The sequence below is a fragment of the Narcine bancroftii genome, chromosome 8 (genome assembly GCF_036971445.1).
Source record: "Narcine bancroftii isolate sNarBan1 chromosome 8, sNarBan1.hap1, whole genome shotgun sequence".
NCBI classification, from domain to species: Eukaryota; Metazoa; Chordata; class Chondrichthyes; order Torpediniformes; family Narcinidae; genus Narcine; species Narcine bancroftii.
The window spans coordinates 27,278,357-27,727,048 of record NC_091476.1 but is presented as its reverse complement, the minus strand read 5'-3'; the positions used below and the strand labels follow the sequence as shown (position 1 = coordinate 27,727,048).

The 448,692-nt window shown below is 39.9% G+C and overlaps 10 protein-coding genes across 24 annotated transcripts; 5 read left to right on the top strand and 5 right to left on the bottom strand.

The window, feature by feature from the left end:
- The first annotated feature begins 5,127 nt into the window (after positions 1–5,127).
- LOC138740546 (transmembrane gamma-carboxyglutamic acid protein 3) lies at positions 5,128–47,541 on the top strand. Of its 5 annotated transcripts, none has more exons than XR_011342980.1 (6): positions 5,128–5,205; positions 27,081–27,123; positions 29,177–29,337; positions 31,287–32,043; positions 38,445–38,495; positions 47,308–47,541. XR_011342980.1 is itself a non-coding variant. In XM_069893358.1 (4 exons), coding segments are annotated over exons 2-4 (717 nt in total). In that variant the 5' UTR covers positions 5,128–5,205; positions 27,081–27,122; the 3' UTR covers positions 31,842–33,321. The 5 variants fall into 5 exon arrangements, 1 of the variants encoding a protein (XP_069749459.1); XR_011342983.1 differs by lacking the exon at positions 47,308–47,541 and adding an exon at positions 39,981–45,875; XR_011342982.1 differs by lacking the exon at positions 38,445–38,495.
- Positions 47,542–50,987: 3,446 nt separating this feature from the next.
- LOC138740545 (mitochondrial fission factor-like) lies at positions 50,988–116,925 on the top strand. 4 transcript variants are annotated; one of them, XM_069893354.1, is made up of 8 exons: positions 50,991–51,146; positions 66,305–66,511; positions 77,081–77,238; positions 77,681–77,769; positions 79,405–79,560; positions 82,825–82,896; positions 88,159–88,237; positions 116,416–116,925. In XM_069893354.1, exons 2-8 carry the CDS (start codon positions 66,310–66,312, stop codon positions 116,434–116,436), a joined length of 777 nt encoding a protein of 258 aa, XP_069749455.1. In that variant the 5' UTR covers positions 50,991–51,146; positions 66,305–66,309; the 3' UTR covers positions 116,437–116,925. The 4 variants fall into 4 exon arrangements, with proteins under 4 accessions (XP_069749456.1, XP_069749455.1, XP_069749454.1 ...); XM_069893353.1 differs by lacking the exon at positions 116,416–116,925 and adding an exon at positions 90,503–91,027 and having other exon boundaries at positions 50,995–51,146; XM_069893355.1 differs by lacking the exons at positions 88,159–88,237; positions 116,416–116,925 and adding an exon at positions 83,321–83,396 and having other exon boundaries at positions 50,988–51,146.
- Positions 97,697–165,802, bottom strand: sytl4 (synaptotagmin-like 4). Its single transcript, XM_069893344.1, has 18 exons — positions 165,563–165,802; positions 136,303–136,473; positions 136,005–136,221; positions 134,655–134,870; positions 132,051–132,160; positions 131,254–131,356; positions 127,877–128,002; positions 125,906–126,041; positions 123,767–123,863; positions 122,709–122,812; positions 118,065–118,151; positions 114,563–114,741; positions 113,658–113,760; positions 111,581–111,742; positions 109,928–110,030; positions 107,207–107,318; positions 104,260–104,468; positions 97,697–103,054 (listed from the first exon to the last, which is right to left on the bottom strand). Exons 3-18 carry the CDS (start codon positions 136,121–136,123, stop codon positions 102,915–102,917), a joined length of 2,106 nt encoding a protein of 701 aa, XP_069749445.1. The 5' UTR covers positions 136,124–136,221; positions 136,303–136,473; positions 165,563–165,802; the 3' UTR covers positions 97,697–102,914.
- Positions 165,803–166,052: 250 nt separating this feature from the next.
- trmt12 (tRNA methyltransferase 12 homolog) lies at positions 166,053–193,064 on the bottom strand. Of its 2 annotated transcripts, none has more exons than XM_069893352.1 (8): positions 192,957–193,064; positions 190,975–191,047; positions 186,993–187,161; positions 184,297–184,495; positions 181,787–181,937; positions 174,941–175,050; positions 171,851–172,008; positions 166,053–167,852 (listed from the first exon to the last, which is right to left on the bottom strand). In XM_069893352.1, the coding sequence occupies exons 2-8, from the start codon at positions 191,028–191,030 to the stop codon at positions 167,298–167,300; spliced, it is 1,398 nt and encodes a 465-aa protein (XP_069749453.1). In that variant the 5' UTR covers positions 191,031–191,047; positions 192,957–193,064; the 3' UTR covers positions 166,053–167,297. The 2 variants fall into 2 exon arrangements, with proteins under 2 accessions (XP_069749453.1, XP_069749452.1); XM_069893351.1 differs by lacking the exon at positions 192,957–193,064 and adding an exon at positions 192,760–192,844.
- Positions 193,065–193,101: 37 nt separating this feature from the next.
- cstf2 (cleavage stimulation factor, 3' pre-RNA, subunit 2) lies at positions 193,102–235,213 on the top strand. Of its 3 annotated transcripts, none has more exons than XM_069893347.1 (15): positions 193,102–193,209; positions 194,529–194,607; positions 198,622–198,791; positions 199,718–199,854; positions 202,733–202,852; positions 203,070–203,186; positions 209,449–209,587; positions 210,643–210,705; positions 214,415–214,471; positions 218,799–218,940; positions 219,580–219,755; positions 228,860–229,059; positions 230,686–230,769; positions 231,968–232,091; positions 234,514–235,213. In XM_069893347.1, exons 1-14 carry the CDS (start codon positions 193,155–193,157, stop codon positions 232,088–232,090), a joined length of 1,662 nt encoding a protein of 553 aa, XP_069749448.1. In that variant the 5' UTR covers positions 193,102–193,154; the 3' UTR covers position 232,091; positions 234,514–235,213. The 3 variants fall into 3 exon arrangements, with proteins under 3 accessions (XP_069749448.1, XP_069749446.1, XP_069749447.1); XM_069893345.1 differs by having other exon boundaries at positions 219,580–219,914; XM_069893346.1 differs by lacking the exon at positions 214,415–214,471 and having other exon boundaries at positions 219,580–219,914.
- Positions 235,214–235,225: 12 nt separating this feature from the next.
- On the bottom strand, positions 235,226–260,238 carry LOC138740543 (cytochrome b-245 heavy chain-like). Of its 2 annotated transcripts, XM_069893348.1 has the most exons (13): positions 260,153–260,238; positions 259,957–260,052; positions 255,281–255,391; positions 252,636–252,720; positions 251,907–252,040; positions 249,485–249,666; positions 249,087–249,216; positions 246,672–246,764; positions 245,446–245,696; positions 244,994–245,156; positions 244,330–244,476; positions 243,488–243,612; positions 235,226–238,096 (listed from the first exon to the last, which is right to left on the bottom strand). In XM_069893348.1, exons 1-13 carry the CDS (start codon positions 260,195–260,197, stop codon positions 237,970–237,972), a joined length of 1,689 nt encoding a protein of 562 aa, XP_069749449.1. In that variant the 5' UTR covers positions 260,198–260,238; the 3' UTR covers positions 235,226–237,969. The 2 variants fall into 2 exon arrangements, with proteins under 2 accessions (XP_069749449.1, XP_069749451.1); XM_069893350.1 differs by lacking the exon at positions 255,281–255,391.
- Positions 260,239–304,742: 44,504 nt separating this feature from the next.
- On the bottom strand, positions 304,743–427,061 carry LOC138740537 (coagulation factor V-like). 4 transcript variants are annotated; one of them, XM_069893337.1, is made up of 27 exons: positions 426,981–427,061; positions 406,203–406,284; positions 393,207–393,355; positions 356,259–356,362; positions 352,122–352,244; positions 350,532–350,744; positions 349,981–350,163; positions 347,502–347,723; positions 345,835–346,096; positions 344,991–345,171; positions 341,225–341,306; positions 336,895–337,106; positions 333,134–333,284; positions 331,209–331,418; positions 328,906–330,127; positions 323,345–323,513; positions 321,646–321,882; positions 321,015–321,243; positions 318,468–318,650; positions 317,171–317,287; positions 315,755–315,826; positions 314,770–314,855; positions 312,472–312,627; positions 308,619–308,763; positions 306,385–306,530; positions 306,022–306,204; positions 304,743–304,952 (listed from the first exon to the last, which is right to left on the bottom strand). In XM_069893337.1, exons 4-27 carry the CDS (start codon positions 356,311–356,313, stop codon positions 304,797–304,799), a joined length of 4,995 nt encoding a protein of 1,664 aa, XP_069749438.1. In that variant the 5' UTR covers positions 356,314–356,362; positions 393,207–393,355; positions 406,203–406,284; positions 426,981–427,061; the 3' UTR covers positions 304,743–304,796. The 4 variants fall into 4 exon arrangements, with proteins under 4 accessions (XP_069749438.1, XP_069749439.1, XP_069749437.1 ...); XM_069893338.1 differs by lacking the exons at positions 406,203–406,284; positions 426,981–427,061 and adding an exon at positions 405,629–405,705; XM_069893336.1 differs by lacking the exons at positions 393,207–393,355; positions 406,203–406,284; positions 426,981–427,061 and adding an exon at positions 356,879–357,307.
- fundc2 (fun14 domain containing 2) lies at positions 406,611–421,496 on the top strand. The gene is made up of 5 exons (XM_069893342.1): positions 406,611–406,668; positions 411,207–411,363; positions 412,347–412,422; positions 414,789–414,917; positions 418,825–421,496. Exons 1-5 carry the CDS (start codon positions 406,650–406,652, stop codon positions 418,900–418,902), a joined length of 459 nt encoding a protein of 152 aa, XP_069749443.1. The 5' UTR covers positions 406,611–406,649; the 3' UTR covers positions 418,903–421,496.
- Positions 422,990–433,996, bottom strand: cmc4 (C-x(9)-C motif containing 4 homolog (S. cerevisiae)). Its single transcript, XM_069893343.1, has 3 exons — positions 433,623–433,996; positions 427,786–427,850; positions 422,990–427,229 (listed from the first exon to the last, which is right to left on the bottom strand). Exons 2-3 carry the CDS (start codon positions 427,841–427,843, stop codon positions 427,108–427,110), a joined length of 180 nt encoding a protein of 59 aa, XP_069749444.1. The 5' UTR covers positions 427,844–427,850; positions 433,623–433,996; the 3' UTR covers positions 422,990–427,107.
- On the top strand, positions 433,859–446,877 carry brcc3 (BRCA1/BRCA2-containing complex, subunit 3). Its single transcript, XM_069893341.1, has 8 exons — positions 433,859–434,081; positions 438,448–438,568; positions 439,123–439,209; positions 440,241–440,329; positions 441,574–441,629; positions 441,982–442,113; positions 445,305–445,348; positions 446,300–446,877. Exons 1-8 carry the CDS (start codon positions 433,977–433,979, stop codon positions 446,449–446,451), a joined length of 786 nt encoding a protein of 261 aa, XP_069749442.1. The 5' UTR covers positions 433,859–433,976; the 3' UTR covers positions 446,452–446,877.
- Positions 446,878–448,692: the final 1,815 nt, after the last annotated feature.

Genomic DNA, 448,692 nt, shown 5'->3' with positions numbered 1-448,692 from the left:
TGTCAATCCGATCATCAAATGTAAAGCTGATCTGAAATTAAAAACACTTAAAACAAAATGTTGCAAAACGCCTAATGACTTAAAATGTGAAACAAACTTGAAAATAGCTTTCAATTACTCAAGGTACCAATGCCAATCATGAGTAATGCAACACAAAAGTGGTACCTTTCATTTTAAAGCTAGTTGAGGTATTTGGTGCACTGATTGACTCATAGGTATTTAAATATTGGTCAAGTATAATTTTTGATATTTAAGATTTACTGATATGGATTATAGGTTATCCATAAAGGTGTGCTATGGTATTTTGAGGGATGCAAAATTTTTGAATCAGTTTTTGTTAATATGCACGCAGCTCAGCTTTGATGCAACACATCAATGATTAATGACTTTTTAATTAATCAAAAAAAGTAACAAAAATACCTATTCCAAACTTCTTGGCAAAACACAGATTTTAAAAAAAGCTAATATTTATATACATGCTGTTTTATCCAGTTACATATTTCATAATTTGCCAATGTTCTTATGTTATTTAACAAATCCTACATTGTTTATATTTGTTTTTTAACATTGAGTTATTACTTCTGAATTTAAAGATATGTAAAAAAAAAAATGGTTCATAAAATAATAGAATTTATTAAGAAATTGAATGTCCGAAAATGATCCAACAGATAATTCCTTATTTTCTGGGGAAATTGATGAAAACCAATTAAAAATAAATTCTTATTGGACTCACTTGAAAAACAAAAAATCATTAACTTTTACTATTAACCATTGTGATCTCTTGAAATGCAATCTCATAACAGTCTAGGAGCACTAAGTGTGTCTCTGTTCTGAGAATACCTAGGATTGTATCAGGTCAAAAGAAATAGTAGACAATTCAGCCTCAGTCAATAAAATTGGTGAGTTATCTGTACCTCAATAACATTCTTTGAATCATATCCTTACTTAAAGATTTTGATAATTTCAATTGGCACAGAGCCATATCTTTTAAAAAATGTTTCCTCTCTCTTCCCCCCCCCCCATATCTCATTTCTCATTCCTGATTAAATTTTCTATTCCTCAAACAGTACCAAAATCAGGAGAACATTGACATGAACATTTTCCCCCTGGTTGATTCTGTTGGCCAGGATGAAGACTACCATCTTGCAATATGTTCATGTTAAGGCTCATTATTTTCTCCACTTCCAAAAATTTATTCTTCTCCATCATCATTTCTATGCTGTCCCCCTCTCCCTGCAGAGATGTCTAAGACTAAAGGTCACATTTTTAGGATGAAGATGAAGAGGTTCAGTAGTGAGTTGAATTTGAATTTTTCCAGCCAGGGGTTGTTTGCCATCCAGAACACACTGTCTAAAATGATGCTGGAGACAGGTATTAAAAAGATGAGCATCTGAAACACTTGAGTTGCCAACCAATAGTCTACCAACCAAGTGCTGGTAAATGGGATTATTATTGATGGCTGGCAGAGAGATGGTGAGCCAAAGGATTTGCTTTTGCGCTGTATGACTCTATTTCACAATATCACAGAAATAAAAATAAAATGTTAGAAATACTCAGCAGGTCAAGCAGAATATGGAAAGAGAAAGAGTTCAACGTTTTAAAGACCATTGAAACTGAAAAAATTAACGGGCAAGTTTGTGTTACAGGACAGTAAGTGAGAGATATGACAAAGAAATTATCTCAATAGGGTGAGGTCAAGGTTGCTGAGCTCACTGATTGAAGGGATTTTGAAGTGGCTCTGAGACAAATAAATCAAAGGGGCAAGTTAGAAACTGTGAAATAGAAGTAAATCTATTTCTGACAACTAAAAATAAAAGGAGTATGCTCGAAATGCCCAAAAGGGCAGACAGTGTAGAAAGATAAAACTTTTAATATTACAAATGGCCTTTTGTAATACAAATATCTGAAGTAAAACACGAAAGTCTGCAGACACCATGGTTGAAGTAAAAACACAAAGCTGGAGAAACTCCAGCTTTAATGTCCTTAGTGTCCTTTAATTATCTGAAATTGTTGAATTCAGTTTTGAGTCACCAAGGTCTTAAATCTATCCCACTCTTTGGTCTCTTACATTTTCACTGAAGCCCAACATAATCTTGAAAAAGAGTTGCCACGTGACTACCCTCAGGATTTAAGTTAATTTAATGTTGACAGCCTTTCTAATTTGTGTCTGAGCTGCACAATTCTAATGGAAGTTCATCAAACAATAGTAGTATATTTTCTCTAATCATTTTTAGTATTCCTTATTTTATTATTTTCTGATTTCTACTTGAATCTTCCCAGATAGATCAGCTGTAATTAAATTCACTTATTTCTCTCGGCTTCTATCCTCTGAGACATTCCCTTCATTCTCTCCACACCCTCCCTCGACAACATTAAAAATGGTAGAAATCAAATATGCAATTCTCAGACATTGTTAACATTTACTTTCTCTTGATGCTGAGTTTCTCCAGCATTTTTTATGCAATGTACTACAAGCCCAGCATCTGCAGACTTTTCTATTTAACTAGGAATTGAATATATCCAATTTTCTCCAACACCCTAGAATGTGTTGGCAGGTAGATTAACTGGCTATTGCAAAATTACCCCAATTATGTAGATCAGTTGTAGAATGTGAGAGATTTGAATGTTGAGGAAATAAAATGGTTTAGAATAAAACAAGTATTAGCATGGATAATGGACAAGATGCAAGGACTCAGGCAGATCAGTTTCCACGCTCTATCTATGTTTTCCACCTTTGATAAAAAGTCTTAACCGTTTCTCTCTCCACAGATGCTGCTTGATTTACTGCGTATTTCCAGTTCTTTCTATTTTGATTTCAATTTCATCTTTAGTATTTTTGCTTTAAAGGGATAATAATTAATCCCTCCCATCTTGCCTTCCTACATACCAGGATAAATCTGTAAATTTGAGATTATGTGGAAGCTATGTTTCATCCTGAAGATAAATGGAAAATGCTCACAATTTTTGGTATTTTCAAATGCGCCAAACTATACTCTGGTGAGTGAAATGTAAAACATAACTGTGTTTGACACTTTACAAAAAGTAACTTTCTCCAGACTGTACTTGTACAGCTGTTACTCTAACCAGCAGTATGATTACAGTTTGCTCTGTATCAAGCCTGATAATTCCCTGTACACAAAACTTGGTTACTAGATTTTTTTCCAACCAAACTCGATCTTGTCCAAATTTGGCCTCAATGATGTCTTATACAACTTTACCATACAAAATGCTATACTCAATTCTGATTTACAAAGGCCAATATGCCAAAAACTCTCTTTGCAACCCTATCTACCCATGACACCACTTTCAGGGAATTGATATCTGTAGTCCCAGATCCCTCTGTTCTACTGCACTCCTCAATGCCCTACCAATAACCGTGCATGTCCTTTCTTGGTTTGTCCTTCCAAAATGCAACATCTCACACTTGCCTGCAGTAAGCTCCATCTGCCATTTCTAAGCCCATTCTTCCATCTGGTCTGTATCTTTCTGCAAGCTTTGAAAACCTTTGCTGCCCACACCACCTCCAATTTTAGTGTCATCTTCAAATTTACTGATCCAATATACCACATTATCATCCAGATCATTGATATAGATGACAACAATGGCCCCAGCACCAAACCCTGAGGCACACCACTAGTCACAGGCCTCTAGTCTGAGAAACAATGATCCACCACTACTCTCTGGCTTCTCTGGTCCAACCTCTGTGGAATCCAGTTTACTACTTCACCATGAATACTGAGCATCTGAACCTCCCATGCAGGACCTTGTCAAAGGTGTTACTAAAGTCCATATAGACAACATCCACAGCCTTTCCTTTGTCAACTTTCTTGGTAGTTGGTTAAAAACAACCTACCTCACACAAATATAAATTAAATTTAGACATACAGTACAGTAAAAGGCCTTTTCACCCCATGAGTCTTTGCTGCCCAATTAACCTACCCCCCCCCCCCCCCCCCGCCCCCGGTACATTTCAAATGGTAGAGGGAAACCGGAGCCCCAAGGGAAAACCCAAGCAAACTCTTTCAAACAGCAAAGTCCCAATTGCTGGCGCTGTAAAAGCATTGCCCCAACCACTATGCCAACTGTGCTACCCTAAAAGCCATGTTGACTATCCCTAATCAGTCCCTGGCTCTCCAAATAATTGTATGCATGATCTCTTTGAACACCTTCCAAAAACTTACCTACTACGGACATCAGGCTCATCGTCTTATAATTTCCAGGGTTACTTTTGGAGGTTTTAAAACAACAAAACAGTGTGAACTACCCACCACACCCATGGCTAAGGACATTTTAAATATTTCTGCTCGAGCCCCTGGAATTCTGACACTGTCCTCCTTCCAGGCCCTAGGGATTTATCCACCCTTATTCAGACAGCAATGACTTCCTCCTCTTTAAACTGTATAGGTTCCAATGACCTCACTGGGTGTTTTCCTGACTTCCCACGACTGCCAGTTTCTTGGAAAGACGACTGATGAGGAAAAAAAATTCTCCCCCATCACTTTTGGCTGGATACATATGGTGTCCAATTTTGTCCCTTACTATTCTTTTGCTTTTAATATACCTGTAGAAACCCTTAGGCTTTTCCTGCACGTTGTCTGCCGAAGCAACGTTCTTCTAGCCTTCCTGACCTCTTTCTCGAGGTCGCCCCCTCTATTTTTATACCCTTCAACTCCCTCATTTGCTCCGTGTTGCCGATCCCCCCCCCACCCCATGTGGCCTGAAAACCAAGGTTCCCCTCTCACTTTGCCCTGATAATTCCGCTCTGACATGAAATGCAATCGCCGTGACGTTCAACCGAGTTTCACAGAAGTCGTGGCCGGGAGCAGCCGTTTCCAAGGAGACGGAGGAGTGCGGAGGTGCCGCCTTCCCATTTCGTGCAGCGAGCTGGTGGGGATCCCACGGACCGGATTGGCATTGTAGTCCGCCATCGGCGCCCCGCCGACCTGACAGTTCGGGGTGGGTGGGGGGGGGTTTAAAAAAAGACCACCCTCGAATCATTCCGATGGAGAATGTCCTGCACGCATGACGACCAAACTGGAACTTCGATGCGCGCCAATGAACGGCGGGCGGATCAGCCTCGGCGCGCCCATTGGCTGCGGCGGCCGTCCATCGCAGCAGGTGGGCGGGCGCCGCCGGCCGGCCCGCCCGCACGGAGCTGGGGTGCGGGGTTTGCTCGGGAGCGCACTGGAAGGCGTGACGTGTGAGGTACGTACGGTCTGTTTCTGGCCCTCTTTTGTCTTCATTAACGAGAGACTAAAGGCTATTTTATGTATCTTTAAAGCTCACCAATGCCTCAGCCGAGTGTGTTTCCGAGGGGGTCTCGTTTACTGCAGCATCACCCACTTGGTCCCTTCGCTTTCCGCCTTCACGTTCTTGTTTCCATGGGAACCCCGGGTAATATTTAAGAGCGAAATAATCCGATGCCTCCAGCAAGCTTATTTAATTCAGCTTCAAATACATCTATTCTTTAAAATGTTAAGCCTTCTTCTCCGAGGGCTCCAGCGGGGCAAGCGCCCACACTGTTGATCAGCCGCGTGTGTTCAGTGGACAGGACATGGTCCAGGATGGTCACCTCATTTTTTGAAGCGACTCGAGTCATTGGTCTTGTTGCCTGAACCTATTTGGCAGGTGATCTTATTCCTCTCTCTCCACGTTTGTCTGCAGTGGAGCTGTTGAGGGCACTCGGGAGAGTTGTGGGTGGCTCTCGAGGCATTGCCCCGATCGGATAGGCTTTCGTATTCATCTCCAGTTCGGGGATCGATCTCCCCAGAAAAGAAAACACGAAAAATGTCAGCGTGCATGAATCTAGGATGTTAACTTTAAAAAAAAAGATATATAAGGTGATTGTCTCGCACTTGGTACCAAGACTTTCATTTACGTCTTGCTGCAGAGCTAGAGGTCGGATGTTCTTTGGAAGGTAGCAAGGATTTGGGAGATCAGGAGGACTTTATGCCTTATGGAAAACACTAAATACCTCGACGAAGGGCTCAAGCCCTTTCTCCTTTGCGACATAAAGCACACGGTTTGACTTGCTGAGTTTCTCCAGCGTTATGGTTTCTTTTTTTACTTCAACCACTGCGACTGCAGACTTACTCCGAGACTGTTTGAACCGGGTCCTTCGTGACAGGCTGACTCAGAAGGTGCATGAGTTCGGGTATGAAATTGGCTGGTCCACGGAAGACCGAAGGTACTGGGGAAGGCTGTTATGTCAGACTGGAGGCCTGCAACCAGTGGTTTTCTTTAGGGATTGATGTTGGGGGACCTGTTGTTTGGGATTATGTATAAATGACTTGGATCCAAAAGTGGGCAGATGAGTAAATTTGCAGATGACACAAAGATTGGTGGAATTGTGGAAGGGTACGGTGGTTCTCAACCTTTTTCTTTCCACACACATACCACTCTAAGTAATCCCTATGCCATTGGTGCTCTGTGATTAGTAAGGGATTGCTTAAGGCAGTATGTGAGTGGGAAGGGAAAGTTGAGAATCACTGCTCTAGACCCAATTGTGGCTGAAATACTTTGCTTGAGAAAAGTTCTTATTGGCCCATTTCCTTTGGAGTTATGAAAGCATGCACTTAACGAGTCAATTAGGTATGATTAAAACAGTGGTTTTCAAACTTTTTCTCTCTACCCACATACCACTTTAAGCAATCCCTTGCTAATCACAGAGCATCTATGGCATAGGGAATACTTAAAATGGTATGTGAGTGGAAAGAAAAAGGTTGAGAACCACTCGAGTAGAGAGCTCTTGAAGAATATATGGGGTAGAAATCAGTTACATATGTGGTCAGTTGGTGCTTAATCAGGAGAAGTGTCAGATGTTGAATTTTAGGAAGTTAAATACAAGATAAATGAAAAGTGTAAATGGCAGGGCACTTAAAAGTACTAACATGTCGAGAAACACTAAAGTGCTGGGGTAACTCAACAGGTCATGCAGCATCCATACAAAGCAATTGGCATTTTGGGCCTCAGCTGTTCATCAGGGCAAATGCTGAAAAGCTGTTTCATCAGGTTGTACTTGTGCAATCAGATGGTAATAACTTGACTAAGAAGGTGGGGGGTGGGAAGAAGCAACACAGGCTTACAGGAATGCCAGTGGAAGAAAGGAAAGGGGCTGAGATAGGAGAATGGACCAGAAGTCTGAGAAAGGTGCTGTCTGAGGAACAGAGTGGAGAACTGGAGGAAGGTAGGTATAGGTTAGTGGTTCTCAACATTTTTTTCCCCCTCATTCATACCAGTGTGGCATAGATGCTCTGTGGTTAGTAAGGGATTACTTAAACTGGTATATGTGAGGAGGAAAAAAATTGAGAACCACTGGTTGAAAAGAGAAACAAAGGAGTCAGTGGGATAATAGAAAGGGGGAGGGGATTATTGGAAACTGGTGGTGATATTGATCCCTTCTGGTTGGAGACTGCCAAAGTGGAACAGGAGATGTTGTTCCTTCAATTTATAGGTGATCTACAAGCCCATGGGCAGACAGGTCAGTGTGTGAATGAGATGTAGCTGGCTTGGATCTGTGCTGTTCCAGTGTACAGAACAAAGGTACTCAACAAAGTGTTCCCTCCCCCAATGCAGAAGGATATGGGGTCCGGGTGGATAGCTCATTGAAAGTGGCCATGTAAATGGATCAGGTGGTAAAGCAGGTATATGGAATGCTTGGCTTCATTGGGCTGTGCATTGAGTATAAAGTAAGGAAGGAAGGCATATTGTTGCAGTTGTATGAAACTTAGCTTAGGCTGCATTTGGAATACTGAGTGCAGTTCTGGTTACCCCATTTCAGGAAGGATGTGGAAGTTTTGGAAAGGGTACAGAAGAGGTTTATCAGGCTGCTCCTTGGTTTAAAGGGCCAGTGTTATAGGGTGATATTAGACAAACTTGGGTTGTTTTCTCTGGAGCACAGGAGGCTGATGGGAGACTTGGCAAAAGTTGACGAAATAATGAGAGGCATTGATAGGGTGGACAGTTGGAATCTTTTCCCCAGGGTAAAAGCGTTGCACACTTGAGAACATGCCTTTAAGATAAGGGGGAGCAGGGACTTGGACATATTTTATTGTAGGGAGAGAGAGCTAGGTGTCTGGAAGTGGTGGAAGCAGTCATACTAGATAGACATTGGAATATGAAGGAGCTAGAGAGATGTGTATAAAGTGCAAGCATCAGATTTTTAGTTTGATAGGGACAATGTGTTTGGCATAGATACACGGACCAAAAGACTTTCCCTATGTGGTATTGTTCTATGTTGAATGTCTACAATATGACTTGAATATATCAAACAAAGAGCCTTACTTGGCAATGGTGAGTCATAAATGTTCCTTATTTATTTTATTTGAAAACAATACCACATATTTAAAAGCACTTGAATATCTTAAAAGAGAGTTTTAAAGACAGCAAAAAGTAGAAGAAATAGCCAAAGCAGTAGTCAAAAGGAAAAAAAAAGTTCAAAAGTGGAAAGAAAGGCCACAAAGTGAAGAATTTTAAAGTCTAAGAATATAATGATCTTTTTGCAAATGATGAAGAGGTAATAGATGAAAATAATAGTAAAACTGTGTTGGAGAAGTTAAGTTTGAACAATGGGACTTCAGAATGGAGTAGGTTGAACAAGTGGAATGGATAGATTCGAAGATGACTATAAGGAATTTGAAACTGATCCTGTCCTGTTGTGGATTCTTTGTACCTTTAATTTTGGTGGAATTGATGAGGTTAGAAGAATGTTAGAGAAGTTGAACATAAAATATTGACTGCATCAAAGCAATAAGATTGGATGTGGTTTGAGATAACTGACTGGAAAGCAGATTGCCTTGGTGATGGATTAAGATGAACTGTTAATCTTGGCTCATGATCAAAAAATGCCTCAAAGGACCTTGTGATCTTTCCCATTCAGCTCTAATTTTTCAGTTTTTTGATTTTTAAAAAACATGTAAACAAATAAAAGAACTGTAAACAGATAACAAATGTGAACAAACTGTGCAATGCAGAGAGAAAAAAATCAATAAAGTGCACAAGAAAGAGTCCTTAAATGAGTCTCTGATTGAGTTTGTCGTTGAGGAGTCTAATGGTGGAGGAAGAGCAGCTGTTTCTGAACCTGGTGGTGTGAATCTTGTGGCTCCTATACCTCTTTCATGATGGCAGCAGAGAGAATATAGGGTGTGCTGGGTGGTGTGGGTCTTTGATGATTGATGCTACCCTCCAATGGCAGCATTCCATATAGGTGTACTCATTAGTGGGGAGGATTTTTCCTGTAATGTTTGAGCTGTGTCCACTACCTTTTGGAGGTCTTTGCACTCAGGGGTATTGGTGTTCCCATACCAGACAGTGATGCAACTGATCAGCACACTTTCCACCACACCTCTGTTGAAATTTGCCAGGGTTTCTGGTGACATACCAAACCACAAACTCCTGAGGAAGTAGAGGCACTGTTGTGCTTTCTTCATGATGCCATTGGTGTTTTAGGTCCAGGAAAGATCCTCTGAGGTAATGACTCCTGAGAACCTGAATTTGCTCATCCTTTCCACCTCTAATTTTCTTCCAATGATCACTGGATCGTATACTTCTGGCTTTCCTTTCCTGAAGTCAATAATCAGCTCCTTAGTTTTAGTGACATTGAGTGCAAGGTTGTTGTTGGTTTTCAATTTCCCTCCTGTATGCTGACATCCCTTCCTTTATACAACCCAGCACCATGGTATTGTCGGCAAATTTGTAGATGGTTTTATTGTCATACTGAGCTACACAGTCATAGGTGTAAAGTGAATAGAGCAGGGAAGTAAGATCACAGCCCTGTGGTGTTCTGGTACTGATAGAGATTGTGGAAGAGATTTTTACCAATCTTCACTGATTGTAGTCTGGAGGTGAGGAAATCCATGATCCAATTACACAATGGGGTGTTGACCCTCAGGTCTTGGAGTTTGCTGATCAGTTTTGAGGGGATGATGGTGTTAAATGCTGAACTGTAATTGATAAAGAGCATCGTGATGTATGCACCTTTGCTGTCTAGGTGTTCCTGGGTTTTGTGTAGAGCCAGTGAGATGGCATCTGCCGTAGGCCTGTTTCTATGATAGGCAAACTAGAATGAATCCATGTCACTGCTCAGACCAGTGTTTAAATTTATAATTTTCCATCAGGGCAAACCCAAATCACCTGTAAATTGGAGGAGCAACATCTAATTTTCCATCTGGATATTTTCCAACTTGATGGCATTAACATATGATTTCTACTAGCCTACTTCCCATTTCTCCCTCTTCCCCATCCCTCTTTTTTCCTACAGCTGTCCATTTACAGAGCCATCCCCCCCCCCAACTTTTTTTTGCTGGTGTGCCCTCCCTCCCATATCCACCTATTACCTTTTGCCTGTGGGACTGCACTCCTCCCTCTGCCCCTCTCCCCCACCATTTTTTTATGGGCACCTACCCACATTTTGTTCATATCTTGATAAAGGTATGTATCTTTGCTATCTAAAGTACACTGTTTGCCCATCTGAGTTTCTCCAATATTATAAATTATAAAGGTTGTGCAAGTAACCAAATAAGGTGGTCTCAGCCAGAATTTGGAAGAGATAATTGAACATCAAATAGCTTAGGGTAGATGTGGCAATGAAGAAAAAAAAAACGTCTAATTTTCTTGTATGGCTATTGACCTGGTTTTATTTTGACAAGATAAGGATGTAATTGAGTAAGCTAAGGATGTAGTTAAGGCATTTTGGCAGAGAAGGCTGAGTGTGTTGGGAATAGAAATCATTACCATAGCTTACAGTTGTTAACCATACAGAAATTCTAGGGAAGGCCATGGCAGAGCAATATTAAACCTAATGTGTGTCACATAGAATATCTTTTAACATTGAAGGTGATCTTAGAAATCCTTCTAGAGATGGTCTGAGAGGAAATTCTTGAATTGTTGCTGACACTTGACAACCTTTTGAGAATATTTGGAGGAGAATCAGTAGTTTAGAAGAACAAATTAATAGTAGATGAGAGGAATATCAAAGCTATTTAGGAAAGGGAGGATACAACTCTTGAAAATAAAAGATTGAGGTTGAAGAATGTTTGATATGAAGGGATTGGATTGGCTCAATGAAACACTCAACAAGTTAAAGCCTTGTTCCATGCTTGAACTACATCTTCATACTGCTGTCTTCAGCTTTCTACTCTTACAATATCTCCTGCTCCCTAATTTTGATTGCCATAATCATAAAATTCAAGCCACATTAAATATTTTAATTACAGTGCAAATGGATAGATTTTCCACTCTTGATTTCAGAATCAGAATTTATTGTCATGAACATCATTATTTTGCAGTAGCATCACGGTGCAAATATTTAGATAAGCCACCTTAAAATAATTTTTTTTTTAACTACAAGGAAAAGTCAAAATAAGGCAGTGTCTGTGGTACAGTGTTCATTCAGGAATCTGTTGGTGGAGGGGAGGAAGCAATCCTTATGCCGCTGAGTGCTCGTCTTCAGGCTCCTGCCCTTTTTTCTTGATGGTAGCAGAGTGAAGAGAGCATGGCCTGGATGATGGGGACCTTGAGGATAGAGGCTTCTTTCTTGACACTTCCTCTTGTAGATGATTTTCCCAGTGACTAAAATCACATTAAAATGTTGCAGATTTTATTACTGAACTGGGTTGCTAACAACCTACCCAGACTTCACTCTTATTGTTGCTATCTAGGGAATCATACTGGAGAGTGTACATTTGATTCCTGCCAAGAACATTATTGGACCTGATCATCATGGAATCTGAATCAAATTACCTATCATTACTTCTGGCTTGAATACGCATTGGGCGAGCCACAGGTTGACTTATGAAACCCATAAAATGAGAAAATTGGAGGATGAAAAATTGTTTAAATTCTTTGGGCTAGCCTTTATGATAAGAGTTATGGTGATCCAAGCAAACAATATAGTACATTTTCCTTCCACACAATATGATTCACAGAGTCCAGTATTTTCCCCTCTCCCTTATTCCCTCCCCTCCCTTCTTCCATAAATTATACAGATGCACAATTACACAAGAAAAACAACGTACTACCAGACCCCAAGTATTAAATAAACAATAAAAGGTAGGGGATAAACAATGAAAATGAGACTAAAAAATTAAAACACGTTGTCTGCCATACCCTCCAATTCACTTTCTCCTTTATATGCCTAGTGGGTCAGTTTACCCCAGCCCCATTGCTCAAGTTTCACAAAAAGGAGGGTGGGGGTGGGTGGATGTAGCTCATATTTGCGCACCTATGTGGTGGTTTCTTACTGACTTGCAGTCTAATGACAAAAGGTTGCTGTTAAGAAATGAAAATGTTACTTTGCCTTTGTTTCACTTTGTCTTCTACTCCAGAATAAGGTCTAAAGGTTAGCTATTTGAAGAAACAGATACTCTGAGTGTATTTTCACATTTAAATAGCTAGTCTAACTCAAGGTGGAAAGTAGACTACTGTGATTAATTCCCCATTTATTTACCAATGAGAAAGAGGCTGTACAAGTGATATTAACAGCCAGAGGACATGTGTACAAGGTAATTGACAAAATAAGCAAGGAAATTTGGCAATATTTTCAGTTCAGCAAGCTGTAATGATCTAGAATACATTGCATGAAAGGATGATCGAAGCAAATTCACCATTAACCTACAAAATGGAATTGGATATATTCTTGGAAAACAGAAAGTATAAGATCTGATGAATGGAACTAAATAAACAGCTCTTCATAATGTGACAGATACTATCCCAATCAATCCATTGTCTCCAAAGCAGGCATCTATCCATCAATTCCAATGAGCCATTTTGCCAACCCTCTCCCCAGGTCTCTCTTTTCTTCATCCCTCTGTCTCCCTTCCTTCAACTCCTCAACCCCTTCTCTTATCAGAGAGCTATCTTGGCTCACTGCCCTCTCTCCTTGTCACTTCTCAGCTTCTTTCTCTTTTACTGTCCTATCTATCTACCTATTACCTTTCCCCTGTTATCATGTGTTTCTTCTCCTTCCACTTCCCCTTAACTCCACCTTGTTAATGGGTGTCTGGGTGATTATAAGCACTCCTGAATGAGGGCTCAAGCAAGAAACTTGACTGCCTTTCACTTTCTATGGATGCTCCATGACCTGCTGAGTTTCTCCAGCATTTTTGTGTACTGCACTAGACCTAGCATCTGCAGATTTTCTTGTTTACCTCCATAAATCCTTGGGTTGTTGTAAGAAACTGGAACACTCAGGAAATTCATGTCATCATGGAGAGAATGTGCAAACTTTGCACAGATCTCCTGATGTCAGAATTAAACCTAGGATTGTGGAGCCATGAAGCAGCAGGACTATCTTCTAGACCAGATGTGGCCAAATTTGCTTAACATAACAGCACATATGATAGCAGTAAACTGATTAAATTTCAAATTTGTTTTGTTAGGGTGGACCTGGCTATAGCCAAGAAGTGTATAGCAATCATCTGGAAGTCTGACTCTCTCCTACCTATTGCTTGGTAGGCTGGGGAGATGCGTAGTTGTACCCCGATGAAGAAAATTATGTATAACTTAAAATATTAAATATTACACTTTTATTAAGATATGGCAACCATACTTGTATTATATAGGGGTCCAAATGTAAAAACTTGACCCTTCAATGTATGTAAAGTTGTGATATCCCAGGAAAAGAGAATTAAGAATGGGTGGGGGGAATGTTTTTTTGTTTTGTTTGTAAACATTTAATATATATTTGAAATGTATAGAAGTTTCTTTGGCGTGGCTTCGCGGACGAAGATTTATGGAGGGGTAATGTCCACGTCAGCTGCAGGCTCGTTTGTGGCTGACAAGTCTGATGCGGGACAGGCAGACACGGTTGCAGCGGTTGCAAGGGAAAATTGGTGGGTTGGGGTTGGGTGTTGGGTTTTTCCTCCTTTGCCTTTTGTCAGTGAGGTGGGCTCTGCGGTCTTCTTCAAAGGAGGTTGGTGCCCGCCGAACTGTGATGTGCCAAGATGCACGGTTGGAGGCGATATCAGTTAAAGACTGTACAAATATATTTATGGAAAAAATGAAAAATAAAATATTTTAAAAAGCTACATACAATAAACTTAAGATGTTTGAGAGCCACAAGACAGCTTATTGCAAGCCATGCCCACTAAAACTACCATTATGAGCACTGGCTCAAATGATTCCTGTCTCAGCAAACCTATTTCCGCGAGCTGCATATTATAAGTCAGAGAGCTATGCGTAGCTCACGAGCTGTGGCCTATTCCAGGCCATTTTGCCAATTGGCCTCTTTTTACACTATATGACTTCATCATATCTTGAGCCTACATCATGAATTAATTCTTTTGAGAGTAGGTATGACTAATGGACAAGCCAGCCATGTTTGAAGCAATTCCTTGAAAATAGCTGGTTTATGATATGCCATTGTTAAGAGAAGTTACTGCTTGCAGATGCAATGTACAATACTATTTCACCCTAAACATTTTTTTTACTTGATGACTAAACACTTTTGGGAATCAGCTATTAGACACGAGTAGTGTTTATTAGTATTTAAAAGTGTATTCTTTTTAATCAGAAACTTGTGCAACACATCTTTTGTTTTTTTAAGTTGAAGAACAAGTATTTTTGAAAAGGCCTCAATGACATTGCAAGCTGGATGTGGAGGAGGCCTCTCTATATTGCTGTTTAATTAGAACGAAAGTGGCTTCTGTTTAATCATGTGGCTACATAACATGTTAAAGCGTAAAAATGTAAACAAGGTAAGTTTCCTGTCTACAAAAGAACCATCTTTTCTCCTTTAGTCAGGAGTTGCTGAAGATGCCACATTTCAGTTAAAATGGTATAACTATAGCAAGTTGAATTTAAAGAAACATTATTTTCCTACCTGGGCTATGGAACCACAAGGTAAAACAGCTTCCAGATCCAAAACAGATGTTAGGCAACGGTGAAGGATAGAATCAAATCTTGTCTATTTGCTGTTGTTCAAAATATTAGACTGTGCCCATTTTTAAGAAAATAAACAAATATTGAAATGTTTTATTTTTCTATTAAGTTAATTCACCTTTTATTGGCCTAGCTCAGGGGTGGCCAAACCGCGGCTCACAAGCCCATAGGCAGCTCTTTGACGTATAATGTGCAGCTCACGGAAATATGTTTTCTGAGACAGGAATCGCTCGAGCCAGTGCTCATAATGGTAGTTTTAGTGGGGCATGGCTTGCAATAAGCTGTCTTGTGGCTCTCAAACATCTGAAGTTTATCGTACGTGGCTCTTAAGTCAAGAAAGTTTGGCCACCCCTGCCCTAGGCCATTGTGAACTGTATTTATGAATGGTGAGAGGATCTGATTCGCTTGTAGAATCTTTCTGACTCCCTTCTGGAAATATTTGACCTGTGCTCCTTCTATTAACACAGTTGTAATCAAGAGTTGTGGGGCAGAAAATAATTATGATGTCTCTAAAATAACAATTGGCTTGATTGTACTTTAATTTCTTTGATGAAGAATTTAATGGACTTGGGTTAGAGATGATTTACTGGCATTATTTATCCACGTGGCAGGTGAAGTCATTCTTAGTGTGTGAGACCAGGTATTGTTTTTAGGCTTTTTACAATTTAATTTTTTTCTATTCTTCAAATTATATGCATGACTACATTTTACAGCAGTAGTGAATACATAGTGATTCAATGTAAGAACCATGGCTGAATTTTGTATTGTTTTAAACCAACATAAGAAAATAGGAGTGAGAGTTAGCCAATCAGTTCAAGCCTGCCCTGTTCAATATTATTACAGTTGATCTGCTCATGGTCTCATCCCCTCTTTGCCAGTTGACTATAATCTTCAATTCTCTGATCTTTCAAAACTCTTTTTAAATACTGCAAGACCATAATATTTGCTCCTGGAGAAGTAAATTCCAGGAATTCACTGCCCTCTGGGAGAAGTTCCTGCACAGCTAATTTTTAAATCACGTGGCCTCTAATCTTGTAAATGTGTCTCCTCATTTAAGATTCTTTCAGTAGTGGAAATATGTCAGTATCTGCCTTGCCTCTTAAGGATATTGCATGTTTCAATAAGATCAATTGTTGGGGGGGGGGGGGGGGGGAATAACTCCTAAACTCCAAAGAATATTAATTTATTTTCTTTAGGCTCTTCCATCTATGGGGACATAAATGTGAATGGTAGTGTTTATTGTTCCACTGATGTAGATAAGCCAAATAAATTCAGCTATGTACCTCATAATCAGATGTATATCTTCTACCAACATAGTATTGAGTGTGTAAGTACTTGCACCCTTGAAGGGACTGACTGCAGATACTGTTATGCTACCTAGATCTTCCATAAAAGATATGTAAATTGTGCCTATTAGCTACCCAAAAGTAAACAGGGTTATTCTTGCAATGAAAGTATATTTTACATGTCAACAGCTTTAGCAATAAGTTCAGTAAGTCAGCATTAATCGATAAACCTGTTGATGATTGGTGTATGAGTTCTGTGAAAAATGCAAGTTTTGGTACATCCCAATTTGAAAATGAAAACAGAAATGAATGTACCTTGCTTCCGAGAACTGTTAATTGCATTCGTGATGCAGAGCATACTTCAAGGGGTAAGTATATCAAGGGATACAAAAAAAATGCATGATTTAAAATTCCATCCATTGGATAGGTAGCTTAGGTTAAGTATTCATTGAGATTTATTGCTAGGAAATGATTTTTAAAGGGGTTTTGTGGCTGCTGTGAATATGGGATTTGGATATTCTGTTCTGTTGCATGTATAGTTAATAAAGAAGAGTCGTGTAGATCTTCCTTGTGTAGTGGGGCATTTAAGGTAATGTCACTATAAAGCACATTTTTGTGATCTTTATATGTGGGAATTTGATGTTCATATTATTGGCCATGCAACAGTGTCCATATATCAGAAAAAGTGACTTGTCTGTAAATGGTTTTGGGATATTTTAAACTTCTGAAGGATGCTAAAGAAATCCAATTTATTCATGGAACACGTGGCATAGTTGAAAGTGACACTGAAAATTCATTGAAATGGATGATGCAAACTTGCATGAAATCAGAACTTGCATAGATACACCAAGCAAGAATTTCATTGTACATTGTACTTGTGTACATGGAGAAACTCATTAAGTGATTTTTGAGAGCAATGTACTTTTACAGAGCTTGGTGCCTTTGGTTGTATAGAAAAAGCATGTTATAATTTTTAAAACACAACTGATTTTCAGAAGTAACTTCTTGATGCAGTATTGATTTGTTCTGTAAATTTAAATGTCTTGATGATTCATTTTACACCGCCTCTATTTAAAAAAATTTAGACATGCAGCATAGAAACAGACCCTTCCGGCCTGTGACCCAAATAACCCAATTAAACAATTACCCCCATATGTTTTGAAAGCTGAGAGGAAACCAGAGCACCGGGGAAAACCCACGCAGATACGGGGAGAAGATACAGTGCTGGATTCAAAACCGGGTTGCTGGTGTTGTAACAGGGCTAAAACCATGCCACCCTTATAGTCATTATATTAACAATTATTAAAAACTTATCTGTAGCATTTGATTGGCTGCATTATCATAAACTTGCAATTTAGACAGTTGCAACTTTTAGTTATTTCAGTGTTCTTGACATTCATATGTCATGTTGTGAAACTGATTAAACATTACGGTGCATTTGTATCTCGTTTATTGATTTTCCTCACACTGTGATGCTTATGGTGGGGTTTTTAAAGTTAATCTTGTTCGAAATATCATTGATGCTTAATATAATTTGGGGAATTTTTATGGAGCTATTATTATAATAGCTTAATATACCAGGCAAAATTATTTTAACTAAAATCTTTGGCACATAGCTTTGTGAGCGCAATTGATGGAAAGTAATGGGAATGAAGAATTTTGAAAAAACTCCTGAAGCAATGGAACATACTAGATTTTTATTTAATTTTGTTTTGTAAGTAGACCAGAAACAAGATTTGAAGGATTCAAACAATTATTTGTATGTAAAGAGGCTGACCATTATTTCTTGGATTTGCACCATAGAATGCTGATTTTAAGCAGGACCTGGAGTATTATATTCAGTTCAGGGTTCAATACTTAAGGAAAGAGAATGAGGATCCAGGGCAAATAAAATCAGGACAAGAAGGCTTAAACCAAAAGAACGCAATGAATCCACTTAGTTCAAGATTAAGAGGAATTTTAATTCAACTGTTTAAGATGATCGATTAAATCAAAAGATAAGAAGGAAATTATGAGATGATGAAAGATTAAGAGAACTTAACCAGAAAACCAGAGATTGGACCTTCACGGGTGCAATATGAAAGACTTCTTCATATGAAGGTTAGTGGAAATCCAGAACTCATTTCCTTTAAAGGATATTGAAGCCATATCTACTGAACTTTTATTGAACAAGGTTAGAGATATTTACAAGCAGAATACAGATGGGAGAGGGAAGAACCCTTTTGGAGGGTTGGGGAGGGGAGAAAGAAATGGCAATAAATGTAAGAACAATTGGTGGTGCTGCTGTACCATCGGCATTGCTGCTGGTGCGGTCCTGGGAGAGCGGAGATAAAATGCTGCTCTGCAGGGTCCAACCAGCCGGGTGTAATGTTTCCAGCTCTGTACAGGCTTTAAATGGCCTGCGGTGAAGAAAGCAAATGCAGTGCTGGCATTCATTTCAAGAGGAATAGAAAATAAGAGCAGGGATGTGAAGTTGGGGCTTTTCAGGCACAAAATATTATGAGCAGTTTTGGATTAGTCGTGGTTATAATGGATCCACATGCAAAATGCTGCAGGAACTCTGCATCTGTGGAAGGCATTGGACAGTTTTGTGTATAAAAATCTATGAGGAGTGGAAGGAAAGGCTCAAAGTCAGAGTAAAAGAGTTGAGTGATGAGCACGAGTGATGTGAATACAGGTGGGAGGGGGATGAAGGTGGTGTGGGGGTGGAATGGCAATAATATACGAAGCCAGGAGAGAGGCAGAGGCCTAATGAAAATGCACTCTGTTAGGAGAGGATAGTAAATCATGGAAGGAGATGAAGACCTGGAGCTAAGAAATGTATGGGTGACTGGCAGGTTGAGAGGGTGAGGGCATGTTAGAAAAGGTGCTCGAGGAATCAGGGAAAGCAAGGAGGAAAGAGCTGGAAAGGAACGGTTACTTGAAATTTGAGAAATCGCTGTTGATGCTGTTCAGTTGGAGATTAGCAAGATGGAACTTTAGGTATTGTTCTTCTAATTTGCATGTGGCCTCAATTTGGCAATAAATTCACAACCATGTCAGTAAGAGAATTTGAAGTGGAATTGGGCTGAGTACCCACCAGGAGATCCTGGCTGTTGTGGTGGATGGTTAATGTACGTTAAGGTTGGAAAAAGAAGAGGAATGTTTTAGAAAGGATAAGAAATTTTAGCTTCCGCTGTTGGGAGAATAAATTAGTGAACACAACTGTTGACTACCTATGCAACAACTGATAGGGATATGCATAGAAATTTGCATTTGAATTACAATCTTTGGCTTGGCTTCGCGTACGAAGATTTATGGAGGGGTAAATGTCCACGTCAGCTGCAGGCTCGTTTGTGGCTGACAAGTCCGATGCGGGACAGGCAGACACGGTTGCAGCGGTTGCAGGGGAAAATTTGTTGGTTGGGGTTGGGTGTTGGGTTTTTCCTCCTTTGTCTTTTGCCAGTGAGGTGGGCTCTGCGGTCTTCTTCAAAGGAGGTTGCTACCCGCCGAACTGTGAGGCGCCAAGATGCACGGTTTGAGGTGATATCAGCCCACTGGCGGTGGTCAATGTGGCAGGCACCAAGAGATTTCTTTAGGCAGTCCTTGTACCTCTTCTTTGGTGCACCTCTGACATGATGGCCAATGGAGAGCTCGCCATATAACACGATCTTGGGAAGGCGATGGTTCTCCATTCTGGAGACGTGACCTACCCAGCGCAGTTGGATCTTCAACAGCGTGGATTCGATGCTGTCGGCCTCTGCCATCTCGAGTACTTCGATGTTAGGGATGAAGTCGCTCCAATGAATGTTGAGGATGGAGCGGAGACAACGCTGGTGGAAGCGTTCTAGGAGCCGTAGGTGATGCCGGTAGAGGACCCATGATTCGGAGCCGAACAGGAGTGTGGGTATGACAACGGCTCTGTATACGCTTATCTTTGTGAGGTTTTTCAGTTGGTTGTTTTTCCAGACTCTTTTGTGTAGTCTTCCAAAGGCGCTATTTGCCTTGGCGAGTCTGTTGTCTATCTCGTTGTCGATCCTTGCATCTGATGAAATGGTGCAGCTGAGATAGGTAAACTGGTTGACCGTTTTGAGTTTTGTGTGCCCGATGGAGATGTGGTGGGGCTGGTAGTCATGGTGGGGAGCTGGCTGATGGAGGACCTCAGTTTTCTTCAGGCTGACTTCCAGGCCAAACATTTTGGCAGTTTCCGCAAAACAGGACGTCAAGCGCTGAAGAGCTGGCTCTGAATGGGCAACTAAAGCGGCATCGTCTGCAAAGAGTAGTTCACGGACAAGTTGCTCTTGTGTCTTGGTGTGAGCTTGCAGGCGCCTCAGATTGAAGAGACTGCCATCCGTGCGGTACCGGATGTAAACAGCGTCTTCATTGTTGAGGTCTTTCATGGCTTGGTTCAGCATCATGCTGAAGAAGATTGAAAAGAGGGTTGGTGCGAGAACGCAGCCTTGCTTCACGCCATTGTTAATGGAGAAGGGTTCAGAGAGCTCATTGCTGTATCTGACCCCACCTTGTTGGTTTTCGTGCAGTTGGATAACCATGTTGAAGAACTTTGGGGGGCATCCGAGGCGCTCTAGTATTTGCCAAAGCCCTTTCCTGCTCACGGTGTCGAAGGCTTTGGTGAGGTCAACAAGGGTGATGTAGAGTCCTTTGTTTTGTTCTCTGCACTTTTTCTTGGAGCTGTCTGAGGGCAAAGACCTGTTTGCGCGAAAGCCGCACTGTGATTCTGGGAGAACATTCTCGGCGACACTAGGTATTATTCTATTTAGGAGAATCCTAGCGAAGATTTTGCCTGCAATGGAGAGCAGTGTGATTCCCCTATAGTTTGAGCAGTCTGATTTCTCGCCTTTGTTTTTGTACAGGGTGATGATGATGGCATCACAAAGGTCCTGAGGCAGTTTTCCTTGGTCCCAGCAAAGCTTGAAAAACTCATGCAGTTTGGCATGCATAGTTTTGCCGCCAGCCTTCCAGACTTCCGGATGGATTCTATCCATACCTGCTGCTTTGCCACTTTTCAGTTGTTCAATTGCCTTGTATGTCTCTTCCTGGGTGAGGACCTCATCCAGCTCTGGCCTTAGGGGCATGATAAACCCACAGATAACACATGAATGCATGTGTAAGGGCATCATTGCCATGCTTAATGATTATTGGGGATGATCATGGGAGGGGGGGGGGGAGACCTCATCCTCTTGGCCTCCCCACCATCTCCCAACCATCTTCTCCAATCAAATAAACCAACAAAGAATTGGATCATTAAGACTTGGGAGCATAAATTGGCCATTCAGTCAAACAAGTCTGATCTGCCATTCAAATCATGGCTAATTTATTTTTTACTTTCAACCCCATTCTCCTGCTTTCTCCCCATAAACTTTGACGCCAAAACTGATCAAGAATGTATCAACCTCTGCTTTAAATTTGCCCAATGGCTTGACCTCCACTGCCATCTATAGCATCAAAACATTAGCAGTATTAGTGCCAGAATCTAGTTCAACTTGCATGCATCGATAAGAGCAAAGTTGCAGTTTTTTGGTGGGAGAGATCAAATTCTAATGTTATAGATTTGATATGAAGGCACTAAATGTCAGAGTATGTAAATTAATCTTTGAAAAGGAAGGCCAGGATGAGGTTTTTGGTACAAGATGTCAACATGTTTAAAAGTAATTCCTTTGTTCACCTGTCATTGGTAATGGTTATGGAAAATTCTTACATCAAGGAAGGCAGATATGTAAGTACAGTATATCTGTCATGAATGGCATACAATAACAACTATTATTTTGGAAAAGAAATTGCAGACTATTAATTGTGGGATCATTTCTCTATGTTGATTTGAATGATAGTTTTCTAACAGTACCTGTGGTATTTAAAATGTATAAACCAATTCATGAAATGCCTCACCATATACTGACAATACAGAGTTTAAAAATAAGAGCTGTTTTAACACTTGATGATATGCTGAGTATTTTTAGAAAGAGTGTAACACCAGAGAAGCTTGTGGGATTTTCAGCTGTCTTCACCGTGTGCTGCATCTGCTGTGATTCTATTGTGACCATGCATAGTGATAGACTTGAATGACCATTGGGGGAGGGGAGGACATTTTTAAAAACTCTTCCGTTGATCTTGGACTTTATCAGGATTTACTGGATTTTTAAAAAAATCAGGAATAAATATGAAGTTTGGACAAAAATGTTTCTGCAGTTCTCATTGCTTTTGCATGGAACAACACAGATGGACATATTGCTAACCTCTAAAAAAGGATGCAGGAGTCGATGTTTCACAATTAGTCTGCACTTTTTGGTTGGTAGCATGCTTTTTTTTTTATTTGCAGATTTTTTTTAAAGTCAGTTAGTCCCACTTCATAGCTCATTAGCTGGGCACATCAGCATTGATTAAATTTTGTGACTGGCTGCACCAACACCAATTAGCCCTATGTAAAAGAAGAGTTAATGCAGGTCATTATTGCACATTAATCATTGTGGTTTTGATCACTAGTGACACAGAAAACACTTGTCTCTTCATCTCCTTTCGAAGTTTGAACAAATAATAAGTAGAATACAAGTCAGGCAGTGTAGGAACAGCAAGAAAGTAGGGTATATGAAGCCATATGATTAGTCAACTTCACACTGGCAGCCAATAGATCAGCTACTCTTTCAGAGGATGGCCTAGAATTGGAATCTTTGCTGCAGAGGGGGTAGGAATAAATTAACCTAGATATTACCTGATATAAGGAAAAAGTTGCATGCTGTAGGAAGGGGTGGAATACTTGGAGTCTGAAGAGTTTTCTGCTGTACAGCTCGCTACCAGTGATTGTGAATTATTTCTATAACCGTTGTCCTCCATAGATTGTTGTATCATCTCGATGGGGGAATGGCAACAGATCAATGGACAAAGAATAAGTTCTTCAGATGACTAATTAGACCTGATTTCTGTTGTTCCTGTTGAGCCAATTGTAATCCACAGTCACCTTCCCTAAGTAGTGGAGTTTTTTTTCCCCAAGGCTAATTATGTTATTCTCCTTTGAAAGTCCATAATCTTCCACCAATTCTTTTCATTCTATTACTGTTTTCACTATGAAGGGAAAAGTTCGGTGGGTTCAAAGAATAGCGAGTCTAGACATGGGCTGATGCAGAAAGAATCTTTATTGAAACACAGGTGAGGGGATTACAACAAGGATTACACAAGCATGTGCACTCAATCACACAACATAGTGCAACCAGTCATATCAGACTTAACACTACTGATGCCAGCAACTGCTTACACTCTTACAAGCACAGAACAACCCAGCCATATCGGACTTAATGCTACTGATACTAGCAACTGTTAATACAGACTTATCATGAGCAAGGGCTACAATACGCTACCCACTGTTCCTTTTTTCTAATGTGGGCATGGCTTGGATGTTATCTATAACGACAACAGCCCTGATCCCTGTGTAGTGCACACCTTAATGATGACCCCTCCAGCATTGTCCACAGGAGGGTTTATATCTGGTCCAAAATACAAAAGAGGAAGAGCTACCGCACATGGTGGACTTTATATTACAGTAAACTGGAGGGTCTGGCACAGACAATGACTCGATGATCAAAAGGGTCAATGACCAGGTGTGCACCAATGTGCAGGCAGAATCCAACCTTGATCGGCAGGTGATGCAACTTCTGACCGAGTTCCAAACAGAGAGGTCTCATGAACCCCCCACCACAATCCACATTCCCATCAGGTTCTAGATGGAGAGGTTACATCATCCCCACAATCTACATTCCCACCAAGTTCCAGACAGAGAGGTCACATGACCCTCCACAATCCACACTACAGGCAATTAATGGTGCCAGACAAAAACATGTAGGTGATTTGATTTCTAAATGTGTTTGTAATGTTTGATTTGTGTTGGTGTGGTGCATTTGCTTAGTCACTAAGCAATTCAATTTTCATGGTGATAAAGCAAATTAATTAATGGAAAGATTGGTGAATGGAAAAATTGGTAATGTCATCAAATTTCTTAATGACAACCTGGCAGAATGGGAAATCTGTTACCTTCTTTCCTTCCACTTCCTTTTATTCCTACTTGCTGTCTGGATGGAGGCTGGGTTATTTTCTCAGGAGTGTGAGGTTACTAAATAGCAGACCACTATGAATCTTCACATCTGGTCTGCTGTTTTCTACATTACTTCTCCAGACCAAGCCGGAAAGATCACATTTACCCAAATTTTTTTTAAAAAATTGAATTTCATCAATTCTTTGTAAGTAAAATGCTGATTGATTAATAAAATGTCAGTTGGAGAATTTGTTAGGTGTATACAGATCTTTCTGTAGTTTACATAAGGGTGTAGCCAAAGGTTGGATTATGTATTTCCATTTCCAATGATCAGCAAAGCTTGTATTCCCTGGCATTTTTTCTTTAGTCACTATTTCTGCAGTATGACAGAGTAAATAAAGAAAGATTATTTTCTATGGTGGGAGAGACTCTAGGACAAGAGGGCACAACTTCAGGATTGAAAGGTGCTGACTTAGAACAAATATGTGGAGTAATTTCTTTAGCCATGGGGTGGTGAATCTGTGGTTATGGGGAGAAGGCCAGGAAGTGGGGCTGAGTGGGAAAGTGGATCAGCTTATGACTTGACTTTCTCATAGGAAGACCACAGTCAGTACGAATGGAAACAACGTCCCCTGATTATGAACACAACACCCCAAGGATGCGTGCTAAGCCCACTGCTCGTTATATACCCACGACTGTGGCCGGGCACAAATCCACTGCCATCGACAAGTTTGATGATTATACAACAGTTGTCGGCAGAATCACAAGCTGCAATGAGGAAGCGTCCAGGAGGGAGATGGATCAGCTCGTTCAATGGTGTAACGACAACCACATTGCGCTCAATGTCAGAAAAACCAAGGAGATGGTTGTGGACATCAGGAGGAAGTCAGTGGAACACAACTCAGTCCTCATCAAGGGCTCAGTAGTGGAAAAGGGTAAAGAACTTTAAATTCATGGCTATCAACATATCGGACGATCTGTCCTGGAGTCTCCACGTTGATGCAATCACAAAGAAGGCTCGTCAGCGGCTATACTTAGTGAGATGTCACTAAAAACTCTTGTAAACTTCCACAGGTGTACTGTGGAGAACATTCTGGCTGGCATCATCACTGCCTGGTACAAAGGTGCCAACTCTCAGGACAAGAATATACTCCAGAGGGATGTTAACTCAGCCTGCAACATCATAGGCTCTAAACTTCACTCCATTGAGGACATCTACATGAGGCGGTGTCTTATAAAAGCAGCCTCTATCCACCCAGCCCATGCTATTTTCACCCTGCTACCATCAGGAAAAAGGTACAGGAGCCTAAAGACAAGCACTCAACGGCACATGGACAGCTTCTTCCCTGCTGCCATCAGATTCCTGAATAATTAATGAACCAAAGATGCTGCTTCACTTTTCATGCACTATTTTTTAAAAGTAATATTGTAAGATGGTTATATGATATCCCTCAAATCACCAAATTTCATGATTTGTTCATGACAATAAATTCTGATTAAATGGCAGGGCAGACTCGCTGTGCTGAATAGCCTATTTCTGCTCTGATGTCTTGTGGTTTTATATAGAAAGAGAAGGGGGTACTCAACTTTAAGGGAGGGTAAGGAGGATCGTCTGCAAGAAATCTTGTGCAGCAATGGTGTTTGGAGAGCAATTCTCCTTCATAAACCTCTGCAAGGAATGAGATTATACATTTATTAGAACTTTTATATTGAAAATGAATATAACATATTGATTGCAATCTTAAAGGGGGATCACTATGGCATTGCTGGCACCTGTTAAGGTCTTATTGGCCATTAAGTTGTGTTTCTTTTCTGTATATCTAAGTTGGGACAGGGGATAGCTGTGTCGTTTGCAGGAAATTGTTTAATTGGAGGCCATTCTCTGTGTGGGTGGATGAAGGGTAATCTTCAAACAAGACAAGATAGTAGTTTTGGAAAGGGTGCAGATTTCCCACAAGGGAATGATATTTTTGACTGCACTTGGATTGTTTTGACAGATAAATTCAGCAAATTATTACATCATAAAAGCTTCTAAATCCTGAATTTGCCATTGCTATGTGTCCATACTTGGTGCATCATATTATTCACTTCCCAATTTACAGAAATCAAGCTTGACACTTTTATTTTGGGTCAGCTTGCTATTCCTTCCATATCTAAATCACTGTAATAATGACAAGATAAAATATTGAACAGAAATATGGATTGAGCTCTTGCTTTGATGTGTCATTCTAGGCATCTGAGAGTACCTAATATAAAATCGTTAGGATGTAAATGTACTTTTTGATTACTGGTGTTAAATGCTTGCTAGAATGTTATCCAACTGCTGAACTGTATTCATACTATTCCATTCCAAAGTTTGAAAGTAATTGGCAATTTAATAAGTTGGTGTAACATTCAGGAAATCATGAATTCTTTCCATGTATAGATGGTCAATATTCAAATGTATGAAACTGATTTAATGCTCATTGCATTTTATTTTTAATTGTTATGTGTGGCACCTAAATTTATTTGGAGCTCCTTGTTCATTTAAGTATTTAAATACAAGTTAATGCTTTAACCTATTTTTACTTATAACCCATTTCTAATTATAAATCAGTTATCAAATATTTACAAATTAACATTCTTCCTCTTGGATAGAAGCTAAAATGGGAAGAATAAGAATAGGTTTTCATAGACTTGTGAATTTCCATTCCCTGTCAGTCATTTTGCACTAGCTTTTGCTTTTTGACACACACTTCATTGTGGGTCACTTTTTTGGAAAGTTTGTCCCTTCTGCATGAACATGCTGTGTATATTGGGAGCTTCCCACCACCCCCCCCCCCCCCCACCCCAGTCTTTTATCTTCATTAAGGAAAGTAAGTTGAGGGAAAATAATATTACTTTTGTCTTATTTACAGGTATATGCGTTCTATCCAGAGAACCTCTCCAGGCAAGCAAGAAGTGAGTATTCATTTTAAATATTATCTCATAACTTTAAATACTCTTTCTTCCATTATTAACCACACTGTCCCAAAAGGTTCCAGGATTTCTTTAGGGGATTAATAACCTTGATCTTTCAAAAACAAACTTGTGAAGAAATGTGCAATGGCGATGAAAGGTTTTGACCCAAAATTCTTGACAATTCTTTTCCCCTCGCTGATGCTACTCTACCTGCTGAGTTCCTCCAGCAGATTATTTACTTCTACTTAAAATACAACTGGCCTAATGAGCATAAAATGCTGAGTCAACTAGAGATTTAATTATGGCAATTAGGATAATTTGAAGAACAAATTGAAATTTGCATGTGATTGCATTAAGTCAAGATTAGACGAGGTGTCTAGGAATTCCTCTGTTTACAGAGGATAATGCAACTATAGATCAAGATGCTGTACATGTTGATTACTGAATACCATCAAAAGAGAGCTAGACCTAAATCCTGCCATGATGAATCATTGGGTAACAGAATATGTAAAATATTAAAATAAATACTCTTTGTCAAGTGAACTAGTTTGAAGTTTTCTAGGCTTTTACTTAACTACTAAATTTGTCCTGAATTTCTTGTTTGGCTGTGCTGGGTGATGTCAAGCCTGGAGATTGGTAAGGACAGTTTGCTAAGTGGCTGATGTTGTGCAACATGAAATCATAACTCAGTAGGTTAGCTGGTCTTCTATGCCTCTCATTTTGAAATGAGAGTGGCACTACTCCCATGGCCTCTTTTGAGCTGCTCCCAGTTACTGATGTTGAAAATGTGTTATTCTTACCCACATTATAACACATGATAGTTCCACTTTATTTTGTCAGATCTGGATTACATCTCAACACTCCCCAAACCCAACCTGATTTTTACTTTAGAGGCCTCTTCTCTTCCTTGCTTCACCCCAACCCCACCCACCTCTATCACCAATCCATTACCTCTGATTTCCTCCCCCCCCTCCAGCAGTATGCACAGAAAGGAAGACTGCAGCACATTGCATCAGAATCTCCCAGCTGCTCTGCTATCCTTGACTCATGCAGTCATGAGATTGGAGAGAGGAGGTCAGAAAATGAAGAGCCTGAGTATGCTGGCGAGGGGATATTTGGGAGATAATAAAAGAATGGAGAAGATGAAAGGAGAATTGTTTTTTTTAAATCATGATAACTGTAGAGTGAATGGAATATGAAAGGTTGCATAGATTTGTATTGAGTTGCATTGATCTGTGTAAAAGGGCCATCTACCTATGCTTCACAGACAGTGGTATTCCATAGGTCTCTGCTGTTCCATTTGAAGGATTTTTTTTACAAATGGAAAAAGATTAAAAGCCATTGATCTAACCTAATTACATGTTTGAAATCCAATTTTAATTTATCAGGATGAAGATAAATCCAGTGTTTTCTGAACGTATCCATGTCATAATAATACCATTCTCTAGCTATCTTACTGTCTTAATGTGTGGATTCATGCAGATAATTATCTTTTTCCTTCTTTTGCTCTGGCATTGCCACCTCATCATAATGAATTTGGAAGTTATACTTTTCAAATATTAGTGAGTCAGGATACTGATCCTAAACCATAGGATCATGACCTTGGAGAGAAAGACAGTTCAACATCCACAGTGGAATTTGGACAGAAATACTGATTGCTTGCACGTTCTTTAAATGAAAATGTGACCCTGCTGGTTTCCTGTTACCACGAGTGCTCAGGTAGAATTGTCATTGATCAACTCCTTTTTTTTAATCATTTTGTGTGTTTAGGTGTATTTTGTTTTTAGAAACTCAACAATTCATTTTGCTCACTTTAATATACCTAATTGGGATTTTTTTAAGAGCCAATCTCTTAAACCATGAATATGGTTGCTATCTGGCCATTGGAATACATCAAATCAAGGTTAATCCTGGATCCAAACAATGGTTTTGTGTCGATTAGTTTTTATATTAATTTACAAGTTATCATTTGTTTCTTCAAGCATTACGAAACTTTGTTAAAGGTACTTCTAATTATGTTATCAAGATTTAAATATTTCCATTCCCCTTGTAGTGTTTCTTACATCCAAAGATGCCAATTCCATTTTGAAGCGGTTTCCAAGAGCAAATGGTTTTCTTGAAGAGATTCGGCAAGGCAGTATTGAGCGGGAATGTATAGAGGAGATTTGTGTCTATGAAGAGGCAAATGAAGTGTTTGAGGACAAAGAGAAAACGGTGAGGGTGTTCTTCAGATGTAACTATCTAGCTTGATGGGGTAAGATCTACTCAAAACTTGATGTCCATCACTTACATACATTCTATTACTAATTCCACCAAGATTAAATGACAACCCTGAACTTTGAAGATTTCACACTGGTTCTTGTTTAATATACTGGTTTAGACAAAAATATACTATCTAATTTGGTACTAAACCACATAGCAGTTGTACAGCGTGATTATCAACATTTATTCTAGTTTGAGAAATGTATTTATTCAAGAGTAATCAATTAGATTTGGGTTAATCGTTCATGAACATCAATCTAAAATAAAATTTTGCAGAGTTGTAAATACTGTTCAAAAATTATTCAGAATATTCAAGTTTAACTTTTACGTTAATTACACCTCATACAGTGAGAAGAGTTCTACTGTGAGGAGTCTAACATGTCAACTTTAACATTCATACAGCACCACTTACAGAGTATAGTTATAATGAAAAGAAAAATCAATTACTGGCTGTGGGGAAGTAACATTCTTTAAGCCTATTTGTGCACCCTTTCAAACTTGGCCCTTTTCTCTGATAGGAGAAGGGAGAGTAGAGAATGTCTGGAGTGTGACAAGTCCTTCAATAGTTTGGCTGCATTTCTGAGATGTCGGGGGGTGTAGATGGAGATAATGGAGGGAAGTTTGCAATCCTGACCTTCTGTAGCTTTTGATCTTGAGCAGAGGAGTGCCCATAACCATACTGTGATGTATCCACCAAGTATGCCTTCAATTATGCACCTGTAGAAGTTGTTTCGGGACAAGGGAGATATGCCAGGCTTACTTGGTCTTCTAAGAATGTAGAGGCACTTCCTTTTTTTTTTTCAAATTTTATTTTATTAGCACATGTAACAAAATTGCATACAAAACTCGAAAATGTTATATATCAAAATCAAAACATGCATTTTAAAAATAATTTTCTCCCCCCTTCCACACTCCCTCCCATGCAGAAAACCCCCAAAGAAACAAAGTAATGAAATAAGGAAAAAAAAGAAAAAGGATAGACTAATTTTCTAGCAATACTAATTAATAAATCGTGACCTAATGATACTAATACTTAAAACTACAATTATATATTTTAAATATAAAGTATATAGTAAAATGAAACACTACTGTGTAATGTATAACACTTAATTCAAAATCTAAGTATATGTAAAAAAAACTTTCTTGACTATTGGATCAATATGCTTGTTTCAGGTTAACAGTATAACTTGAAACCACAATTTTCTGTTTAGAGTTCTGTCACAATTAACTACAAATTGTGGTCTAGCTTTTCCTTCCCTCACTTACTTTATTGTGGGCCATCTTGAGCATGGCTGATCCTATTTACAGTCAGTGAGGATCAGTAAATGTGTATCGAGTGGGAAGCTTGACTAATCCAGAATTCAGAGATGATGAAACTAGTTGTATCCTTCCTCTTGCCATATTAGTTCAGACTTTTTAAAAAAAACTTTATTTATTTGTTCAAAAAACAAACAATATATGACATATGCAGCAATTAAACCCTTCAGCCAACTTTTTAGACTTGTGAATCAGTGCAGACTGGGCAATCAAATTTTAAGGAGTTGTTGATCTGTGCCTCTAATAAGGTTAAGCCCTTGATCAAGCATATTTTTCTCTTTCTTCATTGTGGATCCAAATGTGCATGTATGGGGAAATGTGCATTGAAAAAAAATTGACAGAGGAGGGCTTGTACATCTTATTTTGGTTATTCCCTGCAATATGAATCAGTAGTATTCAGAGCAGCTTGTTGTCTTTGGGGAAATGTATTAACTAAGATCAAAAATCTAATGCAAATAAGTATAATTAACACTTGCATGTTGTCGAATAGATTATATGGATTTGTAATAAAGTGTAGTCATTATAAGAGCTGAAAGACGATATTTTGATCTGGTTTCAGAACTGCATTTTTCATTTTTAAACAGATGGAGTTCTGGAAAGGATATACCAGTAATCTGTATACAACTCCAAGCAACAACTCTGGTCTGCGAGTAGAGCGCACAGATGCTATCTATGTTGTCGTCCCTCTCCTGGGAGTAGCACTGTTAATTGTTATTGCACTGTTTGTGATCTGGAGGTGTCAGCTGCAAAAAGCAACTCGACGCCGGCCAACATACTCTCAGAGCAGATATCTGACAAGCCGTACAACACGAAGCCTCCCTCGGGTTCTTGTGCATCGGGAGACATCACATGGTCAAACGGATCCACCACATCACGAACATGGTACTAGGCCTACCTTGGACCGCAGTGAGCCCAGTGGACAACCATCAAACAGAAATTTGTACACACAGGAACAGTCTGCATCTGTCTCTTCTAGACTGTCCAATGCGACCCCGCCACCTTCATATGAAGAGGTTACTGGACATGTTGAAAGTAGTGGGGAGGAAACAACTACACCATACAGTGACTCACCACCAAAATATGAAGAGATTGTTAGAGTACATCCAGCTACATCACGTCAGAATACCATTAACAAATAAATAACTGCTGGAGGTGTGGTGGAAATGTCTTCATCAGTGGATGATAAGACGCTGAAGAAAGAGACTTCCTGCTTTGTAAGAAACCTGCTTTGAGACAACTGTGGCTACCTGATATTGCTTGGGTAAAATTTACTTCCAGAAACTACGCAAAAGTTCAGGTGGCCCATTGAATTTGAGTAAAGCAGAAGTTTAGTCTAATGAGGTTGGTAAAACTCAGTTTTTTAAAAACAAAATTGGATTGTACTGTATCATGTTGAATACCTTGCAAAGACTATTCCAATTTATTATGCGGGTGATAGGTGTTTGACCCACTTGTACATGAAAAATACACAACTAAAGCCAGATGAAATTGAAGAATAGTTGGAATGGGCAGTGTAACCTTCTGTTACTAATGTAGGCAAACAAGTTGGTATATATGTGTGTGATTCTATTTCTTTGTCAATACAACACCACCACTGCCAATTATGTTACATTTTCAGTTTCACTTTACTCAAAGGCTTATATATAAGCACGAAAAGTTTAAAAACTGTGGGATTCCTAAAAATGCAGTAACCTTGCGTAGTACTTTGGAATTTGCAATGTAATTTTAAAAAATATATATAAGCACAGAAGAGAAGTTATGCCTTGTAAGCAGACTGTTGCCTCCTCAGTTTCTACTTCAAATACATTTCAGGGAATGAGACAAAGTTCTCATTTCAAGATATCTGCCATTTCTGAAACTTGCCACTGCCCTTCATATTCTAAGGTACGAGAACCTCGCTCTCCCTGTTCCTCCACAACCTTGGGAACTTGTAATAAATGCAGCCATTCTCTCTAGTCAATTGTTTTGAAGTTCAGAAAAGAAAAAAAAAATTAGGGCTGTTTGAAAGCTTTCAATTGGTCTTGCTGTCTATGATGAGAGTTGATAATTTCGGCAGATACTCGAAATGTGCATAATTATTATGCTAACCAGAAAGTAATTTACTGGTGCATTCGATCCATAAATAAATATTAACAGTAATTTTGGTTTTATCAAAAGAAGAACCATCTCAAATTTCTTTAGGCTACATTTTATTGAATACAAAAAAACTGAAAGTGCAGGTGTCTGCTTATTAAGCATTGAGGTAATTTGAATGGATTGCATGTTTATGAGGTAATGTTGATTTTCTACACCATTTCTATTACCATATAATACTAAAGATAGAAAAAAGCTCATCATTTCCAATTGGTACAATGCCAAAATTTTCTATTTATTATATTGCAATTCTAGCTAATTAAGCTTATCCACTAATTAAACGGTTGACAATTCCCTTGGTTTGGGCTAACAATATTTGTTATTTTGGCCTAATGGATTATTTTGACAGATTACTACTGATTCATATTAATACATTACAGTCTGTTTTAGTGATTGGATAAATATTTTGCTCCAAGATTACTTAATTAGCTTTTAATCAATGGAGGGATGATATCTGTTCTTCAGGATACTAAATACTTTTCTCATTGATTAGGATTTTATTGAAGATGAGACTGGTTCTTGCCATTCAAGCTTCATATTACGTGATCATTTGCATAACAGTGGTGGTGAATGATGTTCAACTACTGTGGATCTCAACTTGTGCTTCTGAGCACACTTAATGCAATCTGATTACATTTTGGATTGTATTAAAATTGGAAGTTTAGCATCAATAACTACAAAAGTTGTTTACATTTTACATTAAATTTCTTGCTCTTGTTTAGATCTCCATGGTATTTCTCCCCCTCCTCCATTGCTGAAACCTCTTCCAAACCTTGAAATCCCTGTACACTCAATTTTTCTGATTTGAATGCATTATCCTGTATCTTTGCTTTCACATTCTTTTGTCAGTAATAACGATCTTTTTACTTGTCTTGGTTACATACTTTGGAATTTTCTTTTTTAAAGAGATGGATTTTAAAGAAATTCTTATAGTCATAGGTAAGGATGATGACAAAACATTAAATCAGAGGGTGATTCAGTTCATACCCATCAGCGAACACTTATCTATACTAATTCCAACAGAAGAGAGTCCAGTTCCTGGAAAAAAAACATTCACTCCAAGTGGCAAGTAAAAGTTGGCATCGACCCCACACGGCCCCTTAGGTGTTATATAGGTCTTGGAGCAATATAAGAGGATGCTTCTTCACTCAGAGAATGACGGCTGAGTGGAATGATCTACTGGAAGAAGTAGTTGCGGCAGGGTCAATTCTGTCACTTAAAAGGAAGCTAGATGAGTACGTGGATGATAGGGGGTTGGAGGGTTATGGGCAAGGGAGTGGTTAGGTGGAACTAGTGGAGTTTCACGTAAATCGGTGTGGACTAGAGGGGCCGATATGGCCTGTTTCCGTGGTGTAAATTATTATATGGTTATTATATGGAGTCATACAGCACAAAAACAGGCCCTTTAGCTGACCATTTCCATACCGCCCTTTTTTATTAATCACATTTCTTCTCACATCCCTATTAATTTCCTTCCTGCTTTCCTATTCTGCCATCCACATACACCAGGGACAATTTGTTGTTGTCCATAAAACTACTAGTTAGTATGCCTATGGCATATGGGCAGAAACCAGAGCATCTGCAGGAAACCCAAGTTGTCAAAGTGCATGTTCCACACAAATAGCAACCAAGGACAGGATTAAAGCTTTGCACCTTGGAGCTGCAAAGCTGCAGCAATAACTGTGTGCAACTGTGCTGCTCTAATTATGCGTCATCTAATTATAAATCTGAGGTATGCTTTTTCATTAATTTAAAAATGGTGCAAAATAAATGAAAGTTGATGCAATTGTGAGAGTTCACACGTGGTGTACTTTAATTTTAATAGATGAGTTTTAAATTTTAATTCTGGGATCATTTTCTCAGATATATCTTGCATTGTTGACCTGTGTCTACAACTTATAATTGCTCTGTTTTAAAGATTCCACAACAACTGCATTCTTGTTGGTTAATGGGAGAAAAGAGATTAAATGGTTGTGAAACATTGATAACCTTGTAAAATCCCCATTATCCAGAATTCAAGCAACCAGCAAATAAATCGTGGAAAATAAATAGGTAAAAAAATATGAAAGGTTAAAAATTGGTGGACACCCCCCCCCACTAGTCAGTTTGGCAATCATGCAACACACAATCTTAAACAACCGGAAATTAATTTATCTGACATTTACCAATCCTCAAGGGTGCCTATATTGGGGGGGGGTTTAACTGTAAACTATAAACCTTATACAACCACTCCATCGGTTATTTAATGTTTCATTCCCAACAACTATCTATAAAAGAATTTTCTGTAAGTCAAAAAGGAACAACTTTCCCCAAAACCAAGATACTTGCTGATGTTACAATTTGATGAAGAGATTTGGAAAGACAAAATACCTTGGGAACAGATTGGTTTCAAATTTTGTTTGAAGTATAATGTTAATGATTATTAATTAAATTTAAATTTGAGAATGCTGTATTTAGACCATTGGCACTACTGATTACAATTATAACTGATGTTCACACTTAAAATTTCTATAGGGATGTTTTTGATTGTTATTTGACATAGGGGAAAAAGTGTCAATTTTCTTTGCAGGAGGGTACATTTCCAATTCTCTGGATTATGTGCATTAACAAAGGTCATTAATCACATCTCCAGTCTTCTATCCACACAGCAACTGCATTCTTTTGAGGGTTATTGGTAAGGAGGAACATTTGCTCAATTTGTGGTCTGGGGGAAAAGAGTCTGTGTCCATTTTTAGGTTGCAGTGGGGTTTTTTTCCGAAAGGCTGACCAAGAGCCAAACTTATTTTTGACATGGGAGAATTTGGATGAAGTTGGATCTCTGCAAATCAGGTCTTCCATGACAAGGAGCTTGCTTGTACTTTATATGCTCTGGAAATGAATTCAAGTGCTATTATTGGCTAAGCTCTCTTCCTTTCCCATTTCATTCATGAAAAAGTAACTTTGATATTCATTTTGAAAGTCAAATATGATTTCCTTGTGCTTTGAATTATGTGGAATGTGTTCTACTCACTCTAACCATCCTTTTGGTGTTGAATTACTGTTACACCTGAGGTAATTCCTTTTGCAAATGTGCAATTCAATAAAGTTGTGACTTTAAAAAAAAAACAGAGATCACCTTTTGAGATTTAGTAAAACAGTGCAGAATTCCACAGGATATAATGATTGTAATTTTGTTAAAAGTTTGGGATTGCAGTAACATCTTGTCACAAAGTGCCATATTTTATTGAATTTTTTTTGTGCTTTTGTAAACACATCTGTAATACCTTGAGCAGCATAAAAATTGTTCATATTTTTTATATCATTGGTTGCCTCACTGATTTTGGGGGAAAAAAGCCATTGGATCTAGGTTTTGGAACTAAAGATACGAATCTAAATTTGAACACAATACTAAGCAAGCCTTATTGCAATTGTATATGCTTCATGAAGTACTGCATGCTTGGAGTTTTGGTCTTCCTAACTTTCCCTAGCTACATATACTTCTCCATGGAGAAGGCACAGTGGAGATTCTCAAGCATAATTCCTTGATTAAGGCTTCTGAAGAGAGATTGACTAGTTACTAATGACTTAATTCAGGTCAAAAATAATTCTTCCTTCCTTGTGTTTCTCATCTGTTTTGTAGTCTTTCACTTGATTGACCATAAAATCCTCTTCTCTTTGCCTCTTTATTGCGGGACTGCTATGTTGGACTGCCTTGGCCTTGTTCTATTGCTACCTAACTAGTTATGGCATGAGAATCATTAGTAATAATTTATTTTCCTGCACACGCACTCTTATCTTTGCTGTTCTATTCTTGATCTCTTCCTATGTCTCATCTATCTGCTGTTCCTCAGCATAATCACTTGAAAATATACGTTTATTTGCATGAAAGTTGACTCCAAATTGTCAGCTTTTTTTTTAACCTGACAATCCAGCAGCTGAATATTAGAAAGACCCAAAGCCATTTTCTCAGTTTCCAGTACAGATTTTTTCTATCCCTGCTAACTTCATCTTTTTTTGGCAATCATCAGAATTGGAACTAGTTTATGTGCAACTTTGGGATTCTACATGAAACAGTTGTTTCAGATTCCAATAGTACCATAAAATTCCATCTGCTTGACAGCATCCATGAAACTGTTTAAAAACTCTCATCCATTGCCTCTGTTAGCTTCAGCTTTACAATATAGTCTGTGGTGGCAACCTTTGTTCTACTTTCTGAAAATGTGACTCCTGCAAACTTCAGCTGCTATTGTCCTATCCTCCACCAATTTCCAATCATCCATCACCTCTTTGCTCTTTGACTGACATTGGCTCCAATTAAGTAATGTTTCTAGCTTCAGAATCCTCTCAGGGTTCCTCCTTCCCTCTTTGTCATTTTTTTCAGTTCCATAACCCTTAGAGATATCTGTTCTCCAATAACTTAACTCCTGTGTGAATAAATATTTCCACTATTGAGCATTGCCTTCAGCTGATGTCTTAAATTCTGAAATCCTCTCCCAGAATATTTTCTTAAGACCCTCCTTGATTAATCCTTTTGTAATCTGAAATAAAATCTCATTGTGAATCCCTCCCTCTCATTTTATCATGAAGTGTGTGGGACATATTTGCTAATTGCACTATACAAATTGAAGTATTAGTTATTCTAGGATTGGTTTGTACTAGAATATTGAGAACATTTTTTTGATGCAATACCTTGAGGAGAATTTACAAGGTAGATTCCAGAAGACTATCTTCCCTATTTATTGGGAATAGAATAAGGGATATGGTCTCTGAAGAGATGGGCTATTTAGAACTTAAAAATATCTATTTAGAAATTTGTAAATTGTTGGAATTTACCTTCAAACTATACACATGCCAATTGTTAACTATTTTCAAGACAGAAATTGATATATTTTTGGGCTAAGGCAATCAAGGGGTGAAAAAAGTGGATTTAAGGTAAAGAATCAGCCAAAATTTTATCAAGCTCAAAGGATGTTCCTGTATTGCCAATTCCTGTTCTTAATTGCTGTATTGATGTGACCTATTAGATTAATACTGTCAATGTCTGTCTGAAGTTAGAGACTCAAATTGGTGATTATTTTTTCTTTCAAGGTTAATCATTCAATAGAATACTGTATATGCAGAGAGAGAGAGAGAGAGAGAGAGAGAGAGGTGATGACAAAACAGAGGAAGTTGAACATTACAGAATTTTTCAGTCTTGCTGTGCTTATTTGCTTTACTATCATTACGAATTAATTAGATCATATATTGGTGCAGAAGTTATTCGGCCTGATAGGCTTCTGAGTATTCAAATTGGAGGATATTCCATAAATTAATTTGTGCCTATTTTGTGTACAAGTGCCATGATCAGTGTAGAGTTTGGCACAATGCTATTGCAGTGCCAGTGATCTGAGTTTGAATTGGGCACTGTTTGTAAGAAGTTTATACATTCTCCCCATGACTGCGTGGGTTTTCCCTGGGTGTTTCCTCGCAGCCTCCAAAACGTGCAGGGTTGTAGGTTAATTTGGATGTATTTGGCTAGAATTGGCTTCTACTGTGCTGTAAATAAAATTAAGTGCACACACATACCTTGATTATATTTGGCAGCAGCAATTCCTGAGTTAAGATTCTTTATATTCTGATATTTTATCCAGCATGGTGAGCATTCTGGAAGAGATCCATGTTGAGTTCTCAATCATGCAGTGGTAAGTATCTGAATTAATTTGTACAATATCCTTTTTAATTGAATTTGGGGCTGAAAGTTTCTACATATCAATTTAAAGAAATTTTCTCTATTGATCAGATTATAATGTTACTGCCCCCAATGGTAAATTACATTGAACTATGTTCCTCGCATAATGTCAATTTCAAAAATTAATGAAATAGAGGAAAATATTATTCAAGCAGCTTGGTGTTCAAATTTGAAAAAGTCTTGTTTTTGATGTGGATGCATGAACACCATCATGAAATTTGCTCCAGTGTGATGACAAAATCTTCACTCCTGAAAATCTAGAACTTTCTCCCAACCCACAACAACTCTACTTAAGTACCAATATTCAATATTTATTTTCATATAGTGATCAAGCCAAGTTTGTTTCCAATGTAGTTTAGAATCTTACTGCAGACTTGTCATTGAGCTCCCATGCCTTTTGCCAGATCCTTGAGATGCAAATTTATTCCCACCCCATAATTTAGTCCTCTTTCTGAACTAAACCAATTTATAATTAGAATAATCCTATGAAATCCTACAAGACCTGAATGTTGTTTGTTTCAACTTTGTGGAAATTAGTTTCCTTTTTACTCAATTATTTCACTCTATTCAGTGCTTGATCTCAAGTCACTGAAATTGATTGTTTACCAGTTCATTTTTTTTTCACTTTTGATAACCATTTTAAACCTAATTGTATAACGATCATCCATTTTTGATGTTTATAACAAGCCTTTGTTCTTCAATATTTTTTTTAAAGTTTATTTTTATAAATATCTAAGAGTATAGCTGTGAGGATAAATAATTCTTACTTGCTCCTGTAGTTGATAAAGATCATAGCATAATCTTGAGGGAAAAAGGGGAATTATTGCAGCAGTGTGTAAGGTTTTGCATATTTCATAAAGGCTCCAAATATTCACATATTTAAAAATTTTTCACACTATGAACCATATTGTCCAAAATACACATAAACATTTCCCTCTTGAATATAGTGTCATTTTCTCCTTTTTCCCCCTCCCTTCCCTCCCTCCTTCACCCCCCACCCACTCAACGTTCAACATATGTGATACATTAAACCCATTAAACAATGTGTATATTTCTTTTTAAAGAACATCTATTTTCCTAATTTATTGTTTACCTTTACCATCTTTCCCTGTACAGCTTTGAAAGATTACTTTTCAAAACTGTAAAATTGATTTTCCAAACTAGATTTTCTTCTTTTATTTTTTTTCTTTTTCTTAGACACTAATTGTAAATTGATCACAACTATCCAAATATTATTTCTCATATTTTTGTCATGCTAAAGTAGGAAACATTACTTTGGGGCACAAATCGTATCTTTTTTTATATATATGAAAAAAAGCAACAAATGATAAAAATATTGTGGATGCTGAAATTCTGATACATTATTGAAATATGCAGGTGGTTAGGCAAAAGATGTAGTAGCATAATTTAACATTTTATCTCCTTCAATTGGTATTAGAAATATGGAACTTACCAGCATTGCTTCATTGATTGAACAAACAATAAGAAACTGGAGGGACTCAGCAGGTCAAGCAGCTTGAAACGAAATGGTCAGCCAATGTTTCGGGTTGAGACTCTTTATTGGTGGGAAGGCAAGATAGCAGGCATAAAAGTGAGGGGAGATGCCAAGAGGAGATAAGATACTGGACAAAAGACAAATAGAGGAGACCATTGTGGGAGTGAGGTTTAAAAGTCAGAGAAACAGTGGAACCAGATTGGGATGGGGGAGTGGGGTACCTAAAGTTGTAAAAATTAAATGTTCATGTCATGTCTTCCAGGCTAACCAGGAGAAATATGATATGCTGTTCATGTTTGTGTGGTCTCTCCCTGGCAATGGATGAGGCCAAGGACAGATGTGTCGATGTAGGAATGATGAGGGGAATTAGAATGGGTGACTGGAATGAAATCCAGCCTGCACCTAAGGATAGACTGTAGGTGCTTGGTGAACCAATTGACCAATCTGCATTTGGTCTCACTGATGTGGTGGCCATAGCAAGTACTCCAAATGCACTAGATTAAGTTGTACAAGGTGCATGAGAAACTGCCTCACCTTGAAGGTCTTTCTATGACCTTGGTGGTAAATGAGGGGAGAGAGGCAAGAACATGTTGTGCACCTTATGGAGTTGCTTCAACAAGCCCCTATGCTCTTGTCATTGAGTTCAAGGTAGAACTCCCAGTTGTTGGTCATTTTATTTCTTCTCACTATTCCCACAAATGGGTCTGTCCTCAGTCTTGTCCGTCGCAGGTAGAGGCCAAATATAGAAATGAGGAACAACACTTCCTCCTGGGTAGTCTGATTCCATCTTCCTTTATTTGCTGCTGTTCACACTTTTCCCTCACACTCTCCCTCCCCCCATGCGCTCATGTGTACACACACACACACACACACACACCCTGTCACTCCACCTTTCCCTTTTGTCCAGTATTTTCTCATCTCCTGTCCTCTTCACTAATTTTATCCCGCAATTTCCCCTTCAACTTGTGCCTTGAAATGTTAACTAATTATTTCTCTTCGTGATTGCTGCCTAATCTGTTCCTCCATCTTCATTCCAGCATCAGAATTTCTTGTGTTTTTCTTGTTTCCTTCATTGTTAGCTTAAAACATTGTTAACAAGAAAATCCTCCTATATACATTTCAGGAATTCTTTAACCCCCTCACGCTACTTTCCCTCTATTAATAATCACTCTCCTTGAAGTTTCCAACTATTACTACTTTATTGGTTTTTTCCATCTTTCAAATCATTCTGCAGAAGCACTCCATCTCATCTGCACTTAGGGTTTTATTGTGAACATCCAACAAATTCTTGAAATGTATATAGTTTTTAAAAAAAATCTTGGAAACAATGTTTTAAGATAACAATGAATGAAGCAATTCAGATGCTGTGGAGGCCAAATGTAGACATGAGGAACAACACATCATATTCCTCCTGTTGTAGCCTTATAAACCTAATGGCATGAACACTGAATTTTACACTTTTAGGTATCCTGATCCAGATCCACTGTTTCCATCTGGCTCTTGTTCACACTTTTCTCTCAAACTCTGCATGCACACACACTTCCTCCCTCCATCTCTTCACCCTACCCCTCTTCTTTTGTTCAGTATTTTCTCATCTCTTGTCCTCTTCCAATAAATTACCCTTCCGTTTTTGTCCCTTAAACTCAAGAAAATAAATTCACTCTTTAAACTTTCAATTTGATCACCCTGCAATAGAACCTTGCACTACCCTTCATCTATAGTTCACACTTACTCTCCCTCCCTTAAATAAGATACAACTTCATTGATCATTTGCAGCACCCCAGTATACTTGTTTTGCTGACACATTAGCTTGACTTGGAAATATCCCCTCCTTATTGTCTCGGAATGGAGGTAGCTGATCATTGTGTTCTCAGGTCTACCAAGGACAGGCAATAGAAAAGAGTGAGTTCAGTAAGTCTTCTCTATAATATATTCTGCTTGTTTATATAACAGATTTCTGGGCCACTTTTGAGTGTTGTATCAAAATAATTAACATTGATGATCAGAATTAATTAAAGGACAGTAAAATAGCTAAAATATGTTTACAATATTCAATGGGACAAGCAGCTTCTGCATTGAGAAAGGGAGCTAATATTTCAGGTCTTTGTCATTTCATCAGAATCTATGGAAGGTCAAGATCTGAAATTGTAATTGTTTCTCTCACCACAAATGCTGCCTCATTGTTAATATCTCTGGCATTTTCTGTCACTTTAGTTCCAGCATCTCCCGTTCTTTTGATTTATAATATAATTGCCAATCATTTTTTTGAATATTTATTTTTTCCCATGCATGTAATTAATAAAATAAGTGTTTAAATTGAAGAAATTTTCATTCATTACATGATGGTTATAATCGTTCCCCTTCCCTCCCCCTCAAAGAATAATATATGTATATAAAGAATTATATATAGTATAAAAAGAGAAAGTGTAGTATTGTGGATTGCCTGGAGCATGCCCCACCCCCCCAACACATTGGAACTCAACAGATTTTGTACGATCATTTTCCATTTTAAGGAAGAAGGTTGACATCGGTCTTTAGAGGCTGGAAGAACATTTCTATTTATTTATACCTGAAATTTGTGTGTAAGGTCTCCAAATTCACAAAAATATATTTATTTCTCAAATTGTATGTAATTTTCTCTAAAGGAATAGTTTTGAATTTCTGCATTCCATCTTCCCATATCTAAATATGAGACTGATTTCCAAGTCACTGCAATATATTTCCTTGCTAAATGAGATTCCTTACCTCTTTCTTTGAAGGAGTAGAAAAACCGGTGTGGATCAAAATGGAGTTAGATAAAATAGGAGAGAGATTAGCAGAGGAATTTGTATATAAATGTGATTCAAAATTATTAAAAAGACACCATTGTTGAAACACTTGATTACTGTTTGGGATAAAAGACAAAATTGGAATAAAAGGAACTCTATTGCCTATGATGCCCTTGATTCAAAATCAGCTTGTACCTTTTTCAAAGGATAACTGATTTTTAACTATCTGGTTTAGTAAGGGTATTAAAAATATCGAAGATTGTTATGGACAAGGTAAATCATTGTCCATCATGAGATCTGATTGTTTTATAAAAGATATAATGGTCCAACTACAGGTGGATCCCCCATAAAGATCTTATAGTTCCTCACTTCCATTTCTCCCTCCACCCGACCACCCGCCGCAATCTGTTGCAGATTGACTCTTGTGGGAATGCTGGAGGTGCTGGAATCCACTAACATGCACTTACCATATGAAGCTAACAAATGTTTTGCACAATTAATAACTTGTTGTCAATCAGATGCACCTTTAATTTTGTTTAATCATTTTTCTTGCACTTAAGATGGGTCATTCTTAATATAGCTTCGAAGTAGTGTTTTTGAAACTTGTAAGTATGAAATAAAGATTGTGTTTGGTTATTTTTACCTGGCAATGAACAGTTTAAAACTTATCACTAAACAAGCCTTTACTTTCTTGGTAGCTGCATGGATTTAGGTCTTTCGTATCTTAATTTTAAACTTTTCATATCATTCTTCCAATTTCTTTGAAACATCTCTAGCTCACAACCTTTTGAGATTTCAAATTTCAATTACATCCTCTGTACATTCCAGTATTCATTATTTCACTAATGGTAGATGAACTTTATTGCCTTTGGCTTGATCTCAGATTCATTTCTTAAAGCTCTCTACCTCCCACCCTTTCCCTTTTCATTCATTCCTTAAAACGTCTACTGACCAAGTTGTCAGTCCCCGATTTGTGCTTCCTGTCAGAGGTTTGAAATTGTCTAAGATACTACATGTCAATATGCACAGTGACAGTGCTTTTATCATTAACAATGCTCTAACCACTTTCCCCTCAAACTTCCTCTCTTTCAATGGGTATTAAACAAACTAATCCAAATTGATCACTCATAGTAGCAGTTATCTTCCTCCTCTTTGGTTCAGAATGAAGATCTTCCATGACTGAGTTATTCTATTCAATTTTTATTCCAGTTTAAGTGCTTCAGAAAGTGATCTCATTATATGTAACATAAATGTAATGAGATGAGTGAGACAGGTAAAATAATCCTCGATGAACACATCCTGATATAATGGAGTCATTCTTCTGCCTCCTTGACTCTGATCCAGACTGGCATTATAATCTCATTCTATTGCTGGTAGAAAAAAGGTATGGAATTAGCACGGGATGTGATTCTTGGTACTTTAGCTCTGCAAGGTCAAACAAAATCCTTAACAAATGCCAGTTTAGTAGAAATAGCAAGCACTGCAAACTATTAGAACATTGAAATACGCTACATGAATGTCAAATATTCTGTCAGTTCATTGTTTCAGCCTCTGTTTAAACTGAGCAATATAAGCCAGTATTAGCAGAGAAGAGTACACAGCTCCGATGCAATATAACAAGGTTTATTACTCCTGCAATATTTTTAAAAAGTATGCAGCAATGTTATTATTTAAAAATAAAGTAAAAAATTATTTATCTCTCTTGCCTTTGGGAAAAGAAAGCACAAAGAATATGTTATTTCCCCTTGTCTGTTCAATTGAGGTCAATGTTCAGGATTGCTAACATTTCTTGTAGGTTTCATGCCAAAATATTCTCAATAATCCTAGTTGGTTTTAAGCACTCACAAGAAATTTATTATGTGATTCTGTTAGAAAATCTGAAAGCAATGTATTATCACAAAATATTGACTAATAATTTGGGTGAATCAGCTGTGGTAAACTTCCATTTCTCTTACTATCACAATCTTCCTGAAATGTTAACTTTTGTTTTAAAAAAATTTTTGCAAATGGAGTTGTTTATTTCTCATTATATGTCATTTGTGTTTCAAATAGCTTACATGTTATGGTTTTTCTTCTTTCACCTTTAATTAATATACTGAGAACAATATATAGAAGTAAATGTACCAACTTCATGGGAGCATTTTTTATACACAAGCTCCCCTAACATCAGTCAGCATTATAAACAAAATAGCCTAAATTTTTTTTTTTTACAAGAGCTTTATTTTAGGGGGAAAAACACCAAAATCAATTTTGAAAACTTTAAAATCTATCAAACTTGTTTTCCTGTTATAAATGATACATTTAAGTCACTATAAACCTACAAATAAGGAAGCACAACTGTAAACTTAATATTTCAAGTATCATTTTGATCAATGAGCCACAAGAAGTGTCTGAAACTATCAAGATGCTGATAAAATGAAACTGATGTAGAATGTGAAATAAATAAACGATACCCCTTTATTCATTTAGAACTAAAAATAAAATATTACTTCACAGACTTAAAGCATTGCAGTATTTTGCTTTTGGGGCAAAATAGTTTATTTCAATGTTTTGTTTAAAACAAACCTTCATATTTATTTCCTCAACCTTCAGCATTTATCACACAAAAATAATTAGATTAGAGGATGTTAACTCGAACTATTGTAATCGAAGAATAGGATTGTGACAGTTAAAGCTAGCAAATTGAATGTGGAACATACAAATGTTTTCTTACTTTACTATTGTAAAATTTCCACCAGCCATGTGGCTACTGGATTTTCCCACTATGCATACACAAATGTAGATTTTTGTACAGTTGGTGTAGTAATAATCTGAAATGAGTAAGTTCTAGTAGTGTTTAGAAAAACCTGAAAGTCTCTTGTGGAATATATTTTGGATCTAAATCTCAATCAGTGAGGCCTGAAATTTTTTTTGTTTAGTGCCTTACCTTAATGCCCCAAAATGAGCATAAACTCTGCGCTTTTGTTTCCTGTTTGATCCCTGTACCTGAGAATATGGTGCTTTTTACTGTGTTGTTGTATTGCATCGTGTGGAAGATTTTACTTACCACAATTCTGCTTGTTTCTTATTTTATACAATCTTTCAGTAAATACAAAAGAATAAACATTATTATAAAACTAATATTGTCTAATTAGTCAAATGAATTTTCTGATCATTAACTATTAGCATCTTTGGCTTGGCTTCGCGGACGAAGATTTATGGAGGGGGTAAAAAGTCCACGTCAGCTGCAGGCTCGTTTGTGGCTGACAAGTCCGATGCGGGACAGGCAGACACGATTGCAGCGGTTGCAGGGGAAAATTGGTGGGTTGGGGTTGGGTTTTTCCTCCTTTGCCTTTTGTCAGTGAGGTAGGCTCTGCGGTCTTCTTCAAAGGAGGTTGCTGCCCGCCAAACTGTGAGGCGCCAAGATGCACGGTTTGAGGCGATATCAGCCCACTGGCGGTGGTCAATGGGGCAGGCACCAAGAGATTTCTTTAGGCAGTCCTTGTACCTCTTCTTTGGTGCACCTCTGTCACGGTGGCCAGTGGAGAGCTCGCCATATAACACGATCTTGGGAAGGCGATGGTCCTCCATTCTGGAGACGTGACCCATCCAGCGCAGCTGGATCTTCAGCAGCGTGGACTCGATGCTGTCGGCCTCTGCCATCTCGAGTACTTCGACGTTAGGGATGTAAGCGCTCCAATGGATGTTGAGGATGGAGCGAAGACAACGCTGGTGGAAGCGTTCTAGGAGCCGTAGGTGGTGCCGGTAGAGGACCCATGATTCGGAGCCGAACAGGAGTGTGGGTATGACAACGGCTCTGTATACGCTTATCTTTGTGAGGTTTTTCAGTTGGTTGTTTTTCCAGACTCTTTTTAGCATACTGGTAGTGTAATGACATAGGCTAATAAGGTTTGTTCAATGTAGATCAATGTAGATATTTCTACCCAATGCAAGGCTGAATGGAATCACTATACTCGCTATAATACTTTTTCTCCATCATTGCAACTTATAGATTGTTCATGTACTGCTGATTAAGTTACCTCTTCATGTTCTAGACTCGGGATTGCCATTTTAGTGCATCTCATTTTTAAAATCAAATCGATTCTATTATTTGCATCAATATTAGCAAATAGAAAGAAAAAGTGTATATCATGGCTATTGTGATTTATGGTGTGAAAAATAAAAAATTTAAAAAAAAAATAAAAAATATTAGCAAATAGAATAAAGTGTCTATGCATATACACATATTATTACAATATAATGGGCTCGAAAGCTAATACATTACCAGAACCTGATGAAAGAGAGAGCCATGAAGATAGTAGAATGCATTGAATCTTTTGCCTTTATATTCTAGAATGGATTTAGAATACAACTTGGGACAGTGAGGGGGCCTGGGATGTGTGTTCTTCACAACAACAGTCAAAGTTGAAATTCCATTAGCCCTGACCAAGAACAGCAAAGACATTGGAATGTGGGTTGCCTGGTAACAGCAATCTGATGAATTTTTGTTTGTTTCTCTCTAGATTCGTATGATTTACAGGAATTAGGGGAATGGAAACTGGAAATACCTGGTGCATCATGTAGACAGATATTGCATAGTTTAATGCTGATGGGATAATGCTTGTTGTGCAGGGAGGTGACTGTTTTGAAAAGCTTAATGTCAGATAGCACTGGAGAATTTGTACCTGTCTTTGTATGTTGGTGAGCTCCTGGAACCTCTACGAAGGTGAAAGACCTCTCACGGGCCTGTGTAACAAATAAAGGGGATTGGCTAAAGTAAAGTCTGAGTCCTTCATTCCTCAAGAGTAAAATGCTGCTTCAGATCTCACTCCAGAATCTGGATTGAGGATTGACTACACTTGATTTTAGCCAAAAGGCCGAGAAGTGATTGGATCGAGGATTGACATCGATCCTCCACAACTTTTCTTAAAAACAGAGAGAAACAGACCAGTTAGATTATTGTCAATTACTCCTCTCCTCTTCCCCCCCCCCCCTGTATTTTAGGCTGATGCAAGAAGAATTAAACAAATTGTATATTGGCCTTTAATAGAATAGGATCTCAGTACAAAACTAGTGAAATTATCTACCTAGGTCTCTGATAAATACACATGGATATATATATTATATACTTATGAGAGGAATGGTAGCAGTAGATTAATTCTTGGGTTGGTGGCTTTGTCCAATGAGAAACTCAGAAGACATGGCCTTTTTAGATTTCAGAAGAGCTGATCTCATTGATGTTGTCAAGTTCTATGTAAATTTCTATATTCCAATGAAGGATGATGTTCCCCCAGGTTGGACTGTCTAGAACCAGGGTCACAATCACAAAATAAAGGGTGAGGTAATTCAGGGCTGAGATGAAATGTTTTCACCTGCAGAATTTCTGCCCAAAAGAGTTTTGACGTCTCAATTGTTGGGTTTCTTAAAAACAAATGAATCATAGACTATTGATTCAAGTGGAAAAGTGACACAAAGGCAAAAGATCACTCAGAGTCTTACTGAATGTTGGAATTAGCATGAAGCACTGAATGGTCTACTCCTGCTTCTAGCTTGAGTCATTATCCATCAATTTGAGGAAAGGTAAACTAATTAGGCAATCCACAGGTTTCATGATATTATAACAATGTTATTTGTGTTTTCTCTTTCAACCATTTAGTCAGCTGTGGCATACATTTAGAGCACAAACTTAGCAGAAGCTGACTTCAATGGTTAAGTGATGGTACTAGTACACCCGACTAAACCGTGTTCTCTGGTCCACGGTGCAAATGTACTAACTATAAATGTACATAAATACACAGAACCTAACATGGCTTGGCTTCACAAATAAAGATTTGGGAAGGATCGTAGACATGGGCATGTCACCGAGCCTGCAGAATTGGCCCTACCGTTTACACCTGGGGTTTATCTGCCATGGCTCAGCACGCTAGGACGATGATAGGCCCTTGGATTGTAGGTATTATGTCCGAGTGTCCTGGTCACTTGGTCAAACCAGGACATAGCAAACTTGGTGAAAATGGGGGACACCAAAGAGGTGTTGCTACAAACGCAGTAATGTAGGATAGGCCATTTGCAGTAACCCCCTGCCTGGTAAGCCAATCAGTGGCCACGCGGTGATCCCTACACTGAGAAAGGAGAGGTGATGAATTACACTTGCATTTCCCTGGGTGAGTGGGACAGCAGGCCCAGACCTCACCTGCTCTCCAGAACCTATATACATATTAAAAATAAATATTAATAATAAATAGTAGAATCACAGGAAGTTGCTTTATCAGTTTAGCAATCATTCAGCAATCTCTTATTTTTATACATTATAGTTGAAGTGAATAAAAGAATCTTGACATTCCTCCAAATCTGGACCATTGTTTATCCACCCAGAGTCATTGTTCCATCTGATACAAAAAAACTGCAGCTGCTTGATTTGAGCAAACAACGAAAGGCTGGAGGGACTCATCAAATCACAATAAACAGTCCCGACCTGAAACATTGACAATTTTTCTCCACGAAATGCCAACCGAGCTCATCCAGTTTTTCATTATTGTTCGACTGTTTCATTTTAAATATAAAGTTCTCAGGCCAAAAACCCTGGAATTCATTCCACAAGATGTTGCTTACAATTGAGCATTTGCCCCAACATCTCCAGATACAGGACATAGTGCAAGTGTGTTGGCATACATTACAGTTTAGCTCCCTACTGACAATATTTCCATCATTTTCTATTTCAGATTCCCAGCACTTGCGGTATTTTGCAACTGATGAGTTGCACATTTTTCCCTCAGGCAATGACAATGGTGAATGACCAAAGAACTGTGCACACACTAACCATCTGAGACTCTTATTCACATAACAATATCTATTTATTTATATATATATATAACTACTTGTCCTGCATAGTGTCTTAGGTGTGTCTGCGAGAACTGGACAGCGCCATTGGGTTGCACCTGTGCAATCAAGTGACAATAATCTTGACATCTCCGTGGACCTGTCCTGGTGCCTCTGTGTCAATGCACTTGAATGCATCAGTGTCGATGCACTGAATGCCTCTGAGTCGATGCACTGAATGCCTGAGTCGATGCACTGAATGCCTGAGTCGATGCACTGAATGCCTCAGTGTCGATGCACTGAATGCCTCAGTGTCGATGCACTGAATGCCTCTGAGTTGATGCACTGAATGCCTGTGTCAATGCACTGAATGCCTCAGTGTCGATGCACTGAATGCCTCTGAGTCGATGCACAGAATGCCTCAGTGTCGATGCACTGAATGCCTCTGAGTCGATGCACTGAACGCGTCAGTGTCGATGCACTGAATGCCTGTGGCGATGCACTGAATGCCTCTGAATCGATGCACCGAATGCCTCAGTGTCGATGCACTGAATGCCTCAGTGTCGATGCACTGAATGCCTCAGTGTCGATGCACTGAATGCCTCTGAGTTGATGCACTGAATGCCTGTGTCAATGCACTGAATGCCTCAGTGTCGATGCACTGAATGCCTCTGAGTCGATGCACAGAATGCCTCAGTGTCGATGCACTGAATGCCTCTGAGTCGATGCACTGAACGCGTCAGTGTCGATGCACTGAATGCCTGTGGCGATGCACTGAATGCCTCTGAATCGATGCACCGAATGCCTCAGTGTCGATGCACTGAATGCCTCTGAGTCGATGCACTGAATGCCTCAGTGGCGATGCACTGAATGCCTGTGGCGATGCACTGAATGCCTCTGAGTCAATGCACTGAATGCATCAATGTGGAGTACTTCAGGACAGAAAAAGGTACAGGAAGCCTGAAGACAAACGAGCACTCAGCGGCACAAGGACAGCTTCTTCCCCACCACCATCAGAATCCTGAATGAACAATGAACCTTACTTTGACTTCTCATCCACTAGATTTATTTTGTAAGGTGGTTTATAGAAATGTATGCACTGTGATGGTGTCTGCTGATTTAGTAACTACCCCATCATCCCGGAGGTGTGCTGTGCACAGTACCTTACTTTCGGCGACAAGGAAGCAGTAGTAATCCATAACTCTTCTTCAACACCTTGAGCAAAACAAGCTCCTGCTTTTTGGTAAAGCGAACCGCGGCGAGAAGCTCGAAGTTCACCGGGCCATCTGAGTGCACGCACCCTCACAACGTCATGACGTCACCGCGTCCACCGCTCCTCATGGTGAAGGGGCGGGGTTTCCACATCACGTGGCTCCGGGGCACCCAATCAGAACGACGCCAGGGCGGGCGTTTGTGAGTTTTGTGCGGGTGACGCCTTCTGCCCCAAGCAGGGCCGTCGAAGCGATGCCTGTGAGGCCTTCACCGGCTGGGGGTAGCGTGTGGTCGGCGAGGCGAGCGAATGGTCCCGTCTCTCCCTGACTTGGTAAGTGACGTGAAGCGGAGCGGTGAGGGGGGTGGGGGGGGCACTGACGGTGCGGCTCAAGCAGCCCGGAGCCAGCAACAGGTGGGAGAGCTTCCACTGCCACCGTCGACCCGCACAAAGTGTGTCTGCGTCTCCACCTGGTTTTCTATTGACACCAACCACTGTGCGCACGTACGGACAGACAGCACGAGTCCGTGCCTCCTCCCACCATTTACACCCCATTAGCCAACCCCCCCCAGGTACGTTTTACACTCAGATACGGGAGAACGGAGAGACAGACAGCGCGGGATTCGAACCCGATCCCTGGCGCTGTCAAGGCGTTGCACTAACCAAGAAAGTAGCAGGATGGATTGGGTACTGCCTGTCAAAAGCAAACACTCAGAAATATCTAAAACCTAACCCACTTTTCCCATATCTTCTTTATCTACTCCTATATATTTCTCTTCTCTCCCCTCCCCTTCCTCATCTTTTCATTCTCTAGCTCCCACCCCTTCTCGACCTCTCACACTCTCCCCCAGCTTCTCCACTTTTTTTCTCTCTCATTTGCACCAATTATTTGTTTAAATTGTTCAATAGTGAATTTACAGAAATGTAATTTGCAGCTATTTTTTGCGCCTGCAATGCACAATACTGCTGTCGCAAAACAAATTGTGTGACATGTTCATGACGATAAACTTGATTCTGACATATGAAATTTCATCTATTCTGTTTTAGTCGTTATAAAATGTTCATACCCAAAGCATTGAGCACTTCCACTCATGAATTCTGCCTGGCCTGCTTGGCTTCTCCAGCAATTCTTTTTTTGAAGATTCTGGCATGCAGCATTGGTCAAATTTGTGTTTATCTTACTTGTATTGAAACTTCAAGGTAGAAATGTATTGGCATGAATTAAAAGACCATATTATGATTGTCTTTTTTTTTTAAATCTAGTTCTCCACCCCCTTTCCTCTCTTATTCCCCTAGCCAAACCCTTATCCACCTGTTACCTCTTTCCTGTGGGCACCCCTACCACACCATTTTATTCAGGTGCCAGCCTACATTTTGCTCATACTTTGATGGACTGAAACATTGGTTATGTATCTTTAACTTTGCTTTATAAAGTGCACAGTTGATCTGCTGAGTTTCTCCAGCATTGTTTTACTTCAATCACTGCAGACTTCTATTTTACTCCTCAGTACAGTACAAGTTGATCTGTTGCAAATGCTAGTTCCATAATTGTACTGTACAAATTTATTATTGAAATTAATAAAAATATATTTTTTTAAAAAGGACTACAATACTTTTTTCCAAATAACTTTACATTTTGCAGTCTAATGTCCTTTAAACTGTTTATTCTTAATGGTGGTGTCTTAGCTCGGCATTGTAAGAGTGATTCTCAAGCAACCAGAAAACTCAGTTATCTGACTTTTGTAGTTTTTACTGTATTTGGAAAGCCTTTATATTTCCTTCAAATGTTGAGCTTTACTGCAAAGGGTATGGAATAAAAATGGGAAGTTTTAGTACTTCTTCATGGAGTGCTGGTGAGAACACAACTGCATGTAATTTTGCCTTCATATTCTTAAAAAAATGATATACTAACATTGGAGGCTATGCAGATAAAGTTCATGAGGATGATTTCTGGGATGAGAATGTTGATACATGAAAAGCTGAACAGTGTTGTTGCTCTTGGAACTTGGAAGAATGAGCAGTTAACCTCTTGAAGCACATCAGGTTTTGGTCATTAACGGGGTTGATGTTACAAAGATACTTATGCTCACAGGGGTATCTGGAACCAAGTGGCATACTTTGTGAGATGAGGATCAATTAAAACAGCTGACAAAGAGTGTCTGCTCTCAGAGATTATAATTTTGCAATTTTCTATCAAAGGCTGTGGAGGAAGAATAATTGTTTGTATTCAGGGTGGAGAGGCAGACATTTGAACTACTGGGGAAATGGTGGTTATATAGAGAGAGAGAGAGAGACTGAATTGACCATGATCTTTTTGAATGGTGGAACTTGGAGCTTATTCATCCTCCTATTCCTTTGTTCTTGAAAGAAACAGTCCTTTAAAAGAGTGGTGGTACCGTGGTGAGAAGGTGTACAGCAGGTCATCATCAACACGGTCTACAGAGTTTTGTTTTGAAAATTAAACATCACCATTGCATACATCTCACACTGTTCCGTCATATTTTATCCAGTACATAAAATATTGCTTTGTTTAAAAAAAAAAATTTCAAGAACTGCACTCTTATATAATTTATTCTAACAAGTGAGGGTGTCAGATGTGGGAACAATGGGTGACCTCCACCCTCCCAAATGGCCACATCTGCACCAGGTGTACCGAGATGCAGTTACTAAGGGAGCAAATTAGGGATATGGAGTTGCAGATTGATGACCTGCGGCTTGTAAGGGAGAGTGAGGAGTCAATCGACTCAACTTTCAGGGCGATAAATACTCCAGAACCTGTGTCAGGTAAGTGGGAAACTGTCAGGGGGGAAAAGAAAAAAGCGAGAAAAACAGAGAGCACACCAGTGACTATCCCACTCAGCAACAGTTATGTTGTGTTGGATTCTGTTGAGGGAGATGACCGGACAGAAGATGGCCACGGGCACCAGGTCAATGGCAGTGAGCCTGGCAGAGTGGTGCAAAAGAAAAGGAAAAGGAGAAATGCAGTAGTTATTGGGGACTCCATTGTCAGGGGTACGGACAGGAGGTTCTGTGAGCCAGATAAGTATACCCACATGGTGTGCTGCCTCCCTGGTGCAAGGGTACGAGATATCACAAATCGGGTCCAAAATATTCTGAGAGGAGAGGGAGAGCAGCATGTGCATGTGGGTACAAACGACATTGACAAGAAAAGGGAGGAGGTAATGAAAAGGGATTACAGTGAGCTGGGACAAAAGCTGAAAGACAGAAATGCTAGGGTGGTGATCTCGGGATTACTACCTGTTCCAAATGCAAGTGATGAAAAGAATGTAAGGATAAGGAAAATGAACGTGTGGCTGAGGTGCTGGTGTACAAGGCAAGGATTTGGCTTCTTGGAGCATTGGGATCTCTTTTGGGGAAGGCATGATCTTTACAAGAGGGACGGGTTGCACCTAAATCCAAAAGGTGTCAACATTTTGGCAAGTATGTTTGGTACAACAGTGGGGCAAGGTTTAAACTAATTTGGCAGGGGTATGGGAACCAGAGTGATAGGAAAAAGGATAGGGAAGATAAAGTAATGGCCAGGAAAAGAAAAATAGGAAAAGTAATGTTGGGAGGAGAAAGTAAAAAATCAGATGGTGCAGTGAGTTTTCGGGTCAATGATAGTGTTAAGAAAATTACAAAGTAAAATAGTGGGCAGAAAAATCAAAAGAAAAGGTTACAGAAGTCACTAGATATTAAAAGGACAAAGAGCATAAGGGCACTTTATCTGAATGCCCGCTGTATTAGAAATAAGGTTAGTGAACTTGAAAATCGGTACCCATGCCTTTGATTTGGTAGCCATCACAGAAACATGGCTACAAGGTGACCCTAAATGGGAATTAAACTTTCAAGGGTATCAGGTGGTGCAAAGAGATAGACAGGATGGTAAGGGAGGTGGAGTTGCACTCTTAATCAAAGATGAGCTCCAGGCAGTAGTGAAGAATGATATAAGATCTAAAGAGCATAATATGTTGAGTTCATTTGGGTAGAGATAAAGAATAACAAAGGGAAAAAATTATTGGTGGGTGTTATCTATTGCCCACCATAATAATAGTTTAGTGGCACAGGAAATAAATAGAGAGATAAGTGAGGCATGTAATAATGATACAACAGTCGTCATGGGGGACTTTAACTTCCACATAGATTGGGAAAATCAAGTTGGTCGTGGGAGTCTGGAAGAGGACTTCATAGAATGCATCCGCGATAGCTTTCTTCAGCAGCATGTTAAGGAACCCACAAGAGAAAATGCTCTCCTGGATCTAGTGTTGTGCAATGAGATTGGTAGAGTAAATGATGTAATAGTCAGAGACCATCTGGGAAATAGCGATCATAGTATGATTGAATTTCTCATTCAGATGGAAGGGGAAATAGATAGATCTAAAACTAATATATTATGCTTAAACAGGGGTGACTACCATAGGATGAGGAAGGAATTGGGCAGAGTGGACTGGAAGCACAGGCTAATTGATGAAACAGTTGAGGAACAGTGGAAGATTTTCAAAGAAATATTTTGGGGTAAAAAACTTTAAGAGACAACAAGGGGTTACAAAGCGGTAATAAGAAATGGGAAAAAGGATTATGAAAGTAAATTGGCACAAAATATAAAAACAGAAAGCAAAAAATTTTATAAATATATAAAATGGAAGAGGGTGGCCAGAGTTAACATAGGACCCTTGGAGGATGAGAAAGGAAAACTGGTAGCAAAAAATGAGGAAATGGCCGAGGCATTAAACAAATATTTTGTGTCAGTCTTCACGGTGGAAGACATGTCCAGCATGCCCAAGTGCGGAGTTAAGGATGCGAATGTTGGGGAGGGCCTTGATAAAATAGTTGTTACAAAGGAAGTAGTGATGGAGAAACTAATGGGACTAAAGCCAGACAAATCACCTGGTCCTGATGATATGCATCCAAGGGTTCTGAAGGAAATGGCAGAAGTTATAGTTGATGCATTGGTGGTCATATACCAAAATTCCTTGGATTCTGGGCAGGTCCCGACAGACTGGAAGACAGCAAATGTCACGCCACTTTTTAAGAAGGGATGTAGGCAGAAGACTGGAAATTATCGGCCAATTAGCTTGACGTCTGTCGTTGGAAAAATGCTTGAAGCCGTCATTAAAGATGAAATAGTGAAACTTTTGGAACGCAAGGGTTCAATCAGGCAGACGCAGCATGGTTTTAGAAAGGGAAGATCTTGTTTGACAAACTTGTTAGGATTCTTTGAGGATATAATGGGTGCGGTGGATAGAGGGGAACAGGTTGATGTTGTATATTTGGATTTCCAGAAAGCGTTTGATAAGGTGCCGCACAAGAGACTTATCAGTAAGTTGCAGGAAAGTGGAGTCCGGGGAAGTATATTGGCCTGGATTGAAAATTGGTTGTCTGACAGGCGGCAGAGAGTTGGGATAAATGGGAGATTTTCAGGTTGGCAGATAGTGGTAAGTAGGGTGCTGCAGGGGTCAGTGTTAGGCCCACAACTGTTCATCATTTACATTGATGACTTGGAGGAGGGGACAAAATGTGGTGTAGCCAAGTTTGCGGATGACACCAAATTGAGTGGAAGAGCAAAGTGTAATGAGGATGTGGAGAGTCTGCAGAGGGATATAGTTAAGCTGGATGAGTGGGCAAAGGTCTGGCAGATGGAGTACAATGTTAGTAAGTGTGAGGTTATCCACTTTGGCAAGAAAAATAAAAGAGCTGAATATTATTTAAAGGGTGAAAAACTACAGCATGCTGTTGTACAGAGGGACTTGGGAGTGCTTGTGCATGAATCGCAAAAAGTTAGGTTGCAGGTGCAGCAGGTTTTTAAGAAGGCAAATGGAATGTTGCCCTTCATTGCTAGAGGAATTGAATTCAGGAGTAGGGAGGTAATGTTGCAACTGTATAAGGTACTGGTGAGACCGCACCTGGAGTACTGTGTCCAGTTCTGGTCTCCATATTTGAGGAAGGATATACTGGCTTTGGAGATGGTCCAGAGGAGGTTAACTAGGTTGATCCCTGGGATGAAGGGGTTGACTTATGATGAAAGATTAAATCGTCTAGGATTGTATTCGCTCAAGTTCAGAAGAATGAGAGGAGATCTTATAGAAACATATGGGATTATGAAGGGTATGGATAGGATAGATGTAGGAAGGTTTTTTGAGCTGGCTGGCGAAACTAAAACGAGAGGACACAGTCTCAAGATTCGGGGGAGTGAGGAGTCGTGTGATGGAGTAGTGGCCGGTAGGGGAACTCCAGCCCTCTCCAGAAAAGTAAAAAAAAAGAGAGAAAAAACAAAGGCACAAACATAAAAACCATAACAAAGTGAAAGTAAAAGTGTTGAGAAAATGGCAGCAAAGAAAGAAAAACCAAAAACAACGGGAAGAAAAGAAGGAAGGAAGGACGTCGGAGGAGGAAAGTGAAGGCCTTACCTGTGTGAGGAGGCCCGCCGTGGAGAGAGAAGCCCGCTCCCTGAGGTCAGTGGAAGCCCCGAACTCGGGACTACAAAAATGGCTCACGGAGCCAAACAAAAGTGCGCAACCGCGCATGCGTGATGCGCAAGACAAAAATAACACTCACGGGAGCGGGGGGGGGAAACCAGCTGAGGAGTAAATCTCCACAGCTGAAACAGACAACTACAACACAACAACAAGACTCTCAACAGGAAAACATAGAAAATAACGAGAACAAGAAGGAAGAGAATAAAAATAAGAAATCAAAGAAACAACAGATGACCAACCCAGAGGAAGAAGACCAACACCAAGACACTTCTAATAAGAAGACCAAAAATACCCAACAAAATAAAACAAACAACCCAACAAGAAAACCAAAAGAGACAGAGGTAAAGGACACAGATCCTGGAGTGGACTCAGAAGAAGAGGAGGAAGAACACAGAGAAATGGAAGATGAAGGGAAGGGCAAGTACATGGATATATATTTTTTTAATATACGGAAACAGTAAAAGAATGGCAGTTACAAGAATTCAGTGAAATAAAAAGAAGAATAAAAAGTACAGAAGAAAAAGTGAATAGATTAGAGATGATCATGACAGATATAGGAAAAAGGTGGAAGAACGAGAAACAGCCATAGAAATGAAAGTAGATGACTTAAAAAAGAAATTAGAAGAATCTGATTTAAAAAAAAAAGTTAAAGAGACACAGGAGCTGTTAGCTCAGAAGATAGATATAATGGAAAACTAAAATAAAAGAAACAATATAAAGATAGTGGGCCTTAAGGAAGATGAAGAGGCAAAAATATGAAAGAATTTATAGAAGAATGGATCCCCAGGGTCCTAGGAAGACCAGAATTACAGGAAGAAATGGAAATAGAAAGGGCACACAGAACATTAGCCCCGAAACCACAACAAAAACCAAGATCCATTCTAGTAAAATTCTTAAGATATACAACAAGAGAAAATATATTGGAGAAAGCAATGAGGAAAATAAGAGAAGATAAAAACCACTGGAATACAAGGGTCAAAATTTTTTTTTCTATCCAGATATAAGTTTTGAACTCGAAGAAGAGGAAGGAGTTCAATGCAGTAAAAACGACCCTATGGAAAAAAGGTTATAAATTTATGTTAAAATACCCAGCGGTACTTAAAATAGTTATTCCGGGGCAGCAAAGCAAACTATTCTCGGATTCGGAAGAAGCACGAAAATTTGCAGAACAACTACAAAACAGACAGAGACGAAGAGATGTGTGTATGTAGGTGTGTGTGTGTGTATATAATATATATATAAAAAATATATATATATAAATATATATATAAAAATATGAATATATATATAAAAATATGAATATATATATAAAAATATGAATATATATATAAAAATATAAATATATATATATATAAATATAAATATATATATATAAATATATATATATATATATATATATATATATATATATAAAAATATATAAATATATAAATATAAATATATATATATATAAATATAAATATATATAAATATATAAATATATATAAATATAAATATATATATATATAAATATATATATATATAAAAATATATATATATATAAATAGAGAGAGAGAGAAATGTGTGTATGTATATATAAAAAATAGAGTATAGGTAAGAACTAAGAAGGGAAAGAAAGGAAGTAAGGAGGGAATTAAGAGAGTGACCTTTGTTATATATGAAGATTAAAATCTTTTCTGGGGTGGGGGCTGGGTGGGGAAAAATAACAGTCACTGCGAAATCAGTTGATGCTTGCGAGCGGATTTGCAAATCCAAATGGAGAGGGGAGATGTGGTTGACCGACAAGGGACAAAGGGCATCTCAGAAAGGGGAGGGACTATTGGGGTTAAAGGAATTTTAGATATGAGAATAGTGGAAATATTTTATGTTTTAGAAATGTTATCTTATAATGTGTTCAAAAAAATAAAACAGAAGTGGATAAGAAGGGAAGGTGGTGATGAGGAAATGGAAAGGAAAGATAAACAAAGTATGAAATGACTATGTTGAACTATATGACTTTAAATATTAACAGAATACATAACCAAATCAAAAGGAAGAAACTGTTAAATTTACTGAAAAAAGAAAAAATTGATATAGCATTCGTACAAGAAACACATCTAACTGAAGTGGAACACAAGAAATTAAAGCGAGATTGGATAGGACATGTAACAGCAGCATCATATAATTCAAAAGCCAGAGGAGTAGCTATATTAATCAATAAAAATGTACCAATCAAAATAGAAGAGGAAATAATAGATCCAGCAGAGAGATATGTAATGATAAAATGTCAGATATATTCAGAATTTTGGAATTTACTCAATGTATATTCACCTAATGAAGAAGATCAAAAATTTATGCAAGATATCTTTTTGAAGATAGCAGATACGCAAGGGAACATACTAATAGGAGGGGATTTTAACCTTAATTTGGACTCAAACATGGATAAAACTGGAAAAAAAACTAACAGAAAGAGCCAAATTTATAATTAAATCGATGCAAGAAATGCAACTTTTGGATATATGGAGAAAACAACACCCAAAGGAAAAGGAATATTCATATTATTCGGGTAAACATAAAACATACTCAAGGATAGACCTATTCCTGTTATCAGCCCACATTTCAAGGGAGAGTTAGGAAAACAAAATATAAAGCTAGACTATTATCGGACCACTCACCCCTGTTATTGGCAATAGAGCTAGAGGACATCCCACCAAGAATGTATAGATGGAGATTAAACTCCATGCTACTTAAAAGACAGGATTTTATAGAATTAATTGAACGACAAATTAAAATGTACTTTGAAATAAATACGGAATCAGTGAAAGATAAGTTTATACTATGGTACGCAATGAAAGCGTTCATCAGAGGGCAAATAATAAGTTATGTAACTAAGATTAAGAAGGACTACAATCGGGAAACAGAACAGTTGGAAAGGGAAATAACAAATATAGAAAAAGAATTAGCAATAAAGGAAGATACAACTAAAAGAAGAGAATTGGCAGATAAAAAAATAAAATATGAAACACTACAAACATATAAGGTGGAGAAGAACATAATGAAGACAAAACAGAAATATGAGCTAGGAGAAAAAAACGCACAAAATTCTCATGTGGCAGTTTAAGACAGAACAAACTAAAAGAATGGTATTGGCATTAAGGAAAAAGGACAAACAAATTACATATAATCCAACGGAGATCATTGAAAACTTCAGAGAATTCTACCAGCAACTATATCAAACTGAAAATGAAGGGAAAGAAGACAAAATAGATGAATTTCTACCTAAATTGAACTACCAAAATTACAAACAGAGGAGCAAAATAAATTAATAAAACCATTTGAAATAGAAGAATTACAGGAGATATTAAAAAAACTACCGAACAATAAAACACCAGGAGAGGATGGAGTCCCAATAGAATTCTATAAAACATTTAAAGACTTATTAATTCCTCCCCTCCTGGAAGTAATCAACCAGATTGATAAAACACAAAGCATACCAGATTCATGGAAAACAGCAATAATTACAGTAATACCAAAGACAGGGAAAGATCCACTTGCACCAGCGTCATATAGACCAATAGCTCTATTTAACACAGATTATAAGATAATAGCTAAACTATTAGCAAACAGATTGGCCGATTATGTACCAAAAATAGTAAATCTAGACCAAACTGGATCATGCAGTAGAAGGAAATAAAACTCCAACAGTAGCGGTTGTTTTAGACGCAGAGAAGGCCTTTGACAGCGTAGAATGGAATTATTTATTCAAAGTATTACAAAAATTCAGCCTACCAGAGAAATATATTAATTGGATTAAAGCATTATATAAGGGGCCATTGGCGAAAGTGACAGTAAATGGATATATATCAAAACAATTTAACTTAAGCAGATCAACAAGGCAGGGATGTCCACTATCTCCCTCACTATTCGCGTTAGCTATAGAACCACTAGCAGAACTGATAAGAACAGAAAATAAAATAAGAGGGATAAAAATAAAAGAGAAGGAATATAAAATCAGTCTATTTGCAGATGACGTTATAATATACTTAACAGAACCAGAAATATCAATAAAAGAATTACATGGGAAATTGAAGGAATATGGAGAAGTATCGGGGTACAAGATCAATGCAAATAAAAGTGAAGCAATGCCAATGAATAATGGGGATTTCACAAAGTTTAAGAAAGAATCGCCATTTAGATGGCAAACACAAGCAATGCGATATCTAGGTACACAACTAAATAAAAACCTCGGCCATCTATATAAACTCAATTACCATCCATTAATGAAAAAATTACAAGACGACTTAGAGCATTGGAAAGACTTACCACTGATAGGAAGGATAAACTGTATTAAAATAAATATTTTCCCAAGGATACAATACCTATTTCAGTCATTACCAATACACCTAACAGAGAAATTTTTCAAGGAGTTAAAGAAAATAATAATGAAATTCTTATGGAAAGGGGGGAAACTGAGGATAACACTAGATAAATTAACAGAATGGTACAAACAAGGAGGCTTACAACTACCAAACTTTAAGAATTATAGAGCCGCACAATTAAGATACCTATCAGATTTTTATCAAACAAGGGAAAAACCAGATTGGACCAGATTAGAACTAGATAAAATAGGGGAGAAGATACCTGAACATATACTGTATAAATGGGATGAAAAATTGGTGCAACGTAGGAATTCACCGGTATTGCATCATCTGCTCAACATTTGGAAGAAGATTCATGTAGAAAGGAATAAAACAAATTACCAACTACCAAAACTAATATTGACGCAAAATCAGCTAATCCCTTTCACAATAGATAACCTTTCCTTTAGAGAATGGGAGAGAAAAGGGATCAAAAGAATAGAAAATTGTTTTTCGGGAAATAAATTATTATCCTTTGAACAAATGAAGGATAAATATAATATAACTCACGATACAATGTTTGCATACTACCAACTGAAAACCTACTTGAAGGACAAATTGGGAAACAGTCTGAGGTTACCAGAAGGAAGCAATTTTGAATATGTGATTACAGACACAATGATAATTAAAAAATTTGTAACCAACATGTACATCAAACTGCAAGAAAAGGAGAACGAGGAAACAAACGGTAAACCTAAACAAAAATGGGAACAAGATCTAAACATAGAGATAAAGAATGAAACATGGGAGAAGCTATGCTCCAGAACTATGAAAAATACAATAAACATGAGGTTACGCATGATACAATATAACTGAATACACAGGCTATACATCACACCTCAAAAGTTAAATAAATGGGACCCAACAGTATCAGACAGATGTTTTTGCTGTAAAAAGGAAACGGGAACAACAATTCATGCAATTTGGACATGTGAGAAAGTGGAAAAATTTTGGGAAGATCTAAACCAGATATTAAATAAAATCACAAAAAACAATATACCAAAAAACCCAGAGATCTTCCTCCTAAGTAATATAAGAAACAAAGAATTTGGACTCGATTTGGATGGAGCACAAAAAAGATTTGTTATGATAGCCCTAGCTGTATCAAAAAAATTTATTATGTCAACCTGGAAATTAGAAGACAACTTGAGAATACAACAGTGGTATATAGAAATGAATAAATGTATTCCATTAGAAAAAATAACATATAATTTAAAAAATAACATTACAATATTCGAACAAATATGGGAGCCATACATGAAGCACAATAGAGAAATCCTACCGTGGACTTCCACCACCTAAAATGACAGAAGGAGAAGATAACGAAAAGAACTGACTCAGTAAAATTTCTTGTTTATTTTTATTAAGTGACAACATTGTTTAACGGGTTTAATGTATCTTATAGATTGAACTTCAAATAAATGGGGAAGCGGGAGGGAGGGAAGGGAGGGGGGAAAGGGGGAGAAAACGACACTGTATATATTTAAGAAGAAAAATGTCTGTATGTATCTTGGTCAATATGGTTTATAGTGTGAAAAATAAAAAATAAAAAAAAAGATTCGGGGGAGTAGATTTAGGACAGAGATGAGGAAAAATAGTTTTTCCCAGAGAGTAGTGAATTTTTGGAATTCTCTAACCAGTGAAGTGTTTGAGGCTGCCTCATTAAACATATTTAAAATTTGGTTCAATAAATTTTTACATGATAGAGGAATTAGGGGATATGGGGAGAAGGCAGGAAGGTGGAGTTAGGTTATAAATTAGATCAGCCATGATTGTATTGAATGGCGGAGCAGGCTCGATGGGCCATTTTTGGCCTCCTCCTGTTCCTACTTCCTGTGTTCCTAAAACTTGTACCATGAATAATCTTGCACGTGCAGTTGGATAACTTTTGGTTGGTTGCTTCCAAAAGTTATTTTGTTCCTCATGTGGCTAATGCACATAAAAGTAACCTGCTTAGAGCCTAATTACCAAAAACTCCTCAGCTGAGGCAACCATGGCTGACTCTGAATGTTGTGATCACTTATAGCAAGGCATTTCATCCTTGAAGATCAAACATCAACAGAGAAACCAGTTACATTTTCAAGTGCAAGCGAGGTCATGCCAAGTAACCTGGATATACAAATGTGATTTGACTGTGAGCAGTATGGAATATGCTGATTTGAATGCACAGTTTAATATCAATAGTTTTAAAATCTATACATAGAAGTTATTTTTTTTTAAATGGAAAGGAGATGATGTAGGAGTTTAACAATCATGTTCTTGGTTATGTTGATCAATAATGCTGTAACAAAATTCTTGTATACTTCCACTAAGTGAAATGGCTAGAATCTGCTCTTGGGTATCCATGCATGTTGCTAGCTTGAGAGCTTCCATTCAATTCTATTCTCTTCTGTGCAATGGATAAACAGTGAATGTCTAATTTGATGCAACTGCCTTGGTTATGGCTAAATGAAGATGACTACATTTCTCAGTACTTATTAGAATATTTTGTATCATGTTATCTCACTTAGAATTTTAATTTAAAACATAATGAATGAAATAATTGAAAAGATTTGAATCTCCTTAAAAGCATAATTGCATTTAGGTCGTCCTGTTTTATGATTTGGCAATAACAATATTCCTTGACTATAGAGTTAATATCAACTTTTAAAAGAAAAACAAATGAAAATTTCTATTTACTTGACAATTAAGAATGCAGCTGAATTTAAAGTCAAAACAAATTTATCACAAAAGGTATGTTGAACAAAACTTCCTGGAATATCTTAATTCATTATCTGGAGTCTAGACCACGGTGGTGGTTATCAGTTGCGGATTTGCCAGATCTTGGTAGTCAGTGATGATATTGACTTCTTTAGTACTTTAGTGGCAACCTTGGTTACTCGTGAAATAACTTCCTTCTTAGTAATGACCTTGATCACAGTGTAAAATTCCAGTGTGAAGTGTACATAAAATTTAATTCCAGGTAAAGGCGCCCTGAGTTTTCAGCAGGCCATCAGTTAATGAATGAAGGTAGATGGTTTTAGGCCACCCACAGAACAACGTATAAAATATTGCTGATCATTGTGTATCAAAAATTGATGTGTCACATTATTGTAACTCAGCTGAAGCAGGTGTGTAGTGTAAAAATAGCATATGGTTTGATCAATCAGTTCAAGAATGGAAGTAGTGTCGTGGCTCACTGGAGGCTTAAGTGAATCAGTTCATGATGTCACAATGCGATGATGTCATTTGGAGCACACGGGGTTTTAAAAAGCTGCGCACGACTTTTCGACTCGACTGCATCTGGTCATTTTCTCATTCTTCATTTCACACTGCGACACAGTTGCTGCGTTGGTGACGCCAATGGGCCCAAACAGATTTTAGACCCAATGTGGACAATGCAGCAGTTTCACTCAAACTGCCTGTCTTTTGGACCATTCAACCTAAAGTTTGGTTCAGGCAGGCTGAGGCACAGTTTCACGTTCGCAAGATAGAAGTGGATGTTTTTTTTTTGGGAATGCAGCCTATTTTGAATGGGCTGGTGGAGTGGTTCTATAGGCACATGAAGGCCACCTTGATGGCCAGTCTACGGGGACCCTATTGGACAGACGAGCTGCCCTGGATCATCCTGGGGATAAGAATGACACCCAAGGAGGATCTCAACTCCTCATTGGCAGAGTTGGTTTATGTAGCCACACTCATTGTACCTGGGGAATTCATGCCTGAAGCATGAGGACAGGAGGTACCACTGACTGAAGTCTTGGGCAGACTGCGGGAGCGGCTTGGAAAACTGGCCCCAGTTCCCATGTCAGGGCATGGAACAACAACACCCTTCATCCTAAAGGAACTTCGGGTTAGTGAGTTTGTTTGTGCATAGAGGTGCTTATGAGGGCCCTTTTAGAGGGCTAGGAAACCATCGTACAACTTGTGTACTGGACATTGGGGGGCATCCAGAGACATTTACGATCGACTGACTAAAGCCCGCTCATCTCAACCTTGCCACGACCCCCAGTGCAAAAGCCCAAGAGCGGTGGACAGTAATGGCATCAGAGGTTTAGCCTCCTATTGCTGGTTTGTGGGGGTGGGGGGCATGTAGCAGCTCACTGGAGGCTTAATCGAACTGTCTCGGGATGTTCTGAATGACATCATGACGTCACATTGCGATTACATAATTTGGAACGCATGGGGTTTTAAAAAGCTGCGTGAGACTTGAATAAGCTTTTACTGAACTTCGACTTGACTCCATCTCATCATTGTTCTTCATTTCACACTGTGACACAGTTGCTAATGTATTATTTACATTCTTTATGGAGTAGCATTCTCAAAACATATGGGAGAAAATTAATACTGCAGCAACTTATCCTTTGGTGTTTGAAGTAAAAGATTTGTTAGGCATTCAAACTGGATTAGGGATTTTAAGTAATGCCAGACAATGTGGTCTGAACTAAGTACACTTGGCCATGTGCATGAATCATTAATGAAAATTTGAGATATTAATCATACCTTCTATGATGACCACAAATATATGCTTGTCTTTTTTTTTCAACCTGATGACAATTGTAATTAACATAATATTGGCCATTAGTGATTTAAATTTTGTTCATTTTCTTTAAAATGTTACTTTTTATTGGTCCTCTAGCTACTATGGCAGAACAAGCAGTATCTTCCGATTTGTTAGACTCCAGGCCAATATCTTGTGATCTAAGTTTCATGGAGACTATCAGTCAGAAAATGAGAATTCCCAATAGACTTAAAGTGAGTGAGGAGCCTGGAGATGAAGAGAGAACAGAAGATATTCAGCTATCGACATTAAATATGCAGATTCCTGAAAGAATATCAATGGGAGGTAAGCTATTTTAACATGACGTAAAAATCCAGAGTCCAGATCTTTAATTTATGTCAGTTAAAGATGTAAATTGATGGAAGTTTAAAAAAAAATTTTAAACTGGCTGCAATAGACAGAGCATAAAAATTGGCTCCACGTAAGATGCTTCCCAATTTCCCTAATCTAACCACTTCCGTTTTCTACTCAGGCAACAAATTTTGTGACACATGTTCATAATAAATCTAATTCTGAGATGTTTATTTTGCTTCACCTTAAAGGGGTTGTGCTATTGGTCTTTGTTATTCATTTAATTTTTAAAATATTTGAATACTTAATTATTAGTTCAAGAAATTTGGCGCATCTCAGAGGCTATAACATGTCGGTGTTACAGAAAGTATCTCCAGTTCAGGGAACTTGGACTTCAGCTCATCTATTCTGAATCAAAGGCTTTGCCACTGTGATATACAAGAGACTAAAAACTGGACAGCTTTTTCCAGGTAGTTGACCTACCTATTTGGTTGACCACTGTGGACAAGATTAGGAGACAGCAGTCATGAGAAGGAGGAGGGGAGTCCCATAAGTAATATTAGGTGAGCATCAGCCCTTACAGTTTTCAGTAGATAGGGTTTTTTGCAGCCAGCGTAGTCAAAAACAACTTCAAGGGAAATGGACTACAGTTGTATCTACCAGAGAACCTTCCAAGCTGGGGAAGTGATGACCTTATTCAATGGCAGATCAGATTTGAGGGACCATATAATCTATGATTATTTCTTATTATCTTTTCAGGGAGATGGGAAAGGCTGGCAAGGCTGCGTTTATTGCATGTTGCTTGTTCCATTGAATGGTTCTTTGGAGGAAGTAACCTGTGATTGCCAACTAACATTAGCTTCTGCTCTGACTGCACTTCACTTTCTTATTTTGGCTTGTGACTCTCTTCTTGGGCTTACTTTACTCCCCACACCCCATTTTCCAACCATTCCATCTTTTTCTAGCATTTAGGTTTATGCATTGACAAATTTAGATCGTTGTGCATTCTGAATTTTAATCTCTAACATTGGAAAATATATGTACACATACCTGCTTTGTTTTTAAGATGTGGAATACACTCCTTAAATACCATACTCTGCTTTGTAAGATTCTTCCTAATGTTACGAGCTCAGAGGACCCCAAAACCCAGCAGCAATAGATGATCAGCAAGTTTCCCTCCAGATAGCCTGTGGCTCTGAGAGTTCTTTCATCAGTTGTCTTTTGTAAACAACAATCCAATCGTGATGTCTCTTGGGCACTCTCCAAAGGTTTGCAAAGGCTCCTGGTGCCGGAATGTCTAACATGAGCAGAGCTCCAGAATTTTAAATAAGATCGGTTTTAAAGTTCTTGTATGTGACCTACACTAAAAATCCTGGCCCAATTTATCTCCCAAAAACATATATACAATACAAACACAACATAATCTGTCACACTAAAACTTAGTTCTTTGCCCAATCTTTATTTCTCTATTCTCATATCTCTTTTTGTAGATTGGTACATTTTCTTAAACAATTGAATTCATCAGTCTTTACAGAAATGTATACAGTCTGTACAAGGAAGATTAAATTATAATAATATAAAATTATTCTCAAAAATTAAACTGAGGGTAAGGAATTGACATAAGATACTATGAAGAATATCTCAAATAACTAAAATAATTCTTTCCATTAATAATTATAATCTAAAATGGAATTTAACCTTTACCAGCATGTTTAGTGAGCATTCATTGCTTAAGGATCTCAACTTTGTGCCATTGGACTCTGTTGAGGATGATTCTTTGAGATGTTGTTGTATAAAAGCTCTTTTAAAAAAAAATCAGGCAATTAGGACATTTGCTGTTTTATTTTTGTATTTGACATTGTAAGTGTGGAGGCTAGAAGCTGTTGACCAATTTAATTTTTAAGTAAATACCCATGTGTTACATTTATTGAAAATTTTGTGCCAATATACTAAGACAATTTTTAAAAATTCAATGGGGGAAAAAGGGGTAGAGCTCGACACTGATCTTAAAACCTTCCAACAAAGATTAAATGTTTGCTTGTTTTCCCCTCCCCCCCATTTACCTGCCTGTTACTGAGTTTTGTGGGATCTTGTAATGATGAAGTAATTGAGTAGAGAATAAAGAATTGTCAAATTCAACAAGCTCCAAAAAAAATACTAATTTTACTTGCAAAATAACGATTCAGCCTCAATATAAGATTAAGGCGAGAAATGAAATACAGTACAACTCCGATTATCCAAAATGGTTGGGACCGGGCCTATGTCAGATAAATGATGTTTTAGAGAACTGGTCATTTAAAAAAAAAACGCCCAGTAGCAACAAAAAAATCACTTATATCAATGTTTAAACAACAAACAATAATGCTTTTTAAGTATTAAAATGATGTTTTATTCTAACCGCAACGCTGTGCCTGATCGCCGACACATTGCCACCGCTGCAGCTGATCCCTGTGGAGGCTTCCTTGGCCATTGGAACACTAACTGTCAAGTCAGTGGGTTCCTATCTCCCCAGTCACTCACTAGAGTTCCCAACCCAAAGCCTGACACCGAATCCTCCCATCGGCCTGTCACACAGGCACACCGAGGAATCTGGTGTGCAGGAGTACGCCCAGGAAGGATTTGGCATTGGGAGTTCCAGTGTAAAGAGGAAGAGATGGGAGGGAATGCCCCGGGAGCCCGAGGTCCTGCTCCTGCCCCGGGAGCCCGAGGTCCTGCTCCTGCCCCGGGAGCCCGAGGTCCTGCTCCTGCCCCGGGAGCCCGAGGTCCTGCTCCTGCCCCGGGAGCCCGAGGTCCTGCTCCTGCCCCGGGAGCCCGAGGTCCTGCTCCTGCCCCGGGAGCCCGAGGTCCTGCTCCTGCCCCGGGAGCCCGAGGTCCTGCTCCTGCCCCGGGAGCCCGAGGTCCTGCTCCTGCCCCGGGAGCCCGAGGTCCTGCTCCTGCCCCGGGAGCCCGAGGTCCTGCTCCTGCCCCGGGAGCCCGAGGTCCTGCTCCTGCCCCGGGAGCCCGAGGTCCTGCTCCTGCCCCGGGAGCCCGAGGTCCTGCTCCTGCCCCGGGAGCCCGAGGTCCTGCTCCTGCCCCGGGAGCCCGAGGTCCTGCTCCTGCCCCGGGAGCCCGAGGTCCTGCTCCTGCCCCGGGAGCCCGAGGTCCTGCTCCTGCCCCGGGAGCCCGAGGTCCTGCTCCTGCCCCGGGAGCCCGAGGTCCTGCTCCTGCCCCGGGAGCCCGAGGTCCTGCTCCTGCCCCGGGAGCCCGAGGTCCTGCTCCTGCCCCGGGAGCCCGAGGTCCTGCTCCTGCCCCGGGAGCCCGAGGTCCTGCTCCTGCCCCGGGAGCCCGAGGTCCTGCTCCTGCCCCGGGAGCCCGAGGTCCTGCTCCTGCCCCGGGAGCCCGAGGTCCTGCTCCTGCCCCGGGAGCCCGAGGTCCTGCTCCTGCCCCGGGAGCCCGAGGTCCTGCTCCTGCCCCGGGAGCCCGAGGTCCTGCTCCTGCCCCGGGAGCCCGAGGTCCTGCTCCTGCCCCGGGAGCCCGAGGTCCTGCTCCTGCCCCGGGAGCCCGAGGTCCTGCTCCTGCCCCGGGAGCCCGAGGTCCTGCTCCTGCCCCGGGAGCCCGAGGTCCTGCTCCTGCCCCGGGAGCCCGAGGTCCTGCTCCTGCCCCGGGAGCCCGAGGTCCTGCTCCTGCCCCGGGAGCCCGAGGTCCTGCTCCTGCCCCGGGAGCCCGAGGTCCTGCTCCTGCCCCGGGAGCCCGAGGTCCTGCTCCTGCCCCGGGAGCCCGAGGTCCTGCTCCTGCCCCGGGAGCCCGAGGTCCTGCTCCTGCCCCGGGAGCCCGAGGTCCTGCTCCTGCCCCGGGAGCCCGAGGTCCTGCTCCTGCCCCGGGAGCCCGAGGTCCTGCTCCTGCCCCGGGAGCCCGAGGTCCTGCTCCTGCCCCGGGAGCCCGAGGTCCTGCTCCTGCCCCGGGAGCCCGAGGTCCTGCTCCTGCCCCGGGAGCCCGAGGTCCTGCTCCTGCCCCGGGAGCCCGAGGTCCTGCTCCTGCCCCGGGAGCCCGAGGTCCTGCTCCTGCCCCGGGAGCCCGAGGTCCTGCTCCTGCCCCGGGAGCCCGAGGTCCTGCTCCTGCCCCGGGAGCCCGAGGTCCTGCTCCTGCCCCGGGAGCCCGAGGTCCTGCTCCTGCCCCGGGAGCCCGAGGTCCTGCTCCTGCCCCGGGAGCCCGAGGTCCTGCTCCTGCCCCGGGAGCCCGAGGTCCTGCTCCTGCCCCGGGAGCCCGAGGTCCTGCTCCTGCCCCGGGAGCCCGAGGTCCTGCTCCTGCCCCGGGAGCCCGAGGTCCTGCTCCTGCCCCGGGAGCCCGAGGTCCTGCTCCTGCCCCGGGAGCCCGAGGTCCTGCTCCTGCCCCGGGAGCCCGAGGTCCTGCTCCTGCCCCGGGAGCCCGAGGTCCTGCTCCTGCCCCGGGAGCCCGAGGTCCTGCTCCTGCCCCGGGAGCCCGAGGTCCTGCTCCTGCCCCGGGAGCCCGAGGTCCTGCTCCTGCCCCGGGAGCCCGAGGTCCTGCTCCTGCCCCGGGAGCCCGAGGTCCTGCTCCTGCCCCGGGAGCCCGAGGTCCTGCTCCTGCCCCGGGAGCCCGAGGTCCTGCTCCTGCCCCGGGAGCCCGAGGTCCTGCTCCTGCCCCGGGAGCCCGAGGTCCTGCTCCTGCCCCGGGAGCCCGAGGTCCTGCTCCTGCCCCGGGAGCCCGAGGTCCTGCTCCTGCCCCGGGAGCCCGAGGTCCTGCTCCTGCCCCGGGAGCCCGAGGTCCTGCTCCTGCCCCGGGAGCCCGAGGTCCTGCTCCTGCCCCGGGAGCCCGAGGTCCTGCTCCTGCCCCGGGAGCCCGAGGTCCTGCTCCTGCCCCGGGAGCCCGAGGTCCTGCTCCTGCCCCGGGAGCCCGAGGTCCTGCTCCTGCCCCGGGAGCCCGAGGTCCTGCTCCTGCCCCGGGAGCCCGAGGTCCTGCTCCTGCCCCGGGAGCCCGAGGTCCTGCTCCTGCCCCGGGAGCCCGAGGTCCTGCTCCTGCCCCGGGAGCCCGAGGTCCTGCTCCTGCCCCGGGAGCCCGAGGTCCTGCTCCTGCCCCGGGAGCCCGAGGTCCTGCTCCTGCCCCGGGAGCCCGAGGTCCTGCTCCTGCCCCGGGAGCCCGAGGTCCTGCTCCTGCCCCGGGAGCCCGAGGTCCTGCTCCTGCCCCGGGAGCCCGAGGTCCTGCTCCTGCCCCGGGAGCCCGAGGTCCTGCTCCTGCCCCGGGAGCCCGAGGTCCTGCTCCTGCCCCGGGAGCCCGAGGTCCTGCTCCTGCCCCGGGAGCCCGAGGTCCTGCTCCTGCCCCGGGAGCCCGAGGTCCTGCTCCTGCCCCGGGAGCCCGAGGTCCTGCTCCTGCCCCGGGAGCCCGAGGTCCTGCTCCTGCCCCGGGAGCCCGAGGTCCTGCTCCTGCCCCGGGAGCCCGAGGTCCTGCTCCTGCCCCGGGAGCCCGAGGTCCTGCTCCTGCCCCGGGAGCCCGAGGTCCTGCTCCTGCCCCGGGAGCCCGAGGTCCTGCTCCTGCCCCGGGAGCCCGAGGTCCTGCTCCTGCCCCGGGAGCCCGAGGTCCTGCTCCTGCCCCGGGAGCCCGAGGTCCTGCTCCTGCCCCGGGAGCCCGAGGTCCTGCTCCTGCCCCGGGAGCCCGAGGTCCTGCTCCTGCCCCGGGAGCCCGAGGTCCTGCTCCTGCCCCGGGAGCCCGAGGTCCTGCTCCTGCCCCGGGAGCCCGAGGTCCTGCTCCTGCCCCGGGAGCCCGAGGTCCTGCTCCTGCCCCGGGAGCCCGAGGTCCTGCTCCTGCCCCGGGAGCCCGAGGTCCTGCTCCTGCCCCGGGAGCCCGAGGTCCTGCTCCTGCCCCGGGAGCCCGAGGTCCTGCTCCTGCCCCGGGAGCCCGAGGTCCTGCTCCTGCCCCGGGAGCCCGAGGTCCTGCTCCTGCCCCGGGAGCCCGAGGTCCTGCTCCTGCCCCGGGAGCCCGAGGTCCTGCTCCTGCCCCGGGAGCCCGAGGTCCTGCTCCTGCCCCGGGAGCCCGAGGTCCTGCTCCTGCCCCGGGAGCCCGAGGTCCTGCTCCTGCCCCGGGAGCCCGAGGTCCTGCTCCTGCCCCGGGAGCCCGAGGTCCTGCTCCTGCCCCGGGAGCCCGAGGTCCTGCTCCTGCCCCGGGAGCCCGAGGTCCTGCTCCTGCCCCGGGAGCCCGAGGTCCTGCTCCTGCCCCGGGAGCCCGAGGTCCTGCTCCTGCCCCGGGAGCCCGAGGTCCTGCTCCTGCCCCGGGAGCCCGAGGTCCTGCTCCTGCCCCGGGAGCCCGAGGTCCTGCTCCTGCCCCGGGAGCCCGAGGTCCTGCTCCTGCCCCGGGAGCCCGAGGTCCTGCTCCTGCCCCGGGAGCCCGAGGTCCTGCTCCTGCCCCGGGAGCCCGAGGTCCTGCTCCTGCCCCGGGAGCCCGAGGTCCTGCTCCTGCCCCGGGAGCCCGAGGTCCTGCTCCTGCCCCGGGAGCCCGAGGTCCTGCTCCTGCCCCGGGAGCCCGAGGTCCTGCTCCTGCCCCGGGAGCCCGAGGTCCTGCTCCTGCCCCGGGAGCCCGAGGTCCTGCTCCTGCCCCGGGAGCCCGAGGTCCTGCTCCTGCCCCGGGAGCCCGAGGTCCTGCTCCTGCCCCGGGAGCCCGAGGTCCTGCTCCTGCCCCGGGAGCCCGAGGTCCTGCTCCTGCCCCGGGAGCCCGAGGTCCTGCTCCTGCCCCGGGAGCCCGAGGTCCTGCTCCTGCCCCGGGAGCCCGAGGTCCTGCTCCTGCCCCGGGAGCCCGAGGTCCTGCTCCTGCCCCGGGAGCCCGAGGTCCTGCTCCTGCCCCGGGAGCCCGAGGTCCTGCTCCTGCCCCGGGAGCCCGAGGTCCTGCTCCTGCCCCGGGAGCCCGAGGTCCTGCTCCTGCCCCGGGAGCCCGAGGTCCTGCTCCTGCCCCGGGAGCCCGAGGTCCTGCTCCTGCCCCGGGAGCCCGAGGTCCTGCTCCTGCCCCGGGAGCCCGAGGTCCTGCTCCTGCCCCGGGAGCCCGAGGTCCTGCTCCTGCCCCGGGAGCCCGAGGTCCTGCTCCTGCCCCGGGAGCCCGAGGTCCTGCTCCTGCCCCGGGAGCCCGAGGTCCTGCTCCTGCCCCGGGAGCCCGAGGTCCTGCTCCTGCCCCGGGAGCCCGAGGTCCTGCTCCTGCCCCGGGAGCCCGAGGTCCTGCTCCTGCCCCGGGAGCCCGAGGTCCTGCTCCTGCCCCGGGAGCCCGAGGTCCTGCTCCTGCCCCGGGAGCCCGAGGTCCTGCTCCTGCCCCGGGAGCCCGAGGTCCTGCTCCTGCCCCGGGAGCCCGAGGTCCTGCTCCTGCCCCGGGAGCCCGAGGTCCTGCTCCTGCCCCGGGAGCCCGAGGTCCTGCTCCTGCCCCGGGAGCCCGAGGTCCTGCTCCTGCCCCGGGAGCCCGAGGTCCTGCTCCTGCCCCGGGAGCCCGAGGTCCTGCTCCTGCCCCGGGAGCCCGAGGTCCTGCTCCTGCCCCGGGAGCCCGAGGTCCTGCTCCTGCCCCGGGAGCCCGAGGTCCTGCTCCTGCCCCGGGAGCCCGAGGTCCTGCTCCTGCCCCGGGAGCCCGAGGTCCTGCTCCTGCCCCGGGAGCCCGAGGTCCTGCTCCTGCCCCGGGAGCCCGAGGTCCTGCTCCTGCCCCGGGAGCCCGAGGTCCTGCTCCTGCCCCGGGAGCCCGAGGTCCTGCTCCTGCCCCGGGAGCCCGAGGTCCTGCTCCTGCCCCGGGAGCCCGAGGTCCTGCTCCTGCCCCGGGAGCCCGAGGTCCTGCTCCTGCCCCGGGAGCCCGAGGTCCTGCTCCTGCCCCGGGAGCCCGAGGTCCTGCTCCTGCCCCGGGAGCCCGAGGTCCTGCTCCTGCCCCGGGAGCCCGAGGTCCTGCTCCTGCCCCGGGAGCCCGAGGTCCTGCTCCTGCCCCGGGAGCCCGAGGTCCTGCTCCTGCCCCGGGAGCCCGAGGTCCTGCTCCTGCCCCGGGAGCCCGAGGTCCTGCTCCTGCCCCGGGAGCCCGAGGTCCTGCTCCTGCCCCGGGAGCCCGAGGTCCTGCTCCTGCCCCGGGAGCCCGAGGTCCTGCTCCTGCCCCGGGAGCCCGAGGTCCTGCTCCTGCCCCGGGAGCCCGAGGTCCTGCTCCTGCCCCGGGAGCCCGAGGTCCTGCTCCTGCCCCGGGAGCCCGAGGTCCTGCTCCTGCCCCGGGAGCCCGAGGTCCTGCTCCTGCCCCGGGAGCCCGAGGTCCTGCTCCTGCCCCGGGAGCCCGAGGTCCTGCTCCTGCCCCGGGAGCCCGAGGTCCTGCTCCTGCCCCGGGAGCCCGAGGTCCTGCTCCTGCCCCGGGAGCCCGAGGTCCTGCTCCTGCCCCGGGAGCCCGAGGTCCTGCTCCTGCCCCGGGAGCCCGAGGTCCTGCTCCTGCCCCGGGAGCCCGAGGTCCTGCTCCTGCCCCGGGAGCCCGAGGTCCTGCTCCTGCCCCGGGAGCCCGAGGTCCTGCTCCTGCCCCGGGAGCCCGAGGTCCTGCTCCTGCCCCGGGAGCCCGAGGTCCTGCTCCTGCCCCGGGAGCCCGAGGTCCTGCTCCTGCCCCGGGAGCCCGAGGTCCTGCTCCTGCCCCGGGAGCCCGAGGTCCTGCTCCTGCCCCGGGAGCCCGAGGTCCTGCTCCTGCCCCGGGAGCCCGAGGTCCTGCTCCTGCCCCGGGAGCCCGAGGTCCTGCTCCTGCCCCGGGAGCCCGAGGTCCTGCTCCTGCCCCGGGAGCCCGAGGTCCTGCTCCTGCCCCGGGAGCCCGAGGTCCTGCTCCTGCCCCGGGAGCCCGAGGTCCTGCTCCTGCCCCGGGAGCCCGAGGTCCTGCTCCTGCCCCGGGAGCCCGAGGTCCTGCTCCTGCCCCGGGAGCCCGAGGTCCTGCTCCTGCCCCGGGAGCCCGAGGTCCTGCTCCTGCCCCGGGAGCCCGAGGTCCTGCTCCTGCCCCGGGAGCCCGAGGTCCTGCTCCTGCCCCGGGAGCCCGAGGTCCTGCTCCTGCCCCGGGAGCCCGAGGTCCTGCTCCTGCCCCGGGAGCCCGAGGTCCTGCTCCTGCCCCGGGAGCCCGAGGTCCTGCTCCTGCCCCGGGAGCCCGAGGTCCTGCTCCTGCCCCGGGAGCCCGAGGTCCTGCTCCTGCCCCGGGAGCCCGAGGTCCTGCTCCTGCCCCGGGAGCCCGAGGTCCTGCTCCTGCCCCGGGAGCCCGAGGTCCTGCTCCTGCCCCGGGAGCCCGAGGTCCTGCTCCTGCCCCGGGAGCCCGAGGTCCTGCTCCTGCCCCGGGAGCCCGAGGTCCTGCTCCTGCCCCGGGAGCCCGAGGTCCTGCTCCTGCCCCGGGAGCCCGAGGTCCTGCTCCTGCCCCGGGAGCCCGAGGTCCTGCTCCTGCCCCGGGAGCCCGAGGTCCTGCTCCTGCCCCGGGAGCCCGAGGTCCTGCTCCTGCCCCGGGAGCCCGAGGTCCTGCTCCTGCCCCGGGAGCCCGAGGTCCTGCTCCTGCCCCGGGAGCCCGAGGTCCTGCTCCTGCCCCGGGAGCCCGAGGTCCTGCTCCTGCCCCGGGAGCCCGAGGTCCTGCTCCTGCCCCGGGAGCCCGAGGTCCTGCTCCTGCCCCGGGAGCCCGAGGTCCTGCTCCTGCCCCGGGAGCCCGAGGTCCTGCTCCTGCCCCGGGAGCCCGAGGTCCTGCTCCTGCCCCTCTCCTTGATGACACGGGACAAGAGATTCTTCTGACTGAGGTTGGGCGACACAGTTTGCGTGGGAAAAGTCAACAGGCGAAGGGAAAGAGAGAAGGGAGGGATTTACCTGAAACGAGGACAATTGTTCTAATTTCATGTTAGGTGAATTTTTTTTTATCCAATCTGTGAGGTCAGTTCAACCCTGAAAAATTTTAAATAAATTAGCATTTCTGATTTGTTTCGGATATCTTCATTTTTCTGAATTTAAAAAAAAAACCAAATGATTTATTCATATTCACATTAACATGTGTTGACCTTGGTGTAAGCAAATTAGCTGCATTGCAACAGGGATTATACTTCACCACGATTGCTTGTAAAGGACCTTGGAATATCTTGAAGTTATGAAAAGTACTGTATAAATGTATTTGATTTTAAGATTTTAACATGATGGACCATGATTTCTGATGTTGGGTTGAAAAAAAATTGTACTTTACAAAAGATGAATGATTAAAGAATATGCAAATATCTATATTCTTAAGATTTTAGTGATTCCATATATTAGTAGATTTGATGGTGTAAATTGCTTTACGTGATTTTTATGATACAATCTATTGCAGTGAGATTTATGAGGGGCATTAAATATTTATTGAAGTTTAAGGTAATTGTGCCGATTGGTAGGAACATTTAAAAAAAATTCCACTCTGGCTTAGAAAGAACATGTATGAAGTAATGCTCTTGTTTAATATTTTTGACACTTTGAATTGCAATAGAAATGCAGTACATGAATTTTTAATTTGTAGAGCTATAAATACTCAGGTACATTAATAGCATCAAATTATTTAACATTGCAATATTTGTTAGTTGGGTTTAAGGAAATATACTTTTCTCTTTAGAAACAGAAATGCAGGATATTGGAGCAAGGCCATACTTGTATGGTTGGTTCCAGAATCATCCCTTGAATACTGATCCTCCACCACTTAGCAGCTCTCCTCATTTAATGTTTGGAGCTTCCCAGTCTATGAATGTGGAGAGATCTGAGAGTCCACTCCAGGTACATTATGACTAAAATTATGTCCTTTTATAATATAGAGATTATATATTTAAGTAGCATACATTTAAAAATCTTTACAAAGAAGGAAAGTGGTTTAAAAATAAATGTTGCATTTCTATCGAGTCTTACACAATTATGGGACATCCGAAAGCACTTTAAGGCTTTTGAGGTGCATTTCACTGGATTGAAATGAGAGATTCTGTGATTATTCATAAATTAAACATTGACACATCTTTTAAACAGTTTAACTTCAGGAAATTGTCCACTCAACTTCCAAAATTAATAATTTATTCCATTTAATATTTATCTAGATTTTCAAATATCCAACCTTACCACAAGGTCATCATTGAGAAGGCCCGAATTTGTCTGCTAATTAAAGTGTCTACTTTTGAATCTAACTCCTCAGTTAGAAACCAGTTTAAAAAGCATTTTTTTTTTAAAGATGAACACCTCTCAGAATTCCAGTAGATCACGAACATTAAGTGAGAATGAAATCTGCCTATCAAATGTGGCCAGAAGACAGAGGAATTTGTAAGTTGAATATTTTACATTCATTAGTTTGTTGTGACCAAACTCCTTCACATGATGTAATTTTAAATTACTGAGATAGACTTTAGTTACTTGAGGAAGTATTGGGCAGTGTAAAATTTGATACTTTTTTTAAAAGTTAGTGATATTATAATCTTAAGTCTAGAGTTTAAGTTTTTAAGTGGCTTATGCATGTCTTATTCCCATGGAGTAAACGTTGTCAGACTGTATCCCTTCAATGATGCAAGTAATGTACTTCAGTACATTGCTGTTTCAAGAAAAAAAATATCTGAATCACAAATAAGAAAACTGAGCTTGATCTTGGTTTTGGTTGTGGGTAAATAAAAAGATCACACAAAATCTTAACGAATGATTGTTTAGGGCATCTGAAAACACAACATTCAAGAGCGACTGATTTATATGGATTTTGGAATATTGATAGTGATGTTCAGAGAGCGAGAAAAAGACATCAAAATGTCAATCTCTGATCAAGGCACATGACAGATTGCCAGGTTTCTGTGTGCAAGTTTCTCTGAGGGCAGTGGGGAACACAATAGCTTCATTGATGACAACAAATCCAGTCCACTGCTCCAAGATTTTCAAACACATGTTGCCAACTAATGTCTACTGCATGTGAGTCTTTAATTAAAAACTCTACCAAAAAAAGTACTCTCTATTTCAGATAAGTCAGGTCCCCATTTTCATGGTTTTATCATATATCTGGCGTATGTTGGCCCCACCCCCCAAAGAATTGCCTCGATTGAGCTGTTAGGTGTTGCTGGAAGGTGATTGTTATCATAGAACTTCCACCAAAACAATGAAAGTATGAAGGTTGGGTTCTTTTTTGGTGTTTTATTTCACCTTGTATGCTAAATCTACATCAAGCTGTTTCTTGAGTTGAATTTAAGGTCTCATTTTTGTATCTGGCATGCAAGTCGACCCCTAATTTTTGAGTGGTTTTTGAGTGTTTCAAGACTCCACTTGTGTGCTAAAATATATGGTATGTAAAATGCCAGTGTTAGATATCAGATTTATAGTCAGAGTACATGGATGGCATCACTACCCTGAGATTTCAGTGCACAAGCATTGACAGGCGGTTATCTGAAGTGTACCCAGACTCATTTCTTGCTGTGATGTGTACTACAAAGCCCCCCCCCCCCATATCATTCATGATCACCTCCTGGACTCAGTAGAATTTTCATTGGTAAAGTTTTATTTTAAATCAACATTGGATAAGCTTTAACGAATTTGCACTCTTCTTTCTACTGCTGGTAAACGTCGATGGACTTAAGATTGTTTTGAGCAGAATCATAAATGCCCCATAACTATTTATCCAACTAGATATCGAAGGTCTTTGAAGATGTTAACTGAACACTAAGCAACTATTTCCTTTAAGACTTAAGATCTTCATTTCTGTGCTCGGACCATGCAAGATTAAAAAGTGAGAATAGTAGAGAAGGAAATGATTGAATGGGTTGATTGGCATTTCCTGTGCTGGGATTTGTTTTTAAGTATCTCATGACTAATGTTTATGCATTTCATTCCTGAAATTGTTCCTGTAACCAAAATTATTGCAGATTATTTGAACTCTTGTGAATCATTTACTTTAACAATGCTATGCTTCTATCTAAATTGTAGGAATCATCACTCCAATGTTCCAAAGCTTCCCTTCCCTTCACCTGGACCTGGCCAGGCTCTATTTTCATTTTATTATGTGCGTGATGTATTAAGTTATGCTGGACGCAAATTGTTCGAGCACTTAATGGAATCACTCCATCAGAAAATGGGAAGCAGGTGATCAGAACTGGCTTGTGCAGCTTTAAAATGTTGTTGATGTCCTGCTAACTTTCTGTAATTAAGCCCTCTGAGCTGCATCATTAGATGTTAACTGTCTTCCAGTAACTACTTATGCATCTGATTGTTTTTTTCCTGCAATCAATATTTTGTTTGTTAATTCACAGAAAATGTGCACTTCATGAATGTTTCGTATGGGGGAAAAAAAGCTAACCATACTGCTGTTATTAAGTATTCATATCTTCAGTAACCAATATTTTCTATTTAAGTAAATGATAATCCCCAAGAAGTGTTTTTATTTTGTGACAATTTTTTGGATCGCAAGAACTAGATAAACATAGTATGTTTCTTTTTTACTCATTGATCTTATCAGCCCTAGTCATCTTTTAAAATATGTATCCTATCAAATATCTATGCATTAGTTAATGAAACTGACCAACTCAGGAACTGCAGATGCTGGAATCTTGAGCAAATAATGACAAGCTGGAGGGCTTCAGTGAGTGAGTGGAGAGAAATGGACGGTAACATCCTCATGGACAGACATACTGAGGATCAGTCGACCCTTTTATGCCTGTAAGCCACTGATTGGATGAGCTGAATGGGTCCACCTATTCCTTTGAGGCGAAAATGACTGCTTACTGACTGTGTTGAATATGGCTCTATGGGACTGGGATGCACCCTGACCTGTTGGAAGTGTACAGCTCTATGCTTCTGGCTGGCAGCATGTCCGATTCCATTAGGAAGGGCATCATCCTCCTCCTCCTCAACTACAAGCTGAATGGGGAGAAAGAGAATATCAGGAATTGGAAATCCACTTCATTGTTAAATGTTGATTACAAAATCCTGTCAAAGGCCATCAGCAATCAAGTCAAATCTGCTCTGGGACAGATGATCGACCCAAACCAAACCTGTGTTATTGCTGGCAGAAGAATCTTTGACCTCCTTGCACTATTAAAGATATCATCACCTATGTGTAGTACTGGAATGTGAATGGCCAGGTGCGAGCTTGTAGCATTGCAAGATGGCAGCGCGACTGTGGTCGCAGCAGCCAGCTGCTCTGGATCCCAGGACTGCTGTAACTAACAAGTAGACACGCCATGCACAAACCTGGATTTGACAAGAGTTTTTGGAGAAACGCAATGAGTGGGTCGCTGAGATGAAGCCACAAGATTTGAACTCAATGGTCATGGAGTGAGGCCTAACGAAGAGACTGAGCTGCGGGATTGCATGGTATGTGGCCTCGACCTTCCAGTGCTGCCTGCTTTGATGGTCGTGGAAATGGTGCAATGTGGCAGATTCAGAGGTGGTGTCCTGATATGACCAAAGCAGTGGAACAATGTTAGTCCTGAGAAATTCCGAAGGATATGTTGTTCATGGTCGATGTCAACCTGAGGCGCGAGGCCTCAAGGCTATCAGATTGTCCGAGGTCGGGGGGCTTTGAGGTGAACTGTTGCTCTGCCGCCTTGAGAAACTGTGACTTGGTTGGTAGTTTCCCTTTTGAAGCTGAAAGGCCTGCCGATGCTGGTAAACCAGCCCTGAGATGGCTGCAGTTGGACTTTTTGTTACACCAAATGGAATTGCCACCGGGCTTATTTGTGTTCACTGCTTGTTCTTTAAAGTCTGGGCTTTGTAGCACTGTTGTTCATTTGAAACTGAGAAGCTGTTCATTGCTGGGATCTGGAGAAACGGGTTACGTTTAAATAGTTAATGTTCTAAGTTGGATAGTGTATGTAAAAAGATACCCATGCTGGTGTATTTTGGCTGCCTGTCATCGTTTAGATAGTAACCAATTTATTCCTAATTGTATGTTCAGCATTTTAGATCAACGTGCATTGTGTTAAATGCGCTATATAAATAAACTACTACTGCTAGGACAAGGCCTTCATGATGGGTGTGCTCTCCAAAATGGGAACCAGAAATTAGATTCAACTGCTCCACATGGACATTATAGTGCAGCTCAAATTAATGAGTGAGAAACCGATAGCTTCCCCAAAAGTCTGGATTCAGGCAGGGTTGCCTGTGGTTTACATGCTGCATAGAGCTTTATCTAAATCCATCAGGAAGCATGAGGGTATAAGAGAGGTGACTTCGCTAGGCAAAGTCTCCCTGTACATAGATGACATTAACATCTTCACAGATACACGATTGATCAGCACATGTGGCTAGTTTGAATTGGCATCAGGCGCCAGAGATAACTGGAAGAGCGATTCAATGCTCTTCCATAACAGGCCTCTTGGTTTATTCTTTAAAAAAAAAAATCCTACCAACAGCTAATTCTTTGATTTTCATCTAACCTATGGACAGTAATTGTCCATATGTTTGGATAACAGCCTCTTTATAGTTATCAGGATGACTTTTTAACAGGTGAATTGCCAATTTTTAGTGTTTTATAAGTAATGATGTTTGGGGAAAAAATGAGCTGATTTGATAATTTGTTGAAATTTGTAAAAGTATACTTTTCAGCTAACATGATCTAGATAAACTTTGAACAAAAGTAGGGGAAGCCTAAAAGCCATACACTGTCTGAATTCTCTCTGCTGAAGTCAGGTGTGTTGAAGCAAAATAATTTAATGCCTCCAATGCAAATCACAAAAACAAATCTGCTTTATTTTTTCACTGGATCCATTTTGATTTAGCCATAAAACAACATGGTGGACAAATGAGATAGAGTCTGGAGAAACAAAATCAGTATTTTGTGCCAAATATAATCGTCTCGTCTAAATAATGCTGTCTGTTCTTTGTACTGGCACATATTACTTGTCAATACTTTTTCACTCTAAATTTTACATTTTCAGCTGATTTATTTTCCAACAGTAGAATGTCATGAGACTCATATAAGCAATAATATAAATGTGGAAAAGTTTTTTTTTTTGCATTTGTGTTCAGTCCTGCTGTGCTGAATTGTGATTAACTTCCCTTACAGAATTTGCACATCTACTGGGGAAAATGGGGAGGGAAGAGGGATTTTCTTCCCAAAATAGTATGAGTGATTGAGAGATATCCAAAAATGTAAATACTGCGTTGCTTTCGAGGAAAATTACAGATTCCCTTTGCTTTGAATGCAAAAATATAAAATTCCAAGATATCAGAGAAACTGCTTTGCTAACATTTCTGCTTGGCGAATAATTTGTACCAGTGAAGAATACTTATAAAAACATTGAATTAAAATTTGGAGAAATAATTAAATTCTATGATCTTGTCCTATGTAAAGTACTGTGATTAAAAAATATTTGTGTAGACATTTAATTTGTTTTCCACTTTCAGAAATCGGTTCCGTAATCAGCCCCTTTCTGGCAGCCCACACTTAGATGTGCCTAATCAAACAAGGAATCAAAGGTGCTTGGCTTATTTTCTTTCTTGATAAATTCACTTAATGCTAATCATTTTATTCTTGTGTTTGAGAACTTTAGTTTCCAGAATTGTACACCAATTAAGCTGCTTTATGTAGATACAGCACTTGCATGCATCCAGATTAATCTAAAATGCTGGGTTTAATTCAATCTGGAAATTTCTGTGGATATTTGAAGAATCATTTCAGTGACTGAAAGGAAAGTGAAAATGTACATAACCACTTGTTTTAAGGAACATAAATGATAAAAAATTAAAGCTATTTTCTAAATACATATGTTGAAATTGAAAAACAATTTATCAGAGAGGAAACTTCTACAAGAATAAGCTTTGAATAAAGAGATCTTTTGTCTCCATTTCCTGAACTCAATAGCCTTTTTATTTCATAAGCTTGTTTACATTTTCTCCACAGGTTTACTGCACTATGCCCCCACCTATTGTCACCATACTTTGAACTCCCAGCTACGTTGTGAGGTCAGTCCCAGTTTCAGGCGCACATGCTTGACACATCAAGCTATGAATCTGGAGTATTCTTGCAGAAGTTTCCTCTCTGATAAATTGTTTTTCAATTTCAAAAAACCTGCTTCTGTGACCATGTTCTTAGACCTTCTATTAATCTTTTCTTCCCACCTTTACGTTATGACTTTAGGCATTCCCTGTGCTTCTATTCTTGATGCTCTTTTAAAAAAATCTATGAGCTGCCTAAGCAAATGGTGTAGCCTTCTTCTACCCCACTACTCTCAACTGCAGCAATCCCCATGCTTTTCCAATGAACTCCTCATGGTCTAATGAAGCAACAGGATTATAGTCTCTTCCCAGCACTCAAACTTTAGATCAGGCCTTCTGAGCCAGCATTTGGTTAAACCTGGCTTAAGCATTGCATGCTCCATTCAAATGAATGTGACGCATCCATCAGCAGGAGAAAGATGAGTAGTTTTATTTATTCCAAGTTATAAATATTTACATTGATTTATGATGTGTAAATGGATTTTAATTGTTTCATGTGGAGCAAAATATTTAAAAAAAACTTTTTGTGAGTGTCTAATACTTCCAGAAATGTTCAGTTGACCCAACCACAGGAACCTGAGAGTTGGGGAGGGGAATGCTGATGAGGGTAGCAAAGACCAAGTAGTCCTGAGTCCAGTGAGTTGCTTGCAGTGAGCCAAGGTCAATACTGCAGCTAGGTAAGGAAGAGTGCTGAGAACTGGTTGTTTTGTTGAAGGTTGTGGTAGCCAGTGACTTGGCTAATTCTGAGTCAGTGATGTAGTGTTGTGGAGAATTGGAAAGGTTCAGACAGGGAGTTGCAGGAACAATGAAGACACATTTCAGAGGGTGTGTGTGTGGTGTGTATGTGTGTGGTGTGTATGTGTGTGGTGTGTATGTGTGTGGTGTGTATGTGTGTGGTGTGTATGTGTGTGGTGTGTATGTGTGTGGTGTGTATGTGTGTGGTGTGTATGTGTGTGGTGTGTATGTGTGTGGTGTGTATGTGTGTGGTGTGTATGTGTGTGGTGTGTATGTGTGTGGTGTGTATGTGTGTGGTGTGTATGTGTGTGGTGTGTATGTGTGTGGTGTGTATGTGTGTGGTGTGTATGTGTGTGGTGTGTGTGGTGTGTGGTGTGTGTGTGTGTGGTGTGTGTGTGTGTGGTGTGTGTGTGTGTGGTGTGTGTGTGTGTGGTGTGTGTGGTGTGTGTGGTGTGTGTGTGTGTGTGGTGTGTGTGTGTGTGTGGTGTGTGTGTGGTGTGTGTGTGTGTGGTGTGTGGGTGTATGTGGTGTGTGTGGTGTGTGGTGTGTGTGTGTGTGTGTGTATAATTCAGCTCAAAATCCAATCCACGCCGATCCGGCGTATAAGACGGCCCTTGAAAATCCAAAAACAAAACAACTGCAACAGATTTTCATTGAGATTTTTATTGAAAACAACAACACAATTAGAACCCTTCAAAATCACAATCATTGTCTGAAAACAACACACAGATTTTTATCAGTCTTTACATTAACTTTGTCCCATGCCTTGAGCGTGAAGTTACACAGCACATCAAGTGATGCAGCGCACACTGCCACGCCTTTTGTAAACAACTTTTCTGCACTCAATATCCATGTATTCCATCCCTTGCACACATGGACTTTGTTTGAATGGCTTGTTCAAGCAGATATTGAGAGGTTGTAATAGAGATGTCAAACCACCCGGATAACCGTCATGCAAGTATTATGCAGTGCTAATTTACTTTTGGTTGTCTTAGTTAAGTGACTATGAAACCTATCCAAGACCAGCAAACCGTTCTTTGCGTAAAACCCCCTAGCCACCTGTTCCACACATTGTCTCTCCATAGTTTTCATTTGTCCATCCTTTTTCATGAAAAATGTACAAAAAATACCTGCAGGGAATTTTATTTTAGGTTTAATTTTGTGTTTGAAGATTACCATAGATCTTAGCTTCATCCTGTTGGCCATGCCTGATAACACCACAGTAAACCTGGTCTTTTCATGGCCTATACTTCTGGTTTGCACAGTTTTAACAACCTTCCATTCTATTATTCTATTGCCTATCATATCAAAATTCACGGGGGTTTCACCATGTTTCCGATATTTGCCAATGCAAACTTGTTTTTCTGATGGTTACATAAAATAAACTTTACAATCATGATCCTTTTGTAGTTTCTGTGCAATTTTTGTTTTTTGGTGTAATACCATATTTTTCTGTTCATGAAACGGTTGCACCAGCCTACTGTAGCCTCAAAGTCTTTACTGAGTTCTGGGTGTGACTTTGCCCACTGTAGTACAAATGTTCTTATTTTGTTTTAGCAAGGGCATATCTAGAGTATGGCAGGTGGGGTATAGAACCGGTATGCACTGTCCTTTCCTCATCCACCCAATATCCGAGTACCTAGCCCAATGTTGAATCTCCATCCTAGGGGTACAGTGCTGCGCTGCCAGGGCTCACGAGTGCCCTGGAGCTCTGCTCCATGCCAGCATCTTATCGGGCTGCTCTGGCACTTTGCACAATGCATTATGAATTGGCAAAATGGCCGTCTTCCTTGTCTACAATTTCCCTCACAGCTGGAATCGCTTTGCGTTTCCCTGGCACTTCCAGCTGTGAGGGGGATTATGGGTAAGGAAGACTAAGACAGCTGTTTTGTCCATTCATCCCATGTTGAGCAGAGCAATAGCATTGCCAGTGGGTGGGCACTGGATGGTCGAGATGAGCGCGGAGCTCTCTGCGGCGGCCTGCTCCCCGTTGCCTCCACCAGCTGCATCAGCAGACAAGGCTTACTTTCCTCTCTGAACAGCAGGCTTCTATGAGGATTGTTGTATGGAGGGAGCTGCCAAGAGAAGGAAGCTGGCTACATTTGGAAACCTTTTTGGGGCATGATGGGGGTGGCTGCTATCTGTGCAGGTCAGTGGACGAGGAAGTGGGTGGGGGGGGTGGAATCAAGGTAATGGGTTGTTGATCGGATTGTTTGATGGGGGGAGGTGGAATAAATGGCCCTCCAAAGGGTAATCGGTTCCTGGTAAGCAGCATGGTTGTGAAGGCTGGCTGCCTGCTCCATGTCCCGCTCCCCAAACAAGCTTCTGACAGTAACTGACTGGCTGCAGAGTGACAGGAGCCGCTGTTCTTCTCCTCTCTGTCAGTCTGGACACCAGGCAGATCAGAGCGCTACGCGAAGCAGGAGGCATCAAGCACACTGGCACAACTCACCCCACCCCCCCCCCCCCCCCACTCTGCGCCATCAACCCTCGCCCTCTTTCCTTAATGACGATGCTCCATCAGTGGCATGCCCTTATTTACTTTCTATTCACAAAACTCAGGCACCACTGTAAACACCAAATGTGTGTATATGTATTACAGAGGAGGTGGGGAAAATTGCATCAAATAGATACTTAACATAAATCACATTATTGTAGCAGTGGCATGAAATACAAGAACAGGCTACTCACTGCAGTATCACAGTGACACACAGGTCAGAGCCGACCAGCTGATGATATCAAATTCTGTGCAATCATCCCACAGAGGGGAAGCAGTGACTCAGCCACTGGCGAGTGGTTCTGCCTGGCAGCGAGGCGAGGGCTGAGACCGACGCACATGTCCCCACCATGCATTCAAACTTTGCTGACCAACTCAAGCGGGGGTGGGGGGGTGGGGGGGGGGGGGAGGTTGGCCTCATTTGTGGAGATGTGACAAGATGACAAAACTTTGGTCAATCTATTATATGCAAGATGGCTTAAGTGCCACCTTTTTCTGTTTACCACACAAATCATTCCATGTTGCAGCATGAGGTTGGCACTTGCTGCTGCACCCAGCATGTGCTCTTGCACTCCTCAGTGAACAAGAGTTGATGGTGGCTTGACTGTCGGATTAAAGTGATGTGTATGCAAGCCCATATGGTTGCACAGAGTAGTGGTGCACAATTTTGCTGTTGCTTGGTTTCCACAGGGCCTCAGCAATGTCCAGATTTGAAGTTTCAGATCTGTTCAGCAAATGACATTTAGCATGTAAAAACGCATGCTGCAGAGACTCAGCAGGTCAAACAGCATACTTTATTATAGCAAAGAGAAAGATGCATGGCTCACATTTTGGGCTTGAGCCCTTCATCAAGGTTTGATTAAAATATAGGCAGGCGCCTGAACAAAAATTTTGCTCATACCTTGATGAAGGATTGAAGTCCAAAACTTTGGTTATGTATCTTTACCTTTGCTGTATGAAATGCAGTTTGACCTGCTGAGTTTCACCAGCATTGTTTTTGCTTCAATCATGGTGTCCACAGACTCGTGTTTCGCTCCTTTCGTGTAGAGTGATTGGAATTCCGAACATTGTGATAAACAGTGTCCTGAGTGTGAAGATGTGACTTTGTTTCCACAATGCTGTTGTAGGGTTCAACAGATAGACCGATGGGGATGAGGTCAAGTAATTTTATCTTTCAAAGCAAAATCTGAAGATATATAAAACTATCTGGTAGTTGTGTGATCATCATTACCTCAACTCCAGATCATTAACAATGTATTTTCCTCAACAACCATAATAGGATTCAAACTTGCCTGGCAATATAACCACGGCAGTACATTCATGCTCTAGCATAAGTGTGTTGTCATTGAAAGATGCAAGTTGTAGTGGATTTCATTAGAATTAAGATGCTGCTGTTATCCTCCATGACTGAAATCTGAAGTGGTCTGTTCAGTATGAATATTTAAGGTATTACAATTGTTCATGGAAAAGAACAAAAAAAAGCTAGTGTGTTTTTTTGTTTTCTTTTCCAGCATGGCCCCTGATTACACTATACCTGAGGGTGTACTTGAAAATTTCAGTGTAATGGAAATTGTAACCCTGCGACGACAGGTAAGAATTTCAGTCAGGAATATTTACAGGGATGGCTGCCACATCAGCCTGCAGAAGGATGCATTGAGGTGCATATGTCTTTTCCTCTGTCTTTGGACTCACCATTAGGGATGTTCTCTAATTTCCTCAGTTGGCTTCTTAGTTTTGTGTCACAGTTCATTATGCTAAAAGTAAATTTAGCTCAGTTTTATTTTTCTTTATTTCACTGTACAACACCTCCTATTTGTCTCTATTTGCTAATCCTTGGCCCACTTTCCCAAATATATGGATCCTGTTATAAACTTTATCTTTCGTAACTGTCCACTACACCGGTAAGTTAGGGGCCATTTGGAAATTTGTTAATTGTGTTAACTATATTGCCATCCAAATCATTAATATAGTTACCAGAGGAAATTTAGAGAGACTGGGTGCCATCATTTGGATAGGCATGGAGTGGTTAGGGAAAGTCACCATGGCTTTGAGAGTGGGAAAGCATATCTCAATTTTATTTTATTTTTTTTTTGGAACTTTTTTGAAAAGTCCACCAAGAAGATTGGGAAAGGCATGGGAGTGGATGTAGTCTCTATTTACTTTAGCAAAGACTTTGGGGAAAAAGTCCCACATGGTTGACTAGTCCAGGTTAAATCCAGAATGAGCTACCCAATTGGCTCAAAAAATGGTTTGGTGGAAAGAGTCAGAGAGTGGTAGTGGAGGGTTAATTTTTCTGATTTGAGAACTGACCAATGGCATGCTCCAGGGATCTGTGCTGGGTCCCTTGGTGTTTGTCATCTATATTAATGATACGGCTGACAATATAGTCAACATGGTTAGTAAGTTTGTGGTTGATTCCAAAATTGGTGGCACAATGGCAATGAAGAAGTTTGTTTAAGTTTACAACAGCATCTTGATCAATTTGGAAAGTGGACCAAAGAATGACAGATAGAATTTTCCTCAGATACATGTGAGGTGATGCATTTTGGAATGTCAAGCCAAAGCAGGACATGCACAGTAAGTGAATACGGTTCAGGAAAGTGTTAAGGAGGATAGCCAAGAACTGATTAGGGGCAGATTAGGACTGAACAGGTACATAGTTCCTTGGAAGTAGCAGCACAGATAGATAGAATGATGATTGTATTTACCATACTAGCCTCCATCACTGAGCGCAGGAGTTGGGGCTCATGTTTTAACTGGACAAGATATTGGTGCTTTACACAGAGTTCTGGTTACTTCAAGCTGAAGGGATACAGAAAAAATTCACAAGGATATTACTGGGTCTGAAGGCTTTAGTTATGAAAGATAAGGTGAATGGTTACAATCTTTGCCCGAGGATAGGAGAGTCCAGAACTGGAGGGCATAGATTTAAAATGAGAGGGAAAGATTTGTAAGGGTCCAGAGTTTTTTTTTAAGAGGATGGAGTGCATATGGAATGAGCTGCCAGAGGAAGCTGAGGAGGGCGGAAACAGTTAAAACGTTTGTTATTTAGAAAGCTATTTGGACAGGAAAGGCTGAGAGGGATATAGGCCAAATGCAGGAAAATGGCAATAGCTCACTGAGAAGTTCGTTGACATGGACGTGATGGCCTGAGCAACCTGTTTCTGTGCTGAAAGTTACCTTGAACAACTTGACAGGCCTCGAGACTGGTTTCAGCTCACCCTCTCTTAGGGTGCTGCAAATCTGAGGCCTTTCAAAATATTAGTGTGACTCCAAACCTTGCATGATTTGGCCAATAATGTGTCCAGCATATATCATTACATAGAATACTTTAACTCAGTGGTTCTCAACCTTTTTATTTCCACTCACATATCACTTTAAATAATCCCTATGCCATCAGAACACTGTAATTAGTAAGGGATTGCTTAAGGTGGTATGTGAGTGGGAAGGGAAGGTTGAGAATCACTGCTCTAGTCCCAATTGTTACTGAAATATTTTGCATGAGAAAAATTGTAATTGGCCTATTTCCTTTGGAGTTATGAAATCGTGCACATAACAAGGCAATTGGGTACGATTGATAGTGATTTTCCCATTCACATACCAACTTAAGCAATTCCTTACTTATCACGGAGAACCTATGGCATACGGAATACTTAGTGGTACGTGAGTGGAAAGAAAAAGTCTGAGAACCATTGCTTTAACCTGCATAACTGAAGATATTCAAGGTATTGGAAACTCAGACCTCCTGTTACAACTTCAAAGCAAATGTTCTCCTGGTAGATGATTCGTTTCAACAGATTGAAAATCAGAAGAAAAATAATTTTCAATGAATAGTCCAAACCTTCTCTCTTGCAGTTGAACAAATTGAATCGCCGCCTACAGCTATTGGAACAGGAGAGTCGGGATCATGCTCGGAAAGAATTTCTTCTCTATTCCATCATTTTTGGAACCTGTTTTGTCAATAGTTGGCTCTGGTTGAGGAAGTAACTGTTCTAGCTGCAGTGCCAGAGCTTGACTCTATTTTCTGAATGCAGTGCGGCAGATGTCGTTGCTTGTTTTATGCAATGTTCTGTATCATGCCTGGAATACATGGAATGTTGTCTTCAGAACAACTTGCTAACATGATTTTAAACAGCACATTGACAAAGGTTTGGGAAAAGGTGTTTTAGTAATAATGTCCTCAAATCTAATTAATTTAAATCCAACTACTAACTATATAAATGTGTATAGAAAATTCAGAAATTCTTTATCTAGCCAAATGCAATTAAAGGAAGCAATTTGAAAATGATTACTTCTAACCCCAAATTGAGTTAATAAAACAGCAGAGAAATTAAAAAGAAAATATCCTTTTGCAAAAATTAAAATCTCTTTTGTACTCTCCAGGTGTTCCTTGTCAGTGATTGCCTCTGCTATAATTCAGCAAGGGTGCAGGAATATCTTAAAAAAAAATATTCTCTCTTCATTGTCTAGTTGTGATAAATGCATGGCTGCAAAACTGGCTGTATTTCCTTAGCTGATGTTCAGTTTTGAATGCCAAGTCATACTTCATACTTACATGGAGTTCATTACTAGCTAATTGCAGTGTTTGCATCATCAGCCTGGTCTCTGGTTTTCCATTTCCATTTGAAATATTATTGAGTTTAAAAAGTCATGGGTAGCGTAAATATCTGAAATTTTATTCTTTATCCTGCGTTCTATTATAGACCCTTCTTACAGAAGATTAAGAACAAGTTGCATATCTCAGTTCAAGATCTGAGGAAGTTAATAAACCAAAGGGAAATTATTTTCTCCAAAGTTTTATATTATAACCTCCCCTGGCATTTTATCACTTTGATACTTTGGTAATCACCATGACCTAAAGCTGTATGTTGCAGAAGACAGCCACTTGATTATTGTAATTAGAAGAATTAAAATTCATTATAATCCATGGTATCAGTTACAAATTTCATATCGAAGATTAATTTCTGATATCAGAGATTAGTTTCCAGAGCAGAAATATGATGTGCAGGTTCTCTGACAATAAATATCCTTTGGTTTTTTTTTGAAACATACCTGTCTGGATATTGTATAAAATGTCACATTACTGTGATAGCCATTAGTATGGTGCATTGTAAACTATTGTGCAAAATTTAAGGTGGATGGTGTTAAAGTCTAGTCATTTACTAAGCATCTTAACTTTGCACAATAGTTAAATAATCATTACCCAAAAGTGGAACACTAAGTCTGGCAGGATTTTAACTTGAAACAAGATGGTCTTCTCATGCCGGACAGTGCACTATGTAAAAGTGAAGTGAATCTTGTAATTGGTAAAGTATAATTATATTGTAAGATGAATTTTGATAAAGGAACTCTTGGGATGAAGATTAAAGCTATTTCTGTGAAATACAAGAAATATGTAAGTGACAAAATTTCAATTTGGTTATGCATTTTAAGCAACAGCTAAAGCAAGCATGGTTGAAGAGTTTCCTTGTATGCATTCTTTCATTCAGTTAAAATCCCAGCTGATACAATTGTGTTTTTTCTAGCGAGGAATCAGAGCTTGTCATTGAGGAGTCTAACCCTTTGAATTTGAAGCTATTTACTTTTATTATTTATAAAAGTAGTGTGCATGACAGTGAAAGGGTAGTTAAAAATTGTCATGAATTTAAGACTTTTTTTAAAAAAAAACTGCCTCGTTTAAATGTGGATTTAAAATGTGAATGAAGGTTGGTACAGAAACTAAGAGCAGTGTTTCAGGAGGAGGATGTGGACACAACTGTGATGTCAAAATTGTGTGCAGTTGTGCACAATTTTAACAGCAGCACTTTTTAAAAATCTTTATTCATTCCCATTCCATCAAATGCAAAATTTGTACTTTCTCCTTGGACTTTTTAAATTTTAAAAAATATATACATACATAAAAATATCTTTCCTCAAATCCAAATTTTCCATCTCCAGAGTACTATGATTAGTTATTTTTTTTTACCAGCCTGGGCTTTTTCATTACCACTGTCACCCTGTCATCAGCTTCATCCTTCCTAATGAAGTCTCATCTTGAGTTTTGCATGAACACACCAAGCTTCCTCTGCAGCAACATTAAATTTCATCAGTTTTAAACAATCTTTCCATCGCCATTTGCTGAGTCTTCTCACATCAGCTCATTTTACAAATAACCTTTGTGCTCAGTAAATATGAAAATATTGCACTCATTTTCTTTCAGTTGTTAAACATAATGTGAATTTTGATTCGGAATTAGCTTGCCCATAAGATGATAGAGGTTGATTGTAGATGGAAATTGTTCTACGTGCATTCGTCTGTGACTGTAGCTCTTTGATTTATAGAAACGAAGGGGTAAGTCAGTAAGTTTGAAGATGACATGAAGGTAAAAGGTGTCGTGGATAGTGTAGAAAGTTGTCTTGGAGTACAGCAGGATATAGACAGGATGGAGAGTTCGGCAGAAAAGTGGCAGATGGAATTCAATTTAGAAAAGCGTGAAGTGTTGCACTTTGGAAGGTTGAACTTGAAACTTGATCTTTAAGATGGAGTATAGGGTTAATGGCAGGATTCTTAACAGTATGGAGAATCAGTGTGGATCGAGGGGTCCAAGTCCATGGATCTCTGAAGATTGGTGCGAACTTGTTTAGGGCAGTTAAGAAGGTGTATGATGTGCTGGCCTTCATTAGTCCAGGGATTAAGATGAAGAACTGCAAGATAATATTGCAGCTCTCTAAAACTCTGGTTGGATCACACTTAGATTATTGTGTTCAATTTGGTTCATCTTATGATTGGAAAGATGTGGAAGTTTTAGAGAGGGTTCAGGGGAGATTTATCAGAATGTTGCCTGGATTGGAGAAAGTGTCTTATGAAGAAAGATGGACTCATCTTTAGAATGATGGAGAATGAGAAGCATCTTGATAGAGGCGTAGTATTAGATTATGATAGACGTGGGAAAGGTGGACAAAAAGTCTCTTTGTCTCAGGGCGCAATGGCCGATACCAGAGGACCTGTTTAAGGAGGAGTGGAGGAAGGTTCGTTTCCTTTATTGTCATCTAATAATACAGAAAAATGGTAAGATACATGTTATACTTAAACTTTTGTCTACTGTCAGGCATACAAAGAGTTGCTATGAGCATTGTTCTGCACCCCAACAACATGAGAAACAGAAGCCAAAGAGAATCCCCTCAGAGATTGTATCTGTCAATTCACTTTCAGCACTCCCTCAACATCTGCAGCCTCTCAAACTCCATTGCCAACCCAAGCTCCAACTCCAACCCTCTCTAATCCTGGTTGTAATACTCGATTCCCATGAATCAGTCTGTAGCCTGTTATGAGTCCTTTGACCGCAAGTTGCCAGAAGCCCACAGTGTGAGTTAGTCCTTCGACTGCAAGTTGCCAACAGCCTGCATTCTTCAACCGCTGAGCCCCTTGCTGATCTGTTGCCATGGTCACCTTCCCTGTAGGGTCTTCTTTTCAACAATGGGTATTCTCTCCATTTCTGGTGCCCTGTGCTGGTCCACTGCTCCCAGAGTTTACAACCACTTGTACGCTGGCCAGCACAAGCGTCACCACTTTGGGGAGAGACTTCGGTGGTTGCAGGAATTTTTTTTTAAAGTGTCGGATCCTCTAACAGGCTGGTTTAGGGAGGACATCAGAGGTAAGTTGTTTTTTTTAATATATATATTTATACATGCACAGTGTTGGTTGCCTGAAATGCATTGCTGGGGGTGGTTGTGGAGGCAGCTAAAAGAGGGCCATTTAAAAGTCACATGATTGGAAGAAAAATAAAAGGTTATGGGGTTGAAATTTGGATGGGTGAGATCAGTGGTAGAATAGGTTTATACAGGGCAGCACAACATTGTGTACGGTATTGTTCTATTTTGTGAATGGCTGAAGTCCAGGATTGTTCAAACAGTACTGCAACAGCATGCTTATCTGAAAAGAACCCATTTAGTTCTTCTGAATATTAATTCTTTGTCCATGATCTTCCTCCTTGATCACCATTTAAAAAAAAAAGCCTAGCATTGTAGTACCAGCAATGCTGTATTTAATGTAACTGGTACACTTTGTTGCAAAGGATGCTTAATATGTCAATCCATTGGTGTTCAGTAACCAAAAGAGTCCAAGAAACTTGGATCCATGACCTTGAGTCATTTTGAAATTGTGGGCAAGGGATTAGCCAGATATTTAAAGCCTGCTCACTCTTTGGCAGACACTGAGCCCTGGAGCTTTTCCATCTCCGATATGCTAATAAAATATGAGAGAGTGGAGCAGGATTGAGAGAAAAAGAAAAAGGTTCTTATTTAATTTGTAATAGGGATATAGTGACTGGTTCATCGTATTTGTCATATTCATTAATTGTTACAGAAAACGTTGTTTAAAAGGAATTTCAGGTGACCCACTTATTAAACCAAATTCTCTTGCAAATCTGTCAAGTTACTGCAATTCAACTGTAAGATTTATATTCATAAAAATAACCTAATGCAATATTCATGGGAAGAATCAGACTTAACCACAAGAATGTAAAAACCCCTTAATTCACGTTGTTCTTGGAACAAATACAACAGAATTGTAGTTTTGTTTTTCAAAAGAGAAAAGCTCAAAATACCAAGCAAGTTAGCAAAATCTATATAACACCTTCACATTTCACTTAACCCATCTGAAGATCTTAATGTCCTCAGCTCACTTGCAATCTGATTGATTTTGTTTTGGGCAAAAGTGAGAGAAGATGCTGAAAAATGTATCAGAATACTTCAATTCCATTTAAAATACTTCTTGGTAAACAAAAAGTTCTGCATATGTTGGAAAACTGGAGGAACTCAGTAGAAAACAACAGATGGTTGGCATTTCAGGCCAAAAGCCCCTTCAGGAATAGCAAGAACCAGACAGATGCCCAAACAAAAGGGTGGTGTCCGCCCAGATCTTGCTCTTACCGAAGAAGAGTTTTTGGGCCAAAATGTTGACTGGTGGAGCTGCTGCCTGACCCACTGAGTTCCTCCAGCTCTTTGTGTAGTCCTTAAATTATTTTTAATTTATTACCACTCCATTATAGATAATTGCAGACTGCAACCAATTAACATTCCAGCAACAGTGCAAAAAGTCAGGAAATGTGACAAATTTTACTGCTCTTGAAAAAAAATATTCTGACTACTCATTTTCAGCTACCTGGGAATACGAAAAACAAAGTCTTGCTTAAAAAAATTAATTACTCATTTTTAAGATACATCTACACTACTGTATTATTTTGAAGACTGAAGTCAAAAACTCCTCCCGTGGGAGGAGGAAAAAGTTGAAAACCTGACGGTCCTCAATAATGATATGGACAACTGAGCCTGCTCAGTCTATCAGAATAGATTTATTACTAAGCCAATAATATTTGCACTGGATTGACGGTCTTCATTGAATGGCTGTCAGCTGTTTTGTCAAGGACACTTCAAACAGTGAATTGTCCACGAGGTCACAATTTGCTGAATGCCTATAATTTCTTCACAAGTGAAGATGCCAGGCATCAGGAAGAGGGCTGCTGACAGGTGGGATATCTGGAAGCTGACTATAAAAGGAGAGGATCAGAAGAAATACCAGAAATGGAAAGCTTAGCTGTCTGAGAAGAGAGTCCAGGGAAAACAGCGTGCAGCAGCACATTGTGCATCTTTTCAGTCTTGCCAGAGTGGAATGGGGCGTCTAAGCAATGCCACACAGTGTTATGTTGGCTAAGGAAGAGGATTAAAAACTGATTATTAAATACCTCCATATAAGAGATCTCAATACATCGGCCCAGATTCAAATCTGAATTAATTAGGACCCTTTGTTATTTATAAAAAATTGAAAATGCTGGAACAACTCACCATGTTGGAAGATAAACAGGATTTGTATTTCAGGTCATGGACCAGAAACAAATGAAGGGTCTTTGACCTGAATAGTAGCTTTGTTCCTCTTCCCACAGATGTAGCTTGACCTGCTGAGTATTTCCAATATTTTCTGTTTTTCAGATATCCAATATCTGCTTTTTAAAAAAAATTATACTATTGTTGCACAAAATACAAGTGTCATATTGAACTCATTTACATTCCAGCATAACTGCAATCAATGAGTTCATTTCCAAGCAGAAGCCTTGGCGGCCATTCTCAATGGGGACCATACACCTACCCCTCATCCTCCCACCTTGGGGGGAGGGGGGGGGCGCCACAGACTGAAATCCTTAATAAGATGGCCCAAAGAGTATAGAGGAGCATGAAAAGAACTTAGATGCACAGTTGCCAAGCAATGTCAGAATTTTTAAGGGTAAGAGGCATTTGGACAACCTAGATCAGTTATTCTTCCACCCGCCAGACCACAGTAGGTTTTATGGGGTGGAGGACTGAAATTGGAAAATAATGTTTTTATGTAGTTAGTAGGAGAGAAGTATGGAAGAAACCAACTAACCTTGACTGCTTCACAGGGAAGGGGACTGATAAATTTTGAGCAGAGTCCTAAGGTGGGGTACATAGCCAAAATAAGGTTGAGAATGGCTCACCTAGATAAATGCAGAAAATTAACAATGTTTTCAGAGCATTCCAAACCAACATGATTGTGTTTGACATGGAACCAGCTTTGGTTATAAGATCCCTTCCACCTAATTTTCCTACTGCTTTGAATTCCAGGAAATAAGCGTGCAGACCGAAAGGTTTTACTCCATTTCTCACATCCGCAAGCATTCTCATATTGCTTCAGGTTTTCGTGACAGGTAGTGAATGTATGTCTCCTTCTGCTAGTTTTTATTGAAGGTACAATATGTATTATTCATTATTTTCCATCAAGATGACTTTTGAGCTAATCCTTGTAAGATGTGGTTACATTTTTTAAATAGTTAATTTCTGTTACTTTCAGAAATAATTTTACCCATGAGTTCCTTGGGGGGTGAAAAAAAACGTGGGCAGTATTCAGTGCAATACTTAACGTGTGGTTTCATTACATCTCTGTAAAACCATTCTCTGCCCACGTGTTGGATTTGCTTGAATATGTTTTCAAGCATGAGGCCAAGCAAGCTGAAACAAAATTTGGAGACCATAAATAAAGAGCAGTTAAACCCTTGGATTAAAATTCAAGATTCCTTTATTGTCACACAATAGTACAGAACATGTAATATTACATGAAATTACTTTCTGCCTGCTGTAAGGCAAACAGTCACCATTATTGTCACCTGACAACTCTTACACTAAGAGTAAAAGAAGCAAGAGTACCTTCAGAGTCACTGAGTGTCCATGGATTTGCCTGTAGTGCCTCTGTAGTTGCAGATTCCTGTTTGATCCATCAACATCCCGAGCTCTAGATCCATACCTCTGATACAATCAGAAAGCCTTCAGTGGCTAAGGCAATTCGAGAACCCTTCTTGCCCTCAGCACCCTCTTGATTCTCATTTCCAATACCTGGTTTCCATGAGCCAGTCTCCCGCAGCCCACAAGCCTGTTTGGGTCCCTCAGCTGCTGGCCCCTTGTTGGTCCATCACCATGGTCACCGTCCTGTAGGGTGGTGCTTATCCACAACTGGGAGGATATTCTCACAGATTCTGGTGCCCCGCGACAGTCCACTGCTCCCCAGAGGTGCGGTTGAACCCTTGAGAGTAGCACTGTGTCTCCTTTCTCCCTCTCCTGGTTCCACAATAGCCACAGCACTGCCATTTTTTCAAAAACACAGATAATTTTGAGAGAAGACCAATGCTCAAACAGATGATTACTGAAATGTCACAGAGATTACATTAGGGTGTTCTTGGATCATACAAGGTAAGTCATTTGCTAAAAGTTGAAATGCTCATAACATTGCTGAGTCACTTGTTTTGCCTTCAGTGTCCATTATAATATCTGACGTCATGAACTTTGGCAATAGCCAGAAAAACTGAGTAATTCTACTGTTTCTAGAAGAATTGATGAGATGGCAAGGGGAAGTGATTGCCATTTCATAGCAATCCAAGAAATTCCCTTTATAACCAGATGAATCCACTCTGCAAGAGAACAACACACCTTCGCTTTGGCTCAGGTTGGATTCTGGAATGGAAAAGAACTGATTGAAGAGACGTTGTTTGCCAGAAGGTTTAAAACAGATTCTAATGGATTGACTATTTTCAAAGAAGCTGAGAATTACATAAATGAGAGCAATATTCCATTCAAGAACATAGTTGCTTGTGCAACTGAGGGCTGCTTCAATGGTAGAAGATACAGCGAGTTCATCATATTCCTGAAAAATGTTATACCTTCATTCTTTAGTGTTCATTGTGTCATTCATAGGGAGTGGCCAAAAACCTAGGAGGACATTCAAATGCTTCACTTACAATTGTCATAAAGACTCTTTGGCTTGGCTTCATGGACGAAGACTAAACTTTATAAAATTACACTCTCTTCAAGACCATATATCCTGGCAGCTGAGTGAAGAAAATGATGAATATTTCTCGATGCTGCTGCGGCATACCAAGGTGAGGTGGCTATCCAAAGTGTCTTCATTGTTTTGTTGCACTCTGGGACGATTGTTTCCTTTCTTTCTCATAAAGAGCTTGGAGAAAAACTTGTTGATGCAAAGGCGGACATATTTTATCTGGAAGTTATCTTTGACAAACTTAGTTTACTGAACAAGACCTTGCAGGGTAAATACAATAATCTCATTGATAGTAAGGAATCCATTGTTACTTTCCTTTAAGTCTATTGGAACAATATCAGAGGTTGGGAATTTTTACAATTTCCAAATCCGAACACCGGCACTGAAGGGTGATGACACTACAGTTATGTGAAACACCTAAAGCAAATGCACACTGATCTGTAGGAAAGATTTAATGACGTGTTAAATCTCAGTATCCCATATTGGATAGGAGATCTATTAGAGGAACAACACACCATTGTTGACGCAGAAATTCAAAAGTGGTTGATTAATCTTCAGAGTGATATAATTGCAACTGTAAGTTCAATCAATTTTTAAAATATATTTTTGGGTTAAGAGTGATCTGCCGAACAGATTTCCAAAGCTATGGGAAAATATTTTTCATTGCTTTTCCCTCAACATACTTAGTTGAATGTGGATTCAGCAAGGTCATTGCCTTGATAAAATCCAGGAACAGACTTGCTAGCACAAGAGGTGACCCTCAAACATCATTATCCAATTTGGAGTCTGACATCAAAAAAACTTGCACAGGAACATGGCTCCAGGATATCACTAAAATTTTTAACTTATAAGAATTATTTCTTATTAACTTTTCATTTTCAAATTTATGCTTAAGCTTCCCTAATGACTCATTGTGTACAAACCAGTGTGCTCTAAGAATAATTTAATAAATTATATATGTTCATGTTTTCTTCTTTCTTACATTCTTATTGAACAAGAATGATTTCTTATTTTTCTCTTTATTCTGGAATCAAGGCACAGTTGTTGCACTCAGAGTAAAAGCCTTGCTTTCTTTTCACCTCACATAATTTTTTTAATATACATAGTTGCAAGAAGTACAGAAGAAACCAACTAAACTTGACTGCTTCACAGGTAAGTAGGCCCATTAAAGTTGAACATAATTCTAAGGGGGGGGTCATTGCCAAAAAAAGGTTGGAAAATGGCTGCTATAGGGATTAGCTACTCAATGAATGAACTGTGGCCCCAAGTGTAAGACAACCCTTATTTGAGTTACCCTCAAATGTTTTGCCTTTTCTAGTCTGTGCCGAAACATCATCCCTCGAGACCCACTCCATAACCCTCCAGATTTCTCCCATCCATGTATCTATCTAATTTATTTTTAAAACTTGAGTGAGCCTGCATTTACCATGTCAGATGGCAGCTCATTCCACACACCCACCACTCTGTTGTTCCCCCTAAAGCCATGTCCTCTAGTATTTATCTCTACTAATCCAAGTGGAAAGAGCCTACTCACAATTACTCAGTCTATACCATTCATAATTTTGTAAACCTTTATCAAATCTCCTCTCATTCTTCTATGCTCCAAGGAATAAAGTCCCAACCTGTTTAATCTTTCCCTGTGATTCAACTCCAGAAGACCCAACAACATCCTAGTAAATCTCTGCATCCTTTCCATCTAACTAATATCCTTCCCGTAGTTTGGTGACCAGAGCAGCACACAATATTCCATACCTCACCATAACATCCCAATCCTGTACTTAATTGATTTATGAAGGACAAAATGTCAAAAGCATTCTTCACAACCCTGTCTATCTGTGACGCCACTTTTAGGGAATTATGTACCTGCGTTCACAGATCCCTTTGTTCCTCTGCACTCCTCAGTGCCTACCATTTACTATGTATGTCCTACCTTGGTTAGTCCTTCCAAATTGCAACACCTCATGCTTGTCTGCATTCAATTCCATCTGCCATTTTATGGCCCATTTTTACAGTTGGTCCAGATCCCTCTGGAAGCTTTGGAAGCCTTCTTCGCTGTCCACAATGCCTCCAATGTTCGTGTCATCAGCAAACTTGTTGATACAATTTCCCACATTATCATCAAGATAATTGACATAGACCACAAACAGCAATGGTCCCAGCATTGATCCCTGAAGCATACCACTAATTACAGGCTCCCATTCTACAACCTCTCCATGGATACTTAGTGTCTGAACCTTCTGAACTAACCTCCCATGTGGGACCTTGTTGTCTGCATGGACTTTATTTATAAGGCCTTTTACATCTGCACCCTTTCCTTCATCTACTTTCTTGGTAATCTAAAAAATTCTAAGATTCATTAAACACAACCTACCACACACAAAGCAATGCTGACTATCCTTAATCATCACCTTGGCTGCCCAAATACTTGTATATCCGATCCCTCAGAACACCCTCCAATAATTTACCTACCGTACTACTGACATCAGGCTCAACTACCTGTAATTTCCTGGTTTACTTTGGAGCTTTTTTTTTTAAAACAACAGAACTACAAGAGCTACCCTCCAATTTCTACACTAGTCTTCCTCAAGGTCTGAGGGAATATCCTATCAGGCCCAGGGGATTATTCTACATTTATTTGCTGTAAGGCAGCAAGCACATCCTCTTTAATTTTAGCTTTTGTATAAATTGAAGATGCTAACTACATAAAATTTTAATATTGAATGGAATTTTAAGTGCCATGTCCTCAATCCAAGCAGTAACTTCATCAGGATATCTGGGAAAGCCAAATTACATTAAAGACTATTGTTGTCATAGGAAAAGAATGCTAAGCAAAGTCTAAGCTCTTTGTCTCAGGACCAAAAATAAATGAACATTCAAGAATAAATTATATTGTCATACATTTAAAAAAAAAACTGAAGATATCACAGGTAAAATAGTAAATGTTTATTAAAATCAATATTTTACCTGAGAAGGTATATGGAGAAAAAAGTAGTTCCCTTTTCATACTTTTAAGGTTCGTAAATATTTGAGGATTTGTAAACACTCAAGTACAATGGAGCCTTTTATTCATACTCTGAAATTTATTTTAGCAGGTTTAATTTGGCCAATGAATGCAAAATCTGAATGTCTTTAATGTGTTTATTCTTAGAAAGTTTGTATGAATAATTGCAGATATCCCTTCATAAGATCTGGCCCTTTGTTTACATCCTTCATAACTTGCCAATATTTTAGTTGTCTGGTCTTTGCCTCAGTATGTACACATTGTTGAATAAAACCTGGAAATTCAACATGCATACAGCATTTTAAAATGTGGTTTATCAAAAATATACAAATATTAATTTTTCCTCAACTGAAATTCTTGATGTAGTTCAGTCAGAAGAATATGATTTTGTTAATTCAACTTGTAAAGTTGCACTGGTACGCTTCTTAATGCTGTGCATAGACTGCTGGTTATGTATCTTTGCTTTATAAAGTACACTATTTGACCTGCTGTGTTTTTACTGTAGACTGTTGATTCATTATAGCTTTCTTGGTCCTGATGTCCAAAACCTCACAAATAATTTAAAAGAGAATGAAAACACAGAAGGTAAGAGTTATCTAAAATTGGAAAATTCAAATAATCGACAAGTACTAGCAAAGAACTTATTACCCAAATATAACAATATAATTAAAAATGCCTGAAACTTTTAATACTTACTGATTGAGTGGTGAGATGTAGAAAAGATAAAAGAACAGAATGAAGAATTTTTTTTTTTTTTTAAACATACCCTTGCACCAATTTTCTTCACTTCCTTTCCTGTTCTTGTGAATTCTCGGAGCTAGTCACATCTATTCTTGAGCAAAATATAATTATTTCTGAGAGACAATTTTGGTAGAACACCAGTTTGGTGTTCGCATTATAGTAATCCACCTTCACAAAATACTCTGTTTGGCTCAAGTCCATTGATTATAAATGCCCTGTCATATTTGGACGAAGCAGCAGTGTTCCTTCAACCCAGGAGCCTGGATACTGGGTCATCCTTCTCCATATGTTTACCTCCTCTCCAGTTGAATCCATCCAATCTACTTGTTGCCCATTACACATTCCTGAAACAAAAGTGTGCAAAAAAAAATGGAGTTGGTGGAGACATTCTGGAGCAAATCCATTATTATCAGTAATTATGGATAATTAATCAAAGAGCCAGAATTCAATGGCCAATCTTGATTTTGTTTTTATGATCACTGTATTACTTGTCGGTGTAAATTACAAATCCAAATAGCAAGGTGTCCTCCAGGACACGAGATCAGTGTGGAAAGGACAAGCAATTGTGAAGTGCTCCAAGGTGACTGATGAAGACCATTGTAATTGTAAATTGCAAACTCTAAGCAGAGATTTGCTTTGATAATTGTTTAAGGTTTGACCACTGGGGTATCCAGGTAGCAAAACTGGAAATAATTTAAAACTTATTACATTAAAATTTAAACAGCCAAAAATGTTATTTTCATTTACAGATTGCAATCTAAAATACAAATATCCTAAAATGAACTCAAAAAGGTAAATTCACTTTCTGGTTTGTCATCAGTTTACTTCATTCAAATGAATGGGTTTGTGTTTTCTGCTTTAACTGAAAACAGGAACAGCAAGCAGTTTCCTCCTTTGGAAAAAGGAAATTTATGGAAGTATGTCCATAAGAAGACTTTAGCAGAGCCTTGAAAATCTGCCACATGGAAATTTGGAACTTTTGTATTCACATGCAGGACTCCTGAACGTCGGCTCAGGTTTTGAGCTAAAAGCAAACTAATGTATGTGAAAATATGAAGATTAAAAGAAATTAAAAATTTTAAGTTAACAATTTAAAAACGCTGACAATTAAAATTTGAAGGAATACAACTTCACACTGATAAAAGGTAGCTTTTAGGATGAGATTAATTGGATGTAGATAAGAAGCATCAAATATATATATTTTTAAAAAAGCACTTTGATTAATAGAATAAACCCTAACTATGTTAAATTTAATTCATATTTACTCTGCAAGTATAAGAATTTATTGACACCAGATGCAGTTTTTACACCATTTGTGGAGGAAGAATTATTGTAACTCAGAACACCTTGTGGATTTTTGCATCCATCTGCATTGGTCTGAAATTACTGTCAGACATGTTCACAATGCCTGGCAACCTGAACTTAATTGCTGTTCTCATCAGGAATTTGGCAGCATCTCTGCATTTACAAAATAATTCAGCAAGGAAATGACAACTTGTCTACTGAAACTTCACTACCCTCTTTGGGTCTCTCTCACGTCTTTGCCTACCATTTCCAATTCCAAGGCGGACTCCTCCGAGAAAGTCATTGGATGACAAAGGTTCTCTATCCCAGATGGTCAGTTCCAGGCAAACGTGCTGTAAATCCTCAAATTTTATACCATTATACATGAAGGTGTGGTTGTAGTGAGGGTTCAATGTCTTCTTCATCACAGGAGTTTTCCGCTTGGATGCTTTGGTCTTGAATGGTAGAAGGTACCTGAAAGAATAACTTTATCTTAGTGGCAGATTAAAGATATTTAGAGATGTTCTTTGAGAAAACTTGAAATAGAAACACCATCAGCATTTTAGTGTTGATAAAACATAGCTTTAATTTATGAAAGAATTTGAATAGGAATCTTCATAGATCTAAAAATATTTTTAACTGAAAAAGGTAATTTGACAGTTGTTACTTTTCCTGTGGGCAAGACTAGAGTAAGTCACACTGCACTGAGTTCAGGAATCAGTGAAATGGCAGTGAAGTTTTATGTACCATTTCCCCAAAATTCAATAGACAATTTAGGAGTTGGCATCAATTGACTAAGGCTACTGTTTAAAAAAACTTTTAGATGTGGAGCAAGAATTGTTAAAGATTGCATCAAGGGATTGGACAAACTGGTAATCAATGACTCATGAGTTTGTCACAATCTTAAAGTACACCTTCAAGTGAGAGACTCGCTCAAGCACCCAAAGAGAACAGAACACTAAAAGGTGGCAGAAAGAGCAAAAATATCATTTTACAAATTCTGAAAAACATGACAAAGGATAAATGACAGTTATTTTTTTTTTAAAAATAGGAAGTGCCAGAAAACATTCCATGAGTATTATGGGAGGAAATGGAATGAGTTATCTCTCATATGTATAAAACAATATTTATTTATATTGATGAAATACTTGCCCTGCTGAATGTCATCCTTTATATTATAAATATTTTAGCAAATCTTCCTGCTTTTCTTGAAAAAGGAATCTTAAAATGTTTCCCTGCCCTTCACCAGTAAATCTATATCAACTCTCTCATGCAGAAAGTAGCAACCATCAACTATTTCACTAAATCCTTTTTCACGATATCCATATTCAAATATCTGATAAATGCAAAGGACAAGAGGAGGCATTCTAGTAATTAGAATTGATGCCTTAGAAGGAGCAAAACACAGAGTTTTGCACACAACCAGGTTATAAATTGAGAATGTAGCAAGTGCAGTCATCCCAACACAAGTGAGATGCAGTGGAACCCCAGAATTAGAATTGATGCCTTAGAAGGAGCAAAACACAGTTTTTGCACACAGCCAGGTTATAAATTGAGAATGTAGCAAGTGCAGTCATCCCAACACAAGTGAGATGCAGTGGAACCCCAGAATTAGAATTGATGCCTTAGAAGGAGCAAAACACAGTTTTTGCACACAACCAGGTTATAAATTGAGAATGTAGCAAGTGCAGTCATCCCAACACAAGTGAGATGCAGTGGAACCCCAGAATTAGAATTGATGCCTTAGAAGGAGCAAAACACAGTTTTTGCACACAGCCAGGTTATAAATTGAGAATGTAGCAAGTGCAGTCATCCCAACACAAGTGAGATGCAGTGGAACCCCAGAATTAGAATTGATGCCTTAGAAGGAGCAAAACACAGTTTTTGCACACAGCCAGGTTATAAATTGAGAATGTAGCAAGTGCAGTCATCCCAACACAAGTGAGATGCAGTGAAACCTCATTATGACATGATAGTTTGGGTCCAAAATATCCCATAGCAAAAAAAACCAGGGTTGCGCTAAATCGGGGTTTCAATAAACCCTTGTAGTTACAGTTTAAATTAAAACTCAAATTAATTTTTAGTAAACCAACCATCCCCACTCCTGGTGGCAGCCTGACAACTCATTGTGTTATATCTGGATTTGTGTTAAATCATCGGGTTGCATTAAATGGGGAATTGGACTGTACTTCTTCAGTGCTGCACACGTATCTAATCACTTCATTAACAGGAAAGATGTGACTGCCCTGGAGAGGGTGAAGAGATTAATAAAGATATTGACAGTACAAAATGAATCATGACGTGCATGGCCAATGACTCAATACAAAAAGAAGATAGGTTTAAGCTATGTAGCTGGCACAAAGAAGATGGACTGAATGGACTCTCTCATGTTGTAAATTTTCAATGGTTCTATGGTCCTGGCATGCACACAAATTGGCATATACTTAAGAGTTTTACACAATTTCTCTCCCAAGTCATAGATTATGGTCCCCACTCCTCTTCCTGCAAACCTATGACAATAACTCAAAATGGAGGACACTGACATTAATGATGGGAGGTAGGAGGACCTTGTCGATCGGTGAGGATGACAGAACAAAGCTGAAATGACCATGCAGGGTGCAACTGGTTACTCTGCCACAATCCCTTCAACAGCAGCTGTGTTACTGACCTTTGCTAGCTCAGCCATTGCCACATGGGAGAATTGAACAGTCTTAAAGTGAGGATGCAGCACCAAGTAATAAACACGAAGGAGCCTGTGAACTGAATGAGGATATGCCATGTTGCAGGGGGAAGCAAATTTGTGGGTCCCAGCAATCATGCAACTTTCCTAAAAAATTGAAGTGCAGGTTCTAAGGTCCTTTAGCCATTTTCAATTAATTGATAGACCTGACTGAAATCCCAGGACCCTGCTTGTTGTAACATCATCTTTATATTAGTCATGAATTATGTATCTGGTAGGGTAACTGCAATCTTCTGAGACTTCCTACTTTTTCAGTGGCCTGGAACTGATGATGGAAGGGAATATTTGCTGCTCTGGTGCTGGGCACCATGAATAGACAAAATATTTTGAATCAGTGTTCTGTTACACTAATAGTTCTTTGCTCCTTATTTCAGCCAGTGTCCTCTCTTACTTACAAGTTCACAGATACAGAGCAGCAATGCACAATTAAAGCACTTACAGCTATAGTTGCCTCTACACTTATAACTCTTACCCTTTGACAAAAGTGTCTGAAGTTCCTCCTACTTTCATTGGTGCAAGGTTCCTGGCCTCTTTAATCCACACTTGCAGCTCTCCACCCTCAACGGACCTTCTACCTTTCTTTCCTGGAAGTAAAACAATGGAAAGTAGATTGATTACTATAAACATACTGTTGAGCCACAAGGTGGAGACCAACCAATAATTGACAATGAAGTAACTGGAAAGAAATATGGAGCGATGCTAACATGACTGAGTCTCCCACTAAACTGGCATCCAATGGATGTGGCTCAAACTACCACAGGAATCAGTGTGCTTTACTCTCAATTCCTATCTTTTCAGCCCAACTGAATCGTAAACAAAATGTCCCACAACAATTGAAGATCTGGCTGGAATTAATTTAGGTAAATTATTCTTGAATTTGAGAAAGATACTCAGTACTGCACAATCCTTGTTCCATTTTCACAGTATGACAAAAGTGACTACCAAACAGCACCCTGCACATTTGTTTGCGTCATTTGCACAAATTCTAATTGCATAAAACTAATTCACAGGAAGATTTCACAAGGTAGATGAAATTGTTTCACCATGAATTAATAGACTCATCTCACCATGAAGTCAGCCTATGGATCTTCTTACAAATAGGTTGAGGAGATGTCCATAGTGAATGTTGCAGACTGGCAAATTCCAGGGTGCACAGGTACAGGCTGAGAAAAGCACCAAAGCTCACCACATAGGGTTTATGGGGAAGGACCACACTGAAAGGCTGTATCCCAACTGACAGTCTCTCAAATACAGATGTTCTGTTTCAAGGGGGAAACACTAGGGACATCAATGTATTGTAAGAGAATGTTCTGGTTTGATGGCAGAATGAATGCAAGGAATGATGTGCGTAATGACTGCACTTTCCATATACATTTTTGATGAATAAAGTTGCTTTTTATGAAATACAAAAATATCAGCTCCAGTGCTGTTGATTGGCATATTCTAAGGTGCAGGAGTATGTGCTGAAGGGTGAACCACTGCAAGGCCTCTGCTGGAAAGGATAACTGCCAAAGTCAAGATCCTGCTGCCATTGAACATTAGGGGCAGCAGCCTGTTTGAGAGGGTCTCAAATAACTGAATGGATCAAGGAGAAAATGTGAGGGGTACTGACACATGTAATATATTGAACAGATGATACAATGAATGTAGAGAATTTGCTGATTGTTTCAGTCAGAGCTATGCAACACCAAAGCAAGCCACTTGACCCAACTATCCATGCTGACCAAGGTGCCTACTTAAGGTAAATCCATTTGCCTGCATTTGGTCCATATCTCTCTAAATCAAGAGTGAGCAACTTTTTTTTAAGAAAACTCACATTCCACCTAAAGTATTCCCTATGCTATAAGCATTAGCAAGGATTGCTTAAGGTGGTATGTGAATGGAAAGAAAAAGTTTGAAACCCCTATTTTAATTATATCTAATTGACTCGTTATGTACACAGTTTCATAACTCCAGAGGAAATGGGCCAAAGACAATTTTTCTCAAACAAAATATTTCAGTAACAATTGGGTCAAGAGCAGTGATTCTCAACCTCTTCTTCCCACTCAAATACCACCTTAAGCAATCCCTTACTAATCACTTATGGCATAGGGAATACTTAAGGTGGAATGTGAATTTTTTAAAAAACATTGCCCACCCCTGCTCTAAACCATTCCTATTTATGTATTTGTCTTTCAATCATTTTAAATGTAGCTGCCGCTACAATTTTCTTGGGCAACTTGTTACATATATACACCAATCTGCATGAAAACCTTGTCTCTCAGATCCCTTTTAAAACATTCTCCTCTCATCTTAAACCAATGCTTTCTAGTTTTAGACTCACCCATCCATGGAAAAAGATTGTGTCCATCACCTTACCTATTCCCTCTCCTGCAAGGTGATGTAAACCTCCCTCACTTGAAGAGTTATGGCCCAAAACTTTGACCATTATTTTTTTCCCATCGATGTTGCTCAATCCACTGAGTTTTGCTCAACAAGGTCAACCTCCTTCACACCAATGAAAACACTCTCAGACCATCCAGTCTTTCCTAACAACTCAAGCCCCTCCATGTGTGTTGCTAGAACTACACACAACATACCAGGTGCAATCTCACCAACATCTGTGAATGAAGTATATTTTTGGAAAAATATATCGGTACTCCTTCTGCAAGTCCCCAGCAGAAAGACTCTTCTATTCTCACCCCTCACCCTGCCCATGATAACAGCCATTGTTCTCTGATGGCTTCAAAAGAGCCATCTTGGCCCAAATATCATCAATGCCCACATTCCTACTCGAATGAAGCTTCCTTACACAGTTGTGGAAAAATGAAATTGGTGCATGATACTTTGGGTTGTAGTGAGGATATGTCACACATGCCATTGGTCCAGAACTATTTCTATCCTATAGCCTCTTAGGTATTGCATAAAACCCCAGGTATCTGGCATCTATGCAGATTGGTAGACATCGGATAAGTGAATTTTCTGGTTGCTTGAGATTGCATGTTGTATGATTGGTGAGTTTTAACGGTGAGGCACACGAATTTTCAACTTCCATTTTGTTTTAACCTATTTTTTTTGGCTGGTTGCTTGATGCTGCCTGTTGCTTGAATTCCGAATAAAAAGGATTTTACTGCATATCATTTCTTCATAATACATTGCAGCACAGAGGAGGAGATTTTTATCTTGGAGAAGCATAGAGTTGATATCAACTTACCCTTACTCTTGTCTGCAGGAGCCATTTTGTTATTTGGAATATATTTTATTGAAATTACCAACTCCCCTTTGTAAGGAGTTATATACCCAGACTCTTCGTTTGCCTGTAATATCAGAAAAGACAGAATGAGTACACTTACTTCCAAACAATTGCTGCACATTAGCTTTAGGGAGAAAATTCTGGAAAGTTGGTGTAATGACTCTTAGGTCAGAACTCATTACAGGTACTCCCTGACTTATGACCGTAATTCGGACCGAAGGATTGGTCGTATCTCGGAATGGACGCATGTCAGAATTGTGTACTTACCTTGTCCTGGGGTCCATAGGTTGGGCGTGGCCAACTTGATTCCTGAGTGCATGTCTATGGTTGGCGCATGCACACACTAATCAAGAAGGCTGCGCCTAGCCTACAGAGCAAGGGACGCTAACAAGGTAAATACGCACATTTTGGCTTTTACCTGCCCTGTATTCCTGTTATACTTTGTCAAATACAACATAAACTGTGTAAATTTTATATTTTATCAAAAACATTTTGGTCGTATGTGTGGATGGACATAAGCTGCATAGGTCGCAAGTCGGGGAGTACCTGTATTACAACTTGGATACTTTCCCTGCTGCTCGTGCTCATTGCAAAAATAAATATAGTTCACTTGCAATAAGTTGGAAGAGTATTTTGTTTGGGTTCAACTCAGACACAAATCAGACAAACAAGTAAAGATTATTAACCATCAGAATGAATGCCATAATAAATGATTCCTCAATGATGCTTCAAACCAGTCTCAAACCTTGGTTCTCGCAGTATCTTGCACAACTTGGCTTATAATTAAAAGACTTTACACCTGATACCTCTTTGATGTAATTTGGAGATAGCCAATTAAAAAAAAAGGCAAATTACACGATTTGTACATGAAAAAAAAGCTACTGATGCTAGAAATCTAAAACAAAAATTGCTGGAAGTATTCAACAGGTCAGCTGCATCTGTGGGAAGAGAAACAGTGTCAATGTTTCTGGTCGAAGAGCTTCTCAGTTGATTAAAAGATAACTGGTAGTTAGAAATGGATGTCTACACAATGGAACATTTTTAAGAATGGTAAGTATAAGCCATTTTATTTGGTGCATTAGACATTTTACTCTGAACTCATTTTATGCAACAATAGAAGTTTTTGGAAATCACCATCTGCAATTCTTGAGTTTCTCTTAAAGTTATGTCTATGCATCTCTACAAACATGGAGGAAGGAGAGCCCAAGAATTCTCTACATTGGAGAAATCAAAATCTGAGTAACACCATTACAGAACATCTTTGTTCATTCACAGGGACAAAACTGACTTTTTTGTTGCCTGCAACTTTAGTCCTTCAACCTAATCTTGTCTTATCCACTCCTGTCTGCAACTTAAAACCAACATGTTTTCTCTTGTACCAAGATGTGAGAAAAGATCTTCAACCTTAAAGAGGGTTGAAACACTCAGCAGGTCAGCCAGCATCTGTGGGTAAAGTAAAATTTGTTTCTCCCCACCATTTTGCATCTTTGTCAAGAATTCAGATTTGTTCCCTTTGACGGACAATCTTCTCAGAATTTTAGACAGATCTGTGAGGAATTCAGCACTTCCACTATTTAAACAAGATAACTAAAGGTAAATCAGTGAGGCCCTTACCTTGCCATGAAGAGGAAGGCACTCCTCTGATTTACTGTTGAATCTCCAAACATCCAGTGAGAGGTCCACCTCACCCAGGAAAGTGTTGCGCCCAAAGCGGTCATAATGCCATACAGAAAGTTGCAACGTCCTCATGATTAACTGCGACTCACTGATGTCATACTAATTAGTGGTGAAAGAAAATGAAATGAAACACTGCAGCAGACACAAGAACTATTTTCCAGCACAAATAGAGAAAATGCATTGTATATCAAAAGCTTTATGAAGGACAATTATCTTTCTACATTTTCCATTTAAGGAAATTAAAACTAACTCCCAATGCCTTGTTTACTCCATTGCAGACCAACAATATTTCCACAGAACTATGGACAGCTTTAGGTTGAAAAATCACTCCTGGGAACAGAATTTGAATCTTTCATTCTCTGATGAGGTTTGGGGCTCTATTTGTAATCTGATGAATATGACCTCCCTTTGTGCACAACAGTGCTTATTTCAATTTAAAGTAGTCCATAGAGTGTACATATGTCTAAAGTTAAATGGTCTCATTTTTATTCTGATATAAATCCTCTATGTGACAAATGTAAAAGTGCTGAGGCTTCTTTGATTCACATGTTTTGGACTTGTCCTAGCTTAGAAACATTTTGTAAAGATATTTTTCGACCATTATTGGTGATTAAATTAGAACCTTGCCCTTTGATTGTTCTTTTTGGATCATTTCAAGATGATGATGTTCTACTGACTCCAACTCAAAACCGAATTTTACTTTATTGATAGCCAGACGTGAAATTTTGATTCAATAGAAAGACAATACTCTACCTACACAATGGTTAAATGATATTATATCTTGTTTAAGTTAAGAAAAAATTAGATATGCTATTAAAGAGTCAAATACTAATTTCCTAAAGACATGGGGCCCTTTTATGCACCATTTCCACAATCTAAATCTGTTATAATTTTCGATGCTGTGCTGTCTATTTCCAGGTTGTCGCCACTTGGTATCCACATATTAGTTTATTTTTTCCAACCTTGTAGAAGCAGGGGTTTTGAATTAATGTTTTTTTTTCTTTTACTTGTAATTTGTATTTCAATATAAAATTGTATTGTTTGACATTTGTATTATTGCAAACTTCAATAAAAATATCTTAAAAAGAAAGAAAAATCACTCCTTAATGCTGTTTAGACCAACTTCCAAAGTTCAGACTCAGCTGTTAGCACAACCTCTTCAGGGTCAAAGAGAGAACTTCTTCAGAGTAACCTTTAGTTTTAAAATCTAAAAAAAATTACTGAAAAATAATAACCTCTCTTGGTCAGTTCTTGCATATTGACTGAGATAATCAGGCCCCACCTTAGATGGTCATTATCATGTGTTTTCTTGGTGCACTTGCACCTGTAGCTAATGCAGAATTGTGTAAAATGCACAAATTACAACAGACAGGAGCACTGCAGACCATTGTATTCCCCTTCTCTCGAATGAATCACACAAACATTACTGAAACATGCAAGGTTCTGAGGGAACTTAAAAGATGAATTTAAAGAAGATATTTGCCCATTTAACAGCAATGCAATGGTTTTTCTCAAAGAATGTCATGTGTCTTTAAAACTCATTTCTTCAGAGTTCTTGAAGCAGATCATTTATATATCATGAAGGCAAAGAAAGAAAAATACTAGATAAGATTGGAGATGAAAGGATACCATGAGAGTGTAGAGCCAAGACAACCATCAGAGCAGACTTGATCTTAATACAGTAAAATCCCCATTATCTGGAATTCAAGCAACTGGCAAAATAAATTGTGGAAAATAAATAGGTTTAAAAAAAATGCAAAAGTTTAAAATCAGTGCCCCCTAGTGGTCACTTCACCAATCCATGCAACATGAAATCTCAAGCAACCGGCAAATTCATCTAACTGCCTCCTACCAATCTCCATTTGTGCCGGATACTGGAGATTTTACTGTAAATAGCAGAGCTTACTTGTTGGGAATGAGTGGCTGTTTGTCACTCCGAATTCACATGTTCATAAATAATAAACTGTTCTCAATGCTGATGGCAAAGACAAGTATTGGGCCTTTTACACCTTACCCGTAAGATTTCATTGTAGATAGGGTTGGTTGTATTACGTTTAATTGTAGTCTTGCGTTTACTTTGTCGTGATTTATCTGGTAACAGATAAGACTTCACATAGCTGTAAAAAACAGATTATTTTTTTCAAAAAATGTTCATGTTTTAATTGTATTATGTTTGAATGGGCAATTAAAGGAAATGGAATGAAAGATTTGACTTCTGGGATCTTGATTTGAAGCATCACCCAATTGTTGGGATAAAATTCTGTTTCTCTTCTGCCACGTGGCTGTAGAGTTCTGAATGTCTAACTGCGTAAACTGTGCTTAATTTGGGAGAAATAGACCACCACACCTTGATGATGGCAGGATGGCTGATACTTGGGCAGGGAAGTGTCAGGTTAGTGCAGTAGGGATTTCCAGGACTGCAACAGAGACAAGGAAGAAGCACCTTGCTGTGCATTTGTAATAGGTAATCTACTTCTGGGGAAAAAAATTGAAACTAAGTATTTTAAGGTTGCATATCCAGAGTTATATTTTAGTTGCAATCTATTTGTAGAGCCAACTCAATGAGCAGCAGTTGGGACTTTGGACTATTATGGAGAGCTCAGCAGACTGTCAGAGAACACATCCATGATGGTTTTCCTGATATACATCACATGAAATATATTCAGACTATAATTCCAACAACTATTGCTGCACTAGCTTGTAAATAAAGTGTCCCACATAATATATATCATAAATATTTAAAAAGACACAAATTCCAATTAAACATCAGATCTAGTTATTCCAATCTATAGGGATATTAATACTTAGAAAATCGCAATAATTAACTCATCAGCTTCATTGTGTTGTCAACTTCACAGAAGATGTTTTTGCTTCCTAATGCGCAGTCTACTTAGAAAACACTAGCACACAAACACTTACGGATTTGACCTCCTTTTGTTCTCATCCCCATAAGCCAGGTTGTGACATTCTTTCACATGTATATTAAGTGCTTGTTTCTTTTCATCATAGCGGAGGAAGAAGATGATCTCCCCAGTAACTGTAACGTTACCAAAGTCGCCTGCTTCACTGTAGATGCTGGCCATGCTGCCCAATGTACTCTGAAACAAATTTAGCTTGTGTGAAAGCAAATTAAACAAGAAAGCAGCACTTTTCTGTTTGTTCAATTGCACATGGAGATTTAGTCTGATTTATGTAATCTGCACTCAGCTAAAATAACTTGTGACACTTACTGATAGAAATTGATATGGAGCTATATTTTATATCCATTCATAGTCAGCATGGCCGGAGGTTGGGGGGGAGGGGTGGTGGGGGAAGGAGAGAAACCAAATCTATAGGTACACTTTGTATACAAGTGCTTTATCAAGATGGACAATTCATTCATGGAGGCTTCATTTATTCATCAATGAAGTATTTTTTGAGGCAGAGTTATTAATTTAATGTAAGAAAGGCAATTTGTATTCAAGCCCCCATGACAAATAAAGGCCACTTATTCTCTTTTCAATGTAAAACACGAATTGAGGAATCAATGTTGCAGAGAACACATTCTATATGTTTGAAAAAAAAAAATGCCAAAGATTGTCTTGAGAAAACAAGTAATTTTCATTTTACAATTCTTCAAAAAACATGGGACTTGCTTAGCACATCTTCACAACAACAATGAGGCCCAAACATCTAAGCAAAAGCTGGAGTCTCGAGCAAGATCCAGACCCACAACCTTCAGATTCAATGGCAATTGTGCAACTAATTGAAACGCAGATCAAGTATCAACAGATTAAATACCAACAACAAAAAATTCTCAACACACCTTTGGAGGGTCAAACTTGAAGGCAAAGTATATGGTTCGTGGCAGGATTCTTAACAGTGTGGAAGATCAGAAGGACCTTCGGGTCCAAATCCATAGATCTCTCAATGTTGCTATGCAACTGATTGGGTAGTAAAGATGGGATGCTGGCCTTCAGTAGTAGGGAGATTCAGTTCAAGAGTAGTGAGGTGACGCTGATCATCTCATTACACGAAGGATGTAGAAGCTATGGAAAGATTTACCAAGATGTTGACTGGATTGGAGGGCTAGTCTTATGTGGCATGGTTGACAGAGCTAGGGGCTTTTCTTGTTAGAGCAGAGAAGGGTAAGAGGTTTTTGAATAGAGGTCTACAAGATTATGAGAGATGAGACCAGCTTTAAGACAGGAGAAAAATATGATTTTATGATTTATGACTTGAAAGAATGACAAGAGTACGAAATTTGTGTAAGCATATTAAGATAGGCTTTAAAGACCTACACAAAAATAGGTTACATTTTGTGCTGAAATAAGAGCACAAAATATAGAAGCAGGAGGCCATTCAGCCCATCAGGTCTGCTCCATCATTTGATCATGGCCATTACATTTTTCTCTTTGAACCCCATTCTCCTGCCTTCTCTCTCTAAACCTTGACACACTTGCTCATCTAGAACATCAACCTTGTGCTTTAACTACACCCAATGACTTGGCCCCTACAGCTGTCCTAAATAATGAATTCCATAGGTTCATCACTCTGGTGAAATAAATTCTTCTTGTTCCACATGGACACCCTTTTATGCTATTCTGGATCCCCCCCCCACTCCCACCTACTGGAAATGTCTTTTACCTCCTTCTACATGTTGGCTTGTGTGGAAGGCTAAATACCAAGGGTGTCTATGGAGAACAGATTCATAGAAGCATTACATTTTGATAATTTTCTTAAAACTACAATCTCTTCTCTCTTGATAATTGATATTTTTTTCCTCTGAACAGATGCTGTGGAGGCTATACTGAATTTAAACATCCATCTGTGACAAGTTACCTAATGGCAGTTTTGGAGGCAACTATGAGAAAAGTACAACAGACTACTAGAGGAATATAATATTCCTGATGAATGGGTTTCAGATTCAAACTTTGATTGTTGCTTCCATTCATGCTGCCTGACTTGCTGAGTTCTGCCAGCACTTTGTGCGTAATTACAATAAGGCTTGATTGTTCTTGGTCTATTACAGAGAACACCGACAACGTTTCTCTTCCTGACAATTTCTCATTGAGCTCTGCCGGGTAGGAATGCACACAAAGAAATGTTATGTGAAAGCAATACAAAACATGCCACATATCATCTTATTTGAATAATGGCCATATTATTACGGTACTGGAGGATGGTGGCAAGCTTCATAAACATAAGGTATCAAAGAATCAGTGTGGTTTAGGGAGGCGGGGAGCAGGTACAAACATTTCTTCCTTATGGAAAACCAATAAAGAAAACAAGAGCAAATTAAATTGACCTTGGAGAATAACATGGATTAGTTTTCCTGACAGTAATCAAATGATGTGGAAATTTACATGCATTTCCAAAGCTATTCAAGCAATAAAATCAGTTATGAGGATAAATAGTGAGTAGAGCCAGAACATTCCTCATGGAAGAAATGAGAAGAAAACATCCTAGAGATGCTAGATGAGTCATTCAGTGAACATTTCCTTTATCACTCAGTCACTGAAAGTGCCCAATTTGAGCTTGAAGGAACACAAAATCTGATATCTCTTGAGTCACATTAGTCAGTCTTAACCAGTATCTACTATTTACTATGACCATTTACTACAATCACAGCATCTGCAGACTTTTGTGCTTTACTTAACCAGTGTCATTAGACCTACCTTCTTGTATTTCATCTTGGTAACTGTTTTTAAATAGGACAATGGGAAAACTCCATTTTCTCCACATTTGAATACCAAATGGGCATCAAGTTTAACCTTATATTTAATAATGTACACATATATCACATAGTGGAGAGGGTCAAGAACTTCAAATTCCTGGGTGTCAATATCTCTGGGATCTGTCCTGGAGCCTCCATGTTGATGCAATCACAAAGAAGGCTCGCCAATGGCTATACTTTGTGAGGTGTCTGAGGAGATTCGGTATGTCACCAAAAACTTCTGAGCATTCTGGCTGGTTGCATCACTGCCTGGTAATGGAAGCATCAACTCTCAGGCCAAGAATAAATTCCAGAGGGTTGTTAACTCGGTCTGCAACATCATAGATGCCAGACTTCACTCCATCGAGGACATTTACATTAAATGGTGTCTTAAAAAGCAGCTTCTATCCTCAAAGACCTATCACCCAGGCCATCGGGAAAAAAATACAGGAGCCTAAAGTTGAGCACTCAGTGACACAAGGACAGCTTCTTCCCTGCTGCCATCAGATTCCTAAATAGTCAATTAACCAAATACACTTCTTTACTTTTTGTGCATGAGTATTTCAATTTTTTTTTATAATAATGTTGTAAGATGGCTATATTATGAATGTTTGCACTAAAACACCCAATTTCATGACTTGTTCATGACAATATATTCTGATTCCAATATGCCTGAGGAATTCAATGTGGAGATTTACAATTGTAGTATCTTGCAGAGAAGCTTACCACAGAACTTCCACTCTTGAGACTAGGGCGAGAATGTGCCAAACGGTGGATGTTCACCAATTTATCAATATCCTCTTCCTCCTCTTCCTGTCCAAAGAGAGATAAAACGAAATATAAACCTAAACATCACAATAATAAAGTACCTATTGTCAAATCGCCACTGGAAACAACATGATTTATTGTTTGAACATTGATTGGCCTACAATTTTATCCAAAACCAATTTTTTTTTCTCCTGACTCTTAACAATTCAACATTACTCCCAGTGTTGATCCAAAACTAGACACACAATAAAAGTTCCAGTGCAATCCTGGATCAGCAAGCATGGATTCTTTCCTGTGGTAACAATTTTTATCATTTATGATTCAGTACATCGAATTTTTTTCCTGTACTTAGATGCAATGAAAGATCTTGTCCCTTCAGCACGACTGCCTTTCTCTTGATTTTGCTGCACAAGGGATTGATGGTACTTTTTGAACACAGTTATTCCCAAAGTTTTGTAAAACTGTGAACGGGGCAAGGTCGTTAGACACAGGTTTAATTTGCACAGGCCATCCTTTTCTTAATTTTTATTTCCAATCATACAATCAAAAATCTTAGCAAACCTTTACAGATGTGTAGTGGAAAGTGTGCTGACCAGCTGCATCACAGCCTGGTATGGGGGAACCAATACTTCTGAGTGGAAAACCCCGCAAAATGTAGTGGTCACAGCCCATTATATCACAGGCAGAACTCTCCCCACCATTGAGAAAATCTACATGGAATGCTGCTGTTTCATCTTGTATTCGTATGTGTGAGTTCTTAAGACAACACATGGATGAAGGAAAAGGTTCTTTACTTTAAAGTTGATGTAAACAGCACCATGAGGCAGGCCATGAGGCTGCAAGTCACCACCTGCTGGCAGCCAAGTCTAATCAAACAGTAAAGCATTGCTATTACCGCTGCCATCAGAGAGCAGCAGCAATCATCATGGATCCAATCACCCAGTACACGCTCTGTTCTTGCTGCTGCCATCAGGAAAGAGGTATAGATACAAGACTCACCACCAGGTTCAGGAACAATTGCTATTCCTCTACCATCAGACTCCTAAACAACAGTCAAGGATTCATTTCTTTCTTTGTTTACATTTCTCTCTTTTGTGCACAGGTACACCCTGACTTACGATTGTAATTGGGACTGAAGGATCAGCCATACCTCGGAATAGATGCAAATCATAATTTTGACACTGCGCAATGAGTACTGAAGACTTAAAGCAAACATTTTAATCAAATATTGTATTTGACAAACTATAACAGGTATACACGATATACAAGTGTCAAAATGTGAGTACTTACTTTATTAGTCGGCATCCCGGGATCCATCTTGATTCCTGCGCGCATGTGCAAGTATTCGGTTGGCAGATGAGTGGTGGGTTCGTGTATTGGAGTTCACTGGGCCATGCGCGAGAGTTAAGGGCCCTGATGATATTGAATTCAAGCCTTAACTCTCGCACATGCACCAAGCAAACTCCAATTCATGAACCCACTGCGCATGCACCAACCGAAGACTCAAGCGTGCGCATGGGAATCAAGATGGCTGCACCCAGCCTATGGACCCCGGGACGCCAACGAACAAAGTAAGTACGCACATTTTGGCTCTTGCATGCCTCGTATCCCTGTTATAATGTAAACCACGCAAATTTTATATTTTTTCTTATTTATATAGTTAAAAAATTCAGTCGTATGTGCAGATGGTCACAAGTTGGGGAGTACCTGTACTTACCTTTTCTTGAGTACAGATTTTTGCACTACCTATAGTTAGAAATTCTGCTTGGTTGCAGGAAAAAGAATCTCGGGGTGATATGTGATGTCATTTATATACTCTGACAAAATATCAACTTTCAACAAATCTTTACTTGAATCAAATTGGAAACTGTGCAATGGAAATTTGCAGAGTAGGGTGTGTGAGGGATTGTTTCATAGAAAGGCATATTACAGAACTTACCCTGGCTATTTTATATCTGATCATCTGTAATGAAGTAGGATTAAAAAAAAGATGCTGTAGTCAAGGATCCCCTTGGAAGCAGTGATCACACCATGATAGAATTCCCAATATAGTTGGAGAACAAACACCTTGGTTCATAACTGATATCCTCAACTTACACAAGGGCGATTACAATGGTATGAAGGTAGAGTTGACTGGTGTGAATGGCTAACAGGCTGAGGAATTGGTCAGTGGATGGGTAGTGACATATCTTCTTTGGCTTGGCTTCACGGACAAAGATTTATGGAGGGGTAAAGTCCACGTCAGCTGCAGGCTCATTTGTGGCTGACAAGTCCAATGCGTGACAGGCAGACACGGTTGCAGCGGTTGCAAGGGAAAATTGGTTGGTTGGGGTTGGGTGTTGGGCTTTTCCTCCTTTGTCTTTTGACAGTGAGGTGGGCTCTGTGGTCTTCTTCAAAGGAGTTTGCTGCCCGCCGAACTGTGAGGCGCCAAGATGCATGGTTTGAGGTGATATCAGCACACTGGCAGTGGTCAATGTGGCAGGCACCAAGAGCTTTCTTTACAACTAATATGTAACACTTAGCAGAAAGATGGATACAAGGAGAGAGATGCACCATTTATAGTTAACAAAGGCAGTCAAAGAAAATATTAAAGACTAAAGCAGATAAACTGGCAAAGGCTAGTGGTAAACCAGATGTGTTGGACATTTACAAAAAAAAACACCAGTGAGAGACCAAAGGTTATTGTGGGAGAAAATGCAATACGAGATGGAAAGCAACATCATAAGAAACAGCCAGGAAAATGGTGATAACCGACCCTTCCAGCTTTCTTTATCACTCATCAAAGTGATGGTTGAACTTCTACCTCAAAACTACCTTCTTGACCAAAGAATCCAGAGATCTTTCTCCTAAGTAACATAAAAAATAAAGAATTTGGAATTGACTTGGAAGATGCACAAAAAAGATTTGTCAAGATAGCCCTAGCCGTAGCAAAAAAATGTATTATGTCAACCTGGAAATTGGAAGATAATTTGAAAATACAACAATGGTATATAGAAATGAATAAATGTATTCCATTAGAAAAAATAACATATAGTTTAAGAAATAATATTGAAATATTCGAACAAGTATGGGAGCCTTACATTAAATACAATAGCGAAAACCTACCGGGAACAAACATTACCTAAGTTGATGGAAGGAGAAGAAAAGAATGGACTCAGTAGAATTTCTGGTGTATTTTTGTTGAATGACAACATTGTCTAACTGAATTAATGCAACCTAGATTGTATACCTAAAATGGATGAGGGGGGGGGGGTGGGGGGGTGGCTTGGGAGGAGGGAGGGGGGAGGGAGAAAAAGTCACTGTAAATGTGTGGAAAAGAAAAAGTGTATATCATGGCTATTGTGATTTATGGTGTGAAAAATAAAAAAGTTAAAAAAAAATACCTTCTTGCATTATCCCCATGACCATTGATTCACTCAACTATTGATGTCTACTTTGATGAAATTCAATGATTCTTCTGGGTTGAGTAGTCCAAAAACTCCCCATCCTCAGAATGAAGGTATTTCTCCTAATCTCAACCTGAAATCTCAACCCTTTATTCCGAGCCAGTGACTCCAGGTTTCAGGTTCCTCAGTTGGAAGTATCCTTCCTGGATCAGTCCTGTTGAGGCTTTTAACAACACTGGAACTTTCAATTAGATCAATTTTCATTCTCCTGAATTCTGTAGAACATCAGCCTAGTTAACTTAAATTCTTCCCATATGGCAACACTTGAACTGGCTGAGTGAATTTTCACTGAATTCCGCTATGGCAAGAAAAAAAAATCACTGTTTTCTTACATGACAATAAAAAAATAATCTTGATCCTGATCCCCATGAAGCCTCTTTATATTTCCACTTCCCACACTCATAATCTCACTTGGATGTGTATTATCAGCAAACAAAAATATAATCTTTGTTCCCCTCAAATTGTTGACATATATTGTGAATAATGGGAGCCCATGGACCAATTCCTTTGATATTGTGTCCCTGAGATCTTTTTTATGTCCACCAAGGAGAGCAGACAAGGCCTTGTTTTAATAATTCATTTAATCAGTGGTTTTCAACCTTTTTCTTTCCACTCACTTACCACCTTAAGTATTCCCTATGCCATAAGTGCTCTGTGATTAGTCAGGGATTATGTGCACGGTTTTATAACCTCCAATGACAATATTTAATTAGCAAAATATTTCAATAACAATTGGGTCTGGAGCAGTGGTTCTCGCTCTTCCCCCCCCCCCCCCATTCACATACCACCTTAAATAACCACTGATCTAAATGATGGCACTTCAGCGTGGCAGTACTTTCAGTTTTGCACTGAAATGTGACCGAAGGTTTTTATGCTCAAGTATCTATAATGACACATTTAAGTTCAAGTTCACAAGCAGCAGGTTAGTTATTGAGCCTGGATAAAGAGTAAGGAAGGAGGAGGTTGTTGACTTTGCTTTTATCTTTCTCCTCCAAGCTCATGCAACATGAAATTTTGACATACAATCCAATGTACTGTTTGTTACTGGTCACTGATACACACGGTCCCATAGAGACCCCAGAGTTTGTTCCACCTCTTCTTGGAAGGTGGTGATGTTGCAAATGGAAGAGAGTGTACAGCTATTTTATAAACTGACCTGTTCCACATTGAGACCTGGAACTGACCGACTGCGGTCTCCCATGGAATCCTCTTTGTTTGCAGAATCTGGTACGCGAAGATCCATCACTGATTTACTATAATCTAATGGGGATTTGAACGTTATGTTAATATTACAAAAAAAAATGCAGTAACACCTGGTTGTGCTCATTCAGATTCTCCAGTCCTTCAAATGGGGTTTTGAATTTTGCCCTAAGTGTTGCTTTGTGACCTATGGATTAACCAAATCTTTTCTGATGCTCTCATTATGAAGCAGGCAATGTGACAAGAATTGAAGATTCCTCCTTCCCACCAAATTTCTGACCTCCTCGCTGATGTCCACGAGAGTCGTCTGTGGTACATTTTAAAATATTTTGTTGGGAACCATTGCTGATTCATGGTTAATCAATGGGCCCACTTTAAGAGTACTTCCTTTATTTTATGATATTTCCCCCAAGGTCTTTTACTCCCCATCTCTCTAATTGTCATAAGCTCATCGTCCTTCCCAGAATCTTTATTTCTTCTTTTACGAAAGATTAAAGTGCTTATTTCTTTGATCAAGTTTTTGTCAGCTGCCCCAATTTCTATTTTGCTCAATGTCAAATTAAGTTTGATCAACTCTTGTCAAATGCCAGAGAGTGTTTGCAATATTTAGACATGAATATTACTAAGGTGAAGAACACTTTTGACTGAATTCAACTCAAGAAATACAGAAGTGCTAAACGTTGTGAAATTATTAAAGGGATTGATAAGATCGAGGCTGAAAAGTTGTTCCTACTTGCAGGTGAGACTAGAACTGGGAGACAGTCTCCAGATTCAACTGAGTAGATTTAGGATAGAGATGAACTGCTTTTCTGAGAACACGGTGTATCTGTGGAATTCTTTCCCCAGGAGAGATTGACAAGATTTTTGCAAAGTAGGGGATTTAAAGGTTATAGAGAAAAGACGGGTAGGATGAGCTGAGTCTACGGCCAGATCTGCCATGATCTTATTAAATGGCAGACCAATGGGCCAAATGGCTCCCTGTTGCTACCATTTCTTATGTTTTTACATTCTCACCTGTGGTCTTTAGAACGGGTTTTGCATTTTTTTTAAACTCGTTGTCTGAAACATTTTCCTCCATTGAAACTCTGCTGGGTTTTTTTGTGTGAGCTTCCTATGAAGGAGAAAAAAAAGCTAAACCATTTCAAAAGATTATATGTACATCAAAATTCTCTGTGTTTTAAAGTTAGATTTTATTTTAAATATCCCAGGGAAATTATCTTGTGAATTAATATCACCTAAAAACTGATGTGTCTAAAATATATGAAAATAAAATGCGATCCATTATAGTTACAAATTATAATCACAACAATTTCCTCACACTCTACTCTTCAACCCGTGTTGTTTTTGTTTGATTCAACTGTCTGGTTGGTTTACCCATCTCAAGGGGGAGTTATGAGTTAACTATATTTATTTGGAGTTGGAATCAGATGTTGACCAATAAGGGAAAAGATGACAGATTTCCTTCCCAATATTCCCAAAGGCCAAGAGGGATGGGTAATAAACAAATTATTTTAAAAATCAGCCGTAGCTGCCTCCCATCCACAAACTGATAAGAAACAAATGCTGGCATCCAATATCCCAGTGAAACACAAAAATCTGCAGACGCTGTGATTGTAGTAAAATACACACAGTACATGCTGGAAGAACTCGGCCAGTTTCGCAACATCCATAGGAGGTAAAAATATATTACAGATGTTCCGGGCCTGAGCCCTTCTTCCTATATCTTTACCACTTGTGGATGCTGTGGGACCGGCTGAGTTTCTCCAGCATTTACCATGTGTTTTTAATTCAATATCACAGACTTTGTGAAATAATGAAGGAGAAACCCCAAATCTTCACTATTATCACCCTTGAAAACAAGCAACAACTGGTTTTCCATTCAGTCATGCGTGGTCATGGAAATCTGGAGGTCGTAATGAACAATTCACTGCTGTTCCATTGTCTGCACACTGACCCTGAACTCCTCATGAAGTTCAGTGAGGGAACAGGATGCTGGATGAATTGTTCAAAATTTGTTTTACAAACCTCAGAAAATTCCGCGTCAACTTCTATGAGTTCTTCATGTTGATTTTAAAAAGAAACCAACAGTGGCAGGACTCTTAGATAAGAGGTTGGTAATATTAAAAAAAACTTACACATATTTATTATCTCAATACTTTTATAAACATTTTCTATTTAAAGTTATTTAAATAGTTTAATGCTGGGTTGGCCAAACTGTGGCTTGCTAGCCTCATGCAGCTCTATGAGATATAATGTCCGGCTCGTGGAAATAGGTTGGCTGAGACTGGAATCAAACGAGGCGGTGCTCATAATGGTAGATTTAGTGGGCATGGCTTGTGACTGCAGCATGTGTGGGTGTGTTGCGGACAGTGAAATTAGTGATTAATGTGATCTAGGCCCCACACACACCGCAGCTCCCGATGCCCTGACCGCTGACTCTCACCTAGACCTAAGCTGCCAGCCCATCCGAGCTCCGATGGTATGTGTACATTTTAATTATTTAAACTAATACAAATTAGCAGTTTTTAAAACTGCATACATGAATAAATGTATATGCATTTCTTAATATTTATATAAATGTTTTGTAACAAAGTGTGCGCATAAGACTAAAAAAGTGCATGTAATATTTTTTCATGTTTTGCAGCTCTCAAACATCTGAAGTTTATCATATGTGGCTCTTACGTTAAACAAGTTTGGCCATCCCCGGTTTAGTGCTACAAATCACCTATTTATATATGCACTTCCTAAAACTCCTCAAAACCTTTCATGCAGAATTTGATCAAAATATACCCAAACCATCCTCGCTAGTCTCAATGTGTTAAAGATGGTTCATATAATTTGTCATAGAAACATAGAAACATAGAAGATAGGAGCAGGAGTAGGTCATTCGGCCCTTCGAACCTGCTCCGCCATTCAACGAGATCATGGCTGATCTTAAAGTTCAGTACCCCGTCCCCGCCTTCTCTCCGTAACCTTTAATACCCTTATACTGAAGAAATATATCTAATTCCCTCTTATGGTTCCATAGTTTACATGGTTGATTCCTTAAGTGTCCACATGGTGGGTTCAAAAAAAAAAGAGATTAAATATAGTTTTGCCATATGTACCAGACACTATGAATAAATAAAACTCAGAGAGAGTGTATCACAGTACATTGTCAGAGTCAGACTGCACGTTGATGGCAAGTGACTTCGATGTGGCTGGAAGAGTCATGCTGCCTGCGACATTGGGTCTAGGAGTGGGCAAGCCAGTCCTATTACCAGCATTGCTCTCAGTTAAGGAACTCCGCCTGGAAAATATGGAAACAGGAAAGTCACAGTCTGTTAAAGCTTCGCTAATACATGGAATTAACTGCCCACCCATCACAGAATTAAGGGTATCCTGAATACTGAGTGAGGGTAAGCATCTCCAGTGACTTGTCCTGATCCACCCACATTGAAGTCATGGCCAAGAAAACTCTCCAGCAGCTCTATTTCCACACCAGTGTGAGGAAATCTGGCACATCACCTGTATTCCTTAACAATTAAAGTTGCCACCGCAGATTAAAGTTGCCACCAGTCCACCAGAAGGGAATAACTTTTTTTTTGAAAGAGGTTTTGGATTCCACAGTGATCTTAACCTGATTTTTGTCCTAATTAATTTTAAAAGCAACCTGATGATATGTTTATTTGTCCAAGGTTCCTGCAGTAACTCCAATGTCAACTTCAGCAGACTGCAAAAAAAACTTGGGGGTAATTCTCTAACCCTTTTAATTTAATGGAAGAAAATCTTACAGATGTTAAGAACTGCACGCAATTCAATTTTAAAATACAATCTCAAATATGTGCTGATTACAATCTTTATTAAGTGGGAGAAGTCCAGTAAATAGCACACAAAGGCTTATTAAATTAAACTCACCATACTGGATAAATATTGTGCGTAGCAGATGTTTTGCGTGACTTTAATTATTTCCCACTCTCCTTCCCCATTGCATCATCACTAAATATCATTAAACAACATGGCCTGTTTGCTCTTGTTAGCCACCAACAGTGAACAACCAGCACACATTGGATGATTGAAATACCCATTCCCTCCTGCCCCATTTGTGGAAGAGTGGTATTTCCTCATAAGCAGATTCAGAACCAATAAAGCTAAAGTGGACCCAAGTCATCCTCAATTCCAAGGACTGCCCAAGAAGAAGAACTGTCTTTGTGGTTTATCCACAGAATGATGTAACTCCTAAATAAAGTATGTAACTAAGCCAGGAAAACTCCAGATTTACTTTCTAGTACTAAATAACTCGTCCGATTAGTATAATTGGTATCAGGATCAAGAAAGATATTTCTGTCAGGTTTGATGTTATCCTGACAGGGTGTGGATGCCAGGAGCCTCTAAAAGTGATGGAAAGTGGAAAAGAAACCAGCTTTCAAAAAGGAAGCCAAGAAATCAAAGGGTGTAGAGAGTACATAAAATGATGAAGCAGGTTTGCTTTAATCAACATCTTCAAGACCTTGAACATACGAATTCCTTCACATTTGAGAAATTAATTTAACCTAAACCCTGGCTGCTACATAGAATTGGCTCCTTCATCCAGAAATTTGTTCAGAGTTCCCTGTGCATACGATGGCCTAAAATTACACACAAAATTCTTCTGCACATTTAAGGCCATCTCTCAACTGTATTTCTGATTTCATGATATTTGTTGCCCTCATGCTCCCAAACCCCATTCCCCAACCCAATTCTTCCTATTCCTATTTCCATTCCCATCCCACACCCTATTCTCCACATGTCCCTTGTTATATGTGATGGAATGATCATTGATTATTTCAACCAACAACACCTCATCAGCATGTACTTATACAAAGAAGTCTGCAGATGCTAGGGTTGAGTACAATACACAACCTCACTGGAGAAACTCAGCAGGTCATGCATCCTCCATTGGAAATAAAAGGTAACCAATGTTTTAGGCCCATGCCCTTTGTCAGGTATGTTATCAAAGAACATAAGATGCAGGCCATGCAAAAAGCTAGTCAGACATACTCATTAAAGCTTGACCAAAAGGTCAGGTTGTAAGCAAATATTCACATTACACTAACATGACTCAATTTGATCCAAGGAATTTTAGATAATACATAGATCCTGCACCTGGAATTATTGGGAGTGTTGTGTTTGGACACAGATTTGGGGCTCCTGTGGCTGCTGAGACTCGCACGTCCAGTAGACTCTGTATCGCTTGGCTGATCAGAAACCTCTTGTGTTTCATACTGGTCACTAATCAAATCATAAACCATAGAAATGAGCATTAGTTATTTTCCATTATTTCATTGGACTTTATTACTCAATTCTTTCTTCTGACTAAAGAACACTTTGTAAATCACAAACAACTCTGTCATCTCTCAGTTTGTTCTTAGTTTGCAATAACCACATTAATTCCTAACTTTCTTTATAAGAAAATGCAGAGAACAAATTCCAAGGGGTAATTTATCAAAGATAGATAATACTGCAGTGAATATTCTGTACGTTCTTAACCATACAACCATATAACCATTTACGGCGCGGAAACAGGCCATGTCGGCCTTTCGAGTTCGTACCGGTTAAGCAGATAGAATGTAAAAAAGAACCTACTTCCTTATGAAACCGAAAACCCCAGAAAAGGAAAGAAAGTTTTTGTAGACAAGACCTAATTAAGATTTGCTTTGTAGTTTGGAAGAGTCCATGGGGTTGAAACCCAAGCTTTAGTACTGAGATCATTAATCAGATCAGAGGAATTGGTTCCAGTGGATATTAAATCCATAATAAAGCTTGCCTAAATTTGACATCAATATGAGTGTGTAATTTTCTTTATACATTTCTCTAAAGCAATTATGTATAGAAATTTGCAATGATGTTAACCTTAGCAGTACTCTGCATAGATTTATTGTTGTCTAGTTAATTAAATCACAAAATATCTCTGCTAAGCCCTTCAAGAACAAAATTAATAATTACTTTTGCAGATATTTAATGACTACAGGGCAAAAAATCCATAGGGGTTTCCCTTGAGTTACAGAATGAGTTTCAATTTCAGTCTCTATTTTCTCCTCTTCAATTGATTGATTCACCTCCTGACAGTCTTCGTCCTCACTACCCCTTCTGATCTCATGGACCTCCTTGGCTGGTAAAACTGAAAGAATTTTTTTTTTTATTTTGAGAAAAAATATCAATTTCATCTCAGCAATTTTTTTACTCTCCCTGAGGAGATTTTAATGGTTTTCTCATAATTAGTATCTCGAGTTCTTAGCAAAAATGCAAGCTTTCTTTAATTTTTCCTTTCTTAATTGCAGATTCCAAGCAGGAAACAAATATCAGGGTAGAAATTCTTGTTTATATGATACACACCAAATGTGCAACATTGTAAAATGAAGACAATAACTCTGATGTGGTCCTGTTGAATTCAAGGAACGAATTTCAGAAACAGATTTGAACATGTATAAAATTCTAAACATTGGCTTTTTCGTCATCGTTACTAAAACGTACAGTTAAGAAACAGTTAAACTAAAAGGTACTATAAACAGATCAAAAGGCTGGAAAACTATGTTAATGATGTAAATGCAAGATGATCATACTTTGATCCTGACTTGTCTTTTAAAAATCTTTTTATTTGAAAATAGCAAAAAAGCACATTTCTAGTTATCCTGTACTTGTCCCCCATTTGGATAAAGGACATTAATTGTCCTTGTTCTTAACAGTCTTCAATAACACTAACTCCTTTATCGGACCACAATTTCAAGAATTTGTTATCTTGCGAGAAAGGTATCAAACTGTTCTGAAACAAAGGTATATAGGTGATATACCTCCTTTAGTTCCAATTTCCCCATCTATCTTACCCCAGATATCTATTAAATGCTTCAGTAGAGGAGTGTCCTTAATTCCCGTCATCAATTTTTAGTTCCATTGTAGTTAAAAGCTGCAGCTGACTTTTCTCCAATCTTCCCCAGTCCTATATTAACCAATGTTAGTATAGTCTCTACTTTAAAAAAAAATGCAATAAATTCCATTTGAGCTGCTCTATAATAATTCTAGATATTTGGAAGTTGTAATCTCCCAATTCATATTTCCATGTTAATTTCTGCATCAATAATCTAGTAGACATTTTACCTTTACATAAAAATTTCCAAAGCCATTTATTGAGTTCCTTAAAAATTTCTTAGATATTGATATGGCTAATATCTGGAAGAGATAATGAAATTTTGGAAAAATATTCATCTTTATACAGTTAACTCTCCCTAATGTCATCCACTTTTTAAAATCTTTTTTAACTTTATGATGCACAGGTAAATAATTCAATTTATATAAATTCTTCAAATTATCATCTGTTCTGATCCCCAAATATTTGACACTACTTTTCAGCCATTTAAACTGGGTGTTTCAGTGACATGGCGTGTTGTTGCCTTTTGTAAATGGGATAACTTCACTTTTATCCCAATTTATTTTATAACCTGAAACTTGTCCATATTGTTCTAACTGGAGATGTAATTGCCTTAAGGAAGACTTAGGTTCAGTCAAATAAATCAATACATCATCTGCAAATAAACTGATTTTATGATCTTCATGACCAATTCTGAATCCCTTAATAGAACAGGATTTGGGTATTACAATAGATGAACAAACATGGATGGATTTGTGCAGAGACTGTCCAATAAATTGATGTACGATATAGATTAGTACAGTATAACTTAATGCATCAATTATCTATCACGCTGTGTAAGTTGCATAAAATAAAATCGGATTTATCAAATAAGTGTTTTAGGTGTGGTATAGAAGGTGGTATGTTTTTTTCCCACTCTACATGAACGTGTCCAAAAATGAGACCTTTTTGGGTGAAAGAAGGGGAATTACTAGAACAAATTACCTGTATTTCATACCCACAAAATCCTGATCTATTTTTATTAGGGAACCTGGAAGGGACAAACCCTAATCTGAAACTTTCACTAAATCAAAGGAAGCTTGTGAAAATAGTACCGGTGGTGGAACAAAAGTGTATTGAAGTTACTTGGAAATCGGACTCGTGTCTGGGGGGGGGGGGGTCAATAGATTAATGTGCAGAAATTCAAAGGTCTATTCCATTGTTAAAAAAACAATCTGAGGAATAAGTGCAATGTATATTTACAAATATGGAGCCCATATATACAAAAGATAGGTATTGTGGTTTAATCTTATCTCTTCCAGTTGCTAATTTCTACAACCTCACCCATTAGTGAAAATACTTGCCTGTCAGTTAAAGTCCTTGGTGCACCATGGCCTATACTAGCATAGTCCAGTAGCTTTTCTAGCTTCTTTCTTTAATATGTTAGCATATAATATGAAAATGTGTAGGTAATGTTTGATTTTGTTTTGGAGGATTGGGGTTAGGGAGGGTTTTAGTTTTAAGGGCAGTGCTAGTCAGGACTAATCTGTACTAATATGACGGATGTATACAAATTATTATATATATGTCCGAAAATTCTAAAATAAACTATTCAAAAACAAAAAAAAATCATACTTACCCAGAAACTTTGCCTCCATCTTTAGAAATTTTCTGCTGTGTCTTTCCCTCAATGGCCAGTGCCTTATGTAGCAATGCCTGCCCTGCTGTCTCTCGCTTGTTTACTACAGAGTAAATGAAAGGTCAGGAGATATTTAATGGCTTTTATTGACGATGGCCTTAATTCAGAACAACACTCATGACATACACCCCCACTCCTTCAGTCTGCACAGCTCCAATGCATCACCAACTCCAATGCATCACCAACTCCCAGTGAGCACATAGTGAAATGACTGTAACTCAACAGTTTGCTTTAGTCCGCACCTTTACCATAGTAAAAAAGATCAAGAAAATTCAGAGGGTAGGTGGGAGAGGGAATAGAATGGAAAAACAAAACAGGTAACATTTGACATTGTGACAAGTAATCATTGAAGCCGGTAACAGAAAGCTTGGTTAAAATGGTAGGTTTTAAGGAAAAAGAGGAAAAATGTAGAACTGTGGCTAAGGGGAATTCCCAGTTTAAAGCCAAGGACACTAAAATTAAGCAATTCAAACCAAGGATGCACAAGAGAGCAGAATTAATGCAGTGACCCAGTGAGAGTTAGGGCACAGCGAGTAGAGATTTGGTGCAGCTCCAGTTTATAGATGGAACAGATACTGTCAGGCTCAAATCTGGAAGAAGGTTGCACATTGTCCTTTACCCTGAGTTCAAGCATATGGACACATGCACGTGCATGCACACACACAAGCCCCCCCACACCCCACCCCCAGCCAAGCACTGGTATTATTACTGAAAATATGGACGTATCTGTTACTTACTCCCATATTTCCTCTTCAGTGATGCTCTAATTATGTCACTACCAAAATCAATGCTATGCCTTTTTGTTCGGTATTCAAAGAACCAATCTCCAGTCTTTTTCTTCAGCTTTCTGGTGAAAATCATACGATTACATTAGCCTAGTGAAATTCAATTTAATGTCTTTAATTGCAAAGATATATTAACATATAATCTCTGCTGTACATTACAATTTGAACTAATTGTTGGATTAATTAAAATTAAATTCTCCCTTTGAAGTTACTGTCTCTAAAGTACAACATCTTTAAAATCAAGATAAATTGAACTTGTACATACTACTCCCAAGATGGTGGTGACTTTGAATGCCAGCAGCCACAAGGGGTTTCAGACTCTGGTGAAGCAGAGGACTGGCACAGGGTACCAGAAAATGGGGAGACCACCCCCATTTTGAGAAGAAAAAGCATGGATTCGTGATCACAGTGGTGGACCAGTGTGGGGCTCTGAGGCTGAAGAACACACAAGCAGTGGGTTGTTGGTGACTCAAGGCAAGGAACGTATGTAAGCTGTGGGCTGCTGGAGACTGCGGTCGAGGGATTAACACTGGGGTGTGGGCTGCTGGTGACTGCAGTCGAGGGATTAACGCTGGGCTATGTACTGGTGGTGACGGCGGTCGAGGGATTGACACTGGGCTGTGGGCTGCTGGTGACTGCGGTTGAGGGATTAACACTGTGCTGTGGACTGCTGGTGACTGAGTTCGAGGGATTGACACTGGGGTGTGGACTGCTGGAGACTGCGGTTGAGGGATTAATGCCGGGCTGTGGATTGCTGGAGACTGGCTCAACACTGGCTGAAGGGATACCAGGTATTGAAACTGGGATGCAAGAGGGTGCTAAGGGGGCTGAAGGCTTCCTGATCATGTCGGAGGTTCGGATCTGGAGCTCGGGGTGCTGATGGCTTGGACTGGACTCAGTGTGGTGGCAGGCTCTGAGGGAGCGCTGGAGGTGAAACCATGGACACATGGTGACTCAAAGGGACTCTCTTTTGATTCTATTTCTCTGACTACAAGAGGCACTTCAGGCAATTTCTGCTGATGGCGAATCTGTCTGCCATAAAACAAATTTTTTGCAATACTACATGACAATAAATTGAATCTAGAGATGTAATTGAAACATACAAACACGTCATTCAAAAATCTCACTGAAAAGTATGAAATCTGGAAAAACTTTTGGGAATGCCAGAGTATTAGTTTTCTCGGTATAGAAATTGTATGAAGGAAATTGGTGGCAACAAAAAGCCCATCCAGGATTTATATTCACCAAATATGCAAAGTATCAATCATCAAACATGCAAAAATATCAAACTCCTTGGTTTCCCGATCAGTTGTTAATATTGAAAAGTGATACTTTAATGTCTATAATCTTCAAATTAATGCTCCTGGCTGTATCTTGCTCCAAGTTGCTAGGAATCTCCACAAAATGAATAATATCATCGAGTCACCCCTCTACTGTTCCCAAACCAAGGCTTTGAACAAACAACCCTAGTTCCTATGCATTTGATTTTTTTTCTCCAGATATCTCACCATGATACCTTCACTTCAAAAGCATCTGTGACTCTGGAGTGTAAGAGCCAGTGAGATTGACCTGGGTAATTCAGCATTATTTTTGATCAAAGTATTCATTGTTTAATAGGAAAAGTATGATCCTTGAAAAATGGAGGACTATATACAGTAAAATCCCCTGATATGGGGATTGATAAAATGCTGTATATGCGAGTTTTCCGGTTGCTTGAGAATCATTCCTAAAATGCCTAACTAATACACCAGCAGTCAGAATAAACAGTTTAAAATACAAAAGATAGTACAAAATGTAAAGCAATTTGAAAAAAAAAATCAGTATTGTAGTCCTTAGTTAAGTAAAGTTCACTTTAATCAGGTAATTCCTGTTAATTACAACATGTAAATTTAAATTCGAACCTCGATCATTGTCGCTGTAACAGTGTTGCGCTAACCATGCCCCCATTGTAATTAACACCCGTCCCCCAGGTTACACATAAAGCCTTACTAATATACATAACGCTAATAAAGATAAAGACTCTTACTAGGCAGGGAGAGGAAGACACTTTTGGAGAGTCTGCCCAGCGGTGAGCGGCATCGGCCAGCTCTTCATCCTGGGCACTGCCTTTTCATTCAAACACAACTTTATTGAAATTTTGTTTCAATAAACTTTGCTGTGGGCAGGCCACAACCAGGGAGCTCCACTAACTGAATGTTTGCTCCCATCTTCACCAAGGAGTCGTGTGTTGCTTCGGAGAACATTTACTGACATTTTCAAGCTTTTATTTATTTTTTAAAAAATTTATTTATTTCCTTGATTTTTTGCCATTTGTTTGGTTTGCTGGTTGCTTAAATTCCAGATACCAGGCATTTTACAGTAATTCAGTGTGAACTTGCCATTTTCTTTCTTCCAAGCATTTCATGAAGCTTATTTCTATTCACTGCAGTGAGAAGCCCAACAGAGAGATGATCCATATCATCCACCTCATTAATACGCAGCCTACGCTGCTGTACTATATATAAAAAGTAATGCGCACCATTTTCTTCCTTTGAAGAAAATGCAAATAACACTCACGACTCTTTGATGCAGACGTTGCATTTCCATATTCTGTTTACGCCTTCAGTACCACATTCCTTGCACACCAGGTGGTTACACTGTTTGCACACACGCCCACTCTTGACAAAGCGGCCGAGGCTCTCCTGGCACCGTGCACAAGTCTTGTCACCGTAGTCCAGGCTGCCACGCTTGGCTCCCTTACGCCGAATTTCCAACAGTTCATTCTTTAACTTCCTTTACAAAGAGAAGCAAATCAAAAGTGTGATTATGGGATCATGCAGCCCAAACCTAACTGTCACCTTCAAAAGAAAAAAAGATTCCACTGACAGATGACATCAATTACTTTATGAACTATTATTCTGGACATCATCACACAAACCCAACTGCACCACTTTAAATAAAATGTATTCTTTTGCTGTGGATGTTCCTCACAACGCTGCACTCGCTGTTTACCCCTGTAGTGCTCAACGTGTAGTCCAGATTTCTGATCTCTCTAAGACCTTTTGATCTTCCAGTGCAACAAGATGTCATAAAGGGGAAATACTGCTGAGTTACACATTCCATGCTGCAAAATTATGTGCTAAGAGATGGACTAAAGTTGGGTGCAGCCAATGCAAAACCTTTCGGGGAAAGGCCTGCAGACTAGGGTTCCACTCTCTCTCTAGACATTGAGGGGCTGGGTCTGATGTGGAAGCCTGTTAAACAACTGAAGTTTGGCCCTGGTGTGATGTATGTGTAAAACCAATAGCTTACATAAAAAGCTATGCAATGTGTTTTTTTTTTGTATATACCAAATATGTGTGTGTGTGTGTGTGTGTGTGTGTGTGTGTGTGTGTGTGTGTGTGTGTGTGTGTGTGTGTGTACACATAGACCATTCCACACGTGCGCTAACACACATTCACATTGGCTACCCCAGCTGTAAGTTTAGCACTCATACATGGGAAGCGAAGGACAGCAGCACCCCCTTCAAAGGATTAGCTTGCAATTTCAACAAAGGGAGCAGACAGAAACAGAGAGGAACAGCTTGGAGGCTCCTGTTGATGAATTATAAAAGGACCTGACAGCATCTGCGATCGGAACATTCCCAAAGCTCACCCAATTTGACAGCAAATCACAAAAATATGTTAGATCTAAAAAAAAAAAGACGGAATGTGAAAGGAAAATTTTAAGGTTATTTTCATGATAAACAGCCCAAAACCCAAAAGTTTTCAGGAACAAAATCTTTGTTTTCCAGTGTTATCAGTCATCCCTACATCATATGGTTCAAAACAGTTAGACAGTAGTTTTGCAGAATGTGACATCACACCAGAAGTGATTGGAAACAATTTGACAGTAGTCTTATTCCAACATTTCCTCTCTCTTCATTACCTTACTCGCTTTTCCTCCACTGTCCGCAACTGTTCATCACGGATGAGAACTTTCATGATTTCTTCCTTTTCTTTATCCGACAGGAATGAAAGATTGATCAACTCTATCTGGCTTGACATAATTCTGCAATCACCCTAAGGGTTAATGGCAGCACCAAAGGCAACAACCTCTTCCTTATGAAGTGAGGCCACAGATGGAAATGTCAGAATGTTCAATCCTGAAACAGAGTTAAACAGAGAATTATTTTTAAAAAGATGAACAATATCAAAATTTGTAAACAATGCCTGGATTCACTCACCACAATGGTTTCTGCATTAAGTGTTTAACTCATGGGGCTGCCCAATCTTTGTGTTTGGTCTCCAACTCACAAGAATGTCCACCAACTGTTGTCCAGTTTGACATCATCTTGCTGTCCATTTACTATCATCATTTCAGTTGTAGTCTTTTAAACATTCCACCATATTAGATCCTAGAAATGAACAAATGCAGAATGCCAGTAATTAATTATGCAGAAAAGGATCGGTCTCCTGTCTACTTTTGCCTGCACAATCCTCAAGATCAAAGTGACCATCTATAGCTCGAAGAAGCCATGGTTAAGATTGGAAACACAAATGTACCACAATTAATTTAAAAGATGCAAAATGAAGACAAGATCTATTACAAATCAAGGTTTCTATTTCACTACTTTTAGGCAATAACATTGTTGGACCCAGTTTATCTCACAAATATGCTTTTATTTGATAATAAGAAAATATTGTATTATTTTTCCATTCTACATTTATTTGTTAATTGTTCAAATGACTTTACATTTCCTCCTTCATATCTATATTTCTAATTCCCTTAGAAAATCAAATATTCAAAACTTGATGATTCATTATAAATGGGATAAGTCTATTTTGATTCAAAAGGCATTTTAGAGAACACAGGATTCCTCATTTCCATTTCAGTATTTACTACATCCATATATTAATCAAATGCTTCAATAGTGGAGTTTCTCTGTCACTAAATATTAACCTTGGTTCCTATTTAAATACAAAATCTTCTGGTGTCTTCTCTCCCATCTTTTACATGATGTCTTTTTGAAAATTTGGTGTCCATATTTACATATTGTAGGTACAAATTTATAAATGGCTTTCCATAAACCTCATTAACTCCTTGGAATAAATAAATAAATAAATAGAACTGGAAAAAAAAGGTTAGAATCGCGTGGAAGGTGGAGATCCCTTGGCAACCAGGTCTGCTTCTTTTTTCTTTACTAATTGTATTTTCTTTCTTCCTTTTCTATCCTTATGGGGGGGGGGGGGGAGAGGGGGTTGGTGCCAGTTTATAAAACTATCATGTAATGGAATTGATATGACGATACGATTATTATATTTTGTATTTTGACATGAAGACATGTATGGAAAATTTAAATAAAATATTCAAGGCAAAACAAAATGAAGATCAGATCAAATATAAACTACTTCTTCACTAAGGTTGCACAGATTATGGCCTTGGGCAAGCTTAAATATTGTTATGGACAGGTTCATTATCGTTAGCAATTCCATCAATAAACCAGCTCCCGAAATCAACCTTAAATCCACGTATTCCTGAATCATTTCACCAAATCTTTAACCCGAGGGGAACTTAAAAATCTGGAGTTATTTGTGCTTTATGGGAAATTGCTTTGTAGAATAGGTGCTCTGCAATTATTTTGATGCATTGTACTCTACTTTTCAGTATGCAAAATATATTTCCTGACAATTATGCCAATAACAACAAATTCCATCTATTGAGATCTTACTGAGTCATATATATATATGACTTCTACCCCCAGTTCTCAGGTGTCCAGATGCACTTTTTATCAGCAATGACATTTAAATTCAACTCTGTTTTTGCTGGCAGTGACTAGCAACCATGAAGACAGCAAGAACAATTAAAAGGTAGGGCCTTGCCTCGCCCACCAGTCTAAATACTTCAAATGTTTGGTCATGGTAAACAATCCTACATCAACAAAGCAAACTGATTAATGTATTTGAACAGGGATTCTGTGACAATGAAGATGACAGCCAGCTCTGTCTCTTACAAATATTTTATGAAAAGATGATGGTCCTGCCAGACCCGCCGTAGCAGCAGCACTGCCACTGGTCCCAACCCGCGGGGTTTAGTCCGCATGGGCTGTTGAGGGAGCCAACGGTGGTTTTATTTGAAATCCCATGACTGCAAGTCTGCGCCCAAGATGGCGGCACCTATTAATCTGCCTCCAGTGTTTGTTGAAAAATATTGTTACATTTGAGGAACTAATAGTAAGGGCTTTGCAGGCCCCATCCCACCTCCTAGAATTGGTTTTCATTTGTCTGGGCTTCTAGAATTGGATCTGTCCCAGTCAAGTCACAAAACAGCACCTAGTGAATCAGGTAGTGAAATCATTAAGCGTGAATATGCATTGTACTAAGCTCAGACTTAACTGCGCCAACACGAGTGCACAAGCTGTATGTTGCCAAGCAAAGAGTACAGGTTTTAGGAGCTAATATGCCACATGGTAAAGCAACATAAACAGCTGATTTGGACTGGACCAGAGCAGACAGAAAGGGGAAGCAACGGAGGAAAACAGCTGCATGAGACTCAAGAATAAAACACACAGAAGCAGGGGTAGGGGTAGGCAATCAGCTTACTCAACCTTGCTGAGATAATAATGTTCAAATCCTCTTCTGTCCAAAATTCTAACAAGCTCAGTGCTCAACACCCTCAAAAAATAAACCTGAGTGATCATAATCACACCGAATAGTCATCTTGCAGGCGCAGAGAGGAAAAACACAGTGTATTGTTACTGGTGAGAAAATAATAGATGGTATATAAACAGTAATGGCAACATGGTGGCCGGTGTGAATCTGGGAGGAGTAGGAAACAGAGATGCATCTTCCAGCACTCCTTTGCAGGGTCCTACTGCCTGGTCATTATGTTGACAGCCCACATAGAGGTTTAAAGCGCCTTTAGAACAGGGCCATTGTTTTTTTATATATATAATATTAGTGATCCCATGGAGATCTATGCCCAAGATGTTGGCAACTCTGCTTGGCAGCCCACACAGAGAAGGATGCAGGCTTTGGGGGAGCAGCGGACCAGCGCAAGGCACCAGAGTAGAACATCATCCCATCAAGGAGAAGCCTAGGCAAAGGCTCTAGAGGAGAAAGAGACCAAAGCAGCAGACTGAGGGGCTCAGTGCCTGAGGCTTTACACCAGGCCGTGGGCTACTGGACCTTGGGACTTGTGAGCGGCTATGACGAGTAGGGCTTCTAGCATTGGCAGCTTCGGTTTGGAAGCAGGGGCCAAGGAGGGTGACTTGGATGCCTGGAGCTCGAGTTCACCATTGGAACAGGAGGCCGTTCAGCTACGCAAGTTGGAGGAGCACATGAGGCGGCTCCATCAGAGGAGGTGGTGGGATGCAAGGACTTTGAATTGGGTCTTCTTGGTAGAGGAGCAGACTAGCGGCATCTCTTTGTGCGCCTTTACTGGCATGTGGCAGCAAATACCTCATTCAGCCGATTACTGAGAATATTCTTGGGCTCAAGTCCAAACTATAATTCCATTTCCATTTACACGTGCTACGTACCTCTAGCTTTTACTGGTTTGAAGAGCAATTTCAGCCAATTTAATCCACTCCAAATAACATCAAGATGAGGGCACTGAATACAGCAGAGACTAAAGGATCAGACCACATTCCTGTGGTATTACTAGAGGCACTTGTTCCTGAACTCTCAATGTTTTAACCAGAATGTTCCAGAACAGATAGAACTGATGGGGCAATGGGACTACTTCTGCTCCTATATCTTGTGATGTGAAATGTAACTGACAACGTAGAAAATTTTGTCCTATTCACCAAAAATGCAGAATGAATCCAATCTAGCTAATTACTACCCAAATGGCCAAACCTGAGAAAAATGATGGAAGATGTTATCCACAATGCTATCAAATGGTACTTTTTCTCAAGTGATCCACTTCCAGCAATCACTTAGCTCTGTATCTCATCAAAACCTAGCTTGAAACATGGACCAAGGAGCTGATTTCCAGAGGTGAGGTGCAAATGACAAGGACATATTTGAACAAGGACTCCTGGTAAAAGTGAAGTAAATGGGCATCGAGCAGAATACACTCCGATGGTTGAAGACATACCTCAAAGAAAGATGGGCAAAATTGTTCAAGGCCACTAATCCCTGCAGGGAAACCCTCCAGCTACTTTATCAACAACCTTCCCTCCATTGCAGAGTTAGAAGGGGAGCAGGAGATATTCACTGTTGATCGCAAATTATTCAATTTCAATTGGAACTCTTCAGCAAATGAAGTAATCTGTGCCAGTCTATACACAGAAAAACCTTGACAAGATTCCGGTCAGCGACAAGTCGCAGATCCATTAGAAAAATGTCACGCAATTATCATCTCCAACAAGAGAGATTGCAACCACCTATTCTTAACATTCAAAACTAGCGGCATCTCATAGCTCCCATAATCCACACATCCTGGGGCTCACCACTGACTAGAAGCTCAGATGAACTGCTGCAAAGACTCTTGGCTACAAGAGCATGTCAGAAGGTGGGTATTCTTTGAAATTACCATCGACGAGGGACTTCAAAAGTGCAGTGGAATGCACTCCACTTTCTTGAGCAAATGCTGCTTCAAGAAGCTCAATTCCATTCTGGTCAAATCAGCCAGCTTAATTGGTGCTTCATGTAGCATCCTAAACATTTATTAATTCATGGCTGCAATGTGAATGATCTACAAGGTGCACTGCCCAGACTTCTCTTATAGCATCTCACAAACCCGTGACCTCTACCATAAAGAAACATATGGACCACTGCCATAATTGGAACTAGCATTACCTGCTGGTTACTCTCCAAGCTACACACCAACTTGGCTTGGAAAGTTATTACCATTCCCTCATGATTGCTGGGTCTGAACCTCAAAACTGTGGAAAGAGCTTCTTCAGAAAGATTGCAGTGGTTCAAGAATGTGGGTCTTCAACATCAATGACAATTGGGGGGTGGACAATAAATGCTGGCCTCACTGCCATTGGCCACATCCTCAATAATAGAACATATACACAATATAAAACCATGTGCCATCCTCTGAGGGTGCATCAGCTTGCCACAAGTTAAATTTAAACATACAGCATGGCAATGCTCCCTTTCGGCCTACAAGTTAAATTTAAACATACAGCATGGCAATGCTCCCTTTCGACCTACAAGTTAAATTTAAACAAACAGCATGGCAATGCTCCCTTTCGGCCTACAAGTTAAATTTAAACATACAGCATGGCAATGCTCCCTTTCGGCCTACAAGTTAAATTTAAACATACAGCATGGCAATGCTCCCTTTCGGCCTACAAGTTAAATTTAAACATACAGCATGGCAATGCTCCCTTTCGACCTACAAGTTAAATTTAAACAAACAGCATGGCAATGCTCCCTTTCGGCCTACAAGTTAAATTTAAACATACAGCATGGCAATGCTCCCTTTCGGCCTACAAGTTAAATTTAAACATACAGCATGGCAATGCTCCCTTTCGGCCTACAAGCCCATGCTGCCCAATTACTCCTAATTTGACTGACAACCCCGAGCTTATTTTTGGAGGGTGGGAGGAAACTGGAGCCACGGGGAAAACCCAAGCAGACACAGAGAGAACGTTCAAATAGCTGATGCTGTAACGGTGTTACACTAACCATACCTGTCGATCTTAATTGAAAATGGAAGAGTTCTGAATGGGACAGTTTAAAAAAAAAGAGTTCAAGAATAAAATGTAACCAGAGGAGTGGGAGTTATGCATTCAGAACAGAAAAGGCTAGAAATAATCAGCAGGTCAGGTGGCACCAGCCATCTTCCCCACATTCTTTTCTTGCTTTTTGAAGACATTTCTGCACTAAATGTCAGAGGGACAATGCATTGAACTTTGGATGAGTATTCTGACAGCAAGTGACATTTTCTTCTGTGTCATTATCTGCCACTGAAGTCCACATTCTGTACTTTCCTTACTCAGCCCTGAAAGTGAACGCAGCTGTAAAATATCCACATTGCAGCATTATGAATGCAAAAAAAAAGGATTGAGTGACATCAACAACCAAAGAGACAAATTTAACTTGCACATGTTACTAAAAACCTGGGGGGGTAATGAAAGTATCCTTTGTGTGACTTAAAACAATAAATAATTGAACTGTAATTTAATTTTTTTTTTGTTTGATTGGAACCGTGATCCCCCCCCCCCAGTCATGATCCCAATTTCTTCTTTCCATAGTACGCATTGTAAAGGTTACAACTACTCTTGTTTTACCATCATGGAAAATGAAAAGAAAAAAAGTTGGTAATAACTCAAAACAGAGGGAAAGGGTGGATAGGGAAGAAAAACAAGGCAGAGACAAACTGGACATAAATGTAGAGAATTTGAATCACAATTGGCTTTAAAAAAAATCAGAAAAAATCCAAAGAATATTTCACAGCAGATGCCTGCCTGTGTTTTCCTCTGCTTTTGTTTTTGCTCCATCATTTCCTATAGTCTCCTGATTGTCATATCCTTTAATAGACTGGAGACATTTGTGCTTTTCATATCCTTTTAGCTCTCAGGATCTGCCTTGGGAATGCTGCCAAGCTTAAACATGACCTTTGTGCCTTAGTGACAAGGAATTTATTTTCTTCATTACTGGTATGTTTGGACTATAGCCTTGATCAAACATTGAGAGAAAATATTGGTAGACAGAACAAGATGGCACAAGGAATAGATCTTAGGCCCACGTGCCTGCACCCAACACGATTTCCACATTAAGCTGAAACTCTTCTGCTTGCTCTATGGCTTCTTTGACTTTCATTGGCACAACTCTGGCTGTCATGTTGAAAAATTGGAATTACAGACTCCAAAGGTGATCAAAAGCTTAGAAGCAAGCCTCGCTCTCTTATACCCGCACCAATGAAGCAGTTAAACATACCTGTGAAGCCAACACACAAACACCTGTGAAGCCAAATGTCCCAAACATTATGGTGTCCTGAAAGAAGGGGACTATGTATAAAAAGTGCTGTAATTTCTACATGGTCAAACAAAAATGTATACAAATAACTGTGAATAAAATCTGGAAATGTGCACTCTAATTACATGTGAATTGTGTGATTACAAATTTAAAAGTGTGGAGCACAGGGGCAAATAAAGGAAAAAAATGTCTTTGTCCCAAACATGGAGGGCATTGTACATATCACCCTTTTGTATGAAGAATAGGAAGTTCACCAGGTGTCCATCACAAAATGGGCAGTGCAGTTGGTGTAGCGGTCAGCGCAACACCTTTACAGTACCAGTGATCGGGACCAGAACTTGGTTTGAATTCCGCGCTGTCTGTAAGGTTTTCTCCGGGGGCTCCGGTTTCCTCCCACCCTTCAAAAAAAAAAAGTACGAGGGTGTAGGTTAATGGGGTGTAAATTGGGCGGCACAGACTCTTAAGGCTGATTTGACCTGTCACAGATCTGGATGTCTAAATTTAAAAATAAACGCTACCTCATGAATCACTGTATCCGAATAAGAGGAGGCCATTTAGCACTTAGGAAGGGCTTCAGTTGGAAGGCAGTAAATCTTTGGAAACAGAAATGGATTCATTTCTGGATATTACGGGAATGAATGGATTTGGGGGAAGTAAAGGAAAATAGAGCTAAGATGTTGAAAAAAAATCATCCAGAATCCAGACTCAAAGAAGTAAATACCCTAAAACTGCTGAAATGTATTTTGTTTGAATGTTCACTTCATAATGCACTTGGTACTCCACCCAGGGAATGTTTGTCTTGAACGCAGTCATCGGAACAGAGCACTGTACAGTTCCAGCATAATATCCTCTGACCTATTTTCTTCCGTTTTGTTGAAATAGTTCAGCACTTGGGTTATTTTGTTCTCAAGAGCACTACAGCGTTTGGACATTTTGCACACAATATCTGATCAATTATCACTGTTTCTTAACTTCTGATGTTGTTGAAAATAAAACACAAAAATCTGCAAACACCATGGCTGAAGTTAAAACACAATGCTGGAGGAACTCAGCAGGTCAAGCAGGGCGAAGCCTGCCAACATTTTTCCATACCTTGATGAAGGCCCAAAAAAAAAATCAGTTATATATTTTTACCTTTGCTATATAAAGGACACTGGTTGACCTGCTGTGTTTCTCCAGAATGTGTTTTCCTGATTTAATTGCTTGTTTTTTTTCATTGTTCCAAAGTTTTGCACGTGTTAAATTCCAGTTTCAAGCATTTAAATGATAATCAAACTCACTATGAGGATCCCAGACTGCAAACAAAAGGATTGCAAGCGGTGGGAAGATGGAGTTAAAAGTACAGAGTAGTTGTGATTTAACAGAATGGTAAAATGGACTCAAAAAAAGCTCATTCTTAAGTTCCTTATAATAGTGAACTTTTACAAGATTGTTGTCAGAACTCCGATGGCCAAGTTTCAGAAGTTCTGCAAGAAATGGTCAAGCTAGGGCTGCAGCTACTTTTCCAGGCTTTTTGCTGAAGTTTTGTCACATAACTGGCAGATTCCTGTGGTACTGCAATTTCTTTAGCATTAACTAACTGCCTCTCTCGTGAAATTTTGCCACAGGTAGGAAATTTAACTATTCCACCCATTCAACTTTCCAAATGCAGCCTATTTCCAAAAGACATCAAGGGGAATGTGGAATTCTTCACTAAATTAATATTAATTAGTATTTATAGACTACTAATATTCAGTTAATTGAAGCTACTAGTATCTGCCTTAGGTTTTTTTTTAAATAGGTATTGCTTTGGCCAACATCCAATCTGACAAGGCAAGTCAGTTACTTTTCATATCATGATGGGAAACTTGCTGCAATCCATCATTAGGAGACAATACTAGACCGAAAAAAAAGTCAAAACTCAGCAGTTTGCGGAGGGTTGCTATATGACATCAAAAACCTCAGTGGAAAGTGTGCTGACCGGCTGCATCAAGGCCTGGTAATGGGGACACCACTCCCTCAGAGCGGAGAGCCCTACAAAAGGTAGTGAACACACCCCAGTACGTCACTGGCAAAACTCTCCCAACCATCGATTAAAAACTGCATGTGAAAGGTTGCCGTTGGGAGAGCAGCAGCAGCAATCATCAAGGCCCCACACCACGCAGAGCACGCTCTGTTCTCGTTGCTGCCATCAGGAAGGAAGTATAGATGCCACAAGACTCACACCACCAGGTTCAGGAACAGGTGCTCCCCCTGCACCACCAGACTCCTCAACAACAAACTCAATCAGAGACTCATTTAAGGGCTCTTACTTTGCACATTAAAGCACTTACTCCAAAATCTCCAGATGCAAAGTCAATTGAACTCTTTGGAAAGGAAATGTATAATTTACTTGAAAATAAACAAATTAAATCTAATGAGCAAGCATTTCCAGTTCCACCCAGTACTCCAATCTCAAGTAGTTACATGACTTTAAAATAGTAATGCAGACCCTGAATTCTACAATTGCACGATTTGCTGTTCTGTACATCTTAAGGCCATCTACTAAATATCCACAGAAAGAAAGAAAAATGTTATACAATTGAGCGTCATAGAGCTCATGTGATATGCAGGTGAGGAGGATAGGGAGAAGGGGGAGAAGGGAAGAGGGAGAATCTTGTTGTTGAATGTTTGCTCTGCAATAAACAGACCACATTTTCTACTCAGTAATTACCAACCAGTTGCAACTAAAATCTTAGTAACAATACTGTAGAACATCAATTCCTTTGGCAAATAAAAGGGGTTTCAATCTTTTTCTTCCATCTGAAGGTGATGGCTGATGATGCAGTTTATTTCTAATCCGTTGGTTATCTGTACTGGGCAAAAGTCTCAACAATGAAATTAATTAGCCCAAGTGAGACTAATTTAGGAGGAGCTGCCACGCTCGTAATTTGGCAAAGTTGTCATTCCCACTTGATGACCTCTTTTTGCATCTCCGATGCTCCTCTCCTTTGTGGACACTTATTCAAACCTTTTGCCTCCCCTTAACCTTTTTATTTCCAATTGCTGTCATGAAATCAGCCACCTCGACTTTTCCACTCTTTTCACCCATTCCAGCCTCATCCATCCAAATGGATAACAGTCTCATCATATTGCACTAATCCCAACTTAATCATCAAACCTGCAGATAGCAGCAGTGCTGCTGTAGCCTGACACATTGATTTCCACCTTGCAGAGACTAGATGGCCACTCTCAGTTCAAATTTATCATCGACTGTAGGACAACTGAATGAAACAACACTCTTTGGTCCACAGTGCAAACACACATTCAGTCCCAGCACATATATTCAAACATTTAAAATAAATATTAATAATAAATAATTGAGCCTCAGAGGGTTGTTTTAACAGCTCATTAGTGATTCAGCATTCTCACTGTCCATAGGAAGAAGCTGTTCCTCAGCTGGTAGTTCTGGCTCAGATACTCTTGTATCTCTTTCTCAATGGGAATAGCTGGAAGATGCTGTGTGCAGGGTGGTTAAAGATCCTCCCTCATTTTACCAGCCCTCTTTAAACAACAATCACATGAGTGGGGAGGGAGGGGGAAGAGAGAGACACAGGTCGTCGTTGAAGCCTATTACTGTCACCCTCTTTGGTGCTGGGATGATGGTGGCTGCCTTGAAATCAGCGGGGACAAGGACTGGTGCAATGATGTGTTGAAGATCTCTCGGAAGACCTCCATCAGTTGGTCTGCATGACCCTTCATTGCCCAACCAGGTATGTTGAATGCACCTGCTGCCTTATGTGGGTTCGCCTTGGATAGGATTCTCCTCTCCTCGGTCACGGCTATGCAAGAGGCCTATTCTTCAGGGGCAGACAGAGCTTTCTTTGGTGCCAGCCTATTCTTCTTGTCAAAAGGCATGTTCAGTCCATCCGGAAAGGAATTTTTGTTATTGTTGACTCGCAAGGTTGCTATTGTTTTGATACCTTGCCTCATGCACCTCATGTGTCACACAACTGCCTATGGATCTTCTGAGTTTACCCACACTTTGCCTTCTGGATTTCACAGGAGAGTCCATCTCTGGCATCTCCTTGTATCTACCACTAGATCGTGGTCCCACCAACAAAAACCAGACCCCTGACTCCCACATTCTCACAGATCTCATCACATCAGGAGGCCTCCACTTGGCAGGTGCCAACTTGATAGTGCCCCAACCCTGTTTTTTCTACTTCTATCTCTGACCTGACAAGACTGTTCTAATTGGCACATTGTTTCTGCCTGCTCTTGCCACACTGAAATTATCTCCTCATACCTTGACTCTTTATTTCCTCTTCTCCAATCCCTTTTCACCTCTGTCTGGGAGACTTTGTCAAAATGTCCAATGTCCAATTCCTTGGCTCCCACTGCCTATTTCTCACTATGGATATTCAATCTTTATACATCTCCATCCTGCACCAGGAAGGTTTTACAACCCTCCACTTCTTTCTGCTACAAAGATTCAACCAGTTTCCCACCACTAACATTCTCATCCACCTGGCAGAACTTATCTTTGGAGATCTTTGGATCCTCTCATTTCCTACAAATCAAAAGGTGTAGCCATGGGCACTGTCAGGAATCCCTGCTATGCCTGTCTTTTTGTTGGCTGTGTGAAACAGTCCTTGTTCCAAATCTTCACTGATACCACTCACCAACACTTTTTGTTACATTAGTGATTCATTGGTGCTGCTTCTTGCAACTGTTTGGAACTCATTAATTTCATCTTTTTCAGGCCCACTCACCCATTCACTTGAACGTTTCTCCCCCTGCTCCATAGCAGGAGACAAACTCTGAACTGATATTTTCAATAAACCCACCTCTCCCACAGAACCTAGTCTGCACCCTTCCCAACCTCTCTCTCTCTCACATGGATACCATCCCTCTCTCCCAGTTTCTCCAACTCTGCATATCTGCTCTGAGTTGAGGTTATTCCTTCCAGGATATTTTAAAGGTGGCTTTCCCTTTTACTGTTGTTGATGGGACCCTCTCTCGCATTTTTCCCCATTTCCCAGACCTCTTTTGACCCCTTCCCATATAGAACAGAGATGGAGACCCTCAGTCCTTATCTGTCACCCTTCTATATCTGCCAGCAGAAATGGGACCCGTCAATAGCCACATCTTCCTGTCCTTGACATGTTCACCCCTTCTGCCTTTCCCTCCCCACCCCCCCCCACCACCCCCATTCTGATCCCTGGCACCTTCCTCTGACCACCATAGGAGATACAACACTAGTTCCTACACTTCCTCCATTACCACCATTCAGGGACCTAAAAAGCTCTTCAGATGAAGTAAAAAGTCACATACACCTCTTCCAATCTTGCCTACTGCATTCAATGTTCCCAATGAGACCAACTAAGTAACAGGACTGCAGACCACCTGCACTCTATGCTCTATGTTCTTCCCAAACACCCAGCCACACACCATTATAATTCCCTTTTCTAATTCCACACTGATTTGTCCATCCTCAGTTTTCTCCACTGCCAGGGTGAGGGCCAATGGAAACTAGATGAACAACATTCAGGTAGTCCAATGGTTATAAACCTTGAATTTTCAGGCAACTCTTGCGTCCTGTGTACCTTGCTCTCTCCTTCTGATTCAACTCCAGTCCTCCCATTCCTACTCCTCCAGCCATCCATCACCCACTTTTGTTCCCCTCTCTCCCCTAGCGCATGGTGCTTTCTGAATTAAATATCTCGAGGTTTATGCATTTCTTAGTATCAATGCACGCTGGTCAAGCTGTTGAAAATCTTATTCCTAAATAACATCCTGTGCCATCACAAATAAGACATACAGCACGGTAACAGGCCTTTTCAGCCCACGAGTCCGTGCCAACCAATTTACACCCAATTAACCTACAGCTCAGTATGTTTTGAACGGTGGGAGGAAAATGGAGCTCCCCGGGGAAAACCCACGCAGACATGGGGAGAGCATACAAACTCCTTACAGCGTGAGATTCAAACCTTGATTCCGATCACTGGTGCTATAAAGATGTTGCACTAACTGCAACGACAACCAAGCCGCCCAAAGCCTATGGCCCCTGGTATTCCAAGGTGGTCTCTCATCCAAGTACTGACCAGGTTTGAGTCTGCTTAGCTTCTGGGATCAGACAAGATGGGGTGTTTTCAAGGCTAGTATGGCCAGCCAACTAAATAAAGGAATAACTGGAAATAAATAAAACTTCTGTAATTTTTAAAATTCTACCCATTTCTATAGACACATTATGGACTTTGGAGCTCAGATATATTTTCTGTGTCATTTCTTCCACGTATAATCCAAGCAAAAAGTAATAATGAGCTTCCTGATGGTGATGGGATGTTCATTGTGTGACATTTGAAAGGCAAGTCCAGGCTTGACTTCATTGCACACCCTTAGAGCAAGTGGTTATCAGGTGAAAACATCTCTTGCAGCAATGAAAACAAATGTATGTCAGCTCAGCCAAAATCAGCAATATCAGTCTGAGCCCATAACCCATTACTGCAATAGGCATTAAGCTTGCCTTAAGAGTGAAAACCACCTTGCCCTTTTAGCCTGCTTTGCCTTTTATCAAGATCACGGCAGGTCTGCCATCTCAGAGTTATTTTCCCCCTCCGGCCTCTCTCTTGATTCTCTTAATTTTGAGAAATCTATCAATCTATTTTTTTATATATAAACGCAACAAATAAGTGTCCACAACATTCTGGGGTGGAAATTTCCAGAGATTTTTCACCCTCTGAGTGAAAAATTTTCTTCTCAACTGACAATTCCGAACAGCTTACTTCTTTTTCTGAGACTGTGACCCCTGATTCTGGGCTCCTCAGCCAGTCAAAACACCCTCCCTGTCTAGCCAGTCGAAACGCCCTCCCTGTCTAGCCAGTCGAAACGCCCTCCCTGTCTAGCCAGTCGAAACGCCATCCCTGTCTAGCCAGTCGAAACGCCCTCCCTGTCTAGCCAGTCGAAACGCCCTCCCTGTCTAGCCAGTCGAAACGCCCTCCCTGTCTAGCCAGTCGAAACGCCCTCCCTGTCTAGCCAGTCGAAACGCCCTCCCTGTCTAGCCAGTCGAAACGCCCTCCCTGTCTAGCCAGTCGAAACGCCCTCCCTGTCTAGCCAGTCGAAACGCCCTCCCTGTCTAGCCAGTCGAAACGCCCTCCCTGTCTAGCCAGTCGAAACGCCCTCCCTGTCTAGCCAGTCGAAACGCCCTCCCTGTCTAGCCAGTCGAAACGCCCTCCCTGTCTAGCCAGTCGAAACGCCCTCCCTGTCTAGCCAGTCGAAACGCCCTCCCTGTCTAGCCAGTCGAAACGCCCTCCCTGTCTAGCCAGTCGAAACGCCCTCCCTGTCTAGCCAGTCGAAACGCCCTCCCTGTCTAGCCAGTCGAAACGCCCTCCCTGTCTAGCCAGTCGAAACGCCCTCCCTGTCTAGCCAGTCGAAACGCCCTCCCTGTCTAGCCAGTCGAAACGCCCTCCCTGTCTAGCCAGTCGAAACGCCCTCCCTGTCTAGCCAGTCGAAACGCCCTCCCTGTCTAGCCAGTCGAAACGCCCTCCCTGTCTAGCCAGTCGAAACGCCCTCCCTGTCTAGCCAGTCGAAACGCCCTCCCTGTCTAGCCAGTCGAAACACCCTCCCTGTCTAGCCAGTCGAAACGCCCTCCCTGTCTAGCCAGTCGAAACGCCCTCCCTGTCTAGCCAGTCGAAACGCCCTCCCTGTCTAGCCAGTCGAAACGCCCTCCCTGTCTAGCCAGTCGAAACGCCCTCCCTGTCTAGCCAGTCGAAACGCCCTCCCTGTCTAGCCAGTCGAAACGCCCTCCCTGTCTAGCCAGTCGAAACGCCCTCCCTGTCTAGCCAGTCGAAACGCCCTCCCTGTCTAGCCAGTCGAAACGCCCTCCCTGTCTAGCCAGTCGAAACGCCCTCCCTGTCTAGCCAGTCGAAACGCCCTCCCTGTCTAGCCAGTCGAAACGCCCTCCCTGTCTAGCCAGTCGAAACGCCCTCCCTGTCTAGCCAGTCGAAACGCCCTCCCTGTCTAGCCAGTCGAAACGCCCTCCCTGTCTAGCCAGTCGAAACGCCCTCCCTGTCTAGCCAGTCGAAACGCCCTCCCTGTCTAGCCAGTCGAAACGCCCTCCCTGTCTAGCCAGTCGAAACGCCCTCCCTGTCTAGCCAGTCGAAACGCCCTCCCTGTCTAGCCAGTCGAAACGCCCTCCCTGTCTAGCCAGTCGAAACGCCCTCCCTGTCTAGCCAGTCGAAACGCCCTCCCTGTCTAGCCAGTCGAAACGCCCTCCCTGTCTAGCCAGTCGAAACGCCCTCCCTGTCTAGCCAGTCGAAACGCCCTCCCTGTCTAGCCAGTCGAAACGCCCTCCCTGTCTAGCCAGTCGAAACACCCTCCCTGTCTAGCCAGTCGAAACACCCTCCCTGTCTAGCCAGTCGAAACACCCTCCCTGTCCAGCCACTCAAGTCCTTGAAGAATTAGATCTCGTCTTACTCCTCTAAACTTTAGCAAACACTGGCTTGGTTTACTTAATCCCTCAGCGTATGGCAAACCTGATTTAAAAAAAAAAGATGTACAGCACAGTTACAGGCCCTTTCCGCCCACACAATTGTGCCAATTGATTACACCCAAATGACCGTCAGCCAAGACAAGTCACCTTTATTTATTATTCTTACCATGCTCGCTCGGTAAAGACGAGATAGTGTTTCTCCAGGACCATGGAGCATATTTACATAAATACAAGTTAGAAGTTAAACACGTTAAAATATTAAGACTTATACAGACTTATACTGTACCCTATCCCTAAATATTCTTGGAGTTCAGGAGTCTGATGCCTTTGGGGAGAAAGCTGTTGCCCAATCTGTAGTGCAAGAAGGTACAGCTTCCAAACCAGGTGGTGATGCAGTAGAATGTAGTGAGGATGGAGGGTGGAAGATGAACTTTCCTCAGCCTTCGCAGGAAGTAGATGTACTATCGGACTTTCTTGGTGTTGGAGCTGGTGCTAAGGGACCAGGTGATATCGGACTTTCTTGGTTTTGGAGCTGGTGTTAAGAGGCCAGGTGATATTCTTCGTCAAGTGCAGTCCAAGGAACTTGATACTCTTGACAACCTCAATTGTGGAGCATCAACGGTCAGAGGAGCATGGTCCTTCTGGGCCCTCCTGAAGTCAACAACCATCTCTTTTGTTTTCATAATGTTCAGATACAGGTTGTCAGCTCTGCACCAGTCCATTAGCGACTGCATCTCATCTCCGTACGCTGACTCGTCATTCTCACTGATCAGGCCCACCATGGTCATATCATCCAGCAAACTTGATGATGTGGTTCAAGCTGTGCACAGTCATGGGTCAACAGAGTGAACAGCAGTGAAGTACCCAGCCCTGGGGAGTCCCCGTGCTCAGTGCGATGGTCTTGGAGTGCTATTACTGATCCGGACTGCCTGATGTCTCCCTAACAGCAAGTCGAGAATCCAATTGTGTTTAGACCCAGACAGTTCAACTTCCTTATCAGGTACTGTGAGATGATTGTGCCAAATGCTGAACTGAAGTGATATGTTTTGAAGGGTGGGAGGAAACCAGAGGACCCGAAGGAAACCCACGATATATAGGTAGAACGTACAAACTCCTTACAGAGCAGGATTCAAATCCGGTCGCTAGTGCTGCAGAGCTTTAAATTTAAACATACCGCCCACAAGTCTGTGCCATCCAATTTACAGCCCATTAACCTTCAACCCCGGTACATTTTGAATGATGGAGGAAACTGGAGCCCCCAGAGAAAACCTACACAGGCACGGAGAGAATGTACAAACACCTCACAGCTAAACACTATGGCAACTGTGTTCAGAAACACTTGAGTGAATTGAGTACTATAATCCCTCCATGGCATTTACCTTTGAAAGGTAAAGCGAATAAGACGGCCCACAATGCTCAAGATAGGAAAAATAGTTTAAAATATAGCAGTTTAAGCAAAGCCAATAGATCAGAGCTACATTCCTGATGAAATTTCATCATCTGAATAACTCACAGAAATCAATAACTATGACAAAAAAAAGCATGAAGTGAATCAAAGGCTTTACGATCATCTGTTATATTTCCTTCTTTTGATGTGAAGAGGCTTCATATTTCTTGTGCAAAACGTTACTTGTCCTTCAGCAGCCAACAGGCTGCTATTAACTTATTCACACACTGTATATGCTTTAAAGCAGGAAGGAACTGTTAAACTCACAGCATTGTGTGTATTCATTGCACTAAATCAACACTGTAAGTGCTGGTAAAATGTCATGTTTCCAAATATTTCTGTCGGCATTATAATGCTCACGTTATATCACTGACACAAATAAAATGGACACGAGACACTTATTTCAAATGTAAATATTCTGGCCATTGTTAAAAAAATTTGAAGTTACGAGTTCTATTATTTTTAGTGATTCTCAGTATTCTTTTATCGTATCCAAACTATTCATACTGTCATAATGTATAGCTTTGAAATATACCACATTTGATTAATAGAAAGTGGGTGTGGGCATAAATCCCATTAGATGTGGATTAATTCATTTGTGGACATGGAATAAATGAAATCTGCAGTTCAACCTCGACATTTGGAAAAGTTCTGTGATGAAAGTTGGGCAAGGAACATCTGGGGACTTGAGCCCAAATTTGGAACAACTCTTCCAGAGGCCAGTTCACCACTGTCATACAAAAAAAAATCATACCCTTTAGCTAATGTTCCAAACTTCTCCATCCCCAGGTATGTTCTGTTCTACTGGGAAGCTAGAACCTTAATTTCCGACAGGGTGGTACAGAACTAAACCAAATTTGCAAGAGGAACTCAGCAGGTCAATTCAGAGGACCACAGTGGGGGGGGGGGGGGGGGGAAATAAAATATGATCCATGTGTGAGGCCAAAACCCATCTCGCTTTAGAGTGACCATCCTTTTTCTCCTACTGATGCTGTTCATCCCAACAAATTGTTCCAGCATATTGTGTTTAACTTCAGATTCCTGCATTTATAGTCTCCAGTATTCCTTCAGTGGTACGTAGTTGAGTAGATGTGGATTAAGAATGCTCAGTGCCAAGTCAGGAACGCATACCATAGGATTGCAGCACCAAAAGGTGAGGAAACCTTACAATTATCCACCTCCAATATTAATCATTATCGTTCCTCCACGTTGAGTAATATTTGGAAGAAGAACTCGGAGTAGCAAGGGTGCTGAGTGTACTCTAGGATGGGGTCTTCATTTTCCATCAGCAAGGTTGGCTCAAATAGCATCACTCCAGAGTTGAAAAATCCCACCAATAACCGGTCAGATCAAGGCTCTGCACTCCCGTCACATCTGTTGAGAATGGTGTTTGGCCATTAAACACACCCTTTCCACGATCACCACAACATGCCCTATGACAACTTGCCTATTTTTTTTCTAAATAGCACCTCCCAGAGAACAACCCATACCTGTTAGAAAGACAAAGGCATGGAGATGTCACTACATGCAAACTCTTCACCAATCTTTAACCTAAAGAAAACCTGGAGCTGAGCAGAGGATGAGAGAGACAAATAAACTTATTTACTTTTATTAATTGTGGTCATTTGCGATGGTCAGGAGGCATATTTGTTTCTTGGGGAACCAAATTTATATCAATACAATTTTAAAAACATTTAAATCATATCATATTTGAGCAATGGTTTAAGTTAGTAACCATAGGCAATTTTATTTTCAATACACATGCCTTACTGCCCTGTGGTTCATTCTCTTTTCCCAGGACATGACTAGATTGTAACCTGGGACGAATATATAGAAGACTGGCCATAAACAGCAGTCAACATCCCCAATCCCAAGAACAAGTAAGATGGAAGCCAGATTTCCTGGAATCAGGACCAAGTCAGATTTTTCAGACTGGTTAAAGAGGTCTGATATTCAAATTTTGAAATATTGCAATTTAGGAAAGGTTTTTTATAAATCCTTACCCTTGTTGGGCTACAATCTCCACTCAGTACGACTCATTTTACTCCACCTGATCCCTGGCTTTTCTTGCCTCTCTCTACCTTTGTATGGCATATGCCAATCTTCTGTCTGTCCATCACTCTACACCTCTCCCTGGTCCACCCAGCCCCAGTTCCTTCAGTTATTTGGCTTACATTGCTATTGATTACATTTCTTTATTGATGATGTTCACAACATAATTTTTACAAATGTAGTTTGTATTTAGGTTCCTCAAGCAATAAGAACAAGTGGGAAGGTAGAAACAGGCTTCCTCAGATTGCTTATCCTCATGAGGTAGGAGGGAAAGAGTTAAAATTGAGGAACTGATGAAAAAGTTAGATATTTGAATGGAGTGAGAAAACAGCATCAAAAGTACTTACTTCAAAGATGATGCTGTCATTTAAAAACTGAAGAATTGTGTTAACCTTAACCTAGGGCAAAAGGCAAAGGAGGAAAAACCCAACACCCAACCCCAACCAATCAATTTTCCCCTGCAACCGCTGCAACCGTGTCTGCCTGTCCCGCATCGGACTTGTCAGCCACAAACGAGCCTGCAGCTGACGTAGACATTTACCCCCTCCATAAATCTTCGTCCGCGAAGCCAAGCCAAAGAAAAAAAAAGAGGGCAACATTGCCGTAAAACTGCTGAAAAAAAAAATCAGTATTAAATTGATGACAGTCAAAATAAATAAATAGAAGATCCAAAGAGAAAACATTAAAAACAGAAATACAAGATGGACCAGAATCAAGCCACATTGTTGCCTTTTCAACAGAAGCTAAAAGGAGTTGCATTAATGAGGTACAACCGGTTCTACCTAACAAAAACTAGCCTATATGAAAAGATCAGATAGGCCACCCCACCCCTTACAGTTCATCGACAATTCCAACTTAATTGAGTAACGCTCCTACACCACAAACTTTACGCCACATAGACTGAGGAGTTACAAAATAAGACAACCCAATTATGACTTCATAAACACATACTATTATGTAATACACATTCATATATTTATTTACACATGTATCTATATAAAATATTAAAATTTACATTTGGAATTAAATTACACAACATGCAAATGTGCCTCTTACTTTAACGATAGGCAGGTCTCAAACCAATCTTTATTTCCACTTCTTCAATTCCATTTGGCAGGCTCTGCCTGAAAGAGCTGGCCTATTTCAAATTGTTTACATTTGTTTTCATCTTGGAACTCGGACGAATGTCAATCTATCAGGGTTATTTGTTTTGTGCTAGAAGTCAACTTTGTGAACTTTCCCAATCCAATCTCTCTCTCTCTACCAAGTCTATCCTTCCTTAAATAAGGAGACCATATCTACAAGCAGGATCCAAGGTATGGTCTCAACAAAGTCCTCTATAACTGCATCAAAACTTCCATATTTTTGTACTTGCTCCAGTTGCAATAAAGGCCATTCACACCTATGTGATAACTTTAGTTTACTTGTTTGAGAACATATAAATCTCTGTGAACACCAGACATAGAATCAAGATTCAATTTATTGCCATATGATAAAGAGTGCAATATTACACAAAATTTGTTTTTGTCTGTTGTAAGTCAGACAGATTCGCCATTGGCAGAAAATGCCTGAAGCGCCTTTTACAGTCAGAGGAAGAGAAGCAAAACAAAGTCCCCCAAGTGTCCATGGATGCGCCTCCAGTACTCCCGCAGCCCCCTCATCCGCACAGGCACCGGCATCTTGGGCATTTTGCATCATCTTTCTGAATTTAAATTGTACTCTCCACTTTTACTCTTTCTGCCAAAAGGGATAGCCTTATATTTCTCCTCACTACCCTCATTGCCCAAAACATTTAACCTGCCAATTGCAAACTCTGTGTCCTCCTCCAGATCTTTGCATCATCAGTGAACTTAGATACTTTACTGCTGCTCCCTTTATTTACACCATTAATATAAATTATAAACACTGGCCCCCAGGCATACCATCTGCCACTAGCCAACTAGAAAATAACCAATTCATTCCTGATCTTTAGATTTCTGTCTATTAACTAGCCCTCCACCTGTGCCAATATATTAGCTTAACCCTGTCAGCTATTACATTGGACTTGAACTTTTTTGTGGCGCCTTATTTATATGCCTTTTGTCAATCCAAATTTACCGCATACCCTGACTTCATCTATCCTGGTACATCTGCAAAATGTAAAAGCTTACCTACAGGGTCAGTCTCATTTCTCAAATTATGTTACTGAATTTCCACATACATATACAGTCCATACATAGACAACACCCCACTATGTAATTGGATCCTGGATTTCCTCACCTCCAGACCCCAATCAGTGAGGATTGGTAAGAACATCTCCTCCACAATCTCCATCAGTACTGGTCCACCACAGGGCTGTGTTCTTAACCCCTGTTCTACTAATTTTACACCTATAATGGCGTGGCTAGGTATGACAACAACAACATCTAAAAATTTGCCCACAAATCCACAGTAATGGGTTGCATAAAAAGGAGCAAAATACGAAAATCTGCAGACACTATGGTTGAAGTAAAAACACAATGCTGGAAAAACCCAGCAGGTTGAGCAGTATCCTTTATATAGCAAAGGTAAAAATACATATCCAGCATTTCAGGCTTGAGGCCTTCATCAAGGAATGGGAAAATGTCGGCAGGCATCCAAACAAAGGGGGGGGGGAATAGGGGAGATTGCAAGGCAGGAGGTGATAGGTGGAGAAGGGAGGGAGGGGACAGCAGAGATCAAGGGGTGGATGGATGGGGAAGGGAGGGAGGAGAACTGGAAAGGGGAAGAGGAGAGCAGATTAGCAGAAACCGGAAAAGTTGAAGTTAATACCATCCGGTTGGAAAGTGCCCAGAACTGAAGTGATTGACTACTGGGAGGTCTCTGTTACTGGTATGGACAGAACGAAGGTGCTCAGCGAAGCGATCTCCCAATTTGTGAGAAGGCCACAAAGGGAGCACCCGATGCAGTAACTTAGTCCTGCAGATACACAAGTGTTGATTCATTTGAAAGGCCTGTTTGGGGCCCCGGACCGAGGTGAGGGAGGAGGTTTGGGCACAAGAGTAGCACCTCCTGTGGGCACAACCAAGACCTGCTGCAGTTTGTCAAGCTGACGAAAGTGAATCTGATATGGAAACTACATCTCACATCCATATCGCAAGGCTGATATGACAACAGGCCTGTACACCTTGCACTTGATGGCCAACCCCGATCTTTTAACTGACAAAAAGCAAAGCAAGCCTTTCTGGTTCTTGACTCAATCTCTACATCTAGAGAAGCTGAGGATGTTATTGTGCTGACCAGGTAGCAAAACTTGTTGGCAACATTAAAATGAGTGTCATCAAGGAGAACAGTTGGTTCTTCATAGCTTGAGCCGGGGGCCGGTTGGTACAAAATCTGTCTTTTTCAAGGTGATTGTCAATCCATAGCCCTTAGCAGCACTGGCAAAACAACAGACAATCTCCTTTAAGTCTTCGAGAGAGTGGGCAACCAGTGCACAGTCATCAGCAAACTGTAGCTCGTGCACCATAATGTCCTTGACTTTTGATTTTGCTCTCAGTCTTGCGAGGTTGAGGAGCCCGCCATCAGTCCTCATTCGTAGGAAGTCCCTTAATTTCAGATATGACGTGGCATCCTGAAGAACAGCAGTGAAGAATAATCCAAACAGAGTAGAAGTCAAAACACAACTCTGTTTTACGCCATTGTTGATGGGAAGTGGGTCTGACAACTCACCAATCATAATGATGCGGCCTTCCATACCTTCGTGGAACTGACGGATGGTGTTAGTTAGGCGTGGGGGTCTACTGAATTTTGGTAAGAGCTTCCACAGATCCTCTCTACCAACAGATCAACAAATGAGACATAGAGACTTTTCTGCTGCTCAACACATTTGTCTTGGAGCTACCTCAGTGAGAAGATCATATCCACTGTACTATGGCCTATTTGAAAACTATGCTGGCTTTCTGAAAGGATGTTGTTATTGATGATGCACAGTAAACGTCCAAGGATGATCTTTGCGAGGCATTTTCCTGCAACTGACAGAAGAGAGAAGCCACGATAATCGTTGCAATCTCTCGTCTCCCTTGTTCTTATAGATGGTCATGACTGATGTCTCTTTGAAGATTTGTGGTAGTTCTGCATTTACCCACAACTTTGTGAACAGCTGGCGCAGGCAGGATGTCAGTGGTAGATCTCAGCTGCAATACCATCAGGCCCTAGAGCTTTGTTGGGATTTAGCTGTTTGATGGTTGAATGGTGTAATAACAACAGCTTTGCACTCAATGTCACCAAAACTAAGATGCTGATTGTTGACTTTAGGAAGGAAAACTCAGAGGTGTACAATCAAGTGATTATTGAAGAAAATTAGAGGTGGAGAGGGTAGGCAAATTTATCTTGGAGGGTCTTTCCTGGACCCAACACACCAATATCATCATGAAGAAAACATGTCAGTGCCTTTACTTCCTCAGGAGTTTGCAGAGATTTGTATGACTTTGGAAACCGTGGCAACCTTGTAACAGATATGTAGTGAAAAAAGTGCCAACCAGCTGTATCATGGAGCACTAATACCTCTGAACAAAAGACAGGCAAAACTCTCCCCATCATCGAGAAAATCTACAAGGGTCATTGTCATCAGAGTGCAGCAGCAATCAAGGAGGATCCACACATACACTCTGTTCTCGCTATAAGACTCGTACCACCACGTTCAGGAATAGTTGCTACCCCCTCACTATCAGGCTCATAAACAACCAACTCAACCAGAATCTCATTTAAGGACTCTTAGTTTTCTTACTGAATATTTATTTTTTTCTTTTGTATTGCAGTTGGTTTTCATTTCTTTCTTTGTTTACATTTCTCTCTTTTGTGTATGCATCTTTTCTTGAGTATAATTATTCTGCACTACCGATAAGTAGAAATTCTGTCTGGCCCACGAGAAAAAGAATCTCAGGATTGTATGTGATATCACGTATGTACTCTGACAATAAATCTGTACGTCGAAATCTACCAAGAGCCTTTTGTTTAATATGTTCCTTTTATTAAGAACCATCATTATTATTTCTCAATTGGCTAGGGGTGCTGTTGCAAATGTCTGCACAGTCACCTTCCATTCTGCAGCTGCACTGAGCAAAGTTTACCATTATCTCTGGAACGTACTGAGCTCTATGACTCGATACATCCCTTAGTTAGGATGGATTCTGGATTTCAGTGGGAAGTAGAGATGTTATGGGTTTAGTAATGCTGGTTGGAGTCTTTGTAATTTAGATCCAGTGTGAGAGACAGCAGATCTGTGGATTACGGAATAGCAAAGAATATAGAAACGATGAGTGTTAAGGGTTCATGCCCCGTGAGCTTTACAAAGGAAAAAAGACATTAGAAACTGATGTTCCTTAAATTAACAGGAGTCAGGGCCCTTGGACGCAAAAACTGAATAGAGATGGAGGTTCCTGGAGTTCCAGAAGCAACATTGGAGACTTAAGTCCCCAGATTCAATTACTGTTTTTCCTGCTGAACATAACTCAAAATAGTAAACTTGCGTTGTCTTTGCTCTATACCAATCGAACTCTCTCTGCAACTTCAATTTTTGCAAAACAACCTCTATTACACTTTTGATGCATGTCACAAACAAACTTTATTTCCTCTCAGCTGAATCCTTATCCTTCAGTAATTAGTTCAAGGCCTTAACTTCAGCCTGCTTATTAAATTTAGCCTCACAACAACTGACATCTTTAAAGAGGGAAACACCAATGAAATAACGATGCAATGAAATAAACTGAGATAACAGGTCTGGTGACTTTTTTAAAAATCTCACAATTTTAAGTTTTGGGTGAAGTTTATAAACTGCCTGAATAGGATTCCTTCAACAACATTTTACAACATGTTGGAAATACAGCTACTTAAAGACCTGGAACAGATTAATATAATGGTATGGTTCAAACAAGTATCAATGATTCAAAGTTCTTCTTGACAAATGATAATGTAGCAGGAACATCTGAATAGAATCAGAACATTACACCACAGGCATAAGTCTTCACTCCACACCATTACACTTCACCTATTCAATTAATTTTATCCTAATCCTCTGTTTAATTTCTATATCGTAAGATATTAGTTTTCCTGCAAATATTCCCTTTTGCAATACTGATGGAAAATTCTTAACAATAGTTTCTGGAAAAACTGCATTTTTATCTCTTGTGTGCAAAAATAAATTTCCATTTTTCATTTTGTATTTGTATGTGAATTCTTACACAACACATGGATGAAGGAGAAGTTTCTTTACTTTAAAGATGATGTAAACAGCACCACATGATGCAAGCCTCTATTACAGATCTAACAAACTGTCTCTTGCTCTGTGTCAGCCCGTGCTGGCAGCCAAGTATAATCAAACAGGAGCTATAATCCTTGAGGCATTGCAACTATCACCATCATTACATTCCCCTCAGCTATTTTTTCTGACATTTGTACTCTCCAGTTACTGCCTCACTGACAAATAGAAAGAAAATGCAAATTTGCCTTTGTGAAACAGCTCACTCTGTGAACTCAACATTCCGAAGTGGTACAAAGTAAAACATGAAAATCTGCAGACACTGTGGCTGACATAAAAACACAATGATGAAGCAGCTCAGCAGGTCAAACAGCACACTTTATAATAGCAAAGATAAAGGTACATAATAAATGTTTTGTGCTTAAGGGCTCAAGCCCGAAATGCCAGTTATGTATCTTTATCTTTGCTATATAAAGTACAGTATGACCTGCTCAGTGTCTCCAGCATTGTGCTTTTAATTCTGAAGTGGTAGATTGCCGAAGAAATAATTTTGAAATTCACTGCTATTTAGTGAAGCAATACTGATCCATTAACATGCAGGACAGTAAACACCTCTATTGGTCAGAATACCGGGGAGTATCTTCAACACTAATTAATGTAGGATTGTTTATGCACATCGAAAATAGAAGGGCCTCGGTTTAATGTTGCAGGTTCAAGAATATACTTACCAATTGTGCAGCAGGATTTAAACACAGCACAAGAGTAAAGTTTGCTGCTTTTCACTACAACTCAATACATTTTTGGCCTTCCATCGCAATTTTAGAAGTACCAGTAGCATCTTGCTTTTAAGACAACTTTGTGTATTGCAGCTTAATGTAGATTCTTTAATCAGTTTTTAAGATGAATTTCAGCATTATCTATTCATTCACAGCAATCCAGAATCTTTATGAATCAAATGAGTTCAAGCCAGTTTTGTAAAACCTTTATTTCCAGAGTATTTTATTTCAGTGCACTGTCATTATTAGTTTTACTTTGGGTTGAAAAGAGTGAAAGATTCTAATTTAATTGCAAATTTAAATGATTTGAGGTCATGATTCCTCAGAGTGACTAAACTTGGACTTTCTATTATATTCTTGCATTGACCCACATGAATCTGGACCTCCATAGTTTAGAATTTTGGCCTAACTTAGACACGGTCACCCTGGTGGTGGGAATCACAGAGCTTTGCAAACACTACACTGTTCAATATGGATTGCTGTGATTAATGTTGCTTGCATAGATTCCATAAATGTTTGGATATCTTTTTGTATTGCAATCAACACACTTGCACGATCAATTCCAATGTAACTTTAAACCACGCTACTCATATATCACAGAAAATTACCCGAAAAAGGGAACTCACTGAAGAACTCTTTGTGACGCTGATGGTCCATGACGTGACCAGAGGAATTAAATAAAAAATACAATTTCACAAAATATTTCTTGACTTGGTGAATTCCAAACTGTTTCAATTATTTCTATACTACAATAATTTATTAATTGAGGCAGTCAACCTAAACACAAGGTCAATCAAACATCAGTGAGGAGATATTATAAAGCCTTGTAAATTTTAGAGAAAGGTTCTAAACTGTTTGTAAAAGGTTAAGCAGTTAAAACGCATGCAGAAAACAAGAGTAATGCATTGGTATTGGTTTCTGTCGATGGAGATTTTCAAAATTATGAAAGGTGAATGTAAAGAAACGTCTTCTTCATATCCTAGTAAACTAGAAAAAAGATACAAGATTTTGGCAAATTTGACAAATTGGAATAATTTCTGATACAAACAATGGTGAAAACCAAGACCAGATGCCAAATCAAGTGAAGGATCAAACAGAAGTGATTTATTGAGAGGTTCGGTACTGTAATGTTAAAGGTAATTTAAGGTTAGAACAAGGGACGAGGCAGTAGAATGATACAAAAGTAAAATCATAAAAGCCTGCACAGTGGTTGAAGTAAAAACACCTCTGGAGAAACTCAGCAGGTCAATGTACTTTCTCTCGCAAGATAATTAGCCAATATTTTGGGCTTGAGCCCTTCATCAAGGTAGAAAGATGGTAGAAACAGAAAGGTAGGAAGCTTGTTCATGGTTCAAGTTAGTAGAATGGGCTGAACTTCAAATTCCATGAAATAAAAGTAAAGAGATTAGCATTAATTGCAATATCTGATTATAAAATATTTTCCTTAAACTTGACACCAGTTTTGGTTCTCTGTTGGAGGGATACAATTTCCTATTATATTTTTGCAGTCAACTCCATTCAGGAAGTTGCGCCAGAGGCACTGGCAGATATCATTTGTCCTCTCGTTCAATCATTGTAGAGGAAGGGTCACCTCAGCAGAGGTTACAGTGTTGTTTATAATAAATGAGAAGGTGGCCAAAGCAGAGGAGTAAAGTATCTATGAGGTTAAAAAAAAGTTCAAAATTGAGACTCCAGGTACAAGAGGCCTCAAAGACATAAAAAATAATTTTATTCTTCACATGTTGAAATTAAAAGCAAGGAGGTTGTGGTGATCTGTAATTACACCACTAGGTCACCAGGGGTCATCCTGGTGACCTTGTCTATAAAGCAGTCCAGAGCTACAGTCTAGCCTTCCAGGGTTGTCTTGCAGAGAGACAAGACCTCTTAGAGTACATGTTAGTTTATGAAAGCTGTCCTATACTCGCACTGCTGGTGTGGTTATTGTCAGTACAGAGGCATTATAGAACATGTGAAGATATTGGTTAAGCCATATTTGGGTTTCAAGATTTTGAAAGGGTGTGGTGAATATTCATCAGAATTTCAGGAATGAGATCATTAAACTATGAAAAGAAACTTGGGTGTTGTTTATTTTTCTCACCTTACAGAGAAATTTGGTCAATAAATGGATTCAAGTGGTTGGTTAAAGAGAGCAGGCCAAGAAAGATTAGTAAGTTGGCAAATGGACAATTGTTTGAGCAACTATGAAGTTACGACAATTAATACATATTTTATGCAGCACAATATTAACCTGACATCACACACACATAGGAAATGTATTGAAATATTCGTGTTTGGTTCACAGAGTCCGATAGCTCAGTGGTTAGAGCACTGATCTTAAGGGTCACAGGTTCATTCCTCGCTAGAGCTTCATTTCTGTAAAATTAAAGTTAAAGAATTTCATCTATATTACATTCTAAATGTAATATTATATGACAATAATGGAACCTTTACTTTTTTTTAAAAAAACTTCACCTTTACCAGCAAATGTGTTTCCTGATTTCTATTATTCTGGTGAATCTGGATTAGTAATATAATTTGGGCTACTTTAATCCAATTTCTAAGTCTGAAGGTCAAAGTGCAAACTTGTTTTGATAGGGAGAACCAAAGTGGCTTGACCGTCTTTAGTGCAAGTTAAAAAAAATATCGAGGAGTCAATTAAAAATTATTCACTTTCATTTATACTAAATGAATTTTCTGTTTCCAGAACTTTAAAATTCAAGATGGATGTCATCTTTTGAAAATGCTCTGGATTTCCTTTGATATTTTTCATATTCTTTTCAAACTTTCACACGAACTGAATTCAAGTGTTTACTGACTGAGCATTAATTGCCTTCACTTGTGGTTGAAGTAGAAGCACAGTAAATGCTGGAGGAACTCAGCAGGCCTCGCAGTGTACACATAACCAACGTTTGGGATCTTTACCTCCAACGACAGTTACTAAAATCACAGCGTCTGCAGACTTCGTGTTTCACTCACTTTGTGGTTCAACTGGACGCATCGTCAACAGGATACAATTTCATAAAAATGCAGGAATTTCTATAATTTTGGCTGACGTTAGAATATCAACTATATACGTCTCTTGTCCATACATAAAATCAACGTTAATTCCCGTATTTTCTCAACATTACAAAAGGAATCCCCGCTTATAAAATGGCAACACTTCACGCCTTTTGCGCGTTTTCAATGTTGCACAGGTGAGCGCAAGAACAACTTTAAAACTTTCAGCCCGCTCGGACTCTTCACTTTTAAAGAAGGTCAGAACGGTGACAAAATGCAAAATCCTCGCCGTTTTCGCTGTCAAGAAAATAAAGGGACCTATTTGAAGAGATTTTGATTTCCAGTGATTTGTTAAACCTCGCATTCCCGAGAGCGACGAGTCCACACTTCGGACAGTTCAGACCACGACACTGGGTCAGGACAATAAACGTGACGGCCGGCCGTGTGGACCTCAGGCGACCCCAGGGGAGAGTGACCACCCCACCAGTTGTCGGATTCCCATTATTCCACCTTGTCTTGTCTCAGCCACTGCCCCGACGAGTGATTACAGCCCCGGTTACATTGGGAGGGCCTCTCACCTCGACTATGAGAAATGGTTACACGCTCCGCCGCCTGAAAATCCACTTACTTAGAGATACAGGAACTTCTCTCCCAACATCTAAATCTTTTTGGGATTTCGAACTTTCTTCCTCTGCTTCCGGAAGCAAATCTTTTGAGCCGAAAGTTGGACAAGGCGAGCTTCCACCTGGGGGCGAAAGCAGCTCCAAATCGCGATCCTTTCGCAACGCCCACTCCGCGCACAATCAGCCACTGGTCCTGCCGGCACAGCCGCTGTCCTTCTCCATCTGATTCGCCGACCTGCGCTCTGACCGGAGAGGGCGGCGTCATGGAACTAAACCGATCAGTCTTCTCTCGCCCGAGCCTCGTCGCCGAGGGAGGGAGAAGGGGAGGGGGACGTGTGAACCATGAATAAGGAATCAGAATGTGAACAGCGCTTGTAAAACAACTACGGGATCTCTCAGCAGGGTCTTGACCCGATCCACACATGCTACCCGATCCACCGAGTTTCTCCAGCACTTGTTTTGCTCAGGACATTTGAGGACCCCAAAACCCAGCAGTAATAGACAAATGATTACTTTTAATTATCTTTAAACATGAAAACAAGAATCACACATTAACTAACCTAACTTAACCCCCTTCTAATTCTAAGGGCACATGTATGTAAGGTGTGTGCAAGTTCAAAAAAGTTATTGAATTCACAGTCCAATTTCACTCCTCCAAATTCCAATTGTAGGCAATTCTTAGACTGTGCACAGAATTTAACATTTATGAAGTTCGCCAGGCTTTGGTGCTTGAAAGGCAAATGGTTACCACTCAGGAAGGTTCTTGTTGGTTTTCAGAGAGATTTGTTGCTCATTGGGCACCCACAACGGATTCTTTCTGATCAGCCGCTTCAATGTCTTGCTGAAGAAACTTGCCCCATCAGGGTTTTCCAGACGATAACCTCTTTCTTTCAGATCACCAGAGTTCCTTTTTATTTCAAGTGAAACATAATGCAGCCAGCCATCTCCTCCTGTATGGATCACAAGGGCTTTGAACAGGCTGAACTAAGAACTCAAAACCAATCTTCCAAATGGGGTTTTTCCACAAGTTTGCCGGCTTGTCCTGTTCCAGTCCCAGCTGCTACTGCTGAACTGTAGAACTAAATTCTCTCTCTCTTAGAACAGCCGACTGCACTCAGACAGTTCTGCAGCTCTGGACCTAATCTTCTGAGTTTGTTCATCTGTTGCTTTCCAAAAACATAATCCATTACTCCACAGCATGTCCAATTAACACCTACTTGTTAAGTCCTGATAGGCATTCTTCAAAGTTTTGGACTGGACTGTCTGGCTTGAGCAGAGCTCCAGCATTTTAAATGAGATCTGTTCTGAGGCGTTTGTAGCTGTGTGTGACCTAACTAAAAACCCAACACAATTTATTTCATTTAAAACATATCTATATACAATATAAAATATAACCATGTCACACATTACCAACTGGAAGAGAGACTGGCTGGAAAATAGGGTGGCCAGACGTCTGGTTTTAAGCCAGTCTGGCTTTTTTTGTGAATATTTTATTTTGGATTTTTTTCAAAAATATACATAAAATCTTCAGTATCATAATATTTTAAGCCTTCTTTGCATGAAAGGACCTAGAGATAAACCAGGCGATTTTGAGGTTGAGGGGTTGAGTGGGGCGGGGGGGGGGGGGGGGGGGAATTAGCAGCAAAGTGGATAAAGTTGACATACATTTTATTTTGGGGTTTTTTTTAATTCACAACCTTCATGACTATTTACATCTGGAAAAATATGGAGTGAAACATATTACTTATCATTACATGGCCTACATTCCAAATCCAGTACAATATGGTCAATGTGTGGGGCATAAGATTTCACATGCTCAATATGTAAGATATTTGTAGACCAAGGGCTTTTATGGTGAGTTTCCAGGATATTTCTAATGCTTAATGCTGCTGATTTTGCCCAAGCTTGCCATCTAGGATGAGTAACTTGCTTCTTTTCACAATAGTTTGATTTAACTTTTGACTTATTGTCCTTCCATCTCCAGCCAAAGGTATTTTCTTCAGTGATTCCTCTTTGAAATGCATCTGTGATTGCTGGAATTGTAGTCACAGAGTTACTCCCAGCTGGTTCCATTCCTGTTAAACTTTGCTTCTGTTCCTTGCTAAAATGTGCATCATTATTCTTCTGACTGAAGAGTGCATCGTCGGTCTTTTCAGGATACAAACTAACATTATTGTGGATGTGGAAAATCCCTCCTTTATCTTCTTTCAACAATTTGCAAGCTACAACCCATCCCTCTTCCGAACTTGGAATCAGACCTAAATTCACTCGGTCTGCCAGATTCCGTAGAAGGAGCTGCAAAATACAAAATGGGCTGCTAATTGAGTGATAAATAAAAATTTAAAATAGTCTATTATTTACAAATTAATGATCCAGGGAACAGAGTTCCTCTTGTTTCCCACATTTCGGGTGAAACACTCTAACCAGCCATTTCCTCTTGTATGGACCACAAGGGTTTTCAACAAGCTGAACTCAGAACTCACAATCTAACTTCAAAATGGGGTTTCAACAAGTTGCCAGCTTGCCATGAGTACAGAAACCAATTTTCCCTCCCTCTCTTAGAGAAAACCTGTTTGCGCTCTCTCTCTCTGCACTTGCAAAACCACATGACCTTCTTAGAACAGCAAACTGCAACCAGACAGATTGCGGCACCGGACCGAAACTTCAGAGCCTGTTCATCTATTACTTTCAAAACAATAATTCATTACTCCACAGCATGCCCAATTAGCACCTACTTGTGAAGTCTCTATTGGCACTCTTCAAAGTTTTTGCAAAGGCACTCGGAGCCTGGACTGTCTGGCTTGAGTAAAGCTCTGGCATTTTAAATGAGATCGTTTTTGTGAAGTGTTTGTGTATTAAGTGACGTACACTACCTCCACAATTTATCTCCTTCAAAAACATATCTATATACAATATAAATTATGATATAATCCATCACAACACACATATATACATTTGCACACAGTGGGGTTGTTTAGAGTTAAGTTTAAAGTATTATGCTGTTAATAATTAATAATAAAAATGATCATTTTGAAAAACCATTGTCTTGTTATTACCTTTTCTGTTGATTTAGTTTGTAACACTATTCAAATATTACACTCCATAATTTGGATCCACAGGTATGTTCAAACTATCCAGTGTTTCTCAAGGCAGTATTCTCACTGCTTTCAAAAATCCACACTTTATTCCACACGTTGGCACATGCAGGTTCTTGACTTCTCCCCACAACACTGATTCACTCTATCTACAGCTATTGGGCTCCGCACTTATACTCCGTTGTATATGATGCTTAATTAGATGATTATTTTCTTTCCTTTGTGATGTTAAAGGTGACAAACCAACAGCTCTTGGATCTTAATACTTCTACTGACCTTTCTTCCCCTTGTATTTCATCTGACCCCAATTCTCCAACCAGTTCTACCTCTTGTGTGTTCTCACCATTCTTTTCGACTTCCCTGTGATCTTGAACGATCAGTCCCCAGCAGAGGTATCTGATTCATCCTCACTTCAATCCCTTGATGAATATGAAACCCTATGTAAGGTTGAACATTTCTTCTACTATCCATGCTGATTTTTTGGCCAGGACCCTTTCTTTTGTCTTCAGAATTCCCAATTCACCTGAAACCCTCCCTCTGTCCACTTACTTGCTCTTGATTTATTCATTACGATTGACCAATGGGACATTGAATGGTTTGTTTTTTCTACTACCCTCATTCATTCTAACTTACCCCTTTCTCAGCACATCATTCTGCTCACTAAGAATTAATCCTGATGTCATCAAACCTATTGACCAAGATGGGGCTGCATGGTCTTGTGAGGAGATCACTAACTCAGAGGCCTAAGGTCAATTCTTGGACACACACACTCAAACTTCCTTCAGGACCATAGCTCTACTATCCAAACATCAGTTCATATTCTCCCATATTATCACTTATCTGATTTGTTCAAGTGAACTTCACTCAACAGTTTCGACATCTCACTTCTACCTTCAGTATTTCAAAAGAATTTCACAACTCCTTGGACTGCTCTTCAACCCCGTATTCCCAAATTTATGGCCTTTCCTGCTCAAAAATAATGTAAGAATTAGGAGCAGGAGTCAGCCATCTGGCCCGTGGAGCCTGCTCCACCATTCAATGTGATCATGGCTGATCACCTAACTGCCTTTTCCCCATATCCCTTAACTCCCTTACTATGTAGAAATCTAGCCAACCTGGTCTTGAATACATTTACCGAGGTCGCCTCCACTGCTTCAATGGGCAGCGAATTCCACGGATTCATCACCCTCTAAAAAAAGCTGTTTCTCCTCATCTCCGTCCTAAATCTAGTACCCTGAAATCTTGATGTCCTCTGGTTCTGATCTCCCCTTCCAATGGAAAAAACTTACCTATGTCAATCTTATCTATGTCTTTCATAATTTTATATATTTTTAATAAGATCCCCTCTCATTCTAAATTCCACCGAGTACACCCAGATGACTCAATCTCTCCTCACAGGCCAACCCCCTCATCCCTGCAATCAACTTGGCGAACCTCCTCTGCAGTGCCTCCAAAGCCAGTACATCCTTCCTCAAGTAAGGAAACCAGAAATGCATGCAGTACTCCAGATATGGTATCACCAGTACCATGTACATTTGCAGCATTACCTCTCGGCTCCTAAATTCAATCCCGCTAGCAATGAAGGCCAACATTTTATTTGCCTTCTTGACACCCTGGTGCATGTGCAAACCAGCCTTTTGTGATTCATGCACAAGCACTCTGAAGTCTTTCTGCACATCAGCATGCTGCAATTGCTTCCATTTAAATACTATTATGGTCTTCCATTCTTCCTTCCAAAATAGATAACCTCACATTTGCAACATTGTACACCATCTGCCAGACCCTTGCCCACTCATCTATATGTCTCTGCAGACTCTCCATATCCTCTGCACAGTTTGCTTTTCCACTCAATTTAGTGTCATCAACAAACTTAGAAACACTGCACTCTGTCCCCTCTCCCACATTGTTTATGTATACAGTGATTAGTTGCGGGACTAGTACCGAGCCATGTGGCACCCCATTCAACACTGATTGCCAACCAAAAATAAAAACACCCCTGCACCCCAACTCTCTGTTTTCTATCAGTTAACCAATCCTCTATCCATGTTAATACATCAACCCCAATTCCATGCATCCTTATGGATGTCTTCTATGCGGCACCTTATCAACGCCTTCTGAAAATCCAGGTAAATAATGTCCACCTTCTCCCTCTATCTACTGTACTTGTTGTATCCTCAAATAGGAGATGTAACACCTGTCCTCTTACTCTTTCCTTCTCAGCAACTGAGAACCAAAATAGTCCTTACTGCTTTCGGTGTCACATTGTGGTCTCTTCCATGAAGGAAAACCAAATGGACATTGAGTGATTGCTCTGTGGGCAACTGCATTCAATCCACAGGGGCTGATGTACCAGCAGCCTAATTGTATTCACCACCCTACTCCTGCTCCCACTCTGACCCGTCTGTGGCCTCCTGCACTATTACAATGAGATTTAAAATAAGCTTGAGGATCACTTCATCCCCTGCCTGGACACTCTGCAGTCTTTCAGATTCAATATTGAATTCTCCAACTTAAGATAGCTCATTCAATCTTCCTGTATCAGAACTGACCATTCTACATTTCAGTTTGTCATCATTTTGGATCATATTTTTAGATTCTATTTGTACAGTTTGCTTTTCTGGTCATATCCCTCAGCTACACATTTCTAACACATTGGGAAAATAAAGAAGTTTTACATTATAATAACTGCCCCTGCTGACAATATTTCTTTTGTATCTAACCATCCTGCCCCTGCACTCAACTTTCTCTCTGACTGGATCTAACTTACAGGTACTTGTTTTCCTCTCTTTCCAAATGGAACATTAACTGTGTTGCTTGACCTGCTGAGTGTTTCCACCATTTCTGTTTTTGCATACTTGTTTCAACTTTGTTGAGATGGGAGGGAGAAGTTTAAGATTCTCTTCTGACTTCTCCACTGTAGCTTACTGATTCCAAAAGCACATTCTTCAGCTCACTGGTCACAGTTTTAAGCAAAAAAAGCTGATACATGAACAACATTAATGCCTCCAAACCAGAATGATAAAAGTTACATAAAAACAGTGCTAAGCTCAGATTGAAAATTTGAAAGCAAAATCCATCAACTATATTCAAGAAATGTTATTCCTCAAGATGTACCTCTTGCAGATCAAACACTGAAAGCCATGCATGATTTAAATGCAAAAAGCCATTAATGAGAAACAGAAAGACTTGAGGCAGTACCTGCCGGTTATCACCATTGTGGACCTTGCAACGGTCTGATACATTATTTAGTTCCAGGTTCTTCAATAGTGCAACAACTGCATGTGGATTCCATTCACAGGCATGGACAAATGCAGCACTTGCATGCACCAGATATGGTATTGTAAAATATCCAATTCCTGGAGAAGCAGAATTAACCAAGGATGTTATTATTATCATTTACATCTATAATAAACTAATATGACTGAATTAAAAGTAACATATGATTCACAAAACATGATGTTATTTTAACACCACCAGTGTAGATCACATTTGGTCCTCCTTTTCTGAGTAACTAAACACAGTTGAAATCCTCATTGTTCCAATCTCCAGGTCTTAGTTAATAGTGACTACACTTTAAGAATACTTTGATAGCTATAATGCACTTTGCAATGTCCTAAGAATGTAAAAGTTATGTATAAATGTCTAACTGAGAAGTAAAGATACTGCTGCATAACATCAATCCACACAACATGGCTTAACAACCAGATAACTGTCTTTGATCATGGTAGTTGAAGGAGTGATGCAGCCACGTCATTGAGAAACATCTGCTTCTGTTTCAATATTGGCATTGGATGTTTACACAAGACCTATTACACTAGACAATTTTTTTAAAAAAGATTTGCTTCCAGAATGAGGATTAGATAGACATTTTCAAGCTGAACACAAAGATAATTTCAGTTTTACTTTATCATGTTGGAGAAACATTAAATTCACTTTTATTGTTTAATTGCTGACACTTTACATTAGTTCAACTGACTTCAAAATGTTTTACTGCTGATTTTCGTTTATACTCAGCATCTGGTGCTTCTGTGTAAGTGTCCAACCATAGTAGGCCAGCAATGATGGATTCCAGTTGCCCTGATACCCCTTTTCCATGGTTGCCACATCCAAGTGAAATCTTTCACCATATTTGTCATTGACTGCACCATGATCAGCAGGGAAGAAGTCCAAGTGCAAATGCAGAAATTGAATTTTCAATGAGACTTTGTACTTCATGGTTTTGTATGCTTGAAGTAGATTTAAAATATGACAGGAAAATCGAAAAATAGGTTATATCTTTAAAAAAAGGTACATGATAGGAAATTTTAAGGTGATTTTCGAACTCAGCAGCCCAAAATCCATAAAATACACCCAAATATATTCAAGAAGCAAATTCTTCATTGTCCAGTGCTACTGTTAAGAGTTTTCTCTTTAGAGACTGAATCGTCAAAAGAACTAGTCTACACATACACCTCTGTTAGCAGTTATAACTGAAAGACCAATAGAAAGAGAATTGTGCTTGTCTTTGAAAATAGTAAATGTCTGACAATGAGCCAAGAAATATTGGTTTTAACTGTTGATTTGTATGAACCCTGCTCATTAATCTTTTGCTGAGATGATATAAAAAAGGAATTCTGATATCCATTCACACATTTTTCATTAGCTTTCTGTAAAATCTACACAGTAATTCAAGTATCTGTAGGCTAATTCTAATGCTATCTATTAACGAGTTGTGTAATAATATATGAACTGTTATGGATCGATGTTAATAGTAATATTTAGGTTAAGCTGAAGTTATATTTCTTATAAAAATGTCTTAGTAAAGTAAATTACAGTTAAAATATTGCATATGTATTCTTAGTAAGTTAGTTGTGGGCTGGTACAGGGGCACACACAGATCACAGCACATTTACAGAGAACCATTGTATTCAGAGAAGCAAGTTCATTCTCAGAGTCACGGCATCTTGGAAAGACAGATAATGGATCTGAAGTGGTTCTTAATTATTCAAGAACAATGGAGTGTTTACTTTATTAAAAACTGAAGTATCTAAGTACTCAATAAGAACTGCTGAGGAAGCTATCTATTTTTTTTAAACAAAACCACTTAAGCCTCTTGAACAGAGATGAGGTCAGAGGTTATGATGGATATGGAGTTGTTTTGAAAAAGGAACAGATATTTTGATAGAAGTAAAACTGATAGTCATGTGGATTCCAAGAATTTGGACTGACCTCATTGATGATGTAATTGTCACATGATTTGGATAAATATATTATCGAATTCAGACGTTTTTGGACTAGTTCAGTTTGGAGAGTGGAGAAGTCAAAACCCTACGACACACAGGGATTGAAACCTCGTGAAAGACAGGGTTGGATTGAATAGGTGCTGTTGTGTTTTACTCTTAGGAAAAGGGGAATGCAGAATAAGTGGCTTTTGAAATAAGGAAGACCGCTTCACTATCTCTTTGGAAAAGAGGACAGAATTCTATTGGGTCCATTTTTGTATGGCCACTTTGTTTAATAACCCTTGTCTGGGTTTGTGAATTAATCGTGCAAGAAAATAGCCACATTCGCTGTCCCTTTGAAAAGAGGGCAGATTCTTCATGTGGAAAACAGGTTCCAAAATCTTCAGTGAAAAGAAAAAGATTTGATCCTGGGAAGACAGGAATTGTATACTCCTTTTCACAGGAGGTACATTGGTGGCTCAAAAGATGGTCACTTCTATTTAAAGAATATCTCTCAAATCTCATAAAAAGAATTGTGAGTAAAGAGGCATGAAGATATGATATTTAAAAGGGCTTTATAATTATTTCTAGAGTGAGAATGTAAGACCTTCAAGTAAGACTAAAATGAAGCTGAAGTTTTAAAAATGTACTTTTCAGAATTGGACTTGAATTACACACACACACACACACACACACACACACACACACACACACATGAATTTTACATTTGCACATAATGGGGTTAAATTTAGAGTTAAGTAAGAAATTTTATGCTATTGATAGTTTAATAAAATCTATTATTTTGAATTTACCTTTGGTGAATTTCCATTGCTGTTCTTTGTTAGTGCTAACAAAGACCCTTTAGTCCCACACAAAAATTAAAACGATTGTTAGTTTGTAACAGTATTTTTTCTAATCACCTACTCCATCTCTTCCACCATTCTTATTCAAAGAAAATGCAGTCAAGATGAGTCAACTGGCCAACACCTGGTTCCAGTTATGCTTGCAAATGCTTCGACTTCAGAGTCTATACATAGAACATGCTCATTCAGCTCACTGTAGCTCAGCTATTAATTCACAACATTACCTGCATACATATCCACAACCACCTCTCCTGTGCAGTCAAAAGAGCTGATTCGAAGCTTCTCTGTGACATTTCCAGAGGAGAACATGCATTTTGTAATATCAAATGTATATCTATAATTGAATACATAGAGACACAGCTACATTAATGTTATTAATGAAATGATCACTTTCTTCTCAAATGCAAAATACATTTAGTTGTTCTGCAAAATAGAATATAGCTTACCCATAACATGTACAATTTATAAGGTTCCTGAGGTAATGATATCACTCCAAAATATAGCCACATCATTAACAAGTAACCTACAGTGCAATATTTATTTTCTACTGCAATCAAAGAGAATCTGGAGGGATGCAACAGTGAGGCAGCAGGGTCCATGGATAGAAATGGGGAATTAATGTTTTGGGTTGGGACACTTTATCAAGACTTGTACAAGTTCCTACACTTTGGTTATCTCTGTTTCAGATTCACAATAACATAGATTATAACCATGTGTTTCTGCACTGTAACTGATAAAAACCACAATTAAAAAATTGTGTTTCATTTGCAGCATAAATATTTGTTGTCTGACAGACTGAGTTCAAAGTTCAAATTGAAATAATTTATAACATGTTATAAATAATGTGTTTTAATTATAGTGTTGGATAACACATTTTAAATGTATTAAAAAGATCGTATATATGTTAAGGAACATAAACATCCACAGCACGACTTTCTATAACGTGAACCTATTCCCCCATGTAATCCCATGTTATAGTGGAGATGCATTTTATGGAAAGTATCTCTTTTTAAAATTTTTAAAAAATTTTTCACACTATGAACCTTATTAACCAAAATACACACAAACATTTCCCTCTTGAATATACACAATGTCATTTTCTCTCTTTTTTTCCCCCTCCCTCCAAACCCATTAAACATTCAACATATACAATACAATAAACCCATTAAACAATGTCATCACACAATGAAAATAAACAAGAAAATTGTGTCATCTACTTTTACACACTGGGTCAGTTCTTTTCGTCTTCTTCTCATTCTATCATTTTAGGGGGTGGAGGTCCGCAGTAGGCCCTCTCTGTTGTGTTCCATGTACAGTTCCCAAATTTTTTCGAATAATGTGACTTTATTTTTTAAATTATATGTTATTTTTTCCAATGGAATACATTTATTCATTTTGATGTAGCATTGCTGTACTCTCAGGCTCTCTTCTGATTTCCAGGTTGACATTATACATTTTTTTGCTACAGCTAATTGGACCAGGATAGAGCTAGATAAAATAGGGGAGAAGGTACCAGAACATATACTTTATAAGTGGGATGAAAAACTGGTGCAATATAGAAGTTCACCAGATATGCACTATCTGCTCAACATTTGGAAGAAGATTCACGTAGAAAGGAAAAAAACAAATTACCAACTACCAAAATTATTATTGACGCAAAATCAACTAATCCCTTTCACAATAGATAACCTTTCCTTTAGACAATGGGAGAGAAAAGGGATTAAAAGAATAGAAAATTGCTTTTTGGGAAATAATTTATTAACATTTGAACAAATGAAATACAAATATGGAATAAGTCACGGTACAATGTTTGCATACCACCAACTGAAAACCTACTTAAAGGACAAATTGGGAAGCAGACTGATGTTACCAGAAGGAAGCAGCTTTGAATAGGTGATTACAGACACAATGATAATTAAAAGATTTATAACAAACATGTACATCAAGCTGAAAGAGAAAGAAAATGATGAAATAAGCTGTAAACCCAAACAAAAGTGGGAACAAGATCTAAACATAAAGATAAAAAATGAAATATGGGAAAAGCTATACTCCGGAACTATGAGAAATACAATAAACACGAGGTCACGCATGATACAATATAATTGGTTACACAGGCTATATATCACGCCCCAAAAGTTAAATAAATGGGACCCAACAGTATCAGATAGATGTTTTCGCTGTAAGAAGGAAATGGGAACAACAGTACATGCAATTTGGGCATGTGAGAAAGTGGAAAAGTTTTGGGAAGATCTAAATCAGGTATTAAATAAAATCACAAAAAGCAACATACCAAAAAATCCAGAGATCTTTCTTCTAAGTAATATAAGTAAAGAATTAGGCCTCAAACTGGATGAAGCACAAAAAAGATTTATTATGAAAGTATCTCTTTTGAGAGCAATGCCCTTGCAGGGGTGGTTCATTTGCATGGGAATTTTGATTTGATTGTAGGCAGAAAAGAAAGGATTGATGTCTTAATTAACTAGAAATGGGTATAAAAGAATATGAAACAAAGATGTCAAACATCATGGGAAAGGAGCTCCTCTGTGTGTAGACTAATAAAGATTTGAAAGCTTGCAAATAAAGAATCAGAATTAGGCAACAGACTGGAACAAGGCTGCACAAGTCCAAGGTTGCTGGATATGTTTGAAAACAAAACCACAAGAGCTGTCTAAAGTTAATTAAGTTGCATATCTGTAAAAACCACAAAGATGGATGTTAATGAAAAACCAAGTCAGCTGCAATAAATCTGTACAATTAACTATAGACAAAAGGACTATACAAGATGTACCAAAAAGCTGTACAAGTTGAGTGGGGCTCAGTGTAGAGAACGAGTTATTGAACTCTTTCTTTATCACCCTTCACTCCTGTTAACATTATCAAGGTTGAATAAAGAAATTGTTGTACACTTAATTGGTTCAGCTGTTTGTTTTATGACAGCACGGCCTGACTCTCACATGGATGTTATATCATTCGAAAAAAAATTGTTATACAAATGTCATTTGAAAAAGTTGCCTTAAATAGCCTCCTAATGTGAATTGGCAGGCTGCAAATTTTTATGGTTAAAGCAATGGTTATGGCCTTTATTAAAAGAAAAACCCAATGAATACAAGCTATTGGTGGATTAGTCTTCTGAAAAATGACAATGTATTTTGTCACATATTATGGAGACAGATTAGCTGATGGTTTATTGTTTTTAAAAAACAAGCACTGCTGTAAATTAAATTTACAATATGATTCGAGTTTTTCATTCCTGGAGGAAGTTGCAGAGATAATACTATCCACTTCTAATCTTATGTAAAACCAATGAAAACTCAGTCAATCCTTTTACTAACATGCATAAAATATAGCATATATGAACATGAAGTAAAAGAACTCAAATTTTGTTTTTACCTGAGGAAAATGAAAGACTCATTTTATTACAGCAACTATTTAAAATGAATTTAAATAATTTAAATATCACTTAGAAGAGATTGTCTTGTTACTTTCCAAAGCAAGTACTTTAAATGACTTTCCACTGTGGAACAACAGCCAGCAATCCTGTCCTTGGTAAGCTAGTTCAGTTCTGTGTAAGCATTTTGTGTTAATATTTTTCACATAAATTCTATAAAACTTAATTTTTATTTCACAGTTCAAAATTTTTGGTAGTGATTTGTCAATTTGACAAGGCTGAATTCCAATGATCTGAACTGCCATAACATAGGAGCAGTGACACTTGATGGCCGGTATGGACATAGCAAGCTGGAAAGCCTTTTGCTGTGATATGTTGTTTCTGAATTCTTATTAGTTTTTAAATGGGCAATAGTTATTTTTTTCACCATATATTTGTTTACTTTAGGTTACTACATTTTGTTTCACTTTTTGTTTTCCTCTAGAGATTTGGATAAAGAAGCAATTGGTTTCCTTGTACTTTATCTACTAATGTTGAAAGAAACTATCAAGAGAGAATGAGGGAGATCATTCTTACATCCATTCTTCTTGGAGGGAAGTGCATTAATGCTCTTTGTAGTTTCTCAATCAGAACCAGACAGTTAGACCTGAAAAGGGAGTAGAGCAATGGGCTAAGTCCACAGCCCTGTGATATTCTGGTATCTATGCCAACTGATACCCTGCTTGGTGCTATCTGCAGAACAATTATCTATTAAGGGCTCTTGAGCCAATAAAAGTTCATTACATCATTGATATTTGGTGAGAAAATGAAATATTTCACATAACCGCACCCAATGGGACAGCAGTATTTAATATGATACTCAACTAATGTGAACTACACATATTTCAGATTTCCAACATTTATAGTTCTTTTGATTTTCACCAAAACACAATTGTTGCTTGGCCACTAAGATTGTAGCATCATATTCACATACTGCAGCATCTGTTTTAACTCTCAATGTCAGGAAGGTCAACAAGTGAAAATGCAGATAATGTGTTGAAAGTGTTAAGAGAGAGCATCACTGTGAATGTGAAACTGCAATGAATACAGCATGTTCAGGTCAAGGCCCATGTCATTGAAACACCAAACGAGAAAAGATCCAGACACAGCAATTTTATGGACAGCATTTTTTTAAAAACTGAGATTGTGAAGGTTTTTCTGAGTGCAGTTCCTCAGTGAAGGGAATTATGCTCAAAAGTAACTTCTGCTCCAGAGTAATGCTCCACAATAGAATGAGATGGAGCAATTAACTCTGAAGGGAAGAGTCACAATCTATTTTCCCAATGAACTCATCCTTCTAGGTTTAGCTCCTTCTACCTCATTACATACTGCAATCATGAGTTCATAATGTTTTGTCATTATTTAATAAAATATGTAATACCCTATTTATTACCAAGAAAGCTCTTATTTATCAATCATAGGAGAAAAATAGTGTTCTTAGTTATGCAGTTTCAATAGTATAATTATTCCTTTCAGAACTGATTGAATTTGATCTTGGAAACACATGCTAAGTGCCATGTGAGGTACCAGTGTATATATGCTCCATCACCATGCCAACCTTGATCTATTTATTTTTCTGTCAAATTATAATTAATCTATATTTAAAAGTCTGCTTTTATTAGTTTTTTTTGTGTACTTTACATGCACCAAGAGAATGTGTGCTACTCTTAACTGGTTAGCTAGAAGTTAACACAGTAAGACCATGGGTGACTCATTTTTTTAATATGGCTTGGAGTTGTTTGATTCCCATTCATGGTCACCTGAAGAAAAAGCTGAGCTTTAGGAATTGCATGTAATAGGTGACATAACCAACCAGTGGTTATGTCACATCCACTGTGATGAAGTGTTTTGAGAATTTAGTGCTGAAACATATCAGCTCATGTCTGAGTGGTGACCTGGATCTGTTCTAATTTGCTTACTACAGCAAAAAGTCTATGGCAGATGCCATCTTACTGGCTCAATACAAAACCCTAGAACACCTGGACAACAAAGACACATATTAGGATACTCTTTATTGACTACAGTTTGGCATTCAACATCATCATCCCCTCAAAAATGATTAGAAACTCTAAGATCGAGGCCTTAATACATCACTGTGTAATTGAATCCTGGATTTCCTCACCTTCAGACCACAATCAATTATGGACTGGCAAGAACATCTCTTTCCACAATCTCTATCAGCCGCAGAGTACCACAGGGGCAGTGAGTCAGCATTCAGGAAGATTTTGAAAATTTGTCCAAATGGTGTACTATCAACAATTTTGCACTCAATGTCACCAAAACCAAGGAGCTGATTGTAGTCTTTAGGAAATTAAAAACAGAAGTCTACGATCCAGTGATCATTGGGGGAAATCAGAGGTGAAGAAGATGAGCAAATTTAAATTCCTTGGAGCCACCATCTTGGAGGACCTATCCTGGACCCAACATAATCATGTCATCATGAAGAAAGCCTCTACTTCCTCAGGAGTTTATGGAGGTTCAGTATTAGAGATGTCAATACCTCTGAGTGGTAAGCCCTGCAAAAGGTAGTGAATACAGCCCAGAACCTCATAAACAAAACTCTCTCCACCATCAAGAACATCTCCATGGAACAATGCCGCAGGATAGCAGCAGCAATTATCAAGGATCCACACCATCCAGGACATTTATGTAATCGTTGCTGCCATCAAGAAAGAAGTATAGGTTCCACAAGACTCATATCACCAAGTTCAGGAATAGTTGCTACTCTCCACCATCAGATTCCTAAACCAGCCATTCTCATGAAGCAAATAAAGGTTTCAATTCACTCAATTATAAATACTTAATTCCTTTTCAGAAGAAAATGTTTTTCTTTGAATGATGCTTAAAAATAAAACCCATATGTGGAAGATAGACTAAAGCAGCCATTCTCAACCTTTGTTTTTGGCTATGGCCCCCTTAGGACTCTGCTCAAAGTTTAAGGGCCCCTTTCCTGTGAAGTAGTCACATTTTGGTTTCTTCCGCATTTCTCTCCTACTGACTGCATAAAAAACAAAAAAAAATTTATGTTGTGTGAGGTGAAAAGAAAACAAGCCTTTTACTTTAATATTCTGTGGCTCCAGGGAGGGCTCCTGTTGAGAATGGCTGTACAACAAGCTAAATCAGACACCCACTAAGGTACCTTTTGATTGAAACAAAAACAAAAAAAACAAATCACCTCATCTCGGACTTAAATCTTAGGCATAAGAAGTCATCATTTCTTGATCCACCTTCTCAAGATCTCTCAAGGATACTTTGCACATTTTCTTTGCACATTTTATTTATTCTGTATTGTTTGCATTTCTTTCTTCATTTCTATTTTTGTATTTTGAATGTAAAATTTACTTGAGAACAGTTTTTTGCACTACCGGTAAATAGAAATTCTGCCTAGCCTGTAGGAGAAAGAATCTCAGGGTTGTAATGTGATATCATGTATGTACTATGGCAATAAATCTGAACTTTGAACATCTCAGAAGGCATGGCGTGCTATAGCTTCCTTTAATTTAAAGGAAAACATTTATTATACATGGATAAAGATAATCACAAGGAGGAACCAGTCGGTCTTTACCCAGTTACAATGTTACATGCACATCCTTGGATTATTTGGGTCTTGGTTGTCATTTAAATATCTTTATTCCATTCTCACCTGATGCCATTGTCAATGTGGTGGACCCAAGCATCGTCTCCCAGCATTAAAGTCACCCTTGGAGTACGAAAGCCATTGGCAGATATTCTGCCTGCTTTTGCAATGCGTTTTACTTTTAGTACATTAGCAACCACCTTCCATACTTCTGGCTCTGCAACAAATGGAACAATAATAAAAAAAAAGTATCAGAATTATAATTTTTATATTAGTTCATTAACTTTGCCTCCCTGATTTCCAAACCTGTTTATCATGAATCACTCAGCTCCTACAAGACAACAAATTAGGGGTGACTAAACTTTATCATCAAGAAGGAACAGTTTATCTTACGAGGACAAACTGAATAAGACTGGTGTGTATTCATTAGAGTTGAAGAGGCAGAGGCAAATTGATTGAAATATCTAACATATTGAGAGATCTTGAGAAGGTGGATCAGGAAAGGATGTCTCCTTTTGCAGAATATTTAAGGTAGATATGAAGTGATTTTTGCTTGTTTCATTCTTGTTTCCTCAAAGAACCGTGGATGCAGAGCCTTTGAATAATTTTAACGCATCGATGTATAAATTCTTTACAAGGAAGATCATGTAAGATTATGGGGGATGGGGGGGGGGAAATAAAGAGAATCATAGTCACATAGCAAAGAACAGGGTAGCAGAGTTGGCATAGCGGTTAGCTCAATGCTGTTATAGCACAAGCAATCAAGACTAGGGTTCAAATCCCATGCTGTCTGTATGGAGTTTGTATATTCTCCCCATGTCTATGTGGGTTTTCCTGGGTGCTCCGGTTTTCTCCCACCGTTTTGAAACATACCTGGATTTGAAGGTCAATTGGGCACCATGGACTCGTGGGCCTGTTACTGTGCTGTATGTAATATTATTTTTTAAAAAGGCCCTTTGGCCCAACTTGTCCTTGCTGACCATGTCCTTGCTGGGCTAGTCCAATGTGCCTGCATTTGGTCCATATCTTTCTTAGCCCTTCTTATCCACATATTTGTCCAAATGTGGGTAGAATGTTGTCATTGTACCTGCTTCTAAAACTTTCAAGTAAGGGCTCTCATCTGAGAGAAAAGGTTGTCCCATGGGTTTCTCTTAAATTTTGCTATCTTAAACCTATACTCCTTGGTGTAAGAATAGTCTTCCCTTGGAAAAAAGACTTTATCCATACCCCTCATGATTTAATGATCTGTATAAAGTCATCCTTCAGTCTCCTGCCCTTCAGGTCCGATCCAACCTCTCTCTATAACTCAAGGACTCCAGTCCCCCCAACATCCTGATGAATCTGCTCTGCACACCTTCCAACTTATTTGGTTATATTTTTATTGATATACTTTTATTGCTGGGCAAATAGAACTGCACACAGTTCTCCAAGTGCTGTCTCACCAATGCTTTGAACAGCTGCACCTTGATAGCCAAAACTTTTGTATACAAAATTCTCTGCAAAATGAAGAGTGCCAATGACCTTCTTCACCCCCTATCCTCCCGAGTTCCCACTTTCATGGAACTGGGTCACTCAACTCTGCACCTGTAACCTCAAGGTGCCTCAGAAAATGGCAAGGCGTGATCATATTATGCTACTCTTCCTCATTCATACAGCTTTGGCTGCTTTCATTTTCTCAATCCCTTCTCACTGGATCATAATCCAAGATCTAGAACTTAATCAGCTTTGCAGCTTCCCTTTTTTGGCCCTAAGATACTGCAATATTGTTCAATGATTTTAAGTTCAATTGTATAATGCATGTAAATTGAGAAAGTGAATTATTTAATCATCTAATATTACCTGCCATTCAAAGTAAGATTTTTTTTTAACAAAATATGTTTCTCCCACAATATACAAATTCTATTTTTGCTTCGATACTCCAGAAAAAGCTAATAATCAAGAGCAACTACCATGTAACTCTGATTCTGATCTTCTTTCCGCTCCTGATGATTCACTTTCCAGCTTTCACCACTTTTAGTGAAAATAAGTACACATAAAGTAAAACAGGAACACATCTTATATCAGTGTCAATTCTCTGGTTCTTTGGAAACCTATTCAGACTGCAACCTGGTAAATGCTCTAAGCCTTCATTTTACCTTTATGTATGAAATTTATGCATAATTGGTTGAACAATTACAATTTTGGGAAATACCTTTAATGGTTCATGAAAAAATATTCACTCATCCTCTACACTTCTAATGCTTTCAGCAAAATCCTAGCCGAAAGTAGGTTTGTATATTTTTACTCAACTATTTCTTTGATTTTGTACATACAAATTGGATAATGATCTTTTATTCCTGAACTCAGCTATATTGTTATGTGGAGAACACATACACATCTTCCAGTGGATTAAAATATATCAGTAGGTTCCAAGGTTGTATCCCAGTGGTTTATTTAAAACATAATTTGTAGATGCTACCTGTAAATTTTATCTGGAGAACATACTGAAGGGGGAAAATATACTGAGCTCACAAAAGGGTAAATGTGCAATGTGATACTAAACACATACGCTGCCCAGTTCAATATTTAAATCTCACCCAAAGTTTTCCAGATTTCTGCTTGGAATGCATTTTCACTCAGAACAATCATGTCTCCATGCTTCTTCCACACTTGAGGTAGGTCCTGAGTCAATTTGTTATTCCAAAGAACCCCATGGTGTTTCAATAGTGCACAGAGCGCTTCCTGCAGTTGTTGATGGCATGATTTTACCAAAGATTTCTTGGATGATATTGGGTTCTGAAAGATATATTTGTAAAACATTTAGGATTCAATGTTGGGAAACAGATGTGCATCAATATTAATTATAGATTAAAAAAATATATAATTATGATAGATGATGGGTGAGGAAAGAAGTAGGTATTGTAGTGTACTTGTTTGATTTTCAGATAGTGCTAGACACAGTTGTCACCCTGGGCCATGCTTCAATTACTTCATTCATTTGAGTAATGAGCAACGAGAGTTTATCGACACATAGATACTGTATAAGAACAATGTGCAGATAAGATGCATGAAAATTCTTACTTGCTGCAGCAAAAAATGGGTATGTAAGATACATCAGTAGCATAGATACCCAATAGATACAATAGCACAGATACCCAATAGCATAGATACCCAATAGATACAATAGCATAGATACCCAATAGGATAGATACCCAATAGATACAATAGCATAGATACCCAATAGATACAATAGCATAGATACCCAATAGATACAATAGCATAGATACCCAATAGATACAATAGCATAGATACCCAATAGATACAATAGCATAGATACCCAATAGATACAATAGCATAGATACCCAATAGATACAATAGCATAGATACCCAATAGATACAATAGCATAGATACCCAATAGATACAATAGCATAGATACCCAATAGCATAGATACCCAATAGATACATCAATAGCATGCATTAACTTTTCAAAATATGCAAGACTGAAGACAAAATATCATTAAAAGATCATGCAAGTCATAGTATTTCAAGAGAGCAAACAGATCTTTTACTGATTCCTGACTAGTTTATGGTTAGCAATGACATATCGAAGGTATGGCAGATATGGCACGTGCCCGGGGCACCACTGAGCAGTTTCTATTAAAGTCAGTCAAGCCATCCTCGGATGGTGAAAAAAAAAAATTCTGCCAGCCCCCGGTGTTCTCCTTTACCACCCTGGGCTCCCGGTGGTCCCTGCACCTCCCCCGATGACTAGGTGCCACAAAGGAAGGAGGCACAATTAGCATAAGCAGAGGTCCGATTTCCCCCCCACAATTTGACATACAAAGACACCCACCTCTTCCCCCCTCCGTCCACTATTTCTCATCTTCCCGTTTGCTCTCAACTTATTAAAAGGCCAAAGCCAAAAACAACTTGGCAGCCACCCAGGCCAGCACTCGTGAGACCTCCTTATTGTCGTTTATTTTGACGCACGGAATGTAAAAGGTTGGCCACCCCTGCCATTGGCGCTATTTTCCGTATATACACCCCTGATAGTTATGGTTAGGATAGTACAGGGAGGTCTAAGAGCCTGTGGGATAAATAATGTTCTTAAACCTCAAGGTCCTGGTCTTCAGGCTTCTTTCTGTACCTTTTTCTTGAAGATAGCAGCAAGAAGAGTTTGCGTCAAGAGTAATGGGGGTCCTTTATGATGTTGGCTGCATTCTTAAGGCAGTGTCTCACATAGATGTCTATGGATAGAAGGTCAGTGCCTGTGATGGACTTCATTAGGTTTGCCCCTTTCTGCAGCCTTCTGCGTTCCTGTGCACTCAAATTATCCAACCAGGTGATGATGCAATCAATCAGTATATATATTTTTTTAAATTTTATTTTTTGTAAACTGATATTACACAGAATAAATGGCACTTGCAACCATACCAGATATTATTTCTTCCCTCCATTCTGGAAGGCAATAAACAATATCGGGATATTTCTCCAGAGGTTGAGGCAACATTTCTCTTCTGTGAGCTCAGAGAGTAAATTCCAGAGCACTATTCAACAACTCAGCTCTAATCGGGCCTCTGTTTACAGCTGAACCTAATCATATTCTTATCCAATATTGAGATACCCAATTACTTTCAAGTTGTAATTCCAAGTTGCAATCGGAAATTCCTTGTTTATCAGTAATGAGAATGATTTCAGAACCTCAGCTGAGTTCTGTGGTCTCCTACCTCAGTTTATACAGGCAAAAGGATCAGATTTTTAGATCCCTGTTGTGCAGCAGTAAATGTTGTTTCTTCATAGCTTCAGCAAACCCGGGTTCAATCCTGACCTCAGGATCTGTCTGTGTGCTTGTATTCTCCTGTGATCACGTGTGTTTTCTCCAGATGCTTGGGTTTCCTCCACATCCCAAAGATGTGTCACTAGGCAAATTGGCTCGTGTAAATTATCCCCAGTGCAACATTAAAAAAATTAGAGGGGGGGGTAGAAGGAGAGACATTGGGCACGAAGGAGAATATGTTACAGGAAAATAAGTGCAAGAACAAGACAGATAGGAATGCTCGGAGATCTTTGATGTCACCAGAGAATATAAAATACTTCGCTAGCTGCAACTTAGTCAAGGGTGGGATTCTCTTCATTCTGAATGATACATTATTAATGCTCTTGAACAAATATTGTCGATAGTGAAGGACACAACCCACTCATAATCAATTTCTGATGATCCGATATTCCAGTACGATGTGACAATTCAAATGCTTGTGTAGATGTGCGCCCCAACAAGCAGAGAAATCCTACCTTCATCACTGTGAAATTGCATGTACTTCCTGGAGCCACGGTGTCACACAAGTTGAGATGGTCAAGCTGGTGGAGTTTATCGCAAAGCACAGGCAATGCCACTAATCCATCAGGTTGCTTCTGGAGACGGTAGGTTGTGTCCAAGAAGCCATTCTTCTCCAAAAACTCTCTGTTGGAGGAAATACAATGGAAGGAAGGTAAACATCACTTTCGGATCAGGGATGATGGAAATCTATAGACTTATAAGCTTCCTTCATTGTTATACAATGATACAGTACAGGCTGAACCTCCTAAATCTGGCGCTCAGTGGTCCGGCACCCACTGTTGGTACAAAGTTCTTACAGACAGCACGGGATTCAAACCACAGTCCCGATCGCTGACACAGTAAAGGCATTGCACTAACTGCACTTTGATTTGCTATAGATTGGAATATTTTAGCTCAGAAAATGGGTCTGATCGAGGCAACTACCTCACCTTTGACAACTATTTTCTGTGGTCTGACAATGGCCAGGTCCCAAGGTCGTCGGATTAAAGTTCAACCTGTACACAAAAGTGCCTTCTGTCTGCCGTAAGACAGAGTTGCCATTAGTGTCGCCCAGAGCCCCTTACCACAAGAGAAAAATAGAAGCAAAAAAAAGTTTCTTTAGAGTCCCTGAGTGTTCATGATTTGTCTTCTGCGCTCTTGCAGCCTCTGCAACTGCATAGACCCCTGTTTGATTTGTTGGCAAGCTGAACACCAGATCCAAACCTCTGACATGATCAGAAAGCCTTCAGCACCTGAAGCTCTTTGGTAACCCTTTTTGCCCTCAGCAATAATACCTGGTTCTCATGAGCCAGTCTCCCGCAATATGCTGGTCTCCTGACTGGATGTTTCTCACAGCCTGTGCAGAACCCTCAGCCGCTGAGCTCCTCGCTGGTCCACCGCTGTGGTCATGGTCATGTAAAGACATCTCCTTCTCAATGGAAGGTAATCGCCCGTTTTTGGTGCTCCCTGGCATCTGCAAATGTTCGTGACTGCCGACGACCACAAGCGCTGCAGTCTTGGGCATAGATGTCCTCAGTTGCAGGATTTTACAAACACCATCAGCTCCTTTGACAGGTTGTTTAAAGCCTCTAAGGAGCTGCCAGCATTAGGACTGGGTAGTTGAACACTTCAGAGCTGCACTATGACTCTGCTCTCCCAGATCTGCACAAGCGCTGTCATTTTTAGCTTACAAGTTCCTTTAAACCCAATTGGGATGCTAACAGTATTTTGCAATCTTTAAAATTCTTTGATGATAGATTATAGAGAGAGAGGGCTGAAATTGTTTTAAAAGGGAGAAAGAAGAGTAAGCAACTAAAGACCTGTTAGACATAAGTAGTGGGAAAATTGTTGGAAGAAATGTAGAGAGAAAGCATATATTAGCATTTGGAGGCACAGGTTAATTAAAGACAACATTTATTCATTAAGGGTTGATTGCGTCTCACTGATATAATTTTTTAGGATAAACAAAGGAGTGTTATTGAAAAGTCAAGATCCAGTTTATTGTCATTATAATAAAACAGTGTCATATTACATGAAATTGCTTTTGCCTAATGCAAGGCAGACAATTTCGCCTTCGGCAGAAATTGCCTGAAGCGCCTCTTACATTCAGAGAGAGAAGCAAAAGAAAGTCCTCCCAGAGTTACTGAGTGCCCGTAGATTCACTTCCGCAGCCTCTGCAGCCACACAGAGTCCAGCCCAAACCATTGGCAACTTGAGCTCCAGATCTGAACCTCCAACACAGCTAGGGACCCTTCAATGCCTTCGGTACCCTCTCGCATCCCAGTTCCAATACCTGGTAACCCTTTGGCTAGTTTCAAGCCAGTCATCAGCAGTCTGCAGCCCAATGCGAGTATCCCAACAGCAGTCTCCATCAGCCCACAGCCTCTATGGGCTCCTCGCCTCATCAGCAGCCTGCCGCACGTGTTAGTCTTTCAGCTGCAGAACCCCCTCACTGGTCTGCCGCTGTGGTCACTGTCCCGTGTGTCGTCTCCTCTGCTTCTCCTTCTCAGATGGGGATGGTCTCCCCGTTTTCTGGTGCCCTGCACCAGTCCTCTGCTCCTGCGACCTCTCGTGGCTGCTGCCGATCATAGATGCCACCATCTTGGGTGCAGTCCATGCAATCGGGCGATTCTAAATAAAACTACTACCAGCTCCTTTAACGGGCTGACAGCAGTTGACTGGGTGGTTGGACCCTGTGGGCCCGCACCAGCGGCAGCGCTGCTGTGACAGCAGTGTCACCACTTTCAGACTTGAACATCTAATGTGTCCACATGTATTTTGCGTTGATATTTGACAGACACAAACAGCAGATCACTTAGAAAGTAATACAAGATTGACGAGAAAGCAATAAGTTGGGTTCATGGGCAGAAAGCAAAGAGAAATAGTTTATGGAAGATGTAGTGAGTGAAGTGCTGAAGTGCAGCCCTGTTTCTCATAACACATTTAAATGATTTGAAGTTCATTGTAAGGGCCGTCAATTAAGAAATTTGCCGTTGGTATCAGAATGGTATTTCAGATGATAATAAAGAAGAAAGCTGCAGGCTACATAAAAGTATCAATGGTTTGGTTCAGTGGGCAGGAAAGTGGCAAACAAACTTCAATCCAAGGAAATTTAATGCATTTGGGAAGGGCTGACACGGCAAGAGAATACACAATAAATAGCATGGTCCCATGTAGTGCAGAGAAATTGTAGTGAACGTTTACAATTCCTTGAAGAACATAGACAAATTGACTAACTGAGATAGGTACCTTGGTTACCATACAGTTTAACTTTGACTATGACAACAGGACAGATAGATATGTTTGTTAATTACTTACACATCATTACTTGTTTATATTGGTCCAACAACGAAATACTGGAAGAGAAAGGTCATTCTGGAATGGACCTGATAAGCCACAGGTTGAGTGTTTATTCAGTTCTGGTCACCATGTTATAGGAAAGACGAAACAGAATGAGAGATGTTCCTGAAAATATTGCCAGTGATGAAGTATTATTGTCATGAAGCGACAAGGCTGAATTTGCTTTCTTGGAACAAAAATATTGAAGGGAGATTTAAAACAAAATGAGGCCCAGATGAAGCAGAATTAACCCATTTCCTTTTGCAGCAGGTGTGTAATATGGAGCATAGATGAAAGTTAATTGTGTAAGGGTTGGAGATGAGTTGAAATATTATTTCACTCAACATGTGGCAAGGTTTTGGAACTCCCTGCACGAAATACCAATGGAGACATAAATCCATGTCTCCATTTCTAGTTAAAAAGAACTAAATGAGAACTTGAAGACTTGCAGCCTGCAGGTCTATAGATCAAAGCTAGGAAACAGGATTAGCCCAAGTCTTTTGTTCTTTTGAACATGATGGTATGTATGGTCTCTTTCCAAATCCCATGATTCTATGAAGAATTGTACTCAATGTCAATAATGTAAACTTTCCACTATTTGCATCAAAATGTTTCTGATGTTTCAAATCAGGACCATCTATTCAAGCACTGACAGGCAAGTCCTGCAAGCTGGAAATGAATCAGGATCATGTTCAGACATCTTTCAACAGGACTGTAGACTCAAGTTTTACTAACTTGATTAACATCAATTTTATGAAATTCTTCTGAGTTACTTTTATTTGGGAGACAGTAGAAATCTGAAAATCCAGACTGCCTGGGGATTGGGTTGGTCCAGATTTTCAGATTTTCCAGATTCTCGGGCAGTAATTTTAAAATTCAAATTTAAGAAGGAATTAAAAAAAAAGATGAACAAGTAAATTCTGATATTTTAAAAAGATATTTAAATCATATTGGAAAATTACTATCCAAAGAAATATTGTTGGATTTAAAATACTGTGCATTATTGAGAACTTTTAAATACAGTATTTGTATTAGCTCTGGAAAATTAAAAGTAATAATAAAGTAAAATATGCTTCTTTCTCGATGTTATGAAACAAATAAAATTGTGCCATGATTCACCTGTATTGTTGTGCAAACTGGGCCTGAGTCACAATTGCATTTCTTTCAGTCTGCATTCTCAGCCTTGTAACATCTGAAAAAAATGTTCAAATATAGACCAATTAATTTTCTTGGTTATCTTCTTTCAAATACTGTATATACTTTGTTCATAAATGTGCAGTAAATTCATCTGTCAGCTTTCACAGTACTGGATATTTACTTACAAGATTCATATTATACTAGTGGTGCACCAACAACCTGACATTCACTTTGGAGCTGAATGTTGACTTCATGAAGAGAAAACCAGATGTGTACAATCAGGTGATGATTGGTAAATCAGAGGTGGAGAAGGTGACCAAATTTAAATTCCTGGGAGTCACTACCTTGGAGGACCTTTTCTGGACCCAATATACTAATGCCATTGTGAAGATAGCACATCAGCATCTGTCTCCTCAGGAGTTTGCAGAGGTTAGGTATAACATTGGAAACCTTGGCAAACCTCTACAGTTCTGTGGTGGAAAGTGTGCTGACTGGCTGAATCATGGCCTTATATGGAGGTACCAATACCTCTGACTGGAAAGCCTTGCAAAAGTTAGTGGACACAGCCCAGTACATCACAGGAAAAACTCTCCACACCATCAAGAACATATATAGGGAACGGTGCCATCAAAGAGCAGTAGCAATGATCAAGGATCCACACCACCTAGGGCATGTACTATTCTCAGGAAAGAGGTGTAGGTGCCACAAGACTCATATCACGAGGTTCAGGAATAGTTACCCTCTTCCACCATCAGACTCCTAAACAACAGATTCAATCGGAGACTCATTTAAAGACTCTTAAGTTGTGCATTATGATTGAATATTTATTTTCTGTATTTCACCAGTTTTCTTATATTTCTCTCTTTTGTATATGTATAATATTGAGTACAGAATTCTCTGTGCAGCCTGCAGTGTGGCTCATGGTACAGGAAAATGACAAAAGTATACTTGCTTCATTGTATTCTATTTATTATTATAGAAATGATTGAAAAGGAAAAGTATATTTGCAATGGGCACTATTTTCACCACCTTTCCTGAATATTAGCACCATCATATGGACAAGGTACAGGTCTTTTACTGAGTGATCTGATTGATTGGATGATGATTAATAGCTCCACTTTGGAGCTATGAAGATGACTTAATGACAAGCTGGTCACAATGGCTTCATAAAATAACCAACTATACAGTGCTTTAAGGCATCTTAGCAATAGTTTTTTTTTCCTTTGTCGTTGATTTAAAACCGTCATTGTGGAGGTCAGATGAGGAAACTGGTCAATGTCTGAATGTACTGGAAGTTCAGCCATAATCAGCACATTTTTTTTGGAGTCTTGAGGCCTAGCTAAAGTAACAAAATATGATGACAATGAGCAACCAGACCCTTTGAGAAAGGTCCCAGTTCAATTTTCCGTCCCATTCCGTTGCCTCATGCACAGGCGGACTGAAACCACCTGCAAATCGGAGGAACAACACTTCCTGTTCTGCCTGGGCACCCTCCAACCAGATGGCATAACATCAACCTCCAGTTTTCGTTAAACCACCCCTTCTTCCTCCCCCTGTGGCCTTTCCCCTAACTGTCTCTCTCTGTCTTCTTTCACAGAGCCAAAATCAATCCTCACCTTTCCTCTTATTGTATCCAGTTAATAACTGCCCCCCCCTCCCATTTTTTCACTCTGCTTTTATTAAGGCCACCTTCCTGTTTTTTTTTTGCTTATACCTTTAAGATATATATATATATATATATATATATACATATATATATACATTTACCTCCTATGGACGCTGAGAGATGTGCTGAATTCCTCCAACATTTACTGTAAGACTTCAGTCACGTTCCCTGACCACTTGAGGCCCCTCCCCCTTCCCCTTCCCCCTTCCCCTTCCCCCCCCTTCCCCCCCTTCCCCCCCCTTCCCCCTCCCTTCCCCCCCCTTCCCCCCTCTTCCCCTCCCTCCAATGATGGAGAAACCTCTGAACTGCTCTTGGCATCAGGACACAACTCCCATTCCACGTGTTAACCCTCCATCCATTAGTTTTGATCAAACCGCAAGGGACGCTGGGTACAGCCTCCTGCCGACGCTGCCCGGAACTGCGTGTTGGGGACGGGCGGACGGATGAGCGTCTTGGCTTCCGTTTCTTAGCGGAAGCGGGGCGACGAGCGGTGGCCATGGCGAACTTGGTGCGGGACCCGGCCATCGACCGCTCGCTGCGTTCCGTGTTCGGTAAGGGTGCGGGCGAATGGAAAAATTGCGGCGATGGGGCGGCCGTGCAGCCACGTGTTTCATCTCCCTTTGGATAGGTCGAGGGACCCAGGGGTCCCCGGGACAGGGGAGAGGCGACCCACTAATGCGGGGTTCCTTTGTGCTCATTTAGTCCAAAAAAAATAGGGAAAACAAAAGACATGGAAAGGTATCATAGGTAACGGGTACAAAGACTGGGTGAAAATAGGAAAGAGCTAAAAACACACCGAAATGTTGGAGGAAATCAGCCGGTTTTACAGCGATAAAGATAATATTGCCTACGTTTTGGGCCTGAGCCTGCCTTCAATGAATAAGCAAAGAACAGGAACGGTTAGAATAAAGACGAGGAGGGTGGGGTGGTGGTGGTTAACCGAAATCAGAGAAGACGGTGTTAATGCCATCCAGTTCTAGGGTACCCAGACAGAATTCGAGGTTTTCCTCCAATTTGCCAGTGGTCTCAGTCTGGCAGTGCATGAGACCATGCACAGACGTACCCACAAGGAAATGAGAAGGAGTATTGAAACAGGTGGCCACTGGGAGATCGACACTATTGCAGCAGGCAGATGTGAGGTGTTCAACAAAGTGATATCCCAGTCTGGTCAGTCTCTCCGGTGTACAGGGGACCGCAGCAGGAGCACCGGATGCAGTAGATCACCTCTGCAGATTCACAAGGGAGATGTTGCTTCGCTTGGAAGGTCTGCTTGGGGCTCTGAATGGTGGTGAGGAAGGAGGAGTGAGCTCAAGTGGAGCATCTCCTGTGGTCACAAGGATGGGTGCCAAGGGATCAATTGATGAAGAGGGAGGAGTGGATAAAGGAGTCAAAGAGGGAGTGGTCCCTGCAGAAGGCAGAGAAGGGAATGTGTGTATAGATGTGGGAGTCTCTTACAATTTTTTGCTAGCACAGATTGCTGTTTATTTGTGAGATAACTGATCATATAATGGGAACCAATTGATCTTGAATACAGAACCAATTGTTCTTGAATACAGAACCAATTGTTCTTGAATACAGAAGTAGTTAAACTATTGAGTGATAATGTCACTAGTCTGTCCATCTGGGTTGCCTTTGCATTGAGATAAAGATCATATTTACGATTGAAATGTGCTGGATTTAACAGCACAGCACATCCTCTTGGAAAATTTAGCTGCGTCTTGTATAAATGCAATAATTGTACAGTGCCATCATTGTTTAAGAAATCTAGTATTTCTGTAAAGTATGTAAATAAAGAGCAATAAATTAAATTAAGAGACTAATGACTCACATTGAGTTGAAATTTTCCTTTAATTGTTTTTCTTGTTTCCAGTTGGAAATATTCCATATGAAGCCACAGAAGAACAATTGAAGGATATTTTCTCGGAAGTTGGTCCTGTGTTGAGTTTCAGGTATCATCTGTTTTCAACATACCATTCTTCTTTGTCAACTTGTATGACATAGTTTTACATACAATTCTTCTCGAAGGTGTAAACATTTCAGAAATATGTCTTGATTCTATTTTCCATAGGAGTTTTGCTGTTGAGATAAGCTAACCCCATCTCATTCCCAATAAAACATTAGCATTTTGATATTATTGCAAACATCTGTGACAATTAAAATACACTGGAAATGAAAGAAACAATCTGTTTGATGCTACGTCTTTTCAATAAGTTTTGAACAAGTGTTGAGATTCGTGGGGTTTGGTATCTTAGGGCACAGAAGTTTCGCAGGATGTTCGGTTGCCATTGGCTGTAACTTTTTAATTAAAAAATCTTGTCAGATGAGATTTCAAGATACCTTTATAGTCATGTAATAAAATAGAAAATGTAATATTACACAACATTTCCTTTAGTCTACTGAAAGGCAGACAAAGATTGCTTTCAGCAGAAATTGCCCAGCACCCCTTACAGCCAGAGAAAGAGAGTCCTCCCAGAATCACTGAGTGTTCACGGATTCACCTCCAGCACTCCCACTGACTCACAGCTTCCAGTCCAAACCATTGGCAACTTAAGCTCGAGATGCAAACTCTGACACAATCAGGAAGCCCTCAGAGCCCTCTATACCCTTTTGCATCCAAGTTCCGATACCGGTGCCCCTTCAGCCAGTCCCAGCAGTTTGCAGCCTGGTGTGCGTCCCTTGACCACAGTCGCCAGCAGCCCGCAGTTTGCTTGGGTTCCTCGCCTTGAGTTGCTGACAGCCCGCCACTTGTGTGTTTTTCAGCCGCAGAGCTCCTTGCTGGTCCACCACCGTGGTCACCATCCCATGGGTTGTTCCCCTCTGCTTCTGAAATGTGGGGTGTTCTCCCCATTTCTCGTGCCTTGCACTAGTCCTCTGCTTCGCCGAAGTCTGCAAACCCTTTGCTGCTAATCATAGGCGCTGCCATCTTGGGCCCAGGCCCTGTGGTTGGGGGATTTTAAAATAAACCACTGTTGGCTCCTTTGACAGGTCATTTAAAGCTCATACAAAGCTGATAGCAGTCAGACTAGGCGGATGGATCCCGCGGGGATACACTGTGTCTTCCCAGCTCTCCAGGGTCCACACCAACGGCTGCGGGAGAGCTGCCATTTGCTAATGCCTGTGTAAACCTATAATACAAAAATAATTTTATTTTGGACAGTGGAAAATAAACAACAAATCACATATTTGATTATCATAAAAACTAATATGTTTTATTAGTTATTTTAGTGGTTGAAAAATAGGTGGGTTTTTTTGTGCATTTATTTTTGTCTGGTACCATTGCTACTGATGCTGACTCAAGGCTCCTGCAGATTTGATTTTTGTGAGAAATCCCCCCTGATCTTGTATTAGTTGCTTTACTCAAGTCTTGGCAAAACCAAATGAAGTTTGGGCTGCCTACAATTTGAAAGTTTTTAAATATGGTTTTTTTAAACCATATGGCCATCACCATTTTATTTTCTGGATAAAAGCAACTGTTGTGTCACATTTTGCTACAAATTTAGTTGCAATTCCTTTGATAAAAGCCCTTGCAGTAATATGTTTTTTTAAATTTTACAGGGAAGGATACAGTATTTAAAATGTGACCATTTGCAATGAACAGAGCTCAAAGCAAGTCAGAGAGCATTTTTGCTAATTTTATGTAATAAAACTAAATGAAATGAAGTGTGTTTATTGTTTAATTCTGAAATATCAATGAGGAGAAAATGAAGTTCATAAACGAAGGTGTTGGAGAAACTCCGTAAGTCCCAGAGCAGTCATAGGAAGTAAAAGGCAGTCAATGTATTGGGCCTGAGCCATTCATCAAGAATGTGAAGGCCTCAGGTCAAAACCGTTGATGGCCTTTTGCTACCCATGGATAGTCCATGACTTGCTGAGTTTCTCCAGCACTTTTGTATAGAGTATTAGAGCCCAGCATCTGCAGATTTGTTTGCCCTCCTTTTCTGTAACACTTGGTTTTTCAGAATGCATTTCCATCTATTCTTGCAACTCACCAAAGCCTATGAGAATTTGAAATACCTTACCAAACTTGTAGTGCCTGAGACAAAAATATATTAATTTTCAACTATGCAAGATGGTAGCACTCTCACTTTAAAATCCACAAACTAAGGATGGCACTGTTGGTGTAGGGGTGGCACAGTTGGCTTGGTGGATAGCGCAATGCCTTTTCAGCACCAATGACTGAGATCAGGGTTCGATTCCAGCGCTGGCTGTAAGGAGTTTGTATGTTCTTCCTGGGTTTGCATGGATTTTCCCCAGAGGCTCTGGTTTCCTCCCACCTTTTGAAATATATCAGGGGTGTAGGTTAATTGGGTGTAAATTGGGCGGCACAGACTCTTGGGCTGAAATGGCCTGTTACCATGCTGTATGTCTAAATTAAATTATAGATTGTTGCCCCATTATTTGCATCATATGATGTAATAAAACCACTCAATGTGTATTTCTAATAGTAATATGGATGTAAAAAATTAATTTAATAAGTTGGGGCTTCTTCCATCGTCCATACAGCTTGTACTCCAATCAGTCTGGCCTGAATTTCATCAACTATATATTGCAATTGGTCATTTATCTTGCAATTGGTCATTAATCTTGTACGTCAGACCTTGTATGTGAATTTGTTTCCATGTTTACTTGGATGTCTGAAAAACACAGTTTTTAGGGACTCTTTCTCGGTTAAGTATCAGCCACATTGATCTGGGACTGGAATAATATTGTAACGACAAATGTTTTCATCATTAAAGTGCATATACTGTATAAATGTCACATTTGTGTTTTCTTTCACTGATTCAGTTTTCTTTGTTGGAAAATTTTAAACTGAATTCAAATCTTCATTCTACTTCAGTGGGATTTAAACTTTTAGATTATTGTCACGCAGAAGGCACTATCATATTGTACTCAGAAAGTGGGTGCTTCCAGGAATCAACCAGGTTGTATGCATTTGCATTTTTCTAAAACAAATTTTTTTGAAGAATTTGTACTTTTATGGCATTCATTAGCTGTTGTAAATGTTCAATATTCTCCCTCTTCCCCTTCCCTCCCCCAAAGTGGCATATTTATTAAGTTAATTTTCCCAAACTGCAATACTAGGATTTTATTGTTTCTTGATCAGTGATTCCCTGCTATTTTTGAATGGAGGCCTCACTTGTGTCTCCTTTGTAAAATACATGTCCTACCTCCAATAAACCCTTGATGCCATCATGGTCCATTTCTGTAGAAGAGTTGTCTTGGTGACACAAGATATAGGAGCAGAAGTAGGCTAATCGCCCCTTCGAATCTGCTGTGCCATTCTGTGATGAGCTGATCCATCCTTCCATTCAGCCCAACTCCCCGTAACCCTTGATGCTCAGACTAATCAAATACCTGTCAATATCTGAGACTTCTGTTGATTTTTAGCAGCTCTTTGCCTGAGGCAGCTAGAGTGCAAATACGGTATGTTTATTTATTTTTACATTGTTATTTTGTGAACTTACTAAGTAAGTTTACCTCTGTTTAAAGCCTCATGGATTACTTAGATGACCATTGCTTCAGGTTATTGGTCCAGAGTCACAACAAACTAATATTCTATGCATTGTTTGATTGCAATTATCAGGTTCAGCAGAAGAAGGAAAGTTCTTGGGGAAATTGGTCCTCAGTGTTTTGGACTGGAATAAAATGTCCCTGAATGCCTTGGAAGCTAAATTTGTTTTCTTGTAGTAATGTGAAATCAATTATCTGTATAATTACAGATAAGTAAGCTGTTTGCACTTCAAGCTATTACAAACAAATTATTTATCATTCATGATCAATTATTTATAATAACAGCCCACACAACTGGTGTTACATCTGTTTTAGGTTGCTTGGATCATCATCACATCATTGGAAATCCTTTGTGAAATTCCTCTAAACAAATGGCCTAGTTCTCTGCTTGTGTAGCAATTTGCAGAAATACCAGTGGAACATCTTTTAATTTTGCATATCTCTCTCTGTAGGCTTGTATACGATAGAGAAACTGGTAAACCAAAAGGCTATGGCTTCTGTGAGTATCAAGATCAGGAAACTGCCCTCAGTGCCATGCGCAATCTCAATGGGAGAGAATTTAATGGACGCGCACTGCGAGTGGACAATGCTGCTAGTGAGAAGAATAAAGAGGAGCTCAAGAGTGAGTAGAAATCCATCACATTAGATCCTTTTGACAATTCAAAAGGTAAAATGTTTCACTGACAAAAATTTCCATGTTTAGTGTTGTGTCAATCAGTCTCATGTTGCTTGAAGATTGTCCCTGATATTTCATGAACACAATATAAATGCCGTAACCCCACCTGTCAGAACCAAATTTTATGGACTTCTGTGTGTTTTCGAATCGTATACATTCTTGTTATTATTGAATCCCTTATAAAAGTAGGTAATTTGGGGGAAATGATGACCACATTCTCCTGTATTTCTCTAATGCAGGAAGTGCCATAAACCCATGTGTCTAGGTTTTTAAGAGTATGTTCCTCCAATGTGCAATGCAAACAAAACAGCTTTGTTTAAACAAATATGGTAATTTTAGAAAATGGGATGTAATGTTGGATGTAGTTTTAATTGTCTATTCTACTGTGTACTTGGGAAACCTAGTAATTTTAATTTATTAATGTTGGCAGCAAAGAGTTATTCTTGGTTGACTATTTGTGTGATTTTTGTATTTCCAGCCAGAATTAAATGCCACACATCAATTTCAGAGCTTTTATGCAACTTAAAAATATCCTGTGTCAGTTTTTGTCAATCTTTCAGGACACTCAAATGTCAAAAAAATGGTAAAGTGAGTGCAAAATATATCCCCATGTCATGACAATTAGTTTGGACCAAGAATTTGGCCTTAATCATAAATAATTTCCAAATTACTGATTTCTTTAGTTAACCTTTCATTTTTCCATTTATTAAAATTAAAACAATGTTTGTCCTGATTGGTAGATAATTAAATAAAAATAAGAATTCTTGTCTGCTAATTTGGATATTTTTTCAGCTATATAGTTACTATTTTTCAAATCCACTGGAAGTGATATAGTGATCTTGCATTCCTTAAGATGCTTGTACTTTTTCCAGATTTGGGTACAGCAGGTCCTGTCATGGAATCTCCTTATGGAGATCCTGTCTCGCCTGAAGATGCTCCAGAATCCATCAGTCGAGCTGTGGCCAGTCTTCCACCTGAGCAGATGTTTGAACTCATGAAGCAAATGAAGGTTTCATATTCACTCTTAATTATACATACTTAATTGCATTTCAGGAGAAAATAATAGTTATGTTTTTCTTTGAATGATGGTTAAAAATAAAACCCATATTGTGCAAGATAGACTAAAGCACCCATCCTCAACCTTTTTTGGCAAGGGGCCCCTTAGTCTCTACTCAAAGTTTATGTGCCCCATTCCCTGTGAAGTAGACAAGTTTTGGTTTCTTCTGCACCTCTCTCCTACCAACTACATAAAAAGCATTAAAAATGTTTGTTACCTGAAGTGAAAAGAAAACAAGGCTTTTTCCTTAAATCTGCTGTAGCCCCCGGGGGAGCCATGAAACTCCCCTTGAGAATGGCTGGTCTAAAGTTTATCAATGAAAAAGATGGAAATCTTGAACAAGATTCCTTCTTGATCCTTTCCTTTTCCATACTAATCAGGAGAATGTGAAAGATCATAGTGGCAACCACTCTGGATAACCATGGAGAACTCTCAGTGTGGCAAAGATTTTGCAACCTGTTTCAAAACCAATTAAGAGTGCGAGTTTAAAAAAATAACAAATCACCTTTTGTTGGAAAAAAATTATAAAGTACAGCAATATGCCAGCTCTGCATTTCTATGCAGGAAAATGTTAGAGTCATCTATTCTGATTGGCAGACAGTGGTAAATGGGTTGCTGCAGGGGTTGGTGCTGGGCCCGCAGCTGTTCACCATTTACACTGATGATTTAGAAGAGGGGACAGAGTCTAGTGCACCCAAGTTTGCAGATGATACTAAATTGAATGGAAAAGCAAATTGTAGAGAGGATGTGGAGATGCTGCAGAAGGAGATAGTTAAGTTAGGTGAGTTGGCAAAGGTCTGGCAGACGGAGTGCAACGTTAGTAAATGTGAGGTCATCCACTTTGGTAGGAGAAATAGAAGAGCAGATTATTATTTAAATGGTGAAAATCTGCAGCATGCTGTGGTGCAGAAGGACTTGGGAATCCTTGTGCATCAATCGCAAAAAGTTGGGTTGCAGTTACAAGTTATTAAGAAGGCAAATGGAATGTTGGTGTAGGGAGGTCATTTTGCAACTATACAAGGTACTGGTGAGGCCACACCTGGAGTACTATGTGCAATTCTGGTCTCCATACTTGAAGAAAGATATACTGGCCTTGGAGGCAGTCCAGAAGAGGTTCACCAGGTTGATCCCGGAGATGAGGGAGTTGATTTACGAGGAGAGACTAAATTAACTGGGATTATACTCACTCGAATTCAGAAGAATCAGAGATCTTATAGAAACATAAAATTATGAAAGGGATAGGCAAGATAGAGGCAGAAATGTTGTTTTCACTGGTAGGTGAGACCAGAACTAGGGGACACAGCCTCAAGATTCAGGGGAGTTGATTTAAGGCGGAGATGAGGAAAAACTGTTCTTCCCAGAGAGTAGTGAATCCATGGAATTCTCTGCCCAGGGAAACAGTTGAGGCTACTTCATTAAACATAATTAAGTTTCAATTAGATAGATTTTTACATAAAAAGGAATTAAGGGATTTAGGGAAAAGACAAATAGGTGGAGTTGAGTCAATGATCAGATCAGCCATGATTTTATTGAATGGCGGAGCAGGCTCGACGGACCAGATGGCTAACTCGTGCTCTTATTTCTCTACATTCTCAAATAATACGCCTCTGTATAATTGTGAAATACTTTTAAAAAAATTTAATTTAATTGCACCTGACTGTAAAATATATCCTGCAATGTTTAAAATTTTGCAAAATGTTGATCCTAACAGGCTAGAAATGCAGAAATTGTGAGATGAATGAAACATTTTTATGAAAAAGCAAAAGAAAATTGAATAATCAATGTATTCACATCTGAAAAGCCAAAAAGATTTTTTGGAAGTATGATCGAGTTCCAAACATTAAGTTTCTTTACTGGCTTTCTGTATTTTAAAGAACATCCAAGGGATCCAAAACTACTTAAGATCTTGGAATAGAAGTTGGAATCCCTCTGGTTTCCCCCTATTGCCATTTTCAGTTGAAAGAACAACTAGATATTTATGGTTTAATGGTAATAGTTATTCCTTATTCATTACATTTGCAGAGAAATGCTTTTCAAGTCTTTGCAGCTCAACTAAACAGTGAAATGGAATGGAATTAAATCTGTTTATCATCAGATCATGCTTTGATATTTTAATAGTTGCTGTACTACATCATGCAGGACATGTTAATGCAATTGTATTATGGATTTGAATCTCGCAAGCCTCCATGTCAGAGTTCTTAGATTTATTGCTTCATTGACCCTTATTCAATCCTGACCCAGAGTGCTGTTTATTTGGAATTTTCTCATTCTCCCTGTGACCATGTGAAGTTGCTCCAAATGTTCCAATATCTTCCCACATCCAAAATTATGCTGGTATCTTAAATAGATGCACTAAATTGCCCTAAGTGCAGGTAAATTTAAATTTAAATTTTACTTTTTTTAAGTAAAATTTTTTAAATTAAATTTAGACATACAGCACGGTAACAGGCCATTTTGGCTCATGAGTCCAGGCTGCCCAATTTACACCCCATTAACCTAAACCTCGGTAAGTTTTTGAACGCTGGGAGGAAACCGCAACCCTTGAGAAAACCCATGCAGACGTGGGGAGAATATCCAAACTCCTTACAGCATGGGATTTGTACCCTGGTCTACTCCTGATCACTTGTGCTATAAAGGCATTATACTAACCACTACATCAACCATGAAAATGGATAATCAGGAGTTAGTTGATGGGCATGCAAGAGATAATAGGTTGCAAAGAAATTAGAAAACAAAAGGGTTTAATGGGATATCCGAGAGGTTGTGTAGACTAAATGGGCTGAATGGTATAATTCAGTTTTGTAAAGTAACATAATTCTCTTATCTTCAGCTCTGCATTCAGAACAGTCCTCAGGAGGCTCGAAACATGCTTTTACAGAACCCACAATTAGCATATGCACTTCTACAGGCACAGGTTGTCATGAGAATTGTAGATCCTGAAATTGCAATGGTGAGTGAACACTTTTACAAACTCTTCCAACTGCTGCACACACAGACAGAATGATGTGATCTGAATCATGTTAAATGTGTATTCCAGGGAAAATTTTTGGTTGAACCATTAGATTTCTAGTGAGGCTTTAAGATCAGATCCAAACATTTCGGTGTTAGATTTTGACAAAGTTGAACACCTTCGCCAGAAAAGTTACTGTTATGTTTTGCTCTTTCAGAAAATGTTACATCGTCCAGCCAATGTTACGCCACTAATTTCTTCTGGCCAACCTGTGGGAGGTCCGAATGCTTCAGCAGTTCCACCTGCAACTCCAGTCTCCCAGCCACAGCCTCTGGTAGATTTTATATTTCATAGATCCAAACAAACCATTATTTTGCATATGTCTGTGTGTATGTACAGTAAAAGTCCTAAAATGCGGTTTCCTTGGGGATTGGGTTGGTGTGGATTTCAGATTTTCCAGATTCTTGGGCAGTACTTTTAAAATTCATATTTAAGGAGAATAAAGAAGAGATGAAGAGGTAACTTTTGATAGTTTATTAATGAAACATTTTTTCATATAAAATACAAAGTAAAACAAAACAAATATTTATTCATTAATTTCCGTTATTTCTGTGCATCTGTGATACTTATGCTTGCATGCACACTCACAATAGCTCGTTAAAGTTTTAAAGTTCAAGGAGTCTGAATTCTCAGGCGATCTGGATTTCTGGCATCCGGATTTTTGGACTTTGTACTGCCTGTCACTTGAATTTAATTTGATGAATTATGGGGAATAGAGACGGGTCTGGAAATGTGAAGATATTCTTATCATTAATTGAAGGATTTAGCTTTGTAGAAAGACAATGAATATCTGCAATAAATTGAAGGAGACTGTAGGCACTTTCATGCAGTGAAAAAGCCTGACTAAAGGTGAAGAGTCTCCCCCTTTGTGTCAGGAGACTTACCTCTATGAATGCGCCGTGGCCAGCTCCAAGATACCGACTGCAATCCCTCTCAGGGAAGGATCATCAATGGAGCGCTGCGCTCCACTGCCTAACAAGAATGTACTGCTGCTGCAAGCGGCTGGCTAGGGGCATGTTGATGACATTAGAATGATGCCATCAGCCTGCCACCCATCCATCTCTCTCTCTCTCTCTCTCTCTCTCTCTCTCTCTCTCTCTCTCTCTCTCTCTCTCTCTCTCTCTCTCTCTCTCTCTCTCTCCCACCCACTCCCTCCATGACTGCCTCAGGGCAGGGGGGCCGGCGGGAGCATTTAGATCAGGGGTGGGGACAGGAGCTGTCAGGGCACGTGGGGGCCGTCAGGGCAGGAATGGCTGGCTGGGTACCATCAAGGCAGGGGCGGCCGGCAGGTGCCAGTGGTACAGGCTGTGACAGCCCTGCTGGCTGCACTGGCCTTTGGGGTCCCTCATCAGTTGCTCAAAACATGGCAAAGCAATGGTCGTTTTCCCTACTCATAATCCCCCACGCAGATGAAACCATTCTGGAAAACACAGAGTGGTTCCAGCTGTGTGGGGGATTAAGGGTATGGAAGATGGCCATTGCTCTACCACATATTTATGATGGGCAACAACTCAACCCCAGTTGCCTGCCTCCTTTGGCACCGGAGGGCGCTGCTCAACATGAAAGCGATGCAAGAGCACCCTTTTAGCCTTCATGAAAGGTAAGTTTATATTTTTCCCTTTGCACATAGTCAGCCTCCAGTTGGAGATTGGCATGAACGGGCCTTATGTGTTTACACAACAGTCACGGGGCGACAAAGGATGAGGAGGCAGATGGGTTTTTGACTGTAGATGTGGGAGATGGGATAGACAATGGAAGGACAAAGCAAGTTATATATTACATCTGTTAGTTGCTGAATCAAAGCTCAACAAAAAAGCGAGTTATAAACTTTGCTGGCTAGTTTATCAAAGTCTGGAGAAAGAAGTTGTAAGACAGATGTCAAGAAGATCAAGTTTATTTGTTTAATTTGGCAGATGATAAGAGGTAGTGGAAGATGTAAGTAGGTGTGAAATTCAACAGGATAGTGCTATGGACAAAGATTATTCATTTTACAGATATAAAGATACTTGTGTTTGTTAGAAAGTAGACTCCCGCTAGCTGCCTGCTACAGTGTCACTGGCTTTAAAGGAGTTCTCAGATTTTGCAGAATACAATAAAGACTTTTTGGTCCTGAAATTGAGTGTTTACTGATATCTTGGAAACCAGCAAAATTGACTTCAACAAGTTTGTGGTTTTCATGTTTAACTGCTGAAATTTGTAGAAAGTGGAATTTGACGGTTATTTGCAATAAATTGGTGACGAAGATGATCTATAGAAACTTTGCATTAACACCAATTCTTACCTACAATAAGAGTTTTTCAGTGTGCTCCAGGACATAAAACATCAGTAAAATTGAGTTTCCAGTTTGTATATTGGAGACCTCCAAAAACATGCACAAGGAGTCAGCCTTGTGATTGAACCCTATTACATTTATACTTTATTCCTAATTTTCACCAGTATTTTGATGAATAACCCATTTTTATTTCTTTTTAACATTTTTCTCTCCGCTAAGTGGGCCTGAGGCCAATTGTGCCTTGCAGTTCTTTAAGGTAAATGAGCACCGACTAGGGTATCGTATTTGTGTAATTCAGTTTGAAATTTGCAATGCATTGTTTGCATTTTGTACAGGTATATAAATAATCCATTGTGCGGAATTAGTTTGTGTATGTTAGAATTATTTTACTCTTCAATCTGGAACTTCAGAATTTGTTTTTTTCAGGTTCAATTCTAGATTTTGTGAACGAGAAAATGAATGAACAAAATACTGATTTGAAAATTTTTCAGTGTACTGATGTTTTTTTTAATCAGAAGCTACATTTCAATTTAATGAAAATCTTATCAGCACCTTGACTTTAATGGAAAAATTCTGAGAATTTTGATATTAGAAATGTATTACTGAAATTACTATTAGCTTTTCCTTTAATTGTCAAGTGCTGTTCCAGTGCTCCATTATGTTTAATAATTTTCACTTGTACATGCTCCGTTCAACTACAACCATGAATCAATGAATCATTCAGGAATTCATAAGTAATCTGGAAAGCATTTTTCTTTGAAGGAATTAAGGAAATAACCACAACTGTTGGATTCTTCTGATCCAGATGATTTTGCTAATTCATAAAATTTCCTCAATTGCATTTAGTCTCCACATGATTTGCAAGTGAGCTCTCTGAAAGCAGTTTAAAGTTGTGTTCAGGAAACAAACTAGATGAAACAGCCTTTCACATTGCAAGTAGAATATATAAAATAGGTATGATGAATCTAGTAATTTGCAATGTGTGTTCTCTGAAGATTTAATTGAACATTAACTTTTCTCTCACTCTGCTCTCCCTCCCCAGTAACTCATTTAGATTTAAAATCCTTCCTATTTAGTTGGAGTAGACTGATGATATGTGGTTCATGTATATAGGAAATAGTGAACAATCCTCCAGTTTAAATATTCCAACAGGCCATCGGATTTTCTGGGATGAAAATAGTCCACTGGCAGACATCCCTTTTTAGTAATTATTTAAAATCCAAAACTGAATTAAAAGTTGGATGTCGTTGATATTATTGTTACATTTATAATAGCAGTTAGCACAACGCTATTACAGCGCCAGTGACACTGGGAAGGAGTTTGTACATTCTTCCCTTGTCTGCGTGGGTTTCCTCTGGGTGCTCTGATTTCCATGTGGTTGTAGGTTAATTCTGTATACTTGTGTGGCATAGGCTCATGGGTTGGAAGGGACTGTTTCTGTGCTGTATGCTTAAATTTAAAATTTAAATTTAATAATATCAAATGGCTTTAATGATGCAGAGTTAGTAGAACCATAAAACACAGAAAACAGGCCTTACTGCCAGACTATTATTCTGTCTAATCCCATTGACCTGCTCCCAGTCCATAGACCTCCATACCCTTCCTATGCATGTACATGTCTAAATTTTAAAATCGAGCCTACATTCACCACTTCAGCTGCTGGTTCGTTCCACACTCCCACTCATCTCTGTGTGAAGAAATTCCCCCTTATTTTCCCCCTAAACATTCCCTTTTCACCCTTAACTCATGTCCTCTGTTTGTGTCCCATTCCACCTCATGGGAAAAAGACAGTGCATTTACTCTGTCTCTACCCCTCATAATTTTGTATACATACCTCTTTCAAATCTCCCCTCATTCTTTGCTCCAGGGAATAAAGTCCTAACCTGTTTAACCTTTCCCTGTAACTTAGTTACAGGGAACTAAGTTACAGGGAACCGATGGTCAGAACACTTCCAATCTCTTTTCAGTACCAACCGCTCAGTCCAAGATTCCGCCCTGCTCCAGCTCCCTCAACAGCCCCTAAGGCTAGAGCTGGATGAGGTTCCCACCCTGGATGAGACATATAAGGCAATCGAACAACTGAAAAGTGGCAAAGCAGCAGGTATGGATGGAATCCCCCCAGAAGTCTGGAAGGCTGGCGGCAAAACTCTGCATGCCAAACTGCATGAGTTTTTCAAGCTTTGTTGGGACCAAGGTAAACTGCCTCAGGATCTTCGTGATGCCACCATCATCACCCTGTACAAAAACAAAGGCGAGAAATCAGACTGCTCAAACTACAGGGGAATCACGTTGCTCTCCATTGCAGGCAAAATCTTCGCTAGGATTCTACTAAATAGAATAATACCTAGTGTCGCCGAGAATATTCTCCCAGAATCACAGTGCGGCTTTCGCGCAAACAGAGGAACCACTGACATGGTCTTTGCCCTCAGACAGCTCCAAGAAAAGTGCAGAGAACAAAACAAAGGACTCTACATCACCTTTGTTGACCTCACCAAAGCCTTCGACACCGTGAGCAGGAAAGGGCTTTGGCAAATACTAGAGCGCATCGGATGTCCCCCAAAGTTCCTCAACATGATTATCCAACTGCACGAAAACCAACAAGGTCGGGTCAGATACAGCAATGAGCTCTCTGAACCCTTCTCCATTAACAATGGCGTGAAGCAAGGCTGTGTTCTCGCACCAACCCTCTTTTCAATCTTCTTCAGCATGATGCTGAACCAAGCCATGAAAGACCCCAACAATGAAGACGCTGTTTACATCCGGTACCGCACGGATGGCAGTCTCTTCAATCTGAGGCGCCTGCAAGCTCACACCAAGACACAAGAGAAACTTGTCCGTGAACTACTCTTTGCAGATGATGCCGCTTTAGTTGCCCATTCAGAGCCAGCTCTTCAGCGCTTGACGTCCTGCTTTGCGGAAACTGCCAAAATGTTTGGCCTGGAAGTCAGCCTGAAGAAAACTGAGGTCCTCCATCAGCCAGCTCCCCACCATGACTACCAGCCCCCCCACATCTCCATCGGGCACACAAAACTCAAAACGGTCAACCAGTTTACCTATCTCGGCTGCACCATTTCATCAGATGCAAGGATCGACAATGAGATAGACAACAGACTCGCCAAGGCAAATAGCGCCTTTGGAAGACTACACAAAAGAGTCTGGAAAAACAACCAACTGAAAAACCTCACAAAGATAAGCGTATACAGAGCCGTTGTCATACCCACACTCCTGTTCGGCTCCGAATCATGGGTCCTCTACCGGCACCACCTACGGCTCCTAGAACGCTTCCACCAGCGTTGTCTCCGCTCCATCCTCAACATCCATTGGAGCGCTCACACCCCTAACGTCGAGGTACTCGAGATGGCAGAGGTCGACAGCATCGAGTCCACGCTGCTGAAGATCCAGCTGCGCTGGATGGGTCACGTCTCCAGAATGGAGGACCATCGCCTTCCCAAGATCGTATTATATGGCGAGCTCTCCACTGGCCACCGTGACAGAGGTGCACCAAAGAAAAGGTACAAGGACTGCCTAAAGAAATCTCTTGGTGCCTGCCACATTGACCACCGCCAGTGGGCTGATAACGCCTCAAACCGTGCATCTTGGCGCCTCACAGTTTGGCGGGCAGCAGCCTCCTTTGAAGAAGACCGCAGAGCCCACCTCACTGACAAAAGGCAAAGGAGGAAAAACCCAACACCCAACCCCAACCAACCAATTTTCCCTTGCAACCGCTGCAATCGTGTCTGCCTGTCCCGCATCGGACTGGTCAGCCACAAACGAGCCTGCAGCTGACGTGGACTTTTTACCCCCTCCATAAATCTTCGTCCGCGAAGCCAAGCCAAAGTAAACTTAGTTCCTGAAATCCTGGCATCATCCAAGTAAATCCACTCTGATTGTAGTAGCTATTGTAAGTAAGTTTAACCAAGTGGTGCCATTGCGTTTGAAGTGCCAAATAGAGCCCAGAGACCTCCCAAAAAGCCCAATTAAAAATATTAGGGGGAAATGCATCCAATAATTGGAAAATGACATTGTTGGAAGATCAGTGTGTTTTCCTTTTTGATAACTGGTGACTGATGAATTACATGTCAATTTCACCAAAACAAATTCTCAATACCGAAGAAAAGGATTAAAAGTGGTTTCTGTTTTTGAAGAAGCTTTGCAAGGAAGCAGTTGACTGGACTCCAATTAAGAATATGAAAAAAATATCAATAAATAGGTAGAATCTTTTGCAAATGTGTATGTAATATGTCTTTTTGTTTCTCTTGTTTAGAGTGGAATGCACGTGAATGGGGCACCTGCTATGATGCAACCACCATTGCAAACTGCAGTGCCTGTTCCTGGACCAGTACCGGTACAAGGACCAGGTGGACCAGGACCCGGACCCGGACCTGGACCAGTTGGGCCTGGAGGTAGAGAAGTTTTTGCAGAACATGAAAATAGTTTTTATATAAGTGAAACATGAAAGTCTGCAGACACTGTGGTTGAAGTAAAAACACAATGCTGGATAAACTCAGCTAGCCATATAGCTCAAGCTTGAAATGTTGGTTATGTTCATTCACTGTCAACCTCTCAAATCTTTAGCTTCATTCTTTAAATTATTACTGATCTGAACCCTTTTTTTAAACCTTTTTTTCATAATTTCTTAACACTTGAACATTGGTGGGTCCCATTTAAATATTTTTGGTAAGTGCAGATTTAATACATTGAAGTGTCAAGTAAATGTAGCCCCCTTAAATTTTGAATGCAATTTCTTAGTGGCTGTTCTAGTGTACTGTTGCAGCACTCCATAACATCAGTATATGGGAATTCTTCTTTGGCTTGGCTTCGTGGACGAAGATTTATGGAGGGGTAATGTCCACATCAGCTGCAGGCTCGTTTGTGGCTGACAAGTCCGATGCGGGACAGGCAGACACGGTTGCAGCGGTTGCAAGGGAAAATTGGTTGGTTGGGGTTGGGTGTTGGGTTTTTCCTCCTTTGTCTTTTGTCAGTGAGGTGGGCTCTGTGGTCTTCTTCAAAGGAGGTTGTTGCCCGCCGAACTGTGAGGCGCCAAGATGCACAGTTTGAGGCGTTATCAGCCCACTGGCGGTGGTCAACTTCAAAATAAAGACTTAAATTTTTCATTCATGGAGCTATGGTAACTCACCAATTCTATTATGATTTTCTAATTGCCCTTTTGCAGAACCTCAGAAACTGATTCTTTTTTTTTTGACAACTGATGTCAGGTTAACTGGCTTACAATCCCTTATTTGTCCCTCTTTCTTTCCTTGTTTATTAAATCTGATTATATCTGTTTGTCTTCCAACCTGATAGGACTGTTTCACAATCAAAGGATATTTTTAAAGATCATAACCAATGCATAAATTTCAGCTTTTGCGTACCATCACCAAAATATAATTGTACATAGCAGCAATGTTTTCTTTCCTGATGAATGCACTTTATCTATATGAATTACCCTTGTCCACAGGAAACCTACAGCCTCAGATGGGTCTTGCTCCTTCAGGACCGGTGCCAATGGATAGAGGACAAGGTATTGGGCGTGTTGGTTTTTTAACTTATCGATCGAGCTTAAAATTTATGTCCTTTAACTACTACGTCGTTTTATTTTTAAATAATGCAACTCTTGATGAGAAGGAAGGGGATAGAAACAACTGTTAGGTGCTGTTACTTTTGGGGTTTTTTTAATTATATTTTTTCATAATTCTTCTTGTATATTGTGGTTCCAAGCATTCAGTTTAGTTATCAACTCAGAAATGAACCAGTTGGTGTCCTGTATGCAGAAAATTGAGACAGTATCCAGGCATAGGCTAATTAGTAATAAGTAACATTTGTACCACACAACTGATGTTACTGACCATTTGCAAAAAAAATCTTACCTTGACATTCAATGGCATTACAGTTACTTGGGGTCCACTAGTTACTATGCTGGTAGTACACTGGTGAATGATTAAAATTAAAAACCAACTGACCAATCTCAATTCAAACCTGCCCACAGCCTGAGTTTTTAATAAATCTTCCCTTGTATGATGTGAACCTGAGGCATTTATAGAAAGATGGGAAATAACTGCTATATTGCCTTTGATCAATTACAAAAGACATTGCAATATTTTTAAAAAAACATAGTGATTGGGATAAAATATTGAGCTGAGCTTGTGTGGCATAACAAGCCTGACTTGAAAAGGAATATTTTAAAGCATGTATGCACCTGGACCAATTGAATCTGAACACACTGCTAACCTTGCAAAGTTATGTATTCTACGGGTTACATTGACCAGAAACTCATTAAATATATCTGCAGAAACACGTAAGAGGTTTGTCTGCTCATGAGCCAAAACATTTTCACTATATTCAAGACACTTCTGGTGTATGATGAAATACTTTCCCTATGCCTGAATAAGTGCAACTCAACTATACTCAAGAAACTTGTACCAACCAGAATAAGGCAGCCATTCTGATTGGTATCTTTCCTACAATTCTCTGTAAAACTAGTGCTCATTGGCTGAGGTGTTTCCATCTACAAATTTCACTGCAAGTACTATCCCAGGCTACTTGGGCAGCACCTCCTTACCTAGAACTTTTACAAGTAGTTTACTCCCCTCAAGTTGCATGCTCTCCTGACTTAAAATATATTAATGCTACTTCAGCACTAGGTCCTGAAACTTCCTATCTGAGAATGCTGTGGGAACACTTCCATCTGAAGGACTACTACAGTGGCTTCTTGCCACTTTTACGAAAAAGGAGAATAAATAGCACCCCAAAAAAAACTCTTTTTCATTTTCTCAGTGGCAATATTCATCTGAGAGTAATGATCGGGCCTGTAAAAGCTGAGCAGCATTTAGACATGACCCACTAAAGTTTTAAGTAACATTTGTGCTAGAAAATGACCATCTCAAAGCAAATCTGGTCTTGATATTCAATGGCATTACTATTACAAAGCCCTCCACCAACAATAGCTTGATAAAGATTTGTTCAGCGATTAAAATTAAAAACCTGACCATAACCAGTTCAAATACGACCTGAACCCAAACCAGAGTCGGTTTGTTGATGTCATATGAAAATCTCCAGTTTCTTGGTCAGAAAGAACAAAATATACATTTATAATTGCCAACCCAGCTAGTGAGCTATAGCAATCAGATAATCTTCCTCTGACCCAGTGTCTGAGTTGTTTTTCAATGGAAAAATATCTTTCTGGATACAAGGCTGCGTAGAATACATTTTGCACATAATAATGCAGTTGCACATATACTTAAGAAGTGTGGATAAGGAATGTGAATCATTGTACTCCTTTTCTCAATAGCCCCTTTTTCACTGGCACGTTGTCCCAGGAACTGACGCCCAACTTACTGGTTAAGGGTCCAGTGGGAAAGTGAATCAATCAACTCACTGGCATCAGATCACGCCGGGGATTAACAGCCTCGACCCCTACTCACATCCCTGGCGTCAGCTGATGCCAGAGTGCCAACTAACCCAGTGAAAAAAGGGCAAGTTGCTTCCCAGGACATCCCAGTTGAAGATAGACTCTCTATCCCTGGGATGAATTGTGGTCAATGTGAAAGCAGGTAGTGTCCTGGTTAAAAGTGGCCCAGTGGGAACAACAAAAAGAGCTTCTTTAACCAGGACAGTGAGCAGCAAAAACAGCTTCTTTAACCAGGACTCCGAACAACCAATTAACTGGGATGCCAGTGAAAAAAGGACTAATGATGATCCTGTGTTCGGTTGAAAATTGGTCAAGTGGTCATTTTTAGTCTGTTACTTGTGATTTAGTGTAGTCCAAATGTGGAACCTAGTGAGAGAATGTAGTAAAATTATTCATCTAAAGTGAAGGTAATGAAAGGAAGTTCTGCAGTGTAATTCGATCCATTTGCTAATTCCCAAGTTATTTGTGAATTGTGGGTGATCCACATGTGTGAAGTTTTACATCGGCACAAAGATTATTAAAGTCAATATTTGACTTTAGACAAAAATATTTATCTTTGGCATATTATTATAACATATTTGTATAAATATGTTTTTATGTGCTTAAAAGCCAAGTGAGCTATAATTTTACTAAGTACTTCCTATCGGTTTCCCTGACAGAACAAATGAAATTGTATTTATATATACAGTACAACTCCAGTTATCTGAAATGGTCGGGACTGGGCCTTTTTCTGATCAATATTTTTGGATAATTGGTCATTTTTTAAAAACAGCCCAATAGCACTTGTTTAAACAACAAGAGAAGATTTAATTTTCACCAAAAAAACAACCTGAAGAAAATAAGGCAAGTCCAACACCAAAAACTCAAAATTCTACTCAGAGGTTTTTCCAAAATTCCAAATTTTTTTCAACCTGAGGTCAGTTCGGCTCAGGAAAAAAATGTTGATAACTGAGGATTTCTGATTGTTTTGAATATCCTCAGTTATCCCAAATTTTTTCGGAGGCGAAATTGTATCATTTCGGCTTTAAATTTTTTTTTGATAAATGAGGATTTCTGATTGTTCTGAATATCCTCAGTTATCCCAAAAATTTCGGAGCCGAACAGACATCACTTCCAGGTCCAAAAAATTTTGGATAATCAGCTTTTGGATAATCGGAGTTGTATATTTTTAACAAATATTTGTAAACCTATCAGTATATAAAATTGCTGTGCATAGATTAAAGTTTACTTGAGTTTACTAGGGGCGCAATCAATTACTGAGATCATTCTCATGGTCTCTAGCGTACTTGCTTTTTGGCATAGAAACTTGCCAGTAAATAATAAAAAATTGAAGTTGTCAGAATTCTAACTTGGTAGAAAATGGGGATTTAGTTCAACTTGATTGTCATCTTGGCATTATACAGCATTTTGCTATACTTAACTCTTTATTTTATTAATTTTTGAGGGCTTGTTGCTGAAATTTCTTGTCATTTGTATTTTTGTAATGGTCAGCGTGCAGCTTTTCTCTTAACATTGTGGTTTTTATTTTCATTTACGTTCCTCATCAGCTTTCTCATATGGAAAATCTTGATTCTGTTGTTTTGGCTGCTTCACAGAATGCTCTCAGATATACTTTCATCTTTTTATGACTGTAAAACTCAATCCAATTCTTAAACAGTATTATTTAGTGCCAGTAAGAAATTATTTTGTTGCCCCTAGTATCCATTCAGAGAGTGTTCTTGGAAGGGTTATTTGCTGTGCTTCTCCTACTATTAATGCACAAAGCTGAGTGTTGCAAAGGCAGGTTATCCATTGCACTGTTCTTTATCTCGTGTTCTCACAGGAAATATGCACTCACCTGTGGCCTCCGCAGGGACTGCACAGATCGAGAGAGGACAAGGTACCAGTCTGATTTCAATTTTTAACCTCTGATCTTATAATTAACCTGTAACAGAGTAAACCCTTCAGCTTTACTGGATTGCTTTCACTTAAAAAGTGTTCATTTTTGTTGGAGGGGATGTCAGGGTTATTTTTTTTAAAACATGGAATGAATTTCCTGTTACAGATTTGAGGTCAGAGGTTAAATAGATTTTGGAATTATTGTGATGCACCAATATATGATAAATCCAGCCAGAAATGTATTTCATTGGTTGAATGATCTGACAGTGCTTTTTGCCAGGTCAAAGCTCCAGTGACTAAAAAACTAGAAGAATGTGGCTTTATTCCAAGGATCTTAATTCACGGCACCCAAATCAGGATCATCATTGTGTTAACATATTAATTTTTAAATGTATATAATGGTTAAAAGTTTAAATGTTGAAGTTTCTTCAGTTTTAGTCCTCCACATTAATCATTCTTTCTGATAATGTAAGTATTTTGAAGGCTACATCCAAAAAATTGTGAATCAATTTGGGCTTTGATCTTTTAATGTCCATACTCACTGTCCAAGAGAATTTCTGTTCGAATGCCTAAATAGTTGCCTTGTGTCAGGTCCAGTGAAAATGTATTTTTTGCCATATACTTACGCCGGACCAAATCTGAATCAGCTCAGCCTGAGCTTGCTCTTGAGAAAAATAACATCCATCTTTTGCGTGCACTGAACCTGTTTCATTTCATCCATTTCGTGGATGCCTCAACTCCATGTCCAGTTGTATTTGTGCGATAACTTTGTTCTCGTAACCACTGAAAATGCTCATCTGGTCACAAAGTATCTTTGGGGAGAGGAAAAAGAAACAATGAATGTTTCAGGCCTTTGACCAAAAGCATCAACTTTTCACCTTCAATATCCAATTTCAAGCATCTGCAGTTCTGTTGCTCTCATTTTGTTACAATGTTTATTTAGAGTGCAAACCAAATGGAAATTTGTTATGGTTAAAAAATAAGACCCAGTTGAAATAATATCTTGTTCTCATCCAATTTATGAATCACATAATTTCTGATTATCTATTTTAAGATGCCCCTTTATGACTTTTCTGGGTTTGGGTTTGTGTGAGATTTTAGAGTTGAGTATGTGATTAGGTGGGCTCAAGGAAACTGCAACTTTCCTTTATATAACACCTTCAATAAACAAAAAATATCCCACTTAATTAAAAAAAATACTGGGTCAATGAAGGGATGATGAGTGGAGAATTATTCTGGATGGTACTAGTAGATCAAAACTTGAAAGGAGAGCCTTATTATTTACTATTGTGTATTCTGGGACTAATTTTTTTGGTCCATTTTAGAAGATATGAATACAGTTTCAAAGTTGTTATCTATTCCTAATTATGCTGGAGGAGCTGATGATGAGCTATTTCTTGAACTTTTGCAGTCCATGTGCTCAAAGCATTGATGATATTCCTACCGTCCTTAAAATAAAATTGTTTGGCATTTCAACCCATTTATGCTGAATGACATGAAGATGATGTTTGAATTGGGAAATCATCTGATTCTCATGTAACCCATAAGGCCCTGGGGGGATTTGTTCACTTTTAAGAGTATCAAGACCTCCTCGCATTTAATGATTTTCTAGAATTTCATGCACTCTCTTGAATTCTCGGTCAGTAAGGATAGGTGAGAGGTTTTCAGTTAAGACCAAATTTTTGACCTCTAGCTCCACACACACTGCATTGATATAATCCAGTCCTTGTATTTTCTTCTTCTCTATTGCATTCTGTATCTATACATCTTTTAGATATAGATGTTGATGCTTCTGGTCTGCTCATCTATATTCCAGATTGGTCTCCTGTTTTAATGAAACAGTAGACAGAGGAATATGATGGGCTGCAATGTTAGAGATTATAGTGGCCCATTGACCACCAAATGGAATTTGAGCCACTTTATCTTTTTAAAATCTATCCCACGGCAGTGCATTGTATGCGACCTCTGCATTGTGACGGAAGCTATTCTCAGTTGGAAGACGAGATCTTGCATATGGAAGGAATGTGCTGTGATCAATCCCAGCAATATAGCTGTGAGAAAGTGCAACAGGTAAAATGGTAACTACGAAGTCCAGATGTTTTCATCACAGTTTCACCACAGAAGTTTTGTCAATTAGCTTGGTAAGCCAATGGTAATACTGCCAAGCTTGTTGTCTCAATTTATATTGAATAACACTGTCCTTGCTGCTGGTCACACTGGTTAATCAGGTGAAAGTAATTACTAATGATAAATAGCAAATTTCTTTATCCATGTTTGTTTTGATGCAATTAAACTTCGAGATTCAGAATGTGATGAGTGAGATTTTGTTCATCCTTTGCCCTCTAAAGTTTGAATGTGTTACATATAACAAGATAGACAAAGAGAAGATTTTTACCTTACAGCCTTATTGAAACTGTTATGCAATTTGCAGATAATATGAATATTCTCAGCACTGATATAAATCAGCGGAGTTAATAATCATCCCGTAGATGCTCACCACACCTTATTTATGAGTATCCTTCACTTAGTCACTGACCTAAACTTGTATTTTTGGTGTGTTCCCTGATATTTGTGAGGACTACATTGCAATTGCAACTGAGTGATCGAGACCTCAGGCATTATGATTGGATATGCAAAGTGCTCATTTTGTTTTTTTTGTTTTGCACTGGTTTGATACAAAATAGCTTATTGGGTCATTGTAGAGCTAAGGCAAATTTGCTGTGTTATGATCATTATTAAATGTTCCTTCTCTGAAGCCCTATACAGGTATTACATCCAGTTGGACTTGTTTTATAACTCACTTTTATTTTAGAAAAACAGTATGTCCCCCCCCCCCCAAAAAAAAGTCCAGTTGCATTCTCTTCTTTAAGAAAATCTATTTCCAAAAGCTATGACTTTGAGCCTGATGTAATCCTTGCTGCACATTGTGTAGTTTTTGAAGTGTCTTCAAGTTGTTGACAGCTAAAGTGGAATTGCTCTGTCTCAAGTGAAATTGGGCAGATTGGGAATAAGGCAGACAATTGTTGGTGATTGGGCGCATATGGATTGGAAATTAAATCAGTTATATTGAGAAGAAGGCTGGAGTTCATCCTGCTTCCAGAGTTTTGGTTTGATTTAGTGCTTGGCACAATAAATTTTGATGGCAAAATTAGCTTTTCAAGTGTTATTTAAAATGTTGCTTGAATATGGGAAAGGTATGAATGTTTTTACAGTGGAACTTTTAGAGTAAATTTTCTTTTTCTTCCTGTGTCTTCAGCCACTAGTCAATCTTTAATTTCTGTGGATTTGATAATATGCTTAGACCTTCATCAGAAGAAGTGGGAATAACTGCAATCAAGATATTTGTTTATAAGGAAGCACAAAGTTTGTAGAATTTAAGAAATGGTTGGAGATTTGCATGTCTCAGCAATTTCAAATGGTTCTGTTGATAATTGAGAAGTAGAACAAACAAAAGCTTTTATGTAGGAAGGAAGTCGACTTTTAACAGACTGGATGATGACCATCTTGAACTTGTACTTCTATTAAACACTAAATATTGACATAATTATTTCAAAACCCAAATCTTGTTTTAGTACAACAAACTGGTGCTGCTTTCATAAGATAATTTTGATCACAGTTATTGCGGTCGTGTTATATAATGGAAAAATCATTCCACTTCTAAAATATATTGTAAAAATAGCATTACAGTTAATGTGATTATGCTATTTTCCTTTATGACATTTAATGGCGACTTTATTTGAATTGAGACTGCACTCTCTTGGAAGATGCAAATCTGTGGATGCTTCTCAACAAGTGGTATTTCTATGTCTTTGTGAGAAAGCCATGAGATTTTTATTGTCTTGTATCAGTATAATTACTACAATGTTTGATTTTCTCTTTGGCTGAATAGTTGGTTTAAATTTTCATTTTGATAATTTTTTGGAAAAAGTGCAAGTGTTTACACAGCTTTAGAGAGGATAAATCATTCAAATCTCATGTCTCACTATCAAATAATTGTACATATCTAGTTGTGAACTGAAGCATTCTACTAGATAGTTGTATGTTTCAAATGACAGAGAATGTATATTGATTCAAATTGATCTTGTTAGAACACAAATGATATCAGATGTCATTTAATCATCCTTAATTTTCATTGATATATCACTTTTGTGATGTGAAGGCCTGTGAGTTCAGCCTTCAAATGGATGGCTCACTGTGCAGGATAGTAATCATCTCTGCTCTATGAAGTTAGGAAAGGGTTCAGTTTTCTTCTGCTCGCCTTTTATATCATAGAACGTCTTGTACATATTTTCACAAATCTTTTGACAATTATTCCTTTTCCCTTTCAGTCCCAATGCAGGACCCCAGAGGCAATATGCAACGGGGTCCCCCAGTAGGTGGAGCTCCTGCTCCAAGAGGTTTGCTCGGAGATGCACCAAATGACCCACGTGGAGGAACTTTGCTTTCTGTTACTGGGGAGGTGGAACCTAGGTAAGTGTGAATCTGTAAAATAATTAGCTTCAATCTGTTAAATATTTCCTTGGGTTGATTTAAGGCAATACAAAATTTTTTGACAACCATTCATTTCTCAGGTATGTCTTTTTAATGGCATTTTTAATGTATGCTTTTTTACAGTTAGAAATTTATTGCCTTTCTTGGCACAAGTGGCCCTGGGGGGAAAATTGTATAATCACTAACTTATTGCAAGCATTTATATAAAGGGGGGAATGGATGGTGTTAATACCTGACATATGGGAAATGTCCCTGGGCTGTGCTACACTGAACAATTCCTTGGCTAACAAAATTAATTTTAATTCAAAGCATTATATGGCATTATTGTAGGACAATTAGAGGTTTGTGTCATTGATATTGTCAGCATAATGGCTTGGAATGATTCGCATATTTATTGGTCTAATCTACGCAAGTTAACCTTTTGAAGAACTCCGAAATCACATTTTGACTATGGATTGGTCACATTATGCGTTGCTATTGATCGCAGCTGATTCATGGCTTATTAGCTTGATATTGATTGGCATGGTTCAAATTTTATTCCCACTTTGAATCACTTAATTTGAAAATTTCAGACCATTAACCAAATAGCTATATAATTGTATTGCTTTTGTCTTACAGGGGATATATTGGGCAACCACATCAGGGGCCACCCATGCACCACGTGCCTGGTCATGATGGCAGGGTACCACCCGACCTTAGAAATGCCCATGAACCTCGGGGAATGCAACATGATATGAGACCAGGGCCGATGGGAGAACAGAGAGGACCCATTGGTGAACAAAGGGGCCCAATGGGTGAGCCACGTGGGCCACTTGTTGAACCAAGGGGGCCTATGGGAGAACCAAGGGGGCCTATGGGAGAACCAAGGGGGCCTATGGGAGATCCAAGAGGGATGATGGGAGATCCAAGGGGGCCAATGATGGACCAGCGTGGACCTCCTCATGAATCTAGAGGTAAATTTTTTTATAGAGGAAAACGTGGATAATTTTGAAAATGACAGAAATTACAAAATATAATTTTTTTTTTGATCAACCATATTTGAATTTTCATTTGAACAAATTTTGCTAGAAGTGGAAATATTTTTCAGTAAATACAATGAATTTAATTTGATGAGCACGTTACAATATTGTGATTATTGATAATTGCCACTGCATTTTAATAAGTGTAATTTTGAAAATACCTTATTGATTTTTTTTTGAACATTTAAATAAGCAAGTTTTAAATGAAATTTATCTTCTCCATAACATTCAATTGTAAGAAAAATACAACACAAGTAGGGCATTATGTCAATCTAAGGTTACCTTTTGTTTACACTGCCTTAATGCAAGTGAAATATTTAACATGAAAAAAAAATGATGGAAAGGATTGAGAAGAATTTGACTTCAATAATGTTGTCCCATAGTATTCCTTCAGCCTGGAAAATTACACAACAGCCTTTGGCATCCAGCTTATTATGCATATCAGACAGTATATTTTCTACAAATGGCTCTTTTACTTATTGAGGAAGATGACTGTAAAGGAAAAAGAATCTTTATGCTTGGTTTTTTTTGGGGGGGAGGAAGAATATATAATCAAAATAATTCCTGTTACCTAATATTTTTGAGATGGATTGATATATTTCATTGCACATCTTGGAAACTTTGAAACATCTGGAGAAGTTGATCAGTAAACAAATGTTAGTGTTCCTCAGCAGCTTGAGAATGTGATTGCCACTTTATCAATGGCACAGTGTTGTGAAAATACATATTTAAAATGGAAACTTATCTTGAAAACTGTATGATGATTTGCCATGTTTGTGAATTGTCCTGTTTAAGTATTCTGTTTGTCCAGATTGGGGCACGTGCAAATTATTGTATAATGCCTTTTTAAAAAATGTCTGCCAGAAACAAGGTGAAATTTTTGAAAATTATCTGGTGAAAGGAGCAGACATATGCCAGATGGACTTGACCACAATTGTGAAGTCATTTATCTTCGATGGAAGGAGGAAGGGAAGTACAATAATCTAAATACTAAAGGTTTAAGTGTGCCACAGAAATTTACTAGAATTTGGAGCACACTGCTTGCATGGCTGATGAAGGTGGATGTACTCAACATTTGAGAACTATTGAGTCAAACACCTGAATTGCCAAAAAACTGAAGGCTACACGCCAAGTCTTGGTTAATGGAATTTGTGTCAAAGGGTATTTAATTGGCATGGACTAGGTCGATCAAAGGGTCAGTCTCTGTACTATCAACTCTTTTAAATTGAAGCATGGGCTAATAGGATAACTGCAGGAATAGGTCATCATAGGTACATTTTGCTAATTTTCCAGCACCTCTGCTAGATCATCCTGTCAGATTAAATTTGCTGCTGGGTTTTGCTGAGAATTGAGAAGCGTGGAAGAGGAGCAAGGAGCAGGGCTTATCTATGTGTGAGAGATAAAGTTATGTTTGGCATGGTGTTTATTTGACCAAATTTAATTCAGCAACTCTTCCAAACAAAAAGTTTTATTTTGTGACTCTCTACCTCTTCCTCAACCCCTCAGCACTCGCTTTCATCTTGGTTATTTCAAAACTTGTTGCAAGCTTTATTTTTGCACGAAATCAAAAGTTACCTAAACTTTCAAGGAAATCTCCAAAGCTGGCATCAGATTCAGTAGTTCTCTTGCTGGATATTTAATCTTGCTGAAAGAAGGAAGAAAGCTCCAATCAACAAGATAAATGCGAGGCTGGAGTGACTGAAGAATTTACCTCAAGCAATTTAGCCTTCATATCTGAATTCAATGTTGCAAACAACTTGATGATTTTCCCAGATCATGCAAGGTGAGCACAGTGGGAAATTTGTGCACATTCTGATTATGTATTCATTTGATTCCTTTTAATGCTATGCCAGCAATTCATTCATTGTAACTGGACACCCCAAATGTCTATCCTTTCTGTAGATTTACCCAATATATGTAGCCACCCTATCTTTAGCTAATACTGTGCTTCTCCCTCATATATACTATTAATAAATTTTCACTCTTCAGCTATTCAAAGTCTGCCATTATTTTTTTCTATTTTGCCTCTTTCCAGGAAAGAAATCAGAGCATCGGGGAGAGGTAGCGGATTCACCCTGGAGATGACCAGGACAAACATATGGCAGTTGGAGATGGAGAACTCTCAGAAGAATTTTCTGAAAAGGCTACATTACCTTACTTTTATTCTTTTTAAATGTAATTTTCTATTTTATTCATGTTATAAAATTTTAAATAAAGTTTTTTTAAAGAAAAGCTACATTACAAAATTACTAAATGTTCTTATTTATGTTTCATTATCCCTCTGGCCTTCATCCATCCATCAAGACGTGGCTGAAGAATGATAAAGAATTACTCCTCAAAGGGGGGGGGGCGGGAAGGTCCCTTTAAAGCCACACCTTTGTGTCACTCATGTCTATTGGCTACCGATTAGAGATAGCCACACATGGTGTGTTCAATGGGATTTATAGATGAGTCTCACAGACTATGGTTGAATAAGAAAGTAGGATGGAGATGGATAACGGTAGTAAATCTGCATAGATACTATCACAGCCTCCTGCAGACACTTCTTTCTTTTCTTTCTTCTTTGGCTTGGCTTCGCGGACGAAGATTTATGGAGGGGTAAATGTCCATGTCAGCTGCAGGCTCGTTTGTGGCTGACAAGTCCGATGCGGGACAGGCAGACACGGTTGCAGGGGAAAATTGGTGGGTTGGGGTTGGGTGTTGGGTATTTCCTCCTTTGTCTTTTGTCAGTGAGGTGGGCTCTGCGATCTTCTTCAAAGGAGGTTGCTGCCCGCCGAACTGTGAGGCGCCAAGATGCACGGTTGGAGGCGATATCAGCCCACTGGTGGTGGTCAATGTGGCAGGCACCAAGAGATTTCTTTAAGCAGTCCTTGTACCTCTTTGGTGCACCTCTGTCATGGTGGCCAGTGGAGAGCTCATACACAAATAACTGCAGTCTGGGTCATTCTTGTTGAGCAACAACAAATAGTAGCAAGTATCTGGGTTCCATTATGTGGTCTCTTGCAGGGAGGTTGGAAGCAGTGATGATCAACAAGCAGTAGTGGCATGGAACATATAGAGATTAAAGAGGAGAAGGTGCTTGTTGCCATACAGTGAATAAAGGTAGATTAAGGGAGATAAAGGGAGAACTTCTTCACTCAAAGTGTGGTGAGAGTTTGGACTGAGCTACCATCTGACATGGTAAGTGCATGCTCACTCTTAAGTTTTAAGAAAAAAATATAATAGATACGTGGAAGGGAGTTATGGAATGGGTGCAGGTTAGTGCAACTAGAGGAATAATGTTTCAACACAGTGTAGAAGGGCTGAATTGCCTGTTTTCTGTGCTATAGTTTTTCTATGGTTTTGTTGTTTGCGGAAGGAGTGGCCAGCTGCATCAAACACTAGAGTAAATGTTTGCAGACCCATGTGAAGGGTTTTTCTGTTGAAAGCCAACTTGAATAGAATGATTTTGTTTTGGCTGTTTGTTCCTTTTCTGAAGCATCATTAAGTGCCTTTAAACTGATTGGTAGGAACATGTAAGCAGGCAATGGGAGGGATAATACTGATGGGGCAGACATAGTGAGGGTTCTGATTACAGCTTATTTTTTCTTGTCTGATAACTTCCCAGCCCCCATAATTTCTCATGTTGCCTGGGGTTCTTGTGACCAGAACTCTATCTGCATAGATCCAGGTAGCCCAGTGTATGACGGGCCCTGGCCAGTGGACATTGGTCTCAGTCTGTAGCATATATTTTATTGCCACAGGAAATCTTTCAACCTGCGTGAAGTAAAAACTCATGCTCTTGTCAAAACTAAAGAAGGCATGGCTGTTTGTGCAACTTGTGCGGTGCGAGATGAACCTGCAGCTATAAATGCGTTCCATCTCTTATAATTCCTGTAAAAGGAATACAATAAATACTCGACAATGAAGATTTTTCTCCCTGAACACTTAGTGTATTATGGATTTTTGGCATCTGCTGATTATGATAATCACCTTAAAAGTTTTTGATCACATGCCATTTTTTAGATATAACCTATATTTGTGATTTCCTGTCATATTTTAAGTCTACTTCAAGCAGACAAACCATGAAGTGCAACGTGTCATTGAAAATTCATTTTCTGCAGTCGCACTTGGTCGTCTTCCCTGCTGATCTTGGTGCAGTCAGTGACGAACATGGTGAAAACATTGCGACCATGAAAAAGTGGTATTAGGGCAACTATTCCATCAATGTTGGCCGACTATTGTTGGACACTAACAAGAGAGGCATCAGATGCTGAGAGTACAAATGAAAATCAGCAGGAAAACATTTTTAAGTCCGTTGAACTAACGCAATAGGTCAGCATCATTATGCAATTAAACAGGCTAAATTCAATAAAAGTTCATTTAATGTTTCTCTATCTTCCTACGTGAAATAATCCTTGTGTTCAGCTTGAAGTTGTCTATTATAGTCTCCAATTTTTTTCCCGGAAGCAAACCTTTCTTAAAAAAAAATTGTTGTCCAGTGTTATTTAATGAGTACTTAAACTATATGTTTCAATTGAGTATGTCTTTTTCCATCAACACTGCTACTTTGAGGAAGCAAATCTTTTGGGGGTGGGGGTGAAATTGTGGTCCAGAGATATTGGAAATGGGTAACAACATTTTCAAAACAAAATTTGGAGATCTGCAGTAAAAATATTGAACAGTATTTTCTGCCTAATAGGAATTATTTTCAATGCCATTATAATCTTAAATTACCATTGAAGGCTTAGAGCAGCCAGTATAGTTACAGCTCTGAGAAGAATGTGAATTGTTGCCAAAGTTCATGGGTTAATGTTGATTAGAAATACAAGTTTAAAATACACCTTTGTGCTTCATTGCTTGCTTGTACACCTCCCTGTTTTTTTTTTCACCCCCGTTCTCTCTCCCAGCCATCATGAGTAGTTATTTGCCTCCTAGGTTAATTTGATCCCTGCAGCATTCCATCTCATGATCCTCAACGTGGACCTCAACATGATCCACGGTCCCAACCTCTTGTTGTTCACCAAGACCCACATGGAGGGTCTTATCCAAATATACATCAACTAAATGCACCTATGGGTGAGGTAAAACTAGTCCATCTGCTCTTAATTCTGTAGGTTGGCTCACATTGCCGCGAGAAACTATCTTTTGCAATGCTACTGAAAAGTTCATTTCCAAGTTGAACAAAATTGAGAGGTTGGTGAAGTATTGATCGAGCTCCTTTTAGCATTGTTGCTGAAACAGATCGGTACAAACTATTTAGCAGAAAATCTATGATGGGTGCCTGCTCTATTAGTACTAATGCAATTAGAAGATCCAAATTTAGCCAGAATTCAGGGCAGAATTCATTTTCTTGTGGTTCGCCACTGATCTTGGTGGAAAAAGATCTGATTCTTTGAGCCAAGCAAGAATCCCTGGAATTTATCATTTATCTTATTCTTTGGGAATTTTCTGGCAGGTGTAAGTTGTTTTCTATCATCTTGTTTTGAACAGCTTTTTGTCTTAAATTCTGAATGGTGTTAATTGAACAGTTTTACTGGATGTTCTGACTTGCTGGGGGTTAATAACAAGTTGATGTACTTATTATTGGAAAAAAAATCTGTTCAAAGAAGGAACATGAGGTTCTTAAAAATCAATAAAACTTCCAAATCTGTTATGAAAATTTGTGTAATATATCTTCCCAAGAAGATTAATTTTGTAAAAATTTAAATTTTGATGGAATGCATGATGTGGTGCAAAATCGAACTTATCTCAATTGAATTTGCATGATGAGATTCTTCTATTGTCTAATCATCTGCTGGATTTATTTAACCAAATGTTAATATTCTAATTCCGATACAGAAATCATGATTGAACAGAAACACTAAGTTATCTTTCAAACTAGTGCGAGAAAGAATATTTTAAAATTGGGGAAGCAGGTTATAAAACTGCTTCAAACCCATTACCAAAAAATGATAGGTTTTGCAATTAATATTTGAATTCCAACATTTATTTGCTCCTTTGTTTATTTTGTCTTTATCCTTTTACACTATCACCAGATTTAATATCAGTTGGGAGCTGGAGTGCATAGACCAAGATTGAAATGATAAATGAAGATTGTAGGAAGTACAGAAGGGAATTATATCAACCTTGTTATGGAAGGCAGAACAGTTATGAGAAGCTAGCGGCGTTGTGCTTATTCATTTTAGGAAATGTGTGCAGAGGTTAACTCGGGGTTGGGGGGGGGGGGGGTGAGAAAGTAAGGTCAAGAATCCAAAAGGTAATCTTGTAAAGGCAGATGAAGTGAGTAAAATCTTCACAGAAGGTGCAGATGATGTAAAGATTGGATTGAAAAATGGAATTTATCATTATTATTAGAACAAGTATTTTAAAAATAAAGTTGGTACGTTATTTAATCCAAAGAAATGAATCCCCACCCTGCTAATAAAACAAGTAGAAACAGCAGTGGCTTTAATAACATTCTTACAAGTATTGCATGCAGCTCGAGCTAGAGGAATGCTCATTTTAAACCATCAAGAGGGATAATTTGAGGAAATATGGAGGAGGTAACCAATGTCTATTGGGAAAGTTAATTGAAAAACATGATCAGAAAATGTACCTAAATCTGGAATACTTGGATTAAACAAGTAGAACTAGCATTGCAAAAGACGCATCTTGTCTGACTGGGAAAAAAAAATCTTTCAGCTAACAGTGAAAGTTGATCAGGCTCATAGATTAGATGTAAAAAGTACTTTCAAAGTCCACATATATTTGATTACCATGACCAACATGAGGCTTATTCGGAAAATGGAATCCTGTGCAATTAAACAGAAGGTTGCTGTATAGATGTGGCAGGAAGCACAGGGTAGATGGTTTTGGGATTGCTAGGTGCTTTACAAGTGTAATATGTAAGGGACCATTGTTCTTTCTAGTTTTTGTAAAAGCAATCTGTACAACCTACTCTTCATTGAGAACAGCTCTAGAAATTTGCAGAGAATTTTAAAAGGGAAATGGAAGGATGCATCGCCTTCAGGCTTATGGGCTGAAATAAAGACTTTGGAAGTGAGAAAATTGCCCTTTCAAAGGGCCTAAGAGGATTTGATGGGTTGAATAGGCTTGTTCAAGTTCTGTTCTGCTTTGTCTATTTCTGTGGTCTATGATGTTATGACAAATAAACAGATGCAAATGTGATATATTTGGTTGCATTTAAACCATTTCAAGAATTAATTATATGCCAAGGCAATGAAAGAGTGAATCGATAATATGATGTTACCTTGTATCTCAATGATTCCTTACTTGAACATGTACAAATAAAATGAAACTATGAATCTATTAACCCAAATCTTACAAAGTTAATAAAGGTTAATTAATTATGTATTCATCTGGACATATTACCCTGTTAAGAATTTTCCATCTATAGTTAGGTGTCTAGTTCAAAAAGGAAATCATTGTTCACGGGATACAGTTCCAGTTATCAGGTTATTGGTGCAGTGATCCTTTGTGTTGATCTGCTGAACAGAAAGGCAGCTGCCTTCTCTTTCATTTCTCTTCAAAGCACAGATGTTGACAAGATGCAAATAGAAACCACTGCACTGACCAAGATTCTTTTCTGCTGTTTTATGGAATTGACAACTTTATTAAGATGCTATGGAGGAAATTTAAATTTATTGAATATATGCCCCATTGACTCCTGAATTTTCAATTGTGGCCCTTTAGAGCTGGATAAGAAACTGACTAACATTGTAGGCTTAAGTATGCCAAATGAAATCACTGCATTCTTTGTTATCACCTTCATCATTAACTGTATTAGGTTATTATGCAAGTGATTTTGTTGTACTGGCAACTAGGTTTTTGGTTGGTCTTAAAGGTATAGTGGCTGATGTATTAGGAGGAGATTCTTTTGTTCTTGGAAAGGTTAAACTCTCCTCTTCCATAGATCGATGCTATATTGCATTCAGTATACTTTGCTACCCATCTCCCTGAACGAATTCTCAGTTGAGCTTTTTCTGAAGTTATCCATTTTGCTGAAGGTTCTGAAAGGTATTTGAAGTAGGATGAATGTAAATAACAGGATTGGTACTGAATTTGTAATGCAAATATTTTATGGACCAAATTTTCAATTTGCCAAAGCACTTTTCAAAAACATGAATGTTATTTTACATAATGGAATTAATTCCAAAATTGACTAGCAATCAGAACATATACAGAGGGACTGGAAAATTCAACTTCTCCTTGTGCCCTGCTCCCCTAAGTTGTATGGCACTGGGTCAGCCCAAACTCGCTGTCAAGCTGTGAGGCGAATTGAACCTGGTAGTCTTAACTTGCTGCCCAATGTCATCCTCGACCAAAAGGACCAGCTTTTACATTAATGTAATAGTGTTAAGTGGATGGGTCAGAGGAAAAAACTTGCTTGTGAAATGGGTAAGTAACACTGCGTAATCAAAGAGGAGCAGGATGAATTCAGCAGGTTCATGCAGCATGCATGAAGAGATGGACAATCAAAAATTTAGGACAGGATCTCATTTTGATAGTCAGTGAAGTAAAAGTGATAGCTGCCATTCCCCACGATTTGCTATCAAACCTGTTGTGTGATTGCTTCCAGGAATTTCAAACATTCAAAAAAAAGTTTTTAAAACCAATTAAACAAGTAAAAATATATATTCTAAATATAAACAAAATAATCAAGTTAATGTTTCTTGAGAAAGGAAAAGACATTTCATTTTAATTACATTTTTTATTTGAATTTCATATCCATTGTAATTCTCAATTACAACATGAGGAAAATATGAGCAAGTTTAATGTGGAAACTTACTTTGAATATGAAAAGAAAATGTTAACTATTCATAGGTTATAACTGAATGCCCAAGATATTAGGACTTCTGAACTATTGAAATAAAACTAAACTCCTAATTTGTTGTTAGGTGCGAGAGACCCCAGAGGTATTGACACCAGAGGCCCAGGTCCTGGCCCAGGCCCAGGTCCAGGTCCAGGGCCAAATCAAGGCCCAGTTTCAAATCCAAGGGGACCAATGGCAGGAGGATTACCAGTTCAAGGCCCAGGTGCCCATCAGATAGGGCAAAGTGGGCCTCAGGGAGCACAGCAACCTGTTCCTCCACGGCAGGTAAGAGAAGTGGATATTTTGACAATAAACAATACTTTCAGAATGAATTAAAGTGTTATGGAAAATATTGCTGAAATTAATTCTGCCAATAGATTTTGTTCACTTGGAATCATTTAATTATTTTCCTTCTAATTTTTTTAAATTTAGGGCCCTTCTGGCCCACAAGTCTGTGCTGTTCAAACACACCAATTATCCTACAAACCCTGTACGTTTCTAGAGGGTGAGAGGAAAGCGGAGCACCTGGAGCAAACCCATGCAGACACGTACAAACTCCTTCCAGACAGTGCTGCATTCTAACCCGGGATGCTGGCAATGTAATATAGTGCTTCAGTAATTGTTGCTGCTTGTTATTTTTAAACCTTCCTACTAAAGTAGTCATTTATATTCTTTCAGGTCCTCTTTATATGGACAGCAAACGTAGTTAGGAAATGATCCTAATTTCTGCTGTTTGGAAGTAGCATGCTTTTGCTGCCTGAAATTAGAAGTTTGGGATTATTCTACTGAATGACAAACTCAGTAGTCACATTTCAAGAGAAATTTCTAGTAGTCTGTATATGAGGGAACTTTCAGCAAAACCTTTCCAGAATCTTTTCACAGCTATATAGAAGCTCTTAATTAATATCACTTGGTCTACTTTCTTCATTCTTACTGTAACAGTTCCTCCCTGATCTTTACCTGGAACCTGACTCTGAAAAGTTCAGCAGCACTTGATCATAAAATTAGATTTCACCAGCTGGAGCTTTTAAATTCAAGTAATAAGTCTGGGCAGGGGCAGGAGGGGGGGGGTGTAGGGGAAGCATTTAGCAGAAATAGTGAATGTAAAACTATCAGATTAATTTAAGATTCATTGTTATGTTTTGGGCCAGGTCAGCAGTGGCTTTTAAGTGAGTCTTCAGCTCTTGGTTATTTGGATCGGATAACAAGTCCAGCTATGCCAATAATGCACAAAAATGTCACAGGTTTAATGTAGTCATTCGTTGATCATGAAGAAACTATAAATTCATTCCAATAGTTTCATGCCACAGTTTAGTGTCACTCAACCTCTATTTTGAATGAGTTCAAATCAAATTGCAGGATCAATGAAAACATTTAAAAAGGGAATGGTTCCATTTTGTTGGCCCTAACCTCTACTTTCTTCACCAATCTCGAGCAATACCCTGGGATCTTCAGAGGCAAACTGTCTTTATCTACATGTATTTTAAAACACTAGATCTAATTTTTGTTTTGTCCCCTTTTTTAAAAAAAACAACTTTATTTTCATTTTGAATTGTGTGTGAATTCAGATCTTTGTTCCCAGTTGTAACATTGAAACCTTATCAACATGTAATCTGCTGCAATGAAAAATTCTCTCATAAATTGCAGAGCTTTTGGAATGCACATTCCAGTCATGACTATCATTCAAATTTACTTGCATGGAACACTGTCATACAGGAGTGTCCAATTCTAAATACTGGAGATGGGCTGCCTAGATTATAGATAACAACATTGCCACCTGCTCTAATTTGGCAAAACAGGAGGTGCCTTGCTTGTTGCTATTGCCGTGCTAAGGAATTTCTCAAAATTCCTTCCAACCATCTGCTGAGATGCTTGTTAATTATCTATGTTTATTGCACTTGTGCCTATCAGGGCCCTGCTCATCCTGTTGCTGGAGTTCAACCTGGAGGATTTAGTCCTGCTCAGACTCAAGTGACACCACAAGACCATGAAAAGGTTAGTGAAATTAAGGATGAACACTGAAATGAAGAGTACAGAAATTATACTAATTTAATTCTAATCAACAGGTTTCAGTTTTAAATGCCCAATGAGCATTAAATCAGATGTGATTATTACCAGTTCTGTCTAGAATGTGTTGCATATCATTTCAATTCAGATTTACATGCAGATCATTTTGCAGGCACAAATGACAGGAAGTGGGATATGTCGTTTTCTTTTTGTAGTGAGAAGGATGAAATATATTGGATTGTACCTGTTCAACTAACAGCCCATTGAACAGTCTCATGAGACGGGCTTAAATGCTGGATTAAATAGTCTAACCAATTTGGCAAATAGACAAGTGAATTGTGACTGATAGACCTTTCAGCTTCCTGCTTTGAACCCTTCACCTAGAGCAGGCCAACCTAAACAACTTCTGAGAGACACTTGTATTTTAGCAGTACACAACCAGGCACTTATTTTTTGGAATCATGCTTAAAGGTACATGTCACTTCACTGTGGCCCTTTTGCTGGTCATATACCATGCAATGTTATAGCATGTCAGACACATGTTACAGTGTTACAACACTGCCTTATATTATGAAAGACCTTTTTCCACCTATTTTATAGTAGTCTGTGCTCACCAGCGCTGTGATATTATTCTATGACAGACTGCTCCCACCAGTACTGCACCTTAGTGTAATATAGCCACTGACCCATACTCTCCATTATTATACATATTTTGTGTGGACAGATCTATTTCTGCCAGTACATTTCACCTGGCCCTGGAGATTAATGAGGACCTAAATCTAGATTCATCATCCAAAAGATTGAATTAACCTAATGTACTCCTATTGATTCCTGCTTATCCATGGATCTGTAGTCTGAAGTAGAACACAAATCCCATGTGTACTAGCTCATTGTGGTCTGTTTTTAATGTTCTAAGTAACAGAGCTGGTATCAGTTTATACATTGCATTATAGAAGATCCAATTTCATATTTCCTGGTCATAGTAAGAATTTCAAAACTTTTTAAACTGCTGTTTAGCAACATCAATATTTGCTTAAACTATGCTGGAAATAAGGGTTATTCCCTTTTGTATTTGTTTTAAACCTTCTCCAAGAGGATGGGTCTTGGAGTACTAGAGATTTTTATTAATTCTATAAATACAAAAATGTTTGTTTCCCTTTGACACCATTTCTTGTGTTTGGTCCAGGCTGCGTTGATCATGCAAGTTCTCCAGTTGACTCCAGAACAAATTGCCATGCTGCCCCCAGAACAGAGACAGAGCATCCTTATCCTAAAAGAACAGATTCAGAAATCTGCAGGAGCTCCTTGAGGTAAACTTGAGAACTCGCTGAACATTGAAATCAGGACGAATATTTATGGCAATATATATAAGGGTGGAGAAGTACTTGTTTCCCAGCTGCATAATGTGTACAAGTATCCCATGAAAGAACTGAACCATTCAAGTATGTCATCTCATGTTCAGAACTGAAGAATCAGAACAAGTCATGAACTTCATGTTAATCGGCTGCATCACCAGTGCAAACATTTATATAAACCACCTGACCGAAAAAAATTTAGAATCGCGCTCAAAGTAGGACAGGGTCTTTGGACCTTTATTCATTCAGGAATCTGATGACAGCAGGGAAGAAGCTGTCCTTGTGCTGTTGAGTGCTCGTCTTCGGGCTTCTGTACCTTTTTCTTAATGGTAGCAGAGTGAAGAGGGTATGGCCTGGGTGGTGGGGGTTCTTGAGGATAGAGGCTGCTCTCTTAAGACACTGCCTCTTGTAGATGTCCTGGATGGAGACTGGTTCCCATGATGTTGCAGACCAAGTTAACAACCCTCTGGAGTTTTTTTCTTTTTTTAAGCATTGGCACTTCCATATCAGAGTTAGCACCTCCGTACCAGACAGTGAATGCTCTCCGGTCAGCATCGTGGAGGGTGTAGCCCTTGGGCCGTAGCACTGTGTCTGGGATGTCCTCCTTTGGCCATGTTTCTGTGAAGCACATTACACAGGACACCCTGATGTGTCTCTGTTGTTGTAATCTGGCTTGGAGTTCATTGAGTTTGTGTGTGGTTTGATGTACTGGAGTGTGGAGAAAAGCTGCTTCTTTAAACTCAGTGTTTTTAAAGAACAGATCACCTAATAGTTTGTTCACAAGTCTGTGGAAGGAGTGAATTTAATAATTAAATCGAGTTTTACTCTATGTGCTTTCTGGTAATTACAGAAGAGTTAATGTTGTAGTTATGTGGAAAAGGTAAACCATATTTGGCATTATATATGTGGCATTACACCTGGTAAAAATTAAATTTCACTTCATCTATTTGGAAAGCGGAGCATCGACATCTCTCTAGGAAAGACGGCCAACATACTGAAAAACCAATCTCACACACGACCCACTCTCTTCTCCCTCCTCCCATCGGGGAAAACATTTAAGAGTGAAAACACGCGCCAACTAGCTTAAAAACAGGAACTGCGGCCAAAGTGCTCCTAAATTAACACCATAACAGAACTCTTGTGCTGTCCTTACTTGGTGTATCTTGATCTTTTTTGGTGTAATCCCTTACTCAAAATTGTACTCCGTATATGGCTGTACATAATGCTAGAGATAATCTGCTTGTTCTCAGAAGAACCTTTCTTACTGTATGAGGTATAAATAAACTGTTTGTCTTAGAATATAGACTTTAATTGCACTGATTCCCCTTGGTGGTGATGTGAATTTGTGGACAAAATGTGAAGGAATTCCTTCATTTTGCAGCAGATTAAGGGAACATAATTTTGGGAAAATGTAGCTTTTGAATATTGTATATGCTATTGTATAGGACGATCCTCCAAACTTAAAAAACAAAATCACCATAAAATCAGTGGTCTAAAATTCTTACTTTGATGACAAAGTCGCAGCACTGCCGCCATCTTCCTGCCGGCTCTGAAGTAATCTCAGACCTACCCCACAGTTATTTGTGAAGTCCCAGTGCTCCTCAATGGGGTCCGTCTACCCAGTCGAACTGCTGTCGGCTCTGTACAGGCTTTAAACGGCCGACAGTGGTTTATTTAAAAATATCCAAATAAAATTTAAACTTCAAGTGGTCATTTGTTATTGAAATAATGTGATTTGCTTTTAACAGCATCTACTGCTCAGTGGTAAGTATCAGATTTGCGAGGATACTGCTCAAAAACCAACATTTTGGTGGAAATTCCAGGGTCATCATATACATTGGCATATATAGAGCACAGCAAAACCCCTGATATCTGGCACCTTTGGGGATTGGTAGATACCAGATAAGTGAATTTTACAGTTGCTTGAGATTGTGTGTTGTGTGATTGGTGAACTAATGGCGAGGGGCACCAATTTTAAACTTCCGTATTTTTCACCTTTTTATTTTCTACAATTTTTTTTTTGCTGGTGGTGGCTTGAATTCTGGATAACAGGGGTTTTATGGTGTATACCTGTTACCCTAATGGTATATTCTTTTCATAACTTTTTAATTGGCATACATTTATGAATTCCAATACTGGATCAAAAAATAATTTAACTCAATTTATCAAGATATCTTTGTCCCAAGGATATGAGTGCTCTGAGGCCAATATTTCATTTGCAGGTTTCATCTCACGTGAATCTAATCAATGGATTTATTTTCCATCATTAGTCAAGCTCAGTTTAATTTTGCTGTCAATGAAGATAATTTTTCAATATTTTCTCACAGTTGCTCTTCATATTAAAAAAAATCTGATTCTTGCCATTTATGCCTTTCAGATTGGCTATTTTGTGGACTGCCAGCTTCTCTCAGATGATTATTTCTCTGGTTATGTATTAGAGCCACAGTGTAAAATGTGAAGGTTCCCTGTTGTCCTTTCCTTCAACTCATTGAAGAAGAGGGAATCCAAAGCATACTTCATGAAATGGATACACAATCTTGGAATGCATTTTTGAGACCGTTTGTTAAAAGTTCATTGTAAAGTTTGGAATTGTTGAATATTGGGGAAGAAAGAAAGAGACAAAAAAATGTTTTTTTTTGGTATTCAGGCATTTAAAGAATTTTCCATTTAAAAATGACCCTACTGACCACATTCCGTTGCATGTGGCATTTCACCTGGTTAAAAATTAAACTTTACACCCTCTTTTTAAAAAGCAGAGCATGTATAGATTTTTCTCAAGACCTTACACCTCTTCCATCTTTGCCCTCTGTAAAGATGTGCTTTATTTTTTGACATGGTAACACAATGTTTTGCCACTCTACCATTGATCCTTGGTGCTTTTTGTCTTTTTTGTTCATTTCTGTTTATCTACCCATCCCATCTTTAAAAACAAGTTGCAATGACAGAATTATCACTTCCTGCTGAATATTGGCATTAAAGTTCAGTTGTGTTCTTCATTGCTATTGAAATGTCAGAGAAATGTGATGCTCTTGGGGCATTTTACATCTTAAAGAAAGTAAATAAAAATCATCTCAACATCTAGGCTCTGTTTCATTCTTTATTTACAGTGTAAACATGCAACTGACTGTACCAAAGTATTTAATTTTCATGTGCATTCCTTGCAAGATTTCACAGTAGCCAGGAAAAATACTTTGTCTGTGTTAGGCTCATATCCATAGAACTCTATAGCATAGAAACAGGCCTTTCTATCCTTCTAGTCTGTGCCAGACTATTATTCTGCCAAGTCCCACTGACTTGATTATTAGCAATCCCTCCATACACCTCCCATCCAAGTACCTGTCCAATTTTTTTCTTAAATGTTAACATTAAGCCCACATCTATCAATTCAGCTGGCAGGCTGTTCCACACTTCCATTATTTTCTGTGTGAAGAAGTTTGCCCTTATGCTCCCTTTATATTTTTCCCCTTTCACCCTAAAGCCTGTGTCCTCTGGTATGTATCTTACCTAACCTCAGTAGAAAAAGCCTTCTTGCATTTTATGTATACCTATCATAATTTTGTATACCTTTATTCTTCTATGCTTCAGGGGATAAATCCAAACCTGTTCAACCTTTCCCTGTAACTCAGTTTTTCAAGACCCGGCCACATTCTTGTAAATCTCCTCTGCACACTTTCAGTCTTACTGATATTCTTCCCGTAGTTAGGTGACCAAAACTACACACAATACTCTAAATTTTACCTCACCAATGACTGTTACAACTTACCATTATGTTCCCAGCTCTGATACTCAATACTTTGGTTTATGAAGGCCAATGTGCCAAAAACTCCCTTTACAATCCTATCTACCTATGGTGCCACTTTCAGGGAATTATGTACCTGTATTCCCAGATTCCTCTGTTCTACTGCACTCCTCAGTGCCCTACCATTTACTGTGCAAGTCCTACCTTGGTTTGTCCTTCCAAAGTGCAACACCTCATATTTGTCTGCATTAAATTCCATCTGCCATTTTTCACATGATATTAAAAATAATTTTGAAGTTTAAACAAAGTGAAAGCATTTGTTTTCTGAGCGGGTACAAAATGAAGGGAGAAAGGTTTAGGGGAGACATCAGGGTAAGTTTTTTACACAGAGTTGTGGGTGCCTGGAATGCATTGCCTGGGGTGGTGGTGGAGGCTGGTACAATAGGAACATTTAAAAGGTTCTTAGACACTTGGTATGAGGTAATGAAGATTAAATTGTTGAGTAGGCTTCAAAATATAGATGAGCACAATGTTGTGGACTGATGGGTGAGGGGTAGCTCTTTTTTTTTAAGACTTTATTTAAAATTTTATAACATGAACACAATAAATTGAATACAATTTAAAGAAAAATAGAAAAAAAAAATTAAAAAGGTATGATTACAATATTACATCAGAAAACTACACAAAATAACCCCCCCCCCCATTAATTGTAACACAATATTAATAGTCTAACTTAAAATTAGTCCAGGGGGTAGCTCTCTGAACGTAATATTCCATGACGGGTATATTTCGTAAAACAATGGAGAACCTGTTAATCTCCAGCACTGTTCAGTCTAATAAACTTGAATATGCTGCTTTTCTGTAACAAGTTGTTCAACGATTTCTGTGTGCCTTCTTCTCCTGCAATAATTGGGGACTGGGCCAAGCTGAGCAGAACTGGAAGCTCTGACCAAATCTACCGGGACCATTGCCTGAAGAGGGCGCACAAAATCAGTGAAGCGGTGCGGACTCGAAAGGCCAACATGGTCTGTTTCCGCTCCGTAAATCGTTATATGTCATACACAATATAATGTATGTTAATCTTGAAAATCTGACCATTTAATATATTAGGAATGGGGAAGGTTAAATATCTTGCCTATATACTCTGGTCTCCACCCCAAGAAGCAACAAGGACAGGATTCCCTTGTCCTCACCTACTCCGCATCCACTTGTCTCCGTATCTGGCGTATTGTCCTCTGCATTTTCCGCCACCTACAATGTGATCCCATCAATAGGTGCATCTTCCCCTCTGCTTTTTGTAGGGACTGCTCCCTCGGGGATCCCCTCGTCCACCCATCCTGCAAGTCTCTCTCTATCCATCTCCTTTCCTCCAACTCCTCGTGCTCTTCCCTCTCCATTCAGAGAGCTACCCCCTCGCCCATTATTTCTCTTGTATCCTCTCACCTATATGTCACCTGTGCTCCTTCCCCTCCCGCCTCATCTTACCTCACCCTCACTTTTATTTTCAGGCCTGCTTTTTGCTCATACCATGACAAAGGGTTCAAGACTGAAACATTGGTTATCCTTTCTGAATTTCTCTCAGCATTTTTGTGTATTTCACAAAGATCTCTGCCTCCTTAAAAACATTAAATTTCTAGGTCTTTATAACATTCATATAAGTTTGTGGATCAAGCCTTGGGGCCAGTAGATTCAAGTAGTTTAACACTAAAATGTGTAATAAGAAGGCTTGATTGTGTTAATGAGTTGCAATTATCAAACATTATGCTAAAATCCACTTTGTTGATTCTTACTGCAGCTAAGCAGTGTAAAAACAAAATGGAAAATGCTAGAAATCTCTGCAGACTAGGAGAAATTTGCTGACAAAGGTTCCAGGGACCTCAGGTAGAGAATCGTCCGTAATTTTATCAGGCAGAGTGAGCCTGTGGAGCTGGTCCACAACATGCATGGAAATGCCAGTCTGAAGAATTGAAGCCTGAATGTCAATGAGCTTCAAGGCATTGCAGTTCCACAAAATCAAATATTTGTGTTGAAGAGCCAGGTTCCTTTAAAATCTGCCTTCTGCCCTAGGTTTTTCCAGTTCTTTTTCCCTGAAACCTAGAAATTCTCCTTGTTGAAATGAAAGTGAACTCCCAAGGGGTTGATCTCTGAGTATTTGTTCGTACATTGCTCTAAAGCTTTAGCCAGAGGTTGTGGTCCACACAAGAAGACTCCAATTGTTGTTCTGGAAAAGTTAAAAGTTTGTTATTTCACAATGTTTTTGTACACTTGCTTCATATTTACAGGATGTAAGATCATCTAGTTAGGACTCATAAAATGAAGATTTCACTCTGGAATGTAAAAATAATGTACAAAATGAGCTCAAGTGAAATCCATCAAGATCCAAAAAGGAACACTCTGACTTAGTTCTTTTGGATACACAACAAATCGATACTGTCATCTAAGTGAATCTCAAAAATAATTTGTAAGATGCAACTTCACTTTCTAAAACAACTGTCTTCCTTTTCTCACCTATTTCCTTCTCGCAATCTTTCAGGATTAAGGGTGACCAATGCATGCTGTGCCATCCTTCCCCTTTTTGTGATTAGCCTCTTGAGATGACCAGAGCCTTACTGTTCATTCTCCAACATTGGTCAAGATTTCCCACGAGTTGGTGAGGGTATATTTTGTTTTAAGGAAACTTTGAAAGCATATTAAAAATATTTTCTGCCCACGTGCCTATATTATTTTGCTGTTGCAGAGCATGGAATAGAGAGATTGTTTCATTGATGTAGCTGCTGTCAGATGCTCGGATGTTGACATTAGACTCGGACAAGACTGTTATGGTGGTATTTCCATTTGGGGTGTTGTTCCCCCTAAACCTTGCACCCTAAAGCTGTGTCCTCTTGTATTTATCTCTTTTAATCTGTGGAAAGCACCCGACTCACATATACTCTATAAAAATCTCCCCTCATTCTTCTATGTTCCAAGGAATAAAGTCCTAACCTGTTTAATTTTTCCCCGTAACTCATGTCCTGAAGACCCATCAACATCCTAGTAAATATCTGCATTTTTTAAATCTTATTGATACCTTTCCAGTAGTTTGGTGACCAGAACTGCACACAATACTTCATATTTAGCCTCAGCAATGTCTTGTACAACCTCACCATAAAGTACTTTGATTTATGAAGACCAAGATGTCAAAAGCTTTCTTCACAACCCTGTCTATCTGTGACACCACTTTTAGGGAATTATGTTCCTGTATTCACAGATCCCTTTGTTCCTGTGCACTCCTCAGTGCCCTACCATTTACTGTGTATATTCTACCTTGGTTAGTCCTTCCAAAATGCAAGACCTCACACTTGTCTGCATTAAATTCCATCTGCCATTTTATGGCCTATTTTTCCAATTGGTTGGTACAGATCCCTTTGTAAGTTTTGAAAGCCTTCTTCATTGTCCACAATGCCTCCAATGTTCGTGTCATCAGCAAAACTTGCTGATCCAATTTACCACATTATCATCGAACAACCCATGGTCCTGTGAGAGATGAGTAAAACTGATATAAAAATATGAAGATGAGGAAACTAATATAGATATATGGGTAAATTAATAAACCCAGCATGAACAGGATAAGAAATGGATATTAGAATGTAGGAAGTAGAGTTAGTCTGAATAAGATTAGGGTCTTCTAGCCCTAGATAGAATTAGCAGGTTTTGCATATGTAATTAGTAAGCCCTAGACAGTATTAGCAAGTTCTTCATATGAAGAGGTTGTAGCCCTGAGAGTTGGGAAGGTGTAAATTAGAACAAAGAAAGGTTTGTGAATAAGGACAATGAGGATAATGACATGATGAGACACCGACAGGATACCCCCTGGTCCTCCAAGTTCACAGAAACAGCACGTAGGCAGGTAGGATTGCCTAATGCCAAACCTATCCAGGAGGCAGAAGAATGTCTTTGGCTTGGCTTCGCGGACGAAGATTTATGGAGGGGGTAAATGTCCACGTCAGATGCAGGCTCGTTTGTGGCTGACAAGTCCGATGCGGGACAGGCAGACACGGTTGCAACGGTTGCAGGGTAAAATTGGTTGGCTGGGGTTGAGTGTTGAGTTTTTCCTCCTTTGTCTTTTGTCAGTGAGGTGGGCTCTGCGGTCTTCTTCAAAGGAGGTTGCTGCCCGCCAAACTGAGGCGCCAAGATGTACAGTTTTAGGCGATATCAGACCACTGGCGGTGGTCAATGTGGCAGGCACCAAGAGATTTCTTTAGGCAGTCCTTGTACCTCTTCTTTGGTGCACCTCTGTCACGGAGGCCAGTGGAGAGCTCGCCATATAACACGATCTTGGGAAGGCGATGGTCCTCCATTCTGGAGACGTGACCCACCCAGCGCAGCTGGATCTTCAGCAGCGTGGACTCGATGCTGTCGACCTCTGCCATCTCGAGTACTTCGATGTTAGGGATGAAGGCGCTCCAATGAATGTTGAGGATGGAGCGGAGACAACGCTGGTGGAAGCGTTCTAGGAGCCGTAGGTGATGCCGGTAGAGGACCCATGATTCGGAGCCGAACAGGAGTGTGGGTATGACAACGGCTCTATATACGCTTATCTTTTTGAGGTTTTTCAGTTGGTTGTTTTTCCAGACTCTTTTGTGTAGTCTTCCAAAGGCGCTATTTACCTTGGCGAGTCTGTTGTCTATCTCGTTGTCGATCCTTGCATCTGATGAAATGGTGCATCCGAGATAGGTAAACTGGTTGACCGTTTTGAGTTTTGTGTGCCCGATGGAGATGTGGGGGGGCTGGTAGTCATGGTGGGGAGCTGGCTGATGGAGGACCTCAGTTTTCTTCAGGCTGACTTCCAGGCCAAACATTTTGGCAGTTTCCGCAAAACAGGACGTCAAGCGCTGAAGAGCTGGCTCTGAATGGGCAACTAAAGCGGCATCGTCTGCAAAGAGTAGTTCAGGGACAAGTTTCTCTTGTGTCTTGGTGTGAGCTTGCAGGCGCCTCTACTGAAATAAACTGTATAAAAGTTGGGTGAGCCCCAGTGTATGTGTGTATTCCCAGGGTAAGGGGAAGCACCCAACTTTTCATTGTTGTATAATAAATGTTCTTTGTTCTCAATTTTTGTCTCGAGCAATTTCTGTGAAGGTACTTCTGTTTCTAACAGTCCCAATACCGATCCCTAAGGCACACCACTAATCACAGGCCTCCAGTCTGAGAAGCAATCATCCACTTCCACTCTCTGTCTTCTCCCATTCAGCCAATTTCTAATCCAGTTTACAACCTCTCCATGGATACCTAGTGTCTGAACTAACCTCTGATGTGGGACCTTGTCAAAGGCCTTACTAAAGTCCATGTAGACAACATCCACAGCCTTTCTTTTGTCTACTTTCTTTGTAACCTCCTCTTTAAAAACTCCATAAGATTCGTTAAACATAACCTATCACGCACAAAGCAATGCTGACTGTTCTTAATCAGTTATTGGCTGTCCAAATACCTGTATACCCGAGATCTCAACACCTTCCAATATTTACCTACTACTGACATCAGGCTCACCAACCTGTAATTTCCTGGTTTACTTTTGGAGCCTTTTTTAAACAATGGAACAACATGAGCTACCCTCCAATCCTCCGGCATCTCACCCGTGGCTAAGGACATTTTAAATATTTCTGCCAAGGCCCATGCAATTTCGTCACTAGTTTCCCTCAAGGTCTGAGGGAATATCATGTCAGGCCAAGGGGATTTATCGACCTTTATTTGCTGTACAGCAATAAGCACCTCCTACTCTTTAATTTCTGTGTTTCATGCCATTACTGCTTGTTTCCCTTCCTCCCTTATACACTATGCCAGTTTCCTGAGTAAGTACTGATGTAAAAATCCCCTTACCCTTAGGTCTGTGCCCAGCATGGCCACGCCTCTCATTGAAAGCAGCCACAGGGGGTTCCAGACTCTAGGGGAGCAGAGGACTGGCGCAAGGCACCAGAAAACAGGGATTCCATCCCCTGTCTGAGGAGAAGCAGGGGAGTTAATTCTTGAGAAGTGACCACTGTGGCAGAGCAGTGAGGCAGTTCTCTGTCTGAGGGACAAGTGCATGCGTCGGGCTGCTGGCGACTCGAGGTGAGGAACCCATGGAGGCTGTGGGCTGCTGGAGACTGCTGATGGGAGACTCGTGCTGGGCTATTGACTTGGAAACTAGCTCAAAACTGGCTGAGGGGTTACCAGGTATTGAAACTGGGATGCGAGGAAGTTCCGAAGGTGCTGAAGGATTCCTGATTGTGTCAGAGGTTCAGATCTAGAGCTCAGGTTGCCAGTGGTTTGGACTGGACTCTGTGTGGCTGTGGAAGCGCTGGAGGTGAACCTACTCTCGGTGGCTCTGGGAGAACTCTTCTACTCTGACTGTCAAAAGTGCTTCAGGCAATTTCTGCCAATAGTGAATCTGTCTGCCTTACAGCAGGCAAAAGCAATTTCATGTATATGACACCGTAGTTATTACAATAAATTGAATCTTAACCCATATTTTCTTTAAAATGCTAACTGATCTCTTCCGGATTATAAATGTGTAAATATAAATGTAACATTTTTTAGGATAACACACAAATACAAGGAGCAAATATGATTTGATTGCTTTCCAAGGTAAATCATCCTTGTCATGTTCTACAACTGACTAAAATTCCTTGAACATTCCTCATTTCTTGTCTGCGATATTCCTGAGCTTTACATTGTTGGGATGATGCTCTTCACCAGTTGAAATCAATCTGCTGGAGAAACTCAAGGGCCCAAGCAGCATCAGGTGGAGAAAAAAGAATAATCAGCGTTTCGGGCTGGAGTCCTTCAACAAAGGTTCCTCCAGCAGATTGTGTTTTAGCTTTCAATCCCAGCATCTTCATTCTTCTGTGTGTCTCCTGCTCTTTACTTGCGTTCCATTCTATCTGCACAATAAGAAATGGCTTACCACAGCCTAACTTTGTTTGCTTCTGTTGTCTTCACTCTTTGCAATAGGGAAATAATTTGAATATTTTTATATACATTTTCCTCTGGGACTACAATTAAACTGAATATGTAGATGAAGGTTTACAAACCTGAACCTGCATCACCTTGTGCTATGACAGAACTCAGTAGTGATGCTGAAGCTCCATGTTGCTTGGATGACTTTTATTAATAACTGAATAAGAGTAAGCTAAAATATAAGTGACATTTTGACCAGTAACTGCCCTTCATTATTACAACTATTGAGATTAATATGGACAACTCCAGCATAGAATTACTTAGGTGAATGGGCTACATGCTCATTGGGTGCAATGAATAATTTGTGATCCAACCTCCGTGTTAGAATGGGGTCTTGCATATTCAATTTGTTTCATAGCTAGTTATTGAGTTCATCTCTCCCTTTCTGAGCATGTGCCTGCCACGAAGCCACACATTCTTTTGCAGTAATAGAAAGGAAGAATAGAAGCCTTTTTGGCCTTTGATCCATGAATGGCCAGTGGGGAGAGCTTTCACTACACGTTCCTGATGAGGTATGTCGCAGGGTTACCAGATAAAGAATCTAGAACAATCTCACATAATTATAAAATTTTCATTGCTAAATCTTTGGCTATTAAGAGACAGTCCTCTCAAAAATATTGACTTGGCTATTTCCATTTACCTTGGATGAGCTTGTGCAATCGAATAAAACTCTTTGTCCCAGTTGGGTCGACCATAGTGTGTTTTTTGCTTGAGTCCAGTCACTACATCGGTCTCTTTATCAAAGTGCACCTTGATGTGAGTGGCCTGCGTTAAAATAAAGTCACGGTGAGGAACAGATCTGAAGCAAATGGACAGTAAGTGAATGGACTTGCCCTTTATTCCTAACAGTGGTTCATGTTGTTCCTTTGCACTGTGGAGTTTAGGAGTATGTGTTGTAGAGTATGTGAATGTCTTTTTGTAAAATAAAAGAAGGTAATGGTTGTTCTTTGAAGCGAGCTCATCACTCAAAGAAATATGAATTTGTGCACTTCAATTTGGCTTTTGCATTCGCTTCCACCTCTATCTCAGCATAAGGCAATGAAAATTCTGATGGAGAAAAAAGGTAAATAAGAGGGTCATAGTGCAATTGCAAATACAAATTGCAAGTTAATATTGTTTCTTGTTTATTTGTGTTACTTCTAGTTTTGTCCCATACTCTCAGCCATTCTCAACAGGGACCCTCCGGCACATTTAAGTAAAAGTCTTGGGTTTTTTTCACCTCTCGTTACATTTTTTTGTCTTTAGTCGGTAGGAGAGAAATACAGAAGAAGCGAAAACTTGACTGCTTCACAGGGAAGCGGGACAATAAACTTTGAGCAGAGTCTGAATGGGGTCATAGCCTAAAAAAAAGTTTGAGAATGGCTGCTCTCGTACATTTTTGTGCCTGGCTATTGGTAACCAGTTTTTGTTAAATCTTCCTGCTCAGTTTGTAAACAGTATGTCTTTACTATTAGGTGATTGATGTATTTTTGGACACAGTACCTGTGCAGAATCCCAGCCTGTTAGGAAAAGCTTGTAGTTGAGAAAATCAGGTTTGCCCAATTGTTCCATGTTGCTCTCAAGTGACCGAAGTAAATCGGCAAACCATTCAAATGCTTCAGTCTCCCGGCAGATCCAGAAGAAGTAAATCTACCAATAGATTAACAATAAACTTGCTGAGTTAAACTAGAATATGCAAATTTTCATCTTTATTTCATTCTGCTCATAAGCAAATTTCATCATAAATCTTTGAGTTAGTTTGAGGAAATATATGAACCATTCTTTAAAGAGTTGTAGAAGTTTGGGATTCTGAATTGTTATTTTTATCCATACTGTTGGAAGGCTGTTCCACTGAATGATCTGACCTCTCAAATGGGGTTCTTTTATAATTGAGGGAAGAGGTGGGCCAACCCAATTCACATACATTGATGAAGGGCTCAAGTTGGTTATTTATTTTTATCTTTGCTATATAAAAGACACTGTTTGACCAGCTGAGCTGCTCCAGCACTGCATTTTTACTTTACATAACTATAATTTGACAGGATAGATGTAGTCTTTTGATTATATAATAATGGGCTGCCATGCCAATTTGTCTCTTGAAGCAAGCAAATTAGGAAGGAAAATGAGGATGTTCAATAACACAAGTTTTTTTTAAGAAGCAACACACCTTTTTGGTTCGTAGTCCAGCGTCAGAGTTCTGATACTTGTACCAGATAGACTTGAGAACCGATGCAAATGGGGTCACTCCAATGCCTGCTCCAATCAGAACACTGACCTCATAATGGAAGACATCTTCACTCGCTGTTCCAAAAGGACCATCCACTGCAATCCTGTGGGAGCAAAAGGAAAGGAATCCCAACATGAAAGCAAAATAAGCTTGGCAAATTTAAAAAAATTACATGCAAAAAGACATTTTGTTAATGAAGATAATTTTCCAACTGAATTAGAAAACTTAAATAAATTATTCATATGTTCTTTTACTGGTCATTTCCAATATTATTCACCACCAATGGTTTTCACCTTTTAACCTAATGGGAAATCTGGCTCCAAATCAGCTGAGAGTGCCTTTTAATATTCTTAATTAGATAATTCCATTTTCAGCTTTGCTACCTAACCTACCTTGGTTGCATTTGCTTCAGCCCCTCATCTTTATCTTCTCCAAATGTTTTAAAGATGGCATCTGTCCAATCACCAGCTGACCGAATATGTACAGTGAAATAATCCTCTTCTGGAGCAGAGGTCAGAGTGAAGGGATGCCACTCTAGCTGTGAGATGGATGGACAGTTGATGAAGATGTATTGTCCTACTTCCATTTTAAAACCCTTCATCTGCATCTGAAGTTGAAGAACCCTCGAAGGATGAACAATAGTCTGAAAAATAAGTTGTAATGATCTTAAAGATGTTATTTACTTTCAATCTCAATAGGAAGACAATTTGTCGTCATGGCAAAATGTTATTAACATCCCAGTGACCACATTTTAGAGGTAATAAATACTTTGAATATTTAATTTTAACATAGAGCCAGATCACCTCATCCAGCATTTGCCTTCATTTCAGGCCAGGAGGAGGGTGGATTGACAGAGTCCAAGTTACTGCCAGGCAGTGGCATTGTGACCAATCTTCACCTTTCATAGCTATTGTCAAGTGCCACACAATTAAAGAAAATCAAATTGTACAACTGTTTGGACCAATTAATAATCCTGCCCATTTGGCACTTGTTGGCAATGACAATCAGAAATGGTGGTGGTGACTGAAGCAGAATTTATGGAGAGACACTAAAGTGAAAATGAAGGAGGGGTATGAATCACAGTCTAATGAGTCCAAGGTGCACAAACTAGATGAAGTGTGATTGCAACCCATTTTTTCCAGGTACTTCTCCAAATGAATCCACTCTGACAAATGACTCAGTCACTGTAATCAAGACTGGTATGGATAGTACTGGAATATATGCTAGCCTTTGGTGAAGTGGTAAGTGATTTTTTTCAAGTTTGCAAAATCACTTTCATGGCACCAAGTAACAGAGTTCCTTTGTAGTTCTGACCAAAAATTCTTCCTCAGCCCCAAAACCAAATGACCTGTCAACTCACCATGTTTACTTATACTGAACATTCACAGTATGGCAATTGGGTGATGAATTTGCCATCACTGCAGTCACCTCAGGTTAAATTGTGAAGTTGTTCCAGACTTTACTAAAAGATCCCAGGAATGTCATAACTAAGGGCAGTGTGTCTGAATAGGTTCGGTATGTCACCGAAGACTCTCATAAACTTCTACAGGAACATAACAGGAACATAACAGCAACTGGAGAACATAACAGCAACTCGTATCAACATTCCACTGTTTACCTTGGTGATGACAACTCTCTGCTGTGACCGATACAGTCGTATTAATCTCTCACAGACGTAAAGTATCATTGGGCCAAGCACCCACTTCCAGGTCTGGAATATAACAGAAAATTGTTAGGAGAGCAGAGAGCATCCAAAGACTTTTATAGCTAAGCTATAGAAGGAATGTGTCCATAGGAACTGAAAACAACTCATCACCAATTTCTCAAGGGCAATTGGGGAAGGGCGATAAATAGTGTCCTTTGCCAGTGATGCCCAGGTCTTGAAAATGATTTTTTTAAAGAATTGTGATCATATTTCTAAACAGTAATGAAATTATTGGCAGTGGTTTGCTGTAATTATCAAAAATCAATTCTATACATGTGAATTTCACACCATTTCCATTAGTCTAATTGCAGAAACATAAAGGAATATATTTGTGACAAAATGTTGGAGGGCTCTTTTTGAACCTGTACATTTTTGAACCTTGTCATTACTAATTCAATGCTGACAGTTTTCCCACAAAAGGGAAAAGAATAATGAATTTATAAATGTATGTTTATATTCAGGACTGAGATGACAAGAAATTTCTTATTCCAGAGGGTAATGAATCTCTGAAGTTCTTTATTGAAGATCATCATAGAGGTTCAATTTCAAAAAAAATTTAAGAAAGAAAAATCAACAGATTTCTTTTGTAAATTAAGGGAATAAATTGATATAGAGTTAGAGAAAAGTGGTGCCAAAATAAATGTCAGTCATAATATTTTGAATGATGGAGCAAGCACAATGTCGGGAAGTATATGATGGCAGACTAAATGGGAAGAAAATTGAAAATATCCGGATGCAAAGGGACCTAGGAGTCCTCATACGTGATAACCTGTTGAGTTGGTGATGAAAAGGGCAAATGCATTCTTGGCCTTCATTTCAAGAGGAGAATAATATAAGAGCAGGGATATGATGTTAAGATTTTATAAGTCACCGGTGACACCTCACTTGGAGTATTGTGAGCAGTTTGGGCTCCAGATTTAAGAAAGGATGTGTTAACATTGGAGAGGGTCCAGAGGAGGATCACAAGGATGATTTTGGGAATAAAAGGGCATTTGATAGCTCCTGGCCTGTTCTCATTGGAATTTAAGAAAATGAAGGGGTATTTAATTGAAACATTTTGAATGTAGATGTAGAAAGGTTGTTTCCCATGGTGTGAGAGTCTAGGTCAAGAAAGCACAACTTTGGGATTGAAGATAGTTAGAACAGAGATTTGAATCGTTCATTCTCAGATGTGGTGAGGGATTCTATTTGTAATTTGATTAATACGACCTCCTTTTGTGCATGTTACCGTTGCAATTTAAAGTGGTCCATAGAGAAAGTATGTCTAAAGTGAATTGTTCGTTTTTGTTCAGATGTGACAAATGTAAAATTGGAGATGCTTCTTTGGTTCACATGTTCTGGATTTGCCCCAGTTTAGAAAAATTTTGTAAAGCTATCTTTCAAACATTATTGGCGATTCTTCAATTCAAATTAGAACCTTGCCCTTTAATTGCTCGATTTGGATCATTTCAAGATTATGATGTTTTACTGACTCCAACTCAAAACCATATTTTAGCCTTCATTCAAAGGCAGATGTCCAATTTTGATTAAATGGAAAGACAATACTCCACCTACACATACACAATAATTAAGTGATATTATGTCTTGTTTAAGTTTAGAAAAAAATAGTTATGCCATTAAAGAGATAAATATTAATTTTCAAAAGGCGTGGAGCCCATTTATGAACTCTTATCATAACCTAAAGAATTTGGGTTGTTCTGAAGCTTTGCTGCTGTGCTGTCCATCTCCAGGTTGTTGTCACTTGATTCCGATGTGTCACCTTTTAACCTTGCTTAGTGGTAGAGGATTTGAATTATAGGGTTTTTTCCTTTTTTTAATTGTACATTACAATATATAACTATACTGTTCAATGTTGCATAATGTAAACATCAATAAAATATTTTAAAAAGAATGAAAAAACAGAGATGCGAAGAGATTTCTTTAGCCAGTGTGTGGTAAATCTGGAATTTATTGCGACAGGTTGTGGTGGAGGCCAGGTCATTTAATGTATTTACGGCAGAGATTGATAGGTTCTTGATTAGAAAGGACATCAAAGATTATGGGGAGAAGGCTGTATAGTGGTGCTGAGTGGGGAAAATGAATCAGTTCATCATTAAATGGCAAGATAGACTGGATGGCCTATTTCTGTTCCCATGGCTTATGGTTTTAGAATCTTAAAAGATGAAAATGCTACTCCTGCTTCTATTTGATACCATACTCTCTTGCTCCACCCATTATTAATCACATTGGTGGATGCCAAATTTAGATTGCCAACTGTTTTCTCAACTGTGAAATGGCCATGATCTAGAAAGATCAAAAAGTGCTGAGAGTTATTACAGAAATACTCACCATTGGAGCACCACCCTCAAATGAAGGGATTGGACATTCATGCACCTTTCCCCATTCCACTGTATGATTTTCACAGTACAGGAAATCATGTTCCAATATGCTCACTTCAGTTTGATGTCGAACAATACGGCTGAAAGAAAAGAAAGATGTTTAATTTTTGAATTTGGAGATGGAGTACAATTTTTGAAAGTATATTTATTTGAGATTTGAGGAATTATTTACACAATTAAGTAGGCTCATACACACGCACACACAATCATATTCTTAAAAAGATTTTAAAATAAAATTCTCAAAAATAGCACATGTTAAAGCTTAATACCAATTTTACAAATTCCCAATCAACCATTATTTATCCACAAAAATCACATAGATTTTGAGGAAGATATCATCATTAGTACCCGACTCCATGGATGACAAGTCCTGCGAAAAATATGACAAAGAGGTGGTGTGTAAACCAGAAGACCTCAAAGTATGATCTCCGAATGGTGTCTGTTGAGGATGTGATCATGAGGATAAGCGCAAGTGTGATGATGACTCCAGATAATCCAGCTATGGTGGTGAATGCAACGTAGTTGGGGTTCTGTGGAAGACATGCGGATATATTAACAAATAGCAGCACCGAACATAAAGCAGGGATTTTAAAGACCCCCTTTAAATATTAAAGATTCTTATAAAGAATGCCTTGATAATTTCTTTGGAATCCTTTTCTTCTATCTAATCAGTTTATTTGCTGTGGAGGTTTGAGGAATTATCCACAAAATTAAACATGCACACTTTAATTCCTAAAATAAATTGTTAAACTGGAACCAACTATGAAAGCTTTGTACCCATTTTACAGGTTCCTAATAAGTGCTTTGAACTGAATATTCAGTCATGTCTACTATTAAGTTATATCCTCATTTCTATACTTATTATTGATTAATTTCTTTATTTTAGGTATTCTCCCCCTTCAATGTTCAAACTTGCCAGATCTAGGAAGCATGTATTCACCCACACTAGACATAAACAAAAAATATGAAGCCACCCTTAAACTTTGTTCAGTGTGAAGAAAAAAAACTTTGGCAATTGTTTTCCTTTTGAGGAACTTCAGTTTAATTCTCATCAACAGAACGTCTCATTCCTGACAATAAGGCATGTTTTTGAAGGAGTTTCTCAATGCAAGCTACTTTTAGTACCTATGGTTTTGACCAGAGTGGTTGGACAGGAATAACTGCATTCTGCACAGTGCATTTTCACGTGGACCTCTTGAGTACTCCACTTTGGCTCAGAAGGAATCTGTATTCAAATTACACTTTCAGTAGAACACCTGTATCATTGCCTAAGGTTGTCACAGAAGTAAATTATGCATTTGTCAGAGCCACATTCTGGAACAATTGAACAATTCATCAGCTGAAGTGTGTTGGAAGCAAACACAGGGAATTACGTCTGTGCTAGCCTCAGACTGAAGACAAAATCCAGGCACTTTTTAATGCAGTGATTGACATGCATTTCCAGTAACAATGCAAAATAGCAGTAACAGCAGCTGGTGTGGGCCTGCAAAAAGCAGGGATGGGAGGCACAGTGCTCCCCCCGCAGTGTCTGACTCGGTATAGGCTTTATAAGGCCTGTTGAAGTTTCATTGAAAATCCTGCATCCTCTGGGTCTGGACCAAAATGGCGGTGCCTATGTTGGGCAGCATCCTCAAGCGGTTGCAGACTCCGGGGAAGCAGAGGACTGGCACAGGGCACCAGAAAACAGGAAGAACGCCTCTCCAACCCCTCCCCCACCCTCGGTGAAAGAAGGAGAAGCAGAGGAGATGACCCACGGGACAGTGAGCATGGCAGTGGACCAGTGAAGGGCACTGCGGCTGAAGAACACAGGTGGCAGGCTGTTGGCAACTCTAGGCGGGGAATTCGTGCAGGCTGCTGGAGATTGTAGTGAAGGGATCATACCAGGTTGCAGACTGCTTGACTGGCTCAAGAGTGGCTGTAGGGGTACCAGGTTTTGGAACCAGGGTGTGAGAGGGTACTGAAAAGTTCCTAATCATGCTAGAGGTTTGGATCTGGAGCTCGGGTTGCTGATGGTTAGGATTGGAATCTGTGTGGCTGCAGAGGTTGTGGGAGCGCCAGAGATGAATCCATGGACACTTGGTGACTCTGGGGGGGCTCTCTTTTCCTTCTTTTTCTCTGACTGTAAGAGGCACTTCAGGCAGTTTTTGCCGATGGCAAAGCTGCCTGTCATACAGCAGACTAATAGCAATTTTGTGTCCTATGACACTCTTTTTGTTACATGACAATATATTGAATGTTGAATCTAATGAAATTGTGCAAGATCTCTAAATCAAAGTGAAAGCAAAAAATGAAAAATAATAAGGATATAATGAAGGAACATGAAAATAATTTTTTCATTGCAATTTGGAAGGAATGGATTATAGAATCCATGACACCACAGGGATTAAGTGAGGAACAGATTCCTTTTTAATGAAGTTTAAATGAACCTTTGATTCTAAAATAATTGAATTTTAAAAAAGAATAAGTTTCAAAAACCAAGAGGGAAAGGTTGACCATTGAAAAAATAATTACTCAAAATGTAAAATGTGGGATGCCAGAAAATGCCTTTGTCATAGGCAATATAAATTGGACATCAAATATTAATATAAATATGATATTACTAATATAAGTATGATTTCAAGAGATGTATTTCTGTATTTGAAAGGTGCAGCATGGAAGTAATCATCTTTTCAAGATTACGTATAGTTATTCACTCAGCCACATCTCATTGAATTGCAGGGCAGGCTTGATGGCCTAACCCTGCTTCTATTTCTTATGTTCTTATTCTTACCGTATGATCAGAGCGAATAGGATTCAACCATTTGTTGTCAATGTTGGACAGTACAGCATCCAATGTTTCTTCTGTTGACTGTTGGCTGTTGTTGAACCATTCAAAATTGAATAAATGTGCCACAATATGAATTGCTGTGGGAATCAGTCAATCAAAGTGTTAAAGACCAGAATATCTTGTGTCCAAACAAAGACTTAAAGCAAACCCTTATTAGATTTGATGCAAAAGATTACATTCCCTCAATTTCTGTTTAGACAACATGCATCCAGATGTGGACAACTGTGTTATGATTAAAGCTTATCTGAATACATTACAAATCATATGTCCTCTTATCAAAACACCAAGCATTGTAAGTTATGGACCACGAAAATGATTAAAATATCATGCAATTATATTCCTAGTGCAATCAACGGAATGGGGGTAAGGTAGGAAATGTGAATTTAAATCATGATCTTGAATTCACATCTTCAGTGAGAATCATTGACCTTGGCATCACTAGAGCATCTTTCATTGACCTCATCGAGTCTGCTCAAATTGTTCAAATATTTCTCTCAAATCAATTAGAATTTGGGGTGCAGGAATGGGGTAGGCAGAAGTTTGACCTCCATGAAATTTTGTCATAATTGCAATGAAGGAGAAGGAAGGCATGCTTTTGTGAAGAAAGCAAAGCCTTGTGTTCCCTGTGCTTGCATGCAAGATTAGAAGAGATTTTGTGTCTTCAAAGCTTACCCGTGTGCAATGCAATCATGTACGCTACAAGTTTATGGAATGTGATGTTCTTGTCCAACTGTTTCCTTGCACTGCATCTACAGCACTGCATAGTACAGAAAAATACAGTCAACATCCAAAAGCAAACCTAGTATTAAACAGCTAGAGTTTGTTGAGATAGGACATGAAGGAAAATCTAAAACTTTCCTCTGTGGATATTACCTATCAAAATGAGGAAGCAATGTATGAATAATTATTTTCAGTAGTTATCACGTTTTGGGGAATAAACAGAGAATTCTGAGGAGAGAGAGTGGCATGAACAAACCTACTGCGTGTATTTATAAACCATTCCACCAACTTTCCTTCTCACTTGTTTCTTCAAATCACCCTTTTGCAAATACATCTAATTGTATTTTGACTGCAGCTCTACAGTTAGTTTGGATGATCTTTTTTTGACAGGCATATTTTATTGAAAATTGTTTTCTTTTGTTGAAGGTGGTGAAAGAGAAGCCTCCATGAGTTTGTTAACATTGGCTGAAATTGTAACAATGAGGCAAGATCTTTTCAGCCAATCAGGACATCTCTGATGGTATGTGCTGACCACACTGATCATTTTGAACACTACTAATAGACCATTTACTGCCCCACTGTAGAACTTTGCATTAGAACAAATTTATGATGTTGAAATCAGATTATCCACTTGCATTGGATTGGAGAAATTCATGGATCAGAATCTTGCAATCGCAGGAGCTTTCATTGTAGGTGCTAACTGAATCTGTACACTGGACTTGTAAATGCCTTCATGCACGTGATTTCATTGATTTTTTTCAGAAACGGAGTGTCGAGAGGTAGTTTCAAACCATATTTAGTTTAGTGCCAATGACCATAGATTAAATTTGCCATAGAATTTTACAGTATTAGCCTCACAGTTTTGATAACTTTGGGAATCAATTTTACATTTAATCTGCTGCTCTTTCTAATGTCACTCAAAACTTAACTTTTTCGACCATCTACTCCTCTCCAAAACTTTTTCTGGTGTGCCCGCTTTCTATCTAAAAATGATTTATTCTATCCGGTTCTTTAAATTTTAATGCCTCTGCTTCTTATTCAACATAAGAAATAATTTTAATTGTTTTAACAAGCCCCCACAAAAGTTAGGCATCTTCATTTGATTCACCGCTTTATCTGCTTCAATGAAAATGACTCGTATTTTCTTACAAGGTGATTCTTAGAACTTAGAACACTACAGCACAGTACAGGCCCTTTGGCCCTCAGTGTTGCGCCAACTGATATATTCCTTAATAAAAACGCCACCCTACCCCATAACTCCCCCACCAAGAGTCTGCCACCTGACCAAGTTCATTACCCAGAACTAGATCTAGTGTCAGGAATCCTTCTTGAGGATTTCCTCTGTATTTACTTTAAGGCAGAACAACCGAAATGATTCAAGATTCCAAAGATTTGTATTGGTTTTATATATCTTTATTTCATACTCTATTTCCCTGAAATCAGCTCCCAGTCTTTTCAGGTTGTCCTTCTTTTTAGAGATTTCTATAAATGAATTTCTACCTTCTTGTCTTCTACTCTTTCTAAAGTTTCATTTTAAATAGCAGGTTTTTTTTCTTTTACTTCCTTCTCATACGCGTCATCTCACATGTTGCTGTATGATATTCTGTTCAATTTCGGACTGTGCAATAACTTTTAATGGTATTCATGCTTAGTTTCTCAATTTAATCTACAAATTTTGGCACCATGAATTCAGACCATTCGTGTAGTTTGAAAAATACACTTCATTTATATTGACCCTTGTGGAGGACCACTATTTTGTTTTTCCAGTCTGAAAAATATCCATTTACTATACTTTCTGGGCTTTAAATAATTTCCAATTATGTTGCTACTCTTCAGTAAGTAACACTTGCCTTATACTTATCAACAGCATCTGGGACTATTTTTTCCTCTTCCTTTGAATTTTTTTAAACATCCACATGCACAACATTATGCAATCCTTTGTATTTTATTTCTTTTCCAGGGAATTCTATTAATTGCTAGTTATTCAAGAAAATGCTAGTTATCAATCATGAGCCCATTATTGCTTCTGGCCTCCAAAGACCCTCCCCCCCCCCCCCCCCCTCCCATGTACACTTCACTAATTTGCATTGGAGAGTGAATGAATTTGGAAACCCTGTTCCCAAAGGAAATCGGCAATCTTCAAGTCTTCGTCAAATATTTCGTCAAGACCTGGTTTTAAGATTGTGATTCAAGCTTCTCCTATTTTGTTTTGAATAATTTTCAACATCTAGAAGACAGTAGACTAGATTATTTTATCCTTTGAGTTCCTTCTGCACCTTTGGCAGTGCCATGAGACTGAGAATGACTTTCTTTCATAGAACACTACAGCAGAGTACAGGCCCTTCGGCCCTTTATGTTTCATTCTGATCTTTTGAGTTCAAGAGTGAACTGCACACTCTTCTGCAAATAGGGTAGGAGGTACCCAATGGGGTTGTTACTGAGGATACATGCTCCTTTCAACATTTATGCAGAACATCTGAGTGTTTGCAATGCATGGATGAGCTTCTCAATATTATTCCAAATGCTCCATCTCCACTTTCCTACCCTATACCAATGCTGCACTGACAGTGATCAGAAGAGGGATGGATGTTTCTTACTGAGCAAGATCCTCTGAGGAATGATAACAAATTCCGACAAACAGGCAGCAGGATCAACAAGCAGTTGAAGTTGAGGCAGGCAGCTGGAGCTCGTGCCCAGGCCAGTGCAGACTGCAAAAAAAAAAGAGAATGCAAGTATGTTAACCTTATTTTTCTTGATTATGATATGTGATTGAAAGGGAGATGGGAATGTTGAGCCAAGACCACAAGTTTCCTCTTGATTGATATAGTAACTCTGGGGGTGGTGGGAAGAGTTGTGAGAGTGATGTTCACTTTTTCCCGGCTCTGGGAATCAAGAGCAATGCAACCCCCATGGCATTCAACCTCTAGGAATCATAGTGTCATAGAGTTCAATCCACGTGGACAAAGGTGCATACAGCATTTGACCCAAATCACTCTGAACCCTCCTTGTCCACAGATCCAAGTTAAGGAGAAATGCAGCATATGTCACACCACAGTTAAAGGATACAGGATGTGCCAAAATCAGGTGGAGGAGACAAAGATGATCATTGCTCCAATCTGGTCTTCTTCAGGAATGTCACCAGCTTCACCACTGCCCCATACATCCCATGGGGTTCATCAACCAGCTGTGTCACACAGGATTTATAGGGTGTACACGAAAGCAATCTTCAACTGCTACTGGAACAGCATCAGCTGACAAGTGCACATCAGTCTGCTCAAAACCTGCTTTTCAGCTTAAACAGCTGTCTGCAAATGAGTTCTGCTGACTGGCATACACCAAGGTGGAGAAATACCACTACAGAAGCTCTACAGGGAAATGAAAACAATTTAAGGTCTTCCTGCTACTCAACACTGAGTAGCTGAGTCCATTGTATTCACCTTTCAAAAACATATCACTGATGGAATGCTTTGGAATGTAAAATTGATGACAGATTGACAAAGGTAAATATTATATGTGCATGTAATGATCTTTTAGGTATGCCAAATGACAACAAATAAATGTCCCACACAATGCAATGGGAAATTTTACAAATGTAGGAAAGATGACACTCAGCTGGAAAAGAATGACAAAGATGTTACGGGTGGGCTTGGGCTATAAGGAGAGACTGACTAAGTTTAGTTTTTTTATCACTGGGGCATTGGAGGCTGAGTGGAGAACTTTACAGAGGTATATAAAATTAAGAGGGACATATATAGTCTTTTTCCCAGAGTGGAGAGTCTGAGAGCATAGACTTAAGGTGAGAGGGGAAAGATTTAAGGAACCCTAGGGACACTTATTTTGCACAGAGAAATAGGTATGTGCAACAAGTTGTCACATGAAGTGACAGAGATGAATAAAATAGCAAAGCTTAACATATATTTAGACAGGTACAAAGATGGTAAAGGTTGAGGGCGATAATGGGACAAACCTAAGTAAATTCGACTAGCCGAGGTAGACAGCTTGGTCACATGGACAATTTGTGCCGAAAGGCCTGTTTCTGTACTGCAAAACTCTGCGACTCGATGAGTAAAGTACATTGCTTAGAGAAAAGGCTCCAATTGGGATAACATGCAGATGGACCTCAGGGCCTGTCAATGTGAGTCACATGATTTAAAATGCTTGAGCTATTGTAACGAGAGAGCTGCCACTGGTGCAGAGCTAGGAGAGCAGGAAATGGAGACACCATGAGGTCCTACTGCATGGTTCTTATGCCAACAGTCTGTAGGAGGCCAGTAAAAACATCGTCAAACTCACAAAAGTTTGTGTTCAAGATGGCGGTGCCCATGCTTGGCAGCAGACCATGAAGTTTGCAGGCTCTGGGGGAATCAACAGGTGTAGGGTACCAGAGGGGGAGAACAGCATGCCCTTCCCCCAACAATAAGGAGAAGCCTGGGATAGAACCCTAGAGGGGAAGGTGACCACACCAGTGGACCAGCTAGAGGTTGAAGGACTCATGCCAGACTGCGGGCTGCTGGAGACTGGCTTGTGAGAATGGGTCCAGGATTGATGAGGGAACTAATGTCAAGCAGGTCTTGCGAAGGGCTTCAGGTGAAACAGTTTCAGAGGTTTGAAACTAGGAGCTTGGGGACACTGCTGGAGCAAACAAAATGTGTGTTGTCGAGGTTGTGGGAGCCCAGGAAGCCATCCAAGGACACTCTGCGTATCTTGAAGGGACTTTCTTTTTGCTTCTCTTTCTCTTATTAGCATGGGCACTGGGTTATTGATGTCTCTCTCTCTTTTTGTACCTTCATGGCAATAAAATTTTATAAATCTTGTGTGTAATGCACATGAAAATAAAGAAATCTATTTTTAACCTCAATGATGATCATAACCAAACCTTCTATAACAGCTAAGAAAGAACCTCACCTCTAATATCCAACTTTGAAGTTAGAGGAAATGATAGATGGTCATTCCATGTATTATATAAAAATATTTATGTTAAAGGGGATCTAGGTTGGTTACCCACAAAACTTTAGAGAGTGCCTGAATGGATCTGCAAAATTAAACCAAACACCTGAGACCCAGATATTTGAAATGTCAACAAGCAGTGAAACTACTGTTGTAATAAAATGAATCTAGATTTGGTTTGTGAAAATGTGTCTGGGAAATCCTTGCGCAAAAAAAATCTGTTCAAAGTGCTCTTAATCAGTCGCTATTCTGTTCAAAGCTGAAAGCTGTTAATCCATTGAGTTTAGTTAGTAGTGTATATTTCTGTTTGCATACTTTGTATCAGATTTTTAATTTTTAACTGATTTAAATGAGTAATTTTCAGATTGGCAATCAGTAACTAGTGGAGTGCTAGATGCATCAATCCTTGAGTCTCAACTACAGGTATTTATTAATGAAAGGAAAGTATACTGTAGTCAAATATGTACTAATACAAAGATTAGTTGATTACCAAATTGCAAGGACGACAAAGAACCTGTAAAGGCTCAAGTGAATAGGCAAGAAATTGGCAGATGGTGTAAAATGTTTGGAAGAAAAATGAAAAAGTAAATATAATTTAAATGGAGGGAGACTACAGATAATAAATTGCTTTTGTTTCCTTCAGTATGGATTAAAATGAATTGAGTTTAACATTCATTTAAACATTTGTTCATTAACTTCAACTCTGAGTGCTATAATTTTTAGATTAACTTCTCCATATACCTGGTAAGGTTACAAAAAGAATGAGATAAGGAGGAAACACTTCTTTTTCAAAATTATAATCAAAGATGATTTTGATATTTTAGGAATAAGTCTGCTCTTTCAGGAGTCCACAAGTTACATGAAGATCCATCCTTCATATTCTCCTTGTTCAAGGATTTGATTTTTTTTGTTAATGTGATATTTAATTTGTTTCTGGTCTCTATTTTTTTCAATTGCTGAAGAAACTCAAGATTACCAAAATAATATAATCTGGTATTGTTCACATACTTGTGCTATCTTTCTGCGGAAAATGTCTATTTTCGGTGCCACCTTTTGCACATAATTACAAAATGTAATTAGTGAATGTTGCTATTTGGGAAATAATTTCAAACTAATTTGAATTTACTCTATTAATGAGAATGTTTTCTCACTTTAGGATAACACTGATACTAATTGTAAATTCTGATGTTCTATTAGATAGTGGATCATGCAATGGACTTCGTATGAATTTTAAAAATCACAAGGCAGCCAAAAGGAATGAATTCTTTTAACTACAATCACACTCCATAAATTGAAATGCTGCTAGACCAGAAACACCTGGCAAGTTGACAGCTCTTGATCAAGTTATTTAATTTTAAATGGATCTTCTTCCACTGGTGACAAATCAAAACACTGGTCTCTTCAGCACAGTCAAGGTGGATTTTTTTTCTTTTAAAATCAATGATAATAACTTTTGTGCCGCCAATAAAAGTTGCTAAATCAGAATTTTCACTGTTCAGAATTCTTACACTGCTATTATTTAAGATCATTTGTGACCCCAAACATTATATACACATATTTATACTAAAACTTAGAGAACATCAAACTCTATAAAAACACTAACTGTATTATTATAGAATGTATGTATTATTTCATTTGAATGCAATGTATTTTTTTATATCCAGGAAAGTTCTCTAACGTGCACTTATTATAAACAACTGATTTATATTCGTGCTGATACTGTATTCCACCAATTATTTCAGAATTGCATCTGCAAGTTTAATTGTGAAGTCAATTATATTTAGTGATTTCAGAAGGTTTGTAAACTTGTTATGTATGGCAAGGCCATTTTAGATAGTGGAAAACCTTCCTCATAAATAAAAAGGTAAACAGGATTTAACAACACTTCAAACATGCACATTTTCAGGGATCCCTTTGCAATCTCTGATTAACATAAATTGACAATTTCTCCAGTTCCCCTTATGGGCCATGAATTATATCGAAGCACCTTTGAAGGTAAGTAATGTGCAAACAGTTTAGCTCCGACTTCACTGAAATGCAGACTTTCTCTCAAAGGCTGGCGATTGTTCAAAAAATCTCTTAACTTTTCTAACATCTCAGAAGAATGGCCTCAACTACCCCAGAGGAGGTAATGAAACATTCTTGTTGATCTGATGCAAGTACTGATTATAGAGTGCAGCAATAACTAGTTCCTCATGAACTGTTAACAATATAAGATCATAATGTTAAGGAGGAAAAAAAGCATCTAAAATATTTTGTTAACAGCACATTTGAGAATGGAATATCACAGATATGAATACATTTCAAATGATAACTGAGCACTTACTCCAATTATTTTCCTTGTGTAGTAATATTCTGGATTATATTCATAAAGCATGTAGTAATAGACAAATAGAAAGATGTTGATTCCTAACCACACGACCTGAAAGCAAAAAGAAACTATAATAATCACTGTTTTCCATAGCTTTTCGGATGCCATTACTGTTGAAAAGACTCAGCAGAAAGATTTGTTTTCTTCTTACAATGACCAGGGCAGACAGACCATGGTTTATCACCCAGTTGCCCATGATTCCAAGGCTCCTCTGAATAAAATCGTATCAAAGCAAACACTTCATCATATATATCTGATGAATGGAGCAGGAAGGGCGTTGGCCAGGACAGACTTCAAGGAAGTCATTGTGGATTTTCCCCCCCTCTCAAACAATTCTCTCCTTCCTTGCTTGTTTTTGTACCTCATGCCTTAATGATTCTATTCAGGAAATAATTCAACAAATTAATTAAACAGACCCAATCATTTTATAATACCTCAAGCCATTTCAAAGTACAATTAGGTATCACGCACTGCTAATCTGGATCAACACCATTCCACAAAGACCCATCATTCAACTTCATTTTTAATAATACTGTCAGATAGATAAAGATTCTGAAAATACTTCCTGATCTTGGTCACATTGTGGTGGTTCACCACCGGCCAACTGCAGGGAGCAACGTCTGTACCTGCAGGAGTGTAAGGGGACAGGACAACTCCTGGCCGGCTGTCAATCAGTCGGCCTGAAGGGATCGTGCCCCGCCCAGTCGGGTGTCAATCACCCTCCGGGATATAAGCCTGCGCCGGCCTCCCGAGGCCTCACTCAGAGTTGTTGCAGCCACAGCCATCCTGGCTCTGTGGAAGTCTTTGTGGATTAAAGCCTGTTGTACAGCCTTAGCGCACCACACAAATACTGCAAGGGATGATTTTTTTAAAATGATTCCTCCAAAGGGTGACTCTGACATAAAAGCTCCTTTGGCACTGTATTGGGATGTTCACCTCCACCATAATCTCACAGCCACATGAAGCAGATGTAGTGTCACATCAGCCAAATTGTCTTTGGCCTGGCTTTTTCATAATGTTCACCATTGATCAGCATATGCTTTCCTCCCCTACCCCCCACCTTCTGATAATCCCCCTGCAATATGGATCCATGTCTTGAGACTAGAGACCAATCTTCTCCATATTATAGGATATATGTATTATTTCATTAGAACACAATACCTTATCCACAGGGAGGTACTCTCACATATGCTCTATTCTAAAAAAATAAATATATATCAGTTGTTACAGAGTATTCCAGAATTATTTCTGACTTGCTTATACAGGTTTAGAAGTGAAGTTCAATGAGTGAAAAACAATGAAATCTGGATCCTGTTGAGAGCCAGATCACAGGCTTTGAAGTCCAGAGATCCAGAACACTACACAAGGATCACGTACAACCTATGAAAAGTCATCTCCTGGGCAAAGTGGAGATTCTGGATGAAATCCTGTCAGCTGTAGCAGGTTCTAACTGACATAACCTGCTACAAAACTAAATCGGGTGCAGTCGTAAGAGCAATGCTTCACTCCCAGTAAACTTAATTTGATCTATGCCCAATTTGACCACCAAAACAAAGAAGTCCCACTGCACACTCCAATGTCTCATGATGATCCTCTCCAGTCTGTATCAGAGGATTATATGCGGGCTGCCTTCAGGAGAGTGAATCCAAGCAGAGCATCCATTCTGGACGGAGTACCCAGCGAGTACTGAAAACTGTGTTGACCAACTTGCCAATGTATTCTCAGATATCTTTAACATCTCACACTGGCAGGGTGTTGTTTCCAGCTCTTTCAAACAGGCCTCAATCATTCCAGTGCTAAAGAAGAGTATGGTAACCTGCCTAAATGACTACCGACCACTCACATCCATGGCGATGAAGTGTTTTGAGAGGATGGTGTTGAAGCAGGTCAGCTCCTGTCTGAGCAGTGACATGGTCCATTCCAATTCTCCTGCAGCAGCAACAAGTCTATAGCAGATGACATCTCACTGGCTCTACACAAATCCTGAGAACACCTGAGCAACAAAAAAACGCATAAAACAGGATACCCTTTATTGACTACAGTTTGACATTCAACACCATCATCCCCTTAAAATTGATCAGCAAACTCCAAGACCTGAGACTCAACACCTCGCTCTGTAATTGGATCCTGGATTTCCTCACCTCCAGACCACAAGCAGTGTGGATTAGTATTATCTCCATCAGTACTGGAGAACTACAGGGCTGGGTGTTTAGCTCTCGCCTCCACTTGATTTACTGTGTGGCTCAGAACATCAACACCATCTACAAATTTGCTGATGATGCCATGGCCATGGGCTGTAAGAAAAAGGGCGATGAGTCACCGTACAAGAGGGAGAATGAAAACTTGGCTGAATGGTGTGGTTACAAGCCCAGAGGACCCCAAAATCCAGCAGCAGTAGATATACACCAAGACAAATGGTTACTTAAACAAATATTGCTTTTAATTATCTTTAAACATGAAAACAGAATCACACTTTAACTTATCACTATTAACTTAACTAACCTAACTTAACCCCTTTCTAATTCTCAGTGCACATGTATGTAATGTGCATGTAAGATCAGAAATGTTCTTTGATTCACAGTCCAATCTCACTTCTCATTCCTCATAGTTCACTGGTTGCAGGCGATTCTTATACTGTGCACAGAATTTAACTTTTATGAAGTCCACCAGGCTTTGGTGCTTGAAAGGTAAATGGTTACCACACAGGAAGGCTCTTGTCGGGTTTCAGAGAGATATTTGTTGTTCGCTGGACACCAACATCTGATTCCTTTTAATCAGCCATTTCAGTGTCTTGCCGAAGAAACTTGCCCCATGAGGAGGAGTCATGTGATGGAGTAGTGGCCTGAGGGGAATACCAGCCTTTTCCAGAAAAGAAGAAATAAAGTGAAGAAAATATAAAGTTCAAGAAAAAAATGAGAGCATTAAAAGAATGGTTGACATTAAAATTTAGTGAAATTAAAAGAAAAATGAAAAGTACAGAAGGAAAAGTGAATAGATTAGAGCTGGTCATGACAGAAATAGGGAAACAATTAGAAAATGTGGAAGAATGAGGAATGGCTGCAGAAATGGAAGTGAATGATTTAAGAAGAAATTGGAAGAAAGTGACAAAAAAGTTAAAGAGTCACAAGAGTTGTTAGCTCAGAAGATGGATATAATGGAAAAGTATAGTAGGCGAAACAGCATAAAGATAGTGGGCCTAAAGGAAGATGAAGAAGGCACAGATGTGAAGGAATTCATAAAAGAATGGATCCCAGAGGTCGTGGGAATGACAGAAATACAGGAAGGAATGAAAATAGAAAGGGCACACAGAACACGAGCTCCGAAACCACAGTCACAACAAAAACCAAGATCTGTTTTAGTAGAATTTCTGAGATACACGACAAGAGAAAATATACTGGAGAGGGCAAGGAATAAAATTAGAGAAGACAAAAAAACCATTGGAATACAAGTGTCAAAAAATATTTTTTTACCCAGACATAAGTTTTGAACTCTTAAAGAAAGGAAGGAGTTTAATACAACAAAATCGATGCTATGGAAAAAAGGTTATAAATTTATGTTAAGACATCCAGCTGTGCTTAAAATATTTATCCCTGGGAAGCAAAACAGACTGTTCTCGGATCCGGAGGAGGCACGAGAATTTGCAGATCGCTTACAGGACAGAAGAAGAGATGAAAAGTTGTAACAAGAATGAAGAACGGCGATAAAATATATATAAAGATGTAAAAATAATGTATAAGAACTAAAGATGGGAAAGAGAAGGGAAGAAAGGAAGTAAGGGGGGAAAAAAAGGTGAACTTTGTTATATGTGTAAAAAAAAAGTCTTTTCTGGGGGGGTTGGGTGGGAGAGAATAACCGTCACTGCGAAATCAGTCGATGCTTGCGAGCGGGTTCGCAATCCAAATGGAGAGGGGAGTTGTGGTTGCCCAGCAAGGGATAAGGGGCAACTCAGAGAGGGGGGGTGGACATTTGGGGCTAAGGGAATATTGGTGGGAGTTGTTGAAGTATTTTATGTTTTAAATGTGTTGTCATACATTGAGTTTAAAAAGGGAAAACTGAGAGATGAAAATGGGGAAAAGGGGGATGGTGGTGGTGAGGAAGCGGAAATGAGGTGTAAACAGGATATGAGATGGCCATGTTGAATTATATGACTATAAATATTAATGGAATAAATAACAAAATTAAATGGAAGAGGCTATTAAATTTACTAAAAAAGAAAAAAATAGACATAGCATTTGTGCAGGAAATGCATCTAACTGAAGTGGAACATAATAAAATAAAGAGAGACTGGGTAGGGCACATAGCGGCAGCATCATATAATTCAAAAGCTAGAGGTGTAGCTATATTAATTAATAAAAATTTTAGATGCAAGGGAATATATTGATAGGAGGGGATTTTAACCTTAATTTGGATCCAATATTGGATAAAACTGGTCAAAAGACTAGCAAAAGAATAAAGTGGCCAAATTTATGGTTAACTCAATGCAGGAAATGAAACTTATGGATATATGGAGGAGGCATAAAATATACTCAAGAATTGATATGTTTTTGTTGTCGGCCCATATTCAAGGGAGAGTTAGGAAAACTGAATATAAAGCTAGATTACTATCTGATCATTCACCCCTGTTATTAGCAATAGAACTGGAGGACATCCCACCAAGAACATATAGATGGAGATTAAACTCCATGTTACTTAAAAGGCCTCAAACCGTGCAGCAACCTCCTTTGAAGAAGACCGCAGAGCTCATCTCACTGACAAAAGGCAAAGGAGGAAAAACCCAACACCCAACCCCAACCAACCAATTTTCCCCTGCAGCCACTGCAACCGTGTCTGCCTGTCCCGCATCGGACTTGTCAGCCACCAACGAGCCTGCAGCTGACGTGGACTTTTACCCCCTCCGTAAATCTTCGTCCGCGAAGCCAAGCCAAAGACTTAAAAGGCAGGAATTTAGAGAGTTTATTGAATGCCAAATTAAAACTTACTTTGAAATAAATACGGAATCAGTGAAAGACAAATTTATATTATGGGATGCAATGAAAGCCTTCATTAGAGGGTAGATAATAAGTTATGTAACTAAGATGAAAAAGGACTACAATCAAGAAATAGAACAGTTGGAAAGGGATATAGTAAGTACAGAAAAGGAACTAGTAAAAAGGGATGATATAACAAAAAGAAGAGAATTGTCAGACAAAAAAATAAAATACAAAACATTACAAATCTATAAGGTGGAGAAGAACATAATGAAAATAAAGCCAAAGTATTATGAACTAGGAGAAAAAAACACAAAATATTAGCCTGGCAACTTAAAACAGAACAAGCTAAAAAAAACTGTATTGGCATCAAGGAAAAAGGACAAACAAATTATATATAATCAAATGGAGATTAATGAGAAATTTAAGGAATTTTATGAACAATTATACCAAACTGAGAACGAGGGGAAAGATGATAAAATAGAAGAGTTTTTAGCTAAAATTGAACTGCTGAAATTGGAAGAAGAGGAACAAAACAAACTGATAAAACCATTTGAAATAGAGAAAGTACAGGATATATTAAAAAAGCTGCTGAACAATAAAACGCCTGGAGAGGATGGATTCCCAATAGAATTTGATAAAACATTTAACGAGTTGTTAATTCCTCCTCTCCTGGAAGTAATGAACCAGATAGAAGAAATACAAAACTTGCCAGATTCATGTAAGACAGCAATAATTACAGTAATACCAAAGATGGGGAAGGATCCACTAACACCAGCATCATATAGACCAATATCTCTACTTAATTCAGATTATAAGATAATAGCAAAATTATTAGCAAACAGATTGGCTGACTGTGTACCAAAAATAGTAAAACAAAATCAAGCTGGATTTATTAAGAAAAGACGATCAGCGGATAATGTCTGTAAATTTATTAATTTAATTCATGCATTTCAAGGAAATAAGATGCCAACAGTGGCTGTTGCTTTAGATGCAGACAAAGCCTTTGACAGGGTAGAATGGAATTATTTATTCAAAGTATTACAGAGGTTCAATCTACCAGAAAAATATATTAATTGGATTAAAGCATTATATAATGGACTATTGGCGAAGGTAACAGTAAATGGATATGTATCGAACCAATTTAAATTAAGTAGGTCAACTAGGCAGGGATGTCCATTATCTCCCTCACTGTTCGCTTTAGCAATAGAACCACTGGCAGTACTGATAAGAACAGAAAATAAAATAAAAGGGATAAAAATAAAGGAGAAGGAGTACAAAATCAGTTTATTTACAGATGACATCATAGTATACTTAACAGAACCAGAAAAATCAATAAAAGAACTACATAAGAAATTGAAGGAGTATGGAGAAATATCGGGTACAAGATCAACGCAAATAAAAGTGAAGTGATGCCAATGAGTAATGAGGATTATACAGAATTAAAAAAGAATCATCATTTAAATGGCAAACACAAGCAATCCGATACCTAGGTATTAGGTTAGATAATAATTTAAGCCACTTGTACAAATTAAATTATCAAACACTAATAAAGAAATTGCAGGAAGACTTAGAACATTGGAAAGAATTACTGCTAATGTTGATAGGGAGGGTAAATTGCATTAAAATGAATGTCTTCCCAAGGATACAATACTATTTCAATCGTTACCAATTCCCTTAACAGAGAAATTCTTTAATGAACTAAAGAGAATAATAAGGAAATTTTTATGGAAAGGGGGGAAACTGAGGATGGCATTAGACAAATTAACAGAGAGGTACAACCAAGGTGGTTTGCAGTTACCGAACTTTAAAAATTATTATAGAGCAGCACAATTAAGATATCTATCAGATTTTTATCAGACAAGAGGAAAAACCAGATTGGACTAAGATAGAGGTAGATAAAATAAGGGAGAAGGTACAGGAACATATACTTTATAAGTGGGATGAAAAGCTGGTACGATATAAAAGCTCACCAGTACTGCATCATTTACTCAATATATTCATTTAGAAAGGAAAAAAAACAAATGACCAAATATCAAAATTATTATTGAAGCAAAATCAGCTAATCCCTTTTACAATAGATAACCTTTCCTTTAGAGAATGGGAGAGGAAAGGAGTTAAAAGAATAGAAAATTGTTTTTTGGGAAATAATTTATTAACATTTGAACAAATGAAGTACAAATATGGAATAACTCATGGTAAAATGTTTCCATACCACCAACTAAAAGCCTACTTAAAGGATAAATTGGGAAACAGACTGAGATTACCAGAAGGAAGCAGCTTTATTCAAAGCTTACAGACACAATGATAATTAAAAGATTTATAATGAACATGTACATCAAGCTGCAAGATAAGGAAAATGATGAAATAAGCTATAAACCAGGGGTGTCAAACTCAAATTCACGGAGGGCCAAAATTAAAAATTTGGACTAAGTCGAGGGCCGAACTAAATATTTATTGAAAATTTTCAACAACATCTGCATGTTTTCTCTTCTTTCAACATAAGTAATGTTAAACTTTTTCTTATTAAAATAAATGTTTAATAATAGTTTTGGATAAACTCTTTCCAGAAGCATTAACAAATGAGAAATAAAATATTCAATAAATAATATTTCTCTATAGAAGATTTGTCAAATGTTGCTAGTGTGCTGTGGAATAGTAAAATCTGAGGGCTATTGAGAATGTGGGAGAATAACATGATTCCTGAAACAATCAAATGGGTGACTGATTGTGGGCATGAACTCTAGCAGGGTTATTTGCCATGCCCTTTTTCCATTGGTACAGATATCCTTTGATTTACACACTTTTCTTCAAGTTTTATGCCTAATGAGGTCGTATCCAGGTGCAGGACCATTTTTAACCAGGAATATATTTATCACTGTGACATGAAACTATTGGAAGATCGTTTTATCCTGAGATTAAAATTCATAATACTTACTCAGGCCTGTGTGCGGGAGGGCGGGGTTTGCGGGCGATCGGGTTGGACAACGACAGTGCGGGGGCATCGGCTCTCGCTGCAGGGCGGCATCTCGGCGGATCAGCGGCCCCGTCACCGTGAGTCGCGGGTCGGCCTGCAGCAGGGAGGGGGAGTGGGCAACAGTCCTGGCGAGGTCAGGCCCCCCCTGAGTTTCTGCTGGACCCCCCTTGACCTGCTGAGTTTCTCCTGGACCCCCCTTGACCTGCTGAGTTTCTGCCGGACCCCCCTTGACCTGCTGAGTTTCTGCCGGACCCCTCTTGACCTGCTGAGTTTCTCCTGGACCCCCCTTGACCTGCTGAGTTTCTCCCGGACCTCCCTTGACCTGCTGAGTTTCTCCCGGACCCCCCTTGACCTGCTGAGTTTCTCCCAGACCCCCTCCCCTTGACCTTCTGAGTTTCTCCCAGACCCCTCCCCCTTGACCTGCTGAGTTTCTCTCGGACCCCCCTTTGACCTGCTGAGTTTCTCCCGGATCCCCCTTTGACCTGCTGCGTTTCTCCCTTCTGGTGTTTTTACGAGAACCACAGACTTTCGCTCATACATTGATGAGGGGGATCAAGGGCCAAACATTGTCAGGTACCTCTCTGAGTTTCTCCAGTGTTGGGTTTTCACGAGGTAGAGTCAAAGGGCCGAAGGGCCTGTTTCTGATCTGTAATGTTCTACGGACCCTGCTCTTCTTTCCGTGCCGGTGTCCCAGGACCTTTCCAGGGCAGTCTCTGCGCTCAGGACTATGCTGGGATCCCGGTCAGCGGTGGAGGAGCAGGTGAGCGCGGCTAATCCCGATCCAGCCCATGCCACTCCCGAGATTGGCGGGGGGGGGGGTTCCACCCTACCTGCCCGACCAGCCTCGCTCTCCACGTGTACTCCGGGCACCCGCCGCTGGTCCGGTGGGAAGGCGCAGGGCGGCCGGTGCCCCCATCGCCCGGCGGGGAGCCCCAATCTTCCCTCCGGCATCCCGACTCCATCTGCAGCTCCAAGAAACGCTGTGCCACTGGGGTTCCGGGCGCTGGGAAGCGGCCTTGGCTTCCCCTGACACTGGCCAGGCCGCGCTGCGGTGGGGGGGGTGGGCGGGGGGACACGACAGCGTGTTTATAAAACCACCCACCACTACTTTTCAAGGACCAGGATTTTTCTCTCTCTCTCTCTCACCCTGGGACACAGCGGTTACTGTGCATGCGCTATACTGGCGCGGCGGCCAGTGGGCCACCTCTAATACATTTTTGATATGATCTTGCGGGCCAAATATAATTATATCGTGGGCCAAATTTGGCCCGCGGGCCAGAGTTTGACATGTGTGCTATAAACCCAAAGAAAAGTGGGAAAAAGATTTAAACATAAAGATAAAAAATGAAACATGGGAAAAGTGATGTTTTGGATCTATGAAGAATATAATAAACAGAAGGTTATGCATGATACAGTAAAATTGGTTACACAGGTTATATATCACACCCCAAAAGTTAAAAAAATGGGATCTAACATTATCAGATAGATATTTTTGCTGTAAGAAGGAAATGGGAACAACAGTACATGCAATTTTGGCATGTGAGAAAGTGGAAAAGTTTTGGGAAGATCTAAATCAGATATTAAATAAAATCACAAAAAACAACATACTAAACAATGCAGAGATCTTTCTTCTAAGTAATATAAGAAGTAAAGAAGGACTCTATTTGGATGGAGCACATAAAAGATTTATTATGATAGCCTTAGCTGTAGCAAAAAAATGTATAATGTCAACTTGGAAATTGGAAGAGAGCCTGAGAGTACAGCAATGGTACATGGAAATGAATAAATGTATTCCATTAAAAAAAATAACATATCATTTAAAAAATAAAGTCACATTATTTGAACAAATTTGGGAACCGTACATGGGACACAACAGAGAGTGCTTGCCTCGGACCTCCACCCCCTAAAATGATAAGAAGACAAAATGACTTGATCCAGTATGTAAAAGTAGATGACACATTTTGATTGTTTATTTTTCATTGTGTAATGACATTGTTTAATGGTTTTATTGTATTATACATGTTGAATGTTTATTGGTTTTGGAGAGGTTGGGAAGTGGGGAGGGAAGGTAGGGGGGAAAAAAAGGGGAGAAAATGCCACTGTGTTCATTTAAGAGGGAAATGTTTGTATGTATTTTGGTTGATATGGTTCACAGTGTGAAAAATAAAAGAAAGAAACTTGCCCCATCAGGGTTTTCCAGATGATATCCTCTTTCTTTCAGGTTACCACAGAGTTCCTTTTTGTTTCTCTTATTTCAAGTGAAACATTAGGCAGCCAGTCTTCTCCTCTTGTATGAACCACAAGAACTGGGACTAGGCTGAACTAAGCACTCACAACCCATCTTCAAAATGGGGCTTTTCCACAAGCTTACCAGCTTGTCCTGATGGAGTCCCAGCTGCTACTGCTGACTGTAAAACTGCAGAACTCATCTCTCCCTCTCTCTCTCTCTCTCTCTTTCTCTCTCTCACTCTCTCAGAGAAAAGCCTGTTTGATTCCCTCTCTGCTTGCAAAACCACATAACCCTCTTAGAACAGCAAGCAGCACTTCCAGACCGCCTACGGCTCCGAACCTCTTCCTCCGAGTTCTTTCATCCATTGCTTTTCAAAACAATAATTCATTAGTGAACTCTCTTAGGCACTCCCCACAGCTTTTGCAAAGGCTCTTGGCGCTGGCCTGTCTAGCTTGAGCTAAATAAGATCTGTTTAGAAATGTTTGTATGTGACCGACACTAAAAAACCTGCTCCAATTTATCTCCCAAAAACATATTTATAATCTGTCACAGTACACTGACTATAACAGCGCACTCCATGACACCAAAACCACGGAGCTGATTGTGAACTTTGGGAAGGGGTAAAACCAGTTGTATATGATCCCAATGATCAGTGTGGGATCAGAAGTGGAGAGCGTGAGGAAATTTAAATTCCTGGGAGTCACTATCTCGGAGGACATTTCCTGGTTCCAACACACTAATGTCATCATGAAGAAAGCCTCTATTTTTGCAGGAGTTTGCAAATGTTTGTATGATATTGAAAACCTTGACAAATGTTTACAGATGTGTGGTGGAATGTGTAGTGACTGGCTGCATCAGGGTCAAATATGGGGCACCAAAATGTCTGAGTGGTAAGCTATGCAAAAAGTAGTGTACACAGGCCAGGACATCACAGGCATTACATGGACCACTGCTGTCAGAGAGAAGCAACAATCATCAAGGATCCATGCCACCCAGCACACGCTCTGTTCTCGCTGCTGCCATCAGGAAAGAGGTCTAGGAGGCATGAGTTCTGCACCTCCAGGTTCAGGAACAGTTGCTCCCCCTCAACCATCAGACTCCTCAACAGCAAACTCAATAAGGGACTCAGTTAAGGTCTTATTTTGCACATTATGGATGACTGAATATTTATTTTCTCTATTGCATAGTCAGTTTGTTTACATTTATCTCTTTTGCATAAGTGTCTTTTCTTGAGGGCAGCATTTTGCCCAACGAATAAGTAAAAATTCTGTCTTGCCCACATGATAAAGAATCTCAGGGTTCTATGTGTTGTAATGTAAAACTGACAATAAATCTGAACTTTAACCTTTGAATCTGAACTTTCATTTTGTGAGGTCAATATACTTAGTAATTTAAGATAAAGAATGTTAACATTATACCATCTGAAAAGGCCATTTGGTGTCCAATACAGGAAGATCCAGTTGGTGGGAAACACTGCTCTAAACTAAAAAAATTAATAGGATTTGTCGACACACTTCAACCATCCACAGTTTCAGGGATATCTTTGCAGTCTTCACTCAAAATAAATTGACAATTTTGCCAGTTCCCCTTGTGGGCCATGAATTATATTGAAGCACCTTTGAAGGTAAGTAATGTTCAAACTAGTTGGGCTGCTACTTCACTGAAATGCAGCCTTTCTCTCAAAGGCTGGCGATTGTTCAAAGAATCTCTAATCTTTCTTCTAACATCTCAAAAGCAATGGCATTAACTAACCCAGAGGAGGCAATGGAACATTATTGTTAATCTGATACAAGCAGCCAGTATTAATTACAGGGTGCAGCAATAACTAGTCGCTCGTAAACTATTAACAATTTTATGACTGTAATTTAAAAAAATATTTTGGTAATTGTTTGGAGATGGATGAACAGTATCCTGTAACTGAGTAAATGATCCCAAAATATTTATGTATCTTTATTTGTACTATGTCCTCCTTTATATATGTGAATATTATGTGTTATGTATTGTGTGTGCATGGCCCAGAGAAATGTTGTTTCATCTCGTTGTAGACATGCAGTCAGATGATTACAAATTTAATCTTGAGTGAGCCAGGGTCTGGCAGTTGGAGTGCAATGTTGGTAAATCTGAGATCATCCACTTTGGAAGAAAAAATACTAAATCAGATAATGACTTAAATGGTGTAAGATTGCAGCATGCATGGGTCATGCGATCTGGGAAATGAAATCACAAAAGGTTGGTTTGCAGGTACAACAGGTAATCAAGAAGGCAAATGGAACGTTGGCCTTCATTGCTGGAGAGATTGAATTTAAGAGCAAGGAGATTCTGCTGAAACTGAACAGAATACTAGTGAGGTCACATCTGAAGTACTGTGCTGTGTCTGATTCTGGTCTTTTTACCTGACAAAGACTATGCTAGTTTTGGAGGTAGTGCAACGAGGGTTCAACAGGTTCATTCCAGAGATTAGTATTCCAGAGTTGATCAGTTAGCCTATGAGGACAGATTGAGTTCCTAGGACTATACTTACTGGAATTCAGAAGAATGAGAGGGAATTTTATAGTGATGTACAAAATTATGAAAGGGATTGAAAAGACTGAAGCAAGAAATTTGTTTCCACTGGAAGGTGAGTCAAGAACTAAAGGAAACAGCCTGAAGATTCAGGTAAGTAGATTTAGATGATGAGAAACTGGTTCCAAAGAGTACTGAATCTGTGGAACTCTCTGCCCCTGGAAGCAGTAGAGGCTGCCTCGTTAAATATAAGTAAGTCACAGTTAGATTGATTTTAGGAAAGTAGGGGAATTAAGGGTCATGCAGAAAAGGTAGCTAGGTGGAGTTGAGTCCATGGCCAGTACAGCCATGGTCTTATTAAATGGCAGCGAAGGCTTGATGGTCAGATGGCCTTCACCTGCTCCTGTTAATCTTATATTTCACTGCAATATAATTTGAGTACAAGGATAAAGAAGTCTTCCAACATTGAGAGAATAGATTCCAGGGAAATGGGGTTGTTCTGAGTACCAGCACAGACTTGACGGGCCAAATGGCCCCTTTGTTGTTATGAAGTTATAAATGGCCTTGGTGAGAACAGATGAGGTGTAAGTTTGCACAATATTGATCCCTTGCCTAAAAATATATTCACTTGATATTAATGGACTGCAGCGAAGAGTCACCAAACTGCTTCCTGGGAAGACCCTAGCCCTAACCCTATCTGAGGATAAATTTAGTATAGTTTAGCAAAATGAGGAAGTCACCTTATTACAATGTTGCATGTTCTTAGAAACTTCAGCAGGAGGTTGTTTCCTCTGGCTGAGTTGTTAACAAATTGGAACCATCAGAGTTCATTATCACTCATGAACCAAGAGGGTTTGGCAGCTCAGTAATTGTCTGCAATCAAAGTAGACATTGATGTTTCTGAATATTTGAAGAACCAAGAGATGTGGGGCAGGAAAATAGTGCTGACCAGCATCAGCCATGATCTTGCCAAATAGTAGAGTCGGAATGAGGAACTGAATACTTGCTCCGGTTTCTTATGCTCCTACTAGACTCGACTCGCCATGTGACATGTGACCCAGCCAATGGATCTTAAAGGGAGATCTATAGAGAGTGCGAGTTCTCCAGATCTCACAAATGTGCAAATTAGTCCACTGATTACTACCGTGGAAATGGTAAAGAGAAAATCTGGAAATACTCGCAATGTGTGCTGCAAGAGGATCCAAGCGAAAGATTGTGCCTATTTCTCCATGTATTAAGCGCCCACAGCTTCAGTATTCCAACATTTTCTGTTTTATTTCTAATGTCCACCAACTCCCAGTATTTACCAGATTTTTGTTTCAAATACTTCCCTCAGCTTTCCCAGAGTTTTGATCTGACTCATACAAAGCTTTAAGAAAAATAAAGATTAATTTTTAACATTTATGCAATTTTAGATTCCAATTGACCTTGAGTTCAGTTAGACCAGAAATTGAAAGAAGCATTATGTTGCACATAGATGCTGACTGCTTCCTGTGGGAAAAAAAATCTTTTATTTTGCTCTCATCTACTGCATCTTTACAATCACAACATCCCTCAACGAAGTGGCAGCAATGACCTTGTAGTTTCTGTTAATAAAAAAGATGATTACAAGCTTCAGGTAGCAACAATATTCCCCATCTATACCTCCCCATTACTGCTTCTAAATCAAAGATGCAGTTGTATGAAAAGTGTTATAGGTGCCCCTACCACCAAGGTGCAGTGTTACTGGAGCTTACCTTTGTAAAAAAAATAGGCAAAATAAATAAGTGGGGAATTTAAATTAGTGGGGATTAACAGCAGCCACGTATTAAATAACACAGGGAATTTGTGGAAGTGGGTTTTGGGGTGGGGAATGGGGAATGGGGAGTGCTCTGGAAATACACATGTGCGAGTCATGCGAGCGTGATGTCAGATGCACGGAGTTAAGTTCTACAGGGAGTTTCAGCTTCATCTTTTTAAAAATATTTTATTTTTGATTTTCCAAAGACTCAGGCAAATCCAATAAACAAAATATTACATTCTTTTCACATTATATGATTTACAGAGTCCTTATTTCCCCCTCCCTACACCCTCTCCTCCCTATCCCTTAAATTATAAATACCAAAATATAAAAATACAAACATACAAAAACCACCTAAATACCGACAAAAACAACGATCCTCCTCGAAGCTGGAAGGCCTCAGATGTTAAATGAAAATAGGTAGGTGCAAAAACACACATCATCTGCACTGCATTCCCCATTTCATACTCTTAATCCTTTACCTGCTGGGACAGATTGTTTCTTTTCTCTTATTTGGGGGGTGTGAATTATATCTTATATCTGTGCCCCTATGCGCCTCAGATATGGTTGCCACACATCAACGAATGTGTCATATCTCCTGTAAAATGTAGGTGATTTTCTCCAGGGGAATGCAACACTGTATTTCCATATTCCATCATACAGTATTTAGCTGGGAGTCAGACTTCCACGTAACTGCTATATATATCCTGGTTACTGACAAGGCAACCTTAACAAACTGAATTTGGTGTTTGGACAATCTAGAGCACACATGTCAAACTCTGGCCCGCGGGCCAATATAATTATATTTGGCCCGCAAGATCATTTCAAAAATGTATTAGAGGTGGCCCGCCCTGCAGCGAGAGCCGATGCTGTTTTTTGGTAATGTCACCCCCACCATCCTCCCCCTTCATTGCACATCCTTCCCCATTGTAACACGAGAAATTGTAACACAAGAAGTCTGTCGATGTCATCAGCCGGCAAGCCAGTTGGAGGTTTCCCCGCACAACCAGTCACTTCTCCCACCTGTCGAGCGGTGCGGCGGATGGGTGAGCGCCTGTGATTTCCTGTCGGCGCGACGGGCATGGCAGGCTGCGCACGGCCCCCGGGCAGCGCGAGCCCCACGCGACTGGCACCGGACGGCCCTTCCACAGCGCGAGCGCACTTCTCCCGGTCACCACCGCCTTGAGGGCTTGCACCCGCGCGGACCCCAAGGACGGCTGGTTCAGCCCTGCACGTGAAGAGAGAGATGGTGGCTGTCCGCAAAGGCTGATCGGCAGCGCGCTGGGCCTGAGTGGGTGGGTAAGCAGGGGTGGGCAGAGGGTGTAGGTGAGGAGTAATGGGCAGGGGAAGTTATGGTGGTGCGAGGGGCAGTTAGAGGGAGGGATGAGTAGAAGGAGGGGTGGATAGGGAAGAGGTAAAAGGGGAGAGGCAGGGCGAGTAGGGGAGGGGTGATTAGAGGGTGAGAGATGGGTAGAGGGAGGAACAGGTTGAGGGGAGAGGCAGTAGAGGGGCGTGTATAGGATGGGGTGGGTAGAGGCAGAGTGAGTGGAGTGAGGGGTGAGTAGAGGTTGGGTAAAGGACTGGTCAGGTAGAGGGATGGTGGGTCGAGGGTGAATAGAGACCTTGAGCCTGAGGAGTGAGCAGGAAATGCTGAGTCCTGATGCAGGCCAAAATGGACACAGCCTGTGAATGCTGACTACATCTCCACAGGGACCAAATAGGTTTCCCTCAGGTCAAGCAAAGGGTGAACTTGAGCTACCTACTCCTGACCTGTAACATTATCCTCCTAAAGTTATATCCTAAAGTTTAACATTACATATGTTGAAAGAAGAGAAAACATGCAGATGTTGTTGAAAATTTTCAATAAATATTTAGTTCGGCCCTCGACTTAGTCCAAGTTTTTAATTTTGGCCCTCCGTGAATTTGAGTTTGACACCCCTGATCTAGAGTGTTCTTCCCCAATGTCCCCTAGAAGGTACACCCCTGGATCCTGTGGAAAATCCACCTTTGTAATTTTTTTTTCAGTAACTCCCAGGTCTTCCCAGAAGGATTTCACCCTTGTACACAGCCAGGTGGAGTGGACAAAGATTCCAATCTCCACACCACACCCAGTTTGATGCCATCCTCAATTGAATTACAGCTCCTCTGAGTCTCAAAGGACCAGCAGTGACATTTCCAAAGGGAAAAAAGTGGCAAGTGTGGAAAAATCCACACTCCACTTGACAGGATCCACAGGATGTCTAATAAAGAAGGATGTCAGAGGTGAAAATTTGGAGTAAAAATAACAACATCGAGTGACAAAAACATGTGCTTGACAGTGGGAAAAATAAAAGGAAGAAACTTGAGAGGAAAACAACAAAGAAGTGAGTAAGAGAAACAGAAAAATGAAAGAGAGAAAGTGGGACTCCAAACTCAAGAACTGGGGCCAGGACAGCAGTGGAAACCAGGACTGGGATAACAGGGGGCCAAACTTAAGAGCTGGGGTCGGGACAGCATGGAAATCGGGGCCGGGACAGCTGGGGACTCAACTCAAGAGGCGGGACCGGAAAAATCGAGAAAACTGGGGCTGGGATTTGTGGAAGTGTTGAACCAACAGTGCTTCAAGTTCTTACAAAATAAGACTGAGATGGCACGGGAGAATAAACAAAGTCCCTAAGGTGGAATGGTCAATGGAAGATATAGAAACCATTCTGAATACATTGATATACGATGGGAAGGTAGAGATGACTATTATAGCTGGAAAGGAAGGCACTGTTGGTAGGGTGGATGGGCAAATGAAGTTGTATTGAGCAGTCAATCCAATCATCCAGCCCACTGGCCTGATAAGGACAGCTTGTGGGATGTGCCCAGTATATGGCGATTGGCACGAAGATGGAGACTTTTCTCCAGCAACTTGTCAATACATGATGGAGTGGCTAAAACCTCCAGAAAATTTAGGGGGTTGTGTTTGGGTTCAGTGTCCTTCATCCCTGAGTGGATCTAGGGAAGGGGGACACCTTTTGGTATATTTAGAAGACTGGGTGCAGTGACTTGCAGATTTTATTCAGTCCATCTCAAAGACTATTGTAAGGTAAAACATCATGAGATGGGAATGTGCAGGGCTGTAACAAGATGTGAATGCATCCTTGTACTTACAAGATAAGAGAGACATTGATGGATTGAGAAGCAGGAAGCTAGCAGGGAAAGGATAGCAACAGTTTTAGTCATTGGACAAGTAATGATATGATGATGTTCTAAGCACATATCCAAGGGTATAAAAAATCACCATTTTGCTGATAACGGCAGAATGCATTCTCCGACTAACATGGTTGGTCGCAAGTGTTACAATCCGGTAATAAAGAACAAAGAACCCTGATTTCGACTCAGTCTGGTGTTTGTCTCACTCATTCATGAACAAAGCAGACCTAACACTATGGGCTGCTTACTTACTTAAAGGCTTTATATGTTTCCAGTTAATCCATTTTAAGTAGCACGGGATCAATAGTTAGCGTGATTAATGGAAGTTATAGTTAAATTCTCTATCGTGCTAAAATCAAGTGAGTGCGAGCGTGCAATACTTGGTCATATTATTAAATTATACAATGCCAAATATAACATGGCGGCCACCAAGGCCAGGCCTCGCAAGACCTCCTTGTCACCACTTTTGGTGAGCTCCAGCACCTAAAAAATTAGCACTCCACTCCTGCTTATCACCACATTGTTCCCACAGCAACTCACTGAAACTAAACATAAATAGTGATGTATTAAACCATAAAACCCAATAATGAGCCTGACGCACCCTGCATTCAACAAAGCAATGATCACGGTGGAGCTAATCAAAACCCGTGTCAGTTATGGTTGGTAGTCTCAATTAACTCGGTCAAGTCAGAGTTCCAATTCTCCCATGCAAATACATTCTGGACTTAGGCAGATCTGTGCTAAATGACAGGTGCCATTGTATCTGTTCCTTTCCTTCCCATGGATTTATGCGGTGGAGACCTATCTCACTGGGAGTTCCTGTGGGATAGGAGACCTCGTTTATTTCAGTGGGCCTTCTCAGCCTGGAGATTAGAAAGATAAATTATTTTGAAATATATAATTTTTCTTCCATTTATTTTAATGTTTCAACATATTAATGCATCAATTAATTCATTTATTGTCATGTAATAATACAAAAACCATAAATGTACTAAATTTGTCAACTTTAGTTTGCCATAAAGGCAACAAATAGGTGTCACTAGCACAGTCTGGCATCCCCAGTAATAAGAGAAAGAGAAACAAAAGAGAGTCCCTTCAGAGACACTGAGTTGAGTGGATTCACCTCCTGCACTCCCGGAGCCTATGAAACTGCATAAAGTCTTGTCTGCTCCATTGGCGTACCCAAGCTCTTTGTTCCGAACCTCCAATACGATCTGGAATCTCCAGAGCCCGAGGCCCTTCAGGAGCCCTTAATGTATTTGGCACTGACATGAATCCCGATCTGATACCTGGTTCTCACTAGCCAGTGTTCAGCGGCCTGCAGCCTGTGTGGTTCCTTTGTCTGCTCGTCTCCAGCAGCCCACAGCCTATGTGGGCCCTTCACAGCTGCTGAGCCCCTCATTGGTTGCTGCCATGGTCACCTTCCCTGTAGGGTTGTCTCCTAGGCTTCTCCATCTCAGCGGGGGTGCTCTCCGGCTTCTGGTGCCCTGTCCTGTTCTGTTGATTCCTCTCATGGTCTGCTGCCAAGCATGGATGCTACCAAAGTGAGCATGGACCATTGTGGTTTCAAAATGATTTTTAAAAATTGATGCTTAAATACATTTTATTCTTTTTATAGTGGTTTGAGCAATTTTAATGTTTTTTTTTAGTCTCTGAATATCAAAGACATTTAAAGCTGCAAATAGCTTCACAGGTTTTGACAGGATTGAAGCTTCAATTCAGCCATACCTCCTGTCAGAGTGTCAGGACCTTCTGATGGCAGGGTCTCATGATTAAGCTGTTGAACCCAGATTATGCTTCCCATGTGCCTCTGTCTAGCTTGGGTAAGTTTTGGTGAATGTTGATCACAGGCAATAAATCTGTTGCAGAAAACTGGACCAGCATCCTTGGTTTCTTTACCTTTGTTTGCCCAGAACCATTATGGTTTTTTTTCCACACAGCCACTGCAAAATGGGAAAAATTCACAAATTTCCTGCATCACAGACTGTAAAAAGTTTGGAATGAAAATGAGTGATTCCTTCTCATTCCAAAATTTTTCCTCTGGCAGCCCTAGACATTTTTGCAGACTGCCTGCAGTCTAAACTGAACTGCAGGCCGTCCACGACAATGGGCTAATGGATACAACGTACACTGACAACGTCGACGCGGTGACACTGTACATTGCATGCAGGGTCGACGTCTCAGTGGACGTCAACCGAGGTCCAGCAATCAAAACTATTGCAACTCAGGAATTTTAGTGTAAACGTCCTTCCTGTGTGAACAGCCACTACAGAGGGTACATGTGAAAAATATCGAAGGGAAATTATCCCGCTGGCTGTGTAAAAACCATGCATATCTATTTTGCCATTCCCTTCAATTCTCTACTGATTTAATCTTTTACTTTTTCCATTCCTTACTCATTTTCCTGCTTCTATTTTAAACACCTTTTGCACCTTCAACCCCTCCCAGTTTTGATGCAAGATTAATCTGTTAATTCTGACTCTCTCTCCTGATTGAATACTGCTGACATGCTGCATATTTTTGTCATTTTCCATTTTCGTACAGACTTCTAGTATCGGCAATACCTTGCTTTCATTTAGTTTTTGCTTGGAAGAGATCACTACGCTGCTTTGGAACCAAGTCCGACATTTCCCAGTCAGTATTTCTGCAATGAAACCTATGCTGACCTCAAAAAAAACCTGCCCACAGCGGCTTTGTGGCAGGAATTTCCCCTTTCCTGATGTGGGCTATCAGGTGCTTTCAGTCAGGAATCCGTGGATTTAGAGTAGCAGTAATGTCATCAAGCCAAATAAGTTAAAGAATTATTTCAAACAGCAAATAAGCAAGAGCTCCAGTTTTTTTTTATATAGGAGACACAAGAGACTGCGATGCTGGGATTTGATATTCACTTCAGAGCAACCTTTACTTGGTGATTATTCGGGTCAGGTAAAATTCGTGAGCAGATATCTGAGTGCTTTTAGACAGCGTGGGCTCGTGGGCTGAAAGGGCTTGTCTCCGTGCTGAATCTCTAAATTAAATTTTAAACCTAAATAGGTATCCTGCAGGAAACTTACTGAAGTCATTCATCCTTTGCTTTCTGCTTCACTATAAAATTGATTGTTCAATGTTAAAACTAAAACCATTTGTTTCTTGGCTGATTTTTATCTCCCTACTTTTGGTGTTGCAAAGCTCTCTGGCCATAAATTTGGATAGTTGAACAACGTTAAGTGTTTACCTTTACTTATTAACTGAAGCCTCGGAGATTAGATAGTGCCTCAAATATCCAGTTACCCGGTGCAGGGTTAGATTTTGTTTTGATTTTTGATGAACTGAAACTCAGTCCTTTAAATGTCACTTGAACAAAGCTCTGAACCGTAAAGAAAAATACTGAAATATTCAGCAAGTTATTTGCATCCATGTGGAAAGATGCAGCCAATATTTTGGGCTGATAATCTTTTTGAAAATATTGCAAATTATTTGGATTCTTGTCTGCTCCTTTATGATGCTGCCAGAGTGAATAGAAGAATAGCGATGAATAAATGACTGGAACATTCAACTGAACCCTAGTGTCTCAATGTGATAGTACATATTCTATCACCAATGTGTATATGTACAGATTGTAGTGTAGGACGACTGTGATTGGCTGAGAGTGTAGCCAAACCTACTGGAAGGTCTTAAAGGGTTGCTCCGAGCCAGACCAGGTCATTCTGGACTGGTAGGCCAACATGTGATATGCTCCAGTCTTTTAGTTAATAAAAGCCTTGGTTTCGATCAACAAGCCTTTGGTTCTTTCGACGCGCTCTACACTCATGGCAATGTATTAGGAACCATTTCCTTAAAGGTAACTCCATGCATACACTACATGTCGGTATTGAGGTCAGGAAAATGGAAGGTGAGAACAAAAGACACGGCTTGTGAAAATTTGAAGACTGTTGAGATGGCGGGACAAGTAACAAATGCTAGATAAGGCCCAACACAAATGAATCACATTTATTAAAAAAGGATGTTGATTTTGCATTTCTGTGCAGTGGGTGAAGTAAGAAGACAGGACTAACTTCCAGTGATACTTGAAGGTACACCAGAGGCAAAAGATTAGAATTTGTTGGGAAACGCTGGCATTTTCTCTCATCTCCCATGAGTGTGCCAAGCAAAGGAAATTAATCAAAAGACTAAAGGCCAAATGTGAACCACTATGTGTTTTACGGGTTGAGTGATCAAGAGTTTTCATCCAAGCCCTCATGCACGAAGGCTTCCAGTTCTATGCAAAAATATCAGGAGGCCTGTGTGATAGTACAGATTCTATCACCAATGTGTATATGTACAGATTGTAGTGTAGGATGACTGTGATTGGCTGAGAGTGTAGCCACGCCTACTGGCAGGTCTTAAAGGGTTGTTCCGAGCCAGACAAGGTCATTCTGGACTGGGCAACCTACATGTGATACACTCTAGTCTTCTAGTTAATAAAAGCCTTGGTTTGGATCAACAAGCTTTTGATTCTTTCAACACGCTCTACAGCCTGCAGCACATATTTTTTTGCCATTACTTACATTGAACACAGTTGCTCAAGTATGGCCCAGGCCTAGTGGCAGGGCATGGACTTGCTGCATTTTGCTTGCAGAAAATATTTTGGGTTTCATCCCACAGGAGCCACTTCTGGTCTGCTCTGGACTCCCATAATAAGCATCTAGTCATTCTTGGCTTCTCTGTGGTTCAATGAGGAACTAATCAAAAGCATTCCTTGAGTAAAGCCCACAGCCGACTCAGAGTGCTCACGAAGCTGCAGAGAGCTTGCTCCAGGAGGAGGAAAGGTACCTGTGTAGGATCTGCCTGATGCTGTTCAACTCACATCTGGAGCCCTGCTAGCATGTCGGATGTTTTCAGCACCATCGGCTGAAGAGGTGGCTGCAGACGAAGTGAGCAGATGCTGTTACTGTCACCACTTGTGACTGTTGAGTCAGAGGTATATTGGATATCGGAGGTTACTGAGGCAGGGTATTGAGGATTAATACTCCCCCTTCAGTGGGGGAGTTGTGATTCAGGAGCTTACAGGGTTGGAACTACAGATCAATGTCTGAGAAAACACAATCATCCAGTCGAGAGATTTGAAGACTGGGGTCTGGGCTCAGACAATCATAGTGCTAAGGGAGCTGGGGTGAGATCAGAGCTGCTAGGGTTTCTGTTGCATTTCAGGGAGTGTGAAGTTCAAAGGGTAAAGGTAACTAATGCACACTGTGTACGAGTTTTAGCCTAGTCTGTGAAGAAAAGACTATGGTCCTTGGACCATCCTGTTGGGCCCCTGATGCAGAAATTGCATCCGAGCTGTAGGACTGACTCATACCTGGAAATATCTGGTAAAATTTCTTAAGTGACATACAAATGACCTGGAGACAGTTATCAGTCAGTCAGCTGCACTCCAGAAATGACCAGTCAACGTTTCAGGTCAGGACCCTTTATCAAAACTCTTATATTTTTCACTCAGTCTCAAAAAAGGACCCTGACCTGAAACATTGATGGACCATTTCTCTCCACAGATGCTGCCTGATATGTTGAGACTCTCCAGTTTTAAAGAAATTTAAATTCATTCACTCAAGATTCCAGCATTTGCAGCTTTTGTGTTTCTCTAGTTTACTACTTCACTGCATACACTCAAATTATGCCTACTTTGAAGAAGTCTTCTTTCTCTCTCCAAAGGGAATTTAGTGGGAGATGGAGACCTCAATGATTGAGAAAAAGATTGGGAGTCAGAATTCCTGTGGGTTTTGCCTCAAGGTTCATGTATGGGAGACAGAAGCTTTATGAATGTAAAGGCACTGCAGAAGACATGGGATCCTCAGATTTTGGGGGGGCCCATGGGATAGAGAGAGTTCAGAGTCATTGTATATATAGTGGAAATTCCAGTGGAGTCATTTGTTTCCACTCCCTCAGGATGAATCCATCTCTGTTGGTTGTGAACTCACCACAAGGATCCACCAACTTTACAGGTAGAGTGTGATTTTCCAATGTCAGAACACTCTCCTGCCATTTTCTTGGAGGGGTTTGGGGGCTCTGGATTAGACCACAGGTTATAGGCTGGGAAATGGAGGTCAACCAATCATGTGTTGGAGCCAACGAGAGGGTGAATGAAGGCACACAATGAACTAGCCTCATTCTGGAGAAAGAACAGGCAGCAGGTAGCTGGAGTGTAGAATGATGGCCAGGAGGTGAGAGGGAAGGGAAATAAGGGCGGTGATACTGCATGGATCGTCTTGGGAAAATTAAGCAGGAAGAAGGATCAGGATGGGGGAAACGTGCTTGTTTTTGTCTATGTAAATGTATAATCAGAATGCTAATGTTGTCTGATCAAACCCATGTATAGGAGACACTAAGTCTATGCAGCAGATCCATTGTCCAATCATCTTGATCCTCCTTACCATTGGACCAATAACTCATTGTTGCAAACAATAACTTGTATAGGACTTGGTGTGGTCACCTCATGTTACAAAAATTAATGAACAAGCATCTTTCATCATACAGAAGTGAAAGGAAATTATAATGCAGAGGAACTGCCGATGTAGAAGAACAATTGGCCCGTCTGTTGGTTGAAATGGGCCTAAAATATCTCTAGAGTTGTTTGGAGACACAAGAGACTGTGGACACTGTAATTTGGAGCAAGAACTGCTTAAGGAATTTAACAGATCAGGCAGCATCAATGGAGGCAGAGGGACGGTCAACATTTTGAGTTGAGACCCTGCATCAGAATAAATTGCTATTAGAAGATATGGAATGATCAATAGGAAATGAAAATACAATAAATGCAGATGCCGGAAATGACAAAATGTTGGGAACCACTGGCCAAGCAACATCTGAGGAAAGAAAAGCAGATTACAAAAGAGTTCTGTACAAAACAGATTATCAGAGCATTACCACATTTTTATTAATCCTTACAATGTACCAATTTTGTATTCCCCCAAACGTAGCCACACATCAGAACTACAAATTTAAACATCCTAAAACAAAGATGTCTCTAACAGTCTATAAAAGGCAAGTAATATTTCTTTTAAGCCTTTCAACTTGAATTGAATTGGAGATGCACGAGAAACTGCAGACATTGGAATCTGGAGGAACTCAACACTTTGGGTGGCAGCAGTGGGAGAAAAGAATTCTCAACATTTTGGGCTGGAACCCTGCCAAGGATGTTGGTGTGAACCCACTCAATGAGCTGCTCCATCTCCCTCCTGTAGCTTCCTCAATGCTGCTAGTGATTCTGGCGACAACTCTGGTGTTATCAGCAAATTTATAGATAGCATTGGAATTGTGCCTGGCCACACAGTCACAAGTGTATAATGAATAGAGTAATGGGCTAAGCACACATCCTTGAGGTGCTGTGTTGATAATCAGTGAGGAGGAGATGTTGTTTCCAAATTGTACTGACTGTGGTTTTCTAGTGAGGAAGTGAAGGATCCAGTTGCAGTGGGGAGTACACAGGCTCAGAGTTTGTAGGTTCTTGATCAGCACTGAGAGAATAATGGGTGGTGAAGGCTGAACTGTAGTCCATGAAGAGCAGCCGCATATATGAGTTGCTGTTTTTGAAGAGATCCAGAGCTGAGTGGTGTGCCAGTGATATTGCATCTACTGTGGAGCGATTGTAATGATAGGTGAATTGCAGTGGGTCCAGGTCATTGCTTAGGTACGTGCCATAACCTGGCTCTTTAAGCATTTCATCTCAGTAGAAGTTAGTGTTACTGGGCAATAGTCATTGAAGCAGCTCACTCTGGTCTTCTTGGGCAGTGGGATGATTGATGCCCTTTTGAAGGAGATGGGGACCTCTAACTGCAGCAAAGAGAGGTTGAAAATGTCCGTGAACACTCTGGCTAGTTGGCTGGCACAGATATTCAGTACCCTGCCAGGTACGCTGTCAGGGCCTGACGCCTTGTGAGGGTTCACCCTCTTGAATTATATTCTGACGTCATACTCAGAGACAGATATCACAAGGGCCCTCAGCCTTTGAAAGAATTCTAATAGACACCATTTGATTCTCCTTCTCAAAGCGAGGATAGAAGGTGATCAGCTCATTGGGTAATGAAGCATCGTAGCCATCTATGCAATTCGTCCCTCTTTTTAGGCTGTAATGGGCTGCACTCCTTGCCATATTTGGCAAGTATCTGTCTCTGAATCTAGCTTCCTCCAGTATTGCCACTTTGCTTCAGAGATGGCCTTCCACAGGTCATTCCCGGACATTATAGATATCTAGATTCTCCGCCTTAAATGCCCTTGATCTTGCCCTCAGCAAGTTGTGAATTCTCTGATTCATCCAAAGCTTCTGGTTGGGCAACACCTGATATTTGTGCGTGGGCACACCCTCATCCACACAAGTCTTGATGAAGTTGGTAACACCTGTTGCATATTCATTCAAGTCCATGGATATTCTTATGTTCCAGTCCACTGATTCAAAGCAGCCCTGCAGATGCTCTTTCACTTCCCTCAACCATACTTTCGCCGTCTTCACCACTGGTGAGGTGGTCCTCAGTCTCTGCTTGTATGCCGGGAGTAGAACAGCCAGTTTTAATTCCATTCCCTATTCCCACACCTCATTCATTGCTAAAGTGAAGCAAAATGTAAAACTGAAGAACAACATGTCATCATCTGCCTGGACAGTCACGAACTCAATGGGATGAACAATGCATTTTCCAATTTTAGGTAGCCCCACCTCTGTCCAATTCCACTGTTTCCATCTCTCTTTTATGTGCTCCCATTTTTTACTTTACTCTTTAACTCCCCCCCCCCCCCCCACCTCCCTACCCAATGGGCTTCTCCCCTTTTAACCAATACTCTATCACCTTAGGGCGGCATGGTTAACATAATGGTTAGTGCAGTGCTGTTACAGCACCAACATCCAGAGTTCAAATCCGCCGCTATCTGTAAGGAGTTTGTATGTTCTCCCTATGTGTGCACGGGTTTGTTCCCCCAGGTGCTCTGGTTTCCTCCTTCCAAATCATACCGGAGTTGTAGGTCAATTGAATGTAATAGGGCAGCATGGGCTCATGGGTCAGAAGGGCCTGTTACCATGCTGTATGTCTAATTTTAAATTTTGGAAATCAGAAATTTAAAACCTCTTGGCCCCTCCCCTCCTGCCTTAATGGTTGCTATCTCCCCTTTCCACTTTAGTCTTGGTAAATGGTCCAAAACGTTGGCTGACCAGTTTTACCTGTGGACACTCCCTGACCCAATGAGCCCCTCCACCTTCTCTTTGTTCACTCAAGATTCCAGCATGTGCAGTAGTTGTGTTTCACTGGTTTGTCTTTATTCCGCCAGGTGAATATGTTTAAGAGAGGGTTATTAACTGATGTCATGAACTTCAAAGTGACAGCATTTCTGTCATTACAGCCTTGGATGGTGATTAATACCATAAACATCCAATGAATATTGCAATATACACATATAATCCCAACTCAGCACATCATAAAACAGGTGTGCGATGTTCAATTTGGCCACATGGACTATTACTGGAATGGGCATAATCAGATAAGATGGGGAATAGAGCCAAGCCAATATTTGCCTTGGTCAAAGGAGTCTTTTACAAAGAAATCACGGAAATACACATTGTGTCTAGTTGTGTGATTATATTTGTAAAATTCATTTACAATGAACTGCTTGCAATATAAATATTTTATTAAATGATAGATCTAAAAACATAGTGATTTTTTCCCCCATTTTTGTTTTCATGGATACTTTGATATTTTTCTTGGCATGATGTTCCTTTCCGAGTTTTTTTTCCAAATGAAATAATTCTCCAACACCTGGGCACTCGCTTCAATCAACGACACCTGGATTAAGCAATGCGCAGTCTGAGACATTTACGATGCATAATGGCCATCTCTGTTTTCCGAGCTCTAATGAATATTAATTAATCATTGATGATTGCAGTTCATTTGTCACTGGTGAGGGACGTCACAATAAAATCTGAAAATAAGATATTTGGTTAAGATGATGAAGGATAAGTAGGGAATGAATACATTTGTGTTCACATTCGAGATCATTTATAGAGTAGTTGAATGCCAATTACTTTGGGACAGATTGAAAAATCTGCCATTCAGCCCATCATCTCCATGCTGGTTCCCATTCCCCCGGTTTTTTTTTCCATTGTACATCTGCAACTTTTCCCCTCATAACTGGCCATCAGCTGCCCTTTGATTTGATGAAGGGTTGATAAGGGGTCCTGAACTGAATGGAAGGCTGAAATTTCTGCCCATGGATGTTGTCCGACACACTGAATTCCTCCAGCAGTTCATTTGCTCATGATTCCTCCATCTTCGATATTTGGATTTCTCCATGGCTTCCCATTGAACCTTAGAACATTACAACACAAAAACAGGCCCTTTGGCCCTTCTAGTCTGTGCTGAACCAGCTTTTTAACTAGTTTCACTGACCTGCACCCATCTATGTTTGTCCAAATTCTTCTTAAATGTTAAAATTGAGCCCGCATTCATCACATTAGCTGGCATCTCATTCCACACTCCCAACACTCTCTGTGTGAAGAAGTTTCCGCTCATAACTTTTCCCCTTTCTCTCTGAACCCATGTCCCTTTGAACCATTTTGCTTTTAGGTAACACCAAGGGGAAATTTTCATCAATTAACTTGTCAGCACAACTTTAGGATGTGGAAGAGCACCCAGAAAAAGACACCAATCCATTGATGGAGTCAAAGGATTTTTGTGATCTCAAGGAAAGCCATGTATACTGATGTTACTTCTTCCTGCATTTTTCTTGAATTTTTCACAGAGTGAAACCCCCTCAAGGGGTGTAACATGCCCTTTTTGGTCATCTTTGGCAATTTGGAGAAAATGGTTGAGTGGGAATCTCTCAATGACTCTCCATCTGCCAGGAAACAGAGATTCCCTTGTCACTGCAGCAATTCTCTTCGGTGGACAGTCACAATAATAGCCTTTCTAAATCCCCCCCAAATACTTTCCTCTTCCTTGTTTTTCATCCTGTCTCTGAATAAAATTAACGTGGACAAAAACATTCAGTCTTCAGTGAAACTTGGGTGCATCCAATTCTGGCATTTCACCAATCAGAAAATCATTTTCCCCTCATCCACTTAAAGGGTGGGTCACTTCAAACATAGCCTTCCTTTAATGGAATACTTTGCTCATAAGAAATGTCTTCCCTCTACCAAAACATGTACATGCTATGTTGTGTGTAACAGCAGGCCTATATTTTTTATTCAAAGATCAATATTAGTTCAGCAGATCAAATAGAAATCAAATGTTTCATGCCCATTACTTACGTAAGGCAGCAGAGGAAAAGAATTATGACAATAACAGCAGGGATAGAGTAGAGCACAGACCGAGGCATTGTAAATTTGGATGTATCAAACATTTTCACATTGGTTTCTCTGGCTGAAAACCCTATTTCTCGCTTTATCCTGCGAAATGCTGTGATGGAAGGAATTACAGGGATATCAAGAAAGAATACCTGTTGCAACTTTCAAAACAATAATCTTGTAACAACTAAGGAATGGCTTTATAATTTTTCTTATGAGTGTTTCAGGCACAAGATTTCCTTGGTTGAGGTTCTTATCCCTTTTTTTTCATGTACAGGAGAAATACTTTGAATTACACTATCAATATGAAAGATTAAAAATAATTTTAATGCTCAATTATCCTTTATTCCCCAGGTGGCTATTAGGATAATGGATCTGTTGAAATGGATAAAGCCCAGTCTTGTCATGACAGAGAGGAATAGACTGGAGCCATTGCTACTTTATGACACCTTTACCAGTTTAAGATTGAAATAGCATTCTCAGTAACCCTCACCATGTTTTGGAATTGTTCTGGAAGGTGGCTCAGGAGAAACGAGGGAGGGGTAATATGCTCAGACCCATAAATTAATAATTTAAAAACAGAAACTTGAAGGAAATTTTTTTGAGGTGGCACAGTTAATGTCGTGGTTGGTGCTATTACAGTGCCAGCGACCCGGGTTCAAATCCACCACTGTCTGTATGGAGTTTGTACGTTCTCCCCACATCTGCATGGGTTTCCTCTGTGTGCTCCGGTTTCCTCCCACCCTTCAAACTGTATGGGGGCTGTAGGTCAATTGGGCGTCATTGGGCTGAGTATTGCAGCGTTTCTGATTGATGGTTGATTCAGGTGTGGTTGAGAAATTCTCACTATCTGGTTGGATTAGGACAGGTTAGAATGAGTTTTGGTTAAAACAGGTGAAAAGACATGCCAATTCGAACAGCAAAATGCTGGAGGAACGAGGCAGGTCAGGAAGCATATAGAGAAGGGCAAAACCCTTCATCAGAAACAGCAAGAACGTATCCATTTAAGACAAATGTTTGATTGGGTATTGTCTTCCACTGGCACATTGTTGTCATGCTCTGCCAGACTGAAACCACTTGCATATTGAAGGAACAACACCTCATCTTCCATATGGGCACCCTCCAACTGGATGGCATTAACATCAACTTCTCCAGTTTCTGTTAGAAATGCCCCCACCCCTCTTCGTCCCCCAACTCCTTTCCTCTAGCTTGCTCTTTTACTCTCTCTCTCTTCCTTCCCTTTTCACACTGTGTCCTTCTACAGAGCCAAAATCAATTCTCTACTTCCTCTTATCATATCCAATTACCACCTTTTAGCTGTTGGTCAGCACTCCACCCCCTCCCATTTCACACCCCTCCCTTTCTCTCCCCAGTCTATAATTCAGACGCCTACTTGATTTTTGTTTCTTCCTTGAAGAAGGGCTCAGGCCCGAAACACCTGTAATATATTTTTACCTCCTATGGATGCTCTAAGACCGGCTGAGTTCCTCCAGCAGTTCTGTGTTTTGACTACAATCACAGTGTCTGCAGAATTTTGTGTTTCACTCCAATTTGTTGTCTAGGTTTGGTCTGTCTCTTTTTGCCACTTCAGTAGCAGAGAGGATGATTAGGTGAGCCACTCCAGACCAATGCCAATTCGAACACCAAAATCAGACAGCAGAAAGCAATCATTATCCCTTCCAATATTTCCACTTGCACTGGAAGGAGATGCCTTCCTGCTCAGTAGGAATAAAAGTCCAAATTACAGTCTTCATCCATGGCTTTAAAAGTTAGTTTGCTAACTCTCAGTGTCACTGACAAGTTATTTTATTGTTGCAAACTCTCCATAATCATAATCATCCGCACCAAGAGAAGGATCGCTAACTTATTATAACAGAATCCTTCACGAGCTGTGCACATCTCCTTACTTTGGCTGATAATGGTGGTCCATTCTGCCAACTTTTTTTGTATTTAAATCCATTTTTAACACACAAAACTTATAACCTTCTTCTTTATTGTTCTTTTTTTTAAATTTTTTTATTTTTCACACTATAAACCATATTGACCAAGATACATACAATTTTTTTTCTTGAATATATGCAGTGTAATTTTCTCCCCCTTTTCCCCCCTCCCTTCGTTCCCTCCCTCACCCCCTTTCCCATTTATTTGAAGTTCAATCTATAAGATACATTAAACCCGTTAAACAATGTTGTCACTTAATAAAAATAAACAAGAAATTTTACTGAGTCATTTCTTTTCGTTATCTTCTCCTTCTGTCATTTTAGGTGGTGGAAGTCCATGGTAGGATTTCTCTATTGTATTTCATGTATGGCTCCCATATTTGTTCGAATATTGTGATGTTATTTCTTAAATTATATGTTATTTTTTCTAATGGAATACATTTATTCATTTTTATGTACCATTGTTGTATTCTCAAGTTGTCTTCGAATTTCCAGGTTGACCTAATACATTATTTTGCTCCAGCTAGGGCTATCATAACAAACCTTTTTTGTGCTCCATCCAAATCGAGTCCAAATTCTTTATTTCTTATATTACTTAGGAGGAAGATCTCTGGGTTTTTTGGTATATTGCTTTTTGTGATTTTATTTAATATCTGGTTTAGATCTTCCCAAAATTTTTTCACTTTCTCACATGTCCAAATTGCATGAACTGTTGTTCCCGTTTCCTTCTTTATTGTTCTATGAAAAGTTTTTAAGTAATGTTCTAAGTGGTTGATTCTTAATAACAAAATATTGGTATAAAAGTTAATGTGGCTTAACAATATTCAACGACTTACAATGCTAAACAATGTTCAACAATTAATGTTCTTTTAGGATGCTTAACTCTCTTGATTAAAAGTTGTTCAATGCTATTAAATGTTTTTTAACAGTCAACAGCAATTGTCGACACCTAACTCACCCTTATCAGATCTTCAACTGACCACACGCACGTGCTCCTTTATGCACATGCTGACCCCAGCTCTATTGGTTCACTGCTGGGGCCGAGCAAACCGTTCATGTGTCAACATGCTCCTCCAGCTTTCACACATGCGCCTGACGTTATTTATCATAATTTAAAATGTTATTATTCACACGCTTTTAAAGAGAGAAATAAGACTGTTTGTACTTATTTCTATTTTTAAAGTTACTTTTTAAATTTTCTTTTTCAATGGAAGTAAAGTCATTGGAGGGTGGAAACGTGGACAATTAAATGGTTATTAATGAGAAATGGAGAAATGAATGAATTGATTATGAAGGCATTTCCCTGTACTCCTGAATGAGTGGATTTTTAAAAAAAAATGAAATATTTTATTGTCAATTTTCCATGCAAAATTAACTTTCTCACTGTATTTGGACACACATGATAATGAACTTGAAATTTGGTACTACATTCAACAAACCAAGATGGTCAAGAGTTAGATCTTTGATAAATGGCTGAGTTAGTCGATCTTTGGCAAGTTTTTGCTAAGAATATTGAGCGGCAACTCAATTTGTGAATGTTGACAAGGATTGGATCAGAAACTTTCTCTGTGCTTTTACTCTGAAGTATTGGGGCTGCCTGTTGCTGCCTTAAAAAGGTCACTGTCTGGATTTTGTTTAATGCCACAGTGTTCGGTGAAAAATGTTTTCTTTCCTGACACTAAAATCCTTCATCTTCATTAAATGTAACTTTAAAGTACGTTGAAATCCCATTTGGTTTGCATGAGATTTGATGCCTCGAGTTTCCACTACTTTTCAATAAAATCATGGCTAAACCGATCCCACTTTCTGCCCTCAGCAAATATCCTCGTGTTAGATGTTATTAGCATGACAAATGTTATTAGCTGGTGAAAATAACTAAATGATTTATGTTCAAAGGACTTTTTATAAGTTTATCGCTTTTTATTTGCATTCAATTGCAGGCAAATAATACAAGGTGATTTCCAGGCCAATTCCTTTTAAACATGCTGTGTCATGAGATTAAAAAAAGGTCTTGGAAATGAACAGTTCTGGTCTCCTGGTGTGGTGACACTACTGATACTTCTTGAGCTGCTTTCCCTCAATGGGAGCCTGGTTGCAATCAAATTCTATATGCAACCTTCATCTGTTCTTCTGAACAGTTAAATAAGCTGATAATTTTGGATTGTTAACTAGTTTATAATATTCCAGCCCGGGTAAGAAACCTGCATAGGAGAAGGCCACTCCGATATAAAACCTACGACCCAAGGACCTCGCTGCCACGTCCCAGCTTGCTTGGCCACGGCACACGAACCATGGGTGTAAAGGGTGGGGCCAGTACTGCGCGCACTGCACTCCACCTAAAAGCTCCTTTGCGCAGGCCCGAGGACAGGTCCACGTCCTCCCCCCCCACGTCCTCCCCCTCCACGTCCTCCCCCTCAAAAGATGCTCACAAACTCAAGCTAGCATGCTGGAACATCAGAACCATGCTAGACAAGGCTGACAGCCACCGACCTGAACGTCAGTCTGCCCTCATTGCACATGAACTCCTCAGACTTGACATCGACATAGCCGCTCTCAGTGAAGTCCGCCTGGCAGATGTAGGCAGCCTCCAAGAACGCGGCGCGGGCTACACACTCTACTGGTCTGGCAAGCCTTCGGATGAACAACGCCTATCTGGTGTAGGCTTCATGGTCAAGAGCTTCATTGCCTCCAAACTCGAAAACCTTCCGACAGGCCTCTCGGACCGAATCATGTCCATGCGACTCCCACTTCAAAACAAGCGTCACATCACCCTCATCAGTGTCTATGCTCCAACCCTCCAGGCGGAACCAGCAGAAAAGAACAAGTTCTACACCGACCTGCGCAACCTCATCCAACGTACCCCTACAGCCGACAAGGTTGGCATCCTGGGCGACTTCAATGCTCGTGTCGGCAAAGACTCAGAAACCTGGCCAGGAATCCTGGGCAAGCATGGCGTCGGCAAGTGCAACGACAATGGGCGCCTCCTGTTGGAGCTCTGCGCAGAACAGCGACTTGTCATTACAAACACCCTTTTTCAGCAGAGGGACAGCCTTAAGACCACCTGGATGCATCCCCGATCCAAACACTGGCACCTCCTGGACTACATCCTGGTGCGAGAAAGTGACAAACAAGATGTGCTCCACACCAGGGTCATGCCTAGCGCGGAATGCCACACTGACCACCGGCTGGTTCGCTGCAAGCTCAACCTTCACTTCAAGCCAAAGCCCAGGAACAATAAAGCCCCCAGAAAGAGGTTCAATGTTGGAAACCTGCAGTCAGACGAAGCGAGAGGAAACTTCCAGGCAAACCTCAAAGCAAAGCTCGACGTTGCAACCCGCCTCACGGACCCGTCCCCTGAAACCCTCTAGGATCAGTTGAAGACTACCATACTGCAATCCACTGAAGAGGTGCTGGGCTTCTCCTCCAGGAAAAACAAGGACTGGTTTGACGAAAACAGCCAGGAAATCCAGGAGCTGCTGGCAAAGAAGCGAGCTGCCCACCAGGCTCACCTTACAAAGCCGTCCTGTCCAGAGAAGAAACAAGCCTTCCGTCGCGCATGCAGCCATCTTCAGCGCAAACTCCGGGAGATCCAAAATGAGTGGTGGACTAGCCTCGCCAAACGAACACAGCTCAGCGCGGACATTGGCGACTTCAGGGGTTTCTACGAGGCTCTAAAGTCTGTGTACGGCCCTTCACCCCAAGTCCAAAGCCCGCTGCGCAGCTCAGACGGCAAAGTCCTCCTCAGCGACAAGATCTCCATCCTCAACCGATGGTCAGAACACTTCCAATCTCTTTTCAGTGCCAACCGCTCAGTCCAAGATTCCGCCCTGCTCCAGCTCCCTCAACAGCCCCTAAGGCTAGAGCTGGATGAGGTTCCCACCCTGGATGAGACATATAAGGCAATCGAACAACTGAAAAGTGGCAAAGCAGCAGGTATGGATGGTATCCCCCCAGAAGTCTTGAAGGCTGGTTGCAAAACTCTGCATGCCAAACTGCATGAGTTTTTCAAGCTTTGTTGGGACCAAGGTAAACTGCCTCAGGATCTTCGTGATGCCACCATCATCACCCTGTACAAAAACAAAGGCGAGAAATCAGACTGCTCAAACTACAGGGGAATCACGTTGCTCTCCATTGCAGGCAAAATCTTCGCTAGGATTCTACTAAATAGAATAATACCTAGTGTCGCCGAGAATATTCTCCCAGAATCACAGTGCGGCTTTCGCGCAAACAGAGGAACCACTGACATGGTCTTTGCCCTCAGACAGCTCCAAGAAAAGTGCAGAGAACAAAACAAAGGACTCTACATCACCTTTGTTGACCTCACCAAAGCCTTCGACACCGTGAGCAGGAAAGGGCTTTGGCAAATACTAGAGCGCATCGGATGTCCCCCAAAGTTCCTCAACATGATTATCCAACTGCACGAAAACCAACAAGGTCGGGTCAGATACAGCAATGAGCTCTCTGAACCCTTCTCCATTAACAATGGCGTGAAGCAAGGCTGTGTTCTCGCACCAACCCTCTTTTCAATCTTCTTCAGCATGATGCTGAACCAAGCCATGAAAGACCCCAACAATGAAGACGCTGTTTACATCCGGTACCGCACGGATGGCAGTCTCTTCAATCTGAGGCGCCTGCAAGCTCACACCAAGACACAAGAGAAACTTGTCCGTGAACTACTCTTTGCAGATGATGCCGCTTTAGTTGCCCATTCAGAGCCAGCTCTTCAGCACTTGACGTCCTGCTTTGCGGAAACTGCCAAAATGTTTGGCCTGGAAGTCAGCCTGAAGAAAACTGAGGTCCTCCATCAGCCAGCTCCCCACCATGACTACCAGCCCCCCCACATCTCCATCGGGCACACAAAACTCAAAACGGTCAACCAGTTTACCTATCTCGGCTGCACCATTTCATCAGATGCAAGGATCGACAATGAGATAGACAACAGACTCGCCAAGGCAAATAGCGCCTTTGGAAGACTACACAAAAGAGTCTGGAAAAACAACCAACTGAAAAACCTCACAAAGATAAGCGTATACAGAGCCGTTGTCATACCCACACTCCTGTTCGGCTCCGAATCATGGGTCCACTACCGGCACCACCTACGGCTCCTAGAACGCTTCCACCAGCGTTGTCTCCGCTCCATCCTCAACATCCATTGGAGCGCTTACACCCCTAACGTCGAAGTACTCGAGATGGCAGAGGTCGACAGCATCGAGTCCACGCTGTTGAAGATCCAACTGCGCTGGGTAGGTCACGTCTCCAGAATGGAGGACCATCGCCTTCCCAAGATCGTGTTATATGGCGAGCTCTCCACTGGCCATCGTGTCAGAGGTGCACCAAAGAAGAGGTACAAGGACTGCCTAAAGAAATCTCTTGGTGCCTGCCACATTGACCACCGTCAGTGGGCTGATATCGCCTCAAACCGTGCTTCTTGGTGCCTCACAGTTCAGCGGGCAGCAACCTCCTTTGAAGAAGACCGCAGAGCCCACCTCACTGACAAAAGACAAAGGAGGAAAAACCCAACACCTAACCCCAACCAACAAATTTTCCCCTGCAACCGCTGCAATCGTGTCTGCCTGTCGCGCATCGGACTTGTCAGCCACAAACGAGCCTGCAGCTGACGTGGACTTTTTACCCCCTCCATAAATCTTCGTCCGCGAAGCCAAGCCAAAGAGAATATTTTTAAAATTGAATGTTAAATTTAGATGCTCAGCACGGTAACAGATCCTTCTGGCCCATGAGCCCGTGTCACCCAATTATGTGTTGTAGGGTGGGGGAAATAGGAACACCCGGATGAAACCCACGCAGACAAGGGGAGAACATACAAACTCCTTACAGACAGCGCTGGATTCAAGGCCCAGATACTGGTGCTGTAATCTTTGGCTTGGCTTCGCGGACGAAGATTTAAGGAGGGGGTAAAAGTCCACGTCAGCTGCAGGCTCGTTTGTGGCTGACAAGTCCGATGCGGGACAAGCAGACACGGTTGCAGCGGCTGCAGGGGAAAATTGGTTGGTTGGGGTTGGGTGTTGGGCTGCGAAGCTAACCATATTGTCTTAGGTTCTGCCTCTGTGGTTCAAGACGTTATCCTAGGATTATGTGTTTAAACTATATCTTATGCCATACTATTTTAAGTGCAAAATATGAACGTATTATTTACAAGCAGTAAGTACTTTTTGATTTCTCTTTGTCAATATTACCACAAAACTTAGTAAAATGATGATGGCTAGATTGGCTTTTTAAATTATTTTCAAGCAGTTTAATATGCTTTCCTCTCCTTTGATTTGTTTCAATTGACTGAATGTTAACAATAGAAAGTGTGAATTTAAAGCAGTTCACTAATTTGAATTAAATATTTTGATCATTGGTCAATCCAATGTAAAAGCAGTTTGGCTATGCAAAGTCCTCATCAGGATGACCATGGCCACGAGAAGAATTTAACGTCACCATTACATGCAGGCCAAAGTAAGTCCAAAGTCTTTTGGAGAAGTGCACAAGTCCTTAATGTTATGATGCAAAGATTCATAATTATTCAGCGTATACTTGTGTGAGAACAGGTTGGTGGGGTGAGCACCAGCTTGTCACTTCCTGCGTTCAAATCAATTAGCTCAAACAAAACAGACGATATTGAAAGTGGAAATATTTATCTTTTTAAATTGCAAAAAATGTCGTAAAGATTTACTTGCTAGTTACAATTACATATCCTTTCAACTTCTCCCATACGATGGATGATATGATGGTACATTGAAAGGATATATAATTGTTCTCAGGTTCCATAATTTTCCCTCACTTACACTGACTGGTTTACTTTTAATCCTTCAGAGGTTATTCTTAAAATAATGAACACGAGTTAGCAGGGGGGGGGGGTGGAATAGGTCAAATGTTCTGGGGTGATATTTCATTGTTCCAAACTTATTATGGCATAACTTTTCAGAATGGGAATTGAGTAGATTTAGCCCTGGGAGAAGTGCCGGAAGACTGGAGGGTGGAAAATGTTGAGCTGTTATTTAAAAATGGCAGCATGGATAAGCAAGATAACTTGTCAAGAGTGAGCTTGCTATCAGTGATTGAAAAATAGCAGGAGTGGATTCTGAAAGTCAAGATCTACTGTCATTTGGATGGTCAGGGATAGACTGATAGGAGGAAGTCATTGTGGCAGATTTCATCTCAAGACGATGATGAGCTTTTTTGAAGAGTCAACCAAAAGGATTGATGAGGGGATTCAGTGGATATTTTATATACATACTTTAGCAAGGCCATTGACAAAGTTCCGCATGGTAAGTTAGTCTGGAAGGTTAAATCATATAGGATCCAAGGTGAGCTTTCCCATTGGATTCAAATATGGTTAGTGGAAGAGGCAGATGGCAGTGGTGGAAGGATGGTTGACTGATTGGAGGCCTGTGTCCAGTGGTGTGCTGCAAAGATTGGTACTGTTGTTTGTCATTTATATTAATGTTTTAGAATGGCAATGCTAACTTGATTAGTAAATTTGCGAATGACATCAAAACTGGTGGTAGAGTGGACATTGATGGATATCCAAGCTGACAACAGGATCTAGATCAGTTGGGTCGGTGGGCAAAGAGTGGAAAATGGTATTTAAATGTAAATTTTAACATTTTATATACAACATGGTAAAAGATAAATCCAGCCATTGAAACCCATGGCGCTGAATTAACCTACAACCTATATATTTTTAAAGGGTGGGTGGAAACCGGAGCACCCGGAGAAAACCCACGCAGGTCACAGGAAGAATGTACAAACTCCTTAAAGACATCGCCAGATTCAAACCGGATCACTGGTATTGTAATAGTGTTGCACTAACTGCTACATTAACCATGCCACCCTAACTTATCTCTGATAAATGTAAGGTGTAACGCTTTGCCAAGTCAAACCAGAGCAGGACTTACATAATGAACAGTAAGGCCCTGGAGAGTGTTGTTGAACAGATACTGGTGCATAGTTCCTTGAAAGTGACAACTCAAGTGGATAGGCTGGTGAAGAAGGCATTTGGCAAGTTCATCTTCATTGAGCGGAGTATTGAGTACAGGATTTAGGAACTCCTGATTCAGCTGTACAAAGCATTGGTGACACAATGTAGTGTACTGTGTACAGTTTTGGTCACCCAGCTAGAGGAAGGACATCAATAAATTAGAAGAGCTTCATAATGTTGCTAGGCTGGAGTGGCTGAGTTATAGGGAGTCTTTATTCCGCACAGCAAAAAAGGCTGAGGGGTGATATTATAGAGGTTTACAAAACCACGAGGGCCATGGATAAAGTGAATGCTCAGTTTTTTTCCCCCCAGGGTAGATTATTCTAGAACCAGAGGGCATAGGTTTAAGGTGAGAGAGGAACATTATAGGACGAATCCGAGAGTCCATATTTTCACTCAGAGCGTGGTCCACATCTGGAGTGAGCTGCCAGAGGAAACTGTAGAAGCCGGAATAATGACAATATTTAAAAAAAAAACAGTGGAACAGGTTTCTGGATAAGAAGGGCTTGGAGGGATATGGACCAAGTGTGGGCAAATGGGATTAGCTCAGAATACCAGAATGGTTGGCACAAACGAGTTGGGCCAAAGAGCCTGTTCTATGATGCATTACTCCATGACTCTAGTCTTCAGATCAAGACATATTCACCAGATTATGTCATACACATTTCTACTATAATTCTGTAAAATTATATGATCAAAGAACATATGGATAACAAAGAGAAAATGGTGAATGTGTTTCTACTAAAATGACAGATAAACATGAAAATATGTACACATCAATCGACACTCAAGATTCCAGCATCTGCAGCATGTTTCTCTCTTGCAGATATCTATCTTACATAGCTGAATCTACCATGCTGTCTGAGGAACTGAAGTCTGAAATATATTTGGTCCTCGTAGCTATAATAACCTTAAGAATCTGAAGCAATAAATCAACATTATTATAATTTAACAGCTTCATATGCATTGAAGTTAAACATAATCTGCTGGAGGAACTCAGCTGGACAAGCAGCAACAGTGGGAGAAAAATAGTGGTTGATGTTTTGAGCCAGAACTTTTTATCAAGACTGGAGAAATTTAGAAGCTGAGCCAGTGTACAGAGGATAGCTTGGGAGAGGTAGGACATGGGTCTCATGAGGGATTGGTAAACCAGGGAGAGGCAAAGTGTGATGGCCAGAGGCAGTGGATTGCCAGACGCCAGACAGGGAGAGAGAATTAGAATTTGAATCTGAACTTCAATCAAAATTTATTGTCATGAACATGTCACGAAATTTATTGTTATACAGCAGCATTACTGGTGCTATAAATTAGTGCAAAAATAAGAGAAAGTGTGGTAGTGTCTGTGGTTCATTGTCCATTCAGAAATGTATTGGCAGAGGGGAGAGAATCTGTTTTTGTGCTGCTGGGTGTTCATCCTCAGGCTCCTGTACCTTCTTATGATATTAACAGTGTGAAGAGAGCATGGCTTGGGTGGTGGGGGTCCTTGAAGATAGAGACTGCTTTCTTACGCAACACCTCTTGTAGATATCATTGATGGAGGGAAAAGTGATGCCAATCATGGTGCTGAACGAGTTCACAACTCCCTGTAGTCTTTACCTGTCCTGTGCTTTGGCACCTCCATACCAGAGAGTGATGCAACCAGTCAGAATGATTTCCATGGTACAACTGTAGAAATTTGGTGACATATCAAATCTCAAACTCCTCATGAAATATAGCTGCTGTTGAGCCTTCTTTGTGATTGCATCGACATGGAGGCCCCAGGACTGATCTTCAGAGATGTTGACACCCAGGAATTTTAGTTCCTGACCCCTCGATCAGAATTGATTCATCTTCTCACTTCCGCCTCCTGGAGTCCACAATTAGTTCCTTAGTTTTGCTAACATTGAGTGCAAGGTTGTTTTTCTGATACTGCTCAACGAGCTGATCTCCCTCCTGCATGCTTCTTCATTTCCACCTGTGATTCTGCAATGGAGTGTCATCAGCACATTTGTAGATGGCACTTTCATTGTGCCTAGTTATACAGTCATGGGTGTAGAGTGAGTAGAGCAGTGGGCTAAGCATGCATCCTTGTGGTGCCACTCTGTTGATTTGTCAGTGAAGACACTATTTGTGATTCGTACTGACTGTGGTCTTCTGATTAGGGTGTCAAGGATCCAGTTGCAGAGGGAGGTGCAGAAGCCCAGGGTTTGGAGCTTGTTTACTAGTACTGAGGGTATGACAGTACAGGCAGATCCCGGGTTAAGAATGAGATCTGTTCCTAAGTCTGCATTTAAGTCAAATTTGTAGCTAAGTCAAAACAGGTACATTAGAAAATACAACTATGTACTTGAAGAATAGAGATGGTGGAGTGGGAAGGCTTGAAGATCTGCCAGCCATTACTAAATGCTGAAGATGAACAGGAGATGATGGAAATTTAATCAAATCAACTTAAGATGGCAGATGGCATTCCCATTCCTTGAGTTGAAGCTGTGTGTCGTCCGTTTGTGAGTCCGAGTTTTCCTTATGTCGATGTTCTTAACCCAGGGACTTACTGTATTGAAAGCTGAGCTGTCGTTGATGAAGAGTTGACTGATCTACGAGTTGCTGTTATCCAGGTGATCCACAGCTGAGTGGAGAGCCAATGAAATTGCATCCACTGTGGAGTGACTTAGGTGGATTGCCGTGGGTCCAGATCTTTACTTAGGTATGAGGTCATTGTGGCCATGACCGGCCTCTCAAAGCATTTCATCATAGGAAATATGAGTGCGCTACTGAGTGAAAGATAAACAAATGAGTCAGGTAGAGGAAGATAAGTCATACAGGGTGGAGTGGGTGATTGGAAATCTACAAATGCCAGAATCTGAGAGGTGAGAATGATGGAATAGAGAGACCAGATTGAACCGAGGGGGAATCTGGAGGACAAGAAGGTGTTAGAATCCAGTAGGGAGATGGAGATGGAATGAAAGAGAAGGGAGCATAAGAATGGAAGAGAAGGGAGCATAAGAATGGAAGTGGGCTGGGCGAAGGTGGATGGGAGACCAAAAAAGGGAGCGGGAAAAAGGAATTAGAAGGGGGACAGAAGAGTGTGAGGACTTGTTAGCTGAAACTAGAACATTTCATGTACATTAGAGACTGCCAGGGAACATATGAGATATTGTTCCTCTTGTTTATGTTGAGCCTCACTGTAGCAGTGGAAAAGGCCCAGGTCTGACAGCTGAGATGTGAATGGAAACTGTATGCATCTAGGAGCTCCAGAATGCCATCGAGAACAGAATGCAGATGCTTGGTGAGACTGTCACCATGACTGTGCTTGTTCTCACTAATGTTAAGGAGGGAGCATCAAATACAATGTGAGGTTAGAAGAGGTGCAGGTGCCTCATGTTGAAAGGCTGTTTAGGATGCTGGATGAGAGTGACTTTCCAAATGTGTATTAATCCCATCCCTAAGTATCCTTTCCAATATTTTCCCTATACTGATATAAGGCCGACAGACATGTAATTTCTTGGATTAATCTTTTCTCCCTTCTTGAGAAAAGTTACAACATCTTCAGTCCTTTGGGTTCTCCCCTGTCACCAGTGAGGATACAAAGATCTTCAGGTCTCTTTAAATAACTGGGGATATATCCCATCAAATCAACGGGTATTTTGCACCTCCATGCTTCTCAAAAGACCTCACACTGCCTCCTTCTTGATCTCAACTTCCCTCAGTTCATGAACATTCTCCACATTAAGCTCCCTCACACTCCCCGCGACCTTCTCATTCCTAAACCCGGATGTCAAGGCATGGCAAAATACATTGTTGCAAAAAACCATGTTTCACCTCTACCGGCTTTACCAGTCTCACCAGAGCCCCGTTCCCACCCTGACCTCTTGACATGGGCTTCTCTTTTACTTCAACCACAATCTCGTTCATGGATTCTGGCACAAAACGTTATTTTTTTTTTTTAAATTCTCCCTCTGATGCTGCCGGACTCCCCGAGTTTCTCCCGCAATTTGTTGAGCTTCAAATTTCAGCATCTGTGTCTTTCATCTGCACAGGCCTTGAACCGGCCAAGTTGCAGAGACTTCTTGGTGCTATCACAACACTTACATCGCTCTGCGACGTCGACCGGCTTGTATTCGGTGCTATTTATGATCGGCACATCCCGCGCCACAGGAGGCATTTTCTTCCCTTGCAGGTCAAGTTGTGCCACTTCATTTGATTGTGCTCTGTTCGCCTGGCCAATGGGTTTCAGGGCGAAGAGAGGCTTCTCGCGTTTTAAACAGGCTGCGCTTACTGTTGACCCTGAAGATAATGCAACGATAAAGAGCCACAGCAAAGATGCCTGTCGAAAGCTGGCAAATGGAACCATCTCCTGGTAGTTTTGAACAAATGAATTTCGCCACATCAAATCTCTTTACACAGATACAAGCGACAGTTTTACTCTCAATCGATGGTAGCAAATAAAACCAACGTCATTTTGCAAAGGTTTTCCTTGATGAATAGGCTGGTGGACAGCAACAAGTCTCACAGAACGGTATTCGGTTACTGTGCTCCACGCTGCCAATCAGGTGACCACACCGAGCCCCAACCTCAACTCGGAAGGTTACGTCACAAAGGGATAATGTATCCATCGCGGGGCCGGGAGGTGGGGTTCCATTAAGAGGGATGAGCGCAGAACCCGCTGGTACTTTTCTCCAACCAGTCTGTTCTCTTCCGTCCTGTTTGGAGCAAAGCCCCCGGTTTTAATGTAGACTAACATACTTGGCCGAAGGGCCTTCTCCACTGTTGTACTGGTCTCTGTAACTAACCTGACTATTAAATGACATTCTGATAGACAAGTGAGTTCCAGTAACTACTCTCTTGATGGATTGGGCGTCCATAATCTATAGGTACATCCTGATTTATGACTGTAATCGGGACCGAAGGAACGATCGTATCTTGAAATGGACGCAAGTCGGAATTTTGTCTGCGTGTTGGAGTACTGTGAAGTCTTAAAGCAAAGTTTTTAAAATCAAATGTTGTATTTAACAAATGATAACCGGAATACAGGGCAAGTAAGGGCCAAAATGTGCATCCTGGGGCCCATAGGCTGGGCGTAACCCTCTTGATTCGGTTGGCGCAAGCACAGTGGAACCCACCGTGTATTGGAATTCGGTTGGTGCATGTGCAAGAGCTCAGTCCCTTGAAGATAATTCGTGCCCTTAACTTGCGTGCATGCACCAACCAAAGCCTTGCACATGTGCACAGGAATCGCGATGCGCGCCAGGATGCTGATTAACACAGTAAGTATGCACATTTGGGCTCTAACATGGGTCTATAACCCTTGTTATAGATTGTCATATGCAACATAAACCAGGTTAAAAAAATTTAAAAATTAGGTCGCATGTGCAGATGGACACAAGTCGCATAGGTTGCAAGTTGGGGTGTACCTGTATTATCCTTAAAACGGTTGTGATCTGTTTAATGAGCTTATCTCAAGGTGCTCCTCTGGGAATCGCCCTCTGGTTTATTAAAGAATACAAGGTCAAGTATTTTAATGGAGGAAAAATTGATACTTAAGAAGTCCAAAATGGAAGAGGGATTTATATAGATGCGTAGTTCATCCAGACTGAAGAAAGCAAGATATTGTCAGATAGGTTACCCTTGAGGAAATGTAGGAATACTGGCTCAGTCTCAAATCCCTGGGCTTACTTTATTGTTGGCTTCTTTAAAGAGAAATTTTGCAAAGTCTGGGTATTTGTAGGATCATTCTTTTTTAAACTGATTCTTAAAGTTTAATCAGTGATCTATCCTGTTTTACATTTGCTGTATAACCAAGAATATTTCTCTTTATTTTGGTCATGAAAGGATAAATGAGTGTGATCAATACACACACCACAACAGTGCTACATATAACAATAAGCAATAACATGAAACACAAAGAGAGAGATAGAGTTTGGAAGTTTAGTTAATTATTATTATATTTTATTTAAACCTTTTTGATACATTTATTGTCTTTACAACCTCTGCTCTGTTTCACATCCCAATATTTCAACTCGTAAGGCAATGTTTTTTTGCCAAGTCTGTGGAATAATTCTTAAAAATTGAGCAAATATGGGAACATCAAAGGTATTCTGAACGTGGCTACTGCTGTCCACGTTTCCCTTAAATACCTGCAAAACATACAATTCAGTTATAAATTAGCATTTTGTCAAAAACAGGGGATACATTTTTAGAGATAAACCCAGGATCTAATTGGGGAAAACATGTCTTTAGAGCACAGGTGCAGTAGAAACCCTGTTATCTGGAATTTAAGCAACCAGCAGACTCAAGCAACTGGCAAAATAATTGCAAAAAATAAATAAGTAAAAAAAATTAAAGTTTAAAATCGGCACTCCCTTGTGGTCAGTTCTCCAATCGCGCAACACACAGACTCAAGCAACTGGAATATTCACTTCTCCGTCATCTACCAATCCCCATTTCTTGCTTTCCCTCCCTTTATTATTCTATTCCCAACTAAGTGCTGTCTTGAAGAGGGCTGATTTATTATAGTACACCTCCAGTCCAGGCCCCTTTTCTTGGGTGTACAGCTCTCCTCAGCCCACACATTTCTCAATAGTAATGAAAAATGTTAAGAGTGACAAAATTTAGATTGGGATGGGCAGAAAATAGTTTTGAGCTTTTGAACTGAATTAGGGGTGCAAGAGATTCATCACGAGAACAAATGAGAGAGGGATTCCACAGCAAATGTCACAATGTTAGTAGTGGGAAATGCTGGAGTTGATTTGGATTGAATAATGCCACCTCAGTTACTGCTGATTTGTACCTCCATGTACTTCGTCTGATTCCAAAGTCTTTCAGTTCAATGAAACATATCACTTTAAAATAATAAAATAACCCCATTTATATTTGCTGAATAAGTGACCCAATGAACAGCAAAAAAAGGAAAAACCGGCACTTTGGTGGAACCTGCTCGCGCTGGTTATTTTTGGGACACACTTTTATTTCCGTACATTAGTTGGGTTCATTCTGTCTTTGGTGTATGAAGTGGGTGGGGGAAAGGGTATCAATGAATAAAACATAGTCTAGGGTTTGGCAGGGTGCTAACTAATCAGGAAAGCTTCATATTTACTATACAGAATGCAAAATTTCTATTCAGTTTTTAATAACAAAATTGATTCATTTGCAATTCAGTCATTTTTAATTGATTGATTTGAAGCATATTACAATTTCAAACCTTACCTTTTTCTTCAAGCTTTGGCAATCCTTAATTACAGTCCATCTTTTACAATTATCACTGTACGAGATGATGTACTCCTTCACAAACATGGGCCATTTCAGGTAGCTGGCACCTTGGGTTATAACCCCTGTAATTTTTTTTCTCTGTAGAAAATTAATCTGGAGCCATTCGTGTGGATTATTCCTCTGTATCGAAAAGGTAGAATTTTAATTTCACTATTTGTCTTATTATTAACATTCTAAAACTTAAAAGTATTATCAGAACTGAATATTACAGAACTTCTGCCTGTAATAAACTGGCATTATAAGATTCTACTTTCTTACTAGCTCCCAAAGGAGTATTTTATTTGAGTTTTCTTTTCATACCTTTGGTACCCATGCATTAGTGAACCCCTTCTGGTTGAGGCGCGCCAATGATGGGATCCAGGCACTCGAGCTAACCCAGAATGAGGAGGCACTGAGTTGATAATTTTTAATGATCGCTTTCTCCATTCCAAGTGGCAAAGAACAACCTGAGGAACACAAATAAAGACTAAAATGCAATATTGTGTTGTGGGAACAACTGGATAATCTCCAATGAAACCTACCATGTAAAAGTTTCCTCTGCTTTGGCAATCATACAAAAATGTCTGTAAATCATGAAGCAAAGATTCTTTGAACACTTTTTTTCATGTTGATTTTAATTGCATATGAAGTGTCTTTTGGAAACTAATCAAAATGGAACAAAATATTCATGTGGACAATGAAAAAATGGTTAACTATTTTGTAGAATTTTAAGGTTATGGAGAATCTTTACCAAGAAATTTTGTAGTAAGATATTCAGATGAGCTTAATTAAGTGCATTTTAATCTTATTAATATTACCTCTATTTTTCCCAGTCTCCTACAACCATTCTTTACAACCAATGGAAATATTGGCGAACCAGTCAAGATAATGCTTTAAAAAGACCTGCATGCATTCCACAAGATATGATTGCGGTGATACACCACTGCATACACATGCTGTTATTTGGTTACTGGCACTGTGTATATGTTTGGTTCATATGTGTGGCTGGCTGCCTTCCCTTGGTGACCCTACCCCCTGGAATCCCCTAATTAAGGTGATTACGCCAAGTCCCTCCCTCAGTACAGGCCCTGGGATCGGGCCAGAATAGTTATTAAAAGGCTTTCATCCTGTTACTCCAGCCATTTGTTGTTATTGATAGTGTATCAATTTTAGTACCATAAAACATGGACCATGATCCTGTTCTGGCCTGATCCCAGGATTTGTACTGAAGGAGGGACCACCTTTATTAGGGGATTCCAGGGGTGGAGTCACTGAGGGAAGGCAGGCCAGCCACACATATGGACCATACATAAACACAGTGCCAGTAACCAAGTAACAGTATACAGTGGTGCATTACCACAGTGACAAAGAGGTGGTGACCTATTGTATCGGAGGAACTTTCCAATGCTATTTGGATAAATAAAACCAGAAAGGTAGGAGTCAATAAAAACTATGAATCATTCCAAACCTAACACTTTTTTTTTGTTCAAATAATTATTAGTATTTATGTCATTAGTAAAGACATTGGGTCTATCTTTATCTAACCCCAGCTACAGTTGAGTTCAGCACTGATTGTACTTCAGTTTTGTTGATGCCATTTTATGAATTCCTTACAAGGAGTATTCTCCTGGTTTACAGGCAATATTGCTGCTTTGATACTATTTCTTCCTATATTGAGTCAGTTAGAGATGATCGATTTGAAAATTTGGAATTTACAGCATTACGTCATTGTGACAGTGTTGTTACTCCATCAGGTATTATTAGAGCGAAGCATTCAAGTTACTTCAAAAAAATTAGTTTGTTCAAAGTAAAAAAAAACAGCATGACTTGGCTCAGACGATATACATAGTTTGAGCATGAGAGATGGGAGTTTGGACCAATGGTCATGAGATAAAAGGGAAAATGAAGAAGAGAAGACGTTAATGTATAGAAGAGGAGGGTGGCTTTGAAAGATCAAATGTGAGGGAGAATGGGAACAAGAATCATCTTGGTTTTGCACAATGAACTGATGGAAGAGTGAACAGCAAAACCCCCTCAGCCTCATCCCTTTGGATTAGAGAGAGTTCTTTGTAAGGAAAAGCAAAAACTATCTTAATACATTTCTCATATAAAATTGGAGCACAATATTCAAGGTTACCCATTCTGCATCCATTGCATTAAGATTAATATCTATGTAGAGTCAAATCAATTAAAAAAAAACTTGGATCAATTTACCACCTTGGGTCTTAATCTTGTAGAAATGAGCAGAAGTTTCCAAATATTTATTTGCCTGGAGTTTCATTTTTACTCAATTTTTCTTAAATGTATTTTACTTGATAGTTTTACTTAGGCATAAACCATGCCTTGCCCAAGAGAACCAGTCAGGTAGGAAAATACCCTCGAGTTTCACATGATTGTAATTTTTAAAATGTGATGAGATATGCAAGTGCCACCCAGTATATGACAACTAATCTCATCAAAATCTCTGTCTTTTGTCTTAACCTTTAAGTGCTTGGCAACATGTCAGATGCTTATTTCCTCATAGCCGCAATCATATTTCTCCTTAATAAACTCACTTTGCAGATCACATCCCAGCAGTTCCATTCGTAGAGCCAGAGGTCTTCCACTTGGTTTTGGGTATACTCTGACATACTGGGCCACGATTGGTGGTTTAAAATAATTCTTCACCTGACCTGTTCCATCAATGTTTCCTTTAAATATCTGGAATTAAAAAACAAAGTATGAAACTTTGCACATAAAAAAAAACCACAACATTTTTGCACAAGACAATCAGGAAAGCCACAACTTCACTGCTCCAGTGGCCTGGGTTTGACCCTAAACACTGGTCCTTGTGCGAAGTTTCTTTGTTCCTCTGGGTGCCCTGTTTTTTTTCCCACGTGCCAAAGATGTATGGGCTTGTAAGTTAACTGGACATGATAAATAGCATGGAGTGTAGGAGGGTGTTAAAACCAATGGGAATGTTGGGAGAAGATGTTACATGGAAAATTAATTTGAGAATAGGATTGACTTGTTAGCCAGCATCAAATCAATGAATGGAACAGGATTTCTATGCCTTGTTTGAACATGCTTGTGAAAAGAAAAAGATCTATTGATTAAGATTAAAATTGTTAGAACCATAACAACAATATTTTAAAATGATTTGAAGTATAGATGTTATTAACGATTTCACTCAAAGGGTAAAATTTTCATTTAGCCCTCATATATATTCACAAGCCCATCACTACTGAAAGGGTTTAATTGACATCTTGTCAAATGAGGAAGCCTCACAGACATAATTCATTGCTTAACTATCAAAATAAAAGCCTGGACTTAGACACTCAGTTGGAAAGCACCCATTGATGTGGTACCTGACAGGTTGTGAAATGTAATCAGCATATCCAATTACTAGCCTCTGTTTTATGTGGCATTTCTACACACAAAGGCTGCTTGGCATTCAAGATCTGCCAGAAACCATGTCAGACTCAAAGTGTATTTTTAACATCAGGAAGAAGGCATGTTCACGTGTGCTAAGAGTGAAACACAAAAGTTTGCAGACATTGTGATTGTAGTAAAAACACAAAATTGCTGGAGGAACTCAGCAGGTCTTGCAGTGTCCATAGGATATAAAGATATACAGTATAACTGATGTTTTGGCCCTAAACCCTTCTTTAAGGTGTGAGCAAATGGCAGGCAGACGTCTGAAGAAAAATGCTGGGGGAAGAAAGGGCAGGGGGAGGAGCACAGCCTGAAAGTCGTGGATAGGAGGACAAAATTGAGATTAATCAGGGAGGTGGTAGCTCTGCAAATGCAGAGTCGGAGGAAAGAAGATAATGGGAAAGAGAGAAACAGAGAGAGAGCTAGAAGAAAGGAGACACAGGGATTATGGAAGGGGAGAGATTGGAGTGGAGGCTAATGAAAGCCGGTGAAGTCGATGTTAATGCTATCTGGTTGGAGATTGGTGTTCCTTCAATTTGTGGGTGGTCTCAGTCTGGCAGCGTATGAGACCATGAACAGACATGTTGGCATGGGGTGGTAAATTGAAATGGGTGGCCACTGGGAAATGTCTGCTATTGCAGTGGACAGAGCCAAGGTGCTTCTCTGATGTATGTCCAGTCACTGCAATGTAGAGGAGAGCACAATGGTTGCAGTAGATGACCCTGCAGATTCACAAATAAAGTGTTGCTTCACTTGGAAGGACTGTTTGGGGCCCCAAATGGTGGTGAAGGAGGAGATGTTTGTGCAAGTGTACCATTTCTTACCATCAAGGGTAGGCACCAAGGAGAGTATGGTGGGAAGGGATAGGTGGATGGAGGGAGTGGTCCCTGCAGAAGGAGGAGAGGGGAAGATGTGTCTGGAGGAGGCATCACATAGTAGGCTGCAAAAATGGAAGAGGATGATATGTTGGATGTGGAGGCTGATGGGGTGGTAGGTGAGCAGAAGGGGAGTCAAGTCCTTGTGTGAGTGGGCAGAGGGGGCCAGGGAAGTTGTGCAGGTAATGGAGGATATGTATTTTACCACTGAGTTCATGCCATGCTTTTTTGAAGAAGGATGACATCTCAGATATTCTGGATTGGAAGTCCTCGTCCTGGAAGCAGCTGCAATCGAGGAATAGGAATTGAAAGAAAGAAATAGAATCCTTAAGGGAGACAGGATGTAAAGGGGTGCAGTCAAGGTAACTGTGGGAGTTGGTGAGTTTGTAGAAAATGTCTAAATAAAGCTTGCCTCCTGAAATGGAGACTGAGAAATTGAGTTAAGGGAGAGTGTTGCCAGAGATGGACTAAGTGAATTTGAGATCAGGGTGCAAGTTAGCAGAAACTTGGATAAAGTTGATGAGCTCATCATGGGCACATGAGGCAGCACCAATGTAGTCGTGTAGTGGAGGAAGAGTTGAGGAGCCTTGCCTGTGTAGGCTTGTAGCATCAATTGCTCCACAAAACCAACAAAAGGCAGACATAGCTGGGGTCCACGTGGTCCATGATGATCCCTTTTACAGAGAAAATGGGATGAGTGAAAGGAATAGTTATTGAGTGTGAAGACAAGTTCTGCCAGCTGGGAGATGGTGGCGGTGGAGGGGGACTGGTTGGGTCTGCTGTTGAGGAATAAACAAAGGGTCATCAGAATGGTGTATGGAGGTGTATAGGGATTGGATTTCTTCTGAATATAAGGCAATCAAGTTCAAGCAACAAAAAGTTGTTGAAGTGATGGAGGACATGTGAACTATCTCAGATGTAAATGGGTAGGGAATAGACCAGGGGGTCGAAACAAAGTTGAGGTAAGCAGATACTATATTGGTGGGGCAGGAGCACATGGGAACATTGGGTTTTTGGATCTTGGAAAGGAGGTAGAACTGAGCAGTGTGGAATTGGGTAGATTGGAGGTCATAGAAGGAGATGACCAGAAGTGACAAGATGGTGTGTGAGATGGTACATTGATGTTGTTTGGTGGGGTCCTGTTTAAGGAGTAAATAAGAGTATGTGACTGAGAGGTGACATCTGGCTTTGGCTAGAGGCCAGTGTGCCAGACAACTGCACCACCCTTGTCTGCAGGTTTGATAGGTCAAACGGAGGCAGACGAGGGCAAAGCGCTCAGAAGTGGTGAGAGGAGTGGTGAAGTTGAGATGGCTGATGACTCGGTGGTAGTTGGGATTATAAAGATCCAGAGAGGGCTGAAGGCTGGATGAAGTGTCTAGGAGGAGGAACAAGATTTAGGGTGGGAGAAGGGGATCAGTCATGCCTAAAGAGTCTGCCCTCATCTGGCCCAATTTTCCATGGTGACCCAACAAAACAAGGCATCTATTGAAAACACAGTTGTCTGCTTTTATTTCTATCACCCCACTTCTGACCTGGACATTCACTTCCTGCGGGAGCTGTTCTAAAGGAGAGCCACTCTTTTAAGATCATTACCCCTTAAAATGGCACCCTCTTTCTCAGTCAGTCAATATCCAACCAGAATATTTTCAGTTCCATTGAAATAATAGAGAAAAAAAATCAGGATACCACACTTGAAATGATATGGCCCATTTTACAATGTCACTCAAATGAGAACATGAAACACAAAACAGTGTAGCACAGCCAAGGCCATTCAGCCTACCATGTGTGTGCAAACCATGATGAAAATCCTACTCATCCTATGTGCCTGCATACAATCCAAATCCTTCCATTCCCTGCCTGATCATGTGCCTCTCTTTGAAACACTGTGATCATCTGCTTCTGCCACTTCCACTAGCAGGCACGTTCCAGGCACCCACCACATTCTTCCCACCACAAAAAAAAAGCCTCACAAATTCTTCATACCAAATCCATTTTCAAATCGATGGTGTTCCATGATTATATGGGAACACTGAAATTCTGATTCCAACTGAGCTGCTCATGAATGTGCCGCCATCCATCAATTCACTCCACTTTTGATGTAAATGAAAAAGTTACTTACTTTTGTGTCCAATGTGGTATTGCTTTTGTAATTTTTCCAGGTGTAGGTATCCAGGCTGTAGGAGATATAGAATTGATCCACAAAAATATGCCTAAAATAATGGCGCGCTCCCTGGGTAATAATCCCATGGATTAACATTATTTTTTTTAAATCCACCTGCAAACATGATTAAAAATCATTAATCAAACTGAAAAACACACCTTGTCAAAGTGTTTGAAATTCCAATACACCATTAGCGTGAAAGGCAACACCAAGTATTTATGATGATCCTACCTCAATGAGTCACTCATGGGCATAGGACATGCTTTTCCTTGAATTCATGCACACCTTGAGTGACATGCGTTTCCTTGAATTCATGCACACCTTGAGAGACCTTGGGTCTCTTTTTCTGACCTTTTATTGACTGAAGAAACAACCCTTGAAATATCTTTCTAGGACAAGTCAGTTTTGTATTTTGAAGAGTGAAAATTAGTTGGTTGGGAGATTGCTTTTCTAAAAGTATACCAGATGTTTCTGTGAACCATCATAAATTTATTGATACGATGAGTAACACTGCACTGGTACTTAAACTTTGTGCTAGTCTTGGCTTGTGTTATTTGAAATATTGTATTAACAAATGTAACATGCCTTGAAACTGAACAGTGTATGTTCGGACACGTTAAACTAAGTGTGTGGCTGAACAATGAGCATTTTGTCTGTGTTTCCACTGCTAGAAGATGAGGCCAAAGGCATTGTTACTGAATTAGCCTTACACCATCAATGGCCTATTCAGGAAGGAGCTGAGGAAATCCAATGCTAGCGACTAGGTCAGAGGAGCGAGAGAACTGGAGTGGAGAAGCTCTGGATCAAAAATGTGGGAGACTGGTCAGGAGCAGCAAAGTTAGAGTAAAGGGGTTGGAACAATGATCAGCTAGAGTGGGGTGGAAGAATTTTTGGGGATAATTTTGATGCTAGGTCACGGAGTTGTCGTTTCAGGGGTGGGTCTGAAAGGGAGCACGATAAATGGATTAAATAAAGTGAAGGGAATAAACTTTAGGGGAGGCATTAGGGGTTAAGATTTTGAGTTGTGGGTGCCTGGAATACCTTATCAGGAATGGTGGTGGAAGCTGAATCAGGGGCATTTAAGAGACACTTAGACAGGCACAAGGATTTAAGAAAAATAGAGTGTGACAAGGCGGAAGGGTTTAGAACCTTTTTTTGATAGGAATATAGGTCGGCACAACCTATATTCCGTGTTTAAGGGCGGGCTTCCTCAGGTGGATTCCCAGTGCCAAGATACGAAGGCTGTGGACCTGCTTAGTAGGTCCTCTTTCACTACCAGCAGAACAGGCTTCAAAGCACCGAGAACTTCTGTACCTTCATAAGCTGAGTACGAAAGGCAAGGGTCAGTCATGCGTGAAGTAAGGTCCTCAAAGAGGTGCTCATGACTTGGACACAACTGTGAGGTGTTTCCTTTGTCTCAGTGGTAAGTTGGATTGGGAGAAGGAGTATTATTGCAGGAACTGATCTCTGATTCTCATTCCCTACATTTATTATCTCATCAGGATCGAGGGGCATCGTTTGTAAATGTGCAAGGTTACTATCTTTATGGAAAAATTGATGAAATTAACTGCATAAAATTTTCAAATACCTAGAACACATTCTTCTCTCAGCCCCTATTTCTTACTTTAATCAAAATAATTCCTGTTAGATATGCATTGTTTTTTTCCCCCTCTGCATCAATGGTGCATTCTGTACCAGTGACATTAGTGTTTTAGAATTTTTAACTAAAAAAAGAAAAAAAAAAGATTTTTTTTATTAAAGTAAGCAGTTCCCTTTAATTTAGGCCTGGCCCTATGAGCACAAGCAAGCTAATATTAAGACATTAACAATGAAGCCATTGATCTATAATAAAAAAATTGTGAAGAGTTGTCATGAATTGAGGGTATAGTTTCAGGTTCAGCAGTATTATTAAAAAGATTTTTCCTGTTGTCCTAATTGCATGTTTTGTCCAAGTTTTAAATGCTTACCCATTAATACACTGAAACAAAATATGGTACACATACACATCCTTACCCGAGTTGTTCCCGGAACACCGGATTGCCATTTGACTCAGACAGCATTCCAGCACTGTTACTACCTCTGCTGCCAGAAAAAAAGCCAGGACTAGAATGACCCCACCATTCTGTGTTGGTGCTTTTTATACAGCAGGCGTAGCATTAAAAAATCCTCAAATATCTCAGAGCAAAGCAGCTATGTAAAAGTCTCTAAAGATTACAGTGAAGTAAATTCAGCAAATACCACTGTCAGCAATTGTACCTGTATCCACGGCCTGCTCCCTTTTCCCCGCCATGCATTGGTGAATCCAGATTGGTGCAACCTTGCTAATTGAGGTGTCCATTTCCCTATAAAATTAAGTGGAGAAAATCAAAGCTTCTTTGTCAAATCCAACTTGCCAGAAGATCATGAAACAGGATGAGATAACCAACTGCCATTTAAAGATATATAAAGGATATATAATTCAAATTGATTCAAAAGTGGGAACTGTTACTAAATCATACCCAGCAATGATCTGGTTACAACAGGGGTCTCCAAAGGGGTCGATGGGACATGTCTTAGAAAGCTTCACACACCTTTTTTTGTGTTATTATTGAAATTACCTGCCATTATAGTTAGTTCATTGCTGTTATTTTTCTGACAAAAGATGTATGAGCTGGTTGATGTTACGATAGATTATTTTGTCACAGTTAATTTTGGAATTATGGTTAACAAGTTTAAAAACCATGATAAGAGACAACTGATGTTATTCACTCATCCTTCCAGTAAAGTTGGATGATTTTTGCAGAGACAGGGTTGGGGCTATCTTCCATGCAGGCCCGAAATGTTGGACTTGTATCTTTATCTCCAATGGACGCTGTGAGACTTGCTGAGTCTTACAACCTTCTTGTGGTTTTATTTCCTTGAAAAACTCTTTAAGATTTGTTAAACATGACCTACCATGCACAATGTCATATTCACTATCCCTAATCATTCCCTGAATATTATTCAATACTTGTATATCAGATCTCTTTGAACAACTTCCAATAACTTACTTACCACTGATGTCAGGCATTCCAGCCTATAATTTTCTGTTAATTTTGGATCTGAGCTATCTGATATATGTCTGGAGTGTTATTACCTGAGGTTAAACTGCTTCTGTTTCATCTAAATCACCCACCTAGTTTCTGTAAACAACATTATTATTCATTACTCCATTGCTAAGGAATTCAATCTTGTTAAAAATAGAAAATGAAGGTTCACTGACCTATGTAGCCAGAAGCTGTGATTTGTGAATCTGCTATTCTTCCTGTTGCTAGACCCAATGGCTCTCTGCAATCTGAAACATAAATAACATGGTCAGATTACTTACCATCTGAACACTGCACTGTGCTCCTTTATGTCTTTTTTAGTAATGAGAAGCTCTTGTATTCAGAATTTGATTTAAATTTATTTCAATGCATTGCAACTGGACCTTGATAGGGAGGTTTAAGATCTCTATTGGCTCAAGTATTGAGAGAGTTGGCTTGAAGATTACTGGAAAATTATATTGTGATAAAGAATGTATGAATACAATGGAACATTATAATTAAACCATTGATAATGTTAAAGAGTTTTAAATAGTCTCTGGTTCTGGGCTGATGTTAAGTGGGATACCAATGATCTGGGTGGCACCACAGTGTGGCCAATGAGAGCCGATAAATAAATGTTGACTTTTACTTCCCACAGATGCTGCCCCAACCTGGTGAGAGTTTGATGTGTTTTATATTTCCAGCAGCAACATTTAAAAAAATTTCATCAACTTTAATAAAGTACATACTCCTCAAAATAGACTAGACTCCTGTAGCTACCAATACTATGCAAAGATCTTTCTTTCCCCTTTTAGGGGACAACAAATTTTTGTGTTCAAGCTGAACACAAAAATAATTTCAGATTTGCTGTATCATTTAGGAACTTGGAGAAACATGGAATTAACTTTTATTGAATTTAGCATAACGTGTATACTTGCCGCAAATGTAACAGAATGTATCACAGCTGTTGCGACATTGATGAGACATTTCTGTTGCATTGAATCTTCCTGAAGATAATAAATGCTTTGCTAAGTACACTCACTATGCTACTACCTGAAGAATATGGGCATCAATATGTGTTCAATCTAAATCAATATAATGTAGAGCATCTGTTTATGTGAGCTGCTTTTATAGCCTGTATCCCTTTATTCTGACGAAGTGTAACTAGGCCGAAGATAACATTTGCAGAGCATCTGCACTGAATGCTTTGATTGGCATGCTTTGACTGACCAGAATAGCTTGCTTTGTGGGCAATGTTCTAGTAGTCTTAAAATATGACAGGAAATCACAAAATGGATTACATCTAAAATAGGAAACATTTAAAGCAATTTTCGTGATCAGCAGCCCAAAATCTATAAAATACACCCAAAAGTGTTCAGGAAAGAAAATCTTTGTTTTCCGGTGTAATTTACCATCAACTTCCATTCAGATGAAACAAAAGATGACAAATGTTTGTTTCACCTTGAGAATGTTGTCAAGTAGTAAAGAGTTTTGCACATTGATCAACTGTCTGATGAGGCCACAGCATCACTGGCCTATCCCTGGATATTACAATCATATAATTTATCCTAATTTGTTCCATGTGCCCATGATTATTGAGAGAAAATACCCACTGGAATTGTAGACCAGAAAGATGGCTCGCATTCCTTCTTGCAGATGTTCTGCTGTCTCACAGTCCAAAAGCCAGTAGCCTACTTTGGTTGGATACATTTCAATGGTTCCAAAGGAGCCTGTGACGATAGTACATTAAAACTTCTTATTTACTGAACAAGTATGAAGAAGAAAATTACAAAAATCAAATTAATTACAAAATCACATTATTTTTCTTTCCTTCACTAACTTCCTTCTCCTGTAGAGATTTATCCCACTTTAGAGTACAGATACTTGATTTTCCTCATAACCAGGACCAGGTTGTTTATTGTTGAGTGTCAACAGAGTAATGTAGCAAAGCTTAACTCTACCATCTGACATGTTTGTCATGGAGTGCAGAATTGCAATCAAAAGTAGAACCTAAGCCAGTTTACTTCCTTTTCTACATGTCAAAAGTTGGTCACTGAAAGGTCAAATGTATTATGAGTTTCATTGTCATTTGTTACTGATATGCAAAATTGATAAGTCATAGGTGAGTCATTTAGAAATAAACCCTCCTTCCTCCCTTCCAGATTTTTCAATATCACATTTCAATATCAGAAATCTGGGAATATTATAAAAGAGATAGTGAGCAAAACTCTTAAATGAACATGAGCCTGTCAAAACATAAAGGGTAAATGGGACCTGGTGTACTGGATGGAGCAAGGAATCCATTAAGGGAGTAAACTATTTTCTGTGTAATTCAGGAACAAAGTCATTTCTGTGATATATCAATACAAACCATATGTAACCATATAACAATTACAGCACGGAAACAGGCCAATTTGGCCCTTCTACTCCGCACTGATCCAAGTACCCTCCTCTAATCCCACTTACCAGCATTCTGCCCATATCCCTCCATTCCCCCTCCCATCCATATACTTATCCAACTCTTTCTTAAATGACAAAATTGACCCTGCCTCCACCACCTTTCCTGGAAGCCCATTCCACACAGTAACCACTCTCTGATTAAAGAAGTGCCCCCTCATGTTACTCCTAAACCTTTGCCCATCAACTCTCAATCCATCTCTCCTACTCTCAATGGGAAAAGCCTCTCCACATCAACTCTCTATCCCTCTCATTATCTTAAACACCTCTATCAAATCCCCTCTCAGCCTTCTATGTTCCAAGGAATAAAGACCTAATTTGCTCTGGTTAAAAAAAAAATCATTGGGTGTATTGGGGTGCAGTATCATGGAGGGAAAGGGAGAGTAAATTGCAGAGGATGCACTGAAGATTGGAATGATTTGACAGTGAGAAGCTATATTATGATACACCTACCAGGAAGTAATGTGTAAACTCCCATTCGATGCTCTTTGGTTTTTCTCATTATAAAAGGTTGTCCATGGAAATACACACTGTAGATATCAGCAGATCGATCAATATTTATCAAATACCAGCGAGCTGCCTGGTATTGTGCCATCAGCAGGCCTGGCAGTGTTTCTGCCACATGTCCATTAATTGCTGCAGAGAAAATCAACGTAGGAGTTAAAGGAATATTCCTGGGTGGCTCTTAATGGCAGATGAAATCAGAGGTTCAGTAGGTTAAGATTTTCACACCCACTCTCAAATCAAGGAGTTACAGTTCATTTTAAAATTGGAGTAAATGCTTTGTGTTTGGTGCAAGCCTGTTATTTGATTGGCAATGACATGACAACTCCTGGATGCCAAAGATCTATTTGAGCTAATACCTCATGGCAACAGACACTAGAGAAAGTGTTGTTCTCACCATAAACATGTCATGGTCACTAGATCTTTCTGGGGAGCTTTTGTTTTGTTCTCACTACTGACCGCAAATTCCAGTTAATATAACAAATGTAGGAGCAGGAGATACTCCCTCCAAGCCCTTCAGGTTTGTCTGTCAATAAGATGAATCCATGGCTGATTTGCATCCTAATTCTCAACAAATTGTAATATCCTTGATTATCCACAAACATGAAGAACAGAGGCAGGAGTAGGCCATTTAGCCCTACAAATCTGTTTCACCATTCATTAAGGTCTTGGCTGATCTACCAGTGCCATTTCCCAGCCCCATCTCCATATCCTTCAATTCTCTAATGTTGCTTTGAATGAACATGACATTTGAGTCCCACAAAGTCTCGGGGGTGGGATGGGGAGTGGGTGGGGGGGGGGGGGTAACAACGTGTCCAGAGATTCTAAAGGTTCATCTTTTGAGCAAAGAAATCTTCAGTCTTAAACAGCCTATCTACAATTCAGAATCCCTGATCCTTCTTTCTCAGCCAAGGGAAACATCTTCCTTGCATGAAGTCTGTCAGGTTCTTTGAGAACCTTGTACATTTGAATGAGATCCCCTTTCATTCTTCTGAACTTTAGAGGATCCCATCCCATTTGATTCGATAGCTCCTCTTGTGATAAACCAGCAATGGCAAGAATAGACAAGTGAATTTTTCCTCCACTCCCTCTGTGGCAAATTCCATTCTTCTTTGTCAGGGGGACCCAAACTTTGCACAATACTCCAGACACCAAGGCCCCATGCAATTGCAAGAAGCCTTCCTTGCATCTGATTTCATATCCTCTGATAATCTATCTTCGGGTTAAATATATTAATTTTCTGCATTATGTGAGTTAATACTTTTACATTTGTAAATGTTTCATAACATCTCTCTTCAATGATTGTGAGGCCAATGTCCTTCATATCCTAGACTTCACACAAGTGTAAAATGTTTTTGAACTCTCAAATCCTCAATCAAATCACACTTTTCCTCTTACATTTCAGGCAATACAAGCCCAATGTCTCTCAATGCTCGTCATAATTTACATATGACAATATCACGTGAATCTGTTTTGTATAACTTGCAAGAATTTTACAAATTTTTCTAAATATGATTTAATGAGGACTTTGAATAGCTTTGCTTTATGTTTGAGCCCGCAAAGAATGTAGGCTAGCATTCTATTCATATATTCTGTTATTCAAACGCTAGATTTCACTGGGCTGCACTATGCTTAGGTTTTTACAAATTATAATGTTGTCAAATCTCATCTTTTTCTTTGGGTGCTGCAATTGGACACTTGTTGAGTTGTTGTTTAACAGCTTCAGTGAACTGAGTTCAATCCTAATCTCTGGTATTATCTGAGTGGAGTTTGCTCCTTTTCTGTGTCCATCAATATTACTTTGTAAACCATCTACTCAGAAAACCACCAATCTTTGTGTTCTTAGGAACTTTGGATCTCTTGTTACATGGTGATCTGATTTATGAATAAATCTCGCACCTCAGCATAGACCCAGCATCTTTTTTCAATTCAAATACATCCCACGCCTGTTTCTACCATCAGTAATTTTCCTCGAATTCCGTGATTTTCAATTTTACCTAACATCCAATTGCACCTGACAGAAGAAACACCTTTATGGAGAAATACAAGAACTGCAGATAATGGAATGTCCCAATGAGGAGCTGGAAGGACTCAACAGGTTAGGCAGCATCCATGGAGAGAAATGGACAGTCAGTGTTTTGGGTCGAAGCCCTTTTTTTGAGATTTGACCCAAAACATTGACCATCCATTTCTCTCCTTGGATGCTACCTGGCCTCCTTCACCCCTCACCTCTCCACTTGCTCAATGTAATGGATATTTATTTCTTCATGGAGCATTTAGCAAGTGTAAAATTGCAATTTGCAATTAAACATTGGATGTAATTTGTTTGTGCCTTTTGAAGGATGTGGTTGAATGCTGACTGAGAACCAAGGACAATGGTATTTGCTTCCTAAGAGTTTGGGCTTTGACATCAAATAGGCAAGATCAGCAGCATGACTCTCTGGAGCAAGACAGTCATATTTTCACAAAAGCTGAAATCAACTGATAAGCCCTTACCATGAAATTTAATGCTGTTCTGAAATGCAGTGCTCTCTGGTTTAATGTAACATGGAGGTGGGCAGAACATACGGATGTTGTCTTCAAAGTACCAGCTTTTCTTTTCATCAAAAGTCATGAAAAGCAAAGAGAATTCCCGAACCTTTATTATCCCATGAGAGATCTTGTTCAATGTCCCTTTTTTACAGATGATTAAAGGTCCAATCAGCCCTGTGTGGATGTCTCGTTCCTGATTCATAAAAAATAACACAATGTGACTCAGATTTTGCAACCTATTCCATGTAAACCTGACATTTCACTGGGAATTCTGAATAAATGCCTGAACAGTTTCTTGCCATAGCCATTGTACAGATGCAAGGAAAGTCTTGTTTGCTGCAGCTTCCCAGGTACATTAAATACACTAACAACCATTTTATTATAACACATAAGATGCATCAAAAAGAAAAAAAGGAAGAGAAAATTCTGAAATGAAGCAAGTGATTGTTGATACAGAGGTTAACCAAGTTAAAGTTAAACCAAGAGAGTAAAGTTTAAATCTCTTTGATTCCCACATTATTAGCAAGCTACAAGGCTGACCTTGCTATATCCAACTAAATTATACAAAGTAACTTATTATGATGGATTGACTTACTGCGTTGACATCTGAGTAATATGACCAAGCCCTGCAGTCAAAGTCCTTATCAGTGGGAGCTGATCCTTTTGTTACATGCCAAATGTAATTTTTTGTTTGATTTGGATAAACTATATCTTCCTCCTTTCTTGACCAGTCTTTTAACTTTTCCTCCTCATAGGTATCAACTGCTCTTTCACGTGGTACACCATGAGTGTGAATAGAGTAAGGTCTTGAAGCCATGTTCTTGAACTTTACCTAGGTGAATACAATTCCACATCAAGGACTGGGACCACTTTCACAATTGCACCTTTACTGTGCTCTTTTGTCTCTGTTAGATTACATGTGTTTCTTCAATCTAAAAAGAACACCTTTTGCCATTGAGCTCTGTTTTCCTTCAAAAGTGTTAATCTGAAGCATCTCTGGTTTTCCTCCATTTGTACACAAATTCCAATATCTCGGAAAGCCGCAAAATGATCATAGCATGAGTCTTTAATAGCTGTAGTTCGCTTAAAAAGAAATTGTGATTGGAAATTCATTGAAGTGGAATCGCTTGGTTGTGGCCCCTTGGTAAAAATTGTGAATAGCAATCATTCTATGCTTGCTGTAGCATAATGATAAAAATGTAGAACCATGGACTTCAGTGCATAATTATTAATTGTATTGGCATTAATAAGTCATTGTTTTATGCCTCCATGTTGACTCATGTTAAACATATCACTTGTCACTAATTTGAAACCACCTTCCTACTTCATTCATATCTGGCGTCACAGCTGGAGGCATTTGATCTTTGGAATTTGCTATATTTTTGTGGATATGACAATGGGAACATTTTGGTAACTAGATGCTATCTTGAGGATCAGTGCATTTGGCTGAAATTAGTTGAAACAAGCGGCAGAGAAATCCCATTAGCTGACCATATACACAATGAAGAAGTCACAGAAAGAATTAGACATTGGGACGTCAGCATTTTAACAAATGTTGCTCTACATTTCTGCTGCTTATCAACTATCACAAGAAGTGATTCTCAGTTTGATGGCACCTCGATATTTTAAAAATGGGCAATTTTACAAAAGCATTGCTTGGCTCATATTATAAGTGGTGGCGGGGAATTGGATTTGAGCAACAGGATGCAAGAAAATGAGTGATGGGATTAAGGGGGTCATATCATGAGGGAAAATGTTTCAAATTAGAAGGAGGGTCCGAGATCCAACGTTGCAGTAAAAATTGCAGGCACAGAACTATCTAGAAACAATTGGAACAATGAAGTAAGACACAGAGGTTTGCAGACACACTGGTTAAGTAAAAACAAAGAGAAAACAAACTGCTGGAGAAACTCAGCTGGTCAAACAGGGTTCTTTATGGAGCAGAGATAAAGATACAGAACCAGCGTATCAGGTTTGAGCCCTTCATCAAAGTAGGAAAAAATGTCAGCAGGCACCTGAACAAAATGTTGATTTTGATGATGCCACCATGTTGTTCACAACTTGATGAAGGCCTCAAGCCCATAATATTGGTTCTGTATCTTTATCTTTGCTCCATAAAGTACACTGTTTGACCAGCTGAGTTTCTCCAGCATTGTGTTTTTACCAATTGGAACATGCTCCCCTGAAATTCAGTTTAAGGTACAGCTCAATCCTGAGACAATATCTTCATTCTGTGAACAATTTACAAAAGATCATCCCAAAATCCACATATTCTTTTCAAGTAGTTGACTCACCACAATTATATCATTGATCTCGGCACTGATGACAGGTCCAAGAATGCCCAAGTGTTTTTCATTTTCTCCACGAGTCATGGGTTGCTTGAACATGCTGTCCTTGTATTGCATGAACACTGCCTTCTTGAACTTACTGCCAAGTCTTCGTCTCCATGATTGCTGCCTCCAGCTACATGACATTGGCATGTTGAATATGATATTGATGATATTTTTCCCAGTTAGAGAGGTCAATGACTATAAATGCAGTCAATTCTGACATATCATTAATATCCTGCCAATAGCAGTAAATCAGTACTGTGCACAATAGCTGGTATAAATACCCACCACATATAAAAGTATTCATTGTTTGCTATGCTCACAGAAATGCTTAGTTTCACGTGCCACTCAGCAACTCACCAACATCATTGTGTACCAGTCAATTGGAAACCCTCCCAGTCAGTTTAGTTCATGTTTATTTATCATCTGATTGTACCAGTACAGCCTGAGGAAACAGCGTTTTCCGGTCCATGGTGCAGAACAGTCCAAACGTGTACAGACATAGCACACATACAGAAAAACAATATGTATATGCAGTACATGTGTACATGCCTTAAAATAAATATTATTAATAATTAGTAGAGTCCTGGAGAGTTGTTTTGACAGTCGTTCAGCAGTCTCTCTGCCTGTGGGAAGAAGCTGTTCCTTAGCCTGGTGGTTCTGGCTCCGATAATTTTTTTTCCTGATGGGAGTCAGTGGAAGATGCTGTGTGTTGCTGGTTGGAAATTCCCTGATTTTGCGAGCCCTCTTTAAACAATGATCCCGGTAAATCACATTGATGGGGGGGGGCGGGGGGGGGGTGGGGCTGATAGGGAGAATCCAGTGATCCTCTCTGCTGCTTTTATGGTCATTTAGACATTTAGACATTTAGGACGGTAACAGGGCTTTTTGGCCTACAAGTTCATGCCGCCCAATTTACACCCAATTAACCCACTCCCCCGGAACGTTTTGAATGGTGGGAGGAAACCAGAGCTCCCGCGGAAAACTCACGCAGACACGGGGGAGAATGTATAAACCAAACTCTTTTCAGGCAGCACGATATTCAAACTCCGGTCCTGATTGCTGCCAGTGTAAAGGTGTTGCACTAACTGCTATGCCAACCATGCTGTCCTGGAGATTGACCTCCAACCTGATTGTCTACAGCACCATACCGCCCTGTGATGCAGCCAGCCAAGATGCTCTTTGTTAGAGCTCCTGTAGAAAGTTGACAGAATGGTGGCTGGTGGCCTTGCCCACCTCAGCCTTCTAAAGAAGTGCAGTCACTGTTGTGTTTTCTGGACAAGTGAAGAGATGTGTGACCAGGATAGCAGGATAGGTCACTTCTTAAGTGGACTCTGATGACTCTCTCCACTTCTGAACTATTAAATTGTAGCAAAGGGTGGTCATTCCTCATCCTCTTGAATTCCATAGTCATCTCCATGTTGAAATTCAGATTGTTATTCTCACATCATTTCATGAGATTTTCCACCTCTTCTCTCTTCTTTCGACTCGTTTCCAGTGAGGCCAATTACTGTTGTATCATCTGCAAACGATGACTCTGTGAGAGATGGACCTGGCATTGCAGTTGTGGGTCAGTAGTGTGAACAGGAGTGGACTGAGTGCACGTTCCTGAGGTATGCATGATGGCGCTCAACCTTCTGCTGCCAACCTGGATAGACTGTGGTTTTTCCATTAGGAAATCTGGAATTCAGTTACAGAGAGACGCGTTGAGTCCCATAGAGGACAGCTTCTCCACCAGCTTCTGAGGTGTGATAATATTAAAAGCCGAGTTGAAGTCTATGAACATTGGCCTGACATTCAAGGCATTATTCTCCAGGTGGGTCAGGACGGAGTGGAGAGACAAAAACATGGCATTATCAGTGGAATGGTTCCATCTGTAGGTGAATTAAAATGGTTCCAGTGTCTCTGAGAGGTGCGGTTTGATATGTTCCATCAGCAGATGCTCAAAGCCTTGTGAGGTACCCATTGAGGCTGTTAATGTCACTTTCTTTGGTACTAGGATAATGGTGGCTGTCTTGAAATCCGAGAGGAGGATGGACTGCTGCAATGATGTGTTGAAGATCTCCATAAGGGACCTTGATCATTTGGTTGACACAGTCCTTCAGTACCTGGCCGAGGATGTTGTCTTGTCCCACTGCCTTGTGTGGGTTCACTTTGGATAGGATCCTCCTCACTTGTGCCTTGGCTATGCAAGGGGAAGATGGAGCTTTCTTTGGTGTTAGCCTGTACTTCTTGTTGAATCGTGCAGAAGACGTTCAATCTGTCCAGAAAGGGGGTGTAGGTGCATTGACTCATAATGTTCGCTGGTGATCCCTTGCCACATGTGCCTCATGTTGCCTGTGTTGCACAGCTGACAATGGATCCTCTGTGCATACCCATTGCTCTTCCTTCTGGATTGAATGGAGAGTTCAACCCTGGCTGAACTTAGTGCCAAATTGTCTCCTGTCCTGAAGGCTGCATCTTGAGCTCTGAGAAGTGCATGGACCCCAACCATGCATCCAACCATAGCTTCTTGTTATTCCTGGTTGTGTAGCCTTTGATCTCCGAGATATCCTTGATGTACTTGTTAACATAGCAATCACTGAGCTCGTGTGCTTGTTGATGTTTACGTTGCCATTGTATGTGTGCGCTTTCTTGCAACAGCTCCAGTCCACGGTCTCAAAGCAGTACTGATGCTCTGCTACGTGCCTGATTTCAATGTCCTGATCTCCCTGCGAGCTAGCTTTGCTCATTTTGCCAGCAGCATGTTTTCTGGGGTTATGTGGTCAGAGTATCCAAGGTGGGGATGAGGGGCAGCTTTGTACACACCAGGGACATTGGTATACACTCAAACTAGGATGTTCTCTACTCTGGTGGTGACATTGACATGCTGTTAAAACAGATTGGCGTGGTTGAAGTCGCCAACTAACGTCAGGGTGAGATATCTGGGCTTCGCAGATGGCCCCATAAAGCTCCTCATTGCTTCTTTTTCCATACTTTTCCTTAAATATACGTTTTACTGCTCTACACTGAATTTTGAGATCTTTAGCCTCAGAACAATCCCCAGTTAGAAAAAAGACCTCATGATAGTTCCCCGTAATTGACTGCAGAGTAGAACCAAACAACTTCTAATAACTTGTATTGTTACAGAATAATTCACATAGCAATGTTTTAACAAATACATTAACAACAATTGTTTTTATTCTAATGAATGTTACTAAAAATGGCAGAGCTGCTGGAGCTCCTAATAACAGCAGAGCTACCACCAGTGTTGACCCGGGAGAGCAGACTCACAGAGACACAGGGAGCAGACACATAGCAGGGAGCAGACACACAGCGCTCGTCCATAAGGAGCCAATGGCGTTTTTATTTAACATTCTGCAACTGCAGGGTCTATGCTGGCAGCAGACTCAAGGGCTCGTGGACTCCTGGCAAACAACGGAATGACTTTGAGTAACAGAAGCGGGGCAACACTCTCCATTGAGAAAGAACAGCATAGGAGACGACCATGCAGTGTAGTGACCTCGTCAGCAGACCTGCGAGGGGCTCAGTGGCTAAAGGACTCACACAGGCTGCGGGCTGTTGATGCTTGCGGTCGAAAGACCCACACAAGCTGTGGGGTGGTGGAGACTGGCTCATGTGAATCAGGTATTTGAACTAGGATTCGAGAGGGTACTGAGGGCAAGAAGGGGTCCTGAAGGGGCGTCGGGTGCTGAAGGCTTCCTGATCATACTGGAGGGTTGCGTTAGGAGCTCGGGTTGCCAAATAGATCGGACAGTGGCTGCAGAAGCTGTGGCAGTGCTGGAGTCGAATCCATGGACAGCCAGTGTCTCTCTTTTGATTCTCTTTCTCTTACTGTATGGAGTGCTGGGCAATACTCATCCCAACACTTTGCCTTACAACATACTAAAGGAAATCTTGTGTAATATTACTTTTTGTGTTTTATTACATGATATGTAAATGAAACTTGAATAAAAGAAACTTGAACCATGTCATCATTTTGGGCAATAGGTAATCTCATCCATGCTGCACTGAGGCAGGATTTGCTGAAGCTGTACCCTTGTTTATTATCGACTGGGAGACATACTCCATAAATTTGAATACAGAAGTAATGGCTGTACTGAGAAATTGTTCTTTTGCTGATGCTCCTCGTATATTTCAGGTTTGAAAAAAGGAGTTATTTACAGTACCTGGCCAATATTGATCTTTCATCTAAAATTACTAAAAACAATATTCTTTACCAATGGTCATTTTTTATTTGTTCTTTGAGGGAGTTTGTACAGTGATAATTGGCTACTAGGTTCCCCACATTGTTATACTGAACACACTGCCAATATATTAATTTGGGTGTAAAGCACTTTGGATATGCAGTAAAATCCCTGTTATCCGGAATTCAAGTAACCGGCAGTCACAAGCAACCAGCAAAAAAATCACAGAAAATCAATGCGTTTAAAAATAGGAACTTTAAAATTGGTGTCCCTCATGGTTAGTTCTCCATTCACGCAACACACAGTCTCAAGCAACTAGGAAATTCACTTATGTGGCATCTACCAATCCCCGTGTGCCGAATAGCAGGGATAATACTGTACTGGTTTAATGAAAGACTGTAATATAAGTGCAAGTATGTTCTTTTTTGATTGTGAGAAATATTTACCTTGATGTCAACATCTGAAAGTATTCATGGTTACTAAATACTGCAGTATAAACATTATCCCTTAATTGGATACAAAATAATCATCTCTCTCTCTCAAATGTATTACTGTGATGTCAAAATTCCAAGAGATATTCCTTTGCAAAGCTCATATTTAAAAAAATCACTTTTTAACTTCTGAAAATGCAAAGTATAGAAATCTTAATTTAAAAAATCTTCCAGAAAGTATAGAATTGACCAATTTCATTCACTCCATGATATTGAGTGAATTGAACAGCAATTATTTGTTCCAATATTGACTGAAACAAATATATACACAGTTTCCTGCAAGGAGGCCTGTGCTAACTTCTTGTATTCAGTGATGAGCAAAGGCTATTTGTTCAGAGTAAAGGATAGTTAGCATCTAAGATATATCTTATCAAAATGATTTACAGCAATTATGATGGAAGCAGACAATATTTTAAAATTTCTGTTGGAACAATTGACGGAAAATGCTACAAATGCCATCTCTATATAGCTAGGTATGTGCCCATATGTGGTTGATTTAGTACTTCCCTCCTAATGCAACAAAACAGGACAGATTAGATGCAACAAGAATGTTCCCAATGGCCATGGAGCTAAGGGCCTGGAGTCACAATCTAAGTATAAGATACAAGTCATTTGACATTGAGACAAGGAGAAATTTCTTCTCCTAGAATGGTGAACCTGTGGAATTCTCTACAGCAGTAGGCAGTTGAAGCCAAATCATTGGATCTATTTAAGGAGCTGGATGTTTTTCATGGGGGGAGAGGTTTCAAGGGAGAAACCTGCAAGAGGATATTCAGTTCAAAGGGCTGAATAGTCTATTCCTGCTGGTATTTTTCCATGTTTCTAATTATGCAAAATTGACATTTACCTGGACTCGGAAGTTCCATCTGCTTTACTGCCTTCATAGTCCCAAATCATCTCTATTGCTGCAATGTAATAGTATTTAGATTGTGAAGTAGAAGTTCGTAGGATGGTTGTGGTTTCCTCCTCTGGACATAACTCTCTGCTTGCAAATCTTCCAAAGTTGATATCATGTAGATCTTGGTCTTTCAAGTCATCACCATTTCCACTGTTGAGTTCCTCTTCATAGTCATCATAATCAAGTGACACATCCTCAATTGGTTTGGAATTGAATTTAGCATCTGTGGTTGAATTCTTATCAAATAATGTTTGATTAGGTCTAATATCTTCAGAAAACATAAACTCTCCTGCTGTTTTATTGTCCCAGAATCCCATTTCTTTTGTTTCATTGCTCATTACCTGCTCAGATTTATTTGCTTTGAAAGGGTTGGTGTAGATGGTAACTGCATCTGCCTGCTTCTGGCTTTTATTGGACTTTAGCAGGTTTGACATAACATCTACTTTTTTATGAGTCTGATTTGCATGAAGCAAGTCCAGTTTTCCATTGATTCCAGCAGAGGTTATATTAGATGTCAAAACATTATACAATGCCATCTTTTTCAATCTGTTTGTACGAATAAGGTAATCAGAGCTGAATTTTGTTTGAAATAACCCGTCAATATTCTCATTTCTACTATGTTTATTACCTTTGCTGAGTTTAGCAAATAAAGAGTTGTTGTGTATATTTTCAGTTTCTATTATCACTTTTTTTTTGCTTTCAGGTATATCATAGAAATCCTTCTTAATAGTTCGATTCAGATCATTAGTATATTTGGAAAAATGTTTGTTGATCCCATCATTTGGAAAGTGAATTTCTTTCTTTACCTTACTTAATTGTTCCCCTAACATACGATACCGTCCTTGCTTGCAGCGGGACCAGATCGGATCTCTCTCATTCATATTTTGCCCATCATTAGTGGCATTTATTTCTTCCTCCAGTTCAATTGCTCCATAATAGTTTGTTAGATTCTTGCTTTGTCCCTTGAACCCACGTGGTCTCAAAGCAAGGTTTCTTATGTCATCCTTAAGTATGCTTCCATGTGCCATGGCAGGAACATCTTCATTTGAACCAATTTCTACAAGAATGTCTTCTAAGGTATCTGGGTCGTTGTCACAGTTACGAATGCTATACTTTGCCCTCATTCCCTGAGTTTGATAATGATCATTCAGGGGTTCCAGGAGCCACACACCTAAAGATTTAAAGATTAATAACCAGGTGATTTCATAAAATGATAAATATGTTAAGAATTAATTTGTGTAACGAAATAGACTCCAAAGGCAGCGGGTGAACAAATTTCATTGAGCATTTCTTCAATTTTACAAGTTTTGTTGCTGGAGATACACTTCTCTACATCCAAAAGTACAAAAATGAAGGCTGGCTTGGATATTTATGCAGATATATGGATTGTTTCAATGTCAACCAACATTATTTACCTCAATCTCCATGCCCAATGGTAGAGGTTAATCCTAAATAGAAACGTACATTTACAGAAAGGTTTCCATGGAGAAGTAGACTTCGAGGACCTCTCCTAGAACATCCATAGACCAAGTAGAGCCAGAAGTGTCAGAGGAGGTCACCAAAAGTTGATCAACGCGATGAGTTTTATGTTGGTCTTAATGAGAGTATGAATTGAAAGGTGGGGACATTTAAGTAAAACATGTAAGTTTGCAGACACTGTGATTGAAGTAAAAACACTATGCTGGAGAAACTCAGCAGGTCAAACAATGTACTTTATGTAGCAAAGATAATTGGAAGTCATTGAAGAGATGGAGGGCATGTGAGGTATTGCAGATGTTGGTAGGGAGGGATTGGAACATATCTTTGCCACATAAAGTACACTATTTGACCTGCTGAGTTTCTCCAGCACTGTGTTCTTAAGGAGGCATACTGGAAATTGTAGCATGAGGCAGCAAGGATGTTTACAGCAATCTTAACTTACCAAAAAGCTGTTATTGCATGAAACTCCATTTAAATTTACAGTTTACTATAAATTGTTCAAATAAGGACTTTGGAACTTTTATTAGATTATGGGAAAGTGTATTGCCAGACTGACATTCCAATGCAACAACAATAATTGTGCTGTCTGCTTTAAATACAATGGATTTGTTCTGCTGTCCCCATGAATTCCATTGGAGTCAATATTAGAGAGCACTGGAGGACATAGTCCCAGCGTAACTTGCCTGGGTCACATCACAGAAATTCGGGGGGGGGGGGGGGAGGGGAATGTCCCAATCCCCTGCAAAAGCAAAACAAAGTTTCACATTACTCACCAATGTTATCCATGCTCATAAGGATTGTTTCACTTGAAAATGGGAAGAGAGTTAACACATCTTCATAAACCCCATCGTACTTAAATGTTTGTCCATGGAAGTAGATTGAGAGGAACTTCTCTTGAGCACCAAGTATTACATGCCAAAAAATCACTTCATTCAAGCAAAAATTCAGTTTGGGGATATTTTCAAATACAAACCCATTAACACCTGCAAAATAGCAAGAATCACACAAATCAATATCTGAAGGACATACACTTGAACTACGCAGGATCACCAAAAGTCATTACTCCAAGGATATAGCATAACATAAAAATAGAAGCAAGGGTTGGCCACTTGGCCCCTTATACTTGCTCCACCATTCAGAGAGATAAGAACTGGTCTGACCCATCACAACTTTCTAGCAATAACTTCACATCCCCAAATTCCATCAATATCTAATATTGCCGAGCCCCTCTTGTATAGAGATTTCTAAAGAGTACCTAGCCTCTGGGTGAGAAAATTTCTTCTCATTTCTGTGATGAATAGTCAATTCCTCACTCTGAAACTGTGACTTCCAATTCTAGACACACACCAACCTGTGTAATCATAATCCCTGCCTGCATCCACCCCTAAAGTCTAGGTGTACTGTCTTACAACATGACAAAATGAACAGGCACACATACATAAAGATGGATGAATCTAAATAATAACACAATAACACTGCAAAGAGCAACTGGTGCAAAAGTTTTTGTTTTTATGAACAATCTGCCACCCGCAACATTACACATAAAATGCTGCATGAACTCCGCGGGATAGACAGAATCCATAGAATGCAACAAATAGTTAATGTTTCGGGCTTACACCCCTCATCAGGGTTGCTCCATCTTTCCAGCATCTACACTCTTTCTTAATTACCTGCAGCATTATTTCTGTTTCTCCATAGTCGCTCACTGACTTGCTGAGCATTTTTAGCATTTTATATTTTTATTTAGCTTTCCAGCAGTTGCATTATTTCAATTTTATAGAACACTACAACACAGTGCAGGCCCTTCGGCCCTCAATATGTGCAGACCCCTATATTCCTTAAAAAGATGAAACCCTCCCTATCCCGTAACCCTTTATTTTTTTTACATCCATGTGCCTGTCTAGGAGTCTTTTAATGCCGCTAATGTTTCAGCCTCCACCTCCATCCTGGGAAGGCATTCCAGGCACCCTCAGCTCTCCCGGTAAAAAAAAAACACGTACCCCCGATGCCTCCCCTAAACTTCCCTCCCTTCACTTTGTACTGCCATCAATAGGTTTCCACACATCATCTGCATAATAACAAAAGGGGAAGTAGTCTCTGACCTGGTGTTTGGACTAGTGTGCATATGCCATTCAGTTTCGATCATACAGATCTGATGTTCATTGAGGTGAAACATTTCTCTCTCATGCCAAGTATTTCCAACATTTTCTGATTTAATTTCGGACCTCCGACATGCATTGCATTTAAGATTGTATTAGGTAATCTGTTGACATTGTTCACAAAATCTGGTCCAGCCACTGAACAAAAAAATCTATAAATCAAAATCTAAGCAACATTTATTCTTAATTGGAACCTTTCTAAGATAGGAACTGGAAAAGGTTTTATTCACAGATAATCCATATTACTGCTGATATTGAATAAACTGCAAGGTTCCTATAGTTATTGTAAAGATATATTAAAGAGGGTTTGAATGGAAGGTTCATGTCTTCTTTGGCTTGGCTTCGCGGACGAAGATTTATGGAGGGGGTAAAAAGTCCACGTCAGCTGCAGGCTCGTTTGTGGCTGACAAGTCCGATGCGGGACAGGCAGACACGATTGCAGCGGTTGCAGGGGAAAATTGGTTGGTTGGGGTTGGGTGTTGGGTTTTTCCTCCTTTGCCTTTTGTCAGTGAGGTTCATGTAACTTCAGTGTAACTTACTGTGCATGAGGTTGGAAGCATAAAATTCAGGATCATCTGGGTTCACTTGCAAAGGGTCTTCACAATATTTCTTGATGTTTTCATTTATGTACCAGCTCTTATTCTCATCAATCATGGAGAAATAAAGATATTTGGCTTTGTCAATCTTCACCTGTGAAGCAAATGCAAACAGAAGAAGGACAATCTTTATCATAAATAAGATGCACTTACTCCAGATATGCTTTGTTTTTCAGGTTGAGAAGAAAGCCTGACATTCTAATGGACAGAGGTAGTCACGTGCTATGTAAAACTGCTCTGTGAGGAAAATTGCATTGCTCTTCCATTGATTGCTTATTCACTGCGGTTACTGCAGAGCTGAAATAAACATTTTTATTGCATTATATTACAATGATGTGTGCATTTTATCTTTGTTCCACTGGAGATTCAAATGCATATTCCATCAGCTATCAGGCTCATGAACTTCCCTATACCATCCTAACCAGAACACAACTCCAGGACCACCGAAGATCTGTCTGCACTATTTTAATATCCTTTTCTCTTTGCAACTCTGAATATTTATTTCTATTTTTATGTTTATTAGCTTTTGCTTCTCTTGTGGTCTTTTGATCTTACATGTTGTTTGTTCATGTACTTTATGTAACTACAGCAAGTAAAAATTTCATTGCCCCAGTACATTCTCCTTGTGCACATGACAATAAACTCTCATCACATATATTTTCTAATGCAAAAATATGTCACATTTAGTTGACTTCTATTGAAAAGAGCTCGTTGAAGCACTAAATCCACAGAAGGATTCTTTCTTTGTAGGTACTCCTACAAAAGAATGCAGTATAGATTTTAAATTGTGCATTGCGGAAAGCTGAGAAGAGCGCAGGGGATGAGAAAATGCATGGTTTTCCGTTCATCGAAAGTGATAAATAGGTATAAATAGGTCTGGTATAAATAGGTCTGGTGTAAATAGGTCTGGTGTAAATAGGTCTGGTGTAAATAGGTCTGATGTAAATAGGTCCGGTGTAAATAGGTCCGGTGTAAATAGGTCCGGTGTAAATAGGTCCGGTGTAAATAGGTCCGGTGTAAATAGGTCCGGTGTAAATAGGTCCGGTGTAAATAGGTCCGGTGTAAATAGGTCCGGTGTAAATAGGTCCGGTGTAAATAGGTCCGGTGTAAATAGGTCTGGTAGTTTGAATCACGTTGCTCTCCATTGCAGGCAAAATCTTCGCTAGGATTCTACTAAATAGAATAATACCTAGTGTCGCCGAGAATATTCTCCCAGAATCACAGTGCGGCTTTCGCGCAAACAGAGGAACTACTGACATGGTCTTTGCCCTCAGACAGCTCCAAGAAAAGTGCAGAGAACAAAACAAAGGACTCTACATCACCTTTGTTGACCTCACCAAAGCCTTCGACACCGTGAGCAGGAAAGGGCTTTGGCAAATACTAGAGCGCATCGGATGTCCCCCAAAGTTCCTCAACATGATTATCCAACTGCACGAAAACCAACAAGGTCGGGTCAGATACAGCAATGAGCTCTCTGAACCCTTCTCCATTAACAATGGCGTGAAGCAAGGCTGTGTTCTCGCACCAACCCTCTTTTCAATCTTCTTCAGCATGATGCTGAACCAAGCCATGAAAGACCCCAATAATGAAGACGCTGTTTACATCCGGTACCGCACGGATGGCAGTCTCTTCAATCTGAGGCGCCTGCAAGCTCACACCAAGACACAAGAGAAACTTGTCCGTGAACTACTCTTTGCAGACGATGCCGCTTTAGTTGCCCATTCAGAGCCAGCTCTTCAGCGCTTGACGTCCTGCTTTGCGGAAACTGCCAAAATGTTTGGCCTGGAAGTCAGCCTGAAGAAAACTGAGGTCCTCCATCAGCCAGCTCCCCACCATGACTACCAGCCCCCCCACATCTCCATCGGGCACACAAAACTCAAAACGGTCAACCAGTTTACCTATCTCGGCTGCACCATTTCATCAGATGCAAGGATCGACAATGAGATAGACAACAGACTCGCCAAGGCAAATAGCGCCTTTGGAAGACTACACAAAAGAGTCTGGAAAAACAACCAACTGAAAAACCTCACAAAGATAAGCGTATACAGAGCTGTTGTCATACCCACACTCCTGTTCGGCTCCGAATCATGGGTCCTCTACCGGCACCACCTATGGCTCCTAGAACGCTTCCACCAGCGTTGTCTCCGCTCCATCCTCAACATCCATTGGAGCGCTTACATCCCTAACGTCGAAGTACCCGAGATGGCAGAGGTCGACAGCATCGAGTCCACTCTGCTGAAGATCCAGCTGCGCTGGATGGGTCACGTCTCCAGAATGGAGGACCATCGCCTTCCCAAGATCGTGTTATATGGCGAGCTCTCCACTGGCCACCGTGACAGAGGTGCACCAAAGAAAAGGTACAAGGACTGCCTAAAGAAATCTCTTGGTGCCTGCCACATTGACCACCGCCAGTGGGCTGATAACGCCTCAAACCATGCATCTTGGCGCCTCACAGTTTGGCGGGCAGCAACCTCCTTTGAAGAAGACCGCAGAGCCCACCTCACTGACAAAAGGCAAAGGAGGAAAAACCCAACACCCAACCCCAACCCACCAATTTTCCCCTGCAACCGCTGCAATCGTGTCTGCCTGTCCCGCATCGGACTTGTCAGCCACAAACGAGCCTGCAGCTGACGTGGACTTTTTACCCCCTCCATAAATCTTCGTCCGCGAAGCCAAGCCAAAGAAGAAGGAGAAGAAATAGGTCTGGTGTAAATAGGTCTGGTGTAAATAGGTCTGGTGTAAATAGGTCTGGTGTAAATAGGTCTGGTGTAAATAGGTCTGGTGTAAATAGGTCTGGTGTAAATAGGTCTGGTGTAAATAGGTCTGGTGTAAATAGGTCTGGTATAAATAGGTCTGGTATAATGACAGGAGGGGTAGGAGAAAAAGATGTGAGAAAAGAGTAGGTTGAAGACACTAAATTATTGAATTAAGAAAAGATACCAAGAAAAAGAAGAAAAACAATAAAGCATGAAAGTCTAAAGGTGCAGTGATTGAAGTAAAAACACAACAATGCTGGAGGAACTCAGCAGGTCATGCAGCGTCCATAGGAAGTAAAGCCTGCACTTTTTTCTCTCCTCCCCTAGCCTTTCTGCCAGACTGAGACTAGCCACAAACTGGAGGTACAACAGCTCATATTCCATCTGGGCACCATTCAATCAGGTGGCATTAATATTGACCTCCAATTTCCGTTAGCTCCTCCCCCCATCTCCCTTTCCCATATCTAGTTCTGTCTCACTTACCCTTTCCCTCTGTCTCCTCCACTTCTGCATTCACAGAGGTGCCCCCTCCACTGATCAATTCTCACCTGTCCTCCATCCACGTCTGTGCTCCTCCCCCTGCCCTTTCCTCCATCTTCAGCCAGGCTTTGTATTAAGTTGCCTGCCTGCTTTTTGCTCATATCTTGAGGAAGGCCTCAGGCCCGAATCGTTGCTTATCTTTACCACCAATGAACGCTATGAGACCTGCAGATTTCCTCCAGCATTTTTATGTTTTTACATAATAGAACCTAAAATGGCTTCCTTAACTTTGAAAATTCGTTTCAAAATAAAATGTTTCAGGAATCATTTAATGGGCTAAAATTCGACCACGTGATAAAATTGGTTATCCCAACCTTCATCGTCCTGCAGCCCCTGACCAACGGCATCATTAAAACTGCAAACGTCTTATTGGTCATTGATCATTGTTAATAATGGGTTCCTCCTCACCAGTCTTGCAAAGGAATCGAGCATGTTCTTGGCACAGATAAGTAGAGGCCCAATAAGCCCTGAGGCTATATCACGATCTATGTTCACGTTGCTGAAGTAAAATCGGGTCAGACAGCCCAAGTCTGAGCTGGTGGGTCCGTCACTTTGGGCCACAGTCCAGAAATAAGTAATTGTACTATTGGGCTGAACAGCGTGATTTCTTGGATTAAGACCTGAAGAAATAACCCAAACAACGATTAAACAGCACCCAGAAGAAGTCTGATGGCACCTAAAGTGTCTACCATTTTTCATCCAACTGTTGATAATTATTAATGATTAAGATGTAATCCAAAATTTTAATATTTAACAATCTACTCAAGGAAGAAAATAAAATAAAGCAGTAGGCCAAGCAGTCCCTCCATCATCTCCCCAATGTCCATGGATCATCTTTTACCTTAGTTCCACTTTCCTGCACCAATCCCATGTCTATTCATTCCCTTAATCTTCATTTGAATATATTCAGCGATTGTTTCTCTACAACTATCACACATGGAGAATTCCAAGAGATACTTTTGAAGAAATTTCTTATTTAGTCCTGAATCACTAAGCATTCATTTTGCAATTTATTCCTGACAACCCAAAGAGAGAAAACATCATTCCTGAGTGTGTGCTGTGAATTTTGTACTTTCCAATGAAAATGCCTCTCAATTTTTGAAACTCAAGAGAATATAACACCTATCTACAGAGAGGAAAAATGTTACAATGTTTTCCCTTCACTAATTTCTTCCAGGTCCTCTTGAGGAGTTGTTCTCCAGTTTCGACATAAAATATTTGTTTAAATTTGCTGCTGTTTCCTGATTCACAAATAGGTTTTTTTTAATGACTTAATTGTGAAATGTTAAGTTCTGAGAATTTTTTCCTTCTTACATATTTACAGGAGCTTTTACCACTTCTTTGCTACTTGCTGGATTATTCTTGATTTCTTTCTATTTCTTCATTGATATCTTGGACCTACATTACTAATTCTGAAATTTTCTTTATCCTGAGGTTACTGTTCCTTTTGGCAGCACTAGAAATGATTACTTTGAATTTGCTATAACTTATTTTCCATGACACTGTTGGATAACTTTTTCTGTTGGGGTTTTCAGCCTTAAAGGGATGTTAGTTGTAATATTATTGTTCATACTATTGTAAGCAACTGTTCAGCTAATGTCTTTTGATGGTACTTTCCCAATCTTTAATAACCAACTCACACTTTGTAGTTTTGGATTGAATTTAAATCACTTTCAATCTTAACATAAAGTGCTTTCTTATTATGATCACTTTTCCATAAAAACTACATGATTATTAATGACCCTTTCTCATTTCACAAGGTATGAATCTAAACAAATTGCGTGATCTAGAAAAACACTTCATGAAATTGTCTTCCTAATTATTGTTTTGTCCAACCCATACATGGATTAAAATCAACCATAACTATTGTGTTACCCTTGCCATGGACTGCTCTCATTCCCAATTTATTTAATGCCCTCCAAGATCAATGCAGTGTAGGGCTGTTTTGATAATCAAACCATTATTTTCTGCTATGCACTGCTTCTTAGCTCAACCCACATTGATTCAGTTTGATTTTCTGAACTCAATTCCTTCCTCTCTACAACTTTGATTCTTTAAGATCATTGCCACTCTGCTTCTTTTTCCATTTTAGCCTATCGCTTATAAAATTGAAGTACCCTGGAATAGTTAAGTCCAATTGACTCTTAGATCATACTTATTTATTTCTTTTCCTGTTAATCAATTTGGGAATGTTAAGAATGCTGCACATATTCACTGTCTGGAGATAAACTTCCATTTGTATACTCTGCCTCTTAGGCCTTGATACAGTTTGGTTATTAATCCTAATTTTGCTAATGCCTTATCTTTTCACTTTAACTTTCCAACTTTCATCTCATTTGAACCCTTTCCCTTTTATTTACTTTACAGCCTTATCGACAATCCTAGTTATTAAAATTGTTGTATTTAATAGATAGTTGTAAACCTGTTGGCTGAGCCTGAAAAATATTAAATTCATTTCTTAAGACCCCGCTGAAACTTTTGAGTGGAAAAGTAGGGAAGAGAGATTGAGTATCAATAAAGCCACATTAATAGAAATAATATATATACATATACATTTTTTAAAATGTAGGCATATAACATGGCAACAGGCCCTTTCGGCCCATGAGCCTCTGCTGTCCAAATACACCCAATTGACCTACAGCACCGGTACGTTTTGAATGGTGGGAAGAAACAGGAGCCTACGGAGAAAACCCATGAAGACACAGGGAGAACACCCTGATAGACAGCGCAGGATTTGAATCCCAGACCTGGTCACAGGCGCTGTAACAGTGTTGCACTAACCACTACGTAAACTGCACCGTCTATTATTGTTATTATAATTTTGAAAAATACATTACTTTTTGCATTTTCGAAGGGCACAAGTTGTGGATGTAAAATCAGGTCCACCATTAGGTGGCACAACTGTTACCTCCTCTTCACTTGAAAATAATGCTCAGACTAATCTGCATTTCACAATTATCTTTAGGGACTGTCCTAAATAACATCAAGGAAAATGATATCCTCTTAAGAGGCTATCTTCATCATTAAGCATTAAGATGTGTTCTTCACTCATTTATCCAATCTTTCTTAGTTAACAGATTTTGTTACCAGTCTGAATTAGAAGGAAGAACAAAAAAAAAATTGCCAATGCATTGACTCAGCAAGACAGAATTAATCTTCATTAACCATGTGTGATTCTATGGATAATCTCTATAAATGAACCTGATTGTCAGAAGGCCATTTCATGTTGGGCCTCTGCCTTGAGACTGGCTACGGAGTGGATGGAAAAATGGGAACTTTCCTTTCAGACAGCAGCCCTAAAAGATTGCTCCAACATCCCATTCTTATCCAGAGGTGCTTCGTAGTGCCCTCCAGATCCAACGGAGGTGGGGCGACTGGTGCCGTAGCGCCACCTGTCATAAATTCACGGCAGAGCAATGGCCATCTTCCCTACCCATAATCCCTCACACAGCTGATCTATGGTTCCCAGAACAGTTCCAGCTGTGTGAGGGATTATGGGTAGGGAAGACAGCCATTGCTCTGCCACACTTTGAGCCAGAGAGAGCGGCCCCGAAGACCAAAGTGGCCCAGTGTGGCAGTCCCAACCCACACCGGTTTCCCCCTGACAGCTCCTGCTGCTCTGATGGTCCACGCTGCCCCACCAGCCCCCGCTGGCAGCCCCCGCTGCCCCACTGGCCCCCACTGCCCTGACAGTCCCTGCTGCCTCGCTGCCCCGATGGCTCCCACTGCCCTTGACTTGGAGGGAGAGGGATGAGTCGGGAGATGGATCGCGAATTGATGGCATCATCACCCTGCCCCTAAACATCCACTTAGAGCGGCTGTACATTCAGATTGATCTGTGGAGGGCTGCACTGTGGAGATTATCCCTCTCGGAGAGGGGTTAGAATATGCAGCTCGGAGACTGCCTCTGCATTCAGAAAGGTAGGTGATTATACATTTTGCTGGAGTTTCTCTGCCTCTACATCTCAACTTTTGGGCTATCTGAAATGGCCTGATGGCTGACTCTTTTTCAATTATGCATAATTATGGAAGATATTTAATGAAATAGCATTTCCCTAAAAACTTACAGAGCAAGCCAAACTACAGATATAAGAACAGAATGTAAATTTAATTTATACATTAGCAGCTGGAGCAGCAGAAGTTACCAGTCCCTTAATACATTTGAACCACGTGGTTGGCTGGTGAGTTTCAGATAGTGTTAAAAATCAATTTCATGTACATTACTATGACTTAGGGATTGTTTGTTGGCCAAATCAGGTAAAGGCGGTGCATTTCCTTTTGTTTTACAATGACCTCATGCCTGTTTTTTTTTTGCCCCATGCATGACCAATCAGTTACCAGACAATTGTGCATTCATTTATTTAAAACCCTTGACACACAGAACTGACTCAAATCTTTTTTTTTGCAATATGATTAATTGTAAATATTTATTATATCATTTTCCTTTTGCATTATAATTTATTTTCCTTTATGCAGTATGGGAGCTGCAGCTAGGAGATTTTCATTGCATCTGTATGTTATTGTAAATGACAATAAATGTAAACTTGAAACTTAATATTTACCTATCATGTGCTGCTTCTGGTTTCATTTTTAATTGTATTTGAGGGTTTTTGGTAATTTGATTAATTTGGAAGAAATATATATTTTTATAATTACAGATGGGTGTCAATTACGAATCTGGAAGCAGTACAATACTTTCCCAGCAAGAATAGTATGAAACTTGTTGTTTCCTTCTTACCTTCAGCTCCTTCCATTTTTATTTCGGTTAGTCCATGTGGAATAATATTGTATGGTCTGCTGGCAAGATTCCTAAAAATGATCTGCATGATTTAAAAAAAAGGAGGCTCACTTAAGGATGAAAAAGTATCAATTGTGTCTAACTAAAATGAATATCTGTGGAAATTAGGGCCAGGACTAAGGATTCAAACCCTAACCCAGTGATTCTCAACCTTTTTCTTTCCACTCACATGCCAGTTTAAGTAATCCCTATGCCATCGGTGCTTTGTGATTAGTAAGGGTTTGCTTAAGGTGATATGTGAGTGGGAAGGGAAGGTTGAGAATCTCTGCTCTAGACCCAATTGTTACTGAAATATTTTGCTTGAGAAAAATTCTCATTGGCCCAGTTCCTTTGGAGCTATGAAACTGTGCACATAAAGAGTCAATGAGGTACGATTAAAACAGTGGTTTTCAAACTTTTTCTTTCCACTCATATACCACCTTAAGCAATCCCTCACTAATCACAGAGCACCTGTGGTGTAGGGAATGCTTAAAGTGGTACGTGAGAGGAAAGAAAAAGGTTCAGAACCACTGCCCTAACCAATGTAATGGTTGGGATAGCGTCAATTCTTCTTGCCAATGGGTAGCTGACTTTGGATGCATGGATAGTCTCACTATTAATGAAATCCTCTTAAGGTTGATAGGCTACAAATCTACTCACAACTCTAAAAGTACAATGCAATGCAATTGAAGATTGGTTTACCCAAAAAGAGCACATTGCTAGTCTTCATACCCACGGGAAATTTTTCTCCACATTTTTGAGTGGGATTTTTGTTCATGGGGTCATAGAGTTGTACAACCTTCAGACCATGTTGTTCATGCCGACCTTTATGCCCATCAGTACTAATCCCACTTGACCTCATTAGGTCCGTATTCTTCCATACCTTGCCATGTAAATCTTCCACAAATGACAATTTCAACCTCAAGACCATAGCATAGGTAAATACAACTCCAGTAATTTAGCTGGGTTTTATTGTATGGTTCATACACTGTATTTACATATTTTATAGAGACTTTGCTGGACTACTAGATATTACCCCCAGAAATACTCCAGCATACATTTAAATCACATTTTTTCTTTGATGGTATATAGTGTGTAATAAATTCTCCATTAGATCCAGTGAGTTTAAAATGAGTGTGGGAAACAGGGTCATGGCATGTTTAAAACAGTACGTGGGTATCAAGGTCATGATGACTTTAAATAATGCATTAAATCCCAATAAAACAATCATATAATTCAAGTTTTAGAGTATATTGCTATATTTCATGTATTTACATTTTATATTTCTTTATGACGGAGGAGGCCATTCATCCATTTGGGTTCACGCCAGCTCCTGGCTCAATCCCATCAGTCCCATTCCTCTGCTTTGTTTCTCTCTAACATGCTTAGCAACTCCCTCTGATTTTCCCACCACTCTCTTCCATTAGAGATAATTTACAATAGACAATTAACCCACCAATTAGCACACCTTAGGAATGTGAGAAGAGATCAGAGCACTTGGAAGAAACCCATGCAGGTACAGGGAGAATGTGCAAACTCCTCACAGACAGCGCTGGAGATTGAATTCAAACCCAGATTGCTAAAGCTGTGAGGCAACAGCATGACCTGTTGAACCACTGTGCTGAACTTGATTTGATCACATGTATGTTGTGTGTATGCGCAAGTCCCAAGAATCTCAAATAAATCAGGCATACATTTTAGTACTGTCCATATATTAACTCGACAGCATCGAGTCCACGCTGCTGAAGATCCAGCTGCGCTGGATGGGTCACGTCTCCAGAATGGAGGACCATCGCCTTCCCAAGATCGTATTATATGGCGAGCTCTCCACTGGCCACCGTGACAGAGGTGCACCAAAGAAAAGGTACAAGGACTGCCTAAAGAAATCTCTTGGTGCCTGCCACATTGACCACCGCCAGTGGGCTGATAACGCCTCAAACCGTGCATCTTGGCGCCTCACAGTTTGGCGGGCAGCAGCCTCCTTTGAAGAAGACCGCAGAGCCCACCTCACTGACAAAAGGCAAAGGAGGAAAAACCCAACACCCAACCCCAACCCACCAATTTTCCCTTGCAACCGCTGCAATCGTGTCTGCCTGTCCCGCATCGGACTGGTCAGCCACAAACGAGCCTGCAGCTGACGTGGACTTTTTACCCCCTCCATAAATCTTCGTCCGCGAAGCCAAGCCAAAGAAGATATATTAAACAATCCATCACAATTCAATACTAATGTGCAGAGTGGAAGTGATGATGGTCAAGATTAGAGTTATTTAAAGGCTAGTGTTTGGCATTGTTAAGTTCCAACTTACATTTGCTGAAGCCTGGATAGTGCGAAGTGGCAGCACAGACCTAATCCAGCTGCATAAGGAGGCCTGTCTCTGTGATAAAGTGTGGTAGTTCTTCAGTTTGTATACACAATGGATGGAGATACCATTCAGAGAGTGAGAGTGAAGCCTCATCAAACCCAAAGCCACATGAGAATGTAGAAAAGTGGCCTTAGATACATTTGCCTCTTTAAGAGACCACTTGGCATCAGGTAAAATATATTATGTGATTACAGAGATTGCAGAAACACTTTAACCCAAACCCTCAGACACTGCAGACAGCTCCATCTTTTGGATCGGAATCCAAAGGTAAAGGGAGACAATCAGCAGTAGTAAAATGGTGTTGAACAACTTTTCATTACATTGAATCAAGTAGTGTGGGATAGGTTTGTAGCTTCACAGACAAGTAGATTGAAATTAAAAGACTTGACATCGAAAACTTATCATTGACCATGTGTGCAAAACTGCCGTCAGATTGCTTTAAAAATACTGGAGAATTTTGGCTAGTGCATAGTGTGGGTAGAGGCTAACAGCGTCATAAGAAGGCCAGATTAAAGAGGACGCATAGTCTCAGTCTGTAAAGTTAAGGTGGCAAGCCGCAGCAAGGGGGCCATCAGCACATTGGAAGTGATGAGGCTGGAGATGGTGCCCACTCCTGTGCTGCTAAATTAGCCAGCTAATTAGTTATAGGCTGATTGCAGTCCACAGCCAGGGCATCCAGGCATCAAAAATAAGCAGGTGTTGACTTACCATGGGCATTTCAAGAGAAGGGCCACAACAGCCTCTCACCTCCCTTCCTGGAGCCGCAAAGGAATATCAGATGGGTGTACTAGTGTAGGTAAGATAGCATTTCAGGAGTGGAGCAGAGGCTCAAACATGGGTCATAATTAATGGGTAATAAATTAACATTTAAACTACACAGTGAAATAAAATACATTAATGGCAGGTATTTCTATAATTAATGGTGATCCTGATGTTTAAGTTGCCCTGAATGTATTCAATGATGGAAGCACAAGGATGTATCTCTGTCAGTGTGGAGAAAAGAGATTAATCACCTGCAATGTTCTTCAATGAGCTGTCGCTTACTAACTTCATCCATTCATAAGAAATAACACGACATTATCTTTGAATAACAGGCACCTGATCTGATAAATCATTTGAGATTTCAAACTACTACTGCCAAAAGAAATTCACATTTGGAAGAAAATCTTGAAGATAAACTGTTTCAAACCAAATGATTTCTATTGAGAAGCATGACATTGGGTTATCTTTAAAAAAAGATTCTAACTCTACCAAATGAAACATTCTAAAAAAATTATGTTTCCATTCATAGTTGATAGATACCCAAGTTGGCATTCCCACACCACTACCATTAAAACCTTTCCAAATATATTGGAGATTTCTACCTTAAAGCGATCTCCAACTTCTCCACGTAGAACTGGGCCAAGAATCCCTTTTGATGACCCTGATTCTGGTTTATGTTTGATGATTGTGAAGGTATGGTCAGTATACTCGACGTAAACTGCCTTTTTATACTCCTTCCCAATACGATGCGGCCCTTTCTCCAGATACTTCGCTCTTAAGTTTCTAAAAGTTAAAAAAAAATTGAAATATGTAGCAAGTTTCAGCATCAAGTAACCACAAATCTTTAGGCTTCCTTACATTTAATCCCATTTTGTTTAATGTTTCTTTGTTGGGTTCTCAGTTCATTGGCATTTTTTGATCATGGGTGGAGATCAATTGTGGGTTTCTGTTCCTTTTCTCTGTCAGACTGTTCAATGGCAAACTTAGAGTCTGAGACCAAAGTGACCTCTGGGACCAAGGACTTACATTGATATTATCTCCTACAATACGGGGGTATATTTACCATCTTTTCAATTACTCTTCTTTCAGAGCTGCCTCGTCATTTAGTTACTGTAATAACAGTGATAATCATTGATACAGAGAATAATCTGCCAGTAAGTTTCAGCTCATTTCCTCACAGTTGAAGATCCTTCTCTGATCCCCAGTATGCTGTGACTGCTGGTGCTCTAGTCCTTAAAGTTGGACAGCCTGTAAGTCTTAGATACATAGCACTGATATAGTTTTAGAGACACCATGCTGGACCCTTCCTACAAAAGAATCAACTGCTGGAGATAATATTCTAGAAGATGTGACCCTCAGCTCCAATGCTGTAGCTCTCTCCCGAATGTCACATCACCATGCACCTAAGACATAGCAATGAATATATGAAGGAAATAAGTACAATACCTGCTCACATCATCTGGAATAGTTGGAGCATAATCCCAATCACACTCCACAGCCGCAATGTAATAAATCCATTCCATTGACCTACTTTTGGTAACAGTTGTCCGTAACATATATTTAATTGTCATTTTGAAGTCCTGTTCATCTTCTTCATCATCCTCATATGTTTCATTATTGTAACCATCCTCTGTATCTTCTGCTTCAGTTATTTTCTCAATGTCGTCCTCACAGGTTCCTTCGATATTAAAGTAGGCTTTCATCCCAGCTGTTATAATAGACGAGTAGCAAAAGCAAAATTTGTAAATGCTTCATGTATCACTTGTTTGGAAAACAAAACCTTCTTTTCACTCACACATCTGATTAAGTAAATTTCATTCAATGAATATCTTTAACAAAGTACCCTTGTGCCATATGAATGCCCAACAGTCATCATTAACATGATCAACTAGCCTGGTTTGATCAATTGTGCCCAATGCGCAAAGTCAGACATAGTCTTATCAAGCAATTCTTGTTAAAATTATAAAGTCAAATCTCAGTGTTTACTCTTAAAAGAGATGGCATCAGACATGTGGTGATACATCACTGTATGCTGTTTCTATGTTACTGGCACTGTGGCCATATGTATGGCTGGCTTGCCTTCCCTCGGTGACTCCACCCCCTGGAATCACCTAATAAAGACTGTTTCATCTTGTATTCATATGTGCGAGTTCTTAAGACAACACATGGACGAAGGAAAAGGTTCTTTACTTTAAAGTTATTGTACACAGCACCATGAGGCAGGCCATGAGGCTGAAAGTCTCCATTGCAGCTCTGCATACTGTGTGTCAGCCCCCTGCTGGCAGCCAAGTCTATTCAAACAGTAAGGCATTGCTAGTTGCTTTGCAAACATGATCACTATCATTACAAAGGAGGTTATCCCAAGTCCCTCCCTCAGCATGAGTCCTGGGATAGGGCCAGAAGAGTGTCCAAGTCTTATGGCATTAAAAGCCTGTCATTCTGCAATTCCAGCCTTTTGATAGTGTATCAACATGGTCCTGCAAAATTTTGGAAAACCGAACCAAATCCAATATCATGCCCAAATTCTTGCTGAAAGCACAGGACAGTAAATGTGGCAATTTGCTCCTTGAATTTTTTGCATGCTCTCACCACCAAAACATAAAGTCAATCTGTTCTCACCAGGTTCGGAAACTGCAGATTATTTTTTCCACTCACACTGAAGTTTTTTTAAAATGCTGACCAAATAGAATATTTCCTGATTTTTAAAAAACTAGTAACAGGACATAATTACACAGGATGATATCAAAGGTATATGTTTATACTTGTTACTCATGCAATATAGTAGCTTTGCTTTTCACTTTCAAAATTCCGTCCATTAATTTCAATGGAACGCTGAATTTCAGAAGTGAAGCCTATAACCCAGGTGCTATAGATAGTAGATTTATCCAAGAATTTATTACCTCATTATCTTCTTTTTTACTGTCCCATTATGCCCTTTATACCAGTGGGTTTAATACAGAGAAACAAACCTTTTGCATAAAGGAAAATTTTAATTATAAAAATTACAATGCATGTGCTAAAATGAGTTCTTATGGTGCCATTCCTTCTCTTTCAGGCCAGATATTACTCATCTTGATACTGCCTTCATGGCGTGGTCTTGCTGTTATCCTTACCTTGTTGATGGTTTGGATTTTGACAGGTTAATAACCACTTATTCTCATAACTGGGAACCATCTCAGCTGTTGCAAATGCAGTTGGAGCCAGTTCAATCGAAACAACTCTGTGGTCACGCAGTAGAAGGCCATATCCACCAAAGTAAATTGAGTACTGGTCTGGAGTGGAGCCCATAGCTATTAAGTGCCAACTGACTTGTTTGTTTTTGCAAATATTCAAATCTAAAAGGCAGTGACAACATTTGAAGATATGAATTGGACTGATTATAGTGGAGGCAAAATTTAATCATTTGCATTGTTAACAAAGATTCCATGCTTCAGGTTGGAAGGTTGAGTAATGTTGGAATGTTCAGTGCCAAACTGAATGTGATCGTAAATTTCAAGGTTTTCCATCTGTGAGTAGTACCCATATTATAAACTAAACAATGACAAAATATTGTTCATCTACACCAGTTTAAAGTCCTTATTTTGTTTAGAATTTTCAGGAAATACTGAACAATAATACAAAATATGATTAAAAGTGTCGGAAATGTTTTCAGGGCAACTGGTGTGTGATGGTGTTCTCTTGCACGGCTGCCTTTGCCCTACTTGGTGACAGAGGGCCTTCAGTCACTAAAGTGAATAACTTCAGTCTAGCTTGTGGAAGTGGAGGACGATGACATGTAACAACAGTAAACCAGATGCATCCAGCATTTTCAGGGAGAAATTCTCTGAATGGATCTCAATGAACAGCTGAAAGTTCTGTACTTCTCAATGTGCACCAGTTACTGCAGCCACAATTTCAGCTTCAGAGAAGGGCAAGGATTGCATTACAAGTGGCTGTGAAGGGGACTGTGGCTATGATCTTTGAAGCAGCTGGCACTCTCCAGGCTGGTAGTGAAGAGATAGAACATATGTAGAAGGCTTCATCACAATACTGCCCTTTAGCCCACAATGTTTTGGCAACCTGTATATTAATAACAAAAAAAAACTAAATCCTACCTTATAATCCTCTATTTTTCTTTCATCCATGTGCCTCTCTAGGAGTCTCTTAAATACCGCTAATGTTCCAGCCTCCACCACCACTCCTGGAAAAGCAATCCAGGCACCCACAACTCTATGTAATTAAAAAAAACTTACCCCTGACATTTCCCCTCAACTTTCCTCCATTCACTTTGTGCAGGTGTCCTCTGGTGGTACTCCCTCCCTGGTAAAAAGGTGCTGACTGTCTTATTTATATCTCTCAGAATTTTGTAGACCTCTATTAAGTCACCTCTCATCCTTTTGTGCTCTAAAAAACTCTGCTAAACTTGCCTGATAAGATTTAATTTCCAATCCAGGCAACATCCTGGCAAATCTCCTCTGCACTCTCTCTGTAGTTTCCACATCCTTCCTACTATAAGGTGACCAGTACTGAACACAATATTGTCTCACCTGAGATTTGTAGATCTGAAACATGACCTCTTAAACTCAATCCCCTGACTAATAAAGCCCAGCATCCCATGGTCCTTCTTAACCATCCTATCAACCTGCACAGCAACCTTAAGAGCTGTATGGATGTGGACCACAAAGTCCTTCTGTTCTTCCACACTGTTAAGTATCCAACCATTAACCCTGTTCTCAGCCTTCAGGTTTGACCTTCCAAAAGGCATTACCTCACACTAATCTGGATTGAACTCCATCTGCTACTTTTCTGCCCAACTCTTCATCCTGTCTATATCATTTTGTAACCTTTGACAACCTTCAACACTATCCATCTGTAAACTTATTGACCCATCCTTCCACTTCTCCATCTAGGTCATTTTTCAAAATCACACATGCATAACACTTTACAGTTTGTTATCTACTGTTCTATAAAAGAGGCTGTCCTTTCCAATGCACATCTGGCTGGCTGTCTAACATTCATCCTTCATAAATGTAAGGTTACACTAAACTCCACAGCTGATATTTTAGCTTGTGTCAAGTCCTGTGTATCCATCAACCTATGACTTTGCTAACCTGTATATTGGTTCATGGTAGAGCAGTGTTTCAATTTTAAATTTCTTTTCCTTGTTTGCAAACTCTCTGGAGGCTCATCCCTCTTCAATTCTGTAATTCTCTTCTGCTCTACAAGAGAATAAGATCTCTGTGCTCCTCCATTTTGCCTCCTTGATAATCCCTGAATCTCTGATTTTCTCTATTGGAAGCCAATGGACTCTAGATCTTCCCTTCCTTCTCCTCACAATTTAAAATGTCCAAACCACAACAACATCTGGAGAATGTGTGTGAGAAGGCCCTGCCAAGGTCATTATCCTTTCCCAGAGCTGCCATGTCCAAGTTCACAGTTCTTGCCAAAGACCTGTACAAATAACAAATCAGTCATCAATTTTTCACTCCAACACCCTTGAGATATGAGGCTTCATTCCATCAGACTTTACTTACTGTTTGTGTTCGAATCTAATTTCACAAATTAGTAATAATTTGCCATCATCACTAGCCTATGGAATGTGTTTGTACCTACCTGGTAAGGAACTATTAACATAGCCATTGATTGAGTACATCACTCCTTTTGTCTTCCGAGCACCAGGAATCCTATACTTAATTCTATCTGTTTCAAGGTACATACTTTTACTTTCATCAATGGCCGAGAACAAAAGCACAAACTCTTGGCGATTGATCTGCTTTCCAAATTGATTTAGAGTTCCTGGAGAAGAAATTATAAGAAAGTGACTCTTTTCAAATTAAGAATATTTTATTTTTTACAGAAAAATGCATAATATATATATATATATATAATTGAGATATTTATTCATCTAAAATTGTTTTAACTGGCAGCTAAAGATGAATATCTGCAAACTATAAATCCATAAATAAGTTCAGTATTGTCACTCTGTAAGATAGAGGATCTTACCTCTATCTTAGGGAAAGGAGAAGTGAATTTTGCTTAAGAAATTTTATCTAGTAACATTTCAGAGAACAATGCTGCTCTATGCTGGAATGCATGATTCTGAATAGCATAACAGTCAAAACAGTTTAAAATGTGAACTCTGTCCGTTTGTTATTCACACTCACCTTGTTTACACACAAGCACTGCTCCAATTAAACCAGAGTTGAAATCCCTCATAGGGTCCACACGCGAAGAATAGGCATAGGTAAGGCAGCTGGAGTCACCGTTCGTTGGACCAAGGTTCCAATTTATGTCCCAGATGTAGATATACTCACCTCCAGGTACCACAATGTCATCTTTCTTTTCATATGTGGAAGTGTGGTCATTGTAAGCGGCCCCTTTTAATACAGAATGTACCTCATTAATAACAAAATATAAAAAAGGGTTTGGTGAAAATAGAAACCAAAGGAAATATAATGTGATTCTGATGCTCAGCAAAATATCTACACCATTAAAATGGTTGACTAATATTTTAAATTTGAAATATTTGCTCAATTTACAATGGAATGAGAAATACTCCTGAATATTGTGAGCTGCATTAAATGAACAATGAAATAATAGTCATATAACACAGAAACAGGCCCATTATGTCCATTCTATCAAGTACTGTATCTATTTATAGCACTCCAATTTACTAACTCTTGGTCTACCATCTTCTATGACTTGGAGATTTGAATGCTTGTTTGGATATATCTTAAGTAATAAGGCAGTGCACTTCAGGTTCAAATTAACTTCCTGACAAAAAAAAATCTTCTAAACATCTAATTCCTTGCCTTGGGCATAGGCATTTCAGACCCATCCACAATGTGGAAATGTTTCCAATTATCTACCCTATCTATATCCCATTTTCATAATTTTCTCAATCTCTATTAGGTCCTCCCTCAGTCCCCATCATTCTAAGGAAAACAAAAGCCTCTCCATTCTCTCTTCAGAATGGAAATGCACCATTCAAGACAACATCCTCCATATCATCTCCAGTGCTACATATATGTGGTGATCAGAAGTGAACTCAGTACTCTAGCTGTGGCCAAACCAATGTTTTAAAAAGTTGTACCATAACATGCTTTCATATTCTAATGTCTAGTTATTGAAGAAAAGTTTCCAATATGTCTTCTTCACCTCCTATTTAATTGTGTTGCACCTGCATGAATCCTTGGTCTTGTTCTCTGAGGTCCCTCTTTTTACTTGCAAGACCCCTACCATTCACATTATAGCCTCAGTGAATTCTTTTTCAGTTTGCTCAATATGGTTTAAATCTTGACCTGAATATAAGCGTACTTTCCATCACTGTTATGACTTGTAAACCCGTTTGTCATCATTTATTATACTGCATGTCCAATCCAACCCTTGAAGAGTAAAAAATGGAAATAAAAAATTGAGTTCCTTAAGGGGCATGAAGATTATATCTTTAATGATTTCAAAGGTACTTTTTTCATGAGTTGCATTCAGATGAGACATGATGAAAGGTTATGTCTAAGATCCTTTAACATCATGTCTAAAAATTTGAAGTGCCAAAACCATTTTATGTTGTAAAAGTTAAAATTAAAGGCTGATGTGCACTCATGCAGTCATTCATACCCAGACCAGGATGATTGCTCAGTCCTTAAACAGCAGGCTTTGATATGGCAGCTGCAAGTTTTGGTAGGAACTCATTGTGTCTTTTCGCTCGGAGCCATTAATCTCAAAGGATAATATGTAATTAAATTTGGATTCACCTTCAGACATCTTCCAATAGGAGATCCCAAATGGATGAATGCTGTAGGGCCGTGATGCTAAATTCTTAAAGTGGATGATAAGTTTGTCATTAACCTCTGCTCGAATTGTAGGACCAAGAATTCCTAGAAAAGACAGTAATATGAGACAGGAATATGCGGATATTGTGGTACAGCTGAGTAGTATTAAGTAATTTAGTAAAGGTAAAAATTTGATTAAGTTTATACAATTCCTGATTAAAATTCTTGCATTGCTTTGATTTATTCCTCCTTGTGTGGTTATTAAATTGCATCCAATATCCCTTGTGAACACAAGTCAAAGCAGGAGACAAGAAGGACCTGTAGTGATAGAGTGCTACCACCAGGAGGAGTCAGAGATGGTGTGTGTTGCATCCAGGGAATGTTGCATCTTGGGAATGCTATTGCATCTTGGATAGATTGAAAATGGGTGCCTCCACATGGGGGTCTGGCATGTGGGTGTTCTGTCTTTAGTGTGTTTGCTTAATTAATAAATCTAGTTGTTTCTTTATTGTAATAAAAGGAACATCACAGGATCCAAGTAGTATTCTGTGTACTTCCTAATCCATGTAAGGGAAACCTTCAATATGCCAAATATTTATCTATGAACTTCAACTAAAGAAAATAATCTATTAGATATACACTTGGTATTGTGAGGATTGTGTAAGAAAGGAACTCAAAGAACTTAGATATTAGAAAAAAAACAGAAAAATAAACAATGAAGTATTATAAATGTTAGTGAAATACATTTCAAATAGCTGAGATACATAAAATTGCCTCAGAACTCAGAATTTCCCAGATATTTCCATTAATTTTTCTGTCAACAAGTCTTTCTGAGCTTTTTGGAACATGGCCATGAACTACTTCACAAATTATTCATTGTTTACAAGAAGAGCTTGGAGCTATCTTTCCACTTGGGCCATCACTGCAGAGCAATTGATTTATTGTCCAAGTTCAAGGAAAAGAGGAAAGACCTTAAAATTCACTTAAATCTTAGGACACTAGTTACCTTGGGACAAGGCACATGGAGTTAAACAATTCATGGCTAGGTAGTTCAAAAGGTCATTCTGTCTCATTATTTGTTTAGGTTTATCAGGATAATTGGATATAATCTTGTGACCAAACAAGGAGGAGATCTTTGGTTTATATGGAGAATGTCAAGAACTTCAAATTCTTGGATGTCAACATCTCTGAGGATCTTTCCTGGGACCTCCATGTTGATGCAATCATGAAGAAGGCTTGCCAGCAGCTATACTTCATGAGGAGTTTCAGCAGATTCAGTATGTCACCAAACACTCTTGAAAATTTCTACAGATAAACTGTGGAGTGCATTCTGTCTGGTTGCATCACAGTATAGTATGGAGGCACCAAAGTTTAAGACAGGAAAAAACTCATGAGGGTTGTTAACTTGGCCTGTGACATTCCAGGCACCAGACTTCACTCCACTGAGGACATCTACAAGAGGCAGTGTCTTAAAAAAACAGCCTCAATCCTCAAGGACCCCCCACCACCCAGGCCATGCCCTCTTCACTCTGGTACCATGTGGAAAAGGTACAGGAGCCTGAAGTCAAGAAACCAATGGAACAAGGTCAGCTTCTTCCCTGCTGCCATCAGATTTCTGAATGAACAATGAACTGCAGATATCACTTCTGATTCCAATATATTTTACAACGAATGGGACAGTTGCAATAAAAAATTAAGACACAATGATCAGATATCTTTAAGGGAAAATGAGCTTATCTTATATTTCTAAGCATTACTTATTTTGATTCTGATACCTCACTGCATTGCTATTTTCAAATTGAATTACTTCAAATTTTCCAAAATTGCTTGCTTCTGATAGGCAGATGTTAGCCAGTGTATTGGCTTGAGCATTGCAATCTGCCTCATTACCATGAACTGGGAGGTGAAATTAGTTAGTTTTCATCTCGTGATTAAAATTCAGTGATCACTCCTCAAGACAAGCATGTCAATGTGGCTTTGGGGTCAGAAACTGAGAGTAAGTTAAAAAAAAAACAAATTCTAGGCAACAATGCATAAACATGGGTTAACAAAACACAGATAACAACATCTGTGACATTTTTAAGCAGAGACCAAGGAAAGTATTTATGTTGTTTGTTATATTAATTTTTTTCTTGCTTCTCTGAGAGGAAACATTAGCTAATGGATTGACAGTAGAAGGAAACTTTTTTAATTTTCTTGGCAGAAGTTTTCATGGCAAGTTAGGACTCAAATTGAACCAAATCGAAGAGAGACGATGCAAGGTTTTAACTGAGGTCGGCTTCTGTGGCAATTTGAATCATGGTCAGGAACACATGGCTTTCTGTACCTCATTACAGGAAGGATGTAGAAGCAATGGAGAGGGTGCAGAGGAGATTTACCAGGATGTTGCCTGGATTGGAAAATATATGTTATGGCGCCATGTTATCAGAGCTAGGGCTTTTCTCTTTGGAGCGAAGAAGGATGAGAGGAGACTTAATGGAGGTCTATGAGATTATGAAAGGCATAGATAAGGTGGATAGCTAGTGCTTTTTCCCCCAGAGCAGAAGTAGCAAACACCAGTAAGGAAGGTTTGAGGAAGACATCAAAGGTAAGTTTTTTACAGAGAGTTTTAGGTGCCTGGAATGCATTTCCAGGGTGTTGGTGGAGGGTGGAACAATAGGGACATTTAAGAGTCTTGAGGACAGGCTCATGGATGCAAGAAAAATAGAGGGTTATGAGGTATAGATGGTTTAGAATTTACTTTAGATATATATAGGTCACCATAACATTGTGGTTGAAGGCCTTTACTGTGCTGTAATGTTCTATGTTAACTCTGGTCTTTCCTCCACAGTTATTTCCCTACCTACTGACTATTTCCAGAATATGTTGTATTTAAAAAAAAGGGTGGCACTGCCAGAGCAGCATTAATGGTTTTGTAATGGGGACGAAGATCAGGGAGAGTGGAGATACTGTGCTACTGTGAAGGGTTCAACTGTCCAGTCCTAATGTCAACATCTCCTTATAGGCTTTAGACGGCCTGTTAAAGGAACTGATGGTGCGGTGTTCTGAGTCCAAGATGGTGGCATCTGTGCTGGGAACAGCCATGAGGGTTGCAGACTCCAGGGAGCAGTGGACCAGAACAGGGCACCAGAAATGGGGAGAACATTGAGAAGATGAAGCAGAGGAGACACCCCTACAGGATGGCGACCATGGCAGCGGACCATCGAGGGGCTCAGCTGCTCTGGGTCTCACACAAGCTGCAGGGGGATTTATACACACACAAACGTGCGCATGTGTGCATGCAGAGGGGGAGGGAGGAAGAAGCAACGCACGATGAAAAGGTCTACTTTGAGAATGCAACTAATAGCAGACAAATCTGTCTGGTACCTTGAACTACAGTACAGGATTATCAGTTTGGGATTCAGGCTTATGTGGCTCAGCTACTTTTTTTCAGTCATGTGACTTAAAGATTCTGTTGTGGTAAGCCTCAGACATTTTCCTAAGAAGGGTGCTCGGGAAATGTTGGAAGGAATGTCACGCTTGGCCTTCTTTCTGAACGGACGGTTTTAGACTTTGATAGAACTAGGGTAAAGCTGTTCAACTTCAAAGTGTAAATGAGAGTGATCAGAGTTGGTGAGTTGCAGAGGGGATGGGGCCAGAGAAAATGAAGAAGAGGAAAACAAGTACATCAAATTAAAAAGTTAAAAATGTAAAGAGAATTCTATTAAAACAAAAAATATTCCTGACTGGAAACAAACCTTGCTTTATGTCTGAGAGTGATTTAATATAGCCAGTTATAATCATTCAGAATAATATTTTCTAATCCATAAAATTATAAAAAGATTTTTTTCACATTTTAATTAAATATATATAAAAAATAGTAAGTTGCTTGATGCCTTTAATTTAACAACATTTATACACTTTGGCCTAATTCCTTGACAGGAGGGCTATGAATCTGAGTGTAGATTGGTCTCAGCCTGGATTTAGCCCATCCAGCAACCAGTAATATATGTCCCACATCAATGCCCATCAAAGACCAAGGAATAGTTAATTGGACTGTTCCCTGGACCAACTCTGAAGAAGCAAATTGCTAATCTCGTCATACCATGTTGATTCTCCCCAGGTGAAAACATATCTTACCCATCCACGTGGGCTTTTCTTCTGGAATGAGAAATGAAGAATCTTTGTATTCCATAAAAACTGCTTTCCTGTATTGAGTGGTGGTTGTGGGAGTAAACTGTGACCTGCACAAAAGCAACATTTAAATATTTATTTCTATTCTCCTGGTAGGGTAAACCTGCATTCTTCATTACTTCTGATTAACCAATGTTTCTAAAAACAGCCCTCAAAGCCAAACAGCAAGGATAGACATTTCAGTTAGACTCCTGTCCCTCACCAGCCTGGGTTGATTGTATTTACTGATCATTGTACGAGTGCAGACCTGTATTTCTCCTGTTGTTCCATGCCTTTCATGAAAGCAATGCATAAATACAGCAAACAATTAACTACATCAAAAAAATAAATAACTCTACTTTCCTACCTTATTAAGCACTCTTTGGATGGGCAGAACAAAAATTTGAATGGAATGTCTCAACAAGTTATTAATCTAAACTCAGATATCCTTGCTCCTTCCCTAACTTCTTCGGGAAAAATGCTAAATACAATGACAACTGCCATCCCATCTGGTAGGTCTGTGATATTGGGAGTGTTGTATTGGTACACCATACTTAAATTACCTGAGAACAAACTTTATCACTTACCTCATGTTTTCAGTTCCAAGGAGATTGCTGTTCCTGTAGTCCCAGTTCACTTCCACTGCTGCAATGTAATGCTTCCTAATTGTCATTGATGAGTCCTTGACCAGGCAAGAGACCAACAGCACATAAAAAACCAATGCCTTCATTTCTGTGTTTGACAATTAATGCCTGCAAAAATGGTCTCACGAGTACCAGTTTCCCAGCCGTTTGCAAAAGGCAGCAATCACAGCTCATGGAACTTCGGAAGGAGTATGGAAAGTTAAACACCTTCCTCGAATAAAGCAAAACAACACCAGGAAGGCGAGTTAATGACAGGAACTTTTAAGGAACATTGGGTCAGCATTTTGGCATTGGTTCCAAATCCATAACATTTTCTAATTAACAGAATCATGCAGTTAACAGAATCATGTAATTAACAGAATTAATCAGGAAGTAACTTGAAGGGCACTACTTAGCTTCACTTCACTTGTTGTGAGGTAAAGTTGGGAGTATAAACACAGGAGTGTTTTCAAATGTCATTTGATAGTGAAACATGTAAGGAGATTTTGGAGCAAATACGTAAATGCGTGATCAAGGAAATTGGTTTTAAGAAAAATATCCTGGTGATGTTTTGCTTTCATCAAAGAATGACTTTAACATTTCAACTAACATTATGAGTGTCTCTCGTATCTGTTTTAATTCCAACTTAAGTTCATAGAATATTAATGTCAGTCAGACCACTAAAGGATGTTTTTGAACTTGAAATAGCAAATTGCCGACTTGCTTATCTACGTTTTCCATGCAAGTGTCATGCTGCAGAACAATAAAAGGAAAAGTAAATGTTGAACCTCTGAAATGAAGCAGAAAATGTTGGAAACACTTATCAGGTCAGGTAGTAATAGATTCTCTTCCAGTGGAGAGAGATACAGGATTACTTTTGTAATAATTCAATAGCCAAATATATGCAATTAGCCACCGTTCTTGTTTATGCTGGTAAGAAAGCAGAGTGATCCTATTGGTCCACAGTCAATGAATTAGATTTTTCATTCATCAGTAAATTGAATGGATTTTATCATCTCAAAATATCATAAAGCACAGATCTATTTTTGAATTTTATTTGATAGTAAATCAGGTAAGGAAACTTTGGAGCAGATACTTCTTCAAAGAAGTTAGTTTTGAGAGAAACAGATTTTTGGAGGGGAACTCTTTATATTCAAACCTTGGCTCCTAACAGTGACATTATTAATCTCAGAAGTGGTCAAGAGAATGAATCAGGTAAAGTGCCAGTTTCAATTTAGAAACATGTCCTTCCAGCCCATAAGCCCATGCTGTCCAAATACACCCATGTGACAAATTAACCTTCTAATTTTGTACTTATTTGGAATGTGGGAGGAAACCAGAGCACCTGGAGGAAACCCACACAGACCCAGGGGGAATGCACAAATTCTTTACAGACAGTGCCGGCTTCGAAACTGAATTGTTTACACTGTAATAGCGTGTTAACCCCTACACTAACTGTACCTCCCCCACACTCACCATTCTCAGAATGTTGCAGAACTGTAAGAAGAGAGAGGGAGAGAGGGGTGAATGCATGGAAGAATTTGAAAACAGATTGGAATTTTAAAATTAAAATATTGCAATTTATGATCTGGGTACAGGCTTGGATGATCTTAAGATGAAAGAGAAGAGAAAATGGAGATTTACAAGGAGTTCATTGGAATTAATGAGATGAAAGATAATTGGATTGAGGGTTTCAGCAAGAGATGAACTGAAGCAAAGATAATGTTGGCATGAAAATAGGTGGCCTTGACAATGGAAGGAATGTATGACTTTAAGTCATGCTAGGGTGAATCATTGTGCTATGATTATTGATAATCTGGTTCCATTTTAGAAAGAAAATTGCCAAGGGAAGGATAGATTTGACAATTACTGATGAGAATTTGCATGACCAATGGCAGACTTCTAAATGCATGAAAATATCTGGCAATTAGTTAGTTTAGAATGTGGAGCGATATGATGATAAGGTTTTCAGAAAAGGAAGAAGAGAAACATAAAGAGGAAAAAAAAACTTTGCATGTTGTTTATGGGAGGTAGATACATATGATGCCATAACCGTACATTGTTTCCAAAATCTGGACCCATTGAAGACAAAAGGCCAATTAGTTTTGTTTCTTATGGAAAGGATAGCGATGAAAATGTATTTTATTCACCTACTTATTTATTTCCATCTGTAGTGATCCCTATTATTATCAATGAAGGACATAATTAGTTCTGCAGGAAATGAATATAGAACCATAGAAAATTACAGCACAGAAACAGGCCCTTCTGTGCTTCTAGTCTATGTCAAACTATTTTTCTTCCTAGTCCCACTGACCTGCAACCAATTCATAGCTGGCTATTCCCCTCCCATCCATGTACCTGTCCAAATTCTTCTTAAATGTTAAAATTGAGCATGCCACTTCAGCTGGCATCTCATTTCACACTCTGTGTGAAGAAGTTCCCCCTTATGCTCCCCCTAAACCTTTCCCCTTTCACCCTTAACCCATATCCTTTAGTTTGTATCTCATCTACCCTCAGTGGAAAAAGCCTACCTACATTTACTCTGTCTATGCCCCTCATAATTTTGAATACCTCCATCAAATCTCCCCTCATTCTTCTATGCTCCATGGAAAAAAAGCCTAATCTGTTTAACCTTTCCCTGTAACTCAGTTCCTAAAGTCTGGGCAACAACTTCCCTGCACTCTTTCAATCTTGTTGATATCTTTCTTGTAGTTAGGTGACCAAAACTGCACATAATACTCTAAATATGACCTCACCAATGTCTTATACAACTTTACCATAACATCCTAACTCCTATGTTTGATACTTAGATTTATGTATGCCAAAAGTTTGCTTTACAACCCATGATGCCACTTTCAGGGAACTATGTATCTGTTTTCCCAGATTCCTTTGTTCTACCGCACTCCTCAGTGCCCTAGCAATGACCATGTATGTTCTTCTTTGGTATATCCTTCCAAAATGTAAGACCTTACACTTGTCTTCATTAAATTCCATCTGCCATTTTTCAGCCCATTTTTCCAGATAGTCCAAATCCCCCTGCATGCTTTGACAACCTTCCTCGTTGTCCACAACACCTCCAACTTTTGTGTCTGTGTTATTATGTATGCTACTGGGAAAACTAGTTCTTTATTATATACACATAATAATGAACACATTTTCCAGTAGGAAATGCATGTAGTTGGTGCAGGAAACAAAAAGGAGACCACGACAGAAGTCGGTTGCATTGTTGGTTCAAGCATAAATAAAGTTGTTTAAGCGTTAAACCATGCAAAGTTGTTCTTCTTCAAGGAACAAATATAACATGGTGACAGAAGTGTGTGAATAAGTAATAAAAAACAATAGTTCCTGTCATGGATAAGATAATTCCTCCCACAATGATGCAGTTTACCAGCAGTCTAACTGATCATTGGAAAAGCTTCAAACAGTGTTTCAACATTTATTTAGAGGCTGGTGGAGCTGGAGAAACTGATGAAAAATGTCCATTTTTTATATGCGATGGGTGAAGATGCCTTAGATATCTATAAAAGTTTTCACATTGTTGAGACAGCTTTCATGTTGGACACTTTTTTTTCATAACTTTATTTATTCGTTCAACAAAGTTATTACATACAATAAAAAATACATATTATGAATGATTAAAAAAAATTATATATAAAAAAAGAAGAAAAAAGAACCCCCCCTTCACCCTCTCAGCCAACTCTCTTTAGGAAAGCCAAAGAAAGAGAAAACAAAAACTGAAATATATTTACTAAAATCTAATCAAGGTAAATCTAAATGTAAATATTCTAAATATAAAGACCACTTATTAAAAAAAGAATAATTATCATGTAAAACATATCTGATTTTTTCCATTACTAAACAAGTTTTCATCTCATTATGCCATCTATTAATATCAATCACATTAGCATTTTTCCATGTATTTGCTATACATTTTTTTGCAACAGATAAAGCTAAATACAAGCAATCTGAAATTTGTCTAATCCCAAATCTTTTAAAGGATTCAACTCACCCAACAAAAATATTGTCGGATCCAGAGGTATTTTGATCTTATACAAATGTTCCAAAAACAACTGAATTGCTTTCCAAAAAAGATTGTATATGTACACATAACCAAACAGCATGAAAAAAAAGTTCCAACCAAATTACCACATCTAAAACAAGAATCTGATTCACTAAAACCATTTTTTTAAAAACTTTTCAGGTGTTAAATACAATTGATGTAAAAAATTGTAATTAACCATTGAATAATGAACATTTATCAATCTAGTAATACTATCATGACAGTTATCTAACCAATCATCCTCAAAAAAAGTAAAGTTAATATCCTTTTCCCATTTAATCTTAGATTTATTCCATCCCTTTTTTTCCATACTTTCCTGTATTATTTGGTACATCAATGAAATATATCCCTTTTGTGGTGCAGTCACAAGCTTTAATCCAACCAATAAAAGAAGGACCAAACTTAAATTTCTCTAAGACTTTAAATTTAGTCAATTCAGGTAAAATCATATCTCTACCAAATATTTGTTTTACTAGGGATCGAAGTTGATAATAAACAAATAAAGAATTCTCATTAATACCAAAATTTTCCCTCATTTGATTAAAGGATAAAAATTAACCTTCTTTAAAACAATTCCCCAAGTTTATTATACTTTTAGATTTCCAATGTAATAAATATTGATTATACATTGAAAAAGGAATAAGTTGGTTATTATATAATGGTGTTAAAGTCAGTAATTTACCCTTAGAATCTATCGTTCTATTTTTCCTCATCCATAACTTAATAAATGTTTTAGTATAGGCACATTATATTGTTGTAATAAATTTAAATTCCACCAAAATAAAAATTTATGTATTTCAAATTCAGAAATATTCGCCATCTCAATTTTAGCCCAACTAGGGGGCCGTTCCAAATCCAGTAATGAACTAATAAATTTAAATTGAGCTGCCTCATAATAATTTTGAAAATGTGGTTAAGCGTAATCCCCCTAATGCATATTTCCAGGTTAGCTTATTCAAAGCTACTCTGAGAAATTTACCCTTCCATAAAAATTCCCTAACAATTTTATTTAAATCTCGAAAAAAATTCTTATTAAGTAAACATGAAATTGACTGAAACAAATAATGTATACGTGGAAAAATATTCATTTTGATTGAATTTATTCTTCCAATTAAATTTATAGGAAGATCCTTCCACTTAATCAAATCAGCTTTGATCTTTTTCATTAACAGTACATAATTTAATTTATATAAAGATTGATAATCAACATCCACATTTATACCCAAATATTTAATTCAATCAGTCCACTTCAATTTAATAATATTCTTATAAACTGAATAATCTCCTTCACCTATCAGTAAAATTTCACTTTTTTCCCAATTAACTTTATATCCAGACAAAGATCCATATTGTATTAAACATTCCTTCAAGTGTAAAAGTGACTGAGCTGGTTTTGTTAAATACACCAGTACATCATCAGCAAATAAATTAATTTTATGCTCCTCATCTAAAACTCTCATACCTTGTAACTGTGTATTTTGTCGTATCAACTGTGCTATAGGTTCAATTACTAACACAATCAAAGCTGGAGACAAAAGACAACCTTGTCGAGTTGAACGAGTTAATTTAAAAGGTTCCGAGATCTGACCATTTGTCAATACCCTGGCTGTTGGTTTATTGTATAAAGCTTTAATCCAACCAATAAAAGAAGGACCAAATTTAAATTTCTCTAAGACTTTAAATAAAAAGTTCCACTCAACTCTGTAAAAAGCCTTTTCTGCATCAAGAGATATCACCATCGGATGGTCAGGGCACTGTCGATGTTTATTAATCAAACTAATCACTCGAAGAATATTATCTGAAGCATACCTTTTCTTTATGAAACCTGTTTGATCAACATGTATCAACTTAGGTAAAAAATTGGCTTATATGAAGACACCTTTAACAGATCTCTATCCTTCTTAGGAATTACAGTAATTAAGGCACTAGAGCATGATTTGGGTAAATCATAATGTTCCTTAATCTGTCGTAACACATCTCCAAACACTGTAGATAAATCATCATAAAATACCTTATAAAATTCAACCGAAAACCCATCATCACCAGGTGATTTTCCATTCGGCATTTCCAACATAGCCGATTTAATTTCTAAATTAGTAAAAGGAGCCTCCAGCTACAATATGTCTTCTCCTAGTACTGGTAATTTCAACACCGATAAAAAGGAGTCAATCAATCCGCTCCCCTGTTTTTCCTCAGAAGTATATAATTTCTTATAAAATGAATAAAACTCATCATTAATCTCACAAGGTTTGTAAGTAATAGTCGAATTTCGTCTGACTGCATTTATAACCCTTGATACCTGTTCTTTAACTATCATGCAAGTACCTTATGTGCTTTCTCACCCTATTCATAATACCGTTGTTTAGATCTATTAATCAAGCATTCAAATTGATAAGATTGCAATGTATTGTATTTCAATTTCAATCTAGATAACTCTATCTTCTGATTTTCTGTCGCAGCTCTCTGAAATTCCTTTTCTAATTCACCAATCTGTTTCTCTAATTCAAGACTCTCGGTCAAATAATTCTTTTTAACCTTAGAGGTATAACTAATTATTTGACCTCTCAAGTAAGCTTTCATATCATCCCACAATATAAATTTACTCTGAACGGAGTTAACTTTTTCTTCCAAAAAGAGATTAATTTGTTTTTTTAAAAAATTCAATAAATTCCACATTTTTTAACAACATCGTATTGAATCTCCAACGATAAGCTACACGAACTTTTTCAGAATTCTCATAAGTAAAATACAACAAAGAATGATCTGAAATTACCCTATTTTTATATTCTGCTTGCAGTATTTTCCCCTGTAAATCTGATTATACTAAAAAAAAATCAATTCTAGAAAAAGATTCATGTCTAAATGAATAAAAAGAAAAATCCTTCTCTGTTGGGTTAAGACATCGCCAAACGTCCACTAAATTAAAATCTTTCATCAAAGCTTGAATTTGAATTGCCATTTTAGATTTTTTAACATTTTCTGGAGATTTATCTAATAAAGATTCCAAAACACAATTAAAATCTCCTCCAACCAGAACATTTTCTTTAGCTTATCCCAAAAGCAAAAATGCATCTGAAATAAATGCTTCATCATCCACATTCGGTGCATAAATGTTAAGTAAAGTCCAAAATTCATTAAAAATCTTACAATTCAACTTAAGAATATGTCCTGCATTCATTTCCATTGATTGTAATTCAAAAGATAAATTTTTATGTATCAAAATTGCTACTCCCTTAGCTTTGGAATTAAATGAAGAAGAAAAAACATGTCCAACCCAATCCCTCTTCAATTTCATACTTTCTTTTTCATTCAAATGCATCTCCTGTAAAAAAGCAATATCAATCTTCATCTTTTTAATGTAAGTCAAAACTCACTTATGCTTGATTGGGTTGTTTAATCCCTGAACATTAAAGGTAGCAAATTTCAAATTCGACATATCTAAAACAATTGCTAGATACCAAAAATAACCACAAAATTAATAATAACAAAGAAAAAAAAGATTTTTTTTAATATATAGAACCCTCAAATTAAAATAATATTCGTTAATAAGAGAGAAAAAAACAACAAAAAAATTAAAACTACCGAAAGGTAGTACTCCCTAAAAAAACTGGGTGTGGATTACCCACTAGTGACTGATGACTAACAAAGAAGTTAGTGCAATCCCCTCCTCCCCAGCCAGCCAGTCAAAAATATTAACATATTACAAAAAAAAAATCAGCCTTGAAATTCCAGTCCAGATGGTGAACTTTTTCCATTCCATTCTTTCCATTTCTGCCATTTTGTTCATTTCCAAGTCCATCAGATTTTCTTTTAGGAGATAATGGTGGACTCTTTCTTTGTCCTCTGACATCTGGTAACGAATTAGCAAAAACCATTGCCTCATGCTCACTCTCAAAGAACTGAAACTGATAGTTTCCATAAAACACTTTCAACACACCAGGATAACGAAAAGCACATTTGTAACCTTTACGCCATAAAACATCTTTAACTGGATTAAATTCACGTTGGCATCTGATGATATCTTGACTCAAATCAGGATAGAAGAAAACTCTACTATTCTGAACAATCATTGGAGCTTGACTTTGTCTTGCACTTTGAACTGCAAATCGAAGAATTGTCTCTCTATCCAAACAATTCAAACAGCAAACTATCACAGCTCTTGGTGGCTGACCAGATAAGGGCAGTCTTCTTAAAGCTCTATGTGCTCTTTCAATACCAATCTGTCAGGAAAGGACTCTTCCCCCAACATCTGGGGAATGCAATTTTTTAAAAATTTGACGGGATCTTGATCTTCTATACCTTCTGGCAAACCCACAATTTTTACATTATTTCTTCTGCTTTGATTTTCCAAATAGTCCATTTTTTTTGTTAACTCTTTTTCCTGGGCTCCTAAATCTTTAACTGATTTTTCCACCTTTACTATTGTTTCTGTATTGGATCGTACCTGTTGTTTACATTCAGAAAAAGAAGCTTCAAATTTTTTGAAGTTTTCCCAATTTTCTTTAACATCTGCCTTAACCACAGTTAGATCTGAAATTATATCAGTATTCATTCAATGTGGTTCAATTGACCAGTAATAACATCCAAATAAGAAGCAATACCCTCAAACATCATGTAAACAGGCTGAAGTGCAGTTTGAAATGCAGGATCCGGTTTCATAATTTGTAACTCACTTTCTTCCAGCTCTTCTTCCATTTCCTGTGCAGTAGTAGAGTAAGGTAAGTCCTCTTCTTGTTGCTCTTCAAAAGGCAGCATTCTAGTCATTTTGCTGCAAGTTTGGACACCCAACGATGACACCCCAACTTCCTCAGGGGGTCGTCGCTGCTGTCCCCCTACAGACTATTTTTTTATAAAATTACGGAGTTCTCCGTAATTAACAGCACCACCCAAGGCCATAATCACTGCAGACTGCATGTCTGCCATCAGAATCTTTTTCCTCTGCGCTCCAGTCTCTTCCAACAGGAGAGTTCTTTGTAGCAAGCCTCCAGGCTCGTGCCCGACTTCTCGGGAGTGCGCTCCTTCCTCCGCAGAACGGGTTGAACCAGCGCCATCTTGAGACTGGTGAGTAACTGTTACCTTAGCTTTTGACTCCACCAGCGATCGTTGAAGCTTGGGGATCGCTGAAAACGGAGGCTGTTCCAGGTTGTATAGGCCCCAATTCCTCTGCACTTCGAAACTGTATTTTCTTTTGTAACTGAGACTTAGTTTTTTTTTAACATTAGCAGCCATAATGACTCACCAAAATATAAAACTGAAAATTAAAGTTTTAAAATTAAAAATAAAGGGTTAAAAAATGGGCATTTAAAAGTCTGACCAGAGAGGGCAGGGATTACACGTCTGATCTCTACGCCATCTTTCCACGCCCCCCCATGTTGGACACTGATGACTAAATTTGAGTATTGTGTTTAAAGTAAAAACATCATGCTTGAGAGATTTGTTTTTCTCCTGTGACCAGAAACAAGGTATGAGCTTTGACCAATACTTAGCTCAGCTTCACACACTGAGTAAGTCCTGTGAATTTGGAGATTTGAAAAACAAACTCATAAGAGACAGAATAGTTTGCAGAATCCCAGATAATGGGCATAGTGAAAGGTTGTGTGAGAAAGATTTGAGACTAGAAAAGGCTGTGAATATGTGTAGGGTAGCAGATACCACATAAGCACAAGCTAAGAAGCTGCACAGGTTAAACACAACAGTGCATGCAGTGAAAATAGATAAGCAGAGCAGCAGGAAAGCTCCAGCAAAGCAAAGTGGTAAACTCAAAGAGCAAATGTAGCAGGTGCAGAGATAGACATATTCCAAAGATGTGTCCTGCCTCTGGAAAGTCCTGCAATAAATGTGGGAAGAAGAATCATTTTGCAAAGTGCTACAAAGCTGGGGCTACCAAGAGAAAGGTGCACACAGTGGATGAAGTAATGAAGGAATTCTTCGTGGATTCACTACAAAATGGTGCTGATAAAATAGAATGGATCATTCCAGTGACTGTGAATGAGTCAGTAGTTCCATTTAAGCTCAACACTGGAGCCCAGGTAAATCTGTTATCTGTGGACAATGATAAGACCCTCACTGTAAAGAGCAAGATTTATCCAGTGAAATTAAAAGTGACAGGCTACACTGGAGAGAACATTTCAGTAAAAGCAGGCTGTATGGTGATCTTCAAACACAAAGGGCAGCATCTAAAGTCACAACTACTGATTGTAGAAAAGAGTGCAGCCAATATTAGGTCTGAGTGCATGTGAAGAGCTCAGACTGGTGAAAAGAGTTTTCATAGCGGCTTTACTGACCGAAGATGAGCACACAACACTCATGGAGGAGAATGAAGATGTCTTTGAGGGGCTTGGTTGTTTACCTGGTGTATACAAGATCTACGTAGATGAGATAGTGGCTCCTGTGTTTCATGCATGCAGGAAAGTTCCATTTCCACTTAGAGACAAACTTAAACAAGAGTAAGAATGCATGGAATGGATGAAAGTCATGCAGAAGATTGAAGAACCTACAGATTGGGTCATCGTGCAAAAGAAAAATGGAGCATTGCATATATGTCTAGACCCAAGAGATCTCAATAAAGCCATCAAGAGAGAGCATTTTAAATTACTGACACAGAACGATATCGTGTTCTGGTTTTCAGGTGTCAAGTGGTTTAGCAAGCTCAATGTGTCATCGGGGATTTGAGAGATGAAGCTCGATGAGGCAAGTTTGAGACTATGAACTTCCTTTGGCTACCATATGGGATCTTGTCCACACCAGAAATCTACCATAAAACTATCCACATGATCTTTGAAAATATAGCTGGAGTTGAGACCATGATGGATGACATTGTTTGGGGTCCACCAAGAATGAGCATGATACATGACTAAGGCAAGGGCTTGACATGACAAGGAATGTCAATTTGAAATTAAATAAAGAGAAATATGAGTTTGCCGTAAAGTCACTGACCTTCATAGGAAATGTCATATCTGAACAGGGAATGAAGCCTTATCCAAGAAAGACATCAGCCATTGAGAATTTTATGAGGTTCCAAAATAAAGAGGAGTTGAGAGACCTGGCTAAGTTCACCCTTCATCTGTCGACTGTGTCAGCAACACTTAGATCACTCCTTGAGCAGAAAAATGAGTTGATCTGGTCGCATGAGCAAGAAAAGTGCTCCTAGGCACTCAAAAAAGTCCTAACAGAAGAGCCTGTACTAAAATTTTATGATCCAGATAGGCATGCCAGGATCTTGGCTGATGCATCCCGATATGGCCTTGGAGCAGTTCTACTGCAGCAGCATGAGGACACGTAGCAACCTGTAGCCTATGCATCAAGGGTTTTAACAAGTGCAGAAGCCAACTATGCTCAGATAGAGAAAGAACTTCTTGCCAGAACTTGTGCATGTGAAAGGTTCCATCAATACATTTATGGCCAAGCTCTTGAAGTGGAAACAGACCATAAACCACTGGTCTCAATTATGTCCAAACTACTGAATGACTGTCCTATGAAAGTACAGCGTGTGTTGATAAGGCTGCAGAAATACGATGTGAAAATGATCTACATACCATGAAAATACATGTTTGCAGCTGATGCACTGTCTCCAGCATTTGACAAGAAAGAAAAGAGTGACCAAGAGGTTAATGCACAGATACAGGCCTATTTTGATATGATTATCACCTCATTTCCAGTATCCCAGGAGAGAACAGAGCAGATCAGGAAAGGAACAGAGACAGATGTATCAATGAATGAGCTCAAAGAAACAATACAGAAAGGATGGCCAGCAGCTAAAAATGACTGTCCAATAGGTATTTTGGAGGTGATGTACTGCCCAAGAATGAATCAAGACATAAGCCAGATCACTGCTTTTTGTAAAATATGCCTTACCTATAGACCAAATCAGCAAGCAGAACTGCCTACGCCATACCTTGTACCAGACAGGTCATATTTCAAAGTTGTAGTAGATTTATTCGACTGTAATGGGAAAAGTTATATAGTAGTAACAGACTATTTTTATAATTACCTAGGAGTAGCAACACTGCAGTCAACATCCATCAAAACAGTTATCACTTTCATGAAAAATGAGTTTGCAAGGCATGGAGTTCCTTGTGAAGTAGTATCAGACAATGGGCCACAATTTTCAAGCAGTGAATTTGAATCCTTTGCCAATACTTGGAGGTTTTGATATATAACATCAAGCTCACATCACCCAAAGTCTAATGGCCTAGCAGAGAGTTCTGTCAAGGTGGCAAAGAGCCTCACGAAGAAAGCGCATGATGGACAAGAGGATTTCCACAGAAGTCTAATGATTCACACAAGTGCACAACTACAGCATGGCCTTTCTCCTGCCCAAATGCTGATGGGTTGATGCAGAAGTACCGACCTTCCAATGCGTGAAACTCTGTTGACACCTAAAGGAACACACAAAGTCAAACAGGCTAAAGTGGAAGAGAAAGTAAAATGGAAACAGTATCATGATAAGAGTGCGAAAAGGCTACCAGTCTTGAAGCCTGGAGTTCAAGTGTGAATCCAAACTCACAATTCTGGCACAAGGTCCATGCAAGAATATGTGCAAGAGGAAAGAGGTACACATTCCTATCAGGTCCAGACAGAGGGAGGAAGGAACTGTGTGGATTTATGACCAAAAGCTCCAACCCATGGTTATGACTTGTCACCTGTCAGTACACAAAACATAAAAACAAGATCAAACTTTAACTTATTACTATTAACATAACCTAACTTAACCACATGTGTATGTAATGTGTACATGTTCAGGAAAGTTCTTTGTTTTACAGTCCAAACATTCACTTCTCACTTCTCCAAGTTCACCGGTATCAGGCAATTCTTAGACTGTGCACAAAATTTAACATTTATGAATGTTCACCAGCCTCTAGTGTTTAAAGTTAAATGAAAGTTTTGTTGGTTTCAGAGAAATATTTGTTGCTCATTGGACACACACAGACTGATTTCCTCCAATCAGTTACTTCAGTTTCTAGCTGAAAAACTTGCCCCGTCATGGGTTTTCCAAATGATAACCTCTTCTTTCAGGTCACCAAAGAGTTCCTCTTGTTTTCCTTATTTCAGGAGAAACACTCTAGCCAGTTATTTCCTCTTGAAAGGACTACAAGGGTTTTCAACAGGCTGAACTCAGAACTCACAACCTGTCTTCAAAATGAGGTCTTTCAACAAGCCTGTCAGCTTGCCATTCTGCAGCCTCAACTGCCACTGTAGAACTAACTTCGCTCCCTCTCTCTCTGAGAGAAGAATTTTGGTTTTTTTTTACCTCTTTCTTCTTGGAAAAACCAAAACCTCTCCAAAGGCTCAAACCCCAATCTTTGAAAGATCCTATCAGCACTTGAGTCCGGACTTTTCCATTTGCACCTGCTTTTGAAGTTATTTCCAAAGTAGTTCCATTATCTTTTGCAAAGCCAACCAGAGCCTGAATGTCTAGCTTCAGCAAAGCTCTTGCATTTTAAATGAGATGTCTTTTGTGAAGTGACCCACACTAAACCCCCTACAATCTATCTCTTTTAAACACATATTTATCCATTACCATAATATAACCCATAACACCTTCCTGTCTCACCATTTAATCACCTTATTCATTTCCTTTCAGTCTCCTCTTAAATGCATCCATATTATTGTTTCCGTCTCTCCTTTTGGCAGTGACTTCCTAATTATTACAACTTTCCAGATAAAGAGCACCCACATAATTCAGATGTCTGAATTATTTTCTTGATGATCTCAAACTTTTATCTTCCCCATATTTGGAAATAGTCCCATTGCAGCTGCTCTACCGAATTTCTTTTATTTAATTGACATTATTAGGTCATCTTTTCATATTGGCTTGGACCTTTACTTGCATCACCACCTGTGTAAATCTTTATACACAGAGTTGCTTGGTTATGTAAAGGACTGTCTGTAAACTGAATTTTCCATTCATTGGAAGGAAACATTTTCCTCCGAAATCATAATGTGAAATATTCAGTCTTGATAGCCTAGGAGATTGATTTGCAAGGAGTCGACTGGGAAAGTTCAGAGTAGGTGATAGGAGTAATTACCAGAAAGATAGGTGCTTGTCTGAATGCAGCCCTGAAAGAGTTATGGGGAGAAGCTGATCTGCTGATCAATGAGACACCTATCAACAGTTTAATAAAAGGACTGTGCTAATGAGAGGTGACTTGCGAATTGTAATTTTTGAACTTACCTAAAGGGGAGTTTGGGGAAGGCACTGGGATTTACTATGGATCATATCTGAATTATTTCTTCATGAAGAGTTTTGAGGATGGTCCCTAAGTGCAGAGTCTGGGAGAATTTTTGTAAATCGAATTTTCATTTCATGTCTTCCATAACCTAGGAACCCTCTGAATATCCCCAATCCTATAACTTATAGAACAATTCTATAACTTGGTGACTCAATGCAGGGCCGGTGCTAAGAATTGCGGGGTCCAATTAGAAAATTGATAGCGGGGCCTCTACTCTACAAAAGTCAAAATTGATGTTTTATATTTCGTGTCGTATGCCAGTCTTAGCCAAAAAGCATTAAATGCTTGATATACTAAATATTGAAAGACAATATGAAAGTTTTAATTTTTAAATACAAGTTAAGACAATTACAGACATAGTGTTTATGCACAGGTCTTTTAGAAACAGACTTTTCTGGACTTTTTATTTGCAAACTCTTTCAAAATAATTTCAAAGTCAATGGTTTTAGTAATGTCATTTTCTATAGATAGCATTGCCAAATTGTTTAGTCTCTCTTGTGAAATTGTTGACCGTAAGTATGTTTTAATCAGTTTTAGTTTTGAAAAACTTATTTCGCCCAATGCGACTGTTATGGGCATTGTTAAGTAAATCCTCAAATCAATAAAAACATGAGGAAATGCTGTGAATTGATTGTTTACTACCAGGTATTCATACAGAGCTTGAGGTTAAGCGACACTGAAGGGAAGAAAAGTTTTCAGAGCTTCAAGTTCTTTGGCCAACAGATAACCATCCACGTCTTTAGTTGTTTCAGTAACTACCCCTCCATCAGTGCTCTGTTTTAGTATGGTGTCAGTTAAAGCTGCTTCCAAGTCTGCTGTGTGTTTCCTTATTTCCACCTTTTGTAAGCTCTGCAAGTTATTTAAAAATCCAAATAATTTTACATGGCTTTTAAGCTGCTTAAATCTAGACTCTTAAAGATTGAATAGCTTTGTCTAGCACTAAGCTGAAGCACTGAACTCTGTATGCTTCTTTTGGATCATCTAAAGCTTGATCTTTTGCCTCACATGAAAACGTAATTTTTTTTTCTTGAAATTGTCTAAACTCCAATGGTAATTTAACAGCTTCAGCCAATTCATTTGCGCCTATTAGGACATCATTAAAACCGCCCTCTCTATAAATTCTTAGCCATGATAATAGTTTTTCAAATGACTCCATGCCTTCATCAATGTCCTTTGTTTCACCTTGTAGTTCCTTGCTTACATAGTTAACTTTAAAAAGTACTTCATGCGAAAATATCAAAGAAACTAAAAATTTGTAGTCTTTTAGCTGATTTGCTAAAGATTCAGCTTCTGCTTTCACCTTGGGCTCATCTGTTATCTCTGATATTTCCACAAGTGCATCATATACATCTCCAACCTAATAGCGAATAGCTTTAACACTATCACTCCGACACTCCCACCTTGTGTTGCTCAAGGGTTTCACTGATAACTCGGGTACATGTTTGTTAAAAACTGCCCACCTCTTAGTTGATGCTGAGAACAATATGTAGATCCTTTGCAAGATCCCAAAAAATGTTATAGCATCTGGACAACTCTTGGCTACATCTCCAAGTAAAAGGTTATAATTGTGACATGTACAGGGTACATGTCGTGCTTGTACTCCAGATGTGTGACCTTTCATGTTGCTACCGTTGTCATAGCCTTGGCCTCGAATATCTTTCACCTCTAAATTTAATTCCTTCAGTGTGTTTAATAATGTTTTATATAAATCTTCTCCTGTGCTACTTTCAACCTGCATAAACTTTATGAAATGTTCATAAGCACCTGAAGGAGCCAAGTTACCATCAGACACATACCTGATCGTTAGAGACATTGGCTCTTGGTGACTCATATCAGGTGTGCAGTCGAAAATTATGGCATAGTACTTAGATGCTTTTACGCATTTCAGCATCTCATTCAAAACAGCTGTAGCCATAATGTCTAGTCGTTCATTCTGAGTATCTTTTCCTAAATAGTGATTATGAATTTCATGGGTTTTGACTTTTTGCAAATGTTCTTCAAGAACAGGGTCAAACTTTTCAAACAGCTCATCAAGACCTAAAAAGTTTCCATTGTGTACACTCTCATTACCAACTTTTTCCTCTGTTCCTCTAAATGCTAGATTTCTCTCAGCAAGAAACTGCGCTATTGCTACTAGCCTTTTGAATACTGGCTGCCAGTGCTTTGCATGTTCATTGACGATTATTTCAAGTTCTTTGTCAATTGTCTGTCCACTACAAAGTCTTTGGTGTAACTCCCAGAAACTCCATGTGGCTTCCAAAGGGTTTTTTTTAGAATTTTCATGCTCACACAACCTTGTATGAAGATTAGACCAGTTGTTGAATTCACTTGTTGATAATGCACTGGTTGTGTTCTTACTAAAAAGTTTACAATAAAAGCAATAAATTCTATCAGCAGACAGAGTATATAATCCAAGGTCTTTCAACACACTCCCCATTTGGAAGTTTCCTCTTACAGTGAAACTTTGAAAAACACAATCCCTTTTCATTTCGTGGAATTCCTTTTCATTTCGTGGAAAGTTGTTCACTGGAATAGGAGGACCTTTCATTGTTAAATAATCTCTTACATTTTGATTTATATTTGCTGGCCAGTTGGCTGGGTCATCATAAATGTTAATTACAACTGTACTCATGGATGATCCATCATTGTGTGATGTTTGGGCTTGGTCTTTTTCGGCTATAAGTGGATTTTCTGCTTTGGCACTGTTTTCTGGTGTATTGAGATCTTCTTCAATTTGATTCACAGCTGCGTCATCCTTTTCTAACTTGTTATCAATTTCATCATTGTATTCATCCACTGTAATTGGACTCAAGGCTGTATTGTCATTTTCTGAATTGTTTTTTTTTCTTCATCCTCAATACATGGGCACTTCAAAGATGGAGTGACAAGGAATTTTGTGATAGCACCTCTATGTTTTTCATTTTCAGCTACCTTAGTCTTGGCCAGTGCTCGTTTCTGGTTGCCGCTTAAATACTTATGCCCTTCGTCTCTATCTCTGCTTATGCTTGCCATGTAAAATGACATACAAATTTTAAGCTGCTAATTCTCTGGGCTATGTTTTTAAGGTAAAAAAGGTAAAAGAAGTATATTTTAAAATGTTTAGACTTAAAATTACACAAAAAACTTCATGTTAGCAATTTGTTATAAAATTGAACTCAACATCCCTGATAACATGTCTACGTTGTTCCAACAGTGGAACAATGTTGTCATCGTCGTTGGTACAACGTTAAGAAACTAACGTCAATCCCACATCATTTTGCTCATTAGCTTTACGTTGTTCCAATGTCAGCTGCTGACCTTGGAACAACGCACCCAACTCTCAACTTGTGAACGCCCAGAACAGCAAAACAAGTGACCGATTCTGGATTTGTTGAATGACGACAATTTCGAATAAGGTAAGAATTGCCTTTTTTAGTAATAGTTAGTTAAGGTTACATTAAATTTGCCGTTTATTTAGCTGATTTTCTAGTTAAATGTCTAGCACTAGTTTGTTGCTAGAAAATCGGCAGAAAAGCTGATGCACGTAACGGATGAAATTCACCCCCGAAGAAAACAATTTCCGCATGGTCAAGCTAAACTGCACCTGTTCCAAATCACCAAAAACATGAAATAGGCTATATTAAGCCCTGGCAGTGCAATAGCATAGTTAGTAACAGTAGCCTAGTACTATTTTGATACTAAATCAAACCACTGCAAAATTATGAAACAATGACAAAGGCAGCCTTGCTAAGAATATCTGGATCTTGTAAAGATGAATAACCCCGAGATGTACAGAACATGGCCCTATAGCTGAATAACCTTGTAAACCAGCTTGTAAAGATATAGGCTCTAACCCCCACAGCGACCTAGCCTAGTAAAGATCAACTTAAACTAACCTAACTTCGGGGTTATTCGTCTTTACACGACCTGAATATCCTCACCAATTCCATCTATGATTGCCAACATTGTCAGAAATTCTATGCTTAGGCCTAGGCTTTTACATTCAGGCTAACTGCTTAAGCCTAGGGCCTAGGCTAGCATGAAGCTATCTCAATCTCATATTAAAGTACAAGTTCTCTTATTGATTAGCCTAAAGCCTGTTTTGATCTTGATAATAATGAGATGCTTCATCAGCTCCGGAATACATCTATCTTACTGGGTCAAATGAATATAAAACATGAAATTTTTGGCTAGGAAGGCAAAGGAGCCAGTAGTTTAATCGAAGACATATTTCCTAAAAATATTTCACTGAGATAATATGATCAATTAAGGGCAATAACTTCACAAATTCACTGACAAATCCCTCAGTTTATAAGGCCTATAGTGTTATTATTTTCTTACCAGTTTAAACGAAGTCCATCACAGTGTTCTCTGCTCAAGGCCTGGGCTCAAACATGTGCGCGGGGCCCCCTTGAGGTGTGGGGCCCAATTTGATCAAATTGGTCAAATAGGCCTAAAACCGGCCCTGATCCCATGCTGTCCATAAGGGGTTTCTATGTCCTCCCTGTATCTACATGGGTTTTCGCTAGGGAATCCGGTTTCCTCCCACCGTTCGAAATGTACTTGGTATGTAGGTATATAATGTAGGGTGTAGATTGGGCAGAATGGTTTTGTGTGCCCAAATGGCCTGTTACCATGTTGTATGTCTAATTTTTAAAAAAAAATCTGTTTTTACTTTTAAGGATTTATGTATTTGTTTTTCGAGCGCCCTTTCATCTCTCCCATTTAGATTCTTACATTTTAAGATGTGGTTCATTCACTTTTCTGGCTGAAATACAATACATCATCATTATACCTATTGACAATTATTTTAAAGGCCCATTCTCTTAAGTTTATTACTGGTTTGGTTTTGTCACAATTCCTGTGTATCAACAACCCAAAGATAATTATTCAAGAGTGATGCGCTATCAATAACTCCAAAGACTAGAAGTTACCTGACTGATAGGCTTTTATTACCATAAACAGAAGGCACATCTCATGTTGCTGACCCGAGACCTGACCTTGTTCTGGGGGAGGGGTTATGGCATTGCCGCCTTTATTAGGGGAATCAAAGGGGAGGAGCCACAGGTACAATCAGCGAGGGGCAGTATTAACAGTAATTCCACCACAAAGAATCTGCTGGATGATAATTGCAATACGCAATTAATTATAGGTTGGACTAAATTAAGTGAAACTCCCAAGATGATTTGCAAGAATTTAGGACAGGTAACTAAAAGGAAGGTGGGTTTGAAGGTGCAACTAAAAAGTGGGAGAGGTAGAACTGGAAAGAGGATTGCGGTTGGAGAGGAAACTCTAGAGATGTGAAATTCCAGAGCACAGACCTTCACAAATAATAACACAGATGAAATCTTGGAAGCCATGACAGAGCTAAGTGTTAGGTAGAATGGCGACTAAACCTGGGTACTGGAGGTGTGGTGAGGTCCTAAAGTTAATGGCAACGGGGTAATTAGGAGTTGATGGAAGTTGAACAGAAAGCACTCAAGCATTATGGAACCTAGCTGGCACTGCATTGGAATAGGTGTTAAGTGTTGGGAAGCTATTCAGCCACACAATCCGTTTTCCAGTAAGTGACATGTGAAATGATCTGGAATGGGAATGAGCCTCATTGCTTCCTTGGCTGAGATCAACAAGTTCAGAACAAAGTGAATTTAAATGTAGAAGTTACTAACTAAAGGCATAATCAGCCTAGACACTGTTATTCTTCGATTTCCTTTTCATGCTGTATGACAAATGTCCAATGACAGCAGCATTTCATAGCGTCAACATGACTGCACACACTCTGAAGAGAACTGAGAACAGGATGTTGCTTGTGGGAGTAGTTCACGTCAGAGATTGGAATAATTTCATTTCCAGTCATTGTTAAATGATTTGTTGTAAGCAAATAAATTTGAGGTAATGACATCTAAATAAAAGTTCTTCCTATCTAAGAAAAGACTAAAGATGATATATCATCTATATAAAATGTTGTAGCCTTATCCACCTTATCCTTTTGCTATGGTTCCATGTTTCCAACAAGAATCCAAAAGGTTGTGGTTACTGTGGGGAAGCACAGGTCTATATTTACAATACTTCTTGTATGGTTGAGGCATAACCTTTCCTGGTCTGTCTTAAAGTTTCAAAATGATTCACCAAAAAAACAATGCAAATTAGGTACTTTGCTTGAAAGAAAATGAATAGTTTTGACGTTTGAAATCTCTTTGAACTTTCCCACCAGTGACATCATTGTTTCTAAAAATACCTACACACCTATCACAGAGCAAGTATTTAAAAAAACCCCTTCCTCTCCCCTGCTCTTGACTCATCTGGCTCTGGAGTCATGAAATTCCACTTACATACAAAAACGACACTAACACTGAACACCAGTTAAAAATACCGTTGATTTGACAGAAGAGGTAATGTATACATGACACAAGCTTGGGTTTTGCAGGTTCTCTATTCTTACCAGTGGTTTCAGGTTCCTAAACATGCACCTTGAGCGTGACTTTGTGGTAACTGTGTGATAGCCGCACTCATTATAATGTTGGCCACTGCTGTCTACTTTCATTCCCGTAGCTGTGAGTAAGTGTTGCATTGCTGGGAAAGTCTGATAGGAGTAAGACCCTGGTACTCTTTTCTTATCCACCTTCTTGCAATTAGAGATGCTGGTAATAACAAAGTTTTACTTATGTCTGCAAAGAGCAGTTCCACTTTGGAGCAAATTAATAATTCATGAAATGCATGAAATGGATTTTATATCCATCAAAAATTGATGGATCTCATCATTTAAATATATTTTTCATGCATAATTTCATAATAAAATGCTTTTGAAACAGAAATGGGTTAAAAAAAGCTTCCATCTTTTGTTATTGCCAGAACACACACTGCTCAAATAGTACTAATTGGCATAGATTTAGGATAAACTATGCACTGCAGTCCTTCAGCAAATCGCTCTAGAAGCAAAGTGGTGCAGTGCATAGTTTCATAGGGAAAAATCAATCATCATATAGAAAAATAATTTGCAAAATGCATAGGGAATGAGAGACAGAATTACAAGTCTCAGTGTGTGACTATAGGCCACATGATGCCTATAGAGATGGCAATCAGAATCGAATGCATGCTTTATGTTTCCATGTGAGATTGGAGGTGATGAAGCCATGTACTGTAGGCTTCAACTCTAAAATGTAAATGAGAACCTGATTGGGTGGAAGTTAAAGGGACCCTCCTTTCCTGACAGCCATCAGGAAGTCTGCACTATAATCTGCCTTGCACTAATTGTCTTTATATCAAGGTAATTCTTTGTTTGGAGAACAGGGAAATCTCACCACCTTGACGTTCCCATGTATAGCCGTTTCCATGCACAGTACAATTTATGGTTCAGATTTCAGGTCTATTATCAGAGTTCAAACATCACATACAACCCTGAGATTCTTTTTCCTGCAGGAGAGGCAGAATGACCACATATTGGTAGTGCAAAAAAACTGTAATGTACACATGTAAACAAATAATGTAATCAAATGACTGTGCAATACAGAGAGGAAAAACAAACAATAGAGTGCAAAAGTAAGAGTCCTTAAATGAGTCCCTGATTGAATTTATTGTTGAGGAGTCTGATAGTGGAGGGGTAGCAGCTGTTCCTGAACCTGATGGTGCGAGACTTGTGGCACCTATACTTCTTTCTTAATGGTAGCAGCAAGAACGGAGCATGTGCTGGCTATTGTGGATTCTTGATGATTGCTGCTGCTCTCCAATGGCAGTGCTTCCTGTAGATGTTCTCGCTGGTGGGGAGGGTTCATCATCTTTACTCCAAATCATTCAAATCTCTTTTTTTTCTCTCTTTGTCTGAACTTGTCTTGTTGGAATGAGTGAGTGATTTCATTGTTTTTCTACCCATCTAGTTATTTCTTGTTCTCTAAACTTTTATTCTACCTTGTTTTAGATTTGGTGTCATTGTTTCCACTCTCTCTTTGCTCTTATTTCATCCACCCCCCCCCCCCCCCCACAGCCAATTTTTCCTCTCACTGGCCTAATGATCTCTTAGAAATTAGATGATTCAGATATGGTAGCATATCTAGTCCTTTTCTCTTTTCTCTTTCACACTCTTTAGTGTTATTAAGAAATTTAGATCAGAAACAAGGAATTAACGTGAAGTGACATTTAAATTGGACCATACCATGGAAAATATAAGTTCAAGCAATAGCTACTTTTGTTCTGATGGAGAAGGTATGATAGTTTCTTTAACTGTATCTATAGATGCTGCTCCATAATTCTCTCTCAGATATATAGCACCATTTATTCAGAAGTTTGACCAGAATCTTTGCCAAGTCTTTTATACCAGGTGAAATGGCTGGTTTGTAGGGGTCAAGTTAGCAAGTTACTAAATAATTAAAATAATAAGTGTGAGAATTACAAGTTTCCAACAGTAATTTGGCAAACTGGATCCAAAATTGGCTTGGCTATAGAAGATAAGGGCGACAGTAGAAGTTGGTTTTGTGATTCCACCAACTTCCGCAAAAAGCAGTTTCTCACAGGATTTGTGCTGGGTCCCTTGCTGTTTGTAATGTACATGAATGACTTGGATTTGGATGCAAGAGGAATAATCAGTAAGTCTGCAGATCACTCAAAAATAGTGACGTTATTGGTAGTATGGAGATAGTATGGATATCTTCAATATCTCACTCCAGCATGGTGGGGTACCCATCTGTTTCAAACAGGCGTCAATCATACTGGTGCCCATGAAGAGTGTAGTAACCTGCCATAATGACTATCGGTCAGTAGCACTTACATCAACAGTGATGAAGTATTTTGAATGGCTAGTGTTGAAGCATTTCAGCTCCTGTCAGAGCAGTGACATGGATATGTTCCACTTTTCCTATCGATGCCATCTCACTGGCTCTACACAAAGCCCTGGAACATCAGGATGCTCTTTATTGTCTACAGTTCGGCATTTAATACCATTATCCCCTCAAAACTAATCAGCAAACTCCAAGACCTGGGACTCAATACCTCACTGTGTAATTGGATCATGGATTTCCTCACCTCCAGAACACAATCAGTGAGGATTGGCAAAAACATCTCCTCCACAATCTCCATCAGTACTGGAGCACCACAGGGCTGCGTTCTGCTCTACTCACTTTTCACCTATGATTGTGTGGCTCGGTATGACAATAATACCATCTAAAAATTTGAAACGATAAAGAAAGGTGATGAGTCACCATACAGGATGGAGATTGAAAACTTGGCTGAATGGTGTACCATTAATAACCTTGCACTCATTGTCTCAAAGGAGATGATAGTTGATTTTAGGAAGGGAAATCCAGAGGTATACAATCCAGTGATGATCGGAGGATCAGAAGTGGAGAGGGTGAGCAAATTTAAGTTCTTGGGAGTCACTATCTTGGAGGATCTTTCCTGGAATGAACCCACTAAAGGCATCGTGAGGAAAGTATGTCTCTACCTCTACTTCCTCAGGAGTTTGCAAAGGTTTTGTATGACACCAGAAACCCTAGCAAATTTCTACATATGTGCGATGGAAAGTGTGCATCATGGTCTGGAATGGGAACACCAATACCCCTGAGCATAAGCCCAGGATATCACAGGAATAACCCTCCCCACCATCAAGAACATCTACAGGGAACACTACCGTTGGAGAGCAGCAGCAATCATCAAGGATCCACACCACCCAGCACATGCTCTGTTCTCACTGGTGCCATCAGGAAAGAGGCATAAGTGCCACAAGATTCACACCACCAGGTCCAGGAACAGCTGCTCCCCTTCCACCATCAGACTCCTCAACAACAAACTTAATCAGGGACTCATTTAAGGGCTCTTACTCATATACTTTATTGATTTATTTTTATTTTCTCTGTATTTCACAGTTGATTTGTTTACATTCATTATTTGTTTATAGTTTTTTATTTGTTTACATGTACATGCTGTGTAGTTTTTTTTGCACTACCAATGTGGTAATTCTGCCTCACCCGCAGGAAAAAAGAATCTCAGGGTTATACGTGATATCATATATGTACTCTGACAATAAATCTGAAATCTGATTAGTCTTTCATTAGTTGAGGGTTCAAATACAGAAGTTGGGAAGTTATAGTCCGATTTTGTAAAACATTGGTCAGACTTCACCTGGAGCACTATGTTCAGTTCTGGTCATTATGCTGGAGAAAGGATGTGATAGTACTGGAGAGGGTGCAGTGGATGTTGCCTGAGATAGAGCATTTCAGTTTACGAGGAGAGACCAGAGATGTTTACTCTTCATTAGAATGAGCATCTTGCAAAAAAAATTAATTTGTTTTTTTCAAAAAATCAATAAATTCAATATTTTTTAACAACATTGTATTAAACCTCCAACGATAGGCCACTTGGATTTTCTCAGAAGTTGCATATGTAAAATATAACAAAGAATGATCTGAAATCACCCTACTTTTATATTCCGCTTGTTGTATTTTCCCTTGTAAATGTGCCGATACTGAAAAGAAGTCAATCCTTGAAAACGATTCATGTCTAGATGAATAAAAGGAGAAATCCTTCTCTGTCAGATTAAGACATCTCCAAATTAAATTAAGATCTTTCATCAATGCTTGAATCTGAACTGCCATCTTGGATTTCTTAACTTTCTTCGGAGATTTATCTAATAAAGGTTCCCAAACACAATTAAAATCACCACCAACTAAAATATTATCATTAGCCTAACCCAAACATAAAAATGCATCTGAAATAAATATTTCATCATCTGCATTTGGGGCATAAATATTAAGTAAAGTCCAAAACTCACTTAAAATCTTACAATTCAATTTAAGAATACATCCTGCCTTTTCCTCCATTGATTGTAATTCAAAAGATAAATTTTTATGTATCAAAATTGCTACACCTTTAGCCCTAGAATTAAATGAAGAAGAATATACATGTCCAACCCAGCCCCTCTTTAATTTCATACTTTCCTTCACATTCAAATGTGTTTCTTGTAAAAAAGCAATATCAATTTTCATTTTCTTAATATATGCAAAGATTCGCTTACGCTTAATCGGACTGTTTAATCCTCGAACATTAAAAGTAGCAAACCTCAACTTTGACATATTTACTATTATTACTAAATACCAATAATATCTTTATATGAAAACTCAAATCAACGTATATAGGCCCTCCAATAGGAAAAAAAATCACAAATTAAAAATTAACTAAAATGAAAATTAAAAAAATAATAAAGAAAAAAAGAAAATCCCCCCCCAAAAAAACTACCAAAAGCTAGTAACCCCCTAAGCAAAAATTGGGTGTGGGTCACCCACCAGTGGCTGATGACTAGTAAAGAACTTAAAGCAAATCTCTCCCTCCTCAGCCAAACAATGAATAACATCAAAATATATTAATAACAAAAAAAAAGTAAGAAAAAGAAAATTCTTCTTTTCATCCAAGAGATTCCAATCTCGAAGATCCCATTTCAGAAGAAGTTGGACTCTTTCCATTCCCGTTTTTCCCATTTCTGCCATTTCTTCCGTTTCCAGAACAACCAGATTTTTCTTTAGGAGATACTACTTAAAATGGATTAACTGGAAACATATAAAGCCTTTAAGTAAGTAAGCAGCTCATAGTCTTTGAGATGGACTGAATAAAGTCTGCAAATCACTGCACCCAGTCTTCTAAATGTACCAAAAGGTGTCCCCCTTCCCTAGATCCACTCAGGGATGAAGGACACTGAACCAAACACAACCCCCTAAATTTTCTGGAGGTTTTAGCCACTCCATCATGTATTGACAAGTTGCTGGAGAAAAGTCTCCATCTTTGTGTCAACCGCCAAATACTGGGCACATCCCACAAGCTGTCCTTATCAGGCCAGTGGGCTGGATGATTAGATTGACTGCTGGATACAACTTCATTTGCCCATCCACCCTACCAACAGTGCCTTCCTTTCCAGCTATAATAGTCATCTCTACCTTCCCATCGTATATCAATGTATTCAGAATGGTTTCTATATCTTCCATTGACCATTCCACCTTGCTGATTCCCACTTCACAGATGTATTTCTACACTTCACGAGATGAAGCATATGAACTGTTCCTTTGCTCCATAGGGACTTTGTTTATTCTCCCCTGCCACCTCAGTCTCATTTTGTAAGAACTTGAAGCACTGTTGGTTCAACACTTCCACAAATCCCAGCCCCAGTTTTCCTGATTTTTCCAGTCCGGGCTCTTGAGTTGAGTCCCCAGCTGTCCCGGCCCCGATTTCCCTGGCTGTCCCCAGACCCAGCTCTTTAGTTTGGCTGCCCACTGTCCCAGCCAGGGTTTCCCCCACTGTCTTGACCCCAGCTCTTGAATTTAGTCCCCTGTTGTCCCAGCCCCAGTTTCCCCCATTGTCCCGGCCCCAGATTCCCCTGCTGTCCCGACCCCAGCTCTTAAGTCTGAATACTTTCTTCAATAAAAAAAAATCCCACAGAACTTTCCCTGGATGGTAATGTACGTCATGCAAATGAGAAGAAGAATCAGCTGATGAAATGAGATCTGGAACTTTATCTGACGTGAACAACTGTCAGAACATTGCATGTCAGCCCCAACATTTCCTCTGTTCACTATCCACACTTTTGTATCTCGGTTTACACTTTATATTTGAAAAAGCTTTTAAATAAGGCTGCCTGAACAGTAAACATAGTGGTGACAGATAAAAATAAGTCATAATGTTGGCTTGAGAGAATTGGAAAAGGGAGTTTAGTGCTTGTTAAAATAAGATTACATAGGTAGAGTTTTACTGGATGGGAAATAAGATTGGAGAGTTGGACATTGAGATCACTGTGGTGGATTAATGACTGGCAGTATTAAATGAATCAAACTAATATTGTTTTCAATAGATGCACTGTAAGTTATGGCAAACTTGTATTTCCTTTATCAAATTAGGCTGTATATAGAAATATAATGGAAATACTGAATTCACCCATGGACAGAGAAACAGAGATAAAGATTGTTGACTTGAAATGTTTGCTCTTTTTTCCTGACCACAGATCTTGCCTGTCATGTTGAACAATTCTAGTGGTTTTCTTTTGTGTTTTATTTCCTATTTCCAGTATCTGCAGTATTCTGTTCCTTGCTGACAAAGTATATTAAAAGTGAAATAATCATTTTTAGCAATCCTATTTGAGTGTTTATTATTTATACATTTGGTACATTTTTCTATGGTGCCTACAAAGATTTTTCAGTGCAGGAAGACTTTACAATTTGGGAGTTAAGAATTGGTATAAATTACAGTATTTTTTAAATTAAAAAGTTATTTGAATCTCAATGCATGCAGATTTTAATTGTATCAGATTTCTATGAAATTAAGATATTCTCAATTTTATAGTATTCCCATGCTAATTTTTAATGTATGGGAATTTGAGTTTTAATGAAAAGGATTTTTTTAACATTTGATCATTTGAAGTAGGGTGGGGTGAAGCTCAAATAGTGCAAGAGAGAGAGGAAAATGTCCATTTGATATTTGGAATGATTTAGGTTGCTTTTTTTCTGAAAATGTAGAATCTTTATTGGAATTGTAAATGCCAACGCAGAATGTTTCTTTTACCCTTCATACATTCTGACCCACATGATTAAATCATAAATATCTGCTACATCAATTGCCACACATTGATGGCAAAGGATGAATCGAAGAAGGAAATCAACATTCCAGCCAGTAGTCTGACGAACCATAAATTCATTTTAAGCACTCTTTAGAGCTTTTTTTTTGTTAAAGAAATGTCATGTAGATTTTAGAATATTTGTTTTAGAGGAGTAATGATTATTTTATTGATAGACTGGCAATGTAGAAATAAGGACACACAAACTAATTTCAACAAATAAACAAATTTACCATTATTTCTCCCTAATTAAATTTTATGTTCTACTTCAGAAGTTGCTTTCTAATTCTCCCCACCAAAATGAATAACTGCATACCCAATTCTATCATTCTGTGCAGTGAAGCATCATTTTCAATATTCTGTTTTTTAAAAGTAATATTGTAATTGTATGTTGAACATTATAATATGAATACCATAAAACTGTATCATTAACTTAAACACTCCTAACATCAATCTGACCGAGAAATGTCTGACGATGATCCATCTATTTGAAACATTAACTTTGCTTCAGTCTCTGCAGATGCTACATTGCCAGCTGATTATTTTCAAAGTCTTCTGTTTTTCTTTTGCACATCAATCTGAACATTTTGAAATGATCTAGAGCACCCATAAGACAAGGTATAGATACTTCCAAATAGTCCTAGCATCTTGATTAGAGAAATTCTTCTTGAACTCAGTCCTCTATATCTTATCTCCTTTATCCTCAGACCATATTCTTTGGTTCAAGACTCTTCAACCATGAGAAATAACAATTCAAAGTCTACCCTGACAACCTCATTCAGAAGCATACATTGTTTAATATAATCCCCTCTCATTCTTTAAAATGTTGAATAATCTAGGTTCGTCCTATTCATTTTTTTTCCATGACATCCAATCTGGGAATCAATCTAGTTAACCTTTGATAATTTAGTTCTAATGTCAGTATCCTGTTAGACATGAAAACTGCAATAGTATTTGAGCTGTGATGCACCAGTCCTGTAAAATTGCAGAAAAACATTCTATTTTGTACAAAAGTTCCCTCTCCAAGCTGACCTTTAATGGTAGTTCTCCATGTTAAAACTTTCTGCTTTCTTATTCTCCCTACCACAGTACACTATATCATGTCTCCAGTCATTTATCCTGTTAATATGCCTGCACAATCTCTCTTTGAATTCATTGCAGTTTATTTTACTACTTAGCTTTGGTTTATTGAAAAACTTGGATAAATTACAATTTTTTCTAGCTTTGATCCTGTGACACACTGCTAGTCAGAATATTTCCACTTGAGAAGGACTAGTTTATCCCCACCCTCTGTTGTTTCTCCACACTAATATATTACTCCAAGTGCCCCTATCTCATGTGCCAATCTTTTATGTGGCACCATATTTTATTCCTTTTGAAGATCTTAATATACTATGCACTCTGATCTTCTTTTTATCACCCTCTCAAGAAAATCTAAAAGTGGGAGAGGTGTCATTGTATTTGGATAAGGATTTACTGCAACAGTAGGTTTAATCGAGTATAACTAGCAAAAGCTATTCAGTTTAAATTTACTAACTCATCGGAGTATTTCTTCTTTGGCTTGGCTTCGCGGACGAAGATTTATGGAGGGGGTAAAAAAGTCCACGTCAGCTGCAGGCTCGTTTGTGGCTGACCAGTCCGATGCGGGACAGGCAGACACGATTGCAGCAGTTGCAAGGGAAAATTGGTTGGTTGGGGTTGGGTGTTGGGTTTTTCCTCCTTTGCCTTTTGTCAGTGAGGTGGGCTCTGCGGTCTTCTTCAAAGGAGGCTGCTGCCCGCCAAACTGTGAGGCGCCAAGATGCACGGTTTGAGGCGTTATCAGCCCACTGGCGGTGGTCAATGTGGCAGGCACCAAGAGATTTCTTTAGGCAGTCCTTGTACCTTTTCTTTGGTGCACCTCTGTCACGGTGGCCAGTGGAGAGCTCGCCATATAATACGATCTTGGGAAGGCGATGGTCCTCCATTCTGGAGACGTGACCCATCCAGCGCAGCTGGATCTTCAGCAGCGTGGACTCGATGCTGTCGCCTGGAAGTCAGCCTGAAGAAAACTGAGGTCCTCCATCAGCCAGCTCCCCACCATGACTACCAGCCCCCCCACATCTCCATCGGGCACACAAAACTCAAAACGGTCAACCAGTTTACCTATCTCGGCTGCACCATTTCATCAGATGCAAGGATCGACAATGAGATAGACAACAGACTCGCCAAGGCAAATAGCGCCTTTGGAAGACTACACAAAAGAGTCTGGAAAAACAACCAACTGAAAAACCTCACAAAGATAAGCGTATACAGAGCCGTTGTCATACCCACACTCCTGTTCGGCTCCGAATCATGGGTCCTCTACTGGCACCACCTACGGCTCCTAGAACGCTTCCACCAGCGTTGTCTCCGCTCCATCCTCAACATCCATTGGAGCGCTCACATCAGAGTATTTGATCATATTGGAAATGTTGCCTTTTTAAAGTTTACTCTCATCACTAAGATATTTACCTATTTTGAATAAGTTAATTCATACATTTTTGCCTGTTCAATTAAAATCCCTTCAGTTTTCAAATAATCATAAACTGAAAATTTGTGACTTTCATTATGTACTTTTGTTGGATAAATTGATTACAGCAGTTAACAGTTTTAAAAATTAGTATTGTATCAATTACATATGTGTGAATTGTATGTGGGTTTTGTTAGATTCAGGATTCTTTCTTTTAAAATTATTTTTATCAGAAAAATAAACAAAAAAGCAGTAAATCAAATGCAATGAAACCTTTGCAGATTTACAAATAATAACATATGGTACAGAAGCAATACAATTTAAGTCTAAATCCAATACATGGTAGTGCATACAATATGGGATAAGTAGGAAAAAAATGTAAAGAAAAAAAAATTCAAAAGGTTAAAAAATTCATATTGTATGTCGTGTTAAATCTGAACAAGCGGCCTCAGGGGATCCAAACAAGCACGTCCAGTGACATTCAACATCACACCTAATTAGTCAAATTATGGAAGTGAGCTATAAATGTGCCCCAAGTTTTATCAAAACAAATCTTGATTTTCGTGACATTACCCCTAATTTTCTCCAGATCTAAAAAGGACATAATATCTAATAGCCTTTGATTTATGTGTAAGTGGGAAGTCATCTTTCCTTTCTAACAGAATTGCTCTTCTTGCTAATAAAGTGGAGAATACTCTAACGTGTCTTTGATTATAAGATAAAATAATATTTATATCTTTAGAAAAACCAAATAGCGCAATTACCGAACATGGATCTAACGTGATCCTAATTTGGATTGAAAAAGTTCTTAAAAATGTCAGTTGAATATTTTTGCAAATTAGAGTCCAAAACATATATAACAAAGAGGCATTGAATATTTTACATTTGTCACAAAGTGAACTAATATCAGAATATATTCGAGCAAGTTTGACTTTGGAGAAGAGTACACGATGTAGCACTTTGAATTGAGTAAGACTATGCATCGCGCACAATGATGAATCGTAAATCAGGCCCAAAATTGAGGTCCATTCTTCTTCTGAAAAGAGATATTCGGATCATTCTCCTATTCAGTTTTAATTCTACTTAAAGAAATTGCTTTCATATTTAGTAGTTTATATTATAAAGCAGATATCATGCTTTTATGAGTAAATTGTAACTCGAAGAGTTAATTGATAAAATTTGGGTCAGGGAGTGTAGGAAGTGTTAAAAGCTTAGAGCGAATAAAATGTCAAATTTGATAGTATCTGAAATAATTTCTATTTGATAGGTTAAGTATCATCCAAAATTCTTGAAGAGATATAAAATGTTGTTGTATGAAAAGATCTTTAAAACTATTAATACCTAAAAAATGTCATTCTTGAAAACCGGCATCTAAACTAGTTGGTTGAAATAAATAATTAGATATTATAGGACTTGTAACTGTAAATTCCGTAAGTCTGAACTGTTTTCTGAATTGATTCCAGATCTTCAATCTTTGTGTCATTATTAAGTTCTTTGTCAATTTTTGAATAGAGATAAGTAAAGATGAACCCAATACCGCCATAGGGAGGTACTTCTGAGGGATTTCAACTCCATCTCGATCCAATTAGGATATTCATCTGTCTTTTCACAATGCAACAAAAGTAACATATTTCTTATGTTTATAGCCCAGTAGTAAAAATGGAAATTAGATAGGACTAATGCCCCATTATTTCTTGTGTCCTGAAAATACCTTTTTTCAATCTAGGTTTCTTGTTTTGCCATATATATGACATAATAATTGATTTGAAATTGTCAAAAGAGGATTTAGGAATAAATATTGGCAGAGATTGAAAGAGGTATAAAATTTTGGTAGAATATTCATTTTAACTGAATTAACATGATCAATCATAGTCAATGAGAGTGGTGACCATCCGGTAAGAATTGATTTGGTTTGATTGATTAAAAATGGAAAGTTTTCTTTAAAAAGATTTTTTAAATTCTTAGTTATAATAATCCCTAAGTATTTAAATTGTTCATTCACTATTTTGAAGGGTGTGGACACCACCACAAAAGGGATATTTGGAATAAAGTTCCAGTGCACCCTTCAGTGGCATTAATTTGATCTTATGAAAATTTATCTTATAACCAGAAAATCTGCTAAAACGAGAAAGTAATGACAGTATATTTGGTGTGGATAACTCAGGATTGGAAATGAACAATAAAAGGTCATCCACATGAAGAGTTAACCTATATTCAGTGGTTCCTCTAAAGAAACCAGTAAAATCAGGATTTTGGCACGGAGCAATTGCAAGAGCTTCCAGAACTAAATGAAAAAGCAATGGGCTCAGAGGACAGACTTGTCTTGTGCCTTGATGAGATTTTAAAATCTTGGATTTCTGGGAATTGGTATGAATTGCGACCATTGGAGATGTATATAAAAATTTTATTCAAGGTATAAAAGCTGGGCCAAAAATAAGTATTCCCATTCTACACTGCTGAACGCTTTTCAGCATCTAAGGATAAAATACATTCATTGTTATGATTAGGTGTATACATGATATTCAGTAATCTATAGATATTATTATAAGAATGTCTATTTTTAATGAAACCTGCTTGATCTGAGTTTATTACACCTGGTAAGACATTCTCCAATCGATATGCTAAAACTTTACATAAATTCTTAACATCCACACAAGGAGATTGGTCTGTAAGATCCACCATCCTCTGAGTCTTTGCCCATTATTAAGGTCACTGAAAAAGCGGCTTCATTACAAGAAGGAGGTAATTTTCCTTCTCAGAAAGAGTCATTTAATACCAAGTTTAAATGTGGATCTAATGGTTTAGAAAATGTTTTGTAAAACTCAACTGGATAACCATCTGGCCCCAGAGCTTTACTTGATTGTAATGAAAATACTGCTCCAAGCAATTCTTCTTGTGTAATTGGAGTTTATAGATCATTTAAATATACCAATAAAATCTCAGGAAAATAAGATTCAAGATTCAATTTATTGTCTTGTAATAAAGACAGTGCAATATTACACAATTTTTTTTGTCTTCTGTAATACAGACAGATTCCCATCAGCAGAAATTGCCTGAAGTGCCTCTTACAGTCAGAGAAAAAGGAGCAAAAAAGAGTTCCCTCAGAGTCACCTAGTGTCTATGGATTCACCTCTAGCACTCCCACAGCCTCACAGAGTCCAGTCCAAACCATTAGTGACCCAAGCTCCAGATCTGAATCTCCAACATGATCAGGAAGCCTTCTGTACCCTTGGCACCCTCTCTAATTCCGGTTCCAATACCTGGTACCCCCCTTCAGCCAGTCTTGAGACAGTCTCCAGCAATCCGCAGCCCAGTGTGGATCCCTCAACGGCAGTCACCAGCAACCCACAGCCTGCATGGGTTCCTCACCTTGAGTCATCAACTGTCCACCGCCTGAGTGTTCTGCATATAACTGTGCACTTAATTTTATGTGCATAATATTACCAGGTACATCATATGGAGTAATCTACTAGGTGTTTTTTGATATTTTTTCTGTGGGACAATTGGAAGTACTACACATAGCATGATACAGCTGCTGTAACAGGTCATGTCCTATTCTGTGCAGACAAAGGAAATGATAACTTGGAGATGAGCTGAATATTGGCTCAAGGTATTTCACACCATGTACTATGGTAAATATACCTACAGCTGTTGCTCTGTGCTGTGGCAAGCAAGAACAATTAAAAAAATATTAAAGGCAGCATATCAGCTTGATCAAGAGAATTCCAAGTTTACCATTAGAAGTATTAGCTATGCAAGCTAACTTAGATTTCCAAATTTCAATTGAAACAAAATTAATCTCACGATATCTTTATTAACATGTCATTTAAAATGCTGTATGCAAAATTGGATTTTGCATTATTGGACTAATATTGAGACTCAGAATATATCTTAATCTTTAAAGTTTCTGGAAGTGGATGTATATTTATGAAAAGAGTAAATGAGAATTGGTGGATTAATTTTCTTTGATGAACAGGAGAATTGTTATTATTTGTGGATTACTCTACAGACAATCCATTGACAGTGATATGAGCATTCCAAACACTAAGATTTTGGTACCAGCAGAAAGGACTTTATAGAGGAAAACATTATCCATATTTGGAGGGGAAAGGACAATTGAATTAAAGCATTCCTTGCATGTAAATCAAGAATCAAAATCGTGAGCCTGATATAACAAAATGTACTATTGAAATCATGTGACCTACTACAATATCTATTACTAATTTTTTATTTGGCCAGAGGTGAAATTTGCCACATTTCAAGTTGGTTACGTAGGTCCAAAATGGTGGACAACACTCATATGCTTTGCACAGGCCCAAGATGTACAATCATACGGTTAATTAAAATTGACCTTGTTAATTCCTCGTGACTTTAATAATGAGGTACAGTTAATGGAGGTTTGTGAGTTCCACCCCCCTCTCCGTAGTTTGAGCATATAAACAGGCCAATTTCCTAGTGGTCTATAGAATATTAGTTATTAATAAATGTTAAACTGGAATCTTAACTGTCTATTTGAGTGCTTCACTTAGGCATTTGAATCGAAAACATCAGTTGGTCAAATGCAAAGTTTTGCAAGTGATAGGAATTTAAGTAAAATAATTCTGATAAAACATCCCTGAAGACTTAACTCCGTCTCTTTCCATAGACGTTGCTGGAATTTGTGTGTACTTTCCTCATTTTCTTTTTATAATACTTTACGAGGCCATTTATTTTAAAGCTCTTTTTGACACTTCATTGTAGAATGACTGGGACATTTCTGAAAAGTACAATCAATTGATTGAAAGGTTTTTAAGGTGCTAAATAAATGCACACCAATATTTTAAGTAAGTACATTAAATGAACAAAAGTAAAGCACTTTTGTCTTGATAAAGTAAATTAATTTACATTCACAGGTAGAGATAAAGTAAGAGAGTGGTTTTAATATTTACCAAGAATTATTTTTCCTGATTGAGTCTTTTTTTTAAATTATTTTCATGTAAATTGATCTTGCAACTTCCTTTCAAATCTAAACTATTGGTTTTCTTTTCATCAACATGTGGGAAATTTCATTAATTTTAATCAATCATCGTTAAAAAAATCCAGTTAATTTTAAAGAAATTCCCCAGGAATAGTGTGGTAGACTTGCCACTTTCTAACAGGCTAATACAGACAGGGAAATATTCAAAATGAGATGACTTTCAATTCAACAGCCTCCAGTTTCATGCCAAACATATGCAATCAAGATATGAACAGCATTGGGTAGTGGGTAGGTGATGCCCCTAAGTGACTGGGGCAGCCCCAACTCCGACTGAGCAGGCTCTGAGCAAGCCCGGGGCTGGACCAGGGGATTTCACCAAGCTCTATATCTGACATATTAATAGCTTGGAGCTGGGCTGCTCAGAAAGATGCGCAGAAAGTCAGTAGTCTGGCTGCTCAGAGAGATGGTTACACGGTGAGGCACATGATGATATCTCTGCAGTCTCTTGATCTCTTTTGAAACAGATTGCCAGAACCCAATGAATACTCTCCAGCCCTAGAGCTGGGTTTGGAATTTATCTGCGATGAGTGAATACTGTCTCTTTCTCTGCATCTCTGGTAAAGGAAGTAGCTCATCAATGGAGTTGAAATTTTCACTTTTATCACCAGCTGAACAAAGCAAGATATTCAACAGGTATGTTACAACTTATGGTTATGTGTTTTTACATAATTCCACAAAAGTAAGAATCTACTTAAGGTAAAACGACATATGTCTATTTTTCTATACACGATGGCAAAGTTAAAATTAATTTATTCAAAGTAAACTGTTCAGTCTTGTTTAATGGTCATGTCTAGTAGCATAGAGATTTTCTTCTGTAACAATATAATGCATCTTTAGTTAAGCTGTTCAGATGTTGGATTAACTGTGTAACATTGTTTTGTTTCTGTGTTTCCTACTGTTCCATACATTATCACATGTGATGTGAGAAACATACCTTTCAATGCTCCTGGTTCTTCTATGTAACACCTTTCATCCAACATGCTTTAATGCACTGTCCAATCCATCTAAGTAACTTTCCTGTGTTTTGACAGTTTATCTGAATGGAATAATGAGCGAATTCGCTCTGCTGAATTGAACCTACACCTAGAACAGTAAAGAAGGTTGGTAAGATATTCACTTAAGCAGAGTAAACATCGGCATCTGTTTCTATTTGTGTAATAAGCACAGGAAACAGACAGAAGTATTTTCATAGAAGAGCTATATTATACAGCTGCTTCAGACAGCCACATAAACCACAAATAGCACCTGCCAATGTAAACAAAGCAGGCTAGCTTATCTCTGGGTATTCAGATGAACATAACTAGAGTATAATTCATTGTCCTTTCGGTGAACTGGGCAGGTTTCTGACCAAGAGAAACCTTGAAGGAGGTGATAGTATACAAATGGATTGGTGAGGAATTTCAGCACCAGAAAATGTTATGGAATACAAAAGCAATTAATCGATTAGCTTGGTGTAAATTGGTAAAGGATAATAAACTGTTAAAATGGTACCTGCAGATGAATGGAAGATTAATGGTTTTGTGGATAATTCCAGAAAGGACTCCATAATGATGTTTATAGTTAATATTTGTTGACATTTGATGGAAGTTGTGTTGGATGATGTAATTTTCATTCAACTTTCCAAACATGGAGAAAATTGTCTCTCTCCCTCTTTGGATAAGTAATGTCATTTCATTTATCTTCTGTTGAATTGAATGCTCTGAAGAATAGGATTAGAACTAAATAAATCAGAGATACTTTATATTTCAGTGATTTGTACAAATATGAAGTGAAATTGTTTAAATTAATTGCTAATGTTAACTGATCAACTGGCAACAGCAGGCATCACAGTGGGCTGAGGAAGCCATTGCTCTTTGATTCCCTTGAGCAAATTTCACCAAATCTATACAGAAGGTCAGTTTGCAAAATGGATCAAACCAGTTCAAAATTGTAAAAGACATATGGCCCTGGTCTGACCAAATTCTGCACTCTTTTCTGTTACTAACCTAGATGCCTTATAGCACACAACATAATAATCAAAATATCCTTCCTGGCAGAGATTGTTACAGAAAGATCTAATATAAAGGGTAGAGAAGCAATATACAGCAGGGATGACCAAAATGTTGATGCATGAAAGGAGGATGAAATCAGTGCCCATCAATTCACATCTGCATTTTTTCCAGATGCCCTTGCCTGCACTCTTGCGTGTGTGAACAGAAATTTAACTTCATGGGCAAATAGGATTAAAATCACTATTATAATTAATTTGATCATTTTATTTGTAAACTGTGCATCAGATTTTGATAATCCTGGTATCAAATTTCATTTTGTTCTTGGTAACTCCAAATCTTCTGCTTTGCAGTAATTCCATTCCAGCATCCATTCCATTCCTAGGGTTAAATCTATTTGTTAAAGTCATAAAAATATGCATACTACCATAAATTTTAAAAGGGAAAACTATCAAGAAGATCAAGACCTTGTGTTATTCTCTTAAAATGGTAGGGATGCAAATTTTACAGCTGTTGAACATTATAACTGCATTCCTTGAAGTTTTATTTTGACATGATCTTTGAACTTCTGTTTGACCTTAATCACTGCATTCTTAGTTGCCCACTGGGTTTTGGTTTGTTGCGATCCATTTTCATTTATCCTTGTTATTTTCTGGTTTTTTTTTTAGCTGCGGAAACTTCAGCAGTATGATCATTAAATACTGGATACGCGGTGTCAATCAGTTGCTCAGTAGCTAGTGTAGGATCTGTTTCTCATTGCTACAGCTACATCTGGTTACTGGGTTTCTGGAGACATCACCAAACTGCCTATCACAAGAATTATTTTTAAAAAAAGCCATTTGAAGAACTTGCAATTGATTTTGGAACATGGCAGTGATATTGTATTGCATGTTTAATATCATTCTCAAATTTTCCAATTTCAGAACTGGAATTTATAATCAGCATCCATTACCATGAATCGTGCTTCTTTTTCAGAGAGCTTCAGTGGCCCAAATACCAAAACAATACTGAAGAATCTTCTGACAACAGTGCATCGTATGCACAGAACCCTTCCCTTGCACATCATTAATTAACAAAGGTTGAGACCATTCAGTCATAGAGCATGAAAGCCTTGCCCCACTGACCAAAATGTCCCACACATACTAATTTCACCTGCCTGCATTGGTCCATATCCCTCGGTATCTGCCCAAATCTCTCTTAAATGTTACAATAATATCTGCCTCAACCACCTCCTCTGACAGCCTGTTCGCACGCTGACCACCTTCTGTGTAAAAATGCTACCTCTCAAATTCCTTCTCAATCTCCCCCTCATTTCAATTTATAAAATATTTGTAATTATCAGCTGATCAGCTTTTGACTAGGACCAAAAAAATAAAGCAAAGCAATCAAAAACCTGAATATAATTTCATCGTCCTGAAATATTGGGTCTGTTTATCTCTCCAAAGGTCTTTGCCTGGTGAGAATATCTCGCAATTTTCTGTTTTAATTTCATTTATGATAAAAATCTTAGAATGCAAATACTGGCAGCATGATGTTAGAATTTTACATTAATAATATTGGAAAACAAGCAATTCAAATATAGAAAGAGAATTCATGGAGCTTCTCTAATCTATACTGAATAGACAAATCTTTATGGTATCACTTATTCACTACAATCCTTCACCAAGCTCTCTGGCATACTACTGTCTATCACTGTGCTTTTACAATCTTCCATAAGGACCATTAGGAACAACTTTCACTCTCTCACTGCAATGCTGCACCATTTATTCTGTTACTACATTGTTTCATTGCTCCATGTAAATATTATTCTCCCACATAACTTCATTCCTCTAACTTGGGCCTAAGCATCTTTAATGGGAGCCCAGTTGGGGCCATTAGACCTCGGGAGTATTTCCTGGATAGACATCTCTGATACCTCCCCAGTGCTTACTCCTGAATTCTGATGGAATGAATCTCTGTGTGGTTGGGCCCACTATATTTGACATATGACTCTTCACTTTATAGAGTAAACACATCATTTACATAAAAACAAGAAAGACTTCTTGCATAACAGGAAATAACATTTGCTTATCACAATGTTACATTACAATTTTTTGCAAACAGGTTACTTTTGCTAAAGTAATCAGAATTGTTATGTAAGATGCTGAGGAAAGGACTTCGGTAGTGAAGACCAGATAAGTGACAAGGAAGCATGTTCAGAAATGTTGAAAAATTCGATTTCACAATAAAATTTCTTGAAAATTATATATATTGTTGTTGATTAACCTCAAGGATGTGTGCTTAGCCCACTACTCTACTCACTATACACCATGACTGTGTGGCTCAGAACAATTCAAATGCCATCTACAAATTTGCCGATGACATCATGGTCATTGGCAAAATCACAGAAGGCAATCAGCAAGTGGACAGGAGGTTGATTGGTGCCACAACTACAACCCTGTGCTCAATGTTAGCAAAACACTGAACTTCAGGAAGGGGAAATCAGGAGAACACAAACCAGTCCTCATCGAAGGGTCAGCAGTGGAAAGAGTTAAGAAATTCAAGTTTCTGGGTGCCAACATCTCTGAGGATCTGTCCTGGTGCTTCCATGTTGATGCCATCATGAAGAATGCTCTCCATACTTTGTGAGGAGTTTGAGGAGATTTGGTATAAAATAAAAGACTCTTGCAATTTTTACAGGACGTTAGAGAGCATTCTGACTGATTGCATCACTGTTTGGTATGGAGGGCCAATGCACAGCACAAGGAAAAACTACAGAGAGTTGTGAACTCAACCTGCGCCATCAGTCGAAGGCATCTACAAGAGGTGGGGTCTTAAGAAGGAAGCCTCAATCTTCAAGGACCCTCACCACCCAAGCCATGTCCTCTTCACACTGCTACTATCAAGAAGGAGGTACAGGAGCCTGGGAGCAAATGGCCAGCAGCACAAGGACAGTTGCTTCCCCTCTGCCATCAGATTTCTGAATAGACAATGATCTATGGATACTACTTCACTTTCTCTTCTTTTGCACTAACTTATTTATTTTTAAATGTAATTGTAGCACTATCGATCAACCACATTAGACAGAATGGTGAGTAATAGGTTTTAATCACCTTAAGACATCAACACATCTCAAATGTTGCTGGCCCAGTTCCAAAGCAGGTATTGAGGGAGGAGTTTGGGTGTAACAGCCTTCATAGGGATTTCCGGGAGGGAGGAGCCATAGGTTCATTTGGTGGGCCAGCCCATACAGTACATACAATACAAACAATACATTACATTCACCCCTTCTTTTGAAACCAAGTCAGGTGGGGTGAAGTGATTCAATGTTTATTACAGGTTCAGCCTGTCCGGTGGTCTCGTCTGTCGCTGTGACCATCATAAGGTTTGGTATGGGAGCGGGCGGTGGGGGGGTGGAGGGAAAGAAGAAGCTGAAGATGGCGGACGCCAAAAAAAAAAGGTTTGGTATGGCACAGCCGTTGGTTCCTGGACGGTGTCTTGCGCCACAGGCTGTGCCTCCAGTGGCTGAAGGAGGTTAGTAGGACTGTGGGGTTGTTCGGTCAGGGGTTGGGGCGCTGTGTTAGGTGCAAAAAGTGGGGTCATGAGGGGATGTTGATTGGTTGGTCGAGTGGTCTGCTGCATGCGCCAGGTCTTGGATAGAAACCATGTCCTACCACCCATCCTGGTATTCCATATAAGTATATTGATGGTTTGTGTGGAGGAGGTGGACCTTCTCAACCAATGGGTTAGTCTTGTGGTATCTGATATGCCTCCGGAGCAGTACTCCAGGACAGCAATGTGGTTCCCAAACCCAAGTTCCTGCAGAAGGAAAAGAGGCTTTCATGTGGTGTCACATAAGTAGTGGTGCAGAGGAGCACCTGGTGGCATGGGGTACTTCAGAGAGGATGTTTTTCCACTGGGAGATGGGTAGGCCTTTCAACCTGAGGGCTAGAAGGACTGCCTTCCAGATGGTGGCGCTCTCCCTTTCTATCTGGCCATTCCTCTGGGGGTTATAACCCATGGTCCTTCTCATCCCCTTGGCCAGCAGGTTTTGGCGCAACTCCTCATTCAGACGAGGACATAGCAGGGGTATCCAAACAGAGTGAATAAACTATGCAGTGCCTTTATGACTTTGGCCGTGGACACATCTGGGAAGGGGATGGCGAAGGGAAGCTGGAGTATTCTTCAATGATGTTCATTCCTTTTGGTGGATGCAAGGGGGCCATTGAAATCCATGCTCAGCCGCTTGAAGGGGCAGGTGGCTTTGATGAGGTGGGTTTTGTCTGGCCAATAGAGATGGGGTTTACACTCGGCATAGACCGGCAGCTCCATGTCAGTTCCCTGATACCCTCAACCAAGTAGGGAAGGTTAAGGGCTCAAACAAAGTGGTAGAGCTTGGTCAACCCAGGATGGACTTGGAGGTGGTCCAACTGTGCATTGTCACATGTCCCAGGACAGTGCTTCGGGAGGCTTGTCGAGCTTCCCAGGCCGGTACAAGATCTTGTAATTGTAGATGGATAGCTCAATTCTCCACCTCAGGATCGTGTCATTCATAATTTCCCCCCACTGTTTGTTATTGAACATAAAAGTGACTGCACGTTGGTCAGTCAGCAGGATGAGCGGTTTTCTGGCCAGCTAGTGCTTCCACCATGGCCTGAGTCACCTTTTCAATGGCTGAGTGTCGAAGTTCGAGGTCCTGGAGGGTTCGCGAAAAGAAAGCTACTGGCCTGCCCGTCTGGTTGAGCATGGCAGCCAGGTCAAATTTGGTCTCATCACTCTCCACCTGGAAGGGGATGGATTCATTACAGCATGCATCACCACCTTGGCGATGTCATCGTTGATGTGTGTGAATGCTAGTTGGATTTCCACCGACAGGGAAAGGTGGTAGATTTCACCAGGGGGCGGGCTTTGTCTGTGTAATTCGGGACCCACTGGGTGTAATACAAAAGAAGCCCAAGCACCTTTTCAGGGCCTTGAGGGTATGGGAGTTCCAACAAGGGGTGCATGTGGTGAGGGTCAGGCCCAATGACATCATTCTCCACCACACAACCCAGGATGACTAGCCATGAAGTACTGAACATGCACTTCTTGTTAGGTTGAGGCTTTTGGGCACCTGGAGAAATTTCTGAAGGTTGGCATCATGATCCTACTGGTAATGGCCACAGGTGGTCACATTGTCCAGGTAAGGAAATGTGGCCTTGAGTCCATAGTCATCCACTATTTAGTCCATCTCCCTCTGGAAGACAGAGATACCATTGGTAACCCCGAAATGGACGGAAGAAGTGGTGGAGGCAGCCATCTGCTTAGAAGGCAGTGAATGGGCTGTCCTCCAGATGGATCAGTAGTTGGTAATAGTCTGATTTGAGATCGATAGTTGAGAAGACCCAGAACTAGCCAATCTCTTTTACCATGTTGGCGATACAGGTAAGAGTGTAGGCATCCTGCTGGGTGAAATGGTTTATGGTCTGGCTGTAGTCATATCACCATGCGGTGTTTCTCTCCACTCTTAACAACCATCACATGCCATCCAGAGGTTGGTGCTGGGTTTTATGATCCCCTCTGCCAGAAACCGAATGACTTCTGCTTTGATGAAGGCTCCGTCTTGGTGGTGACCAGCTTGCAGTCAGGGGTGGTGGTGGGACCCATAGGGTAGAGAGACCATGTCATGTTCCTCGGCAGGGGGGTTGGGTGGTTTAAGAATTTGTAGTTGTGGATGTGGGTCGACAAACTGCATTTGGATGCTCTTTAGCTGGCACTGGAAGTCCAGTCCCAGTAAGACTGGTGCACAGAGCTGTGGCATGTTAAGGAGTTTAAAGTTCCTATTCTCTACACTCCGTACTAGTCAGTGCCATGATTCAGCAACCACGGATCTCAGCCAAGTGGGATTTGGAGATCAGGGAGACTTTACAATGTGCCTGGGTTACTGTAAGGGAGTAGTGCTGCACTGTGACTGGATGAATGAAGCTCTTGGTGCTTCCTGTATCAAATAAGCAGTTTGTGATGTGACCATTTACCTCGATGTACATCATGGCCCTGGCCAGTTGACATGGGCTCTCCTGATCCAGGGTAATCGAGGCCAATGTCTGGTCATGGTCTGAGTCACTACTGTATAGTTGGTTTGGGGGCACCTGCCAAAATGGCTGCCGTATGTTGTGCACGCGGTGCTGCTCCTTGCCACTGGCAGTGATGATAGAAGTGATGCTGTCCCATTTTGATGCCCCCATGGTCCCACCAAGTTGTTTTCTGCAACCGGAAATGGCATGCTCCAAGATGGCAGCAGCTGCTGGCCGTATGCAGCACTGCTGGAGAAAGGTTGGGACCTACATACCTTCCGTAGTGTCCTTTCTTCCTGCAGGTGCAGCATGTAGTGTTTCAGGCTGGGCAGTTCTTTCGGGGATGCTTCACGTGTCTGCAGAAGTAGCACTTCTGGTGCTCGATGGCAGCGATGGTGACTTGGGACCCCGCATCCCAAGATGGCAGCACCCAAACTCCCCATGTGGTGGCTGCGTTCCCTGAGGAGATGACCTCTGTGTTCAGCTGTGCTATCTCAAGCAGTTTAGCTAGGTCAACTACTTCTTGCAGGTTTTGATCGGCCTTTTCCGGGAGTCTCTGCCTGACGTGATCAGACTTGAACCCAAACACACATGTATTGCGTATCAGGCCTTCTAGATGGGCAGCAGCAACAACTTCTCAGCAGTCTTAGGCTTGCCCCAGCTCCCACAGGACCCACAGGTATTCATCGACTGACTCACCAGGCACTTGTCTACAACTGCCCAGGAGGAATCTGGCATGAATGACATTCGTTGGGGTCTGATACTGTTTCTGCAGGAGCTCCATTGCGACTGAGTAAGTTGTGCAGTCTCTATCATGTGGAAGACTCGGTGGCCAACCTGAACGAAGAATAGATCTCATTTGTCTTCCTCACTCTGCACGTCATTGCATCTTATCAAAGCGCTGAGGCAGTGCATCCTTTGATCAAATTTAACTGAAGCCTCCAGATCTTTAGGGTCAGTGTCCAGTTTATCCGCCCGTATTGCCTTGTCCATGCCCAAAAATTTAAAGTGATTAAATTTTAGTGCTATCAATCAACCACATTAGACAGAGAGTCATGATTAACAGGCTTTAATCACCTTAAGACACACATGTCAAACTCAGGCCCGCGGGCCAAATTTGGCCTGTGATATAATTATATTTGGCCCGCAAGATCATATCAAATATGTATTAGAGCTGGCCCGCTGGCCGCCGCGCCAGTACAAATCCCAGAATGCTTTGCAAATGCATTGGCGCCGGCCCGTCAGCCCGCTAATCGCCCCCACCTCCTCTCTTTACTGTCATTAGCATCTGTGACCTGTCGCCCAACTCACACGTAATAAACCCCTTACGAAAAATGGCCAAACGAAAGACAGAAAACAAGACCTTTCAAGACAGGTGGGAGGCAGACTACATGTTCATCATTTTAAAAGACAAACCTGCTTGTCTTGTGTGTGGAGCCAGCGTGTCTGTAGTTAAAGAATATAACATACGACGACACTATGAAACGAAACACCAGGACAGGTATAAGGATCTGAACGAGAAGCAAAAGTTCCAGAAGGTGGAGGAGATGAAAAGAAGTCTGGTTTTACAGCAAACTTTATTTTATATTTTATTTCTCATTTATTAATGCTTCTTCTGGAAAGAGTTTAACCAAAACTATTATTAAACATTTATTTTAATAAGAAAAAGTTTAACATTACATATGTTGAAAGAAGAGGAAACATGCAGATGTTGTTGAAAATTTTCAATAAATATTTAGTTTGGCCCACGACTTAGTCCAAGTTTTTAATTTTGGCCCTCTGTGAATTTGAGTTTGACACCCCTGCCTTAAGACATCAACACAGCTCACATGTTGGCTGGCCCGGTTCCAAGGCAGGTATTGAGGGAGGAGTTTAGACGCCACAGGCTTTATAGGAATTTCCTGGAGGGAGGTGTCACAGGTGCAGAGGGCGGGCCAGTTCATATAATACATACAATACAGTGGTTGCACCACAGTAATTTTACAGCAATATTTGCTCTGTGATGCTGCCGCAAAACAATGAATTTCATGACATGTTCATCGCAATAAATTCTGATTCTGATTACAATGTCAATAAATTTTGAAAAATATATATGTGTTCTATTGTATCTTCAGCACTTATTGCAATGTTCTCTCATGTTATTGATTTCTCTTATTGACTGAAACGCAACAAATACTAGATACTAGTCACTAGAAATCTGAAAGAGAAACGTCTATTGAAAAGGAAATAGTGTTAATGTTTCAGGTTGATGAACTTTCATCAGAACTAATGGAAGGTCATCAAACTAAAACATTGTTGTGATAACCTCCTACTGTAAAACAAATAAATGAGAAAGAAACAGGCTTTGCAGATAATTTCAGTGGTTCTATATCTTATTTCTCACAAAACTTCCAGCATTGCTGCTCTCCTGTCCTCCCCGTTAGTGTTCCTTTCTAATTTACTTTGCCACATTCCTCTTTCAGACCTCTGTCGTCTCTTTTGTTCCACTGGTACACTGACACCTCTGATTATAGTATCTCCCTCTCAAACTCCAGGGTGAATTCTATCATATTATGATCCCTGCCTCCTAAGGGTTCCCTAACCCTGATCTCTCCTATCATCTCTGGATCATTACACGATACCCAATCCAGAATTGCTATTACCTTGGTCGACTCAGCTACAAGCTGTTTCAAGAAGCAATCTTATGGACATTCTACAAATTCTTTCTCTTTAGATCCAGTCCCAACCTGGTTTTACAAATCTTCTTGCATGTTAAAATCCCCCATGACAACCTTTTGACACACCTTTTCTATTTACTGTTGTAATTTATTGTCCGCATCCCAGCTACTGTTTGTAGATCTGTATACAACTGCCAAGTGTCTTTTTATCCTTGTCATTTCTTAACTCAGTCCACAATGATTCTACATCTTCTGATCCTATGTCACCTCTTTCCAATGATTTAATGTTGTTCCTTACCATCAGAGCCTCACCACCCTCTCTCCTTACCTGTCTATGCTTTCAATACACTGTGTATCTTTGGACATTCAGCTTCTGATGACATCCATCCTTCAGCCACAATTCCATGATGGCAACATCATAATCTGCAGCTGTACTACAAGGTCATCAACTTCATGGTGTGTGCATGTAAGTACAAAACCTTAAGCCCTGTATTTATCACTTTTTGATTGTGTCCTTGTTGTATGCCACTCATCCCCATGGCTGCAATTTTACCCTACCAGCTGTATCTCTTCTTCTTTGGCTTGGCTTCGCGGACGAAGATTTATGGAGGGGGTAAAAAGTCCAGCTGTATCTACTTACACACTAACTGTCTCTTTGGTTCCACTCCACCCCCATGTCAATCTAGTTTAACCCTCCCTCCCCCACCCATGTCACATAGATCCAGAGGATATTGAGTGTACTTATTTTTTGGGAGATCCTAAGATCGAAGGAGTATTTGAACTTGGACTAGCTCCCTAAAATTAAGAAATAGGTGGGACAGTGAGTTTTTACCTCAGAAAATAAAAATCCCATGTTTCCTGCAGTATTTTTGATGGTAAATCAGAATTTAACAAGGGCAACACCATTTTACCATGTGATGCACTATTCCATGACTAATCTATGTGGAAGAACACGCTATAGGTATTTGAACTACAATCACTATATAACATAGAAAGGTGCAGTCAGATTGCTGCAGAAAGCTTACAAAAACATCAGTGTAGTAATGACAAGTGATGTTGATTGTGCGATAAATATTACCTTCTTTAGATCAAATAAGTCTTGGTTCAATACCATGTCCAAGGCACCCCCACTAATCTTGAAGCTGAGCTCCGCTTCCATTTATTGGAAGAGATGTACAACATTGCATTGAGAAAGAACAAAGAATGCTTTGAAACATTCTTGTAACAGAGTCTTGTTTCACAATGGACCTGATCATTGTGGAGAGCGATGCCTCCGATTTCGCCCCAATGGCCACTCTCAACCAAGTGGGCAGACCGGTAGCATTCTTCTCCCACACCGACCACGGCCCTGAGGTCCAACACTCCTCCATTGAGAAGGAGGTCTAGGCAATCGTTGAGGCAATGCACCACTGGAGGCACTACCTGGCCAGTAAGCAATTTACCCTGCTGACTGACCAACGTGCAGTCGTATTCATGTTCCACAACAAACAGCGGGGTAAAATCAAAAATGATAAAATCCTGCGGTGGAGGACAGAACTCTCCACCTATAATTAAGACATCCTATACAGGCTGGGAAGCTCAATGAGTCCCCGGATGCCCTGTCCCGGGGACGTGCGCCAGCTCACAATCTGACTGGCTTCATTTCCTCCACGATGACCTCTGCCACCCCAGGGTCACTAGGATTTTTCATTTCGTCAAGGCCAAAACCTCTCCTACTCTATCGATGATGTCCAGACCCTGACTAGAAACTGCCAGGTTTGTGCTGAATGCAAACCATGTTTATACAGACCCGTCAAGTCACATCTGATCAAGGCAACTCGACCCTTCGAGCACCTGAGCGTGGATTTCAAGGGGCCTCTGCCCTCATCCATTTGGAATCTGTACTCCCTCAACATTGTTGATGAGTTCTCCCATTTTCCCTTTGACATCCCCTGTCCAGATATGCCCAAGGCCATTGTTACATCTTTACCCTATTCGGGTACCTGAGCTACATCCACAGCGATCAGGGGTCCTCTTTTACGAGTGATGAGCTGTGACAGTACCTTTTGGTGTGGGGCATAGCTACCAGCAGAACTACAAGCTATAATCCCCAGGGGAATTGCCAGGTGGAGCGAGAGAATGCTATGGTATGGAAGGCAGTCCTTCTAGCATTAGAGCCCAAGGGTCTACCCATCTCCCAGAAGCAGGTCCTCCCCGATGCCCTCCACTTAATAAGATCCATCCTGAGTACAGCCACCAATGCCACAGCTCAACTGTTTTCCTTCCCCAGGAAATCAGCATTGGGGATAACATTACCATTCACACTTACTACCATCCAGCCCATTTCTGCTCAGGAGGCATGTACAGGGCCACAAACTGACCCACGGGTCAAGAAGGTCCACCTCCTCCACACCAACCCCCCCCACCCCCCCCCCCCCCCGGTACGCTTACGTGGCAAACCTGGATAGATGTGAGGACACAGTCTCTGTCCAGGACTTGGACCTGACCTGCGCAGGAGACCCAAGACCATCACTGACCCAGCACCACCTCCGCCCCCCCACCCCTCACCCCGGAACCCTACCCCATCTCAGGCACCAGCTGCTACAACCACCGTGGCCGATCCCCACCACCCCACCCTGACTCCTGCACTGACCAACCTGCCCTCACTCCCGGCTACACCAACTGCTGACATACTCCTACCTGACTGAGAACCGGCAGCAGCACCACAGCCGGCACCATGACGATCCCCAAAAGGCAGAAGACTCGCGGACTGGCTGAACTTGTGATGGACACTGGACTTCCCCCAGCCCAGAACTTTTTTAAAAGAGGGGGTAAAAGTGATGATACACCACTGTATACGGTTACGTGGTTACTGCATGGCTAGCCTGCCTTCCCTCGGTGACTCCACCCCCTGGAATCCCCAAATAAAGGCAGTTAAGCCAAGTCTCTCCCTCAGTCCGAGTCCTGGGATCGAGCCAGAACAGGAGCATGGTCCAAGTCAAAAAAAAGCCTTTTGTCCGGCTACTCTCGTATTTGGTATTATTGATAGTGTATCAAAGGGGGGATTCTGGAGTCCCTTCTGATTGATGAAGGCATATGAGATTGAAGATGACTGTGTATCATGGCAGATGTTGTTTCCTTGCATTATCGTGAACAACATAAAGATTGTGTCCACTCTGCCTCTAGGTGGATCTAATTCACACTGTGATTTGGGAAGTAGTTCTTTGGTCACTGAGAGGAAGCAGTTAAGGAGGACCTTGGCAATAATGTTTACCTGTGACAGCCATCAGAGACCCCTCTTTCGAAGACATTTACGGTTATGCACCACCGAGATTTCCTGGTATTTCCTCTCCTTCCTCGATGGAAAACATTATCTAAGAATTATAAAAATCGACCAACATGACTTTGGCAGATTGCATTAAGATATAGCACTAACATCTGACGTTTGATATTGATCTATTTCATTAATGTCATCACTGCTTGATGTACAAGGTGGGAATTATTGACATGCATTCATATTTTCACAATGTGCATTTACAAAGCTGTCAAGAACGATAAAGTCTGGGACCGTGTATCTTGAATTAAATGTACACGCTTGCAGCTGCGGAATGCATTCTCCGCAACCTGCTCTGGGAAATGATTGACAGGGAGGGGGCGGGATTTAGATGAAATCATTTCCGCTGGCGGGGGCGGGCTTTTCCAGGTGAGAGGGTAGACCGTAATGGCGGAGGCAGGAAAAGGTGAGGAATGAAGGCATTTCCAGATCTCAGCGTGCATTCGGAGGGAGGGAGGGAGGGAGGGAGGGAGGGAGGGAGGGAAGGAAGGAAGACCAGACCAGCGGCCGGGAGTATGGGGTCGGAGACTATGTTGTCCCAGTGGGTTGTCCAGTGACCGGCCAGCGGGGAGAGGCCCACACAGGCCTGAACCCAGCGGGCAAGAATGATATACGAGGGATGTCCGTAATTATAACGTCCAGGGAAGTTGAGCGGCTTTGATTCCTTGTGGAAATTTCTATGTCATTCAATAGTTTATCAATGTATCTGGTACTTGATCTCTAGTGAATGATATTCAGTGGTAGATAACTAGCTAATCGTTGACATTGGCTCGCTGTCCTAATAATTGATCTGCATCAGGGTGCACCTTACACATCAGAAAACTTTGTTTCGTGCATCTGGTAATGGCAATAGTATTGGAACGATCAATGGAAGATCAGCGACTGGTGAGAAATATCCGAACAACCACCCCACCTGGGCACAATCAACAATGCTTAAGACCTAGATTGAAACGGTGCATAAAACCATTTTGGTAGTAAATATCTGGCTCTGGTATATCTCTGAGTTTTGGATAAATTGGACTGTGAATCAAAGAACCTTTCTATATTTACACACACATTACGTGCATGTGCGCTTAGAATTAGAATGGGATTAAGTTAGGTTAGTTAAGTTAGTGGTGATCAGATAAAGTTTGACCCTGTTTTCACGTTTAAAGATAATTAAAAGCAACGTTTATTTAAGTAACAATTTGTCTGAGTTTTAGTGTTGACAATATTTAGTTTTATGGACTAAATAGTGCAACCATCATTCTTTTGCCAATAATGAACTGTCCACAGTCCTCCTCGTTGACCGAAGCTAATGAAAATCAATTGACTTGGCTAAAATGTCAGTACTCATGCTGTAAAATAGTGAGGAAAGGTTACATACTTCTAAACAACAATGTGTATTTTGCACGCTATTTATTAATGAATTTTTTTCCTGTATTGCACAGTAATTTTGTTTGCATTTCTTTCCTTGTTTACATTTTTCTCTTTTGTAAAGATTTTTTTTGAGTGAAGTGTACAGTTACTCAATAAATAGAAATTCTGCCTGGCCTGGAATCTCAGGTTTGTATGTGATGTCATGTCATAAATCTGAACTTTGATTTTGTGACATGATATTTTAATGACTGACTAAAGCATGTACAGCAAATTCTAGGATTAATGGAGGATTTTAAAATGTCATACATTTATTGAATAATGGAATAGTCTCATGTCCTACTTCAATTTATGTTCTTGTGTTTGTAAAAGTTGGATGCTCTTTGGGACATTACAACTATGCCTGAGATCCTTGTAAACTGATATCTCATAGTGCAATAGATTATGTTGTGTTTGTATTGTATATAGATGGGTTTATGGGACATAAATTGGGGTAGATTTTTAGTATAGGTCACATACAAACACTTTAAAAACAGATCTATTTAAAATACTGGAGGTCTACTCATACTGGACAGGCTGCTGTCAAGAGCCTTTGTAAAAGCTTTGGAGAGTGCCCAAGAGACTTCACCTATGGATTGTTGTTTACAAACAGGCAACAGATGAAAGAACTTGTCAGAGCCACAGGGTATCTGGAGTGGAACTAGCTGTTCTAAGAGGGTTATGTAGTTTTGCAAGCAGAGAGAGTCAAACAGGTTTTTTTTTCTGAGAGACACACACCGAGTTCAGTTCTGCAGTTTTACAGTCAGCAGCTGGGACTGGAACAGGGCAAGCTTGCAAGCTTGTGGAAAACCCCATTTGGAAGACAGGATGTGAGTGCTTAGTTCAGCCTGGTCAAAGCCCTTGTGGTTCATGCAAGAGGAGAGAACTGGCTGCCTAATATTTCTCTTGAAATAAGAGAAACAAAAAGGAACTCTGTGCTGAAAGAAAGAGGTTATCACCTGGAAAACCCTGATGGGGCAAGTTTCTTTGGCAAGACACTGAAGTGGCTGGTTACAAGGAATCAGTTGTGGGTGTCCAGCAAACAACAAATCTCTCTCTGAAAACCGACAAGTACCTTCCTGAGCAGTAACCATTTACCTTTCTAGCACCAAAGCCTGGTGAACTTCATAAATGCTAAATTCCGTGCACAGTATAAGAATTATCTGCAACCAGTAAACTTGGAGGAATGAAAAGTGAGATTGGACTGTGAATCAAAGAACCTTTCTATATTTACACACACATTTCGTGCTTGACGTCCTGTTTTGCGGAAACTGCCAAAATGTTTGGCCTGGAAGTCAGCCTGAAGAAAACTGAGGTCCTCCATCAGCCAGCTCCCCACCATGACTACCAGCCCCCCCACATCTCCATCGGGCACACAAAACTCAAAACGGTCAACCAGTTTACCTATCTCAGCTGCACCATTTCATCAGATGCAAGGATCGGCAACGAGATAGACAACAGACTCGCCAAGGCAAATAGAGCCTTTGGAAGACTACACAAAAGAGTCTGGAAAAACAACCAACTGAAAAACCTCACAAAGATAAGCGTATACAGAGCTGTTGTCATACCCACACTCCTGTTCGGCTCCGAATCATGGGTCCTCTACCGGCATCACCTACGGCTCCTAGAACGCTTCCACCAGCGTTGTCTCCGCTCCATCCTCAACATTCATTGGAGCGCCTTCATCCCTAACGTCGAAGTACTCGAGATGGCAGAGGCCGACAGCATCGAGTCCACGCTGCTGAAGATCCAGCTGCGCTGGGTGGGTCACGTCTCCAGAATGGAGGACCATCGCCTTCCCAAGATCATGCTATATGGCGAGCTCTCCACTGGTCACCGTGACAGAGGTGCACCAAAGAAGAGGTACAAGGACTGCCTAAAGAAATCTCTTGGTGCCTGCCACATTGACCACCGCCAGTGGGCTGATATCGCCTCAAACCGTGCATCTCGGCGCCTCACAGTTCGGCGGGCAGCAACCTCCTTTGAAGAAGACCGCAGAGCCCACCTCACTGACAAAAGACAAAGGAGGAAAAACCCAACACCCAACCCCAACCAACCAATTTTCCCCTGCAACCGCTGCAACCGTGTCTGCATGTCCCGCATCGGACTTGTCAGCCACAAACGAGCCTGCAGCTGACATGGACATTTACCCCCTCCATAAATCTTTGTCCGCGAAGCCAAGCCAAAGAAACATGTGCGCTTAGAATTAGAATGGGATTAAGTTAGGTTAGTTAAGTTAATAGTGATAAGATAAAGTTTGACCCTGTTTTCATGTTTAAAGATAATTAAAAGCAACGTTTATTTAAGTAACCATTTGTCTTGGTAAATGGTTGCTGGGTTTTGGGGTCCTCTGGGCTCGTAACTACAGTAACTGATTTCAGGATGTCAACATTAAAAAGACTTTTATATTCCAAGTCACCAGTATATGCTCTTTGCTCCCTAGTGTATATGCCAGGCTATTAGCTATTTCCCTTTCTGAGCTGAATTTTCCCCATCAGATGCTGCCTTTAATTAAATTTTCAATTGATGTTCCTATGTAGGAATGTCTCTGTGGGAGTTGTATCTGAAAATATTAAGATTACAATTGATTTTAGTTATTTCTTTGTCTTGCTTTCTATCATCTGTTTTCCAAAGCAGGATACTTTAATAAAATAGACATGTAGCTGACCTAAACACTGTTAAATACAGGGAACATGGGTTTGTGAACAAATGGAACACTGATATTTCAATGACGGGTTCTTTAACCAGCACCCCACCTCCTCCACATTTGGTGGCACACAAAGCTACTGCTAATGTCCATAACATCACACTTGCTGGATTGAAATCCTGAAAACATTATTTTAATGGTTTGATCTTATTGAAAGGTGTCACCTGATGTGAAGGTCATGAGACTAAAGAGCAGGATCATTAAGTGTTGAGCTGTAGTTTGAGCTTTCTCCTTTTGAGGGTTGAAATATTTTCTAATTTAGGAAACTGAAATTTATATATTGAACTGACTATTGGAGCATAGCTTTTGATTTTCAATGTAACATCACATTGCACTTGTATACATTATATACATTGCACTTGTATACATTATATACATTGCACTTGTATACATTATATACATTGCACTTGTATACATTATATACATTGCACTTGTATACATTATATATACATTGCACTTGTATACATTATATATACATTGCACTTGTATACATTATATATACATTGCACTTGTATACATTATATACATTGCACTTGTATACATTATATACATTGCTCTTGTATACATTATATACATTGCTCTTGTATACATTATATATACATTGCACTTGTATACATTATATATACATTGCACTTGTATACATTATATATACATTGCACTTGTATACATTGTAGAAAAGTACAATCTTATTACTCACATCCACAACCTTTATTCATATGAAAGTTTAGCAGTGCGTCATTCCAATGGATGGTTGTACAGTGTGAAACAATGCACTACAGTGGATAGGATATCTGTATATGTTCTACCAAAACAAAAAGCTTAGATTTTATAACTTTCTCTAGAACAGGATAATGAAAATGATCAGTTTGAAGTGTTGGATTTGGCTGAATATACCAAACGACAAAGATGGTGGAACCGATTCTTTGGAAGAAACTCTGGACCGATTGCTGAGAAATATACAGTAGCAACACAGCTGATGATTGGAGGAGCCAGTGGGTGGTAAGCAAATCACTTAATAATAGCAGAGGGCAACTTTTTCCCCCTTGTATTTCAGATTCACCATAAGTTAAGAGGGGAGAAATACAAGAGCTTGTGATGTAAATTGTATTGCTGCTACATTTGCTTGGCCTAAATATTGAGCCAAAATCTATTAGAAATTCATATTGCTGGTTTTTAAATGGGTCTGCGAAGCCAAGCCAAAGAGAAGAAAGAGAGGTAACTGGGAGAATTGTCCTTTCACTGCAGTGTCCCAATGAACAGATTCTGAGTGTGACGTAGTTTCAAATAAATATTTAAAAAGTGAAACATCAAATCTAGTGTGATACCAGTAGAAATAAAGATCAAATGTTCCAGCTGAATAAGCTGTGTGAAAGAAACTGATTCATTAATCCAAGTCTCCACATCTCTATTTGGAAGTCACTGGCTCTGTTCAGATTACTTTCTAATTACACCAAATAATGATTTTTCCTGATAGGCTTCCACCAGATTTGATTTGAGAAAGTATTCAGAGCATATTGCAGATATCTAGCTCGAGACATTTGAAGATGGAAAATTTAATATATGTTTGATCAAAATTCCTATAATATGAAATAACTTCAGTTTCAGTCATTGCAAGACAGGTCAACTTTATAAATGCTGATTGGGGCTCAGAAATTTTACTGAACTTTGGAAAGTTTGATATGGTCGTCAGAAACTGGATTAATTTTGCTCAATGCATTTACTTTGGTTCTTTAGAGGCCCCTTACCCCATTGGTCTAAGAAACGTTCAAACTCACTTTCAGTAAACTCAATACTACCTAGATCAGGAAAGAACAAAGGTTTTGAAAGACAATTGATCTGAAATGTTGATGCTTTTTCACTCTGTTGATGTTGCCTGATCTGTTGGGCAGCTTTATCTGTTTGAATTGAAAAACACTTTGTTTTTCCCAATATATGTTAAGAAAAAATAATTTTAAAATGAAATAAAATTTCTACTTTTGCAGGTGTGCGGGTTTCCTCTTTCAGAAAGTTGGAAAATTAGCTGCAACTGCTGTGGGTGGAGGTTTCTTTCTACTTCAGGTGAAGAATGACTTATTGACTTGATATGTCAAAAATTACTGAGAAATACATTGATTGTTTGAGAAGGCATTTCCGGGGGGGAAGAGAGGATGGAAAAAGAAAGAAACTGGTACATAATCCCAAGACTTTTGCTATTTATATAATTGAAACAAGTTGACAAAAGAAAGGATGTGGATGTTGTCTACGTAGATTTAGTAAAGCCTTTGACAAGCCACATGGGAGGCTAGCCAGGAAGGTACAGATGCTAGGTATTTATGCTGAAGTTGTGAACTGAATTTGACAATGGCTGGTTGGGAGAAGCCAGAGAGTGGTGGTAGATGATTGCTTCTCAGACTTGAGGCCTGTGACCAGTGGTGTGCCTAAGGGATCGGGGCTGTGACCATTGTTGTTTGTCATCTATATTGATGATAATGTGGTAAATTGAATCAGCGTTTGCAGATGACACTAAGATGGGAGGCATTGTGGACAGTGAAGGTTTTCAAAGCTTGCAGAAGGGATCTGGACCAGTTGGAAAATGGCAAATGGAATTTAATGCATTTGGAAGGACAAACCAAAAAAGGTGGCACTGAGGAGTGCGGTAGAACAGACGGGACCTGGGAACGCAGATACATAATTCCATGAAATTGGTGTCACAGGTGGATAGAGCTGTAAAGAGAGCTTTTAACATGTTGGCCTTCATAAATCAAAGTATTGAGTATAGGAGTTGGGATGTTATGGTAAAGTTGGTGAGACCATATTTGGAGTATTGTGTGTAGTTTTGGTCACCTAGCTACAGGAAAGATATCACTAAGTAGAAAAGAATCCAGAGGATTTATAAGGATGCTGCCTGGACTTCAGGAACTGAGTTACAGGGAAAGGTTAAACAGGTTAGGACTTTATTCCCTTAAGTTTAGATGAATGAGGAGAGATTTGATATTTAAAATTGAGAGGGATAGAGTAAATGTAGATAAGCTTTTTCCACTGAGGATAGATAAGATACAAACCAGATGACGTGTGTTAGAAGTGAAAGGGAAAAAGTTTAGGGGAAACCTCTTCACACACAGAGTGGTGGGAGTGTGGAATGAGTTGCCAGCTGAGGTGGTGAATGTGGGCTAAATGTTAACTTTTAAGAAGAATTTGGACAGGTATCTGGATGGGAGAGGTATGAAAGCTGTGGACTGGGTGCAGGTCAGTGGGACTAGGCAAAAAAAATGGTTTGACACAGACTAGAAGGGCCGAAGGGGCTTGTTCTGTGCTCTAGTGTTCTATAATGGGCAATCATCCCACACCTATAGAATAAAGTTAGCTGCAATCAGTGAGCATGGAATTTGGTTTTGAAGAAGAATAAATAAATTCTTCATGTTTTTTTGAGGTCCATGTTGGATTTGAGCTGGGGTTCAACCCAAAGCACTTGTGCTAAGTGCATTGGTGGTTCATTTTGTACAAAATATGCAGTTGGTAAAAATTTCTTCTTCCTGCAGGTGAAAGAGAGCTGTTGACTGGCAATATCAAAATTGATTGAGTGATTCTGGCTTTTGAACATGTTATTGGGGTGGGGGGAATTCTGTGCTGGACCCTGCAAACACAGATGGTAATGAGGAAGATTGTAGGATCCAGGTGGCCTGTCAGCGTAAGCACTTGCTACCAGTCTGCAGCTGTGTTTGCCACTGTGTAGCCTTAATCATATCTTAAATCATACACTTTTCAAATCGAGTGCTTACATTTTCATACTAGTTTGAAGACTTTTATTCCTCTGGTATCATTTGCTTTGGGAAACGAGTTGCTGCAGAAAATGTTTGAAGATGTAACTAGACTTTTTCAATCACCATCAGTTGTAAATCCATGTGATAAAAGGCGAGGCATTTGGGGGAACTTTCTCTCCATTGCCTTGTTTATGTTATGATTTTAAAATTCAGGTCAGGTATCATTTATTTATCGCAATTAACATTATACAGCATTAAAACCAAGATAGGTTTCCCCTGACCTGGTACAAAAAACTCCCTAACAATACAATGCAAAATGCAATCAATTTTCAGAAACCAGACAATGGCACAAGGAGACAGGTTACAGCTAGATTCATGGGTTTATTGGTGTGTAGATCTACATTATTTATTTTTCTCTCTCCGTGAAAGAGCAAAATCAATGCTGTTTAGTCAGCAATTAATTCAAATACCAGAATACAAATGAAATATTTTTTGTCACCATTGCCCGTCTTTTGTTTGTTATCGTCTCATTTGGAGAGGAAATTAGATGCTGCAGAGGAGAGTTTGTATAATAAGTAAATGAGCATTTCTTGCAACCTGAGTAAGACATTTTACATGTCTTGGCACCACATCAATTGGTGCATTTATCAATAAGATGGTATAATAATTTACTTTTTCATCTAGATTGCCAATCACACAGGGTACGTCACTATTGATTGGAAACGACTTGAAAGAGATGTTAACAAAGCAAAGAAACAGTTGAAAATTGGCAAAAATAAAGTCACTTCGGAAGTACATGGTGCATTTGATGAGGTAGGAAGATAACATATATTGTATTGCTGTCTATCCATGTAAAGAAAATCAAGACCAGGGTGATGAAAATAACCTTCTGCTGTTCTTTCTGTTTTGTCAGTTGAATCTTTTAACGGAGCTAATATTTTAAATTTGATCAAACTAATAAGAAAAATCTAGATCACTGTAGCAGATGTGACCTTGTTTAGATTCCTGAAAGATCAAGCCGGATAGCTTTTTTGTTTCTCTGAACAGACAAGACAAAAAAACTACAAGGATACAAGGAATGCTCATTTGTAGTACCGAGCTCAAATTTTTTTGTTCAAGGTTTTTGCATTTAAACTATATTCAATATATTATAACAATCTTTTCAGATCTGGCCTTGGATAAATATACTGATATTTCCATATTGTACACAAACAGCTACATTTATAGCTCTTTCCTCTACAGACTCTGACCAAATTCTAGTTCTGTATCATTTCTGTTATGTAACGGATCTGTGTTAATATTAATCCTTAAAACTATATTTTATCTAGATGTGGTTTAATAAGTTAGTTTTGGGTGGACAGGGGTCATTTACATTCTACAGATACATGGTTCTTTGCAGCTGTTAGATGGCTTCAGCAACAACAAACAATAGCATTTTAAACACATGGTTCTTTGAGATGGAAGATAGAGAGCCATTTGCAGAGATGTAATGGCTGTTTATTGCAGTTGAAGCAGAAGATATAAGGATTTATGATGGTTTTTGAGATACTGAAAACAATGTATTATTTCAGAAGTATAAACGTATGGCCATTTTGCCCTCATGAGAGCCATAAATAGACTTAAATGCTTTTAGCACATTAGTGTGAAAAGACCTTATGAACTTCAAAGATAGAAATTATGTCACATACCATGCGACATGAGAGATTTGCCAAAATATATTATTGAAATCTGAGACAGAGGTCAATTTAAGGAAACTCAATGTCCTGTGCATACAGGACTGAAAACAGCAATATTTTCTGCAGGAAGGGGAAAAATGCTGCCTATGTGTTATTCCTAATAAAAGGGGAACACAGAATAAGTAGATTTCAAAAGAAAAGCCTACTTCTGATGGGCTCTTTAAGATAAAAAAGGGCATTTTCATGGTTTGGAAAACAGATTCCAAAGTCTTCATTTCAAGAGAAGAAAATTTGACCTCCTGGAAAGGCAGAATTTGTATTATCCATTTGACCTCCTGGAAAGACAGGACTTGTATTATCCTATTCATAGTAGATGTAACATAAGTAGCTTTTAAATAAGTAAGACCACTTCTCATTTGTGGCCAGAAAACAGTCACTCCTGTTTGAAGAATCTCTGAAGGAAAACTCATCGAAAGAATTGTGAGTTTAAAGACGCCTTAAGATATGATGTTTAAAAGAGCTAGAAATTTAAGACTTTCAAGCAAGTTAAAATGGTGCTGAAGTTTTAAAATGGATTTTTTAGAGTTTGGGACTTTAAACACACACATATTTACATTTGGGCATAGTGGGGGTTTAAGTTCAGAGTTAAATTTAGAATTAAGTTTAGAGATATGTAAGAAATGTTATGTAATTAATAGTTTAATAAAAACTATTATTTTGAATTTATCGTTGTCTGGTGAATTTTCCATTGCTGTTCCTTTATTAGTGCTAACAGTCTCTTTAGTCCCTAACAAAATTAAGAGGGTTATTAGTTCATGACAATTAGGACAATTTTTCAGCATTAAGTTGGTTTCATGCAAACCATCTATCCTTCACATCCCTGTTGAAGAAAAAGACTACCTTAACCTATCAGTTATGTTGCCTTCCTCCAATTCCTGAATGTTTTTAAAAAAAAAAATCAACATTCTACTTCACCTTGACCCCAGATTAATTATTCAGATGTTTCCTTGCCTATTGAACACAATTACTCAAAAGGAAACTGTAAGTTATATGGTCACATATTTCCTGAAGAGAAAGTTTGTGGAAATTAAGATGTAGAAATAGGATTTGGTCAGAGTCTGTGGAGGGAAGAGCTATAAATGTATCCGTTTGTGTACAATATGGAAACATCAGTATATTTATCCTAAGGGCATATCTGAAAAGATTGTTATATAGAATATACAGTACAACTCCGATTATCCAAATTAGTCGGGACCTGGCTTATGTTGGATAAATGTGGGGTTTTTTTTCGGATAACTAGTCATTTTTTTAAAAACAGCCCAGTAGCAACAGCAAATCGCAAGTATTGATGTTTAAACAAGGGAAGGCTTTTTCAGCATTAAATTAATGTTTAATTCTCAGCAAAACAAATACTGGCCGCAATGCCGCAGCCGATCACTGACACATCACCACCACTGCCACTGCAACACTCACTGGCAAGTCAATGGGCTCCTATCTCTCCGACTCCAAATCCTCCCCTAGGCCTACCGCACACGATCAAGGGGAGAGTTCAGAGCCAGTGTCGGAAGTTCTGGTGTGCCAGGGAGGGAAGGGAAAGGGATAGGAGGGAAGCGGAGGGAAGACCACTGAGCCTGAGGTCCATTCGTGCCTGGGAGACCGCTCTCCTTGATGACGCTGGGACAAGGGTTTCTTCTGATCACTTGCGGCTGGTAGATGGTGGCACACAGATTGAGAGGGAGAATTGGAGAGAAAAGTCGATAGGAGAAGGTAATGGAAAGAGAGAGGGGAGGGAGTTACCTGAAACAAGGACAATCATCAATCTAATTTCATGTTGAGTGAATTTTTTTCAACCTGTGAGGTCAGTTCAGCTCCAAAACAAAATGTGGGGATAAATGAGGATTTCAGAGAATCCAATTTCAGCTAATTGGAGTTGTACTGAAGTTTAAATGCAAAGATATTTGAGTTTGATACTACAATGAAAATTCCTTGTATCCTTGAAATAGTTTTTGTTTTACATTTGATGCATTGTATTGATTGGAATTAATGTCTGCTGGATAATTCAAATATTCGCTTCTGATCTTGCAATCAAGAACATTGTAGACTCTTTCCCCTGCCCTAATTTTCTCCTTTTTTTTAACCCCTCAACTATAAAATTTCAAACTTATAGTTAGTACATGCGCATTTTCAATCTGTTATTAATGTAAACATATACTGTTATGCCTTTTATTTCCATTGAGCATCACAGTTCAATCCAATATTGATCATGCATATTCTTTTACACTTCTATTTTCCTAAAATTCTTATTTTTTTCCACCCAAGAGCAATCTCATCCCTCCCACTCCTCACCTAATTTCATGCAACCTATTCTCCCTCACACATCTGCATTTATCATTTATTTTTCATTTACAAAATTATATTCTGATTAACCATCAAAATGATTAAATGCCTCAAAGAGAGGTACAGTCATTTAACTAATCTGAAGGGGATATGACTTTATATTTCCCTCCATTTTGAAAATAACTTAACAGCCATTTTAATTTATCTCATTTAATTCTTCAATATTATGAACTTAAGTTTTGCCAACAAGTTTATTTTATAAAATGGTCATTCAGCAGTACATTAATGTTATCCTCATCAATTCTGTTCTTACATAATACTTCAAGAAACTTTATCAAATATTTTTCTTTCATAATTCCACACTAACTCTGTTTTATTATTCTAAGTACATTTGTGTGACCTTTCAATCTCTAAAAGATGTTCCTTCACCTTCATTGGGTCACTAGCCAGTGGTTGGTAGTGCCACATTTATTACTTGTTATGTTTTCAAAGGGATGTTATTACTTGTTATGTTTTCAATGTTGCAATCTTCTATAATCAAAGAATTGAAAGATTATGCACTGAATTTATGCAGTTTCTTTAATTACTTTGAAACATCCAAGGAATTTGTATCTTGCCAATCTTTTATTCCCTGATGATCAGTGTCATTGACTTCTCTAGATGCTTTGAAACATTAAAATCAATATTTTCTTTTCTCTTCCACATAGGTGACTGTGTTTGTGAAAAAGAACATTGTACTCACTGGAGGTTTTGTTGGTGGCTTCCTAATTGGACTTGCATCATGAGAATTTGTTGAAGATGTTATTTTGAGTGAAGAACTACACTCCATAATTAGTTCCATCCTTACCCTCAAAAGCATTTTTAGATTGTGTGTATTTTGTAGGGTACAAGTGCCCCACAGATCAGTGCTCGGCAAGTGGCTTCAGTATATTGTATTGAAGGGATTTGCGTTACTGGATTCTTGATCTTGTCATTTTATTATGAACTACCATCATACTTGTTTTTGCCTTTGTTTAGAACAATAATCAAAAAGGTGGTAAAAATAGGGTGATTGAACTCATTGGGGAATTGGATATAAATTTTAACCTGAAATGCATTCAAAACATCACATTCTAATGCTCTTTCCCTATAAAAATTAAAATCCTCTTTTTTAAATTATTATTTTACATATTGAACCTTTAATAACCATTATGTAACTTAATTGAATAATTGCTTGTCTTTGCGCATGTACGTTAGGCTACATAACAGTATGTTCTTGATGTCAAAGATGACTGCATACTCCCATGTTGACATTTTATAAGGATTAGAAATTAATATGTTAGTGCAGTTGGCATGATATGAATATATTGACAAATTCACAATGACATTAAATTTAAAAGGCCAGAGATGCCTGGGAGAATTGTAAAGTCAAAACAGTTTTGGAAGTTAAGGTTAATTTTAAGTTCATCTTTTCTTGTTTTGCCATGTCTTTTGTATTTCTTTGTTCTAATTTTTGATAACACTCTCAGATATCTTTTCTGACTTATTGGTTTACCTTAGTGTTTCCAGATCATGTTGCTTGTGAGCAAACCCGAGTCCATTATGTCTCCTCAGACATAATGATCCATTGCTGCAGTGCAGCTCAGAATTAGAACTTGCTACTTCTCAGCATTTAGAAAGTAGGAACTGCAACATTAATAGTTCAAGTATCTAATTCATGTTAAAAAAAATTCTCCATTAATCTATCTGCAATATGTTGTATTTTTGCTTCAAACTGTCAATCCATGAATGTCAATTGTTTTTAACTGATGCTCATCTTTCCCATCCTTGAACCTATGACTCATTAGATAACACATCTCACTCCAGGGACTTCAGTGCTACCCATGACTTGTTGTCGTATTGAAGCTGCTGCCTTTCAAATGAGAGGTTGAAGAGTGGACATGAAAGATGTCATGGTGCTTTTTTTTTTAAGAGTATGTATCTGCATATTCCCTCAGCCCAATACACAATGCAGATTGTAATTTCAGTAATTTTCCTGAAGATCTTGTCCTACCTTTACCAGCAATAATTTTATCATCTTCTCAACGTAATATGGAGTCATTTCCTTTAAATATTTAGTACGTACCAACATAACTTTTTGCCTGGTTCTTTCAAAAAAACTAAAGATTCACTATATACAGCTGAAGAGAATTGTCACAGATACAGAAATTGTCCTAGCTTTTAAAGAGTTCATGGTTTCAATTTTCAAATATAGTACGATGGAATTGTGGACTGTTACTGTCTATATTTTCAATATGAATAGATCCATAAAATTATTTACTCCTATTTCTCAAAGTCAGTCCATACATAGGCATTACTCTTGATTAGAAAAAGTACATTTTACAGACAGATGAATTTTTCTCTGATTTGAATTAAAAATTCTGCTGAAGGGTATTTTTGATGTTATTCTAGATTAGTGCATTGATGAGTGCCAAGGTGACATACAATCTTTTTGTTTATCCAGTTACTTTTGCTTAGTAAAGGTGATTGCTTGAATGAATGTTTTGCCACTTGTGCCTCTTGGTCTTAATTTATTATTGTACTTTTGGTAACAGTATTATTTCTTGAATAGTGCACATTGTTAAATTGGTCTTTAGAAAATGCACCATAAAGGAGTTTTATGAAATGTTTTTCATTTCCTTCTGTATTAATACTCACCAATAGTGAGATCCTAATAAAACCTATATCTATTCATACAGACAAGTCTTATAGATGCCTAGAACAGATAGTGGTGGGCTTACACTATATGACTTTAACACTGATCCTGCACATGAGGAACTGGCCAGCAAGAAATTAATGTGAACCATTATTCCCATGTGTTTAAGCTCTTGGAAATTTTAAGATAAGGCAGCATCTATAGAAGGAAGTAAACTTAAAGGTTCAGGTTGATGGCCTTTCAACAAATTTTGGAAAAGTCAGAAATCGAACAAATAGAAACGGACACAGAAAATGGGAGAAATAAATAGAATAAGGAGAATATTTAAATAGATTGAGACCAAGAAAGTGAATGATGCAGAAAGTTATAAGGGATAACACCAAGAATAGAACAGGATTACTTTTGCAATGGCAACATTAGCAAACTTGAACATTAGCAAAATTGTTTTATACAATGCAGTCATAGGTATAATGCAAATAGAGCAGGGGCCACATACCCATCCCTGTGGTGCTCTGGTGCTAATGGAGATTGGAAAGGAGATGTTTTTTTTCCAATCTCAACTGACTGGGGTCTAGCAATGAGGAAATTCAGGATTGAATTGCACAGTGGGATATTGAGGACCAGATCTTGGAGTCTGATGATTAGTTTTGAGTTGATAATGGAGTTGAATGCTAAGCTGTAATTAATAAAGAGTATCCTGATGTATGCATCTTTGCCCTGATGTTCCTAGTTTTATGAAGAACCAATGAGATGGCATCTAATGAAGATCTGTTGCTAAAATAGGCAAATTGGAAGGGGTCCAAATCACTGTTCAGACTTGAGATGATCTGCTTCCACACCAACCTTTCAAAACACTTCATCACTGTAGATGCAAGTACCACTGATCAAGTCATTTAGGCAAGATACCACAGTCTTCTTGGGCTCCTACAATTGAAGTCTGTTTGAAATAGGTAGGTACCACAAACTATCAGAGTAAGAGGTTGAAGATATCTGTGCATACACTAGGTAGTTGGTTGGCAGAGGTCTCAATGCATAGCCATTTACTCCATTCAGACCAGATGCTTTATTGGATTCACTGTCCTGAAGGCAGGCCACACATCATTTACAGATACTAATGGTAAAGGGTCATGAGGAGACAAGGAGGTGTGTAATAGTTCCTCCTTATTCTGGTGGTCAAAGGAGGCATAGAAAGCATTAAGCACATTTGGAAGTGAAGCTCTACTGTCCACGTCACAGGATTTAGCTTTAGAGAAGGTTCCATCATTAAAACTCTGCCACAACTGTTGGGTATCCCTTGTTGATTCCATTCTAGTCTAGAATCTCCATTTTTCCCAGGAGATGCCTTTCAATAGATCATACCTGTGCCTTTTGTAGTGTTCTTGATCTCCAGTCAAATGCCTTTGTTCTTGCTTTCAGTAGGTTCCAGGTTTCATTGTTCATCCAGGGCACACATGTCAAACTCTGGCCTGCGATATAATTATATTTGGCCCACAAGATCATTTCAAAAATGTATTAGAGGTGGCCCGCTGGCCGCCGTGCCAGTATAGCGCATCCACAGCTAATACTATAAATCCCAGAATGCATTGGCGTCAGCCCGCTAATCGCCCCCACCTCCTCTGTTTACGTTGCAGGGTCTCACCATGGACTCTGGTTTTGGGGCCTGGTCGGTGTCAGGGGAAGCCAAGACCGCTTCCCAGCGCCCGGAACCGGAGGCCTTGGGCCTGACCTCGCCAGGACCGTTGCCCACTCCCCCTCCCTGCCGCAGGCCGACCCGCGACTCACGGTGACGGGGCCGCTGATCTGCCGAGATGCCGCCCTGCAGCGAGAGCCGATGCCCCCGCACTGTCGTTATCCAACCCCCCACCCTCCCGCACACAGGCCTGAGTAAGTATTATGAACTTTAATCTCAGGATAAAACGATCTTCCAATAGTTTCATGTCACAGTGATAAATATATTCCTGGTTAAAAATGGTCCTGCACCTGGATACAAGCTCATTAGGCATAAAACTTGAAAAGTGTGTAAATCAAAGTATATCTGTACCAATGGAAAAAGGGCATGGCAAATAATCCTGCTAGAGTTCATGCCCACAATCAGTCACCCATTTGATTGTTTCAGGAATCATGTTATTCTCCCACATTCTCAATAGCCCTCAGATTTTACTATTCGACAGCACACTAGCAACATTTGACAAATCCTCTATAGAGAAATATTATTTATTGAATATTTTATTTCTCATTTGTTAATGCTTCTGGAAAGAGTTTATCCAAAACTATTATTAAACATTTATTTTAATAAGAAAAAGTTTAACATTACATATGTTGAAAGAAGAGAAAACATACAGATGTTGTTGAAAATTTTCAATAAATATTTAGTTCGGCCCTCAACTTAGTCCAAGTTTTTAATTTTGGCCCTCCGTGAATTTGAGTTTGACACCCCTGATCCAGGGCTTCTGATTGGTGAAAACCCAGAATGATTTTCTGGGGTCATAACATCCACAGCCATTTCAATAAAGTCTGTTAATGCTCCTGTTATAATCATTCAGGTCCATTATCTCAAGGCAATCCTGTAACTATTCCTCAGCCTCCTGAAATGATCTGGTTGCCTTGATCTCTGGAGCTCCACTTTTTTGGCTCTCTCTGCATGCAGATCGCAGGAGCACAGGCAAATGATCGGAATACAGTAAAACCCGTTACCTGGAAATCACGCAAGTGGCAAAAAGATCGAGGAAAATAAATAGGTAAAAAATATAAGTTAAAAATTGGTGTGCCTTGCTATTAGTTCACTAAACATGCCACATCCAATCTCAAGCATCCAGAAAATACACTAATCCGGCATCTACCTATTCCCAAAGGTGGCGGATACAAGGAGTTTTAAGTCAAATTTATTGTTATCTGATTGTACAAGTACAATCTGATGAAACCACGTTCTCCAGCCCTCGGTGCAAAACATGCAGATACACAACAGACATAACACACACAGACAAATAATACATATGCAGGACATATTTTGTACAAATGAGAGTTTTGAATAGTGAGTGTGAGCAGTTCCTTTGGTTCAGCATTCTTATACACTTTGGGAAGAAGCTGAAAGATGCTTTGAGCAGGAAGGGGTCTGCAATGATTTTTTTGCATCCTTTTCAGACAATGAGCCTGGAAAACAAAGTTGATGGTGGTGAAGGTGGAGGGTTGAGGAGTTGAGGGGAGACTCCAGTAATCCTCTCTGCTGCCCGTGGTCCTGTGGATTGACCTCTGATCATACCACACTACATTGTACCACACTGCGATGCAGCCTGCCATGATGCTCTTGAAAGAGCTGCTACAGATGGTTGACATAATGGTGATCAGTAGCCTTGTCCATTTCAGTCTTCTAAGGAAATACAGTTGCTGTTGCGTCTTCCTGACGAGTGAAATGTGAGTGTCCTCGATAGGTCACTAGTTAAGTGAATTCCAAAGGACATGGTTCCACTGCAGAATTGTTGATGTGTAGTGGAGGGTGGACATTCCTAGTCCTCCTGAAGTCCGTGATCATCTCCTCCGTCTTGTCCACATTAAAACTCAGGTTGTTCCTCTCGCACTATTTCACGAGATTTTCCACCTCTTCTCTGTAGTGTGAGTTATCATTGCTGATGAGACAGACTACTGTCGTGTCATCTGCAAACTTGCTGATACCTGGACCTGGCGATGTAGTCATGGGTCATTACACCTGAGATGCGACAATGCTCAGCGTGAGGGACTTGATATTCTGCTACTGACCCAGAATGTGGTTTTCCCATTACGAAGTCTAGGATCCAATTACAGAGAGGAGTGATGAGTTCCATCAAGGACAGCTTCTCCACCAGCCTCTGGGGAATGAGCATCAACTCTTGGGAAAGATATGTATACATATGTATTTACTATATATGTAGATGAGGTGCTGCTTCAAGTAAACTGTTATCATAAAACTCCCATCAATACGGTCATGCGACCTTCAAGCAGAAGGAATAGAAGTCTGAAGTACGGCACCACTTGGTTCAAGAACAGTATATCTCCCCTCCCCCCAACCCCCATAGCCATCAGCCTCTTTAATCTCCCGGCATCAATCTCACCACAACACTACCTCAAACCACCAAAGATCTGTCTGCACTACTGGCTCAGCACATTTTATTACACTAATTTATTTCCAACTGCCCTCATCAAACCCTGTCCTCTTTACTACATAGTCTTGATAAGGAGTTTGGCTCAACCATTTATTCTCCTACTAATGCTGCATGACCCTCAGAGTTCCTCCACTAGAGCATGTTTAACTTCAGATTCCAGCATCTGTAGTCTCCTGTGATTCTTCTACATTGTTTTTCCTCTTTCATCATTATTATCTATCCTTGTGTGTTGCGGTCAGCAACCTTCTTTGAAGAAGACCGCAGAGCCCACCTCACTGACAAAAGGCAAAGGAGGAAAAACCCAACACCCAACCCCAACCAACCAATTTTCCGCTGCAACCGTGTCTGCCTGTCCTGCATCGGACTTGTCAGCCACAAACGAGCCTGCAGCTGACATGGACATAAATCTTCGTCCGCGAAGCCAAGCCAAAGAGAGTACAGCTGGGAAGCTGCAGGAAGTAATATATTCATTGCATTTGTATTTGACTCATGTACATGACAAACTTCAAGCATTCATAAAGTTGATAAAACCTTGCAATGTAATAAGGTGATTGCTCTGAATGTTAATGCTGCAAGAATGGGAGCTGGAGTCAAGACAGGCATCCCAATATCAGTTTGGATTTACTGCACATGTGGCAAAGATGAATGCCACTAAAGCATGCAGGCTTCGGTCAAATTGCATTGAAATATCAAGGTAAATCTCACATTAATCTCTGGGAAGGTGTCATGGGTTACAAGTTTCTCTACCTCAAACTTACTCATTTTTATGGGCAACAATGATCCAAAAGAAAACTTTCAAGGAAGTAACTTGTACAGCAAAATTTAGTTTTGATTCACAGCTTCTTCCTGTCCACCATCAGATTTATGATTGGCCAATGAACCACAGGCACTACTGCACTTTATCGTATTTTATATTTTAAAAATATAATTTATAGCAATATTTGCACTGTGACGCTGCCACAAAATATGTTCATGACAATAAATTCTGAATCAGATCAATTTTACATCAAAAACAAACTTGTTTGACTGAGACTTAAAGCAGCTGGAGTTGCCACCTTTCTGTAGTCACTAAAATCTCTGAAAGTAGCTTATTAATCACTATTTAAGCATCTTATGTACAGATTAACTGGAAGCAAATTAATTTCAGTTTTCAGATGTTCCTGTACATTCTAAAAGATAGCTTGTAACAAGTATGATTTACGACATTGACTATAAAAGCAGGAACATAATTATGATTTACAACCTGTGGAGAGTTTTGTTAAATTGGGAAAGAATATGGGATTTACAATATAAGAATAAAGATCCATTTCATTTTACTCATGTGACATAAAAGGCCATTTGGTTAGAGCCTGTAACAGTTCTCAGAATGAAAAAAAATAGCAGGTCCTATCATTTCTCCTTCTTCTTTGGCTTGGCTTCGTGGACGAAGATTTATGGAGGGGTAATGTCCACGTCAGCTGCAGGCTCGTTGGTGGCTGACAAGTCCAATGCGGGACAGGCAGGCACGGTTGCAGCGGAAAATTGGTGGGTTGGGGTTGGGGGTAGGGTTTTTCCTCCTTTGTCTTTTGTCAGCGAGGTGGGCTCTGTGATCTTCTTCAAAGGAGGTTGCTGCCCGCCGAACTGTGAGGCGCCAAGATGCACCGTTGGAGGCGAGATCAGCCCACTGGCAGGGGTCAATGGGGCAGGCACCAAGAGATTTCTTTAGGCAGTCCTTGGTCCTCTTCTTTGGTGCACCTCTGTCTCCGTGGCCAGTGGGGAGCTCGCCATAGAACACGATCTTGGGAAGGCGATGGTCCTCCTCTCTTAACACTCCGCAGACTACTCTTTCAAATGTCCATCATTTCTCCTCAATTTTCTTTCCAACTATTTAACACAGGACAAATCAGAGTATCCAATTAACCTCTGAGTCTTTGGGCCCTGAGAACAAATCCGAGCACTCACTGGTACTCCAACGCAATTCCATGATTGATAGTTTACCAATAATTAATCCATAATTGATTGCTAATTAAAAATGTCAATACATAATTAAACATACAAAAGAGCAAACACTTACAATGTAATATTTGGGGTGAATATTGTCCATCCTGGATGATAAATTATTGTGACTTGGTTTTCTGCGACACCACGACAATCAGAAAAGGAGAGACTGGTGTTCAGGGCTGGCAATCAGAGAATAGCTCTCAGGCTTTCTCCTCTCCTTTCAAAAATCCTGAACAGCAAACTGACTTGCTTGCATGTATCTTACAGCACTTGTGCATTTCTTGGATCACACGTTGACATTTGCTTTCTTGATAATGATGAACTATAAAAAAAGCACAAAATAAAAATTCTGTGATGTTAAGCATTCATCTAATTTGCTTTCCATGCAGAAGCTCAACCCATCACGAATTCCTACCGCCGTGCTCCCTGTTATGCATTGAACTGACTCCAGAAGGGGGCTTGACCCTGAGAAAGTGATTGTTAAAATAAGTTATGATTAAACTGTGTCTGTACAAAATCCAAATATTACTTTTATAAAAAGTTAAAAGTTCTGAAGAATAAAAGGTTTTTTTTCTAATACATGAATTATTTTGATTATCATTTTCTGTAAGAGTAATGAATAATGCTGCAAAGTTTATAAAATTAGTGTTGGAAGGTAAACCACACCCACTGAAGGGCGTTGCTCAACTAAAATTCTGTTTACAAATTGTATTATAGTTGATAATTTTACAATACCGTACAAAATTGTTTAATAAAATCAAATTACATTAACCTAGATTTCAAAGAGACTAAACAGCTGCATAATAATTAACGTACAGCCGTACAAAATGAATGTCAGAGCAAAGTGTTTTAAAGGTTATGGGAATAATGAATTTCACCTTGTAGACACTTCTGTATTTCACAGGCTTGTTTTTGGCAGGGGTCTTTGGCAGACATGGCGTACCTTAGAAAGAAAAACAATCATTTGGACCATTTTTTCAATTTTAATACAATTATTTCATATCCATTGATCCTTCTGAAGGACTGATTCTCTCAGAAAATATTTGCGATCCAAAGCCCATTAAGCACCTTACAAACATTTGAAGATGTAAAATTCTGATTTTGAAATTGCAAAAGTAAAAAATGGATGGAACACCTCAAAGTTCAAATTTATTGCCAGAGTACATACATGACATCACATGAAACCCTGAGATTCTTTCCCTGCTGTCATCAATCTGAGCCACTCGATAATAATTCTTAAAATTAGGAAGCTGTAGTCCTCATAATTCATATTTCCACATTAACTTCTCTATAGAAACTCTTGCCATTTTACTTTTCCAAAATGTCCTTATTTGTTTATTTAATTCTTGAAAAGATTCTTGAGGTATTAATATTGGTATTGTCTAAAAATGATTAATCTTTATACAATTCACTCTTCCAATTTAAAATCCAAAGGTAAATTTTTCAATTTGTAAAAAAATCTTCCTCGATCTTTTTAAGTAAAGATAAATAATTCAATTTATATAAATTCTTCAAATTGTTATCCATATGTATTCCTAAATATTTAATACCTTCCTTTGGCCATTTAAACTGTGTATCTCTCTGACCCTGGGTGTAATCACCTACTGTCAAAGGCATAATTTCACTTTTATCTCAATTTATTTTATAACCTGAAACTTTCTCATTTTATTCCAATTGGACATATAATCTAGGTAAAGATGACTCAGGTTCAGTCAAATATATTAAAATATCATCTGCAAATAAGCTAATTGTATGTTCTTCTTGACCTACCCTAAAACCCTTAATTTGTAAATCCTAGCAAACCATCTGGACAAGCAGTTCTATAGCCATAAGAAATAAAGCTGGTGACAAAGGACATCTTTGTCTACTTGATCTTGTTAAATTAAATGGCATAGATACCTGTCCATTTGTTACTACTTTAGGTTTGAAAGATATCTTTCCAAAGTTTTTCTAAACTAGGGCAAGCCCAGAACATGTGAACCAAAGAAGAATCAGCAATTTTACATTTGTCACAGAGACAATTTAATTTTAGACATAGATTGAGAATCACTGCTCTAGACCCAATTGTTACTGAAATATTTTGTTTGAGAAAAATTATCATTAGCCCATTTCCTTTGGAGTTATGAAACCGTGAACATAATAAGTCAATTAGGTACGATTAAAACAGTGGTTCTCAACCTTCCCTTCCCACTCACATACCACTTTAAATAATCCACAGAGCACTTATGGCATAGGGAATACTTAAAGTGGTTATGTGCTCTACCATATTCTGCCCCCTTTAATCAAGCTAATTTTCAATCCAAATTTCCAACTCGTATTGGCTTCCATGAGCACTAAACTTTGGGACCAGTTTTCTATGTGGCACAAAGTCAAAGTCCATGTATATCACATCAACCACACTGTTCTCATCAATGTATTTATTCAAACAGGATCTCCCCTCAATTATGCCTTTACATCAAAGGAAGGATGCAATTGTATTGTAAAGGAGTTTACTTGGACATTGCTTTTGATGTAAGGTTTCAGTAATATGGAGACCAGGTAAGCTAGTCAGAGGAAAGGAAGTAAAACATGTCTGCAGACACCGTGGTTGAAGTAAGAACACAATGTTGGAGAAACTCAGCATGTCGAACAGTGTACTTTGTATAGCAAAGATAAAGAAACATAACCAATGTTTCTGGCTTGAGTCCTTTATTGATCCAGTCAGAGGAAACTGAGAGAGAACCTGATAAAGATGGGCAAAATTATGAGAGGCATAAATAGGCCTTTCCCTCTTAATAGGTGTATAAAATCAAAAGCCACATTTAGGGTAAGGGATTAAATCAAAAGATTTTTTTTAACCCAAATGGTGGTTGGAATTTGGAACATACTGCCTGAGTGTATGATGGAAACAGATATTCTCACAACATTTAAGAAACACCTGAATTGCTGCTGCAAAGGTGCTACAGACAAAGTACTGAAAAATATATGATTTGGAGAGATAATTCCTTCATAGTCTGCTTGGACATGGTGGACCAAAGGGCTTGATTCTATGCAACAATACTATGATAGCTACCTCCTTGGTGTATGGAATGTTATACTGCATACTGCATTTAATATGTGGACAAATCATGGAACACTTTTTACAGCAGTCTGCTAGAAGTTTATAAATATTTTATTCCCCCTTCCATTATATAAAATAAGTGAAATTCCTTCAAGTCCATTGAGAACATCTACAGCACACATGTCAAATTCAGGCCCGCAGGCCAAATTTGGCCCGTGATATAATTATATTTGGCCCGCAAGATCATATCAAATATGTATTAGAGCTGGCCCGCTGGCCGCCACGTCAGTACAAATCCCAGAATGCTTTGCAAATGTGTTGGCGCCGGCCCGTCAGCCCGCTTATCGCCCCCACCTCCTCTCTTTACTTTCATTAGCATCTGCAACCTGTCGCCCAACTCACATGTAATAAACCCCATACGAAAAATGGCCAAACGAAAGACAGAAAACAGGACCTTTCAAGACAGGTGGGAGGGAGACTATATGTTCATCATTTTAAAAGACAAACCTGTTTGTCATTGAAGCAAGTTGTTATTTTTTTGACTTGTTGGCTTGTGAAAAAAAATACATTTAAAAGGAGCTTAAAGGCTATTGAGAAATATTATTGATTGAATATTTTATTTCTCATTTGTTAATGCTTCTTCTGGAAAGAGTTTAACCAAAACTATTATTAAACATTTATTTTAATAAGAAAAAGTTTAACATTACATATGTTGAAAGAAGAGAAAACATGCAGATGTTGTTGAAAGTTTTCAATAAATATTTAGTTTGGCCCACGACTTAGTCCAAGTTTTTAATTTTGGCCCTCTGTGAATTTGAGTTTGACACCCCTGATCTACAGGGAACACTGCCATCTATAATCAAGGATTATACCATCAGGATAGAGGTATAGGTGCCACAAGGCTCGCACAACCAGGTTCAGGAACAGCTGCTACCTCTCAACCATCAACAAACTCAATCAGGAACTTATTTAAAGATTCTTACTTTTGCACTTTATTGATTTTTTTTCTCATTGTATTGCAATTTTTTTGACGTGTACATTGAGTACAGTTTTCTTTTGTACTGCCAATAAGTGGTTAATCTGCCTCGCCCACAGGAAAGAGAATATCAGGGTTGTATGTGATGTCCGGTATGTACTCTGACAATAAATCTAAATTCAAGTAACATAACATAACAATTACAGCACGGAAACAGGCCATTAGGCCCTTCTAGTCCGCACCGAACCAAACACCCCTTTCTAGTCCCACCTCCCTGCACAATGCCCATAACCCTCCATCTTCTTCTCATCCATATAACATAACATAACAATTACAGCACGGAAACAGGCCATTAGGCCCTTCTAGTCCGCACCGAACCAAACACCCCTTTCTAGTCCCACCTCCCTGCACAATGCCCATAACCCTCCATCTTCTTCTCATCCATATACCTGTCCAACCTTTTCTTAAATAATACAATTACCTGTCCAACCTTTTCTTAAATAATACAATTGACTCCGCCGCCACTATTTCTCCCGGAAGATCATTCCACACGGCCACCACTCTCTGAGTAAAGAAGTTCCCACTCATGTTACCTCTAAACCTCTGCCCCTTAATTCTTAACTCATGTCCTCTTGTTTTAATCTTTCCTCCTCTTAACGGAAATAGTCTATCCACATCCACTCTGTCTATCCCTTTCATAATCTTAAATACTTCTATCAAATCCCCTCTCAACCTTCTACACTCCAAAGAATAAAGACCCAATCTGTCCAATCTCTCCCCATACTCCAGATGCTTAAACCCAGGCAACATTCTGGTAAACCTTCTCTGCACTCTCTCCACTCTGTTTATATCCTTCCTATAATTAGGCGACCAGAACTGCACACAGAACTCCAAATTAGGCCGCACCAACATCTTATACAATATCAACATCACCTCCCAACTCCTATATTCCATGCAATGATTGATAAAGGCCAGCATACTAAAAGCCTTCTTCACCACCCTATTCACGTGAGTTTCTACCTTCAGGGAACGATGTACCGTTACTCCTAAATCTTTCTGCTCTTCTGTATTCCTCAATGCTCTCCCATTTACCACGTATGTCCTATTCTGATTCTTCTTACCAAAATGAAGCACCTCACACTTATCAGCATTAAATTCCATCTGCCATTTTTCAGCCCACTTTTCTAAGCAGCCCAAATCCCTCTGCAATCCTTGAAAACCTTCTTCATTATCCACTATTCCACCTATCTTAGTATCGTCTGCATATTTACTAATCCAATTCACCACCCCATCATCTAGATCATTAATGTATATAACGAACAACAATGGGCCCAATACAGATCCTTGAGGCACACCACTGGTCACCGGCCTCCAACCTGACAGACAATTATCCACTACCACTCTTTGGCCTCTCCCTTTCAGCCAATGTTCAATCCATTTGACTATCTTAAAAGTTATACCTAAAGACTGCACCTTCCTAACTAACCTTCCATGTGGTACCTTATCGAAGGCCTTACTGAAGTCCATATAGACAACATCCACTGCGCTACCCTCATCCACATTCCTCGTCACCTCTTCAAAAAATTCAATCAGATTGGTCAGATTGGTCAAGTACAAATAGTGTATAAGTGTTTACACTTTATTTTAAAGCATTACAATGTAAGCAATATTTTGGAGAAAGAAATGGGGGCTATCATTTTTCAGAGCTCTATCCTAAAATAATAAACTTAAATAGCAAAGTCTGCAGACACAGGGAATGTAGTGCAATACACAAACGTGCTGGAGAATCCCCCAAATAATAAATCTCAATGAGCTTTTAAATACCACAGAAACACCCCTCATGCCTCGCATTGCTAAGATTTGCAATGAATTTATCTGCAGCAAAGAAAAATCTAAAATTCAGGTACTATCTATGTTCTGCATCCTGGAGAAATGCAGCAGTGTACTTTAATTTTTTTTTTTCATTGGCTTGGCTTCGCGGACAAAGATTTATGGAGGGGTAAAGTCCACGTCAGCTGCAGGCTCGTTTGTGGCTGACAAGTCCGATGCGGGACAGGCAGACACGGTTGCAAGGGAAAATTGGTGGGTTGGGGTTGGGGGTTGGGCTTTTCCTCCTTTGTCTTTTGACAGTGAGGTGGGCTCTGCGGTCTTCTTCAAAGGAGGTTGCTGCCCGCTGAACTGTGAGGCGCCAAGATGCACGGTTTGAGGCGGTCTCAGCCCACTGGCGGTGGTCAATAATACGGCAAAGCTAAAGGTACATAACCACCTGGAGCCCTTCATCAGGGTATGAGCAAAATGTCAGCAGGGACGCCTGAACAAAAAGGGCACCATCCCTTCATCCAGGTATGAGCAAAATGTAGACAGGTGCATTGGATCACACCTTGAAGGGGTCACACCCGAAACACTGGTTATGTATCTATAACTTTGCTACAAAAACTCCATTGTTTGGCCTGCTAAGTTTCTCCAACGTTGTGTTTTTACACGGTGTCTGCAGACTTTCGTGCTCAACTACGGTCCAGAAACTTAATTAAATGCTCCTGGCTGGAGAGAGTCCCAGGTAGCTCTCACATTCCGAACGTTAATGCTTTCTTTTTCCGAATGGGCCAACTTGCCTTACTACAAATAAAAAGTTTCTCGGATCATCTCTAGTTCCAATTACAGCTGCGTCAGATTTCAGACGCAACAACACTCTTACTCACCTTCCCCAAGCTCAGAGACACGGTGTCACCTCAAACTCTGCTCGGGTTAACCCCAGAAGGAACACCCATTTAAACAAAAAAAAAACAATAATCAAACGGTTTCCAGGGATCCGATGCACCGAGGGTTAAGAACAAGGACATTTCATTTCCTTTAACCACCATGAAATGTAAAGGGGCTGAAATCTGGCGCCGCTGGTGCCATCGTGTCCGCCCCGGGGAGTGACCCGGAACCCAGTGTCGCGGCCCACATGTTCCGGCGGACGGCCGACTGGGTTGCCCCTCTGCCCGAAGGGAGAACGTTGGGTTTCCATAAATCGAGTTTTGGATTTGAATCGCCGCGGTTGGCGGACGGGCATGGCGGTGTGCGGGGTTCATCTGGATGCCGACGCTTTCCTGGTCTGCTTAAACCACGCTCTGTCCACGGAAAAGGAGGAAGTGATGGGACTCTGTATTGGAGAGGTACCGATCCCTTAGCAACCGGGGCCGGGCGGCCGTCACCCTAGCAACCGCGCGCCCCTCCGACCAACCAGGGCGTTGCCCTGACGGGGACCCGCGTCTCCTTCTGCGGGGTCGGAAGGAAAGCTGCTGCCCTGGGGATGAGGGCAGGAACCGAGCCGGCGCCAAGGCAGCGTCTATTGCCTGGTTCCCACTGGGCCGTCAGGGGCTCATGATGAGCGGGGAGTGGTGGTGGATGGGTGGCAAAGGTGACCCAATCCGAGCTCATGAATGAGCAAGCAAATGTAACCTTTCAGCACCGAAATGCAGGGAGTGGGGAATCGATCAATCTCACACACTCCTCTAAACCCCCCTCCCCCGACCACTCACATACTAAGTAAACAGTGGTTCTCAACCTCCCCACCCCAACCACTCACATACCACCTTAAGTAATCCCTTCCTAACTACAGAGCACCTGTGACATCTTTGCTAGTGAGAACTTCTGTCCTCTGGCATAGATGCCACAGGTGTTCTGTGGTTAGGAAGGGATTGCTTAAGGTGGTATGTGAGTTTGAGGGGGCAGGGAGGTAGGTTGAGAACCACTGTCCAAGAGAATTGGTGCAAATAATTGTTATTGACATGATTAGTTACAAATTACACATTGTAAAAAAAAAATATATATTGGGATACAGTTTGTGTGGAGCATGATGCTTGACTTGTGGTAGGTAGCAGCATATGACTTTGGGAGACTAATGATTTTTTTAAAAGATTTTTAAAAGATTTTTAAAAGATTTACTTGTCTCACATTGTAAATTAACAAATGGAGAGTGATTAGGATGATTATATTAAAACGCCATTGTTGACCAACATTGACAGAAGGAGATGTTGATAGATCATTAATGTCCACTCTTCCCTTTCATTCTTCTGGTTAATTTCGGGCCCCCATTTCTTGGGACAGGTTAGCCATCACTGGCTGCACAACTACCTGGACTACACCTCAAGAACTCCATTTCTTTTTCCTATTTTATTTGTTTGTCACATCAGTTTTTACAATGTTATCTTTCATACTGAAAAATCTCCATAATCAAATGATTCTCCTTCCATTGTAGTTTCCATGATTTCCCATACATTTGATCTCTCTTTACTGCTTCCTTCCCAAACAATAATGGGTTTCTCTAGTTCAACATTTATTGCATCTCTTGTGAATTGCTGTCTTTCCTTCCCCCCTCCTCTTGAACTGCCTGTTTTGTAAAGAGCTGTTTTCCAAAGTCCCTTGAACTTTTCTATAAAACAGCAGTTCACTATTATATTCATTACTCATGTTGTCCTGTTATTTTTACATAGAGCAGACATTGCAGAATGGACAACTGCTTAATGAAGTACCATAATTCAGTTTATGAGAAGGACTTTATTCCTAATTAACCTGTTCCTTTAATTCTCTTATTACTGGCTTCATCTTCCATTCTTGGGATCATCCATTGTTCCAATAATGCTTGATGTAATTTTTTTGATACGTTGTGTAATAATCTTGGGCTCAATGCTTTCAACAATTTCTAATAATAATTCTGCAGTTCCAGATTGATCTCTGTTTATCTATTTGCCATACCTTTTCACCTACATATTATTCCTTTTGTTATTTAATCCAGGAAACCTAACTTTTTTATGTTTGGGCATTGGACATAATCTTTCAGTGTTCTTTGGATAAGGGGTTGGCTCCAGAATAGCAAATATTGCACCTTTGTTCAAAAACAAAAGAAGGGTAGGGTGAGCAAAAACAGGCCAGTCTGTTTAATCTTAGTGGTGGAAAAGTTTTTAGAAATATTAATTCAGGACAGGGTTAAAAGTCACCTGGGGAAACATGGATTGATTAAAATAAACTAGCATGTATATATGAAGGGCATATCATGTTAACTAACTTGATAAAATTTAGAATGTGGTAACACATAGAGTAGCTGAAGGTAATGCAGTTGAAGGATGTGCACATGATTTGTCAGATGCCACAAAATGGGCTTACGCATAAATGAAATGTGGCACAAAAGGAACATGATGTACATGGCTAAGTAACAGACAACAGAGGGTTGTGGTGAGTAGTGGCTTTTGTGACAGGAGGATCGCGAATAGTGGCATTCCTAGGGATCAATGTTAGGATCATATTTTTTCTAAAATTAATGACATGGGATGCAAGTAATCATTTCTAGATTTGTGGATGATACAAAACTTGGTAACATTGAGGACTGCATAGGAGGATATGAGGTGTTGCAACCAGGTTAAAACATGGCAGAATGGGTGGAGGTGTATTTTGGTAGGAAGAATGAGGAGGAATGATATAGAATATTCTAAAATAGGTATAAGAGCAGAGAGATCTGGATATGTCCACATATTGAAAGTGACAGGGCATCCATTGTTTTTTTTATTAATAGAGGATTTAAGTGTAAAGTCATGGTAAACCTTGATGGAAGACTTGTCCTGCCTCACTTGGAGATTGTGTTTATACACAATTGTGTTTAAATCTGTTCCTTCAATTATAGTGTAATGGAATATTTGGGAGATAAATTCGTAAAATTTGAGTAGGTTACAAACATACACACATTTTAAAACAGATCTTATTTGAAGTACTGAAGAATTCATATTCAGTAGATTTTACAGAAACTATGCAGAATGTTATGCACATTTCACAATTAGGTTCTAATTGAATTGATGTCATTAAAGCAACAAGCAGGAGACACTGGCTGTTGAAAGCTCTTTGCAAGGGTTTTGACAGAGTGCACAGAAAGGTCACTTCTGGGTTCTTGTTTACCTAAAAACAACAGATTGATCAAGGAGACTAACTCCTGTTGTTTGCTGAAGAAGGTGGGGGGGGGGGGGGGTCGGTTTGCAAGTGTGTGAGAGAGAAAGAAGGACATGTGGCTGGCAGCTTGGGATCTCAGATGAAGAGAGATAGTCACAGTTGAAGCAAGCCAGGAGAAGTTTGTTGGAACTGAAACAAGCTCCAGAGTGGTGGATGGCTGGAAGTGCTATCTGTCTGATGTTTCTCTTGGAATAAGAAGAACAGAAAGGAACTCTGTGATAGCCTGAAAGAAAGAGGTTATCATCTGGAGAACCCTGACGGGGCAAGTTTCATCAGCAAGACATTGAGGTGACTAATGGTGGTACCTCAGTTGTGGAAATGCTGGAACAACAAATCTCTCTCTGCAAACCTACAAAGAACCTACCTGAGCAGTAAACATTTACCTTTCGAGCACCAAAGCCTGTTGAACTTTATACATGTTAAATTCTGTGCACAGTATAAGAATTGCCTGCAACCAGTGAACTTGGAAGAATGAGAAGTGAGATTGAACTGTGAACCAAAGAACTTTTCTTAAATTTACACACTCAATAGAGATAAGTTAAAGTTTGATACTGTTTTCATGTTTAAAGATAATTAAAAACAACTTTTGTTTAAGTAACTACTTGGTGAATGTCTATTGCTGCTGGGTTTTGGGGTCCTTTGGGCTTGTAACAATAGAAGTGAAATTATTAGAGGTTTTCAAGAATACATACATCTTGTTAAATGAACCATGAGTATTGTATGTTTCAAAGCGAATGACCGCTCATTGTTCTAAACTACATTAATCATAGCCTCATCTTCCAGAACCTCTCCTTGTAGGACAATGCCTTCATCTGCAGAAATTGATCTAGTAAATTTGCACTGCTACACTTCTAAGCCTTAGTTTATCTAACCTTTGATATGAAACTGAAATTGTATTATAGGTGTGATAAAGCCACAGGAATTTAGATTTGACTTGTCAGACACAAACGAGCCTGCAGCTGACATGGACATTTACCCCTCCATAAATCTTCGTCCGTGAAGCCAAGCCAAAGAAAGAAGAAAAGAAAGAAGAAGATATGCTAGTGCTTGATGTACTAAACGATTACTGAGGGTAATCGTGTATTAACTCCCGCTGATGCCCATCTTGGGGACTTTACCAAAAAAATGTGAACAGTTGCTAAAAATCCAGTTTACTTTTGTAATTAAACCTCCTTAGAAGAAAGACCCAACATACGATTTGCCTTCCTGATTGCCTGCATGTTAACTTGCTCCATTTCACGCACCTGTACACTTGGAGCCATCTGTATTCTGCTATTCCTCTTAACCAAATTTCATTACAGCTTATCTTCATCACAGCCAGTCTATCTATGCAAATTTGTTATTTCTGATCATCTATTTTATCACTGTGTCATGACCATTGTGTGGCAGATTATCAAGTCCCTTTCGAAAATTTGTTTTTATTTGTTTCTCTGACTGATTGTTAAGCCAATTTCCAGAATTGAAAAAGAGTGCAGTATGACACCTTGAAAAGGATAGGAAATAAATACAAGATAATTAATGAATCTTTTCAAATTTTCTCAGGTTGACACAAGCAGAATTGTTCACATTCATTCTGTTATCATTCTCCGTCGTTCAGATAAGCGAAAAGATCGTGTGGAAATTTCTCCCGAGCAACTTTCTGCAGCCTCTACTGAAGCTGAGATATCCTTTCAGTGATCACACAATAGAGATTGCTATTATGTAAGGTTCTCAGTTTAACAAAGCCTCATGACCTATTTGTCCAGAATACAAAATGACCTGGTGCAAATATTGTCAGGTGATACTTTCTGTGTTTTCACAAGATGAGGCACCTAAACATTGGGAATAAGGATCTTTGGAACCCAGAGTTTTGATTAGATTGCTCCAGATTGAATACAATGCACATTTGAAGTAAAGACAGGGATGCGAGACAGAGACATGTTTGTACTTTGCTTAATAAAATTTTCAAAGGATGCATATAAACCTTTCATCAGTTACAACAGCAAGATGTGATACAGAAAATTTTTAATGTTTTATGATAGCACTATAAATTAATGTAAAATATCTTTTAAAAATTGTTAATAATATTTTTCTCAGTAAATTAGTAAAGTTCATACTTCTGTGTGCATTAAGGTATTTCTTTAAGAGGGTTCTAAGGAGGGTTCCAGTCTTGGATATTGCAACATTGAAGGATTCTGCAGAAATATCTTGACTTTATTATCTTTGACAAATCACACAGATTAGCAGATATGACTGGCCACCCAATGAGAGTGGTGGGATGGTATCATTCTCATCCGCATATCACCGTGTGGCCTTCACATGTAGGTAAGTGAATGTCTGAACCATATGTTGAGTAACCCTGGAGTAATGTGCCTTATGTGAACAGTATGAAGTATTGCTTGATTTTAAGTGTCTTTTGCACCTTACTAATAGACAATTACATAGATGTTGACAAATCTCTGCAATGGGTTTTAACTTCCACGGATGATAAATCCTGGAAACATTCAGGTGGTCAGACAGCATCGATGGAAAGAAAAACAGTTAACATTTCTAGTCAAAGATCTTTGTCAGAACTAAGATTTTTTAAATTTAGAAATGCAGCATGGAAACAGGCCCATGAGTCTGCACTGTTCAAATACATCCTAATTAGCCTACTAACTCTGGACATCTTTGGAATGCAGGAAGAGAGAAAGCTAGTTGGCTTTAAATTTTAGAAAGGGTAGGAAAAGAGATGATTAGAGCAAAGGCAATATCTTGGATAAGGTGCTCTGGAGTTAAACTGTAAACAAACCAACTAACATCAGGTGGCCGAATGATTGATTTCCTTGATTAGTTACCTCAAAATCTGGAATTTTGAGGTCTAATTGACTCAAATTATTAAACTGGCACTTGGATGCTTTGAGATTCATAAAACAGATTGCTGTTTTACAGTTATCATTTGGGATGGCTTTGCATTCAAAAATTATCAGCAATCTTTTCTCCATGGGTTTTCATTTGTGAAAGATTTTGTAAAATTATGAGAACCTCAGTGTTCTATTTGCATTGCTTAGAGAAAGAAAAAAATGATTTCTTATCCAATTCACGACCTTTTTTAATAAAAATTATGGTTTTATTACATAAAGGTAATCTTAACTGAGGGAAGGCAGCTTCTTCTTGGAATGTTTTGTATAGGGGCAGATTAAAAATGTACCTTGGTGCTAAAGTTTCTATAATTTTCCTATAATACTACTTCAGATCAAATTATATTGAGGAACTTTATAAAAGTTTGAGGACCTTTTAACTAATTTAGCAGGTCAGTGTACGTATTGAATAATCTGCTTAGAAAACAAAATGTAATTCTTTATTCTCTCTATCAGATGTCCGAACTCAGGCCATGTACCAGATGATGGACCAGGGTTTTGTTGGGCTTATCTTTTCCTGCTTCATTGAAGACAAGAATACCAAGGTTTATATTAATTTTTACTCTTTGTGTGCTAATCCCGAGGTGGCAGACATCAAAGGTTCAATGCTTCCTTGAAGATTTGGAGGGAAGCTATTGCACTTGATATTGGCTCTTAACTAGCTGGTTATAGAACAGCATTAGCACAATCTTTGTTAATTATAAAAGAGAAAAAACTACAGAAAATAATTGTACAGTTAACAAGTTGAATGTCAGTCATTTTGAAACAATCACGAATCTTGGAAATCTGAAACTCAAAATACAGGCAGTGCTCAAGATTCAATCTCATCTTTCCAGAGATATTGGTGGAGTTGTTACGATTTGGAAGGAGGCACAATTTAAGACTTCTCATATATTTTTTAAGATGTACAGTATATTTTGTAGGTTGTCTGGCCAACATTTAGTACTAATGTACAAGAACAAGTGTATTGGTTATTTCATTTTATTGTTTCTTGTATTTACTTACCACAACACACAATTAAAATTTGCATTCTGTGTGTATTCGAACAGGCCAGACCATCTATGATATTGGCTCAGGTTTTTTCTCTCCATTAGCACAGCCTTGCCTACCCAACTCCCCTCATTTCATAACTTTTATGTTCAAATTGTCTTTCTCTAACTGTCGGTATTAACCCATCCACCTGACGAGTTATTTTGCAGCTCATCTTCACAACAACCCTGGCCTCACTATGAACAATGTATCTTTTGTCCTAATCATCCCTTCCCCACCCTCTCTGCAATTTAGAGCTGTCTTGTTTTTCCCTTTACTGGTTCTTCCTTCTCTTTTCAGATCTTGATTAACATGTTGTATTTTCTATTTGACCAGCATCAAAATTAAAGAAAGTGAAATTTTGCACTTCCTGACAGTATCAAATGTTGTTAAAGCAGCGATTTCACAGTTCTCTTCACTTTTTCCTAGCAAGGAAACCTTTAAACCAAACCAATACAACTGTTTTCCATTTACCATATAAACTTCCTCCATTGTCTTGATAATGTGGCTGCTAATTTTTAGGGACTTGAATCATTTTGTGCTGTGGTCTTAGTCCAAGTTCTTTTAATTGTCATCAATTCGGTCTCTATAGATGTGAAATTGGAAGTGTGGATACAGTTGTTTTAACTGCCATTATCATTGATGTTATTATTGCAAATGGCAAGTTTTTTAAAAATCATTTAGTGATTAAGGTCTACACATATTTTATGGTTGCAGTTAGAATAAAATCTATAATTGGTTTTCTCCTTGTTTGTTTCAGACTGGTCGAGTTCTCTATACCTGTTTCCAGTCAATTCAAGCACAGAAAGGTTCTGAGTAAGTATAATCAAACATATGCTATAGTGGGATGCGAGATATTTATTAAAGGTCTTGGTTCCTTACAAGCTGAATAATAATATTAATATGAAGGAATGCTAAATGAAGAAAGGAAACATTACACTCATTTCATCGTAATTCAATCCAGATATGATGTGTTTTCTCTGCCAGGTATTGAACTTGTGTATAAAATAAGCAATGGGGAGAGGAAGACTGTTCTCAAACAATAATGATGTTTTTGGGGATCTATTTTAACCTTTGGGATTATACAAGCATCTGAAATCATTTGTGATAATCTGATGAACCAGGAAACTTGAGAACCAAATTAATTTTAAAAATAATTTTATTTCAGGTATGAACGAATCGAAATCCCTATTCATGTTGTGCCACATGAAACCATTGGGAAAGTATGCCTGGAGTCAGCTGTGGAACTTCCAAAAATACTTTGTCAGGAAGAGCAGGATGCTTATAGAAGAATTCACAGGTAGGGTTAAATGAGATACAACTTCAAGTTTAAGACTACATACCCTTGCAATTTATGTTTCCTTCTCTGTAACTTTGTTATGCTTGTTGCTGAAATCCACAGCCATGCATTTGGCAATTCTAGTCCTGACTATTTCCATCTATTCCTGACTTTCAAGCTTCATTCTTTGCTCCAAAATATTTAAGTAATAATTTGTACCTTAGTTCTTATCATTGTTGGTGACTTTAACCAGGCCTGTCTCAAGAAAACCCTGCCCAACTACCACCAGTATGTAACTTGCTGGACCAGAGATCCCAGCACACTCGATCACTACTACATCAAGTTAAGGATGGCCTACTCTTCTTTCTTGAGACTGCATTTTTCACCTGCTGTGCTTCTTCTGCTTTCAAACAGTTAGAGCCTAAAAACAGTAAAAAAGAGAGGCTCTGGAGATCAGGGCATCAAGAAGGCGGTTGCAGGAGGCTGAAGAACAGTTACAGGACTTCTTCCAGTCAGCAATTTGGCGGTGTTCAAAGACTAAGCTGAGGATCTGAATGATTACACCAGGGCTGTAACAGACTTCATCAAAACAGCTGTGGACAAGTATGTCCCCACCAAATTGTTCAGGGTTTTCTCCAGTTAGAAGCCCTGAGTGTACAAAGAATTCTGGAACCCGCTGAGAGCTGTGTCACAGGCATTTAAGTCCGGAGATCCAGATCACTACAGAAGGAGCAGGTATGACCTTCGGAAAGCCATTTCCCAGGTGAAGTGGAGTTTCCAGATGAAAATGGAAACTACAAAGAATACCCGATAGCTGTGACAAGGTCTAAATAATATAACCTGCTACAAACCCAAATCCAGTGCAGTAGGAGATGACAAAGTTTCTCTCCCAGGTGAACTTAATGCCTTCTACACCCGATTTGGCTACAAGAACAAGGAAGAACATTGGCTTCGCACTTCCATGTCCCCTGATGATCCTCTCATTTCTGTAACCCAGGAGAGTGAATCTAAGGAAAGCATCCAGTACGGATGGAGTATCTGGCTGAGTATTAAAAATCTGCTGACCATCTTGCCAATGTATTAATGGATTATCTTCAACATCTCACTCCAGCAGGGCATGTTACCCTCCAGTTTCAAGCACGAGTCTGTTGTACCAGTGCCCAAGAAGAGTGTGGTAAACTGCCTAAATGACAATAGACTTGTGGCACTTGCATCAACAGTGATGTAGTATTTTGAAAGGCTGATGTTGAAGCATATAAGCTCCTGTATGAGTGGCAACATGAATCCGTTCCAGTTTGCCTATTGTAGCAATAGGTTCACGGTGGATGCCATCTCACTGGCCCTGCACAAAGCCCTGGACATCTGGACAGCAAAGGTGCATACATTAGGATGCTCTTTATTAACTACAGTTTGACATTTAACACCAGCATCCCCTCAAAATTGATCAGCAAACTCCAAGACCTGGTATTCAACGCCCAACAGTTTAATTAGATTGGTGAGGATTGTAAGAACATCTCCTCCACAATCTCTACTCACTTTACACCTATGACTGTGGCTCAGTATGAGAGTAACACCATATACAAGTTCGCTGATGATACCGCGATAGTGAGTTGTATAAAAAGAGGTGATGAGTCAGCGTACAGGAGGGAGATTGGCCTATTTTACGATGCTGCTTTAATTTTTGTATCCATTTCTTGAAGCTCTTTGGAGGTTTTAACCACGTTGAATAAATTTATTTGTAATGACATAACCTGTGAATTCAATATAACTTCAATTCTGTAGTTCTGTTTTTATCATTTTGAGGAGGTACATTGCTAATTCTGAGATATGTGGGGTATAGATTAAAGGACTCTAAAGATTTTTATCTGTCAGAAACTTGAAGATGTATTCATTGAGAACCTCCACAATTTCTATCAGTACTGGAACAGCACAAGGCTGTGTTCTTAGCTCCCTGCTGTACTCACTTTATTACCTACAACTGTGTAGCATCATCTATAACGATACCATGGTAGTGGGATGTATAAAGGAAGAGAATGAGTCAGCGTTCAGGATGGACAATAAAAACTTGGCTGAATGGTGCACCAACAACAACCTTGCCCTCAATGTCACCAAAACTAAGGAGCTGATTGTATACTTTTGGCTTTCCTTTTCTGAAGTCAACAATCTAGTGATCATTGGGGGATCAGAGGTAGGGAGGGTGAGCAAATTTAGGTTCTTGGGAATCACTATCTCAGAAGATCTTTCCTGGAACCAACATACTAATGGCATTGTGAAGAAAGCCCATCAGTGCCTCTACTTTCTCAGGAGTTTGTGGACATTTGGTATAACACCAGAAACTCTGGCAATTTCTACAGAGGTGTGGTGGAAAGTTTGCTGATTGGCTGCATCATGGTTTAGTATGGGAACGCCAATACCGCTGAGTGTAAAGCTCTCTAAAAGGTAGCGGACACAGCCCAGGACAACCAAGGTAAAACCTTCCGCACTGTTGAGTACATCTACAGGGATTGCTGTCGTTGAAGGGCAGCAGCAATCATCAAAGACCTACACCACCCAGCATGCTCTGTTCTCGCTGCTGCCATCAGGAAAGAGGTATAGACACTACAAGTCTTGCACCACCAGGTTCAGGAACAGCTACTAACCTTCCTCCATCAGACTCATCAACGATAAACTCAGAGACTTTTAAGTACTCTTACTTGTGCACTTATTAATTTTCTTTTGTTCTCTCTATATTGCAATTTTTTTTAACATTTATTATCTGTTTATACGTTACTGTGTAGAGTTTATTTTTTGTACTACCAATTAGTGGTAATTCTACCATGCCCGCAGGTAAAAAGGGTTCTCAGTTGATAGTGATGTCATGCAAGTATTCTGATAATTAATCTGAATCAGAAATCTGGTAAAGAATAGCTTTTGCGATCATTTTCTATTATTTCTGCTTTGTGTTTATCAAAAATATGGTTGCAAGCTACAAAGATCTAGATTGTCCAGAGAAACACCTTCAAATGTCAGGAAACCTGTTCAGTTTATTGATGTTAATCAGAATTGAGGAAAAAATACAGTATTAGCCTTTTGGTAGCTGGTATATTTATAATGAAGACTTTGCCTTTTGATTTATGCTTGAAATTTATTAATTTAACTCGTACCTTGTTGACAATAGATTATTATATTCAGTAGGAAATTCTTCATGGAGCTGTAATTCTTATTTTTTTCAGTCTGACACATCTGGACCCAATAACCAAGATTCACAATGGATCAGGTTAGTAATGACTGTGTTTGAGAGAAATAAATGCACATTGAGCATTGGAAGCGTAGTGTCAGGGGTATGCGACATTATTGCAGTGGTCATTGAAAACATAGAACATTAAACAGTTCAGAACAGAAACAGCCTTTCAGCCACCATGTCTATGCCATCCACAATGCCATTCTAAGTAACACCATCTATTTGTGCATGGCCTACACCCTACAATTCCCTGCCAGTTCCTTTCTGCCTAAATGCGTTTCTTATCTGCTTCTACCAACTCTCCTGGCAGCACATTTTTTGGCACTTAAAACAAAAGAAAATAAAATTGCCTTGCATATCTCCTTTAAATTTTCTTGTTTTAAACCTGTGGCCTCTGATATTTAACAAAGGGCAAAACTTACTTTCTATCCTACCTCTGCCTCAAATAATTTTATGCATTTCTATCCAGTTTCCCCTCGTCCTCTGGTACTCCAGAGAAAACCATTCAACTTTGTCCAATTTTTTTTGTAGCTAATACACTCCAATCCAGGAATTATCATAGTGAACCTCTTCTGCATCCTCTCCCAAGCCTTTACATCTTTGTATAGCGTGGTGATCATAATTGCACATGTAATGTACCAAACCTCTATTTAATTGAAGAGTATACATCGGAGTAGGAGATAGAATAAAGTGATGAGAATAGTTTTAACAGATGAGAGAAAAAGATGTTGTAAGGAACATAATTAATCATATGCATGAATATGAATAAACAATTTGGCTCTGAGGTGCATTTACTGAAATATGAGCAGGTGTGGGTTAGCCAATTAGAGTGGTCTAAAGAGTAATGTACCTCTTGTAATTCAACTATTTCATGCTTTAGAATTTAAAAAAAATGCACTGGCAGTTAATAGCTGAATTCTTGTGTTTCAGAATTTTTTTGTTGAAGTTAGTTCAGTGCAATAATGTTCATGTTTTCTTCCTCTCCAGTTTTCACAAAGAATCTGTGCAGCCAGATGTCATCCATAAGTGGACCTCTGCTACAGTGGCTGGAGGATCGTTTAGATCAAAACAAGCAGCACATCCTGGAACTTCAGCGAGAGAAGGAGCAGCTCCTCCAGGAACTAGCAGTACTAAAATGAAAGGAATTGGAGGGAAGAGGATCAGGAAAGTGCAAGCAGACTAATCTTTTTCTAATGAGCAAGGCAGCCATTTGATTGCAACAAAGCCTTTTAGCAAAGCTTTTATGTCATGTTTAAGATCCAACTCAATTTATTTTTAATCGAGTCTGTCCAACAAATGGAAGGAAGCAATACATACTGGCTTTGGTTGGCTTTAGCACCAACAGATTGTTCCAGTTTTTGGTGGATCTTAATGTCCATATTTCAGGAGGTCAGTACTGGAATCAATAGCTCTATTTATATCACGTTACTGCTTGGACTAGTTGGCTGATGCTATTAAGTAATTATTCCTTCAATTGATAACAGAAATTGATTTACCCGGTAATTAATGTTACTTTCAAGACCAGGGAATTTGTTCAGTACTTGATAAATTGTCAACAAAAGAAATGTCTACTTGTGTTTTTATTTGTAATCTGCATAATAGAAACTGGAATTTGAGGCATCTAGACAAACACAAGAAAATTCAGGAAAGTTGTGGATACTGTAGAACACACCATTCATAAAGGGTCACGAGACACCAGTTGTATTTAAACAAAAAACCCAAAAAGCAGGAGTTTTGCATTTTTCATCCAATGCATGAATTTGGTGAATAAAGAGGACCAAAATATATGAATAATTTTATTCTGAATTTCAGAAATATTTTAGATGTTTTTCTATTAACAATAGTGTCAGCAGATCGGCTGTGTGCATTACATTGTTATTTTTGTGACCTTTAAAGTTGAGTAGGAAATCTATTGAATTATAATAAAGCTGCAGAGGTGGAACCTAAACAGTTATAGGGAATAAACTGAACTGTATTTCAGTTTTTTTAACTGCATTTCTATTCATAAAATAACAAAGTATTTTCTGCCTTTAATTTAGTTTAAAAAGAAATGGATTTAAGGTATGTTAAATAGCATGTAATTCATTCATAAATCCTTTGCCTTCATTATTTTTATTTAAAAATCTGTTCCGAACTGGTTCAACGTGAGCAAAAGCAATGGATGTGTACAAAATTTTTAAAGAAGGGAAACCCTTCCTATTATCCACAAATGTGTGGTACATCAAAAAGCAATAATTTTCAGGGATTAGACAATAGCAAAAGTACAATGGATATTTTTTAAATTGACCTTCCCAAATACTAAGCCAGGATTCTGGTTTCTAGTTTTGACAGGAATTAAATAGATTAAATAGCCTTAATAGAAATTTTAATTTATTTTTTTTAAAATTTAGATATACAGCATGGTAACAGCCCCTTCAAGCCCACGTCGCCCAAATGCACCCAATTAACCTACAATCCCTGTACGTTTTGAAGGGAGGGAGGAAACACACTTAGACATGGAGAGTGCACAAACTCCTTAGAGACGGCGCTGCCAGATTTGAAACTGAGTCGCTGGCCCTGTCACAGATCTGCTAACTGGTATGCTAACTGTGCTGCCCCTTAGCAGATAAATTGTAAAGTGACTTAATTGGTGACTTGTTATCATTACAAAACAACAAATGCTTTTGTCTTGGTAAAAAGGTATCCTACTAATTGAGAAATCTTCCATCTATTGTTTAAAGTTTTGTGCCTCATAGCTCAATTTTAATCATAATTTCACCGATTAAGGGAAATATCAGATGATGTATTTTGAGATATTTCAATATTTTTCCACATTATCCATCTTTGGAAAAAGTTGAACTTTAATTACATTAAAGTTCCCAAAGCTTGAATTTATGAGCAAATGTCAACAAAGGATCAACATTATTCTTTGCTGATGCTCTGGAGAGTATTCAAGGAATGTTTAATGCTATAATTCTGTGCAGTGTATAGCTCTGCATTTACTTTCTCTCCTCTATAAACATTATCACGCTTTGAAATGTAGAATTCTGAGGACGGTAGGAATTATACTATAATTGCTAATGACGTGTACCAGGATGTACCAAGACTAGATGTATTTTCCATCTGTTTTGCCTTCTTTGGAAAGAGAATACAAATAGTAAAAAGGAAGATCAGAAATCTATCATCAAAGCAAGTAATGCCATGTTGTAGAAAAATAATTATGACATTTGTTATTGTCTGTGCAATATTCCTTGCATGTATTGAATTAAATTTTGAAAAGCAGAGGGGAAAAAAGAGAAGATTATTATTCATTTGCCAGATTCCGGAATATTTCACCGGCACCCATTTGGCTTTAAAATACAATACAGCCAAATCTGCCAGCACATTTGAACCAGAAACTT

What these genes read in the sequence shown, in the direction of transcription:
- brcc3 (XM_069893341.1), top strand. Translation starts at nt 433,977, where the DNA reads ATGGCGGTGTGCGGGGTTCATCTGGATGCCGACGCTTTCCTGGTCTGC. An exon ending in CAAGCACAGAAAGGTTCTGA is followed by an intron (nt 441,630 to 441,981) that starts GTAAGTATAATC and finishes ATTTTATTTCAG; the next exon opens with GTATGAACGAATCGAAATCC. An exon ending in GCTTATAGAAGAATTCACAG is followed by an intron (nt 442,114 to 445,304) that starts GTAGGGTTAAAT and finishes TATTTTTTTCAG; the next exon opens with TCTGACACATCTGGACCCAA.
- LOC138740545 (XM_069893353.1), top strand. Translation starts at nt 66,310, where the DNA reads ATGGCAGAACAAGCAGTATCTTCCGATTTGTTAGACTCCAGGCCAATA. An exon ending in TGAAAGAATATCAATGGGAG is followed by an intron (nt 66,512 to 77,080) that starts GTAAGCTATTTT and finishes TTTTCTCTTTAG; the next exon opens with AAACAGAAATGCAGGATATT. An exon ending in GCCAGAAGACAGAGGAATTT is followed by an intron (nt 77,770 to 79,404) that starts GTAAGTTGAATA and finishes TCTAAATTGTAG; the next exon opens with GAATCATCACTCCAATGTTC.
- trmt12 (XM_069893352.1), bottom strand. Translation starts at nt 191,030, where the DNA reads ATGCAGACTGAAAGAAATGCAATTGTGACTCAGGCCCAGTTTGCACAA. An exon ending in CAGTTTGCACAACAATACAG is followed by an intron (nt 187,162 to 190,974) that starts GTGAATCATGGC and finishes TTCCTCCAACAG; the next exon opens with AGAGTTTTTGGAGAAGAATG. An exon ending in ACAATGGTGATAACCGGCAG is followed by an intron (nt 167,853 to 171,850) that starts GTACTGCCTCAA and finishes TGTATTTTGCAG; the next exon opens with CTCCTTCTACGGAATCTGGC.
- sytl4 (XM_069893344.1), bottom strand. Translation starts at nt 136,123, where the DNA reads ATGTCAAGCCAGATAGAGTTGATCAATCTTTCATTCCTGTCGGATAAA. An exon ending in TCAAGAGTGGAAGTTCTGTG is followed by an intron (nt 114,742 to 118,064) that starts GTAAGCTTCTCT and finishes AATTTGTTTCAG; the next exon opens with AGTACATTGGGCAGCATGGC. An exon ending in GCCTTCCTCTTCATGGCAAG is followed by an intron (nt 110,031 to 111,580) that starts GTAAGGGCCTCA and finishes CTGATATTACAG; the next exon opens with GCAAACGAAGAGTCTGGGTA.
- cstf2 (XM_069893345.1), top strand. Translation starts at nt 193,155, where the DNA reads ATGGCGAACTTGGTGCGGGACCCGGCCATCGACCGCTCGCTGCGTTCC. An exon ending in GAATAAAGAGGAGCTCAAGA is followed by an intron (nt 198,792 to 199,717) that starts GTGAGTAGAAAT and finishes TACTTTTTCCAG; the next exon opens with ATTTGGGTACAGCAGGTCCT. An exon ending in ACTGGGGAGGTGGAACCTAG is followed by an intron (nt 218,941 to 219,579) that starts GTAAGTGTGAAT and finishes TTTGTCTTACAG; the next exon opens with GGGATATATTGGGCAACCAC.
- LOC138740546 (XM_069893358.1), top strand. An exon ending in TTGAGGACAAAGAGAAAACG is followed by an intron (nt 29,338 to 31,286) that starts GTGAGGGTGTTC and finishes ATTTTTAAACAG; the next exon opens with ATGGAGTTCTGGAAAGGATA.
- fundc2 (XM_069893342.1), top strand. An exon ending in ATTGGAGGAGCCAGTGGGTG is followed by an intron (nt 411,364 to 412,346) that starts GTAAGCAAATCA and finishes CTACTTTTGCAG; the next exon opens with GTGTGCGGGTTTCCTCTTTC. An exon ending in GAGGTTTCTTTCTACTTCAG is followed by an intron (nt 412,423 to 414,788) that starts GTGAAGAATGAC and finishes TTTTTCATCTAG; the next exon opens with ATTGCCAATCACACAGGGTA.
- LOC138740537 (XM_069893336.1), bottom strand. Translation starts at nt 357,021, where the DNA reads ATGAAGGCATTGGTTTTTTATGTGCTGTTGGTCTCTTGCCTGGTCAAG. An exon ending in TCGATTCCTTTGCAAGACTG is followed by an intron (nt 333,285 to 336,894) that starts GTGAGGAGGAAC and finishes TTTGCTTCACAG; the next exon opens with GTGAAGATTGACAAAGCCAA. An exon ending in TATGAGCATGGATAACATTG is followed by an intron (nt 330,128 to 331,208) that starts GTGAGTAATGTG and finishes TTAAATCTTTAG; the next exon opens with GTGTGTGGCTCCTGGAACCC.
- cmc4 (XM_069893343.1), bottom strand. Translation starts at nt 427,843, where the DNA reads ATGTCTGCCAAAGACCCCTGCCAAAAACAAGCCTGTGAAATACAGAAG. An exon ending in AATACAGAAGTGTCTACAAG is followed by an intron (nt 427,230 to 427,785) that starts GTGAAATTCATT and finishes CTTTTTTTATAG; the next exon opens with TTCATCATTATCAAGAAAGC.
- LOC138740543 (XM_069893348.1), bottom strand. Translation starts at nt 260,197, where the DNA reads ATGGGCAACTGGGTGATAAACCATGGTCTGTCTGCCCTGGTCATT. An exon ending in CTTGTCATCCATGGAGTCGG is followed by an intron (nt 249,217 to 249,484) that starts GTACTAATGATG and finishes CTTTTCTTTCAG; the next exon opens with CCGTATTGTTCGACATCAAA. An exon ending in AGAGAGTTGTCATCACCAAG is followed by an intron (nt 245,697 to 246,671) that starts GTAAACAGTGGA and finishes CTTATTTTTCAG; the next exon opens with ACTATTGTTCATCCTTCGAG.